The sequence below is a fragment of the Manis javanica genome, chromosome 6 (assembly GCF_040802235.1).
Source record: "Manis javanica isolate MJ-LG chromosome 6, MJ_LKY, whole genome shotgun sequence".
Lineage (NCBI taxonomy): Eukaryota > Metazoa > Chordata > Mammalia > Pholidota > Manidae > Manis > Manis javanica.
Window position 1 is genome coordinate 88,788,371 of NC_133161.1, and position 492,839 is coordinate 89,281,209.

At 42.7% G+C, this 492,839-nt stretch overlaps 4 protein-coding genes and 2 long non-coding RNA genes across 24 annotated transcripts; 3 read left to right on the plus strand and 3 right to left on the minus strand.

Moving 5' to 3' along the window:
• Positions 1 to 1,930: 1,930 nt before the first annotated feature.
• On the minus strand, positions 1,931 to 125,759 carry PUS7 (pseudouridine synthase 7). Of its 5 annotated transcripts, none has more exons than XR_012132373.1 (17): positions 125,524 to 125,759; positions 108,720 to 109,149; positions 107,773 to 107,857; positions 107,550 to 107,651; positions 95,259 to 95,403; positions 89,197 to 89,308; positions 86,790 to 86,867; positions 56,276 to 56,404; positions 55,495 to 55,620; positions 45,393 to 45,454; positions 44,352 to 44,512; positions 43,253 to 43,379; positions 41,920 to 42,021; positions 39,462 to 39,591; positions 38,451 to 38,542; positions 21,837 to 21,974; positions 1,931 to 21,301 (listed from the first exon to the last, which is right to left on the minus strand). XR_012132373.1 is itself a non-coding variant. In XM_073239003.1 (17 exons), the coding sequence occupies exons 3-17, from the start codon at positions 109,115 to 109,117 to the stop codon at positions 37,692 to 37,694; spliced, it is 1,986 nt and encodes a 661-aa protein (XP_073095104.1). In that variant the 5' UTR covers positions 109,118 to 109,149; positions 124,872 to 125,006; positions 125,524 to 125,660; the 3' UTR covers positions 36,561 to 37,691. The 5 variants fall into 5 exon arrangements, 3 of the variants coding, with proteins under 3 accessions (XP_073095103.1, XP_073095104.1, XP_036859483.1); XR_012132374.1 differs by having other exon boundaries at positions 1,931 to 20,084; positions 20,164 to 21,974; XM_073239003.1 differs by lacking the exons at positions 1,931 to 21,301; positions 21,837 to 21,974 and adding exons at positions 36,561 to 37,828; positions 124,872 to 125,006 and having other exon boundaries at positions 125,524 to 125,660.
• A 1,726-nt stretch (positions 125,760 to 127,485) lies between these two features.
• On the plus strand, positions 127,486 to 156,671 carry RINT1 (RAD50 interactor 1). Of its 4 annotated transcripts, none has more exons than XM_073238998.1 (15): positions 127,489 to 131,771; positions 132,244 to 132,289; positions 136,205 to 136,389; positions 139,798 to 140,039; positions 143,278 to 143,451; positions 143,554 to 143,703; positions 144,242 to 144,398; positions 146,605 to 146,715; positions 146,815 to 147,040; positions 148,478 to 148,615; positions 149,153 to 149,352; positions 152,478 to 152,692; positions 154,266 to 154,446; positions 154,526 to 154,644; positions 155,559 to 156,671. In XM_073238998.1, the coding sequence occupies exons 1-15, from the start codon at positions 131,730 to 131,732 to the stop codon at positions 155,749 to 155,751; spliced, it is 2,379 nt and encodes a 792-aa protein (XP_073095099.1). In that variant the 5' UTR covers positions 127,489 to 131,729; the 3' UTR covers positions 155,752 to 156,671. The 4 variants fall into 4 exon arrangements, with proteins under 4 accessions (XP_073095100.1, XP_073095099.1, XP_073095102.1 ...); XM_073239001.1 differs by having other exon boundaries at positions 128,408 to 131,771; positions 136,205 to 136,252; XM_073238999.1 differs by lacking the exon at positions 146,605 to 146,715 and having other exon boundaries at positions 127,486 to 131,771.
• EFCAB10 (EF-hand calcium binding domain 10) lies at positions 155,859 to 181,583 on the minus strand. Of its 2 annotated transcripts, XM_073239004.1 has the most exons (5): positions 181,161 to 181,583; positions 167,224 to 167,388; positions 167,035 to 167,122; positions 166,170 to 166,239; positions 155,859 to 155,936 (listed from the first exon to the last, which is right to left on the minus strand). In XM_073239004.1, exons 1-5 carry the CDS (start codon positions 181,267 to 181,269, stop codon positions 155,889 to 155,891), a joined length of 480 nt encoding a protein of 159 aa, XP_073095105.1. In that variant the 5' UTR covers positions 181,270 to 181,583; the 3' UTR covers positions 155,859 to 155,888. The 2 variants fall into 2 exon arrangements, with proteins under 2 accessions (XP_073095105.1, XP_036859485.1); XM_037003590.2 differs by lacking the exon at positions 166,170 to 166,239 and having other exon boundaries at positions 181,161 to 181,460.
• A 14,726-nt stretch (positions 181,584 to 196,309) lies between these two features.
• ATXN7L1 (ataxin 7 like 1) lies at positions 196,310 to 417,611 on the minus strand. Of its 11 annotated transcripts, none has more exons than XM_037003592.2 (13): positions 417,405 to 417,610; positions 416,815 to 416,883; positions 339,775 to 339,879; positions 247,511 to 247,733; positions 231,166 to 231,449; positions 228,186 to 228,268; positions 227,085 to 227,341; positions 218,004 to 218,196; positions 209,302 to 209,423; positions 207,559 to 207,864; positions 204,187 to 205,126; positions 201,434 to 201,508; positions 199,551 to 199,801 (listed from the first exon to the last, which is right to left on the minus strand). In XM_037003592.2, the coding sequence occupies exons 1-13, from the start codon at positions 417,583 to 417,585 to the stop codon at positions 199,763 to 199,765; spliced, it is 2,877 nt and encodes a 958-aa protein (XP_036859487.2). In that variant the 5' UTR covers positions 417,586 to 417,610; the 3' UTR covers positions 199,551 to 199,762. The 11 variants fall into 11 exon arrangements, with proteins under 11 accessions (XP_073095107.1, XP_036859487.2, XP_036859486.2 ...); XM_037003591.2 differs by having other exon boundaries at positions 199,551 to 199,804; positions 417,405 to 417,609; XM_073239006.1 differs by lacking the exons at positions 199,551 to 199,801; positions 207,559 to 207,864 and adding an exon at positions 196,310 to 196,980 and having other exon boundaries at positions 417,405 to 417,608.
• LOC140849937 (uncharacterized) lies at positions 205,093 to 207,547 on the plus strand. The gene is made up of 4 exons (XR_012132375.1): positions 205,093 to 205,196; positions 205,471 to 205,526; positions 206,083 to 206,193; positions 207,415 to 207,547. It is a non-coding gene; the product is annotated as an uncharacterized lncRNA (long non-coding RNA).
• Positions 417,612 to 417,767: 156 nt separating the features above from the next.
• LOC118969360 (uncharacterized) lies at positions 417,768 to 459,714 on the plus strand. Its single transcript, XR_005057300.2, has 3 exons — positions 417,768 to 418,271; positions 418,387 to 418,613; positions 455,668 to 459,714. It is a non-coding gene; the product is annotated as an uncharacterized lncRNA (long non-coding RNA).
• The last annotated feature ends 33,125 nt before the right edge of the window (positions 459,715 to 492,839 follow it).

Below are 492,839 nucleotides of genomic sequence, written 5' to 3' on the forward strand. Positions count from 1 at the left end.
CTCTCTAGGTCGCAGTCTCCTCCTCTGTAACATGAGAATAACAACACTTGCCTGAAGGGTTTTTTGTGGTTTTGTAAAGAAAGAAAAGATAATATTTGACTGACACCAAGCACAGTACCTAACACATCATAGCAAGTGTCAATGATAGGGAGTTATTAATAGCTGCATTAATGCAACCAGAAGTGAAGTTTACAAAAAAGGTAAGATGTGAAATTCTGAAAGAGCCATACAAGTTGGGAACAATGACTCATTGGGCTTGGTATTCATCCTAATAATGGCAGCAAGGACTTTACATAAAATATTTGCAACGACTACCTCCAAAGTTTAGGCAACACTTACATATTCTAAATTTAGGATCTCCTAGCTAATTTCCCTGAGCGTTTCATAAATTTACATGTAATTTTGACCCTTGGACTGTCCCTAGTAGTATATGCTCATAACATACCTGCTTTATAAAGTAGCACTTGTTTTATCCCAAAATGAGCTCTTTCAAGTTATAAAATTTTTCTCATTCTAATACTGTCACTGAAATAATTATAAAATTATGTATTTAAGCAAAAAAGAAAAGCAAACTCAAAGGAAGGAATAATAGTGAGCTCAAAATACGAACTGTCTTCTATCAAAATCATTACACATATAAGAAAATCAAAATGATCTCTTGAATTTTTGACGTACTGTAGAGTGATCTTTGCTTTGCTTTGAAGTATGAGTTTTTATAATTCTAAGGGGCATATACATTTTATGATATATATATATATATATACTCACACATTTTACATGTAGGCATATATAATAAACAAATAATGCATATATAGATATATAATTCTTGGACATTAAAATATCTAAACCAAGAATGAAATGGTGGGCTTTAGTTTATTATTTACATTTATGGAAAAACACCTATAAATTGAGATATATGAATGAATAATGTTAAATATAAACTGAGATACATTAAGATTTTGAAGAGTTTAATTTGAGCACACATCAATTTGTTAGGAGCTCTCCACTGACAGGGGAAAGGCTTTTGTAGAGTCGGCAGAAGCAAAGTATGGAAATTATTTGATTGGCTAAGTTAAGGCTGCCTTACTTGGGGAAGCCTATTGACTTTATGATTGTTTTTCTTTGGTTGCATTTTGTCATCTTAAGGCGTTTACAGGAATTGACTCCAGCTTAGGTTTCGTTTGCTTATCTAGGCTACCAAAGCATTAGAGGCACCTCAATCCAATGGTCTCCTTGTTTAATTACATTAACAATGGTAATATTACATCAATCTAAAAACAATCTGCTCTTCTTTAACCAAAGAAGCATTTAGCTGGTAGTTTGGGGTAAGGGTGGTGAACATTTAAAAATTGTAATGATTATAAAAAATTGCAACTATAAAAATATTGCATCATCAAAGGCACGTCACCTCTTGATTTTTGGCAAGCTGTGATGGAATAGGACTATATTCTACAGTAAGTTCTGAATTGAGAAGCTACCTGAAGACACTATTATTCAGATGAAGAAACACATAGGAAATTACATAATGAACATGGTATGAAGGTGTTTTGAAAATGTGGTGGTTAGGGAGGAAGGAACATAAATTCATTTTATTTTTAGTTCTAATTGTTTAAAAATAGTGTCCAAACACAGAAATGTGGCAAAGAGAGAGCAACATGTCTTCTCAACATCATTTTGAAGCATTGTTTGACATGCTCACCAAAGATCCAGATAGTTAATATTCAGATTTTGTGTTTTACAATCCTTTAGAAGTATAAAAGCCATTCTTAACCCAAAACAGGCCAGTGTCTACATATTTTGCTGACCCCATTTCAGGGGAAGTCTCTTTGTTGGTCTCATTATTCATTACTGATTAAAGGTCTAGATTTTATGACTTTACATGTTAATGTGTAGGTTTTTCTTCACTAAAGGTTAAAATAATTTGGTAGAATAAAACACCAAAGGTTATGGTTTTATTGTCATATGATAGTAACCAATTTTGTATCTAACAGAACAACCCTTTTTCAAAATTAAGCTTTTAATTTTGCAATCATTACAGATTTACATTCAGTTGTAAGGAATAACAGAGAGAGCTGCTATGTACCCTTTACCCAGTTTTCCCCGGTGGTAACATCTTGCAGGACTGTAGTACACCGTAGCCAGGATAGTGATCAAGAGAGTCCAGATACAGACCATTTCCATCACTACCATAATCTGCCATGTAGCCATTTTATAGCCACACCCACTTCTCTCAAGACCCAACTTCCTTCTTTGCCCATGACAACCATTAATCTGTTCTCCATTTCTGTAACTTTGTCATTTCAAGAACATTATATAAAAGAATCATATAGTATATAACCTTTTGGGGTTAGCTTTTTTCCCTAGCATAATCCTCTGTAGAGTCATCCAGGTGGAAGGTGAACAGTCTAATTTAAAATTTCCTTCTTGAAAGGCCCATCAATACCAGTTCCTCAAAATCCTTTGAACCAGCCTTACCATGCTGTTTGTTCCCCCATTGGTAAGTTGAAAAAAACCTTTGCCGTGCGTTCATTTTCTGGTTGTATGACCGTATTTTTAACTTCTTGAAAATAATACTTTGACATACTTTCTTATCCTACATTTGCCCCATAGAAGCAGTCTCCAGTTGGTTCAGTTTTTTTTTTTTTAATTTAGAAAACTGTTTCTAGTTAGAAAAGACCAGATCACCTTTTCTCTCCTTCAGAGAGAAAAAAAAAAACGTATTTGCTTTGTTTGAGTTTCAAAGTAATAAGAGATATGTTCATTCCCCAGTGACAGGTTATTTCTCTGAGATTTTGGGGTGAGTCAAGAAGAAAGAAGTTTTAAAATAGCATTTTTACCCTATGCCACTGGCTCTTTTTTCATTTTTTTAAGCAATGCTTCCAACAGTATATCAGGATAGAGATTCATAAGTAATTGGTCAAAAACCCCATGTGTCCTTTAGACTTCATATTTTGCTTCTAGTAGGAAGCAGATAGCATCTGACAGACATCATCACTTAAAAGAAAAGGGATGTTTCCTCAGATGGGAAGATTAGAAGCCATTTAGTCCATTCCACTGTTCTGGAGCATAACTAAAATAAACTTTCTTTTAAAAAATGAAACAAAAAAAATATGCTATGGAAAATCTCAAACATACACATAAGTAGAAAAATTAGTATAATCCCTCATGTAATCATCATTTAAATTTAGTAACAGTAATATTTGGCTAATCTTATTTCATACATACCAATCATTTCCCCCAATTCAGCAAATCCCAGATATCATAAAATTTCATCTACAAATACTTCACTATGTATCTGTGAGAGTAAAAGCATTTAACATAACAACCCCATTAGCACACAGAAAAACAGAAACGATTCCTTAACCTATCTGATATCTAGTTAGTATTCAAATGTTCTCCATTGTCTTTAGCATATTTTAACAAACGATTCAAGATAAAATATAAATAAGATCTATGTGTATATTTGGTTGAAATGTTCTTTCTATAAAACCATCATTTATTTACTTATTTTTGAACAGCTTAAGGTACAATTGACATACAATAAACTTTCCATGTGGAAGTGTACAATTTGTTAACTTTTGACACCTGAAAAATTATCATCACAACCAAGATGATGAACATATCCATCACCTCAAAGTTTCCTCATGCCCTGTGGTAATCCCTCTGTCCCAGTCTCCCCACACACTCCCAATCCTAAGCAACCACTGATCTACTTCCTATAGATTAGTTTGCATTTTCTAAAATTTCATAACAATGCAATCATAGAGCATGTACTCTTTTTATGTGTGGCTTCAATCCCTCAGTATAATTATTTCAAGATTCATAATGTTGTGTGTATCAATAGTTCATTCCTTTTCATTGCTGAGTAGAATTGCATTGTGTGGATGTATCACAATTTGTATATGTATCCACCTGTAGAAGCATACTTAGGGTGATTCCAGTTTTTGGCTATTACAAATAAAGTTGCTAAGAATAATCATGTAAAAGACACTGTATGTGTGCTTTCTTTCTTTTTGGTAAATGCATTGCACTAGGATCTATGGGTCATAGTAGGTCATGTCTAACTTTTAAGAAATTACCATATTGGATCATCAGATTAAAGATGGCAGCGTGAGAGGTCAGACAGACGCTTCCTCCTAAAACTGCATATAATGCTAAAATATAATTAATATAACTAATCCTGGAAGAGCAACAGGAAAGAAGGCTGCACCAGACTGCATACACCTGGAGAAAAGAACAGACATCACAGAACAGGGTAATGTACCAAAGCCATGACTGGGGAGGACCCAAGCATTTCCCCCACCCCAGCTCACTGGCAGGAGGAAGAGAAATAGAGCAGGGAGGGAGTGGAGGCCTGGGACTGCTGAACACTTAGCTCTGGAGATCTGCTCTGGAAGTACAAACCTACATTGCAAGGTGCTCAGGTGATGAGGGGAGTTGTAAAGCTAAGACAGGCAGAATACCTGGAGAGACTGAGATTCCAGACACTTGTGGAAAATAGGGATCCACACTCAGCTGCTCTGGGACAAAAGAAAGGCAGGCAATCTGAAAGGCTTCTTAACAGTGAGAGGGCTGCTAAAGGGGCAAGGATTGCACGGAGCATACTGCTCAGGAGAAAGGACAGGTAGACAAAATTGTCTAGGTGCACTCTGCTCAGCAGGTAGGGAACTTTCATGATCTTCAGTTGCTCCATCCCACTGGCTGGCTATACAGCACCAAGGCCCCTCCACCATGATATACAGCCTGCTGCAACTTCCTTCTGGCCAGCCCCACCTGGCTCGCAAACCAGCAGCCACAGCCCTGGTGTCAGGCCAGACAGAGGGAAGCCCTGCCTACAGCAGTTACAAACTCAAACCATACAGGCTTACACCTGTGTTCAGCCCACTGGTTCTGGCAGTGGAGACAGGCATAGTAGCCCAGAAGCAGGAAACAGCTCCTTCCTCCCTCAGACACTAACACCACTCCCCTGTGACCCCCAACATTGCTCCAGTGGCTGAGCAGTTCCAGAGAGTAGAGCTTCTGGGCACTACAGGGCACCACATACAAATATGAAACATCAAAGGAACTTGGTTCAAAGCAAAATCCGACATACTCCAGAGAAAGAGCCAAATGAAACTGATCTCATGAATCTTCCTGAGATTTCAAAATAAAAATCATAAACATGCTCATGGAGATTCAGAAAAATATTTAAGGACTCAGGAATGAATTCCAGTAGATAATTCAATCATTATGGAACACAGTATTAGAAATGAAACATACAATGGAAGGTTTTAGAGGCAGATTAGATATGGGGAAGGAGACAATAAATGAAATAGAAATTAGAGAAGAGGAGTACAAAGAAGCTGAGGCACAGAAAGAGAAAATAATCTCTAAGAATGAAAGAATATTGAGAGAACTATGTGACCAATCCAAACGGAACAATATTTGCATTATAGGGGTACCAGAAGAAGGAGAGAGAGAAAAAGAGAAAGTGTCTTTGAGGAGATAATTGCTGAAAACTTCCCCAATCTGGGGAAGGAGATAGTCTCTCATGCTATGGAGGTGCACAGATCTCCCAACAGAAAGAACACAAGGAAGACAAGACCAAGACATATAATAATTAAAATGGCAAAGATCAAGGATAAGGACAGACTACTAAAAGCAGCCAGAGAGAGAAATAAGCTCACATACAAAGGAAAGCCCATTAGGCTATCTTGAGACTTCTAAGCAGAAACTGTACAGGTCAGAAGGGAGTGGCATGATATATTTAATGCAATGAAGCAGGACTCAAACCAAGAATACTTTATCGGGTAGGATTATCATTTACATTTGAAGGAAGGATTAAACAATTTCCAGATAAGCAAAAGCTGAGAGAATTCACCTCCCACAAACTGTCTCTACAGTGTATTTTGGAGGGACTGCTATAGAGGCAAGTGTTCCTACAGTTTAATTGCTGTCACCAGAGGTAATAAAACCACAGTAAAGAAAGTAGAAGAGTTAATTACTAAGCAAATGAAAAATAAAATCAACTACCCACAAAGTCAGTTAAGGGATAGACAAAGAGTATATGATATACCTAATATATAAAGAATGCAGGATGAAGAAAAGGAGGAGAAAAAAATAACCTTTAGATTGTGTTTGTAATAGCATACTAAGTGAGTTAAGTTAGATTCTTAGATAGTAAGGAAGTTAACCCGTGAACCTTTGGTAACCACGAATTTAAAGCCTGCAAGGTATTACCTGCAAGGGTAATAAGTACATACCTATTGATAATAACCCTCAATATAAATGGCCTGAATACACCAATCAAAAGACATAGAGTCACTGAATGGATAGAAAAACAACACCCATCAATATGCTGCCTACAAGACTCACGTCAAAACCAAAGACATACACAGACTAAAAATGAAGGGATGGAGAAGTTATTTCATGCAACTAATAGAGACAAAAAAGCAGGAGTTGGATGGGATTAAAGATGGGGGTGTGAGAGACAGAGGCTTCCTCCTAAATCTGGATACAATTAGAAAATTTAATTGGCACAACTAATCCTGAGAGAGCAACATGAAAAAGGACGGCATCAGACTGCACACACCTGGAGAAAAGAGCAGACCTCAGCGAACGGGTAACGTACCAGAGCTGTGGCTCCACGGGACCCAAGCCCTTTCCCCACCCCAGCCCACCGGTGGGGGGAACACAAATGGAGCAGGGACAGAGTGGAAGGCTTGGGACAGCCGAATACCTAGCTCAGGAGACCTGCTCTGGGAGCACAAACCTACATTTCATGGTGCTTTCATGAGACTCGCATGACTACTGGGTTGGAAAGTTAATACAGGCAGAGTTCCTGGAGAGACTGGGATTCCAGCTGCTTGTGGAAAGCAGGGATCCATATCTGGCTGCTCTGGGACAAAAACTTACACCTGTGTGACCGGCCCACTGGCTCAGGCAGTGGAGACAGGCACAGCAGCCAGGAGGCGGGGAACAGTACCGCTCCCCTGCAACCCCCAACATTGCTTCAGGGGCTCAACAGCTCCAGAATAGAGCTTCTGGACACTAGATGGCACCATATACAAACAAGAAACACCAAACGAACCTTATCCAGAGTAAAATTGTTAATACAACTCCCGAGAAAGATTGAAATGATATGGACCTTGTGACTCTTCCTGAAAGGGAGTTCAAAATAAAAATCATCAACATCCTAATGGAGGTACGGGAAGACATCCAAGAACTCAGGAATGAAGTCAGGTCAGAGATCCAATCATTAAAGAATACAATGGAGGGTATTAAAAGCAGGTTGGATACGGTGGTGGAGACAATAAATGAAATAGAAACTAGAGAAGAGGAATACAAAGAAACTGAGGCACAGAGAGAAAAAAGGATCTCTAAAAATGAAAGAATATTGAGAGAACTGTGGACCAATCCAAGCGGAACAATATTCACATTATAGGGATACAAGAAGAAGAAGAGAGAGAAAAAGGGATAGAAAGTGTCTTTGAGGAGGTAGTTGCTGAAAACTTCCCCAATCTGGGGAAAGGACATAGTCCATCAGGCCATGGAGATCCACAGATCCCCCAACACAAGGGACCCAAGGAAGACAACAGCAAGACACATAGTAATTAAAATGGGAAAGATCAAGGATAAGGACAGACTGTTAAAAGCAGCCAGAGGCAGAAATGAGATCACATACAAAGGAAAGCCCATCAGACTAACATCAGACTTCTCAGCAGAAACCTTACAGGCCAGAAGGGAGTGGCATGATGTATTAAGTGCAATGAATCAGAAGGGCCTGGAACCAAGGTTACTTTATCCCGTGAGATTATCATTTAAATTTGAAGGAGGGATTAAACAATGTCCAGATAAGCAAAAGCTGAGAGAGTTTACCTCCCACAAATCATCTCTGCAGTCTATTTTGGAGGGACTGCTATAGATGGAAGTGTTCCTAGGGTTGGATAGCTGTCACCAGAGGTAGTAAAACCACGGTAGGGAGGCTGGAGCAGCTGATTGCGAAGCAAATGCAAAATTAAATTGAACATCCCCAAAGTCAATCAAGGGATAGACAAAAAGTACAGAATTTGATACCAAATATATACAGAATGAAGGAGGAAGAAAAAGGAGAAATAGAAAAGAACCTTTAGATTGTGTTTGTAACAGCATATTAAGTGAGTTAAGTTAGACTCTTAGATAGTAAGGAAAGTAATCTGGAACCTTTGGTAACCACGAATCTAAACCCTGAAATGGCAATAAATACATAACTATCAATACTCACTCTAAATGTAAATGTACTGAATGCACCAATCAAAAGACACAGAGTCACTGAATGGATAAAAAAAAACCAGACCCATCTATGCGCTGCTTACAAGAGACTCACCTCAAACCCAAAGACGTGCACAGACTAAAAGTGAAGGGATGGAAAAAGATATTTCAAGGAAACAATAGGGAGGAAAAAGCAGGTGTTGCAGTACTAGTATCAGACAAAATAGACTTCAAAACAAAGAAAGTAACAAGAGATAAAGAAGGACATTAAATAATGATAAAGGGATCAGTCCAACAAGAGGATATAACCATTATAAATATATATGCATCCAACACAGGAGCACCAGCGTATGTGAAACAAATACTATCAGAACTAAAGGAGGAAACAGACTGCAGTGCATTCATTTTAGGAGACTTCAATACACCATTCACTCCAAAGGACAGATCCACCAGACAGAAAATAAGTGAGGACACAGAGGCACTGAACAACACACTAGAACAGATGGACATAATAGACATCTACAGAACTCTACATCCAAAAGCAACAGGATACACGTTCTTCTCAAGTGCCCATGGAACATTCTCCAGAATAGACCACATACTACGACACAGAAAGAGCCTCAGTAAATTCCAAAAGATTGAAATCCTACCAACCAACTTTTCAGACCACAGAGGTATAAAACTAGAAATAAATTGTACAAAGAAAGCAAAAAGGCTCACAAACACATGGAGGCTTAACAACACACTTCTACACAGTCAATGGATCAACAACCAAATTAAAATAGAGATCCAGCAATATATGGAAATAAATGACAACAACAACACAAACCCCCAACTTCTGTGGGACGCAGTGAAAGCAGTCTCAAGAGGAAAGTATATAGCAATCCAGGCATATTCAAAGAAGGAAGAACAAACCCAAATGAATAGTCTAATGTCACAATTATCAAAATTGGAAAAAGAAGAACAAATGAGGCCTAAAGTCCACAGAAGGAGGGACATAATAAAGATCAGAGAAGAAATAAACAAAATTGATAAGAATAAAACAATAGAAAAAATGAATGAAACCAAGAGCTGGTTCTTTGAGAAAATAAACAAAACAGATAAGCCTCTGGCCAGACTTATTAAGAGGAAAAGAGAATCAACACACATCAATAGAATCAGAAATGAGAAAGGAAACATCACGAAGGACACAACAGAAATACAGAGAATTATTAGAGACTACCATGAAAACCTATATGCTAAGAAGCTGGAAAACCTAGAAGAAATGGACAACTTCCTAGAAAAATACAACCTTCTGAAACTGACCAAGGAAGAAACAGAAAATCTAAACAAACCAATTACCACCAAAGAAATTGAAGCGGTAATCAAAAAACTACCCAAGAAAAAAACACCTGGGCCAGATGAATTTACCTCAGAATTTTATCAGACATACAGAGAAGATATAATACCCATTCTCCTTAAAGTTTTCCAAAAAATAGAAGAGGAGGGAATACTCCCAAACTCATTCTATGAAGCCAACATCATCAATACCAAAACCAGGCAAAGACCACACCAAAAAAGAAAACTACAGAACAATATCCCTGAAGAACGTAGATGCAGAAATACTCAACAAAATATTAGTAAATCGAATTCAAAAATACATCAAAAGGATCATACACCATGACCAAATGGGATTCATCCCAGGGATGCAAGGATGGCACAACATTCGAAAATCCATCAACATCATCCACCACATCAACAAAAAGAAGGACAAAAACTACACGATCATCTCCATAGATGCTGAAAAAGCATTCGACAAAATTCAACATCCATTCATGATAAAAACTCTGAGCAAAATGGGTATAGAGAGCAAGTACCTCAACATAATAAAGGCCATATATGATAAACCCACAGCCAACATCATACTGAACAGCGAGAGGCTGAAAGCTTTTCCTCTGAGATTGGGAATAAAACAGGGATGCCCACTCTCCCCACTGTTATTTAACATAGTACTGGAGGTCCTAGCCATGAAAATTAGACAAAACAAAGAAATACAAGGAATCCAGATTGGTAAAGAAGAAGTTCAACTGTCACTATTTGCACATGACATGATATTGTACATAAAAAACCCTAAAGACTCCACTCCAAAACTACTAGAACTGATATTGGAATACAGCAAAGTTGCAGGATACAAAATCAACACACAGAAATCTGTGGGTTTCCTATACACTAACAATGAACCAACAGAAAGAGAAATCAGGAAAACAACTCCATTCACAATTGCATCAAAAAAAATTAAATACCTAGGAATAAACCTAACCAAAGAAGTGAAAGACCTATACCCTGAAAACTATAAGACACTCTTAAGAGAAATTAAAGAGGACACTAACAAATGGAAACTCATCCCATGCTCTTGGCTAGGAAGAATTAATATTGTCAAAATGGCCATCCTGCCCAAAGCAATATACAGATTTGATACAATCCCTATCAAATTACCAACTACATTCTTCAACGAACTGGAACAATAGTTCAAAAATTCATATGGAAACACCAAAGACCCCAAATAGCCAAAGCAATCCTGAGAAAGAAGAATAAAGTTGGGGGGGATCTCACTCCCCAATTTCAAGCTCTACTACAAAGCCACGGTAAGCAGGACAATTTGGTACTGGCACAAGAACAGAGCCACAGACCAGTGGAACAGATTAGAGACTCCAGACATTAACCCAAACATATATGGTCAATTAATATTCAATAAAGGAGCCATGGAGATACAATGGGGAAATAACAGTCTCTTCAACATGTGGTGCTGGCAAAACTGAACAGCTACATGTAAGAGAATGAAACTGGATTACTGTCTAACCCTGTACACAAAAGTAAATTCAAGATGGATCAAAAACCTGAATGTAAGTCATGAAACCATAAAACTCTTAGAAAAAAACATAGGCAAAAATCTCTTGGACATAAACATGAGTGACTTCTTCATGAATATATCTCCACGGGCAAGGAAAACAAAAGCAAAAATGAACAAGTGGGACGATATCAAGCTGAAAAGCTTCTGTACAGCAAGGACACCATCAATAGAACAAAAAGGTACCCTACAGTATGGGAGAATATATTTGTAAATGACAGATCCAATAAAGGCTTGACATCCAAAATATATAAAGAGCTCATGCACCTCAACAAAAAACCAAATAATCCAATTAAAAAATGGGCAGAGGAGCTGAACAGACAGTTCTCCAAAGAAGAAATTCAGATGGCCAACAGGCACATGAAAAGATGCTCCACATCGCTAGTTATCAGAGAATTGCAAATTAAAACCACAATGAGATATCACCTCACACCAGTATGGATGGACACCATCCAAAAGACAAACAACAAATGTTGGCGAGGTTGTGGAGAAAGGGGAACCCTCATACACTGCTGGTGGGAATGTAAATTAGTTCAACCATTGTGGAAAGCAATATGGAGGTCCCTCAAAATGCTCAAAATAGACTTACCATTTGACCCAGGAATTCCACTTCTAGGAATTCACCCTAAGGATACAGCACTCCAGTTTTAAAAAGACAGATGCACCCCTATGTTTATCGCAGCACTATTTACAATAGCCAAGAAATGGAAGCAACCTAAGTGTCCATCAGTAAATGAATGGATAAAGAAGATGTGGTACGTATACACAATGGAATATTATTCAGCGATAAGAAGAAAACAAATTGTACCATTTGCAACAACATGGATGGAGGTAGAGGGTATTATGCTCAGTGAAATAAGCGAAGCAGAGAAAGACAAATTTCACTCATCTGTGGAGTATAAGAACAAAAGAAAAACTGAAGGAACAAAACAGCAGCAGAATCACAGAACTCAAGAATGGACCAACAGTTACCAAAGGGAAAGAGACTGGGGAGAATGGGAGGGTAGGGAGGGATAAGGGTGGGGAAGAAGAAAGGGGGTATTATGATTAGCATGTATAATATGGGGGGTGGGGGAAAGGGGAGGGCTTTGCAACACAGAAGACAAGTAGTGATTCTACAACATGTTACTATGCTGATGGACATTGACTGTAATGGGGTTTGTTGGGGGGACTTGGGGTAGGGGAGAGCATAGTAAACATAATATTCTTCATGTAGTTGTAGATTAATAACAAAATAAAAAAATATATATATATTTTTAAAAAAGCAAGAGTTGCAGTAGTTATATCAGACAAAATAGACTTCAGAACAAAGAAAGTAACAAGAGACAAAGAGCATTACATAATGATAAAGGGATCAATGCAACAAGAAGATATAACCATTATAAATATGTATGCACCCAACACAGGAGCACCTACATATGTGAAACAAATACTAACTGAATTAAAAGGGGAAATAGAATGCAATGCATTCATTCTAGGAGACTTCAACACTCCACTCACTCCAAAGGACAGATCATCCAGACAGAAAATACATAAGGAAACAGAGGCACTGAACAACACATTAGAACAGATGGCCCTAACAGACATCTACACAACTGTACACCCAAAAGTAGCAGGGTACACATTCTTCTCATGTGTACATGGAACATTTTCAAGAATAGATCATATACTAGGCCACAAAAAGAGCCTCAGTAAATTAAAAAAGATTGAAATTGTACCAACCGGCTTCTTAGATCACAAAGGTATGTAATTAGAAACAAATTACACAAAGAAAATGAAAAATGCCACAAACACATGGAGGCTTCACAACATGCTTCTAAATAACCATGGATCAATGACCAAATAAAAACAGAGATCAAGCAATACATGGAGACAAATGACAATAATTCAACACCATAAAATCGGTGGGATGCAGCGAAGACCATGCTAAGAGGGAAGTGTACTCTAATACAGGCCTACATCAGGAAAGAAGAACAATTCCATATGAACAGTCTAAACTCACAATAAATGAAACTAGAAAAAGAAGAACAAACAAGGCTCAAACTCAGTAGAAGGAGGAACATAATAAAGATTACAGCAGAAATAAATAAAATGAGAAGACTGAAACAATAGAAAGAATCAATGAAAACAAGAGCTGGTTCTTTGGGAAAATAAACAAAATAGATAAACCCCTAGCCAGACTTATCAAGAAAAAAGAGTCTCCATACATAAACAGAATCAGAAATGAGAAAGGAAAAATCACTACGGACACCATAGAAATACAAAGAATTATTAGAGAATACTATGAAAAATTATATACTAACAAGCTGGATAACCTAGAAGAAATGAACAATGATCTAGAAAAATACAATCTTCCAAAGCTGACCCAGAAAATCTGAACAGACCAATTACCAGCAACGAAATTGAACTAGTAACCAAAAATCTACTTAAAAACAAAATTCTTGGACCAGATGGCTTCATTGCTGAATTGTATCAAACATTTAGTGAAGTCCTAATACCCATACTACTTAAGTTTTCAAAAAGTAGAAAAGGGAATACTTCCAAACTCATTCTACGAAGCCAGCATCACTGAAATACCAAAACCAGGCAAAGACACCACAAAAAAAGAAAATTACAGACCAATGTCCCTGATGAACACAGATGCAAAAATACTCAACGAAATATTAGAAAACCGAATTCAGAAATACATCAACAAGATCATCCACCATGATCAAGTAGGATTTATTCCAGGGATGCAAGGATTGTACAATATTAGAAAATCCATCGACATCATTCACCACATCAACAAAAAGAAGGACAAAACCCACAAGATCATCTCCATAGACACTGAGAAAGCATTTGAAAAAATTCAACATACATTCATGATAAAAACTCTGAAACAAATGGGGATAGAGGGCAAGTACCTCAACATAATAAAGGTCATATATGACAAACCCACAGCCAACATCATACTTAACAGCAAGAAGCTGAAAGCCTTTCCTTTAAGATTGGGAATAAGACAAGGATGCCCAGTCTATCCACTTTTATTCAATAGTTTTGGAGGTCCTCACCACAGCAATTAGCCAACACAAAGAAATAAAGCACATCCAGATTGGTAAGGAAGAAGTTAATTTGTCACTGTTTGCAGATGACATGATACTGTACATAAAAAACCCTAAGGAATGCACTCCAAAACTATTAGAACTAATTATCTGAATTCAGCAAAGTCGCAGGATACAAAATGAATACACAGAAATCTGTTGCTTTCCTATACACTAATGATGAACTAGCAGAAAGAGAAATCAGAAAAACAATTCCATTCACAATTGCAATAAAAGATTAAAATACCTAGGAATAAATCTAACCAAGGAAGTGAAAGACCTATACTCTGAAAACTACAACACACTCATGAGAGAAATGAAAGAAGATACCAATAAATGGACACACTTCCCATGTTCATGGATAGGAAGAATTAATATTGTTAAAATGCCCATCCTGCTCAAAGCAATCTATAGGTTCAATACAATTCCTATCAAAATTCCAATAGCATTCATTCTTCAACGAACTGGAACAAATGGTTCAAGTTGGTTAATTAATGTTGGTCTATATGGTCAATTAATATATGATAAAGGAGCAATGGACGTACAATGGGGAAATGACAGCCTCTTCAACAACTGGTGTTGGCAAAACTGAACATCTACATGCAAGAGAATGAAACTGGATTATTGTTTAACCCCATACACAAAAGTAAACTCAAAATGGATCAAAGACCTGAATGTAAGTCATGAAATCAAAACTCTTAGAAGACAACATTGGCAAAATCTCCTGATTATAAACATGAGCAACTTCTTCCTGAACGCATCTCCTCGAGGAAGGGAAACAAAAGCAAAAATGAGCACATGGGACTACATCAAACTAAAAAGCTTCTCTAAGGCAAAGGACAATATCAACAGAACTAAAAGGCATCCTACAGTATGGGAGAATATATTTGTAAATGACATTTCTGACAAGGGGTTAACATCCAAAATATATAAAGAAATCATGCATCTCAACACCCAAAAGGCAAATAACCCGATTAAAAATTGGCAGAGGATATGAAGAGACAGTTATCCAAAGAGGAAATTCAGATGACCAACAGACACATGAAAAGATGCTCCACATCACTAATCATCAGGGAAATGCAAATTAAAACCACAATGACATATCACCTCACACCAGTTAGGATGGCCAGCATCGAAAAGAGTGAGAACAAATGCTGGCAAGGATGTGGAGAAAGGGGGACCCTCCTACATTACTGGTGGGAATGTAAGCTAGTTCAACCATTGTGGAAAGCAATATGGAGGTTCCTCAAAAAACTAAAAGTAGAAATACCATTTGACCTGGGAACTGCACTCTTAGGGATTTACCCCAAAAATACAACTTCTCAGATTCAAAAAGACATATGCACCCCTATGTTTATCACACCACTATTTAGAACAGCCAAGATATGGAAGCGACCTAAGTGTCCATCAGTAGATGAATTGGTAAAGAAGATGTGGTACATGTACACAATAGAATACCATTCAGCCATAAGAAAGAAACAAATCCTAACATTTGCAACAATATGGATGGAGGAGGATATTATTCTCAATGAAATAAGCCAGGTGGAGAAAGACAAGTACCAAATGATTTCACTCGTATGTGGAGTATAAGAACAAAGGAAAACTGAAGGAACAAAACATCAGCAGCAGACCCACAGACTCCAAGAAGGGACTTGCAGTTACCAAAGAGGAGGGGTGTGGGAATGCAGGTGGGGAGGTAGGGAGAAGGGGACTGAGGGGTATTATGTTTAGTAAATATGGTGTTGGAGCATGGGGAAAACAGTGAAGCGCAGAGATTGCAGATAGTGAATCTGTGGCATCTTACTACACTGATGTAGTGATTGCAATGGAGTATGGGTGGGGACTTGATTGTATGGGTGAATGTAGTAACCACATTGTTTTTTCATGTAAAACCTTCATAAGAGTATATATCCACAATACCTTAAAAAAAAAAAAAGAAACTACCACATTGTTTTCTAAAGTGGTTGTACCAGTTTACAATCTGTCTAGCAAGAGTATGAGAGCTATGAAGCTCTGAATTATCACCAGCATTCTGTATGATCAGTCTTTTAAATATTAAATATTCAAATTTTAAACATTCTAATACAGTAAGTCCCTGCTTTGCAGCTACATTTCTGTTTAAAGCCAGATAGTGTTTATAGCCTTCAACCAAAACAACACACTCAAACACACTGAATGCAAAAGCAGATGGGAGAATCCACCTGTATTGTTAGACCAGACATCAAAAAGACTTAGTTACTTCTATAAAAATATAACATGTTATGGGCTTATTATTTTAATTTTTAAGATAAAATTCACCCTTTTAACCAGGTAAGTGAACAGTTCAGTGGGTTTTTATTATATTCACAATGTTGTACAAGTATCACCATGATCTAATTCTAAAACACTTCTATCACCCCAAAAAGAAACCCTGTAATTTCCAATTCTCCTTTCCCCACCTGCTAGTAATCACTAATATACTTTGTATGAATTTGCCTATTCTAGCCCTTTTGTATAAATGGAATCAAACAATATGGGGCCCTTTTTTGTCTAGCTACCTTCATTTTAGCACTGTTTTCAAAGTTCATCCATGTTGTAACATATATCAGGATTTCATCCCTTTTTATGACTAATATTCCATGTGTGTATATATACTAATTTTATCCATTTATGAGTTGGTTGTTTGCACTTTGTGGTTATTACAAGTAATGTTTCCATTAACATCCATGTACAAGTTTTTGTGTGGATTTATGTTTTTACTTCTCTTGTGTATATAACTACAAGTGAAAATATTAGGTCATATGGTACTCTGTGCTTAATGTAGGAACTGCCAAAGTTTTGCACAGCTGCTACAGCATTTTCATTTCCCCCAACAATTAATGAGGATTGCAATTTCTTCACTTCTATGCCAACACTTCTAATTATTATTATTTTAAAAAAATTATAGCCATCCTAATGGGTATGAAGTAGTATCACATTATGGTTTTGCTTTGCATTTTCCTGAAGGCTAATGATGTTGAACATCTTTTAATCAGCATACTGACCATCTGTACTTTGTTAAACTGTCTATCCAAGCAGTATGGAGGTTCCTCAAAACACTGAAAATAGAAATATACTTCAATCCAATAATTCCACTCCTTGGAATTTACCCGAAGAAAACAAAATCTCTGATTCAAAAATTTGCATGGACCCCTATGTTTATCACTGCACTATTTGCAATAGCCAAGATATGGGAGCAACTTAAGGGTCCATAAATAGATGAATGGATAAAGAAGATGTGGTACATATACACAATGGAATATTATTCAGCCATAAAAAGAAAAGAAATCCTGCTATTTGCAACAACATGGAAGGATCTAGAGGGTATTATGCTCAGTGAAATAAGCTAGGTGGAAAAGACAAATACCATCTGATTTCACTTATTTGAGGAATATAAAAACAAAGCAAAACATAAGGAACAAAATAGCAGTAGACTCACAGACACTGATAAGTGCCTAGTGGTTACCAAGGGGAAGAGGTTGGGGCAGGTTTGGGGAAGGGTGAGAGGGATAAAGAGAAACAATAATTTGCAATCACAACATAAATTGGTCATGGGTATGGTAGTACAGCATGGAGAATATAGTCAATGATTCTGTAACATCTTTCTACACTGATAGACAGTAACCACACTAGAGAGGGTAAGGATTTAATAATGTGGGTTGCTGTTGAACCACTGTGCTGTACATTTGAAATAATGTAAGATTGTATATCAACACTTTAATTTTAAAAAATGTCTATTCAAATCCTTTGCCCATTTTTTAATTGGATTGTTTGTCTTTCATTGTTGAGTTGTAAGAGTTCTTTGTATGTCCTGCATTCTAGACCCTTATCAGATATATGATTTACAGATATTTCTCTCATTCTTGGTGTTATCTTTTCACCTTCTTGACTGATAGTGTCCTATGATGGCACAAAAGGTTTTAAATTTTGATGGTGTCTAATTTATCTGCTTTTTCTTCTGTTCTTGTGTTTTTGGTGTCCTGCTAAGAAACTGTTGCCGAATCTATGCCTATGCTTTCTTCTAAGAGATTAATAATTTTAATTCTTATATCTTTAGTCTACTATGAGCTAATTTTTTTAACATGGTGTGAGGAAAGGAGCCAAATTCATGCTTTGGATGTGGATTTTGCCGAAGAAAAAATTATTCTGACACTTGCTAAAGAAAATAAGGAAAATTTTGAGAGACTACTACATTGGGGTTTTGCAATAGGGGAAAGAGATTGGGCTCAACTCCAAATGCAATATGCAAAAGTGGGGATTTATAGCCCAGGAGCAGAGTCTGGGGGGTGTCAGTAGATGGAAAATTACTAAAAGGAAACATCTGGGGTAAAGGGAGATTCTGGCTAAACTGACTTGACAGGATTCTTCCTGAAGCCAGGTCAGCAAGATCACCTGTGGGATGGTGGGGAGTAGGGAATTTGACTTGATAATAAGTATGCAAGTTCCTTCCAAACTGAATTAAAGATTCTTGCTAAAACTGGGTAATGCAGCCCAACAAGGATAGATATTGAAAGTTGAGGTGTACAGGTGAAGATTCTGCCTACAGTTAGGTCAAAGAGAGAGTCTTTGTCAATCTGAATTTGTCTCAGCACCATTTGTTGAAAGAGATTCTTCTTTCCTCATTAAATGAACTTGGAACATGGCCCAAAATCAACTGACATAGATGTATGGATTTACTTCTGGAGTCTCAGTTCTATTCCATTGATCCATATGTCTGTCCTTATACCAACACCACGTTGTTTGTGTGGTATTTTACTATAGCTTTGTAGTAAGTTTTGAAATCAGAAAATATGAGTCTTCCAACTTTTTCTTTTTCAAGATTGTTTTGGCCATTTGGGGTCCCTTGCATTTTTATATAAATTTTAGGGAGAACTTGTCCATTCTGAAAACAAAGTAATTGGATTTTGATAGGGAGTACACTGAATCTGTAGATCAATTTTGGAATTATTGTCCAAAGTTATTATTACAGATATTTTGTAATGCCCTTTTAATTATTCTACCCATAATGGAAATTCCTTGATCATATTTCTCCTCAAATATAATCTCATAAAGGATCAATATAATGCTTCAATTCTATTATAAAGTAGAAATGAAGGAACTAGATATCTCAATATGTAAATGTCCATAAAGCCAGCTTAATGAAATAATCAGATTGCATTTTAATGTAGAATCACAGCAAGTGTGAAAGCTACTAGGGCAGAGTGATATGGGTACATCTGTGGTGCATCAAAACCCTGCATGGTGCTGACAAAGGTAATACGAATACGGTTTTCTGAAATGCTGAAAACTTTTGCTGAAATTCAAAACAACATGGTCAATTTTTTCTCTCATATACATGATAACTGCATTCTTGGGAAATACAGGGTATATTAAAAATGTGTAAAAATACTTGTTTTTATTTTTAAAATAAAGTTTTTTCCTATGCTCAGATCAACAGGTTTTCTATCTACATCTGACAGGACACTTGAAAGTTGCATGGGGTGAAAGACAAGACTTCATTAGGCATTCCACCGTATCTTGTATCTTTGGTTTCCAGGCATTAAAATGCCAGTAGAGCTGTCCAATCACGTGACAATAGACAATGCCCCCACACATCTTCAAAATGCTGAGGCAGGACTGCCTGCTTTGAGAACAAAGGCTCGAGGAAAGAACACCACATGAGGAGCTGGGGGCAAGGGGGTGCTCTCTCTGGCCCAACTCGATTGCTGCTCTGGGTTTCATTTTCCTCATCTGAAAAATGGTCAGTGTGACCTTGAGTTTCTCCATGATAGCTTGTAGGCTGACATCACCTTGCTTAGGGCTCACTGAAGAAGTATGGCTGCCCACAGTGTTACGGCCATGTCCCTTCTGCTGGCATGACAACTTCTGCACTGAAAAGACCAAAATCTTCTGTCGTCATATTAAGCCACACACAAAATGTTGACCAATGAAAAAAAGTAGATAGCCTACATTTCAGATCTTCATTTTTCCAGATTTATATACATATATCACAACAAAGTCATCATCTTCTTATCACCTACATTCAATTTAGAAAAGCAGGTTAGATTTCAAAAGTGACAAGTTGTGTTGGTCAAGGACATCTGGCTCATTCCCTCAGATATCTCTAGTGGATCATTATCTCCAAAGAAGGAATTTTCTGTTTCAGTTAACAGAATTTCAAGAAATACTCATCAGAGCATTAATCTTTTAATGGCTAAGCCATGAAAATAATCTGTCACAAATATCTTAGTTTAAAAACACTGATGTTATCCTAGCTTCACTCTTTCTTTGGTTTCCCCTCCTTCCTGAACACATTTAATTATTATTATTATTGAAATCTGCATTTTTAAGTTAGTTTAAATGTTTTTTGGAACAAAACAGGTTCTCTATTATTTTTAAATGATTTCCAAATTATAGCTATGCATGCAAGGTAAAAAGAAAGAAAAGGCAGAAACAACTGTAGTACTGAAGGGAAGAAAGTGAAAGATGAACCTCTATCCTCCCTCATTCCCTGGGCAACATAGAGACAGCCACTGTTCGTAGTTTCCAGTTTCAATTTCTTAGATCATTAACATTATAACATTTAAATATTTTCATATTTGTATCCTGACTTACGTTTTAGATGGTTTTCTTTTTTTACTTCCTGGCATATAAGTGATTTATTATACTTTGTAATATATCCGCTGGCGTCTCCCCATTTTACCTCCTGTGGTTCAACTTACCTGTTATTTCTACTTTCCCTACTGGCTACCTTTTTGTCTATAAATAAAGTAATTCTTTCTTAAATTATAAATGTCACATTGTATCCATTGATTTCCTTCTATGAAGATCAATAAACTCACCCCAAATAGCCAAAGTAATCCTGAAAAAGAAGAACAAAGTTGGGGGGATTATGCTCCCTGACTTCAAGCTCTTCTACAACGCCGTGGTATTAAAACAATTTGGTACTGCCACAAGAACAGACCCATAGATCAATGGACTAGAATAGAGAGTCCAGATATAAACCCACACATATATGGCTAATTAATATACGATATAGGAGCCATAGATACACTATGGGAAAGTGACAGCCTCTTCAACAACTTGTGTTGGCAAACTGGACAGTTACCTGTAAAAGAATGAAACTGGATTATTGTCTAACTCCACACACAAAAGTAAACTCGAAATGGAACAAGATCTAATATAAGTCATGAAACCATAAAACTCATAGAAGAAAACATAGGCAAAAATCTCTTGAATATGAGCAACTTTTTCCTGAACACATCTCCTTGGGCAAGGGAAACAAAATAAAAAATGAACAAGTGAAACTACATCAAACTAGAAAGTTTCTGTACAGCAAAAGACACCATCAGCAGAACAAAAAGGTATTCTACAGTAAGGAAGAATATGTTTGCCAACAATTTACCTTGTAAGGGGGCTAACGTCCAAAATATATAAAGAACTTATACACCTCAACACACAAAAAACAACTTGATTAAAAAAAGGGCAGAGGATAAGAAGGTAGAATCTTTTTGCCCGGCCTGAAGAACTCAGATGCTCAGATCCAGCCCTAGTGAGCATCTGTGGGGGTGCTAGGTCACTGTTATCCCAACCATGGATACCATGCTGAGGTTTCTAGAAATGACTTAAAGGTATGTGCTTACCTTCTGAGTCTGGCTGACTCCTATTGGAATTCCATTTTGCATCAAAAAGTTATCCTCAGTAAATTTAGAGATATCTGCTGTTGGACAATAAAGAATTCCTCTGGTCTTTGTCCTAGATTCTTGAAATGGAGCTTCTAACTGTTGGGATTTCATGAGTGATAAGAGTGTTATAACAGCAGCAGACTCACAGACTCAAAGAAGGGACTAGTGGTTACCAAAGGGAAGGGGGTGAGGAAGGGAGGTGGGGAGGGAGGGAGAAGGGGATTCAGGGGTATTATGATCAGCACACATAATGTAGGGGGGGTTCATGGAGAAGGCAGTATAGCACAGAGAAGACAAGTAATGACTCTGTAGCATCTTATGCTGATGGACAGTGACTGCAATGGGGTGGGGGGGGACTTGATGATATGGGTGAATGTAGTAACCACAACATTGCTCATGTGAAACCTTCATAAGATTGTATATCAATGATACCTTAATTAAAAAATTAAAAAAAAAAAAAAAAAAGGGCAGAGGACCTGAACAGACACTTCTCCAAAGAAGAAATACGGATGGCCAACATGAAAAGATGCTCCACTTCACTAATCATCAGGGAAACGCAAATAAAAATGACAGTGAGGTATCACCTCACACCAAAAAGGATGGCCAACATCCAACAGACAAGAAACAAGAAATGCTGGTGAGGATGTTAAGAAAGGGGAGCCCTCCTACATAGTTAGTGGGAATGTAAATTGGTCCAAGTGTTATGGAAATCAATATGGAGGCTCCTCACAAAACTAAAAATAGAAATATCATTTGACCCAGTTATTCCACTCCTAGGAATTTACCTGAAGAAAACAAGATCCCATATTCAAATAGATATATGCATTCCTTTGTTTACTGCAGCACTTCTTACAATAGCCAAAACATGGAAGCAACCTACATGTCCATCAGTAGATGAATGGATGAAGATGTGGTACATATACACAATGGAATATTATTCAGCCATAAGAACAAAACAAATCCTACCATTTGCAACAACATGGATGGACCTAGAGGGTATCATGCTCAGTGAAATAAGCGAGGTGGAGAAAAGACAAGGATCAAATGATTTCACTCATCTGTGGAGTATAAGAACAAAGCAAAAACTGAAGGAACAAAACAGCAGCAGACTCAAAGAACACAAGAATGGACTAACAATTACCAAAGTGAAAGGGACTGGGGAAGATAGATTGGAAGGGAGGGATAAGGGGGAAAAATGGGCATTTATGTTACAGGGGGGGACATGGGAAAGGCAGTATATACAGAGAAAACAAGTAATGATTCTAAAGCGTCTTACTACACTGATGGACAGTGACTGTAATGGGGTATGTGGGGGGGGGACTTGATAATAGGGGGAGTCTAGTAACCATAATGTTGTTCAAGTAATTGTACATTAAAGATACCAAAAAAAAAAAAATTTTCCAGATAAGCAAAAGCTGAGAATTTACCTCCCACAAATCATCTCTAGAGTGTATTTTGGAGGGACTGCTATAGATGGAAGTGTTCCTAAAGCAAAATAGCTATCACCAGAGAAAATAAAACCACAGTAAAGAAAGTAGAACAGTTAATTACTAAGCAAATGCAAAATTAAATCAGCTACCCACAAAGTCAGTCAAGGGATAGACAAGAGTACAGAATATGATACCTAATATATAAAGAATGGAGGAGGAAGGAAAAGGAGAAAAAAAAAAGAACCTTTAGATTGTGTTTGTAATAGCATAGTAAGTGAGTTAAGTTAGACTCTTAGATAGTAAGGAAGTTACTATTGAACCTTTGATAACTATGAATCTAAAGCCTGCAATGGCCATAAGTACATACCTATCGATAATCGCCCTAAATGTAAATGGACTGAACGCACCAATCAAGACATAGAGTCACTGAATGGATAAAAAAACAAGACCTGTCTATATGCTGCCTGCAAGAGACTCACTTTAAACCCAAAGACATAGAGACTAAAAGTGAAAGGATGGAAAAAGGTATTTCAAGCAACTAACAGGGACAAAAAAGCAGGTGTTGAAGTACTTGTATCAGACAAAATAGACTTCAAAACAAAGAAAATCACAAGAAGTACATTTACAGAATGATAAAGAGGTCAGTCCGACAGGATATAACCATTATAAATATGCACCAACACAGGAGCACTTACATATGTGAAATAAATACTAACAGAATTAAAAGAGGAAATAGAATGCAATGCATTCATTCTAGGGGACTTCAACACTCCACTCACTCCAGATCAACACAACAGAAAATAAGTAAGGGGACAGAGGTACTGAACAACACATTAGAACAGATGGACCTAACAGACATCTACAGAACTCTACACCCAAAAGCAGCAGGATACACATTCTTCTCAAATGCACATGGAATGTTTTCCAGAATAGATCATATACTAGGCCACAAAAAGAGCCTCGGTAAATTAAAAAAGATTGAAATTGTACCAACCAGCTTCTCAGACCATAAAGGTATGAAACTAGAAATGAATTATGCAAAGAAAACAAAAGTCAGTAAATCCATTTATTGTTTATTGCTAATTTTTGCTAGCTGCAGTTTGTCTTACTTTGTCAAGACAGTAATTTTACAGTGCTTATCTACTTAAATCTATAGCTAAATTTCCTCTTTCCCACAGCAAGCCTCAGGGCCTGCATTTGCTCTTCATGTGCACTCTCACCTGATTCTGATCCCAGCTCAGATGCCTCCTCCCCAGAGGGGACTTTCCCGACTGACTTATCTTCCCCTCCATTCCCTTCACTCTGTCTTAGTCTAATTTTCTTCATAGTATTTATGTAATTCAACATGATATACTTAGGTATTTACTGTGTCTCCCCACGAGACAGTAAGTACATGTGGGGAGTTTTGTTGTGTTCACTGAATATTCTGTGCCCAGAATAGTTCCTGTCTAATAAGTGTTCAATAACCATTTGTTGAATTAACAAATCCTAAGAGGAAAACCAAAGAAGCAGTATCACAGGAGTTGTGAATATACAAATATTATTATAGAAACAAATAGTGTATTGGAACCATTTTTAAAAGAGGGAAAATATAACCCTATGCCATTAGCATTTTGGCAATAAAAGGAGAATCTTCCAAATATCAATATCTAATACCCTACTTTATTTTATGTCTAGTATCATTAGCTGTATTATGCTTTAATTTCTAACTGCTACTCCCATGTCATCTTCCTTTTTTGGATTTATTTTTATTTTGCTGGATTTATTTTTATTTCTCATGTAGGGAGACTGAATTATCTCTGTGTCTCAACATCTTCTTATTTTGTCTCCATATTTGATTGATGCCCTCCAGCATTTGGTGATGAGAAATCTGAAATCCACCTGATTTGGATACTCTACAAGTGCCATGGCCTTTTATTTCCCTTTTTGGAAGATTTTCGGATTTCTGAAATTTCATCAGAATGTGTGGACCTTTCTAATTAGTCCTAAATGATATGCTTGGTGAGTCATGTTTTCCTTCAGTTAGAGGAAATTTTCTATTATTTATTTCTCCATGCCCTTGTCTTTCTTTCCCCTTCTTATATGGCCACATCCCCCGTCTGCTTTTTCACTGTTCTGAGAGGCTTCTTCTGCTTTGCCCTCCGAAATACTCAGCCTTCAGTCAATACACTTCATCATCCTTCCAATCTGCCACGAGATTTTGTCAACCACTCTTTCGGTTGTCTAATTAATCCCCTTTCATTGCAGACTTGCTGTTTGATGGATGCACTACCCTTTGAGTATATGAATTAGGACAATTTTAAATTCTCTTGTTTCTGGAGTTATGTGTGTCTCCTGTGGGGCCTGTTATTCAGTTTGTTTTATCTTGGTCCTTCTCTCCATGCTGCCGCCTTCCCTCCTGTCTGGTGAGCCCTGACATTCACTCGGAGGTAGGAACAAAGCCTCCATTGGGTAGCCTGGGTCACGGTGGGTGTGAGTTTCTTAGGTAGTGATGTTCTCTGTTCCCCAGCTGGCCTCTCCCTAAGGAGAGAGCTAACTGCGTCTGAGAAAGTGGCAGAGCTTGCCTTCCAGCATGCCTCATTAAAGATGTGTGGGTGAGGAACCAGCAGGCAGGCTGGGGAACCCCACAATCGCCAAATTAAGGAGGACTGTGCTCTGGATTAAACAGGTTTAGTGTGTTTGTCTAGGCAGAGTTGCCTTCCCCTCCTTCCCACCCACATCTGCGGTGCAGTCCTGAAGTCAGCTCAGGCTCTGCTCTCCTTGGCCACATGCCCCGCTTAGGCCACTGGCTCACTTTCTTCAGGGAACTGTTCACCAGCTTTGTTCCGAGGGCAAAAGCACTTAGAACAGGGCCTAGTGCTTTGCAGTGTGCCCAAGACATATTTGTTGAACAAATAAATGATGGAAGGCAAGGCGGGAGGGAACCAACTGTCCCTGCAATTCCAAGCATGCATCTTTAATGAATTACCCAAAGGTGGATTTCTGGACCAGCCCTATACTTTGTATTTGTTGATCTCAAGCTTGCCAATTGCCAGGATGTAAGGAAGGATCATAACATACAGTGTGTCGAGCTAGGTGCAATTTCCTTTTCTTCTTCTCTAGCATGTGATCCCACTTGCTCACTCTCTTCTACAATGACACAATTCAATGAGACCTTGGGAGAGAAAGTAGGTGTGTATGTTCAGTCTGCTATATTAAACTAGAAATACATCTGAAAGGGATAGCTGCTAAAAATTTTGTGTTTTAAAATATTTGATGCACCCTCACAATTTGGAAAGTGGAAAGGATTAGTACAGATTTTTTTCTATTTATTATTTGCTGACATTTTATTTGGTAATTAAGAAAATAATACATGAATACTTGCTCCAAAATCAGTGGGAAATGAGTTCAAGATTTTTTACCTAAGATTTAATTAGAACCACAAAATTTTAACAGTACCCATGAATAGTTTTTTAGTTAAGAAAATTGGTGATTATGTCTAATAGATGAAATTTCAGGACTCCTAAAATAGTTTTGTCAGTTGAATATTGTGGGGAAAATAGAAGTTCCTGTGGCCAGGATCCTCACGTGAACTTAAACTAGTTGCTAATGTAAATGGCCTACCGCTAGGCTACTGCCTCCATACCCATAGACAATAAGCTATTATTGACTTACTCACTATATAAAGAGCTCTGCCCACTGCTCAGGGCAGAGGAAGAGATGGAGGATTACAGACCTGCAGTCTTTTGGATGCAGATGTTAATTCTAGTGCTCAACCTACTGTGGGGAGAGCAAGCCAAGTAATAAACCCTTTCACCCCAAGAACATTCCACTGTCAGTCCTCGGTCTCCCTGAATCCATAGTGAACTTGCTTGAGCTGAAACCCACTGGCAAGACAAATATAAACCTGATTTGAAATAAATTTAGTGTTTAAAGAAGGAAGTATAGGGAATATTAAATGGAAAAAAATTGCAGAAGAGCATTATATACTCATTATATCTACATTAACAATGTGGGTATATATCTATACATTTGTGTATGTAAACACATACACATAAATACAGGTATGTAAACACCTATGACCATAGAGAAAAAGAAATCACAGATAACTGTTAACAGTTACTTTTAAGAAGTTTAGGATTAATACAATAGTGATTGAGAAGCACTAACATAATTAAATTTATCTCAGGCAAGAGGGACTAATTATATATAATTTTATATATACATTTAATTTGAATAAATACATATGATATGTAAAGAGTATGGAAGAAAAAGCTGAACAAACTAAAAATCAACAACTTTAATGACTTTTCTTGGAGTCATCGGCGAAATAAGTTTGCAGGGCAACCTGTCATCTCAGAATCTAGAGAGACAGGAGAGCACTGAAAACCAGATGAGACGGGCCGACCTGGGACAGACTGCTGAAGCCGTGAACTGGTAGGAAGCTAAAACGATGACTGATGAGCCACTAGACACTGGGCATGGACTAGATTTAGACTGAGAAAATTCTAGGGGCTGTAGTCTTAAAGCACCCTCCATACTTAGTGGGCTTTACTTCAGGAACTCCACTAGGTTCTCACTTTGAAAAACTATGAAGAAACATGTGTGTTTCTGGAGAAGGGGAAAACTAACCATGTTGAAATATGCCCAAAGTGTTCTCCATAACAACGGCCTATTCAGCAGGGGAAAAAGACTATACCAGATCCTCATCTGACTTGGGGAAGGGAATTTGCCCAAATCCATTCCCCCTTAGCCTTCCTGTCTCACCTAAGGGGGAAAAAATTCTGAGAAACACTTGTGAAAGTCCCAACATGGTATGAAAGTCCCAAGTGCACTGAAAGACTGAGATTTAATCACAGGATTATAGAACACTACCTTTCTGCCCAGTACCTTACCACATCAACAGAGCTACAGGATAGCAATGATGGATTACAGCTGAAAGAGCTGCAAGGTGCAGAGTCTACTTAGGGAGTCCTTAAGAAATCACAAAAACAACAGGGAAGATAAAAACAAGAACACTAGAGGAAATGAAAGCCTCTGACACTACAGCTGCAGCAAATATGAAACATTCTGACTCCTAGCCAGATTAGCATAAAACCTCACACTGAATGACTACTTATCTTGGTTTCTATTATTGATACATGGTGTATGGCTTTCAATAAAAATTTACAAGGCATACTAAATTTTAAAGTAAGAAAAAAACACAGTTTAAAGACGCAAAAATATAGCACAGATTTTGAAATTTAAAATAATTATTATTACTATTAAAGATTCTAATGAAAGAAGTAGATAACATGCAAGAACAGATGGTAATGTAAGCAGAAAGATGGAAACACTAAGAAGAAAAAAGAAATTCTAGAAATAAAAATGAAACACTGTTAATAGAAATTAATAATGCCTTTGATGGGCTCATGAACAGACTGAATGCAATCAAGGAAAGATTCATTTAGCTGGAAGATATGTTAAAAGAAATTTCCTAAACTGAAATGCAAAGAAAAAAAGTAATGAAAAAATAAAACAGGACAAAACCAAAAAAAAAAAAAAAAATCAGAATATCCAAAAAATTGTGGGGCAATTTTAAAAGGTGTAACATATATGTAACTAGAATACCAGAAAAGAGAACAGAGAGAAATATGAAGTAATAATGGCCAACACTTTTCTAAAATTAATGACAGATACCCTTGAAATTCAGAGAATACCAAACAGGATACACACTATAAAACAACATCTAAGCATATCATATTCAAACTGCTGAAATCCAAACACCATGAGAAATCATCAAAGAAGCCAGAGGGGAAAGATACCTTACCTAGGGAGGAACAAGGATAAGAATTACATCAGAATCCATGAAAACAGAAAAAAAGCAGAGTGAATATTTAGAACACTGGAAGAAATTTTTTGCTTAGACTCCTAAATCCAGTGGAATTATTCTGTAAAAGTGGAAGAGAAGGGGCTCTCTTGTCCCCTCCTGGCGTGAGGCAGGAGCTCTTTCCTCTCACTTTATTTCTAAATAAAAGCCTGTACCTTGCTCTCCTAAAAAAAAAAAAAAAAAGTGGAAGAGAAACAGACTTCCTCACCACTGGACTTGCCTTGCAAAAAATGTCAAAAGAATTTACTCAGGAAGAATAAAAATGATACAGGTCAGGAGCATGGATGCACACAAAGAAAGAGCATCGGATAAGGAATAAATTAATGTAAAATATGACCTACATTTCTTATTCTTAGTTGATCTAATAGATAACACTGTTCAAAATAATAATAGCAACAGTGAATTGGGTCATTACAGCATATGGGAAAGCAGAATGAATGAAAACAATGTTATAAGGGACAGTATACAGGGAATGGAATACTCTATTACACAGTTCCTATTACTAGCTACAAAGTACCTATACTGCCCATGAAGCCACATAGTATTATTTCAATGTTGACTTAGTTATAAATGTATATTGTAAATTTTAGGATACTAAATTTTTTTAAAAAGTAGAAAACTAGACAGTGTAGCACAGAGAAGATAAGTAGGGACTCTGTGGCATCTCACTACACTGATGGACAGTGACTACAATGGGGTATGTGGGGGACTCGATAATAAGGGTGAATGTAGTAACCACATTGTTTTTCTTGTGAAACCTTCATAAGAGTGTATATCAATGATACCTTAATAAAAAAAAAGTAGAAAACTGATATGGTAAGAGAGGAGAGAAAATGGAATCATGCACAACATTCAATGCCAGAGAAAGCAGAAATATGGGAGAAAAAAGGAACAAAGAACAGCATAACAAACAGAAAACAAATAGATACTAATCCTACTATATCAATAATCAATTTAAATGGGAATGATCTAAACATACCAATTTAAGAGTGGATCAAAAAAATAAGACCCACCTATATGTAGTCAAAAAGAAGTCCACTTCAAATATAAGACAAAGGTAAAGTGATGGAGAAAGATCTATCAATCTAACACTAATGAAGGAAACCTGAAGTAGCTATAGTACTTTCAGACAAAGCAGACTTCAAAGGAAAATGATCAGAGATAAGGAGGTGCTGATGTAGTTCTAAAGGGATCAATTCTTCAAGAAGACATAACAGTCTCAAACACTCATGCACCTAACAACAGTGCACAAAATCTGAGGCAAAACTGATAGAAGTGCAAGGAAAAATAAACAAATTCACTGATACTGTTGGAGATGTCAACACTTCCTCTTTTAGTAATGAACAGATCCAGAAGGCAGGAAATTAATAAAGATATAATTGAGCTGAACACTGTTATCAATCAACTTCGTCTGACATTTATAGAATATTTCAACTAACAATAGCAGAATACACATTCTTCTTAAGCTCACAAGGAAGATTCACCAAGATAAACAATTTTCTAGGACATAAAACACACTTGAAGGAATTAAAGACAAAAAACACACAGAAAATATGTTCTCAGACCACAGCAACTTTAAACTACAAGTCAATGACAGAAAAATAGCTGGAAAACCCCCAAATATTTGGAAATTAAACAAGACTAAATAAAATGTTGGTCAAAGAAGTCTCAAGAAAAAGTTTAAAATATTTTGAACTAAATGAAAGTGAAAATACAACTTAGCAAAATTTGTAGGGTGTGACAAAATCAGTGTTGAGTAGGAAATTTATAACATTAAATGAATATTTTAGAAAAGAAGGAAGAGCTAAAATCAATAATCCAAGCTTCCATCTTAGGAAACTGGAGAAAGAAGTTCAATTTATGTCTAAAGGAAGCAAAGAAAAATAAAGAGAAAATCAGACCAGAAATCAGTGAAATAGCAAACAGGAAAACAACCAACAAAAGCAATGAAATCAAACCCTGGTTCTTTGAAAAGATAAAACACATTGAAAAATTTTAAACATTAGCTTTGATGATTTTTACTAGATATACATATAGGAAATCTTTTAGAAAGTAATGTAAGGTGAGCTGTAACAGAAAATAACTCAGTTTTTTGCTTTAACATTTAATTTCCCATTAATATTTTACTGGATTATAAATGGAGTCTCTTGGTTTTATAGTATAGTTGGTCAGGTAGTTAATGGCTTTACAGTAATCTCTTTTCTGGGCCTAAAATTAGGAAATAGCAAATCTTAGGAGAGAGATATTCTTACAATGTCTCAAGTGTCACACACTTTACATTCAGAGTTTTGTGTAAAACAACTATCTCTACTCTTGACTATCCACTTTACAAATATTCCATTTTCTGATTTATTTTCCTGATTTATTTATTTATTATGCTGCTGGGCTTCCCTTTTCCAGCATGCTTTTGGAGTGTTTTCTTCCTATCATCAGTTGATACATGCACAGGAATGAAGTACTGGACAAACTAATTTCAGGAGCTCCTTGAGGGCAAGGTCTACTTAAGATGTCAACATATAACTTTCCATACACTAGGAATGCATTAAACATCTGTACAATGAATATGCACATTTTTTTCTACAAAAAAGCTAACAAGAGACATGTTATGCTGTTTTTAAAGTAAACTATATCTAATTTTGGATTGTCACTTCTTGGAGTTATCCACATCATGATTTCCTTCGGAGAGAACTTAGGATGCCAGGATGGGCCAGTAAAGAAACATACAGACTGGCCCAACAAAGCTGTTAATAAAAAACAACTAAGACAAAAAAACCTCAGCACTGCTCAATCTCCTTACCACCTCCAAACAACACGGGTTCCCAGCTTTATGTGTTAGCCTGTCACACAATCCTCATTCTCATAACTGAAACCTTAACCTATATTCCATGCATTTGTAATTTAAAACCTAAAGAAAGGCTGTATTAAGGTTCAGCACTGCATTTTAAAAGAGAGAAAACTGCAGGGTATCATCAGAATTGCTAAGGGAAGTTTCAAGCATCCTGAAATATTTACAATCTATTAACAATGTTTGTTATATGCTCCCTTAATAAAAATATTTACTCCCAATCACCATAAAACTTAATAATCTATCAAGCATTTCAACATCACATTCAACTGACTTTGTATCTAACTTACATATTCCCAGTTTTACAAGTTAAACTGTAATACTCAAGACAAATTTGCCATTCTGCCAGTGACCTGGACTAAAGAAGTGATCTCTTTAAAACCTCATTGTCCAAGACCCCAAATAGCCAAAGCAATCCTGAGAAGGAAGAACAAAGCTGAGGGAATTATGCTCCCTGACTTCAAGCTCTACTACAAAGCCACAGTAATCAAGACAATTTGGTACTGGCACAAGAACAGACCCATAGACCAATGGAACAGAATAGAGAGCCCAGATATAAACTCACGACTATATGGCCAATTAACATACAATAAAGGAGCCATGGATATACAATGGGGAAATGACAGTCTCTTCAACAACTGGTGTTGGCAAAACTGGACAGTTACCTGTAAAAGAATGAAACTGATTATCGTCTAACTCCACATACAAAAGTAAACTTGAAATGGATCAAAGACCTGAATGTAAGTCATGAAACCATAAAACTCACAGAAGAAAACATAAGGAAAAATCTCTTGAATATAAACATGAGTAACTTATTCCTGAACACATCTCCTCAAGCAAGGGAAACAAAATGAAAAATGAACAAATGGGACTACATCAAACTAAAAAACTTCTGTACAACAAAGGACACAATCAGCAGAACAAAAAGACATCCTACAGTATGGGAGAATATATTTGTAAATAACATACCCAATAAGGAGTTAACATCCAAAATACATAAAGAGCTCACATACCTCAAAAAAAGGAGTTAACATCCAAAATACATAAAGAGCTCACACACCTCAAAAAGCAAATAACTCCATTAAAAAAAGGGCAGAGTATCTGAAAAGACACTTCTCCACAGGAGAAAATCAGATAGCCAATAGGCATATGAAAAGATGCTCCTCACTGCTAATTATCAGAGACATGCAAATCAAAACCACAATGAGATATCACCTCACACCAGTTAGTCCAAAAGACAGGAAACAACAAATGCTGGTGAGGACAGAGAAAGGGGAACCTTCCTACACTGCTGGTGGGAATGAAAATCAGTTCAACCAGCACAGAAAGCAATATGGAGGTTCCTCAAAAAACTAAAAGTAGAAATACCACTTCTAGGAATTTACCCACAGAAAACAAGATTCCTGATTCAAAAAGACATATACACCCCTATGTTTATTACAGTACTATTTACAATAACCAAGATATGGAACCTAAGTGTCCATCAGTAGATGAATGGATAAAGATGTGGTATGTATACACAACAGAACATGATTGAGCCATAAGAAGAAAACAAATCCTACCATTTGCAACAACATGTATGGAGCTAGAGGGTATTATGCTCAGTGAAATAAACCAGAGAAAGACAAGTACCAAATGATTTCACTCATTTGTGGAGTGTAACAACAAAGCAAAACTGAAGGAACAAAAGAGCAGCAGACTCACAGACTCCAAGAAGGGACTCTCGGTTACCAAGGAAGGGGTTGGGGAGGGAAAGGGAAGAGGAATAAGGGGCATTAGAATTGGCACACATAATATAGGTAGATCACACGCAAGGCAGTACAGCATGGAGAAGACCAGCAATGACTATAGTATCTTACTACACTGCTGTGACAGGGACTGCAATGAGGTGTGGGGGGACTTGATAACAATGTTGTTCATGTAAAACCTTCTTAATATGGCTACTAGAAAATTTTAAATAATTACATGTGTGGCCCACATTATATTCCTACTGGACAGAGTTGCTCTAGAAAAACATTTAGAGCTTTTGAGGGACAGAAGTACTTTGAATAACTTCTCTACAGTTTTCTGCTGCCATCTCTTTTACACACTGGTCACTTTTCAGAAGTCTTTAGCACACCCAGAAAAACGGTAACACAAAGTCATCACTGAACTCCTGTAACACAGCAAAATAATATGGACTCTCTAACCATCCTTGTCTTTTGCAGCTGCTGTTTTCCTAAGAAGCTATAGTGCATGCCAGCCAAGAAGGAATGTTTTCAATTACAGCAGTTAAAACTTGTGGTGGATTATTTTCCCATATAGAACAACAAGGCCATAGAGCACTAAGATTGTTTTGACTAAACCTTTGGAGAAGGTGTCCACATGAAAGGGCAGAGAAGAAAAAGAATTATAGGTGATCCTGGAGAAAGCCAGAAAATGAGCTGTGTAGAACTGTTTAAAGAAGACTCCTAAAGTGGTCTAGTTCATGGGGCAATTGTTAAATCACAAATGTGAGCTCTGGATCTATCTTCAGGGTACTCCCACTTGCACATGTTGAGCATGTATTAACTGGGTATTTGCCTTTAATCACTAGCATCACTGGGTGTCACAGCTGATAAATTTGGATTCCTGTATATCTCAGGCAACAGATTTATCAAGAGCAGTGCTGTTCAATACAGTTACCAGTAGCCACACATATGGCTACAGAGAAGTTCAACTGCAGCTAGTGCAATGGAGAAGCTGAATTTAAAATTTCATGTAAGTTAAATTTAAATTAACCATGTATGGCTGGTGGCTGCTATATTCGCCAGAGAAATCTAGAGCCTTGCTTCAAGTGTGGCATGCAGAGCAGGAGCATCGGGACCCTCTGGGAGTCTGTTAGAAATGCAACCCCTAAAATACATGTCTCAGGGCAACAAGATTGCCAGGTGATTTTTATGCGCATTAAATTTTGGAGAGCACTTATCTTGAGTAAGAGGTCTCATTTGAATACAATGAAGCAAGAAAAACGATCTAATGAGTTAGCATATATACATGTGTATGCATGTGTGTCTGTGTGTGTATACATACTTTTCCCCTTTCCTTCATCGGGAGACAGTGGCCATACTTTTTCCTCAGATTTTCCAAGGAGCTCATGATCTAAAACAGAGTTTTATCCTACAGGAATGCAGCCCCATAAAGTGGGAAAGTGATTTCACTGAACAAAAAAAAGCCTGAACAGTGATCATTTGCCACACAAGTGCAAGCGCTCTCCTCAGTCTAGGAAAGACAGAGGCTGGCTGCCCATTGCAGCCACAGCCTGAACCTTGGTGGGGTTGCCGCATGGCACACACTCTCCTAGCTTGTTGTTACGTTTCAGTATACCACATACCCATACCAGTACAGACTGGTAGTATAATGTACAGTAGATAAGTGTAACATTTATATGTATAGTCTGTCTTTTATCATACATACACATCCTTATTTTTTAGTGCAGAATTGGCCATGAAATGAATTCCAGGGCAAATACTGTAACAATACCAGTTTGTGCTATTTTGTCTGCTTGCAACAACTGGTGAAATTTTAAGTACTAATGTGCTATTGCAGCTGCTACCAATTTCTTGCTGGATTCTGGAATCAACCAGGAAATTTTGTCTTGTTATTATTTATGACATGAAATTATGAATAAAAACAGCTGATACCATGAGCCTGATTACTTAGCTTACTTTCCCATTAGTAAATAGCATGGGTTTTACATCATAATGAAAAGTGATGATCCTTTAATTTTTTTAGGCAATAACTTAGGAAACAAGATCAGGATAAGGCTGCTTTCAGGCTTTGTAAATTTGCCTCAGAGGAACTTAGCCCTTTGTTAACAATAACAAGATGTCCCAGCATCTATGCTAAGGCAATGATTTACTCAAAGTTGACTAGTTGTAGATTTAGATGGTATGGCACCACGTTTCAAAATGGTTCTAAGAATCTACCATGAATCATTGTTTTCCCACTGGTACTTAGGAAGAAACATGCACAAACTGGTAGCGGGCTAAAGAAGCCAGGAGAATTAACTCATTACAGAGGGTCTTGAGTATTTCCCGAATGAAGAAAACCTAAGTCAGGCCTCTTGTGGTTTTTTTATTATGTGAATTTATAAATGCAGACCTACAGAATGTGCTTGAAATAGGCAGAGTTAGGTTTCCTCAACAAAGACTTCTCCCACTAAGCAGTCTCATGAAGGAGAATAACTTGCTGGTACTGGAATGCACAAACAGACCAATATATATTTAATACATTTGGCCTTTGGAGGACAAAAGATTCTTTAGAAACTAGCCCCCAGGAAGGGTAATTTACCATAGATTCCTAACCCTTTAATTTTGTAGGGTGATGGATGTCATTAAAATACGAGGATTGAGAAGCAGTTCTCAATCTTGTCTCCACTGCCAGATCAAGGACAAATGGCAATCACACACTCGTGGTGTGATGTCCCTGGTAGGGTTCCCCATCTCTTTTCTCCACAAGAAAGCACGTGGGAAGGCAAGTGAGTGGTGCTGTTTAAGAAGAGCTTTGTCAAGAATAACCAGTCTAACTCAGTCAATTAGTCAGTTTGATATCCTATTCTTTTATTCTCATCATCTCTCACACCTGATTGTGACATACTTTTGTGTCACCATTATTTCTGAGGATCCCTCATTCACTTAGTTCTGTGTGTCTGGTCTGGGCCAAGAATCTCATTTTCAGTTTTAGATACTTATTTAACATAACCAGTGGAAAGGAATTTTAAAAAATATTTATTACATTTGGTTCTAGAAGTGATAGAAAATAAAAATTGGTACAATTATGTCACATGCCATTGGTCCTTTCTCATCAGGGAACAGTTTATGCAATGCCAGACAGAAATGACCCAGCCACAGGTGACAAAGGGAAATGATGCGAATAGGAGGAGCCCTTATAAATTTCTGAAGTTTCCTTCTCTGCTATCATTTATTTTGGGGCAAATACCAGTCCAATGGGAAGAGTTCTGAACATAAAAGGCACCTAGGGTAAAAACTAGACCTTAACTAAAAATAGCTGCACATGTTTACATCAAGAAAAAAGGCCCTATCAACGCAACTGTCCTGCAATGCAATGCTAATCTATAAATGGAAAAGCTACTGTAACTAAAAAAATTCTAGAAACACCTACCTGAAAATGGTGCACGAGCTACAAAATGGCAATCACTTTTAGGTTTCTAAACCTGTAGATGTTTGTCCTCATTTAAATTAGCACAAACGCCATATTTATATTCATAGGTCTGTGTGTGGGGATGTTCTATTATTTAACTTTAGTCAAGATTTGTTTTGCTGCATTTTCTCTTAAACACATTGTTATGTCCTCCACTCATGGATGTGTGAAAAATTCCTGTTGTCTTTCAGGAATATAGCAAAACCTAAAGCTGCCATTTTAAACCAAAGATCTTTTTAATTAGTATAAAGCCAGTAAAGCTGACATTTTGCTATGACTTAAGCACCTGAAATATACTGACCAATTTATATTCTCTGAGCTAGAATTAGGATCCTCCGAATTTGTATATGTGTACAAATACTGCAAATTAAGCTAATAAAAACATGAAAAAATACAAATAATGTTTTACTACAAAGATCAAAAACCCACATATGCGTCTCTGCTAAGAGAAAAATGAACAGGAAGCCAGCAAACACGTGTCTGTATTTTCTAATCTGGGGACAAAGGACTCAGCGGAGCCAGGTGGTATTCAGCTGGGTCTGGTTCTTGATGCTGGTATCCATTTTTAGCACTTCACGAATGGCCATGGTAGCATAGGTAGAAGGAGGAAGAGAAAAATCCATCTTCAGAGCTCTGTATTTGCCTTCTGCCAGGCAAGAAAGAAGGTAACAGTCAGAAAAGTGAGGTAGCTGCAGACAGACTGAGCAAGTCATATAATCTCTATACAAATAAAAGCGCCTTTCCGCGGCCTTCTACTTCCCATGAGGCATTGGAGAATGAGACATGGAAATGAGAGATCTGTGAGTGTACCATCCCACTAAATCTGTATGGTAATTCTACTGGAACCCTCACAGAAAAGGCAGATGACAGGAGAGTGCAGGAGAGAAACAAACATGAAATTTAAAAAAGAGAGAGTACAGGGTGACAAAAGACGAAGGAATAGCAACAAGAGTTTGACAATGAGAATGCAAATTTAATGTTTTACACTCTCTTCTGGGATTGTAACTCACCTTCATTGGCTCTCTGCAGGGGAAGGGAGGAAAGAGTCAATCACCTAATATCACAACTTTCTATAATGTTCATTCATTTTCAGTGGGACTGACTGTTTTAAAAATCACTGACCTCCAGTTGTATATAATTATGAAAGTAAGATGACAAAACACAAACAACCATAGCATAGATGGGAGGTGGTGGTGATCGTTGTTTTGTGTTTTCATTTATGATTTTGTTTCAACGTTGGCACAGAACTGATGGCTGTGTGAACTTACCAGAAGCAAAAACTGGTGGTGGCTTCCCCTCTAGCTTGTCCACATCTGTGCTGAAGAGTGGAATTTTGAGGTCATCATATGTAACGACTTCCCTTCAAAACATGTAAGGAAAGAGAAGTGTGAATGTAAACTTCCATAAAAGGCACTAAAAGTTGCTCATCACCATACAGTTAGCAAGGAAAACACATAGGCTTATTATAAATAATTCTCAGTGGGACTATTCAATTACAGAACAGGGCCAGACTTTATCAGTAAGTACTATCTTTATATTATGATATGGCAAGGATGGTATCAGTCCATAAGGAGGACATAAAATGTTTCCCAGGGATGGAAATTCATTTTATATGTAATTGATAAGTAGCAAAACTTTACTTTGCACAGTTATGACTGAATTAATCGTTTATTTTTTCTCCAGCGTGGTTATCCCTACGGACAATGCTGTGTTACTCACGTGGAACTGCTCTCCTGAGTGTAGAAAGCTAAGGGGAACTCCACAATCCAGACAAGAAGAGGGAAGAGACAGGGAAAGGAGGAGAGAATCTCCTGGCCATGGGCAAATGGCTCAGGATTTAATTTTTTAAATTATCAAATAAAGCTTTATATAATACCAGGTATTAAAGTATTTTAAAACGGGTTAATGCAAGTACCTTTTTCTCTCTAGAAAAAATGACAGTTAAACAACCAGATCAGTGTTTGGAATTCAGTTAATTCTGAGTAAGGCAAATGCAGGGATAGCTCTGTAAGCACATCTCAAATTTTAGAAATGGAAAAATCTCTGCACATCTCTTCAATAATTTTAATGTCAATACAACATAAACTAAGCCATTTTCATTGTATGTTTCCATTCATTTATTTTCTGAGGATTTGAAAAATAGCAAGTAGTAGCAGTAAGGATAATAGTAATAATGGCAACAATAAGTAACGCGTGTATGCCAGATTGTTAAGTACTGAAAAAATATGTATGTGATTCAAAAGCTTAAAATCACAATAACGCTCCAGACTATTACTCACCAGCTGACATTCTGAGGACGAATAATGATCTTTCGGTAAGCCCCTGACAAGGAATAATCTCGAATTTTATGTCTCATGTTGTCAATATCAAGATTGTCTGCTGTGAGCATTTCCCTGTAAGCTTCACTAACTATATAAAACACAAAAAGTTAGTTGGAATGCAGCACATGAGCAAGTTACCTCAAACTAGACTACAAGCAGAGTAACATATACTTTCAGTTCAATCACCCTAAGAAAATTAGTGACACTAATTTACAATCCAGCCTGTTCTCTGGAACCAAAACATAGTGACTTATTAACTAAGGACTAGGAGTCTGTAGCCTAAGTTTGGTCAACTTCTAAGTTACCTTTGCAACCAGCCACACTATCTAGGTGTAAGGTTCCCAAGCTGGCTACAAAAGGCCATTTCATCAGAAGTTACTAAACCACAATTTACATGTCCTCACAATTAGTAGAGACCATACACTGAGGCCTCAAACACTTTCTGGAAGAAGGCAGTTATAAATAAATGTATAAAATTAAGAGACCTGGGAAGGCCGTCTGGCTTAGCCTCACACCTGACATGCCATCTTTTTTATGTAACACCCAACAGAGACATGCCTCTTCGTGAGGCATGCAATTAAGAGGAAGGAAAGTCCTTCCTCTTCTAAGCTGAAATCTGTCTCCTTATAACCTCTACTGACTGTTTTGGAGCATGGCAGACTACTTCTCTCTTCCACGTGTTCAGAAGTATTGGACCTTTAAGCCTTATCTTCTCTAGGCCAAACAATGGTTCCGTCAACTGTTCCTCCTTCAACTTTTCTGTATTTCCCACCAAACCTCGATATATTGGGCTTGGGGTGACAGGCTTAGGCTCAACTATAAATCTAGATATTTTTATGTAGACTACAATCTAACTGGGCCTTTTCCATTTATACATTAGATCATTGAACATTAGTATGAGAATTTACATTTAACCCTATTAAATGCCTGATGCAGTTTTTTTAAAATACTTTAATTTTTTTCATATAATTAACTATTTTGGGTTATATTATTTACAAATATGATAGATTTCTTTATCCAGGGTATTCATAAAAATGTTGTGTAGACTAGGGTCAAGGGAAGACTTCCTCACAACACACTTGTAAGGACAACAGGGCTGCCTACATGGAGCACTGGTGAACGCCAAGTACATGTGTATCATGGAAGCCACATGCTGAGCCACCACCCTTCCAGTCTGTGAGTACCTGGCTTGGCCACAAGGTTGCACGAAAAGCTTTGTCAAAGACTGTGCTCAGTTTGTGTTTTAATTGGTACTAGCCCAAATTTCTGATCCTAAGAGGAACATAAAAGAGGAAAATACGTTTCTTTCTTTCTTGAAAAGAGGGCAAGCATGGCTGTGAGCATCCTAGGGTCTTTCTTCTGGCTAGTTCCTGGTTCTGCTCAGGGGCTCTTCACAGCACCAGCTACCCACAGCAGGCAAACCACACTCCCTCCCTTGTCCACCTCTCTTACTCCTTCTTCCTTCTGCTTCTCAGGGAAGTCAGCCTCACCTACATATTCTAGAGCACAGCAATTCAATTCAATTAACCAACATGTAAGTGGCACATGACTACTTAACTCTTTCCTAAATATTTGCATTACCAAAGAAGGGTGTTAATCCTAATCATTCTATATGCAGTAAAGTTTCAAATAATAGAATACTGATAAATAAATTAATTCTAGACTCTTGAGAGAAAAGATGTTTTAACAGGAATATACATCTCTCAGACCAGCCCTGCCTAGCAGTAAACTTCCAGATTCAGTTCCACCAAGTTGGTCCCCTGCTCAGAGCTATTTTCTTTTTTTTTTTCAATTTCTAAATCCTTGAACAATAAAATTCTAATTCCCCTAACAACCCCAACCATGGCATTCATGAGGGTAACAGAAGTAATTCTTAAGAAGAATTAGTTACAAGAAGTAATTCTTAAACCTCTGGAGCATGGGAAATAAAGGTAGGGAATTCTAACTTTTCATTTTATAAACTTTTGTGCTTGTTGACTTTTAAAACACACAGAGCAGATACTCCTTATATGATTTTCTTTTTTTAAAAAAGGGGAAAGAAAGCAGTGTTTAAGCAGAATCCATTCACTTCCACAATGACTCTTCCCAAGCTCTTCCTGTCCTAAGATTTAGTGAATTTCAGAAACTTGAATAATGCCAATGGTAACAACACTAGTAACAATGCCAAGGTGACTGCTACCACCACCTGTTTCTTAAATTATCCACCTAAATGCATTCCTTTCTGGGAGACTTTCGGAAGTAAACATGGTTTATATACATTTGAAATTTAAGCATTTTTCAAGTCTGATGGAAATCGAAGTTCTAAAATTCTATTTAAAGTACTGATTTTTTTCTCCCTTTCTTCTATTCTTGACTGCCAGGGGCTTAATTATGTTAAGACTCTGTTTTAATAATTTTCCCCATCCAGGGAACTTACTTTTATGCTTTGGGTAGATAACATCGAAACCAGGCAAGGGCATTACCACATCATGGATGGAGTAGTCCTTAACATCATCTTCCTCAATATAGGTGGCTGTGGCTGCAAATTCACAAATGACTAAATTAAGAAAAATTGGCAGTATTTTCACGAGCTCAATCTTCTAAAATTATACATATCTAAGCAGTCAGGTATGTTGGTATGGGTTTAGTGGCCTACAAAGCTTACAGAAACCAAGTCAGAATATATACCTTTCTGTATTTTCCACTCTACCCAAGGAATAAAAACCATGGATTTAGAAAAAGTGTTAAGTTAGAAAACATTTATTTGTCAGGTGCACCCCCATTTCTGGGGAATGCTTGCTTTTAAAAATCAGTTCCTTATTAAACACTAAGAAATATTATTTGTAAAGCTATAATGAATGAAGGCATTTTGCTAAAAGAATAAATAGTAAAATAAAAATAAAACATTTTTAAAAAGCAGCCTGTAATTTACAGGACTTAATGTGGTAGCACATGGGGCATTAAAATACTGGATGTGATCAACACTGGATGATGAAAAAATATTATATCAGGAAAAAAATTTAAAAATTGCTGAACAAATTCAAAACCTTATTATTATGCACACCTGCAGATAAGCAGGCTGTCTTCAGACAGCAGAAGGGAGCCAGATAGGCCAGAACATGGGCTTTGGAAGACAGACTTGAATCTGAATCCCAGCCTTTTCTTCTTAACTAGCTGTGGACTCCTGATCAAGTAACTACACCTCATCTACGGAAGGGAGACAATCTGTCACAGCAAGACTGGGAGCGTTAAGCTGGAACACGCTGGTAAAGGGCTTAGCACAAGGCCTGCCACATACTCAGGGCTCCACAGCAGATGAGACTATTTGCATGTTTTATGAACATTTTGGGCATGGAGTGTGTACTAAATGTCAACTAGACAATGGTCCATATGTAACGTGGGCTCCAATCCAGTGGTCACTTGAAGAAACTGACAACAGCCAAGAAGCTGAAGTATATCCAAAAGGGTCGAAAAGTATTTACCAGACCCAGGTTAAAGTTTGTAAAGGGATTTTAGGCAATATTAAGTCCAAATCTTATTCTAGGAGGGAAAAAAAGAGGCCCACAAAGAGTCAGGCACACTCAAATCAGCTATTTTTCATTAAATATATAGATCCAAACTTGTCAGTCTGAGCTTACAACGTTCCTCCATTTCAAACTTACAAGACATCTCTCTCTTAACTGGTAGCCTGGCTGGATTTTAAGCAGTAGTGTCACATAACTAAACCAGTAACTAGCTTGGATGAATAATGATGGTGCCTGCCTTTTTACCTCCTTTGAGAACCAGGTCTCCGGCAACAGGTTTCAATCCATACTCTTCTATTCTCTTGCTTACCATGTTGTTCCACACATAGCTTTGATAGCTATGAATATACATTAAGCGATTATTTCTTGGTATCTGAAGGGAAAGCAAATAACAGGCAAGGAAAGAATACATATTCTGAATATTCAAAGTACTGTACTTTCCAAGACATTCACTTGTTTAGTGGCAACCCTAGTATAAGAAACTCACACCTTGAATCTTGTTTTTCTATTAGCCTACAGAAATAATGATTGACAGGCAGCACTAATTTTAGAGATGGAGCCCCAGATTAAGGGGTGTCCACAATCAGCAACAGCTGGAGCAGCTCCTGTTTTATATCCACAGTGTATATACTCAAGCAAATACAGCAAATGCTAACAATTCATACCCCAAATCAAAGATGTATACTTCAAATTCAAGGAATTTTATTTTTAAATTCTAGGGAGGGAGAATCTCGTAATTCTAGGGAAGGAGAAACCTAAATGATACACTGACAACTGATTTCATGCAGGAAGAATTCTGCTTTTTTGTACATCTGGGGAAGAGTAAACAAGACTGTAAAGAGCTAAACTTCAGTCTCTTCTGGATTATAGATATCCCAGTACTAATACAGGCTATCCTTGCCAAGGTGGTACCCCATCTTGAGCTCCCATGAAGAAACTAAACTAAAAAGTGGCCGTTCAGACCACTTAGGATGCAACCCTTCTATTGAGGCAGGTTACACTTCTGATGCTGGAGAATGATCAAGAAATAAACTCTATGATGGCCTCTGAATTTCTCAAATATCAAGATAATTAATTTAAATTTCCTTGTAGATAACATTCTGCACATTAATGCTTTTCTCATGCCCTCAGTGTTAATTGTTGCTAACAATGCCCACACCCACCATTCTCCCCTACCACCAAGGACTGAGCAAGGAACACTCAGGTGATACACTTCTCAGAGGTCTCAAAGGGGACCTCTGTTTACCTTCTGCTCTTTCAAAATTTAGTAAAATATTAAGAGATACAATTTAAAAAGCATTAAACCACCTAGAGTCATTTGCCTGACTTCACAAACCACACTCACTATGCCAAATGCAGAGACTATATTCTTCATTCCATATTTTGAAAGTCCTCGAAGCAGCTGCCCTTCCACACACCTTCTGACAGGTAGTTTTCTGAGGGCAGCGGCTGGGTCCTTGGTCTTGGCCCATTCTTCCCTGCATTTAACCAAGTACCCCTTTTCAGCTGCAGGGGAAAAATCTATGATTAAACAATTTATCCAACAGACAGATTTCCTTAACACGTATCATAGAGATCACAAAATTACAAAATGCCACTTATAATAGAGGTCCTCAGTAAAGCTTCTGGTCACCTGAGAATAACCAACCATTAGCAAGTGTAAAAATGGGCAATGTAGAAAATTTACAGAACTGCGAGGCTTTGTCAACATGCTACAAACCACCCAGGATTTTAAAGCTCATTACTGTTCATAATCACAGCCGATACAACAAAAGAAAAACTTTGGTAGTGCCCTCTTCCTTCTCTTTTCCCACTGCATTGTCAAATTTAATGGGTTACTTTCCTTAAAACTAGACAATTTTTATCTTTTTAAAATTTGTAGGTGAATAAATACCCAAAATGCACATAACTGTTTTGGTAATGTGTAAAGTAGTACCTAAATCCTTTTCGTAACTTAGAACTTCAGAAATACTTCTGGGAAGTTTTTAATAAACTCTTCACACTAAAACTCTTCAACACGTTTTGCCAGCTTTTATATTCTATTATTACATGCTTTAAAAAATTAACCTCAAGTGAATTTGTTCAGGGGTTTAGTAGTGCATGGAGAAAAGTAAATCAATGTATTCATCTATGAATTAGATGAGCTAAAGAGCTGAAAACAGGATATAAGTGATTAATCTCAAACATGTACATAAAAGTTGTGAAAAAATACAAAATTACACTTATTTTACTGCAAATATAATTTTTAAAAATTCTGAAATCACTAGCCCAATTTCCTACCACCCAGAATTTCATTCACATACCTTTCATATACTTATATTCAAAGGAATTCCATGAATATCTAACCATGTGTTCTATTTTTTTCTTAACATTAATTTATTCTCACCTCCAGAACGGGGTTTCAATATTAAATCCATGACTTCAGCCCAGGAATTTTGTAGTATAGCTCTAAAAATCAAACAGCAATTATTTTACTTGATTTGCATTAAGATGAATTTTATATGCTCAAATCTGTGGAGTCAACAAATCATATTAATGATTTTATTAAAAGTAAGCTTAAAACTAATATGACATAGATTTCAAATTAAATGCCAAAGGAAAGGCAGGCATGAAATATGTCAATGGTCTGTAGTATAATGTTTTCTAAAAGACAAAAAAAAAGGCCAAAGGAACTTAAAAAAGATAAAAAGTTAATGTTTACCCATATTTAATATCATTTCAGTTTTAGAATGGTATAATAGTATAAATGCTACCTAGTCATGCTTTGAGTTGTTATACATGGTATTACATGAATAAATCGAACTAAAATCTTTATGTACCAAAACTTATCTTGAAATTCTCAAACATTTCCTCCCCAGTGTTAAATTATCTTCTTGCCTAGGCAAATGAATAGAATTAATTTATCCTTCTCTATTATTCTTGCAAAAAAGGAAATACATTTTTGCTGATTTTAAGTTACATATTACTGTAAAAACAGTACATGAGGTTCCCTCTGAGAAATTAAAGTTAATGATTTATATTTCTCAAGATTTTTTTGATGCATCTATATGTGTATGCAATTTTTCCTTTAATTTTTATTATATTATCTTTTGCCATGAAAACCTGTATTTTGGTATGGTATCTGAAAATATTTTCCAGTTGGGATTTCTGGTCTCGGAGTCATGCTTAGAAAGACCTACACTACCATAAGAATACAGAAATCTCTCCTATTAATTTTTGCTTTTCTAGTTAACTATGGCTCTTATTTCTCATTTTAAAGTTGATCTATATGGGATATATATATTTTTAATTTTGGTATCATTATTCTACAATTACATGAAGAACACTATGATTACCAGGCTTCCCCCCTCACCAAGTCCCTCCCCAAAACCACACTACAGTCACTGTCCATCAGCATAGCAATATGCTGCATAATCACCACCTACCTATCTTTTCTGTTGCACAGTCCATCCTTTACCACCCCCAATACTATACATGCTCATTGTAATGCCCCCTTTCTTTTTCCCCACCCTTATCCCCCATTCCCACCCATCATCCCCAGTACCTTTACCTTTGGTAACTGTTAGTCCACTCATGGGTTCCGTGATTCTGCTGCTGATTTCTTCCTTCACTTTTTCTTTGTTCTTATGCTCCACGTATGAGTGAAATCATTTGGTACTTGTTTTTCTCGACCTGGCTTATTTTACTGAGCATAATACCCTCTAGCTCCATCCATGTTGTTGCAAATGGTAGGATTTCTTTTCTTCTTATGGCTAAATAATATTCCATTGTGTATATGTACGACTTCTTTATCCATTCATCTATTATGGACATTTAGGTGGTTTCCATTTCTTTGCTGTTGTAAATAGTGCTGCGATAAACACAGGGGTGCATCTATCTTTTTCAAACGGGGCTGCTACATTATAACGGTAAATTCCTAGAAGTGGAATATTAATTCTTCCTAGCCAGGAGCATGGGATGAGTTTCCATTTGTTAGTGTCCTCTTTAATTTCTCTTATGAGTGTCTTATTGTTTTCAGGGTATCAGTCTTTCTTCCTTGTTTGGTTTATTCCTAGGTATTTTATTCTTTTTGATGCTATTGTGCATGGAATTGTTTTCCTGATTTCTCTATTAGTTCATTGTTAGTGTATAGGAACGCCACAGATTTCTCTGTCTTAATTTTGTATCCTGCAACTTTGCTGAATTCCGGTATTAGTTCTAGTAGTTTTGGAGTGGAGTCTTTTGGGGTTTTTTATGTACAATATCATGTCATCTGCAAACAGTGACAGTTTGACTTCTTCTTTACCAATCTGGATTCCTGGTATTTCTTTGTTTTGTCTAATTGCTGTGGCTAGGACCTCCAATACTATGTTCAATAGCAGTGGGGAGAGTGGGCATTACTGTCTTGTTCCCAATCACAGAGGAAAAGGTTTCAGCATCTCGCTGTTCAGTATGATGCTAGCTGTGGGTTTATCATATATGGCCTTTATTATGTTGAGGTACTTTCCCTCTATACCAATTTTGTTGAGAGTTTTTATCATGAATGGATGTTGAATTTTGTCGAATGCTTTTTCAGCATCTATGGAGATGATTGTGTAGTGTTTGTCTTTTTTTTGTTGATGTGGTGGATGATGTTGATGAACTTTCGAATGTTGTACCATCCTTGCATCCCTGGGATGAATCCCACTTGGTCATGGTGTATGATCCTTTTGATGTATTTTTGAATTCGGTTTACTAATATTTTCTTGAGTATTTTTGCATCTATGTTCATCAGGGATATTGGTCTGTAGTTTTCTTTTTTCGTTGGGTCTTTACCTGGTTTTGGTATTAGGGTGATGTTGGCTTCATAGAATGAGTTTGGGAGTATTCCCTCCTCTTCTATTTTTTGGAAAACTTTCAGGAGAATGGGTATTATGCCTTCTCTGTATGTCTCATAAAATTCCAAGGTAAATCCATCTGGCCTGGGGGTTTTGTTCTTGGGTAGTTTTTTGATTACCGATTCAATTTCATTACTGGTAATTGGTCTTTAGATTTTCTGTTTCTTTCTGGGTCAGCCTTGGAAGGTTGTATTTTTCTAGGAAGTTGTCCATTTTTCCTAGGTTTTCCAGCTTGTTAGCATACAGGTTTTCATAGTATTCTCTAATAATTCTTTGTATTTCTGTGGGGTCCATCCTAATTTTTCCTTTTTTGTTTCTGATTGTTAATGTGTGTTGACTCTCTTTTTCTCCAAGTCTGGCTAGAGGCTTATCTATTTTGTTTATTTTCTCAAAGAACCAGAAAAAATTGATTTTTTCTATTGTTTTATTCTTCTCAATTTTATTTATTTCTTCTCTGATCTTTATTATGTCCCTTCTTCTGCTGACTTTAGGCCGCATTTGTTCTTCTTTTTCCAATTTCGGTAATTGTGACGTTAGACTATTCATTTGGGATTGTTCTTCCTTCTTTAAATTTGCCTGGATTGCTATATACTTTCCTCTTAAAACTGCTTTTGCTGCCTCCCACAGAACTTGGGGCTTTGTGTTGTTGTCATTTGTTTCCATATATTGCTGGATCCCCATTTTAATTTGGTCATTGATCCATTGATTATTTAGGAGCATGTTGTTAGGCCTCCATGTGTTTGTGAGCCTTTTTTGCTTTCTTTGTACAATTTATTTCTAGTTTTATACCTTTGTGGTCTTAAAGGTTGGTTGGTAGGATTTCAATCTTTTTGAATTTACTGAGGCTCTTTTTGTGGCCTAGTATGTGGTCTATTCTGGAGAATGTTCCATGTGCACTTGAGAAGAATGTGTACCCTGTTGTTTTTGGATGTAGAGTTCTATAGATGTCTATTAGGTCCATCAGTTCTAGTGTGTTGTTCAGTGCCTCTGTGTCCTTACTTATTTTCTGTCTTGTGGATCTGTCCTTTGGAGTGAGTGGTGTGTTGAAGTCTCCAAAAATGAATGCATTGCATTCTATTTCCTCCTTTAATTCTGTTAGTATTTGTTGCACATATGTTGGTGCTCCTGTATTGGGTGCATATATGTTTATAATGGTTATATCCTCTTGTTGGACTGAGCCCTTTATCATTATGTAATGTCCTTCTTTATATCATTACTTTCTTTGTTTTGAAGTCTATTTTGTCTGATACTTGTACTGCAACACCTGCTTTTTTCTCCCTTTTGTTTGCATGAAATATCTTTTTCCATCCATTGACTTTTAGTCTGTATATGTCTTTGAGTTTGAGGTGAGTCACTTGTAAGCAGCATATAGATGGATCTTGTTTTTTTATCCATTCTATTACTCTGTGTCTTTTGATTGGTGTATTCAGTCCATTTACATTTAGGGTAATTATTGAAAGATATGTACTTATTGCCACTGCAGGTTTTAGATTCGTGGTTACCAAAGGTTCAAGGTTTGCTTCTTTACTATCTTACTAACTTAACTCGCTTGCTGAACTATTATAAACACAGTCTGATGATTCTTTATTTCTCTCCCTTCTTATTCCTCCTCCTCCTCCATTCTTCATATGTTGGATGTTTTGTTCTGTCCTCTTTTAAGGAGTGCTCCCATCTAGAGCAGTCCCCCTAAAATACCCTGTAGAAGTGGTTTGTGGGAGGCAAATTCCCTCAACTTTTGCTTGTTTTGGAATTGTTTAATACCTCCTTCATATATGAATGATAATTGTGCTGGATACAGTATTCTTGGTTCAAGGCCCTTCTGTTTCATTGTACTAAATATATCTTGCCATTCTCTTCCGGCCTGTAAGGTTTCTGTTGCGAAGTCTGATGAAAGTCTGATGGGTTTTCCTTTGTAGGTGACCTTTTCTCTCTCTCTGGCTGCCTTTATTACTCTGTCCTTGTCTTTGATCTTTGCCATTTTAATTATTATGTGTCTTGGTGTTGCTCTCCTTGGGTCCCTTGTCATGGGAGTTCTGTGTGCTTCCGTTGTCGAGAGGCCATTTCCTCCCCCAGTTTAGGGAAGTTTTCAGCAATTATTTCATCAAAGACATTTTCTATCCCTTTTTCATTTTCTTCTTCTTCTGGTACTCCTGTAGTGCGAATATTGTTCCATTTTGATTAGTCACACAGTTCTCTTAATATTCTTTCATTCCTGGAGATCCTTTTATCTCTCTCTGCCTCAGTTTCTCTGCATTCCTGTTCTGTTTTATAGTCCATTAATGGTCTCTTGTATCTCGTCCATTCTGCTTTGAATTCCTTCCAGAGATTGTTTTATTTCTGTATTCTCCCTCCTTAGCTCTTGCATATTTCTCTGCAAGTCCATCAGCATGGTTATGACTTTTACTTTGAATTCTTTTCTAGGAAGATTGGTTAAATCTATCTCCCCAGATTCCTTCTCAGGGGAGGATGTGAAGGATGTCTGGGTTAGTCTGGTCTGGATCAAATTTTTCTGCCTTTTCATGTTGATAGTGTAGTATGCTGTTGGCTCATCTGTCAGCTGGGAGAACCAAGATCCTTTCCACTTTCTCCTGGCCTTTCTTTCCTAGGACAACGCAACCCCTAGCGGCTTGTGTTGGGCAGTTGCGTGTAGACTGGGTCTCTGTTTCTTGCCTGGCCGCTCTGGAGGAAGCTCCCTTGCTGTGGGCATGGTCAGCCTCAGGCTGCTGCTCTGCTATGGCAGGTCCCCAGAGGGGAACTGGAGGGGGGCTGTTTATCGTTGTGAGGGGTCTCAGAGCTGTACTGCCGTCTAGGAGGTTAGGGTGCCTGGAGTTCCCTGGGACTCCCAGCTGCTAGGCTGTGTGCTCTGGGACGTTTCCTTCCAGCTGTGAGGCCCCTGTCTCTTTAAGACTTTCAAAAAGCACTCGCTTTTCTTTTCTCCCAGGGGTGCCAGCTGTGGGGAACCGCTCGCAGGTTTTACTGTCCTGTTTCCCTAGTGTCCCGCTCTCCTCGCACTGTGTGTCTGTGCTCCAGTGCAGAGGGCTAGGGCTGGGTGTTTAGCAGTCCTGGGCTCCCTCTCTCTCCCAGCTCTGACTCCTCTCCTCCTGCCAGGGAGCTGGGGTGAGGGGTGCTCGGGTCCTGCCGGGCTGCGGCTTGTATCTTACCCCCTTCGCGAGGTTACTGTTACTTGGTAACTGTTGATGAGATCATATGGAGTTTTTATCTACTGATGCAATGAATTACATTAACAGATTTCATATTGGTGGTCACCCTGCAGTCTGCAACAAGCCTCTCTTTACCAGTCTTTAAAATCCTCCTGTTGACAGAGTACTTAGCTGGCTAGGTCCTCAGCCTCAGTAGAGGATGTGATTAAGTCAGGACAAGGCACTGGTCTGTCAAATATCACAGAAAAGACAGATAGGCCCCAAATCCTTTATCTGGCCGGCCATCTGATTTTGTAAATAGTTTTATTGGAAGACAGCTGCACTGGTGTCTTTACATATTGTGTGGGGCTGCTCTGGTGCTAACAGCAGAGCTGAGTAGCTGCTACAGACACTCTCTGGCCCACCAAGCCCAAAATATTGACTATCTGGTCCCTTACAGAAAAGTTTGCAAACACCTGGTGCAATATATTAAAAAGTTTCTTAATTACAGGACTTCTCAACAACTTTAAGATGTTACCACACACACGAAGGCTCAGTACACACTGCCATTTAAAAGATATATCAGGTTTACAACAGGCCATCCCAACTGCCCACTACCATTAAAATGTTTTCTACTCTCCTTACATTATCTTTCCTTCTTCTGCCTTTTAAGAAATTGTGTAAAGCATCCATAACAATAAATGAATCATTTTGCTATTTTAAAGTGTGCAGTTTGTGGCATTAAAAAGTTTCATTGTTATATAACCATCAGAACAATCTGCCTCCAGAACTTTTTAATCTTCTGCAATGGAAACTCTCCACATTAAACACTATCTCCCCACTTTCCCCCTACCCCCAGCTCTTGGAAACCACTATGCCACTCTGTGAATCTGACTATTCTAGGAACCTCATACAAGAGAAATTATACAATATTCGTCTTTTGTTAACTGGCTTATTTCATTTAGCATGAAAATGTTCAAGGTTTACTCATGTTGCAGCATGTGTTAAAATTTCCTCCCTTTTTAAAGCTGAATGATACTGCATTATTATCTATGTACCACATTTTGTTTATCTATTCATCTCTTATTGGAAACTTGATTGCTTTCACCTTTCGGCTACTGTGACTAATGCTCTTATAAACATCATGTATAAATATCTGTTGAGTGTGTTTTTACTTCTATTGAGTATATACCCAGAAATGCAATTACTGGATCACATGGTAATTTTGTTTAATTTTTTGAGGAGTCACCGTATAATTTTCCACAATGGCTGTATCATTTTATATTCCCACCAGGAACATACAAGGGTTCTACTTTCTCACATCCTCACCAACACTTGTTATTTTTTGTATTTTGGATAATAGCTATCCTAATGGTTTTAATTTGGATTTCCCTACTGATTAGTGATGTTGAGCATCTTTTCAGGCACAATGAATTGTTAGTCATTTGTATATCATCTTTGGAGAATGGTCTACTCAAGTTCTTTGCCCATTTTTAAAGTAGGTCATTTTTTGTTGTTAGGTTGTAGGAGTTCTTTATGTATTTTGGATGTCAATCTGTTATCAGATATTGACTTGCAAATAGTGCCTCTCATTCTGTGGATTGCATTTTCATTCTTTTGATAATGTCCTTCACACTAAAATATTTTTTATTTTGATGAACTTAGCTATTTTTTCTTTTGTTGCCTATGCTTTTGGTGTTACATCTAAGAAATCACTGACAATCAAATCTTTGGCGATTTCATTAGAAGTTTTCTTCCTATGTTTTCATTTAATTTTATAGTTGTAGCTCTTACATTTACATCTTTGATTCACTGAGTTAATTTCTGTATATGTTGTAAGGTAAGGATCCAAGTTCATTTTTTTTGCATGTGTATATCCAGTTTCCCCAGCACAATTTTTTGATTGTCCTTTCCCCATTGAATGGTCTTGTCACCCTTGTTCAAAATTATTTTACCATATATGCAAGGATTTCTTCCAGTTTGTTTTTTAAAAACAGCTCTACTGAGGTATATATTCACATACCAAATATTTCACCCATTTAAAGTGCACAATTCAAAAATTTAGTACACTCACAGAATTGTGTAAAACCACACTACCAGTTTTAGAACATTTTTATCTCTCTGAAAAGAAACCCTATACCCATCAGCAGTAGCTCTCATTACCCCTACCCCAGACTAGGCAACCACTAGTAATCTTTGTCTCTATAGATTTGTCAAATCTGGACACTTTGAAATCATATGCTATGCAGTCTTTTATGATTGGCTTCTTTCATATAAACTTAGTATAATGTTTTCAAGGTTTATCCATATTGTACATGTATCAACAATACTTCTTTTACTGTTGAATAATATACCATTGTTTGGATATACCACATTTCATCCACTTACCAGTTAATGGATATCAGGGGTGTGTCCAATTTTTGGCTGCTATGAACACTGGTGAAAATTTTTGTATGGACATATGTTTTTAATTCTCTTGAGTATGTACTTTGGAATGCAATAGCTAGGTAGCTACGTCATATGGTAACTCTATATTTATATTTAATCTTTTATGGAATAGTCCAACTCTTTTGCAAAATATCTGTACCACTTTACAATCCCACCAGCAGTGCATGAAGGTTCCAATTTCTCCACATCCTCACCAATGCTTGTTACTGTCTTTTTTTTTTTATTTTAGTCATCATAACGGGTATGAAGTGGTTGGAATCATTTTCCCTAATGACTAATGGTTCCCTAATGATGTCAAGCATCTTTTTGCACACTTATTGGCCATCAGTTTATATTCTTTGGAGAAATGTCTATTCAGATCCTTTGCCTGTTTTTAGATTAGGCTATTTGTCTTTTTGTTTTTAAGTTGTAACAGTTCTTTAAATATTTTGGATACAAGTCATTCTTCCATCTTTAAATTATAAATTGAGGGTTTCTTTTTCTCCTTAGGAGGTCCTATGGTGGAAATAGCAGGCTGCTTTGTAGGTAGGAAATATACTCCTTTGGTGGGGGCTGTTGGTTTGGAATTCTGAATGGACTGTATACTGACTATATACTCAGCACATACTATGGAGTTTTTGTTCCTGGATAAAATCTGATCTCGTTTTCATTAGTAATTTACATTATCTTGGGAACACAAAATTTATAGTCTGATGACTGTTTGTCTGCCAAATTAATTACAAACTCAAAGGCTGATAGAGCCTTCTGTTACATTTTCTGTCCCATAATACAATTAAAAACTTCACTATCTTTATGCAGTGCCCCTTGACAATTAGCAAGATTGAAAACATTATCTTTTATTATCTAATAACAGTGATTATTAGTTACTATCCTTTTTTTCTTGGCAACCATTTTTTCTCTAATTTGCTTTAATTTTAAAATGTTACTTTATACTTATTTAGCTTACCTACTATATTCAAGGCACAGAAATAGGTGCTGCATAAACATCATCTCACTTCATTTTCACTACCCTGTGAGGTTGGTATTATCAACTCCATTTTACAGATGAGTAATCTGAGGTTTAGAACTTAAGTCTGACTCTGCTGTCTGAAGCTTTTAACCTTTACAATGGCACAGCCTTAAAGGAGTAAATACTACATGATGGATTTTTTATCATTTTGTACTTTTAAAAAAACGCATGAACAAATGTAACATCATGTAGTCAGCTACTGAAACCATGAAATGGAAGTTAAGGAAACTCCTCTGTTCCCAGGACTACAGCTGACCAGCTTGTGACCTCCGGTAGACCTCCCTAAGCTTAAATACATCTTTGCTAAAATGCAGGGTTTGAAACACAAGGAAAACTATGAACTAAATAATCTCTCTAATCACATTCAATTCATAATGTTCACAGTCTAACTCCCACGTGAATAATGATTGTATGTGACACAGTCTCTGCTTGACACCAGGACAGCATAAGTAGATGAAACCAAGTATTTACTGATGGGATTCCCACTCAAGCTTACCCTAGAGGGATTTCCTACTACTAAAAGTCAATCAGAGAGTCCTGAAAATAAAAGTTACTTTGCTGTTTACATCTTAGACCACTTTGATTAAAGGGTGGAGGAAGAGCAGGTCCAAGTTTAATAAACTGAGAAGCACTGGTTAGATCATAAACTGCATCATCTCCCTCAGGGTTTCGAGGTCTGAGTTACTCAACTGCTTACTGCTGGCACTCACTTAGCCAAGACTTACCTGTAAAAAAAAGAAGAGAGAGAAACCTTGGATAGGCTATCAGATGGGAGAAAAATATACTTTTCAGGTTGTATCCTTTTGACCACTGATTTTTTCTTTTTAAAACTCATGCATGTATTATCTTAAAACAGAACAGAGTTTCTGAAGGAGGCTGTGGATCAGCTGGTCATCCAAAAGGATGCGACACACTGATTCATCTGGCTCACACAGGAGGAAATCTAGAAACAATCAAAAACCACACCAACAGAAAACCATGCTTTTTAAAATGAGGGCACTCTTTTAGACAAATGTTAAGATATTAAATACAAACCTCCCAACTTGATATGTGGGGACAGCTGTAGTTCCAAATCTTTGCATTCCGTAGTAGTTAATAAATCCAATCTCCTTGAGAGAATTCATGGCTTGCTGCACTTGGTCATCAGTTCCTGTTATATTTCTGTAGGGGCCCAAGTTATCCAGAGGAAATGATTTAGTCGGTCAGGGGTGCAGATCATGAACGCAACGCACAACACAGCCTGGTTCCCAGGCCTTGCCCTTGTCCACTGAAGCTTTTTCTCTACCTCTTAGGCCTTTTGTCTTTTTTTAAAAACCATGGTAAATAGAAATAACATTAAATCGGCCACTGTAGCCATTTTTAGGTATGCAATATGGTGGCATTAAGTATATTCACAATGTTGTGCAACCTTCACCAGGACTTAAACTTTCATCTTCCCAAACTGAAACTCTGCACCCAACAATAACTCTCCATCCTCCCCCTCCCTAGCCCAGGTAACCCCTATTCTGCTTTCCGTGTCTATGAACTTACTTATTCTAGGTACTACCAAGAAGTGGAATCACAAGCTGTCTTTAAACACAGTATTTGAAGGAGACTGCTGTTTTCCAAAGGTGGCGCTGGGTTTTTGGAGGCCTGGGTATGTTGGCACAAACACTACAGCAGTATTTGCTCTCCTAGTCCAGGCCCTGCTCTGCCTTCCCTTGCTGCCTCCCTGTTGGTACCAGCTCATCTGGATTAACAACTGCTCTGAACCGACTAGAGGTAACCCGGCAAGCCCCTTCTGGTCCGCGCTCCTCCCTGCCCCGCCGTTCTTTACCTGAGAACAACAGTGAAGTGATTGCCTTGCAGCTCTCCCAACTTCAGAGGGTTTTTCTGATAGCTGAAATTCCCTAGCTTAAAGTTCATCAAGCACTTGTTCAAGTGGGCAAGCCTTTGTGCAGTTATTCTAAAAAAAACACACAAAATTAAAAAGGAGCAGAAAGAGCACAGTGACAAATTGCCAACTGAAAAGGTCCAGGACACCTTATTACAGAAAACGGCAGCTGCAACAGGACTGTGCCAAGCTGTGATGACAGGAAAAGAGAAGCAGCAGGTAGGGTGGGCGAACTTATCTATTGTTCCTCCTGCACAATGACACCTGTTCCTATTGGATAGGTGTGACCTGGGCTGTTATTTATATTCTTGAAGCCTCCTGTTATCTATATACTGACAAGCAATATAACAATAGTATTTGGAAGTTTCTACTTTTGTGAGGAGGAAGAAAGGAAGTGATAGCAGAGAACAATTACATATGATTATAAAGATTGTTATTAAGCACTTAAAAAAGTCAATTTCGTATGTCAGAAAAATACTGTCATGTCATATCAGAAACTTGGAAAAATACAGAGAAGTACAGAGATAAGGAAACAATTCAGTTTCATTTCCTGAAAAAACCCTATGAACAACTAACTCTTAATTTCTTCCCATTCTTTTTTTCTTTTTTTAAAGAATCACTAATATACAATCTTATTATGAAGGCTGCAAATGAACAATATTGTGTTTTCAACATTCACCCATATTACCAAGTCCTCCCCCCCCACTGCACTGCAATCACTGTTCATCAGTGTAGTAAGATGCTATAGAGTTGTTATTTGTCTTCTCCGCACTATACTGCCTTTCCCATGACCTACCTATACTATGTGTACTAATCATAATGCCCCTTAATTCCTTCTCCCTGCCTCCCCACGCACCCCTCCCAATCTCTTCCCTTTGGTAAACGCTAGTCCCTCCTTGGAGGCTGTGAGTCTGCTGCTGTTTTGTTTCTTCAATTTTGCTTTGTTGTTATACTCCACAAATGAGTGAAATTATTTGGCACTTGTCTTTCTCTGCCTGGCTTATTTCTGAGCATAATACCCTGTAGCTCCATCCATGTTGTTGCAAATGGTAGGATTTGTTTTCTTCTTATGGATGAAAAATATTCCATTGTGTACATGTACCACATCTTCTTTATCCATTCATCTATTGATGGACACTTAGGTTGCTTCCATGTCTTGGCTATTGTAAACAGTGCTGCAATAAACATAGGGGTGAATATGTCTTTTTGAATCAGGGATCTTGTTTTCTTTGGATGAATTCCTAGGAGTGGAATTCCTGGGTTAAACGGTATTTCTATTTTGAGTTTTTTGAGGAACCTCCATACTCCTTTCCACAATGGTTGACTACATTCCCACCAACAGTGTAGGAAGGTTCCCCTTTCTCCACATCCGCACCAGCATTTGTTGTTCTTCGCCTTTTGGATGTTGGCCATACTAACCGGTGTGAGGTGCTATCTCATTGTGGTTTTAATTTGCATTTCCCTGATGATTAGCGATGTGGAGCATCTTTTCACATGCCTGTTGGCCATCTGAATTTCTTCTTCCTTTGCCCATTTTTTAGTCGGGTTATTTGTTTTATGAGTGTTGAGGTGTGTGAGCTCTTTATATATATTTTGGATGCTAAACCCTTGTCGGATATGTCATTTACAAATATATTCTTCCATTCTGTAGAATGCCTTTTTGTTCTGCTTGATGGTGTCCTTTGCTGTACAGCTTTTTAGTTTGATGTAGTTGCACTTGTTCATTTTTTTGTTTTGTTTCCCTTGCCTGAGATGTGTTCAGGACAAAGATGCTCATGTTTAGATTCAAGAGAGTTTTGCCTATGTTTTCTCCTGTGAGTTTTATAGTTTCATGACTTACACTCAGGTCTGTGATCCATTTAGAGTTTACTTTTGTGTGTGGAGTTAGACAATATTTCAGTCATTCTCTTGCATGTAGCTGTCCAGTTGTGCCAACACCAGTTCTTGAAAAGGCTGTTATTTCCCCATTGTATATCCATGGCTCCTTTATCATATATTAATTGACCATATATGCTTGGGTTTATTATCTGGAGTCTCTATATTCTGTTTCATTGGTCTATGGGTCTGTTCTTGTGCCAGTACCAAATTGTCTTGATTACTGTGGTTTTGTAGTAGATCTTGAAGTCAGGCAGCATAATCCTCCCAGCTTTATTCTTCCTTCTCAGGACTGCTTTGGCTATTCGGGGTCTTTTGTGGTTCCATATGAATTTTAGAACTATTTGTTCCAGTTCATTGAAGAATGCTGTTGGCATTTTGATAGAAATTGCATTGAATCTGTAGATTGCTTTAGGCAGGAGGGCCATTTTGACAATCTTCCTATCCATGAGCAAGGCATGGGATGGATTTCATTTATTTGTGTCTTCTTTAATTTCTCTCATGAGTATCTTGTAGTTTTCAAGGTATAGGTCTCACCTCCTTGGTTAGGTTTATTCCTAGGTATTTTTGGTAAAATTGTAATTGGAATTTTCCTGATTTCTCTTTCTGCTAATTCATTGTTAGTATATAGGAATGCAACACATTTCTGTGTATTAATTTTGTATCCTGTAACTTTGCTGAATTTAGATTTTAGTTTTAGTAATTTTTTGGTGGATTCTTTAGGGTTTTCTATGTACAATATCATGTCATTCACAAACAGTGACAGTTTAACTTCTTCCTTACCAATCTGGATGCCTTTTCTTTCTTTGTGTTGTCTGATTGTCATGGCAAGGACCTCCAGTACTGTGTTGAATAAAAGTGGGGAGAGTGGGCATCCTTGTCTTGTTCCCAATCTTAAAGGAAAAGCTTTCAGTTTTTCACTGTTAAGTATTGTTGGCTGTGGGTTTGTGGTATATGGCCTTTATTGTGTTGAGGTACTTGCCCTCTATGCCCATTTTATTTATAGTTTTTGTCATGAATAGGTGTTGAATTTTGTCAAATGCTTTTTCAGCATCTAGAGATGATCATGTGATTTTGTCCTTCTTTTTGTTGATGTGGTGTATGATGTTGATGGATTTTTGAATACTGTACCATCCTTACATCCCTGGAAAAAATCCCACTTGGTCATGATGGATAATCTTTTTGATGTATTTTTAAATTTGTTTTGCTAATATTTTTGTTGAGGATTTTCATTATTTTTTTCTTAACACGTTAAAGATACATATATATAAAGATACACTGTTAGAATCCTACCACAAATCTGTACCCTGCTACTATCATTTAAATGGTACTATACAATTTTCATGAAAAATCTCTTACCTACTTTGATAAAAAAAGAAATACCATACTGAAAGGCCTTTGTTCTATCATTTTGCCTCAACACCTCTCCTTAATAGCATCAACATTAACAGTTTGTGGTATATTCATCCAGAAGCACTTTCTGTATGTATTAGCATATGTGTACCTACTATCTCCTCCCTTTTTGGAATTTTCTGGTAAGCCTTTAATATATATGTTACATATACAAAAAAGTACACAAAGTGTAAGTGTTCTGCTTGATGAATTTTCACAAAGTGAACACAACCATGGACCTAGTATCCATACCCTTCCCTTTAAAAAAACACATTTTGTTACATTATAAATTGTTTTGCATCTTGCACTAGAGATTTGCCTTATCCATTCATCACTTCTGAAGGCACTTGGGAAGCTGTCTCATTCTTTGTACACCTGCACAGGATAACTGCTGCCCTGCATGGACATCCAGTCCTTCAGGTGACTGGTTCCCTTTGATGGACATTTAAACTGCTTCCTATCTTTTGCCATTACCAACAATTCTATAGTCAATATACTTAGACGTGCTTTGTTGAGCACCTATACAGGCCTTATGCACCTGGAAATGGAAAGTATGGACTTTAAATTTTAACTCCTACTGCCCTCCCAAGGGTTAGACCAATCTATGCTCACACCATAATCTAACTGCCTACTCCCTCTTCCCAGTCTCTCTCGACACATGTTATAAATGGTTTTGAGCTCTGCCAGTCTTACTTAAAAGTGATACTGTATTTCAGTTTGATTTGCATGCTGCTTCTTATGAGTGAGCTTAAACATTTCTTCACATGTTGACAGTGAACTGCCTGTCTGTTACCTATTTTAACCTGTTCTGAATTGTTGATATTTTTCTCAGTTTTCATATATTAAAGAAATCTACCTTACCACATAGTTTGCAAATGTTATTTCCCATTTTGTTGCATTTACTTTAGAATACTTTACATTTTGGAAAATTCCCCTATTTTATGTTAAAAAGAAATCAGAACTGGATAAAGTTGGCAACACAAAAACAAACTTTCACCTAGCTTTGCCAGTTGTATTTCCCAAATTTACCTTATTATCTCTTTATAGATATATGAAGACCCACACATCACACATTTTGCTGAACCACTTGAGAGTTAGTTGCAGACATCAAGACACTTTAACACCCAAAGGGACTCCAATGTATGTCTCCTATGAACAAGTAGTCTCCTGCCCAACAACAGCAATCACACTGAGGAAGCCTAACATGAATTCAACACTCCTAATATGCAGGCCACAAGGAAACTCACCCTACTCCCAAAATCATTTAGTTTTTTTTTTTAAAGCTCCTTAAACTAAGGATCTAATAAAAGGACCACATGCTATTATTATGATGTCTACCTGTCTCCATGAAGCTCATGTCTGGATGTGCCTACCCTTTTGTTTTATGGTGCTATCTGACTTTTTAGAAGAATCCAGGCCAGCTGTTTCCATACCATGTCTACCCATGTGGATTTGTCTGGTGGTTTCCCCATGACTAGACTTGGGTAAACATTTTGGGAGGATTATATCACTTAGGGGATGCTGTGGCCCTTTTCAGTGTATTACAGTGAGTCAATGATTCAGTCTGTCCAACACTGAGGTTGATAAAATGAGTCACTGGGTTAGGTGGTGTTTGCTAGGTTTTTCAACTGTAAGGAGACTCTTTCTGCCTTCCCCTTTTGTGTTTATTTAGTAATCTGAGGGGAGATATTTTTTAAATTGTTTTGACTATCCTGTCTCCCCCTCCCCCAATCTCTCACCTACCGGAGGGTAAATGCTGTCTGAAGCAAATAGCACTATGTGGATTCTAAGAGTGTTTTTCTATATCTACCATTCTTCCTACATAAGTTGACATTTTTCTATAAATGAGGACTATATAGTAAAATTTTAGTTCCATTCATGAATCTTTTTTCTTTCACTAGCTCTGGGATTTAAATCATACTAGAGAAGGTAGAAAAAAAAATTTTTTTTAAGTATCCCAAGTGTAAGCAGAGTACTTTTATGGTTTGGGCTTATTTTTTTTTACACTAAAAAGGGTGCTTTTGTTTCCTTTGCCTTATAGCAGTGATGTACTTTTTATCTCATCTCATTTAGAGCAGGGTCGGCCTCCATGCATTCACTAATACACTAATCTCCACTACTGGTTTTTTACCAGTTTACACTGGTTGTGGCAAAAAAGGAAAAGAACTCTGGGCACTGTCATTCCGGGGACTTTAAGACTGGAAATTTCTGTTTCTCTCTGCCCAGTTAACTTCTGATGTCAAAAGTGGCTGATTTAGAAAGGAGTGGGAGTAGGCCATGCCAACTCGAGAAGGCTTCCTGCTCTCATGCTCTGCTCTAAGGGATGGGCTGCCCTCATCCTGAGCAACAGGGAAGTTAAGAAAAGAAGAGAGGACTTGTTTTTCACACACAAATCAGCAACTGTGTTGGCTGCTGCTCAGTGGCTTACGCTCTGCATTTTAAATTAACAACACCACACAGGTCTTTGAGCTTTTTGTCCTTTTTTAAATGTAGACTGTGGAGTACAAATACTGCACCAAGGACCTGCCTACAACAAATAAATATTTATATCATATACAGGCACATGTTATGATACTGTGGTTGCTATTTTTTGACTGGCTTTGCTAATATTTGGCAAAGCACTGCCACTTACCTACTCGGTGGAGACGATCGTACTTTCATGTTTAAACTTTTTGTCCACTGGAATTTTTTCAGAATAGGTAACTGAGGTAAGGAGACAATCTGATTTTTTTTTTAGATAGTTACTCAGTTATCTCAACAACATTCCTTGACTCAACCATTTTTTCTCTTTTAATGGTACTCTGAACACATACTAAATTTGTGGATACACCTGGGTCCGTAATTACTCTATTCTACATACTTATGGGCCAAAATCAAATTGCTTTAACTGCTGTATTTCTACAGTATGTTTTAATATACACTGATGCTAATCCCTCCATATTAGTCACTTTTTCCAGAATTCTTATGGCCACTTATGCATCTTCACTTCCCCACATTAACATTATGATAAGCTTGATCAGCTAAAAAAGATTCTATTGGTATTTTCACTACTATTAGCATAAATTTATAAATTTATTCACTAAGAAGACATCCAGAACTGTTCACATCATTAATGTATTCAAATCTTTTGCATCTCTCAATAGCATTTCAAAGATTTCTTCAAAGAGATCTTATACTTTATTAAAAACCTTTGTTTCTAGGTATGCTCTTTTTTTCCCCTTTTTCTGTGTAAAAGACTTCCTTATTATAATGTCTAAGTGGCTACTGTCTGCACATTGATTTTTATACATTAAACCCTCTTATCTTGTAAAACTTTCAGTCAACTCCTTGAGTAGAAACAATCATACCATTGACAAAAACTGTGATTTGGCTACCTCCTGTCTAATTTTTACACTTAATTTTGTTTGTTTGCATTATAGTATATCCAGAACACTGATCAAAGCTGCACTAATGTGGTCGTCTCCATTTTCTTCCTGGCTCTAAATGTTTCTAGAATTTCACCATTAAACATGATACTGGCTTCTCATTTGAGATTTTCATATTTCATCATGTTAAAATATTTTTATTTTTTTATGACAACATTCATTTCTTTCTACCTTAATAAAGGGTTTTTTTTTTAAATTAGAAATACTGTAACATGGTCAAGAATAATCCATCAACTGGAATTTACTTATTTAGCCATTCATTTTATTTAAGATTCTCCAATTTCGGTCATTTGGGTTTATAATTTTTCATAATTATAAATAATGTTGCATAGTACAACACTGTGCATAGAAAAGTTGTTTTAACTTCAACAAGACCCCCCACATACGCCTTCACAGTCACTGTCCATCAGGGTAGCAAGATGCTGTAAAATCACTACTTGTCTTCTCTGTGTTGCACAGCCCTCCCCGTGCCACCCCCCCACTATACATGCTAATGGTAATGCCCCCTTTATTTCCCACCCCTGTTATCCCTCCCTTCCCACCCATCCTCCCTAGTACCTTTCCCTTTGGTAACTATTACTCCATTCGTGGGTTCTGTGATTCTGCTGCTGTTTTGTTCCTTCAGTTTTAGTTTGTTCTTATACTACACAGATGAGTGAAATCATTTGGTACTAGTCTCTCTCCGCCTGGCTTACTTCACTGAGCATAATACCCTCTAGCTCCATCCATGTTGTTGCGAATGAGAGGATCTGTTTTCTTCTTATGGCTGAATAATACTCCAGTGCGTATGTGCACAACATCTTCTTTATCCATTCATCCATAATGGACATGTAGGTTGCGTCCATTTCTTGGCTAAAGTAAATAATGCTGCGAAAAACATAGGAGTGCATCTGACTTTTTCAAACTGGGCTGCTCTATTCTTAGGGAAAATTCCTAGAAGTGGATTTCCTGGGTCAAATGGTGTTTCATTTTTGAGTGTTTTGAGGAACCTCCATACTGCGTTCTACAATGGTTAAACTAATTTACATAACCACCAGCAGTGTAGGAGGATTCCCCTTTCTCCACAACGTCGCCAACATTTGTTGTTGTTTGTCTTTTCGATGGTGTTGATCCTTACTGCTGTGAGGTGAGATCTCATTGTGGTTTTAATGTGCATTTCTCTAATGACAAGCGATGTGGAGCATTGTTTCATGTGTCTGTTGGCCATCTGAATTCCTCCTTTAGAGAACTATCTCTTCAGCTCCTATGCCCAGTTTTTAATTGGATTATTTGCTTTTTGTTTGTTGAGGTGTGTGAGATCTTTATATATTTTGGATGTCAACCCTTTATCAGATCTGTTGTTAATGAATATATTATCCCATTCTGTAGGATACCTTTTTGTTCTATTGATGGTGTCCTTTGCTGTACAGAAGCTTTTCAGCTTGATATAGTCACACCTGTTCATTTTTGCTTTTGTTTCCCTTGCCCAGGGAGATATGTTCACAAAGAAGTTGCTGATGTTTATGTCCAAGAGATTTTTGTCTATGTTTTTTCCTAAGAATTTTATGGTTTCATGACTTACATTCAGGTCCTTGATCCATTTTGAATTTACATTCATGTATGAGGTTAGACAATGATCCAGTTTCATTCTCGTACATACATGTAGCTGTCCAGTTTTGCCAGCACCATCTGTTGAAGAGACTGACATTTCCCCATTGTATGTCCATGGCTCCTTTATCGAATATTAATTAGCCATATATGTTTGGGTTAATGTTTGGATTCTCTATTCTGTTCCAGTGGTCTGTGGCTCTGTTCTTGTGCCAGTACCAAATTGTCCTGCTTACTGTGGCTTTGTAGTAGAGCTTGAAGTTGGGGAGCGAGATCCCCTCCACTTTATTCTTCCTTCTCAGGATTGCTTTGGCTATTTGGGGTCTTTGGTGTTTCCATATGAATTTTTGAACTATTTGTTCCAGTTCATTGAAGAAAGCTGTTGGTAATTTGATACGGATTGCATTGAATCTGTACGTTGCTTTGGGCAGGATGGCCATTTTGACAATATTAATTCTTCCTAGTCAGGAGCATGGGATGAGTTTCCATTTGTTAGTGTCCTCTTTAATTTCTCTTATGAGTGTCTTATTGTTTTCAGGGTATCAGTCTTTCTTCCTTGCTTGGTTTATTCCTAGGTATTTTATTCTTTTTGAAGCTATTGTGAATGGAATTGTTTTCCTGATTTCTCTATTAGTTCATTGTTAGTGTATAGGAATGCCACAGATTTCTCTGTGTTAATTTTGTATCCGGCAACTTTGCTGAATTCCGGTATTAGTTCTAGTAGTTTTGGAGTGGAGTCTTTTGGGGTTTTTTATGTACAATATCATGTCATCTGCAAACAGCGACAGTTTGACTTCTCTTTACCACTCTGGATTCCTAGTATTTCTTTGCTTTGTCTAATTGCTGTGGCTAGGACCTCCAATACTATGTTCAATAGCAGTGGGGAGAGTGGGCATTCCTGTCTTGTTCCCAATCTCAGAGGAAAAGGTTTCAGCATCTCGCTGTTCAGTATGATGTTAGCTGTGGGTTTATCATATATGATAAAATTACCATCTTATGTTGAGGTACTTGCCCTCTATGCCCATTTGTTGAGAGTTTTTATCATGACTGGATGTTGAATTTTATCGAATGCTTTTTCAGCATCTATGGAGACGATGCAGTGGATTTTGTCCTTCTTTTTGTTGATGTGGTGGATGATGTTGACGGATTTTTGAATGTTGTACCATCCTTGCATCTCTGGGATGAATCCCACTTGGTCATGGTGTATGATGATACTCTTGATGTATTTTTTATTTTGGTTTGCTAAGATTTTGTTGAGTATTTTTGTATCTACGCTCATCAGGGATATAGGTCTGTAGTTTTCTTTTTTGGTGGGGTCTTAACCTGGTTTTGGTATTAGGGTGATGTTGGCTTCATAGACTGAGTTTGGCAGTATTCCTTCCTCTTCTATTTTTTGGAAAACTTTCAGGAGAATGGGTATTATGCCTTCTCTGTATGTCTCATAAAATTCCAAGGTAAATCCATCTGGCCCGGGGGTTTTGTTCTTGGGTAGTTTTTTGATTACCGATTCAATTTCGTTGCTGGTAATTGGTCTGTTTAGATTTTCTGTTTCTTTCTGGGTCAGTCTTGGAAGGTTGTATTTTTCCAGGAAGTTGTCCATTTCTCCTAGGTTTTCCAGCTTGTTAGCATATAGGTTTTCATAGTATTCTCTAATAATTCTCTGTATTTCTGTGGGGTCTGTCGTGATTTTTCTTTTCTCATCTCTGTGTGTTCATACTCTTTTTCTCTGAATAAGTCTGGCTAGAGGCTTATCTATTTTATTTTCTCAAAGAACCACCTCTTGGTTGCATTGATTTTCTTCTATTGTTTTATTCTACTCAATATTATTTATTTCTTCTCTCATCTTTATTATGTCCCTTCTTCTGCTGACTTTAGGCCTCATTTGCTCTTCTTTTTCCAATTTTGATAATTGTGATTTTAGACTAATCATTTGGGACTGTTGTTCCTTCTTTAAATATGCCTGGATTACTGTATACTTTCCTCTTAAGACTGCTTTTGCTGCTTACCACAGAAGTTGGGGCTTTGTGTTGTTGTTGTCATTTGTTCCCATATATTGCTGGATCCCCATTTTAATTTGGTCATTGATCCAGTGATTATTTAGGAGCATGTTGTTAAGCCGCCAAGTGTTTGTGAGCCTTTTTGCTTTCTTTGTACAATCTATTTCTAGTTTTATACCTTTGTGGTCTTAAAGGTTGGTTGGTAGGATTTCAATCTTTTTGAATTTACTGAGGCTCTTTTTGTGGCCTAGTATGTGGTCTATTCTGGAGAATGTTCCATGTGCACTTGAGAAGAATGTGTATCCTATTGTTTTTGAATGTAGAGTTCTGTAGATGTCTACTACGTCCATCAGTTCTAGTGTGTTGTTCAGTGCCTCTGTGTCCTTACTTATTTTCTGTCTTGTGGATCTGTCCCTTGGAGAGAGTGGTGTGTTGAAGTCTCCAAAAATGAATGCATTGCATTCTATTTCCTCCTTTAATTCTGTTAGTATTTGTCTCACATTCGTTGGTGATCCTGTATTGGGTGCATATATGTTTATAATGGTTATATCCTCTTGTTGGACTGAGCCCTTTATTATTATGTAATGCCCTTTATTTCATTACTTTCTTTGTTTTGAAGTCTATTTTGTCTGATACTAGTATTGCAACACCTGCTTTTTTCTCCCTGTTGTTTGCATGAAATACTGTTTCCATCCCTTGACTTTTAGTCTGTGCATGTCTTTGGGTTTGAGGTGAGTCTCTTGTAAGCGGCATATAGATGGATCTTGCTTTTTTATCCATTCTATTACTCTGTATCTTTTGATTGATGCATTAGGTCCATTTATATTTAGGGTGATTATTGAAAGATATGTACTTCTTGCCATTGCAGGCTTTAGATTTGTGGTTATCAAAGGTTCAAGGTTTACTTCTTTACTATCTTGCTAAGTTAACTCGCTTATTGAGCTATTATAAACACAGTCTGATGATTCATTATTTCTCTCCCTTCTTATTCCTCCTCCTCCTCCATTCTTCATATGTTGGGTGTTTTGTTCTGTGCTCTTTTTAGGAGTGCTCCCATCTAGAGCAGTCCCTCTAAAATACCCTGTAAAGGTGGTTTGTGGGAGGCAAATTCCCTCAACTTTTCCTTGTCTGGGAATTATTTAATCCCTCCTTCATATTTGAATGATACGTGTGCTGGATACAGTATTCTTCGTTCAAGGCCCTTCTGTTTCATTGAATTAAATATATCATGCCGGGGGCGGAGCAAGGATGGCAGCGTAAGTAGAGCAGCAGAAATCTCCTCCCAAAACCACATATATATAACAAAGACAACTCTTCCTAAAATAGAGACCAGAGGACACAGGACAACATCAAGACCACATCAACACCTGTGAGAACCCAGCGCCTCACAAAGGGGGTAAGATACAGCTCCGGCCTGGTGGGACATGAGCGCCCCTCCCCCAGGATCCTGGCAGGTGGAGAGGAGTCAGCAAGGAGGGCGAGGGAGCCCAGGACTGCTGAACACCCAGCCCCAACATTCCAGACCGGAGCGCCGACACAGTGCATGCGTGGGGTCATGGATACTAGGGAAACAGGGCGGCAGGACCAGTGAGTGGGTGCCTGAGGCTGATGCGAGAGAACAAAGAAACGGGAGCGGTTTTTGTTTTTTTGGCAAGTGCTTTTTGGAAGCCTTAAAGGCACATGAACCACAATACTAAGGAAACAGGGCAGTAAGACTGGTGAGAGGGTGCCTGAGACTGGTGCCTGAGGACAAAGAAAATTGCGCGTTTTTCCCTTTTTTTTTTGCGAGTGCTTTTTGGAAGCCATAAAGGGACAGGGAACGCAATACTAGGGAAACAGGGCAGCAAGACCGGTGAGCAGGTGCCTGAGGACAAAGAAAATCGTGCGTTTTTCTTTTTCTTTGGCGAGTGCTTTTTGGAAGCCTTAAAGGGACAGGGACCCAAATACTAGGGAAACAGGGCAGCAAGACCGGTGAGCGGGTGCCTCAGACCAGCGCCTGAGGACAAAGAAAATCGCGCTTTTTTCCCTTTTTTTTTTTCTCTTTCCTTGTTGCTGTTGTTGTTTTACTTTGGAGAGTGCTTTTTGGAACTCTTAAAGGGGAAGGACAGGACACTTAGCCCAGAGGCAGGGAATCTGGGGATTTCTGGGCACTCTAAACCGCTGCACAGCAGGGAGCACAGAGGCCGCTTACAGAGATAAATACCCCTCCGGCTGCGTCCCCTCCAATGGAGCTCCACCATTTTGGAGGATCAGCCCCAGCCAGACCATGCCAACGGCAACAGTGGAGATAAACTCCAAACCAACCGGGCAGGTAGCTGAAGCCCTGTCTGCGCACAGCTGCCAAGCATAAGCCACTAGAGGTTGCTACTCTCCCAGGAGAGGAAGGCCACAAACCAACAAGAAGGAAAGCTCTTCCTGCGGACACTTGTACCAGCTCTGCAAACTATCTCTATCACCAACGAAAGGCAAAACTACAGGCGGACAAAGATCACAGAGACAACACCAGAGAAGGAGACAGACCTAACCAGTCTTCCTGAAAAAGAATTCAAAATAAAAATCATGAACATGCCGGGAGAGATGCAGAGAAAAATGCAAGAGCAATGAGATGAAGTGCGGAGGGAGATCACAGATGTCAGGAAGGAGATCACAGAAGTGAAACAAACCCTGGAAGGATTTATAAGCACAATAGATAAGATGCAAGAGGCCATTGAAAGAATAGAAACCAGAAACGTATAGAAGCTGACATACAGAGAGATAAAAGGATCTCCAGGAAAGAAGCAACACTAAGAGAACAACGTGACCAATCCGAAAGGAATAATATTTCTATTATAGGGGTACCAGAAGAAGAAGAAAGAGGAAAAGGGATAGAAAGTCTCTTTGAAGAAATAATTGCTGAAAACTTCCCCAAACTGGGGGACGAAATAATCGAACAGACCACGGAAATACACAGAACCCACAACAGAAAGGATACAAGGAGGACAACACCAAGAGACATAATAATTAAAATGGCAAGGATCAAGGACAAGGAAAGAGTTTTAAAGGCAGCTAGAGAGAAAAAGGTCACCTATAAAGGAAAACCCATCAGGCTAACACCAGACATCTCGACAGAAACCCTACAGGCCAGAAGAGAATGGCATGATATATTTAATGCAATGAAACAGAAGGGCCTTGAACCAAGGATACTGTAAATATGATGGCGGTTTTAAACAATTCCCAGACAAGCAAAAGCTGAGGGAATTTACTTCCCACAAACCACCTCTACAGGGCATCTTACAGGGACTGCTCTAGATGGGAGCACTCATAAAAAGAGCACAGAACAAAACACACAACATAAGAATGCAGGAGGAGGAATAAGAAGAGAGAGAAGAAAAGAATCTCCAGACAGTGTATATAACAGCTCATTAAATGAGCTAAGGTAGGCAGTAAGATGCTAACGCAGCTAACCTTGAACCTTTGGTAACCACGAATCTAAAGCCTCCAATGGCACTAAGTACATATCTCTCAATAGTCACCCTAAATGTAAATGGACTTAATGCCCCAATCAAAAGACACAGAGTAATAGAATGGATAAAAAAGCAAGACCCATCTATATGCCGCTTACAAGAAACTCACCTTAAACCCAAAGACTAGCACAGACTAAAAGTTAAGGGATGGAAAAACATATTTCAGGCAAACAACAGTGAGAAGAAAGCAGGGGTTGCAGTACTAATACCAGACAAAATAGACTTCACAACAAAGAAAGTAACAAGAGATAAAGAAGGACACTATATAATGATAAAGGGCTCAGTCCAACAAGAGGATATAACCATTCTAAATATATATGCACCCAACACAGGAGCACCAGCATATGTGAAACAAATACTAACAGAATTAAAGAGGGAAATAGACTGCAGTGCATTCATTTTAGGAGACTTCAACACACCACTCACCCCAAAGGATAGATCCACCGGGCAGAAAATAAGTAAGAACACACAGGCACTGAACAACACACTGGAACAGATGGACCTAATACACATCTACAGAACTCTACATCCAAAAGCAACAGGATATACATTCTTCTCAAGTGCACATGGAACATTCTCAAGAATAGACCACATACTAGCTCACAAAAAGAGCCTCAGTAAATTCCAAAATATTGAAATTCTACCAACCAATTTTTCAGACCACAAAGGTATGAAAGTAGAAATAAATTCTACAAAGAAAACAAAAAGGCTCACAAACACATGGAGGCTTAACAACATGCTACTAAATAATCAATGGATCAACGAACAAATCAAAATAGAGATCAAGGAATATATAGAAACAAATGACAACAACAACACAAAGCCCCAACTTCTGTGGGATGCAGCAAGCAGTCTTAAGAGAAAAGTATATAGCAATCCAGGCACACTTGAAGAAGGAAGAACAATCCCAAATGAACAGTCTAACATCACAATTATCGAAACTGGAAAAAGAAGAACAAATGAGACCTAAAGTCAGCAGAAGGAGGGACATAATAAAGATCAGAGAAGAAATAAACAAAATTGAAAAGAATAAAACAATAGCAAAAATCAACGAAACCAAGAGCTGGTTCTTTGAGAAAATCAACAAAATAGATAAGGCTCTAGTCAAACTTATTAAGAGAAAAAGAGAATTAACACAAATCAACATAATCAGAAATGAGAATGGAAAGATCACGACAGACCCCACAGAAATACAAAGAATTATTCAAGGCTACTATGAAAACCTATTTGCCAACAAGCTGGAAAACCTAGAAGAAATGGACAACTTCTTAGAGAAATACAACCTCCCAAGGCTGACCAAGGAAGAAACACAAAAGTTAAACAAACCAATTATGAGCAAAGAAATTGAAACGGTAATCAAAAAACTACCCAAGAACAAAACCCCGGGGCCGGACGGATTTACCTCGGAATTTTATCAGACACACAGAGAAGACATAATACCCATTCTCCTTAAAGCGTTCCAAAAAATAGAAGAGGAGGGAATACTCCCAAACTCATTCTATGAAGCCAACATCACCCTAATACCAAAACCAGGCAAACACCCCACCAAAAAAGAAAATTACAGACCAATATCCCTGATGAATGTAGATCCAAAAATACTCAATAAAATCTTAGCTAACAGAATTCAACAGTATATCAAAAGGAACATACACCATGACCAAGTGGGATTCATTCCAGGGATGCAAGGATGGTACAACATTCGAATATCCATCAACATCATCCACCACATCAACAAAAAGAAAGACAAAAACCACATGATCATCTCCATAGATGCTGAAAAAGCATTTGACAAAATTCAACATCCATTCATGATAAAAACTCTCAGCAAAATGGGAATAGAGGGCAAGTACCTCAACATAATAAAGGCCATATATGATAAACCCACAGCCAGCATTATACTGAACAGTGAGAAGCTGAAAGCATTTCCTCTGAGATCGGGAACAAGACAGGGATGCCCACTCACTCTCCCCACTGCTATTTAACATGGTACTAGACGTCCTAGCCACGGCAATCAGACAAAACAAAGAAATACAAGGAATCCAGACTGGTAAAGAAGAAGTTAAACTGTCACTATTTGCAGATGATATGATACTGTACATAAAGAACCCTAAAGACTCCACTCCAAAACTACTAAAACTGATATCAGAATTCAGCAAAGTTCCAGGATACAAAATTAACACACACAAATCTGTAGCTTTCCTATACTCTAACAATGAACCAATAGAAAGAGAAATCAGGAAAACAACTCCATTCACAATTGCATCAAAAAGAATAAAATACATAGGAATAAACCTAACCAAAGAAGTGAAAGACCTATACCCTGAAAACTACAAGTCACTCTTAAGAGAAATTAAAGGGGACACTAACAAATGGAAACTCATCCCATGCTCGTGGCTAGGAAGAATTAATATCGTCAAAATGGCCATCCTGCCCAAAGCAATATACAGATTTGATGCAATCCCTATGAAATTACCAGCAACATTCTTCAATGAACTGGAACAAATAATTCAAAAATTCATATGGAAACACCAAAGACCCTGAAGAGCCAAAGCAATCCTGAGAAAGAAGAATAAGAATAAAGTAGGGGGGATCTCACTCTCCAACTTCAAGCTCTACTACAAAGCCAAAGTAATCAAGACAATTTGGTACTGGCACAAGAACAGAGCCACAGACCAGTGGAACATATTAGAGACTCCAGACATTAACCCAAACATATATGGTCAATTAATATTTGATAAAGGAGCCATGGACATACAATGGCAATACAAGAGTTTCTTCAACACATGGTGCTGGCAAAACTGGACAGCTACATGCAGAATGAAACTGGACCATTGTATAACCCCATATACAAAGGTAAACTCAAAATGGATCAAAGACCTGAATGTAAGTCATGAAACCATTAAACTCTTGGTGAAAAACATAGGCAAAAACCTCTTAGACATAAACATGAGTGACCTCTTCTTGAACATATCTCCCCGAGCAAGGAAAACAACAGCAAAAATGAGCAAGTGGGACTACATTAAGCTGAAAAGCTTCTGTACAGAGAAAGACACCATCAATAGAACAAAAAGGAACCCTACAGTATGGGAGAATATATTTGAAAATGACAGATCCGATAAAGGCTTGATGTCCAGAATATATAAATTGCTCACACGCTTCAACAAACAAAAAACAAATAACCCAATTAAAAAATGGGCAGACGAACTGAACAGATAGTTCTCCAAAAAAGAAATACAGATGGCCAACAGACACCTGAAAAGATGCTCCACATCGCTATTTATCAGAAAAATGCAAATTAAAACAATGACGTATCACCTCACACCAGTAAGAATGGCTGCCATCCAAAAGACAAACAACAACAAATGTTGGTGAGGCTGTGGAGAAAGGGGAACCCTCCTACACTGCTGGTGGGAATGTAAATTAGTTCAACCATTGTGGAAAGCAGTATGGGGAGGTTCCTCAAAATGCTCAAAACAGACCTACCATTTAACCCAGGAATTCCACTCCTAGGAATTTACCCTAAGAACGCAGCATCAAGTTTGAGAAAGACAGATGCACCCCTATGTTTATCGCAGCACTATTTACAATAGCCAAAAATTGGAAGCAACCTAAATGTCCATTGGTAGATGAATGGATAAGGAAGATGTGGTACATATACACAATGGAATACTACTCAGCCATAAGAAGAGGGAAAATCCTACCATTTGCAGCAACATGGATGGAGCTGGAGAGTATTATGCTCAGTGAAATAAGCCAAACGGAGAAAGAGAAATACCAAATGATTTCACTTATCTGTGGAGTATAAGAACAAAGGAAAAACTGAAGGAACAAAACAGCAGTGGAATTACAGAATCCAAAAATGGACTAAAAGGCACCAAAGGGAAAGGAACTGGGGAGGATGGGTCGGCAGGGAGGGATAAGGCGAGGGGAGAAGAAAGGGGGTATTAAGATTAGCATGAATGTGGGGGGAGAAAGGGGAGGGAGGGCTGTACAACACAGAGAGGACAAGTAGTGATTCTACAACATTTTGCTATGCTGATGGACAGTGACTGTAATGTGGTTTTTAGGGGGGACTTGATATAGGGGAGAGCATAGTAAACATAGTATTCTTCATGTAAGTGTAGATTAAAGATTTAAAAAAAAAAGAAAGAAAGAAAGAAAAGGGGGATTACTCCTTGATAGGATAAAACTATTGGTCAATCAAAGATTAACGCATGCTTTAAATATCCGTAATTTTGATCACTTAAAGGGTGTGAGATGATCGGCTATGGAGGTACTCTTTTCTGATAATATTCCTTTCTCTTAATAAAAATTTAAAAAAAAAAGGCAGTTCCTGTGTGCTGACCTCCAGTGAGTTCTACACAGTGGTATACAGGGCATGTCAAAGTGTGGGCAAAGGGTGTGTTTGTTTTTATGCAGTAGATCAAGGCCTAGCTTGTCTACGCAGAAAATGAACTAAGATACGATATGAGGAGGAGCTTCCGGCATCAGCACTCTCTGGAGGACTCGTGCCATGGGATGACCATCAAAAAGCCTTCACAGGGATCCTTGTGATGCTGCGGTGTGGCTGCGTCCATCCCACTGTTTCCTGGACTTGCCACTGGAATGAGGAGGGAGATGTCTAGGCTGGCATGTGCATACAGTGAGACAACGAATTTGATTGTATCTGTACTGTTGGAACTCAACCAGGAGTTGGGAGGGGTGCAAGTTGTAGCCCTCCAATATCTTACGACTATAGACTATCTATGGTTAAAAGAACATGGGATGTGAACAGATCCCAAAATGGGCTGCTTTAATTTGTCTGATTTCTCTCAGACTGTTCAAGTACAGTTGGACAGTATCCATCATATCATAGACAAATTTTCACAAATACCTAGGGTACCTAACTGGTTTTCTTAGCTTCACTGGAGATGGCTGGTAATTATAGATTTGCTTTGTTTATGTCACCGTATTCCTATTACATTAATATGTGTGCATAAGTTAGTTAGTAGTTTAAAACCTATACATGCTTAAGGTACTCTACAAGAAGATATGTCAAAGAAATAATCAATCCTCCCATGTTTTCTTCCATATGCTACCTCTATAGCTTTTCTTCTTCCTTCCTAATTACAACCGTTAAATAGAATTCGTGCCTCATATCAAATTTACCGAGCATCATAATTCCTCCATGTGGTAAAGATACCTCGAGACAAGTGCTGGGCATAGAAGCCACAGGGCATAAATCGCAAAGAAGTAAAAAGCTAACCTTTTCAAACAATATGGCTTCTCTCTCACTTACCAACTTTACATTTCCCTGTATGGCCCCGGAAGATGACTGGTTAGCCAGAGACGGGTAAGATTCCTCAAGGGAGGAACAACCTAAGACAGGCACAGTCACAGGGGGGCCATCAGGTGAGAAATCGGGGAACAGTGGTGAAGCTTACAACCTCACCCCCCTTGTTTTGAGAGAAAGCTTCTGCATCCATGGATGTTTTATTGACCTTGTCTAGCTCGTATTAGCACATAGTCTATAGGCACACACATGATCATCTACAATTGCTCTCTTACAACACTAAACTATGTTTTCTACCTTTATGTTGCATGTACCTAAAATTTTATTAAAAATAAATTTTATTAAAAATAAAAAGAATAATAATAATAGAGGGAGAAATGTGGGATCCACATATAAATCAAGTATAAAAATCAAACGAATATTCATATTTGCCCTGATTGTTTATAATTCATAATGCGTCATCAAAACCAAAAGTTTCTGTGATGACTGCCCCTGTACTGTTCACCATGTAAGAATGTATTTACTATGTAAGAATTTGTTCACCATGTAAGAACTTGTTCATTATGCTTCAGAAGATTGGAAACTGACGAGAATTAGGCTTGAGATGGATTAATGATTGTGCATTGAGCATTGACCGCCCTATACAGAATTTTATTGTTGTTAACAACCATTTGATCAATAAATATGAGAGATGCCCTCTATATATATATATATATATATATATATATATATATATATCATGCCATTCTCTTCTGGCCTGTAAGGTTTCTGTTGAGAAGTCTGATGATAGCCTGATGGGTTTTCCTATGTAGGTGACCTTTTTTCTCTCTCTAGCCACCTTTAATACTCTGTCCTTGTCCTTGATCTTTGCCATTTCAATTATTCTGTGTCTTGGTGTTGTCCTGTTTTGGTCCCTTCTGTTGGGAATTCTGTGTCCCTCTTTGGTCTGAGCAACGGTTGGGGAAGTTTTCAGCAATTATTTCTTCAAAGACATTTCCTATCTCTTTCTCTCTCTTCTTCTTCTGGTACCCCTATAATGTAGATATTGTTCCTTTTGGATTGGTTACACAGTTCTCTTAATATTGTTTCATTTCTGGTGATGCTTTTATCTCTTTCTGCATCAGCTTCTATGCGTTCCTGTTCTCTGGTTTGTATTCCATTAATGGCCTCTTGCATCCCATCCATTCTGCTTTTAAGTCCTTGCAGAGTGTTTTATTTCTGTAGTTTCCCTCTGTACTTGCTCCTTTAGCTCTTGCAGATTTCTCTGCAGATCCATCAGCATGTTTACGATTTTTATTTTGAATTTTTTTTCAGCGAGACTGGTTAGGTGTGTCTCTGCAGATCCTCTCTCAGGGGTTGTCTGGACTATTTTGGACTGGAGTAAATTTTTCTGCCTTTTCATGCTGATAGCATTGGCTGTAGGCAGGTTGAGAGTGTGTCAGTTGGGAGAAGGAAGTCCTTTCCTGCTTGCTGGACGCCTTGCCCTTCTCCGCTGCCTGTGTTGGTTACCTGTACTCCTGGAGCAGCCACTGGGTTAATCTCCTAAGCTGCTGTGTGCGGGGTCTCCGTCAGAGCAGTGAGTGCAGAGCCCTGCGGGGAGTGGCAGGCACACTGGGTACTCTCCTCCGCGCTAGCAGCACCCCTGCCAGGCAGCTGTGAGCCAGCAGCAAACTTTGGGTCTGGCCCGGCGGCTGTGCATCGGTCTGGATTCCGGTCAGCTGCTGGGAGCACGGCTGCTCCCTCTGGCACCGCTGCAGGTGCATGTGGGCCTCTCCTGTGGCCGTCTGGCACTGCCGCCGCCGGCACGTGCAGGCTTCTTCCGGGCCGATCGGTCACCGCCGCCGTGGGTTAGTGTGGTCCTTTCCTAGGCCCCTATGGCACCACGGTTGCTGGCGCATGCGGGCCGCTCCTAGGTTTCTCGGTCACCGCTGCCGCGGGTTTCCACAGACCTCTCCCAGGCCCCTCTGGTGCTGCGGCCGCATGTGGGCCTCTCCCAGGCAATTTAGTTGCCCCTCTGGTGGGCTCGCACAGTCTGCTCCCAGTCCCCTCTGGTGCCGCCAGCACACACAGGTTGCTCCTGGTCCCCTCTGGCACTGCCGTCCCTGGTGTGCGCTGCCGCTCTACCACTACTGGCTTGGTGTGTCAGGGTCCGCACCAGTTGGGGGAACAAGTGGCAGGCTGCTTAGTGCCGAGAGGGGCTTCAGAGCTGTGCTGCTGCCCCGGGGTTTAGGGTGCCTAAAGTTCCCCGTGATTCCCAGCTGCTGGCTAAGTGTGCCGGGACAACTTCGTCCAGCTGTGGTGTCCCTGTCTCTTTAAGACTTGTAAAAAGCACTCGCTTTTCCTTTGTCTCAGGGGCGCCAGTAGCAGGGATCTGCCTGCAGGTTTTGCTTTTCCGTTTCTGTAATATTCAGCACCCTGTGCACCTTGTGTCTGCACTCCGGATGCGGAGTTCTAGAGCTGGTTGTTTAGCAGTCCTGGGCTTTCACTCCCTCCCCGTTCCGAATCCTTTCATCCTGCTGGGTTCTTGGGTGGGGCGGTGTTCAGGTCTGGCCGGGCTGCGGCTTCTATCTTACCCCCTTCATGTGATGTTGAATTCTCGCAGATGTAGAGGTATACTGGCTGTTGTACTGTATCCACTGATGTCTCTTTTAGGAATAGTTGTATTTATTGTATTTTCATAAATGTATGTTCTTTGGAGGAGATTTCCACTGAACTACTCATGCCGCCATCTTCTCCTATAGCCTTGTTTTAACCTTTTTAAAATTCAGATTTCCTTTCAAAAAGCATCTCCTCTGAGAACTACTAGAATAAAGGGTATTTGTGCTTTGCCTTGTTTAGGAACACACTTCTCTTTTTACTACTTTAGAGTATCAGTGCTTTCCTGCTTAGGTCCCTGAGCTCACTCCTGCTGGCTCATGCCATCAGCAGGCATGTGCCATCTTTGCCTGGATGGTCTGGATGTGGATCCTGGGCACTGAGGAGGCTAGGTTCTGCCCCAAAGTCACTACTCCTGCAAGCAGCCCCACAGAGGTATGTGTCCCAGCTCGGCAGCCTCTAATGTTCTAAAATCACATGAAAAATTAATAAAGAAAATGTTTATCCTACTCCCTAAGGAAAAACATGCTGTTACTGAGTTAAACAACTTGTTTAAAATTCACCTATATTACACCAGCTTGCCATTTCATCTTGCAGAATTTTTGTTTCTTTGTTGAAAATTTCCCTATACCTCCTGAAAACTCTTCAGTCAATTCCTTGATGCATTACCAATCAGCCTATTTTTTTCCCTGGTTTAATATGTGCAGAAGCAGTCTGACCAGAGAAAAAGAAAAAAATCTGTCGCTGCCCTGTTAATTAACATAATGTAGGAAGCTAGCCAGAGTACTGGGGAAATGGGCAAAGCTCATATACCATTATCCTCCCTCCCTGCTCCTAATCCCCTGCCCAACCACAGGACCAAATAGTATAAGGCAGGTCTAGTCCAGCCTTGGGCCAGCTACTCAGAGGCACCAGGTCCCTGACTTCAGATATAAAGGGATAGAACCATAGAGTACAAGTCAATCCACGAATTGTATCCCTAAGAATCTAGAAAGCAAAGGATCAGGAGGACAAACCTCTCTGGTCAGTAATCAAGACAATTTGGTACTGGCACAAGAACAGAGCCATAGACCAGTGGAACAGAATAGAGAGTCCATATATTAACCCAAGCATATATGGTCAATTAGTATATGATACAGGAGCCATGGATATACAATGGGGAAATGACAGCCTCTTCAACATCTGGTGTTAGCAAAACTGGACAGCTACATGTAAGAGAATGAAACTGGATTACTGTCTAACTCCATAAAAGTAAACTCAAAATAGATCAAAGACCTGAATGTAACTCATAAAACCATAAAACTCTTAGAAAAAACATAGGCAAAAATCTCTTGGACATAAACATCAGCGCCTTCTTCATGAACATATCTCCCCAGGCAAGGGAAACAAAAGCAAAAAATGAACAAGTGGGACTATATCAAGCTGAAAAGCTTCTGTACAGCAAAGGACACCATCAATAGAACAAAAAGGTATCCTACAGTATGGGAGAATATATTCATAAATGACAGATCTGATAAAGGGTTGACATTCAAAATATATAAAGAGTTCACACACCTCAAAAAAAAAAAGCAAATAATCCAATTAAAAACTGGGCAGAGGAGCTGAACAGACAGTTCTCTGAAGAAGAAATTCAGATGGCCAACAGACACATGAAAAGATGCTCCACATTGATTAAAACCACAATGAGATAACACCTCACACCAGTAAGGATCGCCACCATCCAAAAGACAAACAACAACAAATGTTGTCGAGGTTGTAGAGAAAGGGAACCCTCCTACACTGCTGGTGGGAATGTAAATTAGTTCAACCATTGTGGAAAGCAGTATGGAGTTTCCTCAAAAAGCTCAAAATATAACGGGGGCGGGGAGAAGAAGAGGGGTATTAAGATTAGCATGCATGGGGGGTTGGGAGAAAGGGGAGGGCTATACAAGACAGAGAAGACACGTAGTGATTCTACAACATTTTCCTATGCTGATGGTCAGTGACTGTAAAGGCATTTATAGGGGAGACCTGGTATAGGGGAGAGCCTAGTAAACATAATATTCTTCATGTAAGTGTAGATTAAAGATAACAAAAAAAAAAAGAAAAAAGAAAGAAAGAGAAGGGGGATTACTCCCTGATAGGATAAAACTAACTGTAAATCAATGATTAATACATGCTTTAAATATCCTTAATTTTGATCACCTAAAGGGTGTCAGAGGATCGGCTATGGATGTACACTTTTCTGATAATATTCCTTTCTCTACACAATGGTATAAAGGGCATATCAAAGTGTGGGCAAAGGGTCTGTTTGTGTTTATACAGAGGATCAAAGCCTCATTTGGCTACCCAGAAAATGAACTAAGATACGATATGAAGAAGAACTTCCAACTTCAGCACTCTCTGGAAGAAACATACCAGAAGATGATCATCAAAAAACCTCAACAATGATCCAGGCGATCCTGCAGGTGTAGCTGCATTCATCACACCAGTTCCTGGACTTGCCACTGGAATGAAGGAGATATCTAAGCTGGCCTGTGCATACAGTAAAACAACAAATTTGACTGGATCTATACTGTTGGAACTCAACCAAGAATTAGGAGAAGTGCAAGTTGTAGCGCTCCAAAATCTTACAACTACAGACTATGTACTGTTAAAAGAACATATGGGATGTGAACAGTTCCCAGGAATGTGTTGTTTTAATTTGTCTGATTTCTCTCAGACTTTTCAAGTACAGTTGGACAATATCCATTATATCATAGACAAATTTTCACAAATGCCTAGGGTGCCTAACTGGTTTTCTTGGCTTCAATGGAGATAGCTGGTAATTATAGATCTGCTTTGGTTATGTAACTGTATTCCTATTATGTTAATGTGTGTGCACAATTTAATTAGGAGTTTAAAACCTATACATGCTTAAGGTACTCTACAAGAAGATATGTCAAAGAAATAATCAATCTTCCCATGTTTTCTTCCGTCTGCTACCTCTATAGCTTTTCTTCTTCCTTCCTAATTACAACCGTTAAATAGAATTCGTGCCTCATATCGAATTCACCGAGTATCATAACTCCTCCAAGTGGTAAAGATACCTCAAGACAAATGCTAGGCATAGAAGCCACAGGACATAAATCTGCAAAGAAGTAAAAAGCTAACCTTTTCAAACAATATGGCTTCTCTCTCACTTACCAACTTTAAATTTCCCTGTATGGCCCCTGAAGATGACTGCTTAGCCAGAGACGGGTAAGATTCCTCAAGGTAGGAACAACCTAAGACAGGCACAGTCACAGGCGGGCCATCAGGTGAGAAATTGGGGATCAACAGAGGTGAGGCTTAGAACCCCACCCCCCCTGTTTTGAGAGAAATCTTCTGCATCCGTGGATGTATTATTGCCCTTGTCTAGCTTGGATTAACACATAGTCTACAGGTACACACCTGATCATCTACATTTGCTCTCTTACAACACTAAACTATGTTTTCTACCTTTATCTTGCATCTACCTACCACTTCAGCATTTTATTTAAAAAATAAATAATAATAATAATAATAAAGGGAGAAATGTGGGATTCACGTATAAGTCAACTATAAAAATCAAATGAATATTCATATTTGACCTGATTGTTTATAGTTCATAATGAGTGATCAAAACCAAAAGTTTCTGTGATGAATGCCCCTGTACTGTTCACCATGTAAGAACTTATTCACTATGTAAGAATTTGTTCACCATGTAAGAACTTGTTCGTTATGCTTCAGAAGATTGGAGACTGACGAGAATTAGGCTGGGGGTGGATTAATGATTGTGCATGGAGCATTGACTCCCTTATACAGAATTTTATTGTTGTTAACCATTTGATCAATAAATATGAGAGATGCCCTCTCAAAAAAAAAAAAAAGAAATTTTGCACGTTAAATTGACCCTGCAACAAACTGAATAAACCTATATTTTCTTTCCAAAAAAAAAAAAAAAAGCTTAAAATAGAAATACCATTTGACCCAGGAATTCCACTTCTAGGAATTTACCCTAAGAATAGAGCAGTCCAGTTTGAAAAAGACAGATGCACCCCTATGTTTATCGCAGCACTATTTACAATAGCCAACACATGGAAGCAATCTAAATGTCCATCAGCAGATGAATGGATAAAGAAGATGTGGTACATATACACAATGGAATATTATTCAGCCATAAGAAGAAAACAAATCCTACCATTTGCAACAACATGGATGGAGCTACAGGGTATTATGCTCAGTGAAATAAGCCAGTCAGAGAAAGACAAGGATCAAAGGATTTCACTCATCTGTGGAGTATAAGAACAAAGAAAAAATCTGAAGGAGCAAAACAGCAGCAGACTCACAGAACCCCAGAATGGACTAATAGTTGCCAAAGGGAAAGGGACTGGGGAGGATGGGTGGGAAGAGAGGGACAAGGGGTAAAAGGGCCATTATGATTAGCACACATAATGTAGGGGGCATGAGGAAGGCAGTATAGCACAGAGAAGATAAGTAGTGATTATATAGCATCTTACTATGCTGATGGACAGTGACTGTAATACAGTATGTGGTGGGGACCTGATATTGGGAGGAATCTAGTAACCACAATGTTACTCATGTAATTGTATATTAATGATACCAGAAAAAAAACCCACCAACAACCAAACTCTTTGGTCAATACCTAGTGCTGTAGAAACAGACAGAGTACTTAAGAGTCAAGAGGGAAAAAGGAATCAGGCAACTTGGCAGCTCTGGAGAGATTATGGAGAATGCTCCTGATAGCCATGCAAGTACCTGACAGCTCTGTTCTTCTTTTTTATTTTAGATAAAATTAACATAACCTAAAATGATCATTTTAACCATTATAAAGTGTACATACAACTCAGTGGTTTTTAGTATATTCACAATGTTGTACACTTGTCTCCATTGTCTAATATGATCCAGGATATTTCCACCCAAAAGAAACCCTATACCATTTAACCCTATTCACTCTCCCTGTAGCTCCTGGCAACTACTAGTCCATTTTATAGCTCTATAGATTTCCATATTTTGGGTATTTCATTCAATATAGTCAAATAACACAGAGCCTTTTGAGTTTGACTTCTTTTACTTAACATAAGATTTTTAAGATTTATCCATGTTGTACCATATATCAGTCCTTCACTCCTTTCTATGGCTAAATCATATTGTTGTCTATTCTGGAATTTCTGAATCCCACTAGCACAGCAGAAAGCAAGAGCTAAACTATACCCAGTTCTTGTTGGTGTGGGCTGCTCCCTGAGAAGAGATGAAATGCAGCTAACAGTATCTTCATAACACTGCTCCCAGTGTCAATTTGGATGACCTTGGATCAAGCTCTTTTGGTTGTCAATTCATAGCAAATTCTGTAAATTACTTGGGAATACCCAAATCTCACTTTTAGACATTAGGAGTCAACTTAAGCCAACAACTTTTTGTTGTACAAAAAGCCTGTATGAACAAAGCCAGAGAAATACTGGCCTAGGCTCAGAAAGGAGACATGCAGGAAGAAGCAGGAAAAGCAGCAAATAGTTCTGAATGAGGCTGTTCCTGCTTGAGATCCTGTTAAATAAAATTACTAGGGGACTTTGGAGTTGTATGAAGCTGAAAAAGAAATGCTGCTTATCCCTAGGATTCATCGAGTCACAATTAAAATCCTTGCATGGCTGAGTGGGTTTATCCTGTTCACCAGTTCTCACGGGAAAAGCCAACCCGCCTGGCCCCAAGTACACATTAAGCAAACTAAGAGTGCAGCCTGCATCCGTGAGATAAGTGCTATGTGCTTCCAAAGGCCAACAGTCAGTTGTCTAATTTGGTTTCTTACAAAGCCAACAGGAAGATGACAAAGGCAGCAAAGGACGGACCAGCATCACGATCAAGCATGACACCTGGTGGCCGACCAAGGAAAGAGATTAATGACTTCATTCCAAATACTCAAAGATTTCAAGTCGTATAAAGCAAAATATCGAGGTTCCATTTTTCGACTCTCAAATTAGCAAATGATGTCTTTAAAAGATCATGTGTTAGGGAGGGTTCTGGAGAAGTAGAATAAAGGGATAAACTGGTACTACCTTCCTACAGGGCAATTGGGTATTGCTATCAGAAACCTAAAACCTAGAATCTCACATTCCCTTTAAGTCAGTAATTCCCTGCTAAAAGTTTATCTTAGTGAAGGTGTGTGCCAAGATTTAGCTACCAACATGTATCACGGAACTGCTTTTAATAACAAGTAAACATTCAGAAATAGAGTGACAGATCATAAATTAGGACACATCCATATACTTAAATGTCTTTTGCTGTTTTAACAGGGAAAGAGGTACATCATTTGATTGTTCACAAGAGAAAGACACAATTTACATAAATATTTTGGTTTACGAGGAAAAAAGAGTCCACACAAAAAATATTCCAAGCTGTGAACAAGGCAATCTCTGAAGGAGCTCAATTACGGAGGAACCTTCATTTTCTACCTAGTCCCAATTTATTTTTCAGTGTAGGTGAACAAATTCGGAGCCAGCCAGAAAGCACAGAAGTTGAGTACTACAATGACATTTTGGATACCAAACACAAGGCAAGAGCTTTCTGCATCCCGCATCCAGAGTATGGGAAGGCCTGGGCACCCAACCCACGGCCGGTCCCCCTACCATCACTCACAGGGCTATCTGAGTCTTCTCATTCTTTCCCAGTTCCCTTCCCCACACCCCCGTCACTCAGCAGACAAATCCACATGCCACACGTCACAGGAAGAGAGAAGAAGCCACCATGCGGGAGCACCCTCATTCTTAGGCATCTCCGCAGCTCTCTTCCAAACACGTCTGTATTTGCACACACACCACTAGGAAAGTCATGGGGAGATGATCTTACCCTGTTTTTGCTACTACACCATGCCATTGATCCCAAGGTCGAGGAAAAAAAGGACTGGAAAATTCATTAGAATGCAACCAGGCACTCAATCCTGTCATCATTTCAAGTGATTCAGAAAAGTGGTGGGAAAGCAGCCAGACTGCAGGGGATTGTTGGGTAAAGAGGAGAGTCTACCTCAAATTCTTTATGAGAAGATAGGAGGATTACAAATAAATATATGTATTTCAAGTGGGTACAGCAAGCATAGGTGGCTTTAATTACAGTATAAAGTATGGTAAACTTTATATATTCAAAAACTACATGTGAATAAGCCCATGAAACCATCACCATATTTAAAACAGTGAACAGAGGCATCACCCCCCAGAAGTTTCCTGTTGCCCCTTTGCTTCTCCCACCACCACTCCTTACCACAGGGGGTGCACTTGTCCAATCTAACTGGTGTCCTAACAGAGGAAATGTGGACACAGCGACACCAGGAGCACACACGCAAAGGCCACAGGGAGACAGAGAGGAATGTGGCCATCTGCATGCCAAGAGGAAAGGCCTCAAAAGAAACCAGACCTTCCCACACCCTGATCTTGGGATTTCAAACCTCCAGAACTGTGAGAAAATTAATTTGCTATTTAAGCCACCCAGTGTGTGGTAGTTTGTTAAAGCATCCACAGCGAACTAAGCCACTGTAGCATGCTTAAACTGGGCTAAATATATACTGTAAAGCAAATCTGTGACTTCACAGTCACTGGATTCGTCCTTATTTTCCCTTTTACCTTCACTGAACTGATGGGATTCAGACCGCCTTACTCCCTCCCCAGAACTTGGCAATAGCCCCAATCTCCAGTCTCACCATCTTATTCTACCCCAAATCCCGAATCCTGCCTCTACACACAACTCCCCGTTTAGATTAATATCAAGTCCAAATCTTCAACATGACCTACAGGGCCCTTCAGGATCTGGGTCCTGCCTGACGGTCCTCCAGCCCCATTTCTTGCTATGCCCTAAAACAAACATGCCTGCCAGGCACTAGATGCATTGTGCTCCCAATTCCTTTCCAATGTCTCATCACAAGGCTGCTTTCTTGGTTTGGAGCAAACAACCCTAGACCATTCCCAGACCCAGGAAACTCCTACTCATCTTTCTAGAAACTAGACCAGTAATTCTCCCCTTCAAAGGACAACTGGCAATGTCTAGAGACAACCTAGGTTGTTACAACTGGTCAGGGGCCGGTGGGGTGGGGTGGAGGAGGGAATGCTACTAACATCTAGTGGGGAGAGACCAGGGCTGCTACTAAATGCAATGTCATACTAAATGCCTTCAGTGCATGGGATGGCCCCCACAACGGAGATGTCCAGTCCAAAATGTCAACGGGGAAGATGCTGAGATCTGAGACTTAAGCCCTGATCAAGATTCAAACTTGAGCATCCCATTTTCCCTGCAAGCCTTCCCTGGGGCTGCCCCCTACAATGAGTCCCATACTTTATTGTCACCATTATCTTAACACTCCCCAAACACCTCTACTGCAGCATTTCTCCCACTGTGGTAAGTTCTGATTTACTTGTCTATCTGCTCCATTCAACAGTAATTGCTTTAAAAGTAGAGACCACTTTTCATCTCTGTATCTCCAGTGTGTAACAAAAGAGCTCATTTACTGCTCTGCAATTAAATTTTAAATAACTTATACTTAATAATAAATGAACAAAAGAGAGAGAGGAGAGAAAGAAGCACTTACTCTCTTGGCTCTACCACAAAAATCCTTTTAAATTACACAAATAATACCTGTTGGCTGTAAAAACATTAGAAAATTCAGATAAGCAAGAAGAAAAAAAAAACAAATAGAAAAACCATTCTTTGAATAGGCAGAAGCACCATCTAAAGAGAGAAGAGGTAAACCCCGTGAAGCAAATCTGAGAACTGAGCAAGGTGGTGTCAGTTTTTCTGCAGTACGAATCCTGGTGTGTGCTCTCTACTTACTTGAGAACAGCAATCTCTTGAACGGTTATGGCCCTTTTATCTTTGGTTCCCATGTAGGAGAATATGTTTGGCTTGACTCTGGTAAGACAAAAACAAAACCATCTGAAGTCACATGCTTTTAGGAAATCATATTCCTCATAATGTTAGATTCAAGATAAATATACTTAAAACCACAACAGAATAGGAGAAACAGAAGGAGAAACTTTATCTTAAAATGTACCAAGGAAAACATAAGGTAATATGCAAGCTAAGAATATAAACGATGCCTGAACAACTCCCTTCTTAGCAGTGCTTGACTTAGAACGTTTGTGGCTACTAGTGAATAACATGCTGTCCAAAGACTCGGAGAGCCAGTAACAGAAAGGAAATAATGTGCTTCCTTGATCATATGCAACTGATTAGATTACATAACTATGAAGGTAAGGAAAAATTCATTCCAGATACATAATGTAACATTTTGAAAATTTTATTTTTAAAAAGCTAATAATAATGTGAATTTTGCACAAAAGCATGCTATTTCTTAGTACAAAAAGTCAAATGCTAAAACAGGGATCTGAACAGTTTTTTTTTGTTTTGTTTTGTTTTTACTGCTGAAAACCTTTTAATGGTTTACCATTCTACTTACAATAAAATTTAATGGTTTACCGTTCTACTTACAATAAAATTTAAACCTACAAGCCTCTGTATTGTCCATTCCTTCATTACCATTTTTTTTATTCCACTTGTACTTTTATTAAATTCTTTTGTTTTTTTTGTTTTCTTTTGAGAGGGCATCTCTCATATTTATTGATCAAATGGTTGTTAACAACAATAAAATTCAGTATAGGGGGGTCAATGATCAATGTACAATCATTAATCCATCTCAAGTCTAATTCTCGTCAGTCTCCAATCTTCTGAAGCATAACGAACAAGTTCTTACATGGTGAACGAATTCTTACATAGTGAATAAATTCTTACATGGTGAACAGTACAAGGGCATTCATCACAGAAACTTTCGGTTTTGATCACGCATTATGACCTATAAACAATCAGGTCAAATATGAATATTCGTTTGATTTTTGTACTTGATTTATATGTTGATCCCACATTTCTCCCTTTATTATTATTATTATTTTTATTTTTAATAAAATGCTGAAGTGGTAGGTAGATGCAAGATAAAGGTAGAAAACATAGTTTAGTGCTGTAAGAGGGCAAATGTAGATGATCAGATGATCAGGTGTGTGCCTATGGACTAAGTATTAATCCAGGCTAGACAAGGGCAGCAAAACATCCATGGATGCAGAAGATTTCTCTCAAAGCAGGGGGGGTGAGGTTCTGAGCCTCACCTCTGTTGATCCCCAAATTCTCACCTGATGGCCCCCCTGCGACTGTGCCTGTCTTAGGTTGTTCCTCTGAACAGTTTTGACATGAAAATATATGTAAGCTAGTTAACTTAAGAAGGATTTTATAAAAATTGCCGTAACAAACAAAACAGAAATAGACTCATAAACACAGAACAGACTGGAGGTTGCCAGAGGAGCGGATGGCTGAATTATGTTCCCCCAAAATTCCTATGTTGAAGCCCTGACACCCAGCACCTCAGAATGTGTCTGTATTTGGAGACAGGGCCTTTAAAAAGGTGACTAAGTTCAAGGCGGTTGGGGTGGGTCCTTGTCCAATCTAACTGGTGTCCTAACAGAGGAAATGTGGACACACAGCGACACCAGGAGCACACACGCAAAGGCCACGGGACACAGAGGAATGTGGCCATCTGCATGCCAAGAGGAAAGGCCTCAAAAGAAACCAGACCTTCCCACACCCTGATCTTGGGACTTCAAACCTCCAGAACTGTGAGATAATTAATTTGCTATTTAAGCCACCCAGTGTGTGGTAGTTTGTTAAAGCATCCACAGCGAACTAAGCCACTGTAGCATGCTTAAACTGGGCTAAATATATACTGGAAAGCAAATTTCCATTGCATTCAGACTTGCTGTGGTACCTGTACCCATTTCTAAATAAAAATTATTTGGCTGGCCCATCCTCAGATCCAATCTCCGCTACATTTGCACTGCTATGAGAAAATCTGACTGATCTCAAGTTTTTAGTCAATCTCCAGGCATTAAAAGCTTTCAGTTTAAGCAAACCTCTGCAACCACATCAAAGTGTATGCTTTCAGGGAAGAAAGCTAATTTTTATTTTCATCTGGATGGAGCAGTAATTCTCAACTATATGTGAACTATTTACTTAAAGAATTTTCATCTTGAATCATTGGCAATATGCAAGGATGCTAAAAAAATTAGAAAACTACAATTGGGAGCCACACTTGCTCTCTGTTGGCCTACTTTCCTGCTCCTTTTTCATTGGCATGAAAGAGGAAAATAAGCGTCATTGTTTTGATTTTGTACAGGCAAAAGAACACGATACTAACCTTAAATATTTGGACAGCACATTAATAGCATCCATGGTATCTTTGTTTTCCTTGTACAGTACAAAGTGGCAGTAACTTCCCCTAGATTTTGGCCAAGAATGTTTTCTTGGATCTTAAAAACAAAAAAACTGAACGTCATATATACCATAATAAACGCTATCTAAGTTTTTTTCTTAAGAAATCCTCTAAGATCATTTTTTTGCTACAGAACCTTTTGACTGAGAAATCAGATCTAGTCTGACAAGAAATACAGGTTGAGTGGTTATAGCTGTGTAGACTATGGGTATTAAACTTTCTTGACTGGATACTTAATATCATCTGTCCATAAAAGCTGAAATGCAGGTGGTGTGACAAATGACTAAGACTAACCTGCAGTCTTCCCACAGAGAAGCAACCTTCCCCGGTAGCATTACTTTGTAAGTCTGTGTCTGGTAGAGGGGCCAAGTGGCTTTCCAGAACACCTGTCGTCCTGAGGGAAACAGTCACGTCAGACTCTACATGCCTTGCTCCACTCAGGTGCTCACGCAGACAGCCTCGATGCCTTAGCTGGGATGGGAACAAAGCTTGTGAGGAGCTGCCTCAGGGTCACATTTAGATTTTCCAAAGGGTATTTTCATCCCAATACTAGACGGTTTACAAGTGTCTATCTGACAGAAAGAGTAAATGGCATTCAAGACTAATTGTCATATTGGGGTAAAAGGAAACTAAAAATTAAGCCAGGTTAAATGTTAGCTTCTGATCCTTTGACTGTTCAGCTTTTTGAAAACTGACAGACATTCAAAGATTTTAGAGAACCTGGTTTTAAAAACTGTTCTTTTAAATGAAAATTTTTATTACATTATAATCTAAAAACATATATTTAAACAGTCTTAAGATTTCAATTTATGTTGCCTCAAGAGTGTTTTGAAAAAAAACACTTTTAGGAAAAATATGGGAGCCACAACCTGACTTCTCAAATGTTATACAATACTGTTCATGAGCCTTGTGACACACAGCTACAGTTGTTACTTGAATACATCTAATCTCCTGGTTTCTGTAATTCCATGAAAGAAAAGACTGTTTAAAAATATTTCACATAATACCTAGGAAAGAGTCTTCTTTTAAAAATGCTTGTCTTTATCCTTAAAAAAATTCTTTGGCATGAATTCATGAATCCTTCATCTTTAGAGACCTAAGAAACTTCTGGTATTGAAGTTACCAGTACACCTGGCTTTGTCAAAGGAAAAACCCTGCCTGAGAGGTTAGTGACTTACACTACAATGTAAAAAACAAAGAAATCAATAAACCACCTTGGAAAACTGCCATAGCATGTATGCTTAGTGAACTGATTTTCCTTTCTGCTTAGTAGGAATGTGAATCTTTTCTGTCTTGGACAGAAAAGCTTTACAAGTATTTCTCTGGCTCTTGGTGTAAATTATTTCCAACTCATCCTCAGAAAACTGTAAACAGGAGTATTACTTTTGGTTTTCCTTCCAGCTCACTTGAGTTAAAGCAAAACTGTCTATACTTAGCACTTGTGACAAAAATCATTGGCATTTCATTTTATCTACATGAAACGCCAACAGCTCTTACCTGCGGCAGTTCTGACCTCTGTCCAAATGCACAGCATAAAGAGCACAAGAGAGCAATGTTTAATTTATAAAAACGATTAAGAGTGCTTTAGAGGTGAACATGCAAATGACCGCATGGAAAGTTTCTACCGAGGACTTGTACAGCACCTGGTAGTTATGTGGTAGGCTAACAGCCATTTAGACATTAACAGTGGAATGTCATGAACAGCAAACAAGTAGAAAAACTCACCTACAGGTACAAGCCTCCCTGTCCCAACCCCCTCACAACAGCATGCCAGCTCATCCTCAAAGCTGCACTGTCTGGACCCATGGGATGGAGCAAAAGGTTTAAGACTGAATGTAAATGCTTCCTGACTTAGAGATGTGTTTTCTTAAACATGGCAGGACCTGTGCCAAAATGCTATCTGTGATTATCGTTTAGTGGTGAGACTGCAAGTAATTATTGGTTTGCTTTGTGCTTTATTGTGTTTTCTGAGTTTCCCACACTGAGTTATAATGACTTTTTATTTGAAAAAGTATTACAGAAAACAGTTCTCGAGCTGATAGAGTAAAAGAGATTTAAGAGACTATTGAAGAGACTTAACCATTGAATGCAATGTACTGACCTTATTTATATCATTATTTGACACGTCATCTGTATGTAAAAGATATTTGTGCGACAGGGAAAAATTGAACATGCACTGGGTATTAAATACCGAGAAATTATTGCCGATTGTGCTGGATGTGAAAATGGTTTAGGGTTTTAGTCCTTACCTGTTAGATACATACTGAAGTATTAATGAGTGAAATGAAGTGCTACAGAGAATTTTAAAACACTACAACAAGAAAAAAAAAAGTGGGAGGAAGAGATCAAACAAAAACAGAATGTTAATATTTTTGACCATGGTTGACAGGTACACAGAGGTCCAATATACTACTTCCCTTACTTGTGTGTATGTTTGAAAATGTCCATGATAAAAAGTAAAAAGAGAAAAAAAAACTTGTGATAAAAGTTGATCAGTGTAGCTACATTTCCCCTTAACTACCCGGTTCAGTACACTCACAATTAACTATAAATTAGTGCTACCATACCTTAAGAGAAAACATGACAACTGAGTGTGAGTTTCTGCTCAGAAGCATGCATTTTTCATTAGCAAATCCAAGCACTGAGCATGCACACAATTGTCTCCTCTGCAAATACCAGATACAAGGTTTCTTTTGCTAAGTGCACTCAGTATACAAATAGTAAGCATATGCACTGCTGAACTGGGAAAACTCTGAATAATGGAAAATAAGTAAGTCTCAATTTATTTTGGACAATTTGTTTGACTTTATAAAACTCCAAATCCTTAGAATGCAGAATAGCATATATGTAGCTTTACAATTTAGGTGAATTTAAAATGATTTTCAGACATGTCTGAGATAGTGGGATTTAAACTGCAAATGAAAAGAATTCTCAGGCTGAGGAAACAGGAAGCAAACTTCTGATGCTCTGGGCCAGCAACCCCAGCCTAGTGGGACAGAAACGGCACCTCGCTTGGGAAGACCCATGTGCTGAGCACCGAGATACCCATGAGTAAGGAAGGACAAATGTTTGTAGCTTGAGAAAGATGGGACGCATGTATAACGTTCTCTCCTTCTTATTCGCCGCACACCAGCCTCCGAGCTTCCTCGGGGGCCCTGCTCCATCCACCATCCCGTGCTTCCTGGGAGTTCCACTGCCCCTCTCCACTGGCTCTTCCCTTCATAATATCGAAATGCTCAGGGCTCTTCCATTTTAAAAGTCAAACCTATGGCTCTCTCTCCTTAACTATGTTTCTTTCCTTTCCCCTCTTACAGATTATCTGAAAAGGCAGTCTGAGTTTATTGCCCTCCACCTCAACCTACTGTGTTTCCAACCTTATTCCATAAAACTGCTCTGTCAAAGACACCAAACACCAATGATTTTGATGTTGCTAAAATGGACATATTTCAAAGTTTTTACCTTGCTGTACCTATGCATATTATTTTCCACTGCTACCGCTCTGGTTCTTGGAATTCCCTCTTCCTGGTGATTCCATAACACCAGTCTCTCCCAGAGTTCCCTTTTTATCTTACTGATTCCCAGATCCAGGTATCCCTCCTGGAATTCACTTCAGAAAGTATGAACATATTACAGAATTTTTTATTTTAAACAAGTCTTTAAGAAGAAGTTCTTAGGGGCATTTGGAATGTATACTTTTTCAAAACATAAATCCATTTACCTGATGAAATGTGTTATAATAATAATATGGTATTTTCAGGAAAATATCTTATATATGCTCTGATAAATCACTGTGCCCTATCAGACTAGATTAACACATGACATATTTTCTCAGTTTAAATACCTGTTAACACCAGAACTTAGAATCTACTATGCCTATGTTTGAGAATGCATGGTTCTATTTGAGAAAAACAAGTTCAGAAATCTGCTGATAATGTAGACCCACTAACAACAATTTATGTCAGGGATTGGTAGTAAAGGAGCTCTAAATACATTATAAACTTAGCTTTATAATGAAGCTTTAAAAGTCAAATTATTCAAATGCTATCCAGTAGCCAAGGTGGCCCAGGAGAAGAAGCTGTTATTGGTACTGGGATCTGTCTGCAGGGTCACAAACAATAACAGTCTCTGCATACCAACTCTTCCCCGCTTTTCCAATGGTGTGTACTCTGAACCACTTTCAGGTGGCAGGTAGGGCGCTAGATCTGTAAAAGATGAGCACAGGCTCTGAGGAGCCTGTCTGGGTCCACAAGGAGATGGGAGAGAACAGCTCCGATGGCAGCCCTCTGGTCCATCTCTGACTAAATGCCAGCACACCTCAAGAGTTTTAGATTTCTACCCAAGTGTTCATCCAATTTGAACACAAAAGTCTGGAGAAGATGGGAGAGCCAGAACCTGAGAGCTCTGGCCCCGCTCACTCCAGAGAAAAGGGTGGGGAAGCTGTAAGGGCTTGCAGATGCCCCGACTCCCCTCCCTGCAGAGAACAAAACCTGGCACCCTCCAAGAAATAACAATCTTTTCCACAAAGAAACTGTCAAAAACAATACAGGTTTGCCTTTTCCAATCTGCTTCCTCATGACCACACTCTGCACAACAAGACCCTGCCTTTGCAAGAGTTGGATAACCAACACGGGTGCCTCTCTACAAGGAACATCTCCCTGTGACCCTTCCCAACTGGGGTTCCTGGACAGAAGCAAGCCTGAGTGCACCAAGGCATCGTTGGTATGTAGTAAGTCACCTTCTCTCCTCTACATCTAGAATAGTTACTAGCTACAAGGCAATCTGTGACAGACCCTCCAATTTTTCTTCTACTGCACTTAATGTTCTTAAATAGCTCTGGCTGAAGAAAGACTATTAAGGTAATATTTTATACTGGGATTCAGATATCAAGAGAAACTCAGTAACCAAGCAAATCGTTTGTGGATTGAGAAGTGATTAACAAAGAATGTCCTCAAGTAGTTCCAGAACATATTATCTTACTTTTGTTTTTGCTGTCCACTGAGAAGTGACCTCCAGTCTCTACCTTCTCTTTCCCAAATCGTTCAAGGTTTCTCATTTCCATGCTACCATCCAGACTTGACCACTTTATTTTCTCACCATGGCTAAACCTTAATTCCACTCCCATTTTTCTTATACCCTCTCATTTCACTAGAACCGTAGTTGAAGGCTTCATCCATTCACAGCAAGAATACTGACAAAGCACTTAATGGGCTGAAGTCTTCTGTTACATAGAGTCTTGGAGTTTTCCTCTTACAAATACATATAGAAATAACTCTTCTATAACAGAGGCTGTCACTGGTAAGGAAATAACTTTTTCTGACCATAATTTTCATTACAATTTTATCTGCTGATCTGACAAAGGAATAAAACTGATCTTCTTTTTCTTAAGGTTATATGCAAATAGAAATTTTCATGGCTGTAGAAAACATATTAAGAACATAAATATCAAAAGGATTTACTGATAACACACCCATTCCAAATAAATGATATACAGTGAAAGAGAGCTTTGGTGAAGCACAGCATTTTTCTATATACGCCACGGTCTTTATGTGTGAGTGAAGATGCAGCTGGAAAGCAACAGCTCTTTCAACATCAGGACTTTATAGAAAATATGCCACTGGGTTAGCTGACAAGCATTTTTTGTTCCTCTGAAAGCTTTCTTTCCTCCATTAAGAACACAGAATGAGCAATATCCTTCCATTTTCTTCTTGAATTGCCGTCAGCCTACTCTGCTCTTCAGGGAACATATCACATTCCTAGGACTCCTCTCAAGCACCACCATAAATCTGCTCACATAAAAGACTGAATGCCCCCTACGAGACAGGACTGCTCTGGCATCTGAAATGATACTACTTACCTTCTCTGAAGGAGTGACAAGATCAGTATCCTCCTTTACACAACAGCAAGTTAGCCCTTGAACATGAACGGGCAAGGAGCTCTGTCTCTTGTGACCACCCCACAGAAGAAATGCCACTCACTCCCACACTTACTTGCCAGGGCCTTCTTTCCAGCTGCATGGTAGGCTACAATATATTTCTTCCCCTCTCTATCCTCTGTTTTTGTCTCTAATCCGGGAAACAGAGATTTAACTGCTTGATGTATGATGGTTCTTTTCTCTTTGGTGTCCTCAACAACCTATGGAAAACATAGATAATGATACTACTAAACTAACAAACACTAAATGGGGAAATAATAGTAATGCATTAGTAAAAACACTACTCATCTTATTAACTATGCAAAGTAACAGAAGTACACAGATACAATTTCAGAAATATTTTAGAGCTTCACAATGTTGCAAAGCATAAGGCTACTGAGCATGTCCACCTGCCAGGCACTGGTACCAAGCACTTCAGTAACTGCCTGATTCAATCCCGACCATCTCCCAAGCATGCCACTGGTACATCTTAAGAGATGAGGAAACTCAGGCAGAGAGAAGTTAAGGTCTGTAGCTAAAGTTACATAGCTGGAGGGTGACAGAGCCAGTCTAGAATCTAGGCTGTCTGACTCAAGAGCCACCCACCCAAGGCTCCTTCCTTCTCAGGGACTGAGCAGGACAAACAGCCCAGGGCTCACATGAAAATGTAGGCAAGCTTGGCCTTTTGGAATGTAAGGAACTTGACTCACTCAAATGGTCCAATCCATAACTGCCTCATAATGAATCCTATTCTATACTGAATTATTTTGTAATGGTGTTCTAGCACACTTGACCACAATAAGGGAAAAGCAACATCAAGAAAACATAAACATACTGATTACAGGACAGTTTTTCAATTTTTGAATGTGTCTCACACTGAGAAATACATTTCACATCTAGACTCAACAGACAGAAATATTTATGCACATATGCCTTATTAAAAATCTAAAAAACGGGGAGGCGGAGCCAAGATGGTGGCATGAGTAGAGCAGTGGAAATCTCCTCCCAAAAACACATAGATCTATGAAAATATAACAAAGAAAACTCTTCCTAAAATAGAGACCAGAGGACACAGGACAACATCCAGACCACATCCACACATGCAAGATCCCAGCGCCTTGCGAAGGGGGTAAGATACAAGCCCCGGCCTGGCGGGACCCGAACACCACTCCCCTCGGCTCCCGGCGGGTGGAAAGAAACCAGAGCGGTTTTTTTTTTTTTTGGCGAGTGCTTTTTGGAAGCCTTAAAGGGATAGGGACCCCGGTGCTAGGGAGGCAGGGCAGCAGGACTGGTGGGCGGGTGCCTGAGACCGGCATCTGAGGATGGAGAAAATCGCACGTTTTTCCCTTTTTTTTCTTTTTGGCGAGTGCTTTTTGGAAGCCTTAAAGGGACAGGGACCCCAATACCAGCGAAAAAGGGCAGCAAGACTGGTGAGTGGGTACCTGAGACCGGCGCCTGGGGAAAAAGAAAATCGCATGTTTTTCCCAATACTACGGAGGCAGGGCGGCAGGACCGGTGGGCGGCGTCCTGGGGCCAGTGCCTGAGGACAAAGAAAATAGCGCGTTTCTCCCTTTTCTTCGGCAAGTGCTTTCTGGAAACCTTGGAGGGACGGGGACCCCAATAACAGGGAGGCAGGGCAGCAAGACCGGTGGGCGGGTGCCTGGGACCGGCGCCTGAAGACAAAGAAAATCGTGTGCTTTTCCCTTTTTTCTTCTTTTTGGCGAGTGCTTTTTGGAGCCCTTAGGGGGACAGGGACTCCAGTGCCAGGGAGGCAGGGCGGGAGGGCCAGTGAGCGGGTGCGTGGGACCGGCGCCTGGGGACGAAGAGGGTGGCGCGTTTCTCTCTTTTTTTTTTGGGCAAGTGTTTTTTGGAGGCCTTGGAGGGACGGGGACCCCAGTGCTAGGGAGGCAGGGCGGCAGGACCAGTGGGCGGGTGCCTGGAACCGGTGCCTGAGGACAAACAATAACACGCGTTTTTCCCTTAATTTTTTTTTTTCTGCGGGTGCTTTTCGGAAGCCTTGAAGGGACAGGGCCACCGGTGCTAGGGAGGCAGGGCAGCAGGACAAGTGAGCGGGTGCCTGGGACCGGCGCCTGAGGACAAAGAAAATCGTGCGTTTTTTTCTTTTTCTTTTTTTTTTTCCTCTTTCGATGTTGCTGTTGTTGTTTTGGTTTGGAGAGTGCTTTTTGGAAGTCCTAAAGGGGCAAGACAGGACACTTTGACCAGAGGCAGGGAATCTGAGAATCTCTGGGCACTCTAACACCCTGGGCAACAGAGGCCCCTTACGGAGATACATAGCCTCCTGGCCGCTGCCCCTCCAACGGGGCTCCGCCATTTTGGAGGAGAAGTCCCAGCCAGGGCACGCCCACAGCAACAACGGAGATAAACTCCATAGCAAACGGGCAGGTAGCAGAAGCCATGTCTGCGCACACTTGACAAAAATAAGCCACTAGAGGTCGCTATTCTCCCAGGAGAGGGAGGCCACAAACCAACAAGAAGGGAAGCTCTTCCAACGGTCACTCGTACCAGCTCTGCAAACTACCTCTATCACCATGAAAAGGCAAAACTACAGGCAGACAAAGATCACAAAGACAACACCTGAGAAGAAGACAGACCAAACCACTCCTCCTGAAAAAGAATTCAAAATAAAAATCATGAACATGCTGAAAGAGATGCAGAGAAAAATGCAAGAGCAATGCGATGAGATGCAGACAAAAATACAAGAGCAATGGGATGAAGTCCGGAGGGAGATCACAGATGTCAGGAAGGAGACGACAGAAGTGAAGCAAACCCTGGAAGGATTTATAAGCAGAATGGATAAGATGCAAGAGGCCATTGAAGGAATAGAAACCAGAGAACAGGAACGTATAGAAGCTGACATAGAGAGAGATAAAAGGACCTCCAGGAATGAAACAACACTAAGAGAACTATGTGACCAATCCAAAAGGAATAATATTCGTAATATAGGGGTACCAGAAGAAGAAGAAAGAGCAAAAGGGATAGAAAGTGTCTTTGAAATAATTGCTGAAAAATTCCCCAAACTGGGAGAGGAAATAATTGAACAGACTACGGAATTACACAGAACCCCCAACAGAAAGGATCCAAGGAGGACAACACCAAGACACATAATAATTAAAATGACAAGGATCAAGGACAAGAAAGAGTTTTAAAGGCAGCTAGACAAAAAAGGTCACCTATAAAGGAAAACCCATCAGGCTAACATCAGACTTCTCGACAGAAACCCTACAGGCCAGAAGAGAATGGCATGATATATTAAATGCAATGAAACAGAAGGGCATTGAACCAAGGATACTGTATCCAGCACGACTATCATTTAAACATGATGGCGGGATTAAACAATGCCGAGATAAGCAAAAGCTGAGGGAATTTGATTCCTACAAACCACCTCGAAAGGGCATCTTACAGGGACTGCTCTAGATGGGAGCACTCCTAAAAAAAGCACAGAACAAAACACACAACATATGAAGAATGGAGGAGGAGGAATAAGAAGGGAGAGAAGAAAAGAATCTCCAGACAGTGTATATAACAGCTCAATAAATGAGCTAAGGTAGGCAGTAAGATACTAAAGCACCTACCCTTGAACCTTTGGTAACCACGAATCTAAAGCCTCCAATGGCACTAAGTACATATCTCTCAATAGTCACCCTAAATGTAAATGAACTTAATGCCCCAATCAAAAGACACAGAGTAATAGAATGGACAAAAAAGCAAGACCCATCTATATGCTGCTTACAAGAAACTCACCTTAAACCCAAAGACTAACACAGACTAAAAGTCAAGGGATGGAAAAACATATTGCAGGCAAACAACAGTCAGAAGAAAGCAGGGGTTGCGGTACTAATATCAGACAAAATAGACTTCAAAACAAAGAAAGTAACAAGAGATAAAGAAGGACACTACATAATGATAAAGGGCTCCGTCCAACAAGAGGATATAACCATTCTAAATATATATGCACCCAATACAGGAGCACCAGCATATGTGAAACAAATACTAACAGAACTAAAGAGGGAAATAGACTGCAATGCATTCATTGTAGGAGACTTCAACACACCACTCACCCCAAAGGATAGATCCACCAGGCAGAAAATAAGTAAGGACACACAGGCACTGAACAACACACTAGAACAGATGGACCTAATAGACATCTACGGAACTCTACATCCAAAAGCAACAGGATATACATTCTTCTCAAGTGCGCATGGAACATTCTCAAGAATAGACCACATACTAGCTCACAAAAAGAGCCTCAGTAAATTCCAAAATATTGAAATTCTACCAACCAATTTTTCAGACCACAAAGGTATAAAACTAGAAATAAATTGTACAAAGAAAACAAAAAGGCTCACAAACACATGGAGGCTTAACAACATGCTACTAAATAATCAATGGATCAATGAACAAATCCAAATGGAGATCAAGGAATATATAGAAACAAATGACAACAACAACACAAGGCCCCAACTTCTGTGGGACGCAGCAAAAGCAGTCTTAAGAGGAAAGTATATAGCAATCCAGGCACACTTGAAGAAGGAAGAACAATCCCAAATGAACAGTCTAACATCACAATTATCGAAACTGGAAAAAGAAGAACAAATGAGGCCTAAAGTCAGCAGAAGGAGGGACATAATAAAGATCAGAGAGGAGATAAACAAAATTGAGAAGAATAAAACAATAGCAAAAATCAACAAAACCAAGAGCTGGTTCTTTGAGAAAATAAACAAAATAGATAAGGCTCTAGCCAAACTTATTAAGAGAAAAAGAGAATCAACACAAATCAACATAATCAGAAATGAGAATGGAAAAATAACGACAGACCCCACAGAAATACAAAGAATTATTCAAGGCTACTATGAAAACCTATTTGCCAACAAGCTGGAAAACCTAGAAGAAATGGACAACTTCTTAGAGAAATACAACCTCCCAAGGCTGACCAAGGAAGAAACACAAAAGTTAAACAAACCAATTATGAGCAAAGAAATTGAAACGGTAATCAAAAAACTACCCAAGAACAAAACCCCGGGGCCGGACGGATTTACCTCGGAATTTTATCAGACACACAGAGAAGACATAATACCCATTCTCCTTAAAGCGTTCCAAAAAATAGAAGAGGAGGGAATACTCCCAAACTCATTCTATGAAGCCAACATCACCCTAATACCAAAACCAGGCAAACACCCCACCAAAAAAGAAAATTACAGACCAATATCCCTGATGAATGTAGATCCAAAAATACTCAATAAAATCTTAGCTAACAGAATTCAACAGTATATCAAAAGGAACATACACCATGACCAAGTGGGATTCATTCCAGGGATGCAAGGATGGTACAACATTCGAATATCCATCAACATCATCCACCACATCAACAAAAAGAAAGACAAAAACCACATGATCATCTCCATAGATGCTGAAAAAGCATTTGACAAAATTCAACATCCATTCATGATAAAAACTCTCAGCAAAATGGGAATAGAGGGCAAGTACCTCAACATAATAAAGGCCATATATGATAAACCCACAGCCAGCATTATACTGAACAGTGAGAAGCTGAAAGCATTTCCTCTGAGATCGGGAACAAGACAGGGATGCCCACTCACTCTCCCCACTGCTATTTAACATGGTACTAGACGTCCTAGCCACGGCAATCAGACAAAACAAAGAAATACAAGGAATCCAGACTGGTAAAGAAGAAGTTAAACTGTCACTATTTGCAGATGATATGATACTGTACATAAAAAACCCTCAAGACTCCACTCCAAAACTACTAGAACTGATATCGGAATACAGCAAAGTTGCAAGATACAAAATTAAGACACAGAAATCTGTAGCTTTCCTATACACTAACAATGAACCAATAGAAAGAGAAATCAGGAAAACAATTCCATTCACAATTGCATCAAAAAGAATAAAATACCTAGGAATAAACCTAATCAATGAAGTGAAAGACTTACACTCTGAAAACTACAAGTCACTCTTAAGAGAAATTAAAGGGGACACTAATAAATGGAAACTCATCCCATGCTCATGGCTAGGAAGAATTAATATTGTCCAAATGGCCATACTGCCCAAAGCAATATACAGATTTGATGCAATCCCTCTCAAATTACCAGCAACATTCTTCAATGAATTGGAACAAATAATTCAAAAATTCATATGGAAACACCAAAGACCCCGAATAGCCAAAGCAATCCTGATAAAGAAGAATAAAGTAGGGGGGATCTCACTCCCCAACTTCAAGCTCTACTACAAAGCCATAGTAATCAAGACAATCTGGTACTGGCACAAGAACAGAGCCACAGACCAGTGGAACAGATTAGAGACTCCAGAAATTAACCCAAACATATATGGTTAATTAATATTTGACAAAGGAGCCATGGACATACAATGGCAAAACGACAGTCTCTTCAACAGATGCTGCTGGCAAAACTGGACAGCTACATGTAGGAGAATGAAACTGGACCATTGTCTAACCCCATATACAAAGGTAAACTCAAAATGGATCAAAGACCTGAATTTAAGTCATGAAACCATTAAACTCTTGGAAAAAAACATAGGCAAAAACCTCTTAGACATAAACATGAGTGACCTCTTCTTGAACATATCTCCCCGGGCAAGGAAAACAACAGCAAAAATGAACAAGTGGGACTATATTAAGCTGAAAAGCTTCTGTACAGTGAAAGACACCATCAATAGAACAAAAAGGAACCCTACAGTATGGGAGAATATATTTGAAAATGACAGATCCGATAAAGGCTTGACGTCCACAATATATAAAGAGCTCACACGCCTCAACAAACAAAAAACAAATAACCCAATTAAAAAATGGGCAGAGGAACTGAACAGTTCTCTAAAAACGAAATACAGATGGCCAACAGAAACATGAAAAGATGCTCCACATCGCTAATTATCAGAGAAATGCAAATTAAAACTACAATGAGGTATCGCCTCACACCAGTAAGGATGGCTGCCATCCAAAAGGCAAACAACAACAAATGTTGGCGAGGCTGTGGAAAAAGAGGAACCCTCCTGCACTGCTAGTGGGAATGTAAATTAGTTCAACCATTGTGGAAAGCAGTATGGAGGTGCATCAAAATGCTCAAAACAGACCTACCATTTGACCCAGGAATTCCACTCCTAGGAATTTATCCTAAGAAAGCAGCAATCAAGTTTGAGAAAGACAGATGCACCCCTATGTTTATCACAGCACTATTTACAACAGCCAAAAATTGGAAGCAATCTAAATGTCCATCAGTAGATGAATGGATAAAGAAGATGTGGTACATATACACAATGGAATACTACTCAGCCATAAGAAGTGGAAAAATCCAACCATTTGCAGCAAAATGGATGGAGCTGGAGAGTATTATGCTCAGAGAAATAAGCCAAGCAGAGAAAGAGAAATACCAAATTATTTCATTCATCTGAGTATAAGAACAAAGGAAAAACTGAAGGAACAAAACAGCAGCGGAATTACAGAACCCAAAAATGGACTAGCAGGTACCAAAGGGAAAGGAACTGGGGAGGATGGGTGGGCAGGGAGGGATAAGGGGGTGGAAGAAGGGCGGTATTAAGATTAGCATGCATTGGGGGGGGACAAAGGGTAGGGTGGGCTGTACAACACAGAGAGGACAAGTAGTGATTCTACAACATTTTGCTAAGCCGATGGACAGTAATCGTAATGTGGTTTTTAGGGGGGACCTGATATAGGGGAGAGCATATTCTTCATGAAGTATAGATTAAAAATTAAAAAAAAAAAAAAAAGAAAGAAAGAAATGGGGGATTACTCCTTGATAGGATAAAACTATTGGTCAATCAAAGATCAACGCTGGCTTTAAATATCCTTAATGTTGATCACTTAAAGGGTGTCAGATGATCAGGTATGGAGGTACTCTTTTCTGATAATGTTCCTTTCTCTTAATTAAAAAAAAAAAAAAAAAGCAGTTACTGTGTGCTGACCTCCAATGAGTTCTACACAGTGGTATAGAGGACATGTCAAAGTGTGGGCAAAGGGTCTGTTTGTTTCTATGCAGAAGATCAAGGCCTAGCTTGGCTACCCAGAAAATGAACTAAGATACGATATGAGGAGGAGCTTCCGGCATCAGCACTCTCTGGAGGACTCGTGCCAGGGGATGATCATCAAAAAGCCTCCACAGGGATCCAGACGATGCTGCGGTTGTGGCTGCATCCAGCCCACCGTCTCCTGGACTTGCCATAAGAAGGAGGAGGGAGATGTCTAGGCTGGCATGTGCATACAGTGAGACAACGAATTTGACTGGATCTGTACTGTTGGAACTCAACCAGGAGTTGGGAGGGGTGCAAGTTGTAGCACTCCAAAATCTCATGACTATAGACTATTTATGGTTAAAAGAACATATGGGATGTGAACAGATCCCAGAAATGGGCTGCTTTAATTTGTCTGATGGTTCAAGTACAGTTGGACAATATCCATCATATCATAGATAAATTTTCACAAATGCCTAGGGTGCCTAAATGGTTTTTTTGGCTTCACTGGAGATGGCTGGTAATTATAGATTTGCTTTGTTTATGTCACCGTATTCCTATTATGTTAATATGTGTGTGCAAATTAGTTAGTAGTTTAAAACCTATACATACTTAAGGTACTATACAAGAAGATATGTCAAAGAAATAATCAATCCTCCCAAGTTTCCTTCATATGCTACATCTATAGCTTTTCTTCTTCCTTCCTAATTACAAACCTTAAATAGAATTCGTGCCTCATATCGAATTTACCGAGTATCATAATTCCTCCAGGTGGTAAAGATACCTCGAGACAAGTGCTGGGCATAGAAGCCACAGGGCATAAATCTGCAAAGAAGTAAAAAGCTAACCTTTGCAAACAATATGGCTTCTCTCTCACTTACCAACTTTACATTTCCCTGTATGGCCCCGGAAGATGACTGGTTAGCCAGAGACGGGTAAGATTCCTCAAGGGAGGAACAACCTAAGACAGGCACAGTCGCAGGGGGGCCATCAGGTGAGAATTTGGGGATCAACAGAGGTGAGGCTCAGAACCTCACCCCCCCTGCTTTGAGAGAAATCTTCTGCACCCATGGATGTTTTGCTGCCCTTGTCTAGCCTGGATTAATACTTAGTCCATAGGCACACACCTGATCATCTACATTTGCCCTCTTACAGTAATAAACTATGTTTTCTACCTTTATCTTGCATCTACCTACCACTTCAGCATTTTATTAAAAATAAAAATAATAATAATAATAAAGGGAGAAATGTGGGATCAACATATAAATCAAGTATAAAAATCAAATGAATATTCATATTTGACCTGATTGTTTATAGTTCATAATGCGTGATCAAAACCGAAAGTTTCTGTGATGAATGCCCTTGTACTGTTCACCATGTAAGAACTTACTCACTATGTAAGAATTCATTCACCATGTTAGAACTTGTTCGTTATGCTTCAGAAGACTGGAGACTGACGAGAATTAGGCTTGAGATGGATTAATGATTGTGCATTGAGCATTGACCCCCCATACAGAATTTTATTGTTGTTAACAACCATTTGATCAATAAATATGAGAGATGCCCTCTCAAAAAAAAAAAAAAAACATCTAAATAAACTTCATAAAACAGTACTTGTCCTTACTATGTTCAATGTACTGTTCTATTCCTTTGCATTAAAAAATGTTGGTTAAGGCCACTAAATTGATTTCATGATTCATGAAAGGACTGCTTCCTGAAAGGTGAAAAACACTGAGGTACACTATAACTACTAGTATTAACAACATTTTAGCAGAATAAAAACCAAAAGAAAACAAACTACATTATAGTTATACATAAGTGACATTTTCATATAAAAAAGTGAGTCTGCATCAGGAATTTACTGAGAGTGCTGAGTTGGAATCATTGAATGTATGAGTGAATATGTATTTAGATCTCAAAAAACGCAGGAAATCCACCCTCCTCATTTTACAGACCAGGAAACTTACCCATGGTTTATGCCCCTTAAAGGCAAAAACTTTGAGTAGATAGCTTAACTATAGTTTTTAAGATTACAGTAAGTCCTGCTATCCATGTAGGAAAATGCCTATGACAGGGCTGAGGTATATATACCACTGCAGTGCACAAGCAAGGGGAACTTGGACATTTTTGAACCTCATAAAACCAATTCTTAGTTTTCTCCTTGGTATTGTTGAAAATTCAGTTAATTGAAGATCGCTAAAATAGTTTTTTATTTATTATAGTATCATTGACATACAATCTTATGAAGGTTTCACAATAACATTCTGGTTTCAACATTTACTCATATTATCAAGTCCTCACCCACCACTGCAGTCACTGCCTATCAACATAGTAAGACGCTATACAGAGAGGCATTACTTGTCTTCCCCATGCTGTACTGTCTTCCCCATGACCTACCTATATTGTGATAGCTAATTATAATGCCCCTTAATCCCCTTCTCCCTCCCTCCCCACCCACCCTTCCTAACCCCTTCCCTTTGGTAACCACTAGTCCCTTCTTGGAGTCTCTGAGTCTGCTGTTGTTTTGTTATTTTAGTTTTACTTTGCTGTTACACTCCACAAATGAGTGAAATGATTTGGTACTTGTGTCTTTCTCCACATGGCTTATTTCACTGAGCATAATACCCTCTAGCTCCATCCATGTTGTTGTAAATGGCAGGATTTCTCTTCTTTCTATGACTGAATAATTTTCCATTGTGTATATGTACCACATCTTCTCTATCCATTCATCTACTGATACACACTTATGTTGCTTCCATAGAAAATCTCTAAAATTGTATGATGACATTCTTTTGGGAAGCTTTGGTGGGGGAAGAGATGAGGTTTGGAGGCAGATAATGAATTCTGAAAAGTTACAGTAAACTCTCATTAACTGGGCAGGAGAGAAGGGAATCTCAGACAATCCAAAATCCTGCAGGTCATTGAAATAAGGTACAAAACGAATTTAGCATAAACTTAAAATTCTTGTGCTACAACATTCTCAGCCTCTTGTAACACACTACTTTGCTGTAGCTATCACCTAAAGCTGTCTGTCCCACCTGGCAGCCACCAGCCACAGAGGGCAGCTGGGCACGTGTGACTAGTCCAAATTGTCTGCACTATCACTGTAAAATAATACTGGATTCTGAAGACTTAGTAAGTAGAACAGAATGTAAAACATCTCATTAGCAATTTAAAAACAGATTGCTATTGAAATACTTTGAATGTATTAGGGTAAAGAAAAGATATTATTACAATTAACTTCACCTGTCTTTTTTTCTTTTGGTATCATTAATCTACAATTACATGAGAAACATTATGTTTACTAGGGTTCCCCCTTCACCAAGTCCCCCCAACAAACCCCATTACAGTCACTGTCCATCAGTGTAGTAAGATGCTGTAGAGTCACTACTTGTCTTCTCTGTGTTGCACAGCCCTCCCTGTGCACCCCCGCGACATTATACGTGCTAATCAGAATGCCCCTTTCTTCCCCGCCCCCCCTTATCCCTCCCTTCCCACCCATCCTCCCCAGTTCCTTTCCCTTTGGTACCTGTTAGTCCATTCTTGGGTTCTGTGATTCTACTGCTGTTTTGTTCCTTCAGTTTTTCTTTGTTCTTATACTCCACATATGAGTGAAATAATTTGGTACTTGTCTTTCTCCATGTGGCTTATTTCACTGAGCATAATACCCTCTAGCTCCATCCATGTTGCTGCAAATGGTAGGACTTGTTTTCTTCTTATTCAACTGTCTTTTTTACTTCTAAATTTTTAGATTTAAAATTAAGAAAAAATGGCTTACATAATTCCACTAGACAGCACCAAGAATAAAATTTTCATAATGAAAAGCTTTGTAAAAGGTTATTTACTATTTTATTTTGTAGCTTAGATCTCCCTTTCTTGAAGAGCAATAGACTCGAATTGAGCAAAGAAATGCTACCTTCCCCTCCTTTTCCCAATTCCTCTCCCTCCCAAAGCCCCCTGTGAGACCAAGAGGATGTTGGCACTGGAGCTGAGGCCTCCATATCAGGGCCACATATCTGCTGGTCAGGCTGTGGCAGGCAGCCCTTTTGCAGTAGACCCTCTGCAATATAATGGTCATTCGCCAGTTTGAAATGACAGATTTCTTTGTTGATTTGTGATCATATATAATTTTGTGAACCAAAAACATAACTTTTATTTTGGCCACAATTTATCTGGATACTGGTTATCTGTCACTGATAAAAACATGTTCAGTATATTATGAAACAGAGCAAGTTCATCCTTTTGTTAGCTATTGTAATTTTTCCAATACACACTTATTAACACCCACCCAAAAGAAGCAATCAGAACACTAGAAAAACTTTTCATATATTTTTGCATGATTTACCTCAATGGCAACACTGGTTTCCTTATTTTTAAAAAGTTGGAGCTCTTCTAAACGCTGCTTTTCTTCAGCTGTCAGAACTGTAAATACATCTTCTGAAGGATCCTTTAAAATAATCACAAGAATGCCTAGTGAGTCACACACAGAATTCAAGTCTGTATTTCTATGATCTCTAGGAAGTGCTATTATTACATAGAGGGTGACTTTGCTGGAGAGCTGCTCTTACCTCCTCATCCACAGGGACGGACAAGTCATCCAAATGGATGATTTGTCCATCTTTTCCTATTTCATGAACAACGAAGTCAGAGTATCTGATGAAAAGAAAACACACTTTTAGAACATTAACACTGTATTTCCTATTAATTTTAGGAGAGAGTTTATCAACAGTAAACCTAATGTACTAAACAGGGATTAAGAATAACTTCAGTGCCAAGTCATATGTAGTTATTTTTCCTGGTTTCTTAGTTAATTCTGAGCCATACCTTGGCTTTGTATCAGAATCTAACGAAAAGTCCTCTGAGTTTCTAGCATATTCTTACAGGGAATGTTTAAATCAAAGTTTATCAATGTTATACTGTGGATTTATAGATAATCCATACCAAGGTGAATCATAAAATACAGTAAATGGTTAATGAAATTAGATTCTAGTAAATCTACCATGAGCTACCCTGAAGCTTACCTTCATGCTAAAAACTTTACACACATTATTAAAAATTCCCAATATTCCCCCAAGTGGTAATCATCAACCATTTTTTGGACCAGGATACTGAGGCTCAGAGGAGTTAAACAACCATGAAGTGACTGAACTGGATTCACACTTAGATTCTTCTGGCTCCAGAGAGCTTTCTCCTGTAGACATGGCACACTCAGGTGAAAGAGTTTTAGATTTTAAGACCAAGTCAAGAGAAAACGTGAAACCATTTAAAATGATTTATTTTAAAGAAATGAACAGTACCCTTTCACATATTAACAAGACATCTCACAAGGATAGTATTTTTATCTTTAAATGGTTTCCTTTACTCATTTAGGCAGCTCTCCATCCTATTCCTTTTTGACCATTAGTATAAGCAGTCCTTGGGATAGAAAGCCAAAAGGAAGAACATAATGCTGATTTCTTTGTAAAGAAAGGAACTACAGTAACTAAAATAACTTTCATACATAAACTGAACATACCTTTCTTTTAAGATTCCTGAGAATCCTTGATGAGAGCTTACAAACTTGGTGATGCCTACATCAAGTTCGGTGAGGCCATGCTTCATCATGTCTGCAAAACTCTCAGTTTCTTCCTCCTCCTCCCCCTCCTCTGAAAGGCCATCTTTCTCCTCCTCTTCCTCTTCTTGCAACTGAGCACCAGAATTCTTCATACCCTCTCCGGCGCTTAGAGCTAAAGGTGGCCCAGGCATGCTTACGCTGTGGGGTGAAGAGTCATTCTCTGTCCTGTCTGGCCCTTTGGTCACACAGCATTCAGAGACTTTCTGTCTTTTTGCTTCCTCAGCTGGGGCCACACCATCATCTTCGACAGCAAGGGACCCACGTTTCAGTGACACACCAGTCATTTCAGTCATCTCCATTTTTAAGGTTCCAAGAAAACATATAAGAGAACCTTTTAGGAAGGAAGAAGAGTAAGAAGTAACAGTCACTTCTGAAAAGAAGTGGGTTTCAGCAAACAGAGGCACAGTAACTTTGGTCCTAGTGTCCTAAAAACCATTTGTTTAAATAATTCTCCTGACTATGGTGTAAAGCTTTGGTAACACAGAAACACAGCTAACGCTTATGCATAGAATTTGGCAGTACACATCAAAAACCTGAAAACTATGCCCTCTGGCCCAGAAATACTACTGGGAAGTATTTTAACAAAATAGCTAGAAAAGTGCTTAAAGTTTTAACTGTAAGGATACTCAGCTCATGCTTTTATATAAGGAAATAAGAACAACCCCGACCTTCGGTACATACACTGAACTATAGGTAAAGAGAATCTGAATAGAAATAGGGAAAGATGGTCACTTCTAAGAAAGGGCTTAGGAGGCGGGGGTATCAGGAAGACTTGCTGTTTTTACTAATTATCATTGTTAGCTCATCTGAATTTTTTGCTTCATGCAAATCCTTTTGAAAAGCTGATTAAATAAAAATGGTGTATGAATACATTTACTGACATGAAAGCATACTCATAACAAGGGGAAAGGGGAATTATTTAACAGACACAAAGTTTCAGTTTTGCAAGATGAAAGAGTTCTGCATATTGGTTGCACAACAATGTGAAGGTACTTCATGCTATACTTAAGATGATATTACATGTTATATGTATTTTGCCACAATTTAAAAAACACAGATTATTGGCTTAAAGATGGAGGCATGAGAAGTGACACAGAAGCTTCCTCCCAAAACCACATATAATATGCAAATGTAGCAAACACAACTAATCCTGAAAGAGCAACAGGAAAGAAGGCTGTGGCAGACAGCCTATACCTGGGGAACAGCAGAACTCACAGGAAAAGGGTAAAATACCAAAGCCCTTATCTGGAGGGACCCAAGCCCTTCCCCCACCTCAGGTCACCGATGGGAGGAAGAGAAACAGAATGGGGAGGGTGTGGAGGCCTAGGACTGCTGAACACCCAGCCCTGGAGATCTGCTCTGGGAGCATGAACCTACATTACACGGTGCTCTGGAGATTAGTGGGGTTGGAAAGCTAAGACAGGCAGAATACTTGGAGAGACTGAGATTGCAGCCACTTGTAGAAAACAGGTACCCATGGCCAGCCGCTCAGGGACAAAAGAAAGGTGGGAAGTCTGAGAGATTGCTAACAGTGAGAGGGCTGCTAAAGGGTCAAGGACTGAACAGAGCTTGCTCAGGAAAAAGAACCAGTCAACAAAATTGTCCTGGTGCATTCAACCAAGCTGGTTGGGAACATCAGGTGCTCCATCTTCATCTACAGTTGGCAATGCCAGCTACAAGGCCCCTACTGCAATACACAGCCTGCAGCAACTTCCTCCAGGCCAGCCCCAGGTTGCAGACCGCTGCCCCTGCCACTAAACTAGGCCAGCCACAGGGCAGCCCTGCTTACGGCAGCTACAAGAAGTTCCTCCCTGCGCGCAGAGCCCACGGGCCCTGACAGTGGAGGCAGGGACTACAGCTGGAAAGCAGGTAAGAGCTCTTTCCTCCTAGCAGGCAACAGCATTGCTCGCCAGCAAACCCTGCCACTGCTCCAGGGGCTGAGCAGATCGAGAGAGTAGAGCTTCTGGGCACCAGAGGACGCCACTTACAAATACGAAACATCAAAGAAGCCTGGTTCAAACCAAAATCCCATAAACACCAGAAAGAGGGCCAAGTGAAATGCCTTCTTTAAATATGCGTGGATTGCTATATACTTTCCTCTTAAGACTGCTTTCGCTGCGTCCCACAGAAGTTGGGGCTTTGTGTTGTTGTTGTCATTTGTTTCCATATATTCCTTGATCTCTATTTTAATTTGTTCATTGATCCATTGATTATTTAGGAGCATGTTGTTAAGCCTCCATGTGTTTTGAGCCTTTTTGTTTTCTTTGTACAATTTATTTCTAGTTTTATATCTCTGTGGTCTGAAAAGTAGGTTGGTAGAATTTCAATCTTTTTGAATTTACTGAGGCACTTTTTGTGGCATAGTATGTGGTCTATTCTGGAGAATGTTCCATGTGCACTTGAGAAGAATGTGTATCCTCTTGCTTTTGGATGTAGAGTTCTGTATATGTCTCTTAGGTCCATCTGTTCTAGTGTGTTGTTCAGTGCCTCTGTGTCCTTACTTATTTTCTGTCTGGTGGATCTATCATTTGGAGTGAGTGGCGTGTTGAAGTCTCCTAAAATGAATGCATTGCATTCTATTTACTCCTTTAGTTCTGTTAGTATTTGTTTCACATATGCTGGTGCTCCTGTGTTGGGTGCATATATATTTATAATGGAAAACCAAAAAGGAATCCAGTTTGGTAAAGAAGAAGTTAAACTGTCACTATTTGCAGATGGCATGATATTGTACATAAAAAACCCTAAAGACTACATTTCAAAACTACCAAAACTGATATCAGAATACAGCAAAATTGCAGGATACAAAATTAACACACACAAATCTGTGGCTTTCCTATACACTAACAATGAACTAATAGAAAGAGAAATCAAGAAAACAATTCTATTCACAATTACATCAAAAAGAATAAAATACCTAGGAATAAACCTAACAAAGGAAGGGAAAGACCTATCCCTTCAAAACTAAAGACACTCTTAAGAGAAATTAAAGAGGACACTAACAAATGGAAACTCATACCATGCTCTTGGCTAGGAAGAATCAATATTGTCAAAATGGCCATCCTGCCCAAAGCAATATACAGATTTGATGCAATCCCTATCAAATTACCAGCAACATTCTTCAAATAACTGGAACAAATAGTTCAAAAATCCATATGGAAACACCAAAGACCCCAAATAGCCAAAGCAATCCTGAGAAGGAAGAATAAAGTGGGGGGGATCGCACTCCCCAACTTCAAGCTCTACTACAAAGCGATAGTAATCAAGACAATTTGGTACTGGCACAAGAACAGAGCCTCAGAGCAGTGGAGCAGAATAGAGACTCCAGACATTAACCCAAACATATACGGTCAATTAATACACTATAAAGGAGCCATGGACATACAATGGGGAAATGACAGTCTCTTCAACAGATGGTGCTGGCAAAACTGGACAGCTACATGTAAGAGAATGAAACTAGATCACTGTCTAACCCCATATACAAAAGTAAATTAGAAATGGATCAAAGACTTGAATGTTAAGTCATGAAAGCATAAAACTCTTAGAAAAATCATAGGCAGAAATCTCTTGGACATAAACTTGAGCAAATTCTTCATGAACATATCTCCCCGGGCAAGGAAAACAAAAGCAAAAATGAACAAGTGCAACTACATCAAGCTGAAAAGCTTCTGTACAGCAAAGGACACCATCAATAGAACAAAAAAGGTATCCTACAGTATGGGAGACTATATTCGTAAATGACAGATCCGATAAAGGCTTGACAACCAAAATATATAAAGAGCTCACGCACCTCAACAAACAAAAAGCAAATAATTCAATTAAAAAATGGGCAGAGGAGCTGACAGACAGTTCTCTAAAGAAGAAATCCAGATGGCCAACAGACACATGAAAAGATACTCCACATTGCTAGTTATCAAAGAAATGCAAATTAAAACCACAATGAGATATCACCACACACCAGTAAGGATGGCTACCATCCAAAAGACAAACAACAACAAATGTTGGCGAGGTTGTGGAGAAAGGGGAACCCTCCTACACTGCTGGTGGGAATCTAAAATTAGTTCAGCCATTGTGGAAAGCAACATGGAGTTCTTCAAAATGCTCAAAATAGACATACCATTTGACCCAGGAATTCCAGTTTTAGAAATTTACCCTAAGAATGCAGCAGCCCAGTTTGAAAAAGACAGATGCACCTCTCTGTTTATCATAGCACTATTTACAATAGCCAAGAAATGGAAGCAACCTAAGTGTCCGTCAGTAGATGAATGGATAAAGAAGATGCGGTACATATACAGAATGGAGTATTAATCAGCCATAAGAAGAAAACAAATCCTACCATTTGCAACAACATGGATGGAGCTAGAGGGTATTATGCTCAGTGAAATAAGCCAAGCGGAGAAAGAGAAATACCAAATGATTTCACTCATCTGTGGAGTATAAGAACAAAGGAAAAACTGAATGAACAAAACAGCAGCAGAATCACAGAACCCAAGAATGGAATAACAGTTACCAAAGGGAAAGGGACTGGGGAGAATGGGAGGGAAGGGAGGGATAAGGGTGGGGAAGAAGAAAAGGGGTATTACGATTAGCATGTATAATGTTGGGGGGGGGAATGGGGAGGGCTGTGCAACACAGAGAAGACAAGTAGTGATGCTACATGTTACTATGCTGATGGACAGTGACTAAATGGGGTTTGTGGGGGGGACCTGGTGAGGGGGGGACCCTAGTATAAACATAATGTTCTTCATGTAATTGTAGATGAATGATATAAAAAAAAAACAGATTAAGGACAGCGTATTGACTGCAGCCAGAGAGAGAGAAAAGATCGCATACAAAGGAAAACCCATAAGGGTATCAACAGACTCCTCAACAGAAACATTACAGGTCAGAAGGGAATGGCATGATACATTTAATGCAATGAAACAGAAGGACCTCAAACCAAGAATACTCTACCCAGCAACATTATCTTTAAATCTGAAGGAGGGATTAAACAATTTCCAGATAAGCAAAAGCTGAGAGAATTTACCCCCCACAAACCATCTCTATGGTATATTTTGGAGGGACTGCTATAGATGCAAGTGTTCCTAAGGCTAAACACCTGTCACCAGAGAAAATAAAACCACAGTAAAGAAAGTAGACCAATTAATTACTAAACAAATGCAAAATTAAATCAGCTACCCACAAAGTCAAGGGATAGACAAGAGTACAGAATATGAACCTAATACATAAAGAATGGAGGGATAAGGAAAAGGAGGGGGAAAAAAAGGACCTTTAGATTGTGTTTGTAATAGCATAGTAAGTGAATTAAGTTAGACTGATAGATAGTAAAGAAGTCACCCTTGAACCTTTGGTAACCACAAATCTAAAGCCTGCAATGGCAATAACTACATATTTATCGATAATCACCCTAAATGTAAATGGACTGAATGCACCAATCAAAAAACAGAGTCACTGAGTGGACAAAAAAAACAAGGCCCATCTATATGCTCCCACAAGAGACTCACTTCAAACCCGAAGACATAGAAAGACTAAAAGTGAAGGGATGGAAAAAGATATTTCACGCAACTAAGAGGGAGAAAAATGTAGTAGTTGCAGTACTTGCATCAGACAAAAGAAACTTCAAAAGAAAGTAACAAGAGACAAAGAAGGACATTACATAATGATAAAAGGGTCAGTCCAACAATAGGATATAACCATTATAGATATATATGCACCCAACACAGGAGCACCGACATATGTGAAACAAATACACAGGATTAAAGGGGGAAACAGAATGCAAGGCATTCACATTTTAAGGGACTTCAACACACCACTCACTCCAAAGGACATATCAAACAGACAGAAAATAAGGAGACAAAGGCACTGAAAAACACATTAGAACAGATGGACCTCTACAGAATTCTACACCCATAAGCAGCAGAATACACATTCTTCTCAAGTGCACATTGAACATTTCAAGAATAGATCATATACTAGGCCACAAAAAGAGCCTCAGATTGAAATTGTAGCAACCAGCTTCTCAGACCACAAAGGAATGAGACTAGAAATAAATTATGTTAAGAAAACAAAAAGGCTCACAGACACAAGAGACTTAAACCACACGCTCCTAAATAACCAATGGATCAATGACCAAATAAAAACAGAGAACAAGCAATACATGGAGACAAATGACAACAATAACTCAACACCACAACATCTGTGGGATGCAGCAAAGGCCATGCAAAGAGGGAAGCATATTGCAATACAGACCTACCTCAGGAAAGAACAATTCCATATGAACAGTCTAAACTCACAATTAACAAAAAAAGAAAAAGAACAAATAAGGCCCAAACAAATGAGGCCCAAAGTCAGTAGAAGGAGAGACATAATAAAGATTAGAGCAAAAATAAATAAAATTGAGAAGAATAAAACAATAGAAAGAATCAATGAAAGCAGGAGCTGGTTCTTCAAGAAAATAAACAAAATAGATAAACACCTAGCCAGACTTATCAAGAAAAAAAAAGAGCCTACACACATAAATAAGAAAGGAAAAATCACTAGATACCACAGAAATACAAAGAATTATTAGAGAATACTATGAAAAATTATATGTTAACAAATTGGATAACCTAGAAGAAACAGACAATTTTCTAGAAAAATACAATCTTCCAAGACTGACCCAGGAAGAAACAGAAAATCTGAACAGATCAACTACCAGCAACGAAATTGAACTGGTAATCAATAAACTACCTAAGAACAAAATCAGAACCTTCACCACTGAATTTTGTCAAACATTTAGTGAAGACCTAATACCCACCCTCCTTTAAGTCTTCAAAAAAGTAGGAGGGAATACTTCCAAATTCATTCTATGAGGTCAGCATCACTTTAATACCAAACCAAAAACACCACAAAAAAATAAAATTACAAACCAATACCCCAGGTGAACACAGATGCAAAAATACTCAACAAAATATTAGCAAATTGAATTAAAAAATTCGGTATCTAAGACCACAGGTGCCTGATCAAAAAGATCATCCCTCATGATCAAGTGGGATTTATTCCAGGGATGCAAGGATGGTACAATACTGGAAAATCCATGAACATCATACACCACATCAACAAAAAGGACAAAACCCACATGATCATCTTCACAGATGCTGGGAAAGCATTCAACAAAATTCAACATCCATTCGTAATAAAAATACTCAACAAAATGGGTATAGAGGACAGTACCTCAACATAATAAAGGCCACATATAACAAACCCACAGCCAACATCACATTTAACAGTGAGAAGCTGAAAGCTTTTCCTTTAAAATCAGGAAAAAGACAAGATGCCCACTTTCCCCACTTTTATTCAACATAGTTCTGGAGGTCCTAGCCACGTCATCTGACAGCACAAAGAAATAAAAGGCATCCAGATTGGTAAGGAAGAAGTTAAACTGGCATGGCATGGTTTGCAGATGACATGATATTGTACATAAAAACCCTAAAGAATCCAACCCAAATCTACTAGAACTAATAACTGAATTCAGCAAAGTTGCAGGATACAAAAGCAATACATAGAAATCTGTGGCATTCCTATATACTAACAATGAATTAGCAGAAAGAGAATTCAGGAAAACAATTTCATTCACAATTGCATCAGAAAGAATAAAATACCTAGGAATAAACCTAACCAAGGAAGTGAAAGACCTATACTCTGAAAACCAGAAGACACTCATGAGAGAAATTAAAGAAAATACCAATAAATGGAAACACATCCTGTGCTCACAGATAGGAAGAATTAATATTGTCAAAATGGCCATCCTGCCTAGAGCAATCTACAGATTCGATCCTATCTCTATCAAAATACCAACGGCAGTCTTAAATGAACTAGAGCAAATAGTACTAAAATTCATATGGAATCACAAAAGACCCCGAACAGCCAAAGCAATCCTGAGAAGGAAGAATAAAGCCAGGGGGATTATGCTCTCCAACGTCAAGCTCTACTACAAAGCTACAGTAATCAAGATAATCTGGTACTGGCACAAGAACAGATCCACACATCAATGGCACAGACTAGAGAGTCCAGATATAAACCCAAGTGTATATGGCCAATTAACATTCAATAAAGGAGCCATGAATATACAATGGGGAAATGACAGCCTCTTCAACATCTGCTGTTGGCAAAATTGGACACCTGCATGTAAGAGAATGAAACTGGCATATTGTCTAACTCCACACACAAAACAAAAGTCAACTGAAAATGGATCAAAGACCTGAATGTAAGTCATGAAAATATAAAACTGTTAGAAGAAAACATAGGGAAAACACTCTTGAATATAAACATGAGTAACTTTTTCCTGAACGCATCTCCTTGGGCAAGGGAAACAAAAGTAAAAATGAACAAATGGGACTACATCAAGCTAAAAAGCTTCTGTACAGCAAAGGACACCATCAGCAAAACAAACAGGCATCCTACAGTATGGGAGAATATATTTGTAAATGATATATCTGACAAGGGGTTAATATCCAAATACATAAAGAACTTACAGGCCTCAACACCCAAAAAGCAAAGCAAATAACCCTATTAATAAATGGGTGGAGGAAATGAACAGACACTTCTCCAAAGAAGAAATTCAGATGCCCAACAGGCAACGAAAATATGCTCCACATCACTAATTATCAGGGAAATGCAAATGAGAACCACAATGAGATATCACTTCACACCAATTAGGATGGCCAACACAGAAAAGACTAGGAAAAACAAATGCTGGCCAGGATATGGAGAAAGGGGAACCCTCCTACACTGCTGGTGGGAATGTAAATTAGTTCAACCAGTATGGAAAGCAATAAGGAGGTTCCTCAAAAAACTAAAAATAGAAATACCATTTGACCCAGGAATTCTGCTCCTAGGAACTTACCCAAAGAAAACCAGATCCCTGATTCAGATAAACATATGCACCCCTTTGTTTATTGCAGCACTATTTGCAATAGCCAAGATATGGAAGCAACCTAAGTGTTCATCAGTAGATGAATGGATAAAGAAGAGGTGGTACATATACATAATGGAATATTACTCAGCCATAAGAAGAAAACAAATCCCACCATGTGCAACAGCATGGACAGAGCTAGAGGGTATTATGCAAGTATCAAATAATTTCCCTCATTTGTGGAGTATAACAATGAAGCAAAACTGAAGGAACAAAACAGCAGCAGACTCACAGATCCAAAAAGGTACTAGCCATTACCAAAGGGGAGGGTGAGGGAGGGTGGGCGGGGAGGGAGGATTAGTACACATGGTGTGGGGGCGGTCACAGGGAAGACAGCGTAGCACAGAGAAGACAAGTAGTGACTCTGCGGCATCTCTACTACACTGATGGACAGTGATTGCAATGGGGTGTGGGGGGAACTTGATAATATGAGTGAATGTAGTAACCACAATGTTTTTTCATGTGAAACCTTCGTAAGAGTGTATATCAGTGATACCTTAACAAAGAAAAAGTGGAAAAAAACACACACACAGATTATCATATAAGTACTGAGCATAAATCTAAGAAGTCATACATACCTCCCAACAGAGAGTAGCTTCAAGAGAAGGGTTATTGTGGAAATCAAAATAAATACATTTATCTAAGACCACAGGTGCCTGTCTAATTCGATCTTATTTGATGCTCTTGATGAAATAAGGAAGAAGGTTTTTCCTATGTTAGTATATAGGGAGGCGATAAAAGTAGCATACTAATGAAATCGGTCAACACATTCATAAAGAACAAAAATGAACTAAATTTTAATTTTGCCTCATAGTCAGAAATCAAAAAGATAAGAAATACAAAGAAAGAGACAAACACATGCAAAAAGTGAATAAAAAGATCACGATGGCTACAAAAACAAACAGGAGAAAACATACAAAGATGTCAGCAAAACAATTTCCTTAGAAAGACAAAAACTTATATAAGGAAAATGGAATAGAAGTGGACCACAACCAGTTACACAAAATTACCTCTACTTCAGGTAAGAAAGTATTCACTCTTTATTTGTTTTAAGCAAGGTATAATGAAGAATGCTGGTTCATGACATGCTAATGCTATTTCATTCTCACTTTACATTAGCACAGCTGCCCTCAGAGCTTGCCTACCTGTGAGGGAGACACAGGGGCCAGGGTCACCTGGGGACTGTGGGAACCTGGGGACCTCAGGGGTGTTAGTGGTGAGGGTGTCAGAGTAGGGGACTAGAAATGAACCCCTGGGCCAAGTTTTGAGGAATGAGTTAAGAGTAAGGTCGTAGATATGGGAGGAGGCTGTCTCGGAGGGTGGTGCAGCCCGTGCCAAAGCCTGGAGGCACGGGGAGGTGGGCACTACAGGAACCCCATGAACTCATCCCGAATCTCCGAGGTGGAGGCTGACATGCATAAGGAGAGAGCCTGCAGTCACAGCTAGGTGTTAGGCTGGAGGACTACATAAGAAGGTACAGCTGTAATTGAGGCAAGAATTTAGTATAACCTAATCCAAGGCTGAGGCAGGGGCAGCAGAAAAGAGGGACAGGTTCAGGGACTTTTAGGAGGTGGTGGAGATGGAACTGAGTGACAAATGTGGGAGGAAAGAGTAAACAGACCAGGATGACTAAGGTTTTCTGCCTAGGAACATGAGGGGAAGGCTGTAGGAGAAGACATGTCCATGTACAACCCTCGGTTGCAAGTCCCTGGGGGCATCCCATAGCCAGTCGTTACATTGTATCACACATGCTCTTACCCCAAAACCGCAATGGCTCCCCAATGAATATAAAAGGATCCCAGCTGGCATGACAAGATCCACCAGGAGATGCTGACCTTTCAGCAGGAAGGAAGACAAGCCGGTAACAGCCATGTCCCCAGCTTGGTCTAGAGGCTCAATGGTCAGGTCATCTACCTCCTTCCTAGCATGCAGAGAACCCATCAGTTCCCAACAACCCAGTGACCATAAGCCTTAGTGGTAACACCAGTTCTTTTCTCTGCTAACACGCCTGCTCCAGTCTGTGCCCTGGCCCTGCCCACCATCCAGCTCCAGGTGCCCACAAGCTCCCTCTGATGTGAGGTCCTCCCACCTATCTCAGATCACCATGGTCTCACCCTGGTCTCTTAAAGGAGTCACCTGAGGCCACGAGCCCTGACTGCCAGTCTTGCTTCCTAGTAACTCCATGTTCCCCCACTTATCTGCCCCATCCCAGTGGGCAGCTGGTACTGTGCTTTTCTCCCACTGTTTTCTAGCTGTGTAACTGGTCCCAGTAAATTAGTTAACTTCTTCAGCTATAAAATAGGAATGAGATGTACTTCACAGGACTGTCATGAAAATTAAATGAGGTGATGAACACAGAGTGGTCAACCACAGCAGGAACTAGATACATGCTAGTCCCCTTTCCTTCCTCAAGAGGTCTGCAGGTGCTTTGAGGATATTATTTCTTCTATACATACTAGAGAATTCTAAGTGGCGTAGTAGGCAGCTATAGACATTTTCTACAATTCCTGAAATAGGTGCTGAAACTCTTCCCCAGTTGTAGAGATCAAAGACACACTAAATAGCAATACCTAATGAATTACTGGATCTGGGTAATGACCATCAATAGCCACCAATATCACAAAAAAGGGACAACCAGACATCACATACTCCTGAGAATACATGTTATTATTTGTGTAGTATTCTTACTGACTGAAACTATGTCTAACTGCTAGCTAACATACAGGGACAGAAGAGTAGGTTAATAAGCACTACCATGGGGTAACAATCAGCACAATTCTCAATGTGGTAACAAAGACATAGTTCCCGCAGCTAATAAACAGCAAGGGAAAAAAGAGGAAAGGAGGAACCTAAAGATAAACCTACAAAGAAATGCAGTGGGTGGACCTTTCTTTGGATCCTGATTTAAACAAATCAACTGTTTAAAGACGCATTTATGAAACAATAAGGAACACCAAAACACTGTGGAATTTGATGACATTAAGGTAGAATTTTTAACATTTTAAGATGCAATAATGTTATTGTGGTTACACTTAAAAATAGAACCCTTATGCTTTAAAGATACAAACTGAAATATTTATAGTTGAAAAGACAGGAAATCAGGAAATTCACTTCAAAATAATTCAACAGTGGTGAATGGAAGTGCAGTGGGTATAGATTTGAAACAAGAGTCGCCATGAGTTGGTAATTGTTGAAACTGGGTGATGGGAACATGAGAGGTCATTGCATCATTCTTTCTACTCCATATTTGAAATTTTTATAATAAAAATAAAAGTTCAGAGGATAAAAAGATACACAAACTATTCTACTCTGACCAAACCTCCAATCTTTCCAGTTTTACTGCACTCTCTTTCCCATAATCTGTTCTTCCAACACAGGGAGACATCTGGTCCCAGCTACTGCCTTTTCCTTCCCCACTTTTTCCCGTGTCCCAAACCTCCACAACTCTTAGCCACCACTCAACACTCTTGCTCACTAGTCCTTCTGCTCCACAATCCTTGCCAAACCTCAACTAAGTACCAATCCTACCAACTGCACCTGGGCTCCAGGCTGCTGCTGGAGAAACCCTCGCCAGATCAGGGGAGTCCCTCTCCGCTGGCAGCCCTCTGCATGGCAAGGTATCCCCAGTCAGCACAGCACAATCCTCTCCAAGCCCTGTTCACTGTTCACAAGGAAAACAGGGCAGTCTCCAACAGACATGCCTCCTTCCAGCAGATTCACAAGACCCCTAATTATAACCAGCCCCCCTTAATATGGCAACTCTCTGCAGGGAAGTCCCAACTCCCCCTAATACTCCTGTCTTCACAACACTTGCTTACCACACTATGCTAGGCCTTACCCAGGCACTGCCAAGTGACAGTAAGTGACAATCAGATGGATATCCTGCCAGTGTGGCACTTCCATTCTAGGGGAAGATCTGGCTTCTGCCTCCAACACACCACTGAAATTATTTCTTTAAAGTTCAGAGGTGGCTTCCTTGTGCCAAAACCAGAGCCACGGAATCCGAGCCTGACATCTTCTCCCAACTGGACATGGTTTGCTGCTTCCATTTCTTGAATCCCTCCTTTTGTCCTGCCTCTCAAGATGCTTTTCCCCCCTCCTTCTCTGCCTGCTGCTTAAATTTGGGATTTTATAGCTCCCTCCCCCTGCCTTGTTCCCCTCTCACACTCAATCCTGATTTACAGTGGGGGAAGAGGGGTAAAGGGAGTGTGCCCAAGGCAAGAGTACCCACAGCTCAACAATACAGAGTGAGCTCGTGCAAGCCTCTCAACCCTATGACTCAGGAGTCTTTGTTATCCCCACCTTAGAACTGAGAACTGAGGCCCAGAGACTGCGCATCTTGCTCCAGTTCTGCAGCTAGGAAGAGTTGAATCAAATGGTCAAAGTCAACACGCCTTAAACTGATTGATCTCATCACTTTTCACCAAACTCACCTCTGTGAAACTGCACCTTTTACCTCAGGTAATGTTACCACCAACTAAGTACCAGTCATCTAAGTTAGAATGTTGGCATCATCCCAACTCCTCAACCTCCCCTACACCTACATCTGTGATTCTGTGAGTGAAACTAGAAGGTTTACAACAGCACTATTATGCCTAACATCCCTGGAATAAGAATATTAGCAAATCATGGATATGAACTGTCAACCACTGGTTCCAAGTCTTACTTGGTGAATGGCAGTCTGTGGGGTATGATGTGAAGGCTGATCTAGGTTTGCCATTTACTTAATCTCTGGTCATTTAGCCTCTCTAAGCTGAAGTTTCCTTCTCTGTAAAGCTGAAAAATGCAACTTGGTCAAAGGTCTGTAATAGCTGTTCCTAGTCAATTGTTGGTCATTAGTATTTATTAGGGATGGTTTATACAACAGAACTGTACTGCTGAGTCTGGGGGAAAAAACAAAGCTTAATCTTATGCTTCTTTTGTTCTTTGGGCTAATGATTAAATGTGGTTTTGTCTTTCAAATACCATTTAATTTTAAGAGACCCTCAAAGCCCTGCCAACAGTACCAAATAAACAGACCTTTAGTATTTTTTGGCAGTCTTTTTCTTGATACTTGTGGACACTTGCCCGATCTCTTTTTCTTGCTATATTTAATTGCAAAAACCAGCTTATTGACTAATGTCACTTTTGTGTTTCAAATGAAATCATACTTTTCATTTGTATTAGCCAAGGTGTTATCACAGATATTAATTATTAAAGCATATATAGCACCAATAATTACAAATCACTTAATATATATTTTGCTAAATTCTGTCTGTGGGCCTAGAAGCTGAGAATGTATGAGAAGAGCTGTACCAACTTGTAGACTAGGAGAGGCAGAATTCAAATTAGTGTCATTTCGTTAGCAGGAACTTATATAAGAGGGAAGACTGAAATGCTACAGAATTTTTAAATCAGAGGCGACAGAGAGGATCCTAGGAACATGAAAGAGGCTGAGAAGAACTCAGTCAGAAAGGTAAAACAATTTGACTGTCCCAATGTGATTTCCCTAAGGAATACCCAAATATACATACTCAAGCATTCTACCTCAAAGCTGTAAAAAGTGACTAACTTACAAAAAAAAAAAAAAAAGGTGGGGGTGGACGAAAAGCCCAGTTTTATAAGTTTTTTTTTTATTTTATTAAAAAAATTTTTTTAAAGAAGTGTTATGCTGCAGAAATACACTATCCATTACAGTAATGACAGGATCTCAAATGTCTAAGAAAATCTCTATAGACCAGAAGCTTGGTTCTACAATCGGGGAGAAAATGAAATCTTCTGATACTTACCCAAGAACTTTATATCCTACACAGTCTTCTTTGGAGGGAATATCTAAAATAATGGGTTTTGTTTCTTTTACTCTCCAAATGAGCCAAGTGAGATTGGGAATATTACAATTTTAACAGTATTTTGGAATCTTTTTTGTTAAGGTAATAGATTCACCAATAAGCTTCCTCTGCACCCACAACAAAGTTTAGCATTTTCAAAATTTTAACACAACACTGACAGTCCCTTAACATTACTTCCTGCAAAATGGACATAAAAAAATAACCATATTACTTATCTGTTACTTTAAAGCCCTCTACCATTTCTACATCTTAAATGCATTTATCCTCCAATCTCTGCAAACTGTCAATAATCCCTGTAGTACCCACCCTAAAGAGCACATTCTTCAAGGCAGAGCACACACTATACTTTTAACATGCAAAACCATTAAGCCCACCAGATTCATTCATTCCAGAAATATTTACTGAGCACCTCTCATGTGGCCTGCACTGTTCTAGGCACTGGGGAAAATGGGAAAATTTCCTGCCCTCATTAAGCTAACATTTATTTAAGGATATGTCAGAAAATAAAAATAAAATAAATCTCAGAACATGCAGGAGCTTATAGATAGGGCAGAGTAAAGGAAATGAATGAGGGCAAGAGGGTGCTCTTCAAAGAAGCCCGTCTGAGGAGACGCCTTTTGAGCAAAGACATGAAGGAAGAACTAGATACAAAGATGTGTGGAGAGTTCCAAACAGCAGGAAGAGTGCATGTAAAGGGCCTGAAGTAGGTGCAAACAGTCGACAGACGAGCTGGACTGCAATTTCTCCCACTTAGGAGCAAAATCTGTTTTGTTAGTATCTGTATTTCCCCGACCTCTATCAAAAGATATGTTCAAAAGGAGTTGTTAAATACAGGCTGTTGACTACCTGCCTAACGATGGAACAAAATCACTGCCTATGGATCCCCTTTTCACTGTGAGCCTACAGTCTGATTTTTGACAGAACCCTCCATTGTTAAAGCATCCCAAGGCAGATGGGGCACGCCAGTTTCACAGATGATTAGAGACTTGAAACAAAAGCCCTCAGGAATCCAATACTTTCGGAATTAAAAAAAGAAAGAAACATCTTACTACGCTGATGGACAGTGACTAATGGGGTATGTGGGGGGGGACTTAGTGAAGGGGGGAGTCTAGTAAACATAATGTTCCTCATGTAATTGTAGATTAATGATACCAAAATTACAAAAAAAAAGTGGTCTGATAATGAACGGGACCAAGTATTTGAAAAACTAAAGTCCGTCCCAACCCTACTTCTTGCAGGCGCGAATACCCAGGCAACGAGGTTGTACTTCCAAACCTCTCAGGGCAAGGCCGGCGGCGAGGACTCCGTGCGGATGAGTTTCAACGTGCACAGCAGTAGCTCCGCCTTCCGTTCGTTAAACACTGGGCAGAAGGCTGGGGAGAGCACCCCTGGTCTCCAGCGGGCTGGCTCCTACTCGGGGAAACGTACACAGAACCGGCAGTCACCTGAGTGCCTGCCGGGCAGGTAGTAAGGGATGAAGAAAGCAGGGACGGGGGAAGACGGGAGGAAAGCGCGTGGGCTGTACCCTGTGGGCGACCGGCCGGCGAGGTACCGGAGCTGTGAAAGGCTTCGGGAGAAAGGCCGGTTTTCTCTTCCGGGAGGAAGAGTTTAAGGAGTATCTGGGGCAAAGAAAGCGAGCAGCGGGAACGGGATCCTCAGGCTGACAGAGCCGCGGGGAAGGCGAGCGCGGCGCTCCCTGACGACGGCCCGGGGAGCAGGAGCGGGGGGCGGAGCTGGCACCACGGGAGCGCAGAACCCGCCGGGCTCCGGCCGCGCTCCCGCGGGCACAATCCGTAACGGAGGCGCCGGGGGCTCCGACCACCGCCCGGACGCCTTCCGGCTCCGCACTGTCCCTCGGGCGGGACCTGGGAGCCGGGCAGAGGGCTGGCCGTGGAGCCTGGGCGGCTGCGGGAGGCCGCGCACTTACCAGGGGCCTGGGAGCGCGGGCGCGGCTCGGGCCCGGCGGCGAGAGAGAGGGTGTGCAGCTCCCGGCGCGGGAGCGCGGCGGCAGCGGCGAGGGCCACTCGGAAAAGCCAGCTACGAGGTGAGCCGCGCATAGGTAGTGTAGTTGGCTCTGCCTGGCCGGGGCGCTCTCGCGGACTGTCGGACCGCCGGGCTCGCACACGTGCCGCGCAGCAACGCGCGGCTGCCGGGAGGCCCCTCCCTTGGGGCGGAGCCCGGACCGCCAGGGCCCCGCCCACTTCCCGCGGCTCAGTGCCGGGGTGGGGGTGTCCTCTTCCGGAGGCCTAGAGCTTGGCCCTAGTGGCTTTGTGGGCTGCGCGGGGCGGGAGGCTCCCAGTCTCTTAGGCTGTTGCACCTGGGCTTTGGAGAGGACAGAAAGTAATTTGATCATGCACCAAAGAGTCCTTTAAACGGTCTTTAGGACTTTTAAAGCAGCGGTTGCCTTACGAATGTGTAAGGATTTCTTCCACGTGGAGTAGTATGTCCCTTTTTCGTTGCCCTCCACCACGCAGTTAATAATGAAGAAAATCACTTTAGGACTATATTGTTATCTATAATTTCTAATGCACCGGATCCAAGAGCACCATTTTCCCACTTTTTTGATTTACCCCTCCTGCTTGAGAGCTCCCAGTAGGATCAAGGGCAAATTTGTGCTATGTAAAGAAAAATAAAATTCATCACTCTTCTGTGCTCTTCGAGCACACACATTTCCCTACCAAATCCCGGCTGTAGTAGTTTTTGCAGGTTTAATACTTTGTCAAATTTCGTCCCGCGTGAAAAACCAGTACTGTGTTATTTCAAGTCCTTGTATTTCTGCTAGACTTAGTTTTTTTTTAATTGCAGTAAAATACACACAAAATTTACGATTTTATTTTTAAGTGTACAGTTTTGTGGCATGAAGTACATTCACATTGTTGTGCAACCATCACCAGCATCCACCTCTAGAACTCCCTTGCAAAACTGAAACTTTATATCCTTTAAACAACTTCCCACTCTACCCTTTTCCTAGCCCCTGGCAATCACCATTCTACTTTTTGTCTCTATAAATTTTACAATTCTAAGTAACTCACATATATGCTCCTTCGTGACTGGCTTATTTCATTTAGCATAAGGTCCTTGAGATTTATCCATGTTGTAGCATTTGTTACATTTTCCTTCCTTTCGAAGGCTGAATAATACACCATTCTATGTGTACACCACATTTTGTTTACTCAGTATCACTGGATTGCTTTCATCCTTTGGCTATTGTGAATAATGCTATGAACATGGGGGTTACAGGATATCTTTGAGACCTTGCTTTCAATTTGGGGGGTGGTTATACCCAGAAGCATAATTACTGTATTATATGGTTATTCTATTTGTAATTTTTTGAGCAACCCACATACTGCTTTCCATAGCAGCTGTAGACTTGTTTTTAAAACCTGGGATTGCATGTGGGGATCTGGTTAACTGAGTATAGATAGTTTGCTTAAATGGGTGGGGGTTCTGTACTGCCTTCTTCTCAGATTATTCACCTCAATTAAATATAGTACCTTGGATAGTTTTCTGTCCTTCTGCATTACAATCACATGTCCTTGGGCTACAGTTAATTTGTAGTTTAATGCCTCAATGACAGCAATAGCAAATATTTTTGCCATAGCCACATGGTAAAAATTCAGTCCTGAACTTTCAATTTTTGTGTACTTTAAAAAGTATCTTCTTTGAGATTGTGACCCCTGAGATTGTTTCATCATAAACATACATGAAAGAGAGAATGTTCACATTTCTTTGGCCATTAGTTGGGTCCATGGTTAAAATAACCCTTTTTGCATTTCAGCCAAAACTGCATTAGACAAGCAAGGTCGAAATGAAACATACATTTTTAAGCTGTTTTCCAAAATGGCAGCTCTTTACTGGCTTTTATAGTTACAATAATACAAAGTGTTCAGAGCTTCTCCTCCATTACAATTCCTTCTGATAACCATTTAGTGGTTTAATGTCTCCTTGACTTTAAAATTACATCCTAACATATATATTATGTATAATATATGGGATTCTGCTTTTAACTCCACACCAGCATTACGGATTGCTAAATGCCTAGCGCACACAATTTATCTCGTTTCATCCTTACTGTCTAGTATTCTGTCCATCTTACATGCGTCTCTCTACTCACCATCTGCTGGTTAACTGTTTTCTGTGCTCCCTCAGCCATTGCAGACATTTCTATTGTTGAGCCAGCTGCACACAATCCTAAATGATTTATTTTCATGTCTATTTCATGTACCAGAAACTGAATTCTTCAGAAGTAAAACTTTGGCCTTACAGCAACCTTTTCTATCCTTTAATGTTATCTTTCATTGTTATGGGAGTTATACATGTCTGTGATTTAAGGTAAAAAAATTCTGTAGAAACCTTGTACATTTGGCAATGAAAGGGCAGAGCCTGTGTACCTACCCCTCCCCTTAGTTGTTTCCCCTCTTTCAACTGGTTATTTTGACGTTTACTTCATGTCTACATATAAAATGTTTGTATTGCTATTTCTTGATTTTTTTCACCTTCAGGCATTCCCTATTGACTTCACTTAATAGAAAAGAAGGATTTAGCTCTTCTTCCTTTCCTCCACCAATCCCTCCCTCTGCCACTTCCCATCCCTTTATCTGGCCAATATCATTATAGTGTCCTTTTTTAAACAGATTTGTATTTATTTCATTATGACTAGGTGAACATTACTCATATCTTGGCAAAGGAGTATGGTATTACTACTTCTCTTCTCCTGCTCAGCTTTTTGTTTTTTTCTGAGGTTAATAATTATCTTATTATGTTTTACTAAACCAAACCCAAGCTTCTTAATGATTGCTTAAATCTCTCCTTCCTGAGATTTAAACAGATTATTGTTCTTTCACTTTCATCTTTCTGAAGGAATCTCTTCTGGAACCTTCTGACCTGCACCAATCCATGTTTAGTGCACAGATGTTGTCAGGGCATCTCACTTCATTTTTCTCGTTTGTTGTATCCTCTGTTTCCTATATCCTATGTCTCTTTCCTTTGGTTAGTACCTCATTTTAGTGTAGTACAACCTCCAGTAGCTTCCTGAGGATGAAGTAAATGAAAGGAAAACTTTTCAATTCTAGAATCTTCTTTACCCAACTTGATTGGAATCAAGTATAGAATTCTAGTTTGAAATAAATTTCGCTTTGAAATTTGACAGAATTGCTCCCATGTCTTCTATTTTTCTTTGTGACTGCTGAGAAATTGAAAGGCTGATTCTTTTTTTTTTTTAATTGTACAAGCAAATTTATAGCAGCTTTGTTCACAATAGTCCAAACTAGAAATAACCCAATTATCCATCCATGGCAGTCTGGTCACACACAAGAATAACACTCATCAATAACACCAAAATAATACACTCAACAACATGGATGCATCTCAAAAACATTATGTTGCATGAAAAAGCCAAATGCCCCAAAAAAGTATATTCATTTATGTGAATTTTAAAGACAATCAACACTAATCCATTGAGATAGAAATCAAAATGATTTTAACCTACATACATATATGTTTTTGTTGGACCATTTTAAAGTAAGTTATAGATATCATGATCATTGAACCCAAATACTTAGTATGCAAATGACTTTATCTCTTTGAGTATAATTTATGGACTACCAATATTCCTTAATTCAGTCCTTCAATCCATGAGACTGGGGTTACCAAACTTTTCTATAAAGTGCCAGAGAATAAATATACTAGGTTTTGTAGGCCATATGGACTCTGTTGCAACTGCTCAACTCTGCCATTGTAACAGAAAAGCAGCCATAGATAATACATAAATGAATATGCATGACTGTATTCTCCTAATTATTTACAAAAACAGGCTGTGGACCAGGCTTGTCAGCAGGCCACAGTTTACTGACCCCTACACATAAATCACAGTTCTTTTTCATGCTCAGATTATCACAACTCATGTGAATGGGAATTCCTTCAAGCTGGCTATGTGTCTTTGAAAAGACTGTAATAGCTTTTTAATGAATAACTGCTTTCTGTCCAAGATTTCCCATGCTCACCGTGTAATTCCTTTGCACTATTCCTGGAAGTATTTTTTTCTTTCTTTTTTTTCCTATTTAAGTATCATTGGTATACAATCTTATGCTGGTTTCAAATATACACCACAGTGATTCAAGAGTTACCCATATTATTAAATCCTCATCCCCTCTAGTGTGATCACTATCAACGTAGAAAGATGTTACAGAATCATTGACTACATTCTCCATGCTGTACTATCGTCCCTGTGACCAAACATATTGTGATTGCAAATTATTATTGTGCCCTTTTATCTCCCTCCTTCCCTCCCTGCCCCAACCACTCCCTGTTGATAACCACGAGTCACTTCTTAGTGTCTAAGAGTCTACTTCTGTTTTGTTCCTTTTGTTTTGCTTTGTTCTTATTATTCCACAAATAAGTGAAATCATACAGTATTTGTATTTCACTGCCTGGCTTATTTCACTGAGCATAATACCCTCTAGCTCCATCCATGTTGCTGCAAATGGCAGGATTTCTTTTCTTTTTATGGCTGAATAATATTCCATTGTGTAAATGTACCACATCATCTTTATCCATTCATCTACTGATGGACACTTAGGTTGCTTCCATGTCTTGGCTATTACAAATAGTGTGGTGATAAACATAAGGGTGCATATGCATATATCTTTTCAAATCAGGGATTTTGTTTTCTTCCAGTAAATTCCTAGGACTGGAATTCCTGGGTCAAATGGCATTTCTATTTTTAGTTTTTTGAGGAGCCTCCATATTGCTTTCCACAAAGGTTGAACTAATTTACATTCCCACCAACAGGGCAGGAGGGTTCCTGAAAGGCTAATTATTGATCCTTTGTAAGTGATCTGTTTTTCTCTCTGGAAGCCTAAGGTTCTCCTTGGCCCCAATGTTCTGCAATTTCACAGTAATGAACCTGGGCATGAGTCAGCTTTTATCCATTGTGCTTGGGAGCTCAATGGGCCCTTTCAATCTGAAAACCCCTGACTTTACATTTGGGGAAATTTTCTTGAATTATTTCTTGGTGATCACTCCTTCCCTAGACCCTGTTGGTTTTTCTTTTGCTAATCTTATTTTTCAGATTTTGGAACCCCTGGAGTTATCCTCTAATTTATTATATTTTCCTATATTTCATTTATCTATCCTTTTGCTTTTTTTTCCCCCTAGGGTATTTCCCAACATTCATCTTACACTCTTATTAAACTTTTCATTTCTGCTGTCGTTATTTCTTATCTCTGAATCCTCCTTTTAATACAGTATCCTTGTTATTGTTTTATGGTTGCAATGGTATCTCCTATCTCAGGATATTGATTACATATATGTACTTACTTTTAAAAATTGTTTTCTTCTCATTGAAGGTTTGTTTTCTCTAAGGTTTGCTCCTCCCCGTCCTCCAATTGTTGTAGTCGCTATGGTACCACCTCCCAGGTTTGTTTTTGAAGTTGTCAAATCCCTGAGCCTTCTGCCTCTTGCCAGGTAACTCCTATTCCTCCTCCCTGGCAAAGGATAGGTGATTTGGGATCTCTGCATTGGGTAAAGTGCATAGTACACGCTAAGTCCTTTCCCTCCATTCAGCTCCCAGAACGGTAGCAACCAGACCTGCGCCCTCCAGGCAGGAAATTGGAGGGTCATCTCTAGTTGAATCTGATCAGCCTTAAAAAGAAAGATCCAAAGATAATAACATTGGGAATTCTCCAACTACACAACGCAGCCAAATTACATTAAAGCTAGTCAACAAGCCCCCTTATTCTTTCAGAACCCCTGGAATATTATCTAAAATATAAATTGAAATGATTCATATTGTCTTTATGGTGTGGAGGGAGGGATAGGCTCCAGCTCAAGGAGTTTTCCCAGAGGCTGAGAAGGATCGCCCCCCTTCCTCGGAGTCTGCGGGTGGGAGCCCGCTTCCAGAGCCGCAGACCCTGCCCCCTGCCGGCAGGGGGAGCCACGGCTCACGGCCGGCGGCCGCGCAGGCAGGGCCTCGCTGGGAAGAGAGGAACAAACCAGAGAGACGGCGAACGGAAGTCGCGGTGACGGCTCCGCCTACAGGCTTAGAGGCAGAGCCGGTAACTGGTCGGTGGCCGCGGCCAGATTCTGTAGGCCACGCTGGCTGCTCCTGTGGCGGAGGACTTGAGCGGAGGCGGGATGCTGTCGGCGGGCGAGATCGGCGAGGTGCCGGCAACCCCGGTGAGGCGACCCTGGTGGCCCGGAGAAGGGACTGATGGCCTAGAGAGGTGGCACAGATCTTCCAGGGGAGATTGCCTCGGCGAGGTAGCCCTGGCAGCCCGGAGACGTGGTTCCCGTGGCTCCGGGGTAGATGGCTCTTGCAGTCCTGGTGAGGTGGCACAGACCTCCCGGGGAGGCAGTCCCAGGGTGGTGACTCGGGCGATCCAGCCACCAGATGACACAGATCTCTCTGGGAAGGTGGCCCTGGCGGCTGGGCAGACTAACTCCAGCGGTCTGGGAAAGTGGCCGTGGTGGCTGTAGAGAGGGGCCCTTTTTGGAACCTGCATCAGATAGTCCTGGCCCCTCAGGAAAGCCCCAAGGGAGGGAAGGGATCTGGACCCTCGCAGTCTTCCAGCGGGTGCCCTCTGGGAACCCTGTGTGAGTTCTATCTGCCACTTCAATCTTAACGTTTTTGTCACACCTGTTCTCCTAGTGCTGCTCTGAGAGTGATGACGAAAGGAAGAATATCGAGGAAAAAAGTAAGCAGATTCCAAACACTTTAGCGCTTATTTTCTACCCTTCCATTTCCAAAATTCATCCTTCTGGGGTCTGCATTGGAGAAGGGTCTTAGCCTGTTATCTTTTACATGCAGTATCTTTTTTTTCTGTACAGTATGCTGGCCTAGAATTAAATATCGATTATCATTAGACATATGTTTTTGTCTTTCTAAAATGGTAAAATATGGAATGTTTTGGAAACAAGCACTGCCTGACCCGCCTGACCCTCACCTCATGCAGGGATTGGTGTGCTATCACTGGAGTTCTGCCCGTCATACCAAATTCAGAGTAACTGGACCCTGCCTGTTGTTCAAAGGAGGCATCAACGTATTAAGCATCAGGAATTTGGAGAAACTGATGATCTAGGAGAGATTACCATTATCTTAATTGGGTTCAAAGCAGTCAAATGATAATTCTTTAGTTGTACTTTACCTTCAGTGAATTTGCAATTAAAAGTTTATCTGGGAAGAGTACAATGGATAATGGTCCCTGGGTCTTGGACTGGACAAGGAAGAAAGAAAAGGTCAATAGGTCCATTTCCTGCCCAGGACAGGAGCATATGTCAGAGGTGTGGCCACTTGTCATTTTTCTTTAATGAGTAAAGCATGGCATGCTTTTGGAAATAAGAGAATATTCAGGGGCTTCTGAATTGAAACTTATTGGGGAAGAAAGTGGAAAAACATGTATTCCTTCAAAGGGTTTTTGGTTCTTCTGACCATGGGGATGAGTAGTAAGAGAAAGTGTACCCATGTTATCAAATTGGCTTTAGGATATAGGCTTGCCTTTAACATTGCCTACTGATCCAGTCTGCCTCAGAAAAAAGGCTGTAAGTAGTCCACAGCACTTGACAATCATAGCCTCCACAACTCGCTCCTTTTCCTTGAGGAGCTTGGAAGTCCCCCATATCTTTCAGTTAAACCCTTCCCTTTCCACCTTTGCCCATACAGATACCTGGGAAGTTGATGACTGAGCTGTCATTTTAGCAAATGATAAATGCAGAGGTAGACTTTATCCTTGTCCCTCCTTAGGTGGCTCATTCAACTTCTTTGCAATTAGGAGTGCTCTTTACAAAAAACAGGGTAAAGGAGACACATAAAAGCCTCCCAAATCACCAATGTATCATTTTGAAGAATGTCATTTGACTAAGAATATACTATGTTGCATTTAAATGGTTATATCAAAAGAGCACAGCTTTTTTTTTAAGTAAAGATAGAATTTACTCCCTAAGCTACAGTAGCCTTAACATTCACAAAACATTCCCTCTGCACATAGCCCTGCTTCTGTGTGTCTGCAGATAATGCCACACAGCTCACTTGTTTTACTTAAGATAAATATAAAAAGAAGACAGGGTGACTCCTATACGTAATAGCAGATGGATTTCTGCACTAATGAAGTTTGGTACAGACCAGCCAATTCTGATTATATTTGTAGAAGAAAATAAGAAAAGAAAAACAAAGAGTTAGGAAGCAGGGATATTAGTCCCATTTGCAACATTTAAGTGTAAGCTGGGCAAATATTGTAATTTATAGTTGGGAAATTGAGGCATAGACTTAATGCTAATTTTTGTTTCTACCTAATAGTGGGCTGCTAGTTCTCAGCATATGAACAATTCTTATAATAGAACCAAGGAAAATTTGTTTTGGAGAGGGCAAGGGGGTGGGTGTGAGGAACATACCCAGCACTAAACATACATGGTATATGTTGTTAGTCTTCACATAAATAATTGAACAATGGCTAGTAGTTAACTTTTGCATTTAGGCATATCTTTATCTAGCTATTTATATTTTCATTTTATCAGAAGTGTCATTTGTTTTATAGTGAGGCTGATTATAACCTCTTGCCTTTCTTCCATTGTGGTTTTCTTAAAACTCCATTTTTGGCGAAGAGCCAAGTTCTCCAAGGGCAGCTCCAAGACAGAGGTGAAGGGTGAAGTCCAACCAGTATTGCTCCCCAGGAGGCTCTGTCTTGTTCCTGTAGCTTTATCTCTCATGCATACATTCTTTCTTTTCTTTTCTTTTCTTTTTAAGAAATTGCTATAGTCCTTGTAGCTAAACAAAAGGCTTGTTTAGAGAGAATCAAATCCTTCAGGCAAACCTGAAGTAGAGAAATAGACTGTATGTTCAGGTTTATTCTAATGTTTACTTTCCACTCTCTCTTTGTAGGGTCTTATAGCATTTATTTTCATTTGGAGATCAATGGCTGCTGCTCTTACATTTTTACATTATCTTTTGTTTATTTTTTTTTATCCTTGGGAAATACTCAAATCTAGGAAGATAAAGCCCTGTAGGTAGAATAACTCAAGTTGTGGACTGAGTAGAGTAGAGCATTTTTAATAGCAGGGAACTTAATGACTGCTAGTGAAATGGACTTACCATTATGCCACGTTTGATGCAGACTTCAGGTTTCCTAACCTTCCCCAGGAAGAAAGAAACCATAATTAACTAGAAGGGCATAGTTCATCCTTGGAAATAGGTCCTTCATAAAGGGGAACAGTTTATCTTACACAGTGGGGTGTAGAGGAAGGAGAGATCCCTCCTACCTCCTTTGCCAGGAAGCTGCTGTGGATCTTCAAGCTTCCCGTTCAGAAAGCCACCCCTGGCCAGATGGTCAGCAAAGGCACAGCTAGGGATACTCTGGAAAAAGAGGGGCAGTGCTTTTGGTCCACAGTGGAAAATAATTTAATTGCCTTTGAAGTGGACTAAGTATTTACTAGAAATCTATTTTCATTTTATAAGTGCTTAGTTTAAATAAAAATTGAAAATTTTTTATATATTCAAATCTTGCCTCATTCCACAGTTAGAGGTGACTTAAATTGCTTAATTATGTCTTAAACATTCTGGATAGTGCAAGAAGGTTTAGACCCTTGCAGAGTGAGAGAACTGACTTGTAAAATACAGGAAATGATCAATGTCAAGCACATAAGTAATGGGATGAGAGTAAAGCTACTCTGTCCTTTGTTCACTGGGCATTGTTTGCTGTTATCCTAAATGCTGCCTCTGCCACCACTTTCCTCAAGAAATGGCTCCATGGTTCCAAAGCACCTGTTTTTGCCACTTTTAGTAGGTGCAATGTGAATTGGCCCAAGTCTAGTTTATTTGCCATGGGAAGAATCTCACTGTAGACTGGATAATTTAGTGGTTGCACCAGCCATTTTGTGTTTCTCTCATTGTTCTTTTTTTTCTGTTTCTGACATGGACATCTTTGTACAATGGCATTTGAAGCTTTGAAACTTTTTTACTCTTATATAAGGAGGTGTTTTTACTCACTTGGTAACCCTGTCAGAGTTTTTCATATATTTGAAATTTTACAATACTATATATATATTTAAACATTTTAAGACCATAGTCTTCCTTTGGTGTTATTCTAGGCCATACCATTTGGTTCCTTAAAAATTTTGAAACTGTATTACTAATCTAATAAAACCTCTCAATAAAATCGGATTTGACCTTTTTTTCCCCAATAATAAGATAGATTAAGATAGAAGGTTTTCTGGAAAAGTTTAATATCTGTCTGTAACTGCATTGTCATGCCAACATCTATTAAAATCTGTGGTTATTAGAACAGACTAGGAATGTTTCCTTTACTATGAATTTCCTCGGCTCTTAGTACTTGATTGGTAGATTGCTTTATACCTATTCATTGGGTATTTGTGTGTATTTACATACATGTATATATATGTATATATACATACTATATACACACAAAGTGCCCAAATTAACGTATATATGTATATTCATATACATGTACACATGCTCTACAGGTATTTGTGTATCTATAGTATGTATATAGATACTATTTAACTTTTGAAGGTAGATATATTGCCTTGTATATCTTTTGTATTTCCTTTAACCCCATAGTACTTAGTAGTATTGAGTAATTGTTATTCTTTAATTTTAGGTGACATAAATATTGAAGCTCTTATTGGAAATGAACAAGTCAGAGAAGGTACCAATAATGGTGATCTCCCTTCCTATGTGTCTGCATTTATAGAAAAAGAAGTTGGAAATGACCTTAAATCTTTAAAAAAACTTGATAAACTCATAGAACAGATGACAGAAAGTAAAATGCAGTTAGAAGAACAGGCAAGTATTAAACTCATTGAAATAATATCAATAGTATGCTCATTTTAGTTAAATGTAATTTAGATATAACCATTATTAAATAGAGAATTTCGAATATATAGAGTGTGACAGTCTGATCATTTTAAACTGTCTAATAGGTTTTAAGAACCTACAGTGTGTTAGGTATTATACAAATTATATAAAAGACAAAGTTTCTATTGATAAGATTTGTTTTGAAAACATAGCTATAGCTAACATTTTAGATAGCATTTCACACAATGACTTTAAAATGCTCTACAAGTAACTAATTTCATGGTATACAAAAATAACACCACCATTCCAAATTTTTTATATATGCACTCATGGGGAGAGAACATGAAAATAAGCAACACAGTATGGTTATTTCTGGGTGGTTAGTTAACAGGTGATTTTTTTTTTCTTTGTATCTTCTGGTATTTTCACATTTTTTCTTTTTTACAATGAACATACTAAGATAGTTGTAAAAAAAAACAGTCAATGCAGAGAAGACAAGTAATGACTCTATAGCATCCTACTATGCTGATGGACAGTGACTGCAATGGGGCGGCGGGGGGTGGGAATTGGTAATATGGGTGAATGTTGTAACCACAGTGTTGGTCACGTGAAACCTTCATAAGATGGTATATCAATGATACCTTAATAAAAAAAAGAATAAAAAAGATAATACCACATTGTTTTCCAAAATGTTTGGAAGAGACAAGAAATGTCATTAATTCACATCTTCTCCAATACTTGGAACTGTCAAACTTCTCCTGTTTGTCAATGAAATCAGTGTAAAAAAAAAAACAGTGAATGTAGTCTTAAAAAAGTGGGTCCCTGTACTGGCAACGGTGTATTTGTCAGAAATAAAGGATTTTTATCGTGTAGCTGCTAAATTGGGTTAAATATACTTTTCTCTCCCTAGCACCATAGTCTCCCTGTCTTCCCACGATGTCCAACTGCTTGTTTCTAAGTGTAGCCCAGCCCTGTCCTCCTTGTCCTCTCCCAGAGGCCCATGGGCTCTCTTGGAGGAAAGGACACAGCTGAGTGAGGGACACCAGCCCACATGGGTGGTTCTCAGCCCTACCTGGCAGTCCTGTGGGATGGTCGGCTTCTCTGCTACTCCACTCAGCCATTCTTCCCAGTTCTCCCCAAGACACCTACCCGAACTAGCCATTCTGTCCTTTCCTTTTTCCAACCAGAAACAAATAGAGGCCATCAAGTGGGAATCCAGTGAACAGTGTACCCCATACTCCACAAACTCATTTGCATCCATTTCTACTCCTAATTCAGCAGAGGATCAATCTAAGGTAGTTGTCTTGCCCCAGGCCCTTCCTTCTACCTCTGAACTTACTTAACCCTTTTATATCTTTATCCTCTGCCCCTCAGTCCTGTCTCCCTAGCATAGGGACACATCCAGATCTCTTTCTGAAAACCTGAACAAACAACTTTCCCCTCATCTTTTAGTATTAGTTCCTTCTTTTACTGTTAGACATTTTCAAAAAGTCACCTTATTTTGTAACCATCTCTACTTCCTAATTTGCCATTTGCTCTTGGCCCCTCTGTAATCACGTGTGTTTTCCTGATGACCATGGAAGCTTTTGGTAAAATTCCTAATGGAACCTGAAATTCAGCATATCCAAAACTGCCCTAATCCATTTCTTAAAGTGCTTCACTGTCTTGAAAAATGGCAGTACCATCTGCCTGTCACTCAGACTGGAAACCTAGGAGCCTTTGTAGGCAGTCCCCTCATCCCCATCCTTCCTCTGCTTTCCTCACCCAGACCTCTTGAGTTCTGCTTCCATATCATCTCTAGAATCTGTCCTCTTGTTCCCACCCTGCCACCAACCCCTCAGTTTCGGACTGCATTCTCTCTTGCATTTGATGGATAGTTTGCCCATCTTCTGTTTTCTTCATCTTGCCACGTGACTTTTCTTTTTTACTCCTTACAGAAATTTCAATGTACGTAAATAAGCAAATATATAATATAGTCACACAGTTAAAGTCTTTTATGTATATGCAAGCATATATATACTTAAAATATGCATAACTTTAACAATTAATGTTATATATACTATTTGTGTTCCTATCAACATATATAGATCTGTCTTCTATTTTAATGATTTTATGGTATTCAGATATGGCTGTACATAATTTATTTGACCAGACCTTTATTGGTGGGCTTTTTTGCTGCTTTCCAGTTTTTATTATTACAAATTAATAGTTAGTGTAATTTTCATCATATTACCTTTTTCAATCATAAATCTAACTGACTTAATCCCTTATTAAAAACTCTTGATGGCTTCCCATTACCTATTGGAAAAAGCCCACATTCTTCTATGGTACAAGATGCTACTTGTGAAATAGTCTCTCCCTGCCTGTGCAGGCTCATCTCCTCTCTGCATTTCTCTGAGCTGTATTTTGTGCTCTACTCAGCTCTTTTGCCGTTTTCTAATCATGACTGAGCTGTTCCTTCTGCCTGGAATTCCTTTCCTTCCAAAGTTCCCACCCATCCTGCAAAGGTCTGTGTCTGAACCGTGCAAGCACAGTTGCCAGGCACCTCAAAACCTTGCTATTGGAAGTGTGGGAGTTTGTTAGAAATTCAGGATCTCAGTCCCTACTTCAGAGCTATTCAGTTTGAATTTGCATTATAATCAGATCTCCAGGTGATTCCTGTGCATATTTAAAGGTTTGGGAAACAGTAGGTAGTACATTATTAAACCTAGCATCTCTCTTCTATTGCATTAATCCCACTGTTGAAATTACTTGCTCACACCTCTCTTCCTTACCAATTGAGTTTAAGGGCAGCGGCTGTGTCTTACCTGGCTTTCTCTAGCACAGTACCTGGTACAGAGTGTCTAATTAGGTTGATTAAGTTGAAATTCCTCTGTAATATTCTTTATATTGTACTGATGCTTAATGGATTTTCCATGTGCGATAAGAAAAATTCATTTAACAAATACCACATCTAATGACATTACTTGGATATCACATTACCATGTCAGTGGTTCTCAGCCTGGGCTCAGGTCAGAATCACCAAGGGAACTTGTGCAAAAACAGATACCCTGACTTTTAGAACCGGAGCTTCATTTGTATTTTGAAGGAAAACAATTAATAGATAAAGCATACGAGTGTTCTCGCTGGATTCTCTGAAAGTGTTGAGCTTCATGAAGGCAGATCCACAGATGCTTACTGGGGTCAGTATGATCAGCCCCTCTGTACACATCTCCACATAGAGCATTTCATGTTTAGGCTTGGTTGGTACACGATGCAAAAGTCAAACCTTTCCTTTGAAACTTTTAATTTATAATTTTCAATTCTATTAGAACAAACATGTATTTTGAAAGTAATGAACTAGTAAACAAGATTATGAAAATCCATCTGATTGCTGCTGTTTTTTGGTATGGTCAGGTACTTACAGTTTCATCGGAAATCCCTAAAAGAATTCAGAGTGCCTTAAAAAATGCAGAAGAATCGAAGCAATTCCTTAATCAGTTTATGGAGCAAGAAACTCATCTCTTCAGTTGCATTAGCAGCCATTTGCTGACCGCACAGCCTTGGATGGAAGATCTTGGGGCCATGATTAACCAAATTGAAGAGATTGAACGGCATCTTGCTTACCTTAAATGGATTTCACAAATTGAAGAACTAAGGTAAAAAGGGCCTCTTTGTTCTCATAATTATTATTTTCCTTTGAGGCTCTGTCTTAGAGTTCATGCATGCCATTAAATAATTGAGTTAATTAAGGATTATAATAATGTAATTTTACCAGTTGTTATGAAAATAGCATTATGATAATGATTCTTTTCCTTTATTGCAAATGAACATAAACTTTTCAGGGAGCTTAATTTGCATGTCAAAGATAGTGATCTAAGTAGAAATTTTAAGTCTTATAGTAGTACTGTGAACACATGATGAAAAATGATTATTTATAATGTCAATAAGACAACCCCTCAGTGTGGTAATATTCTTCTTAATTTTACTTTTACTTTACTTTTTAGTCACTTAATGAAATGGATTGCTTTCTCTATAATTAGAATTTTTTTCAGTGAGAATCATCTAATAAGAGCTATCTTATGCATATACTTAGATGGTAGCAGTTCTGCTTCTTGTGGGCACGGAAAAAAGTTCTTTTTGAATTGAGTACATATCACTAGTAAGTTAATTGTGAATGTCTGATGTTGCCTTGCAAACAAGCTAAATGAACATTTCTGTGTAGATTGGCAGATTATTTGGTTTCATGAGATAGTTCCCCAGCCCCTCCAACCTATAGTGTTCCAGCCTTGCTTTGTTTTAACTACTCTTGTTTCAAAGCCATCAGCAACCATTAATGTGTCTGGAAGCCTTGATGGAGAAAAGTCATTCATGAGTCTTAATGCCCCATTTAAAATCATAGTTAATATATTTTATGTTATGTCTTCCAAAGAGTAAGGCAGTATCACTTTCTCCTGCATATGTTTCCTGAGGTTGTAAAGAATTTTACATATCAGAACAGTATGAAAATCTTTTTTTTTGCATGTCAGTTTTAACATTTATGGACAAAGTGATATGCCTACGATTAGCTTATTGTTACTAATGATTCCAAAAATTGACTTAAGCTTTTTAGGGCCTTTCCTTCTTTGTTTAGGTAAATTATATGCAGTGAAGGAATTTTAAACCTTGTGTTATTTTACTTCATTTTTCCTCACCCCTCTGAAAGAAAACACCAATAATGGGCAGTATTAATGGCTTTATGAGGTAAAATAAGTCGTTAAAAGCCTCACTTTGGTAGTAGCCAAAGTAATAGGCTAAGTTAATTAAAATGAGACTATGGTTATGGATAACCTTTTTCTGATGTTGGAATTGTTGAAAAGAGAAGTATGTCTGCGGAATCATTAGAAATAGGAATCGCTTTTTAATAATGTGTTCCTTCCCTTAGGTCTTTTGTGATACAACTCTATTTCCAGCTTTCTTCTGGGCTTCTGAGATTTTCCTTATCTCCTAATTTCCTTGTAATGACTTGCTTTTTTTTTTTATTCTGTAGCACTTTCTCTTTTCTGAAAAGAAGTTGCTTCTTCTTTATAGAACTAGTCTCTTCATGTTTACTCTGTTTCTTGAGTTACAGTACAGCATTATCTCTGCGAATGCACTCTGTAACCCTGGCTTTTCCTGTGCTCTCAGTGTCATTCACACTTCAGTTGTGTGGAGATCTAGTCCACTGTACCCTAGAAAGTAGTACCCCATACTCTGTGGCTGCTGGTACATTTTAAGTTATTTTGTAACATTTGTACATTGCCCCAACAAGTTAGTCTTTTGTTTAGCATTATGCCCACTTAGTTTGGCTTCATATTGCTTTGAAGTGGGAAACCGTGAGACGTGTTTAGGTAATTCGCCATCACGCGTAGGGAACCTGACCTAGGCACCCTCACTTGCGCCAGCTGACCCTCTGTGCGAGCCCAGAAAGAACTCTCAGTGCCTGAGCTGTGGAAGTGGTGGATTTGTTGACACCCACTGGGGAAAGAGTGGTTGCAAGTCTCATAATAGATGTTAAAGACAAAAGCTGTTGGAAATCTCAAAAATAATTAGAAAGGAAGAAGAAATTTAGCATGAGAGCATGAGAGTAAGGGATAACCAAAAGGGCTGACAGAAATGAATATCACAAATGGGCGCTTAGCCTTCTTGTTGAGGCCTGAAACAGTGACAGTGAAAAACACAAGTGGCTTGTGGAAGAAGGAGAGCAAAAATACCAGTGCAAAGTGGAGCTCTGCAGGGTGGGAATGCACATTCCTGTTCCCGAGGAGAGTGCTGTGCCCACCCCAGCACTTTAGCTGAAGGAGCACACTGGACAAGGGAGCGTCCCAGCCCATCCGTCCTCTCCCAGTGCCTCCACCGAGCCCCCAGGTGGGGGGGAGAGAAGAGGGGCGTGTGTCTGGGCTGCCTGGAGCAGAACACGCACTTCTGATTTCCTGCAGGGGGGTGATCGCCCAACTGAGATTATTGAAAAGGTTACTTTTTGTTCCTTACTCTTAGATGGCTTAAAATAGGGACTGTGGTATTTTTGTCAGAAGAAACATTGCATTTTTAAGGAAAATGTTTTGTTTTATAAAGCCCAGCATGTAAAATGGTAGCTCATGTGTTGAATTTGTCTTGAAGACATGTTTTATTTGGCTTGTTTTTAAGAATTTGGTTAATTGGTTTGCTTTTACATGAAAATCTTGATGTTTGGCTTCTCTAGAAAAATTTTAAGATTGACCAAATTGGACCCACACTCCAACGTGGCAGCAGGTTGGCTGGAGCCTTAGGGGTATGGGCTTTCCAGTTTGTCCTAGGCCTCACCCACTTCGCTTTTGAAATTTACTTTACCCATCAGGCCTTTGTAGGCCTTTGAGTTTGCTACCCTTACTGTAAAGTTTTCCTTAAATTTTGTGTGGAACTTGACTAACAGTAACTTGAAAGGACTGGCCTCTGGGGTGCCACCTTCTTAGGTTTCCTCTGATCAAATTCAGCCAGGCAAAATAGCTAAACATTTGTGAAGACTATCATATTTGACTTATGCTACCAACATTATTCCCTGGACTGAGACACTAAAGACTTCTGTAAAAGGCAGATTATCAGGAATGAATGGGGCCTGAGGGAATGGGACACAGGACAAGCCTGTTCTCGGGAATAGTGGGAAGAGAAAGGTGAAGGGAAGTGTTCTAAACATGGGCCAATGTTCTTCAGAAGAATGCTGAATTTGAGGATTCCATCCTCCCAAGAGACTTGGGTATCAGGTAAAAAGTCACTTCATGGCAGTGCTTCCTTCTTCTTTGGGTATAACTTTCTATGAACAAGGAAGGCGAAGCAGCTTTTCTGCACTTGGAATTATTCTGAACAAAATGTCTTTTAGGTTTTTTTTGCCTTGTTTTACAGTGACAACATTCAGCAATATCTGATGACCAGTAATGTTCCAGAGGCAGCCTCTACTCTGGTGTCAATGGCAGAGCTTGACATCAAGCTTCAGGAATCATCTTGTACTCATCTTCTTGGTTTCATGAGAGCCACTGTTAAATTCTGGCATAAGATTCTCAAGGATAAGCTTACAAGGTAAGTAAGGAATTTACCCATAGTTCATGCTCATAATGGCTTTCAGGGGGTATGTGGTGATCTCTGTATTTTACTGAAACATGTGTTAACTTTTCTTTGCAGTGATTTTGAGGACATTTTAGCACAGCTTCACTGGCCATTCATCACACCCCCTCAGTCTCAAACTGTTAATTTCAATCGACCAGCCAGTGCCCCTGAGATATACAATAACCTGGAGACTCTGTTTTGTCAGCTTCTGAAACTGCAAACCTCGTATCTTTGTTGGAGTTAAAACTTATTAAATTTCTCTAGGATGGATTTGTGGCTAGAGAGTAAAACTTTTTGAAAAGTGGCCAAGAAGCCAAACAGGAATACTGGGTTTGGGCTTGATCTGTATACGCCCATGGAGTGGTGGGTTGTTCTCTTTCAAAGTGAATTGCATGTGGGTGGGAGGGTGTGGGTCAGTCTGAAGTACATGACTGACCCTAGCTTACATCATATACAGGTCTCTTGGGACAACAGAAAAAAAATGGGCAATCAGGAGGAAACCTTAGTAACATAGTGTTATTAAAATGATTACATGAATGTGTTTCCTTATTTACTATTTATTTTAGGAAAGACATAAAGATTAATTCTAACATTTTTTGTTCACTTTTTACTGAATCATATGTTATGGAAAGTTATCTGTATTATTAATTTTAGTATATTTGTTGGAAAAACTGTGTATATATATGTGTGTGTATTCGTGCATGTATGTGTGTAAACAGACACACACACAATTTTTCCTTTTTCCTTGACTTGACTATATCAGAGATGAATTACTTACTGAGCCAAAACAACTTCCAGAAAAATACTCTCTTCCTGCATCCCCTTCTGTCATTCTGCCCATCCAGATTATGCTGACTCCCCTTCAGAAGCGGTTCAGGTATCACTTCAGAGGGAACCGACAGACGAATGTTATAAGCAAGGTGTGCTTTGCAATCCCATGTCCTTGATTTTTATTAATGGACAATGTTAAGGGCTTCTATACTTTTGCTAGTTTAAGTTAAAATCTGATTCTATTCACATTTCTGTTTTTTCTCTAAAGAGCTGAATTCTTACTTTGTCACTGCCTTTTATAACTGTGTTTCGGGACTTGTGTTAATGTGCTGTAGGAACCTGCTTACTCATTAGCACATCACCTGACCAGTGTCTCAAGTTTCCCCTTGGGTGTGCTGTGGTGCTTTTTACACCTGGATCCACACGTTTCACTGTGCAAATTGCTCGGTTTATAAATAAATTGGTTTATAAATACATCAGAGAAGTAAAGGTGAAAAGATAGAGCATTAGCTTTTGAATAGAGGTGCTGATGATAAAATGATTTGTAGCTGTGCAAGAGAGTATGGGACTAGATGATGGGAATGGCTTTGAGGAGTTAACACCAACATTTTAGTTGTGGGACTATGCCCATGTATATTGGACATATTACTGAGATTTTTCATTAATTTTATCTGGAAAACAATCATAGGCACTTACTTTCAATGAAATTTGAATTTGAGAATTATTTAGCATTATTTGTTGCTTGAGGGTCGATATTACTTTGTTTGACCTTGAGTTCTGCTACATCTAAGGCAGGGCAGAGTAGCAGAGGGGTTCAGTAAGTGTTTTGAATTAAATGTTATCACACCAGAATTATACCAGGCACTGCATGTGTCATAAGCAAATTAGTTTATAGGCTTTATAGAATTTTAAAGGAATTCAGGGATAGGCAGTTGTATTTGCATGGGGAGGAGTAGAGTGGCAGTGGATCTCAGGTTCTTAAATTCAGCTTCTTTTTTTGCACTTTATGAGTCTCCTCCTTTCTTGGACAGGGTGTTGGTGGGAGGAAGAGAACCAGTTAGTAAGGAAGAGGTGAGACAAAGCAATAAATATAAAGCTGCAGAGAGGCAGTAGTAAAGTGGGAAAATGTGAGTTATGTTGGCAGCACTGTGTCATCAAGCCCAAACTGCAGCACCTGAGATTAGATATTGCCTCTTAACTCAATTTTGCATTCCTAGCATCTAGCACACAACAGAGATTTACAGTTCAGCAAATGTTTTTGAATCCCTGTCCAACAAAACTTGCAAGGTTTGTAGAACCATCTCTAGGGACAATGTAAAAAGTTGCATACTTACCTTTCCTTAATCATACCTATTTTAAGGCATGTGTATTTTCTGTAATGCAGACCAGCCAAAGTTTTTTCTTAATTTATCTTTTGAAAAGAAAAAGCATAAAGAAAGTCAAGTTTAAAACTATTTTGGAATGTTACTTAAAAAAAAGTTCAAAGGTAAAACAGCAGCAGACTCACATAACCCAAGAATGGACTAACAGTTACCAAAGGGAAAGGGACTGGGGACGGTGGGTGGGAAGGGAGGGATAAGGGGATTAAAGGGCATTATGATCAGCACACATAGTATAGGGGGGACATGGGGAAGGCAGTGTAGCACAGAGAAGACAAGTAGTGACTCTACAGCATCTTACTACGCTGATGGACAGTGACTATAATGGAGTATGTGGTGGGGACTTGATAATAGGGGGAATGTAGTAGCCACAGTGTTGCTCATGTGAAACCTGAGCATAAGATTGTATATCAATGATACCTTAATAAAAAAAAAGTTCAAAGGCTATCAGCTCTTTGTAACACTCATCATTTTACGTATTTCTGAAGTGTTAGGTTTTAAATATATATGGCATTGTAAATTTATGCATACTGACTTAAGCCACATTATTGGAATTTGTTGGGAGGACATTGAGAAACATTTGATTACTAAGCCTTGCATGAGTTTAAAGTCAGAGTAAATTGTGCTCTTACATCTAGGGATTTTCTTTCTTTTTTTTTTAAATTTTTTTATTAAGATATGATTGATATACACTCTTATGAAGGTTTCACATGAAAAAACAATGTGGTTACTACATTTACCCATATTATCAAGTCCCCACCCATACCACAGTGTAGTCACTGTCCATCAGTGCAGCAAGTTGCCAGAGATACACTATGTGCCTTTTCTGTGCTACACTGTTCTCTCCATACATCTAGGGATTTTCAACTAATTTTTGTAAGTGCTATGTGGATGCAATTAAATAAAGCCATTCAATTGTGACTTTCTTGTGGAATGCCTTAAGAATTCCAACTATTTTACCTCCCTCCTTCCTTAGCCTGAATGGTATTTGGCTCAGGTACTTATGTGGATTGGGAACCACACTCAGTTTCTGGAAGAGAAGATTCAGCCAATACTGGACAAAGTAGGCTCTTCAGTAAATGCAAGGGTAAGATACTCAGTCCTGAGCACTCCAGGCATCGAGTTGAGCCAGGTGTGTCCCTGAATACCTTGTTTACATTACCCTGTGCTTCTCTGTTTCTTTCAGCTTGAGTTTTCTCGGGGCCTTATGATGCTGGTTCTTGAGAAGTTAGCTGCTGATATTCCTTGTCTGCTCTATGATGACAATCTCTTCTGTCATTTGGTGGATGAGGTGCTCTTGTTTGAAAGGGAGCTGCATAGTGTTCACGGCTATCCTGGCACTTTTGCTAATTGCATGCATATTCTGTCAGAGGAAACCTGTTTTCAGAGATGGTTGACTGTGGAGAGAAAATGTAAGTGCTCATGTTACCTAGGGTGGGGAGAGATGTCTTTTTGTGTTTCTTAATTTTTGGTGTTTTTTTCCTCCAGTTCTGGCGCAATCTCAAAAGGGCTGTGCCTCTTCCCTGATAGTTTCAGCAGAAATACAAGATGGCCTCTCACATGTCCATAACAATCACTAGTGTGGCCATACCCAATCCCTTCTAATGGACATTTAGGAGATTTTTAATCTTTTACTAATTGTCTGCAACATCTGAAGGTTAAATTATGATCAGTTTATTCTGGTTAAGAATGTTGAATATGTTTTAGAAAGATTTCCATCAAAAGACAGAAAGAGTAATACTAATTCTACCAAAAGTACCACTGTAAAAACTACATTTTAATTCTCTTAACTCTTACATTTCTGCTCAGTTTACTATAACTCTCAATCTGTCTAGACCAAAAAACTACTTAAAGAAGTTAGCCATCAGGGAAATGCAAATCAAAATCACAATGGAATACCATTTCATAAAAACTAGAAAGGCTACAATAAAAAAGATAATAACAACTATTAGTGTGGATGTGGAGAAAGTTAAATCCTCACACACAACTAGCAGGAATATAATATGGTGCAATCTCTGTGCAAAATAGTCTGGTGGGTCCTCAAATAGTTAAACATAGAATTATCCTATGATCCAGCAGTTCTCCCAGGAGTAGACCCAAGAGACATAAAGACATGTGTCTGTGCAAAAACTTGTACACATATGTTCATAGCAGTATTATTCATAACAGACAAAAAGTGGAAACAACCCAAATTTCCATCAACTGATGAATGGATAATTAAAATGTAGAATGTCCGTATAGTGGAATATTATTCATCAACAAAAAAAAATTAAATACTGATATGTGTTACAAGATGGATGAATTCAGAACACATTATACTCAGTGAAAGAAGCCAGTCATAAAGGTCCACAAGTTGTATGATTGCAATTATATGAAAAGTACAGAACAGGCAAATCAATAGACAGAAAGATCCCTGTATAAATGTATACATTTTTCTTGGTCAGTTTCTTACCACATTGCCTTCAGAGGTCATCTTATTTTCTTTTCTCCCCATCAAACTCAGTTTTTCCTAGAATTGAGCTCTGTGGGTTTCTAGAGTGGAGTATTCAAGCCAATGGAGTATATATAGCTAACTGCTTTTATAGATTTTTACATACAGTATTTCTACTCCTGATAGGATCATTTTGGATATAACTTGTCTAGTCAATATAACTGTTTCGAAGATTTTGGTTGGTGTGGTGGGGGGAAACTTTCAATCTTAAAATACAGTATGCTAAATGTAGTACAGATAGTAGAAAGTTACACATTCATTTTCTATAGAAAAGTCATTATCCCTAAAAAATTGTGAGTTGAAAAATCACGAATGACTGTAACTGTGTAATTGACATATCCTTTTTTCTGCATGTCAGTTGCTCTTCAAAAAATGGACTCAATGCTTTCATCAGAAACTGCCTGGATATCCCAGTATAAGGACATCACTGATGTGGATGAAATGAAAGTTCCAGACTGTGCAGAAACTTTTATGACACTACTCTTGGTTATAACTGGTAAGTATAAGTCTTTTAAGATAAAACTTTGTTTACTGACTCTTCACATGGTACTAATTCAACAAAGTTAGTATTATCTAGTGGTTATTGTAATATCTTCAAATTGAGTTTCTGTTTGCCAGAACTCTAGCACAATATTCTACCTTTCTGATTTTTAATAATTTAAGTCAGATCTTAAACATTGGAGGGGAAAATTCCTGAATTGTTACATAAAACCAATTAAATTAGAATTTTATTACCTGAATTCTCTTTCCATTCAGCATAACTGTCTTCATATGTAATTTTCTCACCTGGCTTTTTTAACAAATTGAGGCATAATTTTTATACAGTGAAATACATAGCTCTTAAGTATAGTTCAGTGCGTTTTGACAAATACATATACTTGTGAAATCCATATCCTTAGAAAGTTTAAAAGTAGATCCATACTTGACTCAGTTGAGTTTTGACAAAGGCGCCCAATGATGTTAGTAGGGAAGACTGTAACTGTCATGGACAGTACCAGATACACTTCATATGTCTTGCTAACTTTCTCCACAGACAGGTATAAAAGTCTTCCCACAGCATCCCGAAAGCTGCAGTTCCTGGAGTTACAGAAGGACTTGGTAGATGATTTTAGGATACGGCTAACTCAGGTGATGAAAGAAGAGACTAGAGCTTCCCTTGGCTTCCGATACTGTGCAATTCTTAATGCCGTGAACTATATCTCAGCAGTACTAGCAGACTGGGCTGACAATGTGGTAAGTTAATGTGGTTTTATATTATATAATATATAGTAGTTTGAACAATTTTACCTTTTGAAATGCTGAATTTATAGCAAGCCAAAATATGCAGCATACAGAAAAGCAGGCCAAACTTAGGAGGTGTGATTAAAGTACATCTTTCTCAGTCCAGTCTCAAATGGTTAGATAATCCTGATACTTTAATCATCGGAAAAGAAAGCCAATTTTTCACAGATTAATAATCACTGTTCTAAGATAATCTGTATGGATACAAAATTTAGCTTGGGTTTTCACTGGGTTTGTCCTACAAAATAGGTTTTATGACAAAGAGCACTAATAGAATTAAGATAACCATAAAACAATGAAATATACATTAAACAGTGAAAAAACAACTATACTGAGGATAAGGAATATGAAGATACATTATAAAAAGTATCATATAATTGGGTCATGAGACAGGAAAGTAAAACAGTAAAACAATGATAATTTTGACTAAAAACTTAAAATACCACTCTAAAAATGTGATTGGTAAAATGGGAATAGAAAAATTACAGAGTAAATAATTAGAATGATTAACTGGGACTTGGTTGTAAGTTCACAGTATATTAAGGAAAACATAATTTTTTAGTGTGTCCCAATGAGTCACAAAGATGCACAGGGGATATTAAAATTTCCATACATTGTCAAATCTTAATGCAATAAAGACAACAAAAAAAGCAGAAGTGAAATATAATCAAACACAGGCGTTTAAAAATATTCAGTGCCTGTGTGAGGGCATTAGGGTTAGTCTAGAAAACATGATAAGAATAATCTTTTAAATTATGAATTTATGACAAAAAATTATGACTGCTAGTGCATTATTTAGAAGAAAATATATTCCTTTTTACTATGAAAGAAAAAAACAAGTCTTTATCTTAATATAGGATAATAAGACAAAAACATAGGATACAAAAAATATATATACTAATAACAGATAAACAAGATAAAAATCTAATACGATTATAGTTTATTCTAACTTGGACTCTTTGGGGGACCTGGTGATTATTTAAAATCCTTTTTCTACAAAAGTGTTAACTGAAATCTGTGTGCATAATAAAATTCTGCTGAGCAAGGAAAATAAGACAAAATAATTATTTCATAAAATGAATATAATGTAGAGTGTAAATGATGAGTGCATTTGTTTGTATGAAGTCACATAATCAGAATACATTCATTCATTGTGTACTCTTACATGTTATGTTCCTAATTTCAGTAAGTACTTTATTCAGTCAGTTCCCACACTGCTCCATTTTCTGCTAAGCTTTTTCATGAAATAAATTGTCATTCTTGATTCTTGTGCCAGATGATCTAATGAGACACTCATTCAGGGCCAGATTTTTAGCTTCAGTGAAAGATTTGTGAAACATCATTAACTACTTTAATTGGCATAGTAGTCTGTTAACAAAGACAGATTGGCCATTTTCCCTATCCTTAGGAAATTTATAATCTGGTGCTGAATTAACTGGGTCCTTCTGTCAACAGGAAAGTAACCAAATTTTAGAATTGTCTCTTCAAATCATGAATGAATTCCGTGTTCTAGTATGTTATTATGGTATAAATTCTATTTAACATCAAAAGTCATTTCATCATCTTCACAGTCTTTCAGCCTGTGGGTGCTTTAAATAAAAAACATTAAGTTGCTTACACAGTTAGAGCAAGAAGAAGGAAGAGTGGACAGAGTTCACCTTCCATTGACTGTTGTGCCAACCCTGAATATCGAGCTGTTCTGAATTAGGAGTTTCCAGTTGTGGATGACAGAAATCCAATTCATGCTGGCCTAAATCGGGGAGTAGAGTGGAGTGAGAAGGTGAGGAATGTGTGTAACTGAAAGGATTAGGCAAGGCTGCTCTAAAATTATTTGTTTCTGGCTTTCTTCTCAGGTGGACTCTGTAAGTGTGGCCATAGGTGCCTCCAGGCTCACATGGTCCATGAGCGCAATCTCAAAAGGGCTGTGCCTCTTCCCTGATAGTTTCAGCAGAAATAGAAGGTGGCCTCTCACATGTCCATAACAATCACTAGTGTGGCCATACCCAATCCCCTGTTAATGGACATTTAGGAGATTTTTAATCTTTTACTAATTGTCTGCAACATCTGAAGGTTAAATTATGATCAGTTTATTCTGGTTAAGAATGTTGAATATGTTTTAGAAAGATTTCCATCAAAAGACAGAAAGAGTAATACTAATTCTACCAAAAGTACCACTGTAAAAACTACATTTTAATTCTCTTAACTCTTACATTTCTGCTCAGTTTACTATAACTCTCAATCTGTCTAGACCAAAACAACTACTTAAAGAAGTTAGCCATCAGGGAAATGCAAATCAAAATCACAATGGCATACCATTTCATGAAAACTAGAAAGGCTACAATAAAAAAGATAATAACAACTATTAGTGTGGATGTGGAGAAAGTTAAATCCTCACACACAACTAGCAGGAATATAATATGGTGCAATCTCTGTGCAAAATAGTCTGGTGGGTCCACAAATAGTTAAACATAGAATTATCCTATGATCCAGCAGTTCTCCCAGGAGTAGACCCAAAAGACATAAAGACATGTGTCTGTGCAAAAACTTGTACACATATGTTCATAGCAGTATTATTCATAACAGACAAAAAGTGGAAACAACCCAAATTTCCATCAACTGATGAATGGATAATTAAAATGTAGAATGTCCGTATAGTGGAATATTATTCATCAACAAAAAAAATTAAATACTGATATGTGTTACAAGATGGATGAATTCAGAACACATTATACTCAGTGAAAGAAGCCAGTCATAAAGGTCCACAAGTTGTATGATTGCAATTATATGAAAAGTACAGAACAGGCAAATCAATAGACAGAAAGATCCCTGGTTGTCTAGGGTTGCGGGGAGCAGGGAGAGGACTGAGGGATGATAGCTAAGGATGCAGGATTTCTCTTTGGGATAATGGAAATGTTCTAAAGTTGACTGTGTTAATACATACACAACTATGAATATACTAAAAATCACTACATTGTATACTTTAAATAGTATGATTTAAATGAGTGAATTGTATATAAATTATATTTCAAGCTGCTAAAAAAAGTATAATACACATGTTAACATATTTCTGCTTTCAGTTCTTTCTACAGCTTCAGCAGGCAGCACTGGAGGTCTTTGCAGAGAATAACACTCTCAGTAAATTGCAGCTGGGACAGCTAGCCTCAATGGAGAGCTCTGTCTTTGACGACATGATTAACCTCTTAGAGCGTTTAAAGCTTGACATGTTGACCCGCCAAGTAGACCATGTTTTTAGAGAAGTTAAAGATGCTGCAAAATTATATAAAAAAGAAAGGTAAGTCCTCTGTGTTACTTTACAGGACAACTCTCACCTCCAGTTTGGCAAAAGTTAAAAGATAAGCGTAATCAGATTTCCAAGGTGTCTAGATAGCACAAAGTTTGGCCTTGTGTACTATACACTTTTAACTGTTTTTGATGGAAATCTTTCTAAAGCATATTCAACATTCTTAATCAGAATAAACTGATTATAATTTAACCTTCAGATGTGTGTGTAAATACAGAGAGCTGGTGTATGACATGGGGATTGGTGGCCTAGCCCATCACCCATTTTTTTTTTTTTTTTGAGAGGGCATCTCTCATATTTATTGATCAAATGGTTGTTAACAACAATAAAATTCTGTATAGGGGGGTCAATGCTCAATGCATAATCATTAATCCATCTCAAGCCTAATTCTCGTCAGTCTCCAATCTTCTAAAGCATAACGAACAAGTTCTTAAATGGTGAACGAATTCTTACATAGTGAATAAATTCTTACATGGTGAACAGTACAAGGGCATTCATCACAGAAACTTTCAGTTTTGATCACGCATTATGAACTATAAACAATCAGGTCAAATATGAATATTCGTTTGATTTTTATACTTGATTTATATGTGGATCCCACATTTCTCCCTTTATTATTATTATTATTTTTATTTTTAATAAAATGCTGAAGTGGTAGGTAGATGCAAGATAAAGGTAGAAAACATAGTTTAGTGCTGTAAGAGGGCAAATGTAGATAATCAACTGTGTGCCTATGGACTAAGTATTAATCCAAGCTAGACAAGTAGCCCATCACCCATTTTACAAATGCAGGGGCTCCTGTGGTGCTCTGTGCATGCTTGCATTGTCTAGTGTATTTATTTTTAGGTTTTATTGCTATTTTTTTCATTGAAGTATAGTTGATATACAATATTATATTGGTTTCAAGTATACACACAGTAATTCTCATTATTACACAGTTACACCCATTATTAAATCCTCACCCGATGTAGTGCAGTTACTATCTGTCAACATAGGAAGATGTTACAGAACCATTGGCTGTATTCTCCATGCTGCACTTCCCTCCCCATGACCAACTTCTATTATGATTAAGATTTTGTTGTCAGTGTATCCTACCTTCATGATTCCCTGAGGATGCCTCTGTTATCCTGACTGTGTGCTTCTGCAGACAGGCAAGTTTGTCTGTCCTAGCACACAGAGAACTTAAAATCTGTTTAGAAGTATTTTTAGTTCCTGTCATTTTGCTGGAAATTAGAGCATAAAATTAGCTGATGTCTCTTAAATGCTAATACATTTTACATTTTAACTGTTTTATACTTATTTCAGTAAGTCATATTAAAATTTGGGGATCAAATAAGGAACTTATAAATCATCCTCATAAAATCTAAAGTATAAATATAGTTACACTGATTTTCTGAGAGCTTTTCATGTTCGGCTGTACATTTTTTCTTACCAAAATGCCCCAGGCACAGTGTACTTCCCCAAATTTAAAATGATTGGTTAAATCTTTAAAAGAACAAGGTGATGAAGAAATTTTATAGTAAAAATCAGTGTGCTGCAAGAAGTAATGTTTTCCTCTTCCCAGGTGGCTGTCCTTGCCGTCTCAGTCAGAGCAGGCGGTCATGTCCCTGTCCAGTTCGGCATGCCCCTTACTGCTTACGTTACGAGACCGTTTACTTCAGTTGGAGCAGCAGCTTTGCTTCTCCTTATTTAAAGTCTTCTGGCAAATGTTTGTAGAGAAGCTGGATATATACATCTACCAAGAAGTAAGTAAGAGGAGAGGAGACTATATTTTGGGGCTGTGATGATAAGGGCAACTCTCCTATGAATTATTCTTTGTTTCAGATAATTCTTGCTAATCACTTCAACGAAGGAGGAGCAGCTCAGTTGCAGTTTGATATGACTCGGAATCTTTTTCCTTTGTTTTCCCACTATTGCAAGAGACCAGAAAATTATTTTAAACAGTAAGCTCAATATTTAACAATTAATAATTGATATATCGTATTTCTAGAGGAGGTTGATTCCTTTAACAGCTTCAGGATTCCAGTGATGTTTGGTGGAATAAATACAGAATCAATTAAATTTTTAAAACATACATTGTGTACCAAAATAATATGTGACCCATGCCCTAAAATGTTTATCAGAACTAGATCTAAATTTTATGTTGGGCTTTGTTTTCTAGCATTTGGTTTAATGCTCCTATTTGCTTGTTACTGAGAATAAATAGAAAATGAAAGCAGGTGAATTCTATCATATTTAATAAATACAGGAAATTAAAAATACCTTCAATACCTTAAAAAATGTTTTCATAAACATTTAATATTAATTTTGATTCTAAGCATAACTATAAATGTATATAAGAAAAATACTAGAAGTATTTTTAGAAATTGTTGACTTAAAATTTAAATTATTTGGGGGTTTGGAGATTATACTACTTTTAAATTTACTTTAAAATGAAAGATTATTTTTGTTCATTTTAGTAAGATATCTGTATGTTTTTGTTTTTTGTATTCTACCTTTCTGCTGCTTCCACTTTATCCCTTAGTTTTCTCTTTTCCTATATCCTAATCTACCTAAAGTCCTAACTACATGTAATACATTGTATCAAGTATCACATTTTGGGAAGTAATTGGTTCAGAAAACAGTGATCAAGTAACATCATAGTAATTAATGAAATACAAACTCTACACGTACATAGTCCTAACATGTTAAAAGACCCAAGTAATAAATCCATAAATAGTTTTTACAGAGGGTGCAAGGATTAGCAGTTCAGGAAAGCTGTTTAGTTTCTTAAAATGAAATTGTTATAGGATGATACAGACGATATAGATAATGGACATCTCATTTCCCTCTTGAATTTTTTTTTTCTTTTTAACAGTGTAAAAGAAGCCTGTATTATTTTGAATTTGAACATTGGTTCTGCCCTACTTCTGAAAGATGTCCTGCAGTCAGCTTCAGGGCAACCTCCTGCCACAGCAGCTTTAAATGAAGTCGGAATTTATAAACTAGCTCAGCAAGATGTTGAGATTCTGCTTAATTTGAGGACAAACTGGCCTAACACTGGAAAATAATGTGTCTTTTTTTTTTGTTTTTGCCTTTGTTTTTTTTACAAAGAGGAAGCCAGTTAGATTTCAAGTTAAAGAATGAAGTTCTGAATTAATGAAACTGAACAGTCGAAAACTTTATAGAATCATTTATTATCTTGGACTTACGGTGTTACTAAAATGTTGACCATATTTCCTGAGTCCTCTTGTTCCTGAGAATACAAAAGCAGAACACTCAGAAGCCATGAAAACTCAGAGTAATTCCATTTACAAATATAAATGCCAAATATGTCTGTTAAATAAAATGCAAGAGCAAAGATAATGAATTATAACCAACTTTCAATTTCCTGTGCTAGTTAAGGGAGACTATTGTGGATAATCAAACAGCAAATACATTTTTTAAAAAATCACTTTAAAATGCATGTTTGTAACTGAAGTTCTTGTATCTAAGTTGGAAATTCACTGTATTTCCCATGAGAAAACACAGTATGAGATGGTGACTTAAATAGGATTGCTCTCATTTCCACAAATATCTTTCCAGTTAAAATGCCTCCTAGTTCTGTTCCGTATGACACTGGGCAGTCTTTTCTTTTGGATCAAACACTTCAGGCCAGAGCACTGTGCTTCAAACTTCCCAGGGGGTAGGAAATGTAATTAAACACTTTTTGTTTAATAGTTATGAGATTAATGAGATGGAAATTTTAAACTTACTTTCTTTTTAATTTTCTTTTTAAACTTACTTTTTATGATTTCTTGATTTACTAAATCTCAGAGTAAAACTTTTTAAGAAATTGAGCTAGATTTGCTAGAGGTTTTCTACAAATATCAAATTTTGTTTCTCTGACTTAGCATTTAGTTAGTATTTTCATGCTGTAATACGTCATATCTAAATTATCAGGCTGGCATGCAGCCTATACTATAATAAACATTTACTTTGTGATAAATAATTTTGAGAAAATATTTTGAGAGTAGTTCTATTATTCTCTTTTTTATTTATTTATTTATTTTATTTATTTTATTTATTTTTTGAGAGGGCATCTCTCATATTTATTGATCAAATGGTTGTTAACAACAATAAAATTCAGTATAGGGGGGTCAACGCTCAATGTACAATCATTAATCCATCTCAAGCCTAATTCTCGTCAGTCTCCAATCTTCTGAAGCATAACGAACAAGTTCTTACATGGTGAACGAATTCTTACATAGTGAATAAATTCTTACATGGTGAACAGTACAAGGGCATTCATCACAGAAACTTTCGGTTTTGATCATGCATTATGACCTATAAACAATCAGGTGAAATATGAATATTCATTTGATTTTTGTACTTGATTTATATGTTGATCCCACATTTCTCCTATTATTATTATTATTTTTATTTTTATTTATTTTTATTTTTATTTTTATTTTTTGAGAGGGCATCTCTCATATTTATTGATCAAATGGTTGTTAACAACAATAAAATTCAGTATAGGGGGGTCAATGCTCAATGTACAATCATTAATCCATCTCAAGCCTAATTCTCGTCAGTCTCCAATCTTCTGAAGCATAACGAACAAGTTCTTACATGGTGAACGAATTCTTACATAGTGAATAAATTCTTACATGGTGAACAGTACAAGGGCATTCATCACAGAAACTTTCAGTTTTGATCACGCATTATGAACTATAAACAATCAGGTGAAATATGAATATTCGTTTGATTTTTGTACTTGATTTATATGTTGATCCCACATTTCTCCTATTATTATTATTATTTTTATTTTTAATAAAATGCTGAAGTGGTAGGTAGATGCAAGATAAAGGTAGAAAACATAGTTTAGTGCTGTAAGAAGGCAAATGTAGATGATCAGATCATCAGGTGTGTGCCTATGGACTAAGTATTAATCCAGGCTAGACAAGGGCAGCAAGACATCCACGGATGCAGAAGATTTCTCTCAAAGCAGGGGGGGTGAGGTTCTGAGCCTCACCTCTGTTGATCCCCAAATTCTCACCTGATGGCCCCCCTGCAACTGTGCCTGTCTTAGGTTGTTCCTCCCTTGAGGAATCTTACCCGTCTCTGGCTAACCAGTCATCTTCCGGGGCCATACAGGGAAATGTAAAGTTGGTAAGTGAGAGAGAAGCCATATTGTTTGAAAAGGTTAGCTTTTTACTTCTTTGCAGATTTATGCCCTGTGGCTTCTATGCCCAGCACTTGTCTCGAGGTATCTTTACCACCTGGAGGAATTATGATACTCGGTAAATTCGATATGAGGCACGAATTCTATTTAAGGGTTGTAATTAGGAAGGAAGAAGAAAAGCTATAGATGTAGCATATGAAGGTAACATGGGAGGATTGATTATTTCTTTGACATATCTTCTTGCATAGTACCTTAAGTATGTATAGGTTTTAAACTACTAACTAATTTGCACACACATATTAACATAATAGGAATACGGTGACATAAACAAAGCAAATCTATAATTACCATCCATCTCCAGTGAAGCCAAGAAAACCATTTAGGCACCCTAGGCATTTGTGAAAATTTATCTATGATATGATGGATATTGTCCAACTGTACTTGAACCATCAGACAAAGCAGCCCATTTCTGAGATCTGTTCACATCCCATATGTTCTTTTAACCATAGATAGTCTATAGTCATGAGATTTTGGAGTGCTACAACTTGCACCCTTCCCAACTCCTGGTTGAGTTCCAACAGTACAGATCCGGTCAAATTCGTTGTCTCACTGTATGCACATGCCAGCCTAGACATCTCCCTCCTCATTCCTATGGCAAGTCCAGGAGACGGTGGGCTGGATGCAGCCACAACCGCAGCATCGTCCGGATCCCTGTGGAGGCTTTTTGATGATCATCCCCCTGCACAAGTCCTCCAGAGAGTGCTGATGCTGGAAGCTCCTCCTCATATCGTATCTTAGTTCATTTTCTGGGTATCCAAGCTAGGCCTTGATCTTCTGCATAGAAACAAACAGACCCTTTGCCCACACTTTGACATGCCCTCTATACCACTGTGCAGAACTCATTGGAGGTCAGCACACAGTAACTGCTTTTTTTTTCTTTTTTTTAATTAAGAGAAAGGAATATTATCAGAAAAGAGTACCTCCATAGCTCCATCTGACACCCTTTAAGTGATCAACATTAAGGATATTTAAAGCATGGGTTGATCTTTGATTTACCAATAGTTTTATCCTGTTAAGGAGTAATCCCCCTTTTCTTTCTTTCTTCTTTCTTTCTTTCTTTCTTTCTTTTCTTTCTTTCTTTCTTTCTTTCTTTCTTTCTTTCTTTCTTTCTTTCTTTCTTTCTTTCTTTCTTTCTTTCTTTCTTTCTTTCTTTCTTTCTTTCTTTCTTTCTTCCTTCCTTCCTTCCTTCCTTCCTTCCTTCCTTCCTTCCTTCCTTCCTTCCTTCCTTCCTTCCTTCCTTCCTTCCTTCCTTCCTTCCTTCCTTCCTTCCTTCCTTTCTTCCCTTTCCTTTCATTTCCCTTCCTTCCTTCCTTCCTTCCTTCCTTCCTTCCTTTCTTTCTTTCTTTCTTTCTTTCTTTCTTTCTTTCTTTCTTTCTTTCTTTCTTTCTTTCTTTCTTTCTTTCTTTCTTCCCTTTCCTTTCCTTTCCCTTCCTTCCTTCCTTCCTTCCTTCCTTCCTTCCTTCCTTCCTTCCTTCCTTCCTTCCTTCCTTCCTTCCTTCCTTTCCTTCCTTCTTTCTTTCTTTCTTTCTTTCTTTCTTTCTTTTCTCTCTCTCTCTCTCTCTCTCTCTCTCTCTCTTCTTTTCTTTCTTTCTTCTTTTTTTTTAAATTTTTAATCTACACTTACATGAAGAATACTATGTTTACTATGCTCTCCCCTATATCAGGTCCCCCCTAACAACCACATTACGGTTACTGTCCATCAGCTTAGCAAAATGTTGTAGAGTCACTACTTGTCCTCTCTGTGTTGTGCAGCCCACCCTCCCCTTTCTCCCTCCCCCCAATGCATGCTAATCTTAATACCCCCCTTCTTCCCCCCCCCTTATCCCTCCCTGCCCACCCATCCTCCCCAGTTCCTTTCCCTTTGGTACCTGTTAGTCCATTTTTGGGTTCTGTAATTCCACTGCTGTTTTGTTCCTTCAGTTTTTCCTTTGTTCCTATACTCCTCAGATGAGTGAAATCATTTGGTATTTCTCTTTCTCCGCTTGGCTTATTTCGCTGAGCATAATACTCTCCAGCTCCATCCATGTTGCTGCAAATGGTTGGATTTTTCCACTTCTTATGGCTGAGTAGTATTCCATTGTGTATATGTACCACATCTTCTTTATCCATTCATCTACCGATGGACATTTAGGTTGCATCCAATTCTTGGCTATTGTAAATAGTGCTGCGATAAACATAGGAGTGCATCTGTCTTTCTCAAACTTGATTGCTGCGTTCTTAGGGTAAATTCCTAGGAGTGGAATTCCTGGGTCAAATGGTAGGTCTGTTTTGAGCATTTTGATGCACCTCCATACTGCTTTCCACAATGGTTGAACTAATTTACATTCCCACCAGCAGTGTAGGAGGGTTCCCCTTTCTCCACAGCCTCACCAACATTTGTTGTTGTTTGTCTTTTGGATGGCAGCCATCCTTACTGGTGAGAGGTGATACCTCATTGTAGTTTTAATTTGCATTTCTCTGATAATTAGCGATGTGGAGCATCTTTTCATGTTTCTGCTGGCCATCTGTATTTCTTTTTTGGAGAACTGTCTGTTCAGTTCCTCTGCCCATTTTTTAATTGGGTTATTTGTTTTTTGTTTGTTGAGGCGTGTGAGCTCTTTATATATTCTGGATGTCAAGCCTTTATCGGATCTGTCATTTTCAAATATATTCTCCCAACTGTAGGGTTCCTTTTTGTTCTATTGATGGTGTCTTTCGCTGTACAGAAGCTTTTCAGCTTAATGTAGTCCCACTTGCTCATTTTTGCTGTTGTTTTCCTTGCCCGGGGAGATATGTTCAAGAAGAGATCACTCATGTTTATGTCTAAGAGGTTTTTGCCTATGTTTTTTTCCAAGAGTTTAATGGTTTAATGACTTACATTCAGGTCTTTGATCCATTTTGAGTTTACCTTTGTATATGGGGTTAGACAATGGTACAGTTTCATTCTCCTACATGTAGCTGTCCAGTTTTGCCAGCACCATCTGTTGAAGAGACTGTCATTTTGCCATTGTATGTCCATGGCTCCTTTATCAAATATTAATTGACCATATATGTTTGGGTTAATTTCTGGGGTCTCTAATCTGTTCCACTGGTCTGTGGCTCTGTTCTTGTGCCAGTACCAAATTGTCTTGATTACTATGGCTTTGTAGTAGAGCTTGAAGTTGGGGAGTGAGATCCCCCCTACTTTATTCTTCTTTTTCAGGAATGCTTTGGCTATTTGGGGTCTTTGGTGTTTCCATATGAATTTTTGAATTATTTGTTCCAATTCATTGAAGAATGTTGCTGGTAATTTGAGAGGGATTGCATCAAATATGTATATTGCTTTGGGCAGGATGGCCATTTTGACGATATTAATTCTTCCTAGCCATGAGCATGGGATGAGTTTCCATTTATTAGTGTCCCCTTTAATTTCTCTTAAGAGTGACTTGTAGTTTTCAGAGTATAAGTCTTTCACTTCTTTGGTTAGGTTTATTCCTAGGTATTTTATTCTTTTTGATGCAATGGTGAATGGAATTGTTTTCCTGATTTCTCTTTCTATTGATTCGTTGTTAGTGTATAGGAAAGCTACAGATTTCTGTGTGTTAATTTTGTATCCTGCAACTTTGCTGTATTCCGATATCAGTTCTAGTAGTTTTGGAGTGGAGTCTTTAGGGTTTTTTATGTACAGTATCATATCATCTGCAAATAGTGACAGTTTAACTTCTTCTTTACCAATCTGGATTCCTTGTATTTCTTTGTTTTGTCTGATTGCCGTGGCTAGGACCTCCAGTACTATGTTAAATAACAGTGGGGAGAGTGGGCATCCCTGTCCGGTTCCCGATCTCAGAGGAAATGCTTTCAGCTTCTCGCTGTTCAGTATAATGCTGGCTGTGGGTTTATCATAGATGGCCTTTATTATGTTGAGGTACTTGCCCTCTATTCCCATTTTGCTGAGAGTTTTTATCATGAATGGATGTTGAATTTTGTCAAATGCTTTTTCAGCATCTATGGAGATGATCATGTGGTTTTTGTCTTTCTTTTTGTTGATGTGGTGGATGATGTTGATGGATTTTCGAATGTTGTACCATCCTTGCATCCCTGGGATGAACCCCACTTGGTCATGGTGTATGATCCTTTTGATATACTGTTGAATTCTGTTTGCTAATATTTTATTGAGTATTTTTGCATCTACATTCATCAGGGATATTGGTCTGTAATTTTCTTTTTTGGAGGGGTCTTTGCCTGGTTTTGGTATTAGGGTGATGTTGGCCTCATAGAATGAGTTTGGGAGTATTCCCTCTTCTTCTATTTTTTGGAACACTTTAAGGAGAATGGGTATTATGTCTTCTCTGTGTGTCTCATAAAATTCCGAGGTAAATCCGTCCGGCCCCGGGGTTTTGTTCTTGGGTAGTTTTTTGATTACTGTTTCAATTTCTTTGCTTGTAATTGGTTTGTTTAACTTTTGTGTTTCTTCCTTGGTCAGTCTTGGGAGGTTGTATTTTTCTAGGAAGTTGTCCATTTCTTCTAGGTTTTCCAGCTTGTTGGCATATAGGTTTTCATAGTAGTCTTTAATAATTCTTTGTATTTCTGTGGAGTCTGTCGTGATTTTTCCATTCTCATTTCTGATTATGTTGATTTGTGTTGACTCTCTTTTTCTCTTAATAAGTTGGGCTAGAGGCTTATCTATTTTGTTTATTTTCTCAAAGAACCAGCTCTTGGTTTCGTTGATTTTTGCTATTGTTTCATTCTTCTCAATTTTGTTTATTTCTTCTCTGATCTTTATTATGTCCCTCCTTCTGCTGACTTTAGGCCTCATTTGTTCTTCTATTCATTTGGGATTGTTCTTCCTTCTTCAAGTGTGCCTGGATTGCTATATACTTTCCTCTTAAGACTGCTTTCGCTGCATCCCACAGAAGTTGGGGCTTAGTGTTGTTGTTGTCATTTGTTTCTATATATTCCTTGATCTCTATTTGGATTTGTTCATTGATCCATTGATTATTTAGTAGCATGTTGTTAAGCCTCCATGTGTTTGTGAGCCTTTTTGTTTTCTTTGTAGAATTTATTTCTACTATCATACCTTTGTCGTCTGAAAAATTGGTTGGTAGAATTTCAATATTTTGGAATTTACTGAGGCTCTTTTTGTGAGCTAGTATGTGGTCTATTCTGGAGAATGTTCCATGTGCACTTGAGAAGAATGTATATCCTGTTGCTTTTGGATGTAGAGTTCTATAGATGTCTATTAGGTCCATCTGTTCTAGTGTGTTGTTCAGTGCCTGTGTGTCTTTACTTATTTTCTGCCCAGTGGATCTATCCTTTGGGGTGAGTGGTGTGTTGAAGTCTCCTAAAATGAATGCACTGCAGTCTATTTCCCTCTTTAGTTCTGTTAGTATTTGCTTCACATATGCTGGTGCTCCTGTATTGGGTGCATATATATTTAGAATGGTTATATCCTCTTGTTGGACTGAGCCCTTTATCATTATGTAGTGTCCTTCTTTATCTCTTGTTACTTTCTTTGTTTTGAAGTCTATTTTGTCTGATATTAGTACTGCAACCCCTGCTTTCTTCTCTCTGTTGTTTGCCTGAAATATGTTTTTCCATCCCTTGACTTTTAGTCTATGCTTATCTTTGGGTTTAAGGTGAGTTTCTTGTAAGCAGCATATAGATGGGTCTTGCTTTTTTATCCATTCTATTACTCTATGTCTTTTGATTGGTGCATTAAGTCCATTTACATTTAGGGTGACTATTGAGAGATATGTACTTATTGTCATTGCAGGCTTTAGATTCGTGGTTACCAAAGGTTCAAGGTTAGCTTCTTTGGTATCTTACTGCCTAACTTAGCTCGCTTATTGAGCTGTTATATACACTGTCTGGATATTCTTTTCTTCTCTCCTTTATTATTCCTCCTCCTCCTTTCTTCATATGTTGTGTGTTTTGTTCTGTGCTCTTTTTAGGGGTGCTCCCATCTAGAGCAGTCCCTGTAGGATGCCCTGTAGAGGTGGTTTGTGGGAAGCAAATTCCCTCAGCTTTTGCTTGTCTGGGAATTGTTTAATCCCGCCATCATATTTAAATGATAGTTGTGCTGAATACAGTATCCTTGGTTCAAGGCCCTTCTGTTTCATTGCATTAAGTATATCATGCCTTTCTCTTCTCGCCTGTAGGGTTTCTGTCGAGAAGTCTGATGTTAGCCTGATGGGTTTTCCTTTATAGGTGACCTTTTTCTCTCTAGCTGCCTTTAAAACTCTTTCCTTGTTCTTGATCCTTGCCATTTTAATTACTATGTGTCTTGGTGTTGTCCTCCTTGGATCCTTTCTGTTGGGAGTTCTGTGTAATTCCATGGTCTGTTCGATTATTTCCTCCCCCAGTTTGGGGAAGTTTTCAGCAATTATTTCTTCAAAGAGACTTTCTATCCCTTTTCCTCTTTCTTCCTCTTCTGGTATCCCTATAATACGAATATTATTCCTTTTGTATTGGTCACATATTTCTCTTAGTGTTGTTTCATTCCTGGAGATCCTTTTATCTCTCTCTATGTCAGCTTCTATACGTTCCTGTTCTCTGGCTTCTATTCCTTCAATGGCCTCTTGCATCTTATCCATTCTGCTTATAAATCCTTCCAGGGATTGTTTCACTTCTGTGATCTCCTTCCTGACATCTGTGATCTCCTTCCGGACTTCATCCCACTGCTCTTGCATTTTTCTCTGCATCTCAGCCCACTGCTCTTGCATTTTTATCTGCATCTCATCCCATTGCTCTTGCATTTTTCTCTGCATCTCTGTCAGCATGTTCATGATTTTTATTTTGAATTCTTTTTCAGGAGGACTAGTTAGGTCTGTCTCCCTCTCAGGTGTTGTCTCTGTGATCTTTGTCTGCCTGTAGTTTTGCCTTTTCATGGTGATAGAGATAGTTTGCAGAGCTGGTACAAGTGACCGCTGGAAGAGCTTCCCTTCTTGTTGGTTTGTGGCCTTTTCCTGGGAGAATAGCGACCTCTAGTGGCTTGTGCTGGGCAGCTGTGCGCAGACAGGGCTTCTGCTTCCTGCCCAGTTGCTTTGGGGTTTATGTCCGCTGTTGCTGTGGGCTTGGCCTGGCTGGGGCTGTTCCTCCAAAATGGTGGAGCCCCGTTGGAGGGGGAGCGGCCGGGAGGCTATTTATCTCCGTAAGGGGCCTCTGTGCTCCCTGCTGCCCAGGGGGTTAGAGTGCCCAGAGATCCCCAGATTCCCTGCCTCTGGTCTAAGTGACCTGTCCTGCCCCTTTAAGACTTCCAAAAAGCATTCTCCAAACCAAAACAACAACAGCAACAATGAGAGAGGGAACAGAAAGGAAAAAAAAAAGGAAAATACATGCGATTTTTTTTTTTTTGTCCTCAGGTGCCGGTCCCAGGCACCCGCTCACTGGTCCTGCTGCCCTGTCTCCCTAGCACCAGGGTCCCTGTCCTTTCAAGGCTTCCAAAAAGCAGCCACCCACCGGTCCCGCAGGGAAGGAATGCTCGATATTCTTTGTCCTCAGGCACTGGTCCCAGGCACCCGCTCACAAGTCCCGCCGCCCTGCCTCCCTAGCACCGGGGTCCCTGTCCCTTTAAGGCTTCCAAAAAGCACTCACGAAAAAGAGAAAAAAAGGGGGAAAACGCGCGATTTCCTCCGTCCTCAGGTGCCGGTCTCAGGCACCCGCCCACCGGTCCCACAGGGAAAAATGCGCGATATTCTTTGTCCTCAGGCGCCAGTCCCAGGCACCCGCTCACCAGTCCCGCCGCCCTGCCTCCCTAGCACCGGGGTCCCTGTCCCTTTTAGGCTTCCAAAAAGCACTCACAAAAAAGAGGAAAAAAAAAGGGGAAAAACGTGCGATTTCCTCTGTCCTCAAGTGCCAGTCTCAGGCACCCGCCCCCCGGTCCCGCAGGGAAAAACATGGGATATTCTTTGTCCTCAGGCGCCAGTCCCAGGCACCCGCTCACCAGTCCCGCCACCCTGCCTCCCTAGCACCAGGGTCCCTGTCCCTTTAAGGCTTCCAAAAAGCGCTCGCCAAAAAGAGAAAAAAAAAGGGGAAAAATGCACGATTTCCTCCGTCCTCAGGCGCCGGTCTCAGGCACCCGCCCGCCGGTCCCGCAGGGAGAAACGCGGGATATTCTTTGTCCTCAGGCGCCGGTCCCAGGCACCTGCTCACCGGTCCCGCCACCCTGCCTCCCTAGCAATGGGGTCCCGTCCCTTTAAGGCTTCCAAAAAGCACTCGCCAAAAAAAAACCGCACCGGTTTCTTTCCACCCGCCAGGAGCTGGGGGGAGGGGCGCTTGGGTCCCGCCAGGCCGGGGCTTGTATCTTACCCCCTTCACAAGGCGCTGGGTTCTTGCAGGTGTGGATGTGGTCTGGATGTTGTCCTGTGTCCTGTGGTCTCTATTTTAGGAAGATTTTTCTTTGGTATATTTTCATAGCTCTATGTGTTTTTGGGAGGAGATTTCCACTGCTCTACTCACACCGCCATCCTGGCTCCGCCCCCCTTATTCTCTTTTTTTTACAGAGATTTCCAACTAGTGTATTGAGCTCAAAGCTTTTCTGTTTGTTCTCCCAGCAGAATGGGGCTTCTGTGCCTCATTCTTTGAAAACTGGAGTTTCCCATTGAGAAAAGAATGAAGCTGCCTCTGGAACTTTCTAACTCCAGCACCTTATCCTGCACCCTCTTGGCTTAGAGACTCAGCCCTCCCTGTCCTTACTTTCTAGTCAGCTCCAAGTTTCCAGGGAATGAAATGTTTCTATGAAAAGGTAGTAACCTCTATTTTAAAAGGTACTAATTGCAGTGATTTCACTTACTTGTGGAATATAAAAGCAAAACAGAAGGAACAAAATAGCAGTAGACTCATAGACACCGAGAAGGGACTAGTGGGGACCAAGGAGGAGGGGCTGAGGAGGGAATAAAGGGGCCCAATACAGGTTGGTCATGGGGACAGTAGTACAGCACAGATAATAAATAGTTAATGATTCTGTAACATCTTACTACATTGATAGATAATGACCACACTAGAAGGGGTGAGAATTTAATAATATGCGTAACTGTTGAACCACTGTGTTGTATATTTGAGACCAACATAAGATTGCATATCAGCGATACTTTAATAAAAAATCAACTGTATTAAGTGTACTTCAAAATCATGCCACGTTATTTCAGTATTGGTCATGTAAAAATAAACTTACACTTCTTGCCTGAATTTATCCAGAGTTATTCCACATCCATCATCTTTCAAACCTTCATCTTCATTATAGAGACCCAGGGCTTTTAGGGCTATAAATCAGAATGAAAAGAAAAGAAAATGTGAGAATTATTTTCATCTAGAGAAAGTTATGAACGATGAACTATTGCCTCAATTTGTAGAACACACTCACCTTCTTTGTACTGCACAAATGTTATGGTGCCTTTATTTGAGGTGTCCATCATCTCAAACATAGCCACAATGTTAGAGTGGTCCATAAGGAAAGGAAAAGACACAGCTGTCACTCTGGCAATTCTCAGCTGTTCCAACAAAGATATTAAATGCTGTCTTGGTTTTTCTGTAAAAGAATATTTTCAATTCTTTCTGATAATGAAATTATGTCATAAATAGAAATTGTCACTTAACAATTAATAAATACCTATTTCAAGGTAGTACTAGGCACTAGGGCTACAGGTCTTGCATGCAGGAAAGGCAAGACATTGACAGTTAAATATACAAGTGCTGCAACCCAAGTGATTGAATAAAAAGGCCAGAGATTGGACGAGGGCACTTTTTTAAAAAGCTCCTCAGGTGATTCTAATTTGTAGAGAGTTGAAAATCAAAAAATGAGACAGCATGAAGCAAGAAAGAAGGTGGCCAGTAAAAGAAGGGATAAAGTATAAAGAAAACCAGACTCTTGGGTTAACATAGTCTTCCAGTTAGGAAGCATAAATGTTCATTTCTAACATAAAAGCAGTATTTTGGATTGACAAGCTTTCATTTAAGCAATGTGAATGAAATATCATGATCAATTCACTTGCCAGAAATAATGCAGGTTAGTTATGATTAAGAAGCCAGAAGAAGTTCAAGATGGAGCAGCTAAGGTGATGAATACCACTCCTATTGCTGCATCATTTTATTTCAATCCTAGGCTTTATATACACAGACACACATATGTATGTTAAATTATACATACATTTATACATAATTCTTTTTAACAATTTGTCACTTTGAGAATATCATACATACACCAAAACAGAAAAGTATAACGAACCCATCACCAACATTTTAACGTCAAGTGTTAAAATTTGCCAGTCTTATTTCACTACAGTCTCATGCAGTTCTCTTCCTGTGTTATTTTGAAGTAAAACACAGCAATCATATTTATTTAATAAATATCTGCGTGTGTATTGCTAAAAGATGAAGACTCCTTTTATAATTGAGATGTCATTGACATGTATTATTGTGTAAGTTTATACAACACATCAATTTGATACATTTATATGTTATATAATGGGTATGCCATCTTAGTGTTAGCTAACACTTATCACATCATATAATTATATCTTTTTTGTGGTGGGAATAATTACGATCTATCTCTAGGCAAGTTTGATGTTTATAATGTAGTATTATTGTCTATAACCACTATGTTGTGCATTAGATCTACAGAACTTATCTATCTACTAGGTGCAAATTTGTACCATTAGACTTGTCTTTTACTCCCTACCTCCCCCCACCCCCCACCATTCTACTCATTGTTTTAACAAGTTTGGCCTTTTTAGACTCCACATATAAGTGATACCACACAGTATTCACTTTCTCTGTCTGACTTATCTTACTTAGCATAATGTCCTCAAGGTCCATCCATGTTGTTGCAAACAGCAGGATTTCCTTCTTTCGCATGGATGAGAAATATTCCTTTGTATATAGACCACACCTTCATCGTCCATTCATCTGCTGATGGACACTTATGCTGTTTCCATATCTTGGCTATTGTGAATAATGTTGCAATAAACATGTGCGTGCAGCTCTTTCTCTTCAATATCCTGTTTTCTTTTCCTTTGGATATACACCGATAAGTAGAATTGCTGGAGCATATGGTAGTTTTATTTTTAATTTCTTGAGAAACATCCATAATGTTTTCCATAGTGGCTGAACCAGTCTGCGTTCCTGTCAACAGAGCACAAGGGTTCCCTTCACATTCTTGCCAACACTTGTTACCTTTGCCTTCTTGATGACAGCCACTCTGACAGGTGTGAGGTGATTTCTCCTTGTGGTTTTGATCTGCCTTTTCCTGATTATAGTAAAATGATGCATCTTTTCATGTACCTGCTAGTCATTGGATGACTTCTTTGGAAAGATGTCTGTTTAGTTCTCTGCCCATTTTTTAATTGGATTGTTTATTTTTTTATTATTGAGTAGAGTGAGTTATATTAACCCCTTATCTGATATATGGTTTGCAAATATTATCTCCCATTCAGTCAGTTGCCTTTTCATTTTCTTGATTCTTTCTTGTGCATACAGAACTTTTAAGTGTGATGTAGTTCCAATTGATTTTCACTTTTGTTGTTTGTGTTTTGGAAGTCATATCCAAAAAAAATCTTTGTCAAGACTAATGTTGAGGAGCTTCTTCCCTACATTTTCTTCTCAGAGTTTTATTCTATCAGAGTTTATGTATAAGTCTTTGATCCATTTCGAGTTAATTTTTGTGATTGGTGTAAGACAGGGGTCCAATTTCATTTTTCTCCTTGTGGTTATTTAGTTTCCCCAACACCATTTGTTGAAAAGGGGACTCCTTTTTCATCTTACCACAATACCATTATCACAATACCATTTACACATCTTAAGAAGATGCTTAATAGCCTCAAACAGCCAGGCTGTATTTAAATTTCCAGTTGTCTCATGAATTATGAACATTTTCGTAAAAATAAAAAAGTATAAGTCAGAGTCTAGTATCCAAGATGGCGGCGTGAGTAGAACAGCAGAAATCTCCTCCAAAAACCACATATATTTATGAAAATATAACAAAGACAACTCTTCCTAGAATAGAGACCAGAGGACACAGGACAACATCCAGACCACATCCACACCTGCGAGAACCCAGCACCTCGTGAAGGGGGTAAGATACAAGCCCCCGCCCAGCGGGACCCGAGCCCCCCTGCCCCCAGCTCCCGGCGGGAGGAGAGGAGTCAGCAGGGAGGGAGAGGGAGCCCAGGACTGCTGAACACCCAGCCCCAGCCATCCAGACCAGAGCGCAGACACAGTGCATGCACGGGGACCTGGATACTAGGGAAACAGGACAGCAAGACCTGTGAGAGGGTCCCTGAGGCTGACGCCCTAGGACAAAGAAAAGCGAGTGCCTTTTTTTTTTTTAATTTTTTTTTTTAATTTTTTTTTTTTTTTGGTGAGAGTTTTTTGGAAGTCTTAAAGGGACAGGGACCCCAAAACCGGACGGAAGCATCCCAGGACACTTAGTCCAGAGGCAGGGAATCTAGGGATCTCTGGGCACTCTAACCCCCTGGGCAACAGGGAGCACAGAGGCCCCTTATGGAGATAAATAGCCTCCTGGCTACTCCCCCTCCAACAGCCCTCCACCATTTTGGAGCAGCAGCCTGAGCCAGGCCACGCCCACAGCAACAGCGGAGATAAACTCCATAGCAGCCGGGGCAGGAATCAGAAGCCCTGTCTACATGCATCTGCCCAGCACAAGCCACTAGAGGTCGCTGTTCTCCCAGGAGAGGAAGGCCACAAACCAACAAGAAGGGAAGTTCTTCCAGCTGCCACTCGTCCCAGCTCTGCAAACTATTTCTATCACCATGAAAAGGCAAAATTACAGGCAAACCAAGATCACAGCGACAACACCAGAGAAGGAGACAGACGTAACCAGTCTTCCTGAAAAGAATTCAAAATAAAAATCATAAACATGCTGACAGAGATGCAGAGAAATATGCAAGAGCTAAGGGAGGAAGTCTGTAGGGAGATCACAGATGCCAGGAAGGAGATCACAGAAGTGAAACAAACTCTGGAAGGATTTATAAGCAGAATGGATAATATGCAAGAGGCCATTGATGGAATAGAAACCAGAGAACAGGAACACATAGAAGCTGACATAGAGAGAGAGAAAAGGATCTCCAGGAATGAAACAATATTAAGAGAACTGTGTGACCAATCCAAAAGGAACAATATCCGTATTATAGGGGTACCAGAAGAAGAGAGAGAAAAAGAGATAGAAAGTGTCTTTGAAGACTGGGGGAGGAAATAATCGAACAGACCATGGAAATACACAGAACTCCCAACAGAAAGGACCCAAGGAGGACAACACCAAGACACATAATAATTAAAATGGCAAAGATCAAGGACAAGGAAAGAGTTTAAAGGCAGCTAGAGAGAAAAAGGTAACATATAAGGGAAAACCCATCAGGCTATCATCAGACTTCTCAATAGAAACCTTACAGGCCAGAAGAGAATGGCATGATATATTTAATGCAATGAAGCAGAAGGGCCTTGAACCAAGGATACTGTATCCAGCACGACTATCATTTAAATATGATGGAGGGATTAAACAATTCCCAGACAAGCAAAAGCTGAGGGAATTTGCCTCCCACAAACCACCTCTGCAGGGCATCTTACAGGGACTGCTCTAGATGGGAGCACTCCTAAAAAGAGCACAGAACAAAACACACAACATATGAAGAATGGAGGAGGAGGAATAAGAAGGGAGAGAAGAAAAGAATCTCCAGACAGTGTATATAACAGCTCAATAAGCAAGCTAACTTAGGCAGTAAGATACTAAAGAGGCTAACCTTGAACCTTTGGTAACTACAAATTTAAAGCCTGCAATGGCAATAAGTACATATCTTTCAATAGTCACCCTAAATGTAAATGGACCTAATGCACCAATCAAAAGACACAGAGTAATAGAATGGATAAAAAAGCAAGACCCATCTATATGCTGCTTACAAGAAACTCACCTCAAACCCAAAGACATGCACAGACTAAAAGTCAAGGGATGGAAAAACATATTTCAGGCAAACAACAGAGAGAAGAAAGCAGGGGTTGCAGTACTAATATCAGACAAAATAGACTTCAAAACAAAGAAAGTAACAAGAGATAAAGAAGGACACTACATAATGATAAAGGGCTCGGTCCAACAAGAGGATATAACCATTCTAAATATATATGCACCCAACACAGGAGCACCAGCATATGTGAAACAAATACTAACAGAACTAAAGAGGGAAATAGACTGCAGTGCATTCATTTTAGGAGACTTCAACATGCCACTCACCCCAAAGGATAGATCCACCGGGCAGAAAATAAGTAAGGACATGGAGGCACTGAACAACACACTAGAACAGATGGACATAATAGACATCTATAGAACTCTACATCCAAAAGCAACAGTATATACATTCTTCTCAAGTGCACATGGAACATTCTCCAGAATAGACCACATACTAGCCCATAAAAAGGGCCTCAGTATATTCCAAAATATTGAAACTCTACCAACCAACTTTTCAGACCACAAAGGTATAAAACTAGAAATAAATTCTACAAAGAAAACAAAAAGGCTCACAAACACATGGAGGCTTAACAACATGCTACTAAATAATCAATGGATCAACGAACAAATCAAAATAGAGATCAAGGAATATATAGAAACAAATGATAACAACAACACAAAGCCCCAACTTTTGTGGGACGCAGCGAAAGCAGTCTAAAGAGGAAAGTATATAGCAATCCAGGCACACTTGAAGAAGGAAGAACAATCCCAAATGAATAGTCTAACATCACAATTATCGAAACTGGAAAAAGAAGAACAAATGAGGCCTAAACTCAGCAGAAGGAGGGACATAATAAAGATCAGAGAAGAAATAAACAAAATTGAGAAGAATAAAACAATAGCAAAAATCAAAGAAACCAAGAGCTGGTTCTTTGAGAAAATAAACAAAATAGATAAGCCTCTAGCCAAACTTATTAAGAGAATCAACACAAATCAACAGAATCAGAATGAGAATGGAAAAATCATGACAGTCTCCACAGAAATACAAAGAATTCTTACAGACTACTATGAAAACCTATATGCCAACAAGCTGGAAAACCTACAAGAAATGGACAACTTCCTAGAAAAATACAACCTTCCAAGGCTGACCAAGGAAGAAACACAAAAATTAAATAAACCAATTACGAGCAAAGAAATTGAAATGGTAATAAAAAAACTACCCAAGAACAAAACCCCCTGGCCGGAAGGATTTACCTCGGAATTTTATCAGACACACAGAGAAGACATAATACCCATTCTCCTTAAAGTGTTCCAAAAAATAGAAGAGAAGGGAATACTCCCAAACTCATTCTATGAAGCCAACATCACCCTAATACCAAAACCAAGCAAAGACCCCACCAAAAAAGAAAACTACAGACGAATATCCCTGATGAACATAGATGCAAAAATACTCAACAAAATATTAGTAAACTGAATTCAAATATATATCAAAAGGATCATACACCATGACCAAGTGGGATTCATCCCAGGGATGCAAGGATGGTACAACATTCGAAAATCCATCAACATCATCCACCACATCAACAAAAAAAAAAGACAAAAACCACATGATCATCTCCATAGATGCTGAAAAAGCATTTGACAAAATTCATCATCCATTCATGATAAAAACTCTCAGCAAAATGGGTATAGAGGGCAAGTACCTCAACATAATAAAGGCCATATATGATAAACCCACAGCCAACATTATACTGAACAGCGAGAAGCTGAAAGCTTTTCCTCTGAGATCGGTAACAAGACAGGGATGCCCACTCTCCCCACTGCTATTTAACATAGTACTGGAGGTCCTAGCCACGGCAATCAGACAAAACAAAGAAATACAAGGAATCCAGATTGGTAAAGAAGAAGTTAAACTGTCACTATTTGCAGATGATATGATACTGTACATAAAAAACCCTAAAGACTCCACTCCAAAACTACTAGAACTGATATTGGAATACAGCAAAGTTGCAGGATACAAAATTAACACACAGAAATCTGTGGCTTTCCTTTACACTAACAATGAACCAATAGGAAGAGAAATCAGGAAAACAACTCCATTCATAATTGCATCAAAAAGAATAAAATACCTAGGAATAAGCCATACCAAAGAAGTGAAAGACCTATACCCTGAAAACTACAAGTCACTCCTAAGAGAAATTAAAGGGGACACTAACAAGTGGAAACTCATCCCATCCTCGTGGCTAGGAAGAATTAATATTGTCAAAATGGCCATCCTTCCCAAAGTAATATACAGATTTGATGCAATCCCTATCAAATTACCAGCAACATTTCTCAACGAACTGGAACAAATAGTTCAAAAATTCACATGGAAATACCAAAGACCCCGAATAGCCAAAGCAATCCTGATAAAGAAGAATAAAGTAGGGGGGATCTCACTCCCCAACTTCAAGCTCTACTACAAAGCCATAGTAATCAAGACAATTTGGTACTGGCACAAGAACAGAGCCACAGACCAGTGGAACAGATTAGAGACTCCAGAAATTAACCCAAACATATATGGTCAATTAATATTTGATAAAGGAGCCATGGACATACAATGGCAAAATGACAGTCTCTTCAAAAGATGGTGCTCGCAAAACTAGACAGCTACATGTAGGAGAATGAAACTGGACCATTGTCTAATCCCATACACAAAAGTAAATTCGAAATGGATCAAAGACCTGAATGTAAGTCATGAAACCATAAAACTCTTAGAAAAAAACATAGGCAAAAACCCTCTTAGACATAAACATGAGTGACCTCTTCTTGAACATATCTCCCCAGGCAAGGAAAACAACAGCAAAAATGAACAATTGGGATGATATTAAGCTGAAAAGCTTCTGTGCAGCAAAAGACACCATCAATAGAACAAAAAGGTACCCTACAGTATGGGAGAATATATTTGTAAATGACAGATCCGATAAAGGCTTGATGTCCAAAATATATAAAGAACTCACCCACCTCAACAAACAAAAAACAAATAATCCAATTAAAAAATGGGCAGAGGAACTGAACAGACAGTTCTCCAAAAAAGAAATACAGATGGCCAACAGACACATGAAAAGATGCTCCACATCGCTAATTATCACAGAGATGCAAATTAAAACCACAATGAGGTATCACCTCAAACCAGTAAGGATGGCTGCCATCCAAAAGACAAACAACAACAAATGTTGGCGAGGTTGTGGAGAAAGGGGAACCCTCCTACACTGCTTGTGGGAATGTAAATTAGTTCAACCATTGTGGAAAGCAGTATGGAGGTTCCTCAAAACACTCAAAATTGACTTATCATTTGACCCAGGAATTCCACTCCTAGGAATTTACCCTAAGAATGCAGCACTCAAGTTTGAAAAAGACAGATGCACCCATATGTTTATCGCAGCACTATTTACAATAGCTAAGAATTGGAAGCAACCTAAGTGTCCATCAGTAGATGAATGGATAAAGAAGATGTGGTACATATACACAATGGAATATTACTCAGCCATAAGAAGAAAACAAATCCTACCATTTGCAACAACATGGATGGAGCTAGAGGGTATTATGCTCAGTGAAATAAGCCAAGCGGAGAAAGAGAAATACCAAATGATTTCACTCATCTGTGGAGTATAAGAACAAAGGAAAAACTGAAGGAATAAAACAGCTGCAGAATCACAGAACCCAAGAATGGACTAACAGGTACCAAAGGGAAAGGGACTGGGGAGGATGGGTGGGTAGGGAGGGATAAGTGGGGGAAGAAGAAAGAGGGTATTATGATTAGCATGCATAATGGGGGGGGAGAAATGGGAGGGCTGTACAACACAGAGAAGACAAGTAGTGATTCTAGAACATTTTGGTATGCTGATGGACAGTGACTGTAAAGGGGTTTGTGGGGGAGACCTGGTATAGGAGAGAGCCTAGTAAACATAATATTCTTCATGTAATTGTAGATTAATGATAACAAAAAAGAAAAGGGGAATTACTTCCTAATAGGATAAAACTAACTGTAAATCAACGATTAATGCATGCTTTTAAATATCCTTAATTTTGATCATTTAAAAGGTATCAGATGATCAGCTATGGAAATACATTTTTCTGATAATAAAAAAAAGAAAAAAAAGTAGTTCCTGTGTGGTGATCTCCAATAAGTTCTTCACAATGGTATAAAGGGCATATCAAAGTGTGGGCAAAGGTTTGTTTTTGTTTACACAGAGGATCAAAGGCTAATTTGGCTACTCAGAAAACGAATTAATATACGATATGAAGAAGAACTTCCAACATCAACATTCTCTGGAAGAGTCATTCCAGAAGATGATCATCAAAAAACTTCAACAAAGATCCTGGCGCTGTTGCAGTTGTAGCTGCATTCATCCCACTGGTTCCTGGACTTGCCATTGGAATGAAGAAGGAGATATCTAAGCTGGCCTGTGCACACAGTAAAACAACAAATTTGACTGTATCTATACTGTCAGAACTCAACCAAGAATTAGGAGAAGTGCAAGTTGCAGCACTCCAAAGTCTTGCGACTATGGACTATCTACTGTTAAAAGAACATATGGGATGTGAACAGTTCCCAGGAATGTGTTGTTTTAATTTGTCTGATTTTTCTCAAACTATTCAAATTCAGTTAGACAATATCCATCATATCATTGATAAGTTTTCACAAATGCCTAGGGTGCCTAACTGGTTTTCTTGGTTTCACTGGAGATGGCTGGTAATTGTAGGTCTGCTTTGGTTAGGTAGCTGTATTCCTATTATGTTAATGTGTGTATGCAATTTAATTAGTAGTTTAAAACCTATACATGCTTATGTTACTCTACAAGAAGATATGTCAAAGAAATAATCAATCTTCCCATGTTTTCTTCCGTCTGCTGCTTCTACAGCTTTTCTTCTTCCTTCCTAATTACAACCCTTAAGTAGAATTCATGCCTCATATCGAAATTACCGAGTATCAAAATTTTTCCAAGTGGTAAAGATACCTCAAGACAAATGCTGGGCATAGAGGCCACAGGGCATAAATCTGCGAAGAAGTAAAAAGCTAACCTTTTCAAACAATATTGCTTCTCTCTCACTTACCAACCTTACATTTCCCTGTATGGCCCCGGAAGATGACTGGTTAGCCAGAGACGGGTAAGATTCCTCAAGGGAGGAACAACCTAAGACAGGCACAATTGTAGGGGGCCATCAGGTGAGAAATTGGGGATCAACAGAGGAGAGGCTTAGAACCTCACCCCCCCTGTTCTGAGAGAAATCTTCTGCATCCGTGGATGTTTTGTTGCCCTTGTCTAGCTTGGATTAATACTTAGTATATAGGCACACACCTGATCATCTACATTTGCCCTCTTACAGCACTAAACTATGTTTTCTACCTTTATCTTGCATCTACCTACCACGTCAGCATTTTATTAAAAATAATAATAACAATAATAATAATAATAAGGGAGAAATGTGGGATTCACATATAAATCAAGTATAAAAATCAAACAAATAATCATAATTGACCTGATTGTTTATAGTTCATGATGCGTGATCAAAACCGAAAGTTTCTGTGATGACTGCCCTTGCACTGTTCACCATATAAGAACTTATTCAGTATGTAAGAATTTGTTCACCATGTAAGAGCTTGTTCATTATGCTTCAGAAGATTGGAGACTGTTGAGAATTAGGCTTGGGGTTGATTAACAATTGTGCATTGAGTCCCCTATACAGAATTTTATTGTTGTTAACAACCATTCAATCAATAAATATGAGAGATGCCCTCTCAAAAAAGAAAAGTAAAAGTCAATTTAAATACTTTTATTTAAATAGGGCTCACCCATTGTGATGTTTTAAAATCTCTCCGTGCCTTTTTGTACAAATTTTTATAGACCATAGCAACCAATAGGTTTTTAAAGGCAGTCACTCATGTACATAGTCCTCTGTTACTTTTCCCCTGAAGTGTGTATTAAATTCAGGAGAGAAAAGGCCAAGTTTGAATTTCAACTCACATCTCTTTTTAAGGCTAAAATAAGTAAATAATGCTAATGGAACTTGGTGTGTTACTTGGATGAAGGCTTATTGCTGTACATCATTGAGAGAGACTACATAAGATGCTATAATGTTTCTGTCTGGAGTCTAATTTATACTCCAGCTTCTAAAATTGTTTTGAAAATGCTTATAACAGAAACATATATAACAAAGATAGAAACTTTTTAAAACACATAGGGAAGTTCCAAACGTTGCTAACCACCTGAGTTACATAAGTATCTGCTGATAATGACAAACAGTTCTTCAGGGCAGGCAAACCTCAAATTCAACATTTTAATAATAATAGCTAATACTTATTGAGCCCTTACTATGTGACCAGTACTGTCAACACTGCCTATAGATTCCTTCATTTACTACCTACAGTAGTCCTTACCCAAGACCACACAGTTAGAATGAATCGAGGCAATATGCTTCTAAAGCTTACAGACTGTACCATGCTCTACTAACTCAAATATGGCAAGGGTCTGCAACCCTCAAGTCTAGTCAGTTATGACGGTCTATCTATCTATCTGTCTGTCTATCTATCTATCTATCTATCTATCTATCTATCTATCTATCTATCTATCTATCTACTTAGATTATCTTTCCCCATCATGCTTTCTATAGGAGAATTCTATTTTTGCCATATTGGTTCAAAGTTTTGTATATTGAAGGAAAAAGACAATTCTTGAGGTACTAAGTTGGTTGACATAATAAAGAACTTGAGAGAAAAAGCCCAGGAAGAGAGCAGGAGACTTAAAAAGCCTACAAATTAAACACACACACACACACAAAGTACCTAGCACGGTGAATTAGAAAAAACCAGCAAACCCCAAAACAAACCCACTTCAAGGCATATGACCATCTGGAACACTAGGGATAAGATCAAAAAACAATCCTAAAAACTCTCAGAAAGAAAATTCATGTTTTATATACAGATCAAGAGTCTGGTGATGTCATGACTTCAAATTTCTTCAGAGCAACACTGGAAATTAGAGGACAACAGAGCATACCCTCAAAATTCTGAGGGCAGCATTTTCCAATTGGGAATTGTATCCACCTGTTACCATCCTGATGGTCGAGCATAAGTAAGACATTGCCATACATGTGAGTTCTCAAAATATTTACTGGTCAAAGTACACTCTCTTAGGAAGACACTAGAGGTTATGTTCTACTAGAGGAAGGGGAGAAACGAGAGAGTCCAAGTGCCATAAAACAGGCTCAGTACAGGAAAGAGGTGTAGAGATTTTTAGGATCAGAGTGTGGGAAATCCCTGATCATTAACTGTAGAGCCGGGCAGCTGAACTCAGTCCAGACTGGAGCAAGAAGACAGAGAGCTGGGGGAATTAAAAGGGGTGGTGATTACCTGATGGATATAAATGTAATAAGAGATGATCTGTGTGCAAAAAGAGGATATGGATGATTAGTGATAATTACACAGAAAATTTGAGCAAATATTCAAAATGTAGTATTAATTTCAGGGAAAACAGCAAAGGAAATATAGCATACAACATGGATTAGCTGTGGATATTTGCCTAATAATAATGTAAATTCTGAATACTGGTCATAGCAAAACTGTGTTCTAATTTTACTGGGAAGGTTAGGGAGAGTGGGAGCAGGTAGAGTTGTGTATGTGTGTGTGTGCATAAGCACACGCACCCAAGAGAGCTAAATTTTCATCTATAGTGTAAGCTAAATCTAAACCTGGGAGGAGGGGGGACATTAAGAAGTAAAGTTAAGTCTGTGATTTAGAAATATCAAATTAAATAGCAAAGGAAATAGCTATAGCAGTTGAAAATAATTTATTAAGCACAGAGGGAATCTGGGCTACGGAGGGGAATGTTGTTATTCATTACAAGTCTTGGAGTGCTTTTTGATAATAAGCTATATATATATTTGATATACATAGACTTTGATAAAAATCAAAATGCAAATTTAAAATATACATTGACAAATGTTCTTATATAGTGAATATATCACTCATTAAGTTGGGGAAAATTAAAGTTAAAAATTAAAATTCATCTATATATAATGAACATTCGAGGTTAGTATGAATGTAATAACACATTGTTTTGAAAAACCAAATGCCTTAAAATCAGGCTTTCAAGAATAACAGTTCAGTTACTTTGTTGGATATCTTAATAATGATCCATATGTGTGTGTGTGTGTAAGTATATGTACATATATATACATATATAATATATACACAGAAATGAAGTTGTTATTGTTACATCTAACAGCAAAAGACTATTTTCACCGTCACAGTACCAAACACTAGCAAGAAATTAATTACTTTTCCAGGAAAATTAGCTTGATAGCACTCTACCCCCAGGCATTAAAAAAAAAAGTGCATTCCTTCCTACTTGTTTTTTCACTTTCAAAAGTTGCATTATCTTTCAAAACAACTAGAAAGAACTTTTTTTTATTAAGGTATCATTGATATATAATTTTATAAAGTTTTCCATGAGCAACACTGTGGTTATTACAAAGAACTAGAGAGAACTTGATCACCCTCTACTTGATCATATTGTTGAGTAGTTTTTGGCAAAGCCGGAATGTTTGGTATTTCCATTTCCTTACATCGTGGCAAATGGATAACTTGGCATTCTGTACACTCCATATGGAGGCCAGCAAGTTATAATTCTGCACCCAGGGAACAAGGGCACAAAGCCATTTTCACCTTAACATAACTTTTAAAACACACACCACCCAAAAATTATGAAATGATTCAAACTTTGTAAAGGGGCCAAATGTTTTTTAAAAAATCAATAAAAGCTGTCTCTTCAAGAACATCGTCTTACCCTGTCAATTTCTGAGATCCCTTACCATTCACTCTGTGAGGTGAGGGGTAACGCTTGCCAGGCATAGGGATGATTTATATTTTCTTCATTTAATTTTCCTCACGTTTCCATGAGACCGGTAGTATTATATACATTTTCCAGAAGAGGAGACTGAAGTGCAGGCTCCTTTCCAAAGTCACACAGTACAGAGGGGTGGAGCCGGGCGGGCGCCAGGCTCCCGGACCTGGAGCCTCCCTCCCATCCGCTGCGAGCCCCGCACCTGCGGGAGTCCCTCCGCACCAGGCTAGTGGTAAGCATTAAAAGCCGGTCAGCAAGGACTTCCGGTCAGCAAGGACTTGTTTCGTGGAAGGCCACAGAGTCAGCTGGCAGCAGAAGGGCTCAAGTGGCAGGAGAGTGTGCGTGTGCAGACGGGGAGCACCTGGGGGGGACGCAGCCCGGTGCTACCGGGCATTTCTGGGAGCCGCTCCTTGTGGGGAGACGGGCGGGAGAGAAGGCCGGGGTGGTAGGCAAGTCTCTTACCTGGCCGGAAAAAGAGCAGGGAGCTGGTAAGATAGTTTAGCAACTCCATAATCCGATGCTTTTCCAAGTAATTCCTGGCCTCCACCTCCCTGCTGCCGCCAGCCTCCATTGCGCAGCGTCGCGCCGTTGCGCGGCGACCAGGTAGCGTCGCGGCCGTGCGGCCCCGCCACCTCCGCCGAGTGCGGTCACGTGGCACGCCTCCCCTGGGCCGCGTCTGGGGCGCTCGGGGAGTCCTCACGGGTGTGGGCTGGCGCCAACGTGGAGGCCTGAGGGAGGCCAGTGCGGATCCTTGTGGGATTCTGTCCCTACCACCTAGCTCGGTACCTGTTGGTCCAGTGAGTGAAACCTCATAAGCTAATGGCACAGGATGACCTAGTAACCGAGGGAACTTGCGTAATTCTGGGGATGTCCCAGCAGGAAGACCCGGGTAGCGTCTTTGGGGTGAGCAGCCTGCAGCACAATGGGGGCAACGGTAACTAACCCGTTTTCTCTACCGGATTGTGGGTCAGGAGGCATGCCTGGATCCTTAGCTCCAGTATCTCCGTTTGCTGCTCAACTAGACTGCCTGGAGCTGGTCTTAAGAGACAGAGACCACCTCTCAGTAGTTTTGAGGAAGAGTCACGGAGTAAGGTGGGATGCAGGTGGTCAGGAGGGCCTCTACCGAGTCATCGTAGTACCTGTGAAGCTAACCTCTACGCTGGGACTTCTGTCCTGAGTGCTGGGCTCTAACGCCTGTGCCCTCACCCTTCACCATAGAGTGAATCCGGAACAGGTGCTACAAGAAGAGGAAAGACAAATGGCCAATCCGTATAGAAAATATTTTCAGCCTCCTCAGCAAACCTGTAAGTTAATTAAAACCACAAGAAAATGGCATTTTACATCTACTGGACTGATAAATATTAGGAAGCTGGTCAATACCAACGTGCTGGCAAGAATATAGTGTAACAAAACGGTCATGATGGGATGAATTAGAAATCATTCACCTTGGAAAACAATTTGGAATTATCTTGGCAATATAAACATGTTTCTACACTATGATCCAGAAATTCCACTCATAGAGCAACTCTTGTATACATGTACCAGGAATGTGTACAAAAATGTTCACAGTGGCACTGTTCATAATAGAAAACACAGCAGCCCAAAGGTAATCAAGACTAGAAGGATTTCTAAAAACTGGTGTGTTACACAATGGAATACTATAAAACATTGCAACAATGCAAATACTATAAAGGTACTTGTAACAAAATGAGTGAATCTCAAAAACATTGTCTGGAGAATGAATGTATGCTGTATAAATCAATTTATATGAAGTTTAAAAACATACAAAACTAAGCAATGTGTTGTTGATAGATTCAAATATATGTAGGAAATCTGTTAAATGCAAAGGAAAGCTATACAGAAAATGGAGCTCAGTTTTTGCCTTGGAGGTGAGAGGAAAAGGAATGGGTTTATGGGGAACTATCCTGAGGACCCCAGGTGTAATAGTAATGTGATTTTTCATTACATGAGTGGTAGGTTCACAGGCGCTATGGATTATAATTCTTTATACCTTATATATATTTTAGAAATGTTTTTTAAATCTCAGCATTTAACAACAATAACATTTAAGCAGTTAAAAAATAGAAGTTAGAAAGTGGATCCAGAAGGTCAGGAGACTGTACCAAACCTGAAACAGGTGGTAGCTGAGGTGCTGTGGACATAAGGAACTGAATCTTCAGGGGATGGGTCTACCCTGCGAATTCTGTGCCTTGAGCATGTAGGAGAACTAGAAAAGACTTTATGGCCAGTGGTTGGGACCTGGAGCAGAGAAGGATAATGCTCTTTGTTTTCAAAGTCTAGAGAGGGTGTTCCAAGGAGGCAAGGAACTCATTCTCTGAAATGACTAAAAACTATGTACCCAAGTTTGCAACACAGCTTAGGTTTGTGAGAATGAGAGTACTTCAGGAGGTTGTAGGAGAGCACTTTGCTAACTTTTTAGCAGCAGAAACCTTTAAAGAAATCATATATAGAATCCCCACATGTGGAAGAGATAAAGAAAGCACAACACTGGGATTCACATAAAATGACAGGGTCCTATTATTGCAACTACTTTAGCTGTGCTTTTCTCACAGAGGCATGACTGGCAGCCTAGGTGATGCTAATGACAGAATTCACTGGAGGCTCAGGAGCCCTGGCAGAACTAAGCTGACAAGGCAGATGCATTACTCTGGGGCCTGTGGACCTGAGGGGCCCACTCAGACTCCCAGTTCCTGATGGGTTCCAGGGAGAATTTGAAAACTGATGTGGTCTGTTATTCTTCAGTGTGTTTCGATCTATTCTTTGGGGATTTGCTTTATGTTCCCTGATGGAGGTGTCAGTGTAGCACAAACAGCAAAGCCTGTTATGTGCCCTCCCTTCCCCCAAATCATGATCACCTAAATGCTTGATCCTTCAGGGTTGACCAAAGATGTCTGATCACTTAGGAAAGTGACTGGCTCAGCACAGCAGAAGCCAGACAATGGCAGGGAGACTAAAATTTATAGGGACCCCTGCAGCGGGGACAGTGGCTACAGGACCTGGAAAAGGAGGACCTGAGTCACAGCAAACCACAGGGGGCTGGTCATGGTGCCCTCTGATGGACAGGTTCAGGTCCAGCATGGCCTGGGGAAAGCAAAGTCAAAAATGTGAAGAACAAAGGTTCTTCATGGAGGGAGAGACGATTGTGTGTCAGTCCACTGGCAATAGTGATTTCTGCTCCAGACATTTGATATTCTTGAGAACTGCATTTACTTTTACAAGTTACCCAGTCCCTGAATAAATTGCACTGCTCTTTGAACTAGAACTTCAAATGACACTGAAATAGCAACAATCAAATTTGCTCTGCCCAGGAAATTAGGCTGAGAAAGCAAATTGGACCCTGCTGCTGTCTTCCCAAGCTGCTGATTATCTCTTCCAACAAGCCTGTGTGCGTTGTGTTTGTTTGCTCAGCACTCCCTCTCACAACATACCTCCAGCCCCTAGGCTCCGCTTCGCCTGGAAATCATGCTAAAGAGAAGGGTCCAGATGCCACCTAGTGGAGTCAGCTATTCTCTGTGGATGCCATCTCTTAAGACAATTTGAGCTTAATTAATCATCATCAACATCATCATCCTAACATTTCCTCTACTCTGTGTCCACCATCTCTTATTATTTCTAATCCTGTCAGTGGTTTAGGAGAGCTATTTGAGGTGGAAGGCTTTCACACAATGGTTCTCAACCAAGACTGTAGGTTAGAAGCTCCTGGGGTCCTGTAAAAGTACTGAGGCTTGGGCCCGATTCCAGGTCCATGAAACAATCTCTGGGGATGGGGCCTGAATAGTGGTAGTTTTACTGTTGTTATTTTCAACAGCTTTACTGAAGTATAGTTAACACTTAATGAACTGCATATATTTAAAGTGTACTCTTTGTAAGTTTTGTTGTATGTATACATCCATGAAATCAGTGTAATCAAGATAAGGAACATATCTGTCATCCCCCAAAGTTTCCCTGTGTTCCTTTCTGTATCCTTCCTCTCAGCCTGCCCCCTCCATCACCTGGCAACTATGGACCTGCTATCTGTAAATATAGATGAGTATACATTTTCTACAATTTTATGTAAATGGAACCATGCACTATGTAGCTTTCTTTGGATGGGGTTGCTGGTTTGGTGTACTTCACTCAACATAGTTTTTTCTTGAGACTCACGCCTGCTGTTGCTTGTATCAGTATCTCATTCCTTTCTATTGCTTAGATTCCATGGTACTGACATGTCACAATTTGTTTATCCATCCACCTGTTGATGGACACTGGGTTGTTTTCAGGGTGGAGTGCTTACTAATAAAGGAGCTACAAACATCCATACAGATCTTTGTGTGGATGTGTAATTTCATTTTTCTTGGTAAATACATAGGAGGAGGATGACTGGATCATACATTAGGAGTGTCTTCAACTTTTTAAGAAACTGCCAAACTGTTTGCTACAGTGGATGAACCATTTTACATTCCTGCATTGGTACAGTTATTAAAGGTTTCCCAGGTGATCTTAGAGGACAGCCAGGCCTGAGACCATGCATGAAGGCAGCTTGTGACACTCTGGGAGATGTTGATCAGGAGTCCTGAGAACCTAGGGTCTCCCAGATTGTGCCTGGTATGCTTGGCACGTCTCACTGGGATCTCCTGAGGAGCCCTTTAAAAATAGTGTCTGTACCACACAACTTCACTTATACATGGAATCCAAAAAACAAAACAATGAACAAACAAACAAAAGCCAGAAACAGACTCACAAATATGGAGAACGAACTGGTGGTTGCCAGAGGGGAGGAGGGTAGAGGGGCGGGCAAAACAGGTGAAGGGGAAGAAGAGGTACAAACTTCCAGTTGTAAAATAGATGAGTCACAATCAACTATAGTCCAATTAAAAATAAATAAAATAGATTAGTTGGGGGATGAACCATGCAGCATAGAGAATACAGTCAATAATACTGTAATAATTTTGTATGATAACAGATGTTTACTGTACTTGTGAACATTTTGTAATATATATAACTGTTGAATCACTGTTTTGTATGCCTGAAATTAATTTTATGTATCAACTGTACTTCATTAAAAAAATACATCATCTTTCCTTTCACCTCTGCAGAGAATTGGATGTAATTGCTCTGGGGGTGGGGATGTAGGGTGGGGGCTGTCTCAGGCATCACAATTTTTTAACAGTTTCCTGGATGGTTCTAGACCACAGTGGCTAGCCATTCCTGTTTGCCTAGGACTATAGGGGGATCCAGTGCTGGGAAACTTACAATCACAAATCTGGGGAGGTCTGAGGTCAACATTTGTCACTCTATTTGTGCACCACTAGCATGAAGAGCTCGGGCTTTGGTGTTGGGTAGACTAGTCAGTCTGCCTGTTGGCATGGAGTTGAAGCTCAGGGTTAGTGTGTGTTTGGGGGTAGAGAGCATGTATAAAAGGGCAAGTGGGGGTCATGAATGGCCAGAACAGACTGTGGGTTGATTTCCTTTCTCCATTTTCTGTTTCAACCAGGGACAAGTCAGAGATGCCTCAGGTAGTTTTGGCTGCAATTAAAAAGGAGGAAAAGAGACATCCAAAAGACAAGGAACAACAAATGCTGGTGAGGATGTGGAGAAAGGGGAACCCTCCTACATTGTTGGTGGGAATGTATTAGCTCAATTGTTGTGGAAAGCAATATGGAGGTTCCTCAAAAAACTAAAAATAGAAATACTATTTGACCCAGGAATTCCACTTCTAGGAATTTATCTGAAGAAAACAAGATCCTTGATTCAAGAAGGTATATGCACCCCTATGTTTATCGCAGCACTATTTACAATAGCCAAGATATGGAAGCAACCTAAGTGTCCATCAGTAGATGAATGGACACAGATGTGGTACATATACACAATGGAATATTATTCAGCCATAAAAAGAAAACAAATCCTACCATTTGCAACAACATGGATAGAGCTAGAGGGTATTATGCTCAGTGAAATAAGCCAGGTGGAAAAAGACATGTATCAAATGATTTCACTCATATGTGGAGTATAAGAACAAAGAAAAAAACTGAAGGAACAAAACAGCAGCAGACTCACAGACTCCAAGAAGAGACTAGCAGTTACCAAAGGGAAGGGGGTGGGGAGGGAGAGAGAAGCGGATTAAGGGGCATTATAATTAGCACATACAATATAGGTAGGTCACTGGGAAGAACAATATAGCAAGGAGAAGACAAGTACTGACTCTATAGCATCTTACTATGCTGATGGACAGTGATTGCAATGGGGTGTGCGTGGGATATGTGATAATACAGGTGAATGTTGAAACCACAATGTTGCTCATGTGAAACCTTCATAAGACTGTATATCAATGATGCCTTAATTAAAAAAAAGACTTTACAGATCAATCAATAAAAAGCATTAAGTATCAAAAAAAAGGAGGGACAGAAATATAAATCATAATTTGCTGAGCTGTTACAAAGGTGAGGCAGTGTACCATTGATAACTATGGGGTCTTTGGCAAAGCTCCTAAGTTCTCTGCCTCACTTTCCTCATGTATATAATGGGTATAATATATCTACCTCACAGGGGATGTCTTGAAGACTGAATGAGTTAACATATGTAAAACTTAAAAAAAATAAGGCTGGGCATGTACTAAGTGCTATATAAGTGTTCACTATTACCATCTTAACAGCCTTGTTAAAATGTGAAGAAGGGAAAAATCATGACTAAACACAGTCCCTATAACCTGTGTCCATAGGCTGTCCTACTTTGTTACATACTGAAGGTTTTTGGGGGGATAACATTTCAGATTTGGTGTTGCAATTTAAAAAAACTATAGGCTCTTGTTTCTGTGTGGCAATGTGGGAGGCACTTAAAGTTCTTCTGCGAATCATAAGGGAGACAAAAGTTTGGAGTATGATAATTTTATTTTCACCAAGATGTTTAATTGGTGAACTTCATTTTTAGTGTGAAAAAAACGAGTGCAGTCTGGTAGTGATGCTGTGTTAGTCTCTGTGTTAGGTAGGGCAAACCCAGGAGCCCGTTTTAGCTTTGCAGCTGTGATTTAACAGGTACACGGGGTTCTACGGAACTTGGCTCTCCAAAGTTACATCTCAGTCTTTCTGAACTGGTAACATTCAATTATCTGAGACAGTGAGCATATGCTCAGGAGCTGTGTCCAGCCTTTCCTCATTCCTCATCGACCTAAAAGAGTAAAAATGCTAAAAACACCTAGAAACACTAATTTAAATCCATTTTGAAAAACATGAAAAGGGTAGGAAATATGAAGGGAGTGGTTATAGTACAGAGGATGGCAGGGAAAGATTGGGGCAATGATCCAGTGCTATGGTACCCCCTTCACAGGGGTACCCCAATTACATCATTAAAATTTTTTTAAATTCTGAAATAATTTAAGACCCACAAGATGTTGCAAAATAATACAAAGTGCTCCTATGACTCCTTCCTTCGGCTCCTCCCAGTGATAATGTATGTAACCATATAACATCATCATTGTTGAATCAGGAAGTCAATACAAATTAGGGAGTATTGGGTATAATACTATTAATTCAGCTATAATCTCATTTGGATTTCACCAGTTTTTACATGAACTCTTTTTTTTTATCCTGTTGTGTTTCATTTTTGAGGCTCCCTCTGTATTTCAGAATGTCATATTATAAACTGAGCCTAAATTTAGCTCCCATCACACCAATAAGTTCTGTTTAAACAAATGAGGTCCACCAAATTGAAGCCCAGGACAAAATTTATGAACATTCTTTGAGCTTCTATATTATTTGCATGAAGGATGACCTCAGATGATCGCCTATTTGCACACTTTACACAGGGAATCAAGGACCCTTTCCCAAGAGGTCTCCGCACTTACTAGCTATATGATCTTGACAAATTACTTGACCTTTCTAAATTTAGGTTTTCTCATCTGCAAAATGGGGATCATAATCTCACCTAACTTGTAGAGTCATTGCAAGGATTAAATAAAAAAAGATGTGAGACACGGAATCAAATGTTACTAGTTTACTACCAGCACCCCCCCACCTCCAGGACCACCCCTACCACGACCATGGGTGTCTCTGTGTTTTCAGCCATGTTCGTGATGTCAGAGCAGTGCAGGTCTGACCTGGAGCCAGGAGTCTGCTCGGGTTGCAGGCCAAAAGTCTTTCCTCTCCTGGCAGCTGGCAGAATGCAGGGCCAGAGGGTATGGTCTTTCATGGCTAGGAGGTGGCCAGGTGGAATACCACCATCTTCCCTGGATGAAACTGAGGATACCTTTCCCAAAATAGTACTGCCCTGATCTCAGACTTCAGGTGCATCATGGGATTGGTGGGCCTTTGTGGGTTGTCTGGCAATCTAATCACCCTTGATATTATGTTTAAATGGAAGAATGTATTAGATTCCAAATGAAACATTTGGAGCACAGCCCACAGAGTGGAGACTGATTATACAAAAATGTAGATAATTTCTTGTGTATTATTTTTGAAACCAAGACATCCACTCTGCCCAAATGTCCTTTTTAAGCAGAAAAAAGTTTAAAAGAAAAATTTAAAGTGGTAAAAGTTGATTAGAATTGGTCATTTCCAAGGGATTGCAAGTTCTCTTTTTTGGTTTTACTAATGGATTAAATTATTTCATGTTGTTTATTGTGAATTAATACCTTGTTGCTGGTCATGAGCATGCCTGTTGCCCTGGCCAACAGCAGGGTGTATTCGAGCTGGCTGGCCCATGCTTACAAGGGTTGGCTGAGCACCTATCTTCCCCTCCATGCGTAGTGAAGTCATGGCAGTAGCTTGAACTCAGTTGGCCATGTCGGGTGTATTAACATTGCAGACATAAATCAGCACGTATGTTCCTGTCCCTGCCAAATCTGATGTTTGATATTTGCCAGCACGCCACTGCCCCTTCTTTTTTTAATTCAAGAAACATTTATTGTATGCTAACTGTATGCCTGCCTGTTTTAGGAACCATACACCAATGAACAAAGACAGCCCCTTGGAACTCTAAGATGATCCTTAAAGATCTGAAGTCCAAAGAAACATGAAATATACATGCTTTTGAATGAAAAAGCCCCAAATGTCAATGTAACCCATATGGCAATCCATACCATACTTTACCAGCACAAAATCTCCATTAGGAAAGTCCTCCTGGGAAGGAGAATTATTTTTTTTTTAAATTAAGGTATCATTGATACACAATCTTATGAAGGTTTCCCTTAAGCCATATTGTGGTTTCAACATTCACCCATATTATCAAGTCCCCCCCCCATTGCAATCACTGTCCATCAGTATAGTGAGATGCTAGAGAGTCTTGTCTTCAAAGGAGGATTACTTTTAAAGCCATCCAGGCATTCCTTTTTTTATTTTATTTTGTTATCATTAATGTACAATTACATGAGCAACATTATGGTTACTAGACTCCCCCCATTATCAAGTCCCCACCACATACCCCATTATAGTCACTGTCCATCAGTGTAGTAAGATGCTATAGAATCACTACTTGTCTTCTCTGTGTTATACCAGGCATTCCATTTTTAACCACCTGTAGGAAAGTGTATTCCTCAGCTATTCACTACAATCAGTTACATTTGATCACTTTCAATTTTCCTCTGGTCTTGTACCCAAAGCTTTTAAGCAGCCAACCCCAGAGCCAAACACTGTACTTTGGTAAACACAGATGTGAGATCACCTAATGGCTTCAATTTTTCATCATTATTTAGGCTTCCAGATGTTATACTTGCTAAGTTCTAAAAATATCAAAGCAACACCCACAAATTATAACAAGTTAAAATCCTCCAGTTAATGATGAAAAGAGACAATTTGTGCCTCATTCCACCAAAGGTAACTTTCTGTGCTGGGCCTGTATCCTTGAATCCTGAATCTCATGTCCCATTCAGTTTTTCCAGAAAATAACCTGCAGTTCCCTGTTGCAGGATGGGCAGAAGAGTAGCCACTTGGGCTGCTTGTGGGAGGGGAGGGCTCTCAGGGGTCCAACAACCTTATGTGAGACTTTCAAACACCCCTTCCCCATTTTCAGCCCATGACTGTACACCCCCCCCCAGTACTGCCTCTGGGGGATTTAGGGAGAAAATGGTCTTCTCATTAATATTCTCCTCAAACCACTCTGTAACTTTCTTTTTTCTGCTAAGAAAATTATCACTCCCAGTCTGCCATTTACCTTTTGTGTCTGTGTATAAACTTTTAAATTACAAAATTTGTTCATTTCACAGTGAAATGAACAAAGCTTAATTATACAACCTGATAAATATTTCACCAATGATTATGTTCACTTAACAATCTCCCAGGTCCAGATATAGAACACTTCCAGCACAAGAAACCTGTCTTGTGCCCCACAGGGTAACAGCTATTCTCTAGGTCTGTCTGTCTGTATTCATGGCTTTAATACCCCAAGGTTACTCAATGCCAATTCATTAATTAAAAGTGTTGAGGAATGCTGGGCTTAGCATGGACCTGGTGGGGGCATCCTCCAAGTGCTTGAAGGTGAGTGCCGGCCAGAAGCGCTCTCTCTGGTTGCTGTCCAGCCTGGGAAGGCCGTCCTCCGCCCATTGCTGTGCAGTTAGCCCCTATCAAAATGTTCTTGGTTCATCAAACTGCCCAGAACCAAAAGACCTGTAAAAATTCCAAAGAACAAAAACAGGCCTCTGATTCTTTCCAGCAGAAGCGCCCCAGAATCATGTTGTTCCTCCCATTCTCTTCATTTCTGTGGGGCTCTGCCTTTACCCTATCCCAATAATGTGTCAGAACTCTTACCCTCTCCCTGCCAGCCCCCAGCACCAAGTCTGGGTTGGTTGAGGACATGGGGGAGAGTGGAGTGGTAGGGAAGGAAAGGGTTAGGGATAAGACAGGAAATCAGATAGGGAAGTGAAGTGAGTGGAGAGAAAATGAAAATCTGAATACAGGCTGCACAAGCTCTTATTTTAATAGTGGCTTCCACAGTACTGGCTCATGTTACAGAAGAGGCAAGCATTTTTGTGATGATGTTTGCTTTGATTAAAAACTTACTGGAATATTTAAGGCAAAAGCAGAAGCCCAGAAAAGTTCTAAAATTCTTAAATTGAGAGAGCCTTTCCAATGTTAATGGCCTTAGATCAGATTTATGTTTTGAAATGTCACAATAAATGCAACATCTCCAAGCTGTTGGCAAGCTTCCCACAGTGATTCTGCAATGACTTAGACTTGTGTGGGACTGATTTGGTTTCTGAGAAATTCAGCTTTTTTGTGCCTTCCTTATTTACTTTTCTACTTAAATGGCTTATGAAGATGTAATGAATAGAAAATAAACTTTTTTTTTTGAGAGGGCATCTCTCATATTTATTGATCAAATGGTTGTTAACAACAATAAAATTCAGTATAGGGGGGTCAATGCTCAATGTACAATCATTAATCCATCTCAAGTCTAATTCTCGTCAGTCTCCAATCTTCTGAAGCATAATGAACAAGTTCTTACATGGTGAACGAATTCTTACATAGTGAATAAATTCTTACATGGTGGACAGTACAAGGGCATTCATCACAGAAACTTTCGGTTTTGATCACGCATTATGACCTATAAACAATCAGGTCAAATATGAATATTCGTTTGATTTTTGTACTTGATTTATATGTTGATCCCACATTTCTCCCTTTATTATTATTATTATTTTTAAGGAAATAAACTTTTTAAAATACATTCCTGGAAACTTTGCTCAGAAACATGATACATAAAGCCTGCTTCTCTGGAGTAATCCCAACCAGATCAGAAAGCAAGAAAGAATCCATTAAGCAAGTAGTTGCTGCCTTGCAGGAAAGATCAAAAAGGAGAAGAATGTTTAAGTATGGTGAACTGAATTTCAGAGACCTGAGTAAACCAACTAGGAGACAAACAGAATTTTAAAACACCTTTGTGGAAATATCCACAGTGGCTTAGAAGAAAAGTCTGTAGGTGGAGTTCATTTCTCTAGGAGGCAGTGAGGTGCAATAGAAAGCATGAGATTGAAAGGAGAGCAGGTGTGCCCATCAGCCAGCTCTGTGGACTTTATGCCTCATTTGACCCCCTGCCTCTTAGTTTCCTCATCTGGAGAAGAGGGTCTTGAAGACAGCTTCCGGTTTTTCTACTGATGCTCCAGGCCTATGACTGGTTTGGAAAACGCAGAATGTATAGGCTCCTTTCAAAATGGAGCTAAAAGCCGCCCAGGCCAGCGCAGTGAGGGCTGGCCAGTCACGGACAAAGCTCAGAACCAGTGGACTAATATCATCGTTGGTGCTGGAACCATCACACTGACCTTTTGTGACTGTGGATAATCCAGTTGTACAATCATTTATTTGCAACGTGCTTACTATGGGCCAAGCTTCAAATCTGCTTTTCCTGTGGTTTTCTCTTCTGCACAATAGTGAATATACTCACTTGGGCCTGAGGCAAAATGAGAAATTTGCCTTAGTTTGCCTGAGAGCTTGACTCCAAGTGGTCTATGTCTGCCCGTGTTGTGCTCAAACCGTGATTGTCTTCTCCATGTCAGTACCTTGCTTGCTTTGATCATGAATCTAAACGGTGCTCTCAACACTGTGTGGCAATCCAGTTTCATTAGTAATTTGATTCTTCCTCTACTCTTCTCAAACTTCTCCCAAGCTCTTGTTCAACTTGCCCTGTGGTCACTGGAAAAACAGAACCTTCAGTCAGGAATTTCCTCATCTTCCCAACAGGGAGTCTACAAACTGACTTCTTCATATCCCTGGAGGAAGTGTCCCTCTTCCTACTTTTAAGTTAGTTAAGCAAGGGGACCATTAGGTTAATGCAACTTTAATGTGCTGATGGTCTTTGTAAGCAAACTAAAACCTAAGCTGTAAATGCCTCAAGGTTATGAAATCACAAAGCTAAGGACCACCAATCACACACAGTCAATCAATAATTTCCTTACTTTGCTTCCACGTTTTCTCTATAAGTCTCTCCCCAAGCCCTGTCCTAACCACTTCTGGTTTGGCACTGCCTGATTCAAATCCATTTTTGCTCAAATAAACTCTTAAAAATTTTAAGATGCCTCAGTTTATCTTTTAACAATACAAAGGCCAATACCTCTATGTGTGTTAGAGTTCACCCCCTCTTGCCTTCTCAAGGATTTTCCTTCTTTGATCTCCCCTTTATCCTGCTTCTTCAACCTCCCTCTTGTCCCAGTCTCCAGCATAGGAATCACAATCACTCTCTTCTCCCTTGAAAAATAAAAGAAACAAAATGCAAATACTCTCTTATGTCTTCTAACCTTCTTGATATTTGTGCCTACACGACCGCATTTGCTTCAACTCATTTACAGCCTGGCCTCGGCTCCTGGTATTCCATCACACCTGCTTTGCTGAGGTCACTTTTGTGGGTGGAATAGTAATTTCCCAAAAGATATGTCCAAATCCTAATCCCTAGAACCTGTGAGTATGAATTTATCTGGAAAAAGAAGTTATTAAATTAAGAATCTTCAGAGGAAATCATCCCAGATTTAGGGTTGGGCCCTACATGCAATGACAGATTCCTTATCAGAGAAAGGCAGGCAGTGGGAGATTTGAGACACAGGAGGAACACAGGGGAGCAGACCATGTGAAGATGGAGGCAGAGATGGGAGTGAGGCATCCAGAAGCCAAGGCAGGCCAAGGACTGCTAGCAGTCACCAGAAACCTGAAGGGCAAGGAAGGGATCTCCTCTGGAGCCTTCCAAGGCAGTGCAGCCCTGATCGATTTTGCACTTCTGGTCCTGAGAACTCTGAGAGTAAATTTACAGGCCTACCTCATTTTACTGCACTGAGCTTTACTGGCCCTAGCAGATACTGTGTTTTCACAAAGTGAAGATTTATGGCAACCCTGTATTCAGCAAGTCTATTGGTGCCATTTTTCCAAAAGCATTTGTTCACTTCATGTCTGTGTTATATGCTAGTAATTTTGCAATTATTTCAAACTTTTTCATTATTATTATTATATTTGTTAACAGTGATTTGTCACCAGGAATCACAATTTGCTGAAAGCTCAGATAATGGTTAGCATTTTTTAGCAATAAAGTGTTTTTAATTATGGTATGTACATTGTGTTTTTAGACACAACCTTGTTGTTCACTTAATAGACCAGTGTAAACATAACTCTTATATGCACTGGGAAACCGAAAAATGCATATGAATTGCTTTATTATGCTATTTGCTTTATTGCAGTGGTCTGGAAAGGAGCCTGCAGTATCTCTGAAGTCTGCCTGTATTTCATTTGAAGCCGAGTTGTGGTGATCTGTTATGGCAGCCCTAGGACACTAGTAGTTACCGAGGATCTCCATGCTGCAAAGCCCCAGAGGAGACCATCTTATTTTCCATTTTGCAGTGATATTTGACTCAGTTGACCATTCCTTCCTTGAAACATCTTACAGTCCTGGCTTGCAGCAAACTACTTTTCGTTGGGTTCTCTCTGCCCTTTGTGAATGCTCAGAGTTCTTTGCTAGCTTTCTGCTTCTACCTAACCTCTAAGCATCTGCTCTTTTCCTCTACACACTCTCAAGTAATCACATCCATACCTGTGGCTCTAAATATCATCATATACTAAAAATGCCCAAGTTGATGCCTGCAGCATAGACCCACTGTCGGTCATGTGTATACCTGCCTTCTTGCCATAGCAGCGTGTGCATCACAGTAATCCGTACACAAGCAAATGTACATGCACAAATCCAAACTTCTGCTCTGCATGAAACACCCCTTCTGCATGGCTCCAAAAAGCCCTTGTCTTCCTCTGGTTTTCCACAGCTGAAGAAATGTTATCTCCACCCACACGATTGCTCTACCAGAACCTTCGGATCTATTCTTCCCCTAACTCTCACCTCCAATTCCTAAACAAGTCTTGTCAACTTAATATGTCTTGAATCCATTCATTTCTTTATATCCACTGTCAACATCTTGGGACCACACAAACATTGTGTTTCACCTGGCCTCTTGCAATAGCTTCCAGTTGATTCTGTACACAGGAGCTGGAGTGATCCTTTTACAGATCAGCTCCGGTCATTCCCCTGCTTAAAGCCTTTCAAAGGATTCCCACTGAATGGAACACAAAATCCAAACTCTACGAGGCCCTTTGTGACCTATCCCTGCCTTCTGTCCATCTCTTTCCTCTTGGTCTGTCTCAGTGGATCTTCATTAGATGCCAAGAAAATTTACCAAGCTTTTCCTACCTCAGAACATCTCTGCCTGGCATTCTCTCCCCGCCACTGTGTGTCTTCAGCTCACTTCCTCAGAGGGAACTCCCAAATAGTACAACTTCATCCATTTTACTTTGGTTTCTCCTGTAATTTTCTCTTTCATAGAGATCAGTTCTTTCCACCATACCATTTGCCACAATCTGTAATTACACATTTGATTGTGTGTTTATTTACTGCCTCCCCCACTGGGTTGCTTCCAGAAAGGATCTGGAACTCTGTTCTCATCACTGAACACAGAGCACCTAGCTCAGGGGCAGCCACCGACAGGATGCTCCATAAATATTTGTTGAATAAATTCACTCTCTTCAATTTCTCAAATGTGCTCTAACAGGAAGTCTTGTCTGGTGAGAATGCTTTTGTTCAAAAGAAAAAAAGGAGCAAAAAAATTCAATTTTATGAAAACCCAAAGACTGTTTTACAAACATATAAATTATTTTATTTACAAAGCCATGTTACAAAAACAAAAAAAAGCAAAAAAAAAATTACAATCGCTCGCTGGAGAATGTCTCCAGGCCTGGTACTGAACCACGGCAGTATCAATAGATACATGTTTGTTCTTTCCTTTTTAAAACTGTAAGCCATAGAATTTACTATTTACACCTACTTTAGACATTTATTCTGCTCGCAATATCACAGGCATGGAATGAATTCTCTCTGATAGTGCTAATACATCAAGGTGCGGGACAAAGGAGGAAAATACTTAGTGTTACAAAATATGGATTGTAGAAAAGAAACCCACTCCACAAGTGTGGCATTTGTTTAGAATGTTTGGACATGCTTTTTTCAAAATTCTTCTGGAAAAGGTTCTAAAATTGGTAGTAGGAAAGGACAAATGAGCAGGTGCAAATTCTTGTCTGTGCAACAGTTATTTAATATACCCCATGACTGACCAGCTACATAAAACCCACAGTTTTGTTAAAGTGCCATGGGCTGACAGCATAACAAAATATAAGGTGTAAATAGAAAATTTCTTTTTTTCCTTTTTTAAAACAAGAGTTCACTGAGAATCAGCAATAATAGAATATGCTGTATAAACTATTCTCTACAAAGGTTGATCAGCATTATTTACAATTGGTACATTAATACAAAAGAAGGCATACACGTTATCCAAGTCGCTTTTTTTATGGCTGACAGGTCTATGCACTGCATTATGCTTAACAACCAGAGCTTTCAAGCCTCTATGGCTGGCGACAAGTCACGAGATCTTCAGGCAAATGGGGCTGTGTGCAGTCAAGGGGCTGAGTGGGGTGCAAAGAACGGAAGTACCCAATAGATATCACCCTAATAATGCTTTCTAGGCTGGTCCAGTTGAACTCTGTTAAAACAAACCCAAAGAAAACCTTTTATTTGCATTCCATTTTTCAAGCTGTGAGTTTTTAATTCATTGTTATAAAGTAAACCTGTGGTTGATTGTGAAGGAAGAAACACCGTGGGCTTTCCCTTTTTGCTCAGTTTTCCAGAAACATCCTCACCTTGGTCAGAGCCAGTCTTTCACCAAGTAAGCAGCATTCAGTTGGGGGAGCCTCTTTATTCCAGCTTGCAATTCAAGTTGTAGAGAGCTACATTTAAACTTATTGAATTGCTCCTTTAGTCTCTGTTGAGACATTATTTCTCAGAAGCAGCCACTTAATCTCTCAACCTTTGTTTTCCCTCTCTGAGTGTTAAGAGTTTATAAATCAGAGGATTATTTTGTTGCTGAGATTTTTGTTTTGTTTTTACTCCTGCAAGTTTTACAACTCAAAATAAATTATTAAAAAAACAAGACTTCTAAAACCGAACGAGACAAAAATTGTGCAAAAATAACAAAGATATGTACATACTTTTCAGTCTGAAGAAATGTACAATAAAAACATAATTCAAAGGACATTTAAAAAATATAAACATTGCTTAAACTTTCCTAAGTTTCATAATGTTCCTGAAACTATTCTGGTCAGTTAGCTCTGTAATATAGTAAAACATAAATTATTACAAAATTAACACTATAAAAATTTACTTTAAGAATATCTTCTAAACTTTTTTCAAAGGGTCTAACCTTGTTTATAATTTCTTAAACATTTATAAGTCTTAAAATCTGCTTAATCTTTTTTTTTAAAAAAAGAAAAAGTAACAATCTCCCCTTCAATTTTCAGTCTTTTTCCCAAGATGTAAATAAACCAGCATTTAAGTGCACTTTTAACACTGTAGAAAGAAAAATGAAATCATCTGAACTAATGTCCTGGTACCTAAAATCAACTCCTGATTTTTAAAAAAATCTTCATTTTATATTAAAAATTTTAGTAATCTAAGAAACACTGTCAGTGCAATTCCATTGATACAAATCACTCCGTTTGCCTCCCGTTGTTGCAAAATCCAATCTGTCGTGAGACTCAACAGTAGTTTGATCTTTGGGTTGGGGGGGATGGGGAAGAAAAGGAAAACTTCAGGATAGGGATGAGGGTTTGCCTCCAGCTGCAAAACTGGAATTCCTTTCTGACTTGGGGATGAAGCCAAACCTCCGAGTATCTCTGCCATTAGATGGTATACAGTTACATGGTTAACAGCACAGAACACTTATTTTATATCGTGAATTCCTTTCCTGATTATGATTCCCTATGGGAGTTTATGGTATTGCTGTTTCTTTCAGAACTCCAGTGTGAGGTTTATAGCTGTAGGGCTCCAGCTTCTTTCTTCCGGGTGGCTCTTATTCACTACGTAGTAGCTTGGCCTTACTGCTCCTTCCTGGGGTGGTTGCATCTGAGCAGGGACCTCTGAAAACCTAGGTGATCTATGGACATGCGAATCCACAGGCCCTGTGTCCCAGGGCATGGAGGTAGGTGGGCGGTGTTCGTATTTATTCCCACCTGGCTTTGACACTTAACCCTCCATGGAAGCTTTTGCTCAGATCCTTCCTCCCTGCTGCTCCTTCTTCTCTGGCCTGGCCCTGGAGGGCAGGCTGAGAACTGCCCTCATCCTCAGTGGCTTCCTTGCCTCGCATGTCTTTTTCCTTGGGAATCCCCCCTCTCTGGCTTGCCCAGCTTTGGGTCCTCATACACAGCATCCTGGAAGGGTTTGCAGGATGAATACCTAAAACGTCAGATTACCGCAGTCACCCAGCTTGGTTACCATCTTTTAAAGACTATCTTCCCATCCCCATGTTCTGCTTCCTGCCACCTCCCAGACCTGTCCTAGCCCATCCCTGACCCAGTATAGCCTGGTGGATCTGCACAACTGGACAGTGGTATTGGGTAAACAACATCACTAAGTGGCCACTATTCTTCATTTTGTTCATAGCATCTGGCCCGCCATGTGGTGCATGTAGAAACCTGATGAGGGCACCTGGTCCCCCTCCAGCTCTGCTCTCAGCTCCTCAAACACAAGCTCTGCCAGCAAAGCCTCTAGCCCTGCATGCCATCCAGAGCGCAGTTTGTGAGAACCAGCTCCTTCTGATGGGGGAGAGGGCAGTGAGCAGCAGGTAGGAGGGGATGGAGGCAATGGGTTAGGGACAAGGAAGGGAGCACTGCACGGCTCAAGTTCAAGAGCGTCAGACGATGCCCACCAGGAAGGGACCTTCCCGTTCTCTGCTCTTGTGGCTGGAGCACATGAAGGTGCAGTAGCGGCATCTGAAGCTAGAGGGGTGACCCCCAAACTTGGAAGAATGTAGACACGTGGCAAATGAAAGACAACGGAAACAAAACACTGGTATTGTTTTCTGTAAATCTCAAATTCACGTTCCTCGCCTTTTTCTTCAAAACTAAAAATTGGTCAATTAAAAAAAGAAGAAAGGCTAGAGCCACAGGCAGGGCACAGGAATAGACTTTCCCCCGCCGCTCACTCCCCTCCCTCTTCCTCCTGCCTCGGCCTCTTGGGGTGGGCTGGTGGCCAGGCATTGATCTGGAAGTGGCTTCAAAGTCTTGTTATGGAAGAGTCCTTATCCTGCCTGTTCTGTTCGTGGTCTTCTAGGAAAGAAAAGAAGATTGTTTCAAAACCATACTTTTGGGGTTACCTATGAGAAGTCAAGAATGGAGGCCCAGTTTTCTGATCTCTAAATAAAAATAATACCTCTTGAGGGTCAGCAAAAGGCAGCTGTAATGCGCCAATGAAGTGATGAGCGTAAAGGACTCTGTCAATGTCAGGTAGCCAGAAAGAACCTAGCTGTGGAGGAAAGCACAGGGACAAACCCTGTGGACGTTTATGGTGGGGGCTCTCTAGGAAGGGAGACTGGAATGATTGATTGGTCTGTTTTTTGCTCTACAAATTCACCTTTCCCTACCTAATCTACAGACAGCATGGAGAATTCTTTAAGAAAGAAAAGTTGGGTGATGCATAGAAGCTTTGGAGGTGGAGGTTTAGGGTTCAAGTTACTTAGCCTCTTAGTCCAGCCATCTTCATCTGTAACATGAGAGTAATCATTTGTCCCTCACAGGGTTGTTAAAAGGCTCACGTGTATGTAATGTATGTACAGGGCTTAGCACAGCATCTGCAGAGAAAGCGCCCAACAAATGGCAACCACGGTTGTTCTTACTACATTTGTTAATGCCAGCATGGTGGGTTCCCACAGGTGTGCATGGAACTATAGGCAGGGTGAAGGGTCATCTCTGCTAGGCTGCCTGTGCAGAAGGCCCACCATAAACAGGCCGACTGCCAGGGCACAGACAACCCCCACCCTTGGCCCCTGGCACAGAGGGTGGACTGCAGGCACTCAGACACAGAAAGGGACCTCCTGACTCAAAATGTTGGAGACACCCTCCCTGATATGGATCCAAAAACCATTTCACTGTGATCTTCACCCAACTCTATCCAAGATTTGTGGGGAATCCCCAAAGGCCAAAACGCAAACACACTGCAATTTGGTGTCTATAGAACTTTCGGCACACCTGACACAATGTAAGACAGCCATGTATGACATGTTCCAATCATGTATGACATGCACAACCCCATCTCTCTGGCCTCCCTGGGTGCAGACATACTCCTTTGGAGAAAATCATTTATACCCTGACCAACGTCACACCTCAGTTTACAAAAAATGCTAAATCTAGCCTGAATATTCCCATGAAACCACACTCTGAATGGTAGCTACAGCTCACTAGAGGCCTCAGAAAACACTAATTTCTGCCATAAGCAAGGCCCTTTTGTCAACACCCTCTTAGGTAATTTTCACACTAAACTTAGGAGGCAGGCACTGATTTTGCCATTTAACAGATGAAAAAATTGAGACTCCGAGGAGTAATCTACTTACTCTCACACAGCTGCCAATAACAGTAATGACTAACACTTGTGTGTTTGTTATGTGCCAGGCATTTTCTACAGGCTTCATGTAAATAAACTAATTTAATCCTCACAAAAGCTGTATGAGGCAGGGGCCATTATGAGCCCCATCTTATAGATGAGAAAACTGCAGCACAGAGAAGTTAAGGAACTTGCCCGAGGGCATGCAGCTAACAACTAGAAGGCCTGGCTTTGGAAGCCCAGCAGCTGTGCTCTTCTCTGATGATACTGGCACCAGGGTCTGCCCCAATGGCCACATTTTCGCCCACATTCTTTCCACCCTGCTGATGAGCCTATGTTCTTTTGGCCCTGGAACTTACCTGTCGGCTGTGTCCTGGGCTGGACATGCTTGAAGGACTGGACTGTGACAAAGCTAGGCTGCTATTTTTCCCAACCTGAAAGACACCAGTGAAACCCTATTCAGACACCAGAGCCAGTTGGGGAAGGACCCACCGATGCCACGTGTCACCAGAGAAAGGAGAAGCCTGCACTGTAATGTTCGTTCTCCTCCCATTGTATGGAACTCGTGTTTCCATCTTAAATGGCAGAGAAAATGAAAATGTTTCAGGGGTACCTTGACAATGCCCTTCTCATCCCAGAGGGAAAGTGGAATGGAGGGGAACTCTTAATTCTGCTTCCTAGATGTACAGACTGCAAGTTTCAGGGGTGAGAATGAAGGCATCTGGCGAGAGGCCTGGCCCTCCTGAGAAGATTTAATCAGCAGAGGCCTGGTTTTTCCACCTGTGGCCAAAGGGTTACACAGACTCACCCACCCCTGTCCTCCCAGACCAGCCCCAGCCCCGTCTTTCAGAAACAAGCCCAGAATCCGTCGGAACCGCTGCAGGTAAAAGCCTGGGTTGCTATTCCCAGCCGGGAGACCTTGCTGTTCTGCAGAGAAACAGCAAGGTGGTGCCATGCGCTCCTTCGAGTGGGAGCCTGAGTAGCTGTCGGGCTGTGCTAGGGCATGAGGGTGTGGCCATCGGACTCTCCCCTTTCTTGGTGACTATTCCTGGGCACACAGGAGCCTGGGTCCTCAGGTGAGTCCCATTCCCACAGGTAGCTCCTGCCCCCAGCCTATAAAGACCTCAACCTGATGTTGACTTCACATAAAGACATATGCCTTACATTCAGGTCGATTTCTTGTTGAATTCCTCTGTGGCAACTTCTGGCCTTACACCAACCAGATACCATTAAACGGATCCCCAAAACACACGTTTACATTGGATTTCTCAACCTCAAGCCATGTCTCTCCCAATCTCCTAAGAGAATCAGCACAGATTCCAAAGGCCCTCACCACTGGGAAATGCCCGCTGGTGGCGGTCTTTTCTTAGTGGCCTGGTGACAAGTGCCCAGACATTGCCTGCACAGAGAAGCAATGCTGACTAGACCCAAGGCAGCCGTGAAATTCATCACTGTTTTTGATTTCCCTCCTGATAAGCACTCTGGTGGGGCTTCTCTGCTCTTTTTACCATTGGTTTGGACTAACTGATCATGTTTACTAAATGTTTCATATTTACTCAACACAGAGGCACTCCGTGAACACGGGCACAGTGGGTAACAGCTCAGACTCCAAAGTCAAATTGCCTGGATTTAAATCCCAGCTGTGTCTCCATGCTCTGTGATTTTGGTTTAGTCATCTGTAAAATGGGAGTAATAGGTACTAACGAAATGATTAAATTTATTCCAGGTACTTGGAATAGGGCCCAACCCCAAAGCAAGCATTAGCTGCTAGAACTTTATTTAAAACGGGGGGCAGTACAGCTGCCCGTGTGCGGCGGCCTGGGATGGGAGCTTGTCAGAAACACAGATGCTCAGGCTCCGTCCCAGACCTGCTGACTGAAGACTGACATTTTACTAGGCCCCCCAGTCTCAGGGTAGGGACCTGTGGGTGCCGGCCCCCCACTCCTGTGCCCCTGGCCGGGGAGGCAGATGGCAGCTTGGGAGACACAGGTGCAGGCGTGTGGGAGCCCGGCCCGGTGAGGAGACAGTAACTCCCCCTCCTTCAGTGTGCAGCTCATCTGGCCCTTGATACCCCAACTTACTGTTTCTTGTTTTCACTTGTTATTTGTGAGCTCCCCCAAGATGTTCTCTTTGTGAGGTTTTTAACAAGTCTCAGACACAGGTGACACAAAACATTTAAACAGCTTTTTAGCAACTGCCCCTCATCTCTCTGAAGTCCCTGCCCACAGGCAGGGCTAGGCTCAGGGTCTGGCCCTCTTAATTCTGTGGCTGTAGCCCTGGGGCCCGTGGTGGGTGACGCATGAGGCCACAGGCAGGCTTGCAGACAGAGGACCCTGGGTGCACCCTTCACTGCTACTCTGCACTGTGCCCAACTGGCACCAGATCTGGAGCACCTGGGGCTTTCCTAGGTGACTTCCCTAGCCTGAGGAGGAAGACTGGGCTTGAGGATGAGAACACAGCTTAGGGGAAACACGTATTCTTCTTGGACCATTTTCCCAGATTTCCTCACAACCCACGTTCCTACATGCGCAATGGCATTGAACATTTCCATGCCAGTGGGTATGGGCTGCAGTTATTACTTTAGGAAGTGAAGAGCTATATTTGGAGGATGGATGGGTAGGGGGTCAATGCACCCTGGTTAAGTGAGAGCAGCCACCTGGAAGCTGGTAGCAGGTGTTACACTCAGGTGGGACCCGAGCCACCACCTAGGCTGCCTGCACCTCGGGCTCTTCCTGAGGGGACTGCTTGGCAATAAGACCTAGTGAAGTTGTCCTCAGAATCAAGATATGAAATAAGTGGAGTGGGGAACTCAGAATCTCTCTGTGCCTCAGTTTCCTTATCTGTAAGGTGGTGATAACAATTGTACCAGCTGCCCTGGGTGGTTGTGTGAATTTAAGGAGGTGGCATTTATCTATGTAGCACTTGGAACCAGCACCTGGTGCCTGCTGAGGGTGGTAGGTCATATCTGTGAGTTAAAGTGCTCTCAGGACAGAGTGTGGACTCTGGCTGCAGGAAGACAGGAGAGCTGGTGTCACCTGAGCCACGGCTAAGCCGGCCCCCCAGAGCCAGTAAAGGCAGTGCCAGGAGGCCCCTGGAAGGACGGGTCCCTTACCTGCCGAGAGGAGGTGCTGTTAACGGGATCGGGCACCGGTGCAAGAAGGCTGGGTGGGTTCTTTTTGTGAACACTATTCATACCAGGCATTTTAGTGATTTTACAGGCTTTGCTACTAGAACTCGAGTTCTTACGCTTTTTTCCTTCTGATTTGTCAAAAGAGAGGGGCAGAGAAGACACGGCATTGTGAGAGGCCAGAGAGAGGTCCCCTGCAAGGGAGGGCACAGGGAGGGGACATGAGTCACTGCTGCCGCCCACCGAGCCCATGTGTCTCACTATGTCCGCGGGGCCGCTGGGCAGCGAGGTCCGTCCTGAGGGCTCCAGTTTGGCACTGAGTGGGCTCACCCCACTGTTGGAGTTGTGCACAGACAGACTGTTATAGGGGGTGGCCGCCTGATAGGAGTTCAAAGCTGAACTGGCATTCAAAACGCAGTTCTTTTTGTGGGGCCCTGCTAATGGAGACGAAAGGGATGTCTGCAAGGATAATGAGGCGGAGGAGGAGGAAGTCGAAGACTGTGGCTTCCTCTTTTTGTTACTTGGAGACTCGTCGCTACGGGAGGACAGGTCTTTGACTTTTGAGGATTTGCTGGTTTTGGTTTTGGATGGCTTGTGGGATGGGGAAGGGATGACGGCTGGTATCGGGGACACAGCGGAGGGGGCCTTGAAGGTTGAGTCCATGATGCTGAGGGTTGCAGCCACATGAGGGAAAGCTGTGGTGTGTGACATGAGGGCGCTCGGGTCCGGCGATGTCACAAAAGCTGCATTTGAGAGCATGGCTGATGTCATTATGTAAGAAGAGGTGAGTCTCGAGCTGATGGGAGCTGAAGGAAGGTACACAGCACTGGGGTTGCTGAAAGGCTGTAAAACGGATGCTGGAACGGGGGTGGTGATGTGGGCTGCTGGCGAGGGCATGGGGCTATCTGCCGCAGGAGGGATCTTCCTAAACATGAGAGAAGAGTGAGAGACACAGTGAGAAACAGCTTGGTATCGCTCCAGAGGCTCAATGAAGTGTGAGCGTCAGGGCCACAGAGAACACCCCGGCAGAACCAGACTATGGAAAATGAAGCCTTGGAGGATGACAAACTCTGATTATGGCCCCTCCCTATGGTTCCCCCCATTGCAACACCCAGCAACCTAGTCTTAACCACTTTCGGGTTTTCAGGTCCTTTTCTCCATGCTTGGCTACTGGATAATGGCTGCCTTGTTCATGAGTAAAAGGTGAATGTTATTTAGAACATATCTTTCCCCAATCGCATTTCCCTATTTTTTTTTTTTTTTTGGCAGTGATGAAGGTGGTTTTTAATGAGAAGTGGTCATTTCACACTTAGTACTGGCTTGAGGTAAGAAGTGTGAGGACGGGGCTTTGCCACCTGCACACGGGGGCCCGGGCATCCTCCTGCCTCCCACCCTGCTCTTTGGGAGAGGCAGTCAAGGAGTCACCCCCCTTATGGGCCAGCAGCCAGCTGCCTTTGCTGTCTGCAGCCCTTGCTTTGATGTCTGTAGAGAGGCATTTCCCCATCAGCTTGGGGCGGCTGGCCCTGCTGTTTGCCATTTCCCTGCCCCTAGCTCAGCTCTCAGAGGAGCTGTAGTTGGGGTGTGGTCTTTCATGGGTCTTCTTGCCCATCAAGCAAGGGTGAGAGGACAGCGGCCCTCATGCACCCAGAGGAGGAGGACCAGGAATTCCTAGTTTGTTCAGAAGATACTGCAGATGTGGGCACGGGAGAACGTATGGACAGGGGTGGTCTTCCTGGAGGCTGAGGGGAGCCTGAGAGCCAACGCCCTACCTTTAACGCTCTCTGGGGCCAAGGCCAGAGCCAGGCGGTGGGTCACTCCTGGGGCCCCCTGTAAACTCCATCTTTTGACTCGTACTAAAAACAGCTCCCACCTCCCAACCAGGGCCTGGGTTGACGTGGCTGCTACTCCAGGGACCGGGAGGGGCATACGGCCTCCCTGGGGCCACTACTTGTTCCTGATTTCACAGGAAAGAACACTGACCTCAGGAGCCAGGTGAATATTTGCTCCCTGGCTCTTCCTTCTTCCTCACCTTGCTCCCCCTCCCCATTCCTCTAGGAAACCATTTGCAATGTAGCTGGGGCTCCTCATTGTAAGGAACTAGTTTTCTCTCTGAAAGCAGTGCTTGAAGGCAGGCAGGCCTTGGGCTTGTGCTCCATGGGCTTTGAGCAAGGAATGAGATGGGGCCTCTCCCAGTCCCTTGTCTCCTCGGAGGCCACCCTCCCAGCTGTGGCATCAGGGCGAGGTGCCTGGGAACTCTGGAAAGAGGACAGTGAGAAGGAAATGCCTCTCCTAGAGCTGCTCTCTCTGAGGATTCAGTTTTCTGCCTGCAGTTTGGTGGAAGCATAAATCCCATCTTTAGCAGGAGTCCAGAGGAATCCTTCTGTACAGAAGCAGTGTCCTTGAAAACATCAGACCAAGGAGATCAAATAAAAGAGGAAAATGGTGCCAAACCCACTGTGGGCATAATGGTGTTTGAAATCTACTTTCTCTCAAGTCTAAAGAATGTAACAGATCTGCCAGCACTAAGCAAGTGCCCATTAGGACTTGTTGCAATGAATGAATGAGTTAATGGATGGATGGATGGATGGGTGGGTGGATGGGTGAGCAGGTGAATTCTCAGCAGCAACATAACTATGCATGCTGGGCAAGGACTCCCGTATAATCAGACCGGAAAGGCGTACTTATGCCCTTGGAACTGTCTGGCACTGCACAGCATCTCCCAGCACACATGGCATCAGCATACCCTCCCTGTGTTGGCTGCCTTGCTGTGGTACTACAGGCTTCCCACCCAGTCGCTCCTCACCAACTAAAGTATGGATAGAAATACATGTGGGTGGAGGTCTGGCAATTGCTCATAATAAAGTTATTTCTAGATAGCTCATGTCTTTGGGAGGACCCTAGTCAGTGACCTTAACTGTGATCTATGCTGAATGCCCCAATTTGTAATCTTCCCATTAAATACTGCAAATTCATGCCTCTGTGCTGCAAGCAGAGCTGTCACCCTCAGTCTTACCTGGCTGACACTAAGGATGGGGATGGCTGCTATTTTTCAGCATACTTCCTATTCCTTTCCTTCCTCTCCACACTGATCAAAAGTGGGCAGCAGAGGCAAGAGGGGAGAAAGGGCAGGGGAAAAGCAGGGCAAGGAGCATGTGACAGCTCGGTGTCCCTGGGAGCCTTCCTCCTTGCTAAGTAGTTCATGTGTTTTTGCAGGTGCCTAGTGGCAGTGGATTCCAGCTTTGCGGGCTGGGCCCCGTGTTAAGCTTCGCACGCTGGCCTAGGGAGGTCCCGTACAAAGCCCGTCCCTGACAGTGCCCGTCCTCCCCTGCCAGCTGGCATGGAGATCCAGATGCTGACCTGGCTGAAAGAGAACACTGTGTTGGCGTCTCCTGATGCAGAGTTAAATGCTTGTTAAAGAAAAAAGAGTCTCGGCCGTTCCTTTTCTTCCTAATGTCTTCCACGCCCCCATCAGCTGCCATCCCTCCGGGGTCGGGCCCATCGGGGCCTGGGCTTTGGGCAGCGAGGCTGAGAGGGCAGCGGGGTGCTACGCTCTCCAGAGTTGACACCCAGGCAGCCCCAATGTTGCTCAGTGACAGCAGATTGGTTAGGCAAGTCCTGAAAAGGGGGGAGGGACCTGATGCCCTGTGGCTCGGGTTTCTGTGCCTGAGGAGGAAAGGAATATGGAGCTTGAGCTGACAGGACACCAGGTTGCGCAATACAGATCAACACATTCCTTCCACGTGTCCAGGGTTTACACTTCCACAACACAGGAGGGCAAAGAGCTGCGGGAGTTGCCAGGGCTGGCTGCCATCTTGGGGAACAAGTGCAGAAGCATAAATAACCAAATAACCGAGAACATGGTCACCCCACATGCAGCGCTAGTTGGTGGCTGTGTAGAATGGAAACAGGTAGATAGCTATCAAGGGTCTGTTTAGACACACTGGGCAGTCGCTTAAATGAGAAGATATGATAAGCTTCTCTTGTGGCCCTTTCCTACGTTATAGTGAGTGTCAACATTCAGTCATGTGTCTGCTACAAGAGCTCTCTGCAGGCACAGAGGCTCAGTGCTCCTAGAAGGTCCCGGCTGGAAGCTCCTTGGACATCACGGTGGAAAGGGGCTGGGGTGACACAGCTGCCCGGGAGAGAGGAGGAAACCCGGGAGAGGGGCAAGGTTTGGGTTCTGTTCCCATCCCCAAACCGACCACCCACCCATTTCTCCTCGATGCCTGCCTGCTTTCCCTGCACTTCCCTGGACAGGGTGAGGGGTCCAGTGCTGGCCCCAAGGGATCCATGATTCTACTGGCATGACATCTTACGAGCTCACCTCTTTAGGAATGGGGGCGGGGACACCCCGTGGGCTGGGTTTATGTGACCCAGAGCAGGCACAGCAGCTCCTATGTGCCATGGGAGGGTCTAGCCTGTCATTCCTTTAAAATAGTATTTTCCTAAATCAAGAAGGTTTTTTCCTTTTTCATGAATCTCCTATTAAAATGTAAATACATTGGGAGGTGTTGGAGAATGAAGGGATCATAGAGAAATGAAAATTAGCTGGGGTGTAAGGTAGAGAGAAGTACAGGTGAGGAGAGTTCTAGGGAGGTGGGAAGGGCCAAAGACAAGCTTAACCAACTTCAAGACATGGCTCAGGATCTGCCCTGGTGGCCCCTACACATATTTTTTCCCCAGGAATTAGAAATTGGTCCATAACCATTATGAAATTTTTAGTATTGACATTGTACCCTTAACATTACAAACACAAGCATATTCTTAATATCCTCAGAGGTTCTCAGTCATAACAAAAAGGACCTTTACCACTGTTAAATAAACAGACCTTAGCTTATACCTTTTTCATTTAGGTTAGCATATTACCAACACAAAAATGACCCCCTAAGAAGAAAAAAGCATACCACACATTGTAGGGGTCTCTGAAAAACTGTAGGCAAGCCATAGAGAAGGGCTGACATTTAAGAATTCATCCTGAACCCTGGTTTCAGAATTATTTTGTTCTATAAAAAGCCAACCACTGACATTGTTTATAAAGTTGGGGTTCAGAGAGTTGTGGGGCAGCTCTGATCTTACATTACACAGGAACTGCTCACTTACTTCCACATCTGTGAATTCAAGTGTTTTTCTACCATGGAGTTTACTGCCAATCGAAAACGATCCCATCTTCTATCAAACACATAGTACCCTCGTCCCATGAGGCGACTCCCGAATGAGCAAAACTGTGAGGGAGAAAACATTTAGATTTTGATTACAGATTAATAAGCTAATATAAACCATGCAGAGAAAAATAACATTTGCACAAAAACACACAGGGGTACAATTTTACTCAAACTACAGAAGCAAATAGTACTGAAGCCAAAAATATTTCTGTGGTGCTTTTGTTTGAGCTCTAGGTTTTCTGCAGAACCTCACATTATGACTCTACAATAGTGACAGCTTTCTGTGGCACTGATAGCTACCTTCTCCACACCTGGGACCGAGCCAGCATTTCAGTTAAAAAAAAAAAAAAGTGCAAAGCAATGAAGACCAGCAGCCAGGGTGATTTTTTCAGCACCACCTGCTTTTACTGTATCACCCACCTTCCCACCACCATAACGGAAACTGCTTGTTCTCATGCTCTTCTGCCAACTGGTCATACCTTTCTGATCCATTGTCAGTAGAGCTGCTTCACTTCTGACTAGGCTGAACTTCTTTTCCTAGTCCTGACCTCATGCCTGCCTCCTACTAGTGTTTGCAGGCTGTCCTGGGGCACATCACTACCTCCAAGCTCACAGCCATGCTGCACCCTCTGCCTGCTATCTCCTTCCTGATTCTCCCTCCCTGTCACTCCCGGGTCTCCCTTCCCTCGGTATCCTCATTCAGACCCTCCTTTCTAATGGCCCCTGTCTGACTGATCTCACCATTTTGGACTCCGCGGCACACCAACTGCATACATGATTATATTTCACCCTGGAATCACTACATGGCTGTTTTATGTTCTTTGTAATGCCTATGTGCCTGATTTGATTATAAATTTACAAAGGCTGAGGCCCTCATGCTCTTCTTCCTCCTCAGATGAGGACAGTAGGTATTTGGGCTAAAGGGTGGATTAAAGAGACAAGGTCCCTCAACATATTTAAAGCAAATCATCACACTTAAAACATATGGCTTAAATATATGTAGCTTGGTGTTTAATAAAACATCCTTTGATTATGATGTTAGGATAACCAGAAGGTTGGTAGATAGAAATGCAAGGAGCGGCCTCTGAAAAGGTGACATTTGGCTGGTCTGGAGCTCAGGCAAGTCTGAAAATGACTCTATAACTCAAATGCAGCTTCTTCCCCTACCTCGAGGCCTCTCAGCAGCTCCCTGGCCTCCATCCTAGACACAGTGCTGGATTGGCACCCATTCCACAATGCCTTCCTGGAACCAGCCTTTGGAACAGCTCTTAGGAGGAAATGCAGGATCTTCCTTTTGTTTTGTTGGTCCTTACGTTTTGGGGGTTTTGCATTAAAATCCTGCCACCCATGAACTCTGGTCCTCCTGATATCAAATTCTTTCCTGCACTTCCACAACAAGTGCTTACTGACCAAGTAAGAAAACATACAAAGGAAACTCTCCAATAGGGAAGCTGGCACCCAGCAGTGTATGGGAGCTGTTTCAGGTTTAGACACCGTTCTTCATCCCCTTGCTAAGGATGCCCTGATTAGTGTTCACTATAAGAAAGCATTTAGGGTATTCATTGACCATGAGAGGAAGGATAAAGCAAAGCAACAAATCTGTGGCCTTTCCATTTAAATCAGCAAAACATGAAGGGCATACAAATCTGCCATGCCCAGAGCTGAGCTAATCCACTGTAGCTTGGCAGCTTGTCATTTGGACAAACATCCTGATGTGCTCTGGAATCTGGCCTTCTGGCAGAGCCTGGTCTCACTTTCAAACCTGACAGCCATAGGGCCCTTAATGTCGGTGCTACTGACATCTCTAATTCAATGCAGAAGCAACACTAGATGCCCCACGAGACTCCTGTTCTGGGCTGTATATTATGCCCTCAGGAGAGCTATAGATCCCCACCACTTTGGCCACTCTGGCAGACCCCACTGGTTGCCACTCTCATCAACTACATCCCTGCTTCACTTCCAACTAGTCTGCCTCTTCCTGTCTTTTCTTTGCTAATGGAACCACACATCTGTTCTGGTATATGATACAGAGCTATGAGCAGGGAATGTGGGTCTATTCCCAGAACCTTAGAATGAATCAGGGCTGGTTTCACGCTGTGTCACTGCAAGCCCATCTTTCTCTGCCTCCAACTACTCTAGGGGTGGGCATGTAACCCTCTTCTGCTAGACGTGAGGAGAGGTCTTCTGGAACTACTCAAAGGAAGATTCTCTTTTCTAAGACTAGACATAAGATTAGCACCTTAGAAGAAGACTCCCTTTCTGTTTGTCCCTTCCTACCCTTTGTAGAACACTACTGGCTGGGGCTGGGTGCTGGAGCTGTAGCAGACGTGCTGAGCCTGTGCATGAAAGGTGAAGAGGGTTGCAGAGATTCTCCTGCAGAAACACATCTCCACTGTGGAGCTGCTGAGCCAAGCTTGGAGCCATCTACCTCTAGACTTCCTGTTATGTCAGATAATTAAATGACTGCAGTGCATACACTCTATGAGTTGAACTTTCTGTTACTGGAAATCAAAGGCATTCCTAATTGTCCCTCCTTCTGTACTAGCCAAGAGGCAAAGGCTCAGGCTGTTGGTGAGCCACAAGTCACCACCATCCTCAGAAACAGGAAGTAAGTTTGGCCTTCATTTATCACACAGGTATAAGGGAGGAGGGACTCAGTCTAGCTCGATTCAGGACTGATTTGACCTGTGGAGCCCATGACATCTAGGGATAGTCTCTGAGGTCAAAGCTATTCTTAGAGGGCTTAAGATGGGAGCAGAATCAACATCATACACCACACCAAGAAAAAGAAGGACAAAAACCACATGATCATCTCCATAGACGCTGAAAAAGCATTTGACAAAATTCAACATCCATTCATGATAAAAACTCTCAACAAAATGGGTATAGAGGGCAAGTACCTCAAAGGGGATTAAAGATGGTGGCGTGAGAGGTGAGACAGAGGCTTCCTCCTAAACCACATATAATACGAAAATATAATTAATGCAACTAATCCTGAAAGAGCAACAGGAAAGAGGTCTGTGCCAGACTGCACACACCTGGAGAAAAGAGCAGACCTCACAGAAGAGGGTAACGTACCAAAGCTCTGGCCCGGCAGGACCCAAGCCCTGCTCCCACCCCAGCTCACTGGAGAGAGGAAGAGAAATGGAGTGGAGAGGGAGTGGAGGCCTGGGACTGCTGAATACCTAACTCCAGAGATCTGCTCTGGGAGCACAACCCTACATTTCATGGTGCTTGCATGGCACTCTCATGATTACAGGGTTGGAAAGCTAAGACAGGCAGAATTCCTGGAGAGACTGAGATTCCAGCCACTTGTGGAAAGCAGGGATCCATATCTGGCTACTCTGGGACAAAAGAAGGGAGGGCAGTCTGAGAGACTTCCTAACAAGGAAGCACTTAGCAGGAGGGCTGCTAAAGGGGTAAGGATTGCACAGAGCTTACTGCTCAGGAGAATGGACAGGTAGACAAAACTGTCTGAGTGCACTTTGCCCAGCAGGTTGGGAGCTTTCATGATTTCCAGGTGCTCCAGCTCCCTGGCTGGCTACACAGCTCCAAGGAGTCCCTCTGTGATACACAGCCTACTGTGCTTTTCTCCCGGCCAGCCCCACCTGGCTCGCAGACTGGCAAACCCTACCCTGGCGTTAGGCCAGTCAGAGGGAAGATCTGTCTACAGCAACTACAAACGCAAAGCATAGAGGTATATACCTGTGTGCTCAGCCCACTGGTTCAGGCAGTGGAGACAGACATAGCAGCCGGGAAGCAGGGAACAGTCCTTTCTTCCCCCCAGGCACCAATACCACTCCCCTGCAACCCCGGACATTGCTTCAGGGGCTGAGCAGCTCCAGAGAGTAGAGCTTCTGGACACTAGAGGGCGCCATACACAAATATGAAATGCCAAAGGAACCTGGTTCAAAGTAAAATTAATATAACTGCTGAGAAAGATGACATGAACTTCACGACTCTTCCTGAAAGGGAGTTCAAAATGAAAATCATTAACATGCTCATGGAGGTATGGAAAATATTCAAGTACTCAGGAATGAATTCCGGTCGGAGATCCAATCGTTGAAGAGCACAATGGAGGGTATTAAAAGCAGATTAGATATGGTGAAGGAGACGATAAATGAAATAGAAACCAGAGAAGAGGAATACAAAGAAGCTGAAGCACAGAGAGAAAAACAGATCCCTAAGAATGAAAGAATATTGAGAGAACTGTGTAACCAATCAAAATGGAACAATATTAGCATTAAAGGGGTACCAGAAGAAGAAGAAGAGAGAGAGAGAAAGGGATAGAAAGTGTGAGGAGGTAATTGCTGATAGTCTCTCAGGCCATGGAGATGCACAGATCTCCCAACACAAGGGACCCAAGGAAGACTACACCAAGATATACAGTAATTAAAATGGCGAAGATCAAGGATAAGGACAGACTACTAAAAGCAGCCATAGACAGAAATAAGATCACATACAAAGGAAAGCCCATAAGGCTATCATCAGACTTCTCAGCAGAAACCTTACAGGCCAGAAGGGAGGGGCATGATATATTTAACACAATGAAGCAGAAGGGCCTTAAACCAAGATTACTTTATCCGGCAAGATTATCATTTAAATTTGAAGGAGGGATTAAACAATTTCCAGATAAGCAAAAGCTGGGAGAATTTACCTCCCACAAACCACCTCTAAGAACAAAACTCCTGGACCAGATGGCTTCACCGCTGAATTTTATCAAACATTTAGTGAAGACCTAATACCCATCCTCCTTAAAGTTTTCCAAAGAGTAGAAGAAGAGGGAATACTTCCAAACTCATTCTATAAGGCCAGCATCACTCTAATACCAAAACCAGGCAAAGACATCACAAAAAAAGAAAATTATGGACCAATATCCCTGATGAATATAGATGCAAAAATATCAACAAAATATTAGCAAACCGAATTAAAAAATACATCAAAAAGATCATCCATCATGATCGAGTAGGATTTATTCCATGGACGCAAGGATGGTACAACATTCAAAAATCCATCAACATCATCCACCACCTCAACAAAAAGGATAAAACCACATGATAATCTCCATAGATGCTGAAAAAGCACTCGACAAAATTCAACAGCCATTCATGATAAAAATTCTCAACAAAATGGGTATAGAGAGCAAGTACCTCAACATAATAAAGGCCATATATGACAAACCCACAGCCAACATCATACTTAACAGTGAGAAGCTGAAAGCTTTTCCTCTAAGATCCAGAACAAGACAAGGATGCATACTCTCCCATCTTTTATTCAGCATAGTTCTGGAGGTCCTTGCCATGACAATCAGACATCACAAAGAAATAAAAAGGTATCTAGATTGGTAAGGAAGAAGTTAAACTGTCACTGTTTGCAGATGACATGATATTGTACATAAAAAAACCATAAAGAATCTACTCCAAAACTACTAGAACTAATATGTGGATTCAGGAAAGTTGCAGGATACAGAATTATTACACAGAAATCTGTTACATTCCTATATACTAACAAGTGAACTAGCAGAAAGAGAAATCAGGAGAACAATTACATTCACAATAGCATCAAAAAGAATAAAATACCTAGGAATAAACCCAACCAAGGAAGCAAAAGACCTATACCCTGAGAACTACAAGACACTCATGAGAGAAATTAAAGAAGATACCAATAAGTGGAAATACATCCCATGCTCATGGATAGGAAGAATTAATATTGTCAAAATAGCCATCCTGCCTAAAGCAGTCTACAGATTCAATTCAATCCCTATTAAAATACCAACAGCATTCTTCAACGAACTAGAGCAAATAGTTCTAAAATTCAAATGGAATCACAAAAGACTCTGAATAGCCAAAGCAATCCTGAGAAGGAAGAAAAAAGCTGGGGGGATTATGCTCCCTGACTTCAAGCTCTACGACAGTCACAGTAATCAAGATAATCTGGTACCAGTACAAGAACAGACACATAGATCAGTGGGACAGACTAGAGAGCCCTGATACAAACCCAACCATATATGGTCAATTAATATACTATAAAGGAGCCATGGATACACAATGGGGAAATAAAAGCCGCTTCAAAAACTGGTGTTAGCAAAACTGGACAGCTACATGCAAGAGAATGAAACTGGTTTGTTGTCTAACTCCATACACAAAAGTAAACTGAAAATGGATCAAAGATCTGAATGTAAGTCACAAAACCATAAAACTGTTAGAAGAAAACATAGGCAAACTCTCTTGAATATAAACATGAGCAACTTTTTCCTGAACTCATCTCCTTGGGCAAGGGAAACAAAAGCAAAAATGAACAAATGGGACTACATCAAGCTAAAAAGCTTCTGTACAGCAAAGGATAGCATCAACAGAACAAAAAGGCATCTTACAGTATGGGAGAATATATCTGTAAACAACATATCCCACAAGCAGTTAACATTGAAAACATATAAAGAATTCAAATGCCTCAACACACAAAAAGCAAAAACCCAATTAAAAAATGGATGGAGGATATGAACAGACAATTCTCCAAAGAAGAAATTCAGATGGCCAACAGACACATGAAAAGATGTTCCACATCACTAATTATCAGAGAAATGAACATTAAAACCATAATGAGATAGCACCTCACACCAGTTAGGATGGCCAACTTCCAAAAGACTAGGAACAACAGATGCTGGCAAGGATGCAGAGAAAGGGGAACCTTCCTACACTGCTGGTGGGAAGTAAATTAGTTCAACCATTGTGGAAAGCAATATGGAGGTTCCTCAAAAAACTAAAAATAGAAATACCATTTGACCTGGGAATTCCACTCCTAGGAATTTACTCAAATAAAACAAGTTCTCAGATTCAAAAAGACATATGCACCCCTATGTTTATCACAGCACTATTTACAATAGCCAAGATGCGGAAGCAACCTAAGTGTCCATCAGTAGATGAATGGATAAAGAAGCTGTGGTACATATAAACAATGGAATACTATTCAGCAGTAAGAAAGAAACAAATCCTACCATTTGCAACAACGTGGATGGTGCTAGAGGGTTATGCTCAGTAAAATAAGCCAGGCGGAGAAAGACAAATACTAAATGACTTAACTCATATGTGGAGTATAAGAACAAAAGAAAACTGAAGGAACAAAACAGCAGCAGAAGCACAGAACCCAAGAATGGACTAATAGTTACCAAAGGGAAAGGGACTGGGGAGGACGGGTGGGAAGGGAGGGATAAGGGCGGGGAAAAAAGAAAGGGGGCATTACGATTAGCATGTGTAGCGTTGGGTGGGGGGCACAGGGAGGGCTGTGCAACACAGAGAAGACAAGTAGTGATCTTACAGCATTTTACTATGTTGATGGACAGTGACTGTGAACGGGGATGTGGGGGGGACTTGGTGAAGGGGGGAGCCTAGTAAACATAATGTCCTTCATGTAATTGTAGATTAATGATACCAAAATAAAAAAATAATAATAATAAGCCAGGCCGAGAAAGACAAGTACCAAATGACTTCACTCATTTGTGGAGTATAATGACAAAGCAAAACTGAAGGAACAAAACAGCAACAGACTCAACAGACTCCAAGAAAGGAGTAGCGGTTACCAAAGGGGAGGGGTTGGGGGGGGTGGGGAGTGAGGAAGAAGTGGATTGAGGGGCATTATGATTGGCATACATGGTATCGGGGGGATCATGGGGAAGATAGTATAGCACAGAGAAGGCAAATAGTGATTCTTTGGCATCTTACTACACTGATGGACAGTGACTGCAATGGGGTATGGGGCGGACTTGATAATATGGGTGAATGCAGTTCACAGTGTTTTTCATTTGAAACCTTCATAAGAGTATATATCAATGATAACTTAAAAAATAAAAAAATAAAAATAAAAATACCATTAAAAAAAAAGATGGGAGCAGAGCAAACTGGCCATGGGGCCCACATTTCAGGTCTCCTGGAACTGGCTCTATGATGGCAGCATCAGGTATTCCCTTCTCAAGTGCTTGGGAGGCAAACACAAACAAGCCTCCAGCCCACGTCTCCTTACATTTCCCACATTTCAATGACCTTCTGAATTGTGAAAGTGGATTCTTTCAACGAATTGGGAAGAAACTACTGACCTTTTTGTTATTCAGCTATCATGCTGACATGAAATGCCTCCTCTTCTCCTACACACACACACACACACACACACACACACACACACACACACTTTGGTGCCATATGGTCACACTTACAATAAAACGCAGAATCAACAGGGGAGAAAACCAGCGATGGGCTGGCACCTGGCACAATGCTAAAACAGACGGCTTCCAAAGCAGGTGAGCTAGACTAACTCTTGAAATCAGAGGCTCCATTTTTAGATGGGCAAGGCTAGAAGGTCAGCTCCCTGGTGCATTCATATAAACACCAGTTCTCAAGCATTATCACTTCAAGGTGGACCATAAATACTCAGGTGTTTAAAGGATTATAACCAGCTGGGAGCCCTTTCCTTTCCTTTTGTGATTTTCAAGGGTATTTCTAAGATAAGCACTCAACCTCAGGGTAAGCCTTTCCACAAGACACTGTCCTGGCAGCCTCTCTGGGGACACGTGCTGTCTGACAAGCCCACCTCAAAGCCCATGAGGTGCTGGGGAGAAAAATGCACAGAAGGGAACAGAAGGTGGCCTACCGCGAGAGGCTTGGGGTGGTGGGTGGAGAAGTGACAGTCCAACTTCTCAGATTCATCAGCTCCGTCCATCTCCCCTTCATCACTGGACAGTCGGCTGGCAAGGTCCCCGGCCACTGGGGCTAGAGGGGGCTCCGGAGTGTGGCCACTGTGACCGGAAGATGTGGTGCTGCTTATGCTGTTTGCAGATGATGGTCTAACAGGCGAGAGGACAAAATAAATACTTCCTTTAGGTAACAGGACCCACCCATCTTAAAGGTCTCCGAAGGCAGACTGGGGGGAAAATGGAAGTTCCTGTGGCCAGGATCCTCACCTGACCCTAAACTACTTGATGATGTCACTGGCCTGCTGCTAGGCTACTGCTCCCACACCCATAGGCAATGAGCTAATACTGACTTAGTCACTATATAAAGAGCTCTGTCCAGTGCTCTGGGTGGAGGCAGAGAGGGAGGTGGATTATGGAACTGCAAGCTGCTGGATGTAGATGTGATTCTAGTGCTCAACCCTATTGCCAGGAGAACAAAGCCAAGTAGAAACCCTTTTACCACAAGAAAGTTCCATTGTCATTCCTCGGTTTCATTGAATCCATAGTGAACTTGATTGGGGCTGAAACCCACTGGCAAGACAGACCAATTAGCCTTCCTGATACAGGTCAGTGGCAAATGTGCATGAGGGAGAAATTCTGGCTGAGAGGGATAGCAACGACCAGCTCTCTACAGCAACCTTGCGGGGGCTGAGGCTCTGGCCTGCTTGAATCTGGGCACCAGGGAAAACTCCATCAGTGTAAGCAGAACATAACTACAGTAATGGGACAGAGCTTATTTAACTTCAAAGCCTCTGAATTCCATTACAGCTATCCACCCATTTGCATGTAATTTGTATTTGCCATGTTGCTGCTTCTCTTTGAAAGTAGAAACTGACAAGACCATCAACCCAGTAAACAAGTTCAAACAATCAACAAAATATTCTTGATGATAAATGACCCATACAAATGTTTTTTTTTCTTTTGCTACTTAACTATGGCTTTATGAACTTGTTATCATACTGGCACAACAAAAGGTTTTGTCCCAGTGATGCAGCCACAAACCCCTTACTGCACAGCCATGCCTCTTTCTTAATAAATATCAAGCTACATGTAGTAAATGGTATTTTCTAAGGATGAATGTTTCCATTTAATTTTTTACAAGCCACTGGGCCCAGAGCTGGTGTGGTTGGCTCATAGTAGGTGTTGAAGAAATATGTTTCTTAAGGAATGAATTAATTCCATGTATATAAAACAATCCAAGAGATCTCATCTCAATTTTGGCTATGCTTATAGAAAAACAATGTCACAGTAAGAGGTAGCACTACATGCTTCCTAAGCACTAAAAAACACAATGAAACAAGGCAAAAACAAAATGGAAACAAACACAACCACATCAGTAGAAGAGTTAGAAGAGGAACAGTCAGAGTTAGCTTTTACTGCTTCTCTATTTTTATCAGGTGCTTGCCCCAGGAGAAAGACAGGGAGAAAAAAAATCAAGATTTCTTTTTTTAAAAACTATTTTTCTGCATTCTGCTTTGGAAACTTCCCCTTCAAGAAACACGAGCACCACTGATGTGTCTCCCTTCTCTCTCATTTTCACTCTGGAGTCTCTATTGCTTTGCAATCTTTCTAGATGTCAAATACCCAAGTTCAAACCAGATCCCCAAAGCATAGTCATTTAAAAACAAAGACACAGAGGCAGAAACAACCCAAATGTCCATCAATAGATGAATGGGTAAACAAAATATGGTGTATCCATACAATGGAGTATTACTTAAGTCTTAAAAAGGAATGAAATTCTGAGACATGCTATAATATGGATGAACCTTGAAGACATTATGCTAAGTGAAATAAACCAGTCAAAGGACAAATATTATATGATTTCACATATATGAGGAACCTAGGATAGTCAAATCATAGAGACAGAGAGTAGAATGGGGGTCACCAGGGGGAATAGAGAGTCAGTGGGCATAGAATTTCTGTTTGGGCTGATGAAGAAGTTCTGGAAATGGATGGTGATGATGGCTGCACCACAGTATGAATGTATTTAATGCCACTAAACTGTATACTTAGAAATGGTTAACGGTAAATTTTATGTTCTGCATATTTTACCACATGTAAAAACCTCAAAAAAGACAAAAATAATGCAACAGGTAGTTTTTCAGTGTTATTATAAGAGCTCTACTGGTATGGCAATTTATTATTGGTTATCACCTCCAATACTTACAAAAACAAAGACAACATTCATTTTGCATATCAAAAGTCAGAGAACACATCTCCCCAGGTGCATTTCTGGATTCCCACTCCCCTGTATCAGAAGGGGCAACAATACTATTGCCTGTTGACAGCTGAGGACCCAAATAGAAACAATTTTGATAATGCTGAAACATATAAAGAAAGAAAACAGAATTCATAACCCTTCTCCTCAAGATTAAGTATTACCATTTCGATTTCTATCTTTTTAGATTCCTTCACTGTGCATACACAGGCCCATGTGTTTTCAAGAACTGGATTGCACAGTATATACTATTTTGAGACATGCTTTTTTTTTTTAACTTAGTGAAGTTGTAAAAATCTTTCCATGTTAGAACTGTATCATCATTTAAAATACTTCCTGGTATTCCATAGTATGGATATATCATACTTTACTTAACTAGCCTACTGATGGACATTTAAGTTCTTTCCAACCTTTCAAGTAGGCTTTTTTTCTGAACCCTCCCTGCCACGATGGGACCACCCTGTCCTGCAGGAGATAAAAGTGAGCTGGATTTTGTTAAGCATGAAATGGCATCATGGTTATATAGGAAAATATCTTTACTTTTTAAAGATGCACTTGGGAAATCTTTAGAGGTGAAATGCCATGATATCTGCATTTACTTCAAAGTATATCATCATAAATGTAGATGAAATAAATATAATTGCAAAATATTAATAGTACAACAGTTAAAACCAGGTATGTAAGTGTTCATAATATTCTATCTCCTCTTCCATTAATGCGAAAAGATTTCACAGCTAAAAGTAAAAAAACAAAAATAAAAATAAAGAGATCTAGTAATACAGGTATGTGTTAATAATGTGGCTGAAAAACTTCCTGTTAAACGGGACAGATGGATTGAACACACTTGTTTCCTCTCCCTCCCAAAATACTACTAAAATCAGAGTAAAGGGATAAAAAAGGCATTAATCCCAAAGAACAAAGAGATGAGCAGAAACATGGTGATAGTTAGGGTGATGACATCCCAGCTTCCATTTAATCCTTAAGCCAGTAATAGGAATCTCACATCTTGCTAATGACTGGTTTGGACAAGGGCATGATAAATGAAAGAAAAGGTATTTTCTTGGGTAGGGCAACTTTGCAGAGATTTTTCTCACTTCTAAAAATAGACACAAGGAAAAGGTGGGCTCCACCTTCATCTGGACCTTGTTTTATCTGGATGTGTACTGCAAGTGCCGGAGCCATGCTGCTACAGACTTAGAAGACGAAGCCATAAGAGAAGGCAGAGGAGACCTGGCTCCTGACCTCTGGGGACCAGTGTTCACATCTAGATGTCTGGCTTCCTGTCACATGTGATAATAAGTGTCCCAGTTATTTAAGTATTTGGTAAGACTAGGTTTCCTGCTACATGCACGTGAAGCACCCTGTTACTTGAACTGATACAAGTGTGAGTAAGAGATTTTAACATATTTTTGGAAGACTGAATGTGGTTGGAGAACCGTGATCTGATGGGAAGGGAACTGCCTTGCCACAGACCCTCTCAGCAGCAGGACACCTGGAGCTACCTGGAGCTACCTGGAGCCGCAGAAGTCATGGGTGAGGTGAGGACTAGATCTAGCAAGAGAGGTGAATGTCTTAACATGTGCGGTTAGTCCTACAGGTCACCCCTAACACCTCACACAGCCAGACGCCTCAGTGCTGCCCCTGCCCAACCTCACCTCAGCTCTCCAAAGAAGGAATAAAGGTGTACTCTGCAGAGACTGGAGGGACAGGAGCTGGAAGCAAGGTAACTGGGGGTTGCCCCTGGTCAGGTCCTTAGTCAGCACTTTCAGAACGCTTATGGCTGGGCACATCACTAGGCAGAATTCTTCTCTTGAGAAATTGGCCCCACAGAAAAGGCTTCCAGATCTTGCCTTTGGGAACCCTCCAGTAAAAGTCTGATTGGTGACCTGATGACTTCTGGTTGACAGTCCCACACATGGACTTCCAACAGGGCTGTTAGATCATCTCTTCTAAATATGAATGGTTAGGGATAGCCAAACATTCCTGGAACATTGTCAACATGAGACTGACCGACCAAATGTCAAATGCATGAACACAGATATGAAACAAACCAGGAAGAAATAAACAAAGGAAAGAGAAAAACCTAAAAAGAGGAAGATGATGAAGAAGAAAAATTTTAAAAACTTATCTTCAGAGATATTAGAATGGTATTACCTCTGCAAAATGGTAGCATCTTATAGGATATTATAAGAATCAATCAGATAAAAAGAAACTGATCTTAAAAATAAGAAAAGTGAATCATAAATCGAATATAGTTTTGAAAGCCAAGTAAAAGAAAAACTTTTAGAAAATAGAACACGAGATTCAGAGTCCATAGGAGAAAAGAGGTTAAGAGAATGAAAAGATCAGAGCAAGAGGTCCAACATCCACATAACAGAAGGTCAAGAAAGAGAGAACAGGACAATAGTGAAGAGAAAATCAACCAACATTTAACATTGGAAAATATCTCAGAAACAGGTGTTTCCAGATTGAAAAGATCTACTGAGTACCCAGTACAATGAATGAAAAAAGACCTACATCAAGAGTGATCCCTGTGAAATTTCAGAGCCCCAGGCTTCGGAGATAAAAACTGGTCAGGTGCAAAGAGATGGAAATCACAGCAATATTAAACTTCTCAATAAAAACCTTTGATGCTAGAAGCCAATGGAAAAATATCTTTAAAAATCTGTAGGGAAATGACTTAAATCCAGTTATATACTCAGAGAGACTACCAATTAAGTGTGAGGGTAGAATAAAAACATTTCCAGGTGTATAAGACTTCTAAAAATTGACCTCCCATGCATCTTTTCACAGGAAGCTAATGGAGGAGATACTCCACCAAAATAAAGGAGCAAACCAAGAGAGGAAGGCAATGGGATCCAGGAAGCAGGTGCTCTAACATGGAGAGGATATAGAGGGTTTCAGAATGGCAGGAACTACTGCTTTTCATTCCAAGGCTTTAGCACCATGTCACTTTTGAACTATGCACCTATATTACTTTCATTTTAAAAATTAAGAAAAAGAAAAGGTTGAAACATTCGACAGTAAGTTCCAGTTGCCAGATAATAAGAGCAGAGATGAGGGAAGGAAAATCCAGGAGAGTAAAGCCAAGTCTGGAAGTAGTGGGCTCCAGAGCAGAATCAGCTCTGAGAGCACAGACAGACACATGAATGAATGATGGTGTGCACACGCATGCTGAGAAGCAGTTCTGAATCATCTCCTTTCTGGGCTTGTCTCACTCAGGATGGATGTTCCCTTCTGGCGATGATGGAGTGGTGGATGCTTTCAAGACCTTCCAGCTCTGATGGCTGTAGTCCAGGTGGAACCTGGAGGGAAGGAGTTCGCTAGAACTGGCTTGTGGCTCAGAAAAGACAAGACAAGGCATGGCAAGGAGTGATGGGAGTGGAGCAGAAGTCCTGGGAAAGCATTGCAAAGGCCACTCACATTTGTTAAGCTGCTATCCACCCTTTCTCCTTAACCCTACATTGCCCCTGCCCTCTCCCCTTACCAGTCTGGTCTAACCACAGTGCATGGGATGACGGTCCCTGTCCAGTCCCACTCAGGGAAACTCAGAGAAAGTCTCCACTCTGCCACTTTGAGGAAACATATGCACCAGTCTGTCCGAGTGCTTTGGGGAAGAGAGCACAAGGCAGCTGATCTTAACTGGCTCCCTACTAAGTGTGAGGCATGTCACATACATTTTCTCATCCAAGCTACACTTGCTTTATGTGCATAACTATTATCTACATTTCTCAGATGAGGAAAGTGGTTGCAATGCCCATAAGAGGTGAAAATGAGACGACTCTATCTGCTTGACTGCCAAGCCCCCTATTCTGAGAGACGGATGTAGCAAACCTAAGTCAAAGAGAGAAGTGGCTGGCAGTATGGCAATAACACTATCCTCATGAGTCACAAACTGAAGTTGCTTTCACTCCAGACTCATCTCTGCCCTTTTCCAGGTATCTGGGCTCTTCTGCCTGTTTTCTGCAGCCCTTGCCAGTGTAAGAGTCACTGGATTTTGCCATTTTATATGTTAAGATGAGATGTGTGAGCATTTAAGAGACTGCAGGGAATGTGCCCAGAGACTTCTGCAGCCTACCTTTCCATCAGAGCTGATGGGTTTGGCTGGGCTGGTCATCCATGGCCCCTGGGCTCTTTGGGGCAAGGAATGTGTTCTCTTAGAGTTTGGGGACAGAGGTGAGGAGGACAGGCAAGTGGAAGTCAGGAGGCACAAAGGCCTTGGTTTGCCCCCCTTGTTTTCCCCCTGAATAACACCACTTACTAACAGCTATCACCACTTATTAATAACTGCCATTCACTGAGTGCTTATTATGAGGTTGGTACTTCATCTCAATTCTCCTTAGCTCCATTTCACAGATGAGCACTTTAAGGTTAGAGATGCTGCGAAACATGACCACACTCATCTAGTTAGTGAGCATGGAGCTGAGATTTGCTCTTCCAGTTCTGTTGCAACCCATGTTATCTGACTTCAGCTCTCTCCCAATTCTAGACCCAACTCTTTTTGGGTTTTTAGGAACCTTTGACAAGAATGGGTTGTAATTCAAGAACACGAGAACTGAAATATTTTCAAGATTACCAAAAAGGTTATGTGAAAAAATAAATTCACACATGTTAGCATTTCCTGTAGAAGGAATTCATGATTGGGAAGGGATAATGGTAATTCCATTCATGTGTGATAATTTTTATTTTTTTGCTAATAATTATAGATATTTAGTGTGACTGAAATATCTCTCTACGTATACTGCATATCATTAGCATGAGGAAAATAAATGTTGTTTTGAGTTTTATGGGAAGACACTCAATCTGATCACACTTAAATCTCTGATTGCATGGGGTCTCATCCTAAACTAAAATGAGTGAAAGAGGACATTATTTTCCACTAGCTTTGAAACAGAGTTCATTCTGAGTTTTCTGGGGCCAATACCAATCTCAAAAAGCACCCTCAAAAATCATTCTATTACCAACATTTGTGATGTGCGCCTCTTTCAGAGACATTGTTTTTGCTGGTTCACTTCTCTCTCTCCCTTTATTCTGCTTCCTTACAGGAACATAAGCAGCTGGTGTTTCTCTAATGTCAAAGATACCCATGAAAATTAAACCAAAAAAGGATCAGACAGAAGAAGAGCTGCCTGTTTTATTTTTTTAACGGCTACCCCCAGCTTCTCTGGTAAGCCTGGTACCCACTGCTTGGGTGAAAAGGGCCTCCAGTCAAGTGGCTGGAGAAGTGTACAGCAAAAGAGGGTTTCCGACTGGGTCCCTGGAGTCCGTGGGGAATCCGAGGTGATCGCTAGGGCGGGCTGGAGGACAGTGGGCTCTGGCCATGTATGACAAGAGCAGGCTGAGCTAACTGCAGGTGAGGCGGGCTGCTGTTATATTGGGCACCTGTAAGTTTCTGTGGGAGCATAGAGGTTCTACAGCCATACAGAACTTTGAAAGCCACTGTGTGTAGAACTGAAGCCCCTCCCAGAAGTTCGGAACAGAACCGCCTCCTCAGCTCTAAGCAAGGGCCATACTCGTCACAAACACCCAGCATCAGGGTGAGAAGTGTTATGAAGTGGTCTCTTACAAGGTGATGTGGTACCTAAAGAGGCGACAGCAACACGACAATGGTTGTGACCACAGAAATGTGAGTAGGGGGCAATTCCCTCAGACTGCGTCCTTCTGAATGCCTGAAGCTGAGGCCAGCGCTTCCAACAGAGGGACTCTGGCTGTCAAACTGGGTCAGGCCTGCACCACCATGGCAGGGCTGAGGGTGAAAATCTGGTAGATCAGTGACAACTGGCATCAGATATTTGTTTTAGTTGTAAAAATCAACTCTTTCCCCTTCTTTTAGGCCAATGTTCTCAATGCCCACTTGCTGACTGTATTTTCCCCTTTAAGACATACTGGTTGCATTAAGCATCATTAGATAAGACTATTAGGTGCACTTTTCACATTGTATTACTAATGTCCTTTGTATGAAGTTATGGCTATGTCACTCTTATCATCTAAACTCTAAATTCTTGAAAAGCTGGATCCAGTTTCATCCCTCTCTGCACTTCTGCCTGGGAGAAGCTGACACAGTACTTTGCTTCCAGAGCAAGCTCTCGGTAAGTATTTTTGAATGAAGGGTTCCCTGTCCTATTACTGGAAACTGGTCTGCGGCTGGATAGGCACTCCACTGCCCATCAAAACAGACACACGTGGATTTCAAACTGCTCTTAATCCAAATGGGTTTTCATTTTGTTCAGGTTTTTTACTTTCTGTCCAGGACAACCAAACAAGGGGCTCAGCTTGCTTGGTGTGGGGGAAACTTAACCGTCTCAGACCAATTTCCCCCACCCCCTGATCACAGGGAAAAGTCACAGAGCATTGTGGCAAATGGGCTCCTATGCTGTGCTGACTATTCCATCTACCCAGGTGTCCCCCATTCTGCTCCAGGAATGTTCAACTCATCTAAAAACCCAGACAACCAGAAAGTCACCTGGTGGCTGATATGTCATCCTTCCAGGTATTTATTCCCAGCTTACTCTGGCTCTGCAAAAACACATATTGACTGATACAGGTCTGCCAGGAAGGATGATGTCAACAGTGATGATGGTCATGATGACAGCAGTAAAACCCACCGAACACAATGTGGTTGAGCCCCTCACACCCATTATCTCATTTAAACGTCACAACCACCTTAAAAGGTTGGACTATTCTGACTTCTGTTTGACACATGATCAGACCACACACGACCCCGCAAGGCAGAGTCACTTGTCCAAGGACTTGGGGCTTCTATCGCCAAGGCGGGACTTACCTAGGAAGCACAGAGTTAGGTGGCCTGGATTTTGCAGGGGACGCGACTTTAGGTTCTGGCCCAGAGCTCCCTGAAGATCCTGGCAGACAGTCCTGTGCCGGCCCGGACAGGTTTGGAAGTACTTCCCTTGAGCAAGTCAGGAGATGCTCCTTATCTTTAATTTCTTTTTCCCGGGACTTGGCTTTGTGCTCCGCCAGAAGGAGGTCAAATTGCTTTTTCCGGCCTGGGACTGCCCTCCGGTGGCTCAGCGAATGTGTCTAAGGAGAAGAGAGATGAAAAGCACAGCCTCTTTGATCAGCGCATAAACCTGCTTCCCCAGGCCCTCCATCTCAGAAACAGCAATTCATGGGCATTTAGAGGTGCCTGCAAAGTCAAGTTCAAGGCAACAGCTCCTGTTCTGCGGCTGGGAAGAGGCAGAGACCACACAAACGCAACCATGCCCTATGCTCCTGGCGTTAAGAAGCCAAAGCTTCCTCCAGAAAAAATGGCATAAGATCACAAGCTTCAGCGCAGGACCCACAAGAACCTCTCTGGTGAAGGCAATGGTGAGGGAGAGCTAGAGTTCACCCAGGCGCAGGTGGGAAGCTCGCTTTTGCTCAGACACACAGAGCCACCAGGCGGGGGCCACAGCCTCGGTCCCAAGAAGCACTTAGCAGTTCAGAACAAAATATGGGGCTGGGGGCTACCCAGTGGCTGCTGCCTTGGGTCAGCTGTGCCCCTGGCCGCCCCGGTGTGGCCGGATGCGGGTGCGGCTGCCCGTCCTCCCCTCCAGGGCTGCCTTTCAGGCCGCCGTCGCCGCCGCTCCTGCATACATTAAAACGTAGCAGGGCTTAGAACCGCCTGTGAGTGCCTATAAATACAATTTACTGTCTGGCCTCACAAGTAACAGGGGAAGCCTATTTTTTTCTTCCTTCTTAAAAAGCCAGCCAGCTTGAGCAGGCACTCTGCTACCATGGAAGAGAAGAAAGCATTTCCCTTACAAAGAACAGCTGGGGGTCATGTCGAGGTTCCACACCCTGCCGTGTGCAGAGTGTGGCATGCAAACATTTCGACAAAGGCCCCAGCCAGAGCAGGAAGTATTTTTTATGGAAAGAGAAATACCTTGCAGGTGAGGGATCTTGTGCAAGGTTTCTTTGTCTCGGGATCCAATACTCCACAGTGTTTATTTGGGTCAAATTCTCTCTCTGGTTTAAGAAACAAACAAAAAATATAAGAAAAAGGGAGACTAAATAGAATTTGGCATTAAGACTACATTAAAAAAAAAATGCACATTTGCACCAACAAGTGAGACATTGTCAGGCAATCTGTTTTTTTGTTTTTTCTCAACCGGCTGCTAAAATGCTTTAAGAACCACTCAGGGGAAAATGCTGCTTCCCTCTGAACCCCAAGTTCCAAGTCCAGCTTCGGAAGGGGGGCAGACCCAGAGGGAAAGAGGCCAGGCTACTCTCACACTTTATCCCACTTGAAACGGTTCTGTGGGCACTTGGTACTTTGAGCAGGGCTGGCTGCAGACCAGGGAGAGCCACCTGAGGCCCAAGGGCCGCTTTTGTCTGGGCAGCTTTGAGAATGCATCGTTCCCCTCCCCACCCTGCCCTCCAGCTAGTTTTAGCCAGTTAAGTGGGAGATTATTCTTTGACGAGTCAGTGTGACCCATCTCTTTCTGTCTCTGGGCTTTGCAAAGCCCTTACTACAGGCTTTCCACACAGTCTCGCTGACCAGAAAAATCGTGCACCTGGCAGGAACATTCTGGGGGTGTCGCAGGCAGGGGAAAAGTCTTCTGTGAGTCTTAACTTGAAGGTGCACAGAGGGAAGGGCCCGCTGTCTCACAGCCTGCTCTGCCCCAGCACGAGGTCTGTTGCTTCTCATGGGAACTGGCCCAGGCAGGCTGGCCCGCTGGGATGAAGGATGGTTGAAGGGAGGACAGGCTTTCCCCAGCTTCCTGCCTTCCATTGGACTGTTGATGGCTCATGTTGAGGTTAGTTCTAAGGAACCTGTTCTTTTCTGGGCCCATTTAGGAACATTTGTCCCCTCTCAATAACAAAAACACTCTCCTCCCCTGGAAAAGAAGGGGAGCTGAGACAATCTCTTAAGAACCCTTTGGGCTTTCAAGCTGCATCTCTCAGATGGCCTGTGCTGTTTCGGAAAGGCACTGAGCAAACACCGAGGCCTGCAGAGCAGGAAGACACAGCTCTTCTGGGCCTTGCAGGGACACGGGTGGCAGTGTGGGTGGGCAGTGAGGGTGGGTAGGTATGAATTTGGTGGAATGTCTCCTTAAGAGCTTCAAATGGCAGTACACTAAGAAGAGGTTATCTAGCCTGAAAGCAACCTGAAATTGGTGCAGTAAACTCTGAGCACGATAAATGAATGCGGTCTATTTTTAAAAGAAGGTTTGGGGGTCGTGGGGTGGCTGGGACAGAGCTAACAATGATGTGTGCAGTACAACCATTCCTAGATCTTAGATTTCCCAGGTGGCTATCAAAATGCCTCCCACCTCTTTTCTGCTTTTGTCATATCTTTTTCTTTTTCTTTTTTTTAAGCTTCACTTTTAAGAACAGAAAGCTAGTAGGCCTGGAGATGCCTGTTTCCAAGCCCTGTCTGCCCAACAAGCAGGGCCTGGGCACCAGGCACCAGGAGCCTGGCACGGACCTCCGTCCTGCAGGCCCGGCAGCTGGCCCCGGCCTCGATCCACACCAGCACTCGTACGCGCCTGGAACTGAGCAGGTTGTTGGCTGGAGGCACGAGCTGGCTGCCAAGTGTGAAAGCGAGATAGAAACAAGCAAAAGACCCAATGAGACAGAACCACCAACAAAATGCAAAACCAACAAACAGCAAACAACCCCCAAATGACTTCAGTTTGGGGTGCGGGCTGGAAGCCCTGGTCATGCTTTGCATCCGGACACGGTGCCTGGCCAGGCCTGCTGGTCTTCCAGGGACAGTGCCACCCACTCCTGCAGCTTGAAATTGACCTTTCCATTCAAGAAGAGAACAAGAAGAGCCAGAAAGCCACACAGGGAGACCCACATGCTCTCAGAGCACCAGGCTCTACCTTTCTTTCTCGATAGTGGGTGAACAGTACATAGAAAGGTTTTTTAGGGTAAAACGCCTGTGTTATTTGAATGCTCTGAGCCCAAGACACTTTTAAGAAATAATTTCTTTAAAAGTTACAGATGTAAGACAAAAAAACTGAAATACAGATAAACACAAAGTACAACACAGAAATGACCCACAATTCTTGGAGTGTTTAAGAATTATACTTATTCCAGGTGACATAATTTCTCTCTGAGTGGCTTTCACTATTTTCTTTTTTCTGGCCCACATTTGATAATGCCCAGGGTATGTGAATAAATTATAAACTTCAGTTTTTCTTAGCCTTTTGGAGCAAGTAGAACTGCCAGATTTAGTTCTGCAACAGATCCAAAGCCAGTATCATCCACATGGGGGCCCCAAGGGCAACCACTGCCTCAAAAACTGGCCACGTGCACCTTTGTGGGCACCCCAAGCGCCTGCTCAGAAACTGAGAAGTAGGTCTGAGAGAGACCCACACACCCTGCCTGCTGAGCCAGTCCAGGTGTCCCAAATAGGAATTGCAACTGATTATATTGGAAAGGCAGCTGTAGCCCCAGACAACAGCGTCAACCTGGAAACCGAGTAGACCAAGGAGAGTGGGGAAGACAGCACTGAAGGGAGCACAAGGCTGTACCATGAGGTACCCCCGTGGGCCGGCCACCTTCACAGCAGCGAGGCTTCCACAGAACCCAGAGGCACTGCAGCCTGTCAGCTTGACACCAGGACCTCAGAACCCTTGGGCTGCTGGAGCTGGCACACAGCACCCTGCCTCCTGGGTCTCTAGGATAACTCCCACAAAACATAAGCCCGGAGAGAGACCTCATCTGGCCCCAGAATAAGAAAACCAGTTTCTCCCTGGCATTTTTCAGTGGGGATTCCTGATTGTAGGTAAACTCTGTGTCCCTCTTAAAATGAAACAGACCTGCTTAAATATAAGAACACATCACTCCTCAGTTAGAGGTGCAGCTGAATTGCATCTAATCATGAGACAGATTCTAAGGACACAGATGCGTACCTGACAGTCTCCGATAAGGCTTGTTATTGGTTTTGGTGCCATTTTGGTGTTTCTTGTCTATTGTGGTGGACAGAATTCCTTTGCCATTCAAGATCTTCTCTGGGGAAGGTGGCACTGATTTGGACATCAAGACCGGCTTAATTAAAGGTGGGGTGGAGACAGCAGAGGATGAGATGGAGCAGGCGGTGACTGCAGTAGTGGTTGCAGAGTTCATTTTGACATTGGCACCATCTGCCTTCATTAGGTTAGGAATTTTCTCTAAACTGACTACAGGAACCGGAACGCTGAAAAATAAATGAACAAACACACAGTTGCCTTCTTTGATATATCTGGGTTGCTGAGAAGCTACACCCACTTATCATTATCAGAACACTTCCATATCACTTATATTCCTCCTATAAGCGAGCAGCATGGTTCCCGTTTTGATGGGAGGGAGATTTGTGCTGTGAAAAGGACCAACAGGGGGTGCAAGGCTGGCCCAGTGCCAGGATGGCATCAGAGCTGGCTGATTACCTCCTGTACTGGTTGTCCCCACAGATCCCACAGCTTCCCTCTTCTCAGCCTCTGTGTGTCCGCAGGCTCCAAGAGAGCACCTTGGGTGGAACAAGGTGTCCACTGTGAAGCTCAGGAAGAGATCCTGTTTATCCCCTGAAGACAATGTGCCACCATGCCACCTCCTCCCTGCCCCTGTGCTCAGCTGGTCTCCCATCCCAGTGACTGGCCTGACATCTGCTTAGCTCAGGAGTGCTGACACGCTCACACTGCACGGAGGCATGGCTGCAGGCCAGCGGGCCATGTTACATGCTGTTGGAGGACTTCTGCATCACTCATATCCTGGGGATGGGCTCAAAATGAGTGAGCCGCCATGTAGCATTATCTAATATTCCATTTTAGGCAGCTAGTTATGTAAATAGGCAATTCTCAAGGCTGGCAGGTGAGACGATGAATTTTAAGAAGACAGAGCACAAAGGTGTATATTTGCTCTTCAGAATTTGTCACCATCCCACTTCCCTGCTGCTATTTCTCCTGTAACAGATATGCATTTGATTTCTGTGCATTTAATGCTGGAGAACCCTGTGTCTGGGGGGCTGTGGAGGACTCTGTCTTGGGGTCTTGAAAGATGAGATGAGACTTGCTTTGATACTGAACCAAATTTCCTTTCCTCCTTGCAGGAGGGCAGGATGCTAACACTTCATTCCTTCCCCCTGCCCCCGGGCTCCCTGCCCCAATCATCATCTCTGAGCTGAGAGTGGAGCAGACTGAACTATCTGAATGCTGAATGATCTAGAATGTTATACATTCCTGCAGACAATGTAGGGCATGAAAGAGAGGCTGGCTTTGCAGGGGAGAAGTCTTATCTGTCCACATGGCTGGCTGGTTCTCTCTTCTCTAAGATTCATTCACAGACCATTCTCTGATCAAGTCATTCATGAAATTATTTCAGCAACCCTCAGTCCCTGTCCCTTTTCGGACTTTGGATGGGATGACAGGTGTTATTTATAGGTCTAGAGAGAAGGGCACTCAGTGGTGGGGCCGACTGCTGCTGGACTTCACTTGCTGTACCCTAGGGCCTTCTTGGCTTGGAACGGGTGGCATGGGACTCCAAATCCCAGGCGAGGGGAAACTGAAGTGGTGGGTTTTAGTAACGCACTAAGTCAATGACAAGTCTGCCTTTGATCAGAGTCTCTCAATCACTGAACTTCCACCTTCCATTTAATGGCAATTCTTAGAGCAGTCACATACAGCTTAAGAACAGCATAAGAAACCCTGAAAAGCCAGCACATGAAGAGGCTATAAAGACACTACTGTACCTGGTGAAATTAGTGCCACATTCTTGATTTTCTCCCAAATGTTAAAAAATGCAGAACCATGGGATATGGAATTCCTCTGGGCTCATCCTTTCACTCAATTTTAAAAGACACAAATTATAGAACTCAGGGTCTTAAAGAAACAATTGTATGCTCAAGTTCATAGCAGCATTACTCACAATGGCCAAAAGGTGGAAGCAACCAAAGTGTCCATTAGTGGATGAACAGATAAACAAAATGTGGTACATACATATAATGGAGTATTATTTAGCCTTCAAAAGGAAGGAAATTCTGATATATGGATGAACATTGAGGACACCAAGCTAAGTGAAATGAGCCAGTCAGAAAAAGATGAATACTCCATGATTCCAGTTATATGAGATACCCAGAGTGGTCAGATTCATGGAGACAGAGAGCAGAAGAGTGGCTGCCAGGGTTTGGGGGGAAGGGGCTGGGAGTTCTGTAATGGGCATCAACTTGCAGTTTTGCAAGACAAAAGAGAGTCCTGGAGACTGGCTTCACTACCGTGGGAATGTACTTAACATCACTGAACTATACATTAACAGTGGTTAAGATGGTAAATTTTGTTGTATTTTACAAGTAAAAATGTATAAACACCCACCTCCCCATTACAAAACTCATGCAACTTATACTTCAATATTCTGAATTTAACAATACATATTATAATAGCCTGCTTAAAAAGCTCTTGTTGAAGACAAATGCTGGGCATAGAAGCCACAGGGCATAAATCTGCAAAGAAGTAAAAAGCTAACCTTTTCAAACAATATGGCTTCTCTCTCACTTACCAACTTTACATCTCCCTGTATGGCCCTGGAAGATGACTGGTTAGCCAGAGACGGGTAAGATTCCTCAAGGGAGGAACAACCTAAGACAGGCACAGTCGCAGGGGGGCCATCAGGAGAGAAATTGAGGATCAACAGAGGTGAGGCTTAGAACCTCACCCCCCGTTTTGAGAGAAATCTTCTGCATCCGTGGATGTTTTGTTGCCCTTGTCTAGCTTGGATTAATACTTAGTCCATAGGCACACACCTGATCATCTACATTTGCCCTCTTATAGCACTAAACTATGTTTTCTACCTTTATCTTGCATCTACCTACCACGTCAGCATTTTATTAAAAATAATAATAATAATAATAATAAGGGAGAAATGTGGGATTCACATATAAATCAAGTATAAAAATCAAATGAGTAATCATAATTGACCTGATTGTTTATAGTTTATGACGCGTGATCAAAACCGAAAGTTTCTGTGATGACTGCCCTTGTACTGTTCACCATGTAAGAACTTATTCACTATGTAAGAACTAGTTCACCATGTAAAAACTTGTTCGTTATGCTTCAGAAGATTGGAGACTGTTGAGAATTAGGCTTGGGGTTGATTAATGATTGTGCATTGAGTTCCCTATACAGAATTTTATTGTTGTTAACAACCATATGATCAATAAATATGAGATGCCCTCTCAAAATAAATAAATAAATAAATAAAAAGATGGATTTTACAGGGAAAAAAAAGCTCTTGTTGATTTGTTATCCTTGTTCTGGTCTGTTGACTTTTCTCTTTAGCAAAAAAGAAAAAATGCTTCAAGTGATGATGTGAAGATGCAGACTAGTAGCTGGGTGATACTCTAGCATCCTGAGTAGCCTTCTCTGATATACTTCCTTGTGAAGACAAGTAAGTTCAGGAAAGCACGCTAGTACTTTAAGTTCTAAGATCAAGTTCTTATTGCATGAGCTGGTATGAATAAAGGGAAGGCCTCCAGTTTCTGTGAAACATGCCCTGGGCACATATTGAGTACTCATGAGCTCAGCAAAGATATGATGTTGGGAGAGAATAATCCAGAGCAATTGCACAAACCAAAATAAATTTAAAAACCAAGCCAAGTGGTTCTCAAATGCTCACAGTAGTCTTCACTTCTCCCCTGAAGTCAATGTCCAGCTCCAATATGCCCCTTACAGCAGCCACAGGGCACAGGTGCACCAGGTCTGGCCACTGGAATAGCGGTAGGTGACTCACCTCTTTGATGTTGCTTCTTCCCAAGTGTGTGTTACTGAGCTTGAGCCAGGCCAGCTCATGTCTATGACTGATCTAATTTGAAATTTTCTCCACTACATGATGTGTGGTCCATTCAGACCTCTACTGCCAATGCTTCTGGAACTCTGGTTAGACTTCAATCTTAGTACCCATAGGCTGGATGTGGAATTGGGTCCCATGAGAAACAAGGTGAAGTCTTCTGGCACTGAAATTTTTTGGATTGGAATGGGAAATGTTGGGGGAAAAATCTGATCGAGAATGTTTCAAAGGTCTCAAAGACCAGGTGAGTCAGTAAGGAGCTGAGCCCCTGAGTAAACCCCCCTGACGCCAGATAAGCGGGCCACATCTTGGCAATGCGAGGAGAACGTGAGTTGTTGAGGGTGGGAATTCTAAGGGTATCTGTTAACTCATGGAGAAGGCATTACTAGAGGGAAGGGGGAGAAGCAGGGAGCTGCCCCTGACACTTTTCCTTTAGTTTCCCTTCTCTGCCCCACAGGTTTTGGGCTTCCCCTCTAAGGTAACCTACCTCTGGCCTGAGCTGAGAAGGTACTTCTGCTCGGAGTTTGGAGCAAAAAGGGAAGCAAGCAGCTCAGTGATGGTGGGAAGGGTCAAACATCCCCAGGGGAAATGAAAAGGGTGAAAAACACTCCTTTTTGACCTGACCACCCTCAATCCCCAGTATAAACATCAGCTACTGGTCCACGTGTTTCGTGTTCTTTCTTCCCACTACTGGCAAGTCCCGCAACACCCCATCTTAAACAGATGAATAAAGGAGGAAATAATCATAAGGTGGTTCCACATGATGTGGAGAACCAATCTCAGATTCCAGCTTTTTTTTAGAAAGCGCTCTGGCTCACCTAAGCAGCTATTGGGAGCCGCAGCCCCTGCTTGTTGCATGCAGGTCCCTGCCTGTGTCTGCACTCCAGGGAGGGACAGTGCAGCTGTCTGGAAACTGTCATGTCAGAACTGGCTTCTGCTTTCTCCCATGTCCTCTCTCTCAGCACCCCTATTTCCTCTGCCATCACTTTTCCAGCCCTGGACAGTGGGCCCTGAATAACAGGTTTCCTTTTTTTCCATTTGGGAAGAAGTCAAAAGAGTCTGAGTCCTGCCTCACAGTCTGGGCGTCTCCCCCAACGTCTGGGTCTCATCAGTCACTCAAATGCCTGCACATGCTCTTAGGCACTGGGTGGACGGGTACTGGCAATACCCGAAGACTGACTCTTCTGTTTGATAAGCAAGCCTGGCAGTTAACCCCAAGGTCAGTCAAAGCCCCTCGAGTTCCTTCCCCTTCTGTCCTAAGGGGTACACTCACACACTTCCCAGAGTTCACAATTAGTTGCGTTTATCAGCTCACCATTTTCCTCTCTTTGAGCAGCAGTATTTGAAAGGGAAAGTTGAGTCCCGGCTCTTCCCCGCTGCTTTCATAAGGCCTGTTTTGTTCGCTCGCTCGGGATGAACTCTTTCAGGGAGCCCAGGCTGTAGCTCATCCCCCTGCTGTGTCTAATATACTGGGAGTAGTTATCTCCTTGTTATCTCTGTGGCTCTGTCTGGGGTCCTGGGAGGGGATCCCACAGCTACAGTCCTCTCCACCCTCCTCGCTCTGTTGGGGGAGATGGTTATCTTGCTTCTCCTGGGCTGCCATGCCTTCTTCCTGGGGGCTCAGCCTGTCTGAATTTTTCTTTGGGGACCAGAACGGTCCTCTGGCTATAAGCAAAATGGTTCTTCTGACACCAAGTAGATTGTCCTCCCTGCTCAGTGAGTCTGCAAAAGAACAGAGGTGGAGATTCTTATGGGGCAATTTCAAGGGCCACCAATGGGTCTCAGAGCCAGCTGCTCTCCCGCCAGCTACGCTTTCCTGGCGATCATGATTTGTTCTTTTATCATCAACCGATAAGCCTTAAAAGAATGGTTCAGAAAAGCTTTAGGCCTGCAGAAATCGTTGCCAGCTGTGCTCCACTTACCAGGGCAGGGAAGGGAAGCATTTGACAGGCAGAAGCCTGAAGACATATGGTATCTGCTGTGCTGTGGCGTATGTTTCTGATGATGATTTCTTCCTACGAGTTCCTTCAACAAAGGCCCATGAGCCTGTGCTAGTGACCCTGCAGGATTTTGAGGATCTCTGACTTACTGGCAGGTCCTAGGAAGGGCCATCTCTCTCAGCCTCTTGCCTTCTAAGCTGCATTTCAGTCATCCCAAATAAAAAGGAATTTACTCTATTTTAAAAGACCCTCAAAGAAGAAATTCTTTTTGGCTTTTGTAGATGCATTTAGAGAGCTGCTCTCAGGGCAAAGTTTAAGTTCTTTAAGTTGAGGAAATACTTGGGCCACTCTTAAAGGCTAGGAGTCAGACAGTCACTAAGAATCAGCCTGAATGATGGAGCTACAAAGTCCTACCAAGGTACAACAGATATAGGAGGCTCTACGTAAATCCTGACCAATAAATAAATGGTTATTTTTTTAAAACCTGGGTCAAAGATTGGGAAAATTTTCAGAAAGCCAATTTGTGAACACCTTAAGCAAACAAAACAGGGGACTCAGCCACAGGGAATGGTAAATAAGAAAATCTGCCAGATGACTCTAATATAATTTTGTGGCAGAGTATCAGGTCTGGTGGTCAATGAGGAAGTATGGTGTATAATCTCTCCTGGCCTTTGCACGGTTTTGGGCTCCCTCCCACCCAACCTCACACCCTTAGTAAACTGGGAAAGTTTGGTCACACCACACAGCTACTGGGGGTGAGTGGCCCTGGCGACAGAGGCAAAAAAAGATTGGTTAGTGGGGTCTCGGGCCAGGCCAGCGTGCTACCCAGCGGAGCTCACAGGGGCCCATTGCTGGCCAAGATGGTGACAGCATCTTCATCAGTGACCTGGATGATAAGCCGAGACCCTGTCCAAATTGGGGGAGGAGGTGATAAGCTGCTGAGAAGAATGATGCTGGACTTTCTCTTAAGCCAGTAGAGGTGGGGAGAAGCAAACAAGTTGTCTTTGATGAATTGTGTAAGTGGCCAGAAGCAAGTAAAATAAAATCAGGAAGGACAAGTAGGGCGAAGTTGAGGATCTGTATCTTACCACTGTTCTGGCAAATGCATTGAATGTGGAGGGTATTGGAAGGTCACTCAGGAGAATGTTTAGGAATATAAGTTTTGAAATCAGACAAACCTAGATCTGAATCCTGCCTTTTCTATTGCTAAATGCAGCAAGGTGGGAATCCTGCCTTTTCTATTGCTAAATGCAGCAAGGTGGGAAAACCACTTGACTTCCTGGTTGCAGGGCTTCTGCAAGCCCATAAGGACCCTGTGTGACTTAGGGAGAGGGTGGCCAGCGTGGTAAGTGGATGAGCACCTGCCTCAGTTATTCCTGGCCTCCAAGCAAAACCCACATGGACATATGTGGCTGCCCGGCTTGGCTTATCTCAGGACTTTACTATTCTGGGCCTCAGTTTCCTTATCAGTAAAATGAAGCTCATGAAAGATACTAAATGAGATAACAGCACATACAAAGTGCTTAGCATAGTTTTGGGCACATGGTTGGCCCTCAATAAATTGGATCTAAAGCAAGAAGGGGAGAGAGGATCATGACACACCCTCTCCCTATGACCCTGATGCTTCTGGGGTATACGTCATTGTCACCATCAGAAAATTTTGTCCTCGCAGCTCTTCTAGTCTCACCATGGAAGTAGGGGTGGATGAGGTGAGAGGAGGCAAGGGCAGAAGATGGGTGGGCAAGTGGCCTTCCATGTTCACCTGAGTGACGGGCCACTTCTGGGTGTGAAGTGATGACGAGGAACAGAACCAGGTGAGAGGCCTTTCCTGATGTGGGGATCCTTCCCAGGAGCCTTCAGCCCTCATTCACAATCCCACCTGCTTCTGGGCACTGCCTGAGACCAGACTGGTGGTTAAAGCCCCCAACTGGATAACACATTCTGAAGGAGAGTGAGCAGGATGCCAGCCTCCTCTATACTAACATGTTGTCCTGAAATGAAGTTTGGCGACGGGGGTCCTTGCTGGCTTATACATAATGCCTAAGTGTATGCACCTGTCCTGGGCTGTTCCAGAGCTCCTGGAAGTGCGAGGCCCCAGCAGCCTCTGTGAGTCTTGCTGGAACTCCTGTTCATCAGGGTTTCCCAAGGCATGGAGCTCAGACGGTGGTTTCCAAACCCACTGGGAGATCACCAGACACTCAACGGCATTCCTGGCAAGTCGTAATGCCCCAGACTGTGGGAAAACTCAGCAAGCCATACAGGAAAGTAAGATAAAGAAGGATAAACTGAGTCCTGGCCCAGTAGGGGAAATGACACTGGGCAGGCTGTCTTTGGAGTGTGCACTTGAGACCAACTTGCCTACAGGTGCGCAGCTGCGGGCAGTGGGCCTAGGAGGGATTTAAGACAACCCCATACTGCACCTACTCAGTGCCTTACCTTCCACGTATGATAACTAACAGCCTCACAATTAAAATGAATACCCAGCGAATTCACATCAATACATAAATGGCATCAGGAACTTTGAGGGCAGGATTTGAGACTGCAGAGATCAAGAGGAAGCAAGTGGATTCTGGATGGCATGCTGGTGCAGACCAGGTCAGAGCCCCCAGCACTGGTCCAGGACAGGCTCTGCACAAGCAGTGACGCTCCCCTCTGTGGCCACCAGAGGTCATCGGCTCCCGCTGTGGAGCTGCAAGCTGTCCTGTCTGCTAGGCCTGACCCTTACTTTCCAAAGCCAGCGCGGCCCAGAAATGGACTGTGTCCCTTCAGCCCTGGAGCCACCAGCCCAGAGCGAGAGAAGAGACCTCTTCACAGAACATCGCCCACCTCTGCCACGGCAGGCCGGGAGCCGAGACCTGGGTTCAGCCTTGGCGTTGAGGAAGCTTGCTCTGAGCATGCTGGGGATGAAGGAAAGGCACAGCATCCCGGCTGCCTCTCAGCGCCCCAAGGGAGTGTCTTCCCTCTCAAGTGGCCTGGGGGGCAGGTGTTGCTCACTGCTTTCCCCTGCTCTGTAGTGGAACCCAGTACTCACCCAAACCAAAACCATTCAGAACATTTAAGCACACTACGTTTAAACCTTCAAGAGTTTAGTCTTCACACTGACCTACAGCAAACTTGGGAAATTTAAAAAACAATGTGTACAACATCACCATCCAGTTAGAGACCATGGCCCTCCCTGGACACTTGGCCCCTTCCTGCATTATCAGTGTAGGCCTCGCCATTGTGGTCCCGCCCTAGTCCTTCCACCCCAGTCTCCGTGCTCTGACCCGTCTCCACTCAGTCACCACCACACAAGTGCCCCTGCCATCCTGCTGCCTGGATGGCTGTGAGGGCTCCCCTTGCCCAGAGTACCAAGTCCAACCTTGAAGTGTACCCACAGCACTGCCCTGCACCTTCTCCACAGCTTCGTGGGACTCTCTCTGCTGCCTGAACACTCGGTGCTCTGCCTGGCTCTGCGCCTCCATGTGGGCTGGGTGGAATCTTCTGCTGGTGAGCCCTCCTTTCCTCCTCTGCATGAACACTCCCCATCTGCCTAAATCCAGATGAAATGCTCTCTTCTCTCTCAGTGCTGGCAGCTCCTTCCTAAGTGTTTGTGCCACACTTACCACATCAGATGGCGAGGTTTCAGTTCTGTCTATGTGCCTGGCCAGACAGCAAGCTACCCGAGGACAGGGACCATGACCGAGTGTGTAGGTTGCTCCAGAATCAGCCCACTGACATCACATAGTACTGGGCACTAGGGAAGCGCTCCATATATGTTTGATGAATGAGTTAATGTTCTCAATGAAGGTTAAAGCACGTAATACAATAAAACCAAGCCAGCTCTCCACCAGGACAAGTGCCTTATGTAAGGACCAGCCTGCAGCTTGCTTGTTACCCCCCATCCTAACTCTCATTCTCCACTGACACTCATGCTGAGTGCCTGCTGTGTGCTGGGCAGTAGGCTGTGCACTCAGCACAGGACCTTGTTTAATCATCACTCCTGAGCCTGAGGCTTGGAAAGGTTGCCCCAGAGCATTCATTCACTGAGCAAAGGGAAGGGCAGAAACGGGGTTGACTTCAGGTGGCTCTAAGGGTGGTGCTCTTTGTCACAGCGCTGGAAGTGAGAAGACTGGGATGGAGTCCCACTCTGCCGCTGCCCAGCTGTGTATGTGATCTCAGGCCAGCAACTTCCTCTAAAAACTACAGCATGCTCTGTGATGCTGGAGGACCATGGTTACTGTCCTGTTGGCTCATGCGCCTTCTCTCCGTCCTGCCTTCCCCAGCTGTCCTAACCTCTATTTCTCTTCCCTAGACTCCAGTCCCTATTTCTGAGCACTTGTGTGCCTTGACAAGGCCAGCTGAGTTTACGCCCAAGGAGCTGTCCATTGTCCTTACCTTGATTTTCTGAAAACCCGGCCAGCAGGCAGCACTTAGACGTCTAAGTTGCCAGGCCTCCCTGTCCTGGAAGGGACAGTCTCCGCTGGGTGCTTGGATATTCTGGCCCTTCCACTCCTTCCCTCTGCGACTTGTCATAGTAACTGCCAACTGTTTCCTTCTGTCCACCCACCTTTTCTCTCTTACCCTGCCTGCTCCTAGCCTGGTCAACCAAACCTGCACCACTACGGGCCTCACAATGTCCCCCTGCACCCTCATGGGAGGGGCTGGATTTGTAAGTGGGAACATAGGGAGGGATTTCTGTGGAAGGCCATTCCAGCCCCTCAGTTCCCTTCTGATTAGGGTTTTTTGCATGGCCGGTCAACTACATCCCAGGACATGGGCACCAACACCATGCAGGGGTTGTGGTGTCGGAATGTGCAATACTTAACTCCTCTTTAATTTAGAGGAGAGCACCTTCCCTTCTTGCCCTTTCTGTCCCCGAGGGCCATGGGTCTCCCATCCTAACGTCAGTGACTGTAACACGGATAAAGAGCTCCATGACAGGAATGGGCACTCAGATTTCTCCTCAAGGACACAAAAGATATCTGTTTATACCTGTTGTTTCCTTTTGCATCAGAAAAGTCTCTGAAACGTGAGGAAGGGGAAGGAGCAGTTCCATTTCAGACTCCTTCATTCACTCACTCATGATACATCCAGTTATGAAACATTTGTCTGGATGCCAGATTCTGGGTTAAACTCTGGGGATGCCAAGGAGTCCATGATCTAGCTGGGGGCAGGGGAGGATAAAGGTGCAAGTAAGCCCAATACATGATGCGAGCTCTTATAGTGGCATCTTGAGTCTTAATGGGAGCTTAGAGGAAGGAGCATCTCAGTCTGTACAAAAAGTCCATTAAGGCTTCATAGAGGAAATGATGCTCATACAAATACTTTAAGCACATGTCGGGAGGTTGCTCCTGGTAAGGGAAATGGCACAAGCCCACATATGGAGGTCGTTTGAGGAGCTACAAATAGATTGGGACACCTGGAATATGAAGTAGAGGGGTGAAATTATTGGCAGTAGCAGTTGAACAAGCGGGAAATGCTGGATTGTATATCCACCTCTAAAGGGGTTACATTTCTACTCTGTAGGCAAGCAATCAAGACCTAGGACACACAGTGCTGGGGAGGGGTGTGGACAGCAGACTGGAGGAAGGGCAGGGAGAGGGGCGAGCTGACCGGAGAGAGGCCTCTGCTGGGATCCTGCTCAGGAAGCTGGGTGATCAGAGGGGTCAGTTCTCCTGGGGATCTGCAGCACTTTGGGTTTCTAGCATTTCCCAGGCTGGGTGGAAGCCCTGAGATGACGCTCCACATCGTCTGGGAATCATCAATACTAGAAATACAAGATACCTATTTACACCTGTTTATACAGGAGGTGAAAGCCAGGCTCGTTTCTCCCAAGGTGCTTGGCCAGGGCCTCTTGGTTATCACCTCCCTCCCCACGGGGCGCCGGGAAGGCTTCCAGAGCACTTGCACTCCAGGACATGCTCCCTTCAGCTCAGAGGAGCCCTGCCTAGCCAGGAGAGGGACACCTCCCCCACACTGTGGGATGCCCACAGGAGGTCAGGGAGCCTGCTGAGTTTTCTTTTGCCCTGGTTCATTTTCCTTCTGGAGCAGCAGGCTCATCTCCTGCATTTTTAATAGCTGAGCATATTTAGCATTCAGCACACACGTGTGGGTTGATAAGGCCCAACGAGAAGGCAACAAGCCATGTGGGGGAGGAAAACCTTCTCCCTGCTCCCAACCACTTCAGTGGGTTTGTGGATTTGAGTTCCCCTAAGGCTCACTTCCTGGGCCAGGGCAGCGAAGTGACAGCAGGTGGGGAAATCAGACTGGCTGACCCAATCCCTGTGCCGAGGCCGGTCCCCTGGCCAAGCAGGGGCTTCTACATGAAGGCTGAAACATTCATCTTAGCTCAAAACAGCCAAGCAATATCAGCTATTCTTCAATCAAAACAAAAGCCAAGCAGTCACAATTCCCTCTTGATCCAGGGACAGAGTCACTTTGCCCACTTCCTTCTGCCTTTTGTGGGCTCCATGGACACCCACACTGCAGGACACCAGACAGGGTGCTCTCTGGCCTCTGGCACCCCAGGAGTGGTCTCCCAAGCAGGACAGAGAACTAGTGCAGAGAGGCTCTGACAGCCCAGGAGCTGGATCGGGGGCTGGGCGGGGCAGGCACTGCCAGGCAGATCTGCAGGGGACAAATCTGACAGCATGGAGAGGCCCTCCCTGTTCCCCCCTTTCTTGTAATGCAGAGTTATTTTTGAACCTCCCCAGCCACAGAAGGGAGAGAACAACGAGCCCACAGATCATTTAACCTTGCGTGAGATGCCGAGGTCAGCCTTTACTCAGGAGTGGTGTTTTTATTGCTGTACATGTAAATTTGAGCTCCTCAGGAAAGGGAGCCCCTAACCTACTCTTGCATCAAATCTTAAGGCCAGAGCCCAGCACCTGCAGGCAGGCTTACGCTTTCTTGACCTTTAGGGGCTGACACAGAGCTCCTTTGGAGCAGGGGAGCAGTAGAACTTGGGCAAGGGACTCTCTGCATGGCCCGATTGGGTCCCCCAGGTCTGTTCCCACCATACACTGAGCAACAGCAGGCTAATATGGGAAAGGAGCGAAATCCTTCCACTTTGGAATTCCATACTACTGTTGGAGAGCATAACATTCGAGAGATCCTAGGAGCCACACAAACATACCTGTGAATCAAAGAACCAGAGGGCCCCACACAGGGTCACTGACCTGGGTATCCAGACCTGTGTTCTGTGGCCACTGAGCACTTAAAATGTAGCTAAGGAACTGACTTCTAAATTTTATTGTATTTTAATTCATTACATTTGAAAAACACATACTTGATTCACTTAACAGAAAATGTTTGGATCACCCTGGGTATGCAAATCTATTTTATAATCCCTAACTTTCTATGAAATCTAAATATGGATCAAGAATTGCCAATGAATTGAGTATCCAAATTGCGATGTGCTGTAAGTATAAATGACACACAGGATTTCAAAGACTTAGTATGGAAAAAAAAAGTGGAAACCATTTCCCTGATTACATGTTGAAATGGTAATATAGTGGCTAGATTAGGCTAAATAAACTGTATTATTATTAAGATTAATTTCATGTGTTTCTTTTCATTTTTTTTCAATATGGTTACTAGAAAATTTAAAATTACGTGTGGCACACACAGTATTTCTACTGGATAGTTTCAGTCTGAACAATTCTAGACAAAAGGTTAACCGTCTCCAGGAATGGAAACCTTGAATCCCTTTCAATGGTCAGATCCATTTCATTCAATTCAACAAATATTTACTGACAAGGGGACCGTGTTTGCTGAGTGTGAGGACCTACCATGTAGGAGGCCCTGCAATTACTACTGAGTGGAGGGCATACAGGAGGTCTAACCTATGGAAGACCACAGAGAGAGTCACGGGTAAGGTGGAAATAAAGTGCCATGGGGATTAAAAGGAGACACCAGCAAAACAGGTGGCTGGCAAGGAGCAAGTGAATGAGGAGAGAAGGGTTTGGAAAAGAAGGTGGCCAGTGGGATGCGCGGCAAGGGGACGGCCAGGGTGTGGAGGAGAAAACAGGGAGGAGAGTGCGGCCAACGCAGATGTCAGGTGTCACACTGAGTGTTTGAACCCAGGGGTCAAGAGAGAGCCATGGGCTGGGAATGGAGATTTGAGAGTCATGAGTGTAGACACAGGCATTGAAACCATGAGTATGGATGGGGCGTCCAGAGAAGGGACATGGTTTGAGAAGAGCAGGGGCCAAGGGTGGGACCCCAGAGAAGAGGGGACAGGGGAACAGGATTCTGAAGAGACGGGGACTGCTAAGCCACAGTTCTGTCCACACCTTCCTGGCACAGATCCTCCACTCTCCGGGGAACCCTCCGGGAACTGAGGCTGAGGCCGAGCCCTCGAAGCCTCCAAGCCAGACCTGCCCAGCCCTGCCGGCATCCGTCCCAGTGATGGCGGGGAGGGGATGACGGCCAGGTTGTGGAGGAGAGAATAGCAAGGATAGTGCGGCCAGCGTTCAGCCTCATTCCTGGCATGCCCCATGGTCAGAATGCCCACCTACCTGAAGTTAGGTAAACTCACCCATTAGCTCTCTGCCCTTCACACAAAGGGAGCACTCCAGCTTCTGGACCTTTCTTTCCTAAGAGTCATTTCTCTCCTTTCAATCCTTTTGGTTTCTCTGCTTTGGACTCTGGCCATTTTTTTTCTGATTCTTTCAAAACTACTTTCTGCTCTAGCTGAAGGGGCCTTGCCCACAGTAGGCCTTCATAAATGCAAGTCAGATTGGTGTGAATTGGAGGAGACTGATCTAACCCCAGGGGCTCCGCAAAGGCGTGCCTCCTGGGAGGACACCTGATGCTATGTCTCACCCCCCGCAGGACTGCATTTATATTCATTAGGTACTGTGTTCATTTTATGGTCTTCCATGACCCCCAGGTTTCCTGGCTTATTCCTCACGAGACCCTGGACTAGCTTTCCTCTTTTGGTTTCTCTGCAGCTCATTTCTGGACTCTGAATAAATGATTTCCTCCTTTTTCATTCTTAACTTCAGTCTGAGCCTGAAGAGACATTTTTCTCCTCTTTCAGAAATTTGACCCCTCACTGGTTATCACTGGTTTTAGGGGTTCTGTCCTTGGGCACACACGATCATAATGACATTAGCACCAATATTTATCACATGTGTGCTCTGTTCCAGACGCTACACTTGCTGCTTTTATAGAAATCCTCACACTGATCCCATGGGGTGGAACTATTATTAGCCCCATTTTACAGGTGAGGAATACTAAGGCCCACCAAGATCACACAACTTGCCCAAAGTCACCCAGCTGAGAAGTGTACACAGGCCATGATTCAGAGCTTGTACTTCTTTCAGGACACCTGAAGCTCCCTCGGCAAACAATCTTCCAGGGGCACTCTGAGGTCACAGATAAGAGACTCACATTCTTGGCAGGCAGGCCCAGAGGCCACCAACTGCCACTCGGAGGCTGGGTTTTCCCTAACCAGCTATGCCCTCTGACAGGATGGACCCAAGAGCCTGCCAGTCACACGAGACAAAGCTTATCCACGAGGCCCACCTGCATGACCGGTAACTCTGCTCCTCAACAGCCGGGCCCAAACCTCTCCACTCCAGCCCAAGAGGCCCTTTAATTGACCTGGCATAATTAGCTCTTCACAAAGTCATCATAATTTCCAGCGTGCAGTGACAAACCAACTGATGGATGACTTAACTCCACAGCTTCCATTGGTATCAACTTCAGGGTAATTAACTACCATTAATTAACAAAGCACTCTTTCTCTTTAAATAGATATATTGGACAGATTCCACACTCACTCCTGTCTGCCTACCTGAGGCCTGAAAGATAAGGCTTGAGGCTCAACCCTTCCATGTCCCAAGGTGGGCCTGTCATAATTTGAAGCCACTCCTTTTTCTGCCTCCTGTCCTTGTTTTCAGCTTGGCTTCCTGTCTGTCTGATCTACAGGTATCTTTTCCCTGACTTTTTGGTCAAGACTGAGATAAAAAAAAGAATTAAAAGCTTCTGATTTTTCAGTCATCTGCAATGGGCTCTCTCCTACCCCATCAAAGGGGTGACATTCTCTTTGGACTTTCTCACTTCCTCCCGTGGTCAGCTCCCAGTTACCTGCCTCTGCTGGCAGCCTTGGCGTGGCAGGAGGCCCTGTGGGGGGCCGGGACCAGGGCTGCCCTCCCCCTGGGCAGACTGTCTGCATGTTTGATAATTCAACTCCAACGTTTCTCCTCACTGGCACAGAAAATTGAGAGGTGACCATATAACTGAGGCATATTTTCCCGTTACCCTTTCCTTAGTCACAACATGGTGCAGCAGCTCAGCAAGAGAAGAAACTCCCCCGTCAGGCCCAGGGCACCTTAGGTCCCGGGTTCCCTCCAGTGCTTAGGTTCCTGCCCTTCATTTGGCCACTGACCTCCTCTGTCCCCCAAATTCCTGGACACAATGCCCAGGAACAAAGCCAGAGGGTACACAGTTTGCCCTGGTGACAGGAACAAGCAGTAAGGACAGACAGCTGCTGGCTCCCAGCACCGACACTCACCATGGTTTATCCCTGGATCCTTTCGCAGAAAAGACTGTGTGCTGCCTGCTGCTGGAGGTAAGAAGATTGTCTTTGGGCGTTTTGAATGGCTTTGAGGTGCTGCTGGCAGAGTTATGGCCGCTGAAACAGGCTTTTGTTTTCGCCTGTACTAGTGATGTCCTGGAATGGGAGGGAGGAGGCGCCGGAGAGGGAGAAGGTCTACACATTGAACCGTGTCTTCTCTCTATGGAGGGAGAAAGAGTAGAACTCAGCACATCGTCTGTAGCAGTGAATCTCACATACCCGTGCACGCTCAGACACACAATGGGCAAGAGAAAAGAGCTTGTCTGGCATCATCAGCTCCCAGAAGCCTCAGTTCTGACTACTTGTAACTTGTCATCTACTCTACCCCACCAACCAGCAGTGACCACATTCTGAATTTCTGTATCAAATGGCACGCTGAACTAACACCACATTTCTCATGGGAGGTATTTATCAGGCTGTCCTTCTGCCGTGCCACTTCCACAGGACTAGCAGAGAGAACACCAGGTGTCAGCTGAACACAGTAAGATAACCCCATAGCTGAAGAGATTCCCAGATCAGAGGAGTAAGGTCCCCCAGGGCAGCAGATAGGGCAATGCCCCCGAGAGAACAAACAGGAAACTGCTGCACCTGACCCCCAGCAGCACCGAGGTCAGAAGGACCAGAAGGGCTGCATCAAAGGGCCTTCAGAGAGCCAGCAAGTGGCCTGGCATCTATCCATCTGCCACTGTGGCCTCTACAGGGCTCACTGAGGCCTAGGACCACAGCTGCTGGGCCGGCCATGCAGGAGGAATCAGTGCTTGAGGCAGAATCCACAGGCAGGGGCCTGGACCCGGGCGGGCAGGCACAGCTTGCTGAGGTTCTACAGAAATCCCAGCGCTCCGGGCAGACACACCTTGCTGCTGCATCCTCCGTCAGCTGACTCAGTGCACAGGATGAGGATGCCGACTGGGATAGCAGGTGCATGAAGTTCGAGGGTATACCCTACCCACCATGGGGGTTCTTAACTGTTACAGGTAACAGATTTGATCAAAGTTAAGGACACCTCTCCAAAGATAAGTGCACATTTACACAGGTCCCAAAACTCTGCACACAATTACAGTTAGGAATTATGGACCCCCAGGAGGCCAGGGCTCTGAAATTCTAAGTCCCCACTGCCTCTCTTGTGCCTACTACAGGGCCCCACATAGAGTTGGTGCTTAATTAATGTGGGCTGAATAAATAAAATTATAACACATGTTCTGATGGGAAGAACTAGAGATCACAAATCTGGAAATCTGGGTTAAACATGATAATGAACAAGGGGAAGAAGGCAGACCACATCTGCCCTCCAGCTCCAGGCTGAGTCTCAGGCTTGTCTCACTAGTGAGACATTTCTGGTTGCTATTCTAGGCACCCTGACCTGGGAGAAGAAAGTCGGACTAATCTTGGTTATCTGGGACAGGACTTTGGGGTTTCTCTGTGCTCCCTAATGCCAGGTTATCTCAGAACAGAATGGCTCTACTCCTCTGAGGAAGTGGGAATGGGGGAAAAGCAGGTTTTTGAGGATCATCTGATTGTTGAGTATTTTTGCCTTTACTGTGCTCACCCTGGATAACTTAACTGGGCAGTTTCTCTTCACTGAATCAGAATATACTCTGCATATATGTTCAGTTCCCAGAGCCATCCTGCTGAAGGTTTTAAAAACCAAGAGCTTGTTTCAGGGTCTCTGTTTCGATGTAGTAGTGACAGCCCTGGGCTGGAAGGCAGGAGAGCGAGCCTCCAACTCCAATCACACCACATTAGTAGCCTTATAGCCTGGAGTTCACCACTTAAACATTCTCGGTTTCCATGTCTTTATCTGTAAATGAGGTGGGTCCCTGGATGGCCTCTAAGGCCTCTTTCCACTCCATTCTCACAAATACAAGGCCTACTTACACCTGATCCTTCTCTCTTCATCCCTCATGATTCCTGAATGTTACAGCAATAATTACAGCTCAAATATTGAAATATTTCACTCAGGCAGGCTCTTCCTTGGAGGTATTCATCCTTTGTAAAATTGTACTGGCCTTTACAACCCCTGTGAGACAGGCAGGAACAGCCAGGCATCTCCACCTTCCTCACAGCTGACTGGCCAAGAAGACCTGGAGAGGCGAGGGGACTTCACAAGGTTAGGGCCAATGGCTATGCAAGGACTAGGGCCTCTGTGCCACGTGCAGGGGCCTAGCTTCTTCTCAGGAAGGCAGGAAATGGGGTGTACTGTGACCAAGATTTGAAGTCAGGAAATTAGGAAATGAAGGACTGAGAATCACTGGAGGTTAGAACTAGATCTTAAAAGTCAGCTCATCCAACCTCCTTGATGGATAACCTATCAGTTAGTGAGGTTGTCAGGTACCAGCCTGCAGGACTAAGCTAGTTGGTGGCAATGGTGAGACCAAAACCCAGTTTCTCACTTCAGATCCATAGATCTTTCTGCTCTTCAGAAATGTCTTTTTTGGCTATTTCTTTCTTTCTTTCTTTTTTTGGTAGAGGTTTCCAAAACTAAAATAAACCTTCAATTTTTACCACCACTGCCTGGGATTTTGCTGCAGCTCCCGTTCACTCACTGGCTACCACTCACTCAAGCTGGCAGAGGGGGTAAGCAGGAAGGGTATGCAGAACTATTCGTCAGTTCCAGTGGGAGATAAACCTTGGTAATGAATATAAATTTTATCTTGCTAAACTAAGAGTTAGAAATAATATGAGTACATAAAGATAAATCAAGGAAAGGTGCCAGGAGGGAAAAATGGATGGGCCAGACCAGACATTCTACAATCACCTTCTCAGAGAATCCTGGTTTGCGGCTGCCTACACATTCTGCTGCTAAACTCACAGAAAAAACTAAAACAACGGAGAACCCGTTTTCTTGGTTTTATATTTCAGTTCCGTAAATTCTTCTTACCAATCCAAAGGGCAAGTGGAGAGAATATTCATCAAAACTTGAAGCAGCCCTTTACCCTTCATTTTAAAAATCTGAGTCTTTGTATTGTAATATCAGATTAAAGTAGTATTTCCTACTTGTGAAACTGTTCCTTGTTGCTCAGACTGAATTGAATCTATCACTTTTTTAAGGTATCGCACAAAGAGATGTGCACTTCTGTCTCCTGATTTGCGAATTAGGCTGCTTGCCACCCCTGGTGCTGGTGGGAAAGGCTCTATAAGAATTGAAAGTGGGAAACAGGGGTCAGTGTGATCAGAGCTTCAGTCAGGAGGTGAGCTTCACCCTGCACTTGGCTAAGCTTTTGAAAATGGGTAGAACTGATGTCCTGAGTAAGGCAGAGTAAGTAAGCAGATTTTTCAGAAAGCTCTATTCAATGTGTATCTCTAGTCTGTGAGGACACAGCTATTGATAACTTACAGGGTTTTGTCTTTTGACCGAGAAGTGGGTGGGCTGGTGATAGAAGAACACAGGGTCTTAGTTTCTGCAAAAAGATACTGCTGTGCAGGTGGAATGTCTCTGGGTAAAGTGCTCCAGGTTTGTATTAAAACCATTCTGACAAAGGCCCTCACCTGCTTCGGACTTACTCATTTCTTTTCCCTTTTGGTCAAGGCACTGCCTTAGGCAGACCCTTAACATTATTCTAATTCCACTTGCCATGCCCAGAAAGAGTTTATAGGCCGTTGTATTTTTTACTCACTACTAAGACATTTTATAGACTGAAACAGTTTTAGAGAAAAAGAGCCTTTCCCTCCACATTTTTTCATTTTTTGTTAATGTGCACAGATGCATTAACAAAAATAACCAACTGATATTTTGGACTCTTCTTTTTCAATTAACATTATCTAATGATACATTTCTAATTCCCATATACTGGTCACTTAAAATGGCTAGGTAATATTCAATCCCTGACATGCTGTACATTATTTAGCCACTCTCTTACTATCTACTTACTGTTTTTTTTTAACTATTTATTTAAAAAGCGACTTAGGATTATTTCTCTGAGGTATAGTTCCAAAGTGAAAAGCTGCAACAGTTCAGAGCTCTTGCAACACATTTCTTTCCCGACTGTGTTTCTGAACAGAAAGACCAAACCAACCTATTGTGCTAATGTTGAATATGAGTACCACTTACCTACTGAAGTGAAAACAGAAATTCACTATCAGAACACCTACTCAGAATTAAGTGTCCATTACCTCAATAACAGCTTAGTGATTGTTCTTGGATCAGCAATCTCTGATCTCAACCCTTCTGTCCTTTGACCAACAGTAATCATAATTTATTAAGACTTTCCTATATGCCAGGCACTCAACTAAACATTCAATTTACCATGTAGCATTTAATTCTTATAATACCATAGGAGAGATACTATTATTATCTCTGTTTTATGGATGAAGAAACTGAGGTTCAGAGATATGTGTTGCCCAAGGTCACAGACCTAGGAAACATTGGTTCTGGGGATGTCTTCTGAGCCTGTGGTCTTAACTCTGTGCTTTATCGCCTTGATATCTCGGAAATACTGCAGCGAACGGGAGAGCCGAGAGGGCCCACTGGAGCCCTGGCTCCACTGTGCATGGGCGTTTCAGCACGGCGCCTGACTTCCCCAGGGACAGGAAAGAAACATCTTTTAGGTGTTTGACAGCTTTCAGGTAACAGTCAGCAGCCCCATGTCAAAGCCTGAAACCTCAACTTTAAAGGGCTTGGGGACCCTAGGACCAAAGAAATGAAAAACCAAATCCTGTCACTTTTTTGTATTTCCATTACGGGAAGTCTAGACCCTGGATCTCAGCAGCTGGCTGTTCTACTGTGACCTGCTTCACCATATAGGCCTTAACCATCCAGGCATGACTCTAGGGCACAATCCAGAGACCAGCTGAGCAGGGGGCTTGCAGACACTGACTCTCAGAGTTACAGAAAATCTCCATTAGGTGTGGGGAGCCCTGGGGCCTCCACAATTCTTCTCCATTACTCTCCTTGGGTAAAAGCCACCAGGTTCTCATGCAATTCAACTTCAGTAAAAATTTGGAACCTGCTTCCCCCCCTGTGCTTTTCTCATGGATATATTTTCATACTCACAGCATCAATGTCCTGCATGCAAAACCTCAGTACAGACACCTCATGAATGACCGAGCTGGCCGCCAATACCCAGTGTGGCTCCCTGTTCCAGTTTTAGAAAGAATGGGTTGGAATTTTCCAATACGGCCTTTAAGAGACCAACCTCCTCCCCACAGACTTTGAGCGCCATGGTCACTAAGAGCTCAGTCTCTTTCTGCCCCCACCTCTGAGGGTGGGTGCTTAGCAAATTAGGAGCTGGGATTGGTTTTATCAATGCATTCTATCTGCTTTAGCAGCTGCAGCCAGGGTGCTTTCCATAATGGACAAGCCTGAATTCCAAGGGAATCTTCTTCAAAAGGAGCGGGATGGTGAGGGGAAGAGCACAGACCTGGGCACAGGGCACCGTGTGGGAGCCATGCAGGCTGCACCTTGAGACCACTTGGTAAGGCCGGCAGGTATCTTCCTGGCTTACAGCTGCATTTGGGAAACCAGCCCCAAGTCACAGGCTATTCCGTGGAGGAGTGGGAGCCAGAATCTGAGCTTGTGGTCTCATTTACCACAATTGCAGTTAGACACTAAATATAGTGCCACAGTGGTTAGAGGAGGGATATTGAATCAGCCTTCCTTGGCGGGGGAGGAAATGAAGACACAGGGAAGTCAAGTGACTAAGGCAGGCTCTGAGTGGTAGGCAGAGCCATGCCAGGCAGTTCTTGTGCCAGGAGTGCTTGTGAGTGTCTCTGGCGTGGTCACTCCCTCCTCAAGCTGGAGTCCCTCTTTAAAAGATATCAGGGCTTCAGTGCCAGGGGGCGCTCCTTAAAGCGTGGGTGCCTGTCACTAATTACCTGCTGCTAGGTCTTCTGTATCCCTCCCTACCTCTTACCCAGTGCTGGGCAATGTGCACTGTTTGGGGCACTTTGACAAATGCCAGTGTGGGCCAGGGGCCTAAGCTGCTCACTCCTGCTCAGTCCTCAAATCCCCTGAGGCTCTGGGTTGGGTTCTTGGTAATCTGGTCACTCTGTGCCCATTTATTCAGTTAGGAAGCGAAGTAGCATTTCTTGAGTGCCTACGATGTGACAGGCACTGTGCAAGCTGCTTGCACACTTGCTGGTTGATGTAATCTACCCACAAAGTAGACACTGTTAACCTCCTGGTTACAGATGGGGAAACTAAAGCTCAGCAAGATTATGAAACATGACCAAGGTCACCTGGACCTTGGCAGCTGGGAGGAGAGCCCAGGACTGCCTGGACCCGGAGCCAATGCCCTTTCTACCAGGCCACCCCGCTGGGATGTGCTCTTCCCTCTGCACTTGAGCAACACAATTCTCCAACTAGCTTGACAAAGCAGTTCCCATTTTCAGAGCTGGCCCAGGATACCACTCTGCAGTTAGATGACTTGGAGGCCTCCTTATTTTTCCCTCTTGGGAGCACCCCCTCTCCTACCTGCCCTTCTGTTGGTTATTTATATTAAGGTGCACATTTCTGGCATCAGCCACTTCTGGGTAGGATTTGGGGAGTCCCAGGGACTTTCCAGGGCCCTGAAATATTTCCATAAGCCCCCAGGATGTCCTCACTAGATACCCAACCTAGACAAAAGAAAAAAAAAAAGCAGCAAATATAGACCTGTGGGGAAACAAGTGCACACACACACTGCTGGGAGTACTTTCAAGGGATGGCATTTCTCTGGAGAGCAATCTGGTGATAATAACAGGAACTAAAAAGCATTCACGGCCTTTGATCTGGTAATCTGGCAATTTTAGTCTGGAAAATAGACCTCAAGGAAAATATCTACCTCCCCCCACCCAAAGATATTCTCAGCAGCACTGTTTACAATGGTAAAAAAATACCACCATTAACCTGAATGAGCTGTATCAAAGTGGTTGAAAATGACATTACGAGGGTTAATTCAATCAAAGGGAAGGTATATGTGAGATAGTATACCCAAATCTCCAAGAAAATAAAAAATATCACAAATAATATATAAACACTAATCAGTATTTTATAAAAACATATAACACTTAACATACATTGTATATCTGAATATGTAATATATAGATAGAGGAGGAAAACAGGAGGATGTTAAGATGGATTGCTTAATAAGCTCTGTTCTGTTAAAGCTGTTTAAGTCCATACAGGAATAAAGATAAAGCAAACAAACAACAACAATAACAAAATAATAAGTCACCCTGAATCAGAGATGGTAAAAGGAAGAACACAAGTACAAGAATAAAGGTAGGAAGGAGAGAAAAACATGTGTTCAAGTCAAACTTCATTCGTTCGTTCATTCATTCATCCTTTAAAGCATTTCCTTGGCATGTACCATGTACCAGGCCCTGGGATAAAATGGTGGTTAGATAGACACTGTCACTGCCAGAAGGTTCCCTGAGGGTGGGCAGACACACTCCAGGTCCCGCTGGCCCCCACCTGGTCACTCTGAGTTGGGGAGGAAGGCTCCCCCTCAGAGGCAGGCTGCCACTGGAAGACTCTGGGCAATCCTCTGAATAACCTCAGGCCTTTCCTTGCCCCAGATGTTCCCATGTATCCAGTGCCAACAGGGCAGTGGAGGGGTTGACAAGGAGTTCCACCTGCATGGCATGACTTCTCCACCAGAGTGACCTCCCACTACAAACAGCCAACACATGCAGTACACAAATCAATGAGTTTAAACTTAGGACCCACCCCAGCTTAGGTGAAAACTAGTGGTTTCCATCTTTAGGATAAGCAGTTGGATTATACCTTAAGATGGCAGAGTGACATCACCCCCACCCCGGGGACACTGAAGGGACACTCTGGAAGGGACACCTGTGACAGGCAGCTGGAAGCTGGGCAAAGGGGGTGGCAGAGGCTAGGATATCTTTGGGGAGAAAATACATGAACAGGTATTTCCAATGTCTAAAATACCTGAATAGCTGGAATGACTCTTCCCAATACTGTCATGAGGCAACATCAGTGGCCTTCACCCAGATGTCTTGGGATAAGTGCATGAAAAAGCCCTAGACTGTCACATGCCTGCTCCAGCCTTGGGAATGGAGGGAGGATCTGGGTGCACGAGATACAGAAAGGGCCCTGAGAGCCCACCTGGTGCAGCAGAGGACCCCTAGCCCTTGCACAGCAGGGCCAGGAACCCCAAATCTGTATTTTTTAAAAAAGATCCCAAGGTGATTCCCATGCTCTGCACCAGCTTTGGGAGTCAGTGGAAATGTGGATCAAACGCTTCTGTCTCTGGAAGAGAGATCTGGGCTCAAATCCCAGCTCTGTCACTCATTAGCTCTGTGATTTGGGCAAATAACTTAACCCCCAGAGCCCCAGTTTCTTTACCTATAAAATGGGAACAATAGTGCCCACGTCATAGGGTTACAAATGGACAGGTGCCCCTATAGCACCTCGAGACCCCTCCTTGGCACATGCCACATGTTGTAGTTGCTGGTTTACTGATCTAGGTGTCCTGTCTGTGGTCGCACCTTGAGGGCGGATGTCTCGTTCACTCTTTTATCCCTGGGTCTTGTCCTAATAGGCACTCACAATGAATGTTGTGAGGATTGATAACACATAGGTGGCTGGCACTGCACCAACTCACAGCAGGCATTTACTATAAATTCCCTTAGTACATGAACATGTCAATTTTTAAAAAATAACAGCAGTAATTTTCCAAAGTATCAGGTCTCTGCCTTCTCCCTGGCCCTGAGTTAAAACTATTCCATTTACAGGAATCCTACGGGAGCACATTGTTTGAGGAACACGCCTAAGCTGTGTGAGAAGCCACCGCTGCTTGATTTCTATCTGTACCAACCTCCAATTTCAAGGGTGCGGGGCCAACATCTCCTATAGTAGAAGGTGCAAAGTCTCAACTCACTGCTAAGCTCACAGTGTCACTCAGAACCACTCACCCCACAGGCTGTTGTGGTCCCGCAGCAGCCACTAATAACGGAACCATTTCTGTTCTCCGTGGAGTGGCAGTTGGCAGTGGCAAACAGGAAGTTGTCTTGAAATAGGGTGTGGTTGTGCTCTGTCAATATATGTGTCGTAGAGAGGCACACACTTCTTTCCCCCCTTCCAGCCTCCTTCTGTTTCCCTCAGCCCCCCTTTTTAGGACCTTCTGTCTAGATTATTTCCGTGAAAACACAGCTTTTTACATGATTTAGGATCAACCACCACCACCATACAAACAAAAACCTAGGGCCAAGAGGAGTCTAAAATGTAGCAAGAGTCCATTTCCCTAAGGTTGGCCAGTCACCTGGGGCAATGAGGCAGTAACTGACTGTGTGCATGAGCGTGCGTGAGCTTTCCCCTTTATTTCTCCATGGGCACGTGGGAAACAAGCCTCGAGTGAGCAACCAGGCCAGGTATGCTGCCAGGGGTCCCAGTGAGCTGCCAGTCTGCCAGCAGGCAGGTCACCACCGTTTACCTGGCGCCCGCTGTGTGCACATGCTGGACCGAGGGCCACCGCAAATAAGAAAAAAGGGAAAACATAGGTTTCTAGTCTCAGGCAATTTTATACATGGAGTAAAATGACACCTGAAACATTTCCTAACACAAATGACATATAAAAATGACAAACATAACTGCCGACAAAGAGGCAAAGAGTGGAGTTGGTGCCACCCAGAAGTGCAGAAAAGTGGGGGTGACGATTTGGTAAGGTCATTACAGCTGGCTTCCCAGTGCTGAGAGGTGTGCTATAAAATTTTTCACTCTATTCCTACCCAGGCCCCATCATTTGTGCGTCTAGAAGGGCTGTCCAAAATAGACTGGTCCCCAGCCCAGCCGCCTACTCCTGACCTCCTGGGGCAGCTATTCTCCCCACTGCATGCCTCAGCCCTGTGTGGCCATGCCAGCTGCACCCCGAGCACTAGACAGGCTGAGCCAAGTACTTGCTAAAAGGACCGTGGGCTGACTGCATGCTCCGCCTGCCAGGCTCTCCCCTGTGACCCGGGCCCAGCCCCACACCATCCTGTGTGGCATATGTGCCCTGCGCTCACACTTACACATCCCGGGGAGTCAGCCTTGCCGTTTGGATAAGGAGGCTGAGCCAGTGACACGCTGGGCAACGCGACTCGTGGGAGCCGTTTCCTGGCTCCAGGCTGAGGGCCCTGGCCAGTCAGAACGCACCACTTCCCCTTTAAGAGAGCACGCCCAGATGCAATTAGGGAAAGGCAGAAAGAAAAGCCCGGAACAGTCAGGGTTGTATCCTGAATTTGGCAGATGAACTTGGGTTTTCCTGAACCGCTGAACCGCACACACAAGGTGTGGTCAGAGGCAGTGGCCTCCTTAGAGGCTGGTTGGAGCAGTCACTGTTTGGGAAGGGCTGGAGCCTTCCAGCAGCAGCACAGCATGAAGGCCACCCTCAGGCTGCCCAGGAGCTGCTGTCCGCCTGAGCCTGGGCAGGCAGCCTGCGGGGGCCTCAGGCCTTTCTGCTCCTCCTTCCCTCTGGGCCTGTCATACCAATGGGCACAGCCCAGGGCAACACCGAGCCTGCACTTCGCAGAGAGTAGGGATATTGTTATAAAAACTGAGAAATACTTGGATGGGACATTTTAACTATTAATTCAAGCAGGGAATTTTCATCCATTCTGGGGATTTAGAAAGTTTATTTCCTGATCTTAATAAGGGACAGTGGATGGCCGGGGGGTGGGGGGTGGGAGGGAGTTCTCCCGCCCCCAAAACACAATGGTTTATAAAAGGCCACATGTTATATGACTCCAGTGATAGGAAACATCTAGAATAGGTAAATCCAGAGAGACAGAAAGCAGATTAGTGACTGCCAAGGACTGGTGGAAGAAGGGAGTGGAGAGTGACAGCTTAATGGCTCTACAGTCTCTTTTAGAGGTGATGAAAATGTTTTGGAAGTAGGGAAAGGTGATGGTTGCACAGCGTTGTGAATGGACTCAGTGCCACTGAGCTGTATGCTTTAAAATAATTCATTTTGTTATGTGAATGTTGCCTCCATTAAAAGAAACCCAGTGGTAAAGTGTGTTTTAGGTAACTTTGTCTTCTACTAGGATCTCGCCTGTGTTTCAATCCAACGTTACTTTGTGAAACCTGGCTATTACCTGAGAAATCTTAAGTTAGCCCTGGTGAAGGAGTACTGCCTTTTAATAAGGAAAAAATAAAAACAGATGTTTAAGAGACAAAAGCGTTCTAAGACTCAGAAAGATGGCTCTTAGGGAGAATGGCATCATCTCAGACCCTAGGAGCACCCACTTGCCTTTGTAAGTCGGCCTCAGGTTGGGACCATCCCTTCGGCAGCTTAATAACACAACCAAAGCTGGAGAGAGGGAGTCCCCATGGGAGGGTTATGCAGGAGAACATGGCTTTGAGCCTCTAGGTTTTGGCTTCCTATTTTCCTCTTGCAGAGAGTCTCTTCCCAGAACCAAGGACAAACCCGGAACGTTTCTGACTGGGAGGGGGCTGTGCTGGCTGGGAAAGCAGGAACTGATCTACAGTGCCACCTCAGCGGGATGGAGCCGGTGAGAATGAGGCTCACACGGCCACCCTCCAGACCCAGCTGCTGGAGGAAAGGCCCAGCCCACTTTTCTCTGTCATTTGTAGCTTTCCAGAGAGTCTGCTCCTGAGGTAAGGCTGTGAGCCTTGTCCTCTGGACCCCAGGCCAGCAGGTCAAGGGCTCATTGGCACACTTCCCCCACTCAGGGGACTGTCAAGAGGAGGCCTGCTGGATGTTGCAATACTTAGAAGAAACACCGATGAAAGGGAAGGCCTGGTGGCCTGGGAGCCTGAGTCTTTCCAGAGACAAATATAAACAGCTTTCCTAGTATCTGAGAGTTTCAGGATGACCTCGAGGACAGAGATGAGAACAGCTTCTGTGGGCCAGCAAACTCAGAGCCCTCTGGTCCTTCTGGAGCACTTTTCCTGCCTCTTCCTGTTCTCTCTCCTCACCTCGGGTGCCTGGGTTACAAGGAGGCAGCCTAGGTTCTCAGCAAACCTAGGCTTAAAATATCATGCACTGTACCTGATGAGCAAGAAGTTTAGGACCTTCATTCTAAGTACAAAAACAGAATGAAGTTTTGTACTTAGAAGGCTCAACCCAATTTAAAAATGGGCAAAGGATCTGAACAGACATTTCTCCATATATATATATATATGTATATGTAACCAAAAAGCATATGAAAAGATGATCAACATCATTAGTCACTAGGGAAATGCAAATCAAAACCACAAGAAGGCACCACTTCATACCCACTAGAATGGCTATATAAATTAAAAGAAAAAAAAAAGCCCATAAAAACAAGTACTGGCAAGGATATGGAGAAACTGGAGTAGGAATGTAAAATGGTGTGTAGGAATGTAAAATGGTGTGGCCTCTATGGGAACAGTATGGTGGTTCCTTATAAAATTAAACAGAATTATCATAGGATCCAGCAATTCTACTCTTAGGGTATATACCCCAAAGAGCTGAAAACAGGTACTTAAACAAATTCTTGTATACAAACATTCATAGCAGCACTAGTCACAACCACCAAAAGTAGAAACCCAAATGTCCATCAAGGGATGAATGGATAAACACAAATTGTGGTACGTCCATATAATGGAATATTACTCAGCTGTAAAAATGGAGCACTGATACATGCTACATGAATCTAGAAAACATCATGCAAATGAAAGATGCCAGATACAAAAGCTCACATACGATTGTATTTATAAGAAACGTTTAAAATAGGCAAATCCACAGAAACAGAAAGCAGACTGGTGGTTGCCAGGGTATGGGGTGGAGGGGTGGGAAGGAGAAGGAAGGGGAAATAATAGTTAATGTTATTGGTTAACCTGTTAATGGGTACTAGGTTTTATTCTACAGTGATGAAACATTTGGAACTAGATAAAAGTAGTAGCTGCACACCATTGTGAATGTATTAAATGCCACTGATCATTCACTTTTAGATGGTTAATTTTGTTACATGACTTTCACCTCACTTAAAAAAAACATGCAGAAAGTAGGAGCCAGGACAAACCATATGGAATAATTAGCATCGGGGTAACTGAAAGTTACCTTCAAAACCCTTCACAGAATCATTTAGAGGAGGAAATCTTGAAGTCAAGGTAATTAAGGCATCAGGTGGAAGACAGCAGACAGACACTCCAAGGAAGCAGTTCCCCAAAACTGCCAGTTCCGGTTAGACACACACACACACACACACACACACACACCAAGGAAGCAGTTCCCCAAAACTGCCAGTTCCGGTTAGACACACACACACACACACACACACACACACACCAAGGAAGCAGTTCCCCAAAACTGCCAGTTCCGGTTAGACACACACACACACACACACACACACACACACAAATGCACACCAGGCACTCTGCACTAGCTATTTACAGATGGGACACTGAGGCACAGCTCTTCTCATCTTTGATACAGCCCTCACTTCCAACAGAGGGATCACCATTCCAGGATGGAATCATCATTTCCACCAAAGGGACCAATGTCTTAGAACTTCAAGTTGGACAGAATAACAGACTCCCAACAGTCAAGAAGAAAGCCCACAGGTTATCATTTCCTGCTAGCCCCTGTTTTTGCCTCCCAGCACCCTAATCAAGTGCCTGCCCAGCTGGCCTCTCCACTGCCAGACAGGGCAGAGGTGCTTTCCCAGTAGGCACCAGATGAACCAGCCATGGCTCCAGGACTGTCAGGGAGTCTCCCCTACACTGAGCTGCTTGTAATGCCTGCACATTAATCCCATTTCTGCCCTATGAGGATCACCTTGAACCAGTCTTACTCCCCTTCCATGGACATTTTGCTAAATATTTGTCCCTCAAAATCTCTTTCTCCAGGCTAATCAGCCCTGGATGTCTTTTTAAGCCATTCCTTGTAAACATCATTTTCACTGTTCTCGTGACCTCTTAGTTCTTTCGGGCTCCCACTGACCTTCATAAACTGCAACTCAGAAGGGAGAACATTACAAATGGGTCCGAAAGCTCCTGGCTGGCTGTTCTGGACATTATTCTCCTATAATTCAGCTAGAGATCCAATCTAGGTTTTTAATTTCTAATAGCCACATCACATCTAAGTCTTATTTCACACATTTTGCTACCAAGCCAAGTAACCACAGGCATCCTTCAAAAATATTGAATTCAGTCTACGCTCCAGCCTATTGAGATCTTTCTGAACCCTAACCCATTAATGTGTCCATTCTCCTTCCCAAATCTATCATCTGAAAACTTGGTAAGCCTGCCACCCATGCCATTCTTCTTCCAAATCCTCACTTACAATGTAGAAGAGGACAGGGCCAAGCACACAACTCGATACATCCCCTGGCCTGACAGTGTGAACAGCATTCTTGGCCTTTCAGGGCAGGTGTGTCACTTGGCCCACATTTCTTCATCTTCCCCTCATGGTGATTGACAAATGGGGCTAACAATAACCCTCCTCTCACCAGCGGTTGTAAAGATGAAGTGCAAAGCTCTTACAGCAGTGCACTACACACAGTGAGCAATCAGATGTTGCCTTTACAACTGATATGAAATACAATAATAAAAATAACCAAACCTGGTTTTCCAAATCACAAACTATCTCCTTAATGACAACCAAAGACAGCTGAGAAATTAGGCAGCTGAGATCAACAGAAGGAGCAGTGGCGTCCAGGAGCTGGAGTCTGAATCCTGACTCTCCTTCCAGAATTTCTATGCTCTGGGGTTAACAATACCTGCCCCTCCAGGGCTACAGGCAGGAGTCAATGAGATCAGGCATGTAAAAGTGGTTTAAAAGTTGAGTCAGGCTATGCAAACAGAAAAGAACAGTATTATGATTATTACTGTTAAAAATAACTCAAAGGTACCATTTTCATTGGCAGAAACCTGTGTTAAGCCAAGGAAGAACCTAGACACACTCAGGCCGCCAGAAGGCAGGTCTGTCAGCAGAGCAGCTGGTCTGCTGCAGCTGAACGGTTCATTTCACCGCCTGCATGGATCCTTCCACCAGCCTGCGTGTCACCTTGTTGAGACCAGACCTGAGTCATCTGCAGCAGGAATCCAGTACATGATGAAGGGCTGGGAGGGCTACTCTGAGCTCCCTTGTGGTTTGACCCCCAACTAATTCTTGGGTTTCTGTTCCGAATGGCAGTTCTTAAGAACATTAGGCTTTTGACTCTGATATTCTCAGGGAAGGTCCCCAGAAACCCTGTTCTTATCTTTGCCTTCTCAGGGAAGAAATGATCTTTACTGAGAAAAGATCTTGGGGGTGAAATTTTTGCAAAGGGCTGTCAGTGGACAACCTGCTGGCCCCCGGCATGTTAGGGTCAAAGATGTCCCATAGCAGGGGAAGGAGTGAGAGAAATCAGCACGGCCAACCACATGCCCCAGGACGAGAGCAGCAATTGAAATGGGAGGCAAAAACGGCTAAATTCTCTTCTCCTGGTCCATGTAGGAGTGGTTTCCCAGTTTTCAGGGGGAATATACATTGAGGGCAGATTAAAAAAAAAATACATATATAAAATTGTTGGCAAGACACTGAGTGGATCATGCTAACGACTCTATTAACATTTCAAGGAGTTTGTCCAGAAAGGCACTGGAAGACGCTCAGAAGGGAAGGTAGTAATTTCTGTCAAATGACTTGTGGAGCCCACCAGTGTGCACGCTACCCCCATTCATCCTGCCCTGACGAGAGCCTCCCTCAAGATAGGTGGGTAGCTACAGTCACCTGGAAATCATCACAGACACATGAAAGTTAACCCAGACTGTTACAGCTGCTGGGGACTTCTTATGACTTTTGAATCTATTTTGTCTTTCTCTCATTGTGTTTCCTTTGACCGTCATGCATGCAGAGAGATGGGGCCGGTTCTGTCACTCATACGCAGGAACGTGTCACACATGAATCTCGGTATCACGGCGGGTATTGTGGTGCTCTGATGCTGCTATCAAAGGGAGCTGAGGCAAGATTGGGCTTAGTCACTTGGTGTTACGGGCTGAATTATGTTCCCCCCAAATTCAGAGGTTGATGTCTCAATCCCCAATACCTCAGAATGTGTCTGTAATTGAGAGTTAAGTTCTTTCTGAGGTGATTAATGAGGTCAGTGAGGATGGGGCCCTGATCCAATGACTGGCGTCCCTTTAAGAGGAAGAGGCACCAGGGCAAGCTTGCACAGAGGGGCAGCCCTGCAGAGGGCAGCAAGAAGACAGCCATCTCATGCCAAGGGGAGAGCCCTCAAGAGGAACAAGCCCCACTGGCACCTGAATCTTGAACTTCCAGCCCCCACAACTGTGCGAAAAGTAGTTTCTGTTGCTTAAGCCCCTCAGTCTGTGGTTTTTGTTATGACAGCACTGGTGAATGCATACAACTGGTTTCTCCAAAACCTCTTTGGGTTCACCAGATAAGGGAGAGAAAGTATAGGATGGAGGGCAGAGGACAAGGGGCTCCCAACACCTAAAATAACTGTAGATTAAATGCACCTTCCTCGTTGACCTGGGGTGTGCCACCTGGATGGCAAATGGTGGCAAGGTCATGGTGGGGACAGACTCTGACCTTTGAGTGGCAAATCCTGCCCGCCCTGGAGGCCTGTGGCTGCCAAGTCTGCAGGTACACAGGCAGCGGTCTGAAACAGCAGGACTCTAAGCCAAGGCCTGGGAGGAACCAACTCTTTTCATCAGTTCACTTTCTTGTTTGGTCTCTTACCCTTGTGGATTCTGACAAATCCGTATGTCATTGCTGTTTTTGCAGAAAAAGACAAGACACGTTGGGGTGAGTGGGCTAGTGGCAGAGTGTGGCAGCCACGGGCACACCCTGCAGGCTTGACAAGCCCCTCAGACCATCTGGCCAAGGCCGTCTTTTGCCAGGGACCCACCCAGTCTCCAAGTTCTGCGGGATGCCTTGGCCCTCCTTTTCTCTCCAGGCTACGCCAGGGCCTGGGCTTCCCGAGTATGGGGCTGGCAGAAACCTCCTCTGGGGGCCAGGAGAGGAGACAGACTCGCCAGCATTCACTGCTGCCCAGGGAACCAGACACAAGGGATCAATGGTCAGTCCAACAGCAGATGTGTTGGTGAGAGCTCCCCTGGCTGGAGAGGGTAATCAAAGCGAGGCCAGAGGGAGGGTGTTGGGAAGTCTGGAGGGGCTGGGAGGGGCAACTTGCTCTGGGAGACACAACTGACTGGCTGGCAAATGGCAGGGCCTTCACTTCCCCAAGGATTGCAGAGTGGGCGGGTTTGGTCAATTCAAATGCAAACGCCCAAGGGCAGGAAGGCCAGGAAACCTTTCAGTATGCACTGCCATCCCCCTTCCACTCCAACTGAAAAGCCTGGAGGTTCCCTTCGAGCCTCCCCGTTCACTCTGGCCAGGAGGCTGCTTCACAGCAGGGTGGGAGCCCGCTTATCGCTGCTGGATGAAATGCACAGGACCCACCAGCACCTCAAACCTGAGGCTTTCAAAAGGCGGGCCTCAAATCCTATCCCAACCTGACAGGAGGAGGAAAAGGCAAATGCTGTACCAGCTCCATCCACGAGGGCAGTTCTGAATCAAATTAGAACAAAACATCAGCAGTGCAGCCAGATCTCCCAGTTTGGATGACGCAACCAGGCGGTGAAGGTCGGATGGCTAATGTCCGGGCCTGAGTTCTAGCTCCCCAGCTACACTGTGTACCATGCCCCATCTCATGTCCACCCTCTTTCTACTAGGACCAAAGCCCACCAGCTCAGTGGGGCTACCGTGAGAAAGCCTGGGGCACATGCTCAACATAAAGGACCGTGAAAGACAGCCACACCATTATTCTCTGCAAGGTTAAAGGAGACCAAAAAACAAAACAATAGCAAAACCCACTTTCATACAGATGAAAAGAATGTGGAGAAAAAGAAATCCACTGTTTGCAGGACGAGAGCAGTGCTCCAAGCCTTAGCCTAACAGTCACATTCACTACTGTGTAAATTTCCATTTCAACTGTCCACTTTCATTTGCGCGTGCGAGTCAGTGACTATGGGAGTGTGCGGAGGTTTGGACCTGTGTGTAAGGGACCCAAGGTCCTGGATCAGAGCAGACTCCCTACTTAGAAGGCCTTTCAATGTGACACAAATGACGTTTATCATTTTATCCCTCCTTTTCAGTTTGTTTGGTTTAAAATAGTTAACCTGAGGCACAAGAAAGTGTCTCATCTACAACGTTCTCGGGGCTCCACACTCATTATGCTGATGAACATGCTACTTACTTACCCACGCACATTTCAGGAGCAGCAGGCACTGAGATGGAGGTGCTCAAGGTACACTATCAAGGGCTGATTTAATTACAGAGCCATTCACTGGACAAAGCAGAGCAATTTTTAGCCAACTGTTGGAGTAAATATGGTAAACCCTTTCATAGAGCGCTCCTTCTGGCTTAGTGATCTGTAACGTGCCCAGCCAGTTCTCATTCATACACGCACAGGACCCCCAAAGGTCACAACAGGCCAGAAATTCAGATAATGCTACAGCTGGCATGCCATCTTGCAGTTATTTTTTTTTAATGTTACAAACACCCGAGTATCACTGTCATTCAGATGGGGACAAGCCTTAAAATCCACTAACTTTCCTGGCCGTCCTTTGCCTGCTTCTCCCCCGGGCTAGCCGCCAGTCCTGCCAGCCGGCTTCTGGCAGGCGGGGACGCCAGCTTACCCTCCTCCAGCGGGCTGGACAAAACAACACTGCAAACCCATTTTGGCCGTTTGAAACAATACCCAATCACTGCATCACCCTCCCCAGAGGAAATGGCATCATTACTTTCATTTTACTCCGTTCGTTACCGAGCAAGGGAAAACAACACGTCCTAAAACAATTATCGGGGTATCGGATACCGCTGGCTGGAGCGTTTGCTCCGGAATGTTATCAAATGCCCTCGCAGAGAAATGAATTTTCAAGAGCTAAAATAACTTCTCTGTTGTATACGCACTGCCGTTTCTCTAACTGCAGAAGCGGATTTCACTTTCCACAGTTAGAAAACTCTCAGGCATCCCCGATTCTTCAAAAAAGTCTATAAATAACCCAGGATAAGCAAAATTATGCAAAATAGCCTGCTAGAAGAAGAAATGTAAACTAAAACCACTTACAGAGAGGCTCAGGCTGCCAACTTAATCTGATTCTACGACGACTGTAAACATGCCGTACTTTGGAACCTGAAGCGCTCCACATTAGCCCGGATGCCATCACAAAAAAAGAAAAAAAGCCCCGACAACGAAACAACAACAAAAGCCCGACCCCGAAACAGAACAACGTGATTCGGTGTTGTGCGCGGTCCAGGACCCGACGGCTGCCCAGCTGCAGTGAGGACCAGCGATCCGAGCTTGCACACGCCAACTGTTTTGACTACAGGCACTTGTTAAACACAGAGTTTCAGGTCCTACCAGTTGGACACCAGAAGTTCACAAAACTGACTCGGTGCCAAGAACAACAAGCAGAGAAAGCGAAACGCCTGCCCCGTGCGCCGTGTTTTTGTTAACTTTCTGCAAGCCCCAAAGCAATTGGGTAACAATCGAGATAAAATAGAACTTAAATAACAAAAGCAAGAGATTACCACCTTGAAGGAAATGTTGATGTTGGCAGATAAAGGACAGACGTCAACCTAGTTTATTGGTGGGTTGAGTGGGGGGTTTTCGGAGAGAATCAGTGGGGGGTGGGGTGGGGCAGATGTCACATGACAAACTGTGGTTATTAGCAGAAGGAACTGGGTGCTTCCTTGAAACATCTTTTACTTAGAGATTGACTTAAGAGATTTTGCAAATGCTGAGGCCTTGGTACACATCTGGGGGTGACTGGGAAGCCCTGGAATTTGGAAGTTGGTAAATCCCACAGGAGAAAAAGGGGCGTGCTCAATGTTTTCAAGACACAGAAAAGGGACTTCCAAGTTTCCTGCTCTGGGCAGTGAGGCCACTGAGCCACATAGGAAGCAAATGGAGGGGACAGTGTTCCTGGGTTATTTCTGACTTAGTCCTGAGAAAGGTTTTCCTTTTCCCTTGAAGTGTAGGGTTGCTGGGTGGGGGTGGGGGTGGGGGATCCAGCTTTCTTCTTCATCAGGACTGGAGTCCGTGCTTTCTTACAGGTGACAGTGAATAAAATATTTACATCTGGCAGAATAAACTAAAAAGGACGCTTAAATTGCTTATTTAGCAAGGTTTTCCATTTCTTTCCCACAACACATCAAACACTACCTCACTTTAGGACCAAGAAAACAAACCAGATAAATTTGAGAGTTTTCTAAGGAGTTGAGAAAACTGAATTCCAAGAGAACCAGGGTATGGATGTAAGAGTGAGAAATTTCAAATTGATGAGTGGACTCACACCCACACCCTTCTACCTACCTACCTACCTACCTACCTCCATCCATCCATCCATCCATCCATCCATCCATCCATCCATCCATCCATCCATCCATCCATCCATCCAATCATCCATCCATCTCTATCTATCTATCTATCTATCTATCTATCAATCATCTATCTATCTATCTAATCTATCACCTCTGTCATCTGATTTGAAGAATACACTGTTGCCCCTTCCCCACTCCTGAAGCTTAGAGGAAAGTAATGAGAAAGTAAAACAGGTTGTTTGTAAAAACCAGTGTAACCTTGGGCCAGATTCATGTTTTTCTGGAGAGTAAATGTCATTCCTTTGCTTTTGGGGGTCACCAGTGCAACTGTGGTGCATATGAACTCACACAGTGGCTGTCCCTTTTCTCCTAAGGAACCAACATTTTATTACAACCTATAAATAGAAATGGCTTCACCAGGAATTGACTTGGAGCCCCCTTGAGTGAAACACAGCAGGTGCCTGACGGATCAAGAGAGAGGAGCAAAAGCAATTTACATGTCTGAGACAAAGGAAGGAGCAGGGGAGGAAGCAGGCTGAGGGTAGGGGAGAGGGAAAGGGGGGAAGGGACAGAGTGGAGAGAATGTGCTGGTCGGGCAAGGTGAGTCTTAAAGGATCCTTGGCTTCTGTGTGGGCAGCTGACTCCAGAAAGCAGTCCCAGAACTTTCACAAGCCCTGCCTCTCACCTAGAACTGTAGGTTTGTGTGTCCTTCGTGCACATTGTATTACTGATCTTCAGAAACATCCTGCGAGATGGGGAGGCTGGTATTATTATCCCCATTTAACAACGGAAGAAAACAAGCTCAGAGAAGCCTTCGTCTCAGCTCCACAAACCGGGACTCTGCTGCTGTGGTGAAAGCATGTTAAAAGTAGTGGGCTCTATTATTTCCGTTTTCACAGACAAGTAAACTGAGCTTTTGGAAAGGCCACAAATCTTGCCCAAGGCTACAGAGCAAATTATAAACAGCAGTAGGTCTCCCAACTCCTAATCCAGGCTTTCTTGCTTGTCTCTCTCATGTTTCCAGAACACATAATGACAGAACTAAAAAGGCCAGTTATTTTATCATAAAAGCACTTTACCTCAGTTAATTTTCTCAAAACTTGTCCTCATGGTTTTTCTGCAGCAGTTCACAGACTGCCGTGTGTGAGCTTTGGACGTGGGCTGTCCAGAGCTACTATTTCAATGGAATGCAACCACCACGGTCTAGTGTGGCCCCTTCCTTCTTTCATTTGATTATTTAATACACCTGCTAACCTCTGGTTCCTCACCTGATCCTAGTCTAAAAAGCCTGACTGGAAAGTTCTGGCAGGCCTGCCAGGCTGTACATCATGCAGCCTGCCTCTCCAGGGTGTGCTGTCTTGCATGGAGAAGCATGCGCTTGGTGAACCTCTTGGACACTGTGTTTCAAAGCTATGTTTCTGTTGAGTTCTTTCGCAACAGAGGCCACCAAAAATATTAGACCAAATGAAGGGTCCCACCGTCATGTTGCTTACCTGTGCCAAGTGGACACACCCACAGCTTAATGGGGATGATGTTACTATTACATGATACACACGTGAGCAAGTTCATGGCAGGTTTGGGGCATTTCCTTTGTGGGAACATGGTAGTGAGTTAATGTGGACAGTCTCAGGGTTTGTAGGGGTGAATGGAGACATCTGTCAGGAACTCAAGCACTCAAGGCCATGACCAAAGATTCCAAACATGGCATGCATGAGGGGCAATGGTCAGGAGGTAATGATTAGAAAGTTCTAGAATGTTTTGCCACTGCCTTACAAATCTACCTCTCCCTACTTCTTTCTCCCTGAAAATACAACACAACAAAACGGAACCAAAGACCAGAGAAGCTGGGTGTCCAGGCGGACTTTATGCTGAACATCACAAAAGCAGCACATGTTGTGAAGACTCATCAAACCTGTGCACTTCTGCGGGCTGGAGAAGCTCTGTGGTTTGATGAGATGCGCATGTGGCACCTCTGGTTTATTTGAGGCTGCTTTAGTAACCACATGACATTTGCATCCATGCTGCCTGACAAGAATATGGGGACAGGATAAATCAGAACAGCCTCAGCAGGAAAACTCAGATGCTTCTAAGATTACAAAGTGAGTAGAATATTTCCACGTAACTTGTGACTCCTCCGAGTATAGTGACCATTTGTTTTTCTTAACCAAAAAGTAGGACACACACTTTGACAAACACTGGTATATTTAAGGGAGACAGGGTAGGCAAAATTTAAAATCACAGCTTCTGGAAATCTGTGAGGCATGGCCACCAAACTTATATAATAGTAAATCACTAAAAGGGGGCTCATAGAAGATTATGGAATATTAGCAGAATTTTCTGGTAGTTAGTACCAGTGTGTTTCACAAAGGTGGACCAGACAAATACTGCTTTGCTGATGGATGTAGTGGTTTTGGGAAGGCTGGTGAGCACAGCACAGTTACTCCTTGGAGGGCAATAGGGTGCAAAGGGAGCTGCATCAGAGCACACATACAGAGGAGGGAGCTCACTGAAGGTGAGGTCTTCAAAACATGGCCTGGATATGTGGAAAGCTGGTCAAAAGGGATGGAGGCCTGAGCTGTCAAGATACAGAAAGGCCAGGTAAGCAAGTCCAGCAGCTGTGGCTGTAGGCTTGGCTTTACTCTATGGCTTGTTCCTACCTACCTTGCCCAGCACACTTCCAGGTCAGGGCCTGCGGATTAGCTAAACATTCTTCACTTTTGCCCTTGTTACATGGATTTACAGGGTCTGAGCCACCTTCCTGATACTACCTGGGACTGGCTTTCGGGTAAATCTTTTGTGATGTAGACTGATGACCAAAGACATAGGGCCAGTGTGACACATATGGGGGCCACATACCCTAGAATTTTCTGGAAAGTATTCATTTCAACCACCCTTTGACAATTCTGCACCACAATTTGTAAAAATGACTTCAAATGTGGGTTGACTGGAATCTGGACTGTAAGTTCCTTGGGGCCAGTTCTGAGTCTGATTTATCTTTGTAGGCCAATGCCTAGCCAGAGAACAGAATCCTTGCTGTGTGTTTTTTATACATGTTTTGAATGAACAAATGAAGTTTCTTTTATTGTGCACCACAAAGACATATGTCTACATTAATAGGTATACCTGGAAAGTGAATATATTTATGTTAAATATATATCAAATTTGATGTCCTCATTAATTTCATTTCAATTAATCAATTTCTTTGAAGTACAATATTTTATTTTATATTTTCAGGTTTCTTTTTTTGATTCCATCAAATGTGGTATTTTTAAAAGTTATGTTTGGGATTCAAATTAGGGAGAAGGTAGAGAGGCTTTCCCACTTAAAATTTAAAATACTAAATCTTCAAAAAAAAAGTGTAGGTACTTTGTAACAAGAATTTCCAAGGATTTCATCCCACTGTCCATTGTCCTCTTAAATGATATATTTTGAACATTATTTGATCCTTTTTTGGATAACTTGAGGTCACTGTTAAGGGCATTCATTTCTATACTTTGCTGTAAACTGATGACAACTTCAGGGTCTATAACTGTAGCTTACAAATTTTTTGACCCTGATCCACCTTAAGAAATGAATTTAACATTGCAACCTAGTATGCACATACAGATATGAGGAAAAAATTTCAAAGGATAGTCTTTATCTTTACTAAGTAAAAAATACTCTGATATTTTCTCTCTTATTCCACTGTTTAAAATGTCGGTCAGGACTCACTATACCAATTGTCCCACTACCATAGGTGGCACTGGCCGTTGGCAAACACAGAAAGTTCAGGACTATTGGCCCTTGCACAAAAAGGGCCTCTGCTTCCCCACTCTCTGCCTTTTACTTTTATTTTTCTGAAGGCTGGTGCTACTTCTTTTTATTGTGAGGGCCTGCCTCCACAGTCCTTATCAGAGTGCTAATTTGCCAAACTTGGAAATCAGACCATCAACCTTGCTAGTGTTACATATAAACTAAGTGTAAGCTGTTTCTCAGTGTAAGTCAGAGGGGTGCCCCATGGATGCCCTCTTCAAGCGCAGAGGTCCTGGCTCAGTTCCCAAGGAGCTTCCTTGGGTGGCAGAGTTCAAGGACACTGAGGTGTTACTGGACACACCACATGTAAAGACCCACACGTGCATGTGAGTTTTAATTTTTTTGGGAGAAGTATCCTGATGATTGAGCCTCAGGCTGGAAGGGCTATTAAATGACAGGCTCCGGGCAGCAACGTTACTTCACGAATGACCAGACTGGGGCTCCAGTGTATGAGGAGGTTTTTTCTAAAGGAACTGAGCCTGCTTTAGGCAGTTTGCAAAAAGGCAGGAGCCCAGCTCTCTACTAGGAGCTGCACTTTGCCCTGTAATGATTGATAGCTCCTCCTTCTTAGCCTGCAGGGCAACTGTCAGGAGTCTTTCTCCTAAAGGCAAAGAAGACCAAGTAATAAATATATGAAACTTCTCCTAGTGGAATTCTGAAAAGTGTATCAAGTTTGTGTTTATGTGCATGTGTGTGCATCTTGGGGGTGGGTAGAGAACTTACATGTCTTTGGTAGGTAGAGAACTTAGATAGATTTAAAAAAATTACAGCAAAAGTGGTAGCTGTTGTGTTCCAACACAAACCTAAATAACAATCATTCAGGCCCTGAGTATGTAAGCTATGGGAACATATATTCAACGGAACGCTGGGAAGTTATAAAAATGGTGGTGTAGGTCTATAGTCATTGAGACGTGTCCACAACAATTTTAGATGAATAAAAAGGCAAATTTCAAAGCAATGTCTATGATAGGATTTCACCTTTATTAAAAAAAATATACGTAGATACACATGTATAACACATAGACAAACACATACACATAGAAAGAAGACTGGAAAGTTTCACACTGAAATATTTACTTATATTTTCTGAAATTTTGGCAGTTTTTACAATGCATTACTTCTATGACAGAGAAAAAGAGCAATTTTCACGTTGAAAAAGTAAGATGCTACATTATTATGTAAAACAGTCCTTCTGTTTGGGGTACTCACCCCATCCCCATCTCATTTGTGACCGTTCCCATGGGAACATTTGCTCGCTCTATACATCAACAAGGGGCACACTCAAACTAGTTTTGATGTCCTCTCAAACTTTTAAAAGAGTTCTCATATAAAGAAGGGCAAATTGAATCTTAGTGCGTTTTAAGGTAGAGGAAGGGCTCGTGGTTTTACTTTTAAGGGTCATGTTCTCTTCTCGAGGGAATAAAGGGTAAATGTAAATCCCCAAGCAGATGGCTCTGTTAGTTACTTTCCGGCAGAAGCAGGCTCCAGGTCTCTGTTCTTTGTCACAAGAGCTGACATGATCTATATTCTCTCCCAAGCCAGAGTCAGTTCAATGTATAAACCAATGTTGGGTTTAAGGCCAGGAATAATCCCTAATTCCTGTCAGTGCCACTCTCTCTACAGTTTATTCACATCCATGGGATAACCTGGCATCTCACCAAAAAAAACAGTAGGGCGGGAGGGCAAGCCAGTGTATTATTCTTGGTTTGCAAATGAGGAAACAAAGATTTATCAGGGTGAGGCAATTTGCCCAAGGCCATCCCGTTGGGAGCTGGTAGAGACAGGATTCAAACTCAGTTCTCTCGGATTTGTTCTTTTTGTTCTGTGTCATTATAGTCTTTCTATAAATGAACTTTATTATCCTAATTGGATACCTTTGAAATAAAAGCGGGGTGCTAAATGGTTGGGCCCCGGGCAACAGGTATAAATTGTGACTCTTTGGAGCAGTCCAGTATTTATGGGCACTTTAGATACAATCCAGCTTCACCTCCCTGCCCCCTAACCCCAGTCTCCCAACCACACACTCACACTGGGAATCATACCTATTGAATAGGAGAGAATGGTTACAACGTCTGTAATTTAGAGAACTTAAGTATACAGATAAATAATAAGAGAAAAAAAGTACTTGAGTTTGACTGGTGTTTTATTGCATATGAACCAGTTAGTCTAGGCTTCACCTCTAGGGTTAATCAGCTCCATGCTGATACAATACAAAATTGGGATTGGGCAACTGCTTTGAATCTGAGAGGGTTACATGCCAGAATTGGCTACATTAAGTCCTTGGCTCTCCATGTTTTGATCAACATTCTGAACATGAAAAAAATGGGCTTTTGTTGGTGAAACTTGTGACTTAGTATATCATGAATGCTAGAAATAGGTTCTTATTGGTGAAATTAAAGGTGTTCAAGCTTCCCGGCCAGGCCAAAAGCCTTTGGAGACATTGCCCTGCTCCCCGCGCCCCCACCGCCTGTGTATAAACAGGGAATTCAAATCATGTAAGGCCTGTGCCCACACCTTTAGGGATGGCAGGGCCGCCCTGTGCAGCCATTCAGTTAGGAGGCTGATGCCAGCAGGATGCTGATTCAGGGACACAGTGTCCTGTCTCTGGAATATTCTTGCAACTGCCCAAGGGAACCTTTCATACAAGGTATGGCTAGAATGTCTCAAAGGAGAGAGGGCTGGGACTTCATCAAGTTTACCCAAAAGTTGAGTAAACTGTTTCTCCCTACTTGTTGATAAATATTTGGGTCATAAACACTTGTATTTGGGGCATACTTCAGTCCAACACTTGCTTTCTTACAACCTGGTAGTGAGGTAATGGGGGAGAAGCTAACCCTCACCTCCTTAACCTCTACAACCTTCTACAGTGGCAACCAAAGTTTTCTACCAAAGAGAACCTACAGGTTCTCTATGGCCAAACCAGCTTAGGTCCATCCACAATGAACATGCATCTGGGTGAGTCTGAAATGGGGAGATTTCAGGAAGACGACCCTTAATACATTTTCCTCTTCCCAGATCAGGAGCCTCATGAAAGCTTGGCTTTCACTATTCCAGACCTACATTTCATGCCGTGCCCGCTCAGAGAACGTAGGTGACAGATAAATGAATAGAATTATGTTATTTCCAGAATTTATTTTTTTAACTCATCTGTGATTGTTCTTTATTCTACCAATGAAAACAGATCCTTACTATACCTTAGTCTATTGCTTACCCTGGATTAAGTTAGTACTTTAGTAAAGTTAGTACTTTAAAAAGCAACAAATGAAAAAACTGGTAATGTAAACCACTGGGATTATATGGTTTAATCCTCCCAGTAATGTGATGAGATTGGTATTACCACCTCCATGTTCAGATGAGGAAATCAAGGTCCAGAGAGATTAAAATTTAAGTTCGTAAAGCCAGAACTTGAACTTGGAAGTTGAACTCTGACTCTGCACCCAAACGGGATCTGCTACCGTGAGTGAACAAACTCAGTTCCGCAGGGGTTGAGGTGTTTTTTTTTTTTAAACTACATTTACTCTACTCACATTATGTCATGCTATTGAACACACACATCTTTTTGGCATTTCATCTTATTTTTATCAAAAGCTTTTTTGGGGGGAAAGCTAGATGGATATTGGAATATATGAACCAGCTTTCCGGTTCTTTTGCTTTTAATTATTTTGATTGACATGTGGCACTGAGGGATGTCTAATGGCCTCCTGTGTCTTTGAGCTGCAGAAGAATCAGCCCTGAGGAATCTGTCGTAGCTCTCCTTGTCTCCAGGGCACAGGCGCTAGGCTCATTCTGATACCCTTCCCCCAGGCATCCTCCCCTCCCGCCCCTGGACTACTGAGAGAGAGACTCTTGTTTCGTGCCTCTGTGACTTGGTGTGCACTTTCTCTCGCTGAAATTCTCATCCATCCTTTTGTTCTTCACCTTGGTTAAAACTATTTTCTTTCAAGTGCTACCACATGGGGGATACCTGGAAGAGGCCTGCCATCCTGCTCCTCTGCCAGGTCTCCCTCGAGTCCTTTCAACATGCCATCCAGCAGTACTAGCATGCTTGTACCTCTGCACCTGGCACGTGGCTCCCTAAGGACGGGTGGGCCGGCCTCCCTCTTCCACTACCCCATGAAGAGCCAGTCAGGGCCCTTGCCTTAGTACGGCACACAGCAGGCTCGCAGTGTGTGAGGTAACGCATGGATAAATCAGGAAATAATTAGCCAATCCACACTGAAGCGAGAGAAAATGCAGGGATCAGCAGGCCAGCAGTTTTCAGTCATCTGAGGGCTAGCTAACCTTAATTACTTGTCCTAGCCAGTGGGCTCAGAAATTACTTTTTAAGCCTAAGAGCATGAGAGTGGGTCTTCCTGAGAAGCAACAGACTAATTTTGAGTGCTCTGCTCCTTTGCCTGTTCTAGAAAACAACCCCTGGAGAGATTTTTCCAGTGCAGGCAGTTCCTACACACTGACGCCGTGCCAGCTGCTGGCATCCCCTCGGGGGCTTGGGGTGATCTGACGGCACCCACGTGATGGGCTGTGCTGGCGGCACCTGGAGCAGTTCCAGGGTGACCATCTAAGCTGAGCAGTTACCACGTCCCAGATGTAGGCCAACACATGACCTGGGTAGAGCCACAGTTTGATCCAACTGTGGGACTTTGGCCTAATGAAATAAACAATTCTCTGCATAGCCTGACCCTTCAGAATGTAATTCTAACCACACTGTGTAGATAAAAATAACTTACTGATTTCCTCCCACTAAACTCTTGGGCACAAACCAAGATATCTGCAGTATGGCTGTTCTGATGCTACTGTACAATTGTAAATATTTAGGCTTTCTGAGTTCTTATCAGTGCTTATCAGTAGAGATGCACCTGGCATGTTTGGTAGGATAATTCTTCCTTCGGAAGAACTGTCTGTCGCATCACATCGCAGAGGGTTTAGCAGCTCGGATCCAATCAATGCTAGTTACTATGACAGCTTCAAAACGCACTTTTCCAAGCATCTCTACGGGTGAGAGTTGAGAGCATTGGGATCTCCAGTGTGGTTTGCTTTGATTCATTTTGCAGTAGGAGAATCTTGCAAGGGGATGAAGAGGCCATCCAAACCAGGGTGGGTGGGACAAGGGCCAGGGAGTCAGAGACACAGCTGTGGCCAGGGGCTGCTCAGCTTGCAGTCTGACTGGGAGACAGTGGGAATCTGGAGAATAGGGAAGATGTCTGCATCCCCTGAATGAAGAAGTCAAGGCAGTGGGTGAGCTGGCCTCACAGAACCAAGAGCTCAGAGCTTGAGCAGAGGTCAAAATGGTGCAAAAGGGATAAAGAATGAGCAGTGAGTAGAGAGAAGCCAGAACAATGGCCCCAAACTCTGGCTACACTCAGCCTCCTCTTCCCAGCCTTCAGGGGCATAACAAAGGGGCCGGGAAGGTTGCTGACTCTGGATAGCTCTGAGGGTTTGATGGTGCCCCATACCAACTAGCTTTCCTCTCTTGTCTGGCCTTCACAGAGCCAGGGCACAAGACCCCGTCACTGCCACCATCACCACTGTGATCATGCCCTGCAAAGGTGACTCACCGCAGAGAATTTCCAAGTCTCTCAAAGTGACCTTCAAGGGCATCTCGATCATAAAGGGACAAAAACCCACCAAAGTGCCATGGAGGGGCCACGAGCACACGACTCACTGCTGCTCGCTCTGACATACTGGCAAGACACTCAATAGCCCTGGCAGGATGGTGACTGGGAAGGCTGCTGTGAAGCTACTTACTTCTCTGTCTCATCTTTCTCACTTATTTTAGGTTTATTTTATCTTGCTCTCTTGTTTGCAACTCATAAGCAGCGTTAAATCCTTTTGCAACAAGGCTGGGTACAAATAAATAAAACAAAGAAATAAAATATGTGGCTGCACCGTCAGCACCCCCAGACTGGGGATGAGGCATTTTGGTTCTGACTTAAGAGGAAGGAGGTGGTTTGACCAAATGGGAAGGGCAGAAGGGGGCAATGCCGGTGTCCTGGTGAACGGAGCAGGTTGGCCCTGGGCCCTGTGTACCACCTGTCTCTGCATCAGGGGCCACAGGGCCTCATGCAAGTTACTCACATGTTCTTATCTTTAAAATGCAGAATTTGACTGGATGATTTCAAAGGTCCCTTTATGTCCCAGAACTGCGGTTCTAAGTGACACCCACACTCAGCTCTTCCTCTTCTCTCTATCGTTCTCGATATACTGCCTCTCCTCCAAGTGCAGTGGGCCAAGCATGCTCCTGGTAGAGGAGTCTGTGTGTACAATGACAAATGTAAGTTGTACTGGTCACCCAAATAGAGAACTGGTCTCGCCAAAGAGATTAATGTCCCATTAGAGGAAATGGGGCACTACTCACTTAGGAGTGCAGGAAACCTGGCTTTTATTGGATGCTTTTATTGGCCAATTTTCCCATTGTAAAATGGGATAAAAATATTGGCTTCTATGTTCATTCACTGAAGAGGTGGTAAGTTTCCTCCTTGTAAATAAGTTCTGTGATAGAAAGCAAACATCTGTGTGCACAGTGTCTATGACTGCTAACCAATCATCACAAACAATCAAAAGGATACTATTATTAGCATATACCCAGGAAATGGAAGGGATTGCAAATGTTCTGAGACAGTCTTCTCTTAGTTGTCTATTTAAGATTTCAGCCTCGTTCAGGTGTCTCTAGTTGCACAAACGTGTATCACCATCTCTATCTGTACACAGCATGGCTTAGGACCTCTGTTGCTTTTAGGAGACACAATTCAAAATGTCAGAGACATGTGCCCTAGAGTAGGGCTTCTCAAACTTTAGTGTGCTCATTAATTACCTGGGGATCTGGTTAAAATGCAGGTTATGATTCTGTAGATCAGGGTATTAATCATGCCTTTTAATTTTTCTGCATTTCTGAGAGCTTAGGGTAGCCTTGCTGAACATGGCTAGCCAATTCCTAGAGACACTCACAGACTTGCTGCAGGCGCACCTTTCATATGCAGACCAACCAATCCAATGTCCACACCCACAACCGCCTCCTTTATTGAGATCATATACTCCCAGCCACTATACCCTGCCCAAGCCACCCCAGGGTCAGATATCAGATCACTAGAGACAGCCCCCGTACCCCAGAGCCTGCCTCAATCATTCAAGCTAGCCAGTCCTAAGCCTGTTTATTCTGCCTCACTTGTTCCTTCCTGTGGAAGCCAAAACAAGGCTCTTGTCTGTGTTTTCCCCATTCCCTCTGCCTCTTGACCCACTCAGGAACTTCCAGGTGTGGCCCTGCCTGACATGGCATGCTCCCTCCACTTGGGACCTAAAACAACATTATCTTTTCAATGGCAATCATCTCCTGTTCTGTTGGATTCCCCACACCTGAATAATAATAAAACCTACATTTCCAAGGAGCCAAGACTGGGCATGGTGATGTTGCTGATCTGAGAACCACACATATCACGCTGCTGTCAAGTTGACAGCACTGTATGCATGTCTAACCTGACGGGGCCCATGTGCTACAGGAATAAAAGGCGGGAAGTGGACGAGGCTGCTGCAGAGAAGGCCCTGAGGATAGCAGCCAGGGTTTTTTTTTTTTTTGAGAGGGCATCTCTCATATTTATTGATCAAATGGTTGTTAACAACAATAAAATTCAGTATAGGGGGGTCAATGCTCAATGTACAATCATTAATCCATCTCAAGTCTAATTCTCATCAGTCTCCAATCTTCTGAAGCATAACGAACAAGTTCTTACATGGTGAACGAATTCTTACATAGTGAATAAATTCTTACATGGTGAACAGTACAAGGGCATTCATCACAGAAACTTTCGGTTTTGATCACGCATTATGACCTATAAACAATCAGGTCAAATATGAATATTCGTTTGATTTTTGTACTTGATTTATATGTTGATCCCACATTTCTCCCTTTATTATTATTATTATTTTTATTTTTAATAAAATGCTGAAGTGGTAGGTAGATGCAAGATAAAGGTAGAAAACATAGTTTAGTGCTGTAAGAGGGCAAATGTAGATGATCAGATGATCAGGTGTGTGCCTATGGACTAAGTATTAATCCAGGCTAGACAAGGGCAGCAAAACATCCACGGATGCAGAAGATTTCTCTCAAAGCAGGGGGGGTGAGGTTCTGAGCCTCACCTCTGTTGATCCCCAAATTCTCACCTGATGGCCCCCCTGCGACTGTGCCTGTCTTAGGTTGTTCCTCCCTTGAGGAATCTTACCCGTCTCTGGCTAACCAGTCATCTTCCGGGGCCATACAGGGAAATGTAAAGTTGGTAAGTGAGAGAGAAGCCATATTGTCTGAAAAGGTTAGCTTTTTACTTCTTTGCAGATTTATGTCCTGTGGCTTCTATGCCCAGCACTTGTCTCGAGGTATCTTTACCACCTGGAGGAATTATGATACTCGGTAAATTCGATACGAGGCATGAATTCTATTTAAGGGTTGTAATTAGGAAGAAAGAAGAAAAGCTACAGACGTAGCATATGGGAGGAAACATGGGAGGATTGATTATTTCTTTGACATATCTTCTTGTAGAGTACCTTAAGTATGTATAGGTTTTAAACTACTAACTAATTTGCACACACATATTAACATAATAGGAATATGGTGACATAAACAAAGCAAATCTATAATTACCATCCATCTCCAGTGAAGCCAAGAAAACCATTTAGGCACCCTATGCATTTGTGAAAATTTGTCTATGATATGATGGATATTGTCCAACTGTACTTGAACAGTCTGAGAGAAATCAGACAAATTAAAGCAGCCCATTTCTGGGATCTGTTCACATCCCACATATTCTTTTAACCGTAGATAGTCTATAGTCATAAGATTTTGGAGTGCTACACCTTGCACCCTTCCCAACTCCTGGTTGAGTTCCAACAGTACAGATCCGGTCAAATTCGTTGTCTCACTGTATGCACATGCCAGCCTAGACATCTCCCTCCTCATAGCAGCCAGGGTTTTTGTATTACTCCCTTCATGATGTGGGTTCTTGGAGCCTTCCTAGATATGACATAAAATTTTGCAATGAAAAGGAAACAGGCTCTCAGACTCTTAAACTATAGCAGGCACAGTGGCAATAAGGGTGACCCAAGGCCCAAGGGAGAAAGGTCAGCTGTCACGGGGCACTTACTGTGTGCTCTCTACCTGAGCTATGTTTGACATGGGTCCTGGAGACCCCTTGTGCATTCTCAGGAGACCCCAGGCAGGAGGCTCCATAGGACTTCTAGGGTAAGACTTGGGATCGAAGCAATTTACTTGTCCCCACAGCAAGAAGCTATCCAGGTACTTATCAGCCCTTCTCCCAGAGGTATATGAGGGCTGTGTAAAGCCTCCCTGCCCTCTGGGAGACTCAATAATTGACAGAGTGACCCAGACAGGACCTCAAACCTCCGGACTCTAAGACCAAAGCACTGTCTTCCACGCAGGACATTGAGGCTCCATATACTGCCAATAAAATCAAATCCTAATTAGGAACTATCAAGTGTAAGTACTACATGTAGTTTATCTCATCTAATCCTCACAATGCCAATGAGTAGCTGCTATTTGAATCTTTATTTTTAAGATGAGAATGCAAGTCCGTAGAGGTTAAGTAGCTTGCCCAAGCTACCCACTAATTGGCAGGGTCAGAATTTAAACCAAATTCTGCATAACAGCCTTCCCCTGCCTTCGCGGCCCCACACCCAGGCCCCACACCCGGGGGAGCGTTATTCCAGATGGCGGCCTGAGACCGCAGCCACAGCATGAGCTCCACCCACCAGCAAACTGCCCCGCCCACCGCAGGCCTGCGGAAGGCGAATCTGCACTTGACCAGCTCTCCAGGCAGGGCTGCGCGCTGAAGTTTGACAAGTCCTGTCTCAGAGCAAACCTGATGGAAACTCGTTTCCCAGGCCACACTGATAGTAACAGCAGAGTATAACTTTAAGTACAGATTTCACTGCCCAGCTTAGCACTCTGGGAAGCAGCCTGGTATACCATAAAGAACAGGCCTGGGTTCAAAAACTCAGCTCCAGCAAATGACCAGCTTGGAAATTTTGGGCAAAGAACTTAACTTCCCTGAGCCTCCTTTTTCCTTACCTGGAGAATTGGAAGGTAATATCTAGCTCCTGGAGTTCACCTGAGCATCAGGTGAGATAATTATATAAAGTACTATGCCTATATCTAGAACCAAGGAAATGCTCTGTTAAGGGAAGTCCCATAGTTGCTCAGTTTCCCAATTTTCTAAAATTTGTGTTCTCTTGTATCATGCTTTACAACAGTATGCAACCTGAATTCCTTTGGTGCCAAGCTGAGAACAGCTTTCAAAAAGAATAAGGAAGCTATAATCTTGGATAACTGGGGTGGTGACCTATCTAAACAATGCCTAAAGGCATTCCTGTTAACACCCATGTGCGGCGCGTGTCCCCAGTACTGTCACAGGTTCCAAGGCCAAGGGGAGGGTAGTGCTCGTTCATGAATGACACAAATTCACACTTAAGCATCAGCCTTGTTCCCATCTCTCTTATGCCTGACTACACTTGCTGAAATTGTTACCAGGGGCATGTCTATCAGAAAGCGTACCCAATCCTGCACCCCAGAGGGTGGAGCAGGGATAGTGGTGGTGAAAAGCCAGCTTCCAGCACAGAGCAAATTCTGCAATGATGATTCCAGTCCTTTCTGAGCCAAACCTGCCCTCCCATCTCCAGTCCTACAGACACCCGGAGGAAGCAGTTCTTCATGCCTGTTGCGGCTCGGGCATCCCAATCAGGCACCAGCAGACTTAAAGCATAGGCAAAGCAAAGGGCTCTCCCCTTCCAAAAACAGGGTGTGAGTTGGGAGAGAAAAAAGAAAGGAGGCGGTAGAGGAGGAAGGGAGCCTCAGGGAGCATTTATGTCACCATCGAATCAGCCATCAAGTCTGCTTGTCAATCAGGAGAAGGGGGCACAAGTGGAACTTAAGGGATTTTTTAAATGACAGAGAAAAAAAATGTAATACTGGCTCCATTACATAAATTAAGATCCCACTGGGACATGTCAGGAGTTACTCTTCATATCTGTAAAGACAAATTTCAGAGAAAGGTGTAGGTGGCAAAATGAGGGTCTGAGCAGACCTCATGTTTTTATTATTCCCTTCCGAATTTGAAGGGCTCCGTAGAGATGTCAGACTATTTTGCATGGGGGCCCAGTTGTTTTCTGACCCTTTTAGATTCTGGCCCAGAAAAAAAAATCAAGCCTATAAAACTCCAAAACCAAAGTAGGTTCTCCTGTACCTTAACTCTGGGACTGTTATCATGTTACCTGCTTGTTAAAATAAAAAAATAAAAAAAATCTGATTGTATAAACAAGAAGCATTAATAAAGAATTTAGAAAATTCAGCTATGAATGAGGAAGAAAATAAAAATTACCCAGAGTCACCATACCTTCATGTTTAAAAATGTGCATAGTTTTAAAAAAGTGATTGTAGTGAGCACTCTGTATTAAATGCATTAAAAGCTGTTTTTCTGCATTTTTTCCAATCATGAACATCTTCTCGTGTTATGAAATATTTTTTTAAAAAGACTGTGTTTAGAAATCTACTTCTAAAGATTCTAAGAAAGTCTATTTCTAAAGATTGTTTTTAGTATTCTAATAGCCCTTATTGTTTGGTAGGCAGATTGGTTGTAGTTTTTTGCTGTTACAGCTGATTCTGTAGTGAACATCCCCTTAAGTAAATTCTTGTACACATTTCTATGTATTTTCTTATACAAATTCCTAGAAGCAGAATTTTTGGTTCCAGGCCTTGACACATGTAGTCAAATGCTGGACAAAAAGGGAGCCCCCATTTATACAACCACCGGCTTGGAAGAGAGTCTATTTCCCTTCTTCCTCTCTAATGTGGGTGTTAGTCATTTCTAAATATTTACCATTTTGAAAAGTGAAAAATACTGTTTCAATTTTTTGTTTTTGATTACTAGGGAAGTGGAACACTGTTCATGTTCATTGGCTACTTGAATTTCTTCCTTTAAAAATCCATTCCTATTCTTTAATAAGTTTACTTTTTGTTATTAATCTGCAAACTTTTTATAATAGTAAGAAGATTAATATTTTAAAATCAGAAGTTGAAAATCATAATTGTTTCTTCATGAGACAACTGAGATGGTTACTATCATCAAACATTAAGAAGATTTTTGGGGGGTGGGGGGTGGGGTGGAGGACACGGTGGGAGGTGAAGTTTAAATCAGATAAAAAATCTTCGTCATCAAACTTGACTCTAGAATTCTCATTTTAAAATCGCTCCCTTTTTCCGACAACAGCAATTGTGACAAGACACCAGACAGAAACGATGAGTCCTCTCAGGTGGAATCCTATGCCTGTGTTAGGTGGCCCCCATTCCTTCCTGGTGGATCTGCTGCAGGACACCAGCGTGGGAAAAGGCCATCCCACCTGCGTGCAGCACAGTGGCCAAGGGAAGGGAAGGGCACTTTGCAGAGGTTCTCATTTGGATTAGAACCAGCCAGTCAGCAGCCAGAATTCTGTGTTTTTATGTGCCCACATCTACCTTTTGGTGTGGATGCCTGAGGGCTCCCCAGAGAGGAGGGGCACAAATGTGTAAACTCTGGAATCTCCCAGGCAAGGAAACACCTCTTCACACACAGCTGGCATCTCGGCAGTTGATGAGAAAACATGATTGACCAGGTTGGGAGAGTGGAGGGTGATGACTGACGGGAGGCGTGCGACCACCTTGCACTTGGGACAGACCCAGGTCACTGACTGCAGGGCAGGTATTCAGGTCAGATGCTCACCCTTCACATGGGCTCTGTGTCTGCCAAGGCATGTGTCCAGGCTATGAATGTTCAAAAATAGAACAGGAAGTCCAGAACAAAACAAAGGCCGGAGGGAAGGCTGCAGCATGGAAGTGCAAGCTGGGAGAGAGGCTTTATCTCGTGGAGGGGAGGTGGTAGTTGGGGGCGCTTCAAAAAGAGCAAAGAAGCACCTGCTCCAGGCACAGAAAGACATCATGAACAGCTGATGAATGGAAGCTGGGCACCCATGTGCTGTGTTTCCGCATGACACCCAGATTCCAAGACCAGGGCACAGACCTGTCTATAATGGTCACCAGGCCCACGGACAATACCCACCAAAACAGGGAGATTTTTTTTTCGTCTTTTGTAATCAGTAGTGGAAGGTCAGATAAGTGAAGGGAAGCTAAGGGAAGAGACAAAGCCGTGAGTGGGTGACACTGGGTATTTTGGTCTGCTTGGCCTTTATTCCCCTTCATTTCTTCTAACAGTGAGAGACCTTGCTTTCCTCTGGGGACACCTTCTGCCACACTGTCCATAAGGGGCCCACAGGGGAGGCCCTGTCCCACCTCTCTGAGGGCTTGGGAGGCCCTTTCCAGGGGACGTGGGCAGTTGCTACAATCACCACCCCAGACATTTGTGTGAGGCCTTACTGGTTAAAGAGCACACCCATATACAAAACTGCTACCTGGGCTTTTTTGGTTTCCTAAATTCCTGCATTAGCTTGTCCCTTAGTGCATTAGGTTAGGATTCCAAAGACCCTGTGGCACTAATTATACCCCTGAGAGGCACCCCAGGGCTTCCTCTTAAGCTGGAGCAGGAGCAAGTGCAGAGGTACTGGTCAGGGATCTAAGCCTTCTCAGAAAGGAAGTCTAAGTGTAAGAATGATTAGTTCACATTTCAGATGAATCTGATACCTATTTAAATGGTGGGATTGGGGGGGCCACATGGCTCCCCTGGTAGAGATGGGAAGTGTTAGGATTTGGTAGCTCCACAGACAGAGGACAAACTAAAACCCCCCACTTAAAGAAGAAACAATGGCATAAGGAGTGAGCTCTGTTCTTGAAGTAGATTTCTGCTTTTCAGCAAGTGGTAGGGGCCGGAAAGGCCACTGTGAAAGCCCTGGGCAAGAAAGCACTAAAAGATCATGCCATCAGAGAGCCTGGCAAAGAGCGTCTTTTCAGCTGTGCCCCAGATGTGGACTCTGCCGAAACCTGGGGCGACAGTATGACCCCTTAAATGTCTTCTGACCCTACAGCTACCAAAGCTGAGTTATGTCTCAAGCCCTAAGAAGTCTGGTAGCATGGGCTGGGATCTGCCTCTTGCTTCTTGAAATAGTGGTGAATACCTCTTGGGAAGCCTGAAATCTGGATCTTGTGCAGCCCTTGGACCACAGTCACCTGTCGGCAGAGCCAAAGAACACCCTGGTAAGCCCTGATGAGGCTCCCCAGGGCCACCCTGCTGCCCTCCACTTGGGCAAAGCTGTTTGTGTCACTGCCTCCCTGGGCCTTTTCATGCTCTTCAGACCTGGGGCTACAGGAATATGCCCTTGGCTCTGTACACAGGGCTTCTCTGCCCTGCTCTGACCCCACAGAAATTCTAGCAAGGAGACCCTTCACCCACCCAATAGTCTGGGTGGTGGCTTCAGAGGGTAGGGCCTCCCTCCAATCCCCCAACCCCTACTGCCTCCCTGCCCAGTGGGTAGTCAGCTGGAAGGGGTGCAAGAGGATGCACACGGACTCACATGGTGACAGGGCATGGAAGTCACGTCTGGTCTCTGACTCTCCTGATGCCCACCATGGCCTCCAGCTTCCCGACGGAAGCAGAAGAAAGGGGAACTGAAGGCCCATCAAACAGACGCGTGGCCATGGGCAGGAGGCACTGGGCCCTGCAGCAAGCAGATGGCACAATTTCCGGGTCATTCGGCACAGCTGCCTCGAAGCAGCTTATCACTGACAGCCGGGTTGGTGCAGGCAGCTGAGAGCAGCGAGGCCTTCCCCTCCGCGCCCTGCTCTCCCTCCCGGAGCACATCCCGCAGGGCCAACCTGGAGGCCTCCTCACGTGGGTGTGGTCTTGGCCCAAAGGTAGGGGGGAGGGAGGGGATGGGATGTGACATGTGAGGGCATTGACTTCAGTGTCATTCCTTTGTGACATCATTTTGCAAAATTGTGAACACCCTAGGCCAGAGGGGAGCCCACCCCAGAGGAAAACTTGGAAGAATTCCCAGGGGCTGACATGCCCGCCTCAGCCTTCTGCTCTGCCCAGCTGGACACAGCCCCCAGGGCTCCTGGTTCCCTTGGGCCGGCTCCCTGTCATCCTGAGACAGTATGACTGCCGGGGCCTGTGGCTCCCCTCTCAGATACAACTCTGACAAGTACACTTTTTGGTAGGGAAAATCTCAGACAAAACTTGTGTTGGAGAATTTTTTTACATTAATGAGAACTGGGTAGTCTAATTAATAATACAGTGTGGTCTGTGGATAAATGAAGGTTCCTGCGGCCAGAATTCTTACCTGGCCCTGGTTGGCTAACTCACTACACACGTGTGGGCAGTACGTTGTTATTGACTCTATATAAAGAGCTCTGCCCAGTGCTCTGGGTGACACAGTGGTACGGCTGTATGGCTGCAGAGCAGAGGCTAGAGTAGTGGCAGTGCCAAGGACAGAGACTGGGTCAGCTGTGCGGGCAGAGAGGCCCAGAGGACGGCTGTGTGGGCAGAGAGGCCTAGAGGCAGAGACTGGCTTACTGCATGCAGACTCGCTCTGAGTGGACGGGATTCTAGTGATTGACCTGCCACCATGGGAATACAGTTGGGTATAACCCTTTCACCCTAAGAACGTTCTACTGTCATTTCTTTGGTCACATTGAATCCATAGTGAACTTGCCCGGGGTTGAAACCCATTGGCAAGACAAGTCTTTCTCCTAAATCCCTACTTCTAAGCTTGTGTACTTTTGGAAGGGACTGGTGGTTCCTCTTTAAGAGGGGTGTGTGTGTGTGTGCGTGTGTGCGTGAGTGTGTGTGCATGTGGGTGGACAGTTTCATTTTCATTCTGCTGCACATCCCCAACGCATTGGCCACTGGAAGTGGTGACTGCTTCATTGCAGAAGCTCCTCTTCATGGTGACTTCAAACATTTTAATTCTGTCACAGACTATCTTCAGACATTATGAAGACAGAGAGGAGAGCAGTGCTGGGAGAGCATAGAGCACGTGTGTGTGTGTGTAAGCCTGCACGTGCACCGGTGGGTAAAGCTGGCTCTGCACTAAGAAGATGCAGTACTGCTTCTGGTTTTCAGGCCTCGTGGCTCCAGGTCTTCATACCCTTGCTCTTTGGCTGCGTGAGATGGGGTGTATCATTTTGTGTTGGAGGTCTCTGCGGAGCAGGGGACTAAGAAGGCGCAGGGTTAGAATGACTTGGGTTTGAATCCTGACTCTGCCACTTGCTAGCTGCTGATCTTTGGGCCAGTTCCTTTTCTCTCTGTGCCTCGGTCTCCTCTACTGACTGGGAAGAATGAGAGTCCCTATTGCAAAGTGTTGCTGTGATAACTAAATAAGTTAATACATACAAAGCACTTAGAAAATTTCCTGGCACATAGTATGTATTTGATAAGTACTTGGTGTTATTTGCATTATTATTTAATGAATAGCAGATGCTATAATTATAAATAAAATGGGGTGGCAGTTGGACTGAGCCACCCCTCAGGTCTTTTTGCAGCTCTCAAGTCCCACAATTCTGATACTATGGAAGACTCAATGGATTCTAAAGGAAGCCTCTGCAGGAAAACACTAGCCAAAGGGAGAGAGGCCAAAGGAACCTTGGCTAGGCTGCCCACCCCAGTCCTGGACCCTGTATGTGCATTTTGTGGCAAAGCTTGTGTGCCTCAGGTTGCCACAAACCGGATGGCCCACGGCCCTGCAGCCTCTCTCCTTGTGACTGCTGCACAGCCATGAGGGCAGACCCTTTTCTGCTTGTGGATTCCAGCTCCAGCCCAAGCTGTGGATGCATTATGCTGGGCTGTTTAGCTGGGCCACCAGGGCTAGAGCCAGCAGGCTTCAAGTGTCCTTGCAGCCAGTGACACGCTCTACTGGCACCTAACTTTGCTGCAGAGCTAGGAGGCACAGGAGAAGGGAAGCTCACCGAAAGGCTAGATGATGGAACTGAAAGTCATTGCTAGATGTGGGGCTGAAGCTTTGATAGAAACAGGATATTTGGGTTTAAAGCCTCCTTTTTCAAGAGTACCAAAAGACAGTGTATTAGTTTCCAGGGCTGCTGCAATAAAATAGCACAAACTGGGTGGCTTAAAACAAGAGAAATTGATTCCTCCACAGTTGAGGAGGCCAGGAGTCTGAAATCAAGTCAGTGGCAGAGTTGGCTTCTCCTGGAGGCTCTGAGGGGGGACTGGTTCCAGGTCCCCCTCCCAGCTTCTGGTGTCACCGAAGTCCTTGCCATTCCTTGGCCTTTGGCTGAAGCACTCTGGGTTCACACAGCTGTCTTCCTGGTGTGTCTGTCTGGATTAAGAGCCCCCCCAACCCGGGTTGCAATACAACCTCATCTGAACTCAGCTATAATTGTGGATTCTATCTCCAGATAAGGTTCCATTCACAGGTAGGGGTAGCTGGGATATGGGCATGCCTCTTTTAGGGGGCACAGTTCACCCTACGACACAGGACAAAGGTCCAGAATACACAGTTGAGGAAAGAAGAAAGACAGAGTTTACTGTTTGGCTAATGATAAAACAAGAGAAAGGGCCTCTACTCTGAGAAAGGCAGAGGAATAAGTGACCAGACCCCCTCTATCCCTGAGCTCCCCACTCTGGAGCCATATGGGGCAAATTATAGGACTATTGGGAGGAAAACCCTCCAGTAATTCGTGTTCCAATGAAAGCTGCTCATAAACACTTAAAAAAACATCTGTTCGAATACTTCTCTGTTTCCTCCTGAAGGCATCATCTATGACTTCCCACAATTGGTATGTAGTGTGAGCAGAGCTCTGTAAGGAGTCTTCTCTTTGAGTGTGAAGCATATACCTGGTTCTGATTAATCAGAACAGGGACACTGTGAGCGACTTTAATTTTTCCACCCTGATTAAATAGCAGCACAGCACATTATAAGCTTTCACACATCCATCCAAATTCCAAGTCACCCAGGAAATAATTCCTGGAGCACAGAGAAGGCTGTGAGAGTGAAGTTGGAAATGGTACACAGCTGGCACATTGAACCCACCATTCACATTATTTAGGATGCTTAACACATTCCCTGTCCCTCAGAAAGGACCACCTACCCATGATCCTTCTTCATATGACCAAGACGGAGCCAAGGGTGTGGAGGGATGGCTGGCAGAGCCAGGTTGGAGCAAAGCTAGGACTAAGCAGCATGTCACCCTCAGTACATCCCAGATGTAGATATGGGAATTTCTAGCCTGTCTGAATAACAGACAGCAAAGAGCCACAGCAGTGTCCAGCTCTTAGCAGGTGACCAAGCATGGCTACTAAATGAACTCAGGAGCTTCCTACTCATCAGGAGAATGCAGGCGGCCATGAAGAATCTCACCTTACATCTCCCATCTTGGTCCTCTGTGCTTGCTGCATCCCAGGCTCCTGTCAAGCCATTAAGGAGTTCCTGCAGAGTCATACAACTGCTACAGTATCTGACTTAGAGACGAAGAGGGGCTAGACCACTATACCACCGTGCCCCTCTTCTAATAATTTAACTACTAACATTTAAAATGCACTTAAATCATCACAGCATGAGATTCTTTTAAATATCGCACAATGAGTCTTACCCCCTGGTTATTATTCTCAAGAGAGAAACATTAAGACAAATTGAAAACTAGCAATTTGATTCTCTTCTCTGTCCCACTCAGCCACATAATATAGAGGCAAGACTTTTTTTTTTCTAGCACGAGTATACTGATGGGCAACTTGACAGCAGCTGTTTTGATTAAGTGTGCCTCTGTATGACCCAGCAGTTCCTGGAGAAACACCCCCATAGGTACGAGAATGCTCATTGCAGCCCTGTTGGTAATAGTAGGGAAAAACCCCCATGATTGTAACCAACATGCCCATTCTACTCAGTGTTACTCAAGAGGCACACAGCTGTCCATGGATTTGAAAGAATCCAAGTTGAATGGTTTAGAGGAAATCCAGTTGCAAAAGTCATGTATGATACCATTTATGTGAAAACACACAGAGCAATATTATACACTGTCTCTGGGTACACATATATGGATAAAAATGCAAGGGAAAAGTGTGCACAGACACATCCCGTATGAACAAGTGCTTACTACTAGGGAAGCTACTGGGCTTGGAGTAGTATTAAAAGGGACTTGAACTTGTATTAATGGGTTACTTGGGCAATGTGAGAATTAATTTTTCCAAACAAACCAAGAAAATGAAAAAAGTACCACATCATTTCTCATGTTGGTTGTTCTCTATGAATTTATTATATAGCCTGACACAACATATTAACTTAAAACAGCATACCCTTAGATCTTAGAGGGAATGCAGACTGTGAGAAGAGAATTTAACTGCATTACAAACATATGAGACCACAGCATTGAAGAGGGCTGGGGAAGAGTCCTGACCTAAGTAACTTTGGAAATGAGTGGAGTCTCTAAAGACTAAAAGCAAACGATGCACACAGGCACTGGATTCTGGCTGGTAAGGTAGTTTCCCATGGGGACAATGATTAGCAATCCTGATGCTGCTATAGATGCAGACTGAAACTGAACAATGAAATGGATAGCACATGGTGGAAGCCAGGTTTCCTACTGTTGGAATGGAAATTGACAGATAAACAAGGGGAGAAGGAGAGAATGCTCCATGTGGTGATAAGTAAGGGTTGGAGACATGAGCATGGACTCACGTTTACCTTAATGTAGGAATAGATGATTACATATAGACACATTTATAGGTATGTATATGTGCACGAGTTAGACACACACACATATTCTCTTGTTCTGTCGACTAAGAGGGCCTAGAAGCAACAACATCTAGTAGCAACCTGCACACCCAGTGCCCAGATCATGGCTTCTAATACCACACTCTTCAGTAAAAGGAACCAGGACGCCTTGGAGAAATGGCTGATTCTAGGACAGGAGCAAGATGTACAAGACAAGCCTGGAATATCTGGCAGTGCCACAAGAAAAGGAATTGCTCAAAAAATAAAAAACCCTACAATGATGGGCATATGGCAAAAGGACTCAGGAGCCAACTACAAGAGCTAATGGAGGGAGAGCGTAACTCCCCGTAAGCATAGGCTGCGCAGAGTGACTTCCTCTAAGAGTGCTTTATGGAAAAGGGTCTAGGGGAGCCACCATAAAGCGGAGAGACTTGACAAACACTTCCTCTGCCAGGTGATCCACGGCAACAGTATGACCCTTGACATGGTTATGTGGAAGTGGCACCTCTGTGGTCTTTACTCCCAAAACTCATAACCCAGGTCTAATCATGAGAAAAATATATCAGACAAATTTCGACAGAGAGGCTTTCTACAAACTACCTGACCAGTACTCCTCAAAACTGTCAAGGTCACCAGAATCAAGGCAAGTCTGAGAGATCGGCGCAGCCGGGAGGAGCCTGAGGGGACATGAGTACTAAATGTGATGTGGTCTCCTGGATGAGACCCTGGAGCAGAAAGACATTAGGTGAAATGGAAATATGAAGAAACTATGGACTTTATTTAATAATATTATATCAATATCGGTTCAATAATTGTAACAGATGTAACATTCTAATATAAGATGTTAATACATCTAATGTGGGTGCTGGGTGTATGGGAACTCTCTGGATTGTCTTCTCAATATTTCTGTACATCTAAAACTGTCCTAAAAAATTGAGGCTATTAAACAAAGTCCCTTAGTTTAGGTATTATTTTCTATTCCTTCAGAAAAAACAAACAAACCCAAATCTAATTATAGATGTCAAATTTACAAGGATAGATCCTGGAATATTGTCCTGTAGAGAGATTCTGGAGGAGGCGGCCCAGTCCTTGAGACTATGGGGGACATGGATTTGCAGTGTGACCCCACAGCCTGGGGCCGCTGAGGTCCTGGCGAGCCACTTGGGCAGTTGCCCTGGAATGGCCATTTGCAGGTCAATACCAAGCAAAACAGAGCCTATGCTGGGTGGGGGCAGAGGTGGGAGCAGCTTTGTGGGTGACTCAAAGCTTCCCCCATCTGCCCCCTGACCTGCCCGCTAGCTGCTAGTTTAGGTGTGGGCAGTAGCTTGTGAGAGCCAGAGAGGGATGGCTGGGGAGATCTCAGCACGCTTCTGGACAAAACCCTTTCATCCTGTAACTCTGCCTGTCTGCTCCCCTCCAGTCACTCTGGGCTCCTAGATGTCCCTCAGAGCCACCAAGCACGCTCCGCCTCAGTGCCTCTGCACCTGCTGACTCCTCTGCCTCGAATGCTCTTACCCCGGAAAACCTCATGGCTTGGCCCTGTCCCTTCTTTTAGGTTTCTACTCAAATGTCACAGTATCACAGAGGCCTTCATGGCTAAAATAGCAACTTCTACATCTTTGCTGGCTTAATTTTTCTTTATGCTACTAATATATTGTCTATTTAGTTGATTATTATCTGTCATCCCCAAACAGAAGGTTATTTCCATGAGAGCAGAGAGTTCACCATTTTTGTTCAGGGTTGTACCATCAATACCTAGAATAGAACCAAGCAGGTGTCAGTAATAGCTGTTGAATAAATACATGGATGGGAGATTTTTTACATTGCAGGATGGGGAATAATATGTGTTCATAAACAATAATAATTACACTCACACTGTATTTCTCAGTCCCTCCATTCTTTAAAGCTCAGAAAGTTACCTTCTTTGCAAACTCTTGCTTGTGTTGGTGCAAAAGTATATGCAAGCATAAGTGGATTGTTCATTCAACAATATTTATTAAGTGGGTATGTCAAAGCACTATGGTGCGTGCCGGAGTTATAAAGGAGAAAAACACCCACTTTCTGACTTCCAGAGCTCACTCCATCTGTCTGTCCATCCATCCATCCATCCGTCCATCCATGGGATGCTTCTGAGGCCCTGCTGAGTGCCAGACACTGCTTGTGGAAGCAGGATTTGGTACATCAGTGCCTTTCTCTCTGGATTGTTAATCCTCCTCATGACAGAGAACTGAAGGATTTAGTTGTAGCTCTGCCATTGACTGACTGTTTGCCCCTGAAAAACCATGGAAGTATGCAGAACAGTTTCCTCATCTTTAAACAAGGGTTTGTGACCCCTGGACAGCCTGCCACAGTGCTGCTGTGAGCACCAAATGAGATGGTCCAAAGATAAATGTGCTTTCTACAACACCATGAAGTCCTAAACATACGTGAGGAATCTCAGCCAGTAAATGTCAAAACCAAAAATAAAGCCAAACAAACACAACAAAATCCCAAAGCCAGCCCTTTCCCCAGACGGCTTCTCAGCGGGCCTCCGGGCCTGAAGCAGCTGCTGCTGCTGCGGGCAGGGCCCATCCTCCATCACTCAAAAATTCTACGGTTGGACAAAAATCAGGACAGGTCGCCCAATTCCTGTCAAGGTAATCCTTTGCAGATTAAGTACACCATCAATAATTTGTGGTTCACATTTGATTCAAGTGTGCACCAGCTCTTCCCATCCTCGCATCCCCTCCAGCTGAGGGTCTGTTGGCTATTGTGCGATGTACTGAAGCTTTAGCCACCCTCAGGGTCTCCTTTTATATTTTTTAAAAACCTTGACTTGGTTGGCTCTGGCATTTCTTATAAGATGGAACTTGCTAGTAAATGAACGTGATTCCTGAATGTTGACATATAAACATCATTTACCAGGGCCAGGCCCTCTTCAAAGGAAAGACACTGTAAATCTTCCAAAGTCCAATCAAAGAGAATAAACAGGGTTGTGGGGAGGGGAGAAAGAAACTAGGCAAGAAGGTGGTGGAGCAAGCAAAGAGGGAATACATGTGGGAGTATCCTTCCCAGAGCCATTATTGGATTTCCCGATAAGCTCCGAATTTTCCACTCTCTATATGTTCTTCCTACCTGATGGGATGCATGTCATTCAGCATTAACTGCAAAGGTGGAACCTTTCAGACAGAGCTGGCAAATTTATTCTATGAAAACAAAGACTCACCTTTCCTCTGTGTGTTCCTACCTATAGGGTGCTAAAACACTTTCAAATTCAATACCTAGAAGAAATTCTTTTTTCCTCAGCCTCTTTTTTACTAGATCCCATGCCCTGGGCTATATAACATTGATAAAAAAAACAATGCTATCTGCTGGCTACCTTTCACAGAGCACTTGCTCTGCACCAGGCATGACCCTAAGCATTGCATGGACACTTTCTGGGATGCCTTCTGCCATGAGACACCAGTCCCACTTTTGGGATGTTCCCCCATTTATTTCAGGGTCCAGAATCTTCCATCAGTTATGTGCTCATCTCTAGGAAGGAAGCTCATCACTACCAACACGTTGTCTCTCCCTATGTTCTTTTCTTTTTTCTCATGGAAAATTTCTAACATAGACAACAAGAGAATAGTACACAACACAAACACACGAGTGCCCACCACCCAGTTTCAATTAATATTTTGCCAATCCTATTTCATCTATTCCCAGCCCCTAATAGTTTCTTTTAGGGAATCTTGTAAACACCAGACATTGTACCACTTCACCACCATGTCTTTGAATTTTTCTTCTTTCCTTTCCCTTTGTTTAATGATGCAGTGACCTTGAGAAGCTGGTGAGACCTGCTGCTGGTATCCTCCTGTGGACGGAGGTGGTGTGGTGCACACAGGGATACGTTTACATGGCTCCCGTATTAACTAACCAAACGAGGCCAGCAAACCACTCATTTATTGATATCTTGTATTGTCTTATGGTAAGAATTATTCAAGTAGGCTTATTTTTGTTATTATTTAATGAAACAAGGGATAGAAACTAGATCTCCACCTAAGATGAGGGCCGAAGACATGATGAACTAATACAGTCATCTCGGGTTCTGAGGAGGGTGGTGGCTGGAGTGGATGGAATGGACTCAAGTCAAGGACTCCAGGTTCCCTGTCCAGGAGCCCCAACTACTGGAGAAGTGGGATCCAGGCCATCCCTCCCCTCTTCTTTGGATAAGGCTTCTGCTGAGGGTGTATTAGTGCCATCCACAAAGGGGGCAAATGCAGGAGGTGGGGAACAGCTGAAGGAGAAGCTGAAAATGGGGACTGACTGTGCGCACAGGCTGAGAATCAATTATTTATGTAACTGCTTACCATGTGCGCTTAATCACCTTGTGGCATGAGAGTGAACAGGTCTGTCACTAGAGTCGCACTGAATGCCAGGGATGAGTACTCTGCTGACTTGCCTGGCCTTCTTTTGCAGCAAGGTTGCTGGCTCAGAATGTGCATCTATGTGGAAGCCCTGAGGCTCTGAAGGGAGGCTTGGCATGTCTGTGGCCAATGGCTGCCTCTTCAAACTCTGATCCTATCAAGGGTTTGCCAGAAAGTCTTCCCTAGGGCTGCTGCTGCTCTACCAGGATGGTTTGGAGCCATAAACCAGGCTGTGGACTTAGGTGGTTTCCAGTTACCTAAAGCAGGGGATCTGGGGATCTTGAAAATGCATCTGCGGGCTGAATGAATGTTCCCAGACTAATGAAATCAGCGTCTCTGGGAGGGGGGCCTGTGCTCCCCAGGAGATTTCTCCCCCCCTCCCGCCCCCCAGGTGGAGACCCGCTGCTGGAGGGCAAGTGCTTTTGTGCACTAGTCTTGCTCCCTTCCCCACCTGTCTGTGTTAGGGTCATCTTTCTCCTCAAAGCTTTTGAGATGGAAGAGGTGTGTGCTTTTCAGGTTTGAATATTCAAGTCATGCTGGCTTCAGAAAATGAATTGAAGGAAATTTTTGTTTTAGTCTATGGGCTGAGTTTCAATAAAAAGGATCTATTTGGGTTTTGAAGACTAGATAGTACCCAGTTATATGACCATGAAGGCCTTCTAAAAAGGGTATCTCTTTAATAAACTTTCTAAAGTTTTCTACAGTTATTGGTCTGTTCAGGGGTTCTACCTCTTTGGGGACAATTTTCATAATTCACATTTTGCCAATTTACAAATAAATAAAATTTTTAATTTTATAAATTTGTACTTTATAAATTCTCCATTTCATATAAGATTTCAAATTTATTGCCATAGATTTTCACATACAATGCTTTTAAAAGTATTTCACTCCTTTTCCAATTGGTGACTGCATTTTCTTTCTCATTCTTATGCTGTAGACCATGAGCTTTCCCCCTTTCCTCTATTGTAATAACAATAGCTAATGCTTGTTGATCAGTGAGCATGTGCTAGACTCAGGGCTCTAACGGCTTTACTTGTACTGACTCAATTAGCCCTCGGGACAGTTCTGTGAAATAGGGCTCTTATGATCCTCCCAGTACAGATGAATGCCTCACCTTTGGGAACACACTGAAGTTAAGCAACTCACCACTAGGTCAGTAGCATGCAGGTCTCTATGCTGCCTACTGATGTGTGTATGCGTGTGAGTGTGTGTGTGTGTGTGTGTGTGTGTGTGTGAGAGAGAGAGAGAGAGAGAGAGAGAGAGAGAGAGAGAGAGAGAGAGAGAGGGAGAGAGAAAGAGAGAGAGAGAAAGAGACAGAGGGGGAGAGACAGAGAGAGGAAGAGGGTGGGCAAGCGCTTAGGTACAGCCTCTGATTTGAAACCATTATTCTAGGGTGAAGAGTTAAGGGGAGCTGCAAAGCTCTAAGTTCTTAATTAGGCTATATGGTCTGTTCAGGGGTCAGGGCCTGGGAGGTGATAAGATTCCACCTGCAAAGACTGGCCTAGAGGCTGGGGGCTGGCTATGTGCCCCTTTTGGCCACCAGGCCCAAGGTCACCTAATTCCTTGCATGTTGACTCAGACAATCTGAGAAACTTGTACCAACAGCACAGGTGGGCATGGAGAGGACCAAAGAAAACTGCGGTTACCTTAAAGAGGTGAGTGGTTACTCTGTTCTATTCTGAGCAACAACTGTAAGAAAAGGTATATTTACAAGATCTTCTCCGACTGGCTGTCTCTACTAATTCCAGAATAAAGTCTGAACTCTTTAGTTTGGCCTTTAAAGGTTTCCACCACCTGACATCAACTGACATTCTAAGCCCATCAGCTACTCTCCCTTCAGGCCCCATGGCAGCATCAGTCAAACTAAACTCCTAGCTCTGTACTGTCTTTGTATGTCTGCCTCTGTGCCTCTGCCCAGCCTGTTCCCACCACCATGAATGCCCCTTCTTCACTTGTGGATATCCAAACATGATAAATACTTCAAGCTCTAGCACATCACTGATAGTGTTTTCAGTTCTCTCCTCCTGTAACTAAATAACATTAGCATACACGTACAGCTTACCACGGGGGCCAGCACTTTATATTTGTTAACTCATTGCACCTTGAAAACAACCCTGAGAATTATGTACTATTCTTATGCCTGTTTTATAATTGGGAAAAACTGAGGCTCAGTAATTTGTCCAGGGCAACACAGCAGTAGCAGAGCTAGGATTTGAACCCAGGCAATGTGGCTCCCCGCTCTTAATCCCTCTGCACAGTGCCCATATCTGTGGGCAGGTGTGAGTGACAGTGCCTTTGTGCATGTCTCACCTTCCCTACAGGACAGCAAGTTCCTCAGGAAAGGCTGAGGGTGTGGGTCTGGAGTGCCCCTGTCCCCTAGGAGGAGTGCCATAACTATTTGTTGATGGATGGAGCTAAGACAGAGCTGGCCGTGGCACTGTCACCTCAAAAGGAACCTTGCAGAGAGAACACAGTACTAGGTGGATGGGCTGCGGAGGGCAAGGATGAAGAATCTGAAACCAAGATCCTTGCTATCAAGATACTTTAAAGTGTGGGGTAAGGAAGCCAACTTTTAATAACTGATACAGTGGAAAAACACTGCTGAAGAGCATGCAAATGCAAATCAAGAGGGTAGCACAGGCAGGCAGGCGTGGGGTCTGCAGGCCCTGGGGACCTGGGACCACACCTTAAGGCCTTGCTATACAAAGTACCATCCCTGGATCAGCAACCGGGGTCTGTTTTGGTATGCAGAACTTCAGGCCCCACCCCAGGCCACAGAAGCTGAACCAGCATTTTAATAAGACCCTCAGGTGAGTCATATGCAAGTTAAAGTTGAGAAGCACTCCCATATGTCCAGACATTCATGCCCAACCCCAGAGACTGTAACTTAATTGGTTTGGGGTGGGCAAGGGCATCCATATGTTAAAAAACCTTTGCAGGTAATTTACCCCGTATTGCAGGTCACAAACCACTGCCTGGGCCTTCCCTAGAGACCCAGGGGAAGGAAAGATGGAGGAGGACAAGGCCTGAAGGGTCCCAGCTCTGCCACTAATGAGTTGTGTGGCCTCAGGCACGGCACTCAAGTCAAATAGGAAAATAGATTAGATCAGTGGTTCAGGAAACTTGGAAACAGAAAATCCACATTCTTGGGTCAAAAAATTTTAATTCCCAGGGCTGGGCCTGAGGATTCAGCATTTTTAACAAGTTTCCAAGGGGATCCTCATGCAGCTGTCTGGCACCAGCTTCGGGGATCAGTGGGTGAGAGGACCTCTAGCTCTCTTGTTCAACATTCTATGCCCTTAGAGGAGTATTTTTCTCCAGGGTCTGAAAGCAATGATAAGTGTATATCTGTAGAGGGCAGTTCAAACACTTTTGTCTGCACTGTAACCCACCATAAGACATATAAGTACTTTCCGTGAGACTCCATGTATATATTTGTTTATATATATACAACCCAAACAAATTTCATAAAACATTGTTTTTCCTTACTGTGGGATCTACTCTATTTTCACTCTTTTATTTCATTTTTAAAGGCATCAGTCGATTGACGTCATCATGGCCACTAGTGGGTTCAGACGACGATTTGAAAAGCCTGGTGTAGACGATCCCTGAGTCACAAATGATGCCTTAGTCAGGGCCAAAGGGCAGCTCCATGCTGCAGGGTCTGGCAGAGGGCGGGCGGCTCCGTGATGACCAGTCCGGCTCATGAAGGCCTGGATGCATCTGACCACAGATGGAAATGGGCAAGAAAGGGAGTCAAGCTGGGAGTGAGATCCCGTGGTAGTGGGAGGGCCAAGACTCTGGGCCTGACGAGTGTGTGATCATTACAGAGGCAGGGTTAGTGCCCCGTAGAGCATGTACAGCAGGGCTTCTCAACACCGGAAACATGTCAGGACACCTGGAGAGCTCCTCAGAACACCAGCACCCAGGCCCTCCTCCTAGAGATGCTGGACCTCTAGCCCAAAGTTCTCCTAAGTGATCAGGCTGTGCAGCAGGAGACAACCTCTGATTTAAGAGTTCAAGACGTAGGGCCGGCCACCTAACACTAAAAAATGTGGGCTCTGGAGGGGGTCCCTTAATTTCTTTGAGGTTTCCTATTGTGAACTGGGATAATAACACCCACTGTTAATGGCTTGTTGTAAGGATTAAATAAGATAAAATTACACATGACATTGACCTTAGTGAAAAGTCACTTCATTGTGAATCTAAATTCCTCAGTGGATGGATGAAAACACTAAGCCCCAGAAAGGCAGGCCATGTTCACACAGCTGGGCAACAGCAGACTGGAGATGATGCTCGGCATCAAAAGCTAATTCTCCCTCAGTGTGGGGCCTCCTCTGGGTACAGGAAAAGAGCCCAGAGAAAATTCAGATGACCCCAAATGGCCACACAGAACTTCAGCCAGAGCACTGGGCCGACAGAGTACCTCACACAAATGAAGCCTTAGTTTTCTTTATCCAAGAACCAGGCCACACCCCTTCCTACAATACTGGATGGGCTTCGCTTTCAACCTGTTGCTGATGGTGTTTGATTTTGTCCCAGTTGAGCTTAATGTTCTTTTCTGATCGCAGTATCAAGAATGAAATAGAAGACTCTGTGGTGAAATGGAGTGGGAAAATGATCCCCCCACCCCCACTGTGTGGAAGGTGAGCAGGAATGGGTGGTGAAGCATAATTGGCCAGTTGGAAGGCAGTTTTCGGACATGAGAGGTTGAGGGATTGTGGGTGTTAAGGATTGAACTGTGTCCCCCTAAAAGATGCTGAAGTCCTAACCCTTAGAACTTGTGAATGTGACCTTATTAGGAAATAGAGTCTTTGCAGATGATCAAATTAAGACATGGTCATTAGGGTGCGCCCTAATCTAATATGACTGTGTCCATACAAATGGGAAATCTGGACAAAGAGACAGGCAGACTCAGGGAGGACACCATGTGAAGATGAAGGCAGAGGTGAGGGCGATGCATCTGCAAGCCAAGGGAGGTCAAAGACTGCCAGCAAATCTGAAGCTAGAAGAGGCACAGAGTAGATTCTCCCCAACAGCCCTCAAAGGAGCTCACCCTGCTGACGCCTTGATCTCAGACGTCTAGCTTCCAGAAACTGTGAGACAATACATTTCTGTTGTGCTACTGTGTCATAGCAGCCTGAAGAAATGAATACAGTGAATGTCAGATCCTTGTTCAAAGAACACATTGTCATGCACTGAGGCAAACAGACCCAAATGTGTTCATTGAGAGCTAGAACTTCAGAAGAGTAAGTGTGTTCTGTCCCACGCATGACACTTAATCCACAGTCAAGATGCCCGGCTTTATCTGGTGCTGGGAACCAGCCCTAAAATATAGTTTGTATTCTAAGTTCAAGATTATCAGCCTGTTTGTTGATGTTCTCAAATATTCCTGGATATGAGCAAAATCCAGTGGTAATTCTCACTGACCATCTCATTAGTACAGTAGGTAATAACTCTTACATACACATGCCAGGCACTTTTCCAGGTGCCTTAAAGATGTGAATTCATTTACATTTCACAACCATGGTATGATATTGGTACTATAATTATGCCCATTTTACAGATGAAGAAACCAATACACAGAGAGGTAAAGTAACTTCTTCAAGGCTGCACAATTAGAAATGCTGGAGCCAGCAATCTGGCTCAAGTCCACAACTTCAACACTACAAAAAATGGTTACCACTTGCTGAGGGCTTCCTCTGGGGCTGGTGCTCTTCTGAGTACTTACATTCTTAATCCATTTCACATTCACAACCATTTATCTAAACTCTCTTTTTTCCCCTATATTCATACTTCCAGGAAAGCTATTATTTTGTATGAAAAAGGCCCCCCACTTTGCTTACACACACACTCTGGTCACGTCCAGAAAACAGGCTGCTGGCTGGCAGTCCTGCAGCTACCCCTAGTGGATATCTCCTAGGGTCCAGCTGCATACCCTTCCCACTCTCAACATACCCAAGCCCACCCCAGCTTCCAGCCCTGATCTTCCAGCTAAAATGATGAAGTGAATGTCTCTTTGGGGAAAGCCACACCTCCTAAAGTCAAGTTCACTGCCTTCCAAACTAGGATCTGATGGTTCTTCTTGCTTTCTTGGTCAGAGACAAATGGGACTCAGCCACCTAATCTTTGTATGTGATTTATATTTTGGTACAAAATAGTAACTCTTGCTTTTACTAAGGGAGCTAGATAGCGAGGGGAAAGGAGGAGCAGGAGAGCAATGTGGGGGAGGGGGAGGCGGACAGACAGTATGAAGGGAGAAGAGGAGGCACAAAGGGTGACTCCATAGCTGTGCCAGGAACTGGGCCAGGTTCGCAGCATGCTGTTCCCACTGCCAGCAGCTCTGACAGGTTAGGGAGCCCGCAGCCTAGGGCTGGGCCTGAACCTGTATGCCAACTGCCACACCTGGGTTGGGGAGAGGGGTGGGCAGCAGCCCCTCTCAGCAGTCCTGACAAAAAGGGAGTCTTCTTAACAGGCATCCTGGGCTGGGTTAAGGAGGTGAGGTCACCATGGCATCTGTACAGTCCACTAGATGATCTCCCCAGGGTCCATGTGCCTCTCAGCATTGCCCTGGTCATTGAGGTTTTTTCATGTTGGAGGCTGAGGTCCATGCCGAGTGACCCATAGCTGGGGCATGAGCCCAGGCGGTGCCCACATGCGTGTACGTGGGGTTTCTGACTCTTGGCCTTCTGACTCCACCACCATAAAAGCTAACGATGCCAGATTTGGCACAGCTTCCTTTCAGAATTAGCCAGCGAGACCCCCTGGTGGTTACTGGTTCCTTCCATATCCATTTGATAACTTTGGAGGAAAGAGATCTTTCTACCTCAGTAACAACAAAATTGGTCTTTGCATTTGTGAAAATTATGCTCTTGATGATAGCAATCCTGAACATTAATCAAGTATCAGTCACTGCCATGAGTGGAAACTAGGGCTGGGGTTATTATTCAAGCCTTGTTCTGAGCAAAGCAAAGGAAGTGCTGCTTGTGGAGAAAACCCTCTAACAGGTTTGAAATAGCACTGAGGGGAACAGAATGAGCCTGGTTTAATCTCAGACCTGCCCCTAAGTGCATGGGCTCCCTGGGTCTCAGTTTTCCCATTTATAAAACAAGAGGAAGATTGTCACCCTACAGGCCTCTGAAACACTGGGAGAATGTGCGTAAACTGCATAGCCATGCAGGACCCACACAGAAGCAATGATTTATTAGACACACTTAGAATAGGTGTGTGAACAACAAATCCTCCCATTTGTTTATTATTATAAATAATGGTTTATGTGTGTATATATATGTGTATATGTGTGTATATATGTGTATATATGTATATATATGTGTGTATATGTATACACACACACACACACACATATATAAACCTACTGGAGAGAGTATCTCTTTTCTTGCCAAATATCAGCTCAGAATGTGTGAGAAAGTATTTAACATGACCTCCCTTTGTCCAAGCCTCACCTTCTCAGACTCAGCTTTTATCCCCTCTAAAGAGCCTTCTACCCCAGAATGCAAAACTGAATCTAACCATGAGGAAATATAAAGCAAACCAAACTGAGGGCTATTTTGCAAAATAGGTGGCTTGTAATCCTCACAAGTGTCAAGGCTGTGAAAAGCAAGCTGAAGAATGGTCCCCAATTAAAGGAGACAGGACAGCAAAATGAAACATGGGATCTGGGTTTTTAACTTCTGTTGCTCTAAGGGGTCATTGGCAAAATTTGAATAAGGTCTGCATCAGTGATCTTAGTTTCCTGATTTTGATGACAGGACTACAGTTGTGTAAGAATATATTTGTTTTTAGGAAATACACATTGAGATATTTAGGGTTAAAGGGACATTTGCAAATTACTCTCAGTTCAAAAAATATGTAATATATAAAAATGTACATATACACATACACATATATATGGGGGGGTATGTCTGAACTATTTTGGCAACTTTCTGTAAGTTTGAAATTACCTTCCATCCCCCAGAGAAGTGCTCCACAATGGACTGCACGGTCTCCCTTTCACTCTGTGAATGCCCTTGTCATATAGGGGGTGTATAGGAGTTCTTTTTCATTGTTCTCATACCATTCGGTTTGCAGGCAAATAACGCTACAGCTGGAAGGAGCCTCACAGACCACCTAATTGAACCCTCCCAGGTGATGCAATCAGGCTGAGAGGGGCCTTTGGTTTGATGTCACATGGCTGACATTTCCTGAGCTGGCCCTGGATTGTAGGTCCTGACCCCCAGCCAAGCGCTCCTTCCTTTACTTCACGCTATGTGACCACACACTGCATTTGGCTGCAAAGGAGTGACAGCTGTGGCAGTACACCACCCCACTGGCTTTGGGACAATGGGTGGGGACCTGTCAGGAAGGAGCTGGAGGCCCTAGAGTCAGTGTCCCTCTCTCCAGAGGGACCATGTATGAAAAATGTTGGACAGCTGCTCTCATCTCATGCGTTCCCAGGGCTCTGAGTAACACCTATCTGCTAAAGAATCTTCAGTTTGTCTCTCCTGACCTCTGAAGTCCACACTCCTGTACCCAACTGCCAATGCTCGCCCACTGGATCGGCACTTCTAACGTAATGCGTCCCAAGCCAAATGCTAGGTTTCTCCCCTCCCTGTCTTTCATCTCAGCCCAAGCACTGCCAGTTACCTAGCTGTTTAGGCTCAAACTGAGGGTCCTGCTGGCTTTCTGTTGTTCCGTCACACCTCACAGCCAAACTGTCCTCAACTGACATTGTCCCCAACTTCCAAATATATCTAGAACCTGCTTCTGCCCAGTGCCCGCCTCATCAGCCTGACCCGCCACAATCTCTCATCTAGACTTCCACAGTCACTTCCTGATGGTGTCCTGCTCCCACCTGTACCCTTTCCCATGTATTCCCCACCCAGCAACCAGAGGGAGCCCGTCTCCCCGCAGTTATCCTAGGACTTCTGCCTCACACCAAATAAAACCTGAGTCCTTACAAGGGCTTACCAGTGTGGCTACCGGTGTGGTCCAGTCCCCTTCTCACTGCTCATCACCCAGGAGCACCAGGCATCCACCCCTCTGCTGTCCCAGGGGCAGGCCCAGCCTGGCACACCCCAGCTTCAGGGACCTTTTCCCCAAATCCTTCTGCCAAATATCCTCAGACTCTGGCTCAGACAGGCCTTCCCTGCTGCCCGTCCTTCCCACGTGGACATTTCCTCCACCTGCCATCACAGGCTTGTTTGTTTACTGTCTCCATCCCCATGAAGTTCCTAGAGGTTGGGGATCTATTCGGTTCCCTGTCTTCCAACCACTGCTTGGTCCGTGACAGGAGCTTGATATAGATTTGTTAAAGTAATGAATGAATGCACTGTTACCCTCCCAAACGCAAGGAGCAGAACAGTGTATATAACACATACCCATCTAGTAAAAAAGAAATCTGTGCTTGCCTATCTTTGGGAGGGTTGACCAGCCATGGCCTCTCAGGCGGTGAATGGGGTGGCTGGGGGAGAGGGGAAAGGGTGCAAGGGAGACTGTTTAGTGTAGACTTTTTTGGTACCTTTTGAGCTGTTTAGTAGGTTATTATTCCTGATGTGATGAATTAAAAAAATATATACATGCATGTATCAAATCATTATGTTGTATAACTAAAACAAATGCAATTTTGTATATCAATTATACCTAAAAAAAAGAGTCTACCCCTAATGAAATCCACATTTCCTATCCCAGAATGTTACAGGTACACCTCCACGAATATGTGAAAACACACATGTATTAGGAATATAAAATCATGATGTACAAATTCTGTATGGATAGTACGTAATTCAAGGTAGGATTTTTTTTTCCCTGTAAAGCCATTCAGCACAGTTTATCATAACCTAAGCTTATGCCTGGGGTCAGAGTTCTCAGAAACATTCCACATGTGCAAAGGTCCCTTAGAGACCTGAATAAAAAGTAATTTAAAGGCAGACTAAGAAAGAAGAAACAAAGGCAAATTACCTTTAAGGCCTAATTGAGGTAAAAAAAAATAAATAGAAATAAAGAAACATATATCTATATTCATATATAAACATATTCACATCCGAGCCCAAAGCCCAGCCTGGGTGGGATCTGTAGCCTTTTCGGGTCTGAGGGCCTTGTGCCTCTCCTTTGGGCCTGTTAATGTCCTGGCCACCTGCAGTCCTGAGAATGAAATAATTCTGAGAAGACGTAGTCAGAGCAGACTTAGCTTGCATTTATGAGAAGGGGTTAGGGGCAGGGGAGGAATGTGGACATGGACTGGCCCCCTGGGAGTGTGGCCTGGCTCCCCCTGTGCCTGAAGGACTCTGGAAAGATCAGCTGCATGGCCGCAGTGGGTCTCAGGTTCCTCTACTGTAACAAGGGACTGTGGAGGTCGGAGGCATTATCTTGGAGGCCTATTTCCAGCTCCAACATTCTGAAGTTCTGTTCTGGGTACAAGATACCTGATGGGCCACACAAACAGGCAGGGGCTATGCCTTTGAGATCCTGTAGACATAACACTGATGTCACTTCTCCAGCCAGTGACCCAGCTGGGTGTCCTTCTACCTACCTGAGTCTTGGCATGACTGAACCAGAAAGCTGAGGCTCACCCTCCTGCTTCCAGCGGCTTCCTCCTTCCCTCCTTTGGCACTCTGAGCCTCTGCCAACTTTTATTGGCCAAGTGAAGCACTCTGGGGAGCTGCTACAATGAGCTGAGCCAAACAACTCAGAGCCAGGCGTGCACAGGGCTGCCCCTGAGTCCCCAGAGCTGCACCCACCCTGGAGACCACAGAGAAATGTCAGGTGGTTTCATGAGTTGGTGGGGAAGACTAATTAAAGTGAAAAAGCTGGCAAGAAAAAACTGCAAAGGGGAAGAGCTCTCAGCATGTTTGGGGAAAGGCCGTGCGTTGGGGTTGGGGGTCAGGCAGTAGAGAGAATTTGTGGACATGGATTCTCAGATTACCTGCCTGAGGGGAAGGACATGGCATGGATGCACGGGAACTGGACTCTCACTTTGGAATGTCCCACAAGACTGTTTTCCTATTAGAGCTGTCATGCTGACTATTTCAGACTGAAACTAATGTTAAGATGCGTTTGCATTCCCTCTGCACATGCCAGCAAATTGGTGGAGAGGTGTCTGGGAGTGCGTTGGGTTCCAGAGGAAGTTCCCAGTTAGATCAACCCTGGCTCCTGACAGTCGCCCAAACCGAGCTTAGGGCATGGGTACAGTATGGGAGGGGAAGAAAGGGGAGCATGAGAATACTGCAGGTTGGACAAGGACGAGAAAGGAAATGGGGCTTTCTAAAGTCATTTGATGATGACTATGGTTTGATGCTTTTAAGCCCAATTCTGCCCTTATTCTGAAAGCTCAAGTGTTTCAGTCTTTGGAGTTGTCTTTTGGAGTGGGGGAGGAGGTACACAAGGTTGTCACCCTCAGAAAAGGGCCAATAAAGGAGGTTGTGAAAACTCTGTCCTCGGATAGTAAAGACATGAGACAGCATGTGGCCTGGTAGCTTTAAATCAAGGGGAGCTCTCGAATCGCTCTGGGGTAGGGCTGCATCATTTCACAAGCCCCAGAGATGATTGTGATTCAACCCAATTCTCTGTTCACCCCTGAACCCAGACTTCCCCAGTCCAAACCCCCTGTTGAGAAACACTGTTGGGCCTGTTCTGGACACTTATTGCCTAAAAAATCAATCAGCCTGTGATGTTTTTCTCTGAGCTATGATTCTGAAGTCTTACTGTACCTATAACAGCTGTGCCCCACTGGAGCCTCCTAGGCCTTCAAATGGGAGAACTGGGGCTAAACACCTACCTCCCGCTTTGAGTGCACTCCAGAACAGTGTGTATAGACTCCAGGCACTTCAGAAAGAAGCTGAGGTTGAAAAGTCTGTCTTGACAACAAAGAAAAATACAGTTCCATTTCCAAAGGGTCTGTTCTGTTGTTCACCAGCTGGCATTTCAAACAGTGTATTTTGTGAACAGTTAAACATGATAGCTAACAGAATTTTATATTTACAATTGCACTTTTTAAAATGCCACTTTTATCAATCACTCTTCTCAAAATCTGTAAGGCCCCACCACTGCTCCTCAAAATAAAGCCCTCGCTCTTTCAAAGTGGCTTTTCCTTTTCCTCAGTTGGCCATTCAAAGTTTTCCATGGTCTGGCTCCACTGTGATCTTCCAAACTGCCCCCGTCTCTCCCCCTGCAACCCACTCCTGCCACTTCAAGCTGGCTGGCTGCCTCACTGTTTCATCTTCTTTAATGTTGTAATGACATAGGATTGCATCACTAGGATTACGGACGCATCTTAACTACTCCTCAGTTGCTGAACATTTTTCTGTTCCTCTACTCTGAATTTGGCCAGGAGGGGTAGAAGGAATCATCTAGTCCAGTGGCCCTCAACTTTGGCCACACACTGGAATATGGGATTTCAGAGAGTGGGAGGGTGGGAGGTGGGTGACATTTTTTTTTTATTGCCGTCTAACATGCATACAGGCAAGGGTACAGATCACAAACGTGCCATCTGATGATGCTGGACGTGCAAAACACCCTCATATGACCAGCACCCAGATTAAGAAACAGAAAGTTACCAGCACCCCAGAAAGGCTTGGTAAAGGAGGCTTTAAAAAAATTCTCACTCTGAGACAGAATCCTTTAAGATTCTGATTCATAGATGTGAGGTGAAGCCCAGGAACTTGGATTTTTAATTCTCCCCAGTGGTTTCCAATGCACCACCAGACTTGGAGACCACAATCTACCAAAAGTTCTCAAATGTCCCTCAGGTGTCATCTTGTGGGAACTGGGGCGGAGACAGGGAGCTGTCTGGAACCACTTGTATTTCTTTCTTAAACTGGGTCTCCATCTGTGGATCAAAACAAACCTCCCATCCACAATTCTGAAAACTGCCTGTATCAGTCAGGTTCAGCGGAGGAAGTATACTGACATGTATGTGTATGTATCTGTGTGTGTGTATCTATATGTCTATGTCTCTGTCTGTCTATGTCTATGTCGGTCATCTATGTCTATGTCTCTGTCTATATAAAACAGGTATTTGACCTTTCCCAGTAGTAATTACTTAAACAGCCTTTGCTTTTATTAGGTTGTTGTTTTGTATCTGATGCTGGAGTAGCATGAAGTCCACAGGGCAGTTGGGAAAGAAAGAAGGATGGACGGTGGGGGAGACCAAGAACAATCTGAAACCCACAAGTCTTAACTGAAACCCTATGAGGATGGACTGAAACTTGTGTCCAGTCTTGCTGCCTTTGACCTTGATGGTCTGGACACCCCCCCAGAAGTGGGGGCCCTTCATGGAGCTCAGCACACACACCTGGCCCAGGAGTCAGAGAAGCTGCGGAGGGGATCCATGGTAAGGTGGAGCAACTGCAAGCTGGCCGCTGCCTCATGCCAGTGGGGTAAGCTAGCAAGGCGACAATGCACGTGTTGCAAAGTGGCTGCTGTTTCCCTTCCATCCTCCGGATCTCCTAAGAGTCTCTGTGGCCCATCCCAACTGGAAACCTACAGGGCAGGAGTTCTGGGAAATGTAGTTTAGCTTAGACAGACAGACAGATGACAAAGCACCGCCACTAATCTAATCGTTGGTCCTCAAGCTCAGTTGCACATTGGAATCACATGGGGTGTTTGGAAAACACTGATGGCAGGCCTGGTACTGGGATATGTGGAAGCTTTCCAAGTCACCCTTATGTGCAGTTGAGGTTGAGCAACACCTGCTGTCAATCTCAGTATTATCCCCCACCTGGAGCCCAAGAAGATAAATTCTACTTTTCTTTTTGCCCCAAAAGGAGCATAAAAAGATATGGTTATTTGTTTGAAGATCCTAAAACACTGCTTTTCTCCTTAGCCCACCTTCCTGCATCTGTCTGTCCTCTCTTCCCAAACCTAACCACAAGCCTCCGCAGAGCTCAGGACACCAATGTGAAGCCATTTCTGGTTACCCACCAGGTGCCAAGTAGATTAGGAGGGCAGCAGACAGACCCTGGATCATCCTAATGCCATCAAGCTCGTAGTGGCCTGAAGATGTGAAGTTGGCATGATTAAGCTTCTAAATATAGCATCTCTTCCTCCTAGGCAGACTAATTAAATGATTATGACACAGCAAAATGGTCAGTGAACACTCAACCACTATAGAACAAACAAGAGTTGGCGAGAGTCAGGGCTACGGACTTGCGGTCAGTTTAGCGGCCACTGCTGGTCTTCCTCAGGCAGAGCAGGAAGAGAAGGGCCAGAGGGGCTGCTGTAGGAAAGGAAGTGGGAAAGAGTGGGAAGGCTCCCGTTCAAGTTGCAGCACTGCCACTAACTAGTCACAGTGCTTGGGCAAGTCATGTCACATTTCTACACCTCAGTATCAGCCCCACCCACTGCACAGGTCACTGAGTGCACCAGAGGAGAGAAGAGGTGTGAACGTTTGGAGGGGAGCAAGCCCAAGAGCCTGTATATTTTGGTGTGCAAGGTAGTGGTATGAACCCGACCACAGAGAACACGGGCGCAGGGGATGGTTATCTAGACTATGGGTTATTTAGAGCCTTTGCTTTCTTTACTCTGTCTACAATGTGGTTATTTCTGATGAGGTCTGCCAAAAGTATAAGATGGACACAATTGATTAAAGTGAGTCTCTGGGATTTCCTTTGGGTTTTTATTATTTATGCTCTCCCAGGCCTCCACATTACAGCAGACAGCTGAACTGCTGAGCCACCCCATTCTATACGCTGTAAGTTCATATAGAGAGAACCTTTCTAAAAAACCACAGCAGCAAAGGAATCTTTCAGAGCATCTCTCTGAGATAAAACAGGGGCAGATCAGGCAGGCTACCAAGTTTATCAGCCTGTGTTTACTGTGCCAGGTAATTTTCTGTGCCTGAATTAGATTTTAAACTTCTTGAAGGCTGGCTCTGGACCCATTTTGGATCTCCAACAGCACTGAGGACATTGCAGAAGGGGTGTGGGGTGCAGGCATCCAAAGTTCCACATTCCAGCTCCAGCTCTGCCCTTCAGGAGTCATTTTGCTCCTTCTCAGCCTCTGTTTCCTCTGCTATAAAGTGGGGTTACCTTCTTCATGGGATCACTGTGTAACGCACATGTAGACAATGTGGGGGAAACCACTTCTATGATCCCAAAAGTGCTGTGCAAGGGGCATAAAAAGTGACAGAGCTGTTACTTCTCCAGGACTTTCCTTGTTGAGGATGGGGTGGTAGAGAGCAGGAGCTGCCCACCAGAGGCTGCAGGTGAGGCACCGCTAAGGGGGGAGGTGATGGGGAAGGTCCCTGCACACTATCTCCTGCTGCAAGCTGCTTGCTGGCCAGGTCCCTTATTTATTCATTCATGCTTTCAAACAGTGTTTTCTGAGCACCTACTATATGCCAAGCACTGGGCCAGTGGCTGAGAAACGATTGGTGAGCAAAACCTGATGAGGTCCCTCTGCTAGTGGAGCTGAGCCACCCTGGTTATTCCTATATAGGTTTGCTCTCAGGCTTCTGCACTGAGAGGGTTGGACAATTGGCTTCACGCATCCCCAGGGAGAGATGTAAATGTTGTGTTTTAGTGGGATTCTAGATTTAAGCTAAAAAATATCAACACACTGAGACCTTGTCTGATTAGGAGAAGAAAAAGTAAAGGTAAGTTCTCGCTCACTTGCTTTTGGGTCTTCTTTCACTCCATCTTGCTTCAGGTTTCCAGAGTTCTACTCTTTGTGACTCTATCCCCTCTTCAAAACTAACTCTCCCCTAACTTAGTCATTCTGAGGTGGAAAATGCTCTGGGGAAGCTACGCTTGGTAAAGTGCAAGACTGGAGATAAGTATGATGCCCAGCTGCAGGGAAAGGTATGTCACAGGTTGCCCCTGGATGGTCACTTGAGATTGGCATTTGCAGAAACAATATGTGGAGAAAGTAGGGGCTAATGGCAGGGTCATTTCCCTACGCAGATCAGCAAAAGTCAGGGAGGAGTGCGGGTAGGGAGCAGCATGGTTCTTGTTGGAGCTTAGCTTTTGTCAGGCAGGGTGGGCTTGCAGGGGCTTGTTCCATTACTAAAAGCAACTAACTAATTAACTATATAAATAAACACAGGAAAAAAAGAAAGACCAGGGGAGTCTTCAGTAGCCAGAACCCAGAAAAGCTCCATCATGAGGCCCACCTTATCATCTCAATTCTGACCAAGCTGCCAGACAATCCTCACGCTGAATTTCCAATTTTCTTCTGAGTGAGAAAAGTAAGACATATTTTATTGTAAGACACCCCCCTTATTATAAGCCAAATTTCTGAAGGACTGTAGGCGATGTGAACCCCAAGTGGACTCTTTAAAAGAATAGTTTTCATTGTAAAATAAAGCACAGACACTCAAACCTACACAAATGTATTGCATTGGGAAAGACTAGAAGCAAATGACTTAGTGACCATCAGCCAGGTGAGGGAGGAGAACTTGGCCAGCCCCCACAGGAGCCCCTCCACGGGTTTGTCACAATTGAAGCCTCTGCACTCCCAAGTAACCACACTCCTGACTTCCAGTCTCCCCTCCTTGTGTTTATGGTTTCAGCATCCCAGTGTGCATGTATCCTTAGACACTGTAGTGTTAGTCTTGGCATGTTTCAGATGTCTTTTAAACTTTTTTAAGAGACCCATCTCCCTCCATCTATTTCTTTTCCTTACAATTTATCTGTTGAAGACTCAGGCTGTCTAACCTGCAGTTAGGTTTTGCCTCGGCGCACACCAGCACATTCAAATGCACTCATTCTTAATGCAATATTCACCTGTTTAAAAAGAACTTGCATGCAAGTCATGTTCTAAAGGAGGGCACAACCCACCATAATCACTTTCTCATGCGTGTGTGGGCAAAGGGAGCCCCCACAATAGAGGCAGTGAGGCGGGGAGGAAACGTGATCTGGGGGAGCTCTCTGTGGAACTGGTGATTTATGAACCTTTTTTTTTTTTTTTGCATTTGGAAGTGACCGGGGAATGCTTCCCTTTAATGTCTTCCAATATAGTTCGCTTTAGTAGGAAACACATTTGGAATGGGATTTGGCATCCTGGTATGCCCCAGGGTCGGGGCTTGTATACCATTAGGTTTGTCAAAGATGATTGCATAATAGGAGGCTGGATGTAGCAAAAACCTAAGGAATCTAAATCACTAACCAGACTCACCAAATGTAATAAATATAAATGACAGATGAAAGGAAGATTAGGCCACTTACTTATGGTTTGGAGCAAGAGAACAAAGCTTAAAATTTTTTTCCTCCCTCTGATTTCAGCAGGCAGTCCCATAAACATAATAATTAATATTTTCAAAGGGTTTTTATTAAATATTGACTTAATAAAGAGCATGTCCACTTAATGGTGACCTCCAGACACCCCCAATAAGCCCAGGACCCTAAGTTATACGCCTCATGGCTCTGGCACCCATGTAACAGGCAACAAAAATGAGTGGTGTCATACTAGGAGACAGGAGGCTTTTTAACACTTAAAATTAATATGTGTGGGGTCTGTTTTGACTTGCACAGGAAAAAAAAAAGCTCCAAAACTGATGGATACAATAAAAAATTCAAAGTCAACCCAACTTTAAACCCTCTTTAAACCCAACAGTCTACCCACATGACCTTCAAAAGTCTATGTCAGCATTCATTGCACAGCCATGCAAGGGGCATAAGAGAAATCAGGCAGAGGCCCTAGCTGATCGCATTCTGGTTCTCTATTATCTTGCCTCGGTCCTTCTAGGGGTTGTATTTGTGAGAGAAATCAGGATTGTGCACCCTCCACCATTGCCAGTGGAGAGAATGTGGGGATGGAGGGAGCAGGCAGGCGGAGATGATCAGAAAGATCTACTGCAAATTTGACAGGTAGACTGATTTCTTCCCTGGAATCAGGAGTTTTAAAAATCTGCGTGTAAAATTGGGTTCCTGCTCTTCAGGGTAAATAGTAAGTGATTTCCAATCCTGGTTTTTATAGTGCTCTCGGGTATTTCCAATGATTACAATGTGTGTGTTTAAAAGTCTCAAAACCAAAATTAATTTGAATTCACCTCCATTGAACAGGCAAATCGATTCAAAAGCTTTTCTCTTAGATATTGTCCTAATCTACCTTTCTGAAAGATCTGACAGTCTTTCTTGGGATTCTTTCCTGTCTGGCCTTTGCAACACTATTATCCTAATGTTTTAAGTTTAACCCTTGTTTTCCTGGCTGACTTGGGCTGCTCTTCCAGGCTCCATCTCTGGATCACTAGGAATTCTGCAGAGTTCTTCCCTGAACCCTTTTCTTGTCCCTGTCTACCTCCACCCCCCAACCACCCAGCCTACCCCAAGCCCCTTCATGGACTCCTCTTTTCTCAAGATTTCAAAATTCGGCCCCTAAGAGTCATGCAATGTATAAAATACCCATAATATGACATTCCTGATGGGCAGGCTGGGCTGGGGTCCAGAAGTGATGTTTCAAGGTAGACCAGAACTTGGAAAAGGGGTTAAATTCATCGTGGCTTCCATGCATGAGCTCACTTCTCATGCTGGTCCAGGCTGGGTTGAAGCACATTACATGCATTGTGGAATTTAATCTTCATTCTTCATCTCTGAGAAAGCATGCTTATACCCATTTCCCACCCACAGGAAAATTTAAGCTAGGAGAGGGCAGGAGCTAGATGAGGCAGAACTGAGCTGTGCACCTAGCTGCAGGCTGAGCTCTGAATTATCATGCTTTTCTGTCTAAAGCAGAAAATTTTGTCCTCATTTTTCTGGACATTGGAAGGACTCAACAGCTTTGGGGTCTGCTCCTTTGGTAGATCAGTGGAAGGACAGATAAGTGGTTACAGGTTCCAGCTCTCCTGACCCTGCCAGGCAACCCGGAGAGAGTGTCCTGCCCAGCTCGTACCCAGGCCTCCCCACTGACCACCCAGCATCCCCATGAGTCCACCACCAAAGGGAGGCAGACGTGTGTGGCTTTCCTTTGTACCTCCCACACCTCCCAGGCTGGCAAGTGGTGGGACTTCCAGGGACTTCTAGTGCCATTGGTAGAAGGACCAGGGCCTTGGCATTCCCTCTTGGCAAACTGCATCAGTCCATAGAAAATCACTCTAAAGATGAGGCTAAATATCTGAACCTATGGCTGTCAAAGAAAACCCTGCATGTAGGAGATATGGGGAAGAGGATGGAGACATGCACCCATCTGTCTTTAGATCACAACATGTTCTTGAGCCATCCCTGCTGAAGAGGCACTGTGGTGGGGGTCCTTCAGACCCTCTCTTTGATCCATTTTAAAGTCTTTTGGAATACCATCTCCTTTCCCTATAGACTCATGTTCCCTGCCACCAACTAAGAAATGGAAACGAAAATATCTGGTGACCAATTCTTCTACTCTGTTCTTAACTTTTTTCCTACTGAGTACCTAAGTTTTGTCAGCCAGGTGTGGAGCACAAGGCAGGCAGATGAAGGCTGATACAGCCAGGGGTTTTCATTTGCTCCTCAGGTCTTCCTTCCTCATTGGGAGTTAGCTCTGAGGTGGTAAGTGTGGGGTTCATGTTCAAGCCTGGGCCACTTACTCCCAAGGGCCATGCACAAACAGACTGGCTGGATCAGGGCTTGGCATGGAAGTGAGGCCTGAGGGCTTGGCGTGTGTATGTGTATATGTTAGAATGACTTACCCTGTGGGGATGGTTGTGGTAGGAAGTGGGATGTGATCAAAGAGACAGGAAAAGCTCACAGAAATGTTCAGTCATCCTCAGATGGATCTCATGCCCCAGATCCCTGCTTACACATGGCCCTACTCCTACCGGAACACAGGGAGTTAACAACGTAACAACCCTTGAAGCTGAAACCTAATTATCCATAGCAATTTATTAAATAACCAGGGTTTTCTAGGCCTTATTAAAATAAATGTTTAGTGTATTTTCTTATCCTCTGACGTTCACTTCTTCACTTGTCAGCACCTGCTGGCAGCAGCTGGAGTAATCTCGCCAATTCTGCTGTATGTGCAAATCAATTTGATTTCTCCCCCAGAAGATAAAAATCAGTAAAGTGATTAAGTTAAAATTAAGGCATGTCATTGAAAGCACAGACAACATGAAAAGGCTGGGGAGGACCTGCCCCGAGGTCACCAGTGACTTCCTTCTACCCGAGTTAAATGATTTTTTTTTTTTTGTCATTCTTCTTGTCTGCCCTAGTGTATGTGACACTGTGGGCGATCAACAAGCCTCCTCCTATTTGCTGAAATTCTCTCCTCTTTTGGCTTCCACCATGCTATCCTAATGCCAGGTTCCCCTCCTGACTCTTGTGTTAGCTCCCTAACTGTCCGTCCGTCTGTCTGTCCGTCCATCCATCCATCCATCCATCCATCCATTCTTCTGATAGATGTTTAATGATTTGATATGCCAGGCACTGGGGAAAAAACCAGACTATATTTATGTCTGATTTTACAGTTAAAAATGCCTTTATATATATTATTTCATTAATTTCTTGCTACAGCCATTGGTACCCCCATTTTATAGACGAGGAAACAGGCTCTTTTGAGAGAATCTGATCTGTGATTTACTTACAACAGCATAGCCAGCAGGTGGCAGAGTGTGAACATGATTTCGGGTTTTCATACAAGTGAGAATTCATAATGACACTCTTCCTACACATGGGCGCATGTCTCCATGGTTCAAGTATAATTTCTGGACTAGTCTCATTGTTCCCAATTACATGTCAGGACCCAGTCAATACATATTTACTGAGACTGTGTCGGGATCTGAGGGATCCAAAGACTGGGTCCCCAGCCTGTGACCTAGTCACAGTGTCTAGAGGAGAGACATTAATCATATGTTTACATAATATACATTTGTTTTCAAGGTATGAGGGAGAGCGGACCTAGTTAAAAAAATCAAGGAAGTCTTGCAGGAGGAAGTAAGCCTTAAGATTCACTCTGAAGGATGAGTCAGAGCTTCAGGAAGAGGGGATGGAAGAAAATCACATACAGAGAAGGAAAGCATGTGCATGTGCAAGGGCCCTGTGGTAGGAAGACCCAATGTGCTGAAATTTTGGAGGTCGGCTTGACTGGCATATAGAAAGTGAAGGGGAGCCTCGCACAGGATGTAGTTCAGACTACACAAGACTTTGTAGCCATGATAATGACTTTTACTTTTAGCTTAAGAGCAATGGGAAGTCACAAGTCAAGATAATGATAGGATTATCTTTGATTTTTATTCTGACTTCTGTGTGCAGAATAGACTGTAGAGGAGCAAGAATGGAAGCAGGGAAAACAGCTGGAAGGCTTTCGCAGTGGTCCAGGAAAGAAGTGATGATAACTTAGACGAGGGTGGTGGTAGGGAAATGGAAAGAATCTCATAGGTGCCCCCTGGTCTGCTCAAGCCCATTTTCTCCTTAAACCCTATCACCAGAGTGTGCTCACGAATTTGCAGTACATGGAAGCCTTCCACACTTCGGGGCTCTGCTGGAATCTCCTCTTCCAGGAAGCCTTCTCCAGACAATGCCGTCCTCCATGACGGCAGGAGCTGCGTTCGTCTTCTGCACTGTCCACTCTCACACCTGATTCTTGTCTATGGCTTAGCTGTTTTCCGGTCCATTCCTGGAGATGCCTTCGTATCTCTTGCTGTCTTGCTTTCTCCCTTTGGAAAGTAAATGCTTTGTTGGCATTTGCTGAATGGTATCAACAGGCTCCTTTGGAAATTACATTTGTAAATGATTACTCATGCCAACTGCCTTTTTTTCCCCTAAATTAAACACTGGTTGCTTAAATCTGTCTTCTTGATTTTGTTCTATCAAAACGCATGTCCCAATTTTTCTATTATTTCCTCTAAACTCTTTTCCATATTTCTCCTAGTGGGAAGCAGTTTCAGGAGGAATGGAGGGAGGCGGGATGGGGGCAGGAGTGTAATTAAATAGGGGCTGTCTGGCCAGAATTCCTATACCTTTTAATGGGGTATTTGATTAATCCTTTCCACAGGCACCATTATTCATGCCTTGATGGAATCTCATTTTATAGTCCTTAATACATGGACCCAATTTATCCACATCACATTGTATTCTAATACTTGTCATCCAAGTTATTAGCTATCTCCTTCTTAGTGTAAAATCATCAGCAAGTTTGATTAGCTCATTCCCTGGGGATGCCAGGGGAGATAAGAACAGACAGTACAATATGACCACCAATGGTTCTGCATCCTCAAAAGAAGACAGCTATGGGGAATGTTAGTGGATGTGGGGTGGCCAAAATAAACACCTGACCCTGTGGGAGGGTCTCTGTGTGGGACCCAGGAGCCTTAGCCACAAAGGACCAATGACTATTATGTCTAGTGGTACCGGGCCATCACCAAGTGGGCTAAATAAGTAATAATGGGGCCCCTCCCCTTCCTGCTTCCTAATACCCCCTGCCCCCCAAATATCCTTCCTGAGAGGCACAGCTCAGAAGCTCCTCTTTGTTCCAGGACACCACTTCTGCCTTAAATCCCTGGGAGGCCAGACCATCTAGAAGGAGCCGCAGAGCTGCTTCTGGCTCTGTCCCTGGAAGAGCTGGCGGAGCAGCCGGCCCCTTATTGTTCTTCTATGGAACCAGATCTGAGCCTGGGGACTCACAGGTGGCTTCAGTCCTTTCTAAGCAAGGTGGCCCCTGGACGAAAGAGAGAAGGGGCATGCATGACCCTCTGGGATGGGGGCTGAAAGCCTACAGAGTTTCCGATGCCCCTTCCTCTACCCAACCACCTCTCTTCAGCCCAACCAGGCAAAACTCCCACAGTCCCCAGGGGAGCCTTTTAAAAACCCTTGTCATCATCTTGGTATCTTTGGTATCATCTTGTCACCAAAGGCTCTACATTAGCTGTTCTATATTTTTCTGAGCCTGGCAAGAGGAGACTGAAAGGCTCAATCTTGGGCGCCCCTCCTCTGGGAGGTGGAGCCTTATTCTCTTCCCAAGTGTGGACTAGACCATGTGATTCGTTTCCAGTGAACAGAAGTAAGTGGAAAGGACAGTGTATCACTACCAGGACCATCATAAAAGGCATTCTGACTTCCTCTCTCAGGTTGCTGGCTCTGAGAGAAGTCAATTGCTATGCTGAGAGCAGCCCCAAGGAGAGGCCTAGGGCACCGCGAGTGAGGAACTGAGGCCTCCCACCCACAGCCAGGTGAAGGCCAGCTTGGAAGTGGGTCCTCCAGCCCCGGTCAAGTCTTCAGATGGCAGCAGCTCTGGACGACAGCCACACTGCAACCTCATGAGGGACCCTGAGCCAGAACCACCCAGCTAGGCCACTCCCAGCTCTCTGACCCATGGAAACTGTGCAAGACAATAAATACTCGTTGTTTTAAGTGCTAAATTTTGGGGTTGTTTGTTATGTGGCAACAGGTTACTATTATACTCTCATTACCTCAGAGAAGGCCCTGGTCCCCTCCCTCCCTTCAATTCCCTTTGGACCTCCTTTCTCTGTTCAAAGGGTCTGCTGTCCCTCTGGTACCCTCTACCAACATGTCCCTGCCTCAACTGTATGTCCTCACAGTCTTAAGGACTCATTCTCGAGAAGAAAGGGATGTAGAGGGTGGAGATCCCCATGGTCTGGGTTTGGAATTCTAGCTCCCTGCCTGTCATACAAAGTGACATCTGGAATTAGGAGAATAACTATTGGCAGAGAGCAAGCAATCTTCCTCTGGCTATGAAATTCCCTCTTGTTTCTGAACCTGGGGATGGGGGTGGGGGTGGGGGTGCATTGGAAGGGGTAATGACTTTAGCCAAGCTGACAGCCAGAAGGAAAAGAGTTTGCAATAACATGTTTCCCTTTTGTATCATATGCTCATCTCCTGTGACCTTTCTTGCTCATCTACGGTTTCTGTAAAAGGTCATGTCTCATTTCAATTTTGCAGTTAAGCCCATCTGACACTAAGTAGGGATTCCAAAACTGGATGGAGATGCAGTCTGGCTTAAATGTTGCAAGGTACACCACTGTCCTCCATCCCAACTGGCCGTGTCCTGCCTGCCATCACAGACCACAATCTTGATGGAGGTGGTGATCTGATCCTCATGTCTCTCATAATTATATAAGGGACAAAATGTAGTTATTATAAAAAAATACCCAGGTTGCTTTTCTATCTGGTAAAATCTTACTAATTTTTACAAAATCAATCTCAGTTCTTTGGGGTAAGGATGGACAGTTACAGATGTCCATATTCTGGAAGGCTTGGGAGAGGTAAAAAAAAACTAGTGGAGTAACCCCAAAGCAGTGGTTCTCAAAGTACAGCATCAGCATTATGTGGAGGCTTGATGGAAATGCAAATTCTTGGGCCCAACCCCAGATCCACGGAGTCAGAAAACTCTGGGGGTGGGGCCCAGCAATCTGTGTTTTAATAAGCCCCCCAAACAATTCTGATGCATGGCTCAAAGCTGAGTGGCACTGCTTTAAAGAACTAAACATCTAAATTATTCATCCATTCATTCATCCATTCATAAGACATTGATTGAGTGCCTACTATTTGCCAGACACTCTGGGGCAATGAGAGGAATTATTAGGAACTCCTTCCTCAAGGAGTTCACAGTCCTCCCTCCTTTTGCTTTATGACAAAGCTTGAAAAGGGAGCAGGACTTTGAAGACACTAATCCAAGGAATGAACATCATTCTTGCCATGTAACTCTTTCCAATGAACAGGAGGCACACCAAAATCGATTTTTTGCGAGGAATGATCATACTCTCAAAATAGTTAACTTTTCTAAAGTAAGTAAATGTGTGGGTTTAATGGATGATGTACAGCTGGCTCAGCCTTTTAAGCTTAAAAAAAAAGATTAGGTGATTTCACCATGAACGAAATGCAGAATTACCTTAAAGATTCATTTAAGTTTGTGCCTCTCCTGTAAAGAGCAAACATACTGTTGTTCCATCACCTTCAGTGAAGTAGGAGTCTCTCCCTCTTTTTCTTAAGTCTAAATAAGTCCTAAGAGTAAGATGTATCAGGTGCTCTGGGATATCTCTACATTTGTTAATTCCTGATCCTCCCCTGAGCTTATAAAGCAGAGGCGGCAAACGCACACAGTCGGTAGATGAAGTACAGAGGCCGGCAGAGGCAGGGAGGGGACCTAGACCAGTTTTTAACCTCATGGGAATCATCCTCCTGTGCTGCACTCTCAGCCCCACTCATTTTGCTGCTCATTAAAACTGTGGTCGACCCTTGAACAACATGGATTTGAAGGGTGAGGGTCCACTTATATGAGGGTTTTTTTCAATAAATATATTGGAAAAACTTTGTGGATTTGCAACAATTTGAAAAAATATTTTCTTTTCTCTAGTCCACTTTATTGTAAGAATACAGTATATAACATATACAAAATAGATGTTATGTTACTGGTAAGGCTTCCTGGTCAACGGTAGGCTAGTCGTAGTTAAGTTTTTGGGGGGTCAAAAGTTATACTGGGATTTTTGATTAGGGGGGATCAATACACCTAAACCCCATGTTGTTCAGGGGTCAACTGTACTCATTAATTAGGAACACATAAAAGGAAATATCACTTTCCCCTAACAGATTTCTAGTGTGAAGCCTCTGCTGAAGCTCAATTTGGAGATTTATTTTTAAATGTTAAAGGTCATACAAGATCTCTCCCCCAGTGCCATAGATAACGTGGTCACCAGCATTAGTGGCCTGTGCAGGAATCTGGTACATGCTCATCAGGTCCAGCTTTGAGAAGTTGTTCCTTATTTGCTCCTTTCTTGGGGTGCCTCATTGATGCTCAAAGACTCACTGTCACTTTACCCGGGCTGATGATTTTCCTGTGGTTAGGGATGAACTTGACTCCATTCGGCCAAGCCTGGGCCCTTGTGACTGTGGTTGCCCAGTTAATCTGGCAGCTGTGGGGGTGAAGTATGTGACTGGCGGCCATAGAAGAAACCAAAGCTGTCTGGCTGGACCAGCAACACACTCAGCCCCTTAGCATGGGCACGAGGCCTGCTTTGGCTTAGCCAAGTTCACCCACCACATGGGTCTAGCCTTCATTGCCAGGGGTGTCACAGGTCACCCATGCTTTAGCAACCAAAAGGTATTATGGGGGCCTCTGCTGCTTACTGTGCAACCTGATGATTTTAGTTACACAACTAAGAAAATCTAAAGTCCACGTGGGCTGTCCAGAAGACTGTGTGGGTTATCTTTAAAGCCACATAAAGAGCATACAACTTGAGGTGAACTGAAATGCATCTGCCTTTGCCATTGGCTCTCTGTAATCAAGGCTTTTTAGAACATCATGTCCAACCCCTATCTATTTCTAATTCAGGGTGCTTGTTGAATTCTGCTGAGACATTGATTTGATTGGTGGCATTCTGTGGAACTACAGACATGAGACGCTGGGCTCGCAAGTGTATGTATGATTCATTTCAGGATTTTGAAATGAGAAACGCACCTATCAATGGCATGCTGGAGGCTGGGAGATTCTGAGAAAGCATCTCATGCATATAAATGGGACATGCCATGAAAAAATTTGCTTATGGTTACACTACTGAAGCCAGGGAGCACCCCACTGTGAGCTCCATCCTTTTGGAGTGACGGCTCCAAAGGGAACCGCTGGGATTAGATGATCCTGTGTTTGGACACCCATATGCCGCCTCATTTATCTACCTGTGACAGGGACAGTGCTGGAAGAGAATCAGAAGATGACAAATTGCTTCTGGTTTTAAAGGAGCTGTTCAGGCTGGGTATACGCCCAGGGGGAACCAGGTTTCATGCCAGGAACCATCATTTCATCCCGTTATAAGGCCACATTTTGGCAACCAGCAACCAGCAGACGATTGCTGTCACCTTTTACCAGTGGATTTAAAGACACTTGCTATGAAAGCCTGAAATCGAGTCTTTCTAAAGACGGGCGCAGCAGAGAACAGACCTGCCCACACACAGCAGTGAGGCAGGCATTAAACAAGAGTTCCAGATGAGAGGGATTTCTCTCGTGTTGAGGCTGACAGATAATGGGAATGATTCTGTAGGATTCCAGAACAGAGATACAATATCAGTAAATGACTTTGGGAGAGACTGACTCATGTGAAATAAGTAGACAAAAATTTCTAGGACCCTGGCCACTGCAATCTGAATTTGAGAATATAGCCAGGTCCAGCCAAGACTGGGTATCATTCAGCTGTGACCCTCTTCCTTCCTTCCAGCGGATGCTTCCTCTCTGGGAATGACCCTGTACTTCGTGGTCAACACACTCAGTCCTCTGGAGGTGAACTGTCCTCAACCAACCAACCCAGTCTGTGTTTCTTCTCTGCCATGTGCTGGAATTCTCAAGGCTGGCGAAGTGCTTCACTATGCTTGTGTATATAGACGCCAGGTGCTCTTCTCAGATTTGCACTTGTATGTACTCGTTTTATCCTCTGGACAACCTCTGAGACAGATACTACTATTGTTCTCATTTTGTAGATGAGGAAATGGAGAGATCGAGGGATTGGCTAAAGGTCACTAGCTGGGGAGGCACAGAGCCACAGTCAGGCCCAGAGAGCTTGGCTCCAGCACTTGGCTTGTTCCTAACCCCTCTGCTGCCTCTCTAATACAATCGTCCCTCAAACACAGCAGCTGAACCCCACGTGGGCACTGGGTTGTCTGGGCTTCCTTCTTTCCCCAGACCCAACCCTCTGGAATTCAGTGGATGCTTGGAGCTGGAGCACAGAACCTGCAATGCGAAAAGACAGAGGCTCATCTCCAAGCCACCTATCTGTTGCTAAAAAATTCAGGCCAGACGTCCAAACGTTTATTTCATGCTTGCTTGTTTTGAACATTCCACCACATTGCCCTGGACTGCTGTGTAGATGGTCTCTCTGTTCCCCTTCCTTAGACAAGCACCTGCCCACCCCCCATCCCCCACCTCCTGTCTCTGGCTGTGTTCCCGCTGCCAGGGGCTGACGTGCTCTGCATAACCTCATTATATGTTTCAGCTAAAAACTCCTATTTTCCATGTGGCAGTGGGGCATATTTATAGCACTGGCTACATACCAAGGCATTTTCAAGTTTATCATTTCTAATAATAACCCTAGGGCATGGCCTCAGTGCCCATTCCATAGACGGGCAAAGAGAGGGAGGAGGTCACAGCAAGGTTGCCAAGGAGTCTTAAAATGTCAGGTCTCTTGAGCCACTTATGGACAGTTCTCTTTCCAGATTGCTTCCTCTCATCTTCCTGTTTAACAAACTTAACTAAGGCCTAGGCATGAGAGATGTTATCAAGATCAAGTTGTATCAGTGTCTGTTCTCCAGCTCTCAGAATACTAACAAGCAACTCTAAGCTCTGGTGGGAGGAACATCAAGGCTTTGCTTTCTGCCAAACCCATTCCTCATTAGTAGGTTTACATGCATGAAACATATATTTGGAGTTTTTGGCTTGCACAATTTTCTCATCATCCATTCTAACTAATCCGAATGCTGAGTGGATTTATTCTCATGCAGAACACAACCAGCTGCCTTCAGCATCTGCTGAAATGACCGTAACTTTGCTCTGATGGAATCTTCTGGCCAGGAAATGAAAGAGTAGATCATAACCTACAAGCAGACTGAATAATATCCTTCAGAGTTGGAATTGTAAGACTGTTGTTCAAGTAGTTTTACAGAAAGCTTAGGTCCCATGTGAAGGAGATTTGAGAAAGCTAGAGGATGTGTTTGTTCACATAAGTCTGGAATTAGAAACTGCAAATGCTGGTAGATTGCTAAAGGTAAATTTGCCTCCAATAGTGAGCACACACTATTTTGCTGCTGCTGTGCATTTTTTTCCAGGGTCTCTGTTCATGGGAAATGCGTAGGGGTGGGAGGCGGGAGTCTCAGCTCTGCCCCTATCAGTTGTGACCTTATTAGAAAAAATACTGAACTTTGAGCCTCTAAATCTGGGAAGTTAGCATCTATCAGTTTATGTTACTGAGTTGTTATGAAAATCAAAACGGACAGGCTACTAGACAGTGCTTCATAAACGGCAAGACGCTGTAGAAATCTAAGATACTTCTGAAGATATATGATGGCCCGCAAAAGGTGGCTGCCAGAACAGAAGCCTCCCATCTCTGTTTACAAAGGAATCATCCTCTAGAGACCCTGCTGCTAAGTGACATTTGGGAGTGTGACTGTGGAGGGCGGTCACAGCATTCGAAAGTAGGCAGAAGCGCACAATTTCACTTGTTCACCATCTTGCTGCCCTTGTCCAACCATGAGTCATTGCCTCACCATCAACGCAAAGCCTGACGCATGGTGGGCACTCAGGAATGTGAGACTGCAGCCGTCAAACTGCAAAACTGCAGCCGTCAGCCAGACTTGTACTTGGAAGTATGGGATGTGCTCTGTGCAATATTAACCAGGACCACACGTGTACCGCAGAATGCTCACCTGCATCAAGAGCTGACTGGTGCACAAAGCAGGGAAATTATATTTTGGGCCAGTGAGGAGATGGGATCAGTGGGGATTTCCCCTATAAGATCGAAGAATGCCAGTCTCTCTGGTGCAGAAAGTTCGTCTGTGGGGAAGGTACTGGGGAATTTCTGGCAACCTGAGTCTAGGGTGACCAGCCGAATTGGGCCTAAGGGATTTCCTGTGACACGCTGGTCACTTGACATGAGTGTCATATTTGAATGTCCATTTTGGCTTCTTCCAGCTGGCAGGAAAAAAAGTATCTGTCTAAGGAAGCTTGGTGGGAGGCATGTGTGTCCCTGAGTTCCTAAAAAGTGGATCCCTAGAGATTTATAGCCTTGACATTTTTTTCTTTTGCCCCCATTAGCTTCAGTTTCCCTAGCCAGCACCATCTTCTGTATGGAATCCAACAGTTACACCCCTTCTGCTTTTCCTACATCAGATTATCACCTTTAAGATATCTCCCTGATCCCTGGCAGAGGCTTCCTGCCACCAGCTAAATGGCATTTGGTGCAAAACTGCAGCCGTCAGCCGGACTTGTACTTGGAAGTATGGGACGTGCTCTGTGCAATATTCACCAGGACCACACGTGTACTGCAGAATGCTTGTCTGCATCAAGAGCTGACTGGTGCACAGAGCAGGGAAATTATATTTTGGGCCAGTGAGGAGATGGGATCAGTGGGGATTTCCCCTTTAAAAACTTACAGCAAAAGCCTGCCTGAGACCATTCAATATTCATAAATGGAAAGCAGAGATGGCATTTCTGTTCCGCCAAGAGCAATAGCTATTTATCATGGCAAATGACTGAAATAGTTGTACGTACAATGCTTTACTCAGTGCTGTAAATTACGGTATACAGAAGATTAAACTTAAGCCTAATGCTACCCTTGAGCTTCAACAGCTGAGTCCTATAAATGGATACCCGTTAAGAGGACAGAATCTTTTTCCTGGTTACTATTTAAAAGCGTCTCTCTATTAAAAGCTTGTCTTAAATGTAAATTACCAGGAAGCCTGCCTCTGACCCCAGGCAGGCTCTTCCTCAGGTGCTGACTTACAGAGTCACATCTAAATGACACAGTGACAGGCCTGAGACTTGAAACCTGTGCTGTGCTGACCTCCAGAGGGACAGCAGAGGAGTGGGAGAGAGGGACTTCACAGAGCACTGAATGAACTCTCAGTTGGAGCTCTGGGCCTGAAAGGGTGTGAGGGGAGCTGTGCCAGGCCTTAAGGACTGGGGAATTAAAATGATCCTGAACACCAAACCACTTCAAAGAGAGTCTCTCTTCTGGTATCTGCTGTTCTGGGAAGTATCAAGGAACCTTGACCTATAGCTGAAGCCCCAATTTTCCTAGCTAAATTGTATTTTCCAAACACTTGCTCCTCAAATTGTGATCAATGGACCAAAAGCACCAGCATTACCTGGGAGCTTGTTAGAAATCCAGACCTACTGAATCCAAATCTGTATTTTAGCAAGAAACTCCCAGGGGATTCATGTGTGTATTAAAGTTTGGGAAATAAGGCATAAGTAAGCAGGTGTCAGCAGGAAGGAGCCCCTTGCTTTTCTTGTTGGAAATCATCACACATGACACATAGGATTTATGGGAAGAGGCCCTAGAAGTAGACCATAGGATTCTGAGTTCTCTTTTGTCCAATCCTACTTCATAACATTTTCAGGAACTTGAGAGATTTGTAAAAGCTGGGTATGAATGTATCACTCTGAAATTGAGAGATGACCAAAAGCAGCTCAATGAATTGGCAAAAAGTTCATGTTTTATTCATTCATCAGGATGCCTCTAGTCCCACTGTGAGTCGCTGTAAGGCTGAGAATGCCTGGTGATGTTTAGGGCCAGAATTTCAATTCTTTGTTGTAATTACCAGTTGACTTCAAGTGGGAAAAGTATGGAAAGGTCTTTATGTTGTTTGAGAAGATAGAGATCCCAAATAACTGTAGTCTTATTAGTAAACAGTTATTGTTCAGTATGCATGTTAAAAACTTAATGGTAATCATTAAATAAATAGATTTATATATAGAGATTTTGAAATAAAAATAAAATCTATTGTGGCCAAGTTAGCAGAAGGAAAAACGGGAAGAGGGTTAGGAAAACTTTGCTAATCTAGTGGAAGGCAGAAAAGGAGAACAAAGTAGCAAATAAAAAGCAAGGTAAACCAAAACACTAATTAAATATAAAAATAAGCCCAGATATATAAAACAATAGCAATAAATGTAAATGGACAAAACTCACTTATTAAAAGACACTATCAGATTGAACTTTCTAAAAAGCCATCTATATACTGCTTACAAGAGAGACACCTAAAACCAAATGACATGGAAAAGTTGAAAATAAAAGATTGGAAAGAGATAAGGCAAATACATATTGACCAAAAGAAAACTGGGTAGCATTGTTAATCAGATCAAATAGGACCTACAGCGAACGCATTAACAGGGATGAAGACTCCACCACTAAAATGATATGGGTCATAAACTTAGATGCTCCCAACAGCACAGCCTCGAATTTTAAAATCAAAAGCTGTCAGAGTTCCAGGAGAGACTGAACATACAGCCATCATAGAAGACTTGAAACTGCCTTCTCAGAAATTACAGACCAAACAGATGAAAATGATAAGGATATACAAGATTTGAATCACACAATAAGCCATAAATATATGGAACTCTGCACACAAAAGAGATTAAACACATTTTCTAATCACATACGACACATTTAAAAAAACAATTACATGCTAACTAGTCACAAAGGAAATGCCAGTTATAAAATGGGTAACTTGTAACTAACATTCTCCAACCATCATAAATTAAATTAAAAATCAAAAATAAAACAATGGCAAGGCTCCCCTCATCACCCTTTATATTTGGAAACTAAAACCACACTCCTAAATTACCACTTGGCAGTGGTGTAATTTTTTTCTATGTGTGGCCTAGTTGCTATGGGACCAGGTTAATTTATATGACATCTGTTGGGGTATCACCAGAAACAGGAAGCTCCCCAAGTCATTACAGCTTCATTATTTTGTACTTTGAACTAAATTCTAAACCAAAGGGAACGTAAAGTACCTGGCTCCCAGAAGAAAAGGAGGGATGTGCATGGGTTAATTACGACCCAGTGGTACAACACTAGAAGATGCTATTGGTTTATTCCCCAGACCGTACCTGGCTTTGCCACACTTATACCCATCTCTTTCTGCTTGCTATTGCTGGCTGGAGGAAGGGATTGTCCTGGAAGTGCTTTTGGCACCTGGGAAAAGGTGCTATTCAGTTGACATGGCATCTTAGTTAATAGCATCTTGGAATCAAATACTGTAGCTAACAGTATTTGTACAAGACCTTCTGTCTGCTCTTGACAGGATCAAGCACTTCTGAAAAATGATCAGAGAATGCTGCATAGGAGACACACAGGGAAAATACAGGTCCACGTGTCCCGGGCGTAGAGAGCACTTTCCCCAAGAAATACCCCAAAATGCAACCAAAACTGACACACGACCCTTCCCCTGGACTGTGTGGCCAGCCCAATACTATTTCAGTGACAGCCAAATAATGAAATGAATATTAAGAAGAAAAACACCAAACCACGTAGGAAGGATGGGATGCAGTATCATGGTGACACCGATCAAACGGCACTGATGACAGGTCTGCAAGTTCTGCAGGGGAGGGAGGCAACAACGTAAGATAAAGGAGGGGGGTGCAGTGCTTCTGCCTGTGCCGTGGGCACTGACCGTGGTGCTCAAAACAGCCTGGTGCTTTCCTGCCTCCCAAGCTCTCAGGGACACTCTCTCCTGCTCTGGGCAGGTCTCCCAGTCCCTCTCAGCAAACATCACCATCTACACACCTCCCTCAGAGTAGATGAGGCAAAGGCTTGTTGTAGGGTGCAGGGACACAGGTGACAAGAATATGATAGGGGCAGCTGAGCAAAAGACAAGATAATTTTAAAAGAGCGTCTGCTCAGGCCCTGTCTCCTTAAAGGCTCTGGCAACTTGCTTTAGACTTGGAGATGGTGCCACCATTGGGTTGACCTGCCAGATCTACAGTGATGCGGGCCATTGAGTTAGGGGGTGAGTCGTGGCCGGTGTCAGTGTGACCTTACTAACGCGGACAGGTGCCAGCACTTGTTTAAGAGGGTTATGTACAGGGTGGGGATGGCTCCTTAGAAGAGCAGGAAGCCACGCCATGCCATGCCACGCCACGAAGCCACACTTATCCTAGAAAAACACCTCTGGAGAAGGCTCAGGATTTGGAAGAAATCACTCCTGGGGGAGAAAAGTGTCTACGATGCTAACAAGCAAACAGATTAACAGGGTTAGTCAGAGACCAAACCTTAGAAAGACACCAGTAGTTCCAGTTTTGTACAGCAAAGGTGCCGGCTGCTTTCTCTGGGAAAAAGTTATGATTCATTCCACGTGAAGTCAGGTTCATCACAGTGAAATTGTTCACTTCCTCTTTCATCATTTATTCCCCTAGTTTACATTTTCCCCTGGACCTATTTATTTCCCATGTGTCTCCTACGCATCAGTCCCCCATTGGCACTCACTTTTCAGAAGGGCCTGGCCCTGTTAGAGAGCACGGGAAAAGATCCCCAAACCTGGTTAACTATGGTCCTGCCTCGACTCCAGGATGCCACCAACTGTAAGATGCCACATCAGTTTAACAGCACCTTTTTCCAGGGGGCAGAAAAGTAACTGTACACATGGTGGGAGGAAGCATTCTGACTTTACAAACAACAGGCCTGGAACTTTCTTTAGTGATCTGCAGCGTCCCTGCAGTGAGTCTACACACGGGGTCGGCATATGTGACACTTGGGGAGGTGACACTCAGTGACCCCAGGCAAAGTCCTAGGAATCAGCTCCTTGAGTCAATACATTGAATGAAATACTCCAAAGGCCCTTCCAAAAGGAAAGCTGTGACAGCTGCAGTGCACCTTAGGCAGAGCTGGGTTCTGGCATCAGGGTGTGTGGGGAAAACCATGTACACACGGTTTTGGGGATACTGTGCTCTCCATGGCTAGTTTCTCTCCAAGGTTGGAAAAGGCCTTTGTTTCTCTGCTCCAGCACCAGATGAAGGACTGGACCTGTGTCTGGGGCCACAGTACTAAAAACAAAAGTGTATTATCATTATTATTACTACTACTACCCAGGGCATGTGTTGAATTCAGATAAATTAGAAGTGATGAGAAGCCAAAGTGAGACAGATGCGTTTTTGGTTTTTACTCCCAGACCTCTAAGTGGTTTATCGTGCCCCTGGCTACTGTGAAGCTGCAGGGGGAATCTGTCCACCCAAACGCTAGCTCTCAGAGTCCCGAGTCACTGCTCCAGGAAGGAACGCTGCTTGGGAAATGCTGCTCTATTCACTGTGCAGGATGGGGAGAATTCCAAAATGACCTTTTGAGTCAGTGCTGGCAACATTCTTTCCTTGAATTTAAATAAAGCAATGACTGTTCCCCTAATTTTCCTCAGCTGATACAGCTCTGAGGAATGGAATGGAACAGCCTGTACAGCGAGGACAAGCTGGTGATGAGTCAGAAGCCGGGGGTCATGCTGCAGAGACAGCCCTCCGGAGATCAGCTGTGGTCAGGGATCAAAGCAGCATTCCCTGAGCGCTCGGCGAGGAGGACGCTTCCCCTGCAGCAGCCTCTCTGACTTATCTAACAGAGCCGGTCATTCTTGTTCAAGGAGCGGTACCTTCTACACGAATGTGCTCGCTTCCATGTGGCATTTGGCTTATTCACAACTGGCAGGCCCATTTTCCTTCCTTCCTTGCTTCCCTCCTCCTCTCTTCCGAGATTCAGCTTTAAAGAACTATACTGAGCACCAGCAGTGTGATCCAGCACTCACCATGCTAACTCAGAAAATAATGGTGAGCTTGATGGCAGGACACTTGGCCCCTGGAAACTCCTGTGTGGGCGTGTCTGTGTGCACATGCGCATGATGGAACAGGTAAGTAAACGAGCATGTGCAATGGCCATCATAGGTGCTAATGTGACCAAAGTGGAGGGTGCCAGGAACATGAGAATTGGGACTGGAGGAGTCTTTTCTTCTGCCTGTGTCAAGTAATGGACTTGTGCTCCATGCTGGGACTCAGGGATACACAGGCTCAGCATCTAGTGTTGCAGGTGGCTCTGCAGGTATCAGTGGCATAGGATGCAGGGATGCAGGCGGCAGATGAACCAGCTGATAGTTTGGTTGGGCAGCAGCTAAGCTCAGCACAAATGTGGATAAAATGCTTATGGTGTTGCCGGTGTAAAGAGAGGTCTATCAGTGATGTAAAAATGAAGTCACCTGCACTTGGAAAAAATCCCCAGACACGATTACAAGGGCTATCAAGATCAGCAATGGCCTTTGGTGGCAAATTTAGTGACCGCTTCTCTTTTCTTTTCATTCAACCTCTTGGCATTTGACTGGGTCTATGAAACACTTTCTTTTCTTGGCTCCCATGTTGTCATCCTCTGCTGATATTCCTGCCAGGTCACTGGCCATTTCCCTTCCAACTAACCCTAAGTGTTGACCCCATCCTTTTCAAATTCAAATCTCAGCAAATCCTGTCAAATATATTTCTAAAACAGATCTCAAGTTTATCCTTTTCTGTCCATCCGTACAGCCATGCATTAGTCCCCGCTAGGTCTCCCAGGCACCAAGCAGCCAGAGCAAGCACCTAAAAACATAAACTGGATCATGTCTCTCCTTCACTCAGGGTCTTCTCACCACACCCTGAACAAGCCCAAATTCCAGACTCTGGCATAAAAGGCTCTGCAGTCCTGCTCGCCACCTCTCAGAAGCCCCCAAACACACTTCGCCTGCTGTGCTCTGTGCTAAGACACTCTTGTGCCAGCTCTTAATGGCTTGATCACATTTTTGTTTACATTATTTTACCTGCCAGGATGTAGGCTTCAAGAAAGCCATGGCCTTGTCTGTCTTGTTCGCCACTGTACCTGCAGCACCAGGACAATGCCTGACATGTACTATGGACTCAACAAATATTTTTCAAATAAATGAATGAATAAAAGCCATGTGACTCTGAAGAAGGGGATCCAAGAGGTTCAGCCTTTAAGAAACTGCCTTTGATGAGATTATAAGTAGAAGGTCTTTTACAAATTAGAGATAAATTTAATAATCCTAAGGTTATGAAGATCCTATTAATCGACCTCTAAACTTCAGCTGAACCATTATATCCGCTTGTTTATAACATTTCTATTTAATTCACAAAAACATGCAAAAAAGGGAATTTCTCTGAATTGAGAGGAAATCACCTCTACTATTTGTGGGCCTTATGAATCTGCTCATTTGTTGGAGATAAGCAAGAAATTACAGGAAGAATGGATAGTGGTACACACTCCACAGCTTCTATAAGCTTCCTTTTTACTTTTTTATATTTAGAGGTCTATTCAAATGCTGTGGCTAAGGCTCTGAACATATTCACTATAATAGCCGACTTATTTCTCCCTTCTTTTCAAAAGTACGCCCAAATTGTTTACCTGTGCTTATGAGCAGACAAGAACAGTGGTGTAAATTAGGAAAGTAAGAAAGCGGAGCTCAGCTGCTACCAGACATTGGTCATTCAGTTTCCAGCATCTTACAGGGGACAACAATGACCTTTCTGTCTCAGAAGTGCTGTTGTGGTGCCGAAGGGAATTCGGAACCCAAAACATTCAACCAGTACAGTGGTTAAAGTGATCTGAAGCCAGACGTAAGTTGGAATCCTGGTTCTGCCATTTCCATTGGCCTGGTCTTGAACAAATTTCTTAAATCCTCTGGATCTCCCTTTCCTGGGGTGTGAGACCCACCCCACATAGACACAAGACACACAAAAAGCTTAGCACATGTGTTTAATAAATATATTAGCTTTATTATTACTGTCGATACTGTTATTTTTGTCTGGCATTAGCAGAGGACAAAGAAAAGCCAGGGTTTAGGACCAGATCAGTGTGCTATGTCTAGGCCCAGCATTATTTCTGTTTTGAACAGTAGCAAATCCAAAATATAACACATTGAAGTGGAGAAAATGTAGTCCTACTTTAATGTAGATTCTCTCAGTTGTGATGCTTGATTTATGGTATAAATTAGTCAGTCTATCATTTCTTTCCTTGGTGATCTCCTTAGGATCTATTAGAGGGATTTCCTTAGGATCTATTCTATGATCCACACTTTACTGGGGACAGTGAGAAGGTGAAAGAAGAAGAATCAATAGCAGACATTGTTTCTCATCATAAAGAGCCTAAAAGACATATCAATCCAGGAGTTAATTCTGAATCGGGGATACCCATCAAATTAAAGTTAGAAAAGAGTCCTAACAAAATAAAGTTTGCAGAGTCACATGATCTTGCTTAGTCTTATTAATACTGTGAGACTTGATAAGGAGTATGTTCTATGAAACCAATTTCCTTTAATTATTTTATACTTCTCTAGTGTAAATAACCCAGATTCATAGACAACTAACGATAACAACAACAGAAATTTAATCTCAGCAAACAAATCCAGTGTAATTGACCAAAAACCTAAGCCCTGGGCTGTGGCAATCAACGCCTGCAGAAAGGAAGTCGTGCTGGATAATTAGCTGGTGTGATACCCGGGAAGCCCAGGGGGCACTGACATGGGAGGCCCTGACTTCTCCAGGGCTCAGAAGCACAAATGGTTTGTTTCCTCCTCAACCAGAGGTCACCTGCAGGTAGACAAAATAAAAAGGACAATTGCAGGAAACCTGAAACCTCATTAATGAGGCTCCCATGTGTAGAACTGCCCGGCTACGTTGCCCTCGGTACCCAGCCACCGGCATCCAGATGTGCATATCAGGCATAGAGGTGCCAGCCTCCAGGAGTGAGTCGCTGTCACTCATTTATTTTGCTGCTCAGCCTCTCTGCTTTAGCTCACAGTTCATTAAATTCTACTGCATCACCATCAACATGCAAAACAGCTACTTGAAGGGCATTCAAAAATATAATCAGAAAAGGAATAAAAAGCCCTCTTTGAGAAAGAAGGAAAAAAATTAATCCTCTCCTGTCTATTGAATGACAAGAGGTTCTTTGGTCCTAATACACTTTTTCAAAATAGCAGTGTCATCCAAGGATTCTGCCTGTCTGATGGATGGGGTGGGGGCTGCGTGGTTCTCTGCTTGGAGGGCGAGCACCAAATGTGGCTAAAAAATTCTGAAGAATCTGTGTATATGGATGTGTTATTTCTTTTGCATTTTTTAAAAATTTCCCAGTGGGAAAGACTGTAGCTTGTGGACTTTTGTGAGATAGCTTGTTTTACGCTTTGCTTATGACTGTGATGGTGAAATTTTCCTGATGACTAGCTCAGCAGAAGCTGAAACTGTAAACTTTCTATATGCAGCTATGTGTGACTTCTGGGCTTACTGTGTATGTGCACACACACTCATTTTAATGTGGAGAAAAACTTAAATACAGAAAAGCACAGAATATGATACGACAAATGGGGTTTTTATATTTTACAGCAGTGGTTTTCAACTGGGGGGTGGTTGTGTCCCCTAGGGGACATTAGCAATGCCTGGAGACAGTTTGGGTTGTCATGACTGGGGATGGGGGCTGCTCCTGGCATCTAGTGGATAGAGGCTAAGCAAGTGGTTCAGTGTTGTACCATGTGCAGGATGTCCCCATAACAAAATTATCAGCCCCAAATATTAATAGTGCTGCTGCTGAGATAACCTGCTTTTCAGTAGTCCATTATGTAAATACATTAGGAGAAAAGGCCAGAAAAAAAAATCATACTCCTTTCATTTGGGCAAATACTACAACTTCATAAATGGTTAACCCAATCACAAAACTACAACTTGGAGCACCCTATTGTTTTTCTCTTTAATTACAATCTTACAAGTTGATTAAAAATATGCAACTACTAAAAGCAATAAAAATATTTTGTCCATTGTAGGCACCATGTACCTCCTTGTTTTGAGTTTTATACATGCCTGTGCACACAGACAGGACCCCCCTATGTGCATGTATGCACGCATGCACACACACATACATACAAGGTTCTTTTTGGAAAAATGGCAACTGTCGACTGAGGGTGGAACCACTGTGGCACTGACACAACATCATCATCTCACTCTTCATTAATCACAAGTGAAAGAAAGCCCTTTGGACAATATTTCATCATAAATTTCTATAGCTTATCTCTCGATTAATGGTAGCTTAGCCTTATTTCTTTTTTTTAAAGCAAGCTTTGTTCCACTACTGTATTAAGTACTTTCTATACTGAGTTTCTTTAATCATCACAACAACCTTATGGACTAAACTATTATCTCCATTTTAATAATAAAGAAACTGAAGCACAGAGAGGCAAAGCAACTTGCCCAAGGTCACACAGCTAATAAGTAGTAGAGCTGGAAGTTGAATCCAAGCAGATTGACCCCAGAGAGGTTATTCCCAGGCATGAGGCTCTCACACATCATGTTAGTGCATCAAGCCACAACTTGGGCTGGACAGCTGTAAGGGATAGAGATGCCTGCTGACTGAGGTCAGGACGCCTGAGGTCAGGCTTTGTTTAAATAGCATTTACAGGGCCTTTACATAAATTCAGGAAACAGACACAAGGGAGCCAACACACAGGTGGGGTGGCACAGAAGCTGGCTCCCTGAGAGCCTCCCCACGTCAAGCAGAGGGTCTCTAAGCACACCTGCTTTTTATATCTGGGACACCAGCTTGGAGCACAAAGTCGGAGAGACAGAAATGTGACTAGTCCTGGGAGTGATCCTTGTATGGAGAGGTGGCCAAAGCTGGGGGACCTGGGCAGGGACCTCAGAGAGACACCGGGAGCTTCATGGAGTTTCTAAATGAGTGGAAACTGGGGCTAATGTGAATGTAAACCATATTTATAAAGCCAGATCCTCAGGACTCCTGGCAGTGTAATCATCCAGGCTGACAATTCTTGCTTCCAGGAGTGTGGGAAGCTAAAGATGAATCACAGGCCAAAGTCCACAGGCTGACCTCAGCGTGCACATCCCCTGAGACAGGACAAGCACAGAGACAGGAAGCACTTGGCTGAATTGGTTTTCCCATTTTTCATAAGAAACACTCAACTTAATAAAAAATAGCCATACTTTATTGACAATAATAGCTACCCTTTCTCTATTTCCTTACCAAGTGCCAGGAAACTCTATTTACCTCAGTTCTTCAGAGTAACTCTGTAAGGCAGGAACTATCACCTTCATTTCAAAGAAAAATGAGGTTCTGAAAGGTCATATAATTAGCCCAAAGTTACTAACCTAGTAAATGTTAGTCGCAGTTCTAAGCTGGGTCTGTTTGACTCCAAAATTCACGATTTTTCCACTGTTTTCAATTTTTCACACTACCATCAACCTCCAATGACTCCACAACCAACCACCTAAATGTGGGTGCGTGCACACAGACACATACATGCTTGCATACACAGTTTTGCCAATTTAACTTGAGCACCCAGGACACAGATCTTGCTGCAGTGCACCCATTTCCCTGCATGACCTCTGATTCATCAAATCCAGGAGCCGAGTCATGGGTTGAGAATGAGCAAGCTACCAAGAGAACACAGAGTCCAGGCTCCTGTCACTTGAAAAGGTGACCAGTCTAGGGCTGGGTAGAGGCTGAGCTGGGATTTGGTCCCAGGCATGCTGGTCCCTAGGCAGGGTCCTTCCACTACACCACAGGGCTGGTGATCAAGAATTCATTTCTGGGCGCTGGGAATACAGAGCTGAAAAGGCACATTCCTGGTCCAGAAAGGATCCCACAAGCTGGCAGATGTGTTGAGACAGTCCACAGGTAACTGAAGCACATGGCATACAGTGGGAAGTGGCCCAGGAGAACAGAGTTCTACAGATGTTAAGAGGATGAATCACATCCAGCTGGGGACACTGGGGAATGAGGCCATGGGGAGAAGGGGGAGGAAATGAACGCTTTGGTGTATTTGCAAGAAGGCACATCACACTAGTCATTTTACACCAACAGCCCTATGAGACAGGCAGAGCACATTTTACGGACAAGGTGGACAGACAGGAGGTGACCTACCTGAGGTCACAGTTACTGGGGGAGTCATGCAAATGAATGGCTTTGTCTGTCTCCAAAGCCCATATTCTCTCCATTATAACAAACTTACAGTGTTGCCGTGGAGCCCTGGCAGCTTGGGGGCTCAGGAGCAGGCCAGGTAGGTGAGGCTCAAGCCCCAACCCAAAGTTGCACCTCAGAGGCTCTGCTTTGCATATGTATTTATAGATTGGGGTTCTGCAAGAGATTCCATTTGTAAAAAAGCTCTGCTATTAATAAAATCGAGTCTGAAGCCCTCTAGTACCAGGTGCTATCTGGCAAGTGACTGGGTCAGGCCCTGGGCGTTGGGCAGGGCGGGGAGGGCATGTGGGCCCTGTATGGCAGTGAGGGACAGTGGCTGAGCAAGCCTGCTAAGAGCGACGCTGCCTGCGTTCACAGCCAGGCTTCCTGCCTGCCCACTGTGAGGCCTTGGGCAAGGTACCCCCAAGCTTTGGCCTCCTCACCTTCAAAACAGGGGTGGGACTGGTACCTACTTTGTAGGGCTGTTAAGAGGATTACATGCTCCAAGAACTTGTCGCTACCCCTAAGGAGCTGCTGTGATCCTGAGCTCTGCCTTGCATTCTCCTGGCCTTGATTAACACGGTTGTGAATGAATGGGACGCACACCTGAAAGGCGAGGGAGGTCCAGGTGCCTCAACCCGCAGAACCGTGGCTGTGGCCCCATCGCTACTTGTGGCTGGTTCAGCAAGAAGCTCAGTGGAGTCTGGCTTCAAGTGATGATGTCAGTAACCCCAAGCCCCCAAACTAATTTACTGCCACTGCTCAGACAGATGGCCACAAAACCCTCAGCTCTCCCCATAAGCTCGACTTGGCTTTTACAACCAAAAGGCCTAGGACAGAGGGAGGCAGTGTATCAGCGCAGCCCGGCCCCTGCAGGCCTGCTTCGCTGGCTAGATGGGGCCTTGCCTGGGGCAGAATTCTGCAGGGCACAGTGGGGTCCCTTTCTGGTGCTTTCCATCAAAGACTGTTGGTGAATTAAGTTCCCAGTGAAGGGTTCCAAGGCTTATGGGATTTTCGTCTGTCCCGTTTGCACCTGCACCCCAGTGCAGAGCAGCCACGCATCCCTGTGAACGAGTGGGTGATGATGACATCCAGGGGTCTCTAGCCCCTGCATCCTCCCGAGACAAGAAGAAGCAACTGGGTACAGAGCCTCCGCGGCCATTCACTCAACGACTAGCTGCGTGGGATCTTCTCGCCACTGCCCTGCTGTGACTGGCCTACCTGTCACCTCAGCCGGTAGCACCGCCACTGGGCCTGACAATTTCTCTTTGGAAAGGTCTGACCTTTTCTCCCTTCCCAGTGGAAGGGAGGGTCACTTGCTGCAGAGCACCGAGCAAGAAGGTCAGCCTGTGCTAAGCACACGTCTTGCTCCTTTCATGCCCGCTCTGCCAGAAACAAAGATGTTAGGGCTAGAAACACCCATGCAAGTCACTCATCATGGAAGAGATGAGGAGAGCAAAGCCCTGAGACATGAAGCGAGTAGCCCAAGGTCATGGAGCCGGCTGCGGGGAGGGGCAGGCCGCGACACAGCTCTTTGCACGGCACTTCCAAGGGGCCTCTGTCTGCCTCATGCAGGTCAGAAGTCTTGGAAAGTGTCCCTAAACCATGCATTCTCCTTCTATACCTTATACACACAAAATAAACCTACAGTATATACACAGATACAGATTTTATATATGTATGTGATATGTATATACCATACACATGTATGTATACATGTACATATATAAAAACTATTCTATAGTCCCAAGTACATTTACTGAGGAGCTCAGATAAGCTCAATTCCCCTTATTTTATACTGAGCTATTACAGAATAGAGATAACTGAAGAGATGGAGGAAAGTCAGAAATGCTGAGTGTGAGAAAGGGGAGACATGTAATTTGTAAAAAGATTTTCCATATTCTAATTGCTTTGACTTTTTTTTCAGGTGCAATATTTAATGTGATTTGAAATTTTTAACAGAAAAGGAGAGCATTCCAATTTTTATGTTTATAAGAAGGGAGTATGGCTTAAATAAAAATATTGGGCAATACTGTGTTGGAACTCATAGCACAGGACAGCTTTGGAAATTGTCTGGTCCAGTTCCCTGTTTAAAGATAAGGACATTTCCACCCAGAAAGGTTAAGTAACTGCCGGTCTAAGGTCAATAGCTGTTTATTTGCTCCCGAGGGGAGCGGCCATGTGGACTTTATCTGTTGCATGTCTATGGCCCTGCACCAAAGGGAGTCCAGGGTTTGTGGTTGACCCACTGAAGGGAATTTACTGCACCAAGGATGTAAAGACACAGAGGGAAAGCAGGCTCCCCAACACACCTGGATGTTTTTTAACAAGGAGGATTCTTGGAGAAGGAGAAATTGAATCTGAGGCTTTAGCCACAAGCCTCGGGGTAGCTCCCCAGCAGCCCCCACACACTGGGTACCCTTGGCTCCAGCCCTTCCTTCGTGTAAACCCTGGGGAGACTCCATCTTGCCCTCTCTTTGGGGGTCAGGCTACAGGATCAATTCCTCAAGCCACCACTGTCCCTTCCCTTCGTCACCTACGAAGGCCACCGAAAAGTTGGACGGACGGCTCCAGTCTAGTGCCACTTCCCTATTCAAGCCATGTTCTGTCATGCGTTCTGATAGGACCGAGCATTTCGGTAGAAGGGCTACAGCTCCTGAAATAGTTATCCTGTGAGCAGATGCAGAGCCCAGGAAGAGTTTACCCACAGCCTTCGGCTAAGACAGACACAGGGCCAGATCCTGTCGGGAAGCCCCAGAGGAGGGGCCTGTCCTCCGAGCAGCGGCTGCAAATGTGCTCACGGTGCAGGAGTCCACTTACCGCAGTGCGACTGGAAGACCTGGGGCTTGACGACCTGATTACAGGCACTGCACACGACGAGACAGAAGTCGTCATGTGCTGGGTAGTGGCCAAATAAGTGCATATCTGTGGGGGAAATGAAAACAGGATTTTTTTGAAAAAGCAATTAAGTCTCAGAAGGTGTACAGTGTCCTCTTGGAATTTCCTCAAGGACAGCTTTTGGAATGAGACAGGTGGAGAGGCAATAATCTCCACTAAAGGGAACACAGTTTGTCCTACCGCAGCTCCCAGTTTTCAGAGACACAACTGCCTCAAAGGATCCCTCCTCACTGCACCCTTGGAAATGGGACTGCGATCACCAGTGTTGGGGGGCTGCCCTGAGCCATCAGCTGGGACCCAGTGAGGCTCTAGTTATTTTAGGATGGGGGGCTCCCCAAACCCACTCTGATGTAAGCAGAGGGGTCTCTTAGGTGAATGGGAGGGTGGAGGGACCTGGGGGAGACAGAGAAGTCATCTTGGCTCACCAGCTGCCTGTGCAACCCCAAGGAAAAGGGAAGCCTTAGGCCGAGTGACGTATTGGCTGCTGACATTATCCATTATTCATTCGGCTAGTATTCGCCAAGTGCCTTATGGATCAGGAGAACCAGTGACCAATGAGGACCCTGCTCTCCTGGAGCTTATGGTGGCAGGAGAGAGAAACATTAAAGAGCAGCCACACAGCCATCATTTGGTTGTGCCTGTGGTATGTGCTATGGAGATGCACAGCGCCCCATGAGTGGTGGACTTAACTTTGTCTGAGGCACTGAAGAGGCTTCCCTCAGGAGGGGGTGTCTGAACTGAGATCTCAGGACAAGGGGGGCTTGGACAGACAAGGCCTAGGGTTGGGGAGGAAAGTACCAGGTCTGCCAAGGTAGGCAGTTCTGTGTGTTGGAGGAAACCTGTGGCTGGAACAGAAGAGTGAGGGGAGAACCCAGAAGCTGTAAGCCTTGTGGACCAGGGATTTTGAACCTGATTTTAAGAACAATGGGAAGCTACTGAAGGTTTCTAAGCAAAGAAGTGACATGATCAGACATAACACTGTTAAAAAGATTAGTTATGCAGCCTAAGAAACATGAATACATATGACCACACAAAAACTGTACATGCATGTTCACAGCAGCATTGCTTATAGTAGACAAAAAGTGGACACCCTGATATCCGTCTACTGGTGAATGGATGAACCAATTTTGGTAAAAACCAGACAATGGAATACTATGCAGCCATGAAAAGGAATGAAGTACTGATTCATGCTTCAGTATGAACTTTGAAAACATTATACTAAGTGAAAGAGGCCAGACACACAAAACCAACATGTGGGTTGCATGATTCCATTTATGTGAAATGTCCAGAATAGGTGAATCTATAGATAAAAAATTAGATTAGTGCTTGCCTTAGGCTGGGGGTCTGGAGGGATTGGAGGGTGACCAATAAAAGGTGCAGGGTTTCTTTTTGGGAAATGTACTAGGCAATGTGAGTAAAAGTTATCAAAAAAAAAGGGAAGGCCAGTTATGAGGAAACCCACGGTCACATCTCCCTCCCTGTGCACCACTGGATGGAGGCAGAGCTGGGGACACACGGCCTGTCCCTCTCAGGCCCCTGGCTCTAGAGCTGCTGAGCTCGGGGAGTAGGGTGCTCAGTACCACCAACAGGGCTGACGGAGGAACTGAAGCGAGGAATTAGAAGACAGCGTGTGCACGAAAATGCTTTCTGTCCCAAGCCTCCTGAACTTTCTCTCCCAGGCACCCTAAACACTCATTCTCTAGATCCAACCTGTGTCTAATGAAAACCACCACACACAAGATGGGCCCGCAGCTGCAGGGCTGGGCCTCAGGCCCCAGCTGAGTTCCCTCGCCGAGAACCCAGCAAGCACTTCAGCAGGGGCGCCTGTGCCCGGGGTTCTTTTGCTTAGAGGGAAATGGAATGAGCACATCTGTCACGGGCAAGGAGTGGGGCCCCTGCCCTGGATGAGGCGCGACTGCTGGGGTGAGACGGGCTCTTGCTGCAGGGACCCCTCCCCCTAGCCCCACAGCGGGTGATAGGGGAGTGCTGGGATGCAGGCCCATGGAACCTCTTGCTTGTCGGTGGCCCCGGGTGTGGCCTGTTACTTCCCCTATCTAGGACTCGCCTCTATGTCCACTTCTGACTAAGACTTGTTATGGGAGGGGAGTGTTATTAGTCAGAGCATGGCAGGTGGGGAGGCCTGCGGAAAAAGAGGCAGAGACAGAGCCAGCTGTGACAAGAGTCCTGAAGCCATGCTGGGCCCACCCAACGTAGTGTCCAGGGACCCTCAGTTCAGGCCTCCCAGTGTAGACAGGACGCCTCTCAGTCCTTAACTGCTGATATGGCTGATGTTTTACTTTTTACTTATGGGTTGATTATTGTTACATATTCTTTTTTCTTTTTTAATGACAGAAGTAATCAATGTTCTTTGAAGATACATTTGAGAAACATAAAAAAGCCAGAATAAAAAAAAAAATTCTTGGCAACCTTTATTAACACTTTGCATCTCATTCAGATTTAGTTACATTTTATATCCAGGAACATGTGAAATCAGGCGCTGGTGAGGGCTGAGACTTAATTATTCAGCAGGCATTTAATGAGCTGTCTTACATCCTCTCTGCAATAGATCAAGCTATGAGGGAATTATATAAATAAATTAATTAAAAAACAAAACTTTCTTGAGCACCTGCTTTGTGCCAGAGCTGTGCTGAGGGAGGCTGAGACTGCAGAATAGCAAGCGTGTCTCTGCACCTTTGTGGTACATGCCTGGGGATGTGTCAGAGGCCATGAGCACTCCATTTGAGGTCCCACTTCCCTATTCCTTCTGAAACCTGTAGAGCCTCCACCACCATAACCCCATTTGTACACACACCTCTATGTCAGGAGTCGAAGGTCAAGAAAGGTTAGGCTAGCCAGAGCCTGGCCACCTTCTGCTCCAGGCCCTTCACCCCATGGGGACCCCTCTTGGTTTCCTCTAGGGCCCTTTCCACATGGCACGAGTCTGCTTAGAGCACATCTCATTGCAAAGGGAGAGGACCTGCTTGCCTGTTTCTCAGTGCGCCAACCTTAAAACCTCCTCCACAGGCTGCCCGGCTTCTGAGACCTGGCAGACGGGAGCAAGAGAAGGGTGCTGGGCTCCTGGGAAGGCCACCACTTCACGGGCTCTGGTGGTCATGGCCAGGGTCTGTTTACTCAGGGAGGGAGGAGGTAGGATGGGGAGAACTGACAACGATTATACCTGACACAATGCCAGGTATTCTATTAATTAATTCTCTCTCTCAATTTACCACCCCAACAAAACACACGGGGCACAGTTAAAGATAAAAGCAGTGGGCTTGGACCAGCTTTTGAGAGCCGGTCATGCATATCTCTCCCCGGCTCATTCAGTGGGCTCCTGGTGGCAGCCTGAAATCAGCCACTGGGGTCTACACCGAGGAAATGGACAGGCACTACAAATCAGGTCTTGTCTTCTCTTTCCTGAAAGCCGCATGATAAAGATGGGAAGAAAGGGAAAAGTGGGACCATGTCAATGACACCACCTAGGGAGACCCACTGTTGACATGTTAATATATACCCTTCTAGACTTTGTTATGTGATAACATTTTCTTAGTTAATCCTCATGATTAGCTTACAAAGGTTTATCGTCTCCACTTCCCAGGCAAGGAAACAAAGGTAAAGTAATTTGCTTGAGATCCTATGGCAATGATTTAAAAAGTGGGATGAGAATCCAGGATGCTCTGACTCTAAAGCCAATGCTCCCTCCTCAGCAAAGGCTGCTTCTTTCATAATAGAACAAGGTCCCATTTTGCAGATGAAACCAGTTTGGAGGGGTTGTCCAGATGACTAATGGGCTGTCCTAAGGCTCCAAGTGAGCTGTTGGCAGGAGCATAGGCCTGGGGTCAGAGGAGGGGTTTAGAGCACAGTGCTCACTGCTGTGTGACCCCAGGGAAGGTGCCCAACCTTTCTGACTGTCAATTATTTCATCTATGAAATGAGGCTAACAGTTCTTGCCTCCCGGGGTTGCTGTGATGGGTCCTAAAAGCTGCCTGGCTGTGTGTTCTCTCCCACTGGGGATTTGGGACAGCGCAGAGAAACTTTCAGCAAGGTCATCTCCTCTAGTTTTCAGAAGGACATAGTTCTCTCTCCAGTGGGAGTGTCCTGGCTGCAGGCAACACATTCTATGCCTCTTCCTCACCACATTCACAGTAAACCTCCTGGGAAGCCTGGGGTCCCTTCAAGCTGTGGCTGGATTCTGAGAAAATGGGCACCAAGGTGATGAGACTGCCCGGTTTCAAATCCAGTGATCATCTCTCAAAGAGACAGAGCCGAATCTGTCTGTTTTGCCCCATTGTGCTTCTCAAATGAATCACCTGTAGATGAGACAGAGTGCTAGCACCCCCATGACTCGGTCATCCTCCTGGCTTGATCAAAGGCAGGATGAGAGCAATCTCTATTAGCCCCATTTTGTCAATGGAGAAAACAGAGGTACACTTGCTTCCAGGTCAATAATTTTTGGTTTTGACCCCAACCCACTATATATACATGCACATACATATCTATCCATCCATATACCCACCCAACCATCTACCATCTCTCACTGGAACATGATGTTACACTCTGATATGTTCTGTTCTACTCATTTCCTGTTTTATTCTTCTATTTGTTTAAAAAACGCTTTCAGGACCCCTCAATGGGTCACAGCTTCAAGTCTGAAAACCACTCTTCAAGTGAGTCAGGGGCTAAGCCAAGCCTGAGAATTAACTGGGGCCACGAAGGCCTGAGCTGGTCCTCAGTGGGCACCTGGAAGGGTAAAGCCATGAACCGAATCCTTAGTGCCAATTACATGCTGGAGCCCATTGTACCAGCTCACAAGAGCAGATTGTTCTCTCTCCCCAACTCTGCCTTCAGGGAGCCAAGTTGGTAGCCTGAATCAGCCAAGGAAGAAGTATTTACACCATGGGAATCTGCATCCACTACAAACCAGGGCTGCTTCTCTTGGAGAGCTGGCTGTTAAAATATTTACCAGCACATCACTAATTAGCTCCCATTCTGGCATCACTCTTCCCTGGATCAATTTTCCTAGTTATAAAAACAGAAAATTATAACATCATCTACCACACTGGGATGTAGAACGGCATTTGTGAACTTGGGAGGAAGTCATTATATTAATATAAGATTATGGTATTGATTACTAACCCAAGAACTTATGCACAAGTGAGCCATGTAAACATGTTGATCACTTTCTGATTCAAATGAGCACATCAAGGGTACTTGTCCAAGGTCTGGCAGCTAGAAGGGAGATGGGGGAGGGGAGCGGGGGCAGTAGGGAGAGGAGAATTAAGTTAGTGGAGTTCTTTACAATGTCTGTCAACTTAATGCTCCCTGGTTAAGAGTCATTCATGGAGATTACTCACAGATTTGGTTCACAGTATTGAACTAATGCTGCCTATAAGTTTTCATACATAGGCTAATGCCAGTGTCCCTATTTAAAGCAGACAGTCCTCTACTTTTCTTACTGAGCTTCTGGTAAAATTCTCATTTGTGGCAGAGTCATGGATGTGTCAGTTGCCTCTGTGCTATCAGCTCAGTCTGGTAGACTTGGCTTGCTTCCCAACAGCACTGGAGGTTCCCACAGGCCTTGCCTGGCTCTCACAGACTTACCTCCCCTGAACAACTCCCCGCCCCCACCCCTCTGCTTCTCTTTCTCTCCCAGATGGCAGGGCGGGTGGGGGAAACAGAGCTCAGCTGTGATGAAAGGAGAGACAAAGTTGAGGACAACAGAATGGTTTCTATGATAGTAAAATAATGACTGATTTCCTGGCATATTTGGTTAACTGTTTCTTAAGTTGGTAATGAAAAAAGAAATCGGCAAAATGGGGAGTAGCAGTTTATCAAGACAAACAGCCTGCTGAGGGGAACACTTTCGACAGGCAGTCATGTGTGCGTATAAACCTTAGTTTCTATCTAGTATTCGCTTTTTGAAAATGGCTGCAGTTAAGGAGGAGGCAGGGTGACATCTCCAATTCACTATTTGTACAGGACTTGTTTCTAAGATGGGAAGACAGCTGGTTTTGTGGATTCAGGATCAGACTAGATGCTGTGTGCTTTTGAATTTGCCCCTGGACACCTTCCAAAGCTTGAGGCTTTGACATTATGAAGCAACACTGGTAAGAGCTCAAAAGATGAAAAACTTAAGAGTGAGTGAGGGTTGATGCCTTCCTTTTGTGAGTGGGAATGCTGAACGACACACAGGATGCACGGAGACGGCGCAAGCAGCAGCCTCACTTTGAAGACCGTGGAACAGCTTATCAGCTATCAGTGATACCTATGCTCACCACAGACAGTTCCGCAGTGGGAAAGGCAAGACAGCAAAAGAGATCACTTTGAATGTTAGTTTCTTGAAAAAGAAAAAAAGTGAATCTCCAGAAATGGTCGTGTGTTTGTCCCAAAGTCTTTTCCAGGATTGTGAAACAACCCCAGTTGCTAAAAGAATTATAAATATGTCAAGGGAGCATATTCTAAAATACTCTAGTATAACCACAATTTCATATAATTTAAAAATAATGCTTTTCTTTTAAACTGACTCTAAACACACTTTGTAATGAAAAAAACTGGGATGGTAGTTACATAATGTCAACACAAAAGGCAGATGTGAAATGTAAGCCATTTCCCACAGTGGGTAACTGGACACACAGATCTTGGTAGGCCCTAAGGATGTGACAACTCTCTGACAATGGCCAGAAAGCCAGGTGCCATTGGACTTCCTTGGAAAACTGTCAAAAAGATGAGGTGGTGGCTGGCAATGGTCTTGATTTGTGGGCTTCCACTTAAATAAACTCAGGGGAAGTTACTGGAAAGAACAGTCGCTGAGGTTCAAGTACACACATGACTGCCTCCAAGGAGATTCAAATCCGGACACAGAAGGGCACCTGCAAGACAGACGCCTGCCACCTCAGGAGGAGCACCTCTCACACTGGAGGCAGCTGGTCCTAGGAGCCTTTCTTCCCCCATTAATCTGAATATGCTCATTATACAGTTTTTATTAATTTGTCTTTTCTCTCTGCTAGTGGAGTCTTCAGCTGCATTTTAATCACTTATGTCAAATGAAAAGCTTGAGGGGATATAAAAAACATTTCTCCTCTGCTCTGATGGTGCGATTCTGTTTGTTCCCCTACTCCAAAATCTCCTTAAATTCATAGAGTGAAACAGCTCAGGGTCTTCAAAGCAATGACCTCACACCTGACACCTCCCGACTCCCCAGCAGAATGCTGAACACCCCTCTAGGAAAATGCGAACGAATGCGGTCACGTTCCATGTTTTCAGATTTCTGAAAACCCAGGGTCTGACTGTGAGGGCTTCAAAAACACTGAAATCTGGAAATGGAAACTGAAACACTAGGACTAGAAAAGCAAGTGGCTGGTGAGCTTGACAGCGTCAAAGCGGGTGGGCGCTCGCGGGGGCAGGCTCAGGACCTTTCTCCTCTCACAGACTGAAGACTGACAAGGCACCCCACCTCTTCTTGTGGCTGGGCACCCCCTTGCAAGGCTGCAGCTGGGAGCCAGGCCTGGCAGCTCCCTGCTACACTGCAGGAACCAGACCCTCGATCCCCACCCACCCAACTCATAAACCCTGACCAACACCTCCCGCACCCCCACGAGACTGCTTAATCCCTCCTTCCTTAGAAGGGCCTTACAGATCTGTAGTCACAGTGGACTGCAGCAAGGGGTGCTGCCCTGGGTGCCAGGGGTGCAACCCAGGCCGTGGGCCTCAGGCCAGCCCCTGTCCCCAGACTCTCCTCTGGCTTCTGCCCAGACCCAGCAGAGTGCCACCCCCTTCAGCACAAGGAAGGGAGAGAGATCGGAGCCTTGTGAAATGCACACCTGAGAGTTGGGCCTGGAGAGGCAGACTTGAATTCAAGTCCTGCCTCTGTCGTTTGGCACAATGATCCCCTTTAAGCTTCTGCTTCCTCATCTGGAATTAAAGGATGTATCTGTGATGGGGCAGACGCACAGTAAGGATGTGAAAAACAGAACATATTTTCACCTATGGCCTTCTTCCTGTGTCTCCAATCCACCTGTCCCCTTCCCCGGGAAGCCGCCTTTCCCTCAGCCAGAGGAAGGAGGGACTGAGCGCAGGCAGAGCCACCCTCTTGCAGTGGTGTGTCCAGAGCTCTCCCAGGGCTGTACCGGAGCTATCGGTTTGCGCCTCTCTCACCTGACTGGGAATTTCCTGGCAACAGGAATCATGACTTACCACCCTTTGCGTTTCCCTTGCCAAACAGCTGGCACATGGTAGTTGAATACATGTAACAAGTTAACCAGGCTGAAGTTCCAAGAAGCCGATTTACTTCCCATGTTCCTTAATTTCCTCTTCTCTCAAAGGGGGAAGGAGTAAGTGATAATAAATTACCCTAATATCCATGCTGCTATCTAAGATTATGAGGTCAATAATTATGTCTATTTGCTCATTCCTGAGCTCCTTGGAAGACAAGTGCCATGAAGCTCAGAAGGAGGCACAGGTGGGCATCATCACACCGAAGTGTTAGTTGCTGACCCCACGGACCCAAGCTCGTGAAGTCTGGGTTCTTTCTCTTTGGGCAAACACGGCGACTCCTCATCGTACCCCCAGCAATGGTTCCCTTGGGGCCTGTGCTGGGGGTGGGCCTAGGGGTGTTTTCTGGGTGCTCCCTCTGTCTCATTTTCTATTTCCTCACCCTGGAGCTGCAAGGCATCTTGTACATCAAGGCAGTGGATGGTCCAGGGCCTGGAAGGTCTAGACTTCTACCCCTTGCTGTTTCAGCTCTGTCCTGACACTGGGTGGGCACAGCAGCCCAGCTCAGCCCAGGGGACTCTGAGCCAGCTGAGCCACCTGGCAGAGGATCTGATTGGCTGGCTGGGCAGCAACGACCCTGGTAGCCAAGAGAATCATTGTGCAAAGGGCTCTCCTTTGCCTATGCCTGGCTTACACAACAATTCACCCCTAAAAATGTTGCCAGGGATACAAACCCAGCCCCGACTTTCTCTCACAGAGCTCAGGGACACTGAGGCTACTTCCTGCATGGCCATACACACCTTTGTCCATCACTCCAGGTCAGCTGGTGGCTTCTGGCCTGACATTCCCACCTCTGGCCCTCAGGACAGATGAGGAACGCGTATCCTCTTTGGCAGGTTGGCGAGTCCTGAGAGTGTCCTGGCTAAAGCTACTCCTACATCAAGGGCTGCTTCGGTGTGCAGATCAGCTGCATGGACAGGAGTGCCCCATTTCCACCTCCCCAAGCTGGCTCCTGGCCCCTGGGCGCAGCCACAGAAATGTCCTATGCGGAGGACAAGGATAGGTACAGCATATTCAGCCAAGGGCCTGTAAGTAAACATTGTACAGTCCACTATGACTCAGAGAGAGAAGAGAGGTGTCAACCTAGTGGAGGACGTTCTAGTCCCTTTCTCCAGCTTTCATGCCTAGTGGCACTTAAAGAGTAAATAAGTAAAGGGGCCTACAAATGCTGTGGAATGGTCACAGGTCATCACCAGGCTCCCTTCCCTCCCAGGTTCTTCCACCTGGGTCATTTAAATGTCTAAATGTTGACCTGTATCTTTATGTCCACATTACCTTCAACTTAAGGACTATAGCTAGTATTTGTTTTCATGAATTCACTAGACCTTCCTGGGCATTTTTTCTCAACTCTTGTTCAGGAGGCCTTGCTCTCTTTCTTTGGAATAAGCTTTTCCTAACCTGAGCCTCCCTGGTCAGAGAAATTTTAAGAGCTTGTCTGTGTGAGGCCAGATTCCAGTTGATTCTAGGGTGGCTCTTCCCACCTCTGTCCTGAGGCATCTCTTGGGTCCAGGTTGGTCTCTCGGTACAGTCAGCAGTGTGTCTGTCCCCCCAGGCCCTCTGCCATAAGAGATATCTTTGTGTTCTGGAGGTGGGCATTGTATTTCAGGGAAGAAGGCAGTGGGTTTGGAGACATGAAGGTGGTGACCTACATGTGTTGTTTTTCCAGGTTATGGTCACAGAGAATTTTCAGAGTGAGCAGAAAAGTGTTATTAAGAACAGCTTAGATGAGTCACAGGGAAATCAATGGGAACATCTCCTTTGATGTCTTTTTGTAGAAGACAGTCCAGCTTCTTGTGGCAGTGTGACTTGACACTGGTGGAGGATCCAACTGGTCCCTTTACTTCCTTTCTGGCTCCTTGGTTATGGTGACTGGGCTAACAGGGAGTGTGTCAGGAGGGGAGTGGGTGAAGAAGAGGGGAGGACGGAAGGATGCCACATCCGTGGCACAAAGGGACCCCCTGCAAAAGGTAATTAGAACACAAAATCTGAGTTTTTGTGCTTATTCTTAAGAGGAATTAGTCAGGGCTCTCCCTCTCTCCTGTCTGTCTGTCTGTCTGTCTGTCTATCTATTTATCTATCTAGCTATCTACCTACCTATTTATCTCATCTAAGAACTCTATCTCATCTATCTTTTTGTCTATCTCTGCCATCTGTCACAGGAAGCATTATATTGTTTGAGCACTGTGGTTGTGAGGTGGACTTGACTCGGCCTTACCGTCTTTTGTTTAATTCATTTTATTATCATTAATCTACAATTACATGAAGAACATTATGGTTACTAGACTCCCCCCTTCACCAAGTCCCCCCCAACAAACCCCATTACAGCCACTGTCCATCAGCGTAGTAAGATGCTGTAGAATCACTACTTCTCTTCTCTGTGTTGCACAGCCCTCCCTATGCACCCCCCCACATTATACATTCTAATCATAAGTTGGCCTTACCGTCTTTTATTGCTATACCAAATGCTACATTTTTGGAAGTTAAGGGTGAGATGCGGCTTTACAAAAATTAATAAAATTTTTAAAAAGAAGAAGAAAAAAAAGAAACCTGGACAGCAGCAAAAATATCACTTGGTTTTCAAGGGCTGCATTATATGCTACGCGAGCATAGCCCAAACCTCATGCACAGCTTCATCTTCCCCACCCCTGCCAGGTCTGTCCTCACAGCAGGAGATAAGAAAAAGTCTGAATTGAAGTTCTCCTTTGAGGCAACCGGATGCAGCCTTCTCTCTGAAACCTGAATAGACTTTAGCTTGAAAAGGGTTGCTCTGAAGCACACCAATGAGCTTGATGGCCACCATCTTGTTTCCTGAGGTTCATATGCTGACAGGCTTTCATTCCATCTTTATAAAAACAAGACTGCAAGCAAAGGAATGAGGTGGGGTTGGGGCACCCAGTTATCCGGGGGAGTCAAACCATACCATACCGAGGGCTTTCACAGCCCTGCTCAGAGCAGGACAGTTATGTCAGAAGTGCTTCTCACTAGGCCTTCCATCACTGTTTAGAGATTTTAATTTACAAATGGACTGGAGGGACCAGGCAGCATCCACCACACAGATGTCCACCTGTCCCAGCACAGAATTTGGGAGGCTTCTTGGATGCTATATTGCTGGACTACACTGAAAGGAGGAGACACAAAGAAGCCCTCCAGCTGTGCCTCACAGGTCTAGGAAATGCGACATTTTCAAAGGCATAAGATGTGGCCTTTGTGAGACTGAATCCTAGCAGGCCTCAGCTCTCAAGTTGTTACTAATGCCATTCAGAACATGCAGTGGAGACCACAGGGGAAAGAAAATGCCTACTCAATGCAATGTCCCCTTCATCTCAGACATGCCAACCCCTGCTCAGCTGTGGGGGGGTCACACCAACATGACATCTGCAGATTCAGGGATGCAGAAGGGGTGTACACTCAGAATCCATGAGACAGGCAGCCAGGAAGAGTGGGAGGTCCCAGGGTTGGTGGCCTTGATGAGTGCCATGGCAGTGGTGAGCTGAGTGCCATGCAGAGGCTCTAGGGTAAGAGACCCCTGGGTCCGGTGGCACTTGTCAGCAGCTCTAAGCACAAAGTAGAGCTGGCTCTGGCTGTAACTGGCAAAGAGACTGCGGCATTTCTTTCCAAAGGGCCATTTGCTAAGGCTGTGGAGGCCCACGTGCCCTTCAGGATTACAGTGATCAACCCGCTGATGTTGCTGGAGCTCGCAGGAAAATGTGCCATTTGGCTCTGTCACAAGAAGCACCACTTGGTGTAGCCAGAGGGCAGTGGAAAGAACTGCTTAACGTCCCTGGGAATCAGTGTCCAAATCACGCAAGCCACTGGGACAGCCAGCCTGCGGGAAGTTGTTGACAGACATCCCAATTCCCCCAGGAACGGGTGCTTACAGGGAAGCCTGAGCTAGTCCAGCTGGACCCGCTGCTGCATCAATGCTCGTGAGGAACAGAAATGTATCTTTGGTCTATAAGAACAAAAAGAAGCATCTCATCACACTGGGCTCCTCAAACCAGTCACACATACTTGGCAACCACTCTGATGTGCTGGAGTTTAACACTGGCAGCCTTCTGAGCACAGAGGCCCAGGAAGAAAAATCCACCATAGAGAGGATTACAGAGAGCTGTTTTAAGGTAATGGAAAGTAAGATCGATGAGCTGGAGGAGAAAAATCACAATGTCTTCAATCACAAATCAAGCATCAAGCTAGATTTGTGCCTGAGGAGAAAAGGGAGGCTCTAGGTAGGCTTTTGCAGCTCTGGGACCGGCCTTACACCCGAGTCCCACTTTCAGTTTCTTTCACGTCCTCCCCCACTGCTACCCCGCCTTTACCCCTCCCTCCACACTCCCTGACGCCCTCCACATCCTTGCAGGCCAGCTTTACTGCATATCCCTCCAGGGAGCCTTCTCCGATTTCCACTGAGACAACTAACCCTTCCTCTGTATTTGCAGTTCTTGACATTTATCCCTGCACACAGCCCACTCTACCTGGTGTTCGCAGATGGTGGCGGGTACACCTATCTTCCCATTTGTACACTCATGTTTATATACAGACTCAGACATTTAACAGTCAAAATCAAGCTGTCAGAAACACACTCAAATGCTTTAAAGAGTGCCAAAGCACCAAAGCTGCCTTACTTTAGACTAAGGAACCACCCATGAGACTTAGCAGGGGCAACTGTGAGGTAGTGGAATGAACAACAAAGTTCTGCTTTGCTTCTAGCTGGCTGTGCAACCCTGGAGCAAGCCATAGAACCTCTCTGTACTTAACCTTAACCTTCTTCTTTGGGAAAACAGTAGTCATTCCTTCTCCATAAGGTTGTAGAAGGATTAATGAGATAATTCATGCCAGTGCCAACATCCTATAGGCACTCAATTAAATGCCCATGAAATTGAACTAATCTTTAGCCCGAACCAGCTAAGTCAAAAGCCAAGTTCCCATCAGAAGAGCACTGTTTTACAAAGGCACCTCACCTCAGTGTCATACTTAGTATGCAGATGCTGGAGTCAGACTGCCTGGACTTGAATCCTGGAACCACATTCTCAGAGAATTTCTCTGGGCCTGCTTCCTTGTCTGTACAATGGGGATGGTAATAATGGGGTAGTTGTCAGGATGAGATGGGGTAACACACATTTGATATCTGGTCCTTGGGAAGCTCTCAGTAAATGTTAGCTATGATTTGGAATCTGATTTTACATGGTGGGACTTTAAGAATAAGCAAACCCTGTTTTATTGGAGCAAAACAGTGAGTGTTGAGAATGAAAAAAATATTTAAAAACCCATCAGACCTTGAACTTTCAGTCATGGAAACCACAGCAGATGGGGGCTTCTCAAAGTGTGAATAGCACCTGCAACTGGGTGGCCAAATGTAGATGCCTGGCCCTCGTCTATGGAGTAAGACTCTGGGCGCGGAGTCCAGGAGGATGTGTTTTTAACAAGCACCTCAAGGGATGTGATAACCCCTAAAGCTGTCCAATCACTGTCCTATCAAGGAAACTTCTAATAGGGAGACAGCCAGTGGTACAACTCAGCGCTTGCTTGGTGCTAAGGAACCTCTTGCAGGTTAAAAGATGCTGTTAGCCAAGGGGGGGTGTGTTGTGTACAGGCAGGGATGCCACCATGGGCTCCCCTGGCATGTGGTTCGGTGTGTCCCTCCTGGGCACTTCTATTTAAGCTCTTTGGATCTGTGAGTTAGAGACACAGTCCAGTGGTGAGCTGGGGCTGCTGGAGCCACACAGAACAGCCGGCTGTGCTCCTCTCCCCCTAGCTCCACATTTAGGGACTTCACATAGGTCGTTTGAGATTCACCATGGTGGGAGAATTTACACCTTGGAAACTGACAAATGCTATAATCAGGGCTCTTGAATTTGTTCAGAGAAGCCAGTATACTAGCCTCACAGGTTCACTGGAATCCAAACTCTATGGAATGAGGTCCAGGGCACTATATTTAGGTCCTTGGATGGTTTGGGGACAGCTAACATCTGGTTTCTGAAAACCCATCTAAAAAATGGTGCTAATGGTGCTCTGGTATTTTAGTCCTCATGGCTTCGTTCAGGAGAAAACCTCCTTTGTGCTCTGTGGTCATATTCTAAACCCCAGTGGAAATCACAGTCTTGATACTCAAGTGGAATGGAGTGAGGGTGTGAGTGCTTCAGGGCCAGACCCTCTTCACCCCTAGAAAAACAGCCCCATTCTTCTGCGGGAGCCCCAGCGGCCTTCATACCTGTAGGAAACCAATCCAAAGCAGTGCTTCTGCAGTCCATCTCTCTCTCCTCCCTAGGAGGAGGAGGGGTTCAGGTGTGGGGTGGCCCAGCTAAGCTTCAGCCCAATCCCCAGCCTGCTGTTAGACACCCCCAGCTGCCTTTCTAAAGGTCACCCATTAAAAGCAGTAAGCCCTGCAGGCGGCCCTGTTTCAGTAGATAGGCTGGGGAAACATACACTTTTCCTTTGAATTCCTCCACTCAGCAGTCAGGTGAGTCAGGGAAATTCAATCCAATTTCCCAGTAAATCCTACTATGCTCTGGAAGGACACGGTTTGAAAAATCTATTTTTTTGCTTTTATTTACTTAAGGTCTGCAAGCCTGGGGAAGCTTTTTCATAGTGCCATCAAACTGCCTTTCACTTACCAGAAAAAAAAAGATCCCACCTTCCTGGAATACTCCTAGCAACAGTGTGGCCCACAGCCTCCTCTTCCAGTCTCTGCAGGCCTGCAGCTGGCCTCCTAGCACACATGCCGTCTGCAGCCTGAGGGGGAGTGGTTTCAGGAGGACATTTTCCCAAAGGGCCTGCGGCCCAAGCCCTCAATTCCTGGGGGCAGGAGGCTCCCTCCTGCATCCTGCACAGCTTTCCCCTTCCAGGATTGCCCAGAGCTCAGCTGCTTTTGTTTTCCTGGTTTGGATGCTATTTTTCATCCAGATGCATAGCCTATCTCTGCAGGGTTTGTGCCTGCTATTCTAGAGGCTTCCCAATGTAAAGTGCTGGGGGCAGGGCCAGGTATCTTTGGAGAGTCTCATCTTTCTAGAAGACAAATGTATTGAATGTACTTGGGGCTTAGATCTATATTGGTATACTTAGACCTTGTCCCAACTCTAGTTTTTACCTTTATGCAAATCCATTCAGTTGGGTCACGTCCAGCCAAGTTCTATGTGTGGATCCCTAGCAGGACCCCAGTGCAGGTCACACACTGCTCTCTCCAGCTGCCTGGTGGCTGCAGAGGGCAGTGGGTAGAGGTAGAGGGCATACATGCCTTTGGAAGAGCTCCTCTCCCCTGACCTGGCTCCTTCCCTGGCTTCACTGGAACTACAGCTGCTGGGGCCTCCATAGCCAGTGCCACTGGATCCTCACCCCAGCGACCCAGATCCCATCCAGTGGAGGGACAGCTCTGGTCCAGGCTGATGTGACAAGAACAGGGCTTAAGCAGGACCTGTGAGGTTTCTGGTGCCTGTCACTAACTTGTCAAGACCTGAGACCTCTCTGTCCCCAGAGCACTCCAGCCCCTGACAGTGAGATGAGACTGTGGGACCAGGTTTGTGGTTCCATACCTCGCTGAGCAAAAGAATCTCTCAGGAGCTTTTAGGGTACAGATTCCTGGCTTCCAGCCAGACCATGTGAATTAGAAATTCTGCGAGTGAGTCCCAGGAATCTGTATTTTGGAAAAAAGCTTCCCAGGTGATTTTGATGTAGCTGGGCTAGATATCCCCACTAAAACTTTCCCACAAAAACAGCCTATTATTTGGTACGATTTCACCTTGTTAAGAACCAGGATGGGGAAGGGAAAGCAGGGAGCAGGGATCGTATGCACGACTTGCCTCTCCGGCAGGCAGGAGACGGGGCCAGAATACTGTTCCCAGCTGACTGGTCACCAGCTGACCCAGAAGGCAGCTCAGTAAGGGGCCAGCACAGGTGAGGGACGGGCGCTGCCCACGTGGAGGTTTCAGGCCCCCCAGTGGACAGAACTTCTTTGGGAAGAAGATAAAGAGGAAGAGCGGCCCTCAGTCACAGCCCTCAGCCCAGCCACGCCCTTACTGGACCCTGGGGCTGGACAGGTGTGGCCTGGGCCTCCTTTCTGCTACAGATGTCCCGTCAGGCCCCTCCAGCTGCCTTCCCTCATTGATGTGCCAGGAAGAGCCCTTCAAGACAAGCGACAGCCCTGCTGAGACCAACTGAAACCAGGAAGAGCAAACCCTAACCCCTGGGTGAACACAGCAGGAGGGCCTGGCTGTCTTATCTCTAAAAAAGCTAGACTGAAGGGGGACTCCTGCACCTGGCTGTCCCAGGCGCCTGCGTGTGTGGGTAAAGAGCCAGCTCAACCCACCCTATACAAGATAAGATCCAGAGCAGTGGTGCTGTTCACTGAGAAGAGAGGAGCTTTTGCTGGAGATGAATGGAATGCCCGTCTCCCCTCCATCCCCGAGGAAATCAGCCTCTGATTCTAACCAACAGGGAAGGGGTGGAATTTCAAGGGGCAGCCCTGTGAAACCACTGCACACTAGTCTGACATTTCCACTAACACCTATTTCACGTGTTAGGTGCCAGCCAGGGGCTACTCTTTGCTTAAAGGGAATATTTATTGATTAAATAATTTTATTGAAAACATCAATCACAGAGCCACTATTTGCTGAGTACTCCTGGCTAGGCACTGTGCGGAGTGCTCAGCATTGATTGCGTCATTGAATCCTCTCAATAGCCCTGCAGGGGAGAGTGTCTCCATTTTACAGAAAAGGAAACAGAAGCCCACAGAGGGTAAGCTGTTTGCTCTGTCTCACAGATTGGAGATGGTGGAACCAAAATGGGACCAGTGGTCTGTTGACTCAACTCCTAGGCCATTCTGCTTTCCCAAAGAGGATGGCAGCTGGGAGAAAAGGTGATTGCTGGGTGAAGTGACAGAAACTCTGAGGTCAGTTATGAATAAAGACCCATGGAGTAGCATTTCCCAAATGTCCCAGGACAAGGACACACAGAAGTGCACATCCGAGTCCGTGTCTACAATGAGGGTGCAGCGAAGACAACATTCACACTTAAAACAATGGCATGGCGGACAAAGCGAAGGACTACCCTGCGGCAGACACCGAGAGAACTGCACAGCACACGGTGGGGCCAGAACCAGGCAGGACAGCAGCAAGGGGGAAGCGAGCAGGGAAGGAGCAGTGAACTTGGCACAGGCAGCAAGGGGCTTGTTTGCTCTATGAGGTGGTTTCTGTGGGCAGGAGAGATTTGGCAGGGCCCCGATGCCGTGGAGCGGGGAGGGGAACAACACCCGTGCCTCCCAGGCTTGGTTAACCCTAGTTTGAGCTGGCAGCTGATGGCACCTGCACCTACGGGACACTGAGGTGATTCATGCAGGAAAGAGGAGGCTGCTGGGCTCACCACACACTCACCCATTCACTCATTCATTCAATACTTCTTTATTGTCACTGATTGTACGGGTGTTCCTAGAAATGAAGGAGGTAATTCCTGCCCTCAAGGAGCTCACAGACCATTGAGGGAAACAGGTGCACGATATACCGGGCATGTGACAAGCATGGTGTGTGAGTATGAAGGAGGGAGAGGCCGTGCTGCAGTAGAGGGCAGGGCAGTCTTTGCCAGGATGGCCCCAGAGCTGGAGCCTGACAGGTTTGCAGGAGGCCCTGGGGGGAGCTGAGTGTAGCAGGGAAGGATGCCAGGAAGAAGGGAAGGGAGGGCCCAGAGGCAGGGAGGCGGAATTTCACGTGGGCATGTGAGTAGGGGCAGAGTATGGGACAGTGACGGGTGTTTGGGAAGGAGTGCTGAGCTTGCTGGAACTAGCCTGGAGGTGAGAAAGTGGTGCCGTGGTCTGGGGAGAGGGCTGTGATGTCTGAGCTGCGGGCAGTGGCTGCAGGGGTAGAGAATGAAGGACCCCAGAGACACTGACCCACTGTGGGAAATGACTTAGACTTTCTGGCTTGGTTACTGGGAAAACACGGACAGATGGGAATACAGCAGGAGGGAAAGAGGTGCTGGGGACTGGCCTGTGTCCCCCCAGATTCACATGCTGGAGCCTTAGCCCCCAACATGATGGTATTTGGAGATAGATGTCCTCACCAGGAAGCAACATGCTGACATCATGATCTCAAACTTCTAAGCCTCCAGAATTGTGAGAAACAATATGTCTGTTGTTTAAGCCACCAAGGCTATGGTATTTTGCATGGCAGCCTGAGTGGACTAAGACAGATGGGGTGGGTATATTTGTTTTGCAACCTCTTGAGTTAGAGCAACTGATCTGCAGTTCAAGAGGCAAGCTGGGGCCAGAGAAAGACCAAGACGACCTTGAGCCTGTACATAGTGGTTGAGTCGGAAGCACGGCAGGGGTCAGCCTGTGAAATGCTGCTGACACCAGGGTGAGAGATAGAACTTGGGGAACACTAACCAGGAAAGGACAAGAGGAGGAAAGTGGCAGGTGTGGAAGCCGAGAGGAAACGCTTGGAGACATGGAGGTGAGTCCTGGGAAGGCGCCGAGGAGGACCCAAGCAACAGAGCCCAGAGCACAGAGATGTTGGGGCAGAAAATGCTGCAAAGTGCCCAATGCCCTAACAGCAAGGAACAAAAGCTATTGTGGGGACAAGGTGGGGTATGGAAGACAAGTGGCCACTGCTGGGACATGAGCAACCAATGAAGGGTGACTTGTTTGTTTTGATTTTAAACAACAAATATCTAAACAAGGGTTAGTCTGCAAGAAGCCAGGAGAGTCTTCTTGGCCCTTCTGGGGTTTTTCCTTGGGCCTGGGAGGCTTTAGCCTGGGGCTCAGCCAAGCCTCCTGTGCATGGGAGACTCCCTGTCACCCTCTCTGCCCAACCTGCTGCCACAGGCGCCCTGCAGCTGCCCCCCAGCAAAAGCCACTAGCACTGGGTACCCACAGGACACCAGATACCATGCTGCTTCACTGGCATTGCCCCACTCAGTCTTCTGAAGAACCTTGTGTAGGAGGCTTGCTCAGGCCCAGTTTACAAAAGAAAATGGGCCTTAGAGAAGTAAAGTTACCTGCCCAGAGTCACACTGCTGGTAAATGAGGTTGCAAAGTGAACCCATGTGTCGAACCCACTGTGCTCCCCATCAAAAGACCCGCCTCCCATTCATAATTCCTTGAAAGAGCACCCCACACTGGCCCTGTGCTCCCTCACAGGGACAGATGGTGCACACTGGCTACATGCCACCCCTGGGGCGGACTGTGGCAGGAAGGACCCCCAGTTTGTTTCCTCTTCTGCATATCCACACCCTTGGGAGTTCCCCTCCCGCCCTGATCCTGGCCTTGGGCATGTTGTTTGCTTTGGCCATGGGACAACAGCAAATGTGACACAGAGACATATCAAGTGCCTGGGCACTGGAGCTTGTTTGTCCTCCTCTGTTGCTCTTTGGGACCCTGCCACCTCACATGAAGGTGCCCAGGCTGGACCAGCACAGAATGGGATGAGATTAGCCAGCTTCTCCACCTCCAGACAAGAAAGTGAGGCCAGCCTAGAGCATCCAGCCTCCGGGGAGCTGTCCACCCCAGCAGGACCACCATGACGACCCACAGAATCATGTGATATTCATTGTCTTCAGCTCTCTAATTTTGGAGTGGTTTGTTCTGCAGCTAAAGCTGACCCAATACAAGTGCTAGAAGAAGGTCCAAATCAGCTTCTCCTTTCCTGGCTCTGGAGCAGGCGAGGCGAGCTGTTGGAACTCTGGTGTCCACAGACTCCTTCAGCAATGGAAGAACTACCCCAAGATTACACAACCCTTGGCCTGGAGGATCCCTGTGCTCCGAGAGGGGGCAGGAAAAGGGACAATCTTCTGTGTACCTTCCCTCTGGGACACCCAGTGGGCCTGCCCCAAGCGGGCAGGCAGCCCCTGGAAGTGCCAAGTTATCTGGGGATACGGCAACACAGTAGCATGCTTCTGCCATGTTGTCCTCAGCCTAGTGTTTTTCCACTGATGAGGAAGATCATCTCTTTAGCAAGCGCTCCTGCAAAGACTTCGAGGCAGCATGTCATCAAAGGGTGCAGGAGGAGCTCTCTGGGGAGGCTCTGCGGAACATAGCAATCTCCAGCTCCACTCAGCAAGCAGCTTGCTATTTCCATTTCCAGAGAGGCATAAAAATGAATGAGTACCCAGGATCAGTAACCTAATCAGGGGCACTTTGATAAGGTGACAAAATCGCTCCCTCCCCTGGCCCAAACCCACTCTCTGTGGTGAACTCTTGTGGGAAGGAAACACCAACTAATTAGATACATCTCTAGGACATGAGAAAAATCAGACCAAAATGCCTGAGCAGACAGAATTCCTTGTTAAGAAGAGAGAAAATAACAACAAAAAGCTAGGATGTCACTGTCCCCAAGCATATTTATAAAGGGAGGAGGAGATAAGAATTAATTAGGACAGGAGCTTCTGCCCAAGCGACACAGAAGACACAATTATTTTTGCTGCTTTTACAGACCAAGTGTCCCTCACAGGTGGGGACAGACGCCTGATGCCGCCCACCATTTTGAAAAATGACTTTCAGTTTTGCTAGTTCTAATGAAGCTTGCAATGAAGATGGTTCTTTTGTTTACTCCCCCTGTTTGAGAAGCCCTAGCCGCCCATCAATAACACCAATGTCTGGATTATTTATTTCTCATTGCCCAACCTATGGGGCATAGAATTTTAAGGGGCCAAAATGTGAGGAATGTGGACGCACCTCTCCACTACTGCAGAGCATGACTGGTTAGTGTCTGGATTTTGACAGACAGGACTGATGACCAACTCTGGGTAGGGCACAGAGCCCTCACAGTCAGAGTTCTTGTCGCCCCTGCCATTTACCAGCTGTGAGGTCTTGGGCAAAAGTCTGTTAACCTTGAGACAATTTGATTAAGATGCTGGGGTTAATGACTAACATATTCTCTATTTTTTGTTGTTATTGTGGCAAAAAAAGAGAGATATCTACCCTCTTAACAAGTTAAATCTACAGTACAGAACTGTTAACTATGAGCACACTGTTGTAGGGCAGACCTCTAGAACTCGCACGGCTGAAACCCTATGCCCTCTGAATCACGACTCCCCATTCCCCCCTTTCTAGCCCCTGGCGATCACAGGGCTGCTCTCTGTGTCTGTGAGTTTGAATGCTTTAGATGCCTCTTATAAGTGGAATCAGGCAGTATTTGCCCTTCCATGGTTTATTTGACTTAGCATAATGTCCTCAAGGCTCAAACATACTATATTCTTACAATAACCATACATGGTACTCACTGCTGGTCTGGTAAGTAGTTACGTCTATTAACTCACTGACTCCTCACAACAATCCTGTGAGGTAGAGGATCAGTATTATCTCTTTTTGTGGCAGAAGAAGGTGAAGTAATGTGCTCAGGCTCAGCCGGTGTGAACATAACAAACAGGATGTTTCTGAAAAGTTTAAAATGTTTATTTTAGGCAGACAGGTTTACAGAGATACTGAAGTCACAGATACTGAAGTGAGGGTGATGGCAAAAAGATGCGGTAGGGAGAAGAAAGCAGAGGCGATGTCTGAGGGATTTACCTTTGCAGGGTTTTCCAGCAGAAAGGGGAGACCTAGGTCCAGTTCTGGCTCTATCCCTGCTCCAGGCACTTGGGACACAAAAATGAACAGAACCAAGATCCATGCCTCCTGGAGATTACATGCTAGCAGGGGAGTCAGAGAATGAACAATGAATACTTGAAATGACATACACTATGTACTAGGAGGAAGTGTATGGAAAACACAGTGGAGCAGACAGGGGTTTGGGAAGGCCGGGTGGGAAGGCTAATTGGAATTTTATCATCGAGAAGATGGTAGTTGAGCAAAGACTGGAAGAAGGTGAGGGAGTTAATCACAAGGCAGAGGGATGTCTAGGGGACCTTGTTCCAGGCCGAGGGAAGAGCTACTGGTCCTGAGGTGGGCGAGCCTAGGAGGAACGAGGAAGGGCAGCAGTGCCCACATGGCTGGAGAGGAACAACAAGGGCCAGGGGAGAAGGTGCTGAAGCCAGGAATGGCGTGGTGGCCAGCATGAGGACGCCGGTGACTGAGTGCCTGGGAAGCTACTGTGGTTTTGAGCAGAGGGGTGACATGATCTGATGTTTGGCTTTTGTAGACATCTGGGGGATTGGTGGCTCAGATCAGGGCAGCAGATGTGGAGGCAGGAGAAGTGGTTGGCTCGGGACCTAATGCTAAGGCAGGGTCAGCAGTGTTTCCTGGCACACTGGCTGTGGGTGGACGGACAAAGACAGTAGTCAAGGATGACATCATTTGGCCCAGAGTACCAAGAACAGTGAAATGGCCATTAACTGAGATGGGAAGGCTGTGATGATATGACTTAGAGGGTGTTACAGGCTGAACTGTATCCCCTAAAAGATAGGTTGAAGTCCTAACCTCAGTACATGTGCATGTGACCTCATTTGGAAATAGGGTCTTTGTAGAAGTAATGAAGCTAAGGTGAGGTCATAAGGGTGGGCTCTAATCCACTGGACTGGTATCTTTATAAGATGAGGAAAAGAGACACAGACATGCACGATACGAAGTTACACAGGGAAAACGCCATGTGAGAGGTGGCAGAGACAGGAGCGATGTGTCTACATGCCAAAGAAAGCCACAGATTGCCTGCAACACGAGAAGTGAGGAGAGATCCTCCCTGGAGCCTTCAGAGGGAGCAGGCGCTGCTGACACAGGAGATTCAGGTTTCCAGCCTCCAGAACCATGACAATAAATTTCTGTTCTTTTAAGCCACCTGGCTTGCAGTACTTTGTCATGGTGGCCTTAACAAATGAATATGGAGGTAACTGGGGATTCAGTTTTCCATGTGTTAATGTAGAGATGGCAGTAGGCAGTGGGATACAGAAGTCTGGAGCTCAGGAGAGAAGCCCAGCAGATAGATGCTGATTAGACTTACTGTGCTAATTCCGTAACGTATACATATGTCAAGTCATGATGTTGTGCACCTTAAACTAATAGTTATATGTTAATTATATCTCAATAACACTGGAAAAAAATACTAGTTTTTAGGACTTGCTTCCTGTTCATCACGAACTTTAATGAGCCTATCATCAATGTCTTTCATGTCCTTAATATAACACTAAATAGGACAGGGGCAGGAAAGAATCCTGTAATGGTCCCCTAAAGTTGTCTCTAGCTTAGTAATGGCCCACTCATTCAACAAACATTTATTCAGCTTCTACTCTGTGCCTGGCATTGTTCTAGGTATCAAGGAAGAAAACAAAGACCCCCACCCTCTCGACGGTTAGACAGGTACAGCTTTTCAATCTGCTAGGAATCTACCTACTATGATTTTTCAGAACTAAATTTCTCTGTTATTCAGACATTTCATGAGAGCCCTCTGTCAAATGTCTTGTTAAAATTGGGGGCACTGTGTCTCTAACAGTCCCTGCTTTCTCAGCCCAGGAGCCTCTCAGAAGGGAAAATGGCATTTCTCTGGGAATAGAGTTTCCAGTAATCCCATGCTGGCTCCTGGTGATCACCACCTTCTCTTCTGCATGCACCATCTATTACTTTTGCAGTCTAGATTCTCCCATGGTCTATAAATTCTGGAATTAATTTTCTTTCCTTTTTGGGAAACCACCAAAAAGATCATTGCCTACTTTCAGACTCCTGGGGGTTCTCTTTTTCTGATTCTGCCAAGCTCACCCAAACCAATTCCATCTCAGTTTTTTTCATATCCCAGAATATCATCATCTGGACCTGAAATCTGAATTTAAAATAACTGGGTCTTCTCTGATAATCTCTCCATCTGTCCTGAACTCCCATTTCCTCTTACTAGTTATGAGTCCCACCCTTCACAATCTGCAAATCTCTCTTCTTTTTCTCCTTTTTTTGGGGGAAAACTTGCAAGTTACTCTATTAGGTTAATGTAGCATACATTTACATAATAAAAGCATTTCTATGAAAACCTTACCAAGTTCTTAAGTTAACATAATTCACAAGCTATGGGCAAGATATACTGTGAATGCCATAAAAATACCGTAAGTCCAATTTAATTTTGTTGCCATTAATTTTGACCCAATGATTGAGCATTTTAAGTTAAAAATGATGCAGATATTAGCAAATTGTCCATTTAGAAAACCTTTCTTCTTAATGCCTCTCCAGCTTCGATCTTGTCTTCCTCCCTCATCCCCCCATGTTCCCTCATGTAAAAGCTCTTTCCCAGAGATAGCTGCCCAGGCCCCTCCTGCCTGTCTAGTGTTTATTCTCTCACTCAGCTGCCAGTCACGATCCACAGAGGGCCAGCAACCATGCTGACTCGGAACGGATCTGGCAGTTCACTGCTCTCACATTAGAGGGCTTTTAGAAAACTCTGTGAAGTTATCGTTGCTCCCACCACACTTGAGGTTTTGGTGATGACGGTGATAACGATGACGATAAGAAGGGGCAGGACGTGGGGAGGAGAAACTATCAATTCAGTGTTTTCCAGTAAGGCTCCCTCAGGGTCTGTGTCTGAGGAATATGAAAGCTTGGCTGGCCATATACACTTGGCTGCTGGAGTGTATTTACATATATTTGTAGGTTATTAATAGGTGTTTTATTATTACCCGACCTTCAGGTATTCCCCACCACCACCACCACCCGCCTCTGCTTTTCAATTCCTCCCTCATTTCAGGGACTCATGGACTCTACTGCTTGGAAATCCTTTAAAGTACATGTAAGGAAGGATAAAAAGAAATGTATGAGAAAGGAGGGCAGAGAAAAAGGCTGAAGAGGAATGACAGAATTGTAAAATACTTGCATAGTTTAAAAGATAACATTTTAATTTGTCTCTCATCTCCTCATAGCTAGACATTCAGAGAAGATACAGAAAGTCTGATGTAAAAATAAATTCTTTAAATAAGAAGAGAATGTTCTGAACGGCTTCTTCCTGGGGCTTTGTATTTATTATCTGTTTCACAGAAACTGCCAGTCTAGGATGATTAGTTCACAGGGCTGTTACAAAAGAACGTTTTCTGGGAACATGTAAGGGCCAGGACTGCTGCTAAAAGTGGGTGGGAGGGCTGTGTGGGGGCTGGTCCTGTAGAGGGCCCCCAGGGTGCCCTCCCCACCTCTGTCCCCACCTCACTTTTGTGTCCTTGGGGGAAAGGTGAGAAACCATTCTTAAACAGAAGTAGGGGTGTTCATTCCCTCTCTCTCAGACATTTTGGAAACTGCTTACTTGTGCCTAGAGAGCCAGTGCTGTGCAACGAAGAGGGGGAGAAGAGGAGCAATACCACCTGAGAGTCAGAAACCACAGCAGTCTCACATTTGCACGTCATACTTGGCTCTAGGAAAGGCAGGCACACTGCAGGCTGACTTTGTCTTACGAGGAGTGGTGTTATTTCCCTCTAGATGTTCTACATTGGGATAATTTAGCTTAAAAAAATATATAGTTTCCCTGAAGCATGGCTGACTTGACATGTGTTTATCTCCTCTCCCTCATAAATGCCTGGAAGAATATATGAAAGATATTAAAATGGTTGAATGCTGAGAAGCAAGGAGCCCTGGGTGTGCCCCCCTGCAGGCGTGCAGGCTGCAGCTTCCTCTGTGGGCCTGCAGTGCAGCTGGGCACACTGACACGAAGCAGATCAATTCAACCCGCAGGCGTGGGAAGCCTCAGAGCTGGAGGCACCCAGACCTCGGAGGGAGGGAGTGCAGAGGGAAGGGCCAGGCTGCAGCCAGGAGGGCTCAGTGAAGTCTGCGCAGAGAGGCGAGGCCCAGTCCCTTCCCTAGAGGTTCCTTCTATCCTTCCTGCATCCCTGCCCTTGATCAAGGAAGTAAAAGTCTCAGGAGAAATTTCTCCAGGCAGGCTCCTGTCAGGGTCTACGTACAGTGCTGGATGAAGTGAAAGTCTAAGTCTTGAGCAGCAGGGGTGGGGGCGGGCCCCAGCCACTGCCGTCAGTGGCTTATACCTCCCAGGCAGTGAACAGAACGGCCTCACGCATGTCCTTAAGAGGGAGATGAACACTGTTGTTGATAAGAATCACCAGACATTTGAGGAAAGTCTCTCAAAATAAAAAAATGAGACCAAGACCAGGAAAGTGGAATTTAAAGAAAACAGCCAATTCAGTAAGAATAAGAAAACCTAGAGAAAGGAAGGAAAAAACCCTATAATTAATATCATCAGTGATACAAGGCTTTGCAGCCAGGAAACAAGGGTGCTCTGAAAAAGAATCAGAATAGGAGAACTCCTAGAAATTAAAAATATGGCAACTGAGGTAAAAAGTCCAGCGATATTGGAGAAGAAGGTCAAGGAAGTAGCCCAGAAAGTGGAGCAGACTCATAAAAGGATAGGGAATAAAGGGGAAAAGTAAAGGACTTGAGGTCAGTTCAGGTTGGCCAACACCTAACTAAGAAGCAGTTCCCAAAAGAAGGAACAGGGGAAACAATCAAAAGAATCATTTGAAATATGAACACATTCTGAAACCAAGAAAAGCTCTCTGGTTTTATTGAAAACTCCCAGTGAATCGACAACTCAATGAGTGGATCAAAAGAAAGGGAGGGAGGGAGGAACCATCCAAGGTATGTTATTCTGAATGATGAAGGGGACATCTCTTAAACTTCTGGAAAGAAAACACGTCCCATTAAAGACTTAGAATACCATTAGAATTTTCATTAACAACACCAAAAGCTGGAAGCAGTGGAGTAGTACCTCCAAAATTTGGAAGGGAAATTATTTTCAAATGAAAAGTCTATACCAACAAACCACCATCTAGGTTGAGGGAGGACAAAGGCATTTTCACACTTAGAGGGACTCAGAAAAATTCCTTCTCAGGCACCCTTTCTCAGGCAGCTGCTGTAGGACATATTCCCCTCAGATGAAGAGGTAAAATAAAAAAGAAGATGTCATGGGATCCAAGAAAAACAGAGATCTAAGACACAGAGGCTCAGTGAAGGGAAGTCTCCGGATGGTACCCAGAGAGCACCAAGTCTACACCGGAGCAGGAAGACGGGGCATTCAGGAGGCGGAGGGTAAGGCAGCACTGACAGCTTACTGCAGGCTTATGAGTGTGCGGCAAACAGCACTGGTAGGCATTTGGTGGACTGGGGCATTGGGAAGAACATGCCACAGGTATGTAGCAAACTAAGCAATCTTTAAAGTCAATTAACTGAAAAACAAAAATTGTAGAAGAAAGGAAGTGTAATTCCAGTAGAGTACTTGGTTCTCAAGAGAGCAATACTTAAATCCTTTGCATACTGTGAACACTGACCACAGTTTTTGTCCCATTTTAAGTGTCACACTATTGGGAAGATGGGGAGCAGAAGTAAGGATGGGTGGAGTCAAATGCTTCTAACAGGAAGTCAGCAGGCAGTTTAAAACCTATAAAATCAGGAAATGCAGTAGAAGCATCTAAATTGTGGAGGTTAATACCTGAAGAAACAGCTAGAAGATTTTAAAACAGGTTGCTCTGGGGAGTGAAGCTGGGGTGCTGCGGAGCACTGCTGTGTGATTTTTAAACTGTGTTTTGCAAAACTCTGATAAAATAAAACTTAATTTAAAAAATGTTTTCTCTTGAAATTTGTATATAAAAAAGCTTTCATCGAGAAAATGGAGCAACAAAGCAACTCAAAATGAGGAAGAAGAGGACAAAGAGGAAATATTACAAAACTCTTGGCATGAAATGGTTCAGATTCAGACCCATAAATGTGATTTTCAAGCTGCTGTAAACTTCCAAACCCAGCACTGATGTGACGAGTTGTGAGACGTTTCCCAAATCATTGTCACCCTCACCACACCTGTTCTCAGCCCACGTGGAGGACTCTAACTGGGAAATATGTCTGCTGAGACTTGCCTCCAGCTGTGCATCAGAGTGTTCAGGAATGTTCTGAAAAGTTTGCTTCCTAGGCAGGAGAAGGCAAAAACTCTAGGAAACCCGCAGGGCGTGGGCAACAGTGTGAGGTGCAGCTGATGACAGGTGTCACAAATGGTGACCTCAGAGTTTAGAAAACAATCAAGCACGAACAGGCAAGGGTCACTTATCAGTATTTTATACCAGCTGACAGAGTTCATAGTGAAAGCCAAACAACAAGGGGAAGCTGGGTGAAGAGGGTGTAAATAGCATTTTATTTAACTGAAAGGCTTGTCCTCCATAAGGGCTGTAGACATGAAAAGACAACATTTTCCCACTGGACTAGAAAAGTGTTAAATCACACTGGTGTTCACTCTTTCATTTCGAAGGCCAGGGAGTGGGGTGGCGTATTTATTTGCACAATCTCTCTGATGTATTTAGAGACTCTAATGAGGGCAGAAAGTAAACAAACATTTGATTGAAAACAGAAATGTCAATACGCACTCTCTACCTATTGTTGATACAGAAGAAGGCCATTTTAATAAGAGTGAAACAATTAGACTCGAAGATTGCTGTATGCAAACCACACAAAAATGGAAGCCTACTGCTCAGTGTGCAGAAGAAAGTAACAGTTGGTCAGTGGTTTCTTCTGATGTGAAAGTAAATGTTGGGATGTTGTGTACACTGAAGTTAGTAATTGTACTGAAATAGTCCTCTTCCCAGCCATGCAACAGTAACTGATAAGGTACTACGAAGAATGTGACCGGCCCTCAAATGGCTCAGAAAAATACTATGTGTGGCCACTGGAAAACAATATAAATCTGCATCTATATGGATATGTCTCCATCATCTATGTATGTATGTATAAAGGGAGAACCAGTAAAGCAAACGGGGCAAGATGTTAACAATTGTTGGAAGTGGGTAAAAGCTATAGGGTGTTCTTTGTACTACTCTCATTCTTGAAACTTTTCTGTAAATTCGAAACTATTTCCAAGTAAAAAGTTTAAAATGATATGAAATAGAAAGAATGCTTTGTATCCCAAGTGAAACTGTAAGAAAAGGACTGATGCCTTCACAAACATTCCAAAAGCATCCTGGGGGAGTGCCAGACTAGACCCTAACTCTAACAAGCTGCCTGGGCGTAAATCCCTGTTGTTTGGAATAGCTTTGGAAGCAGCAAAGCAGCCTTAGAATGTTGAAGATGAAAGAAAAGTAGTCTTTCAGGGTTTGTTTGACTCTGTAATGGCCCAAATTCAAGGCTGAGTGACCAGTGTGTGTAACACAGCTTTAGTTTGAAACAAAGCAACTATTCCAGCTGTCTTACTGACTTCAAGATGATTCCAGAAAGGAGGGAGTCTCCAAATGCTTGGGCACTACTGAGTAAGTGTGTGGCATGCACCAAGGCCAGCATGCATTAGGAGAAAGATGCACAAAATAATTCATGACTATGCCCAAGAGGAAATGGTCACCTGGCTCCTGCGTGAAGCTGGAGCCCCACTGGATGGACAGGAAGCCCTGGTTCTCAGCACTGCAAGGCTCAGACACACAGCCAGGTGCTGAGGGAACACTACCACTTTCCCACTTGCACTCCAGCTTCCGGTAAAAGGCAGGGTTGGTTTTTTTCACTAATTGCAAATTTCCCGTGTCCTTGGAAGACTAGGATTTAATATTTAAGATTTCACACTGGGCAGTGGAAGCCTGAGGTGCTATCTGAGGTTGGCCTCAGGGAAGCAGCTGGACTGGGAGCTCTCTAGAGTTCCTTCCAGTTTTGGTCCCTCTGTACCCCATGAAGGATCGGTTATATGGATATCTGAGAGGTGAGTTGTCACCAAAGGTGAAAATGCGGAACTCATTTTACAGGCAGGAAGTCAGAATGGTTATGAGCACGGGATCTGGACACAGAGGGGCCTAGCCCTGAATTGTGGCTGTGCCCTCCCCATGATTACGAGCAAGTCATCTAACCTCTGCCCCCTTCAGCTTCCTTACCTGCAAAGCGGAAATGGAAGCAGTGAGGATGAACTGAGACCACGCCTGTGCAGGTGGCATAAAGGAAGTCAGTGCACTTAACTGCGATTACTGCCAAGTTCCCCAGACCTTACCTTGACTGGTACTTGGAGTATTTTATTTTCCCCTTGCATCATTGATTCTCTGTTTTGCTTGATTCCAGCAAGGTGCTTTGCTACACAGTGGCATTGCACATATTCAAAACATGAGAGCCCCAGTGACCTGCTGAAGGATGCTGAGATGTGACACCAGGCAGCCCACATCATTGTCCTGCTGAGGCCATGGAGCCCTTCCCTTACCCTTGAGCTGGACACAGTGAAATTCTTAGAGTTTCATGCACACTGCTGTTACTTCTCAACAACAGATTTACCTTTTCAATATGCTTACAATGCCTATAGTAAACAGGGCATAACTCCCTTGGAGCCACTGGGAGAACTGCTGGGGCTTGGGGTTGCTTTTTTGTGGGAGATGTTCACTACTTTACCTGCCCACCTTCACCCCATCACTTCTTATGACTGGCAGGAAGGATTTCTGGGGGGTGAAAAGCAGCAGTTGGTTGGGGACATGATGTAGTTAGCTGGTCACTCAAATGGGTATGTGTGTTGGGTGCTCTACGGTTTATAAAAGAGCCCCAGATATAGCATCCCATTTCAATTCCATAACCACCCTCTGAGGAAGGCAGGGAAACTGCCATATTTTTATTATCTCTTGACAGATGAGGAAACGGGCTCAGAGTCAAGTGACTGTTGCCCTGATAACACCCCATGGCTAGGTAACAGTGGGATCTATGACCAGGCCTTCATTTCCACTTGCCCAGCAAGTTATTTCTAGGTATCAGATGGCCAACATGAGCCACTGAAGAGGGGAAACATTAAAACTTCTAATTCTAGTTACTTTTTCTCCTTTTTAAAGTTAATACTTTAATTTTTTTATAGCAGTTTTAGGTTCACCGGAATTCTAGTTATTGTTCAGCTCACCCAGTTAACTTCTTAAAATTTTTATGTTCGTTTCATAACACTTCCTATATATTATGGATGATAAAGAATAGTATATGCATATAATGTATAATGAAGTACACATGTTGAGGTGCCAGCTCCAAAACTTTTAACTGATATGGGTGCACAATTGAAATAGCGTGGAGGTCTCAACTGGAAATTAACAGAGCATTCTGCTCCTTTCTCTTCCTTTTACTGTTATTGGTGACTTTTTGCTCAGAAAGTTCTAAGGATGTATATTCTTCAGATTGCACCACAACCTGAAGTAATAACCTTGGTTTTACTGAATCAAAGAGGGTGTTTTCTATCTCCTACACTGTCTAGGGCTGTATGAATCATCTTTCTTTGTAATAGAAAAGTTCCAGTGACCTGCAAACATGGTGACTCCCAGATCATACAGCAGAGGCAGTCCTAGTTCCCAGCATCATTTGTGGAAAGGGAAGGATTCATCTCTGGAAAAAACAAATGAACCCAGAATGGCCTTCAAGAAAAGGCCTCCACATGCTGATAACTGAAAATTCCCCCAACAAAGAGTAAGTTTGCAATGCAATCCCCCTAAACAACAGACCAGGCAAAAGATCCACTGAGATACCCAGCCTCTCCAAGCCACTTGTATCTTGCTCTTAAATACGAATGACCGAGGGGCACCAGACATTTGACAAAAGTCGCCAGCATGAAAGAGACTGAGGCAACTGCCAAAAACAGAGGAATGTGGAAGCCACATAATAAGTAGGAGAAAACTTCAGAAAAGCTATTACTGATGTCCTCAGAGAGACAAACCCAAACCAGGAATCAGGCGTGAGGAACTGAGAACAATCAAGCGCTCTTGGAGATCGGGAATTCACTGGTGAAGTAAAAGTTCAGCTGAAGGTGTTTGCATGATAAACAGGCCTAGAGTCTCACTGGGCCCCAGAAAATACAAGGGAATTCATGGATTATCTGATATGTCTGGTTGGCTGGAAAAAAATTCTGATGGGACATGTCCAATCTAATGAGAAAATTAAAGATATTTATATAGAAAAGAATGCAAGTAAAAACCGTGAAGCAAGCATTAATTTTAGGACAGGCAAAAACTTACACATGACAGGAAGTGTAAACAACCATGTTTAAAATTGATAAATGAAGACACAGTCATACACGTATGTTAAAGAGACAGGGAGGGGAATACTCCTTGGCTCTGCCCTGAGGAACACAGGTGGCTCTCACTCTCGAAACCCTCACTTGTCATCCTCTGCAAGCCAGTACATTTGAATAATGCAGCTCCTCACTATCTGAACTCCTACACTTACATCTGAAACCCATAAACCAAATAAATCTGGATCATGTGGTGCCCCTCTTAGAACTTGGTATCTGACTCAGGAACTACATAGATTCAGATACCTGATATTTACATAGGCTTGATGTGACCACAGACCCTTAGCTGGACCTGGGACCCAACCATAAGGAAGGAAGGGGGCATGGAAGTGGTGTGGAGGGGAGCCAGGGCCAAAGCCCTCCTCTTCTGTAACTGAAGGTTCATTGGTAATTTCAGAAATACCTCAAATGAATAAATAAAGAATACTTATATGAACACATTTCCTAGAGCAACTGAGTAAATGTGGAAGAAACAGCTGGAAGAGTGACAGTGACTGCTTCCCGGGGGGCAGGACAAGGAGTAGAGCAAGGCACAGCTGTTTGAAGAAGTTTTTTAGTGGTATTTGGGGTTTAAATTGTGCATGTATTACACTGAAAAAGCACATCAAAGAATTGAGCCTGGGGACCTGAGCACGGCACTTTCATCTCCGGGCCTTGGCTGCTCCTCTAAAATGGTATTTGGGGTCCTTTGCAATGCTATGATTCCATGACTGCATGGTTCTAATGGGCAAACTTAGGTTTTCTTCCAAGGGTAGTGGCGTCTTCCAAGCTTGAATTCCTGGACCATAACCAATATTATTTGGCATTGGTGTTAAGAAATAGCATTTTATTACATTAAAAATACTGTATTTTTAAATATATTATATTAGTATTTATAAATATAAAAAATAGAGGCATTTGGGAAAAACTTGCCATCAGAGAGGCTTGTGGCTTGCCAGGAAAAACAGAGGAACGTGAACTGCAGCAGCTTCACAGAGGAGTGCCACGTGGAAGAGAATGGAGGATGGCTGAAGAAGAGAACACAGCCTGACCACTAACAAAAAGCAAAGCAACAATAATCAGATTATTAGGGAGGGTTAGACCCAAACAAGGTCTAAGTTAGACGTAGATGTGTAAAGGACTAGGACCTACCCAAGGAATTTACCTGAGCAGAGAAGTCTCAGGGTTAAGGATTTTAAAAAAGCATGAGACTGGAGACGGAAAGTCATAAGAAAGAAAGAAGCTTTTCATCTTTGGGGATAGAGAAGTAAGATGAGTTCATAAAGTTAGAACTGATAGGCTTTGACACAGGGACAAAGGTTTGAAAAGATGGGAGACAACTGGCACCACCTGAGCTAAAGGCGTCCAGGAAACACAGCATCTCAAAATGAGGCAACCTTTGGATTCCACTCCAACCCATGTCTGAATCCAGCAGAATTGAAGGAGAGATTGATAAGGAAAGGCGGGAACTCTTTGCTAGGAGAAGGGAGCCTTGGTGATCAGCAGTGCAGAAAAAAATCTGACAGTCATAGTGGCATCCGTATTTGTGTAGATTGGATTCTCAATCTCTTTCCAAAATAAACAGCATACTTTCTTCACGTCCAGGCAATAAAGTTCATTTTTATATCATTCATTAAATATTTAAGCCATTCATTAAAAAGTAAACATTTTATTGAGGTAAAATTAGCCATTCATACATTAAGGGCACAGTACTTTTTTCTGTCTTCAGGATAATAATAGCTATTGTTTGAGTACTTCCAGTCCAGCAACCATTCTAAGTGCTCCATGCAAAACCCCTCATTCAATCTTTCCACCAACCCTATAAAGTAGCTACTACATGTCCACAGTACCTTATTCAAAACTCTAGTGCTCATTGGGTTTCCCAAATCAGACTTTATCAGATTTTAGTAAGATAATATATATAACACCCAGCAGAGTCTGGGGCTGCACCCTATAATCAAAAACATCAGTATTTCTGCAGTGAAACACAGGACTAATCATAGTAATTTGGATAAATAAAGAGTACAATAAATAGCCACATGTCAGTTCTGGTCAGATTTTGATCCCATCTGAGTGTGGTTCATACTTTGAAAAAAATACTTCCAGTTTTCAGAGTATTTGGGTTTCAGAAATGTAGATCCCTAAAAATGAGGCAGTATTATTATCCCTACTTGATAGATGAGGAAACTGTGGCACAAATAAATTATGTAACTTGTCCAAGATCACACAAGCTAGTAAGCAATGGAGTCAGGAGTTGACCCCTGACAGTCTGGCCTTAAACCTAGGCTCTTAACTACATTGCCATATTGAGTGTGGCTTAATATGCTGTAAGCTACGGGACTAGGTGCATGGAGGGCATAAGTTATATTGTCACCATATAGGTGGTCCAGGAACCTGGCATCCAGGCTTAAGCAGAGCCCTGCTGATACGCAAGAGAGCCAGGTGACGTCAGTGCTTCCCATCCCTAAGGGCAGGGAAGATGACCTGTTGAGATACCAAGGCTTAGCGATATACAGAGCTGACCATGAACCAGAAAGACTGACACAGCGCATCTTGGAGAGAGCTGTGCTTGCTCTGAATTCCATGGAAAGGCTGGGATGAGGAGAATACAGGAGAGTCCCAGGTGTAACCAGGTAAGCCAAGTCTCAGTTACAAGTGGGGCTGATGAATATGAATGTAATAATTGAGAAGACAAGGATGAGAAATAACAAGAGCTGATCATCAAGCACTTACGATATGCCAAATACTGTGCCAGGCACTTTATATTGCAGTATCACCATTTATCCACTCCACAGCCTTCTGAGGGAGGAGCCATCATTATTCCCATTTTTCAGAGGAGGAGGCTGAGGCCAGGCTCAAAGGGGAGAAGCAGAGCCTAAAGGGGAGGAGCCAGTAGGAGAGAAGGCACAGGGTTTAGAAGCTAGAACACTCACTGAGGGCAACGAGAGGTTGTGAATATCACCGATTCCTACGGGAGAAACACACAGACTCTGCTGGCAAAGGTATTCAGCTTATGCAATGAGAGCTATTTTCTAGGAAGATACATTTCAAATTATATCTTCGTGGAAAAATGCCTTTTGACAGAACAAATGAAAAGAGAATTTAAATACTAGATCAGCAGTCTTATTTGCTTTTCACAAAGGAAGATGAGCAAATATGTAGCTTCCGATCTCCAATTTGGAGAAGGCAGCCAACACCCTTGATGGGCTCAGTCTTCAAATAGCAGTGAAAATATGGCCATTACCTCCACAGAGACAAAGCTCCGATGGGACAGTGTGGAGGGGGAAGAGCAATAATCATGTAATTTTATGGTAATTTAATTAACAGAGACAAAATACTCACAAATACACACTCACTGAGAAGATCCCCACTACTGCCAGCGTGCCCATCTTCACCGCTGACCAAAAGCGTAGACTTCAGTGCGAATTATCAACATACACTTACCAAAGCAAGTGGTTTCCGCTAGCAGGGGAAACAAGAAAACTTCCTTTCAGAACAGGCCAAAGACAGAATGTTGTTTACATTCCAAGAAAAATCACAAGCACTTAACAACTGATGTTACAATGACCTTACAAGGACCTTCTCTGGAAAGAAGGGATTAAAAAGAAAATTTTAACGAGTCATACAAACTGCTGCCTGAGGTTGGGGTACAGTTGGGTTTTCTAAAACATTGCCCATGTGAAGCTCCCACTTCAGCACCAGCACTGAAAGTAGGAGGTCATGAGAAGGGTCTGTGTAGCTGAGGACACCCTGAATGCCTCACTCAAAGCTAGCAGCCGCAGCCCCATTTTGAGAAAAGGAGGCTATGGGAGGTTGAGTCACTTGTTTCAGGTCATGCCAAGTATAAGAAGTGGAACCAGAAATGACACCGGGGTCTTTCCCACAACTGGGGACTCTCTGACAGAGCTGACAAAGGGGCTCAGGGATTGTCAGGGGATCCTTAGGCCTCTTTACCCCTCCCCTAACCTCTGCTGGGCTTCCATTTTATCTGTTTTATCGATCAGACTTTTGCTTAAAATTTTTTTTGGAAAATGGTCCTGTTCTGCAAACATCTTCAACAACAAAGATGGCGACTTTGAAAACCAGTCCCATGCCTGCGGTGTGCCTTGATTTGTTACTAGAAGGGTTTTTAAACCTTCTTTCCTGCTCGCCCTGAGGGGGTGTGGTGTGTGGGGTGCAGCCAGTGGTGACGCTGGAAGAGGATAAGATGTCACTGCATGGGAAATGTTATACATACCTAATGTGTGATTTGGCAGCAGCAGATAATATCTGAGTCATGAAGCGGCCCTACATCAAAACAGTAAATCAAAAGTGAACTGTGGGAAAACAAATTCCTGTATTCTTACAGAGCTCATGTTGGGAGGATTCCCATCCCAGGGCTCTTAACCCATAAATCAACAAATCCATCCCTTCTCTAAGAGGCAGCAGGAACCAACATTCTTATCTCCACACAGAGGAAGGGGGATTAGGCCAGCACGTGCCACACCAGATACATCCAGTGGCTCTGGAGATGGGTGGGGCCCCATGTCCCAGGACCTGACTTGGCAAACAGCATTTCATCATAGACTCCTGCACAACAGTGAGTAGTTTAAAGGGCGAGGTTCACACAACTGTCCTACTGAGACTTTGGACACATCTACACATTGTGTGCTTCCCAATCCAGGTTCACAGGAGCACTGGGGTGCCTCAGAGTATATCTGGGTTCATCCCACGGCCATCTGCCCCTCCTCCTTCAAGCAGAACAACTCCTCTTTTTGTGTTTTATACAGGCTCTAAATAAGGTTTGATAAGAAATAAGGTGTTCTAGTCTACTTTTATCACACCATAGAAGAGGTGACTGAGGCCCAGAGAGGGAGAGTAAGTTGTGCACTGTCACACAGCTGGCTAGGGGCTGAGCTCCAGCCTGCCTGCTCATCACTAGGCCCCTCTTGCCACCCTTGTTGCAAGAAAGACTATGCTTCAAAATAACCAAATAGATGTGAACACCATGGAGTCTCAGCAATTTAGTGAGATAGGCTGAAGGCCCACCAGGCCCATTCTGGAGGCCTCCTAGACTGCACTGGGAAAATCAGAGAGATTCAAAATGCCTAGAAAGCAATTGGCTGTGCTAATGGCACTTCCAAATTCCCAATCTCCAATTCTGTGGGCTCTGTTGGGCAACAGGTAGACAAAATCATTAAGTGAGGAACATCTGCCGGCATCCATTATGAAAGGGTTGTGGGCCAGGAAGTAGGGAGAGTGCTCTGGGAGACTTCTGCTTAAATGCGGTATATTGATCACCACGTTTATCTCTACTCTTTCCTGAAGCTCCACTAAAATGACAGTAAATTTAATCTGAAAAGGCATCAACTACCAGAACAATGTGAATAAGAGAAGAGAAGAAAGTAGACCCCAGATGACAACAAAATTTTGGATGCTACTGGAGATCAGCAGGACAAACTGCAAAGACTTGGTAAACCTCAGCCAGTAGATGGGGTGCAGAGGGAGGCAGTCAGGCAGATCTGAGCCCAGAGGCCCAGGAGGGTCAAGACGGGAGGTACAAGCTACCCTTAAACCAGGAGTGTGGGGCTGGCTGAACATAGGAAGGTTGCTGGGGAATCTGCATAGCCTTATACCCTCACACCCCTTGCCTCCCCTGGTATGAGACTGAAGAAATCAAAGCATTGTTTAGGAAAGGCGACTCAGCAGTGAGGGTCCTAAGGCTACAAGCCCCATTATCTGCTGAGTGAACAAGTGCCATGTAACTTGTTGGAAGGACAAATGGAGAAGTGCCATGTGTGTGGGACCTCTCAAATAAACTTTCACCTCGTCTGGTAAGAAGTTATTTGATAATATAAAACAAACAAAATCTAGAAATGGCAGAAAAAGCCAGTTATTTTAAATTATAGAAGTAAACATCAGAAAAAATAGTGAGAAGTATTTTGAAAGAATTTGCATCTGGGAGCAGATTGCTCTGTTTTCCTATGAAATTCGTAATGTGGTTTAATTTTTTAAAAAACTATGTACAGACATGATTTTGGTAAAAATAAAAATCTGTAATGCTACAGCAAAGACTTCTTAGCCAATGGAAGACTTTTTACTGATGACACAAATTGGGCGTTTTATTTCCGCAACTTTCTCTTAACTGGTCCCCCTGCTTCCAGGGCCAACTTCCTAGCATATTTAGCGCACGCTTTGATAGGGCTATCTTCCAGCAGATCTCTGGCCACATCACCCACTGTTCAAGGCCTGTGTGCAAGAAGATGACACCAACAGCCTGTGCCCACCAGCCCATCCTCAGCTTTCTCCCTGGTTTTCCAGCCTAGCCCACAGTCCCTCCTGGGCAGGTGCTCTCTGCCTGGCATCAGCCTGCCCCTGGCCTTGGCCCTTCTGCATGCAGGTCTCACTTTCTTCTCAAGGCCCAGCCTAGGGCCACTCTCCTCAGCATACCACCTGCATCTGCATTTCCCTTTCCTCTTCTTATTTAGTTCTCAGCTCAAAGGCTCATTCTAGTCTCCTCTGCCTGCCCTCCAAGAGTGGCCACCTCTCCCATGTTGCCCTGTCTGATTCTTTCAGAGTGCTTCTCACCACCTGGAATGATCTTGTTTACTTACATATTGTCCATCTCCCACCTACTTGGGACAAGGGCTTTCTTTGCCTGTCTTGTTCACAGCTGTATTCTTAGAGCTGTGCTGGCCAAGAACCTAGTAGGCACATAATAAAGTCTGGTGATAAAGGGAGGGAGAAAGGAGGGAGGGAACAAGGGGGGGAGGCAGGAAGGTAGGACTTTAAAAAAATGCACCCTCTGGCCCTCTTGGGATTTAGCAGCAATAAATGCTCTTTCTCAGGCCGCTGGACACACTTCATTCCCATTGCTTCCCATTGGTCAAAACCACTAGTAATTCCCATTTTCCTCTACTCTTCAGCAGGTCTGACAGGATTCTTCACTTCTGTGAACCTGGGGGTGCCACACACCCCAGTTTCTCTTTCCTCCCTGCCCAGGCACCTGACCTTACCTCTCTCTTCTCTATTCACCTCACTTCTGAGGTAGTCTTGTCCGAACTCACAATTTTAAAGATTGGCTCATAATCCCTTCTCTGTAAATATGAAATCCAAATGGTCTAAAACCAAGCTTTTACATAACTTCAGTGCAAAAATGTCAGCCATGACAGTACTGCATCCTAGCTGATGGGAGGCCATTTATCTGCTGATGCATGAACACTATTACAATCTGCTGTAGATATACTTTTGTGTTTGATTATAGGTGGTGCCCAGACCTCACTGGGAGTATTAATGGCTTATCTTTCTAAAATCTGAACATTGCTGAATTCTGAAACCCATCTTCCCCCAGGAAGCTGCAAAACAGCCTGCCCCATCTCTCAGCTCCCACTGGGGCAGCTGTCCCTGGCTCACCCTCTCCCCGTCTCCCCAACTCATCCAGCCCCAGCCTGCTTGGCTTCTCCACTTAAAGATTCTGAAAGGTGAAGCTGCAATCTGCCCCCAACATTCCTAAACAGAGCTCTGCATCTTCCCCCAGCTTAGCTGGTCTGAGTTACATGGCCATCATTCACCCCAGTGGCCTGGAGAGGGAAACTAAGAATCACTACCAACACCTCTCTCTTTTCCCATCCCACCTTTAATCCCTCAGGATGTAGGATCAGCTCTACCTTCACAAGGTGTCCTGCATATGCCCGCTGCTAACCATATTCATGACCACCCCTGCACCAGCCCCCTTTCCTGGCTCCCTTCCTATCTTTATCCAATGAGACCCAGCTCTCCACAATGTGGACAAGTCAGATCAAGTCACTCCCCTGACTAAAACCCTCCAATGGCTTCTCTCACTAGAATAAAATCTGCAACTCCTTACATAATCTCCAGGGTTTGGCTCCCTGCTTTGGCTCTCCTCCCAACTTGACCTAACCTCCTATTATGTTCTGCCTTACTCAGTTCCTCCAGCCACAGCAGCTCTGCTCCCTTTCTGCCTCAGGACCTTTGTACCTGCCAATCCCTTCTCCCAGACTCTCCTCACCCTCACCTGGCTCTCTCCTCACATTGTTCAGTTCTCTGGCCAATTATCATGTCTTTAGAGAGGCTTCCCCTACCTCTCACAGTGCCTTGCTCACTCTCCATCTCCTTGCTTCACTCTCTTGGGTTTACTGGATGACTCTTTCCCCAGCAGACTGTAAGTTCCATAAAGGCCAGGAGTTCTGCAGTTTTGTTAACCATCTGAATCCCCTGTATTTAGGGTATAGCTTGGCACACACTACATGATCAATAAATAGGTGTTGAATGAAAGAATGAATAGATGTACTCATTGTACATAATTTGGAAAGTAAAGAATAAAACTATGCAGAAAATATAATAAAATCATCCCTAGAATCCCACTGCACAAATATAAACATAGAAACAAATAATTGTGTGTGCAAAAAAAAATTATGTGTGCTTAAGAGGAAAAATAATAAATATAATTGGTAATGTTCTGTATCTTGATGGTAACTTGAGTTTCACAAGAGTATGCATTTGTCAAATCTCAGTGACTGTATACTTAAGGTTTGTGTATTTCCTCCTATGGAAATTTTCCCTCAAATTCAAAAAAATTATAAACATACACTGAATATTAGTTAATGATATGCATGTTGAGATATTTTCAACAAAGTGTACTAATGTTTGCAACTTTGAAATGCATCAAAAAAGCAAGTTTATTTGACAGATAAAAGGAAGAGAGATGGATGGATATGTAGATATAGATAAATATTTATATGATATATATGATATAGCAAATATAACAATGTTAATAGCAGAACTAGTAGCAGTTATAAGAGAGAGTTCACTGTAAAGTTCTTTCAGCTATGCTGTATGTTTGAAAATTTTCATAATAAAATGTTGGGAAAAAATTTGGGAACATACCGCTGATAGTTTTGAATGCTACATGGTTCACTGAAATCTTACTGTATTTTTCTCATGTCATTACTATCTTTGAAAACATGGTTTCAAGCCCCTGGATGGATGTACACCACTTATTTAACTGGTCTATCTTTGGACACATAGGCTGTCTTCAATTTTTCATCTTTATCAATAACAGAGTAATGAAAATCCTTGTATATAATCTTGTGGGCACAATTACACTTGTTTTTTCAGTTTATACTTCCAAAAGTACAATCATTAGGGTCAAGTGTCATAACATTTTCGAATCTCGATACACACATACTGCCAACTGCCTTTTTCAAAGGTGGCCACTGAGTGCATAAATTCTTATTATCTGGGGAGGCTACAGATCAGAGCAACTGTTCTCTGCCTCTACCACCAGGCTTAGCGTACTGTTACACACTCTGTAGGGGCTCACAAAACTATCCTGAATTATGTTAAAAGACAATATGACAAGACCTACTACTGCTGTATCTGGGAGAAAAACAGTGAGAGGTATTTTTCTTTATGGGGAATTTGAGGTTACCTCTTTGTGACCTGTGGTGAAGAGAGGGCTGCAGACAGCAGGCAAGGACTGAGGTCTTCCTGAGCCCCACCATACCACTGGGGACCCAGGACCAGCTTTTCCCAGGGTGAAAGGTGGTCTCTGGGACTCACTAAAGAAATTATGGGTCACCCAAACAATGACACATTCCTATGGCCTTTAAACAGAACGAGGCCAGGCTGTAGGCAGTCTGGTGGGAGGATGATGAGGACGGATGCTAAGGAAGCAGTGAGCAAGACGCAGTGAGCAGTGAGGAGAGAGGGCGGCACAGCACCCCCAGGGCTGTGCATGTGGAGGGGGTTTGCTTCTCTCCTCCAAGCTCCTCAGGACTGTGGGTTCTTGTTTTTTTAAACCATTTTATTTTAACTTTATGGTTTAAACTTAAAGTTGGTTCCCGGGATAAAGGGGACGAGGTTGGTGGAGAAGACTCTTTGAGATCACTGTTTGGATTCAGCAGGGCAAGAGTTCAGCTTAAGACTTCAGTATACTAGGACTTTAGTTTTAAAGTTCACTGGAGAAGTAGTCCTCACCTAGCAAACTGATTTTGCCCCAAAAGTTCATTCCTAAGTTCTTGTTTGGAACTTGGAATTCCCTATAAAATGGAAGCAGTTTCTATTATAGCTGGCAAGAACTTTTCTGACCTTTCATGAAACAGAAAATAGATCTGATTTTCATAAAGACTAGTAAAACACTATTGACGGAGACCTTGAAGGCAATTTCACAGGACTGGTGACAGAGGCTGTAATTTTTCTTTAAAAAAAAATGTGTTCTGGGAAGTTTGGCGGGTGGTACCCATATTTCTCACCTATTGTTTTTTTTTAGGAGAGGAAAGAGTAGCAGGGGAAAAATGCCCTCCAAGCTTTCCTGAGGTAACTGGAAAGAAAGTAAGAGGTAACGAGGTCTCAAGTAAATGTGTGAGAACAAACTTCTTCTGAGGTGGAATGATCTAATTCATCCCTGGTGCATGAGTGCATCAGGGAAGGAGCCTGTACCCCCAGGATGAATTAAAAAGAGGGCAAGGCCCCAGCCCTGGGATTTTCGAGGAGGAGTGTGGGATGAGAAACCAGAAATGAAACGCACTGGCAACTTGAGCTCTTAGTGAGTGAAGGGAAGGTGCCTATGGTACAGTACAGACCTTGGAGGCAGCGAACAAATATTCTGGAGCTTCATGACCAGCAATGGAGATGAGGAGCCTCCAAAGGTCCAGAATGTCAGCAGGTCCCCATCACCCAAGCACTGCCCTCAGATAATTAATTAGTTTGCAGACGACAATGACAACAGCGGCAGATGACTGCCAGGAAATAATGCATGTTGCTATCGTGTGGAAGAGAGAATACTATTTAGTTGAAAGTCCTATTATACCTGGAGAACGTAAGTCCCCAAATAATGCAAGGGCTGCAAGGTCACCAAAACAACCAAAATGATCTAAGGACCAGAAAAAGATCTAAGGAATGTTAACATCAAACTGTATTACAAAAGCTTCAGTAATCAAAACAGGGTGGGACTGGCCGAGAAACAGACACACAGATCACAGCACAGACAGCCCGGAAATAAGTCCACACATGTATGTGTGGTCAACTGATCAATGATAAAGGAGCCAAGAAATGCAACGGGGAAAGGACAGGCTGTTCAATGAATGGTGTTGGGAAAACCAGACAAACACAAGCAAGAGAATGAACCTGGACCACGATCTTACACCACAGACAAAAATGAACTAAATATGGATTAAAGACTTGAATCTAAGACCTGGACCATAAAATTCCTAGAAGAAAACATAGGCAGTAACTCCCTGACATCGGTCTGGGTGACTATTTTTTGGATTTGATACCTAAACAAGAGCAACAGCAGCAAAAACAAACAAGTGGGACGTCAACCTAAAAAGCTTTGGCACAGCAGAGGAAACCATCCACAAAGTGAGAGGCAACCTCCGGAATGGGAGAAAATATTTGTAAATCATATATCTGATAAGGGGTCAATACCCAAAATATGTAAAGAACTCATACAACTTGACAGCAAAAAAGCAAACCATCCAATTAAAAAATGGGCAGAGGATCTGAGTAGTCATTTTTCCAAAGGTGACATACTGATGGCCAACAGACACATGAAAAGATGCTCAACATCACTCATCATCAGGGAAATGCAAGACAAGAAATAACAAGCGTTGGGGAGGATGTGGAGAGAAGGGAACCCTTGTGCACTGCTGGTGGGAATGTAAATTGGTTCAGTCACCATGGAAAGCAGTGTGGAGTTTCCTCAAAAAATTAAAAATAGGACTACCATATGATCTGGCAATTCTACTTCTGGGTATTTATATTAAGAAAATGAAAACACGAATTCAAAAATATATCTGCACCCCCCGTGTTCATTGCAGCACTATGTATAATAGCCAAGATACGGAAACAACCTAAGCGTCCATCAATCGATGAATACAGAAAATGTGGTATATAAATACAATGGAAACATCATTCAGCCATAAAAAGAATGTAATATTGTCATTTGCAACAAGATAGATTAACCCTAAAAGCATTATGCTAAGTGGAGTAAGTCATAGAGAAAGATAAACACAGTATGATCTCACTTAAATGTGGAATCTCAAACAACAAAAACCAAGTTCATAGATACAGAGAACAGACTGGTGGTTGCCAGAGGTGGGGGTGGGGTGGATGGGCAGTGGGAGGTGGGGGGCGGAAATGGGGAAAGGGGATCACAAGGTATAGACTTTCATTTATAAAATAAATAAATCATGGGGCTCTAATTACAGCATGGCAACTATAGTTAATAATACTTTATTTGAAAGTTGTTATGGGAGTAGATCTTAAAAGTTCTCATCACAAGAAAAAATCTGTCTAACAATGTATGGTAACACATGTTAACTAGACTTGTGTTGATCATTTCAAAATATATACAAATACTGAATGGTTGTATGGTACACGTGAAACAAATATAACGTTGTAGCCAATTATACCAAAATTAAAGAAAAAAAAAAAGAAAGAAATCAGATGAGTGTGTTAAAAGCCAGAAGAGAACACTGAGGGGGAAAACAAGATGCCAGCATTTAAATGGTACAGCAAGGAGGTCCCCTGTAGGCAGCGCACTTCACAACCTGTGCAGTGACACTTCCCAGAGGAGACAGAGGAAACATGAGTTACTAGGGACAGATGGCCAACATGATCAGATGGCATAGGGCCCCCAAAGAAAGTGCTGGGACTGGGAGACACTAAGGGCAGGCAGTGCCCTGTGCCTCTGCCTCGTGCACAGCACCTGGCCCTGAATTGAAACTCAAGTGTCTGTGGTTTGAGGTTAACTTAAAGGCAGTCATCAGACCACTGACTGGCCTTCTGATTCTCCCTATTTCTTCCAATCTAAGAAGAGTCTTTTATTTTATAAACTGATGAGAAAGAAAAAACCAGCTGACTGGTTAAGCCATGACAGAGCATCGATTTTAAGATGCATCTCAACTCTAGAGATGTTAAAATATGAAAATAGCTGGCATCTTAGAAGCAATGGAGTATGGGAGATTGACAAGATATCCACCTGTCTGTTTTGGGAAGGAGTGCATGAGACCATGACACCACCACCCCGCTCCTACCTAACACCAGCGAAAAGGGGACCAGAATCTGCCTGTCACAGGTGAGAAGCTGAGAAGTAGGGAGATGCATGAAAAAGGATCTGCAGAAGACAGCAGGCTCAGGGACCTAGTGACTCCCGTGGATCTGGTTTACAGAATCCATGAAAGGTGGACTTGGCCACAGCGCACAGGTTTTTGGCCACCCTCTCCATGTGCATGGTGAGACTGATGCCAACCTCATGGCCTCTGTGTACCAAGCTGTGGTTGCGCTGGGCCCTTGGGGTGTTTACCAAATGCTGACTCCCTTGTGAATGAACACCGCGCCGTGCATTCTCTCGCTATGGCACAGGTCCTAAAAGCAGGAGTGGGGCTACACAGGAAATGTTTTTGCAAAGAATGAACCAAGTCTTCTCCCTTGGAAAATAGCTTCCCTCTAGCCTCCTTTAAGGGGGCAGGAAAAGAATGCTGCCCATTTGCAAATCAATAACTTACATGGGCTGTGTAGACAATAAAGCGCAATATGTGATCTAGAGACCCATAATGGCTCAGTGTTCTAACATAATCCTGCCCTCCAAGCAGCAGACAAGAAAAGGACACAGGCCTCCTGGCTGCATCTGCCCAGTGCCACACTGAAGGCTGGTGGTCTGTCTGCCTTTCTTCCTTTCCTTTGGTGGAAAATTAGAAGGCTTCAGATGAGATTGCTGCCAGGAGGCCACGACACTCGACATTTTACCACTTCCTACTTTTCACAGCTATTTGCATAGGGCTGTTAGGAAATACCTATACTAGGAGGGAGACAGTTTAATGGAAAAAGCATTTTCAATCATTCACTTCCAGCCAGAATTTCACACACTCGGAGGCACTTGACATTATCCTTGGCAATCAGGAGAGAAGCAGCTGCCCGGCAGGCCACACCCCCAGGGATTTCAGCCTTTTGATACAAGGGGAGGCGCTCATGTGGAGATTTGTTAGATTCTGTGAAATCCCAGCCAGGAGCAGGGACTGGGAGACCAGGTAATAAAACTGATCTCCATCCCACCGGGATCAGGCCCCTGCTCAATGCACAGAGACAATACAAAGGGCCTGTAAGTGGCAAACTTAATTTTCCCCTGTATGTTCCAAGCCCCTCCAATAACTCTCCGAGTCCGGTACTGGGGCAAGAGCTCTGGGCAATGTAGAGATGACCTGAACTCCTCGATCCCTGGGAACCAAGCCTGCCAGTGTCTGGGAATCTAGGAATGAACCATTATCCACCCACCTGCCCTAATTGAAGGCTGGCTGGAGCATGCCTCTGCTTCCTGCCCACTTGAAAGACTCTCGAGAAGCTCACTCACTCCTAGCAGAAAAGCAAAGGAATCCATTCCCTCATGAAGGGCAATCCCTGCCCAAACATGCATTCCTCAGTTCAGACAAAATCGCCCGAAGAACTCTTTGAATTGCCCACTCAATTTTAGGGAAGCCAGCCCTAGCAGGAGGCCCCCCTGCAGAGCCAACCCACCAGAGGAACCAACAATATCTGATTGTGGTGTTCTAGATACAGATGCAGAGGTTTTGCCTTTTACAAAGAGACCAAATGGCATGCTGTCATGGGCAGCAGCTCAGCGGAGAGAGGTTTTTAGGAAGATGCCTCTGCTGCATGCAAAAAAAAAAAAAAAGCTTGTGGATTTTGTATGCTTACAATGAATATCAAAACTTGAACCTGAAAGCTGGTTGCCTGATGGCTTGGCATCTCTCCCTGGCCTAAGCACTCCAGATCCAACCAACATGGGGGTTTCCAAACCTCAGCCCAACACACTCTTCACTGGACCTCACTCCCAATTTGCTGGGCACAAGGGTGTAAGTGCTGGCAGCTTCCCCATTTGGACAAGGTTCCAGATGGTACCTGATTAGCACATAGGAGTCTGTTTGGCCATTTGGCCTATATTGGACGGTCCATCTGGGGTGTCTGAACGGCAGCTGCTAGTCAGTTTGAGCATAGGGCAGATTGAATCTTTTCCTCTCTCCCACATCTCAGTATACCTGGAAGAGAGGGAGGTGCTTTAACACCCCACCAGGGAATGCGCCCAGTCTGCATGCGGACAGAGAATACAGATGAGTTACATGTCCTCCTCGCGCTCAGAGAGGACATTAACACCCATCAGAAAAGATGCCTATTGAGCACCTACTATGCGAGGCATGGAGACTCAGGCAGTGACTTCAAGGAACCCAGGGTCCACCGGGAAGAAAGAGGTGAAATAATAAACCATAATAAGATAGGACAGGTGCCATAACAGAGCCACCTGACATGTGCCAGGTGTAGATGAGGACCTGTGCTTAGGGCTGTGGGTAGGGTGGGGTAAGGGGAACCTCACTTGAGCAGGGTCTTCATGGTTGCCCAGGAAGTTACCTGGTGGACCGACACAGAAGTGAGAACCAGAGAGTCAGAGGGGAAGGTGGTGGGGGTTGGGGGTGCATGAAGGGCCAAATGCCTACTTCACTCAATAGACCCCAGGGGTCACTGACAGGATTTAAGGAGCAGAGCGACAATCAGATCTGAGTTTTGGGATAGTAAGACAGTTGGAGAGGCAGTGACTAGAGAGATCAGTTAGCTGCTGGGAAGGTTCTAGAGAATGAGGGTGTGGACCAGGACTGCCACGCAGGGGGTGGGGGGATGGCGGGCGGGAGAGGAGGAGCCAAAGCAGAAGTGCTTCCGGCAGGCAGGAAGGGAGAGAGGCCCATCAGGGGCTGCTTGGCCACTGCTAGGTTAAAAAGCCTGTGGCATTTAATGTCCCCATCCAGCCTGCTAAAAGGCCAGCAATGTCTGTCACATTTTCTGAACTTTCTTGATCCCCATTCACCCCTGCCAGAATCTGAGCAACTTTCTGGCTTCCAGCTCTCCTTTGTATCCTCTGCAGATGATGCATCTCCCCCCTCACAGCTTCCAAACCTCTCACCCACCCAAATGCCGAATGCTGGGCCATGGAGCCTCCCTGTCCTCCCCAGCATCCACTTGGGCTCCAGGGCCAGAAGCCCCCAGAAGGAAATAGGGTGTGCTTCCCACCCTCCTGCCCCGATCCCACTCATGGTTCCTTTCCAAATACAAACCGCAATTAACTTACTGGAGATGAGGTCACCCTTCCAGGTTTACCTGCCCCAACTGGTATCAGGAATTTCAGGATGCATCTGGCCTACATTTGCCCCCAGGCCCTGGTCCCATGGAGTAAGGCAATCTTGCAGTATTCCCAGAATCCTTTCTGGGACATTTTTCTGTGGCCAGAGAAATCTGGACATGAGATGACAATCCTAATTTCTTTGATGAAGTCTAGAAAGAATGCATTTAGGACAGATCACTGGGGCAGCCCCAGGTGTTTTCCTGTAAAACAAATTGCTAATATCTAAGGCAGGAGTAATGCTAGACCTCTTGTGTGCTGTGTAGCACTGGTAAGAGGGCTTTGTGCTGTATAATTGCACTGGATCCCCACATCAACGTGGGAGGCAGGAGGGTTACAAACTCCTGGGAGGACAGCATGAGAGCACTGAGTCTGGCTGGAACCCTGCTCTGACATTCACTGGCTGTCTGACTTTGGGAAGTCCTTTTCTTCCTGGTGCTTCAGTTTCCCCAGCTGGAACAGGTGATGAATACTAATGCCTAGCACATAGTAAGCACTTTATAAGTGTGTACTAAGGAAAGATCTCCAATGGAGAGATAAACTCAGTGCTGATAGGCTGGGGAACTTGCCTCAGATTGCCTGGCTGGAAGGTGAGACAGACAGCTACAATTCCTTGGCTCCTGGGCCTACTCTTCATGCTACGTCAAGAAGAACCTATTCTCTGGCAAGTTTCTCAACCTTCCTTGGAAACAGCCTTTACAGGAAAAAACAATGTACATCAATATCCTACAGAGATAACCATTAAAGTTGAATATACCTTTTCTTAGGGGCATTACGATTAGCACATATGTGGGGGAGGGGGACATGGGGAAGGCAGTATAACACAGGGAAGACAAGTAGTGATTCTATAGCATCTTACTACGCTGATGGACAGTGACTATAATGGGGTACGTGGGGGGGATTTGATAATGGGGGGAGTCTAGTAACCATAATGTTCATGTAATTGTACATTAATGATAACAAAATTTTTAAAAAGTGTTAAAAAAAGAATATACCTTTCCTTGAACTTTTATTGAGATAAAATTCATGTAACATAAAATCCATCACTTAAAGTGTAAAATCTAGTGATTTTTAGCAACTACTTCCATTATTTAATTCCAGAATATTCACCACTCCAAAAAAGAAATTCTGTATTCCCAATTCCCCTTTTCCTAGCTCTTGGCAACCACTATCTAGTCCCTGTCTATACATCTCTGTTAGCATTTCATAACAGTGGAATCATACAACATGTGGCCCTTTGCTTCTTGCTTCTTTCACTTAGCATTGCACTTTCCAGGTTCATCCCTGGTAGCATGGACAGTACTTCACCCCCTTTCATGGCTAAAGAGTATTCCATTGTGTGGTCACACCACAATCTATTTATCCATTCATCAGTGGATGGACTTTTGGGTCATCTGGCTATTGTGACCAATGGTTCTATGAACACTGGTGTACAAGTTTTTATGTGAACTTGGGCACTTACCTAGGAATGGAATTACTGGATCATATGGTAACTCTATGTTTAACCTTTTGAAGGAACTGCCACACTGCTTTCTACAGTGGCTATGCCATTTTACATCCCACCAGTGATGCATAAGGGTTTCAACTTCTCCACATCCTTGTCAACACTTGTAATTTTCCTTTATTCCCCCTAAATACATATATTACAGCTATCTTAGTAGTGGTGATGTCTCAATGCAGTTTTGATTTGCATTTCCCTAATGACTAGTGATGTTGGACATTTTTCATGTGCAGTACATCTTTATATTCTTGATATTATGGAAATTGAGATAAAAGGTATGAAGTCTTGGGCCCCTTTTTCTAGGTGAAGTGGGTTTGGTGTGCATGCACAAAGCTGGTCCATGTATAGATGCAGCAGGAAACCTAACACCCACCAGACAGGTTCCTTTCATCAGTTCCTATATGCAGCAAGCAAATGGTGACTTCTAGGGCAGGGTGGGACTTGGAAAGGCTGACCAGGCCCACCAAAGCTTTTACCTCTACCTGGGGCCCACCTGCTCTGTTCCTCTTGCTGGTCATTGGGGCATATATGTTTTTGTGGGCCTTCTTGCCTGCCTCTACTTTTAGAGTGGCAGCCCAACTTTGTCCAAGAGCTTGAAGGTGAGATTACCAAGAGGCTCTGAGATGCTCAGCTGGCAAAACAACTACAAGCCTGAGAAAAGCTAGGGAGCTAAGGATAAATGCCACATGACAGATCCATCTCAGAAGCTAAGGGAGCAGATGGCCTGAAATGCCAGCCAGTGTCAGGGCTGGGCACTCACTGAAGCAAAACCCTCCTGTGGTACAGGGGCAGCAACGTGGCCCTGGGTTGACTGGTGCATGAACACTGTGAGTTTGAGCCAATCTGCCAAAAGCAAAGGAAGACTACAGCTGGGCAAGCGCCTTTCTGAAAACAGGCCACTGGTCACCATGGTGAAGGATGGTTACTCCAAGTGTGGGTGTCCCAGGCCCCACGCTGCCTCTTCTTTTCATTGCTGCCTTCTGGCCATTTCATCATTTTTCAGGGCCTTCCTCAGAAACAGAAGAAAAATAACCACTGCATGCTCCCACAATTCTGTAGGAAGGTATGGCTGAGAGATCAGGCTGAAGCTAGTGGATTTCTGCTCTCTTATTGTGCAATAAACTACCTAAAAAATATGTGGCTTCAAAGTCACAATTTGTTATTATCTCTCACATGTCTGTGGGTTGACTAGACTCAGCCAAGCAGTTTTTCCTTTGGACCAGATGTCAGAACTGAGGCTATAGTCATATGAAGGATCTACTGTGCTGCAGGGCCAAGACAGCCCATTCACATGGCTGCTATTTGATGCTGACTGTCAGGTGGAAGGTCAGCTAGAAATGTTCACTGGAGTGTCTATACCCCAAGGGGCTTGGGCTTCTTATAGCATGGCAGCTGGTTTCCAAGAAAGAACATCCCAACAGTGAATGTTCCAAGAAACTCAGGCAGAAGTTACCTATGACCTAGCTTCAGATATCACACAGTGTCACTTCTGCCATATTTTATTGGCCAAAAGTGAGTCATAGGGAGCCCTTCCCAACTCTGAGGCCAGTATCTTTGCCCTGCCAGACAAAGACTTCATAAGAAAAGAAAACTACAGATCAAATCCTTTATGAATATAGATGTTAAAAATCCTCAACAAATACTAGCAAACAAAATTCAGAAACACATAAAAAAGACTATACACCATGAACAAGTAGAATTTATCCCAGGAATACAAGGGTGGTTCAACATATGAAACTCAATTTATGTAATACATTATATTACTAGAATAAAGGATAAAACCACATGATCTCAGTAGTTGCAGAAAAAAAATTTGGTGAAATCTAACACCTTTTCATGATTAAAAAAAAACAAAAACCACTCAGCCAACAAGGAATAAAAGGGAATTTCCTCAACTTGTTAAAGGGCATTTATGAAAAGCCCACAACTAATATCATACTTAATGGTGAAAGACTGAAAGCTTTCTCTGGAAGATAAGGAATAAGACAAGGATGTCTAGTCTTGCTAGTTCTATTCAATACTGTACTAGAGATTCTAGCCAGGGCAATTAGGCAAGAAAAAGAAATAAAAGACATCTAGATTGGAAAGGAAATGTAAAACTATCTCTATTTGTGGATGACATGATCTTATATATAGGAAATTCTAAAGACTATACAACTGTTAGAACTAACCAACAAGTTTAGCAAGTTGCAGGACATAAGAAGAGTACACAATAATCAGCTATATTTCTATATACTAGCAATGAACAATCTGAAAATGAAATTGAGAAAACAATTCCATTTGCAACAGCAGTGAAAAAAATATGAGTAAGTTTAGCCAAAGAGGTACAAAATTTGTACACTGAAACACTGAGAACTAAAAACAACATAGATGACAGAAATTAAAATCTAAATAAATGGAAAGACATCTTGTGTTCAAATACTGGAAAACTTAATATTCTGAAGATTGCCACACTCCTTAAACTGATCTACAGACTCAACACAATATCTATAGGAATTTTAGCTATCTTTTTTGCAGAAATTGACAAGCTGATCCTAAAATTCATATGGAAGTTCAAGGGGCCCCTGTTGTTTCAAGCTGAAACAATCCTGAAAAAGAATAAAGTTGGAGGACTCAATTGCCTGGTTTGAAAACTTACTATAAAGTGACAGTAATCAAGACAGTACGATACTGGCATAAGGATAAATATACAGAGCAATGGGATAGAATTGTGAGTCCAGAAATAAGCCCTTACACTTACGGTCAATTGATTTTCAACAAGAGTTCCAAGACAACTTAATTGGAGAAGGAATAGTTTTTTCAACAAATGGTGCTGGAACAACTACAATAACCACATGAAAAAGAATGAATTTGGGCCCCTAATTCACAACAACACACCAAAATGGATCAGTGATCTAAATGTAGGAGCTAAAATTATAAAACTCTTAGAAGAAAACAGGAGAAAATCTTTATAACTTTAGATTAGACAATTGTTTTGTAGCTATGACACCAAAAGTACAAGCAACAAGAGGTAACTGATAAATAGGATATGATGAAAATTAAAATATTTTGTGCTTCAAAGGATACCATCAAGAAAGCAAAGACAACTCACAGAACAGTAAAAATATTTGCAAATCATGTATCTGATAAGGAATTTACATACAGAATATATAAATAACTCTTGTGACTTAATAAAAAATTAAAAACTGGGCAAAGAATTTTAAAAATATTTCTCCAAAAAATATTGTAAATATGTATCAATAAGCACATTAAAAGACGTTCAATGTTATTAGTCATCAGAGAAATGCAAATCAAAACCAGTGTGATACTGCTTCACATCCACTAGCATGTCTATAATCAAGAAGATGGACAATAACAAATGTTGGCACAGATGTAGAAAAATTGGAACCCTCATATAATGCTGGCAGGAAGATAGAAATGATGCAGCTGCTTTGGAAAATAGTTTGGCAGTTCCTCATAAAGTTAAGCATAGAGATACCACATAATCTAGCAATTCTACTCCTAGATATATATATATATACCCAAGAGAACTGAAAAAATATATCCACACAAAAACTGGTACACAAATGTTTATGACAGCACAGTTCACAATAGCCAAAAGGTGGTATACTGATAAAATGGAATACTATTAAGCCATAAAAAGGAATGAAGTACTGTACTGATTCATGTTACAACATGGATGAACCTTGAAAACATTATGCTAGGTGAAAGAAACCAGACACAAAAGGTCACATATTGCATGATTCCGTTTATATGAAATGTCTGAAATAGGAAAGCCCATGGAGACAAAAGCAGATTAATGGATGCCAGGAACTGGGAGGAGGAAGGAATGATGAGTGATTGCTAATGGGGATGAGGTTTCTTTTTAGGGTAATTAAAATGTTCTGAAATTAGGTAGTGGTAGTGTTTGTGCAATTTTCTGAATATGCCAAAAGTATGTAACTATTCACTTTAAAGGGGTGAATTTTATGGTATATGAATTATATCTCAATAAAGACATACACACATACTTCTGCATGCAAATTCCAGGGTCAGTCAAATGTTACAGAGAGGGGACTACATTGGGAAGCATCTTCACTGCAAGGAGATCTTTAAAGATCAATGATCATGTGGTCTCCAACCTGCTACTCTTTGTGGAGATAGTTAAGACCTGACTTGCAAAATCATAGTTTACTGTGAGAATGAATCAGCTTGGTAGAGTAGAAAGCATTTGAGTAGCAGAGATGGACAGAGCCAGGTTCAAATCCTGGTTTTGCCACTTACTAGCCATGTGAGATCTTTTTCTCTGGCCTAGTTTGTTCAGCTCTTTGCAGGGTGATAGGATTAAAAGGCTAATATTTATGAAATGGCTGGTGAATAGTAGTTGTTCAGTAAATGGTAGTTCTCATTCTTAGTTCTGTCTTGTCAGAATAATTATTAATACTAGTGTCCTTACCAGCATTCAGTAACACCTATCACATGGCTTTGGAATTACCTGGGAATTTCTATTTTCCTAGCTACTTTGCTCCTCCAGGCTAGATCAAAGAGTCACAGAATGTCTGAGCTGTAAGATTTTCTAAAAATCATGTGATCCACATATAAATGACAGACATGGTAAGTTAGCCTTAATATACACAGAGCTCTTACAAATCAGTAAGAAAAAGATGAAGAGACCAATAGAAAACGAAGTAAAAACCATGAAAAAGCAACTGACACAAGTGGTTAATAAACACATGAAAAATATCCATTCTCATCAGTAAGCATGAGAGTGCAAATTAAAACAAGGTAACATTTGAACTTCTTAAATCATCAAATATTTGAAAATCTTGAGTGAGTGACTGGCCAAAGTTCAGAAAACAGTCACTCTCATCTACTCCCAATGGGAATGTTAATTGGTACAGTATTTCTAAAGGGCAATTTAGCAATGAGTATCAAAAGCCTCAAAAAATAACACCTAGACTCAGCATTCCTCTTCTAAAAATTTGCACTATGGGAATAATCATGAATACGTGCAAAAATGTAGCTGAAAGGATGTTCACTTGTTAATTACAATATCATTTTTAATAATGAAAAATGAAAACAACCAATATATCCAAAAGAACCAATGTATTCCCAAGGATAGGGAATTGGTTAACTAAATTATGGAACATATATACAATGAATACTTAATAGCCTGGAAAGATGCTCACCATAATCAAAACAGTATGAAATTACCTAATTGTAAGTTATTCCAAAAAAACCCCCCCCAAAAATCGGCACTAATTCTAGATGACAGGACTATAGGCTAGTTTCTTTTCTTCTTTTGTTGATATGTATTTTCTATAGTGATCATGTATCACTTTTGTATTAAGTAAAAAATTGCTTTGAATACAATTATTCCTAGAGGCCCAAACCCTCCAAGAATGCATGCTCAGTGTGCCCAGCCCAGAGCACAGTGCTCCTCAGCTGGATGAACAGCCACTTTCCTGCCTTCAGGTTCCGTCCTCCAGCCCAGGGCAGTCAGTGCTTCCTGCTCCTCCGCGGATCCTCCCAGGAGCTAACCATCACCGGGGGAACCACAGGGTCTCTCAGAATCCAACTACAGGCGCCTGTACATCCTGCTTGCCTGCCCTGCAGCCCTCAGGACCCAGCCCTCCGACAAACAGGACCGCTCCACAGAAACTGGTCAGCACTGTTCTTACTAGTCTCCGTAGGCCTGGAGAGGCGCTTCCCTTTCCCCTTCCCCACCAAGGAGGTGGTACAAGGCTCCTGACCACACCCAGGCCACCGAGAGGCCTGTCCGCAATTGGCAATATGCAGGTGGAACCTCCGGTAGCTGAATCACACCCCTTCTCACATGCCGTAAAATTTTCAAGGGCAAGAGGGAGAGGCTCGTTTTCCCCTCCCATTTCCACCAGAACACCAGCGCTAGGCCCGCCCTGGGAGAGTGTCAGTCTGTGGGTCGCAAGAAGCAGCTTCTCCCACCAGCGGTGGTGATCTGTGGTTGCCAGCCCTCCAGGAGGTGTGAGCTTGTTTCCTTTCATGCTACCTCCCTCCCTCCTCCTGAAAGGGCTGTATGTAGCTCTTCCTCCTAAGTGAAGTAAACGATGGCTCCAGGATTAGAGGGGCACGCTGGAGTCTGGGGTAACTTGCCTGCCCTCCCCCCACACTTCTGTCTAAACTTACTGGGAGACCAAACCCGGCCACTCCTCCCACCTTCCCTCAACCCTTGAACCAGACACCGTCTGAGGTGGAGGCAAATTCACACATACTTTCACATTCTGGGCCTATACCAAGAGCTTTCAATGTTTCTTAAACTTTCATGTTTCATCTTAAAAATTAATGTGAATTTTGCTTTGCACTCGATTTTTGCCCTACTATTATATTTCATTCATTCTAAGCTGTGCTTCCCCCTCTTCCCCCCAACTGTAAGATCTTTAAAACCAGGATGAATTCTTAGAATCAAAGTGGCTGTTTAATTGGCAGCGTGTTTCTTCCTATGAAATATAATGATTAGAAAAAAAAACTTTTCCTGAGAAATCCTGGAGTAGAACTGATGTTCTAAAAGAAGTGCCAGGTTTGCACAGAGCGGGCTCCCTTCTTAGGGCCCCAGTTTAAGGGCCATTTCTATACAGCGTTCCTCATGACCCGTTAAGTCCAGTGGCATCCAGAGCAGAGCCCATGCCAAGCCGTTGTGTCTTGTTCTGAACAATGCCCCCCAGTCTCCCCTTCTGGGGGATACTCAATGGCAATGAAAGGAAATGGTTACTAAGCATTTACTGTGGGCTGGGCATTGAGCTAAGAGCTGTATGTTCCTTTCACACAATTTTCCCAGCAACCCTATGAGGTACCTTTAATTATTCCACTTTACAGATGGGAAAAATGAGGCTCTGAGGGGTGATGGGACTTTCCCAGGACTGCACCAAACCCAGATCTCCCCAATTCAAGAGGCCTTGCACTGACCGCTTGGCTCCTGATGAGCAGGCACAGAGCAGGCATGGGACTTGTGCTGTTAAACAGTCCTGTGCCCACAAGGCAGGTCCAGGACCCATGTGGCCTGCTTGTCTGGAAAGCAATCCTCATTCCCCACAGGAGGGGCCCTCTCAGGACCCCCGGGCCTGCCCTCAAGGCACCCTGATCTCTGCACATCCTCAGTGGGAGTCCAGGTGTGAGGGTGAGCTGGAGGACCAGACAGTCACAGCCCAGAGAGATGAAAGTCAGTATCAAAAGAGGCTGAAGGCCAGTCTTCATCACCAAAACACTTCAGTTCTTACTCCTTCCTGTGGCCGCCTTTCTTCTAACCCACCTCTTTACTTAGAAGCTCCCAAAGTCACCTACCCAACAACAACACATCCCTCCGTTCTCAAATTTGGGCCCATTTTTTGCTCACACTACAGCTTCTGCGCAGCCCAGCAGCTAAGGACACCGCCAGACTTCTCCCACCTGTTCCCTCTGCCAGACGATGGTGACACCTGGCACTTCCTGACCATCAGTGGAGGGTCAGCTTGTGAGTTAGCCCTAAGCCTCCTCGGACCATTGCTGTGGCCAACGTGGGCAAGCCAAGGCACACGCAGTGAGCAGGCAGCGGGGCCAAGACGTCAGCTAAGATCTGTCTGCAAAGCCTGCATTTCTCAGGCTCCACCAACAAGCCCTGCTGCCATCACCTACACACAGGGACAAGATTCGAAGGTGGCTTCTTCACCTGGTGTACCACACTACCTGTCTCCCTCTCTGGATCTCTGTCTCCAGGTAAAGAGCTTGAATATAAATCATGAACTCGTTTCAGTAGGGCTAGATTTTAAAACGGCCCCACCCCTCAGGCTTCTCCCCAGGTCTCATCGCCAACCCAGGGAGGACTCTTCTCAAAGGAGACTTAAAAGTGTCAGGAAGCCTAACACCAAAATTTAATTCTTAAAGCAGCGCACACTCCTTAATTGCCTGGATCTCATCCCATGTATCTTGCTCTGTGGTTACGTCTGGGCACACGTGCATCTCCCCATGAGCTGTAAATTTCATTAAACAACTTTTTTTTTGAAATGGGGAGGGAGAGCCATCTTTCTGAGGAGGATCTCAGGAAATGCAAAGAATCCTCCAGAAAAAGTGTGCACACATGAAACACACTCTCTCACCCACATGAGTTTTCATGCCATTGGAGGGCTTCACACATCACAAGTCGAGGTTCACTATTCTGTATCCCTCCTACAGAGCCTAGCAGAGGGCTCTGTACACAGTTAGTGCTGAATAATTTTATTAAGGAAAAGTGCCACCACCTCCCCACCTTCTCCTTCCACCACCATCTTTGGTCAGAAAGAATGTAGCCATTCTCTTTGTGACACTTTCTAGAAGGTGTTTTCCAGCTTCTCCCTCCTCAGGTCTCTGTACCACCCTCCCTGTTCTCTGCCTTGCTCTAGGCCCTAACCCTGCGAGCCTGCTCTCCCACCCCAAGCCATTCACACCCCAGCTCCAGAGGCCTGCTGCTGTGGTCTCAGTGTGTGTGCGCCACCCTCATTCATATGTTGGAATCCTAATGCCCAATGTGATGGTGTTGGGAGGTGATAAGGTCCACAAGCATCAGAGGGATTCGGGCTCTTGGGCTCAAAGGATCAAAGAGCCCCCCAGAGCCCCCCAGCCCCTTCTACCATGTGAGGACACAGTGAGAAGTCTGCCACCAGGAAGGGAGTTCTCACCCAAACGGGACCGTGCTGGCACCCTCCTCTCAGACTTCTGACCTCTAGAACTGTGAGAAATGAATGTCGGTTGTTCAGAAGCCATCCAGTATTTTGTTACAGCAGCCCAAATGGACTCAGACACTGTCCTCTCCTCTCCCCGACCCATTCTGCTGGCTTTGTGCCCTGGGCACCTTACCATCCTGTCCCTCCCCACAGATGAAGCTCACTAGGCCTTGCCCCTGTAACTGCCCAATGCTGCCCTTATTTCTGGCAGTGGGAGACCCAACCCAGAAATCCTGACCCAGTTGATTCAGCCCTCTGCATGGACCTCTGCTCAGCAAGTACCTCCTCTAACTCAGGAAGTAAAAGCTTTGGCGACCACTTGCAATCTGGCTTCTCAGACTTTCAACACCAGCAAGGGCTCCTGGGGTAGTGCAGCACCCTTGTGAAGCTGGAAGAAGCCGTTGCAACTCCAAGCGCACACAGCTCCTCTGACCCTTCCACTGGCGTGCCTGATCAGCCCTCCTGCCCCTGTACTCCCGGTAGTGTTGACAGAGCAATGTACCTGAGCTGAGTTATCCTGGAAGGGCTGAGGAGTCATTCCAGAAAAACCAATTCTCTCCAGGCCACCATGTGACTCCAGCTGATAACCATGTCCTTAGCAGCACTATTCACAGTGGCCAAAAGGGGCAAATAGCCCTGTGTCCATCCATAGAAAATGTATAATCCAAACATGGCTTACACATACGATGGAATATCGCTCAGCCATAAAAAGGAAGGACATTCTTATACATGCTACAACACGGATGAACTTGAAGACATTATGCATGTGAAATAAGCCAGTTACAAAAAAAAGGACAAGTACTGTACAGTTCCATTTATCTGGGGTGCCCAGAAGAGGCAAATTTGTAGACACAGAGGTAGAGTAGAGGACTAGGGATATGGGGAGGAAGGAATGGGGGAGTCACTGATTCGTGGGGAAAGAGTTTCTGTTTTGGATGATGGAAAACTTCTGGAAATGGAGAGCGGTAAAGGTTGCACGGCACTGTGTATGTACTTAGTACCAGTGAACTGAACACTTTAAAAGGGTAAAAATAGTAAATTTTATGTTACATATATTTTTAAAAGTTTAAAAATGAAATGTGATCCATATTGTGGTTTAAAAAAAAAAAGAAACATCTGCGCCTGCCTTTACCTCACTTTGACAAGATAAGGGGACTGATTATACTTCCTGTAAGAACCTGACACCCCGAGAACATTACCTCAATACCTAATCCCCAGGTGCCAACATCTCCACTGGGGCCTCACACCTTTGGACACGTGGAAATTTGTGACCCCACCGGATGCAAGGTGCTACGGAAACGTAAGAGCCCCTCGCTCCACCACAGACCCCATCGCCGCAGGCAGCTGGTTTTCTCAGTAAGGCGGCCGCAGCCAGGCCCCACCTCGGTCGGCAGGAACTGCCATCCATTAAAAGTCCTTCCCCACAAAGCACTGGCGCCTGGTCTTCTCCCTGTGCCAAGAAGTCTTTTTCTGACCATCTGTAATCCATTCAAAGGCAACTGGCAGGAAATGGCGGCAAGGAAAGCCCCTGCCAGGGCAACGGTGGGACCCTCGCCCCTTGCTCATGCCCAGCCACAGAAAATCGGCCCCTCTCAGGACTCAGAACATCTGTGGCAGTCCTGAGAGCAGCTGGGCATCTGGCAGGGGCTGCGGGGCTCCGGACAGATGCTCGCAAAATTTGGTAAGAAACATACGCTGTATTGAGTTTTTAAATTAGCTCTGAAGAAACCTCATTTGAAAAACCAAAACAAACCCAAGACCCTAACGAGGGAAAAAAAAACATTATATGAAAACTAACCTCAAAATGCTTTCTTCTGATTTCTATGGACACTTATGCCACAATTTCAAGAAGTTCAAATCCTTCTTATGGTGGAGCCCCCTCCAATCTGGTACTGTCAGCTGCTTTTTCCTAATACTGACAATTTCATTTTTTGGCACTAAAAGCTGAGGGCTTCAAAGCATGGTAGTGGTGAGCTGGATCCAGCCTGTAGAGGCACACAATTAGCAAGAGCTAGTTGTTAAATGTTCAGGAATGTGGTGGGCCAATTATTAAATTATTAAAAATTATATAATCTTTCAATTAAATGTATTATATATTTTAAAAGGAATAAATACTCAAAACTCACCACTTCCTATTTATTTTGCTACATTTTACAACCATCTGTGCTTTGAGCAAGGATTGACAACTCTTCCTAGAAAAGGGCCAGGTGGTAAATATTTTAGGTTTTGAGTGTCTTTGTCCCAGCCACTCCATTCTGCCATGTACCCAATGCAAAGGTACCCAGAGACCATATGTAAATGAATGTGGTTGTGTCCCAATAAAACTTTATTTACAAAAACGGGTGACAGCCTGGATTTCGATGAAGGGCCATAGTTTGCTGACTGCTGCTCTTTAAGTTTATTTACATGTATTGTACCTGTATGTGGAATTCCTAGACAACAGCACTCTAATGAACATCTCATTCCAACTCTGAGTTCACTTACAAGCATACTGATAGCTTGAAGTGTGGCAGTGGGAGAGTTTACACCATGGAAATCATCAAATGTGACACATCAGGGCTTGACTTTTAATTTTTTTCATTATCTGCATTGAAGAAAGTGATGGAGAATGTTTTAGTAATGCAGATTCATAAGTACATACTCTCCATATGGCTGTACTGTGAACAGCCCCCCAAACAGAAGATTCAGCACTTTAAAGCTACTATCTTATTCAGCAAGGACGTCACTCTTGCCACCAAGCACCAATGTGTATCTTTGCTCTTTCACTTTCATCTTGCTCACTGACTTAAATCAAAATATCAACCAACACTTACGTCAGATCCACACTTGTCAGTTTCAATCTTAGATTGGCCGGCAATACAAGAATTTGGCAAAAATCAAAAGCATTCTGTGAGCATCGACTGACTATATGGAATTTACAATAAAGAGTATTAAATATTTTGTATTTGTAAGTTGTATGCTACACAGACTTTTATCAGTAAAGTGCATAATAAATGCTAAGTGCGAATTTATTAAGAAAGCAAGTTGTTAAACATTTACTAGCATAACACTGATTGTGATAGAACTTACAGATTAATTGGGCAGCAAGATCTAAAAGTATGTGTGAGTGTGTGTGTGAGAGAAAGAGAGAGAGATAGAGTATAACCCTCCATCCCGGCACACCGAACAGAGCAAAACACACAAAAACATGACCAAGTGAAAAAGGAGCCTGTTTCCTGAAAACTCTACTTTATAAAAAACTGAATTGTGTTGGGTATTGAGTAGGTGTACAACTGGAATAGATTAAGAACTGTTCCTCTTCAGTGTTAATGGCAGACCCAGGACTCTTCGGAATTCCCTTTTCTAAAAGCAACTTGTTGGGGAATCCTGAGCCCTCCCTAGGCCTTTACATGTGTGGTCCTTCCCAGAGAATGCCCCATTGTCCACATCCTCACTGTCCTTGATGGAGCATGCACGCATTCATTCATTCATTCTTCAAACATTAACTTGGTTTCTAATACACACCCTTCACTGTGCTCCAGAGGGAACCCCAAACCCAACAGCCCCTGCCCTCAGGTCAAAGGTCTTGCAGAAAGCTAACTGAAATCCCTTCCCTCCCTGTGCCCCAGGGCATTCAAAGCCGCATTTCACTCTCTAGGTGGCATCAGCCCTTCCAGCCTGCTTCCAGGAGTTCCTGAATTCCTGGAAGGCAGGGGCCAGGGCTTCCACCTTTCCATCCAGCACAGAGCCCAGCTCAGTGCCTGGGCGTCAGGTCACTTTCCAGTGAATCAGGGATGCAGGAAGCACAGCTCCAGCTTTATAACCTGCAGGGCATCACTCAACCTGGTTTGCAATTTGACCTCGGCAGTTCACCAGACCCAGGGTAAATGCTGGGCTCCAGCTGGATGGTGGGAGAAGGGATTTTTTAAGTGTAATTATCTTCTTCCTTCCCCAAATTAAAGAAGTTCACTTGAGTGTGTGGGACAATGTTTCTCAATGTTTTTAAACTCACAATATACCAACCAAGATGTGGCCATACTTTACTTCTGAGGTTTACACTACAAAGCTTGCTCTATCCAGAATTCCCATTGACTATGGGTTTTCACACTACACATACCTCTTATTGAAGGGCTTGTACATCCAGTCCTTGCCACTGCCCTGCAGCTTAAATCATATATGTTCTACTCCTTACTCTGAAGATTGGTAATTAGAGGGAAAAAGTTTATTTTGCCTTTTTAGGAGGAATTTAATAATTCACCCCTGTTGATGAGAAAAAAGGTCTTCTTTATACAAGAATGTCAGCCAATAAATGTAAATCAAAATGACAGAATTTGAAAATGACAATTCTTCTACCCCCCAAAGGAATAACTGATCCAGGCAAGGCTCATCAATGTATATGAAGCTGATTCCATGAAATTTCTTGCTGGGAAACGGTATTTACTTGGTGCCCGAGCATCAGCCACACAGTTACATCCTAACTGCAGAAGGAAAACGTATTTTTGCAATGAAGAGGTGGTCACCATCTTACCAAGAGATCAATACCTAATAACAGGGCACCCTGACCTCAGGTGCCCTCTGGTGAGACACCTAATGAAGCACTTAGAATCACCGGGGGTGTATTCTTGCCAAAATGTTGAGCTTGACTCTGAGACTTCAGCTCGAATGGAAGTATGAGGGAAAACAGGTCATAGGAAACAAGATAAAATGACACCGTGAAGAAGTGATCAGATAGACCAAGAATGTGAAGCATTTTAAACAGCCATGTTTCATATATATACATATATAACAAAAATATAAACATATACTTATCTGTACAAATATATACACACATGTTGGTGGGGGGCCAGGGCACTATACTAGATTGAAACTAATTAAAGGACATGACAACCAAATGGAAAACATGAGCCTTGATAGTATCCTGGTTATGTATATAAAAAAAGCAGCTATGAATTCTTTTGGGGAGGACAATAGGGGAAATTTGAATATGAACTGGATATTAGGTGCTATTAGGGGATTACCATCAGTTTTCTAAATGTGAGGTACTGGTATCATGATTCTCGAGGACAATGCCTTCATTTTTAGGATATGCATGCCAGAGTATGAAGGTCGAGTGTCATGCTGTCTGCGACTTCCTTTCCAAGTCGTTCCACAGAAACATACATACATATTTATATAAGATGAGGTCTGAGAACTTAAGTGACTAGCTCAAGGTTACATGATCAAAATGTGTCAAAATGATAAATATTTAGAGGTGAAGTGTCATGGTGTCTACAACTTATTTTCAAATGGTACAGAAATACACATCTTTATGAGAAAGCAAGCAAGAGAACACATGAACTAATTTTTAACTCTAAAGTGCTGAAAGAGCCTGGTACAATTATTTCAAGCTTTTTATGTGTGTGAAATTTTAAAATATGAACGTTGAGATGAAGGGGCAAAAAAGAAAGAAGAGTGTGGGAGGGTGGGGTGTTTCTGGACTGAGAAACTTCAGGTCACTCAAAGGTATGTGGGACTCTGGGCCTGAGCGGTAGCTTTTCCACTGAGTTTTCATGGCTGACGAAGGAACCTTTGGAGGACCCTGAGGCCTCAACACCCTAAGCTGGCTGGACTTTTCTGCACTGTGACCCCAAATATCCACCTGAATAGAAACTTCAGGAATCCTGCCAGTCCTTAAACTCTCCACAACTTTCAAATATCAGGCGCTAAAGCAAAGACACTCATAGATCATCTTCAGACTGCTTTTAAAGGTGAAAATATAAATGCAGAGTTGTTTAAAGGCTACAGAGTTTCAGTTTTATGAGATGAAGAGTTCTGGAGATTGGCTGTGTGGCAATGTGAATGTACTCTCCACTACTGAACTGTCCCCTGAAAAATGGTTAAGATGGTAAATTTTATGTTATTTGTATTTTACCGCAATTTTTAAAAAAAAGAAATGAAAATATAGGTATACTGAGACATGTACCTGAAAAACAAATGGGATGCCTAACAGAAAAATAACCCCATTGGGTGAAAAGTAACTCCGGAAAGAAAAAAGGGAAGATATGGGCCCTCCTCTCTTGCCCTCCCACAGGATTATAATGCAGCTGTGAAAATAAGACTTCAGGTAAACAATGGAATGGTCTGGTGCACAATGAAAAGGCCGTGAAGTAGAACACTGAAGACCAAATCATACCCACCCATGTGGCCATGGCCAGCAGAGCAGGGCTCAGAGGAGCTAAGGAGGGCTTCCACAGAGAGAGGATGAGAGGGCCCGCAGACTGAGGGGCACCAGAAGCAGAGGACCCCACAGAGGCAAAAGCCAGGCTGTGGGAGGAACATGTCCCAAGGGCTGCGAGGGGCAAAACCCCCTGTGGCGATGGGAAGGGGCTGAGGCAGAGAGGATCTGGAAGACTGTATTTACTGTGGTTGATGGGGAAGTGATGAGAGGTTTTCACTTGAGAACAACCTGATAAAATGTGACTTTTCGGGAGATTAGTTTTGAAGTGGTATGCAGGGAAGATGGAGACAGGGAGACCAATTAAGCAGCTATTATAAAAATCTAGGTAGGCTATGAGGCAGGCTAGCCTGGGGTGGGGGCTGGGAGAGTGGAGAGAAAAGGAGAGGTGCAGAGAACTGCTCCTAAGACAGGGGAAGAAGGGAAGGAGAAAGGGAGGGGAGTTTTCTAAAGATAGTGGATGCAGGAAGACACAAAGGAGGCTCTGAGCTTGCATGGTCCCTGAGGAGTCTGGGGGGGCAGGGAGGACACGTGTGAGGGACGATCCGAGGCAGCACGCAGACAGGTGAGCTAGCAGTTTGCAGAGAAGAGAATGGGACGGGAGGCAGACGTGCCAGAATCCCGGCGCAGAGGGATCCTCTGAGGTGTGGGCAAGGAGCAAGCAGGGTTACGCGGACACACAGCATGCACTGGAGGGAGGAGCTGGGACCTGCAGACCAGACACAAGCTGCTGGGAGAGAGGTGTACAAGTGGGTGATGCCAAAACTTTGGTAAAGAAAATACAGTTTTCAAAACACTCTAAGGGCAGTTTATTATTTAATGAAATCTCCCATAATTCCATTTAGAAGGCAAATAGTTTTGTTAATCTGTTTAAGATTTCCTAATCTGTTTAAGGTTGGATTATTATATATCCAGTTTGCGTAAAACAGAGGGTATCTATTTTTAATTGTCTTCTGTCCTTAGGTGTTTGGTTTGAGCCTCTGAAGGTACAGGACTCATTTGAATTCCATGTTCTCTTTGAGTCTTGCCCTGTTTCTGCAAAAGATGGTGAGGAAGGCCACAGCGGTCAAGGTCAAGAGTGCTGCTCAAGGAAACAGAAGCCTGGAGCCTTGGGACATGGTTAACAGGGCTGTCACTAGTGGGTAGGCCAAGTGGAGTCACCCTCATTCAAATGTGACCAGTCTCACTTTCCTGGTGCATCCCTTTCTTCCTGTCAGTCTGGGATAGATTCCGTCATGTGTGAAAAGTGTTCCAGCAGTCTGTCAAAGGTCACCTGGAACCCTACACTGATGAGGTGACCAAGTAGGAGAGGGGACAGTGCTGAAGAGGAAACACATGTCAAGGGCTTCCCTGGTCTCTGACACCACTAGGCCAGCGCCTCCAGGACCAACCAGGTCATCACCTATGAAATGGCAGGAGCCCTGGCGAATGAAGAGCAAGTGAAACCCAGAGTCACAGACTGAATGTCAGCCACCCTGCCCTCATGTGGGAGATGCATTCCCTACCTTTCTTTGCTGCTCCGGTCAGAGCCTGGAGCCTGTGTTACCGCCCCCTCAGAGCCTGTGACAACAAGGGCTGCAGAAGGCAAAGGTCTTCCACACCCACTTAGCAGGCAAGTCTGCCCATCAGAAGGACACCTTCAAAGTGGTGGGTACTGAAAAGCTATTCCTGTTCCATCATCCAAAGAAGCACACCCTTTGCAAAAACGCTGACAATCCCAACACCAAGAAGGAAACTGAAAAGCGGCCTAGATGTTCAAAAGGGGAAAAAAGAGAGAGAAATCATCACTGTAGACAGATGCCCCTGGAGTTGCTTGGCAACCATCTTTGCTGACACCTTCTCCCAAAAAGGAAGTTTGAGTCAGCTCCTGAGATTTCCCTGAAGCCAGGACTCCGACCACAGAGGTCCTGAAACTGAGGCCTTGGGATGAGAAAGTGTTTTGCTGAGGGGGAGTCCTTGAGCCCTGTAAGCAGCCTTGCTCCTAAGGGGGAAGGAAACTGTAACCTTTCTGCTTCAAAAACATGGCTCTCCCAGGCAGGGCTGGTACTAGGGTGAGGCAAGGGAGGTGCCTCTGTACATGTGGGTCCTGGGTGCCCTCCTGCCTCCCCTTGGTTCTAGTCCTGCTCCTGAGGCAACAGTATGTCACAGTGCTCAGGAACCAGCCTGCCTCTGGCTTCAAATCCCAGCTCTACTACTTCCCAGCTGTATCACCTCAGGTAAATCACTTAACCTCTCTGAACCTCAATTTTCTAATCTCCAAAATGGGGTTGATAATAGAAATTGCCTCATAGGTGGTCAGGAGGATTTAATGAGAAGATGCATATTTACCTCTGTGCCTGGCACTAGGCAGTGCCCTGTAAGCGGCAGTCAGGGCTGTTATTTTTAAAAACTCGTAAGTGGCTCCCCGGAACCCCTTAAACTGGACCTGTAGAATCCAATTCTCTGGGAGTGGTCATGGTATCTTTGCTGTTAAAGAGCTTTGTAAGGGATCCTTCAAGGTGAGCAGGGTTGAGACCCACTTCTATAACCAATAAACAGTAGTTCAGAAACTTCAGTGAACAGCAAAGCCACCTGAGGAGCCTGTTTAAAATGCACATCCCCGTGCCCCGCCACCTGATGCAGTATGCCTGCAGCCTGGGGTGCTGAGTACCTAGGTGATTTCAACACAGGTCCCCAGAATGACCACACTTTGGAAAACTGGACCTGATCTCCCCTTGAAAACTAATAGCACAGGAACACCCGTCCAGTTCCTTCTGACTTTATTCCTGGCCTCCTTAAAGACCCAGAGGCAAGATGTCACTGAGATGCCTAGTGAACCCCAGGCACACGCCTGGAGGAGTAAGGACACCAGGTGTCCCCTCAGGTGGCAGCTCTGCTAAGGCAAAGGAGAGGACCCAAGTGCCTGGCATAAGTAACAATCACAACAGAAGAGTCCATTATTGAGTACCTACTGTATGCCAGAGAGTATCTCATTTGCTTTCACAACCCTGAGAACTACTATTATTCCTATTCAGAAGATGGGGAAACTGAAGCTTAGAAAAGTGATCTTACTACTCAGCTAGTAAGTGGCTGTGCCAAGATTTAAACAATGCCTGGAACTTCCAAGTCTGCAATGCCATGGCATTTCTGTGGTAAAATATACGAATTTACCATCTTAACCATTTTTAAGGCATTAAGTACATTCACGTTGTAATGTAACCGTCACCACAATTCATTTGCAGAAATTTTCATCCTTTCTCAACTGGACCTCTGTACCCATTAAACACTAAATCTCCACGGGCCCTTACCCCCAGCCCCTGGCAAGTACCACTCTACTTTCAGTCTCCATGAACTTAACTACTGTAGGAACCTCATAAAAGTGGAATCACACAGCATTTGCTCTAAAAGAAAGAGCTAGACACTGCCTCGGACTGGTAGGCCCAAACTCGGAATGTGTCCGGACCATCTTCCACACACTGCTTAGAGTTTTCAGTTTGGCTATCCTGTTTCCCCACCCTCATCCCAGAGCTCCATGGCCTATTGCTGTATTGGGGCAGGGTCACACCACTCCCCCATCCCCAGCCACAGCCGTCCTCGCACTGTTAATGTTTAGAGAATCAGTTAGCTTCACAGAGCTGATACACTGATAACTGCTTCTATGTTCAAAGAGCCCGTCACTGAACCGCTTCTATCTTCCCCACGATGGTGACCTGAGGCCGCTTTGTTCTGCCCTAGAGAGTATTTATTTGGTTTCCCTTTTTACTTTAAGCACCTGGTCCCTGAAAACTGGCAAGCGGAATTGTGTTATGAGACCACAGGTACAGGGATAAAGCATCTACACAAAAACAGAAAGTTTTCCCCGCCACAGAATTCCAGCTTTAGAGGCAACTGGGTGAGCCAAGTCTAGCCCTCAGCCTCAGGCTGCTTGCAAGACAGGATTTTCTGGGCTCTTATCATTAGTTCAAGGGCCTTAGGGTCCAAATCCTGGTCCATCTGACTCAAATGGCCCATCTGAGCTCTGCCAAAAGGCATTAGCTGGGAGCCCATCATCGGCAGTACATCGCACCAAGAGTTTCAGGAGAGATGCTGAAGTCAGTCCTTGATACTCAACTTCTACAATAGGGAAAAAGGCCAATCCGCTGGCTAACCCCTCTCCCTTTCCATTAAGGCTGCCTTTGATAACTGCAGTCACATTAGAGACTCCCAGGGGTCAAGCCCTGCATATTTCCCCACAGTCCCAGTGAGAAGAGACCCAGGACACGGGAGCAGCTGGATATCCCGGGAGATCTCTTCCACTCCTCTCACCCGACCCCCAAGCTAGTTTCAGGGGAGCCTGTGGGCGGCGCTGCGTGAGTGGGGCGGGGCGGGGGGTGTGGACTCACTTCTTTTACCCTCGGAGCCATTGATCTTGGGTTTCTTTGGTGCAGGGGTTGCTTCCGCTTCACCCCCATGTTCTAGGACTCAGTCAGTGGTGTCTTGTCCGCGATAGTCGTCAGATGTTCTCATGAGGAGGACGGGAGGTGGGAGGGGGGGACACAAAGTGGCGGCGTCACCCAATGGTCAGCGTCTGCTGTGTGCACACGGGGCCATCTCAGAGGAAGGGGTCCTGGATAAAAGGGATTTGCCCAGGACGGGGTCTCGCTGTGTCTGCTACTACTGTTTCGTGGGTACTTCTGAAGGTATCATGAAGGAGAGGGTAGCCCAAAGGACAAAAGCGCGATGCACAGAAACCATGCAGAAACGGAACACGCCTGACTTCCCCCATGTCCATCTGAAGCAGAGCCAGCAGCCCCGTGAACCACTGGTGAGAGTGGCCCTATGTCCCTAAGCGATACCGCAGACTGCTTGGCACACAGGTCAGGAGCCCTCAGGAATCACACCCTCCTCTGCCCTTCCCATTTTCTAATCCTGAATGCGTAAATCCTGAAACCTCTGCTTTGCTCGCCATCAAGTGCATCCCCTTTTCAGACGAATCCCTCGGGTCATCAAACTGCACAGAACGCCGGTTGTATTTCCAGCCTGACTTTGAATATAAACTGAAATCCTTAATGCTGCACCGTGGTGCTTTGGACATGAGTGAACATCAGGAGCCACCACATAACAAATGCCGTCATTATCAGGATTGGTTCCTTGGGGTCTCCTCTGCCCACAGTCAGGTAGGGTCAGGCCGCCCAGAATCAGAACCTGAATCTCACCACTGTCACCATTTACTACAGAATAGAACCCAAGTTTGGAGGGGTCATCTTGGAAACCTTTGGAAGACAGCTTGAGGGATGAAGTCTTCTCTCTCTTAAGATCCTGCCCCATGTAGCCCAGTGCCAAGGGGATAGCCAAGCTCCTCAGATCACCTGATGTTGACCTAAGGCACAGACAGGTAGTGGCAGAATAGTTCTGTGAATAGCTTAGTCTATTTTTCTTGTGTTTTATCAATCTCACTTTACACCAGTGATTCTCTATCAGAGGGATTCCCTCCTCCCCCACACTTGGCAATGTCTGGACACAGTTTTTGTTGTTTCAACTCCGGGGAAGGGGTGATGCCGCTGGAATGTAGAGGTAGAGGCCAGAGAGGCCACTGAACACCCTTTAGTGCACAGTACCGACCCCACCACAAAGAAGGCGTGCCATCCTGACCAACTCTACACTACTCTGCTTTGCTATCTGCACTCCAGTGACAGATGTTTTAGTTTCTAGAACATTCTGTGTTCTCTCACACTTTGGGCCTTCACACATGTTGTTTCCTTTTAACTCCACCCTGCCTAGTCCTGCATTTGGATAACTTCCATTCATCTTCCAGGTTTTAGTGCAAATAACATTTCCTCAGGGAGACCTTCATTGAGTCCCTAACCTAAATTAGGTGTCCTTGCCATGCCTTCTGGCAGCGTCCCATGTCCCCTTTCGGAGCACTCATCACAGGTCACAATCTCTTAAATGTCTACCTTCACTGTTAGGACGAAAGCACCTGGGGCCATGCTGTCCACTGCCAAGTCCCCAGACGTAGTCCCGCACTAGCTTACTGTGAGAGTTTGCTCAGTCCCAAATGTATGAGGGAGGCCAGGAAAGCAGCAGGGGTATTAAAAACTAAGCAAGACACCCAGAAGCTTAAATTACTATCCCACTATTCAGGCACCAAAAAGAGAACATGGCAGCTCCTTATGAATTGAGATGGACCACTCTCTAAGATAAAGTGGAAATGGCAAGATACTAGGCCATACTTAGAGTATGCTATCATCCGTGCGGGGAAAGTGAAGGGAGAAACTGTATCTTATCTATTTGAATGCACAAAGAATATCTTTGGAAGGATACACAAGCAACTAGGGATAGGGAAGGAAAAAAACTTCCTTTCCACTGCATACATACCCTTTCGAATTTTGTTAACATGTGAACATTATTTTATTTTTTAAAATTTTTTTTTGAGAGGGCATCTCTCATATTTATTGATCAAATGGTTGTTAACAACAATAAAATTCTGTATAGGGGAGTCAATGCTCAATGCACAATCATTAATCCATCTCAAGCCTAATTCTCGTCAGTCTCCAATCTTCTGAAGCATAACGAACAAGCTCTTACATGGTGAACGAATTCTTACATAGTGAATAAGATCTTACATGGTGAACAGTACAAGGGCAGTCATCACAGCAACTTTCGGTTTTGATTACGCATTATGAACTATAAACAATCAGGTCAAATATGAATATTCGTTTGATTTTTATACTTGATTTATATGTGGATCCCACATTTCTCCCTTTATTATTATTATTTTTATTTTTAATAAAATGCTGAAGTGGTAGGTAGATGCAAGATAAAGGTAGAAAACATAGTTTAGTGTTGTAAGAGAGCAATTGTAGATGATCAGGTAAACATTATTTTTAAAAAATAACAAGCATTTAAATGAGTGTGTGTGTGTATCTGTGTTTAATGGTCTACATCTTCTAGAGATAAAAAAGTCATTCTTGCAGAAGCCTTATGATGAGAAACCAGCACAGTGTAACTGCTTAGAAGGCCATGTATCACAGAGTTCCACAGCATGCCCACTCTGCCTGACTTCATGTTTTGGGAGGAGCCACATCCACATTTTCTCCACATGAAAACCTAGGCATGTGGAAATTTTGTATGTGTAAAGCCATACTTGTTTTAGAAGCTTTGTATTTTCAAAGCTAGATGGTTTTGATGTCTTGGTGATGCAGCTTCCCCTTCTCCATTGGTTGGACCGAACTATAAAGCTTATTCATTCTCCAAGCCCTTCTCCTTTTCAGGTTTCCTCCCTGACACCTCAAGGCCACGCTGTCTCTCCTGTTCCTTTATCCCAACACTGGGCAAGAGCAGAGCTGATAAAGATACACCAAAGTGAATAAATGGTGCTGCTTGTTAGCGAAAGGGGAGGAAGGTAGGCTTAATGGAGAAAGAAGTTGAAATTAATGGTGAAAGTGAGGTTTATCTGTGTAATCTGTGGACTTGGGTGTCTTCCCATCTCCTATTAGCATAGATACAGAGTTGTCTGTATAATGATAAACAGAAGCCGTCTGTAGTTTCCCATAAATCTCCACCACTTGTCGCTGGCTTCCCTGGCTTGGATTCTCAGAACGCTTCCTTCTTACCAGGTCAGGGGCCATCTTTCCTCCAGTTTGCTTCCATCCAGCCATCACTGCAGGACCCCTAAACCTGAGCTGACCGTGTTCCCATTTTTCCTGCTTCCTCCTGTGCTCCAGCCGAATTTTACCAGCATCTCAGGAGAACAGCAAACTCTCATAGTCACAGCAAGATCTTACTGGACCCAGAACTGTTTTCAAATTGTAAGCATTCCACAAATTTACCTATATCAAATCAAAACATCTGGGAACATTTAAACACAGATGCCCAGAATAGCTAGTGTAGGCCCAGAAGTCCTAAATAAGGATCTACTGAGGACTTTTTTTTCTCAGTGATAGGATAGAACTACTTATCAATCATTTTTTAAACTGTTATTTTAGTCCTCCTAGTCCCTAGAAGGAACTGTAACCTTCTTAACCATAGGCCTGAAACTGCCTAAGAATTTTTTTCTAGCTCTTGATAAAACTTATGAGTGAACTACATATTAACTTCACTCCATTAAGAACATGGATATAATAGAAATTAGTTTTTTAAAAAATCATTAGCTTTATAAAATTATGGTAACACGGTTTACTCTAAAAATGAAATTTCTGATACATCTTTTCCATTCATCACTGATTAGTTAAAAATCCTAGTTAATTATAATAAAATTTTCTAGAACTAGCTTCATTAATAAATGGTGATGAAATCATATGGCATTAAAAAATGAATAAAGGCAAACATTCATTAAGCATGTAGGTCCTTTTATAGTATCTCAGTTAATCCGCACAGCAACCCTGTTACTATCTCCATTTTATATGGTTCAGGACATTTATAAGCCATATGTATTCTGGTCCTTATTTATGAACTGACATTCTTAAAAAAAAGTTCTCATAAGGCAATTATAAAACAGGATCATCTTTCTAAATCACAGAGCTTTTTTTCCCCAATTAGCTTGAAAAAAGTCTCCAGATAAATCTATGAAGCTGGAGAGAAAATTATTTTAAAAGGTTAGTCAGCCTTCCTTGGAATTTTCTATCACAAATGCATTTCACACCTTAGATTACACTAATAACATTTCTGGGACCCCTCTTCTGAGGAAATCTCAGTGCCCAGTTGATCCAAGCCAACTCATTCTCTACTACAGGGAACACATCACCCTAGGCTTCAGACTCACCTACTCTTGAGTCCTACAGGCCACAAACCATTCACAAACTATTTGCAGGAGAATATGCCTGTGTATGAGATGCAGTGATTTTTGCCACCCAAAGATTATAAAATGAGAAAATAAACCCAGTATGTAGTTGCTTAAAATATTTTTAATGTGAAGGCTTGATTTTTTTTTAAGTTTCTTCAAAAAGAGCCTGCCTGGTATGACTGCATCTCAAATGCAGGTATATTCAATAGAGAAACTTAGGTTCAGAGGTCTAAAAGGGGCCTCAGAGGATGTTTAATCTCATTCCCTTACTTTTCAAGTGAGAGAATAACCCCACAGAAGGGAAACAAAGTCCTCAAGGTCATATGTGGGAACTTGGGAACCTGCCTGAAAGCCCCCTCTCCTTTATTTATGATTTATGGGAAACTCCTGTTCCTGTTACCGCTCCAGAGCGCCCCTGCCAGAACCCCACAGAAACACAACCAAGCATGAGATTAGCAACCCCTCTGGAACCCAGGTGATGATTTGGCAAGGTTCAAATGTATATTAGTGAACTTTGGATGAAATAATAACATTGATGTGAAGACTACTACACAGAGATTTAAAAGCATTCAGTTAACATTTCATACTGATACAGACTGAGAATTGAAGCAGAAAAAGGTTAAAGGAATAGAATGGAATGAAAAAGGAACTATAGTACAATAATCAGGTTATTCAAAAAGTCTCCAAGTCCTTCCTTTGGGCAAAATGATTCTTTTTTCATATTTCCAGCCTAACTTCCCTTTCTGACCTTACTCTATAAAAAATATCATCTCACAACAGTATTTACAGCAGCATTATTCATTATAGCCAAAAGGTGGAAATAAGCCAAATGTCCATCAACAGACGGATGGATAAAGAAAACACAGTATGTACATACAATGGAATATTATTCAACCATGAAAGGGATGGAATTCTGATACATACTGCAACATGGATGAACCATGAAAACATGATGCTAAGTGAAATTGGCCTGCCACAATGGGACAAATATTTCATGGCAGCTTTACAGAGGCAAAAACTATAGTAGAGGTTACCAGGGCCAATGGGAGGGGGGAATAGGGAGTTATTGTATAACAGGTGGAGGGATTCTGGTTGGCATGATGAAAAAGTTTGGGAAATGAGTAATGGTGATGGTTGACCACTGTGAATGTACTTAGTACACTGTGAATGTACTTGCATACTTTAAAATGGTTGAAGTGGTAAATTTTAAGTTATGCTTATTTTAATACAAACACAAATCTTATTAAATTCTGGATCATATCCCTTCATTTCCCAGCTGGAAATCTTAGAACTTTATCTTATTCATTTATTGCTACTAAAGCCCAAACTTCTTCTCAAGACCTGCTCACTACCAACAATGTTATGGTCGATCTTTGTACGTCAACACACACGGATAAATACAATCACACCCAAGCCACTTTGTGTCCTGAAGACCTGAGACTGTGAACACCTATCCATCCTGAGACCTCCCACACGATGACTCCAGCAAGAAGGCCCATGGAAAGACTGATGCAACCAGTGTTTCCGGAGATCCTGGCAACCAAACACAGTGACACAGAGTCCCAGCTCAACCCTTAAATTCCTCCCCACAAGGGGACATGGAGTGCGGAGAGTATGTATCTATACTCTGTCTATAATGACAACTGTGTGCACATACTAGGGAGACCTTTAGGCATTGACACCTCAAGTCTGCTCCACCAAACCCATGAACAAAGAGATTTCAGGCCACACACGGGTATTTGATGAACTCAGCAACTGCATATTACACTGATCAGTGGGTGTCCTTAATGCAAACGCATATAATTAGGAGGTAAATCTTTGTACCTTTACAGGACAAAGGATATACTAAGCAGGATGTATCAATTGTGACTTCTGAGGAAAGGAAAGCTTTTCATTTTTCCTTAAAAGAACCCATTTTCTCTTAAAGCAAAAAGAATCTGAGAACTAGAGTATTTTGAAACAGAAGCAGGGTAAGGGGGCAAAATAGTTTTGTGTGTTATAGTCGTAATTTATCACCCAGGCTTGAGAGGCACCAATTCTGGGCCATACCATGACCTTTATTCAACTTTAAAGGTTTTAACAACCTCATCTTCTTTTGTGGAAACCGCATCATTGCCAGTGGTCTGATAACTGAGTCCCATAAGCTTTTTTTAAAGACCTCAAGAGTTCGTGAAGAAAAACAATCTCTAATGACACTTGCCATTGCCAAAACAGATGGACAGTTAGAAAAAATAAGCCTCCACTTGTAAGAAGTCCACTTGATATCATTCCCTTGTGCATCCTAAAGACACATGTCGAGATTACACTAAGATACTTAGAGGCAAACATCTTTAGAATAAGGTCTCATTTCCAAAATGCTTAATTAGCAGAAACCCTGCTATGGAACTGCCCTTGGGTGTCCATGCATTTTAATCTCCATGTTATTTTTCCTGAAGCACAAATTTTCCTCTTACTGGATGGTTCAGGAAACCAGTGGGCTCAGAAAACCGACTCTCTTAGGTGTCGATCCACAAAATGAGTTCCATCTTTCCAAGCAGGTTTCATTTGCTTACAGGATGACATCCTGGTTTACGAGGAAACTGTTCTTGGAGTCAAATGCCCTTTCTCCATTCATTTTGGATAAGCAATGATCCTATGGCTTAGTTCCGGCTAAACTCTCAACACTTCCCACCCACCTCTTCTGCCCCCTTGCACTTTCCTCCCATCCCCAATTTCAGCCAACCATGTTTACAAGACCTCAGTTAGTAAATCGCAGTTCTAATGAACCCATCCATTTGTTCAGCAGAAAGTGGCCTCTGGAGTTGCTCCATGTGAAGCCCATAGACCAGAGTTACATATGGCAGGCTTGCAACCATGAACACAATATGATTTATTTATAACGACCATGTGTGTCTGATGCCTGTGTGGCTTCACTTGCCTGCCTCAGTCTGGGATGACCTGTCTACTCTCTGTGTCCCATTCCAGGGACTGTACTTCCAAGCTGGGTTAACAGAGATGGGTGACTGGTTGGGGGCTGCACACACAGATGCCCCTAACCCTGCTTGCCACATAACAATCTGTGGCCAACACAAACTGGGCCAAATGTACCTTGCTGCAAAGGTTTGCCATCTACGATGGTTTTCAGTGGAGAGTGAAGCAGCTGCTGGAATGACTGACCAGGTGCAGGTCCATTAAACTGTTGTGTATTTACCCAAAAGGAAGGCTGGGGTTCTTGTGAAGAAAGCCCCACTCCTTATTTCACAGATTTCGAACCCCCACCATTTGGCAAAGGTGAATGCTCCAAAGGTGAATGGCAGATATGCATCAGAAGGTCCAACCACAGACTCCAGCCAAAGTGCAGTAAACTTCTGCCTTCAACACTCTCCCCCCTTTAGCCCCCTGTTGTATTTATACTTTGAAAGAAGTTACCATGAAGCAGTAGTCACCTGGGCATGCTCGATTTTTGACAAGCCTTAGTCACTCCGTACCCAGCAGAACAATTCACATTATAGTCGAAATCCTGTGAAGATTCTGCCACACATGCTCACACTAAAATGCCAGTAGCTCCACTTACCTTCTTTATTAAGCCTCATAACCTCCCTGCTTTTTCCACCCTCTTTTCCAGCCTCTTCTAAATCTACATCTGCAGATGAAAAAGAAAAGGAAAAAAGAAAATAAGGAAAAAAAGAGAAAAAAAGGGTGGGGGGAGCCAAAGTCAAGGGGGGGTGGGGGGAGGGAGAGTGTTTATTTGCAAACAGATCGATATAAATACTGTCTATGAAAATCTTTCAAAAATTGACAATGCAACATTTTCTCCCAAGTCTGGATTTCCATCTACCTGGCCCAGATAGGTACCAAAAAAAACTATGCAAGCAGCAACAGAGTAGCCTTTTACACAGACACACCGTGGGGCTGTGAAAGCCCACCCCGCGGGCTGCCACGGGAAGCGGGGCACAGACAGACAGACAGACAGCCCTGGCAGCAGGGCCTCTGTCTGTGCATTGATGATCTGTCTCTGTGTGTATTTATTTAGAGAGAGAGGGAGAAGCATGGAGGACACCGGGGGCCACTCTCTCTCTCACACACACACTTTTTCCCAGTGGCTCTAGGTGAATGGAAAGGTTACAGGATAATAAAAGGAGGAGGAGGCGGTGGGGTTCTTACTGTCGGAGCAGTGTAATTTGGCGGCGTCGATCCAGGAGGACCAGGGTTTGCCCAGAAACGCCTCCGGACTGGGCACTTTGCGATCCAGTGTCGCCATTGCTCTTCCTTCTTGTTGCTTTTTCCCTGTTCCTTCGGCAGCAGCAGCCGAGAGACACGGGATTCGAGAACGCTCCGACGTCATCTTCGGAACGTTCCGACATTGAGCGCTCTGAAAGGGGGAGGGAGGCGGGCCGGGAGGAGGGAGCGAGGAGGAGGAGGAGGAGGGGCCGCCGCTCGCGCCGGGCCGCTCGGCTGCTCTCGCCGCGCGCGGCCGCCAGGGGCAGCAGAGAGCCGCCCGCCCGGGCGCCGGGGGAGGGGCCGCTCGCCGCCGCCAAGCGCCGGGGATAGAGGCTGCCGCGCGCCGGGCGCCAAGATGCTGCGGCGCGGCCGCCACCGCCCGCACCCACCGACCCCGAGCCCGGGCCGGCTGGGTCTGGGGTGCGCGGCAGGGGCGCGGGATGAGTCGGAAGAGGCCGACCTGGGGCCGCAGGAAGGGTGGTCTTGCCTGCGGAGTTGCAGCTAGAGGACGGAAAGTTTTTGCATGCAGCCCTTCCAGCACGTCCTTGCCTCGCAGGGTCCCTGTCGTACACGATGTGACCCCCCCGCGGGAATTCCCGCGGCTCAACGGGGAGGAACTGAGGAGGGTTGCATCCCTCCTCAGCCAACGACACCCCAAGCCAGTGAGGCGACCCAGGTGACCTCTCCTACCAGCCACCACTCACTTCACCCTTTCTCCTATTTCGCGCTGGACCTTGGGCCGTGGAGGATTCTGAGGATGCCTTTGGGAGGCGAGACCATTGGTTAAACGGAAGTGGTTCTATAGAGCAGGTAAGTGTGGGGCGAGAGGAGTCTCCTTCCCATCCCAGGTTGCGGGAAGTGCAAAGCCCAAAACTCAGGGCCGCGGTATCCCCAGATTCAGCACGCGATGCGTGTCCTCCGGCAGGCAGAGAACCACTTGCTCTGGGATCACCGCAGCGGGGGAGCGAATTCACTGGCTTTCGGAAGATGCTGCCCAGCTAGCCGGCCGAGCTCCTGGAACAGTTCCCAGCGCTCTCTACCCTGAGCCGAGGGTGAGCGGATTAGCGCGAGCAACCTGCGGCCGAAGTGTGATACCTGCAGGAGTCCTTTTCTGGTTTAACTGCTTGCTCCAGCCAGCAGGAAAGGAAAGCGGTAGGTTGTGTCTGGGTTTGGGGCGTTTGATGCTTTGAGATAAGCATCCTCTCCGTAGGGTAGGCAACAAAAGCCTTAAAAGGGCTTCTGGTATCTCTTTGAAAAAAATCCTGCTGTTTACTAGGAATTACCTGAAATACATGGACCTTCCTCAACAATAGATGCATTTTTCCTCATTTTCCCAGCACCCTTTTAGTTCTTATCAATTTTCTGTCCCATGGCTGAAGTGCACTGATTTGAAGTTGCTCTGCTGACTGAGTTCTGCCCTGGCAGGGCTATCTAATGCCCCTGCACTGGCCATCCTGTACCTCAAAGCCAGGGTTGGGATGGACAATGATGGGGGAGCCTCGGACTGGTCTTCAGTTGTGATGTTGGTGTGAATGGGCTTGTATTTTGTTAGATCCAAATTTCATTTGCCTTTGCTCTCTTTGGAAGGGTTCCTACATAGGCTAAGTAGTGGCTCTAGTACCACTGAGTGGAGAATGCTCATTTTAAGGACTGGTGGTGTTAACAAATATTTATTACTTATTGACCTCTTAAGATGTGCTAAACACTGTGCTTGACATTTCCATCCATCCATCCACCCACCCATCCATCCATCCATGCATCCATCCACCCACCCATCCATCCATCCATCCACCCACTCATCCATCCATTCATCCATCCATCTTTTCAACAAACATTGCCTGTCATGGACCGGCTGCCTTTGGCAGAGGAAGACAAATGAGACCCATACCTGGTGGAGATGCAGTCTGGTGGTCTCTGTGGAAGAAGGTGTGAAACTTATCAACACATTGGAAAAACAAGACATGTACACAGTGATTGGCCAGGGTGGTGAATGGCATGGTCTCTTAGAGCTGGACCTGTTCGTAAGAGAAACTGAAAACTAGTTTAGAGTGATCAGAAAATGTGTCACAGAGAAGATAGGATCTGCTCTGCATCTTGAAAATTGGGAAGGATTTGTAATGGTAAGATGAAGATTGGCCTTGCAGAGGGAGGAGTGGTGGTGGTGTCGGTAGAGGCTTCAGGCTGAGCAAAGTGTGTTGTGTTTGGGTGTTGAGTGTGGTTTCCCAGGGAGGGCAGGTTGTTAATGGCCATGCGGGAGTGATGAGTTTGCATGGACAGGCCTGGGTCAAGTTATGGAAGGCACTGAATGGCAGCCTAAAGAGTTTGGGTTTTGTTTGACAAAGGGAACTCCTAAAGGGGCTTTCTGCTATCTAAGGAGAAATAGCAAGTGTGATTTAAGAAGATTACTCTAGCCTTAGTGCCCAGGAGGTATTGGAGCATGGAAGCTGGTTAGAAAAATAGTGCTATAATATTCTTGGTGTGAAGAAACGAAGGCCTGAACTTTGATGATCCCATGCAGGTGGAGAAGAGAAGACAGGTATGAGAGACTGTATGAAAGCACCTCATGAGCGTATGTTGTATGGCTGGACTTGGGAAGAGAGAGAGAGATCTCAGAGGCAGAAGTAATTAGATCCTGGAACTTTTCCCCTCCCCCTACTGCTTTCCAATTTTCCTTCCCTTTTGGTGTTTATACCTCTGTTGTACATGCAAAGGAAAATGTGGTAGGCAGCCTCTGAGAGACCCAAATGATCCCCACATCCTGGTATCATGCCCTGTGGGATCCCCTCCCCTTCAGTGGGCACTGGACCTAGTGATTTGCTTTTGACAAACAGAACATGGCAAAGGTGATGGGATGTCACTTCTCAGGTTAGGTTACAAAAAGGCTGTGGCTTCTGTCTTGCTCACTCTTGCTCTCACTGGCTTGCTCTAAGGGAAGCCCTTTGCCGTGTTATGAGCTGCCCTGTGCAGAGGCATGTGTAGCAAGGAACTGAGGGCAGCCTCTGGCCAACAGCCAGCAAAGAACTGAGGCCCTTAGTCCAATAGCCCATGAAGTTGCTGAGTCCCGTCAACAGCCACATGTGTGAGTTTGGAAGCATATCCTTCTCCATTCGAGCCTAAATGAGACCACAGCCCAGCCTACCTGTGGCAGAGGCACCTGGCTAAGGCATGCCTGTATTCCTGACCCACATACATGGTGAAATAATTAGTGTTTGTCATTTTAAGTTGTTGTGTTTTGAGGTAACTTGTTACTCAGTAATACATAAGTAATATGGAATGATTTGGGTATAAAGTGATTGGATAACAAAAAACTTACGATATGAGGGTGGCGATGGAGGATGGGTGAAATAGGTAAAGGGGGAAAATTAGAATGTTCAGTTTCCTGATCTGGGTAATAGTTAAATGAGTGTACATACATGTTAAAATTTACTGAGCTGTACCCTAAGATTTGTACATTTTATTGTATGTACCTCAATTAAAAAAGGAAAAAGAAAAATTCCTGTTACGTGAATTAGCAAAAGACATGCCATGTATGGCAGGTATGGTCACAAGCTGGTGGCCCCAATACAAGTGTTGCTTAGCCTGTGGTAGCTTTTTAAAAACATTTTTATCTGTTGCCAACATGTTAAAAATGGGATTGGCCACAAAAAGAAAACAAAACCTAGTTAGAAAAATAAGTTTAACATAGGAAAAGTCTGAGCAATGTCCCCAAGTTCCTCTTTTCAGCCTCCTGGGAATTGTGTATCACTCTCAGAAATTTTTTGCCAGCTTGGTGAGACTGGTTTACACTTGTATCCTCTATACGCTGAGTTTTGTAATTTATCTTTATCATTTGTTTACTCAAGTTTTTGCTATTTAAACTCAGTCACTACCCTGTGGAAAGAATTCTCTAATGGCAAGGTTATGACATAATTGTTAGAAACAGGTCTTTATTGATAGCGGTGCCACCACACTGGTGGCTGTTACAACCCTGCCCTCCTCAAGGTATGTGGAAAGTACAGTGATGAAGGGACTCAAGCCCAGAGGCTGGAAGTCAGTGACTTGAGGTTCCAGAAAATTTTGTCTCCTCTCCCAGGAGCCACTTTTTAAACCACTAAAAAAGTCAAAGGTGGCTTATCATCAGGAGATATCAGAGCACCTCAGTTGCAGAGAAACAAGGCCATTTTAACATTAGTTTACTCCCCCGAGTCTCTCAAGTAAAAGTTACTTCTGCACCTTGTGTGACAGTGGTATGACAGCCTAAATTTTATTCCCTTTGAACTGGGAGGATTTTAGTTTGCAGCATAATAAAGTATGGTCTGGAATCTAAAATTGATTTAGCATCTCTACAAAATAAGCCTTTGGATATATTGCCATGTTTCACTGATAATTGGAGCACGTGTACATTTTTGTAGTTAGAGTTATGTAGTATAATCGTGGTTTCTACTCTAAGCCTTCCACAGTTTCTCCACTGACTATAGAGATAACAATGCCAACTTTGTGAAACTGTAACCCACCTATGACTTTTAACTATGGAAAGCATGGCTGTCAATTAAATTACACCACTGAGAGTCAGAGGAGGAAGGAAGCAGTGTTCATCAAACTACTTGACATCTACACTTGACTTTAGTTGAAAATTGAGGTCAGTTGGGAGTAGTATTAAGGTCAACATGGTGCATGTATATTGTCTCTACTTATATATCAATAATGTATATGGCAAATTTGAATTCCTTTTAGTACTAAATAGTTAACAAATACTGTTAGTGGCAACAAGAATCTTATACATTCTTAACAGGAATAAATTGACCTGTGAAAGAGTAATTTAAAGCATGTTAGCATAATGTCTGTGTGATAAAACTGCCTAGCAAAGGTATAACACCTTCTTCCCCTCACAGTTAATGTTTGGGAAGATAAAAGGGGTGTAAATATTATTGTTTTGGTATCTTTCTTAGAAAAATAGCAGTGGTTGGCCTAATTAAAAAGGAGACTCTCCCAAAGACCAAATAAAGAAATCAATTCAACAGAGATGACAGAGGAAAATACTTACTTGAGGAACACCTAGTTCTGTAGAGATGTGCATCTAATACATCATGCACGATCACTTAGTCTGATTCATGTGCTGTTGCACTGCATTATTGAAAAGAAGAGAAGAGGAATGTTAACTCTCTCATTTCAGGATTTTAAACTCCTGCTGGGGTCCAGGTGCTGTGTGTGTACCCCACTTCCCACATAGACTGTTGGGAGTTTCCCGGAGGCAACGAGGAGAAAATGACATGTCCCATTAAAATGAGGCGTCCCTGGAACTGTTTGATGTTCTTTGTCTTAATTGAATCCATCTATCCCATTTGCCACTCCTCTTTTTAAATTTATTTCTCTAACCCACTCTCTTTGATAACTGTAATTTGGAGGGAAATTTGTTGCATACTTTGTTACCTTTTATAAAAGCTCTCTGCATCTGAAGGGCAGGTGTACCATCTCTCTCCTCTTGTTGAACAAGGTTGCCTGCCTCTTTCCTGCCCTCACACCTTGCTAGATAAAACAGGATTGGGATAAAAGACCCTCAGTAGCAACAGGAGTAGGAAAGAAGATAGGAATTCCAGGCTTTGGGTTATTGGTTTTAATATAAGGCCCTAGCCATGTGCCAGACCTGCAAAAACATGGACTGTTAATAAATATAACTACAAAAACGTGAAATTTGCATTCTGACTGGGCAGAAAAGCTAAAATGGGAGTGTATTTTGAGATAAAGCTGCTTTGTAGCCTCCAGCAGACTCATCTGTGACTTTGATCACTTGGGACTCCCTGGAACTGCTCTGATGCTGCAGGGTGAGGAGCCCTCTGCTCCCCAGAGTGTGGCGGAGCCACCCTGGTCTTAACCAGTGCTCTTTCTCAGGGCTTGGACAGGAGAAAAGATGGCTTCTCTTTAGCATTGTTGCAGAAATCATTTTTGGCCCATAACTTCAATATAAATAAAAACAAATTTAATATTAATGTACATCTATCAACTGGAGCAAAGCCCACCTACTCCTCCAAACTCACCAGTTAATATGTTTGGGGAGGCAGTGTGGGGTGGAGGCCAGAGCACACGCTTGAGACTGGCAGGAGTAAATTGGAATCGCTCTACACTCATTTGCTTGAAAACCTTTCTGATCCAGCTGAACCTGAGTTTCCTCATCTGTTACATGGTTACTACGGCTCTTCTCTTGGGGTTGTTGTGAGGACTCAATGTAATTCTGGGTATTGAGCCCCCAGCATAGGGCACACAGTAGACAACTGTAAATATTTGCTCTGATTATTACTTTCATTGTAGTACATCATGTGGACTACAGCTGCCAGAGAGAAACAGGCTGAACGCTGAAGCTCAGACCTGATGCTGGGAGGACTCACATGGTTGCTTCTGACAAGCATCCTTCTCCCCAGAAAGGAAACTAAAGCTCTTATATTTCCTTTGTCTGGGGCTGCTGCCCTGCAGTAGTTGGTGGAATGCTCTGTCTGAAACTTCTGCTGGAAACTTCATCTTGACATGAACTTCAGGCCAGGGTAAATATCCCTTTGTTCAGGGAAGACCCTGTAAGACCTTTCTGTTATGCCAAGAAACTGCAAAATCCAAAGGCAAGTTGGAGACAAAACTGCCTTTGCATGGCAGTGTAAATAGTTGTCTTCATAGTAAGCAGGGTGGGGGGCTCTGCAACTGTGTTTTTTCTGGGAAAATTTTATTTTCTTTTGCCAAAGAAACTTAATACTGAATTCTAAAAATCATCCCTTGTGTCTTCATGAGACAGTAAAACGATTGAGATATTCAGAGGGAAACTTTTCATACCATTTTCTATACATTTTTTTCATACCATTTTCTATACATTTATCAACTGTATGTATTCATCATCACTGGCATAGATCATTTTGTGGCGATACATATATATTTTTATCTCTGGTTGAGAAAGAAGCTTTGCATTAGCATAAACAAGACTGACAGGTGCAACAGACTATTTTGTGGATGTTTTCTTGTAACTTTCTTTTTTTCACAGATGCTATTACGTGTCATTACATACAGAAATACACTATTCTCTTAAACTGCTACACAGTATTTCATAAAATGTTCCAGAATAGATTTATCTATTATCTTATAGATGGATATTTAGGTTTCTGGTTTTACAAAAAATACAGCAGACAATATCTTTATTTTTATATATGCTTCCTGGGCACATGAGGGAGTATTTCTACCCAAAAGTAGAACTGCTGGGTAAGTGCATTTTAAATTTTAATAGTTCTGCCAAATCGTCTTCTGAAGTAGCTGACCAATTTATACTACCACTAGTGGCATAGGAATATGCCTGTTTCCTCCAGCCCTGATTAATATTCAACATTTCTAAACATTTAAATTTTGTGAATGTTATGGTAAAAAAAAACCTTATTTAATTTGTATTTCCCTCATTTCTAGTGTATTTTCAAGCATTTGTTCTTGTATTCATTGTATTTTTACTCAGTGAATTGATGTTAGTCTCTTTTGATGATTTGTTAGTATTTTTAGATCTTTTTATTGATTTGTAGGAGTTCTCTATACTTTCTAGATTTAGAGTTTTGTCTCTTTGAAAATAACCTAATTTTCCAGTTTGTTGCTTTTCTCCATTTTACTTTGCTTAAGGCATCTTTTTTATACACTTTTTTTTCCCCCCCATTTGGAGGTAGTCAGATGTATCTGACTTCCTTGAGGCCTTTTACTTTTTGTGTCTTGCTTAAGAAGACCTCTTCCGTAAGGAAGAAGTTGAGGAGCAGAGGGGAAGTAAAATAAAGCATGGCTCCCTCCCACTGGTTTCTTATACTCCAAAATTATCAAACAGCTTTCCAGGGCTACTTCCTAGTTTGTGCACTGCACAATTGTCCACTTTTGTGAGACAGCACCATTCGCACCACAGACATCATAGATTTGCTGTGACAATTTTCCTGGCAGATGACACTAAAGTGCCTTGTTCCAACGAAATCAGAATATGAAGACTATTTTCTAACAGATGGTTTTCGAAGAAGGTGTGCCTTCCAAATGCTCACTAGGTGCTAGATGGACTAGCAGAAGAAAGTGGGTTATTGGTGGTCCTTGTATATGTTAACAGCTCAACTGGGAGTTTTAATTTTTGCTTGAACATGGGTCACCCTTCCACATGTGTAACTGTAAGTTTTGTGGAGAGATGCATGTTACCGTGAATGCATCTGAGTTGGCAGATTTCCCAAGAAGACTCTCATGTAGGAGAAATAAATGCCTCAGGTGATGGAAAATATGAAAGGATCTTGGTGTCTAGATTTAGTTGTTCACACTTCAGGTGTGGTTTAAGTCATCCTAAGCCTGGCTTGGAGGAAGAGACATTGATGTGTGTATCAGTTTTATAAATTTGTCAGGAGGAGGTGCAGAGTCTAATTTCAGTTATAGATTGGCCCATGATTGGCTTAGTGATGTATGTTGCCTAGTTTGTGATCGATGCCAAGTCTTCACAAGTGCTGGACTCTCAGGAGGGCAGGGGGCGAATGTTGGAGTGCTGATAGACTGCTGAGCTCCATGGGTCCTGCACAGGGACAACCAAAGCACAAATAAAGTACTGTAAGGTGGGAGTGCAAGTGTTAACAGAGCCGGTTGGAGCTCATCCTTTGGACCTACAGGGCCATTTTTAACATGCAGACACTGTTCTCCGACAAAATTGTTTGGTCCAACTTTGTTCTGAATCTATAGTGTGTGTCATTTCATGGTGTTTTAAGAGGAGAAAGGCCTCACCAGTTACCTCAGTAGAGAAGGCTGTAATTTTTCCACCTATGCAAAATACCTTGGCACTTCAGGGACTTGGACTAATCAAAAAAAAAAAAAGATCTCTATGATACCTAGGAACTATCCAAGTTTGGGTGGGAGATGCGGTATATAAAGGAATTACAGCCGTTATTTTATAATTGGAACACAAAAGGGTGACAGACCGGCCTCGCCGGGCCATGTGCCAGGTAGCCTGGACTGAGGAGTTGCTTTCAGGAGTAGCTTCCAGCCCAGTCGGAGGGATGTGTGTGTGCAGTCAATGACTGGAGAACAGCATGGCCTACCAGAAGGTGCTGATCTGACGTACAGCTGAGACACACGCAGGTGTCTGAGCAGGCCAGGTGCTGTGGCGGGCAGCGAAGGCTTGGGGTAGAGGAGAAACCTGAGCGCAGCTGTGAAAGATGGGAGGGTATAAATAGTTGGCGAGCGGGGTGATGGATGGGAACAGTGACATCTTAAACAAGAGCCTTGGGTCACTTAGACAATAGCTCCCTAAAACAAAGCCCTTAGAGGAAAACAGGCAAGTCACAAGGTTTGATTTGGAATCAGGAAGGGTTTAAAAGTGTTACACAATGTTTCCAAGATTAAAAGCTACAGTATGAGATAACATGGCTAATACTACTGTGTGTTTTTAGTCCAGTGCCATATTTCCTTGAGAAATATTTTTTTTTATCAAGAACAGATCTCTAAAATTAGGGCTCTATTGATTCAGATGAGCTAATTAGGTGAGAACCTGAACTTTTCAAGTTTCTTTAGCCATCTGATGAGCATGTTTAGAAATTGCATCCAGGATAAAAGCATTGTCTCTGCGGTTTACCTTGAACCCTCCAACCCTGGGTCATTTTCAAAGACAAGTTGAGCAGAACTTTCATTTGGAGTTGGCTGACCAAATGGAGTGCTGGATTATGCAAAATTATTAATAACTTCTCCTTTCAGTTTCAAAAGTGTTCTGGTTTGGATGATAAATTGTATGGCTACCCTAATTCTAAGCGATTCACTTTGGACTAGTTTTGCTTACTCTGAATCCTCAGAAGGGCCAGAAGGGATGCTTCCAGCTGAAGGGTATTTTCCCACGTGTGCTTTCTGTCTTTGAAATGGTTGCATTTTTTCCCTTGCATATAAACAGTTCTCTACAAAAATTTCAGAAGAAAACCAAACAGCATAAATACAGAGAGCCATCATAAACCTAGAACTAAGTGTTAATTTTTTGACATATATGCACATGTATCTATATAACCATATATAATACTTTTATCTATCTGTCATATATTTATATATTTTATAATATATATATATTTATTTATTTATATATTCCCCAATCTCCAAACCAAGCCACTTTTCTTGGAGTAGTTCCGTATATGCATACAAAGATATGGGTGGTACAACTATAAAACAACAGTGTCAGTATAGATAGATGTGGTCATCTCTTAAAATAATCACTTTTAAAGACTGGATGGTTGACTGAATGGTTGTTCTCAAAGTATAATATATTGGAATCCTCTATTTTGGGCATTTAGGTTATTTTCTTTTTTTATATATATTATTAACAATGTTGTAGTGAATGTTTTCTGTAAATAAATCCTTTTGTATGTTCATGGTTATTTATGATGTTTTCTTATAAATGAAATTGGTAAGTCAAGGGGAATGCATTTAAAAATTTGAAATTGTCAAACTTAGCCAGCGTGTGTGAGAATTCCCTCTCATGGCCTTATCTGTGCTATGTCTGTTATTTTTCGTCTTTCAGTCTTAGAGGAAAGGATTTTTTTAATTGCAGTACATACAATGAAATTCACAAATCTTAGTGTACAGATGGATGAATTTTGACATGTGTAGACTCATGTAACCATTGCTCTGATCAAGATACCAAACATTCTCAGTAATTAAACAAAATTTTTTGCCCTTCAGGCTAGGAAAAAATTTCATCTTTTGGTTTTTTCAATTATTGTCTCTGATCGCTGATGATTTATATTTCTTTTTTAATGAATTGTGCATTTGCTATTAGAGTTGGTAGTGACTAGATCCCTTTCTCTTTTTAAATTGTGAAAGCTATTTAAATAAATATGTAATTTCTATTAAACATATTGTGTTATGAATTGCAAGATTTTTTTCCTAATTTGCTATTTGTCTTTATTTATGTTAGATTTATGTGTATGCATGTGTATGTGCAGATGCAGAAGTATTCAGTTTTTATTTAGTTACAACTATCAGTCTTTTCCTATATGGAGTTATGTACTTTTTTAAATGGCTGTGTTTTCAACAAAATTAACCTACCAAGTTTTCTGAGTCTTATCTGATGCTTTCAAACTCCTTGAGCAACTTGTTTCATGCTTCAGTGTGTAGGCTCTGTACGTAGACAAGACATGCTTTTTGTTTTTGTTTCTGTGGTTCAGTCTGTCTCCCAGAGGGAACTTAGTCACTACAAATTCACAGATAAATTACTGCAAGTAAGAACTGGTGATAGGCATTCTTTTTCTCAGTCACAAAATATGTATGCCTCTTTTCATGAAAAGCTGTAATGGGAGTTAGAAGGGACTTGTTGGTTTAGATTCTTTGCAGCGTGAATCATTATCCCACTGATAACGCTTTCTAATTGCGCTGACGTGTTCTTGGGAAAACTGTGGCACCAACATAAGGGTCTGAGCACAATCAAGGAAATGCCACAGCCTGTCGCAGCTCCCCCAGAGCGAGCAGCTTTCCATGGAGTGGTGTCCCTGGGCTTCATGGCAGCATCACTGCTGTGTGGCAGGGAGGCCCCTCCAGGCAAATGCACCCCCATTCTAGCTGGTATGGTTGTGGGTGAGCTTGTATATGGGCTTCTCTGCTGGTAGGCTGGTTTGGACCACATGTGGGCCTTAAAGACCCTTTCTCCATCTTTCCAGTTAGACTTGTGTACCCTGCTTTCTCCATGGCCCTGTCCCAGGCCTGTGGGGCCCTCTGTGTTTACTTCAGGGGTGGGGAGAGAACAGACTCCTGCCCACTTACAGACCTCATGGAGGTCCCGTTGGTTGGCCTCAAACCCACCCCCTTCCACCTGAAGCCTTCTTCCTGCAGGTTGAGGGAGGGGAGGTCCTGAGCACCAGCGAGGACTGGGTGTAAGATCAGTGACCAGCAGCACCGTGATGCTGAGAATGGGCAACATACATCCATTCTCAGCTGTCAGAATTTTCCCCTACTGCTTAGCACTGGGGACTCCAGGTGCACGCTCGGCATTCCAAACCCCACCACCTGACAACTTCTAAAGGGAGCCCTTCATACTGGGCTCCTGGGGTGGGGACCAACACCTCACCCCACTAGGACTTCACTCCCTGGTTTTGCTAATGGAATTATTAAAGAACAACACATGTCCTGGCTGTAGAAGAACCTGCTCTATCAGCAGGGAATCAGTGGCTTAGGCGGCCACTCTGGGGCCCAGAGCAGGGATTTGAAATCGTTTCTACTATGGAATGACCCCATTGTGGATATGAGTGGCTCTTTCCTCTATGAAACACATCAGGATTCCCCTCACTCTGGGGAAGATAAACTAGCCTCCCTCCCGCCTCATCAGTGCCATTTGGTCTCCCTTCCCCACCCTCATTCAGTATCACAAAAGCCAAAGAACTAATTTGGCTACAGCATAACTATCCTCAGAGTGCTGGGGAAGGACAGAATTCAAATATGAGCAAAGCCTAAACCCTCTTTAGTGGGCAAGGCTCATTTGTACATAATTTTAGTCTTGTTACCCATTCACTAATCACTCATCCAATGGGTATTGGCAGCATGTCATGGAAATAAATCACTTAGGATGAAATTCTGCATTTTCTAGACACATTCTGGCATCTCAAGAACTGGTGAATGGGGGAAGCTGGCTATATTAGAGAACTCTAGGCCCATTCTTTTCTCCTTTTGAGGGCTGGGGTGGGCAGTGGTAGAGCAGAACAACATCTTCGGACCTTTATTCGTTCACGAGACATTTACTGAGCTTTCCTCTGTGGCAGATGTTACACGAAAAGTGGGAAAGAGAAATCTTCGGCATGACCTGTCTCAGTTTTGCACAGGCATTTCACAGACTCGCTGACGCCCTCCACACTGGGCTGAGTGGTGGCCTCCAAACTTCAGGTCCTAATCCCTGAAATTTATGAATGTGCCACCTATGGTAGTCTATGGTGAAGTCTTTGCAGATCTGATTACATTAAGCATCTCAAATTGGAGAGATTATCTGGATTATCCAGTGGGGCCCTAAATGCCATCAGAGGCAGAAGGAAATTTTAAAATGACATAGAGGGCAGAGGCAGTGTAAAGATGGAGCAGATGAGGATTTGAAGATGTTGGTCTGGAAAGCTGCAGTGCCGCAGCCACAGCCAGGGAACACCGATGGCCCCCAGAAGCCGGAAGAGGCAAGGAGCGCTCTCTCCTGGAGCCTCTGGAGGGAGCATGGCCTTTTTAACACCTCAGTTTCAGCCCAGAGAAAGTCATGTTGGATTTAACGGCCTCCAGAATTTTGAGAGAATACATTTTTGTTGTTTTAAGCCCCAGACACGTGGTTAATAACATATGTTATGGCAGCCCCGGGAAACTAACACAACATCCTCGTAGATAAAATGGAGACGTGGGTCTGGAAGACAGTTCTGGGTAGGTAGAGTTGCAGATATCTGACCAAGTTTATTCATTCAGCAAATACTTATTGGGTAACCACAGTGTTCTAGGCACAGGAGATACAGCATTGATTCAGGTTGAAAATGTCCCCATTGACACTGGGGTGGGAGAAGGGAGCAGGTAATAAAGAGGTAAAGAACTGCAAAAAAGGTACCTTCAGTTATTGATAAGCACTTTAAAGAAAACAAAACAGGGTCATGTGGAGCTGGGAGGGGATTATTTTAGATTGGGTAGTGAGAAGGTCTTTCTGATGAAGTAACCTTAGAACTGAGTCCTGAAAGTCAAGACAGAGAGTTACATCTGGAGAAAGTTTTCTCAGTGGAGGGAACTACAATGCAAAGGCTCTGAGGTGGGAATGGGCTTAATGTGCTCAAGCTCAATGGTGCACGAGAAGACTAGATTCCCCCAACTCACCATGGAGAGCCATCTCTTATGGAGGGGGCCAGATTTTGTCAGAGGCCCTGTCCTGGGCAATTTTCTTTGTTCATAATTAAATTGGAGGTAAAGATATAAGTCACATTAATCAGGTGTGTGGGTAATGTAAAGCTGGTAGGGCTTGTACTTGCTTAGATGTCAGGGGCTGGGTTTTAAAATACCTTTGTAGGTGGGAACAAAACCCCAAAGACGAAATTTGACAGGGACAAAATATGAGCCCCTGACTTGATACTCAAAAAATTGTTTACCCAACTCAGGAGAGGGAAACCTGGTTTGAGTGCAGTACTTGTGTAAAGGCCCTAAAGCTGTATTTCAGCAAACAAACTGATGGGACTGTCATAAGAAGGTGAAGCACTTTGACGACTTAAAATATGGAGTACAATTCAAGGGAGGAGGTAGCCAAGAGATCCGTTTGCACCTACTATGTGCCTGTCACTAACTAGGCTGTGGGGAGACAACACTGATAGATTAGAGGCATTTATTGGCCTTAGAGAGCTTATATTCTAGGGAGAAGACAGACACTATAGACTTAGTTATATAATCTTTATCTTTTTCTCTGTATTGGATTTTTTTTTCAGATTGTTAATTTTTTTAGTAATAAAATAACAAAATCAAACATTATGGAAATATATAACATGAAAAAGAAAAATCCTTCATAAATTCATCTTCCTTCCCCAGAGACAGCCACAGTCAACAGGCTTGTGATTTGTCTCCAACGTTTAAAAATGTAATACATTCTAAAAGCCTGAAAGTGAAACCATACTCTTTTTAATTTTTTTAGCTTAGTATATCTTAGACATCTTTCCACATGAATACAAAGAAATCTACCTCCTTCTTTTAAATGGTGGGGATACTCCATTTTATTAATGTGCCACGGCTTATGTAACTAGTGAGTAGATACCGTTTCTATTTTTTCACTATTGTGAACAACTTCACAAAGAAAATTACTCTGCCTAACTTTTTACATAAACAGGTGGGAGTATTTATTTCTAAAGAATAAATTCAAAGAAATGGAAATGCTCAGAAAATATTAAATAATAGATGCTACTGTATTTCTTACCATTCAGGTGGTACCTGAAGGAGAGTGCATGTTTTCTCACAACCTCGACAACACAGGATATTACCAATAATTTCAACCTTTGTCTGTCTGATAGGCAGAAGATAATAGCTTGTTGTTTACATGATCATTTTGGGCCTACAGCTGAGATAACAGTTATGTAGGGAGGGGTAGGTCACCTGTGTAATTCAGAGAGGCCAGAACTGCTGAGGACTGAAACTGCGAGGCAGGTGTGTGGTAAGAGGTGACCAAACCATGCCAGGCAGGTCACACAGCACGTGCGAAGTCCCTGTGGGAGGACTTTGCCACAGGACTGGAGCAGAGGGGAAGGGAGGAGAGCGAAGAGGGAGGCAAGGGCCAGACCTTGCAGGTCTTTGGACTTTCATCTTAAGGGTTTTGGCTTCATCCCAAGGAATAAAAGCCAGTGGAAGGTTTTGAACACCTTGACATGATCAGATAGGTATTTTGAACAGATCCCTCTGGCTGATGTGTGAAGACCAGATGAGGAAGAGGGGAGAGTGGAAGCAAAGAGAACAGGAAGTAGCTATTTTGGGAGTCCAGGTGAGAGACGGTGGTAGCCAGAACGAGGGGGTATCCTGGACAGAGGCGGAGGCTAGAAGTGTAGAGAAGTGGGTGGATTTAAGAGTTCTTAAAGGCCAGATAGGATCTGACAGGAATTCGTGCTGAGTGAGCTTAGGTGGGGAATGTGGGAGAGGATGGTGTTGCGGAAGGTGCCCAGGTGCGCGGAAAGATTGAATGGGCACTGTCATCGGGCTGATGAGATGTCAAGGTGCAGGTGGTGGTTACGTGAGAAATGAAGCTCAGAGCTGATGACTCCTCTGGAGAGCTGCCACTGTGCTCCGGGCACCTCTTAGGCCCACCACTCCATCCGAGGCAAGATTACTGTGTGATTCTGCTGCTCTGGCTGCAGCCGGTTGGACTGGGAGAGTGCTTGAGCTGTGGCGATGATATGGTGTGTGTGGAAGCCTGCCCACATAGGGGGCAGTGCCAAAGGAGCTGATGAGGCCTCCTTCGGGAGTCTGAGGAACCCACGGAGTGCCAACATCTGGAGCCGGGGGACATCAGAAAGGCCACACAGGAAGGCAGGAAGCGGAAGTCATGAGTAAGCCAAAGTCAGGAGGAAGGAAGGGGAGACAAGCTGGGGTAGGAACAAAGGCCAGAGAGGGATTGTTGGGCCCCTGACCCCCAGTGTGGCCAGGTGAGTAAGAGCCAGGCTTTCCACCAAGCAGATCTAGGTTTGATTTCCCAGCTCTGATGCTGATGAGCTGGGTGACCTTGAACATGCTAATTAGCTCTTTCAACTATAAAATAGACACCATGATATTTATTTCTAGGGCTCATTTTAAGAATTAAAGAGATACACATAAGGGTGGGAGAAGATATTTGCAACACATAAAACCACAAGAAAACCAATATCCAGAAGTAAGAGTTAAAATAAAGTTCCTACAAATCAATGAAGATAGCTAATCCAATAAAAAACAAGCAAAAAAACTTGAATGAGCATTCACCCAAAGAGGGTATTTACATGGCCAAAAAATAAATGAAAATATGATCAACCATACAGTGGTCTTCCACATGCACCAACACAGTGAATCTTATAAACACAATGCCGAGCAAAAGCATTGAGAGAAATGTATGAAACAGAAGTCTGTGTATTTCAGGTTAAAAAAACAGGCTAAAATTAAATTAAATTAAATTAAATTAAATTAAATTAAATTAAATTAAATTAAAACTACAATTAAATAGCACACACACAAATCTGACTGGCAGACTTTGAAAAATCTGATACCAACCAGTGTTGGTGAGGCTGTGGAATAACAGGACATCTATATGCTACTGGTGAGAATGTGGATTTGTGTAATTATTGTGGAAAACATGTTACATTATATAGTAAATCTGAAAACAGGCACATTACATAACCTAGCAACTCTCTTCTTGTACATACATATCTAAGAGGAACTTACAGATACACTGGAATATATATAAGCATGTCCATGACTTTGTGCATGGCCTCATGCTAGAAACAACACAAATATCAATCAGCTGTAGGATGAATAAAAAGATTGTGATATATTTGCACAATTGAGGTATTATATAACACTGAAAATGAATGAAGTATGCTATTGGGAACCACATAAGTAGATCTTATAAGCACAATGTTGAACAAAAGAAATAACACATAGCATATGATTTTACCTTAAATTTAATAGGTGAAACAACTGTATAATGGAGTCTATATTGTATAGCATATCTGTTGAGCAAACTTTGAAGAAAAGAAGAAAGTGACCATCAAAAATGTCAGAATAAGTCGCAGGGGGGCCATCAGGTGAGAATTTGGGGATCAACAGAGGTGAGGCTCAGAACCTCACCCCCTCTGCTTTGAGAGAAATCTTCTGCATCCGTGGATGTTTTGCTGCCCTTGTCTAGCCTGGATTAATACTTAGTCCATAGGCACACACCTGATCATCTGATCATCTACATTTGCCCTCTTACAGCACTAAACTATGTTTTCTACCTTTATCTTGCATCTACCTACCACTTCAGCATTTTATTAAAAATAAAAATAATAATAATAATAAAGGGAGAAATGTGGGATCAACATATAAATCAAGTACAAAAATCAAACGAATATTCATATTTGACCTGATTGTTTATAGGTCATAATGCGTGATCAAAACCGAAAGTTTCTGTGATGAATGCCCTTGTACTGTTCACCATGTAAGAATTTATTCACTATGTAAGAATTCGTTCACCATGTAAGAACTTGTTCATTATGCTTCAGAAGATTGGAGACTGACGAGAATTAGACTTGAGATGGATTAATGATTGTACATTGAGCATTGACCCCCCTATACTGAATTTTATTGTTGTTAACAACCATTTGATCAATAAATATGAGAGATGCCCTCTCAAAAAAAAAAATGTCAGAATAATATAGAGGAGGGGAGAGAAGGATTCTGAGACTGGAAGGGGATACTAGTGCTGAGGGATTCTGTAGTGCTAGAAAGAATTCTATTTCTTGACCAAGGAGGTAGTTATGCAAGTGTTTACTCTGTGATTATTCATTATACTGTACATTTGTTTTGAACACCTTAATAGTATTTTATTCCACCATTTAAACAGGTTTAAGAAAATAAGATAGCTAACACTTGTAGAATGCTTGGCATGGTGCCTGGCCCATATTAAGAGCTCAACAGATGGCAGTTTTATTTACTGTTATAACCCAGTTGTTAGAGCTACACTGTATCCTAAGCAACCTTGGACTGAGCTCTAGTTTCCATGAGGCCTGGCTCTGAGGTGGAGACTCTGGACTCCTTTGTTTCCCAGGGTGGCCCCCAAATAAACCCCGTTACTTAAGACAATGCTTCTTAGTTGAAGTGTCATGGTGTACCACACTGCCTCAAACTCTCCCAAAGTGTGTTGCCAAATTTTGGCAACATGTAAAACTTCTCTTCTTCTTTTATTTTAGCATCTCTGTTGTTATGCAATTCCAGAAAGCAAGATTGCTAAAGTGAGCACCAAATGATGTGGCACACAGCCAGAGTCCAGCCTGCTGTAGTCAGAGGTCAAGGGTCAAGGTGGAACCTGACAGCAAGCTCTTGCTGAAGAAATGAGAACATGTGAGAAGTTGGCCTTCTGAGGATCTATCAGGAAAGTAAAGTCACACTCAAGCAGTAGTGATTCAGAAAGGGAACAGTTGTACCCCAGGACAAGTCTGTGAGGACCATTGAAACCCTTCAAATATGTAGTAGCTAGTATTCCACAGAAAGGCTGACAGTCACTGACTTAACATAAGGCTAGAATGTCTCTATTCCTTGCAAGCCTAATAATGCAATCACTACTCCATAGTTATCGGAAGGGTTGTTGAATGCAATAACTAATTGTTATAATTGCTAATAATTATGGGGCACCAATCAGAAAAGCCAGGTATGGTGCTAGTATCTTGTCCTCATTTCCACCCTAGGAGGTAGGTGCCATTATCTTCTCCTTTCAGTGGCTACAGCAGAGGCACAGTAGGATTCAGTAACTTACTGAAGGTCACACAGCCAATAAGAGCTAGAGCCAGGAGGGGAGTCATTCTTAGTCTCTGGTTCTAGAGGAAGGGAATAGCCCAATGTTTGGGAGTTAGATGGAGACAGGATTTGCTAACAACAAGCAAAAATGTCCTAACAGCAAAATGGGGAGTTTTAGAGAACAGCAAATTCTCTCTTTAAGCAGAGGTGGCAAGGTGGTTTATCAAACACGTTTTAAAGAGATTCCTGTATTGAGTGGCAGATTGAACTAAATGCTTTTCAAAGTCCTTTCAAAGCACCTGAACTTGTGAGTTTGGGTGTTGGTAAAACTTCTGATAGGGAGCTGGACTATATGCTTATTTTCTTTTTAAAATGAACCTGCAAACTTCAGCACATACTCTGGCATGTAACTTATTTGAGTACACTTCCATGTTGATGTTCATGATCTTCCTCAGAATAGTTGAGGCTCAGTAAAATTATTTTCCCAATGGGGTTGTTTTCTTTTAGCCTTTTAGCTGACAGTAGTTATAAAGAGCCTTTCTGAACAGCAATGTAAGAACTTTCTAAGCTTTAGAAGAGAAATAATTTGCATTAAACATTCTCCCATCTGTATTTGTTTAATTTCAGGCCAGAGGTAGTGATCATTTCATACGGACTTTCCTGCCACACCTCCTACGAATGGTGTGTGTAGGGTGGAGACTATGTGTGGCATTAACAATGGCGTTTGGTAACATTGGGGCTGTTCGGTATCTGCCCTTTAGACTGAAATGAGATGTCTGGCTTTGTTTACAGGGTTACAGAAACTTCTCTGGTCTCATGGTTTCCATGACTGAGTCCAGTGGAAATGCACAACTTCCTGCTTTTCAGAAAGCAGAGCATCTGCTCCCATCCTCCAGGGTAATGGCGGCACACAGTGGCATCTCTAGTAGGAACTGGTTTTTGTTGAGCTTTGCTGTTACCTGGCAAAACTGACTTTATTTTTTAAAGCAGTTTTAGGGTCATAGCAAAATTCACAGAAATTACAGAGTTCCCACATACCTGCTCTTCCCATATGCACAACCTGCCTGACATCATCATCTCCTATCAGAGGGTATGTTTGTTACAACTGATGAACCTGCAGGGACACATCGTTGTCACCCAAAGCCCATAGTTTACATGAGGGTTCCCTCTTCATTCTATGGGTTTGGACAAATGTATAATGACATATAGCCACCATTACAGTACCATCCAGGGCAGTTTCACAGCCCTAAAAATCTCTGTGCTCCACCTATTTACCCTTCCCTCCCCTGAGCCCCTGGCAGCCACAGATCTTTTTACTTTCTATAGTTTTGTCTTTTCCAGGATGTCACATAGTAGGAATCATATAGGATGTAGCCTTTTCATACTGGCTTCTTTCACTTGGTACTGTGCACTTAAGATTCCTCCATGTCTTTTTGTGTCACGAGAGCTTACATCTTTTTAGTGCTGAATAATATTCAGTGGTCTGGATTACTAGAGTTTATCTACGCATTCACCTACTGAAGGAGTTCTGGTTGCTACCAAGTTTTGGCAATTATGAATAAAGCTGCTGTCAGCATCTGTCTTGCCAGTGTGTTTCAGACCTGAACAAGTTCACTATGGATTCAATGAGACCAAAAAAATGATAATGGAATGTTTTTGGGGTGAAAAGGTTTATACCCAACTTTATTCCCATGGTGGTAGGTCAATCACTAGAATCCCAACCACTCAGAGAGTCCGCTTGCAGCAAGCCGGTCTCTGTCTCTGGGCCTCTCTGCCCCTGCAGCTGTCTCAGTCTCTGTCCTGAGTGCTGCCACCACTCCAGCCTCTGGTCTGCAGCCTTGCAGCCCTGCAGCTGTGCAGCAGCCCAGAGCACTGGGTGAAGCTCTTTATATAGTGTCAGTAACAACATATTGCCCATATGTTTGTAGTGAGCAAGCCGACCAGGGCCAGGTGAGTATCCTGGCCATAGGAATCTTCACTTTCTCCACAATGTCCATGTGCAGGTTTTTGTGTAGAAGTAAGTTTTCAATTCATTTTGATAAATACCCAAGGAGAATGACTGCTGAATCATATGGTCAGAGTATATCTAGTTTTGTAAGAAACTGCCATACTATCTTCCAAAGTGGCTGTACCGTTTTGCATTCCCACCAGCAATGAATGAGAGTTTCTGTTGCTCCACATCCTTGCTGGCATTTGGTGATGTTATTGTTGTGGATTTTGGCCATTCAGATAGGTATATGGTAAGTATCTCATTACTGTTTTCATTTGCAATTGCCTAATAACATTAGATGTTGAGAATCTTTTCATATGCTTATTTGCCATTTGTATATCTTCTTTGGTGAGATGTCTGTTCACATCTTTTGCCCACTTTAAAAATCAGGTTGTTTGATTTCTTATTGTTGAATTTTAGGAGTTCTTTGTATATTTTGGGTAACAGTCCTTTATCAGATGTGTTTTTGCAAATATTTTCACCCAGTCTGTGGCTTGTCTTCTTGCTCTCTTGAACATATACTATTTTAACAGTGCTCTGCTAGATGTATACAAAATATACAAATATATTTAAGCATATGAAATATATTTAATACAGAATTTCTCACTTCTAATTTGCTGATTGGGAAATACCTATTTTCTGGATGCAGAAGGATCCCCATTGCTTTTTTTTTTTTTTTTTTTTTTTTTTTTTTTTTTTTGAGAGGGCATCTCTCATATTTATTGATCAAATGGTTGTTAACAACAATAAAATTCAGTATAGGGGGGTCAATGCTCAATGTACAATCATTAATCCATCTCAAGCCTAATTCTCGTCAGTCTCCAATCTTCTGAAGCATAACGAACAAGTTCTTACATGGTGAACGAATTCTTACAGAGTGAATAAATTCTTACATGGTGAACAGTACAAGGGCATTCATCACAGAAACTTTCGGTTTTGATCATGCAATATGACCTATAAACCATCAGGTCAAATATGAATATTCATTTGATTTTTGTACTTGATTTATATGTTGATCCCACATTTCTCCTATTATTATTATTATTTTTATTTTTAATAAAATGCTGAAGTGGTAGGTAGATGCAAGATAAAGGTAGAAAACATAGTTTAGTGCTGTAAGAAGGCAAATATAGATGATCAGATGATCAGGTGTGTGCCTATGGACTAAGTATTAATCCAGGCTAGACAAGGGCAGCAAGACATCCACGGATGTAGAAGATTTCTCTCAAAGCAGGGGGGGTGAGGTTCTGAGCCTCACCTCTGTTGATCCCCAAATTCTCACCTGATGGCCCCCCTGCGACTGTGCCTGTCTTAGGTTGTTCCTCCCTTGAGGAATCTTACCCGTCTCTGGCTAACCAGTCATCTTCCGGGGCCATACAGGGAAATGTAAAGTTGGTAAGTGAGAGAGAAGCCATATTGTTTGCAAAGGTTAGCTTTTTACTTCTTTGCAGATTTATGCCCTGTGGCTTCTATGCCCAGCACTTGTCTCGAGGTATCTTTACCACCTGGAGGAATTATGATACTCGGTAAATTCGATATGAGGCACGAATTCTATTTAAGGTTTGTAATTAGGAAGGAAGAAGAAAAGCTATAGATGTAGCATATGAAGGAAACTTGGGAGGATTGATTATTTCTTTGACATATCTTCTTGTATAGTACCTTAAGTATGTATAGGTTTTAAACTACTAACTAATTTGCACACACATATTAACATAATAGGAATACGGTGACATAAACAAAGCAAATCTATAATTACCAGCCATCTCCAGTGAAGCCAAGAAAACCATTTAGGCACCCTAGGCATTTGTGAAAATTTATCTATGATATGATGGATATTGTCCAACTGTACTTGAACCATCAGACAAATTAAAGCAGCCCATTTCTGGGATCTGTTCACATCCCATATGTTCTTTTAACCATAGATAGTCTATAGTCATGAGATTTTGGGGTGCTACAACTTGCACCCCTCCCAACTCCTGGTTGAGTTCCAACAGTACAGATCCAGTCAAATTCGTTGTCTCACTGTATGCACATGCCAGCCTAGACATCTCCCTCCTCCTTCTTATGGCAAGTCCAGGAGACGGTGGGCTGGATGCAGCCACAACCGCAGCATCGTCCGGATCCCTGTGGAGGCTTTTTGATGATCATCCCCTGGCACGAGTCCTCCAGAGAGTGCTGATGCCGGAAGCTCCTCCTCATATCGTATCTTAGTTCATTTTCTGGGTATCCAAGCTAGGCCTTGATCTTCTGCGTAGAAACAAACAGACCCTTTGCCCACACTTTGACATGCCCTCTATACCACTGTGCAGAACTCATTGGAGGTCAGCACACAGTAACTGCTTTCTTTTTTTTTTTTTAATTAAGAGAAAGGAATATTATCAGAAAAGAGTACCTCCATAGCTGATCATCTGACACCCTTTAAGTGATCAACATTAAGGATATTTAAAGCATGCGTTGATCTTTGATTTACCAATAGTTTTATCCTGTTAAGGAGTAATCCCCCTTTTCTTTCTTTCTTTCTTTTTTTTTTTTTAAATTTTTAATCTACACTTACCTGAAGAATACTATGTTTACTATGCTCTCCCCTATATCAGGTCCCCCCTAACAACCACATTACGGTTACTGTCCATCAGCTTAGCAAAATGTGGTAGAGTCACTACTTGTCCTCTCTGTGTTGTGCAGCCCACCCTCCCCTTTCTCCCTCCCCCCCATGCATGCTAATCTTAATACCCCCCTTCTTCTTCCCCCCCCTTATCCCTCCCTGCCCACCCATCCTCCCCAGTTCCTTTCCCTTTGGTACCTGTTAGTCCATTTTTGGGTTCTGTAATTCTGCTGCTGTTTTGTTCCTTCAGTTTTTCCTTTGTTCCTATACTCCTCAGATGAGTGAAATCATTTGGTATTTCTCTTTCTCCGCTTGGCTTATTTCACTGAGCATAATACTCTCCAGCTCCATCCATGTTGCTGCAAATGGTTGGATTTTTCCACTTCTTATGGCTGAGTAGTATTCCATTGTGTATATGTACCACATCTTCTTTATCCATTCATCTACAGATGGACATTTAGGTTGCTTCCAATTCTTGGCTATTGTAAATAGTGCTGCGATAAACATAGGAGTGCATCTGTCTTTCTCAAACTTGATTGCTGCGTTCTTAGGGTAAATTCCTAGGAGTGGAATTCCTGGGTCAAATGGTAGGTCTGTTTTGAGCATTTTGATGCACCTCCATACTGCTTTCCACAATGGTTGAACTAATTTACATTCCCACCAGCAGTGTAGGAGGGTTCCCCTTTCTCCACAGCCTCGCCAACATTTGTTGTTGTTTGTCTTTTGGATGGCAGCTATCCTTACTGGTGTGAGGTGATACCTCATTGTAGTTTTAATTTGCATTTCTCTGATAATTAGCGATGTGGAGCATCTTTTCATGTGTCTCTTGGCCATCTGTATTTCTTTTTTGGAGAACTGTCTGTTCAGTTCCTCTGCCCATTTTTTAATTGGGTTATTTGTTTTTTGTTTGTTGAGGCGTGTGAGCTCTTTATATATTCTGGACGTCAAGCCTTTATCAGATCTGTCATTTTCAAATATATTCTCCCATACTGTAGGGTTCCTTTTTGTTCTATTGATGGTGTCTTTCGCTGTACAGAAGCTTTTCAGCTTAATGTAGTCCCACTTGCTCATTTTTGTTGTTGTTTTCCTTGCCCGGGGAGATATGTTCAAGAAGAGATCACTCATGTTTATATCTAAGAGGTTTTTGCCTATGTTTTTTTCCAAGAGTTTAATGGTTTCGTGACTTACATTCAGGTCTTTGATCCATTTTGAGTTTACCTTTGTATATGGGGTTAGACAATGGTCCAGTTTCATTCTCCTACATGTAGCTGTCCAGTTTTGCCAGCACCATCTGTTGAAGAGACTGTCATTTTGCCATTGTATGTCCATGGCTCCTTTATCAAATATTAATTGACCATATATGTTTGGGTTAATTTCTGGGGTCTCTAATCTGTTCCACTGGTCTGTGGCTCTGTTCTTGTGCCAGTACCAAATTGTCTTGATTACTATGGCTTTGTAGTAGAGCTTGAAGTTGGGGAGTGAGATCCCCCCTACTTTATTCTTCTTTTTCAGGATTGCTTTGGCTATTCGGGGTCTTTGGTGTTTCCATATGAAATTTTGAATTATTTGTTCCAATTCATTGAAGAATGTTGCTGGTAATTTGAGAGGGATTGCATCAAATTTGTATATTGCTTTCGGCAGGATGGCCATTTTGACGATATTAATTCTTCCTAGCCATGAGCATGGGATGAGTTTCCATTTATTAGTGTCCCCTTTAATTTCTCTTAAGAGTGACTTGTAGTTTTCAGAGTATAAGTCTTTCACTTCCTTGGTTAGGTTTATTCCTAGGTATTTTATTCTTTTTGATGCAATGGTGAATGGAATTGTTTTCCTGATTTCTCTTTCTATTGATTCGTTGTTAGTGTATAGGAAAGCTACAGATTTCTGTGTGTTGATTTTGTATCCTGCAACTTTGCTGTATTCCGATATCAGTTCTAGTAGTTTTGGAGTGGAGTCTTTAGGGTTTTTTATGTACAGTATCATATCATCTGCAAATAGTGACAGTTTAACTTCTTCTTTACCAATCTGGATTCCTTGTATTTCTTTGTTTTGTCTGATTGCCGTGGCTAGGACCTCCAGTACTATGTTAAATAACAGTGGGGAGAGTGGGCATCCCTGTCTGGTTCCCGATCTCAGTGGAAATGCTTTCAGCTTCTCGCTGTTCAGTATAATGCTGGCTGTGGGTTTATCATATATGGCCTTTATTATGTTGAGGTACTTGCCCTCTATTCCCATTTTGCTGAGAGTTTTTATCATGAATGGATGTTGAATTTTGTCAAATGCTTTTTCAGCATCTATGGAGATGATCATGTGGTTTTTGTCTTTCTTTTTGTTGATGTGGTGGATGATGTTGATGGATTTTCGAATGTTGTACCATCCTTGCATCCCTGGGATGAACCCCACTTGGTCATGGTGTATGATCCTTTTGATATACTGTTGAATTCTGTTTGCTAATATTTTATTGAGTATTTTTGCATCTACATTCATCAGGGATATTGGTCTGTAATTTTCTTTTTTGGTGGGGTCTTTTCCTGGTTTTGGTATTAGGGTGATGTTGGCTTCATAGAATGAGTTTGGGAGTATTCCCTCTTCTTCTATTTTGTGGAACACTTTAAGGAGAATGGGTATTATGTCTTCTCCGTGTGTCTGATAAAATTCCGAGGTAAATCCGTCCGGCCCCGGGGTTTTGTTCTTGGGTAGTTTTTTGATTACTGTTTCAATTTCTTTGCTTGTAATTGGTTTGTTTAACTTTTGTGTTTCTTCCTTGGTCAGTCTTGGGAGGTTGTATTTTTCTAGGAAGTTGTCCATTTCTTCTAGGTTTTCCAGCTTGTTGGCATATAGGTTTTCATAGTAGTCTTTAATAATTCTTTGTATTTCTGTGGAGTCTGTCGTGATTTTTCCATTCTCATTTCTGATTATGTTGATTTGTGTTGACTCTCTTTTTCTCTTAATAAGTTGGGCTAGAGGCTTATCTATTTTGTTTATTTTCTCAAAGAACCAGCTCTTGGTTTCGTTGATTTTTGCTATTGTTTTATTCTTCTCAATTTTGTTTATTTCTTCTCTGATCTTTATTATGTCCCTCCTTCTGCTGACTTTAGGCCTCATTTGTTCTTCTTTTTCCAGTTTTAATAGTTGTGATGTTAGACTATTCATTTGGGATTGTTCTTCCTTCTTCAAGTGTGCCTGGATTGCTATATACTTTCCTCTTAAGACTGCTTTCGCTGCATCCCACAGAAGTTGGGGCTTAGTGTTGTTGTTGTCATTTGTTTCTATATATTCCTTGATCTCTATTTTGATTTGTTCATTGATCCATTGATTATTTAGTAGCATGTTGTTAAGCCTCCATGTGTTTGTGAGCCTTTTTGTTTTCTTTGTAGAATTTATTTCTACTTTCATACCTTTGTGGTCTGAAAAATTGGTTGGTAAAATTTCAATATTGTGGAATTTACTGAGGCTCTTTTTGTGAGCTAGTATGTGGTCTATTCTGGAGAATGTTCCATGTGCACTTGAGAAGAATGTATATCCTGTTGCTTTTGGATGTAAAGTTCTATAGATGTCTATTAGGTCCATCTGTTCTAGTGTGTTGTTCAGTGCCTGTGTGTCTTTACTTATTTTCTGCCCGGTGGATCTATCCTTTGGGGTGAGTGGTGTGTTGAAGTCTCCTACAATGAATGCATTGCAGTCTATTTCCCTCTTTAGTTCTGTTAGTATTTGCTTCACATATGCTGGTGCTCCTGTATTGGGTGCATATATATTTAGAATGGTTATATCCTCTTGTTGGACTGAGCCCTTTATCATTATGTAGTGGCCTTCTTTATCTCTTGTTACTTTCTTTGTTTTGAAGTCTATTTTGTCTGATATTAGTACTGCAACCCCTGCTTTCTTTTCACTGTTGTTTGCCTGAAATATGTTTTTCCATCCCTTGACTTTTAGTCTATGCTTATCTTTGGGTTTAAGGTGAGTTTCTTGTAAGCAGCATATAGATGGGTCTTGCTTTTTTATCCATTCTATTACTCTATGTCTTTTGATTGGTGCATTAAGTCCATTTACATTTAGGGTGACTATTGAAAGATATGTACTTATTGCCATTGCAGGCTTTAGATTCGTGGTTACCAAAGGTTCAAGGTTAGCTTCTTTAGTATCTTACTGCCTAACTTAGCTCGCTTATTGAGCTGTTATATACACTGTCTGGAGATTCTTTTCTTCTCTCCCTTCTTATTCCTCCTCCTCCATTCTTCATATGTTGTGTGTTTTGTTCTGTGCTCTTTTTAGGGGTGGTCCCATCTAGAGCAGTCCCTGTAGGATGCCCTGTAGAGGTGGTTTGTGGGAAGCAAATTCCCTCAGCTTTTGCTTGTCTGGGAATTGTTTGATCCCACCATCATATTTAAATGATAGTCGTGCTGGATACAGTATCCTTGGTTCAAGGCCCTTCTGTTTCATTGCATTAAGTATATCATGCCATTCTCTTCTGGCCTGTAGGGTTTCTGTTGAGAAGTCTGATGTTAGCCTGATTGGTTTTCCTTTATAGGTGACCTTTTTCTCTCTAGCTGCCTTTAAAACTCTTTCCTTGTCCTTGATCCTTGCCATTTTAATTATTATGTGTCTTGGTGTTGTCCTCCTTGGATCCTTTCTGTTGGGGGTTCTGTATAATTCCATGGTCTGTTCGATTATTTCCTCCCCCAGTTTGGGGAAGTTTTCAGCAATTATTTCTTCAAAGACACTTTCTATCCCTTTTCCTCTTTCTTCCTCTTCTGGTATCCCTATAATACGAATGTTTTTCCTTTTGTATTGGTCACATATTTCTCTTAGTGTTGTTTCATTCCTGGAGATCCTTTTATCTCTCTCTATGTCAGCTTCTATACGTTCCTGTTCTCTGGCTTCTATTCCTTCAATGGCCTCTTGCATCTTATCCATTCTGCTTATAAATCCTTCCAGGGATTGTTTCACTTCTGTGATCTCTTTCCTGACATCTGTGATCTCCTTCCGGACTTCATCCCACTGCTCTTGCATTTTTCTCTGCATCTCATCCCATTGCTCTTGCATTTTTTTCTGCATCTCTGTCAGCATGTTCATGATTTTTATTTTGAATTCTTTTTCAGGAAGACTAGTTAGGTCTGTCTCCTTCTCAGGTGTTGTCTCTGTGATCTTTGTCTGCCTGTAGTTTTGCCTTTTCATGGTGATAGAGATAGTTTGCAGAGCTGGTACAAGTGACCGCTGGAAGAGCTTCCCTTCTTGTTGGTTTGTAGCCTTTTCCTGGGAGAATAGCGACCTCTAGTGGCTTGTGCTGGGCAGCTGTGCGCAGACAGGGCTTCTGCTTCCTGCCCAGTTGCTTTGGGGTTTATCTCCGCTGTTGCTGTGGGCTTGGCCTGGCTGGGGCTGTTCCTCCAAAATGGTGGAGCCCCGTTGGAGGGGGAGCAGCCAGGAGACTATTTATCTCCGTAAGGGGCCTCTGTGCTCCCTGCTGCCCAGGGGGTTAGAGTGCCCAGAGATCCCCAGATTCCCTGCTTCTGGTCTAAGTGACCTGTCCTGCCCCTTTAAGATTTCCAAAAAGCACTCTCCAAACCAAAACAACAGCAGCAACAATGAGAGAGGGAACAGAAACAAAGAGAAAAAAAAAAGGAAAAAAAAAGGAAAAAACAAGCGATTTTTTTTTTTTTTTTTTTTTTTTTTGTCCTCAGGTGCCGGTCCCAGGCACCCGCTCACTGGTCCTGCTGCCCTGTCTCCCTAGCACCAGGGTCCCTGTCCTTTCAAGGCTTCCAAAAAGCACCCACCCACCGGTCCCGCAGGGAAGGAACGCTCAATATTCTTTGTCCTCAGGCACTGGTCCCACGCACCCGCTCACCAGTCCCGCCGCCCTGCCTCCCTAGCACCGGGGTCCCTGTCCCTTCAAGGCTTCCAAAAAGCACTCGGCAAAAAGAGAGAAAAAAAAGGGGAAAAACGCGCGATTTCTTCCGTCCTCAGGTGCTGGTCTCAGGCACCCACCCACCGGTCCCACAGGGAAAAATGCGGGATATTCTTTGTCCTCAGGTGCCGGTCCCAGGCACCCGCTCACCAGTCCCGCCGCCCTGCCTCCCTAGCACCGGGGTCCCTGTCCCTTTTAGGCTTCCAAAAAGCACTCGCAGAAAAGAGAAAAAAAAAAGGGGAAAAACGCGTGATTTCCTCTGCCCTCAAGTGCCGGTCTCAGGCACCCGCCCACCGGTCCTGCAGGGAAAAACGGGGGATATTCTTTGTCCTCAGGCACCGGTCCCAGCCACCCGCTCACCAGTCCCGCCACCGTGCCTCCCTAGCACTGGGGTCCCCGTCCCTTCAGGGCTTCCAAAAAGCGCTCGCCAAAAAGAGAAAAAAAAAAAAAAAAAAGGGGAAAAACGCGCGACCTCCTCCGTCCTCAGGCACCGGTCTCAGGCACCCGCCCCCAGGTCTCGCAGGGAGAAACGCGGGATATTCTTTGTCCTCCGGCGCCGTTCCCAGGCACCTCCTCACCGGTCCCGCCACCCTGCCTCCCCAGCAACGGGGGCCCGTCCCTCTAAGGCTTCCAAAAAGCGCTCGCCAAAAAAAAAAAAAAAAACCGCTCCGGTTTCTCTCCACCCGCCGGGAGCCGGGGGGAGGGGCGCTCGGGTCCCGCCGGGCTGGGGCTTGTATCTTACCCCCTTCACAAGGCGCTGGGTTCTTGCAGGTGTGGATGTGGTCTGGATGTTGTCCTGTGTCCTGTGGTCTCTATTTTAGGAAGATTTTTCTTTGTTATATTTTCATAGCTCTATGTGTTTTTGGGAGGAGATTTCCACTGCTCTACTCACGCCGCCATCTTGGCTCCCCAGCCCTCTTTTTTTTTTTTAATTGCCAACTAGTGAAACTCTTAAGTTGATCGTGGAAGTAGTAAACATTCCAGAGAATTGGCATATTTGGGAAACTTGCTTGGATAATGGTTTATATAGTGAGAGATTCACAATAAATTATACTCGGGTGGCTTATGTATAGAAAGCTTGACACTGACTTGTCTGGGAAGACAAAATGTCATTAGTATTCCAAGAAATGTTAGTGACTGATATTTACATATTCCTTTATTTGCCACTCTCACTGTTATTAGCCCATTTGATGATTTTGAAGTGATTTATCCAAGGAAGAAATATGGCAGCTTGCCTCCAAGGGAAAGAAATTTTATTTATCTGGCTTTTTTTTTTTTACTTTGAAATATAACAGAAGGGGATCATTTCTAAATAGCGCAGAGTCATAGGCAGTACTCCTCACATGGCTTCACATTTATAGTCAGCATTTACTTATGCTGAATTACATAATATCAGCAAATGAACAAGACGTGCTTAAACTTTAATGATTTTAAACAAAACCCTTCCATGTGTCCATTTGTAGGAAAAAAACAAGGCCTGAAAACCCAGCATGAATTGGATGTCAGATATGTTCAGTCTGGATGCACTGTCTGAGCATAAAATCAATTGTTGTCAAGGTCCTCTTGGAACATAAGGCCCAACTCCAAAGCTTAAATGAAAAGGAAATTCAAACATTGAGTGGGGAAGAAGAACAAACACTAGTGAGACAGAATAATTTGTTAAGACTGATAATGAGCTTGTATCCAAAGTGTAGGACATATATTCCCCACACTCTGTCCAGTCCCAAAGAGAAAGAAAGAGGCAAAGGGCCCGAATACGCCATTCCTCGGACAAAGCCGGAGTGTGAGAGAGGGCATGAAGGAGAGGAGAAAATTGTATCCCTGACCAGGAAGGTACGCTGGGCACCCAGCTGCAGGGCTTCTTGGTAAGACTGATCAAAAATATTCAGAATTGCTAACGTGTGGTTCCCAAAGGCAAAGATTAAAAAGCAGGAGCTGCAGAAGAGTAGAAGGGATCTGTGGTCAGGGTTCTGTGCGGTACAGAGATCCTGGATGTGGGATCTCGGCATGCTGGGATGCCAGACCGAGATGTGTCCTTTTTAGTTATGTGACCTTGGGCATCTTATTTAAACCACTGGTCCTTGATTTCTTCATTTGTAAAACTGGAATAATAGTTTCTGCCATTCAGTATTGCTGTAGGGATGAATTTATGTCAAATACCTGGCTCGTAGTGGGAACTCAGTAAATAATAACTGATTTAAAAAAGTCATCTGGCCTTATTCATGTGCCCAAATGCATTTTCAATACACTTCTGCTTATACTTCTGTCCTCGGAAATGAAATACTGTGCACTAAAGTATTGCATCCTTGAGAGTATCATTAGGCATGTATCCACTAGGATGCTTTTGATTACAAGTAGCAAAAGCTCTAACTCAAATTAGCTTAAAAATAAAGTAAGTTTATTGATTCAAGTAATTGGAAAGTCCCACATAACATCAAATTCAGGAGACGATTGATCCAGCAGCTCCATGATGTACTATTGAAAGATCTGGTTTCTTTTTGTTTCTGCTCTGCTACTCATGGTATCAACTATATTATTAGTTTGTATTCCTTTGTAGTTAGTAAGATCATTGTCAGCAGAAGTCTGGGTCTATCTATTAGAATCAAGTTTACTCTATATGATGGAAAATCTACTAAATAGTGACTATAACAAGGTAGAGAAGTATATTTCTCCCCCAAATTAGAGAAATCCAGAGATAGGCAGTCCAGGACTGGTATAGTTGCTTCATCATGTCTTCCACTCAGACATTCTAACTTGATGTTTCTTATCTCAGGGCATGGCTCCTTTTCTTAAGGTCACCTCAAGGTCCAGAATGACTGCTCAAGCTCCAACCATTACATCTGCATTCTAGGCAAGAGAAAGGAACACAAGGAAAGCTTGTGTCTTCATTTGTAAGCAGACTCATTGGAAGTACCATACAATTGTTTGCCTACATTTCATCAGCTGGAACATAGGCACATAGGGCTGTTACAAGGAAGACTAAGAAATGGACTCTTTTGCTGGATTCAAATGTGTCCAAGTAAAAAATGAATCATTCTTATTCCCAAGAAGAAAGGGAGAATGTATATTTGAAGGCAACCATTAGTTGTTGCCATTCAGGGTCACATGCTCCCTTATTCAGGCCCATCAGACATAGAGGGTCTTTGGGGGAGCTTCATTGGAAGTGTACAGATGTTTCTTTCACAGAAGACCCCAGAAAACACATAACATACATTATTGGCTCAAGCTGGGTCTTGTACCCATGCCTGCACCACTCTGTGTGGGGAGCATGTGTGGGAGATGGTCAGTGCTGATTGGCTCGTGTAAAGTAGAGTCTTCACCGGATCGAGGGTGGGGCTCGTGCCCCAAGCACATCCCTGACACTTCAGGACGTTTTAGGAAAAGGGAAAGGGGGCAGTGAATATCAGGACAAATTTTTCCTTCCCTCTACAGCCCTCTTTTCACTATGCTAAACAATTCTAGGTCTTCTGATCTTTTGATAAAAGCCATGACTTTTTTTTTTTTTGAGAGGGCATCTCTCATATTTATTGATCATATGGTTGTTAACAACAATAAAATTCTGTATAGGGCACTCAATGCACAATCATTAATCAACCCCAAGCCTAATTCTCAACAGTCTCCAATCTTCTGAAGCATAACGAACAAGTTCTTACATGGTGAACAAGTTCTTATATAGTGAATAAGTTCTTACATGGTGAACAGTGCAAGGGCAGTCATCACAGAAACTTTCGGTTTTGATCACGCATCATGAACTATAAACAATCAGGTCAAATATGGTTATTCGTTTGATTTTTATACTTGATTTATATGTGAATCCCACATTTCTCCCTTATTATTATTATTGTTATTATTATTTTTAATAAAATGCTGAAGTGGTAGGTAGATGCAAGATAAAGGTAGAAAACATAGTTTAGTGCTGTAAGAGGGCTAATGTAGATGATCAGGTGTAAAAGCCATGACTTTTAGATCCCTTCTTTAACTTTATGGATCTCTTCTGAATCTTCTCCAGTCTTTCCTGATTCTCACAGGGCTCAGTACAGGTGGGGAAATTTCTGAGTCTCTCTAAACCTCAGGTTCCCTATCTATAAAGTGATTAGGGCCACAGGATCTGCCTTTCTCCAAAGATCGCAACATGATGCTTGCATGCTTGATGCACAGCAAGCATTTAATAAAGGTTAAATAATAACCATAATAATAAGTCTTGACTCTGGGGTCCTATTCTTCTATTCATGTTTTTACCTATCATGCTGTTTCTTTAACTGAAGCCTCAGAATCCTCTTCTTGCTCTACTGCAGCTCCTGCTTCTGTAGTTGGTTTTCTTGCCTTAGAAATGCTTCTCATTAAACATCCACATCTATGTCTGACCTTGACTCTACTTTGCTGAGGTAGCTTTCCTGAGCTGCAGGTGTGACAGTAAGAGAAGATGATTCGGGGGCTGGGGGCAGAGAGGAGAAAAGGAGCAGATGGAGGGAAGGCTGTTATGTGCCCTGCCTGGGCTGCAGCCTCACCCCTGTTTAGCCAGATGTTGACATCTTCCCAGTCTGACTGACTGAGAGAAGGAAGAAGAATGTGTTCTATTCGCTCATGTGAATTTACATAAAGAACACATCTTCAGTCTCTAGGTGTTGGAGGGAATTTGTCTCCATACTGCTTAAGAGTCAAGCTTGTGGATTTATTTGTTTGGGAATTCAAAGGATCGCAAGGCTCTTTCTATCTTGAGGAGCTGATGGAATTTCCTCCAGGTGCACTGAAGATGGTTGGTCCCCATCCTCTTCCCTCCTTCCAGCCTCCCCTCCTCAGCAAGGCCAGAGGACCTGCACAGTTCACACTGAAGTTTCCCATGCAAAGAGCTGCTCGTGAATTTCTGCACTTGTGTGTACTGGAGGAAACCAGTTTCTAGAGTGCGGCTTGAAGTTCTTAATAACCAGGGAGGGCGTGTTGGCCTAACATCCATTCTAGCCATGCCAAGCTCTTCACATGTACAAAAATAGTAATAGTAACAACCAACAGTTAATAAGGTGCTCACTACATGCCAAACGTACTTTAAATTATTATGTATATAAATTTATGTTATCCTGAGTACTCCTCTGATGGAGTACCTTCCAGCATCCCCATTTTACAAACAAAGAACTGGGCTCAGGTAGGTTAAAACACTTGCTCAGGGTCATTGAGCTAATGTTGGAGCCTGGATTCATTCTCTCTAATGGGTAGATAGAGCAGTAGAGGCCTGGCACAGCATATAGACTCTGTCAGTCTTGGTATTGCTGCTGGATCCTAGAGGGGAGTGAGGAAGGCAGCCCCTAGGATCAGTAAATTGGGTCTCTGGCACCAGGAGAAGAATCCACTTGTGCTGTTGCTGCTTCCTGATCTCTTCTTCATTTCACTGTAGGGATGTCGGTCAGGGTGTCCTGGGACCCTCCTGGAGGCTTTGAAGCATCAGACACCACAAGCATAGTCCTGCCAGTCAAATAAGGGAACTTGCAAGGGAAGACATTATTCAAAATATGATCCATTGATTTATACCAGGCCTTGTTCCCTAAAGGATTTATGACAGTATACAGAATTGCCTCACCTTCTAGGAAAGAGCATGAATTAGGGGCGTGTGACAATGTGGCTAGAATCCCAGCTCTCTGACTCCCCTTCCCAGGGACCTGGACCCATCCCATCACGTCTTGCACCCAGGTGTCTGTAGCTTTAAATTGGAAGTGGTGTCTTTCTGGTAGAATTGGATGAACATTAATGGCTGTTCATATAAAGTTCCGAGCACAAGGCTGGCCCACAGAAGGTGCTCAGTGGATTATTAATATTATTATTACAAGGTGGCGAACAATGCAGCATAAGGAAAACAAAGAGGCAGGATCTTAAAATGAAGACAGATGTGAGGCCTGTAGAAAAATACCTATGGTGAAGTCGTACTTGCTTTCATAGGGCTGGCATGAGGCGAGAAACCTGATTGTCGAATCATCCACGGTGGTCATTAGAGGACAGCAGTGTGCTCAGGAGAGGCTGCTTCCCAGGCAAAGGTGGGAAGAAAGCTGTCTCTAGAGTCCTTCTAAGGAGGACACTGCAATGTTATAAACAGTGTCTGCAACTTCCTTAGAGTAAACACAGCGACAAGGGCCACTGACTGTCCCTTAATAGCAGCTAATGGCAACAAGCTGCAGCATAACCGAGTGGAAAGCATTCCACTGAGAGCTGATGTCATGGAGTCCAGGCAAAGTGCTCTCGGCCATTGTGACTTAACCAGGGACCATAATAGCTAATGCTCACTGAGCATCACCAGGGGCCAGGGAGAGCTCTGAGCCCTCTGCACCCATTGCTTCATTTACGTCTTACAGCAACCATGTGAGACTGCTAATGTGATCATCCCCATTTTGCAGTTGAGTGAACTGAGGCCCAGAAACAAGGTAAGGAAGCTGCCCAGGGCCACTGGGCCCGAGATCCCTAGCCAGGCTTCACACCCAGGCAGGCAGGCTCCAGAGCCTGTGACACTCCCCTCTGTCACTCTGGAAAACTGGTTGGACTCAGTATCCTTGTGCTGGTCCGTTTCAGCTGAGCTCTTGCAAATCTTAGGCAGCAGTGAGTTCAAGAAAATGTCTGCATCTTGATGAGTTCCCGAGGGGCAGACAATCTGTGGGGAGTTCGCGAGGAGCAGTGTGCTTTCCCCATCTGCTGAGACGGATGGGACCAACAGAGTCCAGTTCAAGGGCTTCAACGGAAGGTGTGCATGGCCTTGGCTCAGAAAAGGGGGAGAGCAAATGCGAGCAGGGCCAAAATCTGCCTGAGAAATGGATTTTCAATCCACCCTACACACAGACACATGGATGATTGAGGACCCAAAGTTCTCTCAGGATCATGGCTGCAATGATTTTAGTCTGAAAAGTGTCAAGGCAGTTAAATGCCTCTTTGGGCTACTGCAAAAAAAAAATGAGTAGATGGCACCCTTAGGATACTCAGTGCACGCCCTTTTATTGTGATTTTTGCCTAGTATATTGGACTCCCTAAATGATCTGGCAGGAAACAGTCCCACCCCTATAGCCACCATCACAGCAGAATGATTCAGAAAGACCCAATGCACCACAGGGCTGTTTCTGCATGCAGGCATGGCATGGTTACAACTCTAACAAAGCAGGGCTCTCAGTGGTCCAGCCTTCTGGGCTCATCCTCTCGCACCCCGGGTTGGCTGGTAGAGTTTGCCTCCCCGTCGGGGAGAGCCAGCCCCTCAGGCTTTCCCGAGAGCTCTCTGAGGGCTAGTGGTCTCCGACCCAGCCCGCCTCCCCCATCCTGGTTTGTCAGGTCCTGATGGTGACCGTCCTTCCCTTGCTGTGGCACTCCCTGCTTACAGGGCTCTAATCTTCTTGTCCTTTGGGCCTTGTGCTGTGTGGCCCACTTGTCCTCAAAGTTCGGTCTGATGTGGAGGAATTAGAGCACAGTATGGTAGAGGCAATAGTAGAAAGCCAGACGTCCTGTCCCTTATCAGGATCACTCACCATGTTCCCTTCAGGCCCTGGCTTGGCATTATTTTCATAGGCTTGCTCTTCCCTGGCAGTGCTGTTAGCCCAACTTACTGCCCCCTCCGACTCCTAAATTCCAGTTACTTCCTTATAGTGCAGAATTTAGCTCAGTCTTCATCTTCCCTCTTACTTCCCAGTCCATGCCCAGAGCCTGCTTTTCCCACCCAGAAAGTCTCATCAAGGCTCATGTGGTATGTTTCTTCACTGTTAGGTAATTTCCTTCAAAATACATGAAAGTGGCCACAGTCATGGTTTTTAGATAGCATTTCCCCCCTGTTACATCATATGTTTCAGAGTTTACAGAATATGGAAATTAAATCTTTACAAAGTAAGGACAAAATAATGAAAATGCCCCAAAATGAGCTTTCAAGCCATGCAAAGACATGGAGAAAAATGCACAGCACTAAGTGAGAGAAGCCAGTCTGAAAAGGCCACACACTATGTGACAGTCTGGAAAAGGCAAACTATAAAGTAAAAAGATCTGTGGTTGCCAGGGCTTCTGGGGAGGGAAGGGTGAATAGGCGGAGCACAGGGATTTTGAAGGCAGTGAAATGATTCAGTGTGATACTGTAATGACAGGTCCATGTCGTTGTACCTTTGTCCAAACCCACCAAATTACAGCTACAAGAGTGAGCCATTTGTAAATTATGGACTTCAGATGATGATGACGAATAATGTAACAGATGTACCACTCGTAGGGGATGTTGGTCATCGGGGAGGCTGTATGGGAAATCTCTGTGCTGTCTGCTCCATTTTGCTGTGAAGCTAAACCTGCTCTAAAAAATAAAGTCTGTTTTATAAAAAACGACCTCAAACAGGAGATGGCAAAGCAGTCTGATTAGATGAGGAGCGGTGGTGTGGATAATGAGGGAGGAGAGGCGTTGGCTGTTAGCTGGGATAGCCCCACAAGGCTTTCAGGAGAGAAAGTGGAAGTTGGATGGAGTAATGTGGATGGAAAGGGTTTGAGTAGTGAGGAGTGAGGAGGAGGGTGTCACAGGGAGGAGAAGCAGCCTGAGAAAAGGCATGGAGGTGGCATGACACATGTTGCACAGGCCTGAGGTGTTAACAGGAGCCCAGGCTGGCTGGGACCCTCGCAGGGGAGGAGGAGCAGCAGACAGCCGGCTGTGGAGCCCCTGCCAATTGTTTTCTGATAACATTTCTGAAGTGAACGTGTTGATTGAGGTTCCTGGTGTACAAGACACACAACAACGTATACTGCTAGAATGCAGCTCTCTAATTAAGTCTATTTTCTTCCAACTTGTGTTTGTTTATTACAGGGAGCTGCGATAACTTGAGGGTGTCATGTCAACCTTGTCTCATGTACCAGCTGAACCCAGTGACACCAGCATCTTGGATTCTGACAGATGGGGTGTTACTACTGACCCACCTGGGCAGTGCCCCAGGGCTGGAACTTGGGGCTCTGAAAGTGCTTCATTTGCAGTGTGGGCTGGCCAGGGAGGCAGCTGGATGCCTCAGGTTGGAACCCCATGCCCGCATCTCTTACACAGTGGTTCCCAAACTTCAGCTTCAGTCTGAGTGGAGGACCTGCCCCCAGAAATTCGGATTCAGTAGGTCTGGGACAGGGATGGGAATTTGCGTTTCTAGCCAGTTCCCAGATGGTACTGGTGCTGCTCTTGGGAGATCACACTTCGAGAATCACAAGGCTACTTCGGAGCCCCATTGCTAACTGATGGAGCTTTTCCTCTTCAGTTCTTTCTGTAAAGGTGTGCCCTGAGGACCTTCAGATTTGGGGAGACAAACGGAGCAAACAACCCAAATATCCATCAACAGAAGAATGGATAAACACCAGGTGGTACATCCATACAATGGAATATTATTCAACTATAAAAAGGAATGGACTTCTGATCCATGGTACCACATGAATGATCCTTGAAAACATTATGCTAATTGAAAGTAACCAGTCACATAAAGCCACATATTGCATAACTCCATGTATATGAAATGTCCAGAATAAGCAAATTCATAGAGACAGAAAGCAAACTGGTGGGTGCCAGGAGGTAGGAGGGAGTGGGGACTGACAGCTTATTGGGTGTTCATTTGGGATGAAAAATTTGTGGATGATGGTTGCACAACATTGTGAATGTACTTTGTACTATTGAATTGTGCCCTTTAAAATGGTTAAAATGGTCAATTTTGTGTTACATGTGTTTTATTACAGTAAAAAAATAAAAATAAAAAGAGTGAATGGAGCACTGTTCTAACACAAATTGTGGGACCAGTTGAAAAGCTTATTGGAAATTACTGGAAATGCATAAGTCCTAACCCGGTGATTAGTGATTCTCAGCCCTTATTTTGTGAAGAATCACCTGGGGAGCTTTTATACCACACCCTTGTCTCAGCTACATCTAAGACCATTTAAATCAAAATCTCTGGAGGTGAGGCATAGGCATAGCAATTTTTTTATTTCACTCCCAGATGATTCTAATGTACAACTAGGACTGAGAACAGTGGCCTTAAATCTCAAGGGCCAGATGGGCTGATGACATGTACCAATGGACTCAAACTTTATCACAGACAATGTACCTTCATCTTATCCCAGGCTGGCTTGCAAGGGGTGTGTAGAGTAGAATCAGGAGGCTGGAATCATTTTGAAAACAGGTTCCATAACCAGCTGGCTGTGTGACCTTGGGCCAACCACATAACCTCTCTGAGGTTTTGTTTTTGCATGTGGAAAGTAGGAGTCTGTTTTCTCTTACAAAAAGAACACATTTCTTGGGGTTTTTGTAAGGCTTACATGAAACTGGCCAGTTTCCCAGTTCTAACAGTGTCATACACTGTTTTGTCATCCTAACATCAGACTGGAAGGAGTCATGTTATCCGGTTGTCTTCTGCTAGACTGGAAAGAAGTGGCTTATTTGTGTGACAGGCCTAGCATTGCAATACTCTTGTTCTGTAAGTTCAATTTTCTCCCTCCACTTGAGGGGTGGGACACATTTAGATTAGGAGTTAGTGATGAGGGCCTCTCAAAGCCATAATATCTAAGTGGAGAGGACTTGCAGGAGAGACTTGAAAGAATATGCAAGAGGTGAGCCTGATAGAAATCCTTTCTGTGCTCATGCTCAGACTTTCTTTTGTGTACCAAGCTTTATAAGGATGTGAATATCTTAGAGTACTGAGATAAAAACAAATAAAATTCACCCGCAAATACCTACCAATAAATGAAACTAGATTTTTTCATGTTTCTGTTTGGTTTTTATTCGTAGGTAATCTATTTTTATTCAACAACATTTATGGCATAGATACAATTTAATATTCTGCTTTTTTCACTCAGTACTTTATCTTCTGTATTTGTCATGTTTCTGTAGTTCATTATTGACATTTCAATAGCTATACAATATTTCACCGAGTAGCCTTACTATAATTTACTTTACTAGTCCTCTATTGTTAAACCTTTTCATTGCTTCCAAATTTTCAATATTTGAAATTGTGCTCAATGAAAATATTTCTGATATAACTTTTAGCTTCCTTTGGCTTATTTACTTAAAATGAAATTCCCGTAAATTACTGGATCAAGGGGTCTGAACATTGTAAGGCTCTTGAATGCACCATCAAATTGCTTTGGTAAAGGATTGTATCAGTTCACATGGCTACTATGGAAGTGGGTATATAACATTTTCAACAATTTACCAGCACTGAATTTCATCATTTGAAAAAGGTTTACAATTTGTACAGCTATAATCTCATTTAATATAAGGTAATAGGTTATTGTGTCTGATTTTTTGGCATGCATAACATCCCTTCCCCATTCCTTTATTTTGTAAAACTGCTGGAGGGCAGTTTACAAACCTTGCACATCGTAGAAAATCAATGATTACTTTTTTTTGAAGTAATGAATAATTCAGGCAATTCCTCTTCTCGATAATTCTTTGGTTTTTTAATAGCGGAGGTTTTTTTTTTTTTTTTAAATAACAGCAACTAAATTACACTTTATTTTACTTTCGTTGGCAAGTCTCAGAGAGCTCTGTTTGCTGGAAAAGCAGAGAAAGATTTTCAGTTGGTGGGAAGCAGACCTCCCCCACACCACATGAAAGCAACTCAAACATCCCTCTTTCCTCCAGCCTCTCTCTCTGCTGCCCTTTCCTGTCCACACCTGGAGACCAGCTCCATGTGAACTAAGACAAAACTGTTTGTAGAGTGCATGGGAGGAAAAGGCGCACCATAGTCCCTTCCTAAGTGATGGAGCTTTGTTCCCACTTTCCCAAGCAGGTCTGTGCATGCCCAGATGACGGGATCTGTGCTGTGGTGCCCGTTGACGGGTCGGTTCTTGGGGATGAAAAGCTGCGCCCACTTTTGAAGAACTATGTATGCTTTTTATGAATTACAATAGAGTCTATATAAATTTCAAAAATGATAGTAAGAATATTAAAGAGGCCAGTTTATCTGGCTACACACAGCCTTTGGTGTTTGTTGGCATTCTCTAGCTCTCTGGGCGTCCTCCTCGGCAGAGTTGGGAAATGCCGCTCTGAGAATACGCCAGTATCTCGATAGGATAACTAAGAGGTGCTTACCCAATTGAAATGACTAGGGAAGTGCTTGTCCTTTTAACTGGTACTTTACTAGCATTTCATACTCAAACCTGCTCCGCCCCTGGCCTAGAAACTCTCCCATAATTTTTGAAGATGGCTGATTTTAAAAGCCCACCCCCTGCGTGTCCACCTTCTCATCAGGGATGGCAACAATTTAATGACATCTCTTAACTGTCTTGCTGCCTGTAAATGACATCTTCTTCCAATTAAAAAGTAACAAAGGTTGCATCTCTCCTCTGTTCTCCTCATTGGCCATAGCATCTTGACATGCCTCTGTCTCCAGTTTTGTCTAAGACCTACCTTACCTCTCAAAATGGAATGTCGTATGTTTCCACTGGGGAGGGATTGTTTGCAGCTATGTTTTCAAAGGCAGTTTATGCTGGTTGTTGGCAGGAAGCTGACATATATGTGTCCCCATGGATCCACATCAACATGAGGAGCCCTTTTATCCTGGCCATGCCTGAGTTGTTGCTGGGATGGGTTAACCCACTCATTTGCACTCCTTCCCTTGATAAGGAAAATATTCGACACAGCCAACAGGGTCAGCAGAAAACTCTCGGCCCCTCCACTGTTTTCCTTACTCCTCTGGGCTCCTCTTTCACCCTGCTTGCTGTGCATGCTGAAATGCCACATATCAAAATAGTGTAAATTACTCCCCTTGCTTGTGCTCAGGGCTCAGACCTTTGGAGATTACTTTCGTCTGAGCCCACCACTGTGAAATAAATCTCCACCCTCCAAGCCCTCCGAGTGCCGCTTGGTTCTTCTGTCATCAATCCAGTCCAGGTTTTCGGTTTTCCATAACACCCTCTCCCCATTTCCTGCGAAGACACTCTGGCTCTTGTGTACTGTAGCTTCACTCTTCACAATTCAACTCAGCCTATACAACGTCATGGAGTCTTAAACTCAAGGAAACAGAGAAGTCATAATCCAGAGTTTTCCAAGCCTGACTTTTCACCAGAGTATCTTATGGACTTTTCTAAAACACATATTCTTGCCCACACTCCTGTTCTGATTCATTAGGATTGTGTGTGGACATGATACTGGCCTTTCGGAAAGGTCTCCTTGTGCTTCTGATGACCAGCCTGGTTTCAGAACCACTAACCTAATCAGGATCCCAGGGCAAGACTCCTTTGAGTATCACCTCTGGCAGGTAGTTAAGCAAACTGCACTGGATTCCTCCAGCTGTGGGGCACTCACTACTTTTCACAAGTGGCCTGGTTGAAACAGCTCTTCCTTATGGTGAATAGAAAGGCATTTCCACCATATAAGTTTCTACCTATTGGACTCAATTATACCTCTGAGAGCAACACAGAAAAAAGTTACTCCTACTTTACCCCCAAAGGGAAAAGGCAGCTAACTACCAGTTCCTTCTTAGGATCTCTCTTCTTTCTGGGTTCTTAGTCCTAGTTGCTCCCCTCTGAATATGGCAGAAGTGAGTTTATTACAAATGTACATATGTGTTTTAGATGATCTCTCATGAGAACTTTAAGGAGGGGGTATCTTTCCAGTGTTAGTGATGACTAAGGGCCAGTGAACTTAAGTGATCTTCCTCAATTTCCATAACTAATGGAAATCTGAACAATCTGTCTGACTCCAGATTCTGCATTCTTAACTAAAATGTTGTGCTCTGGATTTCCCCCTTCTTTGCTTTTAAATAAAAATAAATAGATGCTAAGTGAGTAATAAAGTGTTTAGAAGTGTCCCCCCCACCCACCCAAATTCTACTCTTTAGAGGCAGCCACTGTCAAATTTGCAAATTCCCTCTGATGCATGCCACGGGAAACCAGACATCGTGTTCAGAATGGAGGGGCTCTGCCTTCGTGCTCTGGGCACCATCTGCAAGGCCTGCAGCCCCCACCTGCAGTGAAGACCTGGAGGAATGAGTTGGTCTCTGCTCATTTTGACCATGTGGGCAAGAAAATCCTTAGTCTTTGTGTGTTTTAATAAACTATTGCTGATTTAGGATTCACTCATTTTGTATCCTTGTAAATGGATTCCTCACTCTAAAAAGAAGGACTTTGGTTATTTTCCTTGTGTGTGACCTATCATTCCAACTTATATAGATCCTTTAGCCTTTCAGTTTGATGACCCATTAAGCTATCTAGCTCAATGTCATTCTTATATGTTAATAGCTACAATGTCTCTTTTTGTTCAAACCATTGATAAAAGTTTGTTGAAGAGAGGACAAGGATAGAGTTTTTGAGTAGGAGTATCAATCTATCAATTAATTAATTAATACTCCTACGCTATAGTTATTCAACCAAAGGTGAATACCTAATTGTACTACTCTTCAGTCTTATCTGTAAGCACAAGAGAAATTTGGGGAAATGCCTTTCTGTCCCCAGCATTTTTCTGTTTAAGTAATCTAGTAAGCTTATCCCAAAAGAAAATAGTAAATTTTATTCTTAGCCAGCTTTATGTGACTTCCTAGTTATCATCACCTTTCCCCTTTAAGCTTCGCAAAACATCCTTGTTAGGTGTGACCTATCATTCCAAAGTATATAAATCTTTTAACTTCCCAATTTGATGATCCATTAAGCTATCTAGAGTTTTAGATAGCTAGAGTTTTGCTGTGGGCTGATATCAGCTCCCTTTTTTTGGTCCAGGTTCTGAGCAATTCAGAAAGGGCCCGAGTTCAGGCTGGGATGTGTCACAGGGGAGGCTGGAGTGGCAGGAAGGCGAAGGACAACAGGGTGGTGAACAAAGGCAGCTTCGGCTGGCAGGTGGACAGGCTGGTTAAGTTCATAGGTGTGGGGGCTGGTTAACCTGAGTGGAGAGGTGACTAGTGGTCAGTGAGGGGAGCTGAAGGATCCACCTTAAGTATGCATCAAGGGACAGGGAAAGATCAAGAATGGAACAAAGGCACATGTTCCTTCTGGGAACAAACCAGCTGGGCAGGGAAAGGCTGGAGGTGCATGTTTGAATGAAAGCAAGAAACCAAGAAAGCCCAAGGGTCAGGGAGATGAAGCTGGTGTAAGTTCAGAGTGAGGATGGATCCTGGAGAAGTGAGCTGCCTCATCAGGCCATGTAATGGAACAACTTCATTCCATGTTTCAGCAAATGACACTAACTGCCCAATTGTCCCAGCCAGAAATCGTGTCCTCTTAGAGTCCTCCTCCTCCCTCACCCTCCCCAAAGTCAGCTAATGACCTATCATTTATACCTCTCCTGTTTCTCGGAGCTGCTTATTTCTCTCCATTGCTCTGTCATTTCACTCTTGAATCACTACACAGCCACCTCACTGGTCTTCTTGCCTCCAGATTTGGTTTCCCATTCTGTCTCCATACCATAGATTCAGTCTTTATTTTGAAACACAAACTGGATTATATCTCTCCCCTGCTTAAAATCTTGCAGTGCATTTTCTATGACCTTCAGAATAAAGTCAAGCCCTTTAGCATCAAATAGCTGTACCTCTTGCAGGATGCCTTGCTTCTCACTCTTGCCCCTACCACCACCCTCATCTTGCATGCTTCAGGCTCCGCTGGTCCATGTTCTGGGTGGTCATATTGTACACGCTATTGAGCATATTGCTCCTGCTGCCAGAAATATCTGTCCCAACCTAACACCCAACTGACGGCTACTCCACTCAGCATGTCTCCTCTGCCTACCACCTGCTCCCCCGCTATATGAAGAACATGACCTTCTCTGAGTCCTCCCCTATCTTATTTCTTTCATGGAACATAATTAGTCTGTATTGTAATTGTTGATTTGTTTGTCTCCCCTTCAGAGTGTAAGCTTCTTGTGGCCTGGAATGTATCTCGGGATTCTTAGTGCTTAGAACAGTGCATGGGCAATAGAGGTGAACAAAAATCCAGTTGTTCATTCATACATTCAATATTAATGAGAGAACAGCCCCTTTTTAAAGACCAGCCCTTTAAATGCTGTCTAGCTTGAGGCTTTATTTTCCCTATCCAGGCCTCAGTCTGTTGGGTCATGACACTTCCAGGTGACAGAAGGTCATGTATGTAGGAGATACAACACTAGGTCAGATCTCCTAATCCACAGGGAACTGGAGCTTTTTTGGTTGGAATCCTTTAGTATCTTTTTCCAGGAGGCAGCCAGGCGATATGGTTGTGACATGGCATTGAGCTTGCTGGCCAAGAGGAGAGGATGATGAAAGGGGTGGATCTGAGGGTAAAAAGCACCTATGGCTTCAGTCCACCAGAATAGAAGACCTAGACAATAAGAAATAGGACTAGAAAAGTGTTATCCATCTTTTTAGAGTTTGGGGTATATGGAAGAATTGGGTGAACTGGAGGATTTTGGTGAATATATTGTTGTTCCTGACATGGAGAGTTATTCTAAGGAGAGAGTTTGTTCGACTTAATCTCATAGACAGACCTGATCTGGTGTGAGATTATGTATAAATTGGCCTGTCAACAGGACGTTCATACTGGTAGTTATTCTGTCATGATGGCTTTAAGAGATTTGGGGGCTGGCAGGAACTGAGGTAAATGTAGCAGAACAAATGGGTGTTAGAGGGAAAATTTAACTGTAAGAAACAGTGATGGCTTGGTGATGGTGGCAATAGAGCATAGAGGAAAGTCATTTTTAACTTCTGCTTTGCAAAAATTGGAGTATAAACTGGGCTATAGTACTGAGGTTACCTAGTTGGGAGGATTCATAGAAAATGGAATGCATTTCATACACACATCTGGGCAGCCGTAGCCACTATGGGCTGATAGAACATGAGCTATATTAACAAATGCATTAGCCAAACAATGAAGAGTAGTGAAGGGCTTTGCATCAAGGAACTCAGGATAACACCACTTATACTCAGAACCCAGGTACTGGGTTGAGTTACTGGGCATGTGGCAGAGACTGAATAAAAAGTTGACCCAGGAACACTCCTTAAATATGTCCATTATTTTGTTGATATTTCCTTCTGCTGTAAATTCCAGTTTACAAAATGTTATAATGGTGGGTGCAAGCTGAGAGGTATGTCATGGCCGCCATATCTGGGTGTTAGAAGTTAGATAGGAAGTATACTGGATGGTTGGTACAGTAGCCACGCAATGGCCATGGTCCGTACCTTTAGCTGTGGTTCTCTGCTGAGAGATGCATAGGTGCAAGACTGAGTCGTGATGAATTTCTGGGCATTCTTACACAATGAGCCTGCTGCCTTCAACAGGGCCACGTAGTCAGTCTTGTGGGCCAGAACAGAAAACCTGTGGTTCTGGTTGCTCAGGAGGCTGTGTATGTTGATGTTGAATCAGTAGGTTTGATGCTTAGTCTTAGCCTTTCAGACTCTGGAAATGCATGAGTTTGCAGTCATCCATGTGTGGTATGATGGCGTGCCTTGCCCCTATCCCTCTAGATGGAATCTGTAGGACCAAACTATGACCGTGATGGCCAAGTTCTCCTTTTTCCCAGATGGTCTAGATCTTTCCTGTCCAATATGGTAGCCAGTAGCCACATGTTACTGTTTCTATTAAATTTAAATTCACTAAGCAGAATTTAAAATTCAGTTGCTTAGTCACACTAGCACATTTCAAGTGCTCAGTAGCCACATATTGCTGGGGGTGATTACAGAACATTTTCATCATTGAGGAAAGTTCCGTTGATCAGCACTGGTCTAGATCTCTTGGTAGAAGAGGAATTTGCAGAAAGCCATGCTCTTGCAAGGTTACCGTACTGGTGGTTTTCAGGCCAGGTAAGGATAAGAGAGGTTCAGTTGTAGGGATGGAGGAGTCCTCTTTCTCCCAGGAAAGGTTCTGGGAGTAAGAATGGGTAAATCATTTCTTCAGGTCTTCAAAGAGCCAGTTGGATGACTCTTGAAAGCTATTATTTTGTGGGAGGTTCTGAAAATATGAACACTGATAATTCTGGAGCTGAAGTGGGAAGGTGTGTTGAGGAGCACGTTGATCCATTTGGATGTCATGCTTGAAGCTGATATGGCCCAGAAATTTGACTTCCACCAGTTTTTAAAAAATGCGTTTCTACAGTTTGTATTTAGCCTGCAAAACCAGAGGCATGTTAGGGCCTTCTGGACAAGGGGTGAGAATTTAACATATACCTGAAATCTTCTCCCTAAAAGATTTTATGTGTAATGACCTACTAGATAATAGTCCTGTCTCATACTGTAGGCCCCAGCAAATACTCTGACAAATTATCTGTGCTGTGATGCTGTTAAGTCTAGCAAATGAAAGGTGGGCCTTGCCTTAAAATATGGAGATAGATGATAACAATTGCATAAACTCTAATTTACAAACTGTGGGATTATGAGAGGCACTTCATGAGTGGCATTAGACTACCCTTTATCTTTGTGGTAAGCAGAATAATGCCCTCCCCCACTGCCCCCAAAGAGGTGCATGTCCAAATGCTTGGAATCTATGAATCTGTTACTTCATGTGGGAAAAGGGACCTTGCAGATGTGATTAAACCAGGGGTCATGAGATGGGGAGATTATCTTGTATCATCTGGATGGGCCCAATGTAATCAAATGAGATCTTAAAAGTAGAGAACCTTTTCTGGTTCTTCACAGAGAGAAATGTGACCGGCACAGGAAGGGCAAGAGAGATTTAACATTGCTGGCTTCGAAGACAGAGAGGGGGGTGGCCAGAAGCCAAGGAATGCAGGTGGCCTCTAGAAGCTCAAAAAGTCAAGGAATAGATTGTTCTGTAGAGCCACTGGAAAAAATACAGCTTGGCCCACATCTTGATTTTAGACTTCTGGTCTATGGAACTCTGAAACACTAATTCTGTGTTGGTGAACCTACTGCTATGTGGTAATAGTTAACAGTAGCAATAAGAAACACATTCACTTTTTATAGAGTGGAAGGTTATTAAATAACTTGCTTTGAAAAATATAATTGTTCAGAGGATAGAATATTCATATTCACTAATCAGTGCCTTCTTAGCTTATACACAGGTTTGTATGAAGCCAAATTATAATGAAATTGTTGTTTGGTGAGCATAGAGAACTTGCTTAGTGATTGGGCTGAGTCTAGAAGGCTGTTATGTCTGCTCCTACCCCCTTACTTATCTGGATAGGTGCAAAGCCTTTGAAAGTAATCTGGTAGAGGATATGTCTGCCAAGAACTGGCCTGGCACTGCACAGAAGCCATGCATGACTGTGGCATTGAAAGCCTTCTAGCCATTTCCCAGCCTTAACTTCCTGGTTTTATCTATTTTTTCATAAAGAGGACCAAAGAAGATGGATGGAAAATAAATCATTGTGGAAAACTTGGTCTCAATGAGCTCTTTGTGGGGGCAGTGGGTGGGTCCCATGGGATCCAGTGTACCCCAGTGTACACCTGTGTAAGGCTGGTGGTAATGCTAATCATGGGCAAACAAGTCAGGATCACAGCTTCTCAGGACTGGACATGTGTCAACTCTCAAATGTGAGGCCAAATCATTAATGCCTTGATATTCATGGTGTTAACATTGGTTCAGATGATAATGCCTTTGAGCCTTACCAGCTCTCCAATGTCCCTCAGTAGACCACCTAGGACTCTGAGAGATGGAGCTTAGCTAATGATCCCTTATTTTACTATTACATAGCACCTGGTTGACTCCCTGAAGGCATGGCTTCACTTTCATAGAGAAAGGGTATAACAGCTGCCAGGAAGGATTTGGAAGTTCTGCCCGCCAAGTCTAATTCCCACTGGTTGGCTAACCATTTGTCCACTTTTTTTTTATGTAACAACAGAATTTTATAATGTGCTTGACTGCACATACAAAGCTAGAATGACAATTACACTTAAAATGAACTCTTTAAAAAGTATAAATATCATGTTATAGATATGCACTATCCAAAATTCCAGAAGGTATTTAAACAGGTAACAGAGCTACCCATCTTTGGACAGATAGAATAACAGCATTACTGAAACTGGCTTCCAGACAAGTGTGGTCCATCTGCTCCCATGTCATGATGCAGGCATTGTTGATGCGGAAATTCATGCATAGCTGTTCCTCATAACAATGTCAAAGCTGGGCTCATGTTTTTTACCTTGTGAGGTAGCTGATGATCATTGTCCTTCTGTTTCTTGAGAGCTACCACTCAAGGTACTGTCACAATACCCATTCATTACAAAAGGCACCAGAGATGGGAATAAAAGGCTCTTCACAAAGCAGAGTACCTCAGCTTCATAGATGGACCACTGTTGGTCCGGAATTGGTCTTAGGTAATGTGACAGCATTACTTCCGGGAAGTGAAGAAGACTTGGTCTCCTCTAGCTGCAGCAGCAGAGGGCATGACTTCTTCCATTTTGTGATTCAGACTGCTATGATTGGACCTTGAACTGGAACAGGGCCCCAATTCCTGCTGCTGGGCTGGGCTGGGCAAACATGTGAGGGTCAGGGTAGAATCAAAGCTGGAGATGGGTATAGTGCTGGCCAAGGGCCTGGCTCAGCCAGAATGACCCTGCCAAGAATTTGGTTCGCAGGGTTGGGAATTAAGATGGAGAACCAGGCTAAGGGTAGACCAGGGATTCTGGCACAACACAGTTGGGATGAAGGGAGAAACATGCAAACACCAGGCTGAGATAGGTCTGAGATCAAGCTGAAGCCAGGAAGGCACAGCTGCTAAGCTGAGGTCTCAGTGGGAGGAGTGGGGTGCCATGGTACAGAGTGTGGGTTTTTCATTCCCATGGAAGACTTGTGTTTACTCATCCTGCCAGTTACTAGCACTGTGAATTGGGTCAGCTTACTTAAACCTGTCCCAGTTAAATTGGCTCTAAAATTGCAATAAGAATATGTATCCTGCAGGTGATTTTAACAAGTAGAAATAATGCATATGAAGAACCTTACACATTGTTTCTTCAACTGTCTTCATGGATGTACTTTAAGGGATCCAAATATTCTCTACAAAAGTGTTATTTTCAGTTCTTAACTGTGAAACTTAACTCTCTTTTTCTTCTAACATAGACTATTTTTTAGAGCAGTTTTAGATTCACAGCAAACAAGTAGCAAGCACAGAGTTCCCATATACTCCCAGCCACCCCCATTGCACAGCCTCTTTGCTATCAACATCTCCCCCAGAGTGGGACATTTATTACAATGGATGAACCTACGCTGACACATCACTGTCACTCAGAGTCCGTAGTTTACATTATGGGTCACTCTGGTGGTGTGCATTCTGTGAGTTTGGACAAGTGTACAATGACATGTGTGCACCATTGTAGGATCACACAGGGTAGTTAACTCTGCCCTGAAAATTCTCTGTGCTCTGTCTGTTCATCCCTTCTTCCCCCGACTGCACCTTGGCAACCATTGATCTTTTTATTGTCTCCATAGTTTTGCCTTTTCCAGGATGTCCTATAGTTGGAATCATACAGTTTGTAGCCTTTTCAGATTGGTCTCTTTTACTGATATGCATTTCAGTTTCCTCCATATCTTTTTGTGTCTTGACAGCTCATTTGTTTTTAATGCTGAGTTAATATTCCATTGTCTGGATGTACCACAGTCTATTTGCTTATCCACCAGCTCTTAATTTTTAATCCAGTGCTTTTCAAACAGGGGACTTTGAATGCATATTCTTTAGGACTCAAAAGTTGTAGAATTTGAGAAACACTAGCCTAACATATAGTAGGTGCTCAATAAATGTAAGTAATTAATGGCAGGATTAATTATCCTACTATGAAAAAGCTGAAAGTGTAACGGTCAGATCTGGGCTGAGGCCTGTTTCATAGGATTTATTCCAGAGAGGAGGCTCTTGGCAACCACAATTGCAGTCGGAGCTGCTTTTCTGTAGGCAGGATGGGTTTGAGCTTCCTGGACAGCTGCTTGGAGATGCCCAGTCTCCAAGGAGCACATCCCCAGGGCAGGTGCTGGACACTGCTATGGCCTGACCATTTCTGACAGCTCCATTTATGAAACTGCAAGCATTTTCTTATCCTGGGTTTTCTGGCACTGTTCCCTTGCTCTGTGTTTTTCAGAGGTTACAGTGTGATTCCTCGGTTACCTCTGCCAGGGCCATAATTCATGGTGCCCAGAGACCTGCTCGGGCTCCTTCAGTGTCTCACCATCCGGCTCTGGTCTGTTCCTTCTGAGCCATCTGTGACCTGTTGCTCTGGTATTGGTGATTCAGCTTGCAGATGGGCACTTGACTCACCTGTTCCACCACCTACTCCAGGCCATCGCCTTCTCATTCCTCTTCTTGCCACAAACACAACTTGGCCTATGAGGTCCATGTTCTTGCCTGAGTATTTCCTGGCCTGGGGCTGGAGTGTAACAGCACACAGCCTCCCCGTCCTGCCCTTTTGGTGTGCTCCTCTCTCTACCTCCTCACTGAAGTGCTCCTTGTGTCACATAGAGGAGTTTTTAGGACTTGGGTCATGCCTCGTTATATTTTCAGAAAGCCATTTTTTACATTCCTCTACACTTCAAGTCATACCTCCTTTCTGCTCTGAAATCATCAACGCTGGCTGCATGTTAGAAGGATTTAAGCATTGTTTAGAAAGCAAAGATGCTTTGCCCCAACACAGCAATTAAACTAAATCTCTGGGGCAAGGCCCAGGCATGGGTATTTTTTTTTTTTTTAGGTTCCCCAGATAATCATTAAAGGAAAAAACGGTGTCAAAATAAACTTCATTAAAATTTAAAACTTCTGTTCATCAAAAGATACTGTTAGGAAAGAGAAGAAACAAGTCACAGACTGGGAGAAACTATTTGCCATGCATATATCTGACAAAGGGCTTGTATGCAACTTATCTTACCAATTCTTGCAACTCAGTAATAAAGAGACAAATAGCCCAATTGAAAAATTGGCTAAGAGGCTTGAATAGGCACTTCACAAAGGAAAATATATAAATGTCCAATAAAAATGTGCAAAAGTATTCAATGTTGTTAGTCATCAGGGAAATACAAGTGAAAACCACAATGAGGTGTCCATGATGGCCAAAACAAAATTTAAAACACCTGACAGTATGAAAATGCCAAACAATAAAAACCCTCATTGTTTTACTCATTCATTTCTGCTGGAGAACAAAGTGGGGAGACCTTTTTGGAAATTGGTCAGTAGGTTCTTGTAAAGCAAAATATACACTCTCCAGTGACAAAACCTCTACTTCTAGAAAGAGGTCTGAGAAGATGGCGGCATGACTAAGGCAGCGGAAATCTCCTCCCAAAACCATATATATTTTGAAAATACGGCAAATACGACTATTTCTAAAAGAGAGACCAGAAGATAAAGTACAACAGCCAGGCTACATCTACACCTGCAAGAACTCAGCATCTCACAAAAAGAGTAAGATACAAAGCCGCGACCTGGTGGGACCCGAGCACTCCCCCCATCCCAGCTCACCGGCGGGAGGAAAAGAATCAGAGTGGGGAGGGAGTGGAAGCACAGGACTGCTAAATAACCAGCCCTAATAATCTGCACCAGGAGCACAGACACACATTGCATGGTGTACTGGATATTAGAGAAACAGAAAAGTAAAATCAGAGACTGAGACTGCAAGTAGGTCCCCACAGCCGGCTCCCCTGGGACAAAAGAAAAGCGGGCACTTTAAAAGTCTTAAAGGGACAAGGGTTTAACAGGTGGAAAAAATCGTCCAGGCACACTCCACCCAGCAGGCTGAAAATCTTAAGGAACTCCAAGTGCCCTAACTCCCTGGGTGGCAATGCAGGTCCAAAGCCCCTCACGGTGATAAGCAGCCTGCCATTTGTTCCCCCACACTGGCACTGCAAGCAAACCGGCTAACCTGCCATTGCTGCAGACAAGCCAGGGAGCAGCCCTGCTCACAGCAATGACACAGAGTCTTCTCCTAGCACATAGCTAACCAGGCCAGACCCAGAGGCTGCCCCATGCATGCAGCTGCCTGGCAGAGGCAGAGGAAGCCAGCACAAAGTCTGGAAGGCACAAAGGGGTGCTGTTCTCGCAGGAGAACACACGCTGCACATCTGTGACCCCTGCCAGTGCCCTAGGCTATCCTGAAGGTCACCCGGCCAATGGCAGCACAGGGGATTAACCCAGAGGCTGCTACTTCTGTGTGGTAACCAGCACAGGTAACAGAGAAGGGCAAGATGACCAGCAAGCAGGAAGATACTTTGTTCTCCCAGCTGACACAAGCACCACTAACCAGCAATAACTTTTATTGCCATGAAAAGGCAGAAGAAGCTGGTCCAATCCAAAATCACTCAAACACCAGAGAGAGGGCCTGGGAAGACAGATGTAACCAATATTCCTGAAAAAGAATTCAAAATAAAAGTCATAACCATGCTGATGGAGCTGCAGAGAAATATGCAAGAGCTATGGGATAAAGTCCAGAGGGAGATAACAGAAATGAAACAAGCAATGGAAGGACTTAAGAGCAGACTGGGTGAGGTGCAAGGGACTGTTAATGGAATAGAAATCAGAGAACAGGAATTCAGAGAAGCAAAGGCAGAGAGAGATAAAATGATCTCTAGGAATGAAAGAATATCAAGAGAACTGTATGACCAATCCAAACAGAAAAATATTTGCATAATAGGGCTCCCAAAAGAAGAAGAAGAGAGAAAAAAGGATAGAAAGTATCTTTGAAGAAATAATTGCTGAAAACTTCCCTAAGCTGGGGAAGGAAATAATCTCTCAGACCATGGAATCTCACAGATCACCCAACACAAGGGACCCTAGGAGGACAACACCAAGACATATAATAATTAAAATGGCAAAGATCAAAGACAAGGACAGGGTATTAAAAGAAGCCAGAGAGAGAAAAAAGATCACCTACAAAGGAAAACCCATTAGGCTATCATCAAACTTCTCACCAATAGAACTTCTGCACCAATAGAAACCTTACAGGCCAGAAGACAATGGCATGATATATTTAATGCAATGAAACAGAAGGACCTTGAACCAAGAATACTGTATCCAGCATGATTATCATATAAATTTGAAGGAGGGATTAAACAATTCCCAGACAAGCAAAAACTGAGAGAATTTACCTCACACAAACCACATCTACAGGGTATTTTAAAGGGACTGCTCTAGATGGGAGCACTCCTAAGGCTAAATAGATGTCACCACAGAAAATAAAATTGCACCAAAGAAAGCAGACCAACCAAATAGTAACTAAAGGCAAAAAATAAAATCAGTTATCCACAAAAGTAGTCAAGGGAAACACAAAAGAGTACAGAATAAAACACACAACATATAAAGAGTGGAGAAGGAAAAATGAGAAGGGAGAGAAATAAAGAATCGTTACACTGTGTTTATAATAGTGTAATAAGTGAATTAAAGTTAGATGGTTAGATAGTGAAGAAGCTACCCTTGAACCTTTGGTAACCACGAATCCAAAACCTGCAATGGCAATAAGTACATATCTTTCTATAATCACCCTAAATGGAAATGGACTGAATGCACCAATCAAAAGACACAGAGTAATAGAATAGATAAGAAAGCAAGACCTATCTATATGCTGCTTAAAAGAGACTCACCTCAAACCCAAAGACATACACAGACTAAAAGTAAAGGGATGGAAAAATATATTTCATGGAAACAATAGGGAGAAAAAAGCAGGTGTTGCAGTACTTGTATCAGACAAAATAGACTTCAAAACAAAGAAAGTAACAAGAGATAAAGAAGGACATTACACAATGATAAAGGGATTAGTCCAACAAGAGGATATAACCATTATAAACATATATGCACCCAATACAGGAGCACTGACATATGTGAAACAAATACTAAGAATTAAAGGAGGAAATAGAATGCAATACATTCATTCTAGGAGACTTCAACATACCACTTACTCCAAAGGACAGATCAAAATCAGACAGAAAATAAGTAAGGACACAGAGGTACTGAACAACACACTAGAACAGATGGACCTAACAGACATCTACAGAACTCTACACCCAAAAGCAGCAGGATACACATTCTTCTCAAGTACACATGGAACATTTTCCAGAATAGACCACATACTAGGCCACAAAAAGAGCCTCAGTAAATTCAAAAATATTGAAATTCTGCCAACCAACTTCTCAGATCACAAAGGTATAAAACTAGAAATAAATTGTACAAAGAAAACAAAAAGGCTCACAAACACATGGAGGCTTAACAACATGCTCCTAAATAATCAATGGATCAATGACCAAATAAACACAGAGATCAAGCAATATATGTGAGGGGCTTCAGAGCTGCATTGCTGCCCAGGGGTTTAGGGCACCTGAAGTTCCTCAGGATTCCCAGCCTGCTGGGCTGAGTGTACCAGGTCAATTCCATCCAGCTGTGAAGCCCCTGTCCCTTTAAGACTTTCTAAAAGCACCTGCTTTTCTTTTGTCCCAGGGGAGCCAGCTGTGGGGATTCGCTCACAGATTTTACTTTTCCGTTTCTCTAGAATCCAGTACACCATGCAATGTGTGTCTGTGCTCCCGGTGCAGATTACTATGGATGGTTATTTAGCAGTCCCGTGCTTCCACTCCTTCCCCACTCTGACTTCTTTCCTCCCTCCGGTAAGTTGGTGTGGAGGAGCGCTCAGGTCCCACTGGGTAGCAGTTTGTATCTTACCCTTTTCGTGAGATGCTGAGTTCCCTCAGGTGTAGATGTAGCCTGGCTGTTGTACTGTATCTTCTGGTCTTTCTGTTAGGTGTAGGTGTATTTGTTGTAGTTTCAAATATATATATGGTTTTGGAAGATCTCTGCTGCCCTACTCATGCCACCATCTTGAGCCTCTCTCTCTTTCCTTATTTAAAAACATGACCACAATATCATCACATTTGAGTGAGGCAGCACTCAAATTTTTTCTTTTTTCCTTGACATTTATTTATTGAGGAAGCTGGCTTATTTGTCTTGTGGAAATTTCAACATTCTAATTGCATCCTCATGGTATTGTTTAACATGTTCTTGTATTACGTGTAATTTCTGTGAGCTGATAATATACCTGGAGGCTCATCACCATTATTAGTAATTGTGAAGACTTCACTTCTGAGACCTACAATTTTGACATATGACATCTTGCTACAGTGAGTAGGGTGGGTTCCAAACTCTCCTCAGGCAGCAAAATAGAGGGTAAGTATTTTGCAGTAATGTCAAGTCTAGTCCCTATGGACTTTACAAAAGATGTCTGGCCGGAGTCCGTCATTATTAGCTCCATGATGACTACCAACTAGAATGTGTTGGGTCTCCCCTCTCTACATAAGAATGAGCATGGACAGGTGGAAAGAACATGAAGTTGGGAATCAGACAGCCCTAGATTTGAAGTCTGACTTTGCCTTTTAATACTAATTAGTTCACGCCTTTTCTAGTTCCTTTTACTTTTTAGTCTCTGATTCATTACATATGAAGATAATGTCTATCTCCCCAGGCTCCAGGATGCAATTTCCATGTAGTATGTGTCCAATAATTGCTTGTGTCTTTTCCAGCATAGCTTAAAAATGAGAATTTTTGTCAAAAACTACAAATCGATAGAATTCATTTAGATTGAAATGCAAATCTGGCATTCACCAGCTTTATAACGAGAGAGGTTTTTAAGTAAGCTTTAAGAAAGGACATACAGAAAGAGACAGGGCTTTAAGAACAGGAAATACTGCTCTTCTTTCCTGCTTGAACTCAGAAAATTCAGGAAATTCTTCCCAAACAAAGCATGACCTGTTTCAGCCTAAAAAATTGCTATTCTCTGGACTGTGCTGGCTTGAGAACATATTTCTTTTACCAAAAGATGAGTTCACAGCAAATGACTCAGAAACATATGGATGAAATTTCCCTTAAGCCACTCGGGGGATTAGAAATTAAGGGAAAGAGTACTTGGCAAGATGCACTTGGGGTTTTGCCAAACCCAAGCCAACTGAGAAATAGTCAAGACACAAGGCAGATCTCGAATGCTGCCAAGTTTACCCATCTTAGCAGGACAGGGATTTATAATTAGAGCTGCTCAGTAAAGCACTGCCTCACGGGTGGCAAAGGACAAAAAGCCTTTGTCCTCAATGTCTCAACATGGCTGCGATTTCCCTGATGGAACCTCTGCAATGCACACACCCTCTTCAGCATCAGAATGCTCAGAGATACCTCCTCCAGCCGCACGCTCCTCTTCTACACCAAGCCCCTGACATTCTTTCCAGGCCACTTTTGTTGCCAGGCCCTGCTGGATGTTTCTCACAGCAAACTCCTGGGTGAGGAAGAACTAATCTTGACGACGTTCCTGAGCTGTGGAAGGAGAGCCATAATGGGAAAATATGACAAAGCAACTTCCTTCTCTGACATCCGCTTTTTTGGTCTTCTGCTTCTGACTTTGTCAGCTGTCCACATTTCTGCTTTCCATGGGTTTCTTTCTCTGTGAAATGAAGGGATTGGACCTGCTGTTTTCACACTGTGCTACCTGAAGCCTTTCAAAGGTTGGGCTGGGCGCATGGAAGCAGGTGAGGAGATAGTGAAAAGCGCTGTCTTCAGCAAAGGGAGGTGCTCCAGCTTTAGATCAAGTGAACATGTGTCCGGGGGCCAAACAACTTGACAATCATGAGCCTGGATGAAGCCTCACGGCCCTTCTGACTAAGTGCTGGTACTGTATGCCCTGCTTCTCAGGCTCCACACGCTACAGCAAATGTCACTCATGATGTGGCCAGTTTTTCTCTCCAGTGTCATCAGAGGTTCCTGTGCACTGGGTGCTGTGCTAAGCGCTGGGCATTTAGCAGTGAACAAAACAGAGCTCGAGCCCACCCACAAGGAGCTGACAGACTAGGTGGGCAGACTGGCATTTAACACATAAATGTTTATGTAAATCCAAATCAAGATATATATATGGCCTGAGAGACACATTATGGTTGAAGTTTGAGCTTCAAATTGGTGCCTTGAGTTCAGGACTGGGCCTTGATAGAAGCAATAGGCTTCCTGCTCAGAGCATCTCCCCACCAGCCTGGCCTGTCACTGGCCACTCTAGAGATGAGATCATCATTGTTAAGTCACTAAAGGTTTCCTTTAAATGTATACACCGCTTCCACCTGGCAGAGGAGGGCCAAGAAACACCAAGTACAGAGTGGCTGATGGGCTTTGCTAGCTGTGACTGCAGAAAGCTCAGACGGAGCACCTGAGAACAGAGTGGGGAACTTTAGGTGGGCAACGATGGGCAGATTTACAGCATGGTGGGCCTGGACGGGGAATGAGTTCAGAAAGGGGGTGGCCCAGTGTGCAAGTGAAGGCCATGCCAGGGACTCCCTTTGCTTTTCTTTGCTGTATTTAGGACTTCCCTTAATTTCCTTTCCCTATTCTTCACTGAATTTAATGTGCTGTACAATATGTAAGTGTTAACTCATTCTTAAATCTTAATTCTATTGCTGTTCCTTTGCCTCTGTCTAGCTCTTTCTCTTTATATATTTTATAAAGAGAAAATGGATTTTAAAAAATCGAGACATTTCCCTGGTTCTTACAGTGAGTAAGGGGGCAGTGCTCAGCAGTACCAGCCTGCAGTGGGCCTGATGATCTCTGATCTGGAAGCAGGGGTGGGATGAGGCAGAGGGAGACTGGTTTATCAGCTTAAAGAATTAAGACTCCTGTGGGGCACTAGATGGCAACATTTCTCCAAATCTAAACTCGGCAAAGGCCAGGCCCTGTTGACAGAAGGTCAACCGATGCTGCTAATCCCAGCACATTCTATGAAGCCTGAGTTGGTGTGGATGAGAAGACTGAAGCCAGATCTGCTGGAAAGGGGGCCCTCTGTAGTTCCTCTCTCAGGGCTTAAGGTCCATAGGAAGGGTTCAGTGGTGTTAGCTATTACTACTACCAAGACTATGACATCTACCATGTTCACCACTGCCACCACCACCACCACCACCATTACCACCATCACCGTTGCGGCTGCTGTCACCACCACTATCACCAACACTATCACCATCACCACCAATACCACCAACACCTCCATCATCACCACTATCATCACCACAACCACCACTACTAATCATGTCACACAAGCTGCTTTTGTTTTTGCTGCTGCTGAAAATTAAAACTTCATTCAAGCCAATTCTGGGAGGAGAGATCTAGTTAGAGATACATTTCTTTTCTTTTGCAAATAACATGCTACAACTAAATTAGCAAACTGCTGCTTAGTATAGAAACTTAGGATAATTGCTTTAATGAGAAATTATTTGTATTTGACATATCAATATTTTTGTAGATAAGAAGTTGTTTCTTATCTGCATAAGCAATATTTGAAAACAGAGTGTCTTCTATGTGAACTGAAAATATCCCCCAGAATTTTGTTTGCTTGATCAATTTATTAAGCACACCCTTTCTGCTTAGTAGCTACCCCGACTCCCCAGGCTCTGTCCTTTTAATTGGTAACCCATCACTGCATTTCAGTGTTTCTGTTGAGGCATACCAGCTGACCCATGAAGAGTCAAAACATAGTGTTTACTACAGAAACATTTGCTGAACTTCTCATACAATTAAGCTGGTCAGATGAACTGTCTCTGGGGGACCTGAAATTGAACCTAGATGAACTTATGTGAAAGACCAGAAATCAAAGTGCTCAAGAGTGTGAAAATGACAAAGGGAGAGGGTTACAAAGCAGAGCTACAGGACCAAAAGTTGATGGCTAGCCACTTGTTTGAAACCACCTCTTTTGTGCCTTAAAGCCCCAGTGTTCCATAGCTCCCATCTGACAAATGTAGATTTTTTGCATAAGTCCATTCATGTGTTTAATCAACACATAATGATTAACTCCTAACATACACCTAGTATGATTCATCTCTAGAGATAAAGCAGTGAGCAAGATATCTGCCCTAAAGATGTTTACATACTGCTGGAGTATAAGCACAAAAACATATAAGCAATCTGCTAAATATTACTCAGGTTTGATAAGTGCCATGAAGAAGAATGAGGTGGGATTTGGAATTAGTGAGAGATAACGGCTTTGGGGATGGTGTGTGTGTGTGTGTGTGTGTGTCCATTGGCTGGGAAATGGTACAGCTGTAACACATACCTAAACATGTGGAAGTGGCTTTGGAATTGGGTCAGGGTGAAGGTTAGACACATTTGAAGTGTATGATAGAAAATTATTTTGAGTTTGTTTTTTTAAAAGCAAAACTAGCCATATATGTTAACTGGTTTCATGTTGTTTGCATTCATTTCTGTTAATAGATCCTTCCCTTTCCTTTTATGAGACTTGATCCCTAATAAACATTCTGCATCCTGATTCTGTGTCAGCATCTGCTCCCAGAGAGCCTGACTGAGGTGTATAGCCTTGGATTAGGTCACTGTGGCTGCTGAGACACAGCACCAGGCTAGGTGGCCTCAACTACAGATACTTATTGTCTCACAGTTCTGGAGGCTAGAAGTCCAAGATCAAGATGTTGGCAGGGTTGGTTCTTCTGAAGCCTGTGAGGACAGGCTCTGTTCTGGGCGTCTCTCCTTGGCTAGTAGATGGTTGTCTTCTCCCTGTGTCTCTTTATATCATCTTCCTTCTTTGTGAGTCTGTGTCAGTGTCCAAAATTCGGTCTGAGACCTCACCAGCAGCACCATTTACTTTCATGTTTCTAGCAACTTCTGTTCAGGATGGTATGTGTGTTCTCTAAGACAACAGACACCTTCCCTACAGCTCTTTTCTTTCTGAGCTCTTACCAGCATCTTCTTTCATGTCCATATTTCTACCAACAATCTCTTTAAGGCAATCTAGGCTTTTTCTGTTTTACTCGTTCCCCCTCTTCTGACCAATCTAGTAATATACAATAGCAACAGCAATAAAATCTTGATAATCCTCAAGCCAGAGGATTCAGCCCATGCAGATTAAGTAAATGTACTTTACAGCACAATCTCTCACTAAGCACAAAATTGGTTTCTACACTTGTTTACTTATTCCTAACAACCATGCTCACAAAAAAATTGCTCACAAAACTTTTACCAAACATTAGACAAAGTCAGGCCTCTCTTTAAGCATTTTTTTCTTGACAACAGCAACACAATCATGGTAATTCTGAAGCCAGAGAGGATTCAGCTAGGTTCAAAGTACCATGCAGATTAAGTTCAAAGCTCATCCATTCTACCCATCACATGGCAGCTGCAGCCAGGGGGCGCATCCAGGACACAAGGACTGTAGAAGCAAATAACCATGATTGTGGGGGGCTACTTTGCTGTTATTCCAGGAATACACAGGAGGCCAGCTTCCAGGTCTTTCCCCAAGGAGCCAGAAGAGCCAGCCATCGTCGGTCCATGTGTTGAAATGTCCAGGGCCATGTCCATTTTATTCCTAATTGCTGCACACATCCTTGCAATGCTTGTGCAATAAAGTGGTTGCCTTGATCACTCTCAATCACTGGCAACTGGCCACAGGCTGCAAAAAGACGCTCTACGCCCCTCTTGGTGGTTTGCTTATCTGCACAACATTCAGGGCACTCTTGCCTGGATCAGCTGACTTCTTCAAAGGTCAGTGGCAAACCCCACCAATGAACTACAGTCCACATTGTTCCTGTGGGCACCAAACGCTGATGTACCATTGGGCCAAATCAGAGGCAGGCTTTCCTTTTATCCAGTGCACCTGGACCAATGTGTCTGCTTCATTATTCCCTGGGGATGCCAAAGGCAAATGGCCACTCACATGATATACGGTAGATGTTTGTGCCACACCACTTCATGGCCTTTGGGTCCAGTTTCTCATCCACCCGTGATGGGATAGGTGGTTATTACCTTGGTCGGAGCTTTTCCAGCAATGGTCTCTGTACCCAGCAAGGCATGGTACATGGCAGCCAGTTGCTTCTCTATCAAGGTGTACCAGACCGCTGCTCCTTTCCATAGTTGTGACCAGGCTTCAGCTGGCAGCAGAAGCAGCAGCTGTGGCAGAAGCAGTAGCCTTAGGCTCGGGCCATAGGCTGGGTTCGGCACCGCCAGCAGTGGTGGTGGTGCCTCCACAACCACACAAGTGTAGACATGTTCCTTGGTGCGAGCGCCACTTCTCCCCATCATTTCTTGGGGTGGCCCTCCCAAAGGTCACACCATTATAACAGATTTTGGGTTCAGAGGAACCCCGCCGACTGTGCCAGTGTAAGTCCGGGAAAAGGAAATCCCAGGGCAAAATACCTCTAAAAACCAAAATCAGTCAAAGGAAGAAATAAAGTTTAAAATCTGTTTATTGCTCACAAGCTGCAGTCCTGGGCCGTCTCTCTTTCCTGCTGCAGCAGAAGAAAACTGGTCCTCCCCCTCACCTCTCGGGATACTGTAAGCCCTCCTAACCCAGGTAATTACCCACTGATATGGAGATGAACTTCTCTCCACCCCTGAGGAAGGATGCAAATGCATTAAAGCCATACTTCTTTCCACCTCTGAACACCTATTGATATGCAGGTGTGCTAAAGCCAGGTGAGATATTCTGGAAATGTTACAGTTTTACCCACAGAGCTCTTCTTGGAAGAGAGAACCTGGGCCACACATCACCGTGTCTACCACTCTGCTCATGGAGCAGTGAAGAATGGTACACAGCTAAAATGTTTAGCCAACCCACATATCTTGAATACCTTAATATCACCAACAAGAGTCCATTTCTAACATGCTTCATACTTATTAACAATGAACTAATTTCAACAATAAAAATCCATTTCTGACATTCGCTGTGCTAATTAACAAAGCCTCAGGTATTCAGTGAGACTTCCCCACAGAAGCGCTTGAGGCAGCCGCTTCTGGAGTGTGGCTTTATGATAAGATACCAGCCGAATACCCTGGGGTGGAATTTTCCATTAGAACAACTGACAGCCCTTAGAGAAAAGCTTAAAGCTTAAATGAACCAGCACACACATAATATGACTGACTCCACTCTGCTGAAGTATTTCAAAGTAAATCACAGACTTTCCAACAATCTTCATTTAGATATGCTTGTCTTTGGGGTCCTTGACACCAACTCTCTCATGTTGTCTGATCACACTGTCAGGGATTATTTATGTGCAGGGAGCAGAAACTACTCAAGCTAGTTCGAGTTTAATGGGGGTTACAAGGATACCAGGATTGGACAGGCAACCTCCAGACACGGAGGTTGGCAATGAAGGGTCTTCGGGCCACTCGGAGTGGAACTGGGATGTTGGGACCTCAAGCTTTCTCTGCCCATCTCATGGAGCCTCAAGTTCTCCTTCTCTCTGCATTTCTGTTTGCCTGCTCCTGTCTCCTGCTTCTCTCTGCCTTTCCACTTACTCATTGGCATTCTGCTCTGGTCTTGATTCTACATAAGTGCCATCATTTAGCCACCTCCATGTCTCTTAGGTCAGTGTTTTGAGAGAGAAAAAAAAAGAAAGAAAATATGATTGGCTGAGTCCCATGGCCCTCTGGGGCTAGGGTGTGTTATGAGCAGGGTAAATGAGGCTTCTAGGGGCTGCAGGAGGACAAATTCCCCCAGAAGAGGGTGAGGATGGAAAGGTTCCAACCAGCACCTCTGTATGCCCATCCCAAATTTGATTCTGTTCATGAAGAAATGTCTTCTTGTAATCTTTCTCTGAAACCTCATCTGCTACAAATACCACCTTCTTGGCTGTAACCTAATGAGGTCTGAACCGACCCTTCCTCTGCGATGGCCACTTCCACCAACTCAGCCATGGCTGCCTGTCCCTCACAGAGCACACACTGTCAAAGTCTCTGAGTCAGGTAGCTCGGGACCCTGTTCTGTAGTAGCCTCTCCAAGGAAACTCTGGCCTCTGTCCCAGCGCTGACAGCCAGACCCCGGCATAAGCATCAGCCTAGGGACTTGATTCTTGAAAGCTGCGCTGTCCTCCAGCCTGCGTCCATGGAATTGAGATGGGTCTCAGTGTGTCCTGTGTCCAGCCTGCTGGAGCCGCTCACTGTGCCCAGCATGGAGACAGGGCACCTCCTGCCCAGGCCGCAGGCCCTCTCACCCCCTTTAACAGGGACACGGCCTTTATACCCAGTCAGAGGAAAGACAGCAAAAGCGGAGACCTCTCAGGCAGAAAGGACCCTGCAATCAGAAGACATCAGAAACACTTGAATAGAAAATGCTTCTTGTTCCTTCCCAGACTCCCCATGTTATGGAGTAGGAATAGGGGAGACATGAATAAAAACCTGTTTTCCTGTTTCCCCCTCCCCACTCAACTTCATTTGCCTATAGAACTAACAGACTTCCATGAATAATTAGATAAGTGTTTGCTAGAATATTCTTTCCTGAATGCCTATGGAAAAGTGTCCAAAATTTAGGGCACTGAATAAAAACTCTTGTTTTCAGTTTTGCCTCAATCTAGCTGCCCTGCAAGTATTTTAAGTGCCAGGCAGCCAGCCTGTGTGATTAGGCCAGGAGTGTTGCCCATGGCCCAGGAGTCCTCAGTCTGAGGCAGCGCAGCCACAGGCCCCTCAAGCCTCAGGCTGCTTCCCCTCGTTGCTCCCAGGCTTGGTCTAGGTGTGTGGGCAACTCCCATGCCAACTGGGTCATCCCTCACTTGGAAAGGGTCCCCATGGCTCTGGGATCAGCCCACCCTTAGGGGTCCCTCCCCAGAAGCACAGGTCTGACGGATTTCCCATCTGCCTTTCCAGCCTCCATTCCCAGGCCTTTGCTTAGGGATCCCCCAGGGGTTGGGGTTCTTTTATCCCCCCAGAGAAAGCCCACAGCCATTCATTCACCTTGTCCCTCTTCCCCAGTCACACTGGGTGGTTCTCTAGCAAGTGCTAAGTTAGGGAGATCCCTGAGCTTAAAAGACCAGAAAGCCTGTCATCTCCTCACCATCCCCAGCTCAGAGCCAGGAGCACCCAGGCCCCAGGAAGCCCTCCCCACCCCAACTGCTCTGTGAGTCGCAGTGGGACCCCTTGTATGACAGCAAACAGCACACAAATGAAATAAGCAAAACCAGACGTAATTTCTGTTGGTTCTCCTACATCCCGCAACCATGTGAACACCGTGCAGGTACTTTTTTCTGAGAGAGAACAGGTGGTCAGAGGAGGGCACCACGCTCTTCAGGAGACCACATGTGCAGTGTGTGCATGGGGTGATTTGTGGAGTCCGATAACCGGGGCCCAGGGGCTGCCAATGTAGTGAGCTGGAACCCAGACTCTGCAGCCCAGCTGCCCAGGTTCGAGCCCCGGCTCTATCACTTCCTGGATTTGCACCCTTGGGCTAATCACTGAACAACTTCTCTGTGCCTTGGTTTCCTCATCTAGTACCATGGGGATCACATTAGTACAGCTGTCTCATGGTGGTGTTCTGAGGACTAAATAAATTAGTACATGTTAAGCACATAGGACAGTGTCTGGCACACAGAAGACACTGTATAAATGCTGCTCTTACTATTATGGATTGCAGGGACATTATATTTGTGTTTCCATCACTGGAAGCTTGGTTATCACAGCTTACAATATAAACAGGGAGCAAGTCTAATTTATAATTTATTTATAGTGAATACCCAGCTATTTCCAAAAAAGATTTAAAGTGGCTGAACAGTGACAGTAACTAGACATATTCATCAGTCAGGGTCTTGTTGCAGTTTTTCTGGGAAGGATATTAATTTTTACCTAAGTAGAAGACTGTCTTCTGTTTGCATTTGTGTTCCTGGTGGCGGTGTACTGGAAAGCACCCTGACCCATGAATGGGGGACTTTGATAAAAACAATGGGTGGAATGCAGTGCTCAGTAACTCTCTGTGGAATGTCAGGATACCGGTTTTGAGCAGCTACAATGGGCCAGCTACATACGTTGCACACGGGTGATTCCTTTGCATCAGCTCAGCAAGAGAGAAGACACTGTTATGCCCACTTTGCAGTCAGGGGATTTAAGTGGCCTGGCCAGTCACAAAGCAGATAAGTGGAGAAGCAAGACTCAAGGCTAAATCCAATGCCACAGCCCCTTGGCTCCCTGCTTTGCCCCCACCTGCCTTCTGATGGAACAAGGCGGTTAGCTTCTCCAGCTTCTCCAGAGGAAAAATGAGAGCTTTTTGGCTCTCACATCTGAATGAGGAAAGATAGGGCCCTTGTCTGGGTATCAAGGGATTCTGCTTGTGGAATTCATATCAAGTTTTGAAATGCAATAGAGGCTGTAAACAATGAGCCTTACCTTAATTAAAATATTCAGTGATTATGTTTGACAAAGAAACATAAACAGGGCTTTAATTGATTTGTATGGTTGCTATTGGTAGTTCATTTATTACCATCCTCTCTGTCAGCCATCTAGGGCTGGGTGGCTGTGGAGTCTTGCTCCTGGTTTGAGCTGCCCAGTGTTCCTTTGTGATCCATCCATTTGGTGAGGCTGTGACTCACACTGGACTACCATCATGAACAAAGCAGATGTGGGCCCTGCTTCATGGTGCTCATAGTCTGATGGGCTATAAATAAATGACCTCATGAAGAAACACACAGCGAAAAGTGTGGTAAGAACCATGTATAAAAGGGATGCAGGGTCTTGAGGGAGTGTAATCAGGAGTGGGCTGTTAAGGAAGGTCTTTCCCAGGAGGGACATTAATCAGAGATCTACAAATTGCAACATGGAGGAAAAGGATGTTCCAGGCAGAGGAAAACAGTATGTGCAAAGGCCCTGGACCAGGAAGTGCTTGATATTCTTGGCAGATGAAGAGCCAGTGTGGCTGGAGGAAGTGGAAATGCGGTGAGTTGCTTGAATGAGGTAGTTAACAGAAAATACAGGGAAAACAGAAACATTTTAAACAATATATGTGAATGTAATCACTACAATAGAGTCTGTGGGAATATGCACAGGAAAAATGACCCAGTTTAACAAACAACAAATTATTTACAAGGGAAAAGAAGGTGTGACAGAACCCATAGATTAAAAGAGTTAAGAAGACCTACCCAGGTCATGGAGAAACCGGAACCCTCAGACCTTGCTGGTGGGATTGTCATAAGGTTCTATGCGCAGTGTAGCAGTCCTGGAGGGCAGGACGTGTATAGTATTCATGGGAATGTCTGCTCCCTGTCCTCACACACATCATTCTCTTGTATCCTTCATGGTTTGGGTTGCAGGATGAATTTTTTTCTCAAAAAAAGATATGCTGAAGTTTAACACCCTCAGAATACAACTTTATTAATATTAGCCAGGGATTTTCAGAGAAACAGAATCAATAGGAGATCTATATCTACATCTATACTTATCTATATCTATGCCTGTATCTATAAAGAGAGACTGAGTGATTTTTAAGGAGTTGGCTCATGTGATCTTGGAAGCTTGGCAAGTTCAAAATTTTCAAAGAAGGCTGGCAGGCTGGGCGCCCAAGGAGGGGCTGCAGATTGAGTCCAAAGGCAGGCTGCTGCCAGAATTTCTTCTTGCCTAGGGGAAGTCAATCTTTGTTCTGTGAAGGCCTTCAACAGATTGGATGTGCGCCTTGATTAAAGGGCCTTCATCTATGGCTGTCTCTCCTGTGTGGTGAAGTCTGGCTGTGAATTAGTTTGCACTTCACGTTGGATGGAGGAGCCCACTGTGTCCATGAAGCCTCAAGGCCCAAAGTGGCCGCATCTTTGGAGGCATCTTTGCTGCCTGCTCCTCCCAGGAGACCCGCGGTGGCCACTGTGGTGAGAGCAGTTCTGCTCCCAGTCAAATACATGACAACAATAAAAACCAAACTCTCAAAAAAAAAAATGCAACCTATCCACATATGGAGAGGAATCTGCTTTACTCAAAGCTTGCTGATTTAAAAGTTAATATCATTTAAAAAATACCTTCACAGAAACATCTAGACTAATGTTTGACCAAATACCTGGGAACTATGGCCTTGTCAAATTGACATATAAAATAAACTATTATGGTGACCTTATTTCCAGATATAATTTGTTAAGTTAAAATGTGGTCCTAGGGCAGGCCCTAATCCAATATGATGGTGTCCTTCTCAAAGTGGAAATTCGGACACAGAGACAGATATGCATGAAGATATGCATGAAGGGGGCCACCACTTGAAGATGAGGGCACAGGGCAGGGTGATGCCAGTAAAATCAGAAGCTGGGAGAGAGGTACGGGGCAGATTTTTTCTCCTAGCCTTCAAGAGGAATCAACCCTGCTGACACCTTGATCTCAGACTTCAAGCCTCCAGAACTATGAGACAATGAATTTCTGTTGTTTAAGCCCCCCAGTTTGTATACTTTGTCACATAGCCTTAGCTTCCTTTCATCCAACTGACAGATATGGGTGTATCTGCTGGACGTACACAAGAAATAGAGAGCAAAGACACCAGACACCTTGGCCTCAGAAGGCATTATCCTGACATAGAAGAAAAACCTGAAAGATGTGAGTAGGCAGCACCCATTTATTTGTCCCTGCCTTCTCTCTATCCACATCCTCTCCCATTTCCAAAGCAACAGATAAAACCCTCAACCTGAGTAGAGAAGATAGTTGAAGATGAAATAAGAGACAGAGGGAATGTAGTTAATATTCTAACATCTGTATAGTGACAGATGGTAACTACACTTACGATGAGCATTTTGTAATGTATATAATTATTGAATCACTATGTTATACACCTGAAATCAATATACTATTGTATATCAACTATACTTCAATTTTTAAAAATTAAAAAAATTTTTAAAAAAGGAGTAAGAGAGTTAGATGCAGTGAGGAAGTTGTGCATCCTCTAGTCCCCCCTAGCCAAGTCTCAGATGTGTGCCTGTTGGACGTACACAAGGAACCCCTTTGAAATTTGGAGATATGAGACTGGAGAGGACATGTGCCCTGTTCAACCCTTGTATCAAGTCCAGGGAAACTGTATCTTACTCCATTGCTGTGTATCAATTCTGAGGTAGAAATGGTAGCATGATACACACAGCCGGAAGCTATCCTGGGTGTCATGTCTTCCTAAAGGGGTGGAGATGACTATCTGAAAATACCCATGTTAAGATAAATTTCTGTGAATTTAAATATTTTGATTGCACAGAGTATACTAAAATTTTTTTAAAAGGTAGAAAGTTCTAATAAGTCCTCAAAGTTAAGCAAACAAAACTGAACAATGTAACTCTAAATTTTTGTCTTGCAGGAACACATATTATTGTTTATATGTTTTGAAAAATAAGATTTGTTTTACTTGGAAATCGGTTTTTTATTGAGACATGCCTACAATTATGATTAAATAATAACAATTATTTTCATAAGCTATTTACGAATTGTGATTATTATTTTAAAGTTCTGTTTCATATACAATAAATCAGGTTATCTGGAGTCTTGATTTATAGGAACTTCTTTCCAATCTATATATGCCTATGGTTTTGAAAATGTAACAAAAAATCTTGAATAATAATACCATAATCTATTCAATGAATATATTTTTCACTTGACAATAAACTATTTGCACTTTCAAAATAGTTATTAACTTGTTATGCTTTCAATACCAAGAAGTTATAATAGGCTTTCAAGAATAGCTAGTCTTGTAGTCTCACAGCAAAATTAGAATTTTGTAATTGTAGGACACTGAAGTAAAATTGAAACTTTGAAAACTGCCAAAAATTAAAGACCCGTTTCTCAAAAAACAAAAATCAAAGCAACATCAGTCTAACAATAAACTACTCATGGATCAGAATAGATGGCAAAAGATAGAGAGAAAATATCTTCTAGGAGTAGAGGAAAAGAAACTCTCAACCTAGACTTACATAACCAGCTAAACTATTATTTACAAGTGATTCTAGACATACAAAGTATTATTACCTACTGACTCTGGCTGCTAGAACTACTGAAGAATCAAGTAAGAAAAAAATGAATCCAGAAAAATGAATCTAGATGCAAAAAACAGAGATGTACAAAGAAAGAAGAAGTAAGAAGTAAAGAAATCTGCAAAATATTTTGGGAAAGAAAAATACTGATAATATTGATGGCTTATAAAAACCTTGTATTTAAAACAAGGAGAAACAATCTAAATAACATATAAAACAGAAAATGGGAGAGTGGCTTCCAGTGGGAAATTAAAAACTAGCTAGGGTCTTTGATTTGAGGGGGGAAGACAGAAATAATAATGACCTTAACATTTTTCACAAAAAGATAAAGTATGTATTATAATAAAATGGAATGTATATCCATGTTAGTTGAGAGGTATGGGGAGGAAAATGAGAACTATGACAGAAAAATGAAAAAATAAAGAAAAATCTTGAATAATAAAAAGAAAGAAAGATTAGAAATGAGATTAAATTTATCATTAATCACAGTAAATATAAATGGAATTTATTTGTTAGAAGAAGGGGCCTTTTAGGTTGAATTTAAAAAAACAAGGTATGACTTATTAATCAAGAATCATGTGTAAAAATTTACACAGAAAGTTGAGAATAAAGAGATAATAAAAGACATACTAGGAAAATACACATTAAAGCATATTTTGTTTCCTGCCCTCAATAACAGGACAGATTTGTACTGGATGCTTCTATCAGAGGCTCCAAGATTATTTGTTAGCTCCTCCAGGACTTTTTCATTCATGCACTTCCACTATTAGCTCAGAGCCTTACGCATAGTAGGCATTCAATAAGTGCTTACAGAGGGGATGATAGGAAAATTTGGAAGAATATTTGAAATGATCTAGTCTCCCCATTTAATATTACATGTAAGGTGATTATGGGACAGGGAGTAGTTGACTTTCCGAAAGGTACAAAGGTATTACTACTTCTCCCAGTAAATAAACATCCTATGCTTTACAGTTTATAATGTACTCCTAAAATTTTCGTTTAGGTGTATTTATGTAAAATGGGCTGTATTCATTCCAAGTGCACAACTTGATGAGTTTTGACAACTGTATGTACCCATGAAACCAGTACAAGATACGGAACATTTCCACTGCCCCCAGGTGAGTGAGTGCGCCTCTTTGCAGGTTACCCTTCTCTCCACCTCCAGCCCTGTGCAACCATGGATCTGCCTTTTGACCTTATGCATTAGTTTGCATTTTTAGAATTTTATATGAATGGAATCAAACAGTACATACTCTTTTGTGTCTGGTTTCTTTTCTTGAGCATGATTTTGAGATTCATCCATGTTGTTGAATGTATCAGCAATTGGTTCCTTTTTATTTTGACCACAATTTGTTTATCCATTTGCCAGTTAATGAACGTTTGGGTTGTTTTTACTTTGGAGTTGTTGTGAACAAAGCTGCTATGAGCATTTATGTACAAGTCTTTGTGTGACATATGTTCTCATTTCCTTTGGGTAAATACTTAGAAATGGGATGGCTGTATTGTATAGTATGGGTTTTTTTAACAACTTTTGTGAGATATAATTCACATGCCATACAATTCATCCATTTAAAGTGTACAATTCAATGGCTCTTAGTATATTCACAGAGGTGTGCAACCATCACCCCAGTCAATTTTAGAACATTTTCACCACCTCAAAAAGAAGCACTCCTACTGTTATTCTTCTATCCCTTTGCCCCTACACTCCCAGCCTGCAGCAAACACAGGTGTACTTGCCATTGTTGAAGATTTCCCTCTTTCGGATTTTCATATGAATGGATCATATAACATATGGTCTTCTGTGACTGGTTTGTTTCACTTGCCATAATGTTTTCATTGGTTCATTAATGTTATAGCATGTATTTCATTCTTTTATCTTTAAGACTATTTTTGAAAAGCAGATTTAGGTTTACAGCAAAATTGAGAAGAAGATACAGAGATTTTCCATATACCCCCTGCAACCATGCATGAATAGCTTCCCCCCACCATCATCAACATCCCCCACCAGAGGGTATATTTGTTACAACTGATGAACCTACACTGATACATCATTATCACCCAAATCCATAGTTTACTAGAGTTCACTCTTGGTGTTTTTAATGGCTGAAAAATATTCTATTATAGGTAAACAGTAGTCCCACCTTGTCCATAGGTCATATGTTCCAAAACCCCCAGTGGATGCCTGAAACTGTAGATGGTATCAAATGCTATATACATTGTTTTTTTTTCTTATACATACATACCCATGATAAAGTTTAATTTATAAATTAGGCACAAGAAGAGATTAACAACAGTAACTAATAATAGAGCAATTATAACAACACTGTAATAAAAGGTATGTGAATGTGGTCTTTCACTCTCTGAAAATATCTTATAGTTCTGTATTCACCCTTGTGGCGATGTGAGATGTTACAATGTGTATGTGATGGGATGAGGGGAGGAGGATGACATGGGCATTATGATGTAGTATTAGGCTAGAGTTGACCTTTTGATGCTATGTCAGAGGAAGAACCATCTGAAACCGTGGAAAGTAAGACCTTAGATGGGGTATTACTGTGTACCACCTTTGTTTATCTGCTCATCAGTTGATGAACATTTGGGTAGTAGGTTTATTTTTAGGAAACTGCGAAACTGTTTTCCGAAGTGGTGTGCCATTTTATATTACCACCGACAGTGCGTGAGGATTCCAGTTGCTCCACGCTGTTGCCAGCACTTATACTATTCTCAGCCATTCCTGACATTGTGAATTGTCTCATAGCCGGAATGGCTAACTGAGGGCTGTGGGTGTGAATCTGCCCACCTTGTCCAGGCTCATTTTGGTGCTGTCGCCTGAGGGCAGGTGAGGGCCCTAAGGACACAGCTTCCTGATGATGCAGAGGCAGAGAGGGCAAGAGAGCACTGAGCACCTGAGCGTGAAGGGTCAGACTCCCTTTTGATGCCCCCAGGGGAATCAGTGACGCTGATGACACAGTTCTCCATCTATTCAGCCGATGCTTTGCATAGCATGGGATTGCTATGTACAGAGCTGACATGCCCAGAACATCCAGTCACCCACATTTGTGCAAATGAGGGGAGGGAGGCCGGGAAAAGCAAATCATGGCTGGATTCTTTCACACAGGGGAAAAGTCCCAACTCTTTCTTGAATGGCTTGTTCTGGGAAATGCAAACTGAAAAGAGATACTGTTTTCGGCCAAAAATAAAATGCCTGATACCACTCTATCAGTAAGGGTTTGGGGTCTCTCCTACACTCTCCCATGGTATTAGCAGGAGCATAAATTGGAACAACCTCTTTGAGGGAATATTTTGGCAACATCTATCAGAAAGTTAAATGCATACTTTCTTTGACTCAGCAGCTCCATTTTTAGGAATTTAATCTACAGACACACTCTTACAGGTGTGCAGTTGTGTATGTTCAAGGATATTTGTTGCAGCATTCTTTGTAATAGAAAAAGCCTGGAAACAAAGCAAACATCTGTCAGAATGGAATGGCTAAATAATACCTGGCACGTGCATACCACAGACTGCTGTGCAGCTATTAAGAAGAATTAGGCTGCTCTGCATGCGCCTATAGGTTAGAATTTCCAAGATACATTAAGACAAAAAGAAACTAGATAAAGTACAGACTACACAGTATGCCTCCATTTGTTCTAAAGAAAAGACTATGTAGATGGGTGTATGTAGACACACAGGCCATCTCTAGAAGGATCACAAGACTCTGACAATAATGATTGTTTCTGGGGAAGAGGGGTGGCAGGACGATTTACTTTTCATTGATTATTTTTTTGAACACTTGGAATTCTGTATTGTGTGTATTACAAATCCCCAAAAATAAATTTTCTTAAAAATCGATCTCCTTCTGGGATAAGTCAGCTGACAGAATGCCATGAATGAGTCATGTGATGTCATAGCTCTACATTGTTTATTCCCTTTGCCTAGAATGGCCTTTACCCCTCATTTGTCCAGCTCACTCCTGCCCTTGGAAACCTTTTCCAGAAGCTCCACTCCCAGTCTGCATTTGATTCCATTCCCCTGAACCCATCATGCCTCCACAGCCCTGGCATACCTCCAGCTTAGTCCTTGGACCCCAGTTGCAGTGGTGGGCATACAGTATCTGACACATAGTGGGCTTTTCCAGGAGTGATGGTTGACTGGATGGATGGGAGGAATGGTGCTTTCAGAGCATCGGTTCCCCGTGGGCAGGAGTTTTTGTCTATTTGACTCTGTGTTGCAACCTTAGTATGCACAACAGTGCTTGGCACACAATAGGCATTCTATATTTGAATACATGAATGCTGCTTAGCGGGGAAAGAAGGAGAAGTGAGTAGTTGGAATAATGATATTTGGACAAGGTGGCAAAAGGTTCAGTAGGAAGAGGGCTACAACTTGGGTCAGGGACTCCAGGAAGGCCAACAAAGGACACTGGAGAAGAAGCCAGCTTCAAAGCCAAGTCAGATATTTACCCGCAAGAATGATCTGCTGCCAAGACCACGATGGTGGCCAGATTTACTGCCTTCTTCAACAATGCCTGGGCCAAGGAACCAGGCCTGGTCATGTCCTTCACCATTTGGGCCTTGCCATAATTCAATTCTGCCCCAAGTTAGCCCCTGCACTATGCACGCCATCACGATCAACCAAGCCATGCCCTACAACTACCCAGTGCCCCTCAAGGTGATGGAAACGTGCCCCACATGCCAGCCACCCCCAGGACTCTCAGGACCCAAGCTTGGAGTGGCTTATAAAACTGTGAGCACTTCTGTTGGCAGTGAGGAGACCCCCTTCATTGGGGCCCCCATTAAAAATGTGAAAACCAACCCCAGAAAATGAAAGAATGATCTGGCAGAGTTACTAAATGACCCAGAAATTACAGTCTTAGGTATTTATCCAAGAGAAATGAAAACATATGTCCCTGTAAAAACTTGTACAGGAATGTCCATAGCAATGTTATTTATAATAGCCAAAAAGTAGGAAAAAACTGAAATGTCCATCACTGATAAATAGGCAAATTAAATGTGGGATATCCATACAATGAAATAATATTATTTGGCAATAAAAATAAATAAAGTACTGATTCACGCTACAACATGGATGAACCTTGAAAACATTATGTTGAGTGAAAGAAGCCAGTCACAAAGGCCATATATTGCATGATTCCTTTTATACGACTTGTCCAGAATTGGGAACTCTATAGAGACAGAAAGTAGATTAGTGGTTGCCAGGGGCTATGGGAGGGAGTTGGAGAACATGAGGAGTGACCATCAAGGGGTGTGGGCTGATGAAAATCAATGTCTCAAATCGATTATGGCAATGGATGCACAGCTGTGAATATACTAAAAAACCACTGAACTGCACACTTTAAGTGGGTGCATTGTACAGTGTGTGAATTATATGTTACTATAACTGTTATAAAAAAATAATGATCTGGATGAGTTCCCTGGAGCT

Bases quoted from the DNA above. Each gene is read 5' to 3' on its own strand.
- PUS7 (XM_037003588.2), bottom strand. From the start codon at position 125,653: ATGCGCGGCTCACCTCGTAGCTGGCTTTTCCGAGTGGCCCTCGCCGCT. The intron at 107,652-107,772 runs GTAAGAGCAGCT...ATTATTTTAAAG, and splicing joins CCGTCCCTGTGGATGAGGAG to GATCCTTCAGAAGATGTATT. The intron at 38,543-39,461 runs GTGAGTAATAGT...CATGTTTTGAAG, and splicing joins CGTCCTCAGAATGTCAGCTG to GGAAGTCGTTACATATGATG.
- RINT1 (XM_073238998.1), top strand. From the start codon at position 131,730: ATGCTGTCGGCGGGCGAGATCGGCGAGGTGCCGGCAACCCCG. The intron at 136,390-139,797 runs GCAAGTATTAAA...TGGTATGGTCAG, and splicing joins AAATGCAGTTAGAAGAACAG to GTACTTACAGTTTCATCGGA. The intron at 147,041-148,477 runs GTAAGTGCTCAT...TCTGCATGTCAG, and splicing joins GTTGACTGTGGAGAGAAAAT to TTGCTCTTCAAAAAATGGAC.
- EFCAB10 (XM_073239004.1), bottom strand. From the start codon at position 181,269: ATGGAGGCTGGCGGCAGCAGGGAGGTGGAGGCCAGGAATTACTTGGAA. The intron at 167,123-167,223 runs GTGAGTGTGTTC...TCTGATTTATAG, and splicing joins ATTTGTGCAGTACAAAGAAG to CCCTAAAAGCCCTGGGTCTC. The intron at 155,937-166,169 runs GTAAGATACAAG...TTGTATTCTCAG, and splicing joins CCCAGCGCCTTGTGAAGGGG to GAACAAGAGGACTCAGGAAA.
- ATXN7L1 (XM_037003591.2), bottom strand. From the start codon at position 417,585: ATGACGTCGGAGCGTTCTCGAATCCCGTGTCTCTCGGCTGCTGCTGCC. The intron at 209,424-218,003 runs GTAGGCCACCTT...TCTCCCTCACAG, and splicing joins ACCACCCCAAGCCTCTCGCG to TTTTGCTCATTCGGGAGTCG. The intron at 207,865-209,301 runs GTAAGTGAGCAG...TTTCCTCCTCAG, and splicing joins TTGAATTCACAGATGTGGAA to GCACAGAAACCCGAGCCACA.